At 41.0% G+C, this 512,766-nt stretch overlaps 2 protein-coding genes, 2 long non-coding RNA genes, 1 other non-coding gene and 1 pseudogene across 11 annotated transcripts; 3 read left to right on the forward strand and 3 right to left on the reverse strand.

Moving 5' to 3' along the window:
- Positions 1-48,340: 48,340 nt before the first annotated feature.
- On the forward strand, positions 48,341-307,421 carry PPM1H (protein phosphatase, Mg2+/Mn2+ dependent 1H). Of its 3 annotated transcripts, XM_053895779.1 has the most exons (10): positions 48,356-49,080; positions 153,412-153,577; positions 173,590-173,934; positions 183,112-183,224; positions 220,601-220,685; positions 237,545-237,663; positions 261,375-261,438; positions 264,983-265,090; positions 285,477-285,628; positions 302,705-307,421. In XM_053895779.1, exons 1-10 carry the CDS (start codon positions 48,836-48,838, stop codon positions 302,850-302,852), a joined length of 1,545 nt encoding a protein of 514 aa, XP_053751754.1. In that variant the 5' UTR covers positions 48,356-48,835; the 3' UTR covers positions 302,853-307,421. The 3 variants fall into 3 exon arrangements, with proteins under 3 accessions (XP_053751756.1, XP_053751755.1, XP_053751754.1); XM_053895781.1 differs by lacking the exons at positions 285,477-285,628; positions 302,705-307,421 and adding an exon at positions 270,974-271,075 and having other exon boundaries at positions 48,341-49,080; XM_053895780.1 differs by lacking the exon at positions 285,477-285,628 and having other exon boundaries at positions 48,343-49,080.
- Positions 183,232-185,749, forward strand: LOC128775072 (uncharacterized). The gene is made up of 2 exons (XR_008419699.1): positions 183,232-185,118; positions 185,290-185,749. It is a non-coding gene; the product is annotated as an uncharacterized LOC128775072 (long non-coding RNA).
- Positions 269,831-273,422, reverse strand: LOC109270416 (uncharacterized). The gene is made up of 2 exons (XR_002081517.2): positions 273,301-273,422; positions 269,831-270,012 (listed from the first exon to the last, which is right to left on the reverse strand). It is a non-coding gene; the product is annotated as an uncharacterized LOC109270416 (long non-coding RNA).
- Positions 307,422-365,685: 58,264 nt separating the features above from the next.
- On the reverse strand, positions 365,686-486,849 carry MON2 (MON2 homolog, regulator of endosome-to-Golgi trafficking). Of its 5 annotated transcripts, XM_053895777.1 has the most exons (36): positions 486,325-486,350; positions 473,937-474,000; positions 468,659-468,739; positions 465,278-465,405; positions 464,203-464,334; positions 462,226-462,355; positions 450,619-450,716; positions 449,777-449,902; positions 447,410-447,604; positions 437,278-437,402; positions 436,723-436,859; positions 434,535-434,688; positions 428,170-428,402; positions 425,743-425,824; positions 424,988-425,172; positions 423,708-423,820; positions 416,195-416,299; positions 415,758-415,838; positions 415,606-415,679; positions 415,252-415,342; positions 410,653-410,754; positions 409,413-409,523; positions 407,656-407,831; positions 404,976-405,138; positions 403,055-403,348; positions 400,711-400,909; positions 396,302-396,930; positions 391,707-391,850; positions 391,090-391,107; positions 390,678-390,806; positions 386,438-386,628; positions 380,208-380,268; positions 378,999-379,122; positions 376,520-376,727; positions 373,771-373,853; positions 365,686-367,050 (listed from the first exon to the last, which is right to left on the reverse strand). In XM_053895777.1, exons 4-36 carry the CDS (start codon positions 465,362-465,364, stop codon positions 366,887-366,889), a joined length of 4,944 nt encoding a protein of 1,647 aa, XP_053751752.1. In that variant the 5' UTR covers positions 465,365-465,405; positions 468,659-468,739; positions 473,937-474,000; positions 486,325-486,350; the 3' UTR covers positions 365,686-366,886. The 5 variants fall into 5 exon arrangements, with proteins under 5 accessions (XP_053751752.1, XP_019310513.1, XP_053751753.1 ...); XM_019454968.2 differs by lacking the exon at positions 468,659-468,739 and having other exon boundaries at positions 486,325-486,849; XM_053895778.1 differs by lacking the exons at positions 473,937-474,000; positions 486,325-486,350 and adding an exon at positions 471,436-471,452.
- LOC128775197 (small nucleolar RNA SNORA38) lies at positions 371,062-371,192 on the reverse strand. The gene has a single exon (XR_008419840.1). It is a non-coding gene; the product is annotated as a small nucleolar RNA SNORA38 (small nucleolar RNA).
- Positions 480,547-481,141, forward strand: LOC109270412 (activated RNA polymerase II transcriptional coactivator p15-like; annotated as a pseudogene).
- Positions 486,850-512,766: the final 25,917 nt, after the last annotated feature.

Consider the following 512,766-nt stretch of genomic DNA (forward strand, 5'->3'; position numbering starts at 1 on the left):
CCCCTTCAATGAGTTGAGAGGAAGTCTTCCACCTACAGAAAAAAATCACAAATAATAAAGAGTTTCAATGTTAGAGCAGTTGGTGCACTCATTTGGTAAGCATGAAGGAAGGCTGGCCTCCCCAGTTGAGGTGAAGGAGCCATTTATGGCTATATAGGAGCTGGGGCTTAGCTGGGAATCTGGCCTGGCGAGAGTCTTGGGCATCCTAAACATGTCTAGGTCCAGAAGAAATAGTTAGAAACAACAGAAGTAAATTAGGTCTTGGTCAAGTATCACTGCTAAACAATTTGGTGGAAAGAAGAAGCAATCAGATGCTAAGTCTTAACAATCCAACGGCAAGGAAGAAACAGGGTGATAGGCAGGGTCAGGATCCCCTTTGTGATGGGGAATTAGAAGATCTACTTAAAGACACAAAGAGGACACAAAGAAAGCACTAACCTGATGTAGAAGCTTCGATTGCTCCCCAAAGGGTGAGTTGTGCTAACTGTACCTTGTACTTTATTGTCAAGTGCTGCCTTTTAATGGATGGTTCATGGTTTGCCTTGGTATCACCACAGAGATTGACCTTGTCCTGGGTTCCCCTAAAGTCAGTCTGGCCAAGCTGGAAACCACATTTTCCTGAATTTCTTGCCCTGTATGTTTCTAGGTTAGCAGTGATTAATTTGGGACTTGGGAGACAGAAGTGAAATAGTGGTTATTACTCTCCAAAGGTCTTTGCAGTCAAATAGAATGAAAAACCAATGCAGAGGTGCCCAGCAAGTTCCAGTTTTCCTTCACTCTCTTCTGGCCCCCTCTAACTCTTTTCCCAACTACTGACACTGCTACAGAGGCCCACACCCACAACCAGAAACCTAGCTACAGACCCACAGAAGCAATAGTTATGGAGAGTCAATAACTTCCCATAGACTTCACCATGAACTTCCCCTTTGTGTTTTTACTTCAGGTACTGGATGTTCTTGACTTCTCTTAACTTCCCTGCATCTTCTATCTTGTCCATTTGTATCAATGCTTTAAGAAGACAGATTTTTTATTTTTTTTTACCTTTTTTTAAATGTTTATTTATTTGAGAGAAAGAGAGAGAGAGAGAGAGAGCAGGGAGGGGCAGAGAGAGATGGAGACACAGAATCCAAAGCAGGCTCCTGGCTCTGAAATGTCAGCACAGAGCTGGAACTCATGAACCACGAGGTCATAATCTGAGCTGAAGTCAGATGCTTAACCAACTGAGCCACCCAGGGGCCCCAAGAAGACAGATTTTTTTTAAAGATTAACCACTCATTTATGCATTTGTATTTGGTAATGTTTATATCAATACACCAAAACTAAATTCTAGAGATGTGCAATATCATTAGTTTGGATACCATGAGTATATTACAAAAGAGACATGAAAGTTATTTACATGATTAAAGATTTCACAACTTTACTGGAATGGGCAGCTTCACCAAGCACCATTTCAATAATGATGTATTTTAGTCTACACACTTTCCAAAAATGTCACCACTTCTACACCAGAAATAATCCTTGTCATCTAGAACTACTTTGGTGCCTCCATACTCTGGGAGAAGAACCGTATCTCCAACTTTCATGCCAACTGGTTGAATCTCTCCACCCTTTCCTTTAGAGCCTGATCCAACAGCTTCTACTATTGCTTGAAATACTTTTCCTTGAGATTTTTCTGGAAGCCTAATGTCTCCTTTGGTTATAGTTTTGCTGCACTACTTTCAACTAAAATGCAAAGAGAGGAAGAAACTCTCTAAACATCTTCTTGGTCTTGCCATGACTCCACCCCCTCTCCCTATCTACACCCCCACCCACCCACCCATTTTACTCTGCTCTGGAGCTGCCACTGCAGCAAGGAGACCTGCAGTCTGACCCTTGGGCCATGTGATCCAAGAAGACTGATTAATGCCTTTCCGTCTGATTTCCAGTTCCTCCTTCTGGACCTTTGTTTCCTCAGCTTCTCCCTCAATTGTGCAGGGTCTAAATCCTATAACACATCTCTCATTCCATACACTCATGATGGTTGTGCTTCACTGACTAGTAAAGGTCTTTCTAATCTGAATGGACTCTTGTTCATCTAGGAAGTAGCCATGTCTCCTTTGATCCAGGAATCCCCCTGCTATGTCTCAGGATCCCTCCTATATCCATAGGGAGGAAGGAAAATGCAGATGGCTGAAAAGCTGAATTTCCCAAGTCAATGAGGTAGATAGTCTCTGACTCATCCTCCAGCACACATAGAACTCTCATAATAGAATGTTCTAACTTTATTTTACCTCTGCCTTTCCCAAACAGCAATTGGTCTCCTGATCTCCTTTGCAGGGTAAGTAAAATCTGCCTTGATTTTCTGTGGCAAGCAAGCATGGGCATGTAAGGTTTGAATAAGAGGAATGGTCTAATGGCAAGGGAGAGTGTAGGAATGAGAAAGAAACAAGTAGTTTACTCATCAAGACTCATTGTAAGTGACACTAATCAACCCAGTTCAAGCTAAGTTAAACAAACATGGTAAGTTATTATTTCATACAATTGGCAAGTCCAATGGTGATCCTATTTGAAGTCTAGCTGGACCTGGAGGTTCCAGTAGGTTAAACATCCAACTCTTGGTTTTGGTTCAGGTCATGATCTCATGGTTCATGAGTTCGAGACCCTCATTGGGCTCCATGCTGACAGTGCAGAGTCTGTTTGAGATGGTCTCTCTTCCTTTCTCTCTGCCCCTCCCCTGCTGGCTCTTTATTTTAAAGTAAATAAATCAAGATAAATTTAAAAAATATTTTTAAGAAGAAAATTTGAAGCTTTATGTGTAGCTCATATTACATTTCTTTTTTTTTTTAATGTTTATTTATTTCGAGAGAGAGACAGAGAAACAGAGAGAGAGCAGAGAGAGAGGGGGAGAGACAGAGAATCTCAAGCAGGCTCCACACTGACAGTACAGAGCTCAACTTGGGACTCAATCTCATGAACTGTGAGATCCTGACCTGATCCAAAACCAAGAGTCAGACACTTAACTGACTGAGCCACCCATGTGCCCCTCACATGACATTTCTATTGGATGGTGCTGCTTTAACGTCTTGTAAGATCCATCCCCAAAACCAGGGACAAACATCCCCAGGTGATTATGTTTTCAGATGTCCTCCAAAGCCTTGTAATAAAGCAATCATAACTAATCAGCAGACTTAGGGGAAAAGTTAAAAAAAAAAAAAAAGGAAAACCAATTAGAAAATCCATTAATTAGTATACTATTGAACTTACAGTATTTGTTTGAATCCATTTTTCCTTTGCCTTCCTCATATAAATTAGTATCTGTCAACAAAAGGTAATGTGTTTGCACTTTATAAGAATGAATAAAATTTGCATGCTATGACTTTTCTAATAGTAAGATAGGATCAAACAAATTTTCACCCAAAGAAAGACAGATAAATCAAGATCTAAAATACTTATAAAGTTAAAAAGTGACTGCCCTTCAGGCTAAATCTCCCAACAGCCTTTCAGTTATTCTGTTTATTTCTATATTTAGACATCAGCCACATCTTAGCTTTAGCTTTAGCAATTACAATACTTCAAGAAAGAAATTAAAGAGGTGGGAAAGGCATATTTTGTATAAGCTTTACTTGTGAGCCTGACATTAAATATAATAAATTTGTGTTGAGGAACTGCTCTGTGCCAACATAGTTAGGATCTTTTGGGTAAATGCACCCCTTTGCCTGTGCCCATGCACATATTTGTAGCCATGTATGTGGTGCCCAGCTCAATCCATCCTTCACCACTGCTGACCGGACAGGAATTGACATCTGACCAAAGCTGTGCCAGTCCGAATCTCTTCTTGGAATCTAGAATTGGAATATATAAGCTAGACTTCACTTGGTTTCTGAGGAGTGCTAGAGCTAGGAAATCAGGCAAAGCAGAAGCTAGGATGAACAGGTGCAGGCCACAGCACCCTAAAAGAACCTACAATAAGATCAAGGGAAAAGAATGTAAATGTGCCAAAAGGAGAGCCAAGAGGTCAAATATCCTAGGAAAGACAGAGCAAATAACTTTGAATTTGAATTTTCTAGTTCCTGGTTCCAGTGTCTTATGACATATCTCTATAGTTTTTATTCTACAATTACTAGGAGTACTTTCAGACATTCAATAAATTCCTATTCATTCATTCATTCACTCATTCATTCTTTTTGTTTGTTTGTTTCTGACCTAAGCTAGTTCATATGAGTTTCTGTCCTAACAACAAAACTGATCCTTTCTTTTTCTTTTTCTTTTTTTTTTTTCAACGTTTTTTATTTATTTTTGGGACAGAGAGAGACAGAGCATGAACGGGGGAGGGGCAGAGAGAGAGGGAGACACAGAATCGGAAACAGGCTCCAGGCTCCGAGCCATCAGCCCAGAGCCTGATGCGGGGCTCGAACTCACGGACCGCGAGATCGTGACCTGGCTGAAGTCGGACGCTTAACCGACTGCGCCACCCAGGCGCCCCAAAACTGATCCTTTCTTTAGTCAGCCAAACATTAAGGCTTGCTGTTAATTATGAAATTATTTAGTAGGAAATTAGTGAATACATTAATTATAGGAAATTAATAAATATTAATAAAATGATACAATAGGGTTCCCTGAAAAAGCAGAGTGATTACCTAGAATAGATATTTTTCATTAAATTCAAGCAAATATATTGACATTCATACAATATAACTTCCATTAATATATTAAAAGTAGTAAGAGGAGAAAATTAAAACAGGAGGAATAAAAGAGGAGGAAACAAGTCAGCTTTTGACACTTAAGTTTTTTCCTTTATCAGTGTTTACTCTTCACCCCTATGTTTTCATAAGATCCTCCAACAAAAAATAAGCTAGATGAAGACTGAGAAGTAGGAGTGTATGAATTAGGTAGTAATAGGCATCTAATAAGAGCTGAACATTATATAAGGTTCTTGGGAGAATCAGCAGAAAAAAAGCACTGATCCTGACATGCAGAGACTACAATGAAGATAACACCAACAGCAGAGTCATTACTTGGACCTAAAAAAATTGAAATAATTTTCTTGCATCTGAGTCTCAGAAAAAGATTAGGTCTGATGGTATTCCTCACTAGAGCAAGGAGAAATGTGTACTCAAGATACAATCAGATCCATAGCAGATGGAATATCCAAATTATCATCAAGATGTAGACAGACTCATAGATAGAAATCTAATACTGAGAGAGAAACCTGAAGAGAGAGTTAGAGATAGAAAGAACAAGGAGTAGGTCTAAAGTTGAGAAGATGCAGATCATGATAAATATGGAGGAGGAATGGGCCAAGACAAGTGGATTGGAACAAAGATGACCAGCAAAGCTAGCACAGTGAGCTGTTGTATGGGGCTGGGTAAGGGGCCCAGGGAGTGGATGGTTGCTCAAAAGGAAGGTGAATGGTTCCAACAATGGACAGGGTCCGAGGGACATAAGTTCCAAAGCCAAACCATAATCCCACACCACCCATCAATGTACAATGTGCCCCCAAACAACATTCTCCCTACCTTCAAAATTCAGCTGAATGTTTGCATTTTATCCATTGTGTCTAGGTTGGATCATTTAGTCCAACCCACTAATTTTAAGGACCAGGCTACTAAGGGCCAGAGAAGTTCTATAACTTAATCCGTGCCATATAGCTAGTGGCAGGGTCATGACTAAAATCCAAATTTAAAATTTTCAATATCCCAGTAGGCGGCTTTCCACATACAAATTCTCCCCAATTTTGCACATCCCAACATTTTTCACTCTCCCAACAATAGACCAGGGTCTTTTATCGCTCCAGGGATAGAGAGAACTAAAGAAAGAGAAGATAATTGAAGATTGGATGGGTCAAAGGAAGTTTCAGCAAGAAAATGGAATCTGATCTGAATTTTGAAAATTAAGTATGATTTAGATAAGAAGAAGAAAGAAGGGAAGAGATTCCCAGGAAAATAAAGTAGATCCTGAGTGAGAATGTGAGGTATGGAAGCCCAAGTCTTGCAAGAGGATGAAGGAGAGAGACAGGAGGGAGGAGAGAGGCTGCAGTCTCAGCCTTCAAGTCACAAAGGATGCTAAATGCTCCTCTGCACAGATATTCTCTCCCCACCACCTCCATCCACAGAATTCAATAACCATTTTCCTGAGACTATTTGAGAAGTAGAAATGTCAGCAGTTAACATGGCTTGACCACCAAAATCTATTTAGAATTGTAAGAAATGGAATCCTTCCCCATATGAGTCCTGTTGAAATGCAGTACGTTGTTTCACACTTTTCATATTCCTCATATTTTAAGAGCCCCAGAAGGAATGATACACATATACAGTGGAATAGGATGGTCTTAACTTTTCCTGCTTTATTAAGTTTTTCCTCTACCACTTATCACTATCCAACACACTAAATAGTATACTTTGTTATCATGTTTATCGTTGGTCTTTCTCATTAAAATGGAAGCCCTATCACAGCAGGGATTGTCTGTTTTGGATTTCTGCTGTTTCTCAGGAACTCGGAGCAGTGCCTATACATAGAAACTCAGAATTGGCAGAAGTCATACGTTACAGTTCTTTCTTTTATATGACTGAGAAACTAGTGTACAAACCGCGCCCCTCCCCCCCTTCCCCCCCCCCCCCCCCGCACCGAAGTTGTCCATGTCAAATGGAGAGGCCTGAACTAGAAAGTGAGTCCTGACTCCCAAAGCTATGACCCTCCTTCCTTTTTACCAGGATATTTTCCACCATTGGGTTTAGAATCTTCTGCATAAATGTCTTTCAACAATGGGAGAAATCAACTATGGCTAGAAAATGAGCAACATTTTCCCTTCGTATTTGTACAATTACATTAAAATAAACACAAAGGATGATCACCGCAACATCATATACAAGAGCAGGAATTGGAAAATCCTTAACATCCAACAATAAAAGATTGGTTAAATAAATTATGTGTCATCCATATAATGGAATACTTCTATAGACGTGAGAAAGATTTATGCACAGGGATTGACTTGGCAATAATACCTCCACAATATATTTCATACTCCACAATTTCTTACCCACAATTCCAAATTCCAAAAATGCTCTAGAAACTAAACTTTTTTGAAACGTTAGTCACAAAACTTGACCAATCCTAAACTCACTTGACAGCAAATATTTACCCGTCCTGACATGGAAATATGTAAGACTTAACTGATCTCATAAACAGCACAAAACTGTTGAATGTGCTTAATTACGAGGTATGGTCTCAGACCATACCAGCTTTATTATGTGATATTTGGTGAACATATCCTATCACTGCTCGAAAATCCGGAAGATTCTGAACTCTTAAATTCAGCTGGCCCCAAAGACTCTCAATGAAGAATATGGTCTACACTAATAGTGTATTCTGCATTCCTACAGAATAGGGTCTGTGGGATGGTCCAATTTGCATAATTAAAAAAAAACACATACAGTGGTTTATGCCTAGAAATTCTGAAAGGAGTATATATTTTTTATTTAAAAAGAATGTACATTTTGGAGCATGGGTGGCTCAGTCAGTTGGGCATCTGACTTCAGCTCAGGTCACGATCTCACTGTTCTTGAGTTGGAGCCCCATATCGGGCTCTGTACTGACAGTTCAGAGCCTGGAGCCTGCTTCAGATTCTGTCTCCCTCTCCCTCTGCCCCTCCCCTGCTCATGCTGTGTTGCTCTCTCCCTTTCAAAAATAAACATTAAAAAGATTATTTTTAAAGAATGTACATTGATGATATCTAAGGAATGTAACAGAAGGCAGTGCTAAACAATTCTGCCATCACAGGAACGGACATCTCGTGGGGCCTGGGACAGCAAGAGGGAGCTCCTAGGCCTTTCTCTGTAGTGCAGCCATAAGATGATTCTACTCAAAGCGCCCTGCATCCCTGTGTGTCTCAATTGAAGATGGCTTACTCTAGAGACAGAAGCTGATTGACCCATCTTAAGTCAGTCACATCCCTGGGGGTGGGGGCAGGATAGAGGATGAGAGAAAGCTCCCTTGACTGGCAGTGCAGATGGTACCTCCCCAAAGGAGGGAGCACTAAGGCTCTTATGAGGGGGAGGGGAATGATCTGCTGGGCAGACAACTAAAAAATGTCAGCAACACACAGGGCAGGACCTGACCTGACTGTGATCTGCACTAGCTACATGCCTACTAGTAACTGAGTACATGTCATAAGCCCCTGGGCCTTTTTTCTACCTAGGGAGGGAGTGAAACCTCCATGCTCTCATAGCCCTAACAATTTGCTGATGGACACAATGTCTCTCAGATTCAAAAATGCATACAAATCACCTACAGGTCTTGTTTAAATGCAAAATTTTTTAATGTTTATTTATTTGTGTGTGTGTGAGAGAGAGAGAGAGAGAGAGAGAGAGAGAGAGAGAGAGAGAGAGAGACAGAGTATGTTAGTGGGGGAAGGGCAGAGAGAGAGGGAGACACAGAATCTGAAGCAGGCTCCAGGCTCACCCGACGCAGGGCTTGAACTCATGAACCGCGAAATCATGACCTGAGCCGAAGTTGGACACTTAACCTACTGAGCCACCCAGGCACCCATAGGGATCTTGTTTAAAATACAGATTCTAGGGGTGGCTGGCTGGCTCAGCTGGAAGAGCATGTGACTCTTGATTTCAGGGTCATGAGATGGAAATCCAAGTCAGGTATAGAGATGATGTAAATACATACATACATACATACATAAATAAACTTAAAAAAAAACCATCAAAATACAGATTCTGATTCAGCACATCTGGAGTGGCCTGCACAAGCTCCCAGGTGATGCTAAAGTTGCTGGTCAACCAGACCACACTTTGAGTAGCAAGGTCCCAGAGCACTATGCTGGGGCTTGCAGATTATAAAATGCTAAGCCAAAGGTGGCAAAATTTGAGATTTGAATCATTTGGTAGTGATCTGCTGATCAAAACGTCCTTTGTGGCCCAGTTTATTGCATACGCTGAAAGTAAAGATATAGCCAGTAACGGGGTCTGTCCTTTGTGAAGGCAAGCAACTTTCAACTTAATTGTTAACCTAATCATTAATCGATAAACCAAGAGTTTATCCATATATTAATACTCTGAAATATATAACCTAAGAGCTTTACCATCAAATATAGTAGGTACTTAAGAAACAAACGATTCTAACTTTGGTTTAGAGCTAATACAAAAGATAATCACTTTTCAAGGTTTTCATGATTCCTCTAAACTTCAGAGAATTTTTTTGAGCCGTAGACCAATCCATTGTCCAATAATACCAGGATATTAACCAACAGAATTTAACTCAGGAGGGCCCGGAAGAAGACCTAAGTTTTCACTTATGGCTGTTCAGATGGGTTTCAATAAATAATTAATTATAATGGAACTGGGGGACTCTAAAAGTATACAGTATTAAAAGTATCACAATCAGTTTGTTTATCTAAGGTTGTGCCTACATTATGAAGCCAAATCCCCTCTGATAGGTTTATTGGTGTTTAGTCTACATTAGGTATAATTTTAGAAGTCAAGTACTCTCATGTCAGACATTTTCCAAATTACACTTTCAGACTAGAAGCCACATCAGAAACCGGAGCTGATTGCAACATTAATTACCCCCAATCAAACGCTCCCCCCTCTGCCAGTTTTCTTCCATTCTGTGTCCCTTCCCTGACATTAAACCACCATGCCTTGGGGACACAGGAGGCTGGGAGAGCCAAATAAGACAATTACCTGCAAATTCTTGAATAGGAAAGCGTTCTGGACATTTCAAGTTATAATTCACCTCAAAGACACGAAGCAATTAAAAACAATGTTTTAAAGCCTCACAAAGCAGCATTTTGTCCCCAGACGGACAGCTTAAAACCTCAGGCACCCTGGGGCCCTAGACAGTGAGAGCTAGGAAATAACTATAAGGAAAGGGCTTCTAAGTAACGAGACAAAAATAAATCAATGACTAAATATTTACAATGCAAGTGGTAACATCTGGAAGTATCCAGACCAGAGGGCAAGCTTTTCCCACTTAAAGCTAGGGACTAGGCAAACTCTCACTGCTTACAGCAGCTGTTTCCAGAAAGCCACCGTGGTATCAATGGCAATCCAGTGGAGCTGGTCTGGAGAAGACGTGCACCCCAGCAGATTAAGAGTGGAGGGGACATTTAAGATTTCCTTACTCAATAACTTTCACGTATATAAATGTTGTCAACTATAATCACAGTGCTGCCATCAGATCCCCAGAACTTACTCATCTTCTAACTGGAAGTCTATACCTTTTGACCAACATCCCTGCATTCCCTCTTTCCGCGGCCTCTGGTCATCACTGCTCTCCTCTGCTTCTAGGAGTTCGGCCTTTCTGGATTCCACAGATCAGTGAGATCGTACAGTTTTTGTCTTTCTCTGACGTTTCACTTAGCATGATGCCCTCAAGGTCCAGCCATGGTATTACCAGTGCCAGGATTTCCTTCCTTCTCAGGGCTGAATAATATCCCATCGCATGTGACTGAACGGCACATCTTCTTTCTCCACTCATTCTAAAGCGGTTAAGGAAATCGATCTTAAATGTTCTTACCACAAAAAAGAAACGACAGTTCAACGACGTGATGGAGGTGTTAGCGAACACTGGGGTGTGTTGCATTGAAAGCTCAGGAGCTTTCTGGTGAAAGGGGAAGCTGGCCTCAAACACAGAAGGCAAGGAGAGACCTGGGAAAGAGGCCGGCCCCTCCAGGTTGACAGGTGAGAGGTGTAACAAGCGGGGAACTCACAAGGCTTGTCTTGGGAGGCCGGAAGACGGGTAGATCTCCCCACCTGCTCGCCGGAATCTTAAAAGATTAGATGGAGGCCCTAACGGGGTTCAGTTGTGTACGCGTCCAGAGAGTCTCAGCAGCACATTGCTCTCTGGAGGCTTCATCTTTGAGAACCCGCTCCCGCTGAGGTGGGCGGAACACACATTCCAAGGACGGGGCGGGTTGAGAAGCCTCCTATCTATTGCGGGGGGGGGGGGGGGGGGGGGGGGGAACGGGGGCAGCTCCGGGGTCAACCCGAGGTCATGTCCTCTCCACGACCTCCTCAGCTCGGTGGTAATCATTTTGTTATATACAAGTGTATCAAATCAACATGTCGTGCACCTTAAACTTACATGATGTTACATGTTAATTAAATCTCAATAAAGCTGGGGGTGGGGAATGTTTTAAATTAAATGAAGAGGGGCGCCTGGGTGGCTCAGTCGGTTAAGCATCCGACTTTGGCTCAGGTCACGATCTCGCGGTCCCTGAGTTCGAGCCCCGCGTCGGGCTCTGTGCTGACAGCTCGGAGCCTGGAGCCTGCTTCAGATTCTGTGTCTCCCTCTCTCTGACCCTCCCTCGTTCATGCTCTGTCTCTCTCTGTTTCAAAAATGAATAAACGTTAAAAAAAAAAATTTAAATTAAATGAAGATACACACACATCTTACAAACCATAATTTCCATCTCTAGGTAGATTTCTTCTCTATAAACCAGAGGAAATCTAACGTATATAGCTAAGGGGGCCTGTACAAGGAAGTTCACTGAGGCTTTCTTTTTAACAGCAAAATATTGAACTTAGCCTTACTGCTGATAAACAGGAGAGATATTAAAAATTTGAGGTAGGGGCACCTACCTGGGTCACCTGGGTGACTTAGTTGGTTAAGCGCCTGACTCTTGATTTTGGCTCAGGTCATGCTCTCAAAGTTGTGAGATTGAGCCCCACATGGAACTCACACTCCACTCCAGTGCAGAGCCTGCTTAAGATTCTTTCTGTCTCTCTCTCTCTCTCTCTCTTTCCACATCCCTCTACCCTGCCCCTGCACACTCTCTCTTTTAAATAAATAAATAAATAAATAAATAAATAAATCAAACATTTTTAAATATAAACATCTAAATTTTTAATCTAAACATTTAAAAATCTAAGGTATAATGTAAAATATGAGGTATAAAAATCTAAGGTATAATGGCAAGCTATTTAGTAGTTAAAATTAATTCGATACAGCCACATGAATATGTGTAGATAAATCTTTAAAACAATAAAGAGCTGGGGGGGAAGCGAGTTACACAGTATGCCTTCTGTTAAGGCAAATACTAAACTCATCCAAATCAATATTGCATATTGATGAAAGCACACAGGTGTAGTGAATGGGGAAAACAGGGCTAGAAAGAGGAATCATCAGTCTAGGCACATTTGTTAATTCTGTAAAGACAAGTGGTGGATTGCATCCTAAGGGTACAGATGTAGTTACAACATTTAACTACAGTAAAATTAATAAAATTTAAAATGAAATGATCTGAGATAAATATGTCAACACATTAAGATTTTAGGGCTGGTGAGCTCCCACCTCATTTTTTTGCTTCTCTTGCTCTCAGTCTTTAAATTTGCTGCAGTAACAAGGGAAACTGTTATCATGAGCTCTGGGCAGCTCCTTGTATTGTTGATCCCTAAAGCAACTGGGTTTATTTGTTGGTTTGTTGGTTTGCTTGTTTTTTATGTGGTTAAGAAAACTGAACGTTAGCCTCCAACAAAAACATTGAAAGTGGAAGAAGGATGCCTGGGTGGCTCAGTTAGTTAAGCATCCTATTTATTGTTTAATTTTTTTATGTTTATTTATTTTTGAGAGAGAGACACACAGACTGTGAGCAGGAGAAGGGCAGAGGGAGAGGGAGGCAGAATCTGAAGCAGGCTCCAGGCTCTGAGCTGTCAGTACGGAGCCTGACGTGGGGTTCCAACCCACAAACTGTAAGATCACGACCTGAACTGAAGTCAGACGTCCAACTGACTGAACCACCCATGAGCCCCAAGTATTCTATTTTTGATCTCAGCTCAGGTCATGATTACATGGTTTGTGGGATGGAGTCCTGTGTCGAGCTCTGCACTGACAGCACAGAGCCTGCTTGGGGTTCTCTCTGTCCCCCCTTCTCTCTCTCTCTCTCAAAATAAATAAATAAACATTTAAAGTAGAAGAGAAAGAGTGGACAGAAGTCAAGGAATGCAAATATCTGAAAAATGCCACATTAGAGAAACTTCCTCTAAAATTAGACCAGATGCCACAAATTTGCCTGTAGGGAAATTTCTAGGTCACAGTGAGAATATCCAAACCTATTGGAACCTTAGCTAAGAGCCAGAAAAAGTTTCAGCAATACAACATACTTCATTTAGTAACCTGAGCACAAAATGTATCTTGAAGAGAGATAAGAATATATGCATATATAAGAAAATGCTTCAAAGGACAGAAGTATCATTTAATGCTAAAAGGGTTTAATTGTAGGTGTGTGTGTGTGTGTGTGTGTGTGTGTGCGTGTAGTTTTCAGTAGCTTTTGACTTTATCATGAAGAAACACAGCATTGTTTTTAATCTTCTTTGTTCCATGTTTCCTTAAAAACCTAGAGACTTTGCATTTTGCTTTAACAATAGCTGGCAGTATTATTAAGTCCAGGGCGTTGTCCTGCAAGGACAATCCTAAAGAATGGGGGCTACAAAGAGAAAATCTTCACTGTGAAATCAGATTAACTTTCAAATCACACTTCCATTACTTACTGCTTGTCTGACATCGGTATAATCATTAATTTCTCTGAGTCTTAGTTTCTCATCTGTTTAAGAGGAATGCTTAATAGCTAATTATTTCCTACCAGGCCGTTGTAGGATTAAATAAGGTAACTCCATAAAGTGCTTGATGCATGAGGTATTATCTGTGCTTAATAAATGGTAAATATTTTTGTTATCAACAAGAAACAGAGGTCTAAATCCTTCCTGAGTATCATACAATATTACAATTGCTGGGAAAATCAAAGTCAGTCAAATGTTTAACTTGTGCGATGCAAAACTAGTCTGACTACACTTTTTCCTGAAGTACTTAATTTTAAATAGGAAGAACCTGTGTCCATGGATATGTTAAAATCAGCCTGTTTATAAACTCATCCAAAGCACATCTCATCACCTCACACCTGTCCGAATGACTAAAATCAACAACACAAGAAACAACAGGTGTTGGCAAGGATGTGGAGAAAGGAGAACTCTCTCCCACTGTTGGTGGGAATGCACACTGGTGCAGCCACTCTGGAAAACAGTATGGAGATTCCTCAAAAAGTTAAAAATAGAATTACCCTATGATCTAGGAACTGTACTTCTAGGTATTTACCCAAAGAATACAAAAATATGAATTCAAAGGGATACACATACCCTGATATGTAATAGCATTATCAAAATAGCCAAATTATGGAAACAGCCCAAGGGTCCATCAACTGATGAATGGATAAAGAAGATGTGGTTTTTATATATAATGGAATATTACTCAGCCATAAAAAGGAACGAAATCTTGCCATTTGCCACTATGTGGGTAGTGCTAGAGCGTATTATACTAAGCAAGGTAAGTCAGTCAAAGAAAGACAAATATCATATGATTTCACTCATATGTGGAATTTAAGAAACAAAACAAACGAGCAATGGGGAAAAAAAGGATAAAGGGGGAGGCAAACCAAGAAACAGACTCTTAACTGTTCTAGTTATAGAGGACAAACTGATGGTTACCGGAGGGGGGTGGGGGGGTGGGAGGGTAATGGGTTAAATAGGTGATGGGGATTAAGGAGTGCACTTGTGATCAGCACCTGGTGATGTATGGAAGTGATGAAGCACTATATTGTACACCTGAAATTAGTATGTATGTTAGTTTCCGGTGTACACTCTATGTTACCTAACTGGAATTTAAATAAAAACTTTTAAAAAAGCACATCTCATATTTCTTTATTGATTTGATAAGAGAAGCTTAATAAATGTTAGTCAATTTTAACTAAACTACTGTAGACATCAGGAAAATGTCTAACCCTCATGGTCATGCTGAACTATTATTCAGTCCAAAAATTTAGCAGGAAATATTTATTTAGTCCTCAGAGGGTGTGTGGCATTTTACTAGGCATTCTTCTTAAAGGAGTCATGGCTTAAATTTTCAAGGGGCTTAAAATGCTTTTAACCTCCTTTTTGAGGTATAACTGTGATATACTAAATTGCACCTATTTAAAGTGTACAATTTGATAAATTTTGGTACAGGTATTGCACCTGTGAAACCATCTCCAAAAATGAGACAATGAACATGTGCTTCATCTCCAAGAACTTTTTGTCCTGTCCTTTTGTAATTCCTCTGTACTTCCCCTGGTTCTCTAGCAACCATTGCTCTATTTTCTGTCACTGTAGATGAGCTGGCATTTTCTGAAGTTTTATGTAATTGGAATTGTACAAAAATGTATTCTTTTTCACCAGGCCTGTTTCATTCACATAGACATTTTCAGATTCATTCATGTTGTTTCATGTATCAGTAACTCTGTAGTTCATTTTTTTATTGCTGAGTAGCATTCCAGTGAATAGATATACCATAATCTGTTTATTCATTCACCTTGTTGGTAACACTTGAATTGACTTATGGACTATTATGAACAAGGTGCCCAAAGCTCTCTCCTGCCTATGTCTTTTGGGTTCTATCTCCTTGACACAATGCTCTTACTCTACACTATGAAGACCATAACCCAAAACTAACAGAGACTCTGCTTTAGACCCACAGCAACCCTCATTCATATCAAGCCTTCTGGGGATGAGATTTTCACAATGATTACAGATGGTAATCTGGTGGTAATAAATGGAGAGAGTCATACTGTATCCTAAAGAGACTTCCTCCAGTTCAATGGCTTTATCTTCCCTCCTCTTTTCCCATCTCTGTTCATCTCTGCTGTGCCCTGTCTTTTCCTCTGCCACTGAACCACGAGCTTCACTTTTTCCTCCACTGTGCTAGGCAGCTTCACCTTCCTCTGACACCTTAGCCATTGGGAAATACATCTTCTACCCTAACCACATAGCAAAACATGTTCCCCAACATGGCATTTCTTCTGTAGGAGGAATTTCAATGCTGGTTCCTAAGGTAATACCATTGACTCCTTATGAGTTTGCTTGAAGCTGCAAAGGGAGATATAAGAAGACACTAAGTTGCTCAGGTTGAAGAAGATAAAACCAGGGAAAGAGTTCCTTTAAAGCCAGGTGTCACTGGCCAATAGATCAGAAACTGTCCTGCCTAGAGGCCTCCAAGCTGATTGCTATTACCATGCTTTTCTCTCCCACCATGACTGAGAAAAATATGGAGACCTCATGAATGTCATTGTCAGCAATGCTGTCCCTTTTGTATGCTCCCTCCTCCTCATGGAGAATCACATGGTTTTAACTTCCAAGTGGTTGAGTCAATTAATCTAAAGTGGGCTTAAGAGGACAAATATTAGAAAATAGCTCTGAAATGTGAAGGTTTGCTAATGGGAAAAGAAAAGCTTTGGGCAGAAGTCCAAACTGAGTCCAAGGCCTGGGGAAAAATCAAGCCAATAATGGATGTTTCAGTGGTCAGGGAGATTAAGAAAGTTGAGCAACAGGATTCAGAAGTAGTCGATTCTAAGAAAAGAAGGTGTTGGGGGCAGGAATATAGTCACTAATGAACTAGGGTTGAAGGCATGGAAACATGTGAATGGAAACTTAGCATTCAACATAGGTACTGAGTAACCAGAAAACATACCTGGAATCAGTTTCTTGGTGATCTAAGGCCAGAGTTCACAGTAGTAGCTCAATGCCTGCAGATGCTATACTGCACTATGGTAAAGAAGCCCAGCCTTTGGACTCAGACAACCCTGATTCAAATCCCAGTTCTGCTCTTTACCAGCTAAATCACATAAAGTTAATTATCTCTGTAAGTTTCAATTTCCTCATCGATAAAACAGAGCTGATAATATAACCTACTTGGTATAAACATTAAGTGAGGTCGATAGGTCTTAAAGTCATCCTTGACTTCCCCCTTTCTCATACACACTTCCAATTAATGCTGTTGCTCTGTGTTCAGAATAAATATCCAGTATCTAATCCATATTTACTGACTCCATTAATATTATTTGGTCTGAGTCCTGATATTCATTCGCCTGCATTATATATGGTAGCAATCACCCCCTAACTCATTAGCCTACTTCCACTCTCATTCTCCTAGCCAGAATGAACCTTTATTTTTAAAGTTTATTTGTTTACTTACTTTGAGAGAGAGTAAGAGAGTCGGGAGGGGCAGAGAGAGGGGGAGAGAGAGAATCCCAAGCAGGCTCCAGGCTATCAGCGTGGAGCCCCATGCAGGGCTCGAACTCACAACTGTGAGATCACAACCTAAGTCAGATGCTTAACTGACTGAGCCACCCAGGCGCCCCAACATCCAACTCTTGATTTCAGCTCAGACCATGATCTCAAGGTCATGAGATCAAGCCCTGTGTGATCTTAGAATTCTTTCTCACCCTCTCTCCCTCTCTGCCCCTCCCCCATGCTTACTCACTCTCTCAAAATCAATAAATCAGTAAATATCAAAACAGAAGTCAGACATAACAGCCCTCTGCTCAAAATTCTCCAAAGACTCCCAATTTCATTCCAGGTGAAACCCCAAGTTCTTATCATGATCAAAAGTCCCTATAGAATCAGTCCCCAGAGCCCCAGTGCCCAGCCACACTGACCTTTTTACTCAACAAACACATTCCTGATGTAGAACCTTTAAGTTAATTATTCCTTCTGGCCAACATATTCTTCCCCCAGATAGCCACATAGTTAACTTGCTAAAGGGCTTCAAATCTTTGCTCAAATATCACTTTTCAGGGAAGTCCATAGTGACCAATCTATTTACAATTACAGCCCACCTCCCTTTATACACATACACTCCATGTACTTGCTCTTCTCTGTACTTGTCATAACATTTATCACCTTCCTACATGGTCTATAATTTAGTTACTGATTGTGTTTAAATCAAATCATTGCAACTCATTTAAGCTGCCTTCAAAAACATAGCTTTCAGCTTTTATCCTTATTATTATTACCCTGTGAACCCTGTAAAGTTAGTTATCCCACAGTTCTTAAAAATAAATGTGAACCTCATAGCTGAATATCGGAGACAGAAAAGTAAATAATCCTTCTCAATCAGGCAGGCTATTTTGAGTAAAAGCATTCAATTTCGCATGCTGAGGAATAAAAGCACAGAACAAGCCCCTTTTCTTTAGATAACGAAGCTAGCTTAGGTTGGTATCATCCTAGTTTCCACATTTTAGAATTCGCAGTCCCTCCAGCTGGGAAAAGATCAAGAAGACAGTACATTTCTTGAATCTACAGTTGTGACAACATCGTATGACAAATACTGCATCCAGATTTCCCCAAAAAATGGTTTCCCTAAGAGTGTCTGCTCAATAGTGATTTCACAGAATATTAACAGATGTTTCTCAGGGAAAAAGGGGGAGAAGTGGTTCTTCAGCCAAGTTAATTTAAGAAATTACACAATCAACTTTAAGCAGATTTCTTTACTGCAAGATTCTTGGAGATTGCCTTTGCTGATGTGTAACTGTGAATATCCGAGAGGATGGCATAATATGAGTCTTTTCCCGAACTCACTAGGCCCAGAAAGCCTTCATGGAAAGAGTTCCTTGAGACACCTGTTTCATTCACTCAGCAAATAATTATCAAACACCTACTATGTGCACACGTTGCAAGCTCCCGGGATCCACTGGTGTATAGGACACACACCGTCCTTGAATTAACATGGGATTTACACTCTAGTAGAGAAGACACAGGTGAAACGAATATGTGAAAGTTGATGAATGTAATGAAGGTGAAATACAGGCTGTTGTAAGAACATTTAAGAGAGAATGGTGTGTAGTATTCTGAACTGTGAGAAAGCCTGACCTAATTGTTTTGATGAATAAATCTTATCCTTAGATGATTAATCACAATTGTTTATCATTCACTGTGTATGTGACACTGTACTGAGTCATATTGGGAAATATAGATGCATAAGCCATGAACCTTGCTTTAAAACAACTTCTCTGGGGTGTCTGGTTGGCTCAGTTAAGCCTCCAACTCTTGATTTCAGCTCAGTTCATGATCTCACGTTTCATGAAATTGAGCCCCACATCAGGCTATGTGCTGACAGCATGGAATCTGCTTAGGATTCTCTCTCTGCCCCTCTCTCCATCAAAATAAATTTTTTTTTTAAAAAAAAGAACTTCCCTAATTGAAGTTAAGAACAATAAAAATAAAATGAAACAGGGGATCCTGGGTGGCTCAGTCGGTTAAGCAGCCGACTTCGCTTCGGGTCATGATCTCAGGGTTCCTGAGTTCAAGCCCCGTGTTGGGCTCTGTGCTGACAGCTCAGAGTCTGGAGCCTGCTTCAGATTCTGTGTTTCTGTCTCTCTCTGTCCCTCCCCTGCTCACGTTCTTTCTCTCTCTCAAAAATAAATTTAAAAAAGAAAGAAATTGGCTCCCTTAAAAAAAAAAAAAAAAGAAAAGAAATTGGCTCCCATACAAGGAGGGCAAGGAGAGACCAAAGAAAGAGGAAGCCACTCCAGATTGGCAGGTGGCAGGTTTAACAAGTAAAAGAAGTTACCTACGAGACTTGCCTTGGGCGGCCGCAACACAAGTCAATCTCCATATCTGCCCATCAAATTTTAAGAGTTCATATAGGGCTTCAGTGGTTTCAGTGGCCTATATAGCCCAGATGGTCTCAACAACACTTTGCTCTTTCAGGCTGCATTTTTGAAATGACTCGAAGGTTATGGTGGGCAGAACTTATATTCCACACCCTCTCAAAGACCTCCTCCAACACTTGGCTCTGGCATTTGCTAGCATATGACAGTGCAAATTTCTGAATTCTCTGAGCCTTGATTTTCTTGTCTGTAAAATGGAGATAATAACACCCAATCTACCTAATCACGTTATTTTAGCGGAGATGAGGCATATAAAATAATTTAGTGCCTGACATAGTAAGTACCCTGCAATAAATGATATCGTTATTATGTCTATTATTATTGCACAGTGCCTGGGATAAATGCTTAGGCAATACAGATGTTAAGCAAAAGGGAGAAGGAGGTCAGGCCCTGGAGGACTTGGCCAGTGCCTCACAGGTCTCTCACAAAGTTCCAATACAAATGCGGATGGAAGAGGTTTGAAAAGATCCTCCCCAGATGAGCTATGAGCTACCACAGATTGAGGCCAAGGGACAGCAAAGTGAGATAAATGATGTTGATAAGACATGGAGAAGCCTGATGATGGGGGTAGAGAGGACTTGAAATAATGGCTGAAATCTTCAGATTTGATCTAAAGACAGTGGATAAAACTAAAGACTGAGGAAGAAGAAATCGTTTTCAAGAAAGATTAACTTCCAACCGTGATCAACAGAAACTAGATGGAAATAACTGGCATCTAAGAGACCAGTAAGTGATAGTCATGTAAAATAAAAATGTTGTCAGATCTAACACATAGTCTTGCACTCTTTTTTACACTCTGATAATTCATTAAGTGAACCAGGGCCTGGATAAACGTGGAGTTGGGGAGAAATTACAGTGTATGTTCAAGGTTGGTTCACTGCCATGAACTGAAATGCCTCAATCATAATTCTGAATGATGAATTCCAGGATGGCATGGGGCCTATCATGAACCACTAAATACTTCCTCAGGAAACTATACTTTTCCTTAACAAATAACAATTTCATCACATGGCTAATATAGTCACCAAACATGGACGTCATTCACGTAGGAAATCTCCATGGTTTTTAAACATGAAACTTGAATTAAATCCATTGTGGGGCAAGCAGGTGAGAGGAGTTTTAGCTTTTCCAAGAGACTCTTGGAAGATTACTCATATTTCTGTAAAGAATTTCTAATGAGACATTTTCAGTCTTGCATTTATTTTACAGAATAAAAAGTAAACACTAAAAATAGCTAAATAAGAACATACCGATATAATTGGCTATTTTAAAGGAGTTGTTTACCTCCTTGAAATAATAAAACTCACTTTGACCTTGTTCTAAGCTAATGACTTTCTGATTTGAGATAGAAATTTGAAGGTACAATGTTTGATCTTTTTTCAAGTACTGTAGTTAAAGGCATGGGAACACTTCATCCATTTACATTCTCCTCCTTTTCCACCTAACAGCCTTGCAAGATTTGTTCTTAAAGTTCCTGATTAGATTTATAATGCATTTTCCCATAGAAATAATGCTATAGATAAATATGTATACTTAACATTGTATTCATTCTGTATACTGGATATTTCATTTCCAGTCTAGACCACAAAAGTAGTCCAATCGTAGTGTTCATAGTATATTACAAATTAATTTTTGACACACAATATGTTCATAATTTTAGGCCTCTCTAAACAGTTAAAAACTGGGCCATCAGTATTTTTTTTTTTTTCCAAATGCTATTTTGCTTTATTCACTTCTAATCAATAGTTTTAATTTTGTGTAGCCATTGTGCTGTTTTTGTTTTTTTTTTGTTTTTTTTTTTAATATATGAAATTTACTGTCAAATTGGTTTCCATACAACACCCAGTGCTCATCCCAAAAGGTGCCCTCCTCAATACCCATCACCCACCCTGCCCTCCCTCCCACCCCCCATCAACCCTCAGTTTGTTCTCAGTTTTTAACAGTCTCTTATGCTTTGGCTCTCTCCCACTCTAACCTCTTTTTTTTTTTTTTTTCCCTTCCCCTCCCCCATGGGTTTCTGTTATGTTTCTCAGGATCCACATAAGAGTGAAACCATATGGTATCTGTCTTTCTCTGTATGGCTTTTTTCACTTAGCATCACACTCTCCAGTTCCATCCATGTTGCTACAAAAGGCCATATTTCATTTTTTCTCATTGCTGGGCCATCAGTATTAAGGAGGGCACTTTTTCAGATGAGCACTGAGTGTTGTATGTAAGTGATGAATCACTGAATTCTACTCCTGAAACCAATATTGTACTGTGTGTTAAGTAACTAGAATTTATATAAAAATTTAAAAAGAAAAAAAAATTGGGCCATCAACTCCATTTAGGCAATCACTGTCAGAATGACAAATGGATTCAGAGTAGCAAAATTTATACCTGGCGCCCTATACAACTCTTGCATAGCAGATTTCTAAATATCATACATTTATAGGCTTCTAGAGCTGGAGATATCTTCGGAATCACCCAAGCCACCTCCTCATTTTCCACATGAAGAAACTGAGGCCAAAGTGGTGAAATGATTTGTGCAAGGTCACTTAACTGATTATCGGGCAAGCCAGGACTTAAAAAGAGTTACCAAATTTTATGTATTCTGTTTTCAGCTGAGAAAATGTCATTTACTGATTGACTTGTTCATTTATTCATGAATTCATTTATTCTTCATTCATATATTGAAGAATGATTTGCTGCATGCCTCAAATGTGCAAAATATTCTGATAGCTGCTGAGAGAATTCAAAAAAAATGTGAATTGGCTTTTGCTCTTAACTTGGTGAGATCTAATTGGCTATAAATAAATTTATAACACTAATCTGCTGCACAAGAGTTACCTAAATAAAAAAGTTATGTCAGCATACATGATTAAATGTGAACTAAGTCATTCAGGTAATGTGTTATGAGTCCAGAGGATGGAGAGGTCAGGGAGGAGTTAAGGGGTCAAGAAAGGCCTCATAAAAGACAAAATTTAAATCTGCTCATCTTCCCATTCCATAGACATTATCAAGTACTCATTATTTCCCATATACCAAACCAAACCCTGGGAATATAAGGATGAAAGACATTATCCTTGATCTCCAAGATTCACAATCTAATGGGGAAGACAAAGAGGGCAAGAAACAGTAAGAGTTAGAGGGTGTATATTGCATGTTTGTAAATATAAATAAATACTTATGTTTACTATATTAAATATAACCTGAGGCAGGATTGGGATTAGGACAGCAAACAAGACAACTAGGACACAGAATTTAAGGAAGCACTCACTCTCAAGCCATTGCAAGTGCAGACTCAGCTCCTGCACAGACGTGAGAGGGAGTGTCTCCTTAAATTTTGCACCCAGGCATCCATCCTACTGCCTCACCTTTGTCCTGGCCCACTAGTACTATTTAGTCATCATACAAAATGGCAGAATGGTGTAAATAACAATAACAAAACAAAACAGAAAGCCTTGAATAAGGTCTGAATAAAATTGGCCACTAATAACTGTGTGATCTTAAGTAAGTTTTTCATATCTCTGGGCCTCAGTTTCCTCTTCTGCAAAATCCAGGGGTTGACCTAGATTCATGCTGTTTAGACTCTGACCTGAGCAGCATGTGGAGTCTTCAGAAATAACTCAGATGAGGAGGGGCTGAATGGGTAGAGCTCTACATCCCCCAACCTAGCCTTAACCAGACTAGCCATCTTTTATTGCTTTTATTTAAGATGATTCTTATACATTCACTTTTTAAAGGTTTCAATAATTACAATAAAATCAATTAGAAAAATCAAACATCAAGCTGACCCTAGATGACCTCTAATACCTTTAACAGTTGTCCATTTACCTTTTTATGAAGGATCTGGTTTCTGCCAAGGGCCAGTGAGAACAGTCATAACTATAGTTTCAATGACTGGTGGTACTGAGTAGTGTCCGAGGGCATTGATCTCTTGTTAGTCCTGTGGTGAGTATATGAGTCCAATTGATCCCCATTTGAAGTGCCAAATGACTCTTGATGAATTGGGTGGAGAAGAAGAAATGAGAGATATGCTGAAAAACCAGATCAATTTGATATTAATCTAGGGGTGCAGTAGAATTTAACACCTATGAGTCTCATGATGCTTTGGAGTTGAAACCAGGAAGTACTGATAAAATCAAGTTTCATGCTCATAAAATGATGCCTCATGAATATCATAGTACTTCCCATTTTCCCTTTGGAAATACCACTTAATCAATGATTGCTCAGAAATTGTCACACATTTGGTACTCATTGAACAAATCCTGGGCTAACTTTGTGATTAACAGCTAAATATATTATTTGTTCCATTCTAAGAAACAACGTAATGATCTCCAGGGAACTGTGAGTCTTCACGGGCATCCTAAAACAATAATCAGGAGAAGAGGTACAGTGGGAGAATAGAAGAAAAAGCACAGTAGTCTGTTCATTTCTGTGAGGTGACACAGTTATTTAAGTAGTTATTTAGAATGTGAGTAAAAAGCATAGCCATCATCTCATTGTGTGAAGCAAGAATGGATAATCTCATGCTCCAAATGGTACATACAAAGAAGGACTTATGTATTTTTTAAATTTTTTTAATGTTTACTTATTTTTTAGAGAGAGAGATACAGTGTGAGTGGGCGAGGGGCAGAGAGAGAGGGAGACAGAGAATCTGAAGCAGGCTCCAGGCTCTGAGCTGTCAGCACAGAGCCCGATGTGGAACTCAAACTCGCCAACTGTGAGAGCATGACCTGAGCCGAAGTTGGACGCTAAACCGACACTAAGCCACCTGAGCGCCTCATGACTTATGCATTTTTTAAGTTAGGAACATCAGGGACAAAATTGTTTTGATAAGAAACCTCAGCCCTGGGCCCAAATTGGAAGAGCTACCCCCAAAACAGGATGAAAAGAGAGTAAGGTCCCAGGGGAGTCCAATTAGGGAATATCCACTTCCTGTTAGCACTGTGAATACATCATCTCAGCTAATAAAACAACTTAAGCTGGACAGTAATATTCCTAAATGTGGATAAATAAGCCAAGTTTCAAAGAGATTAAGTTGCCCCAATCATAAAGGTAGTAATAAACAGAAAAGTTGGTCTTCAAACCCAAGTCTTCCAAAACAGAGTGTCTTTCCAGTACAATCCCAAAGATGTGAAGGGAGGAGTATAAAAATATAATCCTTTCATGATTAGTACATTGTGTGAGAGTCACAACTTCTAAGAAAATACAATATGAGAGGCAAGGGTGTGTTGAGGAAAAAGTCACAAGCTTGTGAAAACCCATTCAGTCACTTTAGAGTTCTCTAAGTGAAAGATACGGGAGAAGAAGAAGGAAATGAGAATGTGATAAATGTGATAAAAACTTGACACAGTTTCCTGTAGCTTCTGGAGACTTGGGGCAGGCTTATTTAGTTCACCACTGTATATTCCAGCACAGTGAGGTTGAATCAATAAATAAATATCAAATGAAAGTTGAGATGTTGAATCAATAAATAAATATCAAATGAAAGTTGAGATGGAGGTAGAATTGCATATACCATCCCAAACCTATGACAAATAAAGATTTTTAAGGTACATATATGTCTACCATATGTGTAGGAAGGGAAAATGTATGCCTTTTGCTGAATAATGGCCACATTCATAAAGCTTCTGCCTTTATTTCAAAGCTAATGTTACTCATGGATTGAATAAGTAATTGTGTGTTGGGTGTGCTTCAATCCCAAGGTTTCTCCTGACATGGCACAGCCTCCCCTCCTGCAAAGTTTAAAATCCCCTCTACTGTATTTGCTTATTTCCAATAACTTTAAATGTAAACGAACAGGAAACCAGAATGAGATATTTTTTCGAACTCAGTTTTGAATGAGGCGATAGAGTATCATAGCAAGAGTGTGAAAATCCGCCACACCACCAACGCCATATGTGGATTTACAAAAGAAACAGACCCGAGAAATTGTTCCACAGCCCCTGATCCCCTTAGTCAACTGAAACGCACAGAAAGAGTTTAGAGAGTGGACAGAAGGTGGACTGGTAAAGAGATTACTTTGGAGAGACCAGAGGCCCTGACCACACTTTCACTTTGGGTAGGAGTGGCAAATGTCTAACCATGAGCTTGAAGATGACCACTCAGAGAACTGTGTTCCCTAAATCCGAAGACAAAGTACCTGACTTGCATGTGAGAGAGCTTAAAGTGATCTCTGATCACCACCCAGGAAATCAAGACAGTGAGAGATAGGGCTAACCGCTTACTGAGGGAGACAAGAGAGGGCTGCTCTTGGAGGATCATTCACATTCCTAGAGTTTTATGAGGCAAAGGATACATGTTCTGAAGGACCAGCAGATTGAGGTATATTGGGTATTGCCAATGGGGCTACATGGAGTAGACTGTGCTATTTGCAGAACGAAACTGAGGTGGACCCCCTGGTTGCCTGGGGGCTGATTAAGGAATCCAAGCAATTTTTATTTCCCCAGATCAAGGCACCTACATCAGAGGAGGGCCTAGCAGAAATGTCACCATCAACTCTTGGCTTGGATTGACAGTATGAAGGCACTGAGCCAAGCAAGTGTTGGCCAATTGCCTTACTTCTCTCCATGTACCCCATTTCCCTTTGACCCTAGTGGGGTCCAAAACTGCAACTCACCTGGTGAGTATAAAGAGAACAGAGTAAAAGAACCACATTCCCTTTTCCTCCTGCAGACTTCCATCCTGAGGCTCACCTGGGCTAGAGGAGATGGGTTTTCAGAGTTTTGATAATTACAAAAGGTTGGGCATTCTAGTTACTGGGTTGAAATTATTTTTACCAAAAGTAACTAGAGAACTTTATATTTTCTAAGACTGACCAGAAATAAAATGTCTGCTTAAGTCTTCAGTTAGGATGGCAAAATATAATTTTCAAAAGTTAAAAACATGACTCTCATATAAGCACAGAATAAACATGTGTCATGATTTATTTAACTCATTGGTGAGAGAGTTAGAAGGATGTTAATGCTGGGTCAACGAGCATTTGAAAAAGTGATTATTTATAGGAAGTGAGTGAGGCTAGGATACTGAAAGATTGAGAGATTAGTAACTAAAGTGGCTAAACTCCTACAAGGCAATAAAGCTATAACCTTTGAATCTATTTTTTCTATCAGACAGAAATCGTTTGTATCTCTACTGAACAAAAATCTAAAAAAGAACATGCAACATCACAAAGTATGCGCCCTACACAACAGTGGTGAACAATGGCATATTCCCCTAGAAAATTAAGTAATCCCTGGGTGGGCCTGTGAGAAAACACTCTAGCATAAAACACAGAAATAACAGATAACCATCCTCTTGCCTTAGTTCCAAGCTTTTAATAATTTGTCTTAATAAGGATTGGGGGAAATTAGCTCCCTGTATCCCCAGTCAATTTTGAAGGACTGTGGGAGATAAAAATAAGGTTGCATTTTGATCACGATCTAGAGAATATGGTTGCTCACCATACCAGATGTATATTTTCAGGCCTGAGAAGGTGGCTCATAACTTTGTCTCCTGATCACAATAATAGAGATTTGGTGATCCAGTTCAAGACTCTGACAGCTGGGGGGCACCTGAGTGGCTCACTCGGTTAAGCGTCTGACTTGGGCTCAGGTCATGATCTCACGGTTCGTGAGTTCGAGCCCCGTGAGCTCTGACAGCTCAGAGCCTGGAGCCCACTTCAGATTCTGTGTCTCCCTCTGTCCGCCCCTTGGCTGCTTGCACTCTGTCTCCTGCATTGTCTCAAAAATAAACAAACATTAAAAAAAAAAAAAAAAGGACTCTGACAGCTGGGCTTGACACAAGGAAGGAAGGAAGGGTTGAGACAAAGGCCTGAACAATCAGGGAAGCACGAGAGGGTGAGAACCTCAGCAAGACTGATCTCCAGATACAGTGTTTAGGGATGGCCCCTGGGGATAGAAGTGGGTACAGTTTGGGAGAAGACATAGAGGGCAAACTTGGCTTCTTGCACAATGTTTGTTTCTGGTGTTCTCCAAAGCAAAGACAGGATTTGTTTGTTTTCAACCGTACTCTATATTAAGATTTTATCATTTTCCATGTAACCCAAAAATCTTTCCTTCAAAGAAAAATAGACACAGTGTCTGCTTGACCGAAACATTGCTACACATTTAGTTTATTGTGGTTATTGATAGAAGACTTTAATAAAACAAAGCAATGTGCTGTAGTCATTGTTCTTCGTAATTTAAGGTAGTCAAATGTTTTACAACAACTCAAAATTATATTTTTGGTCCTTGTTACTAACAGACTACACATACCACCAACTCCTCTACAGAGTGTTCTGACATTATGCAAATGTTGGCGGTACCCAATTCAAAAGAACACAGTGGTTGTTTAAGAGGCTGATACTATCTCCCTTGGTCACACATAACACTTTTTAAATTCTAACAAACAAAATGGCATACTGGAGGCAGAATTGCCTTTGTTTTGTTTCTGTAGAAAAACAAGTTCACCACACAGAGGTTTTGCCAGGCTATCAGGGTTCATGCTCTTTCTTTGAACTTGGCCCTGAAGAGTTAACTGCTGGGGGTGCCTGGTGGCTTATTCGACCGGCTCAGGTCACGATCTCACAGTTGGTAGGTTCAAGCCCCACATGGGGCTCTCTGCTGTCAGCACAGGGCCTGCTTCGGATTCTTTGTCCCCCTTTCTGCCCTTCCCCGCTCATGCTCACTCTCTCTCTCTCAAAAATAAACAAAACATTAAAAAAAAAAAACCAGTTAACTGCTGCCTGTGTGCTCAGCCACTATCGTGCAATCTGGCCCTGAAACTGAGCAGCTGACTAAACAGTGGAGTCTTCCTTATGGACCCCTAAACTAAAACAAAGAAGATATGTGCTCCCAAGAAAGATGCTTCTACTAAGAAAGTGGTAGGACAGTGATGGGAATAAAAGAAAACAGAAAGGGAGGAAAACCCAACACTGTCCCACAAGACTAAAAAGAATGAACAAAATCGCTCCAGGAAGGAGTGGAATAGGAGATCTAATCTTGGAATGGGTGACTTTTTTTTTCTAACACAGAACATAATGAGAACACAATTTTTATGTATATATGTATGTGTGTGTATGTAAATATGTTTGTATTTATTTAAAGATTTTATTTTTTATTTTTATTTTTGATAATTACCTAAAGAAATGATTTTGTTTTTTCATTTTTTAAGATTTTAGTCTTACACACAATAAAATATCCAGATTTAAAGTATTCAGTTCAGTGAGCTCAAGCAAACACCCATGTACCCAACTATCATGAACATGATATAGAATACTTCCCTTATCCTAGAGAGTTTTCCCATGCCCCTTTCCCTTTCTCCCACCCAAAGTCAACTGTTATTCTCATGTTACTTTTGCTTGTTTTTGAACTTCATGGAATTTCAGTCATGAAGTATAAACTCTTTCATTCTTGGATTTCTTTACTCAACATGTTTTTGAGGTTTTTCCGAGTTTAAAGGTTTTATTTTTAAGTAATCTCTGCATCCAACGTGGGGCCCAAACTCACAACCCTGAGATCAATAGTTGCCTACTCCACCAACTGAGCCACCCTGGAACACAATTTAAAAAAATTAAACCTCATTCATTTTTTTCCAAAATCATGGAAAAATAGTCTTGCTTGATAAATGGAAATTTTAAAATAATTTTTAAAAGGAAGAGCCATGGACATAGCACTACCCTAGACTTGACAAAAGAATTCCTTCAAATTACAGATAAGAGGGCTCTTTTATTTTTATGTTTTTGAAAGAGAGAGAGTGCCCACAGGATGAGGAAGGACAGAGGGAGAGAGAAAGATTCTTAAGCAGGCTCCATGCCAGTGCAGAATCCACCTCGGGGCTCGATCTCATAATCCTGAGATCATGACCCTGAGATCATGACCTTAGCAGAAATCAAAAGTCAGATGCTTAATTGACTGAGTCTCCCAGGCACCCCAAAGCTGCTCTTTTAAAATCAGTATTCAGTTGTTTGTTTATTTGAAGAATCATCAGTAAGTGGTAGCAAAAAAATTTGTTCATTTTTTTCAAAAGTTTTTCATCTTTCCACACCACGTATAATGAGGACTAATGACTTTTAAATATAGTAACTCAAGTCTTTGAGTTAATATTTGCTCTGATTTTTCCCCATCAGAAAATTGTTTTGGCAAATACTATCCTTGGTCTTTTATATTTGCCAGGTACTGATCTTGCTCTAATGATGAGAACGTTAAAAAAAAGAAAGGAAGAAAGAAGAAAAGGGCTAAAAACAAATGTTTTGATTCCCAATTACATATACTAAAAGATGAAAATCAGAGATCTACAGATACATATGACCCCAAATTACTTATGCATGCCTTTGGAATGAATATTTACTTCTGTTTGAATCTAGTTCAAGTACAAAACTATAATCTTTCAGCTAAACAGATGGAGTAACACTGAAGCCTCAAGAGAGAATCTTGGTCCTCTTTGATCATTGCTTCAGACTTAACTCAGACCAGCCAGCCTGCCTCTCTCTGAGCTCCCTTTCTAGAAAATAACCCAAGGAGGAGCCAAGATGGCAGAACAGCATGGTAGTTTTTTGTGAGTCTCGCATCCATGAAATACAGCCAGACCAACACTAAACCATCCTACACACCTAGAAAACTGATTGGAGTATTAACACAACAATCTGCACAACCTGAACCACAGAATTCAGCAGGTATGTGGTGCGGAGAGGAGAACTTGGGGAGTGGGAAGGGAGGTGCTTTTGCGAGCCGAGAGAGGACGGAGACTGGTGGGGGGGGAAGAATACGAGAAAAGCACCCCTCCGCAAAAGGAGCTGGAGGGAAAGTGGAAAACTGTAAACAGCCACAGGGACTAAACTAAAAAGGGAGAAAGGAGAGGGTTTGAATTCCATTCAGACTGTAAACAAGGGGAGCACAAAGTCTGCAACTCTGCAGCTCAATACCTGGCGGTGCTCTGGTGGGAAGGGCGAATCCCCAGGAATGGAGTGGGGTCTGGGAGGTTCTTGGGCCACACGGGGAAAAGCGGTTCCACTGCTGGAAGGACATTTGAGAGAGACTGTTTAAGTTACCTGGTCCCAGCAGACCCCAGAAAACAACCACATTTGCTGGTGTTGGAACAAGGTTGTTAAGGGTGAAGCCTGGTGCCAGATGTGTGTTGTGATTTTCCATAATCCCTGAAAAGCGGCTGCTACACTATCTCGCAAAGTCTTGGGGCACCGGCAGCAGCAGGGTCCAGCAAGCGTTCCTGGGTGCAGCTGACATTTGTCCATTGCTCATTGCTCGCTGAGACCCTCTGGCAGAGGGGTGGAAGGGGTCAAAGCCACAGTCCTTCGGAAGTAAGGGGCCGGGGAAAAAAAGCCACATCTGAGAAAACTCGGAAGAGAGGTAGCACCTAGGGCTTGGTCATGGACAGTGAAAAAGCAGGGAGTGGACGAAAGCCGAAGACAGAGGACGGGTGCGCGATTGCTGATCGGGGAGAACAGAGTTCCGATACTAGAGACTGGGTAACTGGGTGGCACCATTTTCACCGCTCCCGCGCATGCGCATACGCACCTATGAGCGCCACAACACTCCACCCCAGTAGGCTAGCAATGCCATCTAGTGGAGAGCAGAACCGTTACACTGAGCCCCACCCAACTGGGCCAACCTCGCTCTTCAAGAACACAAGTCTCACCCCTGCTTAGTTTGTGGACTATAAAGCGCTACATAGTCTGACTTTTAGGGGTAAACAAAGTAATTTCAGTTCTACTTCAATCTGTTAGCAGGTCCATCTATTCAATTTTCTTTTTTTTTCTCTTTTACACTTCTTTTCTTTTTCTTGAATACAGAAAGAAAAAATTCATTTTTATTTTCAATTTTTATGAACAATTTTTCTTTAATTTTTGTTACTATATTTTTTATTTTTGTGTAAATGTTTTCAAATTCTATTTTATTTCCATCATTTTATTTTAGTCTACTTCAGTGTATTCACCTTTTCAAATTTTCAAACGATTTCCTTTTTTTTCTTTTTTTCTCTTTTTTGTTTCTTTTCTTTTTCTTGAATGCAGTAAGAAAAAAACTTCATTTTTACTTTCAATTTCTATTAAAAACATTTTTCGTTAATTTTCTTACTATATTTTTTGCTTTTATGTAATTGTTTTCAAATTCTATTTTACTTCCATCATTTTATTTTAGTCTACAGCTGTGTATTCACTTTTTCAAATTTTCAAATGATTTCCTTTTTTTCTTTTTTCTTTTTTCTCTTTTTTCTCTTTTTCATTTCTTTTCTTTTTATTGAATACAGAAAAAGAAATAATTCATTTTTATTTTTAATTTTTATTAAAACTATTGTTCTTTATTTTTTGACCATATTCTTTACTTTTGTGTATATTTTTTTAAAATTCTATTTTACTCCCATCATCTCATTTTAGTCTACTTCAGTGTATTCATGTTTTCAAATTCTCAAACAATTTCTTTTTTTTTTTTGTTTCCTCCCCCCCCCTTTCTTTTCTGTAATCTGTCAAGCCACTTTCAACACCCAGATCAAAACACCTAGGATCTAGCATCATATATTTGATTTTTGTGTGTGTGTGTGTTTTTAATTTTTTAATTTTAATATTTTTTTAATCTTAATTTTTCTACCTCATTAATTCCTTTTCTCCACTCAAAATGACAAAACGAAGGAATTCACCCCAAAAGAAAGAGCACAAAGAAACGACAGCCAGGGATTTAACCAACACAAATACAAGCAAGATGTCTGAACCAGAATTTAGAATCACCATAATAAGAATACTAGCTGGAGTCAAAAATACATTAGAATCCCTTTCTGCAGAGATAAAAGAAGTAAAAAAATAGTCAGAATGAAATTAAAAATGCTAACTGAGCTGCAATCATGGATGGATGTAGCGGTGGCAAGGATGGACGAGGCAGAACAGCAAAAGAGCATGATTTAAGAATTAGAGTAATCAGTGACTCATTAAAAAGGAACATCAGAATCATAGGGGTCCCAGAAGAGGAAGAGAGAGAAATAGGGGTAGAAGGATTATGTGAGCAAATCATAGCTGAAAACTTTCCTAACCTGGGGAAAGACACAGACATCAAAATCCAGGAAGCACAGAGGACCCCCAACAAAAACTGACCATCAACAACGTATATCATAGTCAAACTCACAAAATACTCAGGCAAGGAGAGAATCATGAAAGCAGCAAGGGGAAAAAAAAGTCCCTAACCTACAAGGGAAGAGAGATCAGGTTTGCAGCAGACCTATCCACAGAAACTTGGCAGGCCAGAAAGGAGTGGCAGGATATTTTCAGTGTGCTGAATCAGAAAAATATGCAGCCAAGAATTCTTTATCCAGCAAGGCTGTCATTCAAAATAGAAGGAGAGTTAAAAAGTTTCTCAAACAAACAAAAATTAAAGGAGTTTGTGACCACTAAACCAGCCTTGCAAGAAATTTTAAGGGGGACTCTCTGAGGGGAGAGAAGATGAAAATATAGAAAAAGAGAGAGAGAGAGAGAGAGAGAGAGAAATAAATAAATAAATACCCAAAGCAACAAAGATTAGAAAGGACCAGAGAAAACCACCAGAAACTCCAACTCTAGAAGCATCATAATGACAATAAATTCTTAGCTTTCAGTACTCACTCTAAACATCAATGGACTCAATGCTCTAATCAAAAGACATAGGGTAACAGAATGGATAAGAAAACAAGATCCATCTATATGCTGTTTACAAGAGACCCACTTGAGACCTAAAGACACCTTCAGATTGAAAATAAGGGAATAAAGAACCATCTATCATGCTAATGCTCAACAAAAGAAAGCTGGAGTAGCCATACTTAGACAATCTAGACTTGAAAATAAAGACTGTATCAAGAGATGCAGAAGGGCATTATATTATAATCAAGGAGTCTATTCACCAAAAAGACCTAACAATTGTAAACATTTATGCACCAAATGTGGAGCGCCCAAATATATAAATCAATTAATCACAAACATAAAGAAACTCATCACTAGTAATACCATAATAGTAGGAGACTTCAACACCTCACTCACAGCAATGGATAGATCATCTAATCAAAAAATCAACAAGGAAACAATGGCTTTGAATGACACACTGGACCAGATGGACTTAACATATATTCAGAACATTTCATCCTGAAGCAGCAGAATATACATTCTTCTCCAGTGTACATGGAACGTTCTCCAAAATAGACCTATACTGGGACACAAATCATCCCTAACTAAGTACAAAAAGATTGAGATCATACCGTGCATATTTTCAGACCACAATACTATGAAACCATAAGAAATCAACCATAAGAAAAAATTTGGAAAGTTAACAAATACTTGGAGACTGAAGAACATCCTACTAAAGAATGAATGGGCTAACCAAGGAGTTAAAGAGGAAATTAAAAAGTATATGGAAGTCAATGAAAATGATAACACCACAACCCAAAACCTCTGGGAGACAGCAAAGGCAGTCATAAGAAGAAGGTATATAGCAATCCAGGCCTTCCCAAAGAAGGAAGAAAGATCTCAGATATACAACCTAACCTTATGCCTTAAGGAGCTGGAAAAAGAACAGCAAATGAAACCCAAAACCAGCAGAAGACAGGAAATAATAAAGATTAGAGCAGAAATTAATGGTATCGAAACCAAAAAGACAGTGGAACAGATCAATGAAACCAGAAGCTGGTTCTTTGAAAGAATTAACAAAATTGATAAACCATTAGCCAGTTTGATCAAGAAGAAAAAGGAAAGGACCCAAATAAGTAAAATCAAGAATGAAAGAGGAGAAATCACAACCAACACCACAGAAATAAAAACAATAACAAGAGAATATTATGAGCAATTATATGGCAACAAAATGGGCAATCTGGAAGAAATGGACAAATTCCCAGATACATATACACTACCAAAATTGAAACAGGAAGAAATAGAAAACTTGAACAGACCCATAACCCGTAAGGAAATCTAATTAGTAATCAAAGATCTGCCAAAAAACAAGAGTCCAGGGTCAGATGGCTTTCCAGGGGAATTCTACCAAACATTTAAGGAAAAGTTAGCACCTATTCTCTTGAAGCTGTTCCAAAAAATAGAAATGGAAGGAAAACTTTCAGCTCTTTCTATGAAGCCAGTATTATCTTGATTCCAAAACCAGACAGAGACCCCACTAAAAAGGAGAATTATAGACCAATTTCCCTGATGAACATGGATGCAAAAATCCTCAACAAGATATTAGCCAACCGGCTCCAACAATACATTAAAAAAATTATTCACCATGACCAAGTGGGATTTATACCTGGGATGCAGGGCTGGTTTAATATCTGCAAAACAGTTAACGTGATTCATCACATCAATAAAAGAAAGGACAAGAACCACGTGATCCTCTCAATAGATGCAGAGAAAGCATTTGACAAAATACAGCATCCTTTCTTGATAAAAACCCTCAAGAAAGTAGGGATAGAAGGACCATACCTCGAGATCATAAAAGCCATAAATGAACAACCCAATGCTAATATCATCCTCCATGGGGAAAAACTGAGAGCTTTCCCCTAAGGACAGGAACAAGACAGGGATGTCCACTCTTGCCACTGTTATTCAACATAGTATTGGAAGTCTTAGCTTGCAAGTCTAAGTCTTAGTCTGCAATCAGACAACACAAAGAAATAAAGGCATCCAAATCAGCCAGGAGGAGGTCAAACTTTTACTCTTCACAGATGACATGATACTCCATATGGAGAATCCAAAAGATTCCACCAAAAAACTGCTAGAATTGATTCACGAATTCAGCAAAGTTGCAGGATATAAAATCAACGCGCAGAAATCTGTTGCATTCCTATACACCAACAATGAATCAACAAAAAGAGAAATCAAGGAATCGATCCCATTTACAGTTGCACCAAAACCCATAAAATACCTAGGAATAAATCTAACCAAAGAGGTGAAAAATCTATATGCCAAAAACTATAGAAAGCTTATGAAAGAAATTGAAAAAGACACAAAAAAATGGAAAAAGATTCCATGTCCTGGATAGGAAGGACAAATATTGTTAAAATGTCAATACTCCCCAAAGCAACCTACATATTGAATGCAATCCTTATCAAAATAACAGCAGCATTCTTCACAGAGCTAGAACAAATAATCCTAAAATTTGTATGGAACCAGAAAAGACCTTGAATAGCCAAAGTGATCTTGAAAGAGAAAACCAAAGCAGGAGGCATCACAGTCCCAGACTTCAAGCTATACTACAAAGCTGTAACCATCAAGACAGTATGGTACTGGTACAAGAACAGACACTCAGATCAATGGAACAGAATGGAGAACCCAGAAGTGGACCCACAAACGTATGGCCAACTAATCTTTGACAAATCAGGAAAGAATATCCAATGGAATAAAGACAGTCTCTTCAACAAATGGTGCTGGGAAAACTGATAGCGACATGAAGAATGAACCTGGACCACTTTCTTACACCATACACAAAAATAAACTCAAAATGGATGAAAGACCTCAATGTAAGACAGGAAGCCATCAAAATCCTCGAGGAGAAGGCAGGCAAAAACCTCTTTGATCTTGGCCGCAGCAACTTCTTACTCAGCATGTATCTGGAGGCAAGGGAAACAAAAGCAAAAATGAACTACTGGGAGCTCATCAAAATAAAAAGCTTCTGCACAGCGAAGGAAACAATCAGCAAAACTAAAAGACAACCAACAGAATGGGAGAAGATATTTGCAAATGACATATCACATAAAGGGTTAGTATCCAAAATCTATAAAGAACTTCTGAAACTCAACACCTAAAAAACAAATAATCCAGTGATGAAATGGGCAACAGACATGAATAGACACTTCTCCAAAGAAGACATCCACATGGCCAACCGACACATGAAAAAATGCTCCACATCACTCATCATCAGGGAAATACAAATCAAAACCACAATGTGATACCACCTCACACCTCTCAGAATGGCCAACATTAACAACTCAGGCAATAATAGATGTTGGCGAGGATGCAGAGAAAAAGGATCTCTTTTGCATTGTTGGTGGGAATGCAAGCTGGTGCAGCCACTCTGGAAAACAGTATGGAGGTTCCTCAAAAAACTAAAAATAGAACTACCCTATGATCCAGCAATTGCACTACTAGGCATTTATCCACGGGACACATGCTGTTTCAACGGGACACATGCACCCCCATGTTTATAGCAGTACTATCAACAATAGCCAAAGTATGGAAAGAGCCCAAATGTCCATTGATGGATGAATGGATAAAGAAAAGGTGGTATATATACACAATGGAGTATTACTCGGCAGTCCAAAAGAATGAAATCTTGCCATTTGCAACTACGTGGATGGAACTGGAGGGTATTATGCTGAGAGAAATTAGTCAGTCAGGGAAAGACAAAAATCATATGACTTCACTCATATGAGGACTCTAAGAGACAAAACAGTTGAACATAAGGGAAGGGAAGCAAAAATAATATAAAAACAGGGAGGGGGACAAAATAGAAGAGACTCATAAATATAGAGAACAAACTGAGGGTTACTGGAGGGGTTGTGGGGGGGGGGGATGGGCTAAATGGGTAAGGGGCACTAAGGAATCTACTCCTGAAATCATTGTTGCACTATATGCTAACTAATTTAGATGTAAAATTTTAAAAACAATAAAAACGAAGTTTTCAAAGAAAATAACCTTTGTTGGAGTGAGATGAAGAAGAAAGATGGAGGGAATTAACTTCTTTGTTTAAAAGGCCTTTCTGAGGGTCACCTGGGTGGCTCAGTCGGGTTAGGCGCCAGACTCTTGGTTTCAGCTCAGGTTATGATCTCTTGTTTTCATGAGTTCCAGCCCCACATCAGGCTGTCTGCTCTCAGCACAGAGCTTGCTTAGGATCCTCTGTCCCCTTTGCTATCTGCTCCTCCCCCACTTGCACTTTCTCTCTGTCTCTCTCAAAATAAATAAATAAACTTAACAACATAAATAAATAAAAGGCTTTTCCGGGTAGTTGAGACAGGCAAAAAGAAAAGGTAATGCATGTTACTGGATTGAAATGTGGAACTAGGACCTAGTAAATGAACTCCCTGACTTTCAAATTTTCAAAATGTTTTAATGTTTTATTTATTTTTAAGAGAGAGAGAGAGAGAGAGAGAGAGAGAGAGAGAGAGAGAGAGAGAGAGAGGTGGGGGGAGGGGCAGAGAGAGGGAGACACAGAATACAAAGTAGATCCAGACTCTGAGCTGTCAGCACAGAGCCTGATGCAGGACCATGAGATCGTGACCTGAGCTGAAGTCAGAAGCCTTAACCAACTGAGCCATCTAGGCTCCCTGACTTTCAAATTTTTATCGTCTACCTCCTCCTATGATGCAGAATATATTCGAAATAAAAAACAAGAAAGGTAGTGAGAATACCAACAGAGGCTTTAAAAGTTGCCTGTCATTACTCTGTTGAAAAAAAAAAAAGTAGTGATATTTTTGTATTCCTGTGGAGATCTTCTAAACTCTCTTTAGCAGAAAGAATGAGGAATGAGTATTTGTCTTTGATTGCACAATTGAGATTTGTCTTAACTACCCTTTTGGTTGGTGAAATATTTAGAGGCTAGAAACAAAGTCTTAATTGACCTTCACACATGAAACTCTCAGTAAAAATGATAGCTACCATTTATTAAATGCCTACTATGTGTGAGATACATTGTAGGCACTTAAAAAATGTTGTTCTAGAATATCTCAAAGATAAAAGAATATTCTGAATTATTCTACAAAGTTCCAGTACCTAAAACTGATGAGCCTCACTGTCAAGTCATCATATTAAAGTATGGGCCCTGACACATACAAGCACTAATTATTAGTAAGCTTCTTCATTAGACAACCACCCAAGTTAGTTCTTTAAAAAGTTAACTTTATTTTTAACTGTCATACTTTACCACCTTTAGTAACTTCCTAAAATGTTTTTCTATTGATTGTTTTCAAGAACAATAGCAAAACAATGGAAACAAACATTTACTGGGAAAGAACAAATTGGTAGATAAGATAGTTATTTTCAGATAGAAAATATTGATGGGTGGTATTTACGAAAACCCACTGTATTTATAAACACTGATTTGAAATTTCAAATTGAAAAAATTTAATAACAGACATTTCCTACACATTTATTAATGCTTTAGTAGAAAGGCCAAAGACATGAAGTCTAGGGGCATTCTAAATACCTTTCTTTTTTTTTAAGTTTATTTATTTTGAGAGAGAGAAAACGCCAGCAGGGAAAGGGCAGAGAAAGAGGCAGAGAGAGAGAGAGAGAGAGAGAGAGAGAGAGAGAGAGAGAGAAAGAGGGAATCCCAAGCAGGCTTTGTGCTGTCAGTGCAGAGCCCGATGGGGGGCTCGAACCCACAAACTGTGAGATCATGACCTGAGCCAAAACCATGAGTCAGACACTTAATCCACTGAGCCATCCAGGTACCCCTCATTCATGTATTCAACTTTTATCTAATATTTATAATATATGGTAAATATTGTATATTCAAAGAGGAAAAAGAAACTGCCCCCCTGCCCCCTTTTTTTCAATTATCTTACATTGCAGGCATCAGATAACTTTAACACAACACAGTGTGATGTTCTATAATCAGGGACAGACTTATGTACAGGTGCTTTGGGAATACAGAGAAGGAAGGTCTTAAGTGCTAAAAGGATGTGGGGACTTGAAAAAGTAGGAATTAACCACTGGGTGTGGGGCGCAGGGCAGGAAGAAGGGCTGGCAGCATTTCATGCCAAAGAACACAGCCTGTTCAGACAGGAGGGTGGGGAGCAAAGACATCACGTTCTAGAAATGACAAGTGGGGCTGAAGCACAGGGTTGTTGGAATACAGGCAAGGCCAGCCTGTGGCTAGAAAGATAATCAGATTACATCATGAAAGCTCATGGTGAGAATTTTAACCGGATGGCCAACTGAAGAATTTAAAACTGGAAAGTGACATCACCAGGTCCTGTGTTTAGAAAGCTCCCTTTGGCCGATGAGTGGAAGGTAATACCACATGCACACCAGCAAGAATCGGCGTGGAAGTCTAGGTATGAAATCATGAAGATCTGAGCCAAATTAGTTGCCATAAAACAGTCAGGGGAGACAGACTTCGTAGGGATTTAGAAGACAGAAGCAACAAACTGGTTGATAGACTGAGAGACGGAAGGAATGGAAGACACTGCTCAGATGTCTAGACTGGGTAGGTGTCTGCTGATGCCATTAGCTGAGACTATAGTCTCAGAAGAAAGAGAAGAGTCATGGGAAGATGATGAATCTTATTTGTGACATGTTGAATTTGGGATGCCTGGGAAATAAACAAGTGAAGAATTCTAAGCCAGATTCAAACCCTGTGAGTCCTCAGACATTGAAAGATTATATCTGGTGCCCTAGTCCCAGCTGTTAAACCAAAAACAATTCGAAACCCCACAACAAATACAAGGAAAACTAAAAATGTTTTGGTTTTTTTTCCTAATGATGACTTTAAAAAAAAATGTTACCAAACTGTAGATTTTAAATATATGTTATATACATTTATTTCTATAAAAATTATATTTATACAAACATACTTACCTATATAAATATATTTATATATTACTTTTTTTCCACCCCCTGCTTGGCACATGACAGAAACATGTGCATAAACAGACTGCCTATTGGGTAATCCAGCCTGGGAGGTGATGGGGGCAGTGGTCAGCCCTACTTCCTTCTCTATAGCTTCCCATGCACGGAAGAATTCACACATCAGCCCACGGCAAATGCACTTCGGGGTTTACAGTAACACGAGCCCACAGCAATCAAACAGAAAAGGACGGTTCACAGGCAATTGAATAGGTCCAGTTCCTGAGTCTCATCTTCTGTATCCATTTAGAGTCAGAGCTCTTGGGCCACCCTTTATTTTCCTATTTGATGTGTTCCTGCACTCCCGTGTCTGCCTGTCCATTAAATACGTAGCACACGTTTACTCAACCTCAGAGTTTCTCAGGTGGTTTCTATGAGAACCCCTTGGAGGGCTTGTTCAGCTGGATGGTTGGGTCCCACCACCAACGATCACTCTGATCTGAATCACTAGATCTAGGATGGGTCTAGAGAATTTACTGTTTTAACAAGTTTACCTGTGATCCTGCTGTTGCTGCTGGTCCAGGGAGTGTAATCTAAGACAATTTTTCACAACCAGCGCAATTAGAAAAGAACTGAAACAAGAAATTCATTTTTAAAATTCCCTGAAAAAGACATAAGGAAGAACTTGCTGAAAGTAGGGTGTGTGCATGATGAACGAGCATTCAGAGTAACTGGGGTGGGGGTGGGGTGGGGTCTTGCTGTTGAATAAAATACGAGATTAATTGCTATGACATTCCACTTGGTTTTGGTTTTGGAAAGCTGACCCTAAAAATGTTTATAGGCAAGCAGAAAAAGTCTCTCTACTTTGATTCAAAATGCAGCTGATGATAAGAAGGACAAAGCAACTAATTCTGCATTTCCAGACTTTGTAGATAGCTGTCACATGTACTTGCATAGAGCAAGACTGATGCTTTGAGAAAATAAAAGGTATGTGAGCTTGTGGCTCTTAGTTAAGAAGCTATCTTTAGTTGCTTGATCTCTGAATTTTTGCAAACTACGTGCCCTTCTTTGCGCAAACACTTATTTTTCCATTCAGTGAACAATCTTCATCAGCTACCTTGGCCACCATTACCGTGAAAAAATAATCCTGATAGCAGGGATTTTAAAATGACAGAAGAGTAGGGAAACAAATCATATTTGAAAAGAGAAGTTAACATGGCAAGGCCTGGAAACAACTTGGTAATATTATGAACTTTTTAGAAATATATTTTCAGTTGAATAGAATTTAGAGTTTTTATACAACTTTAGTATGAGGCAACTCCCAACTTAGAAATGAGTTCTATCTAGAAATGTTAAATTATTATAGTGTACACCTGAAACTAATATAACACTGTATGTTAACTAATTGGCATTTAAGTAAAAACTTAAAAAAAAAAAAAGATTAAAAACCTCCCTGCAAAGCCATTTGTTTAGAAGTTGGAACAATTTCCAAATGACATTATACTCATAACATTCTATTTAAGGTTGAGGGTTGTTTTATTTCCAAATCCAAAGAAAATTTACAAAACTCTCAAGATAACTGAAATACCAGATCTTTATGTGGAAAAGGTAGAAGAAATATTTTATAAAGTAAACTTTTAATTTTTTTTTGTTTTTTAATGTTTTTCTTTATTATTTTTGAGACAGAGAGAGACAGAGCATGAGCAGGGGAGGGGCAGAGAGAGAGGGAGACACAGAATCTGAAACAGGCTCCAGGCCCTGAGCTGTCAGCACAGAGCCTGACGCGGGGCTCGAACCCACAGACTGTGAGATCATGACTTGAGTTGAAGCTGGACACTTAACCAACTGAGCCACCCAGGCACCCCTGCAATAAACTTTTTTTGAGAGAGAGAGAGTGCATGAGCTGGGGAGAGGGGCAGAAGGGGAGAGAGAGAAAGAGGTGAAGAGAGGGGAGAGAGAGAGAGAGAGAGAGAGAGAGAGAGAGAGAGAGAGAGAGAATATTAAGCAGGCTCCATGTTCAGCACAGAGCTGGACTCAGGGCTCTATCCCACGACCCTGGAATCACGACCCGAGCCAAAATCAAGAGTCAGATGCTCAATGAACTGAGCCACCCAAGTGCCCCTAAAGTATACTTTCTATTTATGGAGTGTTAAAGAAAACATTCAGTGGGACTAGGTATTGCCTCATTCCTAGCTCTGTGGTCTTGCGCAAGTCATTTATTTTTTACCAACCTCATTTTGTCAATAATAAACTGGTAGTATTAAGAGCATTAGAAACCATGTTTAAGTTACAGTGTTGGCTAAGAGCATTGGAGACAATGTGTGTCAACTCCCCCTCCCTCACAGTGCAGGGTGCTGTCAGTAAGTACAGTAGTCCCCCCCACCCCATCCAAGGAGGATATATCCCAAGACCCCCAGTGGATGCCTGAAACCATGGATGGTACCTAATCCTATATATATTATGTTTTTCCCTATGCATACATAGCTACAACAAAGTTTAATTTATAAATTAGGCACAGTGAGAGAGTAACAAGAATTAATAATAAAAGAGAGTAATAATAATAATATAACATTATTATATTATAATGATATACTGTAATAAAGACTATGTGAACGTGCTCTCTCAAAACATCTGATTGTACTGCACTCTTGTGATGGTGTGATACAGTAAAAGGACTACATATGAAATGAAGTGAGGTTAATGATTCAGATGTTGTGACGTTGCATCAGGGTGCTATTGACCTTAAGATTTGTCAGAAGAAGGATCATCTGCTTCCGGACCAGGGTTGACTGTGGGTAATTAAACCTGCAGAAAGCAAAACTCAGATAAAGGGACTACTGTTTCATAGCACTTATTATGCTTTTATCAACCACCCCTTCTGTACCAGGAAGAGTACTAGCAATTTTCCTGTTATTCCATTTAATCACCAAAATAATCCTAGGAGGTAGGTATAGCTATTTTTATTGCTGTATGAGGAAAATAGAAAAAGGAAATGGTTTAAAATTTTAATGTTAAAAACTAGTACCTAAGGAAAAAAATACATATAACCAGGAAGGGTGACAACCTTACGATTGGTTGTATCATATTTACAACCATTATCTCATCGATCCTTGCAGCTATCCCATGAGATTGAAATGACTACTTTTTCCATTTTATCTATAAGTATTCTGATTATGAGCACATTTCAGAGTCTAATCTAAAGTAGGTAATATGGGATCAGGAATCATTTGGGGGAGTTACAGGCTGATACAACTCCCATATCAGTTATAAAGCTGTGGTTTCAGTCTAGGACAATGTGGGTGAGGGACAGAATAGCCTATAGAGGTGGCCAATGGGAAAGTACTAGGAAAAGTCAGGTGTAATCCATTGGTTGAATGTACCAGATGTTCCGAAATCAGATGTTTATAATCTAGGGAACATCTGGATTTGATGGATGTAAACATTGCGAATGCACTATAATTCTGTACTCAAAAATTAGCTATAAATGTCTTGATGGATAAGGAAATTGTTATTTATAAATAAATGGTCTCATTTAGTATGAAGAAATAAATGAATCCCTTTCAATGTCAGGGATTTTCAGTCAGTATATTACTACATACAAAACCAGAATCTAAACTATTTCTGTGAGTTATTGGGTGGCTCAGTTGGTTAAGCATCTCATTCTTGATCTCAGCTCAGGTCTTGATCTCAGGGTTGTGAGTTCAAGCCCCATGTTGGGCTCCATGCTGGGCATGAATCCTAGTTTAAATAAATAAATAAGCTATTTCTGAAGCAAACCCGAATTAATGTTAAATATTTAATGTCATATCCTTGTTAAGAGCTAAAACAGGTTACCAGTTCAGTGTGAAGCAGAGATCTACATGACTTGGTATCCATTTATTATCAATCTGGATATTGTCTGAAGTGAGCTAAGCCTTCTCTTATTAAGGAAGTTCTGCTTAGCACAGATCCTAAGGGATAAAGTGAGAAAAGTCTTTAGGAAAACAGAGGTTATAAATATAAAGAAAGGATATAATTCTTTAAAGTTTATTTATTTTGAGGGGGGGGGGTGGTGGAGAGAAGCAGGGAGAGAGAGAGAGACAGAGAGAGAGACAGAGAGAGAGACAGAGAGAGAAAATCCTAAGCAGGCTCCACGCTGTCAGTGCAGAGCCTGACATGGGGCTTGAACCCATGAACCATGAGATCATGACCTGAGCCAGAGTCGAAGTGGGACGCTTAACTGACTGAGCCACCCTGGTGCCCTCTGAATATAATTTTTTTTAAAGAGTTAATTTACCAACTAGACCCTATTACTTGTTAGGCATTAGGCTAGGTGCTAGAAACACCAAGATAATAAGAATGTTCTTCCTCCATAGGACTTCACTACCTAATGGGAAGACATAGGTAAACTGCTAGTTATGATATGAGGAGGTTAGCACAATAAGGGATGCATGAATCTACAGCTGTGTGAGAGAGTAGTCCTGGAAAGGTACTATTCATCCTTTTCCTGGCCTGACTTCCAAACAAGTGTTTGCTTTCTACTTGAACCCAAATACCTCTGATTTTTTTTTTTTGAAAACTGCTTTTGACACTGTGCACCTCTCATCCAGCTTCTTCTGATGTTGACAACAAAACTAAGAAATTAACACAGCTACAGCATTGTAGTGCTGTGTCTCCTCTGTCTGCGATCTGACAGTTTCTCAGTCTTTCCTGTTTTTGTTTTTGTTTTGGATCTTGACACTTTTGAAGATGCCTGGTCAAATATCCTCAGTTTGGGTTTGATTCATGTTTTCTCATGAGTATAATGAAGTTAAAGATTTGGGGAAGCATGTCGCATAAGTGATGTGCTCTTGTCGCTGCACGATGTCAGCAGGTACAGGATATTAATCTTGGTCGCTTGTTTTACGGGATGTCTGCCAGGTTATTCCACTGTAAATTATTGTTTTTTGATTTATAATTAAATATTTAGGGGGAATCTGTGATGTTTTCACTGAAGAAATTATCCAGACCTTTTATTCCCCTTGAAAATAGTCTTATGGATGGCACAGTCATTGTGTATCAAAGCCATAGTTTTATTTTTTTCTTTTCTTTTAATTTTACTTTTTAAATTTACATCCAAATTAGTTAGCATATAGTGCAACACTGATTTCAGGAGTAGATTCCTTAGTGCCCCTTACCCATTTAGCTCATCCCCGCTCCCACAACCCCTCCAGGAACCCTCAGTTTGTTCTCCATATTTATGAGTCTCTTCTGTTTTGTCCCCCTCCCTGTTTTTATATTATTTTTGTTTCCCTTCCCTTATGTTCATCTGTTTTGTCTCTTAAAGTCTTCATAAGAGTGAAGTCATATGATTTTTGTCTTTCTCTGACTAATTGCATTTAGCATAATACCCTCCAGTTCCATCCACAAAAGCCATAGTTTTATAGGCCTAGAAATGAGATTGTATTTATGAGACGAGTAACCAAGTAGGAGGTCCATGTATCTACCCTGTAAATGAACGCCCTGGTAAGGTCTTCAACTCACATTTTCCTGGGGGGAAGGAAATATGAAACAGACGAGTGAAGTAAATCTATTAATGACTGGGACATATGTACAGTGTGTAACAAACATTGAGGGTCTCTCAGTTTCTGATTACTCACCACTTAAATTCAGGGACTTGCTCATCCTAAGGGTGGGAGCACAGATACTCCCAAATTTGCATTTGTAATAGGTGTGAAAGGCATTTTTTTTGGGGGGGGGCTCCCCTAAAAGGGATGACCATCTCATTTTAATCAGAATTTACCTCCCAGCTGATCTTCAAGAACGACATAATTGAAGAACGAGAAGTTAATTATATGAAAAATATTTCTCTGGAAAATCCTGTGATGTGACACTGGTCTTAGGGGTGGGTATAAAGGTAGTGGGTTTTTCAGTTAGTGATAAACACTCATACTATAGAAATATTCAAAGGAGGCTCAGTCAGTTGAGTGTCTGACTTCAACTCAGGTCATGATCTCGCTCTGTCTCTGTCTCCGTCTCTCTCTCAAAAATAAATAAACATTAAAAAAAAATATTCAAAGGAGAACAGGTATGAAAGTCTGCTTGCTTTTGCAAAACAAACTAGACTTGCAAAGCTAAAGATATATCATCACTTTTCTGAGATAGATAATATTCAGGTTACAGTGAAATAGGAGAACTTCTTATAAAACTGTGGTTCACAAATCTGGCTAATATTACCAAATTCAATTATACCAAATATCCTATTTGAGAAAAATTTTGGAGGCCTAGAGAAAATATTAACAGTAGTGATCCCCTGGGGAAAATTTTGCAGTCTTTTACTTTTTCATTTACAGTTCTATTCAATTGTATTTCATTTATTTATTTATTAATCATTTTACAAATTGTTCAAAAAATTTTAAATTATTTTTTAAATGTTTTATTTATTTTTGAGAGAGAGCATGAGCAGGGAAAGGGCTGAGAGAGAGGGAGACACAGAATCCAAAGCAGGCTCCAGGCTCTGAGCTATCAGCACAGAGCTGGATGCAGGGCTTGAACTCACCAACTGTGATATCATGACCTGAGCCGAAGTCGATGCTTAACCAACTGAGACACCCAGGTGCCCTGGGTTTTATTTATTTATTGACTATGATCAGATACTACTTTAAATTGAAAATAAATTAGACAGGAAAAATTTTAAATCCTATATTTAGTAAATACTAATGCCTTGCTATAAGTGAAAGAAGGTCAGAACACAGTAAATTGATCTTGATAGAGGCTAGTTACTGAAGTATCCAAAGGACGTTGGTAAAGGGTAATTGTTCTACAATAAAAGCTTGGGAAAGGGATTCTGCGTTTATGGGGACTCAGTGGATGCCAGTGCATGCGGTTGGTTAGATGTTTAGCCACTACATAGATTTTCCAATTGGAAGGAGTTCATAGTTTAGCAAAGCAACGGTTGAACAACGGTTTGTTGTTCATTTAGATTTTGCCTTATTTAGAATCCTGCCCCCAAATTTAAAATTAGAGAAAGGGGCTCAAGATAAAATTATTTTTCTGTTCTGTGAAAAGTAATAAAAACTCATTGACAGAAATGGTATTTCACTGAACATTTGCATGTTGGTTCTTTCATTTTTTTGTTTTTTACATAATTACTTGGGATGCTGTAAACTGGAGTTCCTGGTTATGAAAAAGCCAAAGGTGAAAATGCCTTTAAAAATATTATAGATACAGGGGTGTCTGGGTGCCTCAGTCAGTTAAGCATCGGACTTCTGCTCAGGTCATGATCTCATGGTTTGTGGGTTCGAGCCCCACATCTGGCCCTGGAGCCTGCTTCGGATTCTGTGTTTCCCTCTCACTCTGCTCCTCCTCTGCTCATACTCTGTCTTTCTCTGTCTCTCTCAAAAATAAACATTAAAAAATATATATACATATATACTATAAGTACAAAAAAGAAAAGAAACGAAAGAGATCAGTGAGGTTTACCCAGGCCTCACCTAAGAGCAAAAATTCCAGTTCCTCTTCAGAGAATTACCTTCCCACCAACACCTGGGCTGCTCTCCCAGCTTCCTACTGCTGAGAAGAATGAGGGCCTGTATTCCCTCCTGAACTTACTGAGCTGTTCAGTAAGTAACTCCACAAGTAACACAGAATCCTGGCAAATTAAATGGTAGGTAAACATGGGAACAGGATACAGAATAAGTAAACATGAACAGGATACAGCTTTCTTGCAAAAAAAAAAATTTTTTAAGCCAATATTTAACAAATGTTACCCCTGATGAAACACATTCATCAGTTGGTTTTTCAGACATTTTTCTGTTTAAGAAAATAGTTTACATTAAGTGTCTCAATATTAAACACGGCCAGCTTTGAAAATACACTTTTGTTCCTATGTTGGAGGAAAATACTTGTATAAGTTTATTAAACAGTTAAGTACTAGGTAAAACAGGGCTTGCTTCTGATTTCTGAGAGCTCTTTTGTGTTCCTACCGTTAAGCTTATTCTGGGTTCGAAATAGGGTTTGCCCGGTAGATAATGTTGTACGTGGTGCTAATGAGGAATAAAAGTAATTCTAGAAATGCCTAGGGAAAAACTTTTAATGATTCTTATGCAACACTTGTGAGTTTTGTCGTGTTAAAGCTCTGAAAAGTCTTTCACACCAGGTGCTCCTCATTTCCACTGCCGGCCCACCATGGGGCCGGCCCACCGAGATTCCACCTGTCTCCCCTTCCCAAACCTCCAGCTCCCGAAGTTTCCATTCCCGGAGGCGCAGGCAAGCATTCCTCAGCTAGGGGATTCCTCAACTGGCTCGGCCCGGCTCCACGTGACCTCCCCTAACACCTGTATACTGCCTTCAGCTCACAGCGCCCCCATCCCCTCCGCCAGGTACCGACCCAGCCCGGCTCCCCCTCCCCCAGGAGGTCACGATCCCGGTGCGAGCCTCGCTCGGGCCGGCAGGGGAGGGGCGGAGGCCACGGCCACGGCAGTTGCTCGAGCCCTTGCAGCCTGATTATCACATGACTGGACGGCGGCGGTAGCCGTGGCAGCAGCCGCGCCGGCTCTGCCGGCTCGCCGGGTGGGCTCAGTTCCGCTCACGCAGGAGTCGGGCGCAGAGGGCGGGGAAGGAACCTGCTGCCGCTGCGGTCGCCCAGTCGCTCCCGGAGCGCGCGGCGTCTCCCCGGGCCCGGCCGGCCCGCTCCATGCCGCTCCGTTGCGGAAGTGTAGCGGGGGGAGGCGGCGGCGGCGGCTGCACGGAGCGCGGGAGGCCGGGGCCCGGCCCCCTGCAGCACTAGGCTCCGGGAGCCGCGCGGCGCGCCCCAGCGGCCCGGCTGCCCGCGCGCCCGGCGCCCGCCGCAGCCTGCATGCCCCGCGCTGCGCTTCGTCCGGCCCCCGCCGCCGCCTCCTGCTCGCACCGCTGCTGCCGGGCGCCGGAGTAATATGCTCACCCGAGTGAAATCTGCCGTGGCCAATTTCATGGGCGGCATCATGGCTGGCAGCTCAGGCTCCGAGCACAGCGGCGGCGGCTGTGGAGGCTCGGACCTGCCCCTGCGCTTCCCCTACGGGCGGCCGGAGTTCCTGGGGCTGTCTCAGGACGAGGTGGAGTGCAGCGCCGACCACATCGCCCGCCCCATCCTCATCCTCAAGGAGACCCGGCGGCTGCCCTGGGCCACTGGCTACGCAGAGTGAGTGTAGCGACACCGGCGGCGCCCCTGCTCTCCTCGCGGCCCTTCCCCGCACGGTTCCAGCCCTCCTCCTCCTTCCTCGGCCTCAGGGCCCTCCAGGGGCTGCCGGCGTCCAGGCCTCGGCGGGGACCTCTTTACTTACACTGGCCATTCCTCTCTTTTCCTACTCCCCCTTCCCCCAACCCCAAGGACGCAGCATCTCCAGACCGGGTATGGGTGGTGGATGGTGGGTGGCAAAGCTGGACCGTGGGAAAGCTAAGGTTGCACGGGTCTGTGATTCCGGGGGCTGTGACACTTGGAAGAAAGTGCGTAGAACAGCTTTGCTGAAGTTTGAAACACAGCAGGGAAAGCTGGTATCTGCGCCCACCCTCCCCAAAAGCTTTGCGCCACCGCATGAAGTTTGTGGGGAAGAGTCAGGAGGAGCTGCCGCTGCGCGTGAGTGGGTGGGTAGGGGGCAGTTCGTGTGCAAGGTTACACATATGAGAAGGTCTCAGTTTCTCTGATTTAAGTCTAGGAGCTTGCTCGCTTCTTTTTTAGCGGGTAGTAAACCTCTGCGCGTTCGGTAAATGCCAGTACTGTTTCCCCCAGTCCTCTGGGAGTGGGAACTTATTTCAGGTGTTTAACGATAGCATTTTGGTAATCAGCTTTGGCGATTAAGCGAGCGTTTGAGTGATTTACTATTTCAAGAACTGATTCAGTTAGGTTGACGACCTGGAGTGGAACTGGGAAAGGAGGGAGGATTTTAATGGCCTCCCCGCCTCCCCAGCTACTCCTCCATTGACTATTAATGACCATCTTATGAATGATAGGATAAGTAAGGTTTCTCCTCCTACTCATCGTTATGAAACTGGGAAATTGGGAAGGTGGCATTTAGGAGACCAGAGATCAGGGCTTAACAATGACCCGGTGGGTGCACAAGTGCACGCAAAACCCCGGTGCCGGGCACACCTGCCCCTTTTCCTTTAACTCCATCTGCTCCATGATCTTGGCCCTCCCCTCTCCGCGAACAGCATCGCTCGCTGATTGGTTCACCTGGGAACCAATCGGCTCTCCCGACGCCTGGGCGCTTCGATGCTGACCCTGTTCTGGTGGCCCGGATACCCGCGAGCAGGCAGGGTTCCCGACGCTCCGGGTTCCGGTGCGAGACGGGGCTTGCAAGACGCTCTGCTTAGAGTCTCGAATTCTTTTTTTCCTTTCCTTTTCATCATACGACCTTTTCTCCGTGGGTTTTAATAGAAAAGGCGAATAAATAGGGAGAGACTACTGGAATATAAAAGATGGTGACAAAGCCCAGTGAGAAGGTTGGGTGCTAAAACAATAACCATTAACACATAATAAGGGACAAGCCTGGTTAGGGAATGTTGTGTGTGTGTGGGGGGGGGGGGGTGGCGGGGAGTACCAGATAGCCTTATAATTTATAGGAGAATCCAAAGCAAAGATAAACACCTGTATAAGGAAGAAAAGCCTGTCCATACATACCAAACACCTTTTGTTGAGTGAAATTAAAAAAAAAAAAATGTTTAAAGCCTATTTAGACGCAGTGCAAGGCAAAACAGCTCGGAGGCATACTGTGTCCTACAATTGTGTGAGGTGGGGGACTTGTGCTTGCCAAAAAACCTGAACAACCCAGCCATTTGTCGCTCCAGTGGGATTTACAGGGTGAGAGCATCTGTCTGAGGGGCAGAATGACAAGGAGATAGTGAGAAAGTCATGAGAAGTAGGAAGGAAGATGTTATAACCCATGTGGAAGCTCTCTGGGCACGATAAAAGGAGGACCTCAAACGGGAAGAAAAGGAAAGGGGAATAAAAACCAGTTTCAGAATGTTTGGTTCCTATGGCAGGCACATGATATGCTCAGGACTGTAAAGAATATAAGGGAATCTGAAATGAGAGCTGTAGCAGGGATGGATGGGACCTAGGGGCTACACCTCCTCCTAGCTAGGCCTCCATTTCCTTATCTCTAAGAAGTTTGCCTTTTCCTAGACCCAGATGTGAGAGATGTTCGGTTAGAAGGACCCCTGTAAAAATCTTTAATTTTAAAAATCAGTTATTTTTTAAAATAAATTTTTTTTTAATCTTTGTTTTTGAGAGAGAGAGCACGAGTTTTTGAGCACGAGTGAGCAGGGAAGGAACAGAGAGGGAGACACAGAATCCAAAGCAGGCTCCAGGCACAGAGCCAGAGGTGGGGCTCAAACTCACCAACCGTGAGATCATGACCTGAGCCCAAGTCGGACTCTTAACCGACTGAGCTCCCCGGGCACTCCTAAAAACTACTTATTAAACGCTCACTGGGTTAAGTGGCTTGGACTTTTGATTTCAACTCACGTCACTATCTCACAGTTGGTGAGTTGGAGCCCCATACTGGGATCTGCGCTGACAGCGTGGGGCCTGCTTGGGATTCTCTCCCTCCCCACACATAGTCTCACGTGTGTGCTCTCTCTCTCAAAAATAAATAACTAAACATTAAAAAATAAAGAGTGGATTAAAATATTAAAAATATTAGTTGTGAAACTAGTACATACTTGTGAATTCAAGCAAAGACCTGTACCTTTACAAATGTAGGTTCCCCCCCCCCCCCCCACTCCCTTTAGGGTTAGTAACTGTTTAGTGTTTGGTGTGTGTGCCTTTCTAGACTTCTTTGAATGCACTTATAAATATGCATCATGTGTTTCTTTTTTCTTCCCACGATAGACTCCTACTGAGTATGTTATTCTGTAGCATTTTCAGAAAACGCTATGTCATGGACTTTATTCCAAGTCAATACATACAGAATTGCCTCATTCTTTTAAAGTATATACATAGTACTAATAATAGCTAACAATAGGTGCTTACTGTTTAGTACTTTCACTGTTTGCAGCTTTGTATCATATCATTTGATTCTCACAACAACCCTATAAAGTAGGCAGTAGCATTTGCATTTTCTATAAAACAGAATATATATATATATATATATATAACAATATATATGTAACAGGATATATATAAATATATATAATAAGACACAGGCAATGAATGATTAAGCAATGTATATATCTACATATATAAGCAATATATATGTAACAGAATGTATATATAATATATATAGTATATATAAAATAAGGCACAGAGGCAATGAATGATTAAGCAACTTTCCCAGAGTCCTACCACCTTAACAGAGCCTGTATTTGAACCCAAGCATGATTCCACAGCTCACAATTACCAAACTGCCTCCTTACAGGGTATTAAACTATGGTGCATTAATCTATACCCAGGATTAAGCACTGTTATCTTGTCCCCTCCCTTTGCCAGATGTCAGATGTACTGTACCACTTCCTCAAACCTTGAACTGTACTTACTCTTCCTGAAAACACACATCCTGAATGATCAAAATGTCTGAAATAGAGAAGGGGAGAGAAAGATCTGTAGGGCTATGATCAGATGCTGCTACCAGTAACACTGCCCTTTACTATAGTATCTCATGGAAGGAGGAATTCCCTTTGTTCTAGAAGGTACCTAAGAGAGAGAGAATTGGTAAAGAGATTGCTCAGAGAGTAGGGACCAGGGGGATGCTATGAATCAAGGTCTGAATCAGAAGGGGTTTGCTTACCCTTCCAAAAAGTGAGTTACTTTCAATGCCTTCCTGGGGAGGAAGAATTGGCATCTCGGTGTTTGAGCAGTTAGAGGACTCTAACTCTAGGGCTGACCTTTTGGACGATAGAAAAATTAAGGATAAATGTTCTATTTTTTGCCACTTGTTAATCCTTTTCGAGCAGAGATTCTCTGTAGGTTATAGGCCTAGAGAATTAGCTTAAGAAATCCCTGTAAGACTTGAGGATCCAGAAACTGAAGACCCTCACTTATTAATTCAGTATTTATTGGCGTTGTGCTGAATGGAATTTCCTGGCTCCTCAAAAAGCTTTCTATTGTGGCTGAAGCTTTTAGCCACTTGATTAAGGGCTATATGCTAGGTTGTAAGACTCTGTAAGGTGTTACAGTTAAAAATAACATCCAGAGAGCTCACATCTTTTTAAAAAAAATGGATTAAAAAGTTTTCTTTTTTAGTTTGGCTTTGAAATTATGGATTTAGACTGTTAGATCTGCTCAGAGAGAGCCCATGGGAAACAACAGTTTGACCCAGGGACCCCCACAGGGCAGCTACTTCCCTTCTCTCTCCATGACTTTAAACTTTTTTTTTTTTTTTAAGTTAAGCTTATTTTTTTTTTTGAGAGAGAGAGCAGGCCAGCAGGGGAGGGGCACAGAGAAAGGAGGACAGAGGGTGTGTGGGGCTTGAACTCATGAATTGAGAGATCATGGCCTGAGCTGAAATTGGCCGCTCTGAGCCCCCCGGGCACCCCTCTCTCGAAAACTTTAAATCCCACCCAAGTGGTTCCTGTGTTTCAGGGACGTGGAAGTTGATTCATTTTTAATGGATTAGGAGCCCATTTTGACTTCTTCCCAGCTTGTCCAACCTTACTCTCATCAGTGGTCAGCTGGACTTACAGATACAAGTGGATATGGAGTTCATGCCCAAAACTACCGCAGCAGAAAAAACCAGAGAACGTGTAGTAGTCTGTATATGAAAGCGTCACATTCACGTTTTTGTCGGGGATAAATTTTTGCTTGTACAGAAATAGGTAATTACAGCATTTTACTTGGGGTATAGCTACAACTATACAATTCTCTTTATTTGTGTTTATTTTTGAGATACAGAGCATGAACAGGAGAGGGGTGGAGGGAGAGGAAGACAGAGTATCTGAAACAGGCTACAGGCTCTGAGCTGTCAGCACAGAGCCCGATGTGGGGCTCGAACTCACAAACTGTGAGATCATGACCTGAGCCAAAGTCGGACGCTTAACCTACTGAGCCACCCAGGAGCCCCTCGTCGTCGTCATCGTCGTCGTCGTCATCGTCGTCGTCGTCATTGTTTTTTCCCCCTAGTATCTTTCTTATAAAAGTGACCCAGGCATGGGTACAAAAAAAAAAAACAAACTATTTTAAGTTCTTTGTGTCTCATAGTGTTCAAAATTGTGATGAAATAGCCTTGTTTAAATCCAGCAAATAGCCCACACGCATTTAGATTTGTTTTGGAATCTGTAGGCTGTTCTGCGGCCCCAGCTATTGGCACTAATTAACAATCACCAGTGAATCACGTTGGTTGTCTGTGAGGTTGTGATGACAGAGAAACCACTATTTCTCTCTTGATCCAAAGCTCAGAAATCCCCTGGCCTTTATTTTTTCTTCTGACCTCCTCTAGCACAGCCACCCCTCTTACACCTCTTAGCAGAGCTCCTGCCTGGGAACTTCCTGTTTAACTTTTGCAGCGGAAGAATCTTGAGGTTCTTTACTTCTTCTTCTATAAAGATAAAAAGGAATGGATTGTGGAGGAAGGTGTCTCATTTAACAAAACTCTCCATAGCACTTACTTGCAGATGAATTAAAAGTTCAGAGTGGCCTAAAACATGTCACCTGCCTTTCTGGTAACCTGCAGAAGGTATTCATTTCCTATTTTAAAGCAGGTGGTTAAGCTCTCCTTCATTTTTCAGATTTAACACAATGAAGTCTTCTCCTCTGGGATGGAGCTTCTGGGCTGTCCCTTAGGAACCTGGATCAGTTTCCTTCAAAGACTAGTGATGCTTTTGGCAGAGGATTTAACCGTTCTGAGGGGCTGTGTTTATTCTGTGTTTCAGCTTCAGTTAGGTAGACATCTCTGATATTTTCCCACCACACAGTGCTTCCTAACTATGGTTATGGTAGTACCAGCTGATAAAACTGACTGCATCCTAGAATTGTTTTCTAAAAATATATTATTGAGGACAAATTTTTATTGAGATATAATTGACATTGATTTCAGATGTGTAGCATAATGATTCCACATCTGTATATATTGTGAAATCACAATAAATCTAGTTAACACCCATCGCCACACATAGTTACAATTCTTGTGTGTGATGAGAACTTTTAAGATTTGCTCTTAGCAACTTCAAATGTACAAGACAGTATTATTAACTGTAGTCATCACCCTGTGCATTACCTTTTGACCACCTTAATCCATTTTTGTACACCCTTCCCAACCGTTCACCAATCTATTCTCTGTATCTATGAGGTGTTTTTTTTTTTTTTTTTAAGATTTACACACATAAGTGAGGTAATATAGTATTTGTCTCGGACTTGTTTCACTTAGCATAATGCCTCAAGGTCCACATATGTTCTCACAAATGGCAGGATTTCCTTTTGTATGGCCAAGAATACTCCATTGGGTGTATATATCTATATATGAAATATATATGTATAAAATATATATGATATGTAGATACACACCCGCATTTTCTTTATCCATTCATCTATCAATGGGCAATTAGGTTTTTTCCATGTCTTGACTATTGTAAATAATGCCACAATGAACATGAAGATGTAGGTATTTTTTTGAGTTCGTGTTTTCATTTCCTTTGGATAAATACCTAGAAGTGGAATTGCTGGATCATATGGTAATTAGATTTTTAATTTTCTGAGGAAACTTCCATACTGTTTCCCATAGTGCACCAATTTACATTCCCACCAACGGTGCACAAGGGTTCCCTTTTTTCCCCACATCCTAACCAGAGCTTGTTATTTCTTGTTCTTTTGATCATAGCCATTCTAACAGGTATAAGCTGATATCTCATTGTGGTTTTAGTTTGCATATCCCTGAGGGTTAGTGATGTTGGGTACGTTTTCATGTTGGCTATTTGTATGTCTTCTTTGGAAAAAAAAAATATCCAGATTCTCTGCTCATTAAAAAAAATGAGATTTTGGGGCGCCTGGGTGGCACAGTCGGTTAAGCGTCCGACTTCAGCCAGGTCACGATCTCGCGGTCCGTGAGTTCGAGCCCCGCGTCAGGCTCTGGGCTGATGGCTTGGAGCCTGGAGCCTGTTTCAGATTCTGTGTCTCCCTCTCTCTCTGCCCCTCCCCCGTTCATGCTCTGTCTCTCTCTGTCCCAAAAATAAATAAAAAACGTTGAAAAAAAATGAGATTTTTAAAATTTAAATTAAAAAAATTTTTTTGAATGAGTTTTTTCTATATTTTGGATACTAACCCCTTATCAGATATATGATGGCTAGCACATATTTTCCTCCATTCAGTAAGGTCCCTTTTCATTTTGTTGATGGTTTCCCTTGCTGTGCAGAAGCTTTTTAGTTTGAATAGTCTCACTTGTTTAATTTTGCTTTTGTTGCCTTTGCTTTTGGTGTCACACCAAAAAATTGTTGCCAAGATCCAGGTTGAGGAGCTTACCACCTATGTTTTCTCCTAGGAGTTTTATGGTTTCAGCTAGCATTCAAGTTTTTAATCCATCTTGAGTTAATGTTTGTGTCTGCTGTACGATAGTGGTCCAGTTTCTTTCTTTTGCATGTGGCTGTCCAGTTTTCCCCCACACCACTCACTGAAGAGACTGACTTCCCCCCATCATGTATTCTTGGCTCCTCTGTCATAAATTGGCCATATATGTATGTATGGGTTTGTTTCAGGGTTCTCTGCTCTATTTACCTATGTGTCTGTTTTTATGCCAATACCGTGCTATTTTAATTGCTGTGGCCTTATAATATAGTTTGAAATCAGGAAGCGTGATGCCTCCAGTTTTGTTCTTCTTTCTCAAGATGTGTTGGGTCATTTGGGGTCTTTTGTGGCTCCATACATATTTTAGGATGGTTCCAGTTGTGTGAAAAATGTCTTTGGAATTTTGATAGAGGGACTGCATTGAATCTGTAGATTGCTTTGGGTAGTCTGGACATTTCAACAGTGTTTTTTCTAATCCATGAGCATGGAGTGTCTGCCATTTGTATTTTCTTCACTTTCTTTCATCAGTGTCTGATAGTTTTTAGTGACAGTTCTGTCACTTCTTTGGTTAAATTTACTTCCAGGTATTTTATTCTTTGGTGTGTAGTTGTAAGTGGAATTGTTTTCTTAAGTTCTCTTTCTGATAGTTCATTATTAGTGTATAGAAATACAACTGATTTTTGCATATTGATTTTGTATCTTGTAACTTGACTGCATGTGTTTATCCCAACAGGTTTTTGGTGGTCTTTAGGGTTTTCTATTTATATCCTGTCATTTGCGAATAGTGTCAGTCTTTGTGTCTCCCTTTCTGATGGGGATGCTCTTTCTTTGCTTTTTTTTTTTCTTTCTTTCTGCCTAATTGTTCTAGCTAGGACTTCTAGTACTGTGTTGAATAAAAGTGGTGAGGGACACCTGGGTGGCTCAGTCAGTTAAACCTCTGACTCTCGGTTTTGGCTCAGTTTATGATCTCATGGTTTGTGAGTTTGAGCCCCACATTGGGCTCCTTGCTGACAGTGTGGAGCCTGCTTGGGATTCTCTCTCTCCCTCTCTTTCTTCCCTTCTCCTACTCGCTCTGTCTCTCTCAAAATAAATAAACTAAAAAAAAAAAAAAAGTGGTGAGAGTAGACATCCTTGCCTTGTTCTGGATCTTAAAGGAAGAACTTTCAGTTTAGCACCAGTGAGTAGTGAGTATGATGATAGCTGTGGGCTTGTCATAGATGACCTTTATTACATTGAGATACATTACCTCTATACCTATTTTGTTGAGAGCTTTTATCAGAAATGGATACTGAATATTGTCAAATGCTTTTTCTCCATCTGTTGAGATAATCATGTGATTTTTATCCTTCGTTTTGTTACTGTGTATTATATCAATCGATTTGTGTGTATTGAACCATCCTTGGATCCCTGGAATAAATCCCACTTGATCATGGTGTGTGATCCTTTTAATGTGTTGTTGAATTCAGTTGGCTAATATATTGTTGAGCTTTGCATCTATGTTCAGGAGGAATATTGGCCTCTAATTGTCTTTTCTTGTGGTGTCCTTGTCTGGTTTCAGTATTGAGGTAATGTTGGCTTTGTAAAATGTATTTGGAAGTGTTCCCTCTTCTGTTATTTGGAAGATTGAGAAAGAAGGACAAATTATTTTTTAAAGGAAGATGTCTTTTAATTGTAGATGTTTTGGTTGTTATTGGAGTTGTCTTTATGCTTTGTTCTGATTTGTCTAAATTTGAACAGAGGATTGATCCCCCCACCCCCTTTGAATTTATGCCATCCTCTTTCAGGAAATAAACACTATTCACCTTCCATTCTCTCAGGGAAAGAGTGGCATTCCTACTGTGTGTCAGGTGTCAGATATGGGTCCTATTCTGGGCCCATAATATAAGACATAGTCATTGTCCTCAAGAAAATTTTTATGTCATAGTCTTTTCCCCTTTAGTGTCATTCTTTGAAATTAAAGTGAAATCACAGACTAATCAGGTGGTAAGAGGCCAGCATTGGAGAAGGTGGGTGCAGGGAGGTCATTTGTTTTATTTTTAATGTCTTAATGCTTCTGGGAAATTTCAAATCTCAGCATTTGAAATCATGGTGTCTTTAAGTCCTACTAAGGAAGTAAACTGTTCTTTCCAGCAAACATTGTGATTAGCTGTCAAGTTCTCTGTACCTGGAGGTCCCAAGACCTTTATATATATCTATATAAAGGTATAACTAAAAAAAAATTATTGTAACTCTTGTTAAAATGGTAAGGAATATGTTTTTCAAGACTGTTGCAATAGGGGCACTTTATTTTTTTTAATTTTTTTTTCATGTTTATTTCTGAGACAGAGAGAGACAGAGCATGAGTGGGGGAGGGGCAGAGAGAGGGGGAGACACTGAATCCGAAGCAGGCTTCAGGCCCCGAGCTGTCAGCACAGAGCCCAGCGCGGGGTTTGAAGATCATAACCTGAGCGGAAGTCAGACGCTCAACCAACTGAGCCACCCAGATGCCCCAGGGGCATTTTAATAGAGGAAAAGAGATCAGACTCAACTCCAAATACAGCAAAGAGAGCTGGGAATTTATAGCCAATGAGCAGCGTGAGGACGTTAGTGGGTGGAAAATTACTGGGAAGAGACCTCATGGGTAGGGGAGATTCTTGTGAAGGCAGGTCAAGGGCTTACACATCAAGGTAGGAGAGGAGATTGATCATATATGAAAAGTGATCAGATTTGACTGCTAAGTGGGAACCTAAAGAACCAAATCTATTATCTGCCATTACCAACATTTCATGTAATAAAGGATATTTAAAAACCAGAAGAGTTGGGGCACCTGGGTGGCTTAGTCAGTTGAGCATCCCACTCTTGATTTTGGCTCAGGTCATGATTCTAGGATTGTGGGATTGAGCCCCTATGTGGGGCTCCACGCTGAGAGTGGAGCCTGCTTGAGGTTTTCTCTCCCACCACCCCCCACCCCGCCCCCGCCTTCACCATTTCCCCTGCTCTTTCTCTCTCACTCTTTCAAAATAAATATATAAAAATAGAAGAGCAGAGGCAAATAATCTCAGCAAAAAATAGTTTTTTAGTTTTTTTGAAAATGCTATGATAATTGCTGTTTTCCTAATTTTTCACAGACCTATAAGACCACATATTTTACCTGCCCTAGAGGACTCCTAAGGCATTTTCCAGTTTTAAACCTTGAGAGTTTCTGGGGTTTAGCTAAGAACCAGTATCTTTTCCAGGCTGAGGTCTTTCCAGGGGGCCTACTCTCATCTTTATTGTGATTACAGTTTTGAATTATTTTTCCCCAGCACTTGATTATGAAAATTTTCAAACATGCACAAAGTTGAAACCATTATGCACTTAGCACCCATAAGGCCACCATCCGGATTCTACAGTGCACATTTTGCTGTATTTGCTTATTCATTTCCCTAGCCATCAGTCTATTATTATTTTTAAGTGTATGTTTCCTTTAGTCCAATTGCTTTGATTTCATGCTACTAAGGTATTTTCTACAGTAAATTAAAAATTTGGATTGAGTACCTATGACATTCTCGAGAAAACCACCAAACAATTGGGTCCTCACCCATGCACGGGGAGCCAACCTAGATTTAACTTTTATACCCTTGGCATACTACAAATGATCCCTCAGTCCGTATGCTTGCCATACCTTAGCATTCACATAACTGAGAACTTCAGATGGGGTCCAGCTGAAAATGAGAAATAGATGACCTATTTCTTTCCTGTGCTCCTGTTTAATTAAATTAGTAGGAAATTTGCTTAAAACTGAAGTTGTTGCTGTTGTCAGCTGGTGGCCAGTCAGGGGAATACGGTGAGGAGTAGTCTGTTTTGTTAAGACTTCAGAAGGTATTGCTTGAAAAGTGCTGATGATAAAGACACCGTTGTGCTGTTTTCCTTATTTCTGAGATAGATGTCTGCTAGGAGGCTTAGTACCTGCCTAATTACTCTTTTTTTCTGGGATGGTTCCATCAGTTGGGTTTTCTGGAATGTGAATCAATAGTGTTTTTTGTTTTTTTGTGTTTTGTTTTGTTTTGTTTTGTTTTGTTTTTTGGTTATACTGTTTCTGATTTATGTTTACAGCTGTTTATAGAAAACTAAGTGCTTACCTACCCATATTTTCTGTGCAGACTTTGTGCTTCCATATTAGCGAGAATAATGATGCCACCAGTTAACATCTGTATAGCTCTTGATGCCTATTAAGGTCCTGCCATGTAGACTTAAATGTAAGCATCTGTTCTCCATGTTTAATAGAAGAGGAAAACGAGGCTCTGAGAGAATCCAAGTTACTTTAGCCTCTCCTACAGTCCCACGATTCTGACGACCATCATGGAATCACTGAACCTGATCATTCACTGTGTGAAGTTACTCATTAATAAAAAGACATCTTTGTCCTATAAACAAAATGTCAGAGAACAGAATAAAGAATACATTTTATTACTCAAAGGAAATTAATACGGCTTAATCACCAGGTGGCTTTAAATTGCATGTTAGCACATCAAGTTTTATACAAAAGGATGCTTTTCAAAGCTTTAAAAAATAGTTCTATTGAGTATAGTAGACTTTCTTAGTATATGTGCATGTCCTGAGAACAACAGTCCAGATCTTGCCAAATTACCATCTTAACTACAAAGTGCCTTTTTTCATATTTTAATTTTTTGCAAACCCTATAAATCTTAAAAGCAGCCTGTACATTTTATCTGGTGGTATTTTTCTAAAGTTAATCCTATGTTGCACCATCAATAGCTACTTAGAAGTGGGTAATAAGGAATTTGGGATGATGGGGCACAAATCATGAGTCAGGTTTTATAAGGGATGCCCTCTTAAAATTTACTTTGGGGGTCCTATTACCTAAGTTCTTTACAAAGCAGAATCAAATTTTAATTTTTTTAATGTTTATTTTTAGGAGGGGCGGGGGAAGGGAGGGAAGGAGGGGCAGAGAGATCGGGAGACACAGAATCCAAAGCAGGCTCCAGGCTCTGCGCTGTCAGCACAGAGCCCAGCAGGGGGGCTCAAACTCAAGAACTGTGAGATCATGACCTGAGTCGAAGTCGGCTGCTCAGCTGCTCAACCGACTGAGACACCCAGGCGCTCCCAGAATCAAGTTTCAGTGGGACTTTTTTCAGTTACTGGACTTTGGGGGCAAGGCTGGAGCACCAGTGTGGCATTTGTTTGCTGGTCCTTGGCCCCGTGGGCTCTTGCAAGGGCTGTCTTGTGGCGCTCTTGCGTCTGTGACTTGCCCGAGTCAGGCCTAATGGAGCCTTGCGGGTAGGGGTAGTGCCATTAATCATCACAGGGCTGCGGGGTGGACAGAGAGATCAATTGCTTGCCAAGCTGAGAGGTCCAAAGTGGTTCGTGTGCTCTACTGTCCTTTCAGCAGGTTGACGAATAAACATTTAAGCTATCAAAAAAAGATGCCTCTTTACCATATGACCTTTTTCATTTAAGTATAGGAAGAAAAAAATCTCCAGTGACTACATTGATCTTTTTTTTAAATAAAAATGTTGTGCATTATTGAATTCCTGTATTTAAGTGGTCTGTGGTGTACTAGTAGCCATTCTGTGCTTTTTCGAACGTTGACAAATTATGTTTAGAACACACAGCTGGTGAAAATAAATGTTTAGTAGGAAGCACATTTTAAGGTACAGTGAATATGAAGAGCACATAAGAGGATGTGAGGGGTAGGAGGGAACCAAACTGGTATTGCTGTAGAAAGAACTATTAAGAGGATTTTTTTTTAATAGAAAAGAGGAAATAACTACAATATTTTGTTGCAAATAAATAGCCTACGAGGACGAACTCTCAAATGCATGCTTGGGAAAAGCAGAGAGCCGTTCTGTCAGCCTTTTAGGATGGCGTTCACCCTGTAGAGTAGGGTTTAGAGTAGAGCCAAAGAGCCAGATTACGCAGCATCTTGGCGGCCTTCCCTGTGACCATTACTAATGGGGCCATGCTACCCTGTTGTTAGAACCAGGTGTCCAGAGCTGGGCCGGTGATGCGGCGCAGCAGCAAATGCGGAGAAAAGAGTTGGCAACTCGGACCGCAGCAGCTGGTATTTAATTTTTAAAATATCCAGGTGTCAGATGGGAATTACATGGGCCCATAGTTGAAGCCCTGCCTCTCCTCCTGTCCCCATGTTCCAGCTTATGCGGTCAGTGCCGACAGAGGCCACCTGGCCCTCTCCTGCCGGGCACGCCACCTGAAGCCCTGCCTGATGCTTTGCCCCCCCTGAGAGGCACCACGGGGTGTCCCTGGGCTTCGGTGGAGCCCTGAATTGCATCCATTTCTGGTTCCCAGCCTCCTCACTGTCATGCACCCTTTTATTTATGTATTTTTCTTGGCTGTATCCCTTTGTGAAAGATTTTAACTAGCCACATCATATCTTTTCATCAGCAGGAAGGGGGAGTGTGATGATGATCATGTTGAACAGGTAACGTTTCGCCCAAAAGCAAAGGATTAACCGTTGTTTCGATTAATGTGTGAGTCCTTACTGTCCACACTGTCCTCCATTTGCTTCTTTTGTACTTCAGTACTTAGAGCAGTTGAGGTTTCTTCTTGCTACCTTCCCAGATCCCTCAGGAGCCTGGACCACAAGCTGAAGCTCTCCCACCAGGCTTGGCGTCTGCACCAGCCCTGAGTTCGCAGATGGTGTTTTCTTTAGGATTCAGATGTGTAACACCTTCCTTGAGCACGTCATTTCCAAGTTTCTGATGTCCTTTTCCTTGTTGAAAACTACGTTTTAATGGTTTTCTTGGCTCGCAGAGTGCTGCAAGTTGCTGGAGAGACCTGATACTTGTCAGCTGCAAGCTTAATTAAACTCATGCTGAGAATATTATCCTTTTTTTTCTAGCAGAGTTTTGACCCTTGGGCAAAAATTTATCTTGCAAAAAAATTTCTATCCACTAACTACGAGTGAGAAGAATTTAAAAACATCTTTAGCTATCTATTAACCTGTCAAGATGGAGAAAGGCCTTGATGAGTCAGGAACACAGAGTTAATTTTTTAAAATAATCTGGTTTTTTTTCTCCTTGCAGACTGGATATGCATTCATTGTGTCACTTCCAAATTCCCCTAAGTACTATGAAGAATATAAAAATTATCCATAAATCCTATTACTCATAATTAACGTCAGTTGAGAATTTGTATATATCTCTACATATTTGTATTTATAAAATGGGATAATTCTACATATGGATTAGTAGTTCTTTCACTGCAAGTAAAGTGTCCATGTCAGTAAATATCATACTCTGTCATTTATAATAGCTGCATTATATCCCATTTATGGTTTTAACATTCTTTTTTTCTTGGTAGTAACTTTTTTTTTTTTTTTTTTTTTTTTTTACTATTAAGAATCCTGAGATGAATATCCTTTTAGATCTATATCTATATCTGTATCTATGATGATATGTGGAGCCCAGTGTGGGGCTTGAACTCACAACCTTGAGATCAAGACCTGAGCTGAGATCAAGAGTTGGGTGCTTAGCCAACTGAGCCACCCAGGTGCCCCTAGATAAATTTTTGTTAAGCCATAATTTGAAAGGTGACATTTTTCTGGGGAACAGGTGCAAATTGGACTTTTCCAGTATTTCTAGTGACATTATTGAATAGTTTGAAAAGACAAATGTTTTGATTGAAAATTGTATTTGAGAAATGTTAGTTATGTACTTTATATTAAACTACTTTACCAAAGTAGTGTTTTGGTAAGCCAGGCTTACTGATTTAAGAAACATTATTGCTGCTTTTTTTGTATTTAGGATTGAGGTTTGGAAAAATGACCCTTTAGGACTAGCATAAGACCCTCCTGTGAATGATTCTGTCTTCAGAGCTAAAAACACTCATTGGCTGTCATGCCTTTAAGAGATAATCAGTGACAGCTCTTGATTTTACTTAGTTGTTTTAACTTTTAATGGATAATCTTGAGGGAGTGTGGGCATTGTCCTGTGTATTTTAATTTCTCCAGTGCTTAATATAGATTCCTATACATGAATGCTCCAATATCACATGGACCAGAAGTAGTGGACATAATCTATAGTTCCTCTAATTTCAAATGAAAGGAAAATCACTGTTGTTCTATAGGCTAATTTCAAAATATGTGCCCAACTTCTGGGAACACAACAGTTAATACAGCACTTGTACATTTCATTTATCTGTCTGCTCCAATGTTTGTTGGAGGTATTCATGGTATTCTCTGCATCTGGACTTCTCTATGCGGAAAGAAGGGAAAAACATACCTAGCTTTCTGACTCAGTGGCCAGTAATGGTAAGTCTATCTATCTGGATGCTGAGTTCAGAAATCCATTGAAGTTTCTGAACATTATCATTGCTTTCTCTGACCCCATCTGCTCAGCTTTTTTTCCTCTACTTTACTTTCTTCACTTTGTAGTATTTTTGGTATATTCATAAGGTGACTGCTCATGAATCCTTTCTCTGTGCACAAGCTAAGGCCTTATTGAATTAGGCATAGTCTAATCTATTTCATCTCTGGATTGGATAATTTATGCTAAGATTTGCAGTTTGCTTTTGAATCAGAAACTCGAAGTCACGCAATTGGCCCATTTCCATCTCTTTCTAACTCCAAGCCACTAACTTCTTATTTAAAGTTATGTACATGTCAATTTGAACTAGTTATTCTGTATTAAATTTTAACTTCATTAATTTCTATTCCTATGTTGGTACTGGTTCTTAGGCTGATCCCGAAGAGCTTCTTGTTTTTTGTCAGCTATATATAAAAATGGTATTTACTGGAAGTTACAACTGGGAAAATTTAAAAATATTTATAATTTCACTTGATTTTTAATGAAAAATAACCCTATTTTGCAAAACAAAAACCAGCTTAGTAAGAGGAGTGGTTTCCCTATTCACTTGTAAATCTCTCTAGTAACTGGCTTAATAGAAGACAGTTGGATTCTTAACAGCTTATGCATTGAATCTGTTGTATCATCACGCTCATGGGTAAACAGCACTTGGACTCAGTGAGAGAAGGGGAAACACCATAGCATATGGTGAAAATCGTTTTAACCTCATGTATCTCTTGAAAGAGTCCGGGAGACTCCAGCCATACTCGAGAAGGGCTGGTGGGGGGTATAGTCAGCATAACTTTTTATCTTTTTTTTTTTAAGTTTATTTATTTTGAGATGGCGGGAGAGAGAGAGTGTGCACAGGCACAAGAGCGTGAGGGAGGAACAGAGAGAGGGAGAGAATGAATTCCAAGCAGCCTCAGCACTGTCAACACAGAGCCTGATGCAGGCCTTGATCTCACAAAGTGTGAGATCATGACCTGAGCCAAAATCAAGAAGTGGATGCTAAGCTGACTGAGCCACCCAAGGGCCTCTCTCTGTGATTTTTTGAACTGCATTTTACAGGTAGAGAAACTTAGTCCACTTTAAAAAAGTTGTGGTTGGAATATAGTTTTTCCAGTTCTTTTTTTTTTTAATTTTTTTTTTTTAACATTTATTTATTTTTGAGACAGAGAGAGACAGAGCATGAACAGGGGAGGGGCAGAGAGAGAGGGAGACACAGAATCTGAAACAGGCTCCAGGCTCTGAGCTGTCAACACAGAGCCCGACTCGGGGCTTGAACTCATGGACGGTGAGATCATGACCTGAGCCAAAGTTGGCCGCTTAACCGACTGAGCCACCCAGGCGCCCCAGTTTTTCCAGTTCTGACATACATGTTTGTACTGATTCTGGAGTTCCCTTTCCACACTTTCTATGGTATTTCTAACAGATGTGGGGAGTACTTTGTCTTCTCCAGAGGACCTGTGTGTCATGTGTGTTTGGGCTGTTTAAGACTACTGGACAGTTGAGGGTTGTATGACTCATTTTTAACATAATAAAAACTGTAGGGGCCAGGATTTGCTATAAAATATAAATCTTTGGAGGTTAGAGTGGGAGAGAGCCAAAGCGTAAGAGACTCTTAAAAACTGAGAACAAACTGAGGGTTGATGGGGGGTGGGAGGGAGGGTAGGGTAGATGATGGGCATTGAAGAGGGCATCTTTTGGGATGAGCACTGGGTGTTGTATGGAAACCAATTTGACAATAAATTTCATATATTAAAAAAATATATATATAAATCTTTGGTAAAATACAAGTCTTAAGTTGATGGTACTTCTGGGATTTAAAAAAAAATTTTTTTTTAATGTTTATTTTTGAGAGAGGGAGAGGGGGGAATGGGGGAGGGGCAGAGAGAGAAAGGGAGACACAGAATCTGAAGCAGGTTCAAGGCTGTGAGCTGTCAGCACAGAGCCCGATGTGGGGCTCGAACCCATGAACCACGAAATCATGACCTGAGCCAAAGTTGGACGCTCAACCGACTGAGCCACCCAGGTGCCTTGAAAGGGATTATTTAGTAGTAGCATGGTACTGGACTTTTGTTTGTGTTTTTGGTTTTTGATATCGTTACCACACATTTGCCATACACGTCACAAGGGCAAAGGAGTGAAAGATGCAGAGGTTTTAACCTTAAATGGCTTACACTCTTGTTAGGAAGATAAATTCATAAAAAGATGAAAATCTATGCGTGGTGCGAAGAGGAGTAGGGTGTTCTGGGAGGGGATTAGTCCTTTGAAGAGGCAGCTTGAGGTCGTCTTGGCTCTTGTAACCAGACTGTGGCTTCAGCAAGCTGGTTCGCTGTTTTAGCATTCATTTGGCTTATTTATAAAGTTAGGTCTTTGCCTCTGGCTCCAAGGTGCTGAGAGAGTAAGTATAAGTAGTAGCATAATGGAAGTTGTGTGCTGATTAGTTTGTTTCAGCTGACTTTGATGTAGGATACTTGTGTACGGTTCACAAAAAGTAAAGCTTTACCATTGCCTTATTTGCTTTATCTTAAGTCCTTGAGGGATCTGTTGGCTGAATTTGCATTTTAGCAGAAGGTGGAAGTGAATTGAAAATTTAATTACATTTGACTTCATGATACAAACTTCTAGATCCAACAGAGGGATAAACCAAGAATGATACATATAGTGGCAAGTCAGCCTCTCTTCTGGGGAAGTTGCCTGCCCTCTCCAGCCTATGGGGCACTGAAGGAATAAATGCTAAGCACAGGTTGTAACATTGTTTCTAGGGAAAAAAAAAAAAAAAAAAAAAACCTTAAGGGGCATCAGGTGGCTCAGTCAGTTAAGCCTGTGACTTACGCTCAGGTCATGATCTCCTGGTTCGTGGGTTCCAGCCCCGTGTCAGGCTCTGTGCTGACAGCTCGGGGCCTGGAGCCTGCTTGGATTCTGTGTCTCCCTCTCTGTCTCTCTGCCCCTTCTCTGCGTACACACACTCTTGTGTGCTCTCAAAAATAAATAAACATTAAAAAAAAAAAATTGACAGCCTACATGGATTAAAAGGGACTAGAGTTTTTGGGTTTTTTCCCCTTGAATTCTTTTGAGAGTAATGATGCAGTTACTGTATCTGTCCAGAAAAGTTGTGATTTGAAGTGTGTGGAAGGAGAAATGTTTCAAAATTTTATCAGTGAAGCAGGTAAAATTAAGGTGGTGAGGATTCCATTATAATTGGTTCCCATTGCTTCCGCTCAGTCCTTTTCTGAGGCATGATTCAGTTATAGCCAAACTATAATTTGTAAAGTATGTGGATGCCTGTGTCTATAAAAAGGTGTTTTTTGTTTTTAAAATTTTTTTTAATGTTTATTACTTTGAGAGAGAAAAGAGCATGAGCAAGGGAGGGGCAGAGAGAGAGGCACACACACATACAGAATCCAAAGCAGGCTCCAGGCTCTGAGCTGTCAGCACAGAGCCCAACATGGGGCTTGAGCTTGTGAACGACGGGATCATGATGTGAGCTGAAGTCAGTCATGACCTGAGGTGAAGACAGTCGCTTAACAGACTGAGCCACCCAGGCGCCGCTGTTTTTGTTTTTTTTTAATGTGAAATTGGTTGAAATCTCTGGATCCTTCCAGAAAAAAAAAGGAATGAAGATCAGAACCAATTTTGAATTTAGTCTGTCAGCCTGAGGGTGGGTGACCTGAGGACATCTCCGAAGTTCTCAGAATTGTGCTGTCGCTTGGTGCAGAGCTAATGTCCTTTGCTTTGGCAGTTAAATTGCTGTGGAAAGCAGCTGTACTTGATGTAACTTTAATCAATACCTTGTACTTCTGTGTGGCCCCATAGCTACGGTACCGCTCTATTCTGCTCAGCATCTCTGGCCTAAGAGTAAAGGACACAAGGTCTTGCTTGAAGGTTGGGTTTTGAAACCTCATGGAAGCCAAATTATATTTTAAAACCCCTGGGAAGCTTGCTACTTGAAATCGGTCACTGCAAGCACCTGTTTTCTCCATGTTGGGAATAGTTCTGTTAATCAGTGTTGGTTCTTTCTGAGTTGAACTTTGCTAGGCCATGTGTTTCTAAAGTGGAGGATAACTAGTGGTATGTGCATTTCGAACATTAACCAGCAGCTGGCCAGCTTCCGTAGCTTGAAGGTTTTCAGGATGAGTGGTTGGGATTCTGCCTACCTTGGCTTCCTCCCTAAAGTTCTTTTTGCTACCCTTGTAGGATAGATTTATTTCACTTTTCACATCTTTATTCATACCAGAACTGCTTGAGCTTCCATTCCTACTAGGGTTCTTCTCATAAATAGGAACTATTCAAAACCAGCTCCATTAATGTTTTTCTCACCAAAGAACGCATGCTCTCAGCCTTTGAACTTAAATCACATAGCCTTTCCTGAGGTACGTTTATGTTTATCTCAAAGCAGTGATTTACCTCACTTATAGAGTTAATTGTACAGTTTTATAGGAAGCTAGTTCTTCCACAAACATGGCTGGTTAGGTACTGAGAAATTGAAGGGCGAGTCATCTCTATTTCATAGCATGTGGCATTCGAGCTTTTTGGAGTATGTTAGAGGACAGACGCCAGAAGCGTTACGTTATGTTATGTTAGTCAAACAGCTTGATTGTTAAAATTATATTTATTAAAAAAACTCCCTTCAATGGTGTCCATTTTTAATAAGTCATGCTGGGGGCAAGTAAAGCAGATGATTTGAGCTAACTTGGTAAAAAACGAAGTTAATTTCGGTTTTCAGTCAGATAACAGTTATTAAATTCCCACTGAATATAAGCTTTTCAAGGTTGGAAAATGCCTTCTGGGGGGTGTCTCTGGGTGGCTCAGTCAGTTAAGCGTCCGACTTCGACTCAGGTCATGATCTCACAGATTGTGAGTTGAAGCTCCCTGTGTCCCCGCATCCGCCTCTGCTGACAGCTCGGAGCCTGGAACCTGCTTCAGATTCTGTGTCTCTCTCTCCTCTGCCCCTCCCCTGCTCATGCTCTGTCTGTCTCTCTCTCTCAAAAATAAACATTAAAGAAAAATTTTAAAAATGCATTCCTGTGTTCAAGAATTTCACAGGTAAGCAGGGAAGGTATTATGTGTGTAACTATATAGTACAGTGATCTGCTGTGATGAAGGAGGTGATGAAATGCAGTGGAGCCCAGCAAGTCAGAGTGTGGTTGAGAGAATGGGAAGGGGATTAGCAAAGTTGACACGGGTGGGAACTTGGAGTGCTGGTGGAGGAGGTGAATTAACTAGAGAGACAACAGCGTGATTAAATACAGGGTGGTGTGGAAGTGACCATTTCTGGGAATTCAGGTAATTTTTTATGACTATTGGTAGGTATTCGTTTGTAGAGCCTCCTCAGAGAAATCCCTCACCTGGAGCCCAGACCACCTGGCACTAGACAAATAATCGTGCTCCCTTCTTACGGAAGGAGTGGGTACTGAAAAAATTTTGATAGTCTTTAGGCCTGCCAAGCATGGCCTCTGGAACCTCCCTGTGAGATTTGGGCTTTCCTTTATTGTGAAAGGAAGCTGCCTGAATGATGCTTTTGCATTTGGGAATCCTGCCGGGCTACTCTTGGGATGCTCTGCATTTTGTGTTTGGGGAGTAGAGGGAAAAATAGAGGGGCATTGCTTCTCACGTAAGACCTGGTGGAATGAATGGAGGTCTAAGGTGAATTCACTATGGACTACAACTTTTGCTGCAGGAAAGAATAGAATGAGGAGGCATATATTGTCTCATTTGCTGGTAGGCTGGCCTGGATATGTTCTGCAGAAGCTTGGTGCGGTCTGTGCCACTATCACCTTGTGATTGTGTCACCAAGGAAGGAGAGCTCCTGGAGGTCCTGCCCGAAGGCACAGGGCTGCAGACCTGATGATCTAGCCTGCCTTTGACAAGAACTAAAGGGCCACCAAAACCCTAAGCCAGTTTTTCTTTCATCCTGGGATTTCTGATTCATGGCAATCAAAATCAAAGTAAAACTTATTCCAGAGGGTGTCGAACTTTTTCTTTTTTTTCCTTAGCATCAGATTAAAAAAATCAACAACAAAAGTGCTGAGAGGGACAGGGCTGAAAAGGTAGATGACGATAAGGATTGTGAAGGCCCTTTTATGTCACGATCAGGAACTTTAAGAAGCAGCAGTGAGCAGTCACAGGGAGTTTTATTTTTATTATTTTCTTAATGTTTGTTTTTGAGAGGGAGACAGCATGAGTGGGAGAGGGCACACACAGAGGGAGACACAGTATCCGAAGTATGCTCCAGGCTCTGAGCTGTCCACACAGAGCCTGACGTGGGGCTCGAACTCACAGAATGCAAGATCATGGCCTGAGCTGAAGTTGGATGCTTAACTGACTAAGCCACCCAGGTGCCCCAGGGATTTTTTTTTTTTTTTAGTAGGTGTTAGGAATGACATGAAAGTTATATTTGGGAAAAATAATTGGCAGGTGTGGGAGAGAAACAGGTGAAGGTGAGGTGTGATGTTGAGATGAAAGAGGGGAGAGCTGGGGGCTTCTAGACGTAAAACTGGGAGGTTGTGGGGACTGACGGGGAATGCGGAGGCATGTGGTGGAGACCTGGAGTGGAGTGCTCATGCTTCTCTTGCTGGCTTGTCTGGCCTTGCGGGAGGCTTATACTTTTCTGCCCCCTTTTCATTTGGGTGAGCCCATACAGCCGGGTCTGGCCAGTGTTTTGTGAGCACAAGTGAAGTGTCACTTCCAGGCCGAAGCATTTCACGGTCACTGGAAAACCTTCCAGCCTTGTCTTCCTCTTGTACAATAAGGAGGAGGCTGTGCGTCTCAGATGGTCCAGCCACAGGTTGGTGGGGCCTCCATCAGTAGAGTCCCTGTTGGGGCAAAGGGGGTGGGTAGCCTGTAGAGTTGTTCGTGTCTGCGTTGATCAACATTTTTTGTATAAAGGCACTAAGATTCGGAGAATGTTTATTCTGGCGGTATGTCCTAGCCTGTGCTGACCTACTGCGTGGTGGTTCTTGGTAGCAGCTGCAGTGGAGAAGTGTGTTCCAGGCTACAGAGGAAAAACAGCTGCAACCACGCTGGGTTAGAGTTAAATGGGTTTCTTTGTAGGGTTTCTTAGAGCTCTAAAATGTTTATTTTGAGAAAGAGAGCAAGCAGGGGAGGGGCAGAAAGAGAATCTCAAGCAGGCTCTGCACTATCAGCACAGAGCTGGACGTGGGGCGTGAACCCACGGACCGAGCCAAAATCATGAGTCGGACGTTTAACGGACTGAGCTACCGAAGCAACCCTAGAGCTTTTAGTACACTGAGGTGAAACTTGAAACTCCAAGCTGGAGGAGATGATGGATTGCTTCCTAAGCCTACCTGACTACGAACTTTCATTTCCCTCTCCTTTTTGGATAATATTTTGAAGAACACAGTTAAGGAAACAGTAGATTACACAACTGTAACGGTCTAGGTGTGAACTGTGTAAACCAAGAAGAGTCCTTGAAGGATAGATTTGAGGGAACGTTTGAAGGAAGGAGTGGACTGACTGGATATTTAGAGGAAGAATAAGGAGCTTATATTGTTTCAGTTACACCAACTCGTTTCTAATTGATTTCTTACCAGTCTCCACAGTGCCTTTCCAGACCTTTGTTCCTTTGCGCTATCAGTCCTGTTCCTGACCCCCTTTGTGTTGGCAGAGGCTGTGACTTTGTCTCCTTACTGAATCTCTCTTCACAAGCTCCTTTTCCAGTCCACCTTGGGACGTCCTCAACACCATCCCTTTTTTATTCCCTGCTGTCTCAGATGGAGAAATGTTCTGCCAAAAGTGTTAAACCCACCCGCCCCCATCACATACATTCATACCTTGTCTTCCATTTCCTCCATTTGTTATTTGTTTTTCCTTTCCGTTGCCTGCCCTTTGTCTATACATGTGTTAAGTCATTGCTGTTGGGTCAAACAACACATTCGCTTTTCCAGTCTGCATCATCCCTTCAGGTTACCGGCCATACTACTGCTCAATTTCTTGTAACCCCTTTATTTCCTTCCTTACAGAAAGGTCACTAATGCCATTCACGTGGAATGCCTACTCTGTGCCAAGAACTCTTCTGGGCACTAGGGACACAAAGACAAATCAGATAAACATCTTCCAACTGGATGACCCATCCAACTCAACAAGCCAGGGCAGCACGGTGTGCTGGGTATCATGACGGAAGTACAGACAGGGCATCAGAGGGTGCAAAGCAGGAGCACAGGGCTAGGCTGGGGATGTAGGAGAAGGCTTCCCACAGGAGAGGAGACTGGGGCCAAACCTTGGAGAAGGCACCCAGCCAGTGGAGGAGCTGGAGAAGAGAACAAGTGTGGGTACACAGAAAGGTTGAGAGTAGGATGCACTTCAGAAACTGTGGATGGTCCCCATGCAGTGTTTCTGCTGCAGTGCTGCTCAGGAAGATGCTCCGCGCCGGTCACCAGTGACTTGTTCGTCGAAATGATCACTTTAGAAATTCGTTCACCCTCCACATCTTCACTGGAGCGATACCTGTTGCTGTTCACTCTCTAGTCCATGAACCCTTTGATTTCTTAAGTTCTGAAGAACCCCTCCTTCTCGTCTGTTCCCATTTTCTAGCCATGCTCCCTTTTCTTAGAAATCTCGCTTAAATACTGGTGGGGGACCCAAGCCCTCCAGACCTCTCCACCCCCTTCTCTTAACTCCGTTAGCAGTTTTATCCATACGTGCTTTCTTTGGAATTTGGATTTACCTTCAGCCGTACCTCTCTCTCGAACTCTTCATATGGTCCCCTCTGCTGTGACCATCCCTTCACTGTGCCTGTCTGTATCGTATGCTCTGCATGAGTCTGAATTTGTATTTGTTTGAAAGGTGAGTGTAAATTACAGGAGTCGGAGACGACATGGTAGATACTCCGTGCCCATGTATCATTCACAAGCTAATGGTTTCTGACAGTCCCAGGTGGAAGCAGCTGGATAATGTTGAGACCTCACTGTGCCTGATACCTGTGAGCAGCTGGGCACCAAATCTGCTTTTAGTTTCTGGAGCTACACAGGTCTGTTAATAAAATTCGGTTACATGGTTTTTCTGGGAACATAGATGTGTTCTTGTCCAATTACGTTATGGGAGATTCTTTTTTGGTGAGTTGCCATACAATGAGGAATAATCTGTGTTTGTCTTGTTATCTTTGTGAAAGCAAAAGATGAACCGAGTCTGTATGTTGATTCAGCGTCACTCCTGGCGATGCCATAGCTAGAATGTTTACGTTTCTCTGCCAAACCTCCTGTGGTGGTCACTAATGCCTTTCACCAGTTATTTCCAGTTCTCCTGGGCACACGGCTGTTCACCATCTTCCTTTCCTTACCCTCCCCCCTCACCCCTGGAGTATGGAGGCTCTGTCCTCCCTGTTGAGGAGATGTGGTGTCATGAAATGGCCTTGTGGGGTTTGTGAGAAAGGAAACTTGGTTACTGCCTGCTAATATAGCCCATTCTTGCTAATGCACTTGGCAAATTTTGCAGTATTTGGAAAATTAGTTCCTGATTGCCTGGATTATGAGAGTGGTTTTCAGTTTTCTTAATATTTCAGGCAGTAAGTTGGGACCGAAGAAATAATTTTCTGGGCAAACTACTGAGCCCTTTAGCTCGTTCAGTGGATTTTACTGTGTTGTCTGAATTTCTAATTAGAGTCCTTTAATGTAATCACCGTTTTGTGATCACCATTACAGGCTCACAAGAGTATTAGGAAATAGATGTCATCCTTTCATTTTTTTATTGACAGGGTAATAGGTGGGTTACTCAAAGATTTAATGAGGACAGTCAACAAATGTTGCCAGGTGCTGTGGAAGACTCTGGGATTAAAAGGAACAAAAAAGAAAACAAACCCGTGGGCCTTCTAGGACTTAATTTAGCAGAGGAGATAAATTGCAATTAAGGTATCAGGTGATAAGTGCTATTATAGTGGGAAGCTTAGGGTGTTAAGGACATTAAGGAAGGATTACCTAACCCTGAGTGGTGGTGCTGAGAAGTTTTCCTGGGAGGGTGATATCTGTTCATGTGTTTAGCAGACATTTGTTAGATGCCTTCTCTGTACCAGGGAGTGTGATGAATGTTGGGGACACAGTAGGAAAGAAAGGTGTGCCCCCTGCCCTCACAGAGCTTCTAGTCAGAGCTGAGATTGAGGGGATGAGGGATGGTTAGTGGGAATTAGCCAGTGCATCCCTGAAAGTGGAAACCTATATGCAAAGACCTAAAAATAAGTGAATACTAAGGTCCAGAGGATAAATTAACTTTGTACACAGGAACCCCAAACATACCTGTTAAGTAATGTCAAATACCAAACTTCGGTAATTACAGTCAAGTCAATGAATCGGGCAAGATATAAACACATTTCCTGGAAATATGTTTTGCAAAACAAACAAAAAAACACCCCCAAACTTAGGAGAGATTGAATGCTACATTTCATTAAGGGACGTGTTAAATGTGTCTTTTGGAAGAATAGGAAAACTTCTACTTGGTAGGGTTTAAAGGTTGGCAAACTAGTGGAATTTTACAGCTTGTAATATCGTTGTGGGGGAGGGTGATGGTGGGGGTAGAGAAGTCAAGGACTATGCCAGAGCCTTTGGCTTGAGAAACTGGGTGAATAAATGGTGGCTCCATTTTCCTGAAGTAAGTCTGGGGCCCTGCAGAGGGACTACGATAGTGTTGTCTTTAAAGGAATGGGCTTCAGAGCCCCTTGGCCCAAGTTTCAATCCCGAATCTGCTCTTTCTACCTGACACTTAATAGCAGTTTCCACATCTGTGAGCCAGGGGTGAGTCGTAACTCCTAGGGTGTCTATGAGGATTACACAAATTTGGGAAAAAGAAAACACAGTAAATAGTTACTTGATATTTCTTGTTTAATGTATACTTCACTTTTCCTGGAAGCTCCTTCAGGTCAGGGTCTGCATCTGTGTTCCTTATTGCTCTATTCCCAGCCCTATATAGGCCTGGCCCGTGAGTGCAGCAGATCTCACAATGAGGAAATAAGGGGGCTTTGTAGGGGAGGAAAAATAATTTTCCCTCCACCCATCTAGGTTCTTGGCTGAGACCCCACCCTTGTGATAGGAGACAGACTAACGAGAGAAAAACAGAAGTTTAATAACACACGTACCTCTTGCATACATGGGAGATGCCCAGGAAAAATGAGCAATTCTCTGAAATGGCCGAAACCATCACCTTAAATACGTTTTTCAACTAAACAGAAAAGGCTGAGTTGGGGCAGGGGCCGGTCTTGGGAGGTCGCCTGGCGTGGCTCTGTGCTGTATGGTTGTTACGCAGATTTAAATCCTGGCCTTTCCCCCATTGATGAGAGTTTCTGGAGATTTAGTCATCCTGCTCTTCCTAGTACAGAGGGGGAGACATCCTCAGAAAATGAAGATTTTCCTTATACATGTCAAATATCTTTTACAAAAAGGAAACTTCTCGGTTTTCAGAGCTTCTCTTGTGTTTGCTGTTATTTAAGAATAAGCAGCTTGAGATCATCTTGATGCCAAAGAGGCATATTTTGGGGTGGCACATCGTGCTCCCTTTCAGCTCTAAAGAAATTTAACCTCCTAAAATCAACTGGTCGTTACTGCAAGGGTCGAGAGACAGCTCGGGCGGCCCCGTGCAGCCAGCTGGCTGGCAGTTCCTGTGTCTGACTGCAGACCCACGTCCCTCCTGGCCACCACTCTGGCTTGGTGGTTGTCCACCCCGGTTCGGTTATCGGGTGGGTCACTTCTGTGTCTTCTGCCCCACTGAGACTTTGAAGCCAGAGGAGGAGTGTCCTGGAGCTTTATTATGCATGCTAAGTATTTGTGAGGTAACGGCCAATTACTTGTTTTCGAGGGCTGCCGTAAAAAAATTAACACAAACTGGGTGGCTTTAAAACATCAGAAATGGATTTTCCCACACTTCTGGAGGCCGGAAGTCTGCAGTCACAGTCTGGGCGGGGCTGTGCCCCTTGTGAGGATTTCCTCTTTGCCTCTCTGAGCCTGTCCCCACCCCCGGGCTGGGCTGCTGGCACTCCTTGGCTCCTGATTGTGTCACTCCGGTCTCTGCCTTTGCTCACATTGCCGCCTCCTCTGTGTCAAATAGCCCTCCGTCTCACCCTAATAGGGATGCTTGTCATTGGATTTAGGACTGTATACAGTTAGTGGCTCATGATCTTGAGGTGTTTGTTCTAGCAGCACAAAAAAAAAACCCAAGGCAAGATATTTTGGGTTAGAGTGTTGGGGCTGGGGTATTTATAGTACTCCTTGAATTTAGGGAGTTTGCAGGTTTGGCATCAGTTTCTGCCTTGATTCCCATTAGCGCACTCAATTTTTAATCTTAGGGCTTTTAAACTCTGAGACATTTTCTTATATTGTACGGTAAAAAAATGTTTATTTTGAGAGAGAAAGTGCGTGTGCTTACACGCGAATGGGGGAGGGGCAGAGAGAGGGAGAGAGAGCACCCCAAGCGGGCTCCACCCTCGGCATGGAGCACAACACAGGGCTCTTTCCCACGACCCCGAGATCATGACCTTAGCCTAAATCAAGAGTCAGATGCTTAACCGGCTGAACCACCCAGGCACCCCTGTATTGTACTTTTTAAAAAAAAATTTTTTTTCATTTATTTATTTTTGAGAGACAGAGCACAAGTGGGGAGAGTCAGAGAGAGAAGGAGACAGAATCCGAAGCAGGCTCCAGGCTCCCAGCTGTCGGCACAGAGCCTGACGCGGGGCTCGAACTCACAAGCTGTGAGATCATGACCTGAACTGAAGTCGGACGTTTAACCGACGGAGCCCCCCAGGCGCCCCTATGTTGTACTTTTTATTATCAATTTTGCCCTGTTGGCTCTGCCTCCTTACCTATGGTTAAAATACATTTTATGTACCCTTGCAAAATGTGACATTATAATAACATCTATGATTTCTTGAGGAGCCCTGTATTCCATGGGTAGATCATCAGGGTTGTCTTTCCTTTGTGTGAGGCTTTATCTTTGTTCTTATTTTCTGTCTTCCGGGATGGTTTCTCAAGGTTATCCCTGGAGTGCTAATTTAGTGTTTTGTGATATGTGCTTCTGACTACTGGAAAGGAAGGTTGTAATTTCAGCAATTGCGTTAATTTTTTTGTTCCTTCTTGATCTCGTATCATAGAAGCTGTACCTTTGTTGCCTTAAAAACAAGAATCAAAAAAAATTTTTTTTCAATTTTTTTTCAAATGGGCTTTGGTTTGATCAAGTTAACTTTTTGGAGGAGTGTGGGAGTAAAAGGGTATTTCTCAAAGTTTTGTTTGTACTCTTCCATGTTTAATATGAGTAAAAGCAAAGCAAGTCCATTTGGTAATTTTTCTATGTTGTATGTTGTGATCAGAGCTTTTGCTAGCCCGTATGCAAGTTTGGCTTCATGAGTGAGTGACCTGTGCACATAGAAGAGTCCCCTGTGTGGTAACAGACTCTGCCATGGCCATCTTGCAATTTCACAAATTGTGAACAGGGGACCCCATGCTTTTAGTTTGCACTGGGTCTTAGGAATAATGTAACCATTCCTGGCTATGTGGTACCTAGGTGTGAATTTTTTTGTTTTTAATGTTTGTTTATTTTGAGACAGTGTGTGCTAGCAGGGGAGGGGCGGGGCGGGGGGGGAGAGAAAGAATCCCAAGCAGACTCCACGCTACCAGTGCCCAACTCTCACGAACTGTGAGATCATGACTAAGCTGAAACCAAGAGTCAGAAGCTTAACTGACTGAGCCATCCAGGTGCCCCTCTATGTATGAATTTTAAAGAGGAATCTATTCCTCCAGGTGGACGCAGCCCCTGCTGTGATGCACACCTTGGGCCCCAGCCAGCATATTTGTCCAGTGGGCATCCTACCCAACCTTATGTGGCATCCTTGTTTGTTTTCCTCTGCTTGCATATATTTAGAATGCCGATAGTAAATAACTTTTGGTTAGTGGGAATAGGCTTTTCTTGCCTTTTCAGGTAGGCTTTTTAAAATAAAAATTAGCAAGACTCAATTCCTGATGAGCTGTTATGTATGCATGATTGTGACTGGAAGCAAATCAATATGCAGATTGTCCTCTACTTGTCCTCAACACTTATTTTTCTCTTATGCATCATATTTTGAAGTAAATGGAATGTTAATTTCTCTTCTGCCTCAAGCTTTTAGAAATGACCTTAATTAATGTTGCACTAATAGCCTGAGAGGCTAGGGTTAAAATTGTTACACTCTGCCCTGATTGAACGTAGAGAGCACATTGTTAGGACCGTCATGAAGAGGAAGTAATTTCTCTGTCAGCTGCTGAGAACTGGGTTTTGGCAGCACTGTTTTCCAGATCCAAAACTGAATGGCAGGATGGTATGGAGAGCTCATCACACTGCGTGTAGAAAACGGAATGAGCCTTTGTGCCCCTTGTTGATACAGGTATCCATTCAGATTTTCCAGGTCACCCAAGGAGCTCTCCTGAATGGGGTGATACAGCCCCTTAGGTGAGAAACATGCATTGGCTAAACTGAGGAGAAGTGGACCAGAGGCTTATTTTAACAATGCTTTTTTGGAGTTTCAGAGTCAAGGTTTTTGGCTTGGTCATTCTGCAGGGAAAGCACCGTGGAGGGGCAGTTCCAGTATAAAGAGTGGGGCAGAGAGCCCGAAGGACACAGAACAATGGGAGAGCATGCCGGCTTTGGTCACAGACCTGGACGCTCCATTGTTCTGAAGACCCGGGCTGTTTGCTCATTTCCTCAGAGCTCCAGTTTCTCCATCTATAAAAGCAAGGTGATGGTACGTGTCCAGCTGCCAGAACTCACGGTGATAAGATGCGATAATAACGGGAATTTCCCTACCTATGCCTGACACACACTGGTGCTTGGCGAATGTCCTCCTCGTTTTTCTCCCATTAGTGAGCATTCACATTGCCCGTCTTAGGTACAGGGAGGGCCAAGAGAGAGTGCTGTAGGAGGAATGATGTCCAGCGTTTGTAAAGAGAAACATTACATTTGTAAGCAGAGCAGTTGCCAGGGATGAAGAGAGACCCAAAGGTTTGGAGGGGATGTGTTCCTGTTTCCCCCTTTTGTTGGGAGAACCCGGTCCGTGGAATCTTAGGAGCCTTTCTCCCTCCATTCCACCCTCTTCCACATAGAGAACATCGCCGTTGTTTGTAATTACTCTAGATACATCAGCTTTCCTAGTACTTTCAGATTCGTTTATTTCAAAGCAGAAAGAGAAGGAATTTGTTGTCATGCTCTACGTGCCTGGTGATACATCGGTGTACCAAACTGACGCGGAGGCTGTTGTGGTTAATTTCCAATTATTTCCCTGTCCTACTTTTAATAGACAAACAATGGAAGAACAACGCTTATCAACTGTGTAGCATTTCTTTCTCACGTCTTTTTCTATTGTTGCCTTTATCTTTTGTTTCCCTTGGGGTCACTGTGATGGAAGAAGTGGACTACTGTATTTCTCAGTAGTCTTTCATGTTGGGAAATACAGTTTACACCCTCTGGACATTCTGTTGTTGACCCACTTTTCATACTTCCTGTGCAAGCGTTTTTGTTCATGGGGAGAAGCACCTTCTATTGTGTGTACTTTAGTGCTCAGCTATTAAACTGATGTCCAAAGTCAAACTTTGAAAATTAGTTTCTTAAACAGTTGTTCTATTTAAAGACGATTTTGACATACATTTCTTTTGACAGTTTATACTACAGTGATGATTCTTTTGAATACTCCAAACACTGTAAACAGCACACAAAGGTCTATTGATTAAGAAGCCTGTAACACACTTGAATCCTCGTGGCATTGGCACTTTAGAATAGGTTTCTTTATTGTTCTTAAATGCGTTTGTTTACTTTCTGAGGTTTGTAACACAATTTTGATAACTTGTAGTGTTAGAGCGATAAACATTTTTACTCTTCCCTAGGGATACAATAATACAGTGGTACATTTCCACAATTACAGAGCCTGACAAATAGTCTGATCAGGAGAGAAGACAAGATGTACTTATCAGCCGGTTGATTTTTGGTCATCTCTATACTCATCAATTCCAAGTTCCTGGTCTTCTGGCGAGGCCCTGTTTTCTATTTGTCTTTCCATTCATGTCCTGGTTCTTTGCACCATGGTGCTTCCCCCAGAATGTTATGTTCTCCAAATTTTGCTTGGCCAATGTTTGATAGACCATTGCCCTGTGACCTGGATGTCACCACGCCTGGTCTCGTTACATCATTGGAAGCTTACTTTTTTTACTTTTTTGTTTGTTTGTTTTTTACTATTTTGCTCCACTTAGTAGGGCCATTGAAGGGTATCATCTCCTAGGGTATAAGGGATGCAGTCTGCAATTAGTGCACCTCTTAGAACGTTTAGCTAATTCATCATTGAGACACATTGTTGGGTATTTTTCCCCCTAAGGCTTTCCTGTTATTTGTATATTCTACCTTGGCTAGGACTAGTATTCCTAAGTTCCTTGCATTCACCCTTGTCTACTTAAAGACATATTTACTGGGTAAAACAAAACACCTAGCAATCTTTCATTTATTAAAATTAACAAAACACTGAACTGATATTCCTCTCCCTCTTTTTTATGATAATGCCTCCATGTGTGCTTTAGATAGCACAAGGATTTTCCTTGTTGGGGTATCATTGCAGAATTTGGATCGCTTTGCTACTTTTGATACCCGTGTCTTCCCATCTTGGCCTGGTCAGTGATTTGTCCTTTCAGCCCTACCCATGACCACCTTAATTTTCCCTGCCCCACGATATGTAATCGTGTACTCTCTGAGAATCCCTGGTTCCTTTCTTTGAAGAGTAGTTTGAAGCCAGCATTAGGGCACTAGTTTGATTTAAAGAGTGCTTAAATGAGGTTTACTATGTGCCAGGAATTATTCTAAGCTCTTTACAAATATTGTCTCATTTATTTACTGTTTTTTTTTTTTAATTTTAAATGTTTATTCATTTTTTGAGAGACAAAGTGTGAGCAGGGAAGGGTCAGAGAGAGAGGGAGACACAGAATCCAAAGCAGGCTCTAGGCTCTGAGCTGTCAGCACCGAGACCGACACGGGGCTCGAACTCATGAGCCACGAGATCGTGACCTGAGCCAAAGTTGGAGGCTTAACCGACTAAGCCACCCAGGTACCCCTATTTATTATTAAAAAAAAATTTTTTTTAATGTTTATTTTGTGTGAGAGAGAGAGAGACGGAGAGCAAGTGGGGGGGGGGGAGGGAGGGAGAGACAGACAGACAGACAGAATCTGAAGCAGGCTCCAAGCTCTGAGCTGTCATCACAGAGCCTGATGCGCGGCTTGAACTCACGGACTATGAGATCATGACCAAAGCCAAAGTTGGACACTTAACTGAGCCACGCAGGTGCCCCTCGTTTATTTATTGTAACAATCCTATGAGTATGGGCACTGTTGTCCCCATTTAGTAGCTGAGGAAACTGAAGCTCAGAAAAGTTAAGTAACCTGCCCGGGGTCTAGAACTAGTAAGTTGCAGAGTCAGAATTTGAACCCGGGGAGTCTGGCTCTGAGGCTGGCTCTGCTGCTTGCTCTGGTAGGTGTGCCACACGTGAATGTTGTGAGCTCAGCAAAAGGCTGTTGCAACTGCTGGGTTACTAGGTCAGAGCTGGAAAAGTTTATTTTGAAGTTGATAGGGTCGCATTGATTATTTTTTTCAAGAAATGAACATTTTGTATGCCGAAACATCATTGATTTTAGATGCACTCTTCTTTTATAACCTAGTAAGGGAGAAACCCTACTGAAAATTCGATGTGACACAGTGCCCACGCCTATAATCCTGGATTATTGATCCCACCAACCTCTGTGACTTTGAAATGTTTTTCCTCTGTTCCAAGGGAGGCAGTATCTTCTGCCTTCCTTTTTTGTGGCTTCGCGTCTCACAGCCATCCTTTTGTCCATTTGTCACGACAAAATGCGCATAGGTTTATCTACCGATGAGTTTCTTCCTTGCTTAGGTCCCATGAAGCAGTGGATTCTAGAGTTATTTGAAAACATGGCACCACAAAGATTTGCGTTACTAATAATCAACCTGATACCCCACAGCTCTGTTTGTGGACCTTTGTGTGCACACAGCCCCCTTTTGTTCCAATGCTGAATGGAGCATAGCCTTTTTGAAAGCTTTTTTTTTTTTTTTTTTTTTGTGGTATCTCAGTACAGGAGACTACCAACAGTGCACAAAATTCAGTTGAAGTGGCAACAGTATGAGCAGGTTTAATCAATTCGGGTTTGTCCTATGTTTTCCTGCCCCGTTCTTCTCATGTGATAAGGTTTCATCAGCCACTAAGACTTTGTATTGTAGGGTCACTCCAGAAGAAAGAAACACTTTCAGAAATAGACGACCCAGTAATTAGGTTGAACATGAACATGTACGTCAACACCAAATTTTCGAGTTGCCCTTACGATTCTCAGCCCTTTACTAGCAACTGATAGTCCCTTACAAATCCAATTTTGAATAAACGTTCATACAGAACCTAGTTCCTAAGTAATATTTTTTTGGAAGTGTTCAATTCTCTTAGACTCTGCACCCCTCTCCTTTCCTCCCCCTCTGGCTGCAATGGCAACTGGGCACGATGCTGGGTTACTTGGTACTTCTCAAGTCTTAAGTCCTGAGCAGACTGTTAGTACTTGGAGGGGTGGAGTGAATGGGCATGCTCGATCATTTCCTATCCTAAGAGCGTGGACAGAGTTCTTATCCGTGGTGGTTAAGCAACACCTGGCTCCCAGGCCTAGTTGTTACTTAACCAGAATCCATTTTATGTACCATTGTTACTCTCCTACCCCCTTTCTTCAAATGTCAGAAAAGCGCTAAAATATGGAGGATGAGATTGCATCAAGGCTGGAAGCTTTAAAATAATTTTTCAGGGTATTTCTGGACCAAACGTGTGCTTGACTTCCTGTTGCTTTGTCTTTAGCCAAGCTCTGTGTTCTCCTTTTTAGGGTATTTGCCACTGACACGATTCCACCCCTTCACCAGCTGTTTTTATCTCAATCTTAAAGCATTGAAGAGGCTTTCAGACTTGAGGTTGATGGAGGCATCTCTAAAGAAAGGAATCTTACTAGTCGATTCATAATTGAAGAACTGGGAATCTGATGATGTCTGAAATGCAGTGGCCGTAAAGCTTGACTCTTGCCAGTATACTGTTGGTTTGTCCGTGTGTTATTCAGGTGGGGCTGGGCAATAGCCTTTGGAGTTGCTTTACAAAGTGGAATATCCATGATGGGGGCAGTATGGTTGTGTCCCCCCAAATCCACCAGTTTGGTTGCTACCTAAGTACCTGTAAAAAAGCAGTGGTCAGATATTTAGTCTAATAGGATTAGTTCAGTCCGCTTGATGCGAATATACTTCTGTGGCCATAGGAAATAGGTCTTGACTATGGTCATGTCTAAACTGTGCTGTTTCTAATCACTCGTGGGTCCATCTCCTAGGGTAGACCTTCACTGGTTCCATTTCCACTATCATTCTACGATTCTTAGGAGAATAATTATAAATAATAAAATTATTATAAACAATAATTATTATAGTCATGAGGGCCTTGACCAGTATTGGGTCCTTCCTACGTGTCAGGTTCTTGGTTAAGGGCTGTACATGCGTTATCCTGATTAATTCTCATGGTAATTGTATCATGATAGTAGTGTTACCATGTAGATGAAGAATTGATCCCTAAGGAGGTTAAATGACTTCTCCAAGGCCTTAGCCAACAAGGGGAAGAGTTGGGATTCAGAGCATGTTAGAATGCCACCCAGGGTGGGAGTGGGGGCACCCTCTTAGCTTTGATCCTCATTAGGCTGTGCCAAGGAGGGCTGGAAATGAGGTTGTCTACTCTGTCTGGAAACTGTTCTAGTGTTGGGCAGTCATAAACAGTGCCAGAATATCTCTGCTTTGTACGCTTGGAAACTTCTGAGCTTTTGTAAAAAGCATTTTACGTAGTGGTTATTCGTCTGTCTGATTGGTTGGAGAGGAGCCTTCTCAAGTCAACAGACGGTGGTACAGTTCCCTTGTTTCTCATTTGCTTTCTATTTTATTATCCCATTTTGTACCACTCTTAGAAGCTCGTGTTAGAATTTGTGGCTTCTGGAACTCCCCGCTCCTTGCCTTAATTTGGAACCAAAACCTCCTGTACTTACCCCTCCGGCTTTAAGGGTGAGTAGCATCTGGCTTCTCAAACCCAACCATGGCGCCTTCCAGCATGTTAATCATCTTTAATAGGATGGCACACATCCCAGGCTTTCCTTTACCTGCTCGGAATGTGGAGAACAGCTCCGTTCTTGTAATTCAGCTTGATCGCCTTAACGTTAAGTGTATGTGCTCTGACAGGGTTGTACTTTTGCTGAGGCAACTTTCATGAAGATGTATGCAGTTTTAGAGCAAGTGCCACTGGCAGTTCCTGTCAGCGCGAGGACATAATTTTACCCCAAAGGCCTGTGTTGCCTGAGGGCATAAACTGGCCCCTGTTCTCTTCGGCTGGCTTTAGATTTTATCTGTGAAGTGGCAAGCTTTTTATGAAACTAGACAGCGGGTTCCATTGTTAGTGTTCCTCAGTCTTTTCCTCTAATCTAGGTAAAATCTAGGTAACTTGAAAATAGAAATAGGAGAACTCTTCAGATTGGGTTACTGATGAACGTCATTTTTTCATTATAAATATAAACTCCCCTCCTAAGGGTTTTGAAAGAGTGGCTTTTGGAAACTTGGTGGGGGCCTCTGGGTACATAGAGTATTGATGAATGTGGAAACTCGCTTTCAACAGAGAGCTCTCCACTGTGCCTAGAAGGCCCCGTACTTGTAGGACAGGAATCTCCGCTCTGCTCCATTCTGAGCAAACAACCTGTTGGAAAAAATGTATCCACTTGTGTGGACAGAGCGGTGGTTGAGCCCCACATTTTGTAACCTCCCAACTTCTTTAGTTCTGTAGCCATGGGATTGTCACAGGCCTTGAGAACACAGAGCAGCGTGTCTGGGTTTAGGTCCTGGTGGTGGTGAGGGGAAAAGCCAGAGAGCTCACTGGAGAGGGTGAGATCTGAGAAGTGACATCGGGACATCTGGAGATAGAAAAATATATGGGGCCACGGAGAAGGGGATCGCAAGTTGGGCTTCCGTTTCTGGAGATGGAATTTGTGAGGTGAGTTTGGCAGTTGGGCAGTTAAACTTGGAAGCCAGAGAGGCCAGAGTTTGAATCCCACCTGTAGTAGTACCTCCTGGGGCCTCACTTCCCTCTTTGTAAAATGGAAAACTAACTGGTGTGAGCAGTAGATGGCATGATGTGCAGACATGCTGGCTAGGTGGGAGGTGCTCAGAAGATGTTAGCTCCCTCCCCCCTCCTCATGCTCTCCACACACTTCTTTCTTTTACTTTTTAAAAATTTTTAATGTTTATTCATTTTTGACAGAGAGAGAGAGAAATAGACATAGCATGAGCAGGGGAGGGGCAGAGAGAGAGGGAGACAGGATCTGAAACAGGCTCCGGGCTCTGAGCTGTCAGCACAGAGCCTGATGCGGGGCTCGAACTTGGGACCCAGGAGATCATGACCTGAGCCAAAGTCGGATGCTCAACCGACTGAGCCACCCAGGCGCCCCTCCGCACACTTCTTTTTTATCCAGATGAGGAAATGGTAGAGAAATTGGATGTCTTACCTGAGTGGCAGAGTTGGGGCTACACTTGGATCTTTTAGTCCTACTACGTGCTGCTGACCGTCCGGATGGTTGTGCATGTTTTACAGATGGCAGCCAGCCACTGGGTTGCTGGGCTCGCTGAGCTTTGGGGTCTCCACAGTTGAATCTAGTTGTGTTGCTTTGTATACACACAAAGGCTATTGATTTTCTCGCAGCCCTTCCCTGAGGTTCCATATCGTTAGAGGTAGGTACCTCTGTAGAAGTTCTTCTAGTACCTGTGTACTCAGGTATTTTAAAATGTAATCAAAATTTTTTTTTTTTTTTAATTTTTTTTTCAACTTTTTTTATTTATTTGTGGGACAGAGAGAGACAGAGCATGAACGGGGGAGGGACAGAGAGAGAGGGAGACACAGAATCGGAAACAGGCTCCAGGCTCTGAGCCATCAGCCCAGAGCCTGACGCGGGGCTCGAACTCACGGACCATGAGATCGTGACCTGGCTGAAGTCGGACGCTTAACCGACTGCGCCACCCAGGCGCCCCAAATGTAATCAAAATTTTAAAGGGAGGGGCATGCCTCCAAAGGTTGTCTATCAACTTGTTGTAGGTTTAGCTATTTCCCCATCGATTTATATTCTCATATCTGTTGTATTGGGGTCTTTTGATCTTCAGTTGTCAGGGGCACCTACTACTTTTTATTTTGATTTCTTCAGGCTGTCAGGAAGTTAATAACCCATAACCAAATACTGAAGCGCACCAAGGAAGTTTTAAGGGAAATCAGAAAGTCTTTTACAACACCACGATCCTATAATGTATATGTTGGACAGTACGATGTACTATATGCCCTGATTTCTAAATCAAGGAACAAGGATATTAGTTATAGCATGTATTACTGTTAGCAGGTGTTACCTTTCCCTGCTCCACATACTAATGCTTTGGTTCGAGTTTATTCCTCATTGTGGTCAGCATACCCTGCACACTGATCAGAGATCTTGATGGACACAAAGCCTTTCAATGGCCTCGTAATTGTCCTCAACCAATGGAAGGCTGTTTCTCTTTCAGGTGAAGGTTGACTTTCTTGTGCTTTTCTCCTTTATTAAGAAGAAATAAAGGGATATCATATACATTAATATGTGTAAACTTAAGAAAGCTACATAACCTGAGATGATAAATTTTTAAGTTTGTGTAAATTACTCAGATATTCATTAATATGTTTCAGGAAGTTGCTTGGAGAAAAGTGGGTTGATCATTAACCAAATACATTTTTATTTGTCTACATCTTACAGATACATTTTACTGGCTGCATTTTTGAAGCTTCTTTGTAAGTTTTCCCATTTTCTAAATTTGGAAAAATCTATGTATTTGAGCCTTGAAAAAGATAGTCTCTTAGCAACATGTAAGGACAAAGAGGATCAAATTAAATAATGAGTGTGCTATGACTTGTATACATTCTCACTGTTTTTGAAAACTACCATAAAGGTAGATATTTTTTAAGCCATTTGTAACATTTGATAAATTTAAAAGGTAACAGAAACAGAAGTAGTAGGGTTTTACTCCTCTGTTGCCTTTTTTTTCTTTATCTCCTCACACTGTACATTTTTGCCCACTTGGAAAATGTACGTGGGCACTTATAATTAAGAACTAATCAAAAGTGTCTGCATGGAGGACTTTCTGCTCCATACTTAATTAACTTAGAAAACGTTGCCTTGATAAGCAGATGGATCAGTTTTAAAGAGAAAACAGTTCGCTCTCATTTTAGACATCTTATAATGTTTCATTTAATTAACCTCGGAAGCATTTTGTGTCCATTATGAATCCGTTGATAAGGAAATGCAGAAATGACTACTGTTCCCATTTAAGGCTAATTCTGTGCTGTATAGTGTAGTTCTTTTGCTTGTGAAGAATGGTGGGTAGAAGCAAAAGGGGCAGATTTATAGTGAGGCTCTTTGCTGGACAATCCAGCAGGGACCCTGGCTGCTCGGCCATGTTCTGTTAGTGACAGCAAGCCACAAGGCCAACCCAGATTGAAGGGGGTGGTGGGGAAATGAATTTATCCCTTGATGGGAAGATTGGCATGTATACACAGGGAAGAAAGGAATTTCTGGTGTTCACCTTTGGGAGTGATTTTTTACACAGAGGAGTACTCATTTATGCCTCAGGTACTGTGTTCCATTGATTCTAAGATCTACATTTCCCTCATGTTTTAGTATCTCTGAAATCAGGTTGTGTCTTACTGTGTTTGTATCTTATCTCCATTGGTTAGCAAGCACTGATACATTGTTGTCATTACCTGGGATCCTGCACAGGTGGACATAGCAATTGTGTTTGTATCCATTGTTGGTAATACACATGTCCAAGTTAGTTTCATATAGAAAATATTTAAAACTATTAAATCATGATGCAACACTAAAAAGAATTTTGCACATAAAAAGCCATAGAAACAGACCAACAAGATGGAATTTTGATATTCGTGAAGCAAATTTTTGTTAGAGGAATAACCACATTTACTATTGTTTGCAAATAGCCAAGAGCTTTGAGGGAGGAGGGACTTGGGACTGAGGATAAGTAGCTGACTCTGTGTTACAGACTTACGGCAAAAGTATTGCCTTCCAGATGATAAGTTATGCAGCTGGAGAACAGGAGAAATCAGTAATCCCTTCAAATAGATGAAAGGCATTCCAAAGCAATAAGCTCCTGGTGTGTCCAATTCATAAGTTGTACAGGACTATTGTTGAGGCATAGAACATCAATTATCAAACTTTCTGCCAACTTAGAGCTGTAGCTGCTTATTTTCTGGTGGTTTGTGATTTGAGGGAAAATGGAGTTTAGACAGATAGGAAATGCTGATAAAACCCCAGCATTCTTGAAAAGGCTCTGTAATTTTTCTGTAATGTTAAAGGTGCTGAAGAGATCAAGGTCATGAGCACGGGCTATGAAAAGCAGTTATTGCTGTGATATTTCACTCAATTGCTGATGGCTGGAAGTTGCAACTAGAACTTAAACTGTAAAACAGTTCCCAAGAAAGAGTTCTCCAGAGATGTCATTGTATATGGGGGGGGGGGGGGGGCAGTTCTAGTCATCAAAAATCTAAATCCTGGTTACGTGAAAAGCCTTCTTTTGTGACGCCTGGTAAGAACAGAAAAGCACCAGCCTCCAACCCAGCATATTGAGTGTCTGGCAGCTGGAAGAATGTCTCAGAGATAACAGTGGAGTGTCAGGTGGAAAAAATACGGACATCAGCAACCGAGTTAAAGTGATTCATAAACTGTCAAACTTGGCCTATGAAGATGTGTTGGGAGCAGCTTAACCAGTATATTTTCTTTTTTCAATGTAGATATATGAGAGAGAAGATGTATCTAATTATCTAAAAGCTTTCTCAGTAATTATAAAATAGTTCTAAGTGACAAGAAAACATTCTGTCCTAGCTTACCTGGTGGCATGATTTCTTAATGTGAAAATGGATGGCTCATTTTATAATTGATTGCCTTGGTGTTGGGCACTGAGCCTAAAGTTGCTGCTTTCATGGAGTTTCCAGTCTAGGTGTGATGGATGTATTTTTACTCAGGTCCCGACATGCATTTCAAAATGCATTCTCATACACAGCGTGTCTAAAGAAGGTAAGTACTTCCATCCCTTTTATGAAGAAGTAAGTTCCAAATTGCAAAGGGCCAAATCTTAAAGGAATTAAGGGTTAGGCTTATTTTCTTGCTGTTTTGTATATGTGGGTCATCTGTTGCCAGCTAATGAATGAGTGCTGAGTGTACTGTGTAGGTCCCATGAATACCTATTGAAAGATTTCAAGGTACGGGCGAAGCTTCCGTTGCTAAGGGCTGTTTACCTTTCAGAGACTGCTGAGAATTCACCTTCCTTGTTTTTACAACAATGCCAGCAGGAGGTAAATGTCCAAGAAACTTTTGATTTTTTTTTTTTTTTTTAAACAGACTTTATTTTTTTGAGCAGTTTTAGGTTCAGAGCAAAACTGAGAGGGAGGTGGAGATTTCCCCTAAATTCTCTGTCCCCAAACATGCATAGCCTCCCCCCATTCTCAACATTCCCCAACCAGAGTGGTACATTTGTTACGGTTGATGAACGTTGTCACCCTAAGTCCTTTGTTTATATTAGAGTTCACTCTTGGTATTATACATTCTGTGAGTTTTGACAAATGTATAATGACACGTATTCACCATTGAAGTATCACACGGAATAGTTTCACTGCCCTACAAACCCTCTGTGTTCCACTGATTCATCCCTCCCCGCCCAGCCCCTGGCCACTGCTGATCTTCTTACTGTCTTTATGGTTTTGCCTTTTTTAAAAAATGTTTATTTTATTTATTTATTTTTTTTTTTGAGAGAGAAAAAGAGAGACAGAGTGAGAGCAGGGGAGGGGCAGAGAGGCAGGGAGACACAGAATCTGAAGCAGGCTCCAGGCTCTGAGCTGTCAGCAGAGCTCAAACTCACGAGCCGTGAGATCATGACCTGAGCTGAAGTCAGATGCTCAACCAGCTAAGCCACCCAGGCACCCCCATAGTTTTGCCTTTTCTAGAATGTCATATAGTTGGAATGACACAAATATGTTCAGATTGGCTTCTTTTACTTAATAAGCATTTACGTTTCCTACATATCTTGTCATAGTTTGATAGCTCATTTCTTTTTCGCACTGAGAAATATTCCATCGTTATGTTTGTGCTACTGTTTATCCATTCACTACACAAAAGCATCTTGGCTTTGACAATTAGGATTAAAGCTGCTGTAAACGTCATGTATAGGTTTCTCTGTGGACCTAATTTGTCCACTACACTGAGTACCAAGGATTGTGATTGCTGGATCATATGGTAAGATTATGTGTAGTTTTGTAAGAAACTACCCAACTGTCTTTGAAAGCAATTATACCTTTTTGCATTTCTACCAGCAGTGAATGAGAGTTCCTGTTGCTCTCCATCCTCATCGGCATTAGGTTTTGTCTGTGTTCTAGATTGTGGCCATTCTAGTAAGTATTTAGTGGTATCTTGATTGTTGTTGTTTTTAAAATTTTTTTAATGTTTATTTTTGAGAGACAGCATGAGCAGGGGTGGGGCAGAGGGCGAGGGAGACACGGAATCAGAAGTAGGCTCCAGGCGCTGAGCTGTCAGCACAGAGCCCAACGCGGGGCTCGAACCCATGAACCGTGAGATCATGACCTAAGTGGAAGTCAGATGCTCAACTTACTGAGTCATCCAGGAGCCCCTCTTCATTGTTGTTTTAATTTGCATTTCCCTGATGATCCATGATGTGGAACACTTTTTCCACTTTTTCATATGCTTATTTACCATCTGTCTATCTTCTTTGGTGAGGTGTCGAGGTGTCTGTTCAGGTCAGTGGCCCATTTTTTAAATTAGGTGTGTGTGTGTGTGTGTGTGTGTGTGTGTGTGTGTGTGTGTGTGTGTGTGAGAGAGAGAGAGAGAGAGAGAGAGAGAGAGAGACACACACACATAATATTTTTATTGCTGAGTTTTAAGGGTTCTTGGTATGTTTCAGATCATAGTCCTCTATAGATAATGTCTTTTGCAGGCATTTTTTTCCCCAGTCTCTGGTTTGTCTTCTCATTGTCCTGACTATGTTTTTTGCAGAGCAGAAATTTTTAATTTTATTGAAAACCAGCTCCCCACTTCTTTCTTTCATGGGTCAGGTCTTTGGTATTGTATTTGAAAAGTCATCACCAAACCCCCGTTCATCTACATTTTCTCCACTGTTACTTCTAGGAGTTGTTTAGTTCGGTATGTTACATTTAGGTCTGTGATCCATTTTGAGTTAATTTTTGTGAAGCATGTCAGCTCTCTGGTTCTGGATTCACTTTTTACATTTGGATATGTAGTTGTTCCAGCACTGAAAAGACTATCCTTGCTCCACTGTGTCGCCTTTGTTCCCGGAACATCGGTTGACCATGTGGGTCTGTATCTGGGCTCTCTATTGACTGTTTTTCTGTTCTTTCTCCAGTACCATACTGTCTTGACTGCTGTAGCTTTTCCATAAGTCTTGAAGTGGGACAGTGTCAGGCTTCCGACTTTGTTCTTCTTTAGTATTACGTTGGTTGTTCTGGGTCTTTTGCATCTCCAGATGAACTACAGGATCAATTTGTTGACAGTTGAATAACTTGCTGGTATTTGGATTGGGATTGCATGGAATCTATACATGAAGTCCAGAAGAGCGTCTATCTTGACAGTAATGAGTCTTCAACATTGAGAACATTGTGATTTTGAAATTTTGAAATTCTAGCTCCAAAATGAATGTAGGTTGAGGCTGCACATGGCCAGGCAACCAATCTCTGTTAACAGTTTGAGCCATCCTTAAAGATATATTTCTAGAGCTATTGGGCAGTTGAGTTTGGAACCCAGGGGCAAAGGTTACTACAAGCCCTCTTTCATATCATATTCAACTTCTGGAAATTCCATTTTAGCATTAAAAATGGGAGTTCTGGAATCTCATTGTGGGTTTCTAATTCTCGCTGTATCCCCTTGCCTCACAAGACTTGAGGCAAGTAAAGTTTTAGTGGTGACGTGGCATTCGTTGTGGGGATTAAATGAAGTAATCAAGTAAATGCCCTAAAAGTTGTTTATAAACCCTGATTCAACTTCGACCTTATTCTCTCCTCTCTCTACCCTTCTTTGTATACTTTCTAACTTGCCTTTGAAATTGCGTTTCATAACCTCACCAATAACTTCCATTTTGCAAAAACAGCAGCCCCTACATGGCTTATTTAACAGTATGGGGCTCAGTGGCTCACTCCCTCCTTGACACTTTGTGTTCTCGTACTGGCTTCTCCAGTAATACCCTCCTGATTTTCTTCTCCCTCACTGGGATGCCTCTACTAAAATTTCCATTGCTGGCTCGTCCTCTTTTGCTTGACCAAACAGAGCTGGGCTCTAGATTCCAGTCTTTCTGTTAGGGAAAAATTATGTTATAAGATGGTCAATAGGGCTGATCGGGGAGTTCCAGTCCCTGCCCGAAGACTCCCATTTGGTTTCTTCTTGTCCCTCTTGCTGCGCATGCCAACTAACATGCAAGGAACAGAGTCTAAATTGTCCTACATGCTTACGCTCGGGGCTCAGACCTCTGGAGAGGGATCTCCTTTGAGCCTACCAGGGTGAAGTAAACCTCCTGCCTTCCAAGATCTCCGAGTGCTTGGTTCTTCCGCTGGGTGATCCAGACCAGGGTCTGTAACATTTTTATTCCATTATCTCTAAATACCATTCATATGCTGATGATTGCCTAGTAGCTCCAGGCCTGAGCCCCAGATCCTTATAGAAACAACCGCTTGACTCCTCTTGGCTTCCTCATAATGGGTAGAGCTTGGGTTTCAGTGTGTTTGTTCCCTTTTCCCTAAATCCTGCCCCTCCTTCCATTTTATAAGTTTCAGTACATGAACCCACCACCCACCTGGATGATGATGTGAAATGCTCAGGCATTGTGCTCTATCCTTCTTTCCCTCACTGCTCTCCCCCTACCAGCACGTTATTTTGGCTCTACCTCTAAAACCGATCCCATCATCTTCTTCCCCTTCTCTCCGTCTTCATTGTGCCTGACATCCCTCTTGACTTCTAACAGAGCTTCCTAACTTGTCTTCCTGCACCTACTCAAACCGCCTTGTCTTCATATGGTTCCCAGAATGATCATTACACATGTTAGATTGTGTCACTGTTGCTTGAAATCCCATCAGTGGCTTCCTGGCTTCCTATAAGGACCCTGACCACCTCAGAGGTTCACAGGCTTCAGGCACCCTGGTCTCTGAAGGGGAGGAAAAATTCTTCTCTACCCTCAGATCTTCTGGCTGGACTAAGAATTAAATTTACATGAGACAGATAAATCTCAGATGGGAGATTTATTTCCTGCTTTCTGGGAGGACAGAGGAGGGCTGAGTGCCCTCCTTGCATAGGCGATCTCTCAAGTAACTTTGATTTAAAATAATCAGTGTACCAAAGTGGCCCGTCTTGGACCAGCCTGCCCTAGGCCCCCACACCTCCTTTCTGTCCCTTGACTACAATAAACTTACCTCCATTTCAGGCTTCTGCAGTTGGTATCGCCTCAACCTGTGTTAAAAGACAAAATTCAACTGAATACATTTTAAAGATCTTTTTGGATTTAGTCAGTGATTCATGAATTGGGCAACATCCCACCTGGCAGATAGAAAGGAGCTCCAAAGAGCTGTACAGAATGAAAGACTTTTATGGGCAGAAGGGGGCCAGACAAGGAAGTTACTAGAAAACAGTGGATGGTTTCAGGCAAGGTCACCTTCCTTTAGCGAGGATGACAGGGGTCCTGTCAGGCAGATGACCTCCCTTGTGCTAACCAGGTAATTCGAGATTGACTGGCTCACAATTCCACTCCCGGGAGAGGCTGAAACTGTAACCTGGTTTGGTCACGTGCCCATAGCGCAAGTGACTTTATTTTTAACAATCCGCCACTTTTGATCAGACGCTCAGATTCACTGAGCTTCATTCCGAAGCTCTCACGGCGTTTGCTGCCCCTCTGTGTCTTATTCACAGGTTATGACTTCAAGTTCACCTTGGTCGTTGTCTTCATTCTCTTTCTGACCTTCCAGTCTCAGGGAGATCATTTACTTGGTGGTTAGTGGCTGTGAGCATGCACTTAAAGCCTTTGAGAGGATACATGTGCAAGGGAGACTACTGAGATTATTCCAAGCAGGGTAATTCCCAGTGTCTGGAGTGCACTCTGGAGTCCTGGTTCCCAAGACCCAAACCAATCAAAGTCATAGAAGTCAAACAGAGACCTTGTTGAAGGAATCCCTTTCTTTCTTTCTTTTTTTTTTTTTTTAAAGTTGTTTGTTTTTTTTATTTTGAGAGAGACAGAGACAGCACCAGTGGGGACGGGCAGAGAGAGAGAGAGTATCCCAAGCAGGCTTCCCACTGCCAGCACAGAGCTGGATGTGGGGCTCGGACCCATGAAACCATGAATTCATGACCTGAGACGAAATCAAGAGTCAGCCGCTTAACCGACTGAGCCACCCAGGTTCCCCTGAAGGAATCCTTTTCTTAAGCCAGGTGGCTTGTATGATAATCTCATGTAGCTGAGTGTCAACTTCTCCAGAAGTGTTAATCCAGGCGCGGCAAGTGGTGTTGTCCAAAGCACAGACACCTCTGTGTTGAGCTGAAAGATAACCAGGGGCTATCTTGCTATCAAGAACAACCTTGGCCAAAGAGTCTAAAGATTGTTGTTGGACAGTTACTGCTTTAGCAGCGGATTCTGCAGTGTTTGTAAGAGTCCAGGAGAGGTTCCTGATCACAGCCTCATTTGTACTCCTAACCAGGGAAGTAGGGAATCTGCCAAAAGGAGCTCATTTTCAATATGTATTTTAAAATGTTTGTTTATTTTTATTGAGAGAGAAAGAGCACAAGCCAGGGAGGGGCAGAGAGAGAGAGGGAGACACAGAATCCAAAGCAGGCTCTAGGCTCTGAGCTGTCAGCACAGAGCCTAATGCAGGGCTTGAACCCCCAAACTGTGAGATCATGACCTGAGCTGAAGTTGGACACTTAACCGACTGGGGCCATCCAGGTGCCCCAAGGGAGCTAATTTTGAGTCATGAATGTCTCCTGGTAATTCTTACTTGAGTCTGTGGCTCAGGACTGGAAAGGTGACAGCCGTGGAGGCCTGTAAAATTTTGGGGTTTGCAGACCACCCACGTAGTTTTATTCTGGTTACCCTTGCATTATGTCCCTTTCTTTGTGTAGAACCTGGGCCCAAGGCTCCCCACACCTGGTGTTGTTACCAACAGACAGGGGAATGGACCCCTGGGGCTTGGGAGCCTGACACAGTAGAGAGGGGGCTGAGTTTGTTCCAGAGAAACTGAGGCATTGAAAATCAGGGAGAAATATGTGACATGCAGAATTTTGTAGGATCACCAGCTGAATCAACGTCAGGAATTGCTGAAACAGGGTTTGTCATGGTGGTTTTGACTTGAGGGATCATATTGCCATTTAGAAAGGGGAAGGTCACGCCATCAGTGGATTGGAGGTAAAAGGGACAGGAAGACCATTCTGACTACCTGAAAGTGACTAGCTGAACCAGAAACAGGGAAGGTATACTCTACGGGGGGGCAGGGAGTGAAACGCTGAACTGGCCTAGGAATGAGGGACTCAATTAAGAGGCTGTATATAAGGACGTTGGATAGATGTGGCACCTTCCTCATTTGAAGATTAGAAAATCCCAAATACTGGGTGCCTGGCTGGCTCAGTCAGTAGAACCTGTGACTCTTGATCTCAGGGGTGTGGGTCTAAGCCCCACATTGGGTGTGGAGCCTACTTAAAATAAAAATTAAAAAAAAATCCCATATATTCTGTATGTGAACTGTTGTAAAATATTTCTATGATGAAATATTTGTGATGAGCTTTTGCTTTGCTTAATATGTCACTTCTGATAATAAAATGTTTGGGGGTGAACATTTAGAAATCCGGTCAATTAGTTTTTTCTGTTTGACCATTTTAGTAACATATTTTAGCCAGCAAGTTTAGAAAATGAGGTGTTAAGGGCACCTAGGTGGCTCAGTTGGTCGAGCAACCAACTTTTGGTTTCGGCTTAGGTCATGGTCCCCAGGTTGTGGGATTGGGCCCCACAGTGGGCTCCATGCTGAGCATGGAACCTGTTTAGGGTTCTTCCTCCCTCTCTCCCTCTGCTTTTCTCCCCTACTTGAGCTCTGTCTGTTAAAAAAAAAAAAAATTAGGTTTTATACTTTGAGAAATATTCCTGTGAGGGGGTATAGACACTTTCCACAGGGTGACTATATGCTGTTAGTGATATTGTTCAATTTTGTTACTTACCATTAAACACAGAACTTCTGGGGCACCTGGCTGGCTCAGTGGGAAGAACATGTGACTTGATCTTGGGGTCATGAGTTTGAGCCCCACTTTGGGTGTAGGGATTTAAGAAAGTACAGCACTTCTCCAACCATTTAACTTTAATCACACTACTCAGTTATATGAAGCTGTGTATATCCAAAATAATTTAGATTATTAACACATTGTTTTCTGATCGCATAATATACATGGTGTTGTAAGCTAATTACAGCAGTTAGCAGAGATTTGGTGCTTGGAAGTTATATACAGAGAGAAGTAATACATGTGCATGCACGCATGATGTAAGGCTTGGTCGCTAAAGATAGTAATGGTGATTAAAATATCAAGAGCCTTACAGGATACAAAGGCCCAAAGATAATAGTGGTGAAACATAAACTAAGGTTACCAAAGTCAGCTCATTAATGAGAGGCTTTTTTGAGTTGAAATAAATCATGACTACAGATGTACAATCAACTTTTACATTGCCTTTTTGTAAGAGTTCCCTTAAATTCAGATCATGTATCTTTATTTGAAGATAAAGCAACAGCATTATCATGCTCTGCAGTTCTTATCCCAATGGTTTGATTTGGTATGTGACTTGAGAAAAGTTGTACAGCCCTCATGTAACTCTTCCCATTTTGGTAAATTCAACATTACGTGGGCCAGAGAAAAAGATATAGATGGGCAAATTATCGGGCTGTTCCAAAGAGCATGATTTTTATTCCATGTTTTTAAGTTTTTCTTTTAAAGATACCAAAAGAATTGCCGAAGTTATTCAGTGTGTTCCTGTTTGCCTTATTGTTAACATCTTTTTTTTTCAAAATTTTTAATGTTTATTTTGAGAGAGAGACAGAGTGCAAGTAGGGAGGGGGCAGAGAGAGAGAGGAAGACAGAGAATCTGAAGCAGGCCAGGCTCTGAGCTGTCAACACAGAGCCCAATGCAGGGCTCGAACCCATGAACCAGGAGATCATTACCTGAGCAAAAGTCAGACGCTTAACCAACTGAGCCACCCAGGCGCCCCCCTTATTGTTAACATCTTACATAATCATAATACAGTTGTCAAAACTAAGAAATTCACACAGGTACCTGTGGCAAGCAGAATTCTAAGATGGCCCCAAGATTCCTGCCCACCCCACTCCACATGCCCTGTATCATCCCGTTCCCTTGAATGTGGGCAGGGTTTGTATGATGGAATAGTCCGATATAATTATAGTATATCACATGACAGAAGGGATTTTGCAGGTGTAACTGAGGTCCCTAATCAATTGAATAATCAAAAGAGAGATTATCCTGGGTGGGCCTTACCCAATCAGTTGGGCCCTTCAGAGACTTACGGAAGCAATAGCAGACACACTCCTGGTTAGAAGAAAGCAAACAGCTCTGTTGCGAACTGCTTTTGGAGTTCGCATGTGGAGCCCATGTGGATAGGACCCGAAGGTGACCTCTAGGAGCTGAAACCATCTAAGGCTACCAGCCAACAGGAAAACAGGGACCTCAGTCCTACAGCTGTAAGAAATTAAGTTCTTCCCACAATGGGCTTGGATAAGGACCTGGATCTCCCTCCAAAGGAAATCCTCGACATGCCAAACCTTGATTTCAGCCTTGTGAGATCCAGCTACACTGTGCCCAGACATCTGACTTACAGAAAATCTAAGATAATAAATATGTCTTGTTTTAAAATTTTTGTTAGAGTGTGTTGTTTTTTGGTCATTGGTTGGTTGTGTAGCAAGAGAAAACGAATACAGGACCACACTGTTAACCAAAGTATGGGCTTTGTTTGGATTTCACCTCTTTCCCACCAATGTCCTTCTTTTCCAGGATCCAGCCACAACATGTGATGCTTTAATGCTTTCATTCCTCATCAGTCAAAATGAGGCTATACCTGATGTTTCATGATAAGCAATCAGCTTATGCAAATCAGATGTCTGTACGGGATTTCATCTCACTGATTTGGAGGGAGGTCATCTGAGCGTTTGAGTTGAGGTTGGCTCGAGAGCCGCTGCAGGGCTTGATGTGGGTTTGTCTGTGAGGTCCCGACTCTGTCGGAGGGGCCCCTCCAGGTGAGATGTCATGCACGCACAGAGCTGCGGTAAAATGCTGAGCCTACGAAATGGGCCTCAGACTCTGCTGTCTGGTTCCCTCTTCTAACTGCACAGGATGCAGCTGTCTGAGAAGGGGGTGATGATGTGAAGAAATGCCTCCTATGGGGGCTAATGCTTCAGCTTTGAATTATGGGTTTGAGGCCTGGGGAGATATTTACAAATGCTCAAACTGCCACACAGTCATGACAGTGACCCTATACCCAGGGCATTCATTTCATAGGTGACAAGGTACACTTAGATTGAAAGTATACTAGAGGTTTTCTTTCCTGGCCACAGTTGGAACCTGGGCCTTCTTGTTCCCAGCGCATTCTCACTGTCAGGTTAGTCCTTTCAAGCATGGTCTATTGTCTTGCTCCTGTCCGAGGTCAGGGGTGGGGTTTTGGTGCTGTTCTGATGGAATTTGTCCAAGAAATGCCCCCAGTTGTGCCCTGCCAGTCCCCCACGCCCCACTGTGAGGTGCTGGGGAGCCTTTCTACCACGGGAATCCGAGTGCACTTGTTTGGAAGCTCCACAGGCATCCGGTACCCCAATGCAGAGTCAGAATAAAGGCCACGACTGCCAGTTCAAAAGTTGGGCCCAGCCCAGAAGGGTGTGACTGCGGGAGAGAAGCGTAGAGTGCTCAAAGCGACCCTGTGTCCATTTGCCCAGCCATGTGGAACCAGAAGTATTGGAGTGGCTCCAGCACTGGTTCAGTTGGGAGGTAGGAATTCCTGCTCCGTAGGACCCACTAATCCCGTGACTGGTAATGGTGGCCTGGGATGGTCCTGTGTTGGGAGGAAAAACATTATCAAGATCATCTCCTCCCTTGTTCCTCTGGGACGGGAGCTGGAGGTAGGCTGAAGCGAGCCTGATGGACAGAGAGAGACGGTAGTATAAGTTCTTTCTTATATAATACCAGGCTGGGGACTCGGTGATGGATGTTAAAAACCGTTTCTGGCTTCAAGGTGAGTAAGTTTTAGTGAAGGTCATTCACAGAAATAAATAGAACATAGAGATTCTCTCTGAGGGATTCAGTGAAGAATCCCACAGAAGAGAGATTCAGGCTGAGTTTCAGAGAGTCAAAATAGGTACCTGACAAACAAATGGGGCTGGGAAGTGGTAGGGGTAAGGGTAGAGAGTGGCATGCCAAGCAGTAGAAACCTCATAAGCAAAGACACTGGGGTGTGAAACTGCATTGGGGGTATGTGAGAGAGTTTAGGGAGTTGTTCAGTATTTCTGAAGAACTTAAAAAAATTTTTTTAATGTCTATTATTTTGAGAGAGACACACAGAGTATGAGTCGGGGAGGAGCAGAGAGTGGGGGAGACACAGAATCCAAAGCAGGCTCCAGACTCTGAGCTGTCAAGCACAAAGCCCAACACAGGGCTTGAACCTATGGACCATGAGATCATGACCTGAGCTGAAGTCAGATGCCCAACTGACTGAGCCACCCAGGTGCCTCTAGAACTTTTAAGTTTATTTAAGTAATCTTTACCCCCAACATGGGGTTTGAACTCACAACCCTGAGGTCAAGAGTTGCACGCTCTTCTGAGCCCAGGCACCTCTATTTTTGAAGAATTTTATGTAGAAGTGACATCAGATGTGAATTTCTAAAGTCATACTTTTCCCCCCTATTATAAACATATGTGACACCATAAAAAACTATAAAGAAGAAATGCTTGCCTTAGGTTTGGGTTTACTCCTCTGATAGTGCCCAGCAGTGCCTTGGGCCAAGACCTTGGTTGCCTCACCCAGCTCTTGTACCCGTTCTGCTCACCACACAGGACTGGCATCACACTGTTAATTAACCTAGATGTAAAGCCCTCCTAAAGTGGCAAGAACCAGAACTGTCTGGTTTACTCCAAAATACAGGAGGGGACCTGACATGTAATAGATGTTGAATGAAATGGAGAGTTTCAGGACACAGAGATAATGGTGGTAGACAGCTTCCCTCATTTGTTGCATACTGAACATTTTCCAGTATTTGACCCATTTTGTTTTTGAGAAAGGTTGATACTTGTCAAACAGAATTTGTCATGTTTATTTGCATTTTTAGAACAATAACCCTGGCTGTTCAGAACTGTGCTATTAATTATGGTCGCTACTAGCCCCATCCAGCTCTTTATATTTAAATGTAAATTAAAATGTCCTATGAGTTTAGGGGCGCCTGGGTGGCTCAGTCAGTTAAGTGTCCGACTTCAGCTCAGGTCATGATCTCACAGTTCGTGGGTTTGAGCCCCGCATCGGGCTCTGTGCTGACAGCTCAGAGCCTAGAGCCTGCTTTGGATTCTGTGTCTCCCTCTCTCTCTGCCTCTTCCCTACTTGCACACTCACTCACTCTCTCTCTCTCAAAAATAAAAGGTAAAAAAAAAAAAAAAAATTAGAAAAAAAAAGTCCTGTGATTTTATGGGGAGTTCAAGAAACAAAAGTGGGCAAAGGGGATAAAGAGAGAGGGAGAGAGTAGCAAACCAAGAAATAGTCTCTTAACTATGGAGAACAAGCTGATGTTCACCAGAGGGGAGGTGGGTGGGGGATTAAAGAGTGCACTTGTGATGAGCACGAGGTGTGTAAGTATTGAATCACTATATGGTACACCTGAAACTCATATTACACTGTGTTAACTAAGTGGAAATTAAAAACTTAAAAATGTAACACAAAAATTAAACTGTCCATTCCTCAGTCTCACTAGCTATATTTCAGGGGCCCGGTAGCCCTATGTGACTGGTGGCTATTATATCGGACAGTTCAAGTCTAGAATATTTCTGTCCTCTCCAGTTTCTTTTGGACAGAGCTGCTCTAGAGGGTGGATTGGTAGGGAGAGAAATTTGAGGCAGGTAGGCCAATTCGGTGGTCTTGGCATTAGGCCAGGGAAGAGATGACAGCTTGAACCAGGTGGTGAAAGTGTCCAAGGAGAAGGGAGGACTAAATCAGAGAACGGTTGAGGAGATAGAATCCATTTGATTTCAGGTAAGATGAGGCAGGCAGGAAGAGGAAAGTTTGATAACCGGGGTTCAACCGGAGAAGCAGAACAGGCAGGTGGTACTACCTACATATGTAGGTAGGAAAGGGATTCCTGCAGAGGATTGGCTTCTGCAGTTGAAGGCTGGCTACCCAAGCTGGAACCCCCACAGACAACCATCAATCCTTCTTCCTCTCTCCCTCAATATTCTCCTGCCTGCCTCATCTTTCCCCCCATTTTTTCTCTCCCCTTTTCTCTATCCTGCACTCTGCCTTCCCCCCTCCTATCCCTTCTCTCTCTCCCTCTTCCTTTCTCTTTCCCTCTTTAACTTTCCTCCCTCCCACCTTCCTTCTCCCTCTCCCTTCCCTCGCCATGCCTTTCATTAAGTCGGCTCACTCAGGATAACCTTTAAAGTCAGCTGAGTAGGGACTTTAATGACATCTGCAAAATCCCTTCACAGCAGCACATAAATCAGCATTGGAATCGTTGGGAGAGTATGTGTGTGCTGCAGGCTGGCCAGCTCAGTCCTCCAGCTCTCGTGAGAAACTCTGCCTTGCAGTCCACCCGAACCAGGAACATACTAGAAAGGAGTGCTGGGGAATATGGTTTACCCAGTTTTCTGACTAGGGCAATGGTAGGAATCCGTGTGTTAGATAAGATGAGGGTTGTAACAGGAACATGTGGGGTGGAGGGCAGTAGCTGGTGAATTCAGCTGTGGCTTGTTGGGGCTGGGAAGTGCCTGTGGACCATCTGTTCTCCTAAGTGTGAGTCCAGGAATTCAAGAGGGGTCTGGGCTGAAGACACCGATGGTGGGTCCTCAACACATGCGTGGTAGTTCCAACAAAGTGGCTCTACTCCTCATCTGGGGACAGCAGGAGGACGGCTGGGAACAGGGAAAGTCCACACCTACAGGGCTGAGGAGGGAAGCGGAACCAAGACAAAGGCTGAGCCAGAAGCATTCCAGGGTGGAGCCAAGTGAGGACAAGAGGAAGGACGGGGATGGTGGAAGCCTGTAGAGTGAAGGGCACAGTGTTCTCTTCCCAACCTGGGTGGAGAAGCACATGAGGCCAACTTTACAGTTGATTTGTGAGCAGAGGAGGACGTAGAGGTAACGGAATTGGAGTGCTAATCCCAGAGTGGGTCCCCTCAAGTGCACGACGTGTACCTTTTCTGGGCTGCCTCCAGGCGAGAGATCACAAACTCACTTGCCCACAGGGCTCTGGCAGGGAGGAGAAGCCCCTAATCCCAAGTGTGGGGCTCAGGGAAGGCCTCACAGAAAAAAGAACAAAAGTTGAGATCTCCTGGATGGGGAGGAGTTAGCCAAATGAAATGTGGACCTAATACCCTGTCCGCCCTTCCCCCCCCCCCCCCCCCCCCCCCCCCCCCCGTAATCCTGGTCATACTTGATGTTTACAAATTCTTTTTTTTTAATATGAAATTGATTGTCAAATTGGTTTCCATACAACACCCAGTGCTCATCTCAAAAGGTGCCCTCCTCAATACCCATCACCTACCCTCCCCTCCCTCCCACCCCCATCTACCCTCAGTTCTCAGTTTTTACAAATTCTTTTAAAAAAAAAAACTTATTTAGGGGTACCTGGGTGGCTCAGTTGACTTAGCATCCAGCTCTTGATTTTGGCTCAGGTCATGGATCTCACAGTTTCATGAGTTCGAGCCCCACGTGGGGCTCTGTGCTAACAGCATGGAGCCTGCTTGGGATTCATTCTATCTGCCCCTATGCTGCTCATACTCTTTCTCAAAAAATAATAAATAAAAACTTGGACAACTTATTTAGTGTTCACAACCTAGTCTGCTCCCTACCGGGAAGATGTCTCTTTTGCTACTTAATTAAACCTTCTAGGTTTTGTCAGAGCTGTGGGTATGTATGTGTGTGTATAATTTTGTGTGTGTAAAATTGTTCCATTTTAACCACTTTTTCTTACTAATGAGCATGTTTAAATTACAGTAAGATTCATTTTATTCCCTGAAGGTCTGTTTTTAACTTAAGCTTTGAAAATTAAAGACCTGCAATAATAAAAGTTTTACAGATCTCTAAGCACACTCGGACATTGGGCCCTCTAGTATAGATGACTTTAGAACAGGCGTCTAATCCAGGCCCTTGACTCTGGCTGCTCGTCCTTGTCCATGGAGGTGTTGTTCAGAAATCCCCAAGATGGGACCTCACTCCCCAGAGATTCCAATTTAATTGGTCTGTAGAGAAGCCTGGACATCAATACCATTTTTTTTTTAATTTTTTTTTTAACATTTATTTTTGAGACAGAGAGAGACAGAGCATGAACGGGGGAGGGGCAGAGAGAGAGGGAGACACAGAATCCGAAGCAGGCTGCAGGCTCTGAGCCATCAGCCCAGAGCCCGACGTGGGGCTTGAACTCACGGACCACGAGATTGTGACCTGAGCTGAAGTCGGACGCTTAACTGACTGAGTCACCCAGGCGCCCCTCAATATCATTTTTAAGGGCTACAGAATATTCTAGTGTGCAGCCGTTGAACCCTGGTTTAATCATAGCATTTATATGTATTTTAAGTAGAGGGAAAGAGGACTCTTTGCAGCCTCCTGAGGAAGGAGGGTAGGAAAACAATAAAAAATACTTTCTCCTAAGAAGTGACTCATTAGAATGGTCCATTTTCCTCCCCCTGCCCCCAAGAGGGCAGGAGGTTGGTACAAGCAGACTCGATCAAGCCTAGATACTGAAATCTGACTTGTGTACTAAGGCTCTGCTTCTATCAGCAGAACCCACTTGTCATCACAGGGGATGGGAATTAGAGACAATATTCTTATCATTGATACCTTTAAAGTCATGGTTTCCAGGGTTTTGTTTGTTTTTGTTTTAAACAGCTGAACCATTATTTCAAAACAAATCTTTCTTGAAATTCCATCCTCCACCCTTCACCCTCCACCACCCTCCCCCAGACCCTTAGGAACACTAAGGTGCTACAAAACAGAGTTTGAAATCCAAAGCATCAAGTGTTACAGCTACTTCTGTCTTGAGTACAAGCTAAACTAAGCAAAAATAGCATCAAATTGAAACCAGCTGTTCCATAACGAGCAATCAAACCGTGGTCTATTATTTCCTCCTGAGGTTTCCCCTCTGATAGAGCCCTGAGTAGAGTATCTTTCCATCTCAACGGCATGTGACACCCTGATGGGGCAGAGGAGGGGATGAAGAACGTTTTTCTGCTTTCAGCATAGATAGCGTTTTAAAAAAGGAAATAGGTACTGGAAAGTAAATAAAATTTAGTTTCAGACCTTGAAATTGAGTCCATCAGACTTCTTCCACTATTTGAAATGTCTGAGCTAGTGTCGCTGCAAAGAAAAAATAATAGTGATAAATGTATGGTCTTTTTTTTTTTTGTAATTTTTTTTTAATGTTTAGTTTTGAGAGAGAGCATGTGCACCCAAGTGGGGGAGGGGTATGGGGGGGGGACACAGAATCTGAAGCAGCCTCCAGGTTCTGAGCTGTCAGCACAGAGCCCAACGTGGGGCTCGATCTCACGAACTGCGAGATCATGACCTGAGCTGAAGTCGGACGCTTAACCAACTGAGCCTCCCAGGTGCCCCAATGAATGTATGGTCTTAATTGGGAATTTAATGCCTAATAGACTATTAATGATTCTTGTGTGTTCTGTACAGTTTCACCCTGTGGATGTGGGTGTGAATCATTCCCTCCCCCAGCTTGGCTATACTAGGTATAGGGGCAGAAAGAGTATTTTTAGATCGCAGGTAGTCTAGGGTCTGAGACTGGATCTCTGCTGGGTCGCTTCTTAGCAATGTGGCCTTGAGCAGTGCCTGAAGACACTGTTGCTTCATTTCAAAATGGGGATGATATATATGTATCTCATGGGTGATTGGGAACAATTAAGGGAGATGGTCCATGTAGACTTTAGCAGAGTGCCTGGTGCATGGTAAGCTCAATTGATACTAGTTTCCATTATTATACAGTGTATTTTGACAGACTGTTCTGGTCCAAGTTCTTGTTGAGGAACTGGAAATGCATGAGACAAAATGATAGGAGCATTACCAAAGAAGCCTTAGTTCTGGAACAGACGGACGGGGAGAGTGGAAGCAGGCAGGGTGTGTTAACATGGGGGATGTAGCTCTTGAACCTTGCCCTTCAACAAGTTGCTGGGAAAGGGGCAGGGAAAGCATTCCAGACTGTTGCATATGTCCAACGGTGTTGAATGGACAGAGTTCATGAAAGGAAAACCTAAGATGTGCAATGTGAGGGATGAGGTTGGAGAAGTTGCTCAGGCAGCCGTAGGAGCCAAGCTAAGAATGCTGCTCCAGCTTGGCTGCTCCCTAGGTGAGGGACAGCCACTCCCTGTGAAAAGTGCTTAGTCCTCACTGCACGAGGATGTGCTGATAGTATCTTCGGGTCTGTGTTCAATCCAGGAAGCCTGCATCTGCGGACACAACAGCCATAAGAACAGCCCATAATAGCAGGCTGCTCACACAGTGTGTTAAGTCCGGGGAGGAAGACACTGCCAAGATTTAAAAAGATTTGGCCAAGAATACGCCTCCAGAATGATTATCTCAGACTGAGCATAGACTATATTTCTAATCAGAGCAAAATATACATAGTCTAGGTCAAGGAATGCCATACGCCTGTTTCTAAGACATTGAAAGAAATTGAGCAACAGTGTATTTGTAGAAGCAAAAAGGAACTTAAACTTTTCTTTAAGGTGGGCATGAAGGTTGACTGAAGCTTGTCCAGATACTGTGCTTAAGGCAGCCAGAGCATGTGGTAAAGAATGGGCAGCGCCTGGGTGGCTCAGTTGGTTGAGCACCCAACTCTTACTTTCAGCTCAGGTCATGATCCCAGCGTTGTGGGATGGAGCCCTTTGTCTGTGCTGAGCAGGGAGCCTGCTTAAGATTCTCTCTCCTCTCCCTCGCCCCCTCTCCCACTCATGTGTGCTCGCTTGCTTGCTCTCTCTAAAATAAAAAGAAAGAAAAAAAGAAAAAGAGAAATGGTAGGTGGCAGTTACATCATTGGATTTGATGCCTGTAAGCAACTGGGCACAACTTAGGAACTAGTCATTGAACTTACATAACAGAATGTCCGGTTTGTGAGGGATTGTTAAATGTGTCAGAATCCAACCAGTTTTTCTCCGTTATTCCTGTCAAGCAGCACCCACCATGTGAACCCTGAGCCGTGGTGAACTCCGATTTGGGGCAGTTCTGTTTGGCCTTGCATAGCTGGCTTCTGTTCATGGGGCTAGTTCTACCTTTTGAAGACACACAGGGGTGCTACACACACCTGCCCCATCGGGCCGCACGTCATTCCAAGACAGCTGTCCTGCCTTTTTCCTGAGTTGATCATCCTTATGGAATGTGGTTTTAGGTCTTTTCACCGTCTTGATTACTTACCGCTCTATATTAATTTTTTCCCACTCCTTTGAGTGTTTCAATTTAGGCTTCTATAACAAAAATACCATAAACTGGATGGCTTAAAGAACAAAATTTCATCACTATGCAGGAGGCTGAGAAGTCCAAGATCAAGGCTCTAGCAGATTGGGTGTTGGGTGAAGTCCCACTTCCTGGTTCATAGATGACTCTTACCCCTCTGTCCTTGCAAGGAGGAAGGGATATCTTTTTTAAGGGCACTAAATCCATTCACGAGGCAAGGGCTCCGACGTCAGGACCTAATCACCTCCCAAATACCCCTGCTTCCAAAATACCATCACACTGGGGATTTGGATTCCAATGTACCAATTTTGAGGGGACACAAATATTTAGTCTACAACATTGGCAGAAAGCACTGAATGCATCATTCAACAAACAGCCTCATTTGCCTTGAATAGAGTGAGATCGTGAATTTTCTAAACTGTGTTTCTGTCAGTGGAGCCCAAGGTGCAAGCATATTAAGGCTGCTTGGCTGCTAAAACCTGCAGAAGCAGTTCTGTTTTTTGATGAACTAACATCTTCTAAGCTCCTACCTCCTACCTCCTTCCTGTATTTGTACTCTTTGTTTTTAATAACCCACGTTCAGACCTTTTATTGATCCCCTGTTTCATTTCTCCAGCTTGTAAAGATTATGGATTTCTGATTCAGTGGGACAGGAAATTGACTCTCACCTCTAGTTTCTCCCGATCGCACGCGTGATAACCTAGCCCCTGTGTTGCCATTAGATCACGTGTGTTAGGCTCAGCGAGAAGGTCTCTGGCAGGACGTGAGTCAGCCCTTACCCCACCCCGAGCTGGGCACTCATCGGCCTACTTTGGACATGCTCGTTATTCATTCTTCAAGTTGTTCTGCCTTGATTTACAGTTGAGTTAGTAAGGATATTGTAAATACCTTTTCAGAAGCCTTAGTAATGCCCAGTTCTCCCTGATTTCTTGCTTAAAATTTCACCAACAATGGAGTAGCAATAAAATTTCAAAATGTTAAAGGGTAAACCCATGCCAGGTGACTTGAACCCATTTTGAACCAGCTAACTGCTCTTTTACAATCTTTTAACAATCTTGGGCTTTCATTCTCCCTTTCTAATACTCATTTCTCTTCTGTCTGAAGAAAATTTCCACAGAAAGGCCGAAAAGAAGTTCCATTAACCTCAAGCACCAGAAATACCCCTTAATTTGCTATATAAAAATATTCATGATATTTGAACAAAAGAGCCCACCCCAAAAAGCCCAGTTGTGTTGTCTATAAAATTTCTATAATCCCCAGTTCATTTTGCCTTTTACATTCCTGACTAAACATAACTATCCAAACAAAAAAAACCTGTCCATACCTTATAGTCACCCTAAATGCTGTTTCTTCAAGGTATTTGCCTTCGATTCTGTGCCTTCCTGAGCATAAGTAGCCTCATTGGCTTCCATAACAGCATTCACTTTTCTTCTCATTAGGATTTTTTTGGGATTGTCTGATCAGATCTTCTGGACTTCATGAACACTGTTTTAGAATTTCATGCCCTAGAGTCATGTCTGTGTTGTCTGAGAACTTCCAACCTAGTCTTTGCCACTTACTGGGTATATAGCCCAAAATGGTTGCCTCTAAGCAAAAAACAATGAGACCTCTTTCGGGCTTGAATCTTGTGTATAGATTTAAAAAGAAAAAAAAAAAAAAAAGAGTCTCACTAATGCTTGGGTGCTGAATGACCATCACCTTCCCTGAGGGCAGTGCATGTAGAAACTTGGAAGTGGCCAGTAGGACTCTTACTTTTCTGCAGAAGACAGATAACAGAATAGCTGAGATTTGGCTGTGAGCTTTTGTGGTTCTCCCCTCCTCCTACATATTCCTTCCATTCCTTGGTTCTCATCATGTAGAAATCCAAGGGTGAATGTTCAAGTGTTACACAATTCAGTATTGGGACTGGAAATGGCAAGGCGGTTTATTTTTCATTCTTAAAATTAACATAAAGCACAGAAGCTGCATAAATGGGTGCTATTCTTAAGATAATGCCATCTTAATTTTTTTTTTTTTTTGAAAGGCATGCTTTCAAATGTCCTTTTCTTCGTGATGAGAATATTTGTCAGTTCTGGTCTCGGACTTTCCTAAATAGGGAATAGTCTGACCTTAGAAAATGGTTCTCAACTGTCTCCAGTCAGTAGGTCCCAAGTCTTAGTAATAGTTTAGAAAGATTGTTGCAGTGGTGTTCGGGGAGTGCCTTCTGCATCTGGCCTAAAGTAACACGGAGACAGCTGACCATATTAAAGGTAGCTAGCAGCCATAACCAGTTAGAGAACTTGACTTTTCTCTTCACTTTAGCTTCAATCCCTGCTTTTAAAATTTATTCAAGGTTAAGATGTTAAAGGTGCGCCATTGGTCTCAGAGATCCAGCTCCCTAGTTCTTTGAGTTTGCCCAACCAAGCTTCTTTCTAATTTCACAGTCCTTCCTCTCCATTTATGTTGCCACCACCCTCTATCAACCACCATCTTGCCATGATCTCAGTGGCCTCCCCACTGTCTGTTCTTGTGTCCCTCCTATTCATTTTCTAGACTGTACAATAGCCCAAATCTTCTAAAAATGCAAGTCAGTACACAGCATCTCCTTGCTTACAACCCTGTAGTGAGTGCCTCTTACATTTGGGATAAGAACCAAAATTCTTGGGGCACCTGGGTGGCTCAGTCAGTTAAGCGTCTGACTTTGGCTTGGGTCATGGTCTCATAGTCCGTGGGTTTGTGCATCAGGCTCTGTGCTGTAAGCTCGGAGCCTGGAACCTGCTACAGATTCTGTGCCTCCCTCTCTCTCTGCTCTTCCCCCACTTGCACTCAGTCACCCTCGCTCTCAAAAGTAAACATTAAAAAAACATTTTTTAAAGAACCAAAATTCTTTGCAGTCTGCTGTGAGGCACATGAGCTGCCTCTGGAATAATCTCCCAGCACATGGTCCATCGTCCAAAATATTTTCTGCCTCAAAGCCTTTGCACACGTTTCCCTTTGCATGCTTCCCTCTGCAAGAACCACTTTTCTTTCTCCCTCCACATCTGGCTGACTTCATGCCTCAAATGTAGCTTCCTCAAAGAACTTTTCTCTAACACTCAGACCCAAGTTAGGGCTCCGTGGTACATTCTCTCATCTCTTGATTATTTGTAACTATTTGTATTATTAAGTCTGTGTCCTCACAAACTCAAGTTTATGGGACCAGAGACTACATTTTTTGTTTTCTACTCTAGCCCCCTCAACCTTTTATACATCGTGATGTATACGGTGTGAATACTTGTTGAATGAATCTGTAGATGAATACATTAGTGCTATGCCAACTTACTATCTTACCATCTATGTAGTAAAATAGAAAGTGCTCTAGCATTGAATCAATAAAAAGATGTGGATTCTAGATCTTCTGTCATGTAGCAGCTTTGTCTAGTCTCTCAAGCTCCCTGTGTTCCAGTTGCCTTTTAAGTTGGGGATAATGATCTTGACCTACCTGCATGGGGGAGATGTGGTAAAGATCAAATGAGACATTTTGTACCTGAAAGTTCTTGGGAACTGCATGGTAGAGTACATTTGTCCTCAATGTCATTGCCTTGTTAATGACTAGCAGAGGATAGCGAGAACTGGAGGACCTGGAACTGGGCCACTGCAAAAGCTTGGGAATAGAGCAGATGCCAGATACAGGATGTGAGTGTGTAGCTGAGGATGTGAAGAGCTGCAGGGGGTCATCCAGCCCGGAGCCTGTGCTAAGGCCTCTTGTGGCAGAGCACATACAGGATGGAAGAAGGGTGCTGATGCTTAGTCTTAACGATTTCCACACCGTTTCCACTTGGAGGCCACGTGCCATGGTGGCAAGACACTTGATTCAGAGAGAGACCTCTTGAAATACAGTCCTAACCCTGTCACTGACCAGGTCCGTTGTTTTAGAAACCTGTTGTAACCTCTGTTTCATTGTCTCTTTATTATAAAACAGATTAGCAAGAAAAAATTGTGACTATTTTTTATTTCTTAGAGGATTGTTACCAAGAAAGATTGAATGAAATTACGTGAATATTCTTTGGAAACATAGAGGGTGTTAGACGCAGAAAGTAGTATTTGAACTCAAAATTGTGGAAGACTTTAATAACTGCCTAAAGTGCCTCCTTTCTCATACTTTATACATAAATTTCTTGGTAATAATTTAATTTGTAGTTAGGGTACTTGTGAATGCAGTACGTATTATGTGTGGATTTGTAGACCCCTTTGGGAAAAGAATTTCCATCTATTCTGATTGGTCTAAGGGCAGTATATTTTGATCAACATTTGCTAGCTAGAGAGCAGCTCTCAACTATGTTTGCATGGTGACTGCTAAAATGTATGCAAATGTAATTATTTTTTTCAGCACAGAGAAATCATGCATGTAGGGCATAGAATATCTGATAGACTGAGCTGAGAAATGTGCCTGCAGCTAATACCATTTGAGTAGACTTACCCATTGATACCAATTGATTTTAAACTGTACCAAAAATTTAGTGACAGCATCTTAGAAGATACCATCATATTCAATCTTAAGTCATTTGTAAAATTCTTCTTGATTTCAGAATAATTAAAATATGAAAATTACACTGGGTGTTGTATGGAAACCAATTTGACAATAAATTTCATATATTGAAAAAAATAAAATATGAAAATTAGATCTTAGAATCCAAAAGGTGCCTCATCTCATTGCCTCTCTGAGTTTTATTGTATCTTAGTGACTTGGGGGTTAAGAGCAGGTTGTGATGTGGCATCTGGAACCATGGACACTCCTCTTAGCACACCTGTGTTGATGGTACCATGCCCTAACATTGCTTTTGACATTGTTGTTCTCCTGTCTCTTCTTATGAATTAAGATGGCCTCCTTAGCTGTGTGAGTTCTTAGGCTAGAGCAGAAAATCACTGAGGTTGTGTTTTTCCAATTAACATGTTTATACTTCATCTCAGAAATTCTGATGAGATTGCAAAAGCTGCACGTAAATTTTATGAAGAAACATTTGGTAAGAGACTAAATGCTGCATTTATTTCCATAGATGTAAGTTACCAAACCTTAGAGCATATAGAGTGATTTTGCAGATCTTGGAAGTTAATATTACATTCTGTGCCCCACAGTTACAGATGCCGTAGGTCTATCCTATGTTAACTGTAACTTCTCTTGTTTTTTAAATTGAGATATAATTCACATACATTCATCCCTTTAAAATGTACAATTCAGTGGTCTTCAGTATATTTGCAAGGTGGCACAAATATCACTATTCTTTAATTTCAATAACTTTTCATCACCTCTGAAAGAAACATACTATTGGCAGTGACTCCCCATTCTCCCTTCCCCCAGCACCTGGCAACCACCAATCTACTTGTTGGCTCTATGGATTTGCCTGTTCTGGACATTTCCTATAAATGGAATCATATAATATGTGGTCTTTTGTGTCTGATTTCTTTCTCTCAGCATAGCGTTTACAAGGTTTGTCTGTGTTGTGTATGTATCAATACTTCCTTCCATTTTATGGCTAATATTCTGTGGTATGGATATACCACATTGTTTTTCCATGCATCTGTTGATGTATATATGGGTTGTTTCTACTTTCTGGATGTTGTGAATGGTGTGTTATGCACATTTCTATACAAACTTTTACATGAATGTATATTTTCGGTTTTCTTGATTACATACTTAGTAGTAGAACTGCCGGGTCTTAAGGTAACTCTATTTATAGCTTTTTTAGGAATTGCCAAACTGTTTTCCAAAGTGACTGCACCGTTTTACATTCCCACCACCAACGTATGTTTCTCCACATTCTTACCAACGTGTGTGTTTTTTTTTTTTTTTTTGGTAATAGCTGTCTTAGTGGGTGTCAAGTGGTATCTCATTGTGGGCTTGATTTGTATTTCCCTAATTACTGAATGTTGGACGTCTTTTCATGTGCTTATTGGCCATTTGTATACTACTTTGGAGCAATGTCTGTTCAAGTCATTTTCCCGTATGTTAAGACCCTAATATTGACATAAGCCCCTGAGTGCCTAAGAGACAACCTGTCATCCTCCCATATTCCTACCTGTCACATTCACAGAACCACACCTTGCAAATCTAAGAACTTGGAAATCCCTTCTCACCTATTCAAGCATGTGTAATCTGTTCATATGTCCTGTAGATTCTTCCTCCATAGAATTAAATCCTTTTTCCCCACTCACTGTTACCGCCATGCCTCAGCCTCTCATCCCCTAACTGAAATGGCCTCCTCACTGGTCTCCTTAGCTACAGCCTGACCATTACCCTTTCTTGTATGTCACCTGTGACCAATCTGATCGCTGAAAATCCTTCCAGGGTACCCCAAATCCTGTAGGCTAATGGCCAGACTCCTGAAGGTTACCTGCCAGTCCTTGGCTCCTTTCCTTTTACTAGGCCAGAATTTCTTCAACACAGTTCAAGCTTGTCTTCATCTTTGAAAGCTCTCCCTGACACAAGGTATCTCCAATCTTGGTTTTGTTTCCCTTCCATCTCCCTCCATTGTGCCTTGTTTATATTTTTGTCATATCATTTATTTCACAGCATCGTGTAATTCTTGTGGGTTCTTTTTTTGCTTGTTTTTCCCCCCTCCTCTCGTTTCTGGGATAAAGTAACTCTCAAATAGTTGATCAACACATCTTCACTGAGCATCCATGATGAGCCAGGCCCTGTAATGGTTGAATGAGAGAACTTACTGGAAAGGGGCATGGGATAGTATTAGGGAGGGAAGGAACTATTCTGTGGTTTGACAATGGCTGTGGTTACCTGATAAGTGTTTTTTAACAATCACAAAAACATACGTTCAAAGAGTGAAAGTTACTTTATGTAAATTATACCTTAATAAAAATTTGGAGAAAAGAGACATAGTGGGAGAAAGGGACAAAGGTAATTATATGAGCTTACTCTAAGATGAAGCATAATGCCATGAAAGGAGGATATAGTAGTTGAGGAGAAGTGCGAAGTTGGGACATGAGATCATCACATGCCTTAGTCACCTCCTTTGGAAAGTCTTTCCAGAGCACCTCTACTGCTTTTATGACACCTTTACATATCAACTGTTGGACTTACCATATTGCATTCTAATTGTCTGGCCATTGAGTGCATCCAGACAGGGTCCTGCCTCAGCTCTGGAATTGAGAAGTCAGGTATCCTCAGGAACTCATTGGACATTCAGGGCGTTCGATGAAATGCACAAAAAAGTCTTTGCACGGTATTTGCCCATCGTGGGCACTCATCCATATGGAAATGGCTGCTGCTGTTATTTTTCATCATTTTTGGAATGATTTTTCCCCCGTTTGCACTCCCATAGCCCTAGGCATGCATCTTCTGGTAATATGTGTACCATGTACAGTAATGTTTTTAATGGAAGGGTGAATAGTGTTTAAAAGTCAAAATTTAAGCTCATTATCTACTGAGATTGGTTGCTACAGAAACAGTAAATGTTTGACAAGTGGTTAATAAGTTGCTGTCCGGTGGATGTCAGCCTAGTTTTTAAAATTCGGCCATGTTTTTTTTGAGGAGGTGGGTAGGGTTGGAGGTAGAATGGTGTTCCTCAGCCCAGGTTCCTCTTTACTGCTAGAGCAGTGAGAGGTCAGCATGGCCGATGAAACAGGAAGCTGACACCAGCTTGGGACCCACACGTTCTGCAAGTTCAGAAGTTACATGGTCCTTAGAGGGGATATAATACAAAAGCTTTAATTTCTAGATTCTGTTAAGGCAGTATATATTGAGCATAGACTCATGATCTCATATATCTTGCTTATAAGAAATTTGATTGACTTTGCACTGTTCTTGGTATTGAGGCAAAAAACCCACTTTCAGGCCCCTGTATCATACTGTGGGGTTAGGTCAAGCCAGGTTGCATTTGGCAACCTATACTGCTTGATTTTGACCTTGCCAGAATCCCACAGTCCTAGTGCTCCGTAGAAGTGGTGAGAAACCAAAACCATAATGGCAAAATAAAAACAGAACCAACCCCTTGGAATGGCCCTGGAATATAATATTGGCACATTACACAAGATGTTGGAGCCCAGGGAGAAGCAGTGCGTTTTGCCTCACGCTGCCCTTTGAACATCATAGGCAAGTTCCAGGAGAATGTTTGCTTTCGTTACTAGATGAATGTACTCATAAGACCTTTCCGGAAGGGGAAGCTGGTTTAAAGTAATTGTATCAGCTGTGAAGATGTCATAGAATGTTTTGTTTCCCTAAGTTATATTTAGCACTAATGTGGTCTGTGGGAGGAGGCAGGAAGGTAAATTCAGGAGCAAGATAGATAAGAGAGCCAAACAATCCAAGGGGAAAGTTGAGAATAAAAAATTTGAAGGGTCCTTGATCTGGTGTAAAGTAGAATTTTCACCACTCCTCATGTGGAGTAAATAACTGATGATCTGATGTGAGCGCTGTAGAGATAAAGGCATCCGGAGTTAGGACGTAGCATTAAATTAGCATAGACAGATTAAAAGCCTAAGTCAAACAGAATCTTCCCAAGCATTCAGAGCCTGTGTTAGTAATCAACCCTGCACAATCAGGAGGCAGAGGGTACATTGCCATGCTCTGTGTTAAGTTCTGTGAGCATTTGAGGATCAACTCAGCTTTTTGGTGCATTTTTCTGGGCTGTGAATGAGCCACAGGCTAGGCTGGAACAGGAGGTATTTCTTAAATAAACATTTGCGGAATGCCCATGGTCTGTGCAGCCCTGAGGCAGGAGGGGGAAACTTGGGGGAACAGAACAGGGAAATACTGGTTAAGACTGGCCTCAAAGGAGCTTGTTCCTTAGGGGTGAGAGCCTTAAACGGCATTCTAAGGGACAGCACAGGGAAAGAAGAGCGCTGGGTTATTTATTGCTGTGCAACAGTTCACCACCAGTCTTGTGGCTTAGAACAAACATTTATTATCTATAATCAAACATGGTTTCTGTAAGTCAGAAATCTGAGAGCAGCTTATCTGGGTGGCTCTGGCTGAGTCTCTTGAGTTTGCCTTATAGATATTAGCTCTGGCAAAAGTTATCTGCAGGTCTGACTGGGACTGGAGGATCCATTTCGAAAATGGCTCATTCATTTGGCTGAAAAATAAGTACAAGTCATTAGGACAACCTCTGTTCTTTGCTACATGTCCTCAACAGAAGCTGGCTTCTCCAGAGCAAATGGTACAAAAGAACAAGGAGGAAGCCTTGATATCTTTAAAAAAAAATTTTTTAATGTATTTAGCAAAAAAATTTTTTTAATGTTTATTTACTTTTGAGAGAGAGTGTGTGAATGGATGACGGGAAGAAAGAGGGAGACACAGAATCCGAAGCAGGCTCCAGGCTTTGAGCTGTCAGCACAGAGCCTGACGCGGGGCTCGAACTCACGAACCACAAGAGCATAACCTAAGCTGAAGTCAAATGCTTAACCGAGTGGGCCACCCAGGAGCACCAATGTTTATTTATTTTTGAGAGACAGAGAAAGACACAGAGCATGAGTTGGGGAGGGGCAGAGAGAGAGAGAGAGTGTCTCAAGCAGGCTCTGCGCTTTCAGCACAGAGCCTGACGTGGGGCTTGAACCCACAAACCATGAGATCATGACCTGAGCAAAAGTCAGATGCTTAACTGACTGAGCCACCCAGGCATCCCTCCTCCTCCTCCTCCTCCTCCTCCTCCTCCTCCTCCTCCTCCTCCTCTCTGTGTCCAACATGGGGTCTGAACTCATGACCCCAAGATCAAGAATCGCATGCCGTACCAATTAAGCCAGCCAGGTGCTCCAGCCTTAATGTGTTTTATTACTTTTTCATAGACCATTACTTCCACCACATTCTGTATGTTAGAAGAAAGTCATTCAGCCTTGCCCACACTCAGGAGGGAGGGAATTAGGCTCCACCTTTTGGAGGGAGGTTGTCAAAGAATTAGTAAGCAGATTTAAAAATGATCAGAAGTGTTGAGCACAGATGTCAGGACGCCCCAGAGCACACTGGGACTGCCAGCTAGGGTGCTGGGAGACACTAGGCAGGCCATTTACATCCCAGCCGGGTAGAAGGACCAGCAGGACAGCGTCAGGGAGCCTTGCTGAGACCGGGAGACACAAGAAGAAGAAAATGGAGAGAAAGCTTTACACAAAGGAATCTCTTGTGACTTTTGGTCTAAGCAGTGACACCCCTCCTCCCATCTGACATGGTAACTCACTCTTTGGAAGGGGACACTTGGAATTCACCATAGACTTTGGCTTCTTAACGCATGCCGAAGTAAGCTCTGGTACCGACTTAAAGGTTTAGGAGACTGGCAAGATAAGCTGGGGTCCAGCAGGCATCGTAAATACTCTGCCCAATCCCCTTCCCTTCCTTCTGTGAAATGGTTACTCCCGGTCAAGAACAATTTGAGTGTTTGGCTGGACTTTATAGGGCGTCTGAAAATATACTTTTTTATATTTATCTCTAACTAGAGAGAGAAGCCTATTAGAAGTGAGGCTTTTAGTAATTGGGACGAGAGGGAACAGATGATAAAGGGCCAGAATAAGTAATCCAGAGGGATGCAGTAGGAATTCAGAAGAGGGTGAGATCCATGGGGGTAGGCTCGGGAGCAGAGAGGTTAAAAGTAGAAGCTGAGGCGTGCCTGGTTGGCTCAGTGGGTTAAGCCTCTAACTTTGGTCAGGCCGTGATCTTGCGGTGCCGTGAGTTCAAGCCCCTCATCAGGCTCGCAGCTGTCAGCATAGAGCCGGCTTCTGACCCTCTGTTTCCCTCTCTGTGCCCCTCCCTGACTCGTTATCTCTCCCTCTCCCTCCCCCCTCTCCCCGTCTTTCCCTCCCCCCCCCCCCAAAAATAAATAAACTTAAAACTAGAAGCTGAATCCTAAAGGGTGTGTGGGTTTGACTGGAGCAGCAGAGGAGGGGAGGGCATGGACGAGAGGGGTGAGGGAGAGAAGCTGTGTGAATAAATATGTCTCCGGATGGCACTTGTGGGATGGTTGGAGGCCAGCTGGCTGGGCAGAGCAGTTATTAAGGGAAGCAAATTAGATTGGATGAAGTCCTTTTGAAGAGCTTGGACCAGACTCTTGTCAGGCTCCTAAATAAACTGAGAAGGTAACATTTTAGAAGGGGCATCTTTAGAGAGACCCCCCCACCCCCACCCCTCAATGACAGACCCATCTTAATTGCAGAAAATGAACAAAAGGAAAAATAATTATGCACAAGATCTGGCCTATCAGCTGGGCATTTTTCCCCTCTGCTGACAGAGACCATTTATTTGCCACTAATGATGAGTCGCCATTTTTCTGAAATAGCTCCACATTGCCAAATACTTTGTATATTATTGGTAGCTCATCATTTGCCATTTCAAGTGTTCAAATTATCACCTTAAGTTTAGGTGATAATTCTAAAATACTAAAAAAATTCTAAAAAAAATTCTAAAATACTCTTTTGAGGGTTTTTAGACTTAGACATTATTTTTAAAGGTCATGTGGGGGGGCAGTTTACTCCAATTTGTGCCCTTAGAGGCTTAACTTCCTCTACATACAAAGCATCCTTCTCAGTACAACACAGAATTATTTTACCCATGTTGCAGTGGTGTCCACAAGTCTATCCCAGTATTATGTGATAAATCTGGTTTTAAGAAAGGTTACTTTAAGAAATTTTTCTCAGTAGGAGAGGAAGAGTGTTCAGGGCTTAAGGAGAGGTTTAAGTGTACAAAAATCATTTTCCTACATGAATTTCAATAAGAAATTTTTTTTCATACTCTTTTAAGTATATCTTGTTATTGCAAAATAAAAACAAGTCAGTTAATCTAAACCGACAAGGACGATTCTAGATACCATTGAACAAGTGCTGAGTAACATATACCACCGGACAAAGCCAGCAATGTTTATGGCAAATCCCAGTTATATATGTGAGAATGTTAGCTGAGTAGTCAGTCACTCTGGGTTTGCATTATTTTATTTCTTGAAGTATAATATCTGTTTATTTATATATGTGTGTGTAGATATATATATATTTTTTACCAATATTGGTGCTTACAAAGCATGTGCCATGTTTGAACAGCGCCATATCCAACTTTCTTTTTTTTTTTTCCATGTTAATTTATTTTTGAGAGGGAGGGCGCACGCAAGTAGTGGAGGGGCAGAGAGAGAGAGGGGGACAGAAGATCCGAAGCAGGCTCTGCACTGACAGCAGAGAGCCCGACATCGGGTGGAACCCCAAACTGCAAGACCATGACCTGAGCCTAAGTCGGATGCTTAACCGACTGAGCCACCCAGGCGCCCACCATACCATCTTTCTTGATGCAAACTTGGTCTGTAGAAGAAATGCTTACCTTTTATTATTGCCTCCAGTCCAGGGTTTCTCAGCTTGGCACGATTCAGATGGTGGGCGGAGTAACTCTTTGTTGTTATAGAGAGCTGCGCTGTGCATTGTCAGATGTTTAATAGCATCCCAGAGCTTTACCCGCTGGATGTCAGGAGCATCTCTGTTCGTAGTTAAAACCAAAATGTGTGTAGACACTTCCAAATGTCCCCTGCAGATAGAACCACTGCTCCAAACTAAGCACTGGCAGGTGAGTGGAAGTGGAATGAAATACATGCTTATAACATTGATGTGTATGCATGGAGTGAGAAAAGGTCTTCGTGTTCCAAAATTAGGTGTATTGTTTTGTCATTGTTTAAAAAAAGGTTTATTTAAGTAACCTCTACACCCTGAGATCAAGAGTCACATGCTCTACCTACTGAGCCAGCCAGGTGCCCCTGTTTTGTCAGTTTTTATCAGGAGTCTCAATAGGCGGGAAAGGTTTGGGGGAAAGAACTCCAAATTCTGCTAATTTGACAATGACCGATATCATCTTCTGTGACTCTTGTTTCCTATCTCTGTCAAAGGAGAGAATATCCCTAAACCTTCTTCCAGCTTTAAAATTAATCCTTTTCTTTCCTCAGTCTCAGTTCTCAGTTCTTCCTTTTCATTCACTTTGATTAAAGTTATGGCTGAAAACAACAGTAACCGCCCCAGCAATAATCCTGTAGTACCATACGAATTTCTACTTAACAAATCTAAAAATTTCCAGAGTTAGATTTATAGAAAATGGCAATAGCATTTCCACGTTTGTTTTCTCTTGGAGGCTGTTAACGTAACAGATGCACTTCCGTAAGTATAAAAGTGAGTCCCTTGAGACCTTCATCTCTGAGAAAAAGAACGAATATAATCAGCAATTTAGCCAGAGAGTCAGAACCCCCTTCACAGTTTAAAGGCGTATGTCTGAATAGGAATATTTGGATTCTAAAGTCCACATATGTGAGCAACAGAGTGGTGGAACTTGTAATTATTTTTATTTAGACAGCTCTGTAGGTAGAATCCATTTCATACAATGGAATCCGAGTGGCTTGAAGCTTTGAGTAATTCTTCGCGTTGTATGGTCCTCTTTTGTCTTGGAGAACAGAATCTCTTCATTAAGAAAACTATTGAATTTTCCCCAAAACACTTGGAAAAGATTGAAATGTGTGTGAAACAATAAAGGATGAATCGGTACTTACACTGTATTTCTGCCTTTTATATGGGACCAAATGGCCGAAATCTTTGACGACTAGATTTTCTAAAGAAAACACTGAAGTAGCCGACTTTCTTTACCATCACTGGATTCATCTCATCAGGGAAGGTAGCCGTCTGGATGTCAAGCTTGCTAAGGTTTTTTCCATTTCTTTTTATTGTAAGTTCTTTTCACTTCGGCTGTTACAGAAATGTTGTTTTAAAAAGCATGAGTTGTTACATCAAAAACAGTCTTTGAAAGAGGCCCGAAGATCGTACATCATTCATGTTTCCGAGAGCCTTGAAGCCTTTTAGTATAGGGCTCAGAAGTATTCACATCAGTTTGCCATTGCGAGACATTCAAGCTCATTTAGATCTGAGCATTAATAGGTAGTCAGAAGCCCGTGTATCTGTGCTTTGAGGCAAAAACCTCTCTCGAAGGTCTTGCTGTCCTCTCAGACCGTGGGAGTCCCTGACTCTCCTTGGAAGCTGCATGCACGACTATGGGTATCTTACATCCTAACCCCCGATCTCTTGATCTGCCTGATTTCCCGTGGATTCTGAGATTTCATCCTTCTTAGCTCATAGTGCACCCTCTAGGCCTTTCATGATCTTTGTTCTCTCTGACTGCCTTTCCAGGTAGAAAACTCCAGAGCTGAGCTCCTCTGCAGTTTGGTATACCATAACTTTAAGCCAGAGAGCTTGAAGGCAATGACTGAAAACATAGGTGACCCATGAACCACACTTTCTCATAAGTGAATTTTATTTGGCCCACACAGTGTTTTCAAATGTAGAAATTTCCTGTATGATAGATTCTTGGCTTCTGTTAAAATGCTGGGAGACTTGGCACTGCTGAGCCATATTCCCTTCATCAGCTGGGGCTGGGTTCAGACTGTGCCTCTCCATAAGGACCCCTGCTCTTCCTGTTGGCTGCCAACATCACCCGGACCCTAGATGTAACATTCCCGCCCAGGAAGCATTTGGGTCCGTGCCCTGCTCTCCGGACAATGAGACCTTCTTCCTTCCAGGAAGTCTTAGCAGTGAGGGTTCACTTCCTCATCTGCTTCTTTCTCCACAACCATATGGTTCCTTTCTGGAATTAGAGAGTCTGCCCCTGGGAGTGCAATGGAGTGTAAGAAGATAGGTGTTTGAATGCACCAAGTGTGTAATGTGCTGAGAGGAGGAGAAAACAACTGACAAAACAAAGCAGTCACAGAGTCAGTACTGCGAGAAACAATTTAACCAACAGAGAAGGGGAAGCAGCAAATGTCGTTGGTAGCTAATCGGTTGTAAGGGTGTTTTTTTAGTTTAAAGGACGGTGAGAAGTGCCTGGTGGCTTAACCGGTTGAGCGTCTGACTTCAGCTCAGGTCATGATCTCACCATTTGTGGGTTTAAGCCCCACGTCAGGCTCTGTGCTGACAGCTCAGAGCCTGGAGCCTGCTTCGGATTCTGTGTCTCCCTCTCTTTCTGTCGCCCCTCCCCTGTTCATGCAATGTCTCTCAAAAATGAATAAATGTTAAGAAAATTTTTTACAGGAGAGTGAGATTATCTAGTTATAGTTTCCATGACTTGAAACTTGTGCTTGGTTAGAGTGTTCACCTTTGGTCTTCACAATGATAGCGGGCACGGAGTGAGAGACTGCACCTGCCCCAGGCGCTTTGCACACCTGCCCCCTTATCCTCGTAGATGCTTGGAAGGAATGTGTAGCCTCAGGTCACAGAGGAGAGACATGAGGTTCCTAGTTCATTTTGCTAGTAAGGGGACAAGGTGGGATTTTAACCCAGCCATTTGATTTTTTTAAATTGACGCTGTTCTCTGCAAACGTGTAAGTTGCCAGGGTCACTTTATTCATATTGTATTTTGTCATAATTAGGTAGGCCCAGGAGGTCAGTTTTCTTGTCTGGAAAAAATCGACGTGTGACACCTGCTTTTCCTGTGGGTGATTGTTGGAGTGTTCACTGAGATGGCATATGTGGAGGTGCTGGTTAAAGACCAGACACTAAAGAACCAGAAGACACAGTGTGGCTCCATTTTCCTACCCCCACATCCACACCTGCTGGTGTGCAGGAACCTAATAGCACCCTTTCAAACTGCTATCAATTGGAAACAGGGTATCTGGGACATGGGAACATGACTCTTCAGAAGGCAGAGGTTATGGTTTTGTTATAATGTAACCTTTACATTTAGAAGGAAGCATAGGAGGTCTGCCCTGCCAGCAGTGAGTTGTAGCAACAACGTGAGACCAGGATTCAGTTCTTCATAATCAGGGCGATCGCCACGTGACCTTGAACAATGTGGACAAGTTTTTGTACGTGAGTTTCGTCATCTGAAAGTTGGAAGTCTTCATCCAGGTCATTTCCAAAGTCCCAGCTCTGATGTTCCACAGTCATCAGTTTAAGTGACGTTGAACTGTGTGCCTATTTTGTTTTCTGTTTTTGTTTTCATAATGAGTATTTATCCAGGTTTTTAGCCTTGTAAGAAAGACTTTGAAAGGTGTTGGTTCCTTTTCAAAATCCCTGCCCTACCTCCTCTAAAGGACCAGCATATACTCATGCTCTTTCTCCTTCAGCATCTTGTGTTGATGGGGATCTCTGTTAGCACATGCTCCATTCCTTTAAAAGTCTGTGCTTCTGATTTTTGAATGTCCTTTAAGAGGTGAAAGAGATCCCTACTGAGGGAATCCTAGCCTCTCCAGCAAAAATAGAGGTGGGAATTTGAAGGGCCTGGTGCCCAGCCTGTGTGCCAGACGATAGCGTTGTTTCTCTTCATTCAGGTGATCCACTTCCTGACTTCAGATTTTTGAATGCAAAGCGCCGAAGGCTTTTCGTTTGGGATTGTTCCACAAGACCATGAGAAGCACGCATTTGGGAGGGGAATGAGGCCTTTACTTGACTAACGGATGCCAATGAGCAGCTATTCAGAGTTTTGATTGCTGGCTGCAGAGGGAAGCAGTGTCCTTCCCTCACACTGTTAACTTCCTCCAAAATGTGGCCAGTGCTGTTATTAAAGATAATGTATCAGGCTGGTTAAAATGCAAGTCACTGCAAGGTTCATTTTAAATAGAAGTTTGGGTGTCTTGGTTTACCTGTGGAGGGAGGAGGAAAGAAGTCAGAAATTTGGACAAATGTCTGATTTCATAGTTAGTTGTAAAACTGTGACCTGTATATATTTGGAGATCTGACCTTGCTTTTTATACACTACGCCCCCCCCCCCCCCCTGAGTTTTCTAGATGAATGTTAACAAGGAACTGGAATTGAAGATCACATGCTTTGGGGAGGCTTGCTACCTAATTAAGTCACTTCCTTAAGAGAAACCTCCAGTATCTTCCAGGGACATATTTCCCACTATGATAATTATCAGCATGTTGCTCCTAACTTAGCTTTTGATCTTACAGAATTTTATTTATTTATTTATTTATTTATTTTTTAAAGTTTATTTATTTTTGAGACAGAGAGAGACAGAGCATGAACGGGGGAGGGTCAGAGAGAGAGGGAGACACAGAATCGGAAGCAGGCTCCAGGCTCTGAGCCACCAGCCCAGAGCCCGACGCGGGGCTCGAACCCACAGACCGCAAGATTGTGACCTAAGCCGAAGTCAGACGCCCAACCGACTGAGCCACCCAGGCGCCTCTGATCTTACAGAATTTTAAATAACCTGTGTTTGTATCTAATTTGGGGGGTAAACAACAAGAAATAAATGGTACTTTTTATGTGTGAAGATGAAAGGTGAGGAGGACCTGGGATCTTTAGGCTGGGTTTTAGATGATACTCTCTTTGAAATGCTATTGATTTTTTTTTTTCTTGAACTGCTGTTTAAAAAAATTTTTTTGGTACTCTTTTCTTGCTCATCTTCTCTATCTGGCAGAGGACGAGCTTTTCAAAGCTTTGAATTATAAAGGAGTTAAACTATAAAGGTGTTATTGCTAGGCAGTAAAACTGTCCACAGGTGCTGAAGTACATAGCAATATTTACCTTTATCCCCTTATTTGTTTAAGGCCTTAGAAGATTTAGATTAACAGCATTTCACTTTTCCTTTCCATTGAGGAATAGACACAGAGCCCAATAAGACTATAAAAGTTAGGGGACAGCTTTTAAAGAATTGGCAGACCTAGCCAGAAACCAGTGGGAGTGGCCCGGGAGAGATTGCTTATCTGCTGGTCGTTGCTAAAAAGCAAACTTCTATAAGGATGTTGTACAGCTACTGAAAATCATAATAAAGTTTTTCCATTTCCCAAGTGTGCATGCCAGTGCCCATAAATGAGCATCAGCCAGCTCTGCAAGAAACTCCACGGAAGGGCCTGCCAATCTCTGTCGGTGCTTCTAATAACCACAAGATAGATTGGCTTGTACCTATGTACCAATCTCTGGGCCACAACTTGTGGGCAGCACAAAGATGAATAATACTGAGTTCTTCCTCTTTGGGCCCATGTCAATTTAATAGGGTAGGAAGATACCTGAGAATGTAAATTATAGTACAAGGTGGTCTCTGGCAGCCCTTGAAAGAGTCAGAAAATCAATGGAAAGTAGCAATGAAAGAGAGATTCTCTGGGGCTAATTAAACAAGGAATGGGAGAATGTTTTTTGAAGTGGTTTTAAGTAGGCTTCAAGCCCTTCAAAGTGGGATTTCATCACTGTAGCTCTTATATTCATTACATGGAGCGTATTAAATTTATTTGATTGCCAAGTGTTCCTTTTGCCAAAACTTTGAGCTTTTTAATATTAAAACACACTGCTTATTCTTTTGTGTCGTACATTCTCGATGGGGGTCATAAAACCCTGGAGAGTGCAAAAATTGGTTCTTGAGGGACAAAAAAGTTTAAGCTATTACAGTGGTTTTTGTGGCCCTCCAAAGTGCAAGTCTTCCTGAAAAATCTTTTTTCCTTAGTGTGTAATTTCTCTTTGGGGAAGAATTTAAATTTAATTTTTCTCCTTAGGGCAGCACTAGTGAAAAGATGGAGAAACCCTGCTTTAGATAATCTTCACCTCTCATGCTTACCTAATAAATGGCACTTCATTTAAAATCTCAATAATTTTATGGGACGCCTGGGTGACTCTGTCGGTTAGGCGTCCGACTTCAGCTCAGGTCGTGATCTCATAGTTTGTGAGTTCGATCCCCGTGTTGGGCTCTCTGCTGACAACTCAGAGCCTGGAGCCTGCTTTGGATTGTGTCTCCCTCCCTCTCTGCCCCTCCCCTGCTAGCTCGCTCTCTCTCTCTCTCTCTCAAAAATAAATTAAAAAAAAACTTAAAACATCAATAATTTGTGATAAATATGTGGTTTTTACATATGAAACATAATTTCTCCTTTAACATTACTTTATTACCATAAAAGTTTGATGTAATGCAAAATCTATTGAATAGAAATAGTGCCCTTGAAATAAAAGGCTACTGATAAACATAGTTAAATCTACCCGTTAGGATATGTCTTAATACTTGGAGAGGGAAGAGAATCACAGAATTGTTTCTATCTATGATGTCTGAATATAGGATATAATTGTGGAAGTGTAAAAACTTTTCACAAATGTGAGAACTTACGAATTTGCTATTCACCCTACTTTTAAATTTTAATAATGAATTCAAAAGAGGGATAAAATTGTCTTTCATGGTAATGGTCCATTTGGGGACCTATAGCAAATGTGTACTGGGTTTATTTTTAAAGATAGGGCAAATTACAGCCAAAAAAGGAGTTTGAAGCCTCCTGACAAATGCATGAGAGTATATACATTCAGTAGTCATGATGTTAACACTTCATTCATGCAAAGTGCCTTTCTGGATGCGTGCCTGCCCTGGTTAAACCCTCATGAGGGGACCTGAACATTCATTCAGATAAGAACAAGAAGATGTAACATGCACAATATAATAAATGTTTTGTATAAGGTTCAGAAAGGTGATGGGGAGAAAGTATAAGAAGCAAGCAGAGGTGGAGGAACTTTAACTGGCAGCAATACAAAATGAGTTTGAACTTTAGCATGAAGGACTTAAAAAAAAAAAAAAAAAAAAAAAAAGCTTGACATGGAATGAGCATTCACCTCAGACCCAAAAATGTGTTGTTGGGGCATCATCATAAAGGCTTCAAGAGAGTTTCCTTTTTTTTTTTTTTTTTTTAATATTTTTATTTATTTTTGAGACAGAGACAGAGCATGAGCAGGGGAAGGGCAGAGAGAGAGGGAGACACAGAATCCGAAGCAGGTTCCAGGCTCTGGGCTGTCAGCACAGAGCCCGATGCAGGGCTCGAACTCACACACCGCAAGATCATGACCTGAGCCGGAGTCAGACGCTCAACCAACTGAGCCACCCAAGCGCCCCCTTCAAGAGAGTTTTCAATATGGAGTCACTGATAAAAAGGCTTGTGAGGTTCTTAAAGGAACAGATTTTATCTCTCTGTGATGATTTAGAGTCTCATTAGGAATAAGTATAATAAAAAATATTTTTTAAAGTAACTAGTATTATTTGACTAACACCTGCTAAAACCAGTCACCTTAACTTCCACCGAACACCAGCCACTACTCTTCTTTCCTTCACTCTTTTTTTTTTTAATGCTTATTTATTTTTGACAGAGAGGGAGACAGAACGCAAGCAGGGGAGAGGCAGAGAGAGAGAGGGAGACACAGAATCTGAACAGGCTCCAGGCTCCGAGCTGTCAGCACAGAGCCTGACACAGGGCTCGAACTCACGACCTGTGAGATCATGACCTGAACCGAATTTGGAAGCTTAACCGACTGAGCCACCCAGGCACCCCTCCCTTCACTCTTAAACCAAGAGAAGGAGGTTATGCATTTCCTCTAAGATGCCTTAGGACAAGGGGGCGCCTGGGTGGCTCAGTCAGTTAAGGGTCTGACTCCAGCTCAGGTTGTAATCTCACTGTTCTTGAGTTTGAGCCCTGTGGTGGGCTCTGTGCTGACAGCTCAGAGCCTGGAGCCCGCTTGGGATTCTGTGTCTCCTTCTCTCTCTGCCCTTCCCCTGCTTGTGTTCTGTCTCTGTCTCTCAAAAATAAATAAATGTAAAAACAAAAATTAAAAAAAAAATGATCCTGGGACATTTCTGCATCCAACCAAGATGAGCTAACAAGGATTGGGTTTACCCTACTACCTGAAACCATCCAACAAAAGATAAATCAATGAAACAACAGTTTTAGGGATACTGGGCATCAGGCAACAAAAGTTTCCCATTATCTGACAGATGGGGAATAAATGATGTCAGCCCTATAGTTGTTCCAGCGTTGAGAGAGGGGAAACCCTGGCAGAACAAAGCAGACTCCCTGAGTGGAACAGGAACTGAGAAGCTGAGGAGACCAAGGTGGTTGGATTTCACAGAAGAACACACTGAAGAGGAGAGAGCTGCATAAACAGAGTGGTCCAGGTGTCCGCAGGGAGTCCTCAAGTATTAGGGTTCTGATCAACTTTTTCATGTGAGGAAACTAGCTGAGTCTGGAGAAGAAGGGTTAGTGGAACAGTATCTTGTGCTCACTCAGAGCCAAGAACAGTTCCTGTTCCATCAGCCAGACCGGAAATCCTCATCCTTCACGCGGCACTGGGTAGAGTGCTCAGAAAGGCCTTGATTTAAATAGAGGAATAATTAGCACTGGGTTAAACACTGTTTAGTCCAGCCTAACCTTAAAACAAAAACCTCAAAGGGGCAGACCTTTATCAAGTAACTGTATCCCAGAACAAGGTTCAAGAACATCCATAGGAAGAGAAAAATATCCAGCACTGAACAAGGTAAAATTAAATGTCTAGAATCCAATCAAAAATTACCAGGCATGCAAGGAAACAAAGTACAACTCTGTTCTTAACTTTGATTTGACAGCCCCTCACAGACCCAGAGACTTAGAATAACTTGGATGTTTTGAATGGAGTAACTCTTTAACTTGTAGGTCATACCTGGAAGGTTAGATTCTTAAAGCTTTGAAATACCAAGAATTGGCCCTAAAGTCAACAGCTGCCCCTTTGATTGCTGGGTCCTAAGACATCCTCTTCTCTCACTGCTAATTAAAACCACAGCACTTTTGCCACCACAGTGTTCAAAGTCCGATCTGATTCTTAGGCTTTGTGCCCTGCAAGCCGTTTATGTTCGTTACCTCAGGGATGATCCCTGACTGGGTGTCTCTGAAGTACAGTTTTCCCCGTTCCTGCCTTCCCCAACTTCAGATCCAGTAGTTCGTTGGACATTGTGTCTACTGTCTTTGCCAGTTCCCAGCTTAAAGTATCTCTAGTCTCTGTTATTGTGCCAACATTTTACAAGAAGAGCGCTGGACTTTAGGGACCATGACCAGTCACCCTGGTTTATGGACCTCGAGGAGGCAATTACTTTGAGCGCTTAAGAAAAATAGGACAGCTGGTGACCCTAACTTGATGTCTACTTACTCTCCTCTTCATCTGATTTGGTGTGTTCTTTGCCATGTGGGGAAATTTTCAGGAGGATCCTAACAGTGGCTTTTGTTGACCTTTCTTCTACCTTGGATTCTGGACAATGACTGGTTTAGAAGAAGCTCTGTTTGTTCAGCAGATGCCTGATCTCTGAAGCTTCTGCAGAGCCTACACTCTGAGGAGGGTCAGGACCTTAGCAATTGTTCTTTGACCATCATAAGATTTTGGTCTGTCCTCCGAAAATAAACGTACTTTTAAAGTTTTCATTTTAGTGTTTTGATAATGCCTTTGCCTCTTCTTGCCTTCCAGAAGTCTTCCAGAAAGTCTTCTTAGACCAAATGGGCATTACTGAAGTTAATTTGAATGGCATGCAGCCTGTCCATTTCTGTAAATACTCTGAACTTTGTTCTTATTCCTCCTACCTTCCTACCTTCCACTTCCCCAACTAGGGCTCTCAGTGCACTTGACTTTGGAACCAGCCCTTAGGTTAGTTAGACAATAGAAGGAATGGCCTCTCTTTCCCTTGCGTTTACTGTGGGAGAGAAGGTGATGTTGCCTTTACCAGTGAGTCTTCCCCAGAAGACCCCTGAAAAGAGAGATTGCTCCCTGAACCAGAGTTCCCTTCAGAGCTGGTAACCTTGACCTGTGGATGATAAAGTTGTGACAGCCACCACAGTTCCCTTTCTGGTATGGCAACCGGGAAACTAAGAGCTACACTTAAGGCTTACTTACAATTGGGTTTGAACTATGGTCAGCATGTGGGCATTTAAACTTCTCCATCCTTGACCTTTCATTTTATTCTTTCTTTTATCTTGAGTTTCACATATTTATATTTTTTATTGTATTTGCATTTGTAAACTTTGTTTCATTTCTTCAGAGTTAAAGCAAGATAGAGATTGTTCTCTCAACCTTTTATTCTAATCAACATTACAAACATACAGAGATGCTGAAAGAATAATTCATTGAATACCTGACTACATTTCTCTGAATCTTTTAAAAACACCCCATCCTTAAATAGTTGACCTTGAACACCTAAGAGCAAGCACATTCTCTTATGTAAGCACAGAAGTATTGTTACCACAAAGAAACTTGTCATTAGTCCACAAATATCTAACATATGGCCCACACCTATTCTATTTATTATTTCATTTATTATTACTTCCTCCACTATCCCAGAGATGTCCTGTATGGTCTTTTAATGATTAGGTCGACTATTTGAAGAAACCAAACAGGTTGTCTCTTTTTAATATTTCCTTGTGCTGTTTTACCATATTCTCTATCCCTTTTGTATTCCATAAAGTGGAATGTATGCCTACATGCTTGGTAACATTGGGAAGAGTATTTTCTAGGTGATGCTGTGTGTTCTCTGTTGCTCCATACCTGCAAGCAGATACCGTCGGTTGTCCCACTCATAGGGTACTTGTTTGGTCATTTGGTTCCGGTAGCGATCGTCACCTCCTTTCCTGTGTAAAGGTGTTTTTATTTCTGTAAAATGATGATGTTTATGAGGTGATAGATACTTAGGCACCATGTGAATTATCTTTCACCTAAGGATTTTAGCGTAGGCATATGACCTTTGCCCTAGCCAATTATTTCACTGAGGATTGCCAAATGATTGTTTTCTAATTATCACCTCTTCTGTGTATTTGTATAGCATTTTCTGTGGAGAGGATTTTTCTTTGATAACTGGAGATGAACTAATATTCTTCCATATATTCACACAGGATCATCATTTAATTTATTCCCTTGAATTGTCAATTTTCGGAAGAAGTAGCTGGCATGAAAGTCACTCCCGGTGGTAGTGATTTAGGTGTTTCATTTCTTTAACCATCACTATGGATTTAGGGATTTGCTTTCCTCTATGTAAAAATCTGTTTATTTTTGGTGCTCAAAGTATCTCGGATTTAACCAGTTATAGCCCCATCAGACATGCTCCTGTGTCCTGAAATGCATAGTATCTGTGAGTGTTTCTTTGCTTTCTAATCCAATCTGGTATGTCCTTTCCGAAGGACGTCTGTTTTCTTTCCCTGGGGAGTGGTGCTCTGAATGCTCACACTGGTGTGGTGGTGTTACTTCTGGCCCTTTTGGTGGACAGAGTTAGGAAATACATGTATTTCAACAATTGAATTCCTATTGATATTTCCAATTTCAATTTAATATTGTAAGGTAACTCATATCTGATTTATATTTATTGTCTTACGTTATAAATCTCAGGACTTAGGGGCGCCTGGGTGGCTCAGTCGGTTAAGCGGCCGACTTAGGCTCAGGTCATGATCTCGCGGTCAGTGAGTTCAAGCCCCGCATCGGGCTCTGTGCTGACAGCTCAGAGCCTGGAGCCTGTTTCAGATTCTGTGTCTCTCTCTCTCTGACCCTCCCCTGTTCATGCTCTGTCTCTCTCTGTCTCAAAAATAAATAAACGTTAAAAAAAAAATTAAAAAAAAATAAATCTCAGGACTTAATAACATGTACGTTTCCTATATCCTAATAACACATGTAACATAGTTTCAAAATTTCAATACCAGTATTTCTGCTGAGCACATTTTAAGATTTTTCTGCAATACTTTTCTCTTTGGTTTTTAGCCCAGTTGTTCAAAAGCCACTTGCAATAAAATAAGATTAGATTACCAGTTTAATATACAGTTCAAGTTTGTTTTCAACTATAAGATGTGCATTTTTTTCATTTTTGGTTTAATTTTCAAAAGTCAAAAATGTTTTGTTTTGTTTTTTTAAGATATACACACTTAGAAAAGTCTCGGTTCCATTCTTCACCCCTTCCTCCCACATATAACCCCTACAGGTATCTGTTTTCATTAGTTTCTAGTTTATTCTTTTAGTGTCTTAATTTGTGTGTATTCTTGTTTTCTCTTAAAAAAAGATAGTATACTGCTTTCTTCCATTTACTATATCTTGGAGGTCACAGTAATTGTACAGATTTTTTTAAAAAGAGCAAAATCTTGGGGCACCTGGGTAGCTCAGTCAGTTAAGCGTCTGACTTCGGCTCAGGCCATGATCTCAGGGTTTGTGGGTTCGAGCCCCATGTCAGCTTCTGTGCTGACAGGTCAGAGCCTGGAGCCTGCTTCAGAATCCGTGTCTCCCTCTCTCTCTCTGCTCCTCCCCTGCTCACACTCTCTCTAAAAAATAAACAAACATTAAAAAAATTTTTTTAAAAAAGAGCAAAAACTTCTGTTCAAGAAGTGTTCATAAAATCTCTGCTTACCAGAAGCTTTTCTGAGTTTCACAAGAAGAAATGAAAGATTAAAGCAGTAAATAATCAATAAATCTTTGACTACAAAAACACATAAAAATTCTTTTAAAGTTTATTTTTTGAGAGAGAGAGAGAGGCTCTGCAGAGTCAGCACGGGCTCGATGCGGGGCTCAAACTCATGAACTCATGCCCCACCCAGGCACCCCAACACATTAAATTTTTGAAGTATCTATACTACTTTGAAGTTGGGAGCTAATTAAAAAGGTGTCAGTTATTCAGTTATCCTCTAAATTGCTACATAAATTTTTGGGAATTTGTAAACAGTTGTTTAACAGCATTCCCTTTGGATTAGAGCTAAAGTCTATTTCATGGAGAGGTGGAGGCTATTTTAAGATTTCCCACCCCCCCTTCCCCTTGCTTATTCATAAAAAACAAGCTGACAAATGAAGTAACTTCTCTGGAAACTAGTACATTCAATCTCCATGCGTTTTATCATCTTAAAACTTTCTCTGGGAGGGGAATAGTACTTTGGACCTTACAGTGGCCACCAATAACTTTTTTTTTTTTTTAATGTTTGTTTATTTTTGAGACAGCGAGCGAGCAGGGGAGGGGCAGAGAGAGAGGGAGACAGAATCTGAAGCAGGCTACAGGCTCTGAGCTGTCAGCATGGAGCCCAACTTGGGGCTCTAATTCACAAACCGTGAGATCATGACGTGAGCTGAAGTTGGATGCTAAACCGACGGAGCCACCCAGGTGCCCCATCAGTAACTTGTTAATTACCAGAACAAGCAGACACTTGATTTTTCCTGGCATCTGACACTTTGCTTTCTTAAGTCCTCACCTCCTTGGCTTCATGATATTATCAGATCCCAGGCTTTCCTTTGGAATCTGCAAACTTCTCAGCCGCTTTTCTCTACAGTGTAGGATGTTGTAGAGTTAGACCTTGGAATCTGAAGGGGATCTGAGTCAGGCTTTACTACCTGCTGGCTGTTTGAACCTGGGTTAGTCAATTTTCTGGATTCAATTTTTTTTTTTAAATTTTTTTTTTCAACGTTTTTTATTTATTTTTGGGACAGAGAGAGACAGAGCATGAACAGGGGAGGGGCAGAGAGAGAGGGAGACACAGAATCGGAAACAGGCTCCAGGCTCCGAGCCATCAGCCCAGAGCCTGACGCGGGGCCCGAACTCACGGACCGCGAGATCGTGACCTGGCTGAAGTCGGACGCTTAACCGACTGCGCCACCCAGGCGCCCCTGGATTCAATTTTTATAAAAGGGGACAAATGATATCTCTCCTATCTGCCTTATCATTGGAAGGTTCAAATGAGATAATACACAATTATAAAGTACTAAAACTAGTTAGTCTTTTTTCTTACTAATAAAAAGTATCTTGGGGCGCCTGAGTGGCTCAGTCAGTAAGCATCTGACTCTTAATTTTGGCTCAGGTTATGATCTCACAGTTGATGAGTTCGAACCTTGCATTGGGCTCTGCACTGACAGCACGGAGATTGCTTGGGATTCTCTCTCTCCTCTTTCTGCCCTTCCCCAGATCGCATGCTCTGTCTCTCTCTCAAAATAAGCGAACTTAAAAAAATATCTTCTGGTTAATAATTTGGAATATAGGTCATGTACAGTTACCTTTGATATGAGAATAATTGCCCCGCATGATAATTTACTTCCAGTATTCTAAATAATCAGAATTCCCTTCTCTGTATTGCAGCCACTCCCAGCAATGGAAACAAGCTTCCTGTGTATTGCCTTCCCCACCCCTGCCCCCACCTGCTCTTACTGATTCTCTTTAACTGCTAACCATTTCCTAACCTGTCTCAGGTGTGGTAGACACAACCACCACTACTCGTCGTTCCCCAGCAGCTGATGATCCCACAGAGCCCTGCCAGGACTCTCCTTCTCCTTCATAGGGAGTACCCCTGCCCCAGTCAAGCCTCTTAAACTTCTGACTCAGTACAGACTGATGTGGAAAATGCTGGAGTTTGGAGCCGATGGCTAAGAAAGAATTCTTGAGACATCATCACTGTAAAAAGGTGGTTTTATTAAAGCCCTGGGACAGGACCTGTGGGCAGAAAGAGTGGCACAGGGGTTGTGAAGAGTGGCTGATTATATACCTTCAGGCTGGGAAGGGTTAAGGTATTTTGGAAACAAGGTTTCCAGGACCTTGAGGGGTGAGCTATTGTTAGGAAAAGGTCATTTACTGTTTAGTAAAAACTCAGTCATGAGATCGTGTAGAAGTCTACCAGGGCTCCGTAAGTGTGGAGTATGGTTGCCAGCCTGTATCTTGAGGGGGTAGAGAGAGAAGAAGTTTCCGAAGGAATTTTTTTATGATAAAGTAGATTTCCTGGATCCTGGAGGTTGGGATAATGTTACGCTAAGATTGCCTTTCACCCTTAGCAAAGTGTCCTCATCGAGAAGGTCACTCTACCTGTCTCGAGGACGTTGTCAATAGGCTGTAGGCAAAAAGGAAATATCATTGTTTCCCTTTCCCTTTGTTTCCCACATCACAAAGGCACACCAGTGGCTTATAAACTGGGGGTATCACATAAACTGGGGGTATTCAGCTCACTGGGGTGAGGCTGAGGGTGCCTCATTTCCTCATTGAAGGCAATTCCAGTCCCTGATTAAATCAGAGGGACTGTTTCATCTAGGCCAGTGCTACTTCGTGTCATCAGTAAACCCAAAGTGTCACTATCACTTGGGAGCTTTCCTCTGGTTCTGCCTTCAGTCTACTAAGTCAGAATCTCTGGGAGTGGTTTTCCAGGGGACATGTATGCCTACAAAAGCATGAGAACCATTACTAACAACAGAGGTTGGAATTCTAGATGTAGTTTTCCACAGAAAAAGGGGCATAAATTACATTTATGTAGTCACTCAGTATTGTGCTTTATTAGGTTGTAGTTGAGTAAAATTTCCAGGTAAGTCTGTAAATGGATCTAATGTTTTGGTCAAAATGTATATTAAGTTGATCAGTCATCTTATTCACAAACTTTTGGACTATAACCCTTTAGGAATGCGTTAGTAAGTTAGAAAGTATTTTGAGGGGTGCCTGGGTGGCTCAGTTGGTTAAGTGTCTGACTTCTGCTCAGGTCAAAGTCCATTGTGGGTTCAAGCCCTGCATTGGGCTCTGTGCTGACAGCTCAGAGCCTGGAGCCTGCTTCAGATTCTGTGTCTCCCTCTCTCTGCCTCTGCCCTGCGTGTGCTTGCGCTCGCTCTCGCTCTCTCTCTCTCTCTCTCTCTCACACACACACACACACACACACACACAAAATAAATAAACATTAGAAAATATTTTGAAAATGTAGGATGTAAGATTTTTTTTTTTACTATTATTATTTGCTGGTTAATTCATGCTTCATGTCAGTGAAGAAAGGATATTTTGGAACCAGCTTACAAATATCTGCAATTTAGAAACATAATGAAATGAAAGTTAACCTCATGGACCTTTTTATGAAAAATTATTCCTCTTGATTTCCTTTCTCATGCTCCTGGTTCTGCTGTTAAAATTCCTTTTTGCCGTTTGGAGCCTGTTTCTTACTATGGCCAGGATTCTGGGACAATGAGACCTATTTTAATCTCTAGACTGAAATGCAGTAGGGAAGGTCATCAGTTGGCCTCATTTTGAATCTGTGGAATTTCCAACAATTTGAGACTTTAAATAAGTCCCTCTGTCTCCCAAGGTCATGGATGGGAGTTGTGATTAGCTCTCACTTGCTAGATTTCTAATAAGGAATATTCCACTGTCTCCTGTTAGTAAGCTTCAGAAATAGTTCTCTACATTAGCATTTATTCAGAGAATACAGTTTTTAAGCGGCTCCTGGGTGGCTCAGTTGGTTGAGTGTCCAACTCTTGGTTTCAGCTTCAGGTCATGATCTCATGGTTTGTGGGTTTGTGCCCCACATTGGCTCTGCACTGATAGCACAGAACCTGCTTGGGATTCTGTCTCCCTCTCTCTTTGCCCCTCCCCTGCATGCACTTACACACTCTCTCTCCATCTCTCTCTCTGTCTCTCTCTCTGTCAAAAATAAATAATACAATTTTTAAAAATCTTCCCAATAAACTTGGATTGGCTCAACTGATAACAAGTTTATGATATTTAGGGAGTAAATATGTTTGACCAGTGGCTCTCAGAAGTATATCTCAGTGTCTATTTTTGGTCATAATTGTCAAAATTTGTGACTTGAAAAGTTGCTCGGGGTCCCTGCCTGGCTCAGTTGGTGGAGCATGTGACTGTTGATGTTGGGCTTGTGAGTTTGAGTGCTAGATTGGGTGTAGAGATTACTTAAAAATCTTTTTTAAAAAAGTTTCTCTCTGACTACTTAGGACAGGTACCTAGAGATTCTCGAGCTTGCGAGAAGACTTTTAATCTCAAGTTACTATTTCTCTTCTAAAGTCAATAAACTTTTCATTCAGTAGATATTTATCTGTTTTATGTTAGGCATTGGCTAGTCTCTAAGAATACGAAATCAAACAAGGTTCTACCTCTGCCTTCATGGTACTTACCGTAACAGTGCAAAAGAGTTTGTATCAGACTTGGGTTTTATTAGACTTCTTAACTTCTAATTGACAGCCACCTAATGTGAATTTATTGTAGGATATTGGGGTTGCCCAGATATTCTCAGGATAAATGGGTCTTGGGAGCAGCTGTAACTAGGGACGAGGACTCCATTGAGATTCTCTATTTCTAATCTGTATTCTTTTTTTTTTTATTTTTATTTTTTTTTTAACATTTATTTTATTTTTGAGACAGAGAGACAGAGCATGAATGGGGGAGGGTCAGAGAGAGGGAGACACAGAATCTGAAACAGGCTCCAGGCTCTGGGCTGTCAGCACAGAGCCCGACGCGGGGCTTGAACTCATAGACCACGAGATCATGACCTGAGCCGAAGTCGGCCGCTTAACCGACTGAGCCACCCAGGCGCCCCTCTAATCTGTATTCTTACATGATCTATTTAATTTCTCTTTTGTCTCTCTTACTGCTCTCTTCTCTTTTTTTTATTCTTTCATTTTCCTTGGAAGGTCACTTATTGGCTCAACTAGCGTCAGGTGGCTAGCCCTAGGTCAATCAGATGTGGCCAAGGACCAACTGTGTGAGTGGATTGGAGTTGGGTAGGAGGAAAAGACAATATCCAGAAGAAAGAGGCTATGTGTCTGCCAGGTCTTTGTGGGACACTTTACATTTGTTTGTATTCTTAATTCGCACGGTGGCCCAATTTAATAGCTAAAGAAACTGAGTTTTGGAAAGGTCAATTAACTTACCTAAGTCACACAGCTAGTAAATGGCAGAGCTAGGAAACCAGTCCAAGTTTCTGGTAATTTCTGTGACTGTAGCAATTGCAGTGCTTAGTGCTTACATTGCAGGATTTAAGAACTACAATAAAGAAGTGCATATCAAGCAGCCTTAGCATGGTGTGGTGGTTAAACTGAGTGTTGAAGGACAAGGGGGCATTTGTCAGACAAGAAGAGGTTAGATCATTGTAGGCAGAGGGAAAGGCACGTGTCAAGGAATTGTGGTTTGTAACAACACTGCTTTCTGTAAACCCATGGCTGTTTTTTATGGCTGAAAATAAGGAGGTGTGAGGAGAGCAGATGGGATGAAGACATGGATAAGGGCCAGATCATGAAGATCCTTGTATGGCAAACTAAGGAGTTTACATTTTACCCTAAAATCTTAAGAGTCCATTTGAGAGGATTGGAACATGGGAGTGATGTGGCCAGGGTTCATGGTTGAGAAATGTCGGTGTCTCCATGCTGTATAGGATCTATCAGCGGAGGGGACAACCAGTTAGGTTATTGTGATGGTGCCTGGACAATGTGATATGGGTCTAAACAAGGCATGGGACTTGGCCGAAACTCAGTCCTAGTTGTGCTATACAGGCCGAGGGACTAGATGCGGACAAGAGTAAAAAGCCAAGAGGACAGGAATGCTCCTTGGAATCCTTGGTCCACGAAGGCAGGAACAACAGGAGGAGGATTGCATTTGAGACAGAGATAGACGGAAAGAGAGAATGAGAGCAGGTTTGGGCAACTTGAATGTGTGCAATATGCAAATGCAGATATCCTGCAGGCATTCAGAAATGCAGTCAGGACACCCCAGAGATCTGTGTAGTCAGAACACCCCAGAACACCCCAGAGACACGAACATGGCAGTGCTTAGTGTTTAGGCCTTAAATGAAGCCTTGGGAATAGAGAAGATCTCCCAGGGAAAGTTGGGTAGGAAGAAAAGCAAGCCAAATGGGGGCCCCAGGGAACGGCAACATTTGAGGCTCATTTGCACACTCCCACATTAAAGGGCTAGTGGGGGATAGGAAGTTTGAGTTAATCACAATTTCTGCTTGCCATATGGCTAGAGACTTGCCATATGTCAAATATGGTTTACCAGGTATTACAGGATTGTCTTAGGTACTGCTCCAAAGCTCTGTTCCCTAAAAATTAATTTTAGCTCTGAAAGCAGGATAGGTTTTACATTAACTGGAGTTGGGTATGGTGACAGATAGAGACTCAACAGTTGGAAGAGAAGGCCTAGAACCTAGTGCAGAGATCCTCAGAGTGTCCCTCTGAGGCGATGAACCTGCTTTTGGATATCTCTGGGGAAGGGAATCTCTGCTTGCTGACATAACTCATTGCATTGCCAGGCAGCTTTAAACTGATGGTGTCAGAATCGCCTTTCTGCTACCTCCAGGTTCCCCTCAGGCCCCTGGAGTTTCCCTCCTGCACGGCAGTCTCAGTGTTGAGAGAGCACCGTCCTGGCCTCCAAGGCCACCTGGGTCAGGCCGCACTAAATACTGAGCGAGCATTGGTTCTAAGGCAGAGACCAGCAGTGGAGTTAAGAGTCCACCTGGGGATGTACTAGGTTCTGTTTTATCAGCCCTTTTTTTGCACATGTTTGGGGCTCACTTGACAGGTCAGGCTCTCAAGTTCCATTAGCACTTAGGATTAATTTTTTTCTTTGGAACACAGTTATTTTTCTTGAAGCCAAAGGTTGGGAAACCCCAATAAAAACATTTTAAGCACAGGGGCGCCTGCGTCGCTCAGTCGGCTAAGCATCTGACTTCAGCTCAGGTCATGATCTCACAGTTGGTGAGTTCAAGCCCCACGTTGGGCTCTGTGGTGACAGCTCAGAGCCTGGACCCTGCTTCAGATTCTGTGTCTCCCTCTCTCTCTGCCCCTCCCCAACTCATGCTCTCTCTCTCTCTCTCAAAAAAACTTGAAAAAAAAATAAAAATAAAACATTTTAAACATTGAGAAGCAAATAGGCAGGGGAGCCTGGGTGGCTCAGTAGGTTAAGTGTCCAACTCTTTGTTTTGGCTCAGGTCATGATCTCCTGGTTTGTGAGATCAAGTTTGTGCTGATGGTTTGGAGCCTGCTTGGGATATTCTCTCTCTCTCTCTCTCTCTCTCTCTCTCTCTCTCTCTCTCTCTGCCCTCCCCCTGCTTGTGTGCACACACATGCGCTCTTTCACTCTCTCTCTCAAAATAAATAAACTTAAAAAACAAAAACAAAAAACAAATAGGCAGGCCTAGAATTCACTTGTTATTCTAGTGTCCCTCTTGGGATGTTATGGAGAAAACAAGTTCATTTGTTCATTCATTCAACTAATGTTTATTGAACGCCTACTCCCTGCTATGTGACTGGAGATAAAGAAAACAACTAAAATCAACACAGAGCAATATGGAATATAACTTTTTGACTAATTGGAGTATATTGGCAGCCCCCTAGTCCTTTTTATTTAAGGATGATGCCGGGCATCCAATTAAAAATAGTTTACATCCTCCTTAGTGCATTTGTCTCCTTCCAGGCCATAGCAAAGCCTCATTGTACTTTCTAGAAAGCTTTTTGAGGGTGTAGAGATCACTTTGCCTAAAATGGAACCCCTCTTGGCCCTTCTGGGGCCTCAAGGTTTAAACATTCTTTATTTTGTAAATCTGGGAGAGTTGAATTGTTAATGGCGTGGCCTTGGGTCTAGGGACAAAGGTAGTAATGTTTGATCAGACAGCAACCAGCTTTCAAAGGGCTACTTTTTGTATTCAGGCTTTATTATTTTTTAAGTTTATTTATTTATTTTGAGAGAGAGAGTGAGAGAGTCTGAGACAGATGGAGAGAGACAATCCCAAGTAGGCTCCGCACTGCCAGCACAGAGCCTGATGTGGGGACTCATACTCATGAACCTTGAGATTATGACTGGAGCCGAAACCCGGGGTCCGAAGCTTATCCAACTGAGCCACTTAGAGCCCTTATATTCAGGCTTTAATCTGGAAACAAAACAGTCTCTACAAATTAGTTCACATAGAGATGAAGATTTTCCAAAGCAGATTATTTTCAATTAAAGCGTTCTGTGGGTTTTTTTTTAAACAATGACTTAAGTTATGAGTGGGAAATTAATTGTTGCTCTTAATGTACATTTGCAGTAATGCTGTGCTTGCCTTGGAAAAAGTATGTTGGCGTGCTGAAACCATGTGACATGTCACAATTCCTTCTTGCAATACCTGTGTTCTATTTATAGGCTGTTGTGCAACTAATTACAAGAGCTTCATTTATGTGAACACAATACATCATTTAAAACCTCAGTTGCTGGCAAATGCCAGAACAGCTTGTCTAGGATGTTGAACTGAATTGTTTTTTATAGCATATTGATTGAGCCAATAAAATGAGGCTAGTGACACCACCTTTCTCGTGTTCAAGGTTACAAGCATTACCCATAAATTGTTAGATGTAAAAGCTCTATTAAGAGCTGTTTTCTAACGGTCAGACACTTTCCCTAAGAGGAAAGTACTTTTCATTGTCCCCATTTTATTGATGAGAAGTTGAGGCCCAGGGAGATAAAGTTCAAATCACACAGATACTTATTGGCGGATCCAGCCTTCAAACCTGGGGAAATCTGGTTCCAGAGTCTTTCTGCTCTTAACTGCCTCCCAGATTTCTAGCAGAGAGAAACCTGTGTGCCTGCCCCCGCTGTTGTTTCCTGCCCTGTTGTATGTGAAGCCCACTCGGCATGTGCACTTGAAAACAGGTGGATGAGTGGCCTTCCTCTCTCATAGAAGAGCACATTTTTAAAGATCTTTTCTAAAACCAGGACTCAGAACTCTCAAGTTAGAGTTTCATCCTTCTTACCACCTTGTATATAAAATTACTGTTCTTGTGTTGCCTTAAGATTAAAAAGGAACATAGGGGAGCTCTAGATGGTGAGGAACTTTCTTTATCCCAGAGCAAGGGAAAAGTCAGGGTTGTGTGGAGTTTTTGAGGAAACTGCTGATTAAAAAGTTATGTGTTTTATTTGTTGTCTGTTGAGATTAGCGTCTTTTTATCTTCTGGTTTCATTTTTATCAGTTTCAGCCTTTTTGACATTCACATTTTTAAACTGCACATTTGAGATGGACTTTTGTTTTTTAAAAAGTGCGTGTTTCTGACTCTGCTGATAGCACTGATACATCTGGTAAATACAGGAAACCTTATCTTTGGATATAGAGTAGCTTCAAGCACACTGCTTTTTTTTCCTTTCTTAATCGCCAGTAGAAGTTTATGCAAGTAATATTATTGTTCTAAACTGGCTTTATTTAATGCAAAAGCTGCAAACTTGAAGTCCTGTTTGGGTAGGCTTTATTTGCACGTCACTTGGCCCCAGCATAGCCGCACTGTATCCTTGAATGGGGATTGTTCCAGCATCTGACAGGGCGCAGACTTCCTTATCTAAATGCGGAGCTTAGACTTTGGTAGTATTAATGGTTTGGTCAAGAGGGCCTGGAGACTAATGGAAAGGAAATGCCCGATAACAGCTTTCTGGTTTTTATCTTTGCTTTGTTGAAAGTTCATTTCTTCAACGGCTAATATGAAGAAGAAAACATTGTGTATGTGGGGAGATCTATGTGACCGCATAGCTTCTTTTGATCTTGAGTTTTGTTAATCTTTAGTTTTAATTATCTTGGTGAGGGAGATAGAAGCTAATGATGGCCCCCAAATGCCAGCAGCAAAGTATATCCAAAGTTAATGTGACTACGAACACCAAGGTGCACAGTAAATTCTATTTGATATCTTTGCTCACTTCTTTATTACGTGTAATGACACAAAATGGTCAGTATTTGATTGTTTTTGACCTACAACAACAATTTTAGAGCATTCAATCTAATAGTTAAATTCAGGAGTCAGCACACATTTTTTTTGTGTGTATATATATATATATATATATATATATATATATACACACACACACACATACACACATACACACACTTTGCAGGCAGTCTCTGCAGAAACTGAACTGCCATTGTACCTGGAAAGCCACGATATACTTAAATGAATGAGCATAGATGTATTCCAATAAAACTTTATTGACACTGAAATTTGAATTTCATATACTTTTCACGTGTCTTAAAATAGCACTTTGATTTTTCTTTCCCCTCACATACATAAAAATGTAAAAACCATTCTTAGCTTGGGGAACCATACAAAAAAAAAAAAAAAATGTAAAAGCTATCCTTAGCTTGGGAGCTAGGTTTGGCCCACGAGCCATAGTTTGCTGATGCCCGCTAAGTCAAAGTGGGCTGCCACTGCCTTTGCAATGTCTGGTACCAAGAATTTTGTGTTCACTAACCTAAAACCAATGTCATGATCTCCTCCTCCAGCACTCCCCACCCCCAAGATTTGTTTCACTTTCTCCTCACCGTTCATAATCAGCTTACCTTGTCTGCTCGTTCTGCCAGTGGAAACCTAAGAGTCCTCCTCTTTGCTCCCTTCTCCTCCATGACCTTTGTCCAGTAGGTCCTCCTGGGATTCTATATGGTTTCAGCTCCTCTGAAACCCTCCCTTTTTTCCTTCCAGAGTCAGTGCTTGATTCACGACCCCTTTGTCACCTGGACTAATATAAGAGACTCTGGCTGATCACTTTGCCTTTGTCATTTATCCTCTATAAACTGTCCTCCATTAAACCACTACTGCTGTTTTCCAAAATAGTTTTGATCTTAAGAATCCTTTCTTTAAACAATTTTAGATTCATCCCATGGGTCATAAGCTCTATAGGATAAAGCTTGATAGAATTTCACGGTCTAGTTCTTTATTTTTTTATTTTTTTAAATGTTTATATTTGCGTGAGAGAGAGTGCGCAAGCAGGGGAGGGACAGAGAGAGACTGGGATGGAATCTGAAGCAGGCTCCAGGCTCTGAGCTGTCAGCACAGAGACCAATGTGGGGCTCGAACTCATGAGCCATGAGCTCATAACCTGAGCCGAAGTTGGACGCTTAACTGACTGAACCACCCAGGCACCCCTTTTACGGTCTAGTTCTGATGTAGCACCCTCACCAAGCCTATACTTAGGTCATACCCAGCCCCTCTTTATAAAGTTTGCATCACTCTTTTACAGACTGTTCCTCTGCCTGGAGAGCCTTTCCTTGCCTGCTCTCTGATTTCCTCCTTCATTCCATAAGGCTGAGCTCAGATGTCACCTCATCTGTAATACTTTCCCGACTCTTGTGTTACAGAGGTGTCTCCGCTTCTGTATTCTCAGGTCCCTTTGTGACACACACCTTGAGGATGGCATCAATCTGAACAAATGATAGTTATTTGTAAGGAGGTCTCCCAACTACAGATGACTGCCTGCTCCTTGAGAGTGGAAACCACATCCTAGTCTTCTTGGTTTAACCCTACTTGGTTCCATAGTAAATATTTTTCAAGTAATGATTTCAATCTGTATACTGTTTATCTAACAATTTTCTTGGTTTACTTATCAAATCCCAGAGATCGGGATGCAGGGTTGCAGAATCAAATGCCCATGGGGCCAGGCTGGTGACGTAAATGTCACAGTAGACGGAGTGAGGTCTGTGGTGTCCTGTCTCTGATTGTTGCCAGAAGACACTGGGACAGGAGTAAAACCTGATGTACTGTTTTTCAAGAGAAATAGGAAAATAAGGATTTTCATGTAAATATCCCAACTTTTTAATACTGGCAACTAGTTTACGTTTTCAAAAATATTTTATGGATGGGGCGCCTGGGTGGCTCAGTTGGTTAAGAATCCAGCTTCGACTCAGGTCTTGATCTCACCGTCGTTAGATCAGCCCTGCACTTGACTCTGCACTGATGGTGCAGAGCTTGCTTCTGACTGTCTCCCTTGCTCTCTGCCCCTCCCTGACTTGAACCTTCTCTCTCTCTCTCTCTCTCTCTCTCTCTCTCTCTCTCTCTCTCTCTCTCTCAAAAATAAGCAAACATTTAAAAAGTATTTTGTTGGCAAAAATTTGAAAATAATCACCTCCATGGGGGCTGAATGTGGCTCTTGAGACCCCATTTAGCAATGCTTGATTGGTCACGTCCCTTCATTGCCTACCCATAGACAGAGCCTGGGAACCAGAGGTAAGGTTGTCTAATGGAGAAGATGTGCATGTATGTGCTCTTTTCCCACCTGGATTTATCTTCGTTCACCATGCTGCCTCCTCTAGGTGTTGGTAGTCACCTTCCAAAAGGTGAGGAGAGCCTAACACCCCAGAGAATTCCACTTCCTGTCATCCTTTTTACTGCCTGGTAACCCCTGACTGACTTTTAACTGAAGGGGCTGGGATGACCTCCTGTTCTCCCTCCTACCCGGAGGTGGCTGGAACTCTCTGGAAGAAGCTATTATTCTCCATGGATGTTTTGGCTCTTTTTGCTGATGGCTATTATCAAAGGCTTAGCTTCCTGGTGAGAGCCATGGTTTTCCAGTATACCAAGAATGAGTGATTATTAACTACCTTGGAGCTAGGAATTAAGTCGTCCTTACATTCCAGCCTACCTGCCTATCTGGGAGGTCAGTAACCACTTGAGTGTCACAGGAAACATTGCCTAGGAGGTTACCTAGAAAAGAGGATTTTAATAATCGATAGTTGTATTTAGTCTTCCATAAATGATTCATTTCCCACCCCTCCCCCTACAGCCTTTTGCTGTCTGCTTCTCAATTATATATGAATCAGCAATATCTCACTACACCTGATGTCCTTTATAAATTACTTCTGCCTTCTTAGCCAGTGTAATTACTGCCTGCTTAGCAGTATTAACACTAGTGTAAACTTTTTAGCCTAGAGTGTTCAGGCCATTATTTCCTTTAAAAGCAAAAGCAATGGAGGGGGTTGGTGCCTGGGTGGCTCAGTCAGTTGAGTGACTTTTTGCTCAGGTCGTGATCTCATGGTTCATGAGTTCTAGCCCTGCATCAGGGCTCTCTGCTCTCAGCATGGAGCCTGCTTCAGATTTCAAATAAAGATTTACCTCCCCTGCTTGGGCGATCTCTCTCTCTCAAAAATAAAAATAAACATTAAAGCAAAACAAACTGAAAAACCCCACAAAGCAATAGAGGCACCTGGGTAGCTCAGTCGACTCTTAATTTCGGCTCAGATCATGATCCCAGGGTTGTGGGATAAGCCCTGCATCAGGCTCTGCCCTGAGTGTGGAGCCTGCTTGAGATATTCTCTCTCTCTCTCTTTTTCCCCCTCTCCTTCTCTCTCCCTCCCTTCCTCTGCCCTTAACCTCTGCTTGTGTGTGCTCTCTCTAAACAAAACAAAACAACCATGATGTAATATAATAATAACCAAAACAACCAAGTCATATCCTGTATTCGGTCTTTTTCTGTGGGTGTGCGGCCTGAGCTCTTGAATCCAGGAGCCTGGGGGCCCAGAAACGGCATCCGTGGGCAGGTGTGGATGGGAGCCTAGAAGTGGTGCAGGCATGACCATGTGAGTGCTCTCCTGTGCACAGAACACTGTCACGTGTGACTTCAATGTTGCAATAATGTTGAGAAGAGGGCTCAGAGGAGCAGACGGCCTCGCTCAAGGTCCCTGTTGTGGAAAGTGTCATGTGATGCCACCTGAAGCCTCTGGATGCCTGGAGGTGGCCATGTGTCCTTGAGGCAGGCGGAGGGACACTAAAAGAAAGGGGAGGGAGGAGGAGAGTCTCCTCAAACTTACAGGACTGGATAAAGCCCCCCCGGGCCCAACAGAAGAAGCAGCTGGCTTTGTATTTGATCTAATATTAATAAGTAATATACACTGAGTGCTCGCTGTGTGCCAGAAACTGTGAAGCACTTGCCATGCGGGTCATTTACTTCTCACGCTGTGCTGTGATCGGAGAGGGCTCTTCTCGGCATTTTGGAGAGCAAAAGTAACTTGCCCGAGAACACGCAGCCAGGGCTAGTAATCAGCAGAGGCCAGGTGTTGCTAGGTCTTTCTGACCATTGTCCCTGTCGCACTTTCTCACGTGTGTACGGTCAGGGAGGAGGTGGGTAATGAATGAGGTGACACCGTCAAGTGCTGGTAAGGGACGTGATGCGTGGAATCCTTCAAAGAAAATGTCACTTGTGACTATTCTCTGTTGATTGTCTTTGTCAATCCTTTTGGAAGTGGTTTCATTGCTTTCTCTGAGCCTGTGTTCTTTGTGACAAAGGCTCACTACTTGAGTATACTTGAGAGTACTTATTTGTCTGAATTTAGTAATAGGTTCTCTATGTCCTACAGTCACATAAGTGTCCTTGTAGTCAAGATATTGAGCAGATGATAAGGCAGATAACTTGATAATTAAACGGCTGCGATTAAAACCAGGAGTTTACTGCTGAAATTCAGTTGTTTTTAAAAATGTGTGACTGAAGTAAGTTTTTTTAACAAATTTTTAAACGCTTATTTTTGAGAGAGTGCAAGTGGGGGAGGGGCAGAGCAAAGGGCACCGAAGATCCGAAGCAGGCTCTGCACTGACAGGCTGACAGCAGCAAACTCGATGTGGGGCTCAAACTGGAGAACTGAGAGATTGTGACCTGAGCTGAAGTCGGACACTTAACCGCCTGAGCCATCCAGGTGCCCCATGACTAGAGTACTTCAGAAGCAGAAAGAAGGACAACAGGTTTCTTTTTCTTTTCTTTTTTAAAAATTTTTTAAAATGTTTGTTTATTTTTGAGAGAGGGAGAGAGACAGAGTGTGAGTGGGGGAGGGGCAGAGAGAGAGGGAGACAGAATCCAAAGCAGGTCCAGGCTCTGAGCTGTTAGCATAGACCCTAATGCGGGTGGGGCTCAGACCCACAAACCACGAGATCATGACCTGAGCCAAAGTCGATGCTTAATCAACCGAGCCACCCTGGCGCCCTAAAAAACAGGTTTCTTAAATGTGTGACAGTGGCACAGAAAATCATTTGCTTTTTTAAAACAGGTTCTATTTCTGTGGTCTCTTGGTTATATCATGTCTGGTACTCAGGTCATGGCTTTAAGCTGTATCTGATACACACATAGAATTTTTGACTTCCAAGTCCTTAAAATTCTGCGTTTAACTGTTTTATACAAGGGGAAGAAATCTCGGTGTTTGGGTTCAATTGAAGGTGGACAAAGTCCTAAGATGAATTTTGTCACAGGTCTCTCCCAAGGCGAATGCGTCTTCTACGAGATGAAAGAACTGGGTGTAAACTCTTGATTTTTGAAGAGACAGTAGCCACTCTTCCCGTAGATCCTCCCAAGAATCCTCCCGCCTGAACTGTAATCCTAACTTCAAATTTTTCCAGTTCTTTATGGATGACCAGAAATCCCCCCCCCCCCCCAACACACGTAACTTAACAACTCTCATTTAATCCGTGACGTACTGCTCAGGACCTGAGGTTTGTAGAAGTTAAGTGAGTTGACTGGACACTGGCTGTGCCCTCCCTTTACAAAGAACAACAGTGGTGGCTCACTCACAGAGCTGACAAGAGGCTCAAACGAGTTAATTATCACATGTAAAATGCTAACATCAGTCCCTGGCACATAGCTCATTTTCAACAAATGTAGGATACGATTATTACGCCATATTTCAGAAGTAGCGGACTTGATTTCCGTTTCATTCACTCACTGAGCAAACATTGCTTGAGCACCTGCCGTGTCGTGTGTTCGCAGGCAGAGTGCCCATGTTCTTAATGGCTATTCTTTATTGCCTCCAGTTCAATTCCAAGGAAGATGTTTTCCCTCTTTGTAGGAAACTGGAAAATGACATCACTAAAGATAGGACATTTCATGGTCCACCAGCATTTTGTTTTGAAGTCTTCAGAATAAGCATCATGTTTAGATGAAGAATGCACATCTTACAGTCATTCCTCTTGATCTCAGGATAGTGCCGACTTCCTGCTGGAGCATAAGACAAGAAGTGAGTGTAGCTACTAATCTGGCTGCTTAGATTAAATAAAATTATTGAATCTGTTAACATCACGAAGCTCCTCAGCTTGAGAATAAGAGTTTTTCCCAATTTACTTTTAGAGGAATTGAAGGTTTCACTTACATTTAGTAAACAATATTTAAGTTGAGAGAGGCCAAGCTTTTTAAAGCCAAGGTAAGTTAAGAAGAATTGGGTCTTTGCACTAAAGCTGTGTGGAGTAGGGAGTTTGAAATAGTATAAAATATGGGACAAGAGTTGTGGTTTTTTAAAATTTTTGTTGATGTTTGTTTATTTTTGAGAGCGAGAGAGCGTGCGAGCGGGGAAGGGGCAGAGAGAGAGAGAGAGAGACAAAGAATCCGAAACAGGCTGCATGCTCTGAGCTGTCAACACAAAGCCCGACTCGGGGCTCAAGCCCACAAACCACGAGATCATGACCTGAGCCGAAGTCGGACCCTCAACCGACTGAGCCACCCAGGCACCCCAAGAGTTGTGTTTTTTAAAAAAGGCAGTGGCTTTAAATCTTTAACATCTGAATAACAATCAGATATTTGACCCAAGAAGTTTCCAGGGTTGGGGTTGCTGTCTTCCCACCAGGTTGACATTTCTAACTTTTTGGTATCTCATTACTGTCTTTCATAAGCTGTACTCAACGTGAAATGGCAAAGTAAGGCCACCAGTGATTGTTCTGTCACAGTAGTCTGGCTTTGATGAGTCATCGCAGTACAGCCCTCTGAACCAAGTGCCGATAAGAATAGACACACAATAGGAAAATAAAACAACCGAGAGCTGAAGCAGAAATTGCTGGGAGCTCACAAGTGTGTTCGCAGCTCTGCTGTATTTAGCTGTGTGACCTTGTGCATGTCAGGCTCTTCCAGGGCCCCAGGCTTCTCATGCATAAAATAAAGTTTCTAGGGTTTCTTGCTGAAGTTAGGTCAAAGACTTTGGAGTTTAATATCCACTAAGAGAGGTAGGAGATAAAGCCCTTTCAAGATGACCTGGGAGTCAGGATTTGTGTAATTATAGTAGCTTAGTTGACTGTTAGAAAACAGCAGTGGCAGATGAGTCAGCCTGGCAACGTAGCTATTGGAGACCAGTGATGCTTTTTTTGTTACAAAAAGACTTGACTACAGCATAAGTTGAGGTGCCAACGGTCAAGGTGATGCCAAGTTCCGGAAATAGCAGCTAGGATATCGTACAGAGGACAGGATGGAGGGGATGTTTGTCGCGAATTGATTTTCCCAGCCAGACCTCCACTTCGGCTTTCCCTGGAGAAAATGCTCAAGGGAGAGACACAGGGAGTGTAACATCCCCATTCGGCAAATAGTCCACCCCACACATATTGCTTGGGAAGTCACTACCAGTGACTGAGAAGAGGCAGGTGTGGTATTTCAGACCTGCTTCTTCTGCCTCGCTTGGTTCTCCAAGGGTAGATCCGAGAGACTGACTCTAGTGAAAGTTTTTTTTTTTTTTTAAGTTTATTTATTTATTTTGAGAGACCGAGAATCCCAAGCAGGCCCTGTACCGTCAGCATGGAGCCTGATGCAGGGCTTGAACTCAAAACCCATGAGATCGTGACCTGAGCCGAAACCAAGAGTCAGATGCTCAACCGACTAAGCCACCCGGGCGCCCCTAAACAAAGCATGTTTTGTACTAGGCTCGCCAGCTGCAAACCTCTGGACTAAATGTTGACCCCTCTCAAGACGGGCAGATCTAACCCATCCATCCTTCATCCTCCCTCTGGGCCCTTTCTCCAATATTTAGAGAAGAGGGAGCCTATTCCTGTTTCTGTCGGGCCTGGTACTGAGCTCACCCCATCTGCTTATTCTGTTCCTCCCCACACACTTCAGCTCTGCCCACCACAGGCTGGTGCAAGTCCCCATGTGTCATAGAGGTTGGGTTGAAGGGGGCGGGGTCACAGGAGACCTCATGGTGCATTCCAGCTGTAGCACCTTGCTGTGAAACCTGGAGTAAGTTACTTAGCTCATGTGGTAAGTGTGACAAATTAATAGTCTTCATGCAGGTAGCCACTTTGTACCTTAAACCATATGAAACTACATTTTAACTTAAACCGTATGAAAATTTGTCCTCTTTGAAGGAAAGAGAGTGAAGCTGTGGCAGAAAACTAGGCCTTGATCTTTCCCGACCCCATCCCTCCATCAGCAAGTGTGTGTCATAAACACAAGAGGCAGATTTGACATCACAGATCCCCACCTCCTTACACAGGCCCCTAGGACAGTGTCTGTAAGCAGCAATCTGCTTTTTAAAAACCTTACACAGAAGGGTAGTATGTAAAATGAGTGAAAGTAGGCTTTTGTTTATAAAAAGCATGCTTAAGTTAAAATTTATAATAAACCCGATAAGAATTATAGAACAGTTTTGATTCATACAGGAATTTGCAATAGGGGAGATAAAAGATGGCTGCTATGGTCTTTGTTCTATAACATGTATATATAAGTAATTGCAAACGATGCGTCATTAAAAACAATTCTCCTTCCAATCAAGTGATGTCAGTCAATTAAAAAGAAAAGGCTTTTAATGCCGAATATACAGACCATGAACATTTCTGTCTTCATGTGTAACAGATGGGAATGAACTTCTAAATTATTGCGTTTTTTTTCAAAATGATGTATTTTTTAAAAAATTTTTTATTAAAAAAATTTTTTAACGTTTATTTTTGAGAGGCAGAGAATGAGTGGGGGAGGGGCAGAGAGAGAGAGAGAGAGAGAGTCAGTCCAGAACAGGCTCCAGGCTCCGAGCTGTTAGCATAGGGCCTGATGCAGGGCTTGAACTCATGAACCATGAGATCATGACCTGAGCTGAAGCTGGATGCTTAATTTCAGCCACCTAGGTGCTCCAAAGAATAAATGTAAAGTAAACGTTAAAATAACTGAAGCATGTCTCAAGGTTTGGCAGAAGGATTCTTGAAACACACTCCCTTATTTCTTGGGGCACTCAGGCCCCACATGTGCGCTCTGTTTCCTGTTTGGTTGTGGTGTGTGTGCATTATGGAGACCCATGCAGTTTTCAGTACCAAGAGCCATTTGGTATAAAAAAAAAAAACAAAAACAAAAAACGGTTACATTTGAATCAGGTCGGCAGCCTGGTTGACAGTATTTCATCAGTGTCAGTTGCTTGTTTTGATATTACACTGTAAGTTGTGAAATAATATTGTTAGGGGAAGGATGCATGAAACTCTTCTGCACTGTTTTTGGAGTTTACTCTGAGTCTATAGTTATTTCAGGATTTAAAAGTAAAAGAAAAAGTACTTGAAAAGGATTATCTCTACTTAGGAGGGAGTTGATAGAGTAGTGTATGGATCACACTGACAGAGTGGATCTCCAACCGTCTCACCTTAAAAAAAAAAAAAGCCAGCTTTTTTTTTCTTGCCACTGAATTCTGTATCCTCTCTGCACACCCACTCTATCACCTACTGTGACACAGTGGAAGTTTTGAAAAGAAAACCCAGCCAATGGCAAATTAAAGAGAGCTCTCTTTAGGGAGATCTATTTTAGCTGCTAATTAATTACTTAACAAGAAAATGATGCTGAAACCCAAGAGTTCAGTCTGCAGTCACCTGATACAGAAAAGGTATATGAACGATGTGGCATGTTCTTCTTTTTTTTTTTTTTTTTTTTTTTTAAATATTATTTATTGTCAAATTGGCTAACATACAGTGTGTAAAGTGTGCTGCTGGTTTTGGGGGTAGATTCCCCTGGTTCATCGCAGTGCTCCTCCCAACAAGTGCCCTTCTCAATGCCTATTGCCTATTTTCCCCTCCTCTCGCGCCCCCCATCCACCCTCAGTTTGTTCTCTGTATTGAAGAGTCTTTTGTGGTTTGCCTCCCTCCCTCTGTTTGTAACTATTTTTTCCCCTTCCCCTTCCCCATGACTCCTGTTAAGTTTCTCAAGTTCCACATGTGAGTGAAAACATAGGATATCTGTTCTTCTCTAATTTCACTCAGCCTGACACCTTCCAGTTCCATCCATGTTGCTGCAAATGGCATGATTTCATTCTTTCTCATTGGCACGTAGTATTCCATTGTGTATATAAATGTGGCATGTTCTTCTAATGCGTTCCTATGCTTAAAACATTTAGTAATTAGGCCGAAGCATTATCAAGATGCTATAATATCATATGGTCACATGTCCAAATCAGACTGCCTGGGGCCCAATGCAGTGGCACCTTGTGATGAGCATTATTCCACAGGAGAAAAAAATGAAGGACTAAAGATACTCTTAAAAGAATAAACCTCTGATCCATTCAGTTTTCTGTGTGTAAAGTAAAAGTGGGCATAGCGGTAAAGGAATGTGGTTCTCCGTTCCCTTGGATTTTATGCGTGCTGTAAATTCCTGCACTGCCTTGTTCTCTGTAAGATTGATGATGGGTTTTGCTCTTTATCACTTGGAGAAATGCAACAGAACTCCAGGAGCCTGCCTATCTATCTTCTTTGTAATGGCCAAAAGAGTGATTATCTCCTGTGTTTTGACTAAAATGGATTGGGAGGAGGGGGAGGTTGCTTACATCTGTCAGACACCTGGGAAGGTGAGCTGGGCTCAAAACAATGCTTTAGTAAATGTTTTAGTGTGTGCTAGTGTCATTCCATTTGTAGAAAAATTAGTTTACTCGGGCACAGAACATACCAGGACCATAGGGTCCTGTGTACTGGGTAGAACTTTAGTTTTGTGTCCGTTGTGGAGACCGCCCAGGCTGACCCTTGAGACTGAGCTCTGAGCTTTCCAGAAATCACTGACCACTCCTCTGGCTCTTTCCCCAGGGTTATCAATGCCGGGAAGAGCACATACAATGAAGACCAAGCCAGCTGTGAGGTACTCACTGTGAAGAAGAAAGCAGGGGCCATTACCTCAACCCCGAACAGGAACTCCACTAAGAGACGGTCCTCCCTTCCCAATGGGGAAGGGCTGCAACTGAAGGAGAACTCGGTAAGACCCTCCTTCACCCCCAGTTCTCAGGTGAGAAGAACCTGTGCATTCTGGCCCCACTGTGAGGCGCTTGAGCTGAATTCTGGTCTATAGTGGGAGAGAGAAAAGCAGTGTCCCCAGAGTTAGTGGGCTGGTGGGTCTATATTCCAGGTATCGCACAGTCAAAGCTAAAGGTGACACATGTGTGAAGAGCTGGTGTTTATTAGGTTCTTAACGCTTAGAGTAAATAAAACACCCACATCATCTCTAGGCTTTTGTGCAAGAAATAGTGTATATAATGTTTGGTGGTTGTAAAGGAGCCACTTCAAGGTTTTTGTGAAGGAGGTGGGATGGAGGGATGCAAGTAACCCTAGCCATTGGCTTACAGCCCTGCCATGGCTTTGCTCCCTTCTTCCCCTTGCCTGTCTGTTAGCGTTGTCCAGTGGGAGCCCCTCCCTGATGCTCTTCCAGATTAGTACTTGTTTTAATTGGCCTAAAGCCCTTGCATCCCATGGGGCAGCCCTGTAGACTGAATGCCCTATTGACAAACCACAAAGTGTCTCTCCTTTCTTCAGTTTCTAGAGAATAAAGCAGATACTCTCAGAAAATTCTTTCTTTCTTTTCTTTTTGTTAAGTAGGCTCCGTGCAGCGCTTGATTGAACTCACAACCCTGAAATCAAGACCTGCACTGAGACCAAAAGTTGGATGCTTAACCAACTGAGCCACCCAGGCAGCCCCTCAGAAAGTTCTGAAGAAACCCTCAGAAAAGTATAGGGAGTAATCCGTACTCTGTCCACCAGCACATTATTTAGCTTACAGAAAAGAAACATTGAATGAGATGATCCAAATGTGACTTTTTCTTCTAATACTCAAAGATATTTTTGTATATACATTTTTATAGGATTTTAAAGGTTCTAGGAATCTCTTCTCAGGGTTAGCAACAGCATCCTGTTGCATTTACACTTACGGACTAAGACTACTGATTTATTTTGTTCATACTAGTTCAACTTAGAGTTGAAACACAGTGACCCATGGAGTCTCATCGGCAATTCTTGTGTTCAAAGCTGAAGGAAGCACTGATGGGGCTTTTCCCAAAGAGCCAAAGTCCAGGACTCAGATGGGCAGTAAAGAATAATAATGGTTAAGGGCACAGGCTCTGGAGCGGTATGGTTCAGAGTGGTCCATCCCAGTCTGTCACTTATTAAACCATTTAATTTTAGGATATTTATTCTTTGAGCCTTAGTTTTCTATAAAAAGGAGTAATAATAGTACCACCAAGTATGGTAGGAAAGAGACTGATTAGAAGTATGAAATCAATTGTCCATGGAAATGTTGAGCCAGAGTCTTAATTAATAAATCCTTGATATATGTGAGCAGTTATCCTGTAGTCAGTCCCACTTCTGTGATTCTCTGTGGATAATGTCCACTGAATTTGTACCTTTACCCATTTGTAAATTGGCGATCACACAATTTTCCTTCATATCTATGTGATAGGATTGTTTTGAAGATGAGTTATTACGGAAAAGTGCTCAGAGAATGTGAGATATTAATGATAGTAAGACATGGGTGCCAGTGACTTAATGTTGCTCTCTCTACCCCCGATAGTCTCCCCTGCCACTGAGATGTGAAGTGATTCTATAAAAATTAGTCCGCATGGAGGGGTGCCTGGGTGGTTCAGTGGGTTAAATGTTCCACTTCGACTCAGGTCATGATCTTGTGGTTCGTGAGCTCAAGCACTATACATCGGGCTCTGTGTTGACAGCACAGAGCCTGGAACCTGCTTCGGATTCTGTTGTCTCCCTCTCTCTCTGCCCCTGCACCACTTGTACTCTGTCTCTCTCTTTCATAAATGAATAAACATTAAAAAAATTAAAAAAAAAATGAGTCAGCGTTGACATTTGGCCCAAGACCAGTTGATGATGTCATTTTCCCTTGGTGCTAAGTTCCTCCCAGAAATGGAGCCAGGAGTAGCTTTTTAACTTCCTTTCCTTGAGAACAGTGAAACCAGTGCATAAGCACTTTAGGATGGAGCCACGAACCTCCCCTGAGACAGTCCTGAATCTCTGGGGTCCACGTTCTAGGAGGCAGCACAGAGGTGCCAAGCAGAGTGGACACATCCCGTCCCTTCTATTTCCGCTTCAGCTACAGCAGCTTTACTTCCAGCTGCCATACATATTAGGCTTTAATATTTATTAGAGTTTCAGGCAAGAGATGTGCTGCCTTTTTTTTAATTGTGGGAAAATATACATAACATAAAATTCACCATTTTACCATTTTTTTAGCTGTCCAGTTTAGTGGCATTAAATACATTCTTACCATTACTACCATCCACCTCTAGAGCTTTTTCTGAAATTGAAGCTCTCTACCCATTGAGCCCTAACCCCCATTCTTCCCCACTCCCCGCCCCTGGCAACTACCATTCTACTTTTTGTTTGTATAAATTTGACTACTCTAGGTATCTCGTGTAAGTGGAATCATACAATATTTGTCACTTTGTGTCTGTTTTATTTCACTTATAATGTATTCAAGGTTCATCCATGTTGTAGAATGTGTCAGAATTTTATTCTTTTTTTTTTAAGTTTATTTATTTATTTTGGGAGAGAGAGAGAGAGAGCCCATAAGTGGGGAAAGTGCAGAGAGAGAGAATCCCAAGCAGGCTCCATACTGTCAGGTGGAGCCTGACGTGGGGCTTGAACTCATGAGCCATGAGATCATGACCTGAGCCGAAATCAAGAGTGGAATGCTTAACTGACTGAGCCACCCAGGTGCCCCTCCTATTCAGTCTTAATAGAGAATAAAATTCTGAGGGGTGCCTGGATGGCTCAGTCAGTTAACCGTTCCACTCTTGGTTTTGGCTCAGGCCATGATCTCATAGTTCGGGAGACCGATCCTCGTGTCTGGCTCAGCACTGACAGTGTGAAGCCTACTTTGGATTCCCTCTGCCTTTCTCTCTGTCTCTTTCTCAAAATAAATAAACTTTAAGAAAAAAAAAAGACTGAATAGTATTCCACTGTTTGTGTAACAGTAAACCATTTTGTTTATTAATTTGACCATCAGTGGACACTTCTATCTTTTGACTATTATGAATAATATTGCTATAAACATGGGTCGGCAGATAACTGTCAGTCCCTGATTTCAGTTCTTTTGCCTGTCTGCGCAGAGTGGAACTGCTGGATGATAAGGTAATTCTATTTAATTTTTTGAGGAACGGCCATACTGTTTCCCACAGCACTACACCATTTTACATTCCCACTAGTAATGCACAAGAGTTCCAGTTTCTCCATATCCTTACCAATGTTTGTTGATTTCTGGTATTTTTGGTTTTTTTGTTTTGTTTTGTTTTGTTTTTAAGTAGCCATTCTAATGGATGTGACATGGTATCTCATTGTGGCTTTTTTGCCCTATGATTATTGACGTTGAACATCTTATGTGCTTGTTGGACAGATAGGTCTTATTAAAAGAAACATCAATTGTTCTTTGTTCAATATTTATTTGTTCTATATTTGAGTCCTTTGCTCGTTTTTAAATTAGGCTGTCGGTCATGTTGTGGATTGCACTGCTTTTTAAAAGCTTGAAAACCGTGACTTGCTGGGCCAGGTAAACCAATAAGCACTTGCTGCATACCGGGAACTAGATGCTGAGGATTTCTCAAGGAATAAAATTGACTAGAATCCTTACCTTCGCGGAACTTACATCCATTGAAGGAGACAAACAGTACAATGTATCCCATGGCAGATAACAAATGCTATGGAGAAAAGCAAAGCAGAGGTGCAGGAATACAGGAGGGGTGAGGTGCATGGGTGGTTAAAGAAGGTGCCACTGAGGTGACGTTTGGGCACAGACTGAAAAGTGCAGTTACTTGGAGGAAGAGCTTTCTGACATTCTAGACACCTGCAAGGCCCCTGAGGCAGGAATAGGCCTGGTGTTCTCCAGAATCACCAAGGAGGCTCATGTGGCTAGAGTGGAGAGAACGAAGTCTGGGTTGCAGGAAATGTCAGAAAGGCGATGAGAATGGGGGGAGGGGAGCCTCCAGTAGGACTTTGAAGGCCATTATCAGAACTTGAGTTTCTACTCTGAACGAACTTGAGTTTCTACTCTGAACTTGAGTTTCTACTCTGAACGAACTATTTGCTAGCAGGGCACACCAGCCATACTGCTTAAAAGAAGCCATTTAGAAGACATCCCTTAACTCAAATATGGTGGCACGTAGAAAAGATATTGATAGCGTAGGGTGCAGGACAAATCCCCTGCAGGAGACCAGGTGGATCAGCCCCTCATTGCCTGTGAGTCTGTTCCTTTACCTACCGAACATGTCTTGAGCACTGAGTCTGCCTTGGGGATTGGGAGGTGAACCCAGTGAGGTTCCAGTCCTCCTGGAGCTGAGCTGAGGAGGGAGAAAGAGTCAGTAACTGGCAGCAACACAATGCAGTGAGTTTTAAGAGAAAGATTTTAAAAATCCAGGTTATATGGAAGCCTAACTCAGGTGGGTTACCAGTGGTTTCGGGAACAACAGAGGAGAAGGAATGGGTCAGTTGAGGGATGCTTCCTGGAGAAAGTGACATTCGAGCTGTCGTTTAAGAAAGTGAATACGAATTGACCAAGCAAATACGAGAAAGGGGAGATTTCGACAGGGAACATGCATATGCAAAGACAGGTTGGCACGAGAGCACATGATGCATGTCTTCTAGTATCCTGAGGCACCTGTGATCGTTCGGAGGGTGATAAGACAGAAACAACAAGCAGGGTTCATACACAAGAGCCATTTAATGCCCTAATCTGGAATTTGACATTAGACAACATTAGACATTAGACAACATGACATTAGACAAGGGTATGATGGAATCAAGACCATGAGGGCAGTGGGAAGGCTGACTTGGGAAGGCTCAGGAGCAAACCTGGGACTGAGGAGACTGGCTCACGCAGAAACGTGAGGGAGAAATGATGAAAGCTTGAAATAAGCCTGTGATTGGAGCAAGGGGCAGGCTCAGAAGAGATAAGGTGAGACATGCAGTAGATAGGACCAGATGACCTAGTGCATAGGGCAGGGAGGAGGCGAGATGCCAGGTTTCAGCCACTGGGTGCTGGTCCTTGAAGATGAAGCGCTGGGTCGGGCACAGGTTGGAAGGTGAGGGGGGTGGGCAGAAATGGTGAGTTCTGGGTATTCTAAACTTCCAGGTAGAAGTGTTTTGTAGGGAGTTAGAAATAAAGGTTTGGAGCTCAGGAGCATATCCTAGGGAGGCTTAGATATTAGGAATTTCCAGCCCAAAGAAGTTTCAAGAAGACGGGAGCCCCAGTGAGGTTCAGTAGCTCTGCCATGGGCACAGAGAGATAAGATAGGGCCAAGAACGATAAGGATGAAAAAAATGGGCAAATACCATTGGAAGCAAGAAGTGGGACAACCGGATAAATGATGGCATCATTATTTCAGGTGCAGACAGAGAGTTGACAGGCATTGAGGGTGACAAAAGGAAGACACATGGGCTTTCTGTAGCACGTGATACGTGTGACTAATTTCTCCTTCCTTCCTTGAATTCTCACCTCCAGTCAATTTTGTAAAGCCAAAATGACCATTTCCAGAAGACTACTTTCGTGTCTAATATCACCTTCATCTTACTCGGAGGTTGAAGAAAATCTAAAATGTGCTACTAAAGTTTACAGATGATGACATTTCTTATACCGAGTGCCATCTGGGCAGCTGGGTAGCAATAAGATGATTTTTTTTTTTCCTTCCTACAAATAGTCACTGATGGGGATAAAAATTTTTTTATTTTTTTATTTTTGAGTGACAGTGTGCAAGTAATCCAGGGAGGGGGAGAGGGAGAGAGAGAATCTGAAGCAGGCTCCACACTCAGTGCGGAGCCCTGTATGCGCCTCCGTCTCACGACCGTGAGATCATAACCTGAGCCGAAATCAAGAGTCGGATGCTTCACCACCTGGGCCACCCAGGTGCTCCTAATTGGTATAAAAGTTTTAAGGCAACTTTAATCCACCCCTCATGCCAGTTCACAGAAAGTTATTGTATCCTATTGGTACAGGCGATCTTTTTAGCCAAAGAACTCAAATTAATCCTCCTGTTTTAAAACACGCTTAAAGAAAATTTGGTGGAGAAAATCATGTCCACTATGTTTTGCCTCTCCTGGCTTCCATGACGCATTGACCGAAGGAGTGTTGTCTCCTCCAGTGCTTGCTGAGTTGTTGGCGGCAGCGCCTTACAGAAAACCACAAATGAATTTCAGGTTCCATCCACAAATCCAGGAATATGTTGGGAGCTAAAGAAGCAATGTTTGAAAGAAGCCACAAAACTTAAAAGAGATACAAATGAAAGAGTTGCAAAGCGTTCTGCTCTGCAGTAGTTAGTTTAGCCTGAAGAAGTGGAAGGGATGTGGTTGAATCATTGTGTTCTGTGCAAAATAGTAATCCATTTTTTTTAAATGGAGAGTTTAGCGATATAGTGAAGAAACCATTTCTTTTTTAAGGAATACGGAAGAGAAATTTTTTTTTTAACGTTTATTTATTTTTGAGACAGAGACAGAGCATGAACGGGGGAGGGTCAGAGAGAGGGAGGCACAGAATCTGAAACAGCTCCAGGCTCTGAGCTGTCAGCACAGATCCTGATGCGGGGCTCGAACTCACGGACCGCAAGATCATGAGTCGTTCGCTCAACTAACTGAGCCACCCAGGCACCCCTGAGAAATTTTGAGGTCTCTGGTGAAGTGGGTATGATCTAGAGAAGGCTATTTTCTGCGATGTGTTCAGGGTGGAAGTTTCCTGTGCCAGGATCACATTGAGTGGTTTACATGTTAGGAGCCGTGATCCCGCAGACAGGCAGGCAGGAAATAGGTAACTGTGTGGCAGTGTGCAAGCCTCCTGGCATTCCTGTGCCTCTGATTATTTGGGGTCATAGGGTGGGTGGCAAGGATAGAAGAGAATCTAAAATGCCAGCATTTCCAAAGGACGATCTCAAAAGATAGTCTCTTGGGAAGGATGCTGTAAGCTTTTTGAGGGCAACACGTTGTTCAGCAGCCTCCTGCCTGCCTCCCCCTGCAGGCATTTTAATTCACCAGATCAAGGTTTCTAGGAACTAATCACCATTACTAGGCTTCCTTTGCTTTGAAAGGTGTTAGGCAGTCTTTATTTACCATACTGTGTCCCTTGCAAGTGAAAGCGTAACTTTTCCAAACGCTTTTGCTTTTCAGTTCCCAGGTACATGGTCGTCCTAGGAATGAGGTAAAAAGAAGAGAATGCTAGGTGACTTCTCTGGGGAGGGAGAAAAAGTTCACTCTTGGGGGCATCTTAGAGCCTTCGTATCAACAAGCTCCTGTTCTTCTCCAAGTTCTGTGGGTGGTATATAGGGCATTGTGGCAACAACCAGGACATTTCCCCCCTACATCTGACTGCGTGTTTGGAACAGATCGTTTCTGGCTGAAGACTAGACTGTGGCTACATGCATTCCAAGTCTATTTCCTTAGGAGCACCCTTCTGGTGTTTAATTTAGTCAAAACAAGTCAGAGAATGTGGTTTCAGTATCTGTTAGTTCAGGGTCCAATTACAAGAACAGAAGATGGCTGTGTCCACACCGTGGCCAAGCTCATCAGCAGGGGAGAGAAACCTGATTGTCTTTCTCAATGGAGGATAGGACGTTACTGTGGGAATTCAAGGCAAGTAGAATCGGATTGGGATGGGGAGAGGTAAAAGGGAAATGAGAAGGGGCTATTTCAACTCTCTGCACGGAAGATACGCCATTCTTTTCATTTGTTTTCTGTAAGAAGGACTCCGTCATGCCACAGAGCCTTAAATGAAGGTAGCTTGTGGTTCCACGGTGGCAGCCTTTCTGGAATATTTGGCCATCGTTTGGCAGTCTGCTTTCTGTAGTGATGTCAGCTATAAAAAACAAGAGGAGGAACCCTGTATTTTTCTCCTTGTATTTATTATGCTAAACTTTCCCTCCTTAGTTAAGGTCTTTGTTTTGTGCAAGTCAAGAAAACATAACCTTTCTCTTTACCTCCTTAGATTTTCTGAAGCAGGAGTACAGTGGTTTCTCTCAAAACTCTTATCTCTTGCTTCCAGGGACAAGAACTCTTGACAGTGATTAAGAAGGGTAACTTTACAACGAGGCTGATGTCAGTTAGAGTGACTTTACAGTTCTCTCCTCGGGGGGTTGGTTTTCCTCAAGACCAGTTCTGTCCAAGATGTCCATAGTGGCCAGGAGTGCAATTCCAGCTTGGTTCGCCAACAGATTTTTCCCACCGTGGCACATCTTAAGGCTAAAGGAAAATAAATGGAAATGTTTCCTTGTTTCACTTGTAATTTGATTTCCTCACAACTTAAGATGGGAAGAACATTGGCAAGAGCGGTAACCTCTTGAGAATCCTTCTTCTTCCTTCCTTTCTGTTTTTTTTTTTTTTAATACAATACTCAGCATTCGTGTGCCAGATGCGATCTGATCTCAGTCCTTTGCCCAGTATTGATTCATTGAACCTGATAACGTGTACATATGTATTATCATTCTCTTTATTTTACTGATGAAGAAATTGAGGCACGGTGATGTAAAGTGTAAAGCTTGGAGTCAACCCAGGCAATCTGGCCTCTTGAGACAGGCTGCCTCTTTATCCATTAGCTGTTGCGACACGTGTCAGGGAAACCTCCTTGGAAAAGGCTGAAATAAAGGAGGAATAACTCCTAATGATGGGTACAATTTAGTACTAAATATCTTCTCATTTCTATTATGATTTCTCTTTTGATTTAGAAGTTATTTAGTGCTCTTTCCCATCAGCCCAGAAACTGGATAACAGCTCTCACTCTGGTGAAAGACAGAATGGAAATGAAATGGTGTATCATCTTAATGTCCTTAGAATCCACCTTTTCTTGCTAACTTCTAGAAAAACCAGTGTTGGCATGAAACCATGGCAAGAAGAAAAAGCCTTATGAATAACAATGTGTGTCTAAGTTTAAATCCTTTTGCTCCACTTACTAGATGTTAGTTACCTCATGCAAGTGAGTTGACCTCTCAATGCCTCTGTTCCATATGGGGGATATTAGCTCCTACCTCATAGGGTTGTTTGAACTAAATGAGTTAAAAATATGAGAAGTGTTATTGTGCCTCACATGTCGTAAGTGCTCAGTTAATATTATCTGTTCTAATAGTGGAGTTTGTAGCACATTTCAATATTATTTCCCATTACTTATGTTTTTACTGTAACCTAATTTAGGGAGAGGTTTTTGATGTATTAAATAAAAATTTGAGAACATTCCTGAGCTAGTTTTTGAGTCTAGAATAAAATAAACACAACTTAGCCAAAACTGTCACAAACTTCATATGTCTTAGCTGTCAGAAATTACTGCTTATTTAGTAGTGTTTTTAAAATGGGACAGAATGAAAACAAATAAAATGGAACAGAAACATAGCAAGTGTTGGTGAGGATGTGAAGCAAAAAGAACCCCCGTGCACTGTGGGTGGGAATGTACACTGGGGAAGCCACTGTGGAAAACAGTATAGAGGTTCCTCAAAAAATTAAAAATAGAATTCCCATATGATCCAGTAACTCCGGTACTGGGTATTTACCCAAAGAAAACGAAATCATGAATTTGAAAAAGTCGAAAAAGTACATGCTTCCCTATGTTTATTGCCGTGTTATTTACAATAGCCAAGATACGAAAGCAGCCCAAGTCTCCCTCGACAGATGAATGGATCAAGAAGCTGTGGTATATACATATACAAGCAAATACTACTCAGCCATAAAAAAGAATGAGACCTTGACATTTGCAACAGCATGGACGGACCTAGAGGGTATTATGTTAAGTGAAATAAGTCAGTCAGAGCAGGACAGATAACCATATGATTTCACTCGTGTGGAATTTAAGAAAACAAATGAACAAGCAACAAAGAAACAAACAAAAGACTCAAGTACAAAGAATCAACTGGTGGTTCCACCAGAGGGGAGGTGGGTAGGGAGAATGGGTGAAATAAAGAGGGTTAAGAGTACACTTATCTTGATGAGCACTGAGTAATGTGTACAATTGTTGAATCGTTGTATTATACATCTGAAACAAATATAATGTGTTTGTGTATGTGAATTATACTTGAATAAAGAATTGTTAATTAAAAATTTTTTTAAATAAAAATGTTATAAAGGGACTAAATTGCCATTCAGAAACAAAAACCAAACTTACAAATGTATCCTGCATCTTACTGTCTCATAAAATGAGGAATTGAAACAAAGAAATCAGCATTTCGTGTAGTCAGATCCTGAGGAGGAAGCAGTGCTCATTTAAGTATATGAAATTAAGCATTCTTTCCTTCTGGGCCACACAACATCTTAGTAATTTACTCAAAAAGAGGTATGGTAAAACATAAAGTATGCTGCAAGGGCATGATGGCAAGCACACAGCACCAGAGGCTGGGCCCTGGCAATGACGTTCATGAAGTTCCTCCAATCTCCTGCATGTGCTTGGTCATTAGCTTTTCTCCCTTGGCTGTGTTACCCTGAGCATCAGTACTGGGGATTTCAATCAAGCACTGTGGATGAAATGCCTGAAACACATCCTTTAGACTCTGAATTATCATCTTCGTTGTGATACCTTGAAAACTGGCCAGAAACTATGGATATCAACCATATAGTAGCTTAGAGTGGGGAATGAGAAGAGTATGGCAACTCTCTGATGGCCCAACCGGAAAGAGTGGTCCTCCTTCGGCTGGAAGAAAGGAGGGAGGAAGAAAGCACATCCTGTGCTCGTATTAAGCCTTGTGTAAGATCAACCATGGGATTTAACCCAAAGTGGGATTTCCACCTTTCTGGTACTCACTTCCTATTGTGCACATGGCCCCTCCTTAGATTTTCTGAATTCCAGAACTGTTTGGTGTAGGGAAGGGAATACGTGTATCGAATGAGCTGAGTTGCTTTTATCTTCAGGGAAGACAGGTAAGAGGAGACACCACTTATTTCCCTTGAAAACTATCTAGAGTAGCAGTCTCCAAACCATCAGTTAAAGACTATTTTTCGAGGAGCACCTGGCTGGCTCAGTCTGTTAAGTGTCCCACTTCAGCTCAGGTCATGATCTCCCAGGTTGTGAGTTGGAGCCCTACCTCAGGATCTGCGCTGACAGCTCAGAGCCTGCTTGGGATTCTGTCTCCTTCTCTGCCCCTCCCGTTTGTGCACGCGCTCTCTCTCTCTTACTCTCAAAAATAAAAAACATTTTAAAAACTTATTTTAAAGAATATGACAATTTCTTGAGTATGTACCCCCAACAAATTTAATGATATGTATTTAATGATATGTAACTATGCTACTAGATATCCATACATATATTTAGTAATTATAAAAATATATTAAATATTTTTAAAATAATGTAAAGGCAGTAAAGATGAAAAGACAACATTTTAAAATAACAACAGCTACCAATCATGGGGTTCCTATTATATGCCAGGCATTGTTCTCTTTTCCCCACAGTAACTCATTTATTGTCTTGCCAAGAGCAAAGACTTCATGTTCCCATTAGCTAATACCTCAAGGCAGAATTGATCATGAACAATAGCAAGTATAATTCCATATTTCATCTGTCTCTTTGAGCATGTCAGATACTTTTGATTAGAATGATGATTGCTGTTGTCAGATGTGACTAGATTTTCATTACTTGGGGTAAGATGTGCCAGCTGTGACATGTTCTTATTTGTCATGTTTTCCATTTGTTTCTATGCAGGAATTTTTTTAAAAACCTGTTGTCCACTTGGTGAGGGATGGTTTAGTTAAAAACTTAGTCATATAATGCACAAGACCACTCAGTTGGGGGCACACGTATCAAGCAATGAGTTACAATATGCCAAAGCCAGTGTATGCATGAGGGCACCACTGTTCCATGCTTGAGACAACACAAAGTTGTATGTACTTACGCACCACATGAGGGCGCCAGTGGCAGTCTCTAGGAGAAACACTGGCAAAGCTGAGGTTCTTCTCCAGCTTTAGGAGAAAACACATGAAAAAAGTTATCATTTTCCTCTTACATGCTAGCTGAGCATTTTTTTAACTCCCCCTAAGCTTTGCGTGCTCCGTCGGGGGGGGGGGGGGGGGGTAGGGCTGAGAAAGGGCTTGTACACAGTTGGAGCCCCGTGCAGGGAGTAAGAGTGGAGGGCCCTGGCGTCTTCACACGGGTCCACATGTGTCAAGCCTCATTCCTTGGTTTTCTTTGTGTTTCCTGCCTCCCATCTCAGCGCTTCTCTTAGGCTCCACAGGAAATGTCTGAGGTTTTGTCTAGAATCTCCCCTTTTTTTCTGAGCATGCCATAAGGGGGGGGGGGGGGGGGCTTCTCCACCGCCTTCCAGATGACTCACAAAGGCTCTTTTGCCTGTGGTTCCTCAGAGTTGGGGTGCCGGTTTTTGACACCCCTGATTAGCTGTGCTGTAATTATCCCTGACCCTGAATGGACGCAAGCTGCTTGTATCAGAAATTATGTCCGTAGCTGGCTCAGTAGCTAAATTTCTATTTGGAGCAACCTTCTATTTGTTCAAAGGCCCAGGGAGCCCTTCCCATTTAGAACTCATTAATGTAAGTTCTGGCCTTCTAGATGATCATGAAAATGGGGAAAAGGAAATAAGCAAATATTATAAAAATCCGTTTCTACAACTTTTGAAAAAGAAGGATGTAACACTGGGCCCACTTCAGTCCTGAAAGAGAAACTGTGAACTGTAAGCTCTCAATTGGTCACCTTCCGAAATCTTCCTTTGATTTGGCTATAGATCTATTCCCGAAAAGGGATTGGGAGTGTGCGTGCGTGTGTGTGTGTGTGTGTGTGTTGTAAATTATATACAAGACTTCTCTTAATTTTTTAAAGCTTATTTATTTTTGAAAGTGAGAGTGAGCACAAGCGGGGCAGGGACAGAGAGGGAGGGAGACAGAGAACCCAAAGCTTACAGCACAGAGATCGAGAGAGCTTGAATTCATGAACTGCGAGATCATGACCTGAGCTGAAATCAAGAGTTGACTGCTTAACTGACTGAGCCACCCAGGTGTTCCAAGACTAATTTATTCTTTTTTTTTTTTTTTTTTTTTTTTTTTACATGTGTGTGTGTTTCAACCTGGTCCTGTAGGGCCATGGGGCTCAGTGAGTCAGGTACAGCCAGAGAGGGCAGTGTCTTTTCCCTTTGGTTTCCCTGGCAGACCTGTGAGATTCCCAGGGCCTAGGGCTAGGCTGCCTAGATCAGGACCACTGACAAGGAGCAAGGGAGGGCATTGGAGAGGGAGTAGCAACCAGATCATGTGGGGCCCATAAGCCATGTGAGCCTCTAGGAGACCCAGGGCACTGGGGAGTCATTGAAGGTTCTATTCTGTGCGGTGATGAAACAGATGTATTTGCAGTTAAATTGAAGATTTTGAGACATTTTAAAAACACCGTGTTCACACTACTGTGATCTTGCAGACCTCCCCTGCAGAATCACCCCTGACGTTCACGTAGGCCCTCGATGCTGGTGTGATGTTTAGGAATTGTTTTTTCCTCAAGGTTCTCAGATCAGACTTTATGCACCAAACCATACATTCCTACCTGATGGCATTGTTGTGAATGAAGAAGAGGGTGAGGGTGAAGGGGGTCCTTGTATCCTTTTCAAAATAAATGCATGGCACATCCTGTCTGATCGTGCCACTTTCAAAAGTAGATCTGTATTCTCTGTTACGATCTTGATTCCATTCCGAACACCGTACAGCCCATTGCAGCCTCATCCTGATCTTTGCCATGTCTTGTGAAATCATTAATCTCCTCTCCAGGCCCATTGATTCCTCCTCTCTGCCCTCTTTGCCTCAGGACAGTTCTCTGTGAGCCTCTCTAATGCTTCCGTCTTGCAGTGCACTGTAGAAGGCCATGGGACTGGCACCTCTTAAGCCCGCTGTCACCTTGCTCCTCGGTACAGAGGCATTTCAGATTGAAGCTCCCTGGTCTGCCCTGCCTCCAGAATCCCACCCCAACCTGACCAAGCCCTCAAGGTCGGCCTTAATCAGGCCGATGTCCACATGGGCCACATAGAGTCCCCTTTTCACCTGCGTTGCCTGACCATTGCTCCCTTCTTCCAGAATATTCTTTTAGTTTATCACTGCTCAAGCAGGTGGTCAGACAGACATGCACAGTTTGATGAATGCTGTGGTAGGGTTGGGCCCAGGGTGCAGTGGGAGCTTCCTGGAGGAGGTGATACTTAAGATGAGGACTAAGAGACAGGTGGGGGTCAGGCAAAGGTTGGAGTGGGGTTACTCCCCATCCCCAGTGCCCTCTCTCGCTCCTTGTCAGCCGTCCTGATCTCGGCAGCCTAGATCTCGGGCCCTGGGAATCTCACAGGTGCACCAAGGAGACTACTGTGGTTTGTGATGAGCTGCAAATGCCATGGCTTGGTGGGTGGGATTTGGAGTGACAGAACGGGAAGAGAGAGACATCAGGGATGGCACCCTGGGGGCTCATAGACTGGAGGAGGAGGTTAGGTTGGCTAAAGAAATATGGTCAGATATTGTGTTTTAGAAAAAAATAACTGGTTACAGCTCAGGTTGCAGAGGGTAGAAGCAGATCATAGTGGCAGGTGTTCGTTAGAGCAAGTGTTCCCTCCGGGGTGGGAAGTGTGTGTGTGTGTGGGGGGGGGGGGGGGTTCAGCTTAGCATAGCACAGGGGTTGATGGCTCAGAGTGGGGAGCCTGCTCCCAGCTACTTTCCTTAATAGGTGGGAACTTCAAATAGTTACACTCTCTGTCCTCCCTTTTCCCTCTCTATAAAATGGGAATAATAACCACACCTCCTAGAGTAGCTACTCATAGGATGGATTGTGATAGGATTAAGTGAGCTAATATCTGTAAAGCATTTAGAATATCGCCTGCCATGTAAGGTTTGTTAAAAGATGGGAAGGGTTCTCTAGCCCTGTAACTCGATGTTTCTGGGACTGTATGGTCTCTGAGGCTTTCAGAGCTGACTTGGCATCTAGAGTATGTGGGGAGGGCCTGCTTTGTGGTTGTAGTTTCCCAAATAACATATCGCTTGCTCTAAGTTTCCTGCCATAGAAGGACACTGAGGATTTTGAAATCTCTTGATGAACTTGGTTTTACCTAGTTCAGAGGCTTTCAAAATGGTTTCTTTTTATTAAAAACAAATTTTAATGTTTTTATTTATTTTTGAGACAAAGAGAGCATGAATGGGGGAGGGTCAGAGAGAGAGGGAGACACAGAATCTGAAGCAGGCTCCAGGCTCTGAGCTGTCAGCACAGAGCCCAACGCGGAGCTCAAACTCACAGACCGCGAGATCATGACCTGAGCCAAAGTCAGACGCTTAACCGAGACACCCAGGTGCCCCTTTCAAAATGGCTTTTTAAAAAAATGTTTATTTTTGAGAGAGAGAGAGAGGGAGGGAGGGAAAGGATCTGAAGCAGGCTCTACTGACAGCATCCAGCTCGATGCAAGGCTTGAACTCATGAACCGTGAGGTCATGACCTGAGCCAAAGTGGTCTGGTTAACCAACTGAGCCACCCAGCACTCCTCAAAAATGGTTTTAAATAGTTGAAGTCTTTTGTCCCAAATCTTTTGCAAAACCCTGATGTTTACAACTGATAAATCTGTGTTGCTCTGGTTGAATTAATAGAGGACTCATCAGTTAAACACCCACTTCACTTCCTCTTCCCTAAGATCCCCCTTAAGAACCAAGAAACACAGTTTGGATGCTGCGGGTCTGGTCAGTTCAGGGAGATGTAACCGACTCATGCAAGATCACATGGAGACCTGATGACAGATGTGAGACCAGGATGAGGGTTTCCTGACTGTTGAGTGGCCCCCTCTCTATTAGACCAGGGGTTCTCAGTTCTGGCCTGTCTTTAGAATCCCCTGGGGAGCTTTATAAAAGTTCAGTGGTAGGGCCCCACCTTCAGAGATACTGGTCCCAGGTTAGTGCCTGCATCAAGGGCTAGATTTATTCCGTCTTTAGCAAGAAATAAACTCTTGGTGGAAAAAATATGTCTTACAAGTTTTAGCTGTGAAAATTATTAATTGCATTTTAAAAATTAGCTGTACCAGAGTTTCTAGAACTGCTGTGCAAAGGTGTTCTTGAAAGCAGGGTGTCGAGTGCTTCTGGGCCCTGCTTCAGAACAGCCTCAAATCAGGGTTTCTCTTGACTTGCTTAAAAATTGCCCAGATATGTGTCAACTGGTTGCTGTTGCAACGCCTTCAGAATGCTTTGCCTTGTTGAAGGAAATGGCTGGATTACTTGTCAGAAATATTTCATAGTTGCTTTTTAAAAAAGGTAGTAGCATTGGGGCCCCTGCGCGGCTCAGTTGGCTAAGCGTCCGACTTTGGCTCAGATCATGATTTCACAGTTCATGGGTTCAAGCCCTGTGTCGGGCTCTGTGCTGACAGTTGAGAGCCTGGAGCCTGCTTCAGGTTCTGTGTCTCCATCTCTCTCTGCCCCTCCCCAGCTCACTGTCTGTCTCTCTCAAAAATAAATATGAAAAAAAAGTAGCATCATTATTTCACGGGGTTTGATCTTCTTTGATTCAAATTATGACTCTAGAAACATGATATGTTGGGTGTAACAGAATCTGTACCTGGACACGGACACAGTCATTCCTATTTCATCCCTCACTGGCTCCTGCCACAGCTTCCTTAAAGATGTTTGCTGAGTTTCCATTTGAATTGGGTGCAGGAGGACTTTGTGTGCGTGTTTTTCCCAGGCAGCCTCAGGACCTTTGGAGAATTAGATGCGATAAGCAAGAAATCCTTTTCTTTTGCCACTTTCCCCTAGGTGTGAGGATATAATATGGCAATATGTACTTTACTAATGCAGCAGATGATGAGAGCTAGTGGGGAGTTTAATAACTGCTATCATTGAGAAGTAATGATGAGCATAAACAATAATCCAGGAATTGGATGTGTGTGTGGAATGACCGTGCATTATTTCTATTGATGACCAGTCACAGGAACTGCTCATCCCGCAGTGCTTTGTTGCCTCACACTCATAATAAGAGGAAATGCTACATTGCAGAGGCTTGTGAAAATATAGATTCATAGACTAACTCCATTCTAGCCACAGATGCCCTAAATTAAGAACATTTTCCAAGGGGTTCAGTTTTATTCTTGGTAGATAGCCATTTCGCCTACTTGTAATTCTGTGTGCGTGTGTGTGTGCGCGCGTGCACGTGCACCCGCCTTCCTTATCTCACACTCCTCCTTTCTGCCACCCATGCCCCAACTCCCAGGATACTAGATAACACATACATCCTTTCACCTCTGTGTTCCCAGCTCCTGTTACAGAAACGAGCAACCGCGGCTATCAAAACGTCACGAAGCCCACATGACACAGAGCCCAGAAGGCAGCCTGTTCAGGGCCTGTGCACCATCCCAAGCGAGACCCCAAGGGCTCAGGCTCCTTTAGACTTCCTGTCCCCCCACACTGAGCTACAGCCTTCAGCCGTTGTTGCAAGAGGGTTATTCTGCCTCCCGGTGTTGCTTCTGTGACCCAGGCAGGAAGAAAGGTGGATGAGGCAAAAGGTCAGGCCACTTGAGTCGTCCTTTTCATCGGGAAAATAATAGCTTTCCCAGAAGCTCCACCCAGGAGGCTTCCACTCGTAGTTCACTGGACAGACAGCACAGGGTCATACAGGCACACCGAGCTGCAAGGGAGTCCGGGCTGGTGAGGAGCTATGGCAGATACATGGCTGCCCCAGATAGAATCCATAGCGAGGAAGAAGGGAGAGTAGACACCAGGTGAGCATATACCAGAGGCAGCCACGTGACCTCAGCCTCCTGGTATTTTCCTTGACTGGCTGCCATATCAGCTCTCACTCCGTCCACATTCTTCTTGGCCTGTCTTCAGGGCCTGACTTCTTCCCCTGCTCCCCCAGTTCCCATGGATCTGTACTTCTTGAATATTGGACTTTTGGAGTTAGCAGGGGCACTGGACTCTTCTAGGGGAGCTTCTCAAGTTGGTGAAGAACAGAAGGTCAGAAAATGACTTCCCCAAGACCATACTGTTCTGGTAGTGATAGAAGTGACACATGAGTGAGATGTATTACTTAGCTGCTCACGTGGCATAAATTACCCTTTAACCTTGCTAAATCCCCACTCCCTGTAAGGTAGCTATCACCTGCCCTTATTAGGCAACCATGGCCCAAGGATGGTAAGTGACAGGGATGGAGTGACACAGCCAGTGACCTTGCTCTGTCTCCCACTCCCACTGATTGGCATTGAAGATGCCATGAGAACTCAGATCTTGGAATCCTGACATCCTTGTTCTTTCTACTGCCCTCTGAGTGGGAGTCTCCTTCCTCTGTTGTATGGTGCTTTGAGTCATTCATTAGTTGCTACTGCTTGAATTTGAATGCCTTTTTTAGGGTGGTGTTCACCTTCTCCTGACATCCTCACTCTCACTCTCCTAATCCTCACAGCACAGCTTGAGTGATCTTTTAGAAACATAAATCAAGTGCGTCATCCCAAGCTCGGTCGATGACTTTTTGTTACTCTTAGGCTAAAGTCAAGGTCCTTCATGTGTCCTGGAAGGACTGAGTGGTCTAGCTGCCATGTCCCTGTCTGGCCTCATGTCTTTCCCCCCCCTTTCCTGCTTCATTCCTCTATTCAGCCACATGGCCATGGTTCAGTCTCCTCTCGCTCTTCATGCACCTTCCTCCCACAAGGGCTTGGCACCTGTTCTTTCTACTACCTGGTGGTCTTTCCTCTCATTACCTTGTGAACTTCCAAACAGTTCTTAGCCTAGCCCTCATGTCCCCTCTTGCAGCCAAGTTTTTCCTCAATATCCACTCTGTGCCTGTCACATAGGGACACTCAGTATTTGTTGACTAAAAAAACAACTATTTTATCTCAGCACATGGCACAGAATTGAATGAAAGCAAAATTTAAAGGGCACACATGGAGTAATGGCATATGTCACCATAACTATACAGTATCTTCCGGCACTGTTCCAGGATAGACCAAAAGAACTTTATTGAATCGCTTTAGCTTGAAAAATGATTCAATATTGCTGTGGTACAGATAAGCTTAGTAGTCACAAGTAGTCACAATAAAACCCTACCTGTTTTATTACCTATGCATCTTACCTATTGAATAAATTAAGCTCTTATTTTTCTTTAAGATTTTTTTAAGTTTGAGAGCGTGAGTGGGGGAGGGGCAGAGAGAGAATCCCAAGCCAACTCCTTGCTGTCAGTGCAGAGCCCAATATGGGGCTCGAACTCAGGAGCTATGAGATCACGACCTGAGCCGAAACCAAGAGTCTGCTGCTTTACCGACTGATCTTACAGTTAAGATCTTAGGTACATGTAATTCAAACACGGTTCTTAAAAACGCTCATCTGAAATGGTCTAGAAATAACTCAGACTAAATCCATGGTAGATGAGCGACCATGAGGAACGCGTAGCTTTGGGGTGGGGAGAGGAAACAAAGATGCTGTGTACCAGCTGGGAAACTGAGGGAGGCAGGAAATAAGGAGATTTGAATTGGCTGCATCTTAGACTCCGTGTCTAAGGAAGAAAACATGTTCTAAAAATATAGGATGTAGACCAAAGAAGATGGGGCAAAATTATCTGAGAGTGAAAAGGCTCTAAAGGGGAAAAACGGGTCTACTTATTTCCCCTTGAAGAACCTGCAAAAAGAACTTCACTTTCTCCGGAGCCTCGAGGCCAAGGTTGCTCTGGGGTTGCGAAGAGAGGTGAGGCTTACGGGTTAAAGCTGGACTCCTCAAGACTTCCCTCGTGGCGTGGAGTTCTGTCTCAAACCCCTGCGCATCAGATTAAAGTGGATCTTGCCCCAGAGTGGTAACCGAGCTTGCCTGGAAGCCCGGCCTCTCCCCCAGGCCGAGAGGCAGGAACCCCTTCACCCCTTGGGCGGCGGGGTGGCGGCAGTGACAAGTCCGGGACCACTTCCCTGAGTACCGTTGCCATGTTTCGACCCCCCACCGTCGGCCAACCCAAGACAGAGGACCGAGGTGACGCGCTGAGCGCCAGGCCTTGCCGCACCAGTGTGAGCCTGGGGCGGTGGCCACTGCCGTTCTCACTCCCTGTCGCCTCCCTCCCCCCAGGAATCAGAGGGCGTTTCCTGTCACTACTGGTCGCTGTTTGACGGTCACGCGGGGTCTGGGGCTGCCGTGGTGGCCTCCCGCCTGCTGCAGCACCACGTCACGGAGCAGCTGCAGGACATCGTGGAGATCCTGAAGAACTCGGCGGTCCTGCCGCCCACCTGCCTGGGCGAGGAGCCCGAGAACACGCCCGCCAACAGCCGGACTCTGACCCGCGCAGCCTCGCTCCGCGGAGGCGTGGGGGCCCCGGGCTCCCCCAGCACCCCGCCCACGCGCTTCTTTACGGAGAAGAAGATTCCGCACGAGTGCCTGGTCATCGGGGCTCTTGAAAGTGCGTTCAAGGAAATGGTAGGTATCGCGGAGGGGCCCGGGGCGGCAGGGGGCGGGGGTGGAGGGAGAGAGAGAATCCCAAGCCTTCAACCAAAGCCTTGTTTCTTGGAAGCTTCCCTACGATGGGTCTCTGACCTGTCCTCTTGTTGTGGGACGCCGCTTGGGTCTTCTCCGTTCGATACTCCATTCCCAACAGAGGTTTGGCACAAGGACAGAGATCCTCGCATTGAGTGCTGGCAAAAATGAGAACGATGAAAGGAGGGATAGCGTATGAGCTAACAGGCTTTTAAATTGTACCTACGATTGCTTCTCTTTCTGCAGACTCCCTGATGCCAGCTGGTGGTACAATTCCACTTAACTGAAATGTGAGCCTGGTTGCTGTTTTATACATGTGTAGGAATCACAGGTGTTTGGGGAAACAGCTTTTAGTAAAGGGCTCCAAAGTACCTTTCTTGTACCAATCTGATCAGAGGACAGCTCTTTTACCATGATTGGCCATGTGGTTCTTAATGCTTAAAAAAAAAAAAAAAAAGGAATTGCTGGAGGAGAGTCATGGGGTCACTATCTGAGAATTGCGTGTTTTACTGGGGAACATGGATTGTTTGTACATTTAAATTGGGACGTGTCTGATCAAAGAGTTCAGCCCCCTTCCCTCCCAGCCTCAGTCCTGGGAACACACAAAGGGAAAGCGCACAAAGGGAAAGCACGCAGCTGCTCTCACAGTGTCCCTTGTTGTCCCTCCGCCTGGTGAGGGGCCACCCCTCGGTGCCACCCCCTTCCCTTTCTGAGCTCACTTTCTGCTGAGGCCGTTATTGTGGTTCCAGAGATTTTTCTTTCCTGAGCAACAGCCTGCGTGCAAGTAAAGAGCAAGGAATATTGAGAGATGTTCTAAAGACGGGAGTAGAGCGAGCGTGCCGTATTATCCTAAAACCCCGGAGAGTCAAGTGATGACCAGCTGTTCAGTGAAGCAGGAACAGGTTAGGAGCAGCTCCGCAGAACAGAGCGTGTGACACAGCACAGTCCAGGATCAGTCTGTGTGCGAGGGAGGGGAGAAACGTAAATAATGTTGCACAGCACCACCCATCTGATTTGTTTACAAGGCAAAATGCTTCCTGTCTTCGCACCTCATGTTTGCACCCTGTCCTCACTTTAGCCCATCCCTTCTTTGGTCAGCGTGCATCTCTCCTTGTCGTGCTGATGTTTACCCTTTGATTAGCAGGTGGCTTAAAATGCATCTCTTTGTCAGGAGTATCTGGTAGCCTTCGATCCCAAGAAAATCACCGGGAAGCTGGAAAAGACTATTCAGGGAAAAAGGAATCAAGGTAGTAAAATTGACTCCTACGCGGCTCTGTATAAAATCTCTCCCTCACCAGCTGTCACAGAAGCTGTCTAGAGACCTCAATGTTCAGAACACTAAATATTTAATTGAGGTAAAAAATGTGACAGTAGGTTACTCTCTTAATGGGAGGAAAAAAAAATCCGCTTACGTGACAGAAGTGAAAAACAAAAAGAAACTTAGGGTTTTTCATTTCCTTCTGTAATTGCTTATGCCATGGGGCATCTTTTACTTGCAACTGCTGTATTCCCACTTCTGTCCACTAGAGGCCAATGTCACTTTGAGGCAGGCCTCCTCAGTGGTCTCCAGCTGCTTCTGCCCATTAATGCCTCAAGGGTACTAGCAACCACTCTCCTGGAAATGAGAGGGTCATTCAGAAAAATACTTAGTCAAGGGCCTCATTCATGTCTTTTAAATTTTTTCTGCTTTTAACTAGCCAGTTAAATTACCTGCAATTTTTACCCTGGAACCTTTGTTGTCGGCAAAAAGATCATTTCACTTTCCCACGTCATTCAGTCAATAAATGAGTGATCAGAACTAACTCTATGCCAGGCCTAACTGGGAAAAGAGCACTGAACAAACTAGGCAAAGACAAGTGTTAGATGAGCAAAATAGAAGTGGGAAGGGCCTTGAGTGGAGAAATGCAGGGTGAACTAGGGGCCCTATAAAGAGATGAAGTGAAGGGGTCCCTTGGGCAGTAATGCTGGGGATGGGGGCGAGGAGGAGTAATGCAGACAGAACGCAGGAGGCCGGTTCCAGGGAAACTACATCAGAGAACCCACATGGGCCTAAGGCAACGAGCTGATGTCAAGGGTAGGAATGATGGATGTAAGGTGAATTGGAGAGGTGGTCAGGAACCTACCTGTGGAGGCCCCGGTGTGCCACGTTATGAATTTTTGGCTTTAAGTCATATCTGTTTTTCGGTTCCTCCCAGCATGCAGCTTCCTCTTCACACTTCAGTTTTTGTCAGATTGTCTCTCTAGTCGCCAGTATGCCAGAGGCCTACCTGGACTTTGCCCCACCTGCTTCACCTGTTAAATGAGAAGACTCATCGTTCCTTGGTTCGCAGGGTGCTTGGTAGGGTTGGCCCTACCTTCTGTTCAGCTAGGGGCTGAGCTAGTTAATGTCGGTTGGCCCAGAATAATTATTAATATACTGTCCCCTTTTAGTCTCAAAAGCGACCCTGCTTGGATAATGTCTTATGTTTACCCTAATTACAGAGAGATGCTCCTGTTTTTTCTTTGCTTCATCAGGGACTTGAGGAAAAATGGACTCTAGTATCATAGAAACGTGCCTGACTTAAACATTAAGTTCCTTGCGGTGAGCTTCAGAACCCACAACACAGAAATTATACAGTGTACCTTCAATTTAATGGCCTGGAAGGCCATTGCCAACTCGTATAAAATACTTGTTCCCTTGTCCCTTTTAAATATTACATTTTTAATGTCTTATTATTTTGTTTGTTTGTATTTAATTTTCGAGAGAGGGAGACAAAGAATCCCAGGCAGGCTCTGTGCTCTGAGTACAGAGCCCGACCCGGGACTCCATCTCATGCACGGTGAGATCATGACCTGAGCTGAAATCAAGAGTCAGATGTTTGACTGACTGAGCCACCAGGTACCCCTCAACAGGATATTTTTGAGAGTCCGTGTTTGAGGGCAAACTGGTTTTTTTGAAGTGCCCAACATGAGCTGATTTCCTTATCTCGTTGGCCTGGCCTTGGTGGATTCTCCTCTGGCCTTGCAGAGTGGGGCACGCTGGGAATTTCCCGGCCATTCCTAAATTTTTCCCTCATGGTAGCCAGCTACTTTCTAGCTTTCCTAGTTCTCAGTATCCTTAAGGTATTTCAGGTTCTGTGCTGTTCTGATCCTCCGTAACAGAAAGAGTCGGTATTAAATAAGATTCAATTATTTCAGCTTTGTGCCTCTCTTACTTTCCCTCACACTTTTCATCCCTAAAAATTCCCCAAGCCCAGCATCTCAGCCTCACATTTGCCTTGCTGATGACACCTTTGCAGCTACCCTTCCTGAGATTCAGAAGTAACTTGCAATATCTTTACAGGCACAGCTTGCCTTTCACTTGGGGTTTTGCTTTATTTACAGCAGCTCAGCAACATAGAATCAAAGATCTTCGGTCTTTCTCTGTCTCTCTGTCTCTCTGCATTGTCCTTCTCAATTAGTAGTATTTATTGAGCTTCTATTTTATAGCTAGCATTCTTCTAGACACCATGGGAGTCTAGAAATAAAAGGTTAGACTATATGTCTGGGGGCATTTGTAGCCCCACATTATATGCATATAGAGATGTATAACATCTCATTTATTTTGATGCCCTAAGTAACATTAAGTGGGTTGGTGACATGTTGATACCGATCTGAAAGAGAGGGTCAGGTAAAAGATTTAGAAACCCCAAGCCAGAATAAATAGTACTTCTTTAGAGGAAAACGTAGGTCCTCGTTCCAAAATACAGACTACCAGAAGTGAAAGATACGTTCTGAACAAGCTATCGTCTCGATAACAGTTTCATCAAATACTGTAAGCTTCTTTGAGGGCACTGCTTTTCCTTTCCTCTTTGATCCTCTGGTTGCCTGACGCAGCATGCGGCTTGTGGTGAAGGTGACCTCTGACCCCTGGCCTCTAAAACTTACTGTGCTTGCCTGCTGAGGCACGTTTACCCTTTGGCCCCCTTATTGTATCTCATCTTGGATTTTTCTTCACACTGAGAAGGCTGTGTAGTCCATTCTTCCTGTGTCCACTATGGAAAAATGAACCATGGTTCCCTTCTAAAGGACCAGAATCTCAGGAACTTTCTGACTGACTTCAATTCTGCTTCCCCACAGCGCTTTGTAACGATGCCTCCTTGAACAGCTGAGATTTGCCACCGATTGTGTTTAGGCTGTTGCTGGGCCCAGGATGATGGATGAGGATAAGAGAAGGTCTTTTAGATCCTGGGGTCAGTCTTCTTGCTTCCGCAGCCTCCCCAAACAGGACTGCATGGCCAGCCTTTCAGACTCATGAGGGGAATCACTTCCATTGTTGGTGGAGTTGTGGGAGACCACTGCTCTCCTAAGTCAGCAGAGATGAGCCTTTTAGCCTGCCAGCTATAGAATTTGAGCTCCGGACAAAGGCAGGAGGAATTTCAAAAATTCTGTCCTCTTTCCTTTTCAGTGCCAGTATAGAAGTTTGGTTGTTAGGAAGGAAGAAAATGGCAATATTTTTGTTGTAGAACTACCATACATCCTCCTGTCACTGAATTAATGATTGGAAATAGCACTCAGCTTGGATTTATTGGTAAAAACCTCATTTCACTATTGTGAAAAAGAGGATAAATGCAAAGCTTATTTATAGTTTATAAATCCTAGTGTTTTCAAATATTAGCATATTCATCGTAAGTTATGGACCTGCTTTCTTAAACCTATGTCTTTCTGTGTTTAATAAGCTAGAGTTTTGTTTTGTCTTTGTTTTGGTAGAACAGGAAGTTCCTCCTAGAAGGATTGAGCATGTGATTCCACAAACAGCCAGCAGGTGGCAATATGAGGCAGTATTGGTTTTTTCCTTCCTCATTGCCTGGCTGACAGATTGGCTTGTTCCCAGAATAAATCAAAATCAGACCCAGATACTAAAACCATGCAGAATCTTATTATTTGTGACTGACACTATTAGCAATGTGCTCAGAGCCGTGTTTTAACCCATCTATGGGGAGCTGCCAAGTCCTGTTGAAACTACCCAACACTCGCTCCCTTCTGTTGTCTCATGTTGCTGTCCTTTTGCAACCTGAAATTGGTAGGAAACAAAGAATGATCCTGAAGCTGCATCATCCCTGGGACTTTCAAACCAAATTATAACCATCCCGAGCAATATATTTTCTTTCTTGCGGTTCTTTCCTGCTGAATTAGTCTCATTTCACACATCTCTCCTACTTCCCTTCATTGCCAGTATCCTTCCTTGAAACAAAAAGAAAATTAAATCCCAAGTCTTTAAAAATTGGATCCGTTCTTATGATTTAGAGATAAATCTGGCTTAAACGTAGTATTTAGACAGACACACAACACAGGATAAATCAGTCCTACTAAACAGAAGGGACTGTTTGAGCCATCTTGAGCAGTCTGCAGGACCCTTGACTGAGCAGGTAAAACAGTTATCTTGTTAATTGAATATTATGAGTGCGTAAATTGGTCTTTTAGATTACACTTGCAAAGGAATGATAGTATATGCATGTGTTTTGCTGGCAAGTTATTCTAGAGTTATGTCTTGGGTCTTGTTGACAGCTAAAATGGGGAAATACTCCAGACAGGTTCTTGTTTAGCACAAAGCAATGGGGAATAATTCCCATGATTTCATTGATTTTTTTTTTTTAATACCCAAACATGAGGGTTTACAAAATAATAACTCTACATTTTTATGTATTTTTAATGTAGAGTGTGGGAAGCTTAAGCTAATTGGAAAAGTTGAAGGTTTGAAGGGTAGTTAATTCAGCAGTAAATATCCTTATTGACTTCATTTATCATGTTTGATCTGGTAGTAAAAGAACCATGCAGATGGTCCTTTAATGTTCCTTTCAGTACTAAGATTTTGTGAAACATCTTTTAAAGAGGAGTAGGTGGTGTAGGAAAAAAATAAATGTGCTATTTTGGCTTCTAGGGAGGGGAGGGGAAGCAATTATTTTTAGAATATGTTCTAGTTACACCCAGTTTTAGAAGAAATAGAAGAGTGTATTTTAATGTCAGCGAATCCTTCAGGGGGATGAAGTCTGTGGAAACACATCTTTCAAATCCTAGTCACTGTGATCGCAGGGAGCACACACATAATTCACGTGTGTGTGTGCACGCAAGGGCATCTGCACGCACACACATGCACGTGTATATTACCACAGAAGCGGTGGGGGGTGATAGAAGGGTAAACCTATTAGAGTTTCCTGAACAAAACATGGCTAGACTTTAGTCCACTGTTTATGTGACAGTGTTGCCAAACTTAGCATTCCTTATGCTGAGGGAGCTACAGAGGGCACGTAGTTGAAATACAGGAAAAGATGAAAGAAAGGATGAAGTCAATTAGAACAAAATGCTGAATCGCACTATTAACATAATGGCAAGGGATTAATTGCGCAAGCTAGCTGTAACATCTTCCTCCAGATGAAAGGCAAATAGGCACTCTGCTGTAGCAGAAAATCGCGGTGTCGTACATACACTCGTCTTGATTTTTTAAGAAATAATTTCCGGATCAGAGTTTCTGGCAATGTTAACTGTGATACAGAACACACCTGTGATGCAGGATGAACTTGTTTGAGTCCCAGTGGAAATTTTTGCCATGGATGCTGCTTTCACTTGGGCTCTGTGTATCATAGCATTTTCTTTTGGATTGCACGAGTGATTTAAGTCTTTCAAGCATTATTCACACCCCACTCCATGTATAGCATGCAAGCAGTTGGGTGCTCAAGGGATTTTCTTAAATAAAAATTGTCTTTCATTCAGACATTAGGTATTCAAACAAATGTTGATTCTGGATATGAAAACATACTTTCTGTTAGCCCCAGCAGTTCCTTCCAGTATATTAAAAACAGTAGCATAGTCGTATTGAGTGTGGACTTGACACACCAGTTTATATACTAATTTGATGAAATATGTGTCTATCATAACATCAGCTTTATTTTACTTATTTAAATGGGAAAGAAAGGGACTACATCCATCTGCAAACTGCTTTGTGAATAGGGTTGTTGGTTCGGTTTTTATGCATTGTTTGGAGGTTAAACAGACAAAACTTCTGACAACTGGATGTTTTCTTTCCCTTTCACTTCCTTGTGACAGTCTCTTTGGTTGATCTTTGGCTGATACTCATGCTCCTTCTCCTCACCCTCGGGGCTCCTGCCATTCTTGTGTAGGTTCTGATAACCATTCATTCATTCTTGCCAATTGACTGCATCTGAACTGAAGCATGGGTTCCTGCTTAATTATCATCTTAGCATTTATTTGCGTCCTAAGCTTTTCCTTTGTCAATTACAGGGAACACATTTCTCATGTTACGGAAGGGGTAAGGTGGTAAAGAGATAATTTGGACACCCAGGCATTTTTAAAGGTATTTCTTCATTTGCCCACTCAACAGATATTTATTAAACTATCTTTTTACCTGGCCTGGCATAGGTGTTGAGGGTCTAGCAGTGAGCAAGAGAGGTCTCTGCTGCCGGTCATGGAGCTTCTGGGTCTGGGAAGGATCGAGATGGCCAGCTAAGCCCCTCACACATAGCATCTGATTTCATCCTCACAGTACTCATTTAAGAAACTAATTTATACAGAATTTGAGTAAATTTGTAAGATCCAGTCTTTGAAGGCGGTCCTCATGCTGGACTCTCTGCAGCTTTTCTTCTCTTCGAAACTACCACATCCCCCCACCCCCCCACCCCCCCACACACACATTCTTAACCCCTCCCTGTGGTTCCCCAGCCTTTGTTCTCCCTTCCCCCTTCCCCAGTTGATTCCCAAGTAAGTTAGTTTCTCCCAGATTCTGATTTTGTACTTTTTATCTACTTCCTTTTTACCAGTATGCTGATCTTCATCTGTGTCCTTGGCTCAGGCTCTTGCCCTGTTTCCAGCTTTTCACTGGTGATTTGTTTGAACTTGTGTTACCACCTCTGGCCTCTGGAGCCGAGCGTTTGTGATAAATGCCAGATTACTGAATTATCTCCCCTTTTCCAGGAGGAGGCTGGTTGAAGCAGCAGAGTTGTGACTCTGTGGGTTTCTAAGAACCACAAAAGTGCCCCAGCCCCCGGTCTGCCAGGGGGACCCTCAGAATCGGCCCAGGCCCCATCTCCTCTTGTCCTCCTCCCTCACTCAGCTTCAACCATAGATTACCATGGAAGTGTTTGGCCTTATTTTAGCCAGCATCCAGTTTATTTTCCTAACTCCACTCACATGTTTCTGGGGTCACAGAACCCATGCTTCTGTCACTGACCCAGAATTTCACGAAGACCTGTGTCTTGGATGATGCCTATTTGTCAAGAGAAGTCTTGGTCTGTTGTTGATTTTCTGGGTGTGGGGGCCTCAGTAGGTGGCAGGTGATAAGAGGCTTTGGATGAGGAGAATCAGATTGAAATCCAAACCCCAACCAGGTAAATGTAGGCAAGTTACCCCCCTTCTGCCCACCCCCCCCCCACATGAAGGTTAATAATACGGTTATGAGGATTAGCTGAGACTCTCTCTGTACAGTACTTCGCACCCTGCCTGACCTGGAAGAGGTGCTCCTTGAGTATCAGCTGTTGCTGTGAATGTGTGTCACACACACATTTGTTGTGAATCTGTGGCTGTCGGACAATGAAGTCAGATCAGAGTTCGTAAGCTTCTAGCTTTGATGAGTAAGACAGGGCAACCGGTTGGCTCCTGCCTGCTTTTGAAGAGAGGACACAATTCTTCAAGTCACTTCTCTTATCTGGCTGCAAAAAGAAACTATTGGAGACTTTGGGGTTAAAAACATTGCTCAGGTCCAAGTAGTCAGCATTACCAGCCTGTCTATTTATTGTATTTCTCACATGGCAGGTCAGGCATTCCATACAAAGACTAAATTTTCCACAAGCTGGGGTATTTATTATTGAATGCAGTTGGTTTTCTTTTTCTCATTTTTGTTCTGATTAGATCCGTTTGCCATCCCTTGTTTCCTGTCTCTGGTCTGCAGATGGGCTAATAGACGACAGTTTTATGCCAGTGACCTCAGTGATTAAATGCTGTTCAGGTGGTAGAAAGGTATTAACGATTTTCTTGTCTCGTCTTTGAAGCACATCCTGACTCCGAGGGCTGTGTCAAGGGAATGAGGTTAAGAAAGTCTTTGATATGAGTTCCTGTACAATCCAGCGCTAACTTTGTTTTCTTCTCCAGGACCTACAGATAGAACGAGAGAGGAGTTCATATAATATATCTGGTGGCTGCACAGCCCTCATTGTGGTTTGCCTCTTGGGGAAGCTGTATGTGGCGAATGCTGGCGATAGCAGGTGAGCACATTCTCTGTCTGGTTCTTCCTGGTCTCTAATGCCTTCCATAATTTTTATCTGGTTTAAAATAGTGATAGGAAATAAAATAACTCTGTTTGAGATTAGATATTGAGAAAGATGATCTTTCTCCATGTAAATAAAGTGCATCTAAGATGAATCATCTGGCTGGTATTAAGAGGTAAATGCTGTCTCGTACCTGCCCAGAGTAGCAGGTCACGTATAGACCTGTGATTGATCTGTATACCTGGGATTAATACCTGTGGCTAATCTAAACTGGTAGGATACAAATGTGTTTTGACTTCAGAACCTGATCTGCAGTAAAATCTTAGCAGAGGCATAAAACAGGAGAGGGGAAGGAGGAGAGGGCTTTAAATGAAGGAAGTGTTTGGAAGGGACTGGGGAGGACTCTGTAGCTGCTTCTACTTCTGCCCAGTGACTTTGCTCCGTCCCCTCCCAGAACCCCGTGAGTTTCTCCCTTTGTGCACAAGCCCTTAAAGGCTCTAGTCTCTTTTCTGGGCTCAGCCGAAAGGAATTTTGGCCAAGAGATTTTGGTTAACCCCTAATCTATCCAGCATTATCAGGAATAAGATACATTTGGGTTTTATTTTAAATTACTAATGTGTCCTCACTTAACGCGCAGGGAATTTTAAACTTCTAGGTTTTGTGAAAAGTGTTCTAATACGTATTACATACGTGTCTGTCCCCTTTGGTAACAACATAGGTTGGCTTTCTGCTAAAGACCGACTCTTTGTTTTGAAAGCAAAGTACTAGACTCTGTGCAATACGTCCTTAGAGGATGGGTGGTTTCCCTATGCAGCCTACAGTGTTAGGAGGCCCTCGTCCCTCAGTCCCCTGTCTCTGGGTCACGTGCCTCTTTGAGCATCCCTGCTTGCCCTTGGCCCTGCTCCAGGTCTGTCCCCACTGCCTCCCCTTCCCTGCAAACCTCAGGTCATGGCCGAGGACTGACTCCTGGCCGAAGACCAACTCCAGTAGGCAGCAGGGGAGAAATTTAGCTTTGACTTCCATTTGCAAAGCAGGACAGCCTGAGGGAGTCTTCATTCCCTAGAGGGAATCATCCTTTCCTGGTCTTCCCACTGAAGATTCCAGAGAGTAAGGAGAGTGAACTGCCAAGGCAGCAGTATTTGGAGTTTGACAATTGATGGCTTTTGAAGGTCTGTTTTATTTAATGTGTATGTGGATTTCCATTAAACTCTATAAGCTATCTCCATTTCAGCATGATGTTTTGCTGGGTAAATGGAAGTGTCTATAAGATACCATGTTTATCCTGTGGCTTCCATTCCTCAATGTCTTGTCAGAGTCCCAGCAGGAGACAGACACCTACTCAGGTGGGTCAACTGAATGAAGCAGTGAAAGGAACCCCGCACAGGGGTCGGGCTGGGGGTGGGGCACTGGGGCTCAGAAAGACTTTTACACCTGAGGCCTGCAAGACCCAGAGAGGACTTGCTCCAGCAGAGCCCAGGAGAGTGGGGTCATGTGTGAGGGCCCCTGGGCAGGAGCTACAGGAGAAAAGGGAAGAAATACTTTGACTTCTTTCTCTTCCATCCCCCACCTCTACCCTCGCCTCTTGCCGGGGCTGCCCCGTGGATGATCTCAGGTGGGAGCCAGGTGACAGGGAGCCCACGGAGTACTGGTCATGGAGGTCAGCCAGCTAGGGCATGCACACAGACCAGGGTGGCATCTCTGGGGGGGGGGGGGGGCAGCTGCAAGCAGCACCCCTGCTGTCTCCCCTTCCCTTCTCCCTGCCAGGGTTTGAGCTTCTTGCACATAGGAATCTTCCATCTCCAGGGGCCTTTTAAGACTCACACTGAGGAGCAGGCCTTTGGGCCTGTTTTTCTGTTCCAGGTCTTGTATTAGTTTGGAGACAGATGAGCAGGTAAGGAGGTGATGCCCTTCTCTTCTGAGTGAGACTGAATCAGCAATTCAGCCGTTGCACTCATATCCACCCTAGGCTTTATGTCTAGTTCCATGCCCTTTGCAATGAGTTTGCTTTTCTAGCCCTTCCATGCCTAGGGAGGTGACAGAGTGTCTTGCTCCCTGGGAACAGGTCCGCTCCTCATCTCAGGAAGCACCTCTCACCAGATGATCCCCAGAGAAGAGAACCCAAATTTCTGGGCCTGGAGTACCTTCATGTTGGATTATCCTCTTCATAGATACAGCTGCTCCCTGGGGCCTTCTCCTCATTTTTGAATCTAGTTTTCTTCAAAGCTCCTAGCTCTTTAACAGAGCCACTTACCCAGCCATGCCTTCTGTCCTCCTTCCCGGAAGCTCCAGTGCCCTGTCCAGGATCTGCCAGTCTCCAGGACTCATCTTCTGGACTCTTGTCCCCACCCTTCCCCCACCCCACCCCTTGTGTTTAAAGTGCCAATTTCTAGATCAGATCTTGAACTCCACATCTGTAAAAACAGTGGTGGTGGACTAAATAATCCCTAAAGTTTCTGGCATTCCATGTATATTACCCCATGAGGAATGACACTTTTGGAAGATAAAGTGATGCTATACTTGTTGATTTTCAGTAATTTTTATTCTTCTTAGAGTCAGTTTTTGAAATCTCAGTATAACACAGGTTCCCATGTTTCTAAATGTTCATAAAAGTATGATATTTTACAGGTTCCCAATAGTTTGAAAAGCCTGATAGGTACTTTTATCCTCATTAAAGCTATAAAGCACACACACGCACGCGCGCACACACACACACACATATTATCCTATGATAAAATAGCATCTTTAAAAACCTAATAAGCTAAATTACATGTGCAGTGTTCAGGCTCCAGTATCTAGGTATGAATTGGGGGTTTTATGGCTGATCGGTTGGATTTGCTGTTCATGTATGGGTCAAATGTCATATAGAAATCTAAGAGCAGTAAGAATTGTTATTTGTGTTCACCATCTGGAGGATAACCTATAGGACATATATTCATTAGGGTGCTATTTTTAGCTCTTGTATGAACAACAGATATTCACTATCTTCTTCTGTAAGATCATTGCCTAGTTTATGTGCCAATAATATAGGTATTTGAATTTACAAAAATAGTCAGTTATTCCCCAGAATCAACAACTAAGTGAACTTTGATCAGATTTACGTAAATGTGGGTCCATCATTACTTCTGAGCAAGTAGTCATGAATCCAAGGGCTGAATTTAAACAGATGATTAGAGTTGACAGAGTTCTGTAGCAATAGGGCCCTGATTAATTCCTATTTTTTCTTCTTTATTGCCAGACATTGGCTGTTGTATGTTTACTTTAAATCTTGACAGGTTTTTTTTTTTTTAATGTTTTATTTATTTTTGAGACAGAGACAGAGCATGAACGGGGGAGGGTCAGAGAGAGAGGGAGACACAGAATCCAAAGCAGTCTCCAGGCTCTGAGCTGTCAGCACAGAGCCCGACGCGGGGCTCGAACTCACGGACCGTGAGATCATGACCTGAGCCGAAGTCGGACGCTTAACCGACTGAGCCACCCAGGCGCTCCAAATCTTGACAGTTTTGAGAGTGAAAACAAATCTTTGTCATAGGTTCACTACCCCATTATTATTCACACTCAGGGAAGGAGAAGCATTGCACTGGTTTGATTCGGAAGCTACTGGTGGTAAGGAACTATTTTCTGAGCCACTTAGCAAACTGTGAACCATTTGATTCCCCGTCAGGCACATGTATGTTGGCAGTTTTTTTCAGGAGGGGCTGCCTCCTGTTGTTGGTGGCTTCGTGGTTTTTGAGTCACTGACTCCCCTCGGTGTAGTATGATGCTCCTCGGTCTACAGTGATGCCAGGTGACTAGTGCAGAGTTTGGGACAGACTTGCCTTTCTTTCCTCAGCGACTGGTGCACAGCCTGGAACAGATCTGCCCTTCTCACCTCAGCCGAGGTAACTAGCTGTAGAGGAACACGCAAGAACTACTTGATGCGTGACAGTTGCTTTATTTTTCCTAGGCAAAGGCAGCCGACTAAACACCTAGGGGATCATAAGGGACTAGGAAAGAAGCAGATGGTGGGCGGGTTTCTTCTTCTAGCAAAAAAGAACTGGTCGTGTGCAAATGTCATGCAAAGCAATATGCAAGCTATCACCCATTGTGTTTGAGTCATTGGCTCCTTAGGGCTCGGAGGGATTCTTCAGTTTGAGAAGATGCTTTGAATTCATTTTAGAAGATGATTTCATTTTATTTCTATGGAGCTAAGGCACTAAGGAGGCAAAGCCGGTGCCACTTATTTGAAACAACGTCTGAAGGTTTGGCAACTGAGACTAGGTGAACTCATTCAGATGAAAGAACATCGTTGAAGACTTGTTAACTTGATGATTCCACTCTTGCCAAATTTATAGTAACAGGACAAGAAGACATAAGTGCTAGGCACATGTTAAATACCGTAACATAATAAAGAATTATATCCAATTCTCTCAGTAATTTAGTGACAAGCAGGCATTGTTAATGTCAGATAGGTATACTGAGGCACAGCAAAGTGATTTCCCCCAGCTGGAAGTCAGAGTGCCACATATATATATGTGTGTGCCATATATATATATATATATGTATATATATGTATATATACATATATACATATATATATATATATATATATATATATATATATATATATACATATATATATCTTAAGTAGGCCCCACACCCAGCATGGGGCCCAGTGTGGGGCTTAAACTCATGACCCTGAGATCAAGATCTGATTTGAGATCAAGGGTTGGACACAACTGACTGAGCCATCCAGGTGCCCCCAGTGTCATGTGCTTAGTGCCTGTACCTTGGGATTTCCCATCCGTGCTAAGACTTACAGGGTTTTTTTGTTTGTTTTTAGAGACATTTTCACGTCTCTAAAATCAAGAGTTTCTAATTAACTTTTTTTTCTTTCCTACTTGTATGTAAAATGATGGCATACATTATAATCAGTGGCATCTTTGATTTTACCTGAAAAGGTTTATGGAGTGTAAACCTTTGAGGGGATGGCTGCACTTAAAATCTATTTTAAATACATTGCAATAGTGAAGCAGATAAGCTTTGAGTGGTCCAGTTCATTCATTCATGATACAAGGAATGCTATTTTCTCAAAATGAGGGCTGCCACCCACTTTTAAAGGTCTCAGAGTTCTGTGATAGCATTGTAAATTCTGTGTTTTAATTTTGATGATTATCTATTGAAAATAACAAGCATTTTCTGGATTGCCTGGCTGACTATGTTGTAAATAATAACTGCCTTGAATTCAGATCCCCATTTTGTCATGTTCAAGGTCCTCCTAAGGAAAGATCAGGAAGGTCAAATGTGTTCATGATGTAGCTCTATCTATAGGAGTGAAGAAGCATTCCACTAATTGTCCTTAAAATGAAGCCAGGAAGTCCAGCCAGGGTGGCTTTCTTTGCTATCTCTTTCCCTCATTTTTAATTGTCCAGAATTATCCTCCATCTAACTTACAGCTTTCCATACTCATTCAGAATATGGAAAGGTGAATTCCTCTGGTAAGTCTGAATTTTCTTGAGGATAGGAGTTAGGTTTTAAACAAGACTGCAACATTTCTCAGTTCAAAACCAGTCATATTTCTGTGGTGTTTTGTCTCTCAGCCTTCTCTGCTTTGCTAGTGGTAAGACAGTGAAACATGATGTAACTTCCTCCAACCCAAGAGAATGTAAAGAACTATTCCCTCCTGTTGATGTTCATGGACATAAATGCCCGGTACACAACCTTCCTGAAACTGCTTACTCATAGGTGGTTCGTCTATCCATACCTGCCCGTGAGCTGCTTCTTTGATAATGGCCTTCCTTTGAGTCCAGAAGTATATTTGATCTTCTTCCATTGACTACATTAAGTTCACCACATCTCTCACTGTGTTTCACAGGTATCTGAAAAATAGTATGGAGAAAAGTGAAAATTAACTTCCATTCTCTACTGTGAAAGTTAAATTGCTATTTCTACCTTTTTCTGCATGGCTCCCTCTCTTTTCTGTATATATTTGCATAATCCCTTAGCTATACCCATAACCTGTAGAAGGGAATAGCAGAAAGAAAATATTACTATCAAATACTCACAAATACATGCAAAGACATAGAGACTGTGATGGCTCATAACAGTCTCTCCTTTTCCTATCAAGCCACTCACTGTCTACACAGAGGGCATGTAAGAGACCCTTCTCTCTCTGGACTTCCTCCCTATCTCTTCCCCTTGGATATTTTTGAACCTGACCCTGACACCCCTTGCCCTGAATCAGTGGTTCTCAAAATGTGGTGCTCAAACCAGCAGTAGTATCTGGGACCTTGTTAGAAAAGTAAATTCTGGAGTTCTACCCCAGACCAACTAAATCAGAGACCTAGCGTATAGGGCTTTAGCAATCTATGGTTTAGCAAGCCCTCCGGGTTATTCTGAAATATAGAAGAACCCCTGCTCTGAAGTCTACTCCTGGCATCTAAGAGAGCCAGGAAGGAGCCACTGTGTCCTTAGGGTTTAAAAACTACAGCTCTTCCTGGCCTGTGGCCAAAGTGCCCAACTCTGAAGGCTATCCAAGCATCCGGCCCTCCTGGCTGCATCCAGACACCACATGCTGGAGGGCTTCTGTGGTGATGTTCCCCCTTAGGCTCTCCGATGCTGCTGCCTGAGGTGGAGGGGCCCTGCCTGCACCTGTCAGCTGGCTGCAAATTCCTTTTTGCCAGTCTCCTACTCTGGAGCATAGGCCCTTCTCCTTGAAAAGTGTGAGTTAGAGTAAAGATTTCTCCTATGGTTTAGCTCCTTATCTCAGATTCCCACTGACTGCTGGATAGTTCTGAAGCCTCCCCCCCCCCCCCAGAAGCCCCCATTTGTCTCTGAAATGGGTCAAGCATGCCCCTGTGTGGACTTCTGGTCTCTTATGGTTGGGCCCCTGGCAGAGTGCACTTGTGGATGTGGTTTCCCCATCCCACCCAAATCATGCTTTGAACAACTTTACTCCCATGGAAGGGATGGGCCGGGAAGTCTCTTGGCATTTGTAGGAATGGAATATTTGCACATACAAATACTGGCATAAAATGGTTCATGATCGTACCTTTTATCTATCCCTAGCTGCTGAGATAGGATGAAACAGTGCATCAGTGTCACGAGGGAATTTTCCAGTGTAGAATCCTAAAGTTTTATCTTTGGGCCACATTGGCCATCACCATGATTTTTAGGGTTTAGTCATCTAATTTGTTGATCATGTGAAGTCAGGTAAGATGAGCTGGCAAGATACAGAAAGACCTTTAGTACCTGGCAAAGTGGGCTACAACTCACCAGGTGAAGTTTAACAACAGTGAAGGTAAAGTGTATTACCTGTTGAAAGGGGGGAAAAAGCTAGCAGGATATAAGAGATGAAGCTTATCAGTGGCTCACATTTTTTAAAAATGTATTTAAGTGGACAGTAAGTTCAATCTGGTCAGTGTGGTGTAGACACCAGAACTTAATGTAATCCCAGACTGAAGCATTTGAAGTATGAGGCAAATAATACATAATGTTTTTTTGTTGGCTTATTTTGTCTCAGGCATTCTTTCTAGTTTCTAGGGCTTTACATGAGTAACCTGATTAATCCTCACACCAGCCCTTTTGGGGAAGAACTATTATTAATCTTGTTTTACATGTGAAGTCTCTCTCTAGGTAACACAATTCAACATGTGCATGAATGGACAGGAATATTCCAGAGGCCAGAGTGGTGAAGAGGTTTAGAACCATGTTTGAAGGGATAGAAAAAAATGCAGACCAAGTAGAGTTTGTTAGTCACATGGAAAGATAATTTATATTGATGTAAGAGATCTTTGGATATTCGTCAGGTACGAGGGAGCGTGGAAAGGGTTGTTCTCTGTCGGGGACAGAGGTGATAGCCACAGGAGGAAACGGCAGTGGTTAGGAACATGGGCTCAAACTGCCCGAGTTGAATCCTGGCTCCGCCACTTGTAGTTGTATGCAAACTTGGGCCAATCTCACGTGTCCAGTGGCTCAGTTTTGCTACCTGTAAAGGAGATGATGGCAGCACCACTTTCCAGGGAGGACTAGATGAGCAGACGTGAAGAAAGCATTCAGCACGGGGCCAGGTCCACAGTAACTGCTCAGTAATGGTTAATTGCTTTATTGTCATTGTACTTGGTACAAACTCAGAGCTGAACACAGATGCAGGGAGCTGCTGTGGAAAATGCTGGGTTCTCTCCTAAGGAAAATATTTGTGCATCAGCTCTATGACCACCTAGCAAGAGTGTTGCACTAAGTAATTTGATTTTTCAGGGTCCCCATTAAGTGCCATGTTTCAGTGACTTTAGGGGAATCTTTGAAACATTGTGATGTTTCCTTTTTCCTTCTTATAAGAAATTAATGATCTCATGATTTGTATTAGGACAGGTACAAAGGTTTCCTGCTGTGCAATGATACGTTAGGTAGGCTAAGTGTGGAAACAATAGACGCTCAAATTCACTAGTCTGGAGAAGCAGTGGCTTTGTGTCTTGCAGACATCTGAGGACCTGGCATGAAGGAGGCTCTGTCGTCTTTAGCACTTGGCTTCCATGGTCTCTGGAGGTACGCCTCCATCTAGTCAGCTAGAAAGGGACAGGAGCCTGGATGGGGGTGGGGAGCAGTCAAGGGAGGTGTTTATGGCCCTGGCTCAGAAGCAGCACCTATCGTGTCTGCATGCTTTTCACTGGCTAGAATTCCGGCGAATACCCATCCCGAGAAAACAAGGCTTCTGGGAAATGTATTTATTCTAAGTTGTTTTCCCTGGACCAAGGGAATTTAATATGATAAACATTTGGCAGATTTAGCCACCCCTGGGCATTGAGAAGGGAATTCATGGTAGGTTCAGTTAGTGATCGTGTCTTTGTTCATTTCTGGTACATTTTTCCCCATTGAGCTGATGAAGCTACAACTTGGATATCATTGTTTTTTAAGCCCAAACAGTGGTGATCTCTTTTGTTGCTTTAATTTTGTCACTGTTAGTTTTAGAAGAGGTGCCATAAGTTCAGCTTAAATTGTCAGATAGCAGAGAACTAGCTGTTTCACCATGATCCACTTTGATCTTGGAAGCATATTTGAATAATGAAAAAGCCTGCAAGTAAACATCATACTGAATATATTTGTCTTTAGGAAGTTCATCACAGAAAGCAATACTTATTTCATGCTAAGGAAGAAAGATGGCATTAATCGGGTGTAGGCTATGACTATACTGATGTTTTAGAAATTTCTGTTCTTTTGAGGTTATTTTAAAATTCTTATTATGTTGTAGAGATTTTTTTTTAATTTTTTTAAAAAGTTTATTTATTTATTTTGAGAGAGAGAGAGAGAGAAAGCAGGGAAGGGGCAGAGAAAGAGGGAGAGTGAGAATCCCAAGCAGGCTCCACACTGTCAGTGCAGAGCCTGATGCAGGGCTTGAACTCCCAAACCATGAGATCATGACCTGAGCTGAAGTTGGAAGCTTAACCAACTGAGCCACCCAGGAGCCCAGGTTGTAGAGATTTTTTTTTTTAATTTTTTTTTTTAATGTTTATTTATTTTTGAGACAGAGAGAGACAGAGCATGAACGGGGGAGGATCAGGGAGGGAGACACAGAATCTGAAGCAGGCTCCAGGCTCTGAGCTGTCAGCACAGAGCCCGATGCGGGGCTCGAACTCACGGACTGTGACATCATGACCTGAGCTGAAGTCGGACGCCCAACCGACTGAGCCACCCAGGCGCCCCGTGAGATTTTTAAATGGCATACCGGTTCCGGTCAATAGTTCCACGAAAGAAGCCATTGTTATTTTAATATCACATAGATGAGCAAACCCCATCACAGAGCCTGTACCTTTGCCCGACATCATACTGTGCACTGTGCAGCTAGAATTCAAACTGAGGCCCGTGAGTCCCAAGTGCGTGTACTTAACCACTACCCGATTCTGTGTCCTGACTTATCCTCCCCCACCGTGTAGCTACACATACACTTTGGCTGTGGGTGGGTCTCCTTGGCCACTCTCTGAAAACCTTATTTTAGGTTTATATCTTATTTTTTTTATTTCACGTTATCTTTGTTTGTTTGTTTTTAAATAATCCACATACGTCTTGCTTGGGTTGTTAAGACAAGCCAATACTGAGTCAGACATCGGGGCCACCAGTCTGAGGTATGAAGCTGACTTGCATCAAAACCATGCCGGGTAATGACCTGAGAACAAACCATCCTCCTCCGTCAGGAGGAAGTGGGGCCAGCTGCTACTTTATACCTGCGATGCTCTGAAACCCTTTATGAGGTGTTCTGGAAAACTACTTCCCTTTGGGAAGGTGCCAGAAGGATGAGTCAAAGGTACCATGGAGGGGTGGAGGGGTGGAGAGGGGAGAGACACGAAACTAATCCCGGGCGGTTTTATTGGCTCCACCAGCCGAGGGGCAGGCTGCAGCAGGAGCGGTGGTGTGGTGCTTGTGGTGGTAGCAGCAACGGTAGTGGTCATAGTAACATTAGTGGGCACTGCGGTGGGGGCCAGTATTTAAAACAAACATAAAAGAGAGTCTGCTCCTGGGGCACGGGCGGCTCAGTTAAGCGTCCACCTCTTGCTTTTGGCTCAGGTCCTGATCTCACAGTCATGAGATCCGGCCCCACCTGGGGCTCTGTGTTGAATGTGAAGCCTGCTTGGGATTCTTTCTCTCCCTCTCCCTGCTCCTCCCCTGCTCTTTGTCTGTCTCTGTCTGTCTGTCTCTCTCTCCCTCAAAATAAATAAACATTTTTAAAACATGTTTTTTTTTTTAAAAAGGGTTCACTCTTCACATAGAGGGCAGGATGTAATTCTAAGGGAAAGGTGGCACCTACCTCCCAGGCTCATAGGCAGCCACTGACCTGTGAGTTGCTAGGTCAGAATGAGAAAGGAGGTAAGCTTTGAAAAATGCTCAGCCTTAATATTCAGTGGTAGACAAAGTGCTAGGGTCACTAATTCAGGGCCTCTGAGGGCCTGAAGGTCAGCACTGGACAGTGGGGAACTACCAGGAGCCCAGGTCATGGCTTCCTGCAAGGCTCAAATCTGGGGAGATCCTGTGGTACAGGTCCCAGGGGATTGAGCCCCATCAGAACTGGTACAAGTGGCATCTGAAAAGTTTCTCTGGGCTTGGGGTTTGAGGCATCTTATCTGTCTATTGGCATCTGAGCCGAGAAGACGGCGGAGGAAAATGGATCAGGGCCTCAGGAGTGCAGGGAGCTGAGCCGGTCAGGTTGGTTTCTGGCTGGATATTACTTAGTGGTCACCAAGTTTCAGAGCTGTGGAAGACATCTCTGAGATCCATTAACAGGATCTTTTTAACTCCACTTGTTTCCAAAGCAGGGAACGGAGGCTCAGAGAGTGGTGTGAATTTTGGACCATCTCACAGCTGGCGTCAAGTTTGGAGTTTACCTCCTGGTCTCTGGGCTCCCAGCCCCGTGCTCTTTCTGCTACCGTCTCATTGAGGCAACCAAGGGCAGCATCACGCATCTGTACTCCGGAAACCTTCCTATTTTTTTTTGTTGCTTCAGGGTTCTGTATTTACGCTCTTTTGTCTTAGGCATATTAATGTTATCAGCCAAGGAGAAAATGAAATATTCTTCATAATGCCCTCAGGCGGGTGGTGGCTCAGCAAAGGGTTAGTGGACAGCAATAGTAGGGCAGAAAGAGTATTGGATGCGAGAAACAGCCGATCCTACTGAGTGCACACGAGGCAAAATCTTGCCAAGGAAAGAAAAGGAAGGGAACGTGGGTTCTAGTTTCAGCTCTGCTCCTGGCTATCAGTGGGAATTCGAGAAAGGCAATTTCTCTGGGCTTCAATTTCCTTATCGGTAAAAAAAAAAAAAAGTGGGAGGCAGGGGATTTGGGTTAGACCAATGGTTCCTGGAGTGGTTACATAAGAATCAGCTGAAGTGCTTCCAAAAATAAATAAATGAATGAATGAATGAATGAATGAATGAATGAAAAAACCTCCAGCCCCACCTTACTGATTCTGATTCAGTAAGCCTAAGAGAAGCCTAACAATTTTTTTTTTAACCCCCTGAGAGAGTGCACATTGGGCATTTATCTCATGTGGCTGGTACATAGTAGGCACTCAGTATATGTTAGCTATTGTGTGTATTAAAATAGAGAGTCAGAGACGCTAAGTGTTGGTTAGAAGTGTAAGCTTGCAAGCCAGGAGGCCTGGGTTTGAATTCCAGCTCCATCATTTACCGTGTGACCTTGAACAAGCAATGGAACCATTCTGTATGCCAGTTCCCTCCTCTGTAACATCAGAATTTTAACAGTCCCTGTATCACAGAGGCATTGCGAAGATTCAATGAGTCAATTTGATTCAAAAAATAATTGAATGTCCCCCGTGTGCCAGGCAGTACTCTGGGAACTTGACACTTAGTTAAAATGGAGACAACCCCCCCTATCCTCCTGGAGCTTGCATTTTAGTGAGGGGAAGACTGGCAATCAATAAAATAAAGACGCAAAACACACAGTGCATGTAAAAGCATTATTACATGCTGATTGAGTGTGTTTGAAGTATTCAGACAAGTGCCTTCCTGCCATAGGGAAGCATCTAATAAAGTTGTTGATATTGATTATCAATATATTACGATTACTGCTGTTACTCCTAACACTTTAGAGTCTGCCACTTTAGTAGGTCTTAGATTGTCATGAAAATAGGATGCAACGTAAAATAAATTTTACAGTACAGATGGCTTGACTATGAAAGAGCTACATTACCTCTGGGACTGATGTAAAAGCATGTGTTGGGAACTTTTCAGATAGCATTCCTGTTTTGGGACTCTCGTGTGGAGTACAACCCATCTTACCTCATACTGCCGCCAGAGGTTGCCTCTGGACTCTAGAACTATGTTCTTACCAGATTGGATCTGGACAACATGCTGAATTCAAGTCAGCACATTCTATACGACCATTGCCGGTGGAGGACGGGGGCGGGGGGCTCCATGTTGTTTACAGTCATCCTTGAGGTGCATTGAAGGCACACTAGGCAGCCCTTAATATTCTTTCCAGCTCTCAAGCTTTGTGATTTTTTTTTTTTTAACCTAGTGTTTTGGCAAGCATTGGTTGTCTCTAAGTAACACAGAAAAAGTCATCCCCGACCCCCACCCCCCAGCAAAACCCTTCAAAAAGCCTCAAGCCTCTTAGGCATTCAACAAACAAACAAGTTTTGTGTTGGTTTTTTTTTTGTTTTTTTTTTTCCTTGCAAGACATAGCTGTGAAGTCAAGGTCATGCTTCCCAGGGAGCTAAGCAGCACAAGAAGCCCTCAATCATGCTGCTGGGCGCGGAGCCTGCCTGACCCTTTGCGTTGGGCTGTGCTTGACCACCCAGCTCTGGGATCCTTGCTTTTCTCTCCCAGTGGCATGCCAGGCAGTAAAAAGCCTTTCGCAGTTACAGAGTGGGAACTCATTCCCTACCATGGGCCTTCAGACCTGCCTGCAAAAATTGGATTCATGTCATTAATTTTCACACCGATTCATCTTTGTACTTGCCCCCCCACTGGCCCCCCAGGGTTTGGTTCTTTCCTATGTCAAAGTTTATGTATAGTTCCACTCCCCGCTCCCACACCCTCAATCGTGTTCTTTGTAACTCTGAGCTGGCAAGTCAGAGCCATAACTGCCCCCAGGATTCCAAGGACATAGGGTCACTCTTCTAAGCAGGCGGCTCCAGTTCTCAATTGGCTAGACTATACTCCCTCTTCAGACCCTTCATTTAAATGAAGTCATAGAGCAAAGTCTCAGTACATAAAATAAATAAGAATACTTGTGGTAGGGCAGTTATAGACTAGTTAGAACACAGATTCTGGAGACAGCCTAGATGGCTTCTGGTCCCAGCTCTGCCACTTATTTATGGTGCTGTGTGACCTTAAAGTACCCAACCTCTCTGTGCCTTTGTTCATTTATCAGTGAAATGGGGTTGATGAGACACCTTACCCATAATAAGGTTGGTAGAAGGATTATAAGTGTGTAATGTGGTAAGTGTTACCTAAGTTCCTGGCATCCAGTAATTGTTCAATACATGTTTTTATTACTATAATGATCATGATTATTATCCCCTATCTCAGTTGCTTATGGTTTTTCTATGAAGTTTTTATTTTTATTTTATTTTTTCAAGTTTTAGTTATCTTGAGTGTGTGTGCACACACACACACGTAGGGGAGGGGCAAAGAAAGAGAATCCCAAGCAGGCTCCACACTGTCAGTGCAGAGCCTGACACGGAGCTCAAACACACAAACCATGAGATCAGGACCTGAGCTGAAGTCAAGAGTCGGCTGCTTAACTGACTCAGCACCCAGGTGTCCCTCTGTGAAGTTTTAAAAACCACCGCACGGTACTGTGCTTTCAGCACCCATATTGTCATATAGTGCTTTTGCCTACAGAAGGCCCTGAATAAATGTCAAATAAAAAGACCTAACCAGCCATTCTTCACGCTGTGTTCCAGAAGGGATGCTTAAATGATTTAGGTTGTGTGCAGTCTCTCAAACAGGTTTGTTCAGGCCCTAGAATTGATGTTGGTGACTCCATAGCCGTTCCTTTTGCCCTCTGTTTGAGGCGTGAGTGCTGCCTCATGGGATGTTGCGTAAGGCTTCGTGTGCATGTCGTGGCCACTGTGATTGTGTTGTGTAACAGGCTAACGTAATATCCACTTAGGAACACCCGCACACACACACTTTAGCTTTTCCTGGACTTGGGCTCTTGTAGAAAACCTCGTTCCCAAATAGTGTAGGTTTGAAGGTCAGAGCCTTTTGGAGAGATGAGGCCACACCAGGAAGAGCTAGACTAGCGAGTATGTAATTACGTGATGCCAAGGCATTAGTTACTATTTTACTGCATTGCCAGCAGGCAGTCTTCTGGTTGACCCGACATTTCTATAAGAACTTTGAGGCCTACCACACTGGGAATGTCCAGTGGTGCTCGAAAGAGAAACAGCACTCGTGGGTTTCCCAACATATCTGTGCATGATGTATGCAGTGTGGGCACATGAGAACGTGTGATGAGCTGTGCAAAGTAAGCATGTCCCAGCACAGTACTCAGCGAAATCGGACAGAGAGCCAGACAAACCCCAGCAATCTTTTCTGTTAGAGTTTGGCGTTTCACAGAAGTTTACACCCTGCTGTATCTAGCTTCAGAGATCTACTGATTATTTCCACCAGTGTTCTTGGTCCCGTCTCCTCCCGAAACCCAGACTCTACCTAAGCCCTCAACCCTCACTGTCTTCATTCATTCCCTCTGCCTACACACATGTCCCCTCTCTGCTCTGTTCTCCTCTGGCCAGTTCCTTCTCCTCAAGACCCTCCCAGGAGACAGCTGTTCCTGTCTCTACTTCTCCCCTCCTCATGGCCTTAACCCTAGCCCCATCACTTCCTTGGAATACAGTTTTCTTCCCCCACCTTACTCACCCTGCTTATGGAGGAGCTGACTAGCTGCTCTCTAAACACTTTCCCTCTTCCTCCTGGGCACGGAACACTACCCTGCCAGCCTTCTCTGCACTTAGGCGAGGCTGTGTGGTTTTAGCCGAGGGGTTGTGCGCAGAAGTGATGGGTGCCACTTCTCCGATATGACCCACAAAAGACCCATAAAATGCTGTAATGCTTTAGTTGTGTCTTCCAAAACAGTGTATCCAGGTCCTAACCCTCAAATCTGTGAATGTGACCGAGTTTGAAAATAGGATCTTTGCAGATGTGATTAAGAGGGAAGTTAAGGTGAGGTCATCCTGGATTAGGGCGGCCCTAACCCCAATGACTGGTTTTCTTACAAGGCCAGGTGAAGGCAGAGAGAGCCAGGGAAGATGACATGTGAAGGTAGAAGCCAAGTTGAGAGTTAAGCAACACGGGTCAAGAACGCCAAGGCTTGCCAGGACACACCGGAAGCTAGAAGAAGCAGAGAAGGATTCTCCTGTAGAGCCTCAGAGGGAGCAGGACCCTGCCGACTCTTGATTTCAGACTTTCAGCCTCTAGAATTTTAACAGAGTGGATTCCTGTTGTTTCAGGCCACCGAGTTTGTGGGGATTTATTCCAGGCCTAGGAGACTCTTGAGCACCCCATCCTTTCATTCTCCCTGTTCTGGGATAAGAGGTTGACCACCGACACTGGCCTGGGAAGTATGTGCTGAAGCGGCCAGAACACCCAGCCACCTAATTCCCTAGGACTCCCTCCCCCGACCTCCCAATTTGCTAAGTGGACTTGATGTTTCATATGTGACATAAACGTATCATGTTAAGCCACTGGGATTTGTAGGGTTTATCTGTTACAGCAGCTAGTAATACCTTAGGTGAGACACCTACGTCCAGAAGGGACTGAAGGCAGCTGCCATAAATGCATAATTTGTCCCTTCTGGAAGCCATCTCTTTGGTGGCCTCAAGGATTTTACTCTGTCTCCTGCCCCTAAAATGCAGCCCACCCCGGGGCCAGTGGCTCTACACCCCACCCTCAGCCACCTCATGCACCTTCATCTACCACTTGTGTCCTGATGCTGCCCAAACTGGACTGCTTTCCACATCTCATGACTGCCTCCCTCTGGTCACCTCCACGTCCCACCTCTCTGCAGAATGCCAGGGCTCTTCCGTGCAGGCACATGGCAGGGTCAGCCTTCTGACTTTGCTCACACTTTGATGTTCCTCTTCGCCGTATCCCCGAGTCGAACCTGCTCTCCAGGCCCGTGCCTTGGCACGTAGGGTAACGGCTATCCAGGTATTTGTCGGACAGCATGACCAGGAACATGCTGCCTTTCAGTGTTTTGAGAGATCCTGTTGTGAGAAATAGTACATAGGGAGGATTTCTAGTTCTGACATCCCTCTAAGAAATTCCCAGGTCTGTCCCTGGATTAGGGCTGACCTCATCCTTGTGACTCCGCTGGTTTTCTGACCTGCAGTCCTAATGCCATATATGCGCCTCCCTTGCAGAAGGTTGAGAAAAACAGCTCCGGGTGAAACGGGTTGCTGTATGTACTGGCAGGGATCCTGCTGAAGAACCTGCTGTTTGTTTCATCACAGAGTCCTCTTTCCTAGGTACCACAGAGGACTTTCCTGTGCATTTTAGGGAAGGGCCGGGGGTTAGGAGGGATGTTTTTTTCATTTTGGACCCTGAGATGAGTCAACTGACTGGGCTGGTTTTGGTGCTGCTGTTAGGAAGCGTTTGTGACAACTAATGCCAAGAGCCTTCCAGCACGTGTGTTTTCTATTAACTTAATTCCTAGCTTCCTCTGATCTCCCCTAGTTTCATTTTTCACATATATCTATTTTTTATTTCATCTTGTGTCTGTGTGTGTAACCTCTCTTTAAATCCTTTCTAGAACAAGGTAAGGTCTAAATAAATAAGATGTCCTGCAAACGTGTTCATGCTTAATGTGCCCCAAATTAAAGGAATTTTCCCAAACGGTGCCTTTCTCTGGGTCCCCAATTTTGGGGTGCTGCTGCAGCACCCGATTACTTAAACAAGAAACCTAGAATATGGTGACCACGCTTTCTCTCCTCCTGTGTATCAGCAAATCCTGTCAGTAGCCCAGAGCATCTCTGGTAGGCTCAGTAAGGGAGCCTCATGAGGGGTCCTTATGGGGATCGCCACTCCGCTGTACCCAGCCAGTCACTTCCCAAGACGACTAATATGTGGGTGGCCACACCACTTCCCTGTTTAAAGCCCTTCAGGGACTTTCTATCTGCAGAAACGAGTCCAGATTCCAGCCGCCTTTGTCAGCCTGCCTTTACCTTTGTCTCCTGTCACTTCTATCACAAGCCCTGGCAATGCCAGACCATGTAATTATGCACCCCCCGCCCAGATCTAAACCATCCTCTTCCTCTTGTTTTTAAAACATGCTACTGCCTCCCACCTTGTCTGTCCAGCATCACCCTGGGATGTCTTCTAGAAGACTCAAGTTAGGTATCACTGCTTCCTTGGTGTCTTCCCTGCTTCCCCTGTCCTCTCCCAGGCAGAGACCTGTTTCCTGGTGCTTTTCTGTGTGCCAGAGATCCAGGCAGCCCCCTTCTCTGTTGTTTTCACACTGCAGCATAATTGAGCATCTCTTCCGCCCTCTCCTAATAGGCTAGAGCTCATCTGTGGCAGGAATGGAATCTTAGCTTTGTATCCGCTCAAAGCTCTTCCAGAAGCAGGCTCAACTCTACTTAGGCTCTCCAAGAAATTGATTATAAATAGCACTGTTGTTTGAAAAGACCATGACAGCATTGATGCCATTGTGGACTTTAAAGTGTTCTTTAAAGGAGCCTAGGCAAACAGATGCACCTAGTCTGGGGACGACACTACATGGTGGGTGCACAGGGACCTGGGATATGGAGGAGATGGTTAATTGTGGGGAAACGGTCCCTGGCACATGGAGACACCTGATAAACATGGCCTCGGCCCCACTGCCCTGGCTCCCCATCCAGCCTAACCCGAGTTCTGTCACTTCTGATTCCACATTACCTCATGAATATATCGTTTCTCGTGATTTCCATTACCCAACCCTCAGTCAGGACCAGCATATCTCATGCTTAAACTTCACGACAGGCTGTTGTTTCCCTCTTTGAGTTCTGTCCTACACCGATCCACTTTCCTCAGACAACAAGCATGATCTACTTTATAGAAGATACATCCTCTGCTCAAAGCCCATCTGGTCATCTTCACTGCCCCCGGGTCCAGCTTCTCATGTGTGCCCAGTGCACGCCCGCTCTAGGTCCAGCCTCCTGCATGCCCAGTGCACAGCCCGCCTCGGGTCCAGCTCCTCATGCATGCCCAGTGCACACACCCCTCCCCCCGGGTCCAGCTCCTCACGTGTGCCCAGTGCACGCCCACCCTGGAGGTCTAGTGCACACAGTTGCTTCAGTCTGTGCTGCACCCCACTCTGCTCACCCTTGGCTTTCCATGTGGCTCTCTGCTACCAGTCCCTCCAGCCCCACTGTATACCCTCTACCCCCCCACCGGCCTCTCCCTCTGGTGCGCTGCCCCCTTTCCCACACAGACCACTGCCCTTTCCAGGCAGCAGATTGTTCTCTCAGGTTCCCTGTTCCCTGTGCTGGGCATAGGGGAGGCACTCAGGGAGTATTTGTTGAAAGAAAGAAAGAAAACAAGGGAGAGGAGAAGTCTTAGAAGTTCTAATTTGATCAGTGAAAGTGTGGTGTTACTGGGGCTTCCATTATGCTCAAGGTCACATGGGTTTATTTTCAGTCAATTTTTTACGGCTTAAAATTTCAAGCTCCTTTAGAGGCTGAGCCTTCTGTGTGTTGAGAGTGTTGTTGGTGAGTACAGCTACTACCTAAATTGAGGCAGATTTGCTTCACATTGGTGGTTCAGCTCTGTCAAGCATTTGCAGCCATGGTCTCTTCTCGCTAATTTAGGGCATACCTAGATTTCCAGAGCATGGTTTCCCCTCCCGGCAATGTAGGACATAAGCCAGGGGACTTGTGTGTCCCCAGACAGTACCTCTCAACATACTGGCTCTGGAGTAAGTGATGTCTCTGGGTGCACACTCTGTCTTTTCTTCTGGGTCACTCTCATTTGCTCTCATTTCACTATTTTTGTCCCTGGTAATTGTCTGGAGGGAAATTCACCACAGTTCAACATTTTTAATATTACTGGATTTTACAAAGGAGAGAAGAGGGAGGGTGGTCATCACTGGCATGGGGAAGAAAGCCAGTGCAGGCAAAGAAAAGGTCGCGGCTGGAGTAAGGCAGGAATTCAGGACTGGAAAGAATCCTGGCATTTGTTAGAGGGTGGCAGAATGCATCTGTGAGTGTCCCTAAATGTTTCAGAAACAACCAGGAGGTTAGGTGGGAAGTAATGGTCCCCCAAGAGGAGGGTAAAACATAGCATAGGGTGGACCCTGAGGTGGAAGATAAGACGGGTTTCAGACTGGCCAAACCCCTAACCTCCATAGATCTTGGTCTCTTCATCCCGAAAATGAAACCATCAAACTAATAGGATTTTTAAGCTCAAAAAAAAATTTTTTTGTTTATTTATTTATTTTGAGAGAGAGCGAGAGAGTGGCAGGGGGCAGAGAGAGAGAGAGAGAGAGAGAATCCCAGTGTGGAGCCCAGTGCAGGGCTCAAACCCACGAACAGCGAGATCAAGACCTGATCTGAAGTCGGATGCTTAACCGACTGAGCCACTCAGGTTCCCCTAAGCTCAAAAATTTCTGTGAAGAAATGTCATTTACTGCATCTCTGCATGATGCACCTCTAGTAAATGTTGAATGATCTGCAGTAAGTTTTAGCATCGCATTAGTGATTCAACTTTCTGTATTTGACAAGGGTTCTAATTATCCTCTGAGAGAGCAGCCAAGGAGGCAATGAGCTGGGAACTCCCAAGAGATTGTAGCAGTTGACATCGTACTTTTGGCTGCTTTGTCAAGTAGTGAACAGTTAGACTCAGAGCTGAAGAGAAGTCCACTGCTCATGAAGCAGATGGTCTGAAATCCGGGCCCACACGTGAGCGCTTACCCCATGTGGATTCAGTGCTCAGCCCGTGGTGGGTGCTCGAGTGTTTATTGCTATGGTACACCTTGCAGGATGCTTAAGGGTTTTGTATAGCAGAGTCCAGCTGGCATGTGCTTAGAGCATAATCTTCAACCCGAGACTCCGTGCTTACCCCTCAGAATGACTCGAGGTCATTTGGCCATTTAGCACTGTTTACAGGACAAATAATTATTTTAGTCATTCTGGGAAGTGGTCTGGCCACCGTAACCCTTCATGGAGAAGAGAAACCCACTTTGCTGCCAGATAGTTTGTGACCTCTCGTGGGTCAGACACCCTTTTCTTTTCTCCACAGTTTAAAAAAAATCTTTTTAATGTTTGTTTATTTTTGAGAGAGAGAGTGTAAGCAGGGGAGGGGCAGAGAGAGAGGGAGACCCAGAATCTGAAGCAGGCTCCAGGGTCCGAGCTGTCAGCACAGAGCCCGACGCGGGGCTCGAACTCATAGAACACGAGATCATGACCTGAGCCGAAGTCGGACGCTTAACGGACTGAGCCATCCAGTTTGTGGAGACCTCCCATCCACAGTTTAAAGGTATAAATAAAACGTATCCAGCGAGAGAAGAAAGATTGCAGTTGCGTATGTGGAAAGATAAATTCTAAGCTTTGGCAAAGCTTATGTCCTGCTGCTGACGTGGAGAAAACACGGATGTGGTCAAAAGCTGTGTTTGGGTTAACTGTCCCAGTGACTTCTCCCACATTCATTCTCTGATGAACATGCATCGTAGATCATCTTTAAATTCCTTACTCCTTGGAAACTGGTGAAAACAGTTTTAACTACAAATAAACCCATCAGCCGTTTAGCTACAGAAACTCCACACAGGCAGAGACCTCCCTTTGGTGAGAACGCTGTAGGCACAGATGAAATCACGCTCAGATAGCTTTCATCTGTGAGGTTCATGTGAACTCTGATGCCACCAGACCTCAAGGCAAAAATAGATGCTCTTGAAAGACTTTGTAGCTTCCGAGGGTTATTCATGTGGAAACCAAATGAAGATGTTGATTCTCATGAAAGAGCTCTCACGACTACAACGGACGACGCTAACTGATCCCAGCCAAACATGAGAAAGTGTGAACTTTTTCATCTGTGACTGAAGGAATGTGATTGTAATTAGGATATGTTACTTTAGGATTCCAGGCCAGTTTTAAGCACTCAGCTTCACACACCACAGTTAGCCTTTTGAATAGCAAACTCACGTTTCAAATGATAACAAATGGCTCTATTAGTGCTCTCTCTTATTGCTTCTGAATCTCACTCTTAAATTGCACCATGCTGAGGCTGTAAAGGTTTGCTTGGGGAAAGCTTCCATCTGTGTTTCTCCTTTGAGAGGTGGTTGTGAATGGGACCAGCCAATGGGACCAGGGCGATTGTGCTCCAAGAGCCTCTTGTTCTCTGGAGTGTGGGACTTGCTGACTGATGCCAGACAATCAAAATGTAAAGCTGAATAGGGCCATAGAAATTGGGACACAGAAACATGGGATTTGATGGATTGTGTTTCTCCTGAGTGTCTTGTAGAGCGGTCTTGTCGTAGGAAGTGGCTCTCCAACAGGGTTATTATAAGAACAAGCTTACAACTTGAACCTTGACCCGAGAAGAACATTTGAAAATGGTGTATCTATGATGACACATTTCTGGTGGATTTACTCAAGTGTGTTTTTCTTCCAGTGAATTTACCTCTTCCTCAGCTTTTTTTTTTTTTTCCTTCCTGTGAGATCTATGGGAGTGAACTGGTGTATTTTTCTCTCACAGTTCGGAGGAAGAAGTAACAAACCCTAAGTAAGTAGTTTGTGTAGAACTTAAGATTTTTTTTTTTTACTTACGTGAACATTTTTATTTGTTCAACTGTACTAGCCCATAGTATAAATATTTCCTGTACATTGTTGTGTCAAAAATTCAAATGGCACCCCCACTCTTCCATGGAAGCTAAGTGAGTTTCTACTTTTGACATTAACTTTCCTGTTAATGAAAACAGGAAATGATTTATCCATTGAAAATTACACTCCTTATTTTGTTGGTGATCTTCTTCCTCTTTTCCTTTACTCTACCATCCATACTCCGATAATTCAGATTCATAACTGAATCTTAGCAGAGTGCAAGGGAGAGCGGGGATAGTAGTAGGCGTTACGGCTGACACACCCCACATGGTTGGAATGACTCAGTTGCCTACGGATACAAACAGTGCCCATTGGCTGCCGTCAGGCCAGTGGTCTCTCTTCTGGGCCTCACTACTGCTGGGAGTGCTTTTTCTGGTCGCCCACCCTCTCCCCAACCTCATTTTCCAGCTGCACCAATCACAGCATCCAGTGCTCCTTGTGAAATCTAGAAGAAGAGATTTTTCTTCTCTGACCCCTTGGAGATACTCTTTGGCTTTGGCTAAACCTTTGCTGACATCTCAGCTACCTCTCCAGTTAGCTTAACTAGGTCCACCTGGCTCATGGTTAGGAATCCTGGTTTTTCTCTCCCTCTCTTTGCTGCTGTTCCTGGAAGAGATTATTCCACAGCTTTTTAGCTTTTCAGCTCTTCGTGTGCCATCATCTCTCCCCTAGTTCTGTCAGTCAGCTTCTCAAAATCAGTTGCACAAACTCTTCTCATCCGCACCCCCCCCCCCCAACTTTTTCTCTATTTCTCAATAAATACCCTTCAGTGTTGCCAGCTCAGCAGTATTTCTGCACTCCCTGGCCTGGACTTCCTCTTTGTTATGACAACCTTCTCCTTCAGGCATTTATTTTGTATATGTATATGCACGTTTACCTCACGAAACTTTTGTAAAAACAATACTTTCTATTATTACATAAGCAGCATATGTTACTTGTGTACAGTTTTTTGAAATAAAAATAAATAAGATTAAGAAAGGAAAGGCATATTCCTACTGCCTAAGAATGATCATTTACTCTCGTATTTTGTTGGTCCTTCAGATATTAAGAGGTACCTATTGTAGTCCTCCACAAATCTTGTTCAGAATGAACACTCCCGGTTTCCTTCACATATTCTTCAGAGAGCTGGTTTGAACCATTCATCATCCAGGTTTCTGACCCTGGCCCTGTTCATGTGATTTTTTTTCCCTTTTCACACATGGTACCACTCAGAACTGAACTGATCCATGCAGTGTAGAGGTGTTAGCTTTGCCCTATAAAGACCACATCTTTAAGCCCACTCTGACTTTCCTGACCACCGCCTCCCCGCCCCCCCCCCCCCCCCCCCCCCCCCAGTCACAGTGACTGTCTAATGCACTGAAACTCATTACAATTTGCGGCCATTTCAACCATTTTTCACATGCTTACTTTTACTTAGATTAATTCCTATTCTTCATTGTCCATCAAAAGATAGTGAAAGATTGTGTTGGTTTCTGAAGTCCAAATTGATACTCTGTGTGCACTATTTCTTTTACTTGGACCAAAAAAGGGTTGGGGGGAAGGTTGGAAATGACATGCTTTACTCTCTGAGAGGATCTGGGCAGACCACCAAGGACCAGGGCTTTCCTTTATTAGCCCTCACATGCCTTTTCTTTATTGGCCTGCTCTAGAATCTTACTCCAGATTGATACCAAGCCCCTCCTCCTCAGCTGACCGAATCCATCGTCTCATTGAAACTCGGATCTGACTTCCTATCTTTAATCTTCGGGCACATGTCTTCCCTGCAGTTCCTCCCCAATCCCTGACAGAACTGTGACAGCTTCATTTTTGAGGAGTTCAGGGCCCTGAGATATAAATCTGTTGAAGCCAGAGGACTTGATCCCATTTATTGTGGTAGAACCCTCTTCTGAAATGGTTTCCTCTATCTTGGGCTTTAGTTTTTTGTGGGGTTTTTTTGGTTTGTTTGTTTGTTTGTTTTACTCAAGGCTGTTTCCCCTTTCTTAGTCTAACAGATAAAATAACAATAACATAGTATGCCTTTTGCTGTCTGTCAGCGTCCCACCTTTGCTCTCAGGCAGCCGATTAGTCTCTTCCTCAGTCACCTCTATTTTTCAAATAAAACTAAAGCAGGCCAGTTCTGTTGTCTTCACCACATTCCATAAGCATAAATCAATTTTGGGTTTTAGTTTTGTGAACATTTTTGATAGGCTGGTCGTACTGTCCACCCTTGGGCTTCCCATCAGAAGTAATGGGATCTTAACTCCATACTGAGGTCTGAGTGTTTGCAAAAGGGCAAAAACATAAAGTCCAAAATATGTGTCTTCACCTGTAAATGTCAGAGAGATTTCCTATCTGTGCAATGAGAGCCATTTGGGAAGCTGGCCAGGGGCAACACCATTCTGCAGAGGTGAGTTAATGTTCAATCTGGTTTTTGTGGAAGGTCCGGGGAGGAATAAGAAGCTGCATGGCCAAGGCCTGGAAACTCTTAATTACCAGGATCTAGTCTGGATTTACTATTCTCAAAAAAGATGACTAAAGAAATCTATGGATAGAGGAGCACGTTTTATAAGTAACGAATGTTGGCCTTCGATCACACTGCAGTCCCTTCCTGAGCCCTGCTGGAACATGTTGAAGTCTTCTTTTGTTTAAGCTAGAGTCAGGTGCATGGCTTAGGACCAGAACAGCCTGTGTGCCTCTTTCCCCCTAATCCTGGTGATGAGAGAAAGTCATTCCAGAGAGGCAGCAAATACAGAAATAAAATGAGAACCAGAACAAGAAAGCCCTCAAGCTTCCAGTCAGAACCACCAGTTGAAGTCAGAGTAGCAGGAACACGCCCCGGGTTTTCTCACTGGGCAAACTATTTAGAGAAGAGCCAGAATGGAGAAGGGCAAAGAGTGGGGAGGGAGAGAGAGCTTAGCTTTCTTCAAAGGCAGCCTCCACCCCAGTCTCTACCCCTTTTACTCCTGCAGGACTGTGAATGAAGCGCATCACAGAAAAGAAAATGGAGTCAGTCAGAGAGAGAGATGCATGGTGTGGCTTTTTCCCCAGAGAGAGCAGCCCTAGACAATTACCTGACAAGCCTTCTGGGAGTAGGACGTGAGGCCACCAGTAGTGAAGCCTACTGTGTCCCTAGGCTGCAGCTCAGTCAAGTGCATCTGTCCCTGAGTCTAACCCACACCTGATAGAAAAGTGAGGAGATGTTAAGAGCTGTTCCTCTCCTAGTCACATTTGGGACTATTGTACAGATAGATATCTACTCTTGGAGAACAACAACCCATATTAGTATATTAAAGGCTCAGAAAAGCCCTGGGGCAGAGAAAAGTGTTTCCCAGACTCTCTGAGCATGAATTTTTTTCTTTGGCGGGGGGGGGGGGGGTGGTTTTCTATTACCACTCAGAAGAGTATTCTGTGGAGAACACTATAGAGGGCAACTTCAATTTATTGACTTACACTGTGAAGAGTTCACCAGGTAAATGAAAGAATATACCTATCTATCTTTCTTTCTTTCTTTCTTTCTTTCTTTCTTTCTTTCTTTCTTTCTTTCTTTCTTTCTTTTCTTTCTTTCTTTCTTTCTTTCTTAGTGTTTATTTATTTTGAGAGAGAGACGAGTGTGAGTGGGGGGAGGAGCAGAGAAAGCAGGAGACACAGAATCCAAAGTAGGCTCCAGGCTCTGAGCCATCAGGACACAGCCCGACATGGGGCTCAAAATCACGAGCTGTGAGATCATGACCTGAGCCGAAGTGAGACGCTTAACCTACTGAGCCACCCAGGCGCTCCGTTAGACCCATCTTTCTAGATTTTCACTTCATATTTATACCCACCTTTTCTATATACATTTCCTGGAACACTTGTTTCAATTCCCTAGTTTTGACTACCATGTAAACCTGACTATTCTCAAGTCTGTTTTTCTAGCACTGACCTCATTCTTGAGCAGCACACCCACATTTCCAGCTGTGTGCTCCCTAGTCCTTCTACTTGGACATTAGGCACATGTCCCAAATTCAACTTACAGAATCAAAATGCAGTATTGTCTTCACCAGATTGGCGTCTCTTCTGTCTCCCTGCCATTAATAACATTGTCACCCTCCAGTGACCAACTTGGGAATGTCAGGGGATTCCCAGACCTTTCATTTCCTTTACCTGGGAGAATATATTTAAAAAATTATGTGCATATAAAAAATACAGATAGAATAAAAATTTTTAATGTATTTTCTAAGACTTCTATCATTCCCACAGATATAGTCCAGACTCTTATTTTTAGTTTACACAGTTGTAGTAGCCTCAGGTAAATTATAGGTTAAGAAGAATTTTTGTAAGAAGAGGGAATTTGGCATGGGAACCTTTTATATATCTTAGTCAAGATAAAATCTTATATTACACATATGCTTAGAAGAATATTAAGGAGATTATGGCATTAATATTAATGAAGAGGGTGGAGTTTTAAAGCTAGTGATGAAGAGAAACAGGAATGCACCAATATCATGCTGTCAATCTCTCTTCTTTTCTATGGAATTCTGAAATATTCTATGGAATATCTGAACACGTGACTGAAATGCCCATGGGAAATCATACCATTTTATTACAAGAGCCTAAGTGAGGCCACTGAGTATAATTTATTTTTTCATTTATACAGTTCCTTAGGGTCACAATTATGGACAGTTATTGTACAAAATAACAAAGTTCTAAGTAACTGTTTTAATTTGACTTTCGAATATGTGAGTTTCCTTTAATGATTCAATCAGCATCATTATTTAATTCATCTAATCTGAAGAAAGTGGTACTGCCCCATTTTTCACATGGGAAAAATCAAGTCTCGGAGTGGCTGATTTTCCTAGCATAGCGAGTTCATAGCTTGAACTAGACTTTGGACTCCAAGCCCTGATTGCTTTCCACTACTTCCACTGGCTCCCCAAACCAACCTGACGGTTATGTTCAGTAAATGAGAGATGGGCTTCCCAAGCCTTTGTTGTGTGAGGAACTGACATGGGGTAACTATGAGAAGGTAGACCAGAGAGGCCTTACAGGGAAGGCATCTAGCCTCTTGTCTTATCCATGGGCCACAAGTAAGCCCACCTGCCCCATGAGGTGAAGTCATGCAGCTTAGTTTGAACAGGGGCCATGGTCATGAGGATGCTCTGTTCACTTATACTGTACAGGTTGCAAGACCTTCTTACACAGTCTAGAGTGAATTGTTCATGCATCTGACTTTGCCCTCACAGAGTAGATGTAGTTCTTGATTTCTAGCACCGTAAAGAAAAACAGTGAAGGATGCCTCCAGACTCTTGGCAGACAAATATAGACAAACCCCCCTCATGTCATTTTGAATTCCAGGGATGGAAACCTACGAGCTTCGATCAATCCATAATGTGAAGATCTGAAAACTCTTCTCCCATTTGCAACCATAGAATCTTACTGATTTGATTTAAATAGAATTTCCTCTTGTTTGCTTTAGTCTGAGCATGAAGAACTGGTCACCCACCATTCTTTGAATAAAACCATTTCAAATTGCGTGAAGGAGAGTATGATCAAATCGTTTCTCATTCTTTCCTTCAGGCTACAATGCCACAGTTGCTTTAATGTCCTTCAGAGCATCTATTTTCCACCCCATGAACTGTTTTTATTTCTCTTTTTGGGATTCTGTTCCGTTGCTCCATTGCATTGCCTTCTTAAAGTGAAGAGGTCGGAATTGGACACAACTGTAACCTGGGTGTGACTGATGCAGAGCATTAGTAAAGAAGAGATGGCCTCCCAGACCCCGTGTGTCCTACCTGCCTTGGCACACAAACAGTGAGCTACTGTAGTCATCATTTATTATTTTGTTAAGTGGGGGGGGGGGGGGGATCCATCATACTCCAAAAATGACTACAGTAGAGAAAAAAATAAATGTCTTTGGTGGCCTCCCCCAGTCTGGCTACTTGCTATGGGGAGAAAAATGTGCTTGCTTTGGAGCTCGAGAAATGTTTGTTCACATTTGTGCTGGGGGGGGGGGGGGGGCTGTGCATTGCTGTGGATTATAGGTATTGACCCTGCACTTGAGAAGAACAGAATATATGTTTTGTTTTATATATAAATATATATCCTCTGAGGTAAATGGAAAATGAACCATTGAGTGTTGAGTGTGTGCACTGAAATCCAAGCATACAGGCAAAACTTTCCAGCAGAGTACTTTAAAACTGTGTAAAATGAGAAATGACTGTGGGATTTTTCAGAAATAAATTTAGTTTGAACTCTGCGGTACTTGAAGAATTTTAAAACCCACCATTGGCAATGTAAAATGGCGCAGCCACTTTGGGAAACCAAGTGGCGGTTACTCAAAAGATTAAACATAGACTTACCATGTTACTCAGCAGTTCCACTCCCAGGCATGTAGCCAAGAGAATTAAGAACATAATTGCACAAAAACTTGTAAATGAGTGTTCATAGCAGTGTTAATCACAATAATCAAGGAGTGGAAACAACTCAAATGTCCCATCAACTGATGAATGAATACACAAAATGTAGTATATCTATACAGTGGAATATTCATTTAGCCATAAGGATAAAGTACTGATGCATGCTGTAACAAGGGTAAACCTTGAAAACCTTATGTTAAGTGGAAGAAACCAGGCAAAAGGCTGTATATTACACGATCTCCTTTATACAATATCATTGGCAAATGATATCAGAATTCTCAAATCCATAGAAACAAAGGAGATTAGTGGTTTCCAGGGCCTGAGAGTATGTGGAGGAGAGGGGTGTGACTGCTAATGGGTACCAGTAGGGTGAGGATTTTTTTTCTGATGTGATGAGAATGTTCCAGGAGTAGGTAGTAGTGATGGTTGAACAACCTTGTGAATGTACTCAAAACCACTGAATGGCACACTTTAAAAGGATGCATTTTATGGAATGTGGATCATAGGTTGTTTTTTTTTTAAGTAGAACAAAGAACCCCACTGTTAATTTATAGATGGAACCCTGGTCATTTTTTTTTTTTCAGAAATAATAAACACCTCAATAAGTTTTCTTTAATGACTATGAGGCTTTTACTTTGTCTGGAAAATGTTGTTCTTGTGCATTGGATTTCATGAAGGTTGCTGGTAAAGCAAGATGTTTGTAGAAAGTGGCAGGATTATGACATTGAGAAATTATTATATAGACTGGGCTAGCTGTGAGAAAAACAAGGAACATCTGATTCAGTTACTGCTCTACGAATGGTCCCTTATTTTTTGCTGCTACTTAAAGATTGGGAAGTTTTTTCTCCCGGCCATTTTTGGTGACTATTTTTGCTGAGAAACTTAACTGCGTACTTGGGGTTCTGTTAAATGAATCATCGTGTTTGCAAACTTTTTCTTTAGTATCCATTCTGAAAATGGAATAACTAGAAACACACCCAAACTAATTCTAGGCTCCTGGGATTATTTTTTCCCTTCAGCTATTTCCTGACACCTCTAATTAGCCTCGACAGCCTGCCTGTCCTCTGCCGGTGGTAACCCCAGCTTGTTCCGTCAGCTGCCCTGCTTTCTTTTCCATTGACACATTTCTGATATTTTTGAAGGAGACACTCCTGCATCCGAACAGAACTCACAAGGTCTGATGCTTCTTGACAAAATGGATGCCTCCTCCCTGTACTTGGGAATTGATATACACTGTCAAAAAGGGTTTTCCAAATGGTTTCTCTTTGTCACCTTGTATCCGATTTTCTCCTCCATTCTGGAAATGTGCAGTTTAATGTTGCGTTTCGAATCACTTTCAGCTGAAAAAGTGTGTAATGGAATCAGGGCATCCCATGAATACTCTTAACGGTGTCGAAGGTGCCTTTTGTTTGCGGCCCTGCGTTCCAAGGGGACGGGTGACAACAATGAAATGACATTGGGGGGCTTCCTGTCCTTTATGATTTAAGAGCTGCACCAAGGGTGACTTTTCCCATCCCGGCACTTCTGGCTTGGTTTATATTTATTCGAATGTAAATTGTGGCGGTGGCCCCCTCCTGAGAAGAGAAGCAGTAACTGGAACAGTTGTCCCTCTTTCTCTCCCCCACCTACCTCAGACTTATTTTAAGAATCGTTTAAATTTAGACTTGAAAGGTGCCTGGGAAATGAGCTGGGCCCCTCTCTTCTTTTTCAAGGCAGGGACACGGAGGCCCGGAGCTAAAGACAAGCTCAAGGCGGGGCTGGCCCCTCCAAATGCTCATCCCCAGGCCACTTCCTCTTCTGCCGTGCCACGCAGCCTCACCGCTGCTGATGGTGCGCGTGTCCGTGCCCTTCTCCGATGCCACGGGCTTTCTGAGCTGGGGGAGGGTTCAGCAATTAGCCATCGCCCCACGGTGTGTGTCGTTTCGTGCTTTCACTTTCACGTTATCCCCTCCTGGGTCAACTGTCAGAACTTACAACCCCCTAGAAAGGGTAGATCGTGCAGGACCTTCCTCCTGCCTATTTGTGTGTCCTACATTTACACGTATTTAATGGGTTCCATGCTGCACGGCTGGCTGACCTCTTAACAAGGAGAGACTGGAATGAAGTTCTGGGCCGTCAGCGCCCTTTCAGACGTGAGCTTCCAATCACTTCCTTTGCTGGCCCACGATTTCCATGCCTCAGAGAGAAGAAATCAAGGGGTGGTAAAATGAAGCAACGTCGTTTCAATTCTGACTTCAGGAGTGAGCTTGATCCCTAACTTTTGTTTTGCTTGGAACACTTTTTATATCTCTTATTCCAAGGAAACTAGGCTGCTGGACACCGTCACCTGATTTTTTAAATGCAGCAGCCTGGCAATTTTGTATTTCTTTTCCATTTCTGCTCTATAGGGTGTACCAGTGTTAAACTTAGAGGTGTGCGTGCGTGCTTACATATGTGTGTGTGCACGTGCGTGTATACACATACATATAGTCTATATTGATAAGTATAAGTCTGTATCCATTTTTTCTTTCTCTTTGTGCCACTTGGATAAGGCCTTCTATTGAAGCTGAAAATTCTATACCACATCTGATGTGGCACCTCTTTGCAAAATCATTTAACTGTGAATTTGGGGATTTTCTTTGGTTTTAAGGCCAAAGGTTTTACCTTGAAGGGGGGTGCAGAAGGGCTGAGAGGTAATCTGTTCTGGAATGTGCCTGTCTGAGCACGGGCTTGTAAGGTTTCCCCAGGGTTACAGAAGGGGAGTTTCCCCAGGGTTACAGAAGGGGAGTGCTACAAAAGTTTTCCTGCGTTTGCCCTGTGATTCTCCAGACCGTCATCTTCTTCTGAAAACAATGTACATAATAAAGACATTTGGGGGCTTAACCAGTTCTTACTTTTCATAACACAGTGTAGCCACTGGCTTCTCAGTTAGTGGCTCCCAACACAGCTACAGGATGCTTCTGCACTCATGCCTGAGCTCTGACTAATGACCTCTGATGTGTGATTGGGTCACCGGGTGGGATTCTATGGACTAGGGCTTGGGGCACACAGGGTTCACGAAGATTGGTCGTGGTACAAAAACGACTCTGCATTTAGTAGGACTTCAGGACTTCTGTGAATATGTGGCCAAATCTAGGCAAATAAATTCCTCTTCACAAAAGGAACATACATTTCCTGCAGCAGTCAAATAACAAAAAGATAATTGAAGAAAAGTTAATGCTCCTACTTACGTGCCTTTCTCCCTGTTCAATCAAATGTACTTTTATACTGTCAAGCAGCCAGCTGTCAAGGTGGTCCAATTAGGGCAATGAGCCAAACTGAAGGCAGCAGTCAACCTTTATTCACTTACTGTGATCCTACAGGCAAGACGCAAAGAAAAAGAAGTGCCAGCTCCCCCGTGTTCCATTTTCCTCACTGAAGGGCATCTGGGCAGGCGAGGGTCAGTTGACATGGAGCACAGACAGGAGGGAATATTCTCACTGCTGAGGAGCTCTGGACAAAAGGCCTCTGCGTTTTAAACCAGGGGTTCGTGGTGTGGGGGATGGAGAAGGGGAAGGATTCCGAGTGGAAAAGTACCGAGTCACAATGGAGACAGGTGCCGGGGCCAGGACTCCTCCTGCCGAGCTGCCCAGGCTGGGAATGCGGATTTGCTCATAAACGTGGCCAGTGGGGAGGGTGGAGAGGAGAGCCCTTACCTGCAGCTCCCGTGGGTACTGTAGTGCCGTGGCTGTGTACCGGGTCCAGTGCGGTACCTGCCTGGTACCCCCTTCGTAATCGCCCACAGCGGAGCCTAGAGGAGCTCACCGGGTTCGGGCCTGGGATCAGAATCCTCATGTATGGGGTGTCTGTATGGAGGTTTTGTTTTTACAAAAATGGGGTTATACCACATACTACTCTGCAACTTGATTTTCTCAACTAACAATACATCAGGGGTACCTCCGGGTCACAAAACATACTGAACTTTTTTATTTTTTTAATGACTGTGTAATATCTTACTGGTTATAAATGAAACTCTTCAGTATTTCCCCTTTTGATAGACATTGAGACTATTTCCAGTCTTTGCCACAACAAATAATGTCAAGTGTGAATTTTTGTCCACGTATCTTATGGACAGAATCTTCTATTTTTTTAGAATATAGTCCCCAAAGTAGGATGACTGAACCATTGGCTACATCATTATAATAGTTTTAAAAGGTATAGCAATTGTGCTCGCTTCGGCAGCACATATACTAAAAGGTATAGCAGTTTACGTTCCCCTTAATTATGAGAATGGCCTTTTCCTCTTGCCCTGAACTATTACACATTCTTAATTTTTCAACAAACATTTGCCAATCCAATGAGCAAAAGTTATATGTTATTTTTACTTTAATTTGCATTTTCCTGGATGAGTGAGATTGAGCATCTTTTCACGTGTTTATTGAACATTTGCATTTTCCCTTCTGTCAGTTGCTTCATCATATCTTTTACCCATTTTTTTTTTCCCCTTTGCTTGTTTGTCAAATGCCCCTGGAGATTGTCAATCCTGCTTGGAGGTGGGATTTAACATGAGTTGGTGTGATCCCTGTAAGAAAAGTTGTAAAATTGAGTGGATTTTTGAAATGAGCGCCTCGTTTGACCCCTTATTTTTCTTTTCATCAGTTAACAATTTGACTAACTTGAGGGACAAAAGGTAGGTCTTTTGGACTCCAAACTGTGACATTAGAGGATGGAAGCAGCAAAGTTTTCAAGAAATTGCTTTCTGAACTCAAAATTCTCACCAGCAATAAATTACGTTTATTCTCTCCTGTGGCTTATGTTTGCGGAGGGTGCGAAAACATTTAAAAAAACTATTAATGTCTTTGCTTTACCTCCTCTCCTCCCGTCCCCTTGCAGTTGGGTCCGAAGAACACGTTAGACCTTACCATTCACCATGTTACAAGTAATTTCCATCTATGCTACGGATAAGAAATGAAAGCATGTAAATTTCAGTTTCAGTCTCTGTGAATGAAAGGCTAACCTTAACTTTGGGTAATATGCTTAGAACCCACCACCCCCCAACTCTTATGGTATGGGGATACCAGGTAGGAAGTGGTTGCCAGTTGGTTAAATTACCCCAGCCCCTAGGAGCTTCCTCACTTAATCTCTGGCCAATCTCTGAGTAAGTAAATGGAATGTCATTCAAAATCTGACCGTAGTCTTATCTAGAGGTCCAGATCTGAGGGCCCAGAATAAAGGCCAGGGCATATGCCTAAATCTCCTTGATTCTTATTATTGCCACAGCTTTTTTCTGTTTGTTCTAAATAATTTTCCTTAGGAAAAACAGCTCGTAAAATACTGAAGTAGAAGATTGAAAGTTTACAAGGATCCTCTGATGACAGAATGTGGCTTTAAAGCATTAATCTAGTTTATTGGTTGTTTAGTGCAAGATTTGTCAGCCTTCACATGCACTCTGTTCCCTTTGAAACCCATTCCCTCTCGCTGCCCTACTCCAGATTGGAGACCAGCACTCTGACACATTGATCCCAAGATCAGAGGGATGAAAGAGAGAAAGATCAAAAGGAAGCCAGGAAGCATAGGAAGAGGCATCATAGTTTAGGGACTGGAAAGTCTGACTGCCAAACATGCTGTCATCTTTAATCCATGGGTGTCTCATGAAGGAAGAACTTGGTAGTTCAAACAGAAATGAAGAATGCTCTGTACATAGATGGATTTGGATATAAAGATCTATTTAAGAAAGTAATTAGCTAGGGTGAGCTAACATTGGAATGAACATTGTTCAGCCGTGAACATTGGAATTGAATGCTCATCCTCCCTGTGTGTGAATTTGAAATTAAAAAAATAGAGTAAACATAGTGGTGGCCAGTGCCTTTGCTGTGTTCTCTTTCCCTGCCCACTAAGCCCAAGGGTCCTGCCTAGTTTGCCTTAATCTTTCAAGTCACTTTTTTAGTGGTGACTCAGCCAGAATGACACCCTTTTATGTCCATTGTCTTTTTGTAATAACCAGTGAAAAGGCATATGGATTCTTGATGGTCCAGACTCTATACAATTAGACAATTACAGATAATGTTGTTACCAAGAAAAATTTTGAGGCCTTTGCTATGGATAGTTTTTTCATCCACCCAAGTGTAATTCACTCTCTCTCTTTTTTTTTTTAAAGTTCTTTCTTTCTTTCTTTCTTTCTTTCTTTCTTTCTTTCTTTCTTTCTTTCTTTCTCTCTTTCTCTCTTTCTCTCTTTCTCTCTTTCTCTCTCTCTCTCTCTCTTTCTTTCTTTCTTTCTTTCTTTCTTTCTTTCTTTCTTTCTTTCTTTCTTTCTTTCTTTCTTCATTTTGAGAGAGAAAGTGCACGAGTCGAGGAGGACCAGAGAGAGACGGAGAGAGTCCCAAGCAGACTCCCCACTGTCCACACAGAACCTAATGCGGGGCTCAATCTCACAAACCATGAGCTAGATCATGACCTCAGCCAAAATCAAGAGTCAGAGGCTTAACTGACTGAGCCACCAGATTCCCCCCTTTTACTCATTATCTTTTATGTCCCTCCCAGATAGCCAACTTTCCTAGTCAGAGCCTGGAAGCTGGAATTCAGGGACCATGTAGAAAAAGGGAAGAGAAAGAGTTAAGATTAGCTTTAAGCAAAATTTTGAAATAGAAGTTTGCCTTTGGAATTTATTGCCTAATGACTTTCGCTCTCATCACCCCAGATCTCAAGGTCCTTCTTGCTAGTTTGAGATTAGGCCCTAAACTAGACCTTCCTTTCAAGCTCTCCAAGTCTCTCCATCCTCATTCAAAACCCTTATTCCTTTATTCTGGAAGTTAGTCTTAACTGATACATTAGGACAAAGACCATTTGAATAAACACACTGATTTGTGAATGCTGGATATCACCTTCCTTGGGAGGGGAGAATTGCATTTTACAAGTGACAACAGATTTATAAGAAGGAACTTTTAATATTTCCTATTTTTGACATCATAATAAAGAAAGTGATGATACAAATATTACATCTTTTTCCCAGTCAGCTCCCCTAACATTTTCCATCTTCTCATAGTTTCCACTAGTTTTAGACCCATTAATCCTCGAAAGCCCCCATGATTTTTGTTATCACCCTCTCCCTTACCTGCCCTCCCAGTCTCCATGACAGCAACAACTGGGCACAGGTGGGTGAGGGGTTGGGGGAGAGCTGCAGCCATTTATTGGGATCGCTTCAGTGTTGGAGACTAACTTTATATATATATATAAATATATATATACTAAATTATATATATATATAATTATATATATATAAAATATATATATACTAAATTATATATATATATAAATATATATATACTAAAAAATATATATAAATATATATATATTTTTTTTTAGTGTTTATTTTTGATAGAGAGTGCAAGCAGGGGAGGGACAGAGAGAGGAGGGGACAGAGCATTGGAAGTGTGCTTTCAGCACAGAGCCCAATTGCAGGGCTTGAACTCATGAACTGTGAGATCATGACCTGAGCCAAAGTAAGATGCTTAACCAACTGAGCCACCTGGGTGCCCTTGGAGACTATGTTTATGGTGGGAGGGAGGGGTGCCTGGGGCCTCTTGGCACAAAGAGTGCAGCTGACCCTAGAGTCCATGAGGCATCCACCCAGAGTTGAGCTCATCAAAGGCACTTCCCGTGCTTGTGGCTCTTTACAGAGAAGTGTGTTCAGTCTCCAAGTCTCCGGCTCCCTGGTACTTGGAGCTGTTGGAGCTGTTGAGTTCATATCAAATGCAATTTCCAAGCCACTTCAACCAATTGATCGCTAGAAAGTGGCTGTTCGGAACCACTTTGGAATAAGATCTAGGAACAGGAAGCTCCATCTGGAATAGGCCTAGGAAAGGTTGCTCCATGGTTATCCATGCTATAGCCTCTTCCACAGATAGCTCCCTTAGGGATCTCTGTTCTCTCACATTCTTGAGTCAGCAGTAGCTCTTGGGGCAAATTTTTGGAAGCATGTGAATTTCCTAAGCTTCAGGATGAGATGAGTGTTTTCTTCCTGGATCCAGGATACTACCTAGAAACTCATGAGTCTCAGTCAGGTGTTCTCAGATTTTAATGTGCCTATGAATCACAATGAAGATTCTGATAAGCAAGTCTGGGGTGGAACCTGGGAGTCTGCATTTCTAATAAGCTTCCTGGTGAGGCCCGTGCTTCTGGCCCACTGACACTTGGCGTAACACAGACCTGGAGCTATACTATCTACTCCATGAAACACTAGCCACTTTGTGACTACCTGAACTTAAAGATAAGTTAATTAAAAATTAGGTAAAATTAAATGTAATTTAATTAATTTAAATGTAATTTAGATGCTCATTGCCCCTATGTGGCTAGTGGCTGCCATGTTGGAGTGCACAGATTAAAATATATCCATTGTCACAGAAAGTTCTATTGGAGAGCACTGGTCTAGAGGAAGCGTCAATTTACATCATTCATCCACTTGTTCACTGAGTGTGTGTACCATGTGCCAAGTAGGAAGGTTGGTGCTGGGCGTTAAGACATGGTTCCAGCCAGCAGAGAAAGTAAACGTAGCCATATGTTTACTTTGGTGAGGGATCCAGAGTTGAGCATTTCTGCTACACCTAGAGATTTGAGTTTTCTCGAAAAGAGAGTTGCCATGCAGCTTGTTAGAAAAAGTGTCCCTTGGGCATTTCGTCGGTCTTCGAAACCAAGCTCCGGAGTTATAAAATTGAGGTACTTACGAGATTGGCTACTGACAATGCGTATTTCTCTTAACCGTTTTAGGGCCATAATCATCAGAAATGGAGAAATCATCCCCATGTCTTCAGAGTTTACCCCTGAGACTGAGCGCCAGCGACTCCAGTACCTGGTAAGAGTCACGTAGGTTTGGCGGAGCGCCGCGGCATCAGGGATGGTGTCGACGCTGTGGTGGGGGAACATGATGCTGTTGACATGGGAGCAGGCCCACGAGAGTTGGATGACATATGGTATTAACTCCCCCCACGCACCTTCCGATCACACATCCTGGCAACTCGTGTGACGACACACTCCACCTCCGTGAATTTATTATTGTGGCTGTTTCTCTCCCATCTGTAGCCAATGGAAGACATGATGTGCTCTGTTTTGTTTAACGGTTTGGGATGTGCAATACGAAATGGGGTGTTGAATCACACAGATACCTTTCTTCCTTGGCCTGCTGCTCACTTTAACTCAAAATGGGGGCTCCGTGCTGGGGAGGAGGGCAGCCCCAGATCCTGCTGACACCCCACCACTTGACGCACGGTTAGGAAGTCTCAGAGGCCCTTTGGGAAAGCATGCAGGCGTCTGAAAGCCTGTTTCTATCCTGAAAATAAGCTCCCAGTTTAAATCTCCCTCTTCGGAGTGAAATTACGAGTGGGCTAGAGGAAGGTGTTTGGGTTTTTCAGATCTTGAGCATTTTTGCTTCACCTAGAGATTTGAGTTTTCTGGAAAAGAGAACAGACCTAATTCCCTATCCTCAAGTTCCAGGGGGAGGGTGTTTGGCTTAGAATCTCACTTGAGCAACAGTGGCAATCACGCTAGGTTACTTTGGATATTTTTGGGGACTGAACAGCGTGACGAGTAGTTCTGTGGCTGAAGTATTGTCTTGCCAACTGGCTTTCTTTCTAGACAACATAGCTAGTGACCCTCTGCTCTTAGGAAACAAACTGACCCAGGCTACCCAAAAGGACTTTGCTCATGGCTCTGAATTTCAGCGTGTGTGGACAGTCAAGGTTTGATTACTTTGGTCGATTTAGAAAGTGGCTGCGCACTTTCCCCTCAATTCCCTTGTCTGTTTGGTTTGTTTTACTCAATAGCTAAGCTGTGTTGCTCTGGTATAGAATGACAGCAGGAATCCGGGCTCAATGTAAAAATATTTCTTCACTCTTTGACTGATTGTTGTTCTCTAGCCTTTCTGTTGTCTTTTTCAAGTGGATAAACTTGTAGCCACTCCTAGGAACCCGACTTGAGGGCTCTCATTTTTTTTTTTTTTCTGGCACTCTAGGCAGGGGGAAGGGATCCCGTCCTGGCTCTGTTACTTGCTGGCTGGGTGTCTTTGTGCAGGCGTCTTAACCTTTCCAGACCTCAGTTTGTCACTTTACAGTGGGAAGCTAAACGAGCAGGTCACCAAGGCCCGCTCAGGCTGCAAGGGTCATCCTTCCGAGTAGAGTTCAAAACAGCTGGCCTCCTTGTCACCTGTCTGGCTTTTTCTAGTCCATCTTCTACAAAGCCACCCAAGTGATCTGATCATGGACTGTATCACTTCCCTGCCTTAAGTCCTTTGGCTCCTCATAGTGTGCACAATGCAGGTCACACGTGGTCGAGCCAGAATCATGGTCCCCGTCCACCTCTCCTGCATCGTTTCTCTGTTGCCTCTACCAACACCACCATGCATTTCAGGCTGCAAGCAGAGAGCTACCTTCCATATTTGGGACGCACCTCGATCTCCCCGACCTCTTTGCCTTTGAAAATATTCTCTGCCTGGGTGGCCCTTCCCCTGTCCTCTGTCAGGAAAACTGTTTCCCATCCTTTGAGACCCCAACATAAGTGTCATTTCCTCTAGGAGGTGTCCCCTAACTCTCCCGGGAGGGGGGTCAGTCCCCCGTGCTTGCAGAGCCGTGTAGAAGCCTCTAGCTCTCGGCGTATGGTATTGTATTGCTGGTCACGATCGCTCTCTCCCCTTCCAGACTGAGTCCTGAGGGCAGGCTCCTTAGTCGCTTCACGTTGCCAGTTCCCAGCACAGAGGAGATACTGATGCGGGATTTGTTGGCTCGATGAAAGAACCAGAATTTGTATTGACGTCTGGATCATTACCACACAGTACTCTCCCTTCCACCTTCCCTTGAAGCCTATCATAGCCCTTTGCCTGCCTGTGCCTCGGCTGCACCCTGCCTTGATCACCTCCTTACCATTTCCTGTTTTCCCACTAAAGGCAATGAGAAGTAGCAGGTTAGCTTTTTTTTATTTTGAAATCGTTTCACATTTTCATGTTACAAGAATGGCCCAGAAAGATCAAAACATTAATTTTTAAGGAGGGATGGGAAGGCTGACATGTGTCAGATTCCTAAATACTGGTGGTCTATTTTCCGATGTTCGGAATGAGACGTGTGTTGGCTTCTGATCTCAGCGTTGCCGTGTAACTGTGTCTGTGATTCCTATAGTCCCTGGCTTCATCACCAGTAACAGGCTTAGGAAGCCTCAGAAGGTGGGTGGAATGATTAAATGAAAACTGTATGCAGAATTCTTTTGTGGCACATAGTTCTCATTTGGTTTTTATTTGATGAATCAGTCTTCAAATCCTACTGGCCTGCAAACCACAGAGATTTATTTTCTTATTTTTAATTTGATAATCACTGCTAATGTTCCGAAGATTAACATGTATTTTTGTGTTACTCTTGAGCAATCAATGTGGATGCTCTTAGCCCATAGAACTGAGCCTAACAGCTGAATTTCCAAAAGGTGCAAACCATGTCTCCATTCTCTTTTGTTGTTGTTGTTCCCATTCTTTTTAATCCTTACTGCTAATACATATGCGTTTCTCTGGTTAATAACTGTTCTCCCCGGACAACAGGAGTGTAAATGACCAGAACGTGAAATATCCTGGTTGTCCAACTTCCTATACTGCCAGGAGTCTAAAAATGTACGCTTTGAAATGAATAAATCCAGTAGTAATAGTCACATGATCTGTGATGCAAATCTTTGTGGTAAAGCTTTGGAGAGAATTAAGGGATTTATAGTATAACATAACCTTGCGGTGAAGCCTTTGTGGTAAAGTATTTGAGGGAATTAGGAGGTAGATAGCATAAAACCTTAAAAATAATATCAATTAGGAGAGGAAAACACTGGTGTGATGACTTCTCTCAGCCCAGCCCAGGCGTGAGCTGTGTGATCCCACACCCCTCACATGATGTCTCTGAATCTCTCCTACGTGAAATGTGTAGGACACCTCCCTTGAGATTTTTTTCTGTAGGTTCTGAAATCAGGATGAAAAGTGATCCCACAGCAATATAAAATACAGTGCATACCTTATAATTTTATGTGCATTTAATCCTACCAGTTCATTTTTTTTTTGGAACATCAGTTCCCTAGAACTAATTATGAAACACTTCAGTGCATTGGGGGTTGTGGTACCTTTTACGTGATCTAAACGAGTTAGAACATCACTGGAAAGTTAACAATGTATTCCTTACTCTGAGGTCAAATTAAAATTTCTTTTTATGATGTGTGAAGAAACATTTATGGCCGAATCATTAAAACTTCTAAGTTCCCAGAGACTTACTCGTCTGGAGCATGATCCAGTCCCAAGGCTATTTGACTTGTAGAAACAGTTCGTGATATTCTCAGAGGTGGGGGAGATGCAGAGCCCGTTGGACACACACCGTTTTGATCCACATCGAAGGGGGAGGTTCTTGGGATGCGCAGTCTGGACATTTGGGGTTAACCGAACTAGACGCAGATTATGACACTGGATGTGGCAGGCATGTTAATTTTGTTTGGTCTTGTATCCTGACCTTCGTGTGGCTCTTAGGTCATGTGAACTGTGTTCTGTAGACTCTTGGGCAGGGTGATTAATCAGGCTTGAGGGTTTGATGTGTTCACATGGAATGTGGCAGGTGTGTGATGAAGGGGTCAGGGGCACCGTCCCAGCAGCCAGGAAGTGCTGCTGGTCCTAGAGTCACCAGTAAGCCTTGCTCTTCTGTCGCTGTGCTTTTTTTTTTCTTTTTCTTTTTACAGTTTCCAGGGTGATTGAAATAAAATAGTTAAGGAGGTCCACCAAGCTAGACAGAATGTTTGGATGGAGCTGGGACTCAGACGGGAGGGAAAGAAGTCTGGTTGTGGATGTGTCTCAGCAGAATTGACCTCCCTGATGCTGTGGCCTCCAGAAAACCGCCCCACCTCTGCTTCAGGTGACAGCAAGGGAGGAATCGCCCTCAGGGGAACCTCCACAGCCCTGAGGTGCGAGAGCGTTGTCTTCCCCTCAGTTCTGCCTAGATGTATTTATAAACTCTGATTTGATTACATTAAGATGTGCTGGTATTGTCAGGCCTTCAGCTTATGTCCTTGTGTCCTCGTGGATAATCCAAGTTTGCAGCTGTTTTTCATCAAGGGCAATGTACAGAAGAGATGAAAGTGGGTTTCAAACGCACAGCTGATACGTACAAGTGCAGCATTATTGAAGGCGGTTTCTTGTGGTGTCCTTGGAACTACCCCCAGCCTTCTGTGCCGAGTCTGATTCTGTTTGTCCGCCGTGTCCCTGGTGTTGGCTTTGGAAAGGTTTCAAGGTCGACAGTGTTGTGCCACTTCACTTTTTGGGATTTCTCATGATCAAGAGTTATCTCCCAAAAAGTATATTACTTAAACGTGAACCTGCTTAAAAGCACGATACTTTAATTTGGGAGGGTCAAGTGTGCTAGTGAGTAAAATTGACTGACCCACCACTGCCACATCACATTTAACCTTGAGAGCAGGTTGTGAAGCCCAGAAAGCCTTTCTTTAGTCACAGGCAACTTCACCACCACTCTGCTTTGCTTGGTGATGGAGTCATGGAAAAATCCACTCTAATCCTACCTCTTTCCCCCACTTTAACCCTTTTTCACAAAACTGCCTGTGAGTTTGAGAACTTCTAATTTAAAAATGGCAGGCAAAAAAATGGTTGGCATTTTTCATATGCGCTATAGGTTCAACTGATCACACAGGTGTCACAGAGAAGCCAGGAGCTATTTTTCTTGGGGGGTGGGGATGGGGGAGAGAGAATCTCAAGCAGGCTCCATGCTTAGCACAGAGCCCGACACAGAGCTTGATCCCATGACCCTGGGACCAGGACCTGAGGCAAAATCAAGAGCCAGACATCCAACAACTGAGCCACCCAGGTGCCCCAGCCAGGAGATTTTGAGAGCACAAAACTGGCACTGCCCAGAGTGTTAGAGGCAGAGCTTATATTTGGCCGTCCTAGGAGCACTGCTTGGTGTCAGGGAAGACTCTAAAGACGTTAGCACTTAGAATTGAACCTCACCACTTCCAGAGCTTTATTTTGAAAATGAATATAAATGGATGTTTTGTTTATTCCAGGTTGGGAGGAGGAGTCAGAGGCTTGATGCTGAGGCATTCTGTACCTGCTCGGCAGAGCTAAGGAAGTGAATTCACACAGCTAAACAAATAACCACAAGAATGGATCCCTAACTACCTTTATTCTTAGAAAAACGCAGTCTTCTGCACAGTTGCTACACATATATAATCTTTAGATTCTCTAAAACCCCTTTTCCCTCCAACATTCTGAATAAAAAGTTGGGCACATAAAGCCAGAGCCATCTGTCCATAAGGTCCCTTAAAAATTGGTCTTAGTGTAAAGAAGCAAGATAGTGTCATGCATCCATTAAAGATGTGAAAGTTAAATATGCTTTGAAAGAGGTAGATAGCATTCCCTGAGGTTTACCAGGGCAAAAGCTTAGCTGTCTATGAAAAGTTTTCTCTGCTCCCGTTGCTTGATCAGTGAAATGGGGTAATTACAGGACCCTCAAGGACCCCCAAGACTGGTTTGAGGACTGAAGAGTTAATATTCATAATGTGCTTACAACAGTGCCTAGATCAGAGACAAAATAAAATCTCTTAGTTTCAAATCTAACTATATATGAAGAACTTTTTTTATGGCCGCCCTGCCATTGGACTACTCCTGTGGCCTTTTATAAAATGTATAAATTCCATTTGCATATGCAAAGGAAGATACACAGGCACATCTTTTTTGCTGACATGAGTTGTTCTCTCTTCAAATGAATTCCTTTCCCAGACTTTTACTTGGGAAGAAAAAGCATTAAGCATATGAATATGGAAACCTTATATGTTTTATGTAAATGACTACTTTTTAGCCCTTATTCTATACATTAAACTGTTGTAGGGTTGACAAATCTAGGCAATTTTGTTTAATATATCCATTTGCATACAAGTTTCCATGTGGCTCCTTTATCGTAAGCTATATTTTAAAGTTATTTTAGGGGCATGCTTTTCTCTAGTTGATCGGTACAGTCCCATGTAGAAATTTAAATGTGAATCTTTCTTGACATCCATGTAAACCAGACAGAATCTTATCAATATTCAATTTTATAATAGCATATATACATAAGCTTGGTTCTTGTTACTCTGAGATTTTTAAGGATAAATTAAGACTGAGAGAATTCTTTATGAAAGACTCCGACACATACATATTTAGATCTCAGCCATTTAACATTTTCCTTTCATTTTTGTTTAACCCAAACCAAAATACTCTTTTCCTGCACTGCAAATTGGGTAGTCAGCCTTGGCTCTGGAAGAGCTATCTCGTTTGACCGTTAGTGCGACCATCAGTGGGCTTGGTTGATGTTACTAATTTCATTTCATTCGTGACCATAGACTTATTATCATGGTAAATCAACTTGAAATATAAAACCTCCAGTCCTCTGATCCGATGAGGTTTTTTTCCCTCCTGAGGGCAAGGAAGAGGAGAGATTACTCAATTTTTTATTAAGATTTGTGTTAAACACTGAAAATCCTCATTTGATAACTTCCTTTCAAATATTGAGAAGTCTGAACTTTTTTTTCTGAAATTAAAAAAAAAAAGCTCAAAAAACAAAGTGGGGACAAGGTGCCTGGGTGGTTCTGTCTGTTGAGTGTCCAACTTTTGATTTTGGCTCAGGTCATGATCTCATGGTTCATGAGATCAAGCCCCAAGTTGGGCTCTGTGCTGGCAGCGTGGAGCCTCCTTGGGATTCTCTCTCTCCCTCTCTCTCTACCCCTTCCCAGTTCATGTGTATGCTCGCTTTGTCTCTTAAAGATAAACTTAAAAAAAAAAAAGAGCTCATATAAAAGTTTCCTAGTAAGAGGACTTCACAAACGATTTCCTGTTGTGGAATCTGCCCTCGCATTTGACACATGAATGTTTTCACTTTCCATATTCTGCTGATGGGAGTAGAAGTTCGAACAACTACCTTGTAAAAGGGTTTGGCCCAGGGAAAAAGGGTTTGGCACAGCCGTTCCTCTCCTAGGTGTGCACCTAACCAGAGTGTGCACGGTAGCTCAGGATGTACTTGCCCAAACTGGAAACTGCCCAAATGTCCATGGAGAGTAGAACGGATAAGACGATTGTCAGTCATAGTCACAAGCTGGAATGCCATGCGGTACTGAGGATGAACACGTTTTAACTACATGCAACAACGTGGCTGAATCACACCGACTTAACACCCAGCACTGGGGACAGCTTATAGGATCCCATAGTAAGTATAGAAACAGGTGAAACCAACACACAGTTTGGGATAGTGCTTCCGCTGGGGAGAGCAGTGATCGAATGGGGTCCTGACCACGGGTGCTGACCATGTATTGTTTCTTGATCTAGATCCCAGTTACACAAGTGTGTCAAATTTGTGAAAATATGTTGACCCATACACATATGATACGGTAACTTTACTGTGTATTTAACTGTTATTATTGTTTGGGGGAGGGACCTTCTTTGGGGCTCTCCAGGAGCCCAAGGTGAAGGGGCTGGGCAAGTTCCCCAGAAAGGCACCCTTCTGCCACCTATCTGTTCTCTCCTGAGAGCAGTTCCAAAAGCCCTACTCACCATGCTGCTATGCACTCCCTTGCCTCTGCTCTTGCTGCTCTGGCCCCAGAGGCCTTGCCTGATCAGCCGTTCAGATGCTTTTCAGATTCTGTCCAACCCACCCAGTGAGTGCCCCGCTCTTTGTTCCTTAGCCCCTAGGGATATCTGTTTCCACCCATAAGCCTTCCTCAGTCTCCCCAACTAATGTGTGAACTCTGAACAGATGGACTTCCTTTTTTGTTCTTTGAGTCCCAGCCCCTGCTACCTGGCACATGGAGGAGCTCATGTGTTAGCTGCATGCATTCTTCTGGCTGGAAACTCCTGAACCTGGGACAATCCTCTCAGTAGCTGGCACGGCTCACTCACATTGTGGCCACAAGGTAGCAGAAGGAAATTTTATTATTAAAAGGAGTAACCAATTTGTGTTTCCCAGCAGCAGTTTTTTTTTTTTTTTTTAACGCTTATTTATTTTTTTTTTTAAATTTTTTTTTTCAACGTTTTTTATTTATTTTTGGGACAGAGAGAGACAGAGCATGAACGGGGGAGGGGCAGAGAGAGAGGGAGACACAGAATCGGAAACAGGCTCCAGGCTCCGAGCCATCAGCCCAGAGCCTGACGCGGGGCTCGAACTCACGGACCGCGAGATCGTGACCTGGCTGAAGCCGGACACTTAACCGACTGCGCCACCCAGGCGCCCCCAACGCTTATTTATTTTTGAGACAGAGAGAGACAGAGCATGAACGGAGGAGGGTCAGAGAGAGAGGGAGACACAGAATCCGAAACAGGCCCCAGGCTCTGAGCTGTCAGCACAGAGCCCGACGCGGGGTTCGAACCCACGGACCGTGAGATCATGACCTGAGCCGAAGTCAGACGCTTAACCGACCAAGCCACCCAGGTGCCCCCCAGCAGACAGTTTTAAGTAATCTCAGGACCCACCGTCTCAGTGTCCACAGGAAGCATGGTGTTTGGCCTCCTCCCATTGCCATTATAGACATATCACTCTCTAGATCTGGGTTCCTACTTCCACTCCCTGTTTTTGCCCTGCCCTGCCAGGGTACTCAAAGCTCTCCCCAGCCCAGGAGGGTGGAGCTCAGATCCATGTGCTCCAGAGTGAGACAGGCCTGGGTTCAAGTTACTCACCCAACCTGCTTCCATGAGAGGCTTCTTAGAAGGTTCTAGACAACATCTCTTTTTCAAGCTTGTCCCCTCCTGTTATGGCTGAACTCAGAGATTCTCACTGGGATGGGGTGGTTGTGTTTCTTCACAGTAAGTGCTTACTTCCGTCCCCTTGCAGCTGGTTTCTTCCCAGGACTAGAGAGGAAAGCAGCCAGAAGACGACATCTGATCCTCCTTCCCCATCTCTGACGTCCTGCCACTGCTTGGCACAGCAGGTTACTCCAGCATCGTTTTCCTAGATGAGCTGTCTCTTCTTTCCCTGGCCAAATGCAACCATGTCTGGAAGTTTATTCTCATTAGCTGTCCAGAGACTAAGTGGCAAGGACATGGCCTACCCTCTTTTTAACAAACCTGTACTCTGCACACTCCTTAAAAGACAACTGGCAACCTATCTTTGCTTGTGTTGGGGCAGCGGTTACCAAGCTTTCTTTCCAGGGGCCATTTGCATCACACGCGTGAACTCCAGTGTACCTCCACTCCCTTACCTCGGTGAGGAACATTCTATTGTGCTTCCTTGTAGGAAAGCCTCAAGTTTTAGGATAAAGATGGAGGCACAAAGAGTGGTCCATTTTTTTTACATGGAGCAGGCCAACACACTTTAAGTTGGATTTTAATATAGAATACATTTCTGGGTTTCTAGTCGGCATGCTTATTAAGTAGAGAAGAGACATGACATTATTTAGACATTCTTAGGAGTGTGAAATATCATGAGGTTTGAAATGGTATAATTTCACCCACACACATGTGGTTTTACAAGAAGATATCTATTGAATTATAAAAAGTTAACTAAATCCAAAATATAGTAATGTGTGTCCAAGATTGGTTTTTTTTTAATTTTTTTTTTAATGTTTATTTATTTTTGAGACAGAGAGAGACAGAGCATGAACGGGGGAGGGCCAAAGAGAGGGAGACACAGAATGTGAAGCAGGCTCCAGGCTCTGAGCTGTCAGCACAGAGCCCGACGCGGGGCTCGAACTCACGGACCGTGAGATCATGACCTGAGCTGAAGTCGGACGCTTAACCGACTGAGCCACCCAGGCACCCCCCAAGATTGTTTTTATGTGCTATGGACCTTAGTTTTAACTTTTTCAAAAGATTGAAAGCTGTATTGTATTATTTTGTGAAGTTTAATCACCAAGTGTAACTGAGTAAAGCAGGTCAGAATGTTCTGTATTCATTCTCCCAGCACATACTTACTTGGAGTCTTTACTGTGTTAGGTGCTATGCTTGGCTCTGGCATATAGCTAAGGTTTAAAAATAATGAACATATTCAAGTGTGGCGGGTATCACTTGCATCACCATGCAGATGTTCTAACATACATATGTCCAAATAGCAGCATCAGGAGAAAAAGCTAAACTATGTCCAGCATATTAGAAAAATAAGGGATGTTTAGGAAACGGTCTAGAATTTTTATTTTGTAGGGATCTTAATGTGTGCCTCCTCTCCTTCCTTGCATTTTTATCCCATTAAGGTCACATTTGTAACAAGTCAGCCTATGAAATGTGCCTTGGGAAGGGACAGTAGTCACGTATACCTATTTATGTATGAGTGGCCCGGATATGAGTAGTAGAGTAAAACTTGCCAAAATTGTCCATGAATTTTACAAGTTTGGACTCCAGAAATCATGGGGTTTTATTGCTGAGAGGAGCCTAACAAATTCTTACACTCACATTTTACAGTCTTTAAACTTTGGGTGTGTTGCTTACATTGAATTTAGCATAAAATCACTTTCGACACTCAAGGTTCCAGAACGCTGATGTGAGCACTGCTTCTGGCAGGGCAGGCCAGCTCTAATGAAGTAACCCTAACCAGTCGTGTTACCTGAATGCTGCACAGCCTCTGAGAAGTTGTTTCTGAGTTGCCAAGTTGTGGCCCACTCTGCTTCTGAGAATAAAATGTCTCTGTGCTGGCCAACAGACACATGAAAAGATGCTCAGTATCACTGATCATCAGGGAAATGCAAATCAAAACCACAATGAGATACCACCTCACACCTGTCACAATGGCCAGAATCAACAACAGAAGGAACAAGTGTTGGTGAGGATGTGGAAAAAGAGGAGTACTCTTCCACTGTTGGTGCGAATGCAAACTGGTGCAGCCACTCTGGAAAACAGCATGGAGGCTCCTCAAAAAGTTGAAAATAGAACTCCCCTGTGATTCAGTAATCATACTACTGGGTATTTACCCAAACAATACAAGGACACTAATTCAGAGGAATATATATGCATTTCAATGTTTATGGTGGCATTATTTATAGTAGCCATATTATGGAAGCAACCCAAGTGTCCATCAATAGATGAATGAATAAAGATGTGATAAACACATGTACGTGCATGTGTGTGTGTACGTACACACACACACACACACACACACACACACACACACAGGAATATTATCCAGCCATGAAAAAGAATGAAATCTTGCCATTTCCAATGACTTGGGTGGAGCTAGAGAGTATTAAGCTAAGCAAAATAAGTCAGAGAAAGATAAATAACATGTGATTTCATTCATGTATAGAGTTTAAGAAGCAAAGGAGCATAGGAAAAAGAGGGGTGCCTAGGTGGCTCATTCGGTTAAGTGTCCGACTCTTGATTTTGGCTCAGGTCATGATCCCAGGGTCATGGGATTGAGCCCCACGTTGGGCTCCATGCTGAGCGTGGAGCCTGCTTAAGATTCTCTTTCTCTCCCTTCCTCCCTCCCTCCCTGCCCCTCCCCCCTCCCTTGCTTGCACGCACTCTGTCTCACTAAAATAAAAATAAAAAGTGGGGGCACCTGGGTGAGTCAGTCTTTTAAGCATCCGACTCTTGATTTTGGCTCAGGTCATGATCTCACAGTTTGTGAGTTCAAGCCTCCACTGTCAGCATGGAGGCTATTTGGGATTCTCTCATCCCTCTCTCTGCCCCTCCCCCGCTCATGCTTTCTCTCTCTCAAAAAACAAGCAATCAAACAACAACAACAAAAAAAAAACAGAGAAACCAAGAAACAAATCCTTAACTATAGAGAACAAACAGAGGGTCACCAGAGGGGAGGTGTGTAGGGGGATGGGTGAAGTAGGTGAAGGGAATTAAGAGTTCACTTACCAGGATGAGCACTAAGTAATGTATAGAATTGTTGAATCACTATATTGTACACCTGAAACTAATATAATACTGTATTTTAACTCTATTGGAATTAAAATAAAAACTTAAAAACTGTTCTCAAAAAAATTTTTTTAGTTTTTTCAAACAAAAGCAATACCCATTCAGTAGTAGAGATAATCACAAATAGAGGTAAGTCAAAAAGGAAACCATCAGATAACATTTTACAATATTTAGATGGCTGAGCGTATGTACTTCTATAAACATGTATACCTAGAAGACCATGTTACCGACTGAATGTTTGCACTGGTATCCTCCCCAACGCCCCCCCCCCAAAAAAAACCCTTCTGTTGAAGCCCTACCCCCCATGTATGCCAAATTTGGAAATAGGACCTTTTTAGAAACAAGGTTAAATGAGGCCATAAGAGTGGGGCCTTCATCAGATAGGACTAATGTCTTGATAAGAATAGACCTCAGAGAGCTTGATTTCTTACCCCAAGAGACAGAGGAAAGCACGTATGAGGTGCAGTAAGAGGGGGCAGTCTGTAAGCCAGGCAGAGAATCTGCTGGCATCTTGATCTTGGACTTCCTGGCCTCCAGGACAGTGAGACCTGAGTGTTTGCTGTTCATACCCCTCCCCGTCTGTGGTATTTCCATATAACAGCCCACCTAAGATGAAATCTGAAAACTTCCACGATCATTGCAGAAAAAGACACACAAATGAGCAGAGAAGTAGGTTTTCCTCTGAAAACCAACAGGTATGTGTCCCACTGTATTTTAGCATCTCATTTTTCGTTAATTAACCACCTATTTGCTCTGTTTGTACTTAGTTTTTGAGTTGTTTTTTCTTCAACACCAGGACCTCCATCAGGTCTGACAACTAGGACAATAGTGAGTATTGAAAGTGCTGGTAAGAAGGGGGTCTACTATTAGGACATGGCAATTTTTAAAAGTAGTAAAAATATGTCATCGGTACACATGGAATACAGGTGAATTCTGTGGTGAGCAAAATCGTGACAGAAAATATCTTGCATCATACGAAATGTGCTGTGGCAGGTCGAGGAAGAAAAATGACCATAAAAGTAGAGAAACTTAAGGGTGTGACGTATCAGTGGAGGATGAATATTGCAGTATTTCTTCAGAGCTAAGGTGCTTTTGTTTTCACCCTTTGACATATCTGAAGTTGAGATATTTTACCACTGATTGTTGCTGTCAGCCAAGTGGCAGGCATGACACAGGTGTCCTCTCCTGGGCATGTGTAAACATCAAAAGAACAGCACCAAACTTGCAGGATGGGCGGCTGGCAGCTTAGAAGAAAACCCTGAAGGCAAAAATGAAGCACTCTTAAAGCCTTTGTGGATTTGCAGAGGGGCTTGGAGGTGTGAATCTGACTTGTTCAGCCACATTCCAGAAGTGGGAGTCAGAAGTTAGCTGGCTCTGGATAATTGCAGAGCTGACTTAAGAACTTTGCACCCCTGGTTCTGAGGCTCCTAGTTCTAGGGTGAATTATTTAAGAAATGTTGCATCGCCAACGGTCCCATGGAACACAGGCCACTATGGCGTGGGAAATCGTGACCGTTAATGATTCAGAGTTGAAAACTGATGAGCAGTGGAATTCTCAATGTGAAGACGTTTTGGAAAACCTTATCCAATATACTTCACCTATGTAATCTTCTTAAATATACCCCAGAGGGATATGTAAAAATTTGTCTAAATCCAAAGGAGCCCTTTCAAAAAGAATAAAATAAAAATTCAAAGTGGTAAGAAAGTATTGCACTTAGTTTCGTTGGCAGCTTCCCCTCGTTTCTTAGAGGTAATAAAATAATAACTCATTTGAAAAGAGCATCTTAGAACTGATGAAACACCATAGCCTATTGCTATAATGGGGAGAAAGCAAGCAGTTTGAGACCCTGAAAGCCCCTGCAAGTGAAGGGGATACAAATGTCACAGGAACATGGGCTTTAAGGGCCACTTAGAGCCTGCTCATCTTCAGAGGGAGAGGTGAGGTGACCCCTGCAGAGAGTGAGCTGCTCAGGAGATCCTGGCTACTTTGCAGATCTTCCCTCACAACTGTCCAGACAAACGTGTACTAGCAAAAAGGGTATGAGGGTACCCAGGGAAAGCACCATCAGAGGGCCACTCACTCTCCTGGAAACGCGGCCAGGTGCCTGGAACACTGCACATTGATCTCTGAGGCACTTGGGTCTGTGAAGAAATGGACTTAGAAATATGGCCTTTGGATCCTAACCTGTTTGTTAATGAAATGTATGTGGGGCATTTACCGATATTTCTTCACACACATTCGTTTGTATGTACCTATATGCCTTGTATCTAGATCTGTGTGTATATGACACAACTTACATGAGCTCATACACCTACACGCACACGCACTCACATACGTTGTTTGATAACCTGTGTTTTTACGTCTGTCTGTCCTTTCTTTCCATGTCATTACATATTTGCTGTAGTATCATTGTAAATGACACCATAGAATTCCTTTGTATAGATTTTTGTACTAATTTATTTAGTCCCTCATATTATTAAAGGATTTCTTTTAGCTTCTTCAGGAGCATTCTTGTGGCCAAATTGGGTGCAGATCTGTAATTTTTTGTTAACTGGATCCTCCTCACAGGTACCTATTGACCATTTAGACTTTGCATGGTCCAGGGCCCTTGGTCCTTTTGCCCACTTTTTTTTTTTTTATTTTTTTGTAAATGTGTGCAGGTTCAAGGGTTGGGATGGGTGTTTGTGGCCATGTTATTAGGCTTTGGCTCTGAGACCACCCAGCCCTGGATGATGACCTTGGGCTAGGTGTCTTAAGTTCTTTGGGCCTTAGTCTCCTCATTTGTAAATTGACTCTATGACATGTGCTTTGTAGGATTGTTGAGGTTGTGACAAGCATATCAAGTGCCTGGTACATGGTAATCCCTAACTCAGGTTGCCAGCCAGGCTAGGCCAGCTTGGGGAGTGGGGTATAGAGTCCCAAAGCTCTAGGAGATGATAACGGGTACATAGTAGGTGTTGCTATTCACGGACTAATTATGCCTCTGCTCCTTCGGTCAGTACAGCTGGCTTCCTGGGTGTGTGACTCCTGCGGCTGCACAGGGCTCTGTACGTGGTTATTCTTAGTTTTGAACACAGTCTCCATATTTTCATTTTGCACCGGACCCTACAGATTGTGTATCCAGTTCCACCTTGTAAGGTTGTTGGCAGTGTGATGCGAGAGGTCACAAAGCACATTCCGTAGTGCCAAGGATGTAATAGATATCAGTAGTCATTAGATGGATATAATAATTTTTTATGAGCCGAGACAACTACGATAAGTGCATTCATTTAATTATTAAAAGTGTGAGGTAAATACATAATTAATCTGAGATTGAGAAACTGAAGCTCCAGAAGCTAAATCACCAACTAAAATTACACAGCTTATACACGCAGAACTTGGATTCAAACCCAAGTTCACCTCACCCAAAGCCCACACCACTGACCTGCCCTATTAAGTACTCCCTTCCTTCCTTCCCAGGGAACCTCTCTGTAAAGGTCAGTGTTTAAGTGTCCTTGATACTCATCAGCAGCCCAACCCTCATCCCTAGCAGAGGTTTCAGAGCCCCTCAGAATGTTCCAGAATTCCTGTCAGACCTGGGAAATTTGGGGGCTACAGAAGACAGTAAAGACAGTTCACCTTCTCAGTACTGCCCTGCCGTGTCTCCAAGCCTGCTCAGAGTTCTATTATCTGGCCGAATCTAGCCAACCCAGTGACAGTTCAGCTTGTGTCCTTTGACTCCTGATATACTTAGCTTAGGATGACCGATGTCCAACTAAACCTCCAAACTACCATGAGAATCAGCAGGAGATCTGCTGGTGTCAGATCTTGGGAAAGAGGCTGTGGGAGATGCCTGTTTCCAGGAGACTGAGGACATGGCCATCTGTCCTGTGGCAGGGATCCCTTGCTTTTCTACAGTGCCAGGTCATGATTTGCTCTGCCTACTCTTCCCTGCCAAAAATTTTTTAAAAATTAAGAAAATAATGAAGGGAGGGAGAAAAAGGATCCATTCCAGCACACTGCTAGTAAGTGGCCGTACAGCTTGGTACAAGGAAGCTTCCGTGCAAGTTTGCTTTTAGTGTGTGTGGCCTTCGAGCGGGGAAATTAATACTTGAGCATTTCATCTCTTGGATAGCGGATTTGAATTTTGAATGTGACAATGAGACTGTTTGTTGTTTCAAAGCAATTCCCTAAGTGGCTGTTTGCTCAAGACTTTTGTAGTGTGAACAGAGATTTGGGGGAGGGGAGGAAGCCATCTGCTCTGGAATAGTCTTCCAATTACATGATCAAATTACTGCAGAGCAAAATGGAGGGAGTCCAACAGAAAGTTCCTGTCTGGTGTATCCAGCCCCAACCTGCTCTCTTGGGCCATTGTGTCAATGTGGAGATTCACATGTAGGTTTCAAAGGCAAGGCCATGATCGCCAAGAGTGTGAGCAGGAGAGGAGCAGAGATAGCCAAGCAGAGTGGGGGAGAGCTTTCACGTTGCATCAACATGCTGTTCAGGAAAGTGAAAAGATCTTGGATTTGAATTAAATGAACTTTTGGAGAAACTCCGTTTCTTTTCCTCTTGACTTTAACAATCCATGTCTCTGATTACAATTAATTTATCATGTCAAATGAAAAAGTTATATCCCTTTATAAGTTCAGTTAGTGATTTTTTATTCGCTGATATTCTTGTAGAATAGAAATGTTTATTCTATTTGTTGAATACACCTATTTTTTCCTCTTAAAATAGAACAGTTTTCTGGTTTTTGAAATATGTCTTGATTTACAAAACATTATTGAGTCTTATTTTTTCTCCTAAATATGTGAGTATTTTTTCTTTTTATTTCTTTTGCTATTAGGCATTCATGCAGCCTCACTTGCTGGGAAACGAATTCACACATTTGGAGTTTCCAAGGAGAGTACAGAGAAAGGAACTTGGAAAGAAGATGCTCTACAGGGACTTTAATATGACAGGCTGGTAAGAATATGCCTCCCTCTGCCTCAGCACTGCCACAGTATGTGTGAAGGAATCATCACCGTCATAAAAAGCCACTCATGCAGTTTGGATCAGGTAGTGCGGCCAGAGACCTGGGTTGGTGGCAAAGGACTGGGAACATTGCTTCTGCTCTTTTCGCCTGGGCGCCAGTTCTTAAATCACGGTGTTGGTCTGCCTCTGTACTTCCCTGACGTCCTCCCTGGGGACACTAGACCCCACGAAGCTGACATAATTCCTCACTTCACATGCACAAGCGTTTTTGAGGCTTTAAAACACATTTAAGTTGGTTTTTTTTAGGTCAGGGGCTCGAAGGAACAGGCTAACAGTTAATTGAGCCAAACTGGCCTGGATTTGAATCTGAATTCTGAGCTTTCTAAAGAGGCAAAGTTAGGTAAAGTACTTAACCCCTATGAGCCTAACTTTCTATGGATAAAGTGAAAAAAATAGGCTCTTTGAAGGGGTTGCTGTAAGGACTAGAGGTAATGAGCCATCTTCATTATTTTTTCACATTTACATTGCGATAAGAATCTTGGCAAGGGGCGTCTTCCTCCCACAACACACCTATGTCAGCACCAAGATCACTTCTGTGGTGGATCAGTGGCTAACAGTGACTAAGACCTCACCTGTTTCTTCCATATGAAAGGCAGATGGGATATAAAGTACGTATACACCATAGGATTGACATGAGGACTAAATAAGAGAGCACAGGGCCTGGCACATAGTAGTGGGGGTGAAGATTTGCTGTTAGCCCTGAGGTACTGGCCAGGGAGCCTCCTGCCAGCCTGGAGGAGAGCAGGAGGGTGAGACAGTGGACTCTTTGCTTGCCAACATGGGCATAGAAGTGGATGCCATTATCTCTTCTCACGTTGACCAAAATAGCTGTCACACGTGATTACAGCCCAAAGTCTCATGGTAGTGACTTCTAGGCTAGAAATCTACTAGAATACACACTGTGTTAAGGGAACAGTTGAGCTATCTAGGGAAAATAAGGGGCTGATCTAAGGCACTTCAATTTATCCCCTATCATCTAAAAGAGAAGATTTTCCCTACTATCCACTCTTCTTATAAAGCAGGGTCAGCAAACTATGACCCAGAAGCCAGATTCCACCCACACACCTTTCTGTAAATATTTTTTTTTTTTGTTTTGAGTACAGCCACATTCGTTTGTATACATTTGATCTTTGGCTACCTTCACTCTACAACAAGGTGGTTGAGTAGCTGGAACAGAGACTGTATGACCCATAAAGCTTAAACTATTTACTCCTGTTCTAAAACATGAACGGACTTGGCAGAAAGGGTTCACCCTATTTGCAGCTCTGAGGTTCTGGAGTTTTGGTGCCCTAGAATCCTTACCCTACCCCAACTGGGTTTTCTTTACAAGTTCATTTTTATCCGATCAGCAAAATCAGCACTCCTCACAGAGCAGTTGAAGGTGAGGGCTACCATAGTTTAGAAAAGCACGGTCGGCTTTGGTCTAAGTTTTGCAGGATTTAGAACGATGGAGGGAACGGTGTCCCAGGTCAGAAATCCCCATGATTGCAAATGCATAAACAAAAAGAGTGGACCTGAGAGACAGTAAGGAACATGGCCAAAAATAAAGAGACGGTCTATGGGAAATCAGACTGAGTCAGTATCAAGGGGACATAATCAAGGATGCGGGAAGCCACGCAGAGACATACATTTACTGTGGGAGGCTGTGGGTTGTGCTGCTTTGTCTCTGAGAAGGAGAACGAATGAGGAAAGCATGGTTTTGGGATGGCAGTCCTAAGGAGTTTGAAGGAAACTGGCAAGAGAAAGCAAGTTTAGGTACCCAGGAAAAAAAAAAAAAAAAAAAAAACAGCATAGAAATATGTATGTGAGGTCTCAAGGGTCAAATGGAGGGATGGAAGCAGAAAACAGAGAAGGAAGGAAATGAACAACAAACTAGATGATTTGGGCCAAGAGATAACTGTAAGGGGTAAGTCATTAATCATTCCAGCTACCTGTTTATGTCCTTTCGACTAGTCTGCAATTCTCCAGGAGGGGGCAGTGCCTCGCCTGGTGCCTGACACCCAGTGATTAGCCAGTGGGTATTTATTGGATTTCAGGAAAGGGTGTGACTGACGGCAGTTGAGGACCAGGTAGTTATGGATGGCAGGTGGGAAGGGTGGGAATAAGGAGCTTGTTTGTATCTGAGATACGTTAAGCTTGAGGCAAGGCTGTTTGTGTGTTCTTTCTATGCCAGAAAGGCAAATAAGATCTAAGCAGTCAAAACACACTTGGAAAACAAGTGGCTAAAGACTACCCCCATTTTATAATTTTTAAAATGTGGATACGTTCAGGGACTAGATTAAATCCAACTTCATACACCCACACTCAGTCTCTTGCTTTCTCTGTACACACACACACACACACACACACACACGGTATTAATTAGCATGATCCTAAGAAAATAAGTGGTCCATAAACAGGCTGTATTTAATGTATGGAACTTCACAGAAGGTACCAAATAATTGAGGAGCCAAGACTGAGAATGGCTTCAGTCAGACATGATTTGCTGATTTGTTTCAGCACGGTTCCCTGTGTGGCTATTGGCTGCAGCTTTGCCTGTGAGCAGAGATTGATGTACACCTTTGTGTATTTTCTACCTGTTCTTTTGACTTGAAATTGGTGCTTCAGGAAAAGGAGAGTTCTTTATATCTTTGTTGGAGTAAGTGGGGGAGTTAGAGACCCAGTTAGACCACTGCCTGTATAAACTTTAATGAATTTAAACTTGAATGAATTCCTTTTTTAAATGTTGTAACCTCTCATGAGAAACCTCGTGTCTAGCAGTTATTGTTTAGGACTTGAAAAAAACCATGGGATCACCTTTTGCTGCCTTTCCGAATTGTCTCTAGAAAGAGAAGACCTGGCAAATTAATTCTGTAGAAAGGGAGATGAAGACCTGTGGCTCTTTTCCCACAGATGCCTTCAGTGACTACCAAGTTGTTGGAATTGGTTGAAGGTGGTCTGGTAAGTGTTTGGAATGTGTCATGCTCAAGGAGACAGGTCCTTACCATGTCCCTTTATGTTTCTTGGATTCAGAGTTAGCCCTGGCCTGTGAACCTGTTCTTCTGGAACGCTTCTATGAATCATGAGTTCACTTAAGTCAAAGCCCTTTAATTCTTATAGCAAATACCTAGTTGTGGTGGAAATGGGCCCTGCATGCCCCCACTCAGCACGATGGCAGTGGGCCTACCTGACAGTGACTGGAAGAGCTAAGGGCCGGGCGTTGTGATGAGAGCTTGACTTGATGCCTTCTATTTCACAGTCCCATGAACTGTGATGAGGAAACTGATGAGGAAACTGAGGCACAGAGGCTGAGTTTCAAGGTTACATAATAGTAAATGGTAGCACCTAGGACGTGAACCCAGACAGCATCACTGCAGGGCACACGCTGTTTACCATGCCAGCTGCCTGACGCTGAAGGACTCCTCTTCCTTGTTCCTATTTTGTGGTTGAGCAGATTGAGACAGAGAGGAATTAGGTGGTTTGCTCAGCTTCTACGGACACAGAAGTGTCAGAGTAAGGCCTAGATCCCAGGTTTCTGAGGCCCAGAGCTCTTTGTGATACAATGCAACGGTCCATTTTTCTTCAGGGTAAGATTAGACATAATTACTCAGTTTTGAGCCGTGACATGAAGTGAAGCAGGGGAGCAGGGGGGTCCTGTCCACCAGGATCAGTGTCTCCGTGACAGTCCTCTAAACAAGAGGACGGGGTGAAGCATTTCAGGACCGGCTGAGGTACTAACTTTTCTGGTTCCCAGTCTGACCTGCTAGACTGCCGGCCAAATTAAACTGGGCTGCTTCACACTCATCACTAAGAGTCTGTGTGTGATTTGGGGGTGCGGATGGTGGGAGGATCCTCAGAGAACCAGGTCTCCTGTGCTGAGGAAAATTGTTTGCTCTCGTCTTACAGCAGCCTCATGCCAGCCCTCCGCCATGCGTCTGCAGCGGGGAGGAAGGTGTGGGAGAGGATGTCTGCTCTGGGGGGGCGGGGGAGCCTTGTCTCATCATCAGGGATGAGTTTGTGGCCTCCTGACAGGGAGCCTTTCTCTCCCACCCTCGTGCTTTCTCAGAGACTGTGGAGCAGCTTGGCAGGCCCAGATTGTATAGAGGACAAAAGGTTATTGTCACCAGGACCTTCATAATGAAACCGGTCTCTTCCCTGGCTCCCCCACCGCCCCTTCCCCCGCCTCAGAGATCGCTTGCCCAGTAGTTGGATTTACAAAGGCATTTTCTTCACAGCACCCCCAGCGCTGAGTCGGTCCCTGACGCGGCCCAGCCCTCACCTTCTGTGCCTGGTGTCATTGGTCTTGGTGCCAGGATCCCAGCCTTGCCCCAGTACAGGCCAGCTCCCCTCCTCCCCAGCCCTTTGTGTCGAGCTGCTGTTGCATGATGCACATAGCTGGCAGTGTGAGCTCTGTGTTTCAACCCGCAGCCCTCTGAGCCATCTCAGGCTGTAATTTGCTGGCAAGTGTCTGTGTTACCAAGTTGAAACAACGGTTTCTCACAGCTGCCTTTGTGGCACCGGGTCCCTGCTCCTGGGCCTGCTGGTGATTTAGCTTTCTCAGTGGGATGGGTGTTCATCGTGCGCTGTGTCCGGGCACACAGGGGAACGAGCAAGCCAGGGGCCCAGGAGGACATCCATGTGGAAGGGGGTTTGTAGCTCTACCCGTGGAGTCCAGCCAGGCCCTCCAGCAGCTGTTCCTGGCCTGATGGGATTTGTAGAGAGAGCAAGGGCTAAAGAGGAAGAGAAGTCCATCGTGTGAATGCGAGATTGCTTCCAGATGGTTCTAGTTATGAGTAAAGTATACCAGAATTCTTTCCTTAAGCAAAGCCTTTCCAACATTTATGATGGTCTTATTTCCGAGGAAGGCTGGACCTGTAACTTGAGATGGCCTGGCTTAGTACAGAGTTTATGGCTTTGGGAGATAGGCTCCATGGTCTCTGGAGCTCGCTCTGCCAAGACTCTGGAGCCTTGGGCAAATCTTGGACCTGGGTCTCTCATTTGTAAAATGCTTCCTTTGCCCCTTGCTGCCAACCTCTGTGTCTGGCGGGGAATGGACTTTGCTCTGCTTTTCAGAGTTTCTGGAAAAGACCAGTTCCATTAGAAATATTCCAGCGATGGCAACCTTTCATTTTAACCTTTATTTATTTTTGAGACAGAGCATGAACGGGGGAGGGGCAGAGAGAGAGGGAGACACAGAATTGGAAGCAGGCTCCAGGCTCTGAGCCATCAGCCCAGAGCCGGACGCGAGGCTCAAACTCACGCACCGCGAGATCGTGACCTGAGCTGAAGTCGGACGCTTAACCGACTGAGCCACCCAGCCGCCCCGCAACCTTTCATTTTAATCTCTAGCAGCCCTTAACTCTTTATGATTCTAACTTGATGACACATCAGGGTCATTTTCCTCCGCTGAATTTCCTTTACAATCCGGGATTTTTCCACTGGGGGCAGAGTGGGGTCAGCCACCATTTTCTCCTTTTAGTACTCATTGCTTTTATTAAGGCAAAGGAAATATTTTTCTATTCTGAGTGCTCTCTAGCACAGTAGCCACTAGCCACATGTGGCCATTTAAATTTATATTAGTTAAAATTAAATAAAATGAAAATTTTCTTTCCCAGGTCGCACTAGCCACATGTCAATTGCTCAGTAGCCGGATGTGGCTAGTGGCTCCTGAACTGAACAGTGCACAGATACGGAACATGGCCATCACCACAAAAAGTTGTACTGGATGACCCTGCAGTCTGGGTAACGTAAGAGCATGGGTCTAGCTGAGGTGGAGAACATACAAGGAGCGGTAACTGAACATCCCAATGGCAGAGAGTTTAAAAAAAAAAAAAAAAAGACAGCTGAGCACAGACAGGGTAAGCAAGTGAAATGGCATGGCCGCATTCTATGGCTTCTGGACTCACTCCTGTTAGCCTCTGAGTTGGCTGCGGTATGGGCGTCATTCCACTTTGTAGATGTTCAGAGGCATCAGTCACTGTGTTTAGGGACAACTCATCTCTAGCGGTCACTACTTGGCAAGCCTGTTGGTCAGCCAGAAGGAAGAACCATGTCCTTTGCCCTACCTCCCTTGCCCTGCCTTGCCCATTGCCTGCTGGACTGGTGCTTTTGTTTCTCTTCTCCTTTTACTTCTTGGGGAGTATTTCAGACCCTGAGGAGCTGATTAAAAAGCAACCTCACTTCCAACCCTTTGCATGCTGTTTGGGGTGAACTTTAATTCTCCATCTGCAGCCTGGAACCCAACTCAGGGATGAGAGCCACAGCACCACAGCATTGGGCTTCTTACCAATAGATAATCCAAACATTTTCTGGAGGGAAACTCACTGGAGGCAGCCTCAAGCATGGTCTGGAGCTACTGGGTCGAGTTTTACAACTATTGTAGATATGGCTTCTGTCTTATTCTTCACTGCTCTTTTCAGTGCCCTCTGACAACACATTCAGGCAGGCTGACAGCAAAGTGGAAAAGCAGATTGAGAAATGCCACAGAATGCTTTATGAAGCCAACTCCAGAACTGCACCCGCATATAATATAAATTGATTTATTGAATCAAGCACAGAAGCCCTGTTACCAAAACCCCAGGCTTTATCCTCGGGAGGACCACCTATTAAAGCAGCCCCAACTGACAGTCCTCATTAGCTTTTCCACTGATCCCCAGGCAGTTTTTAAAGGGACAGTGTCCCTCTTTTGGGCCTGAATTTATATGTTGGCCATGCCTGTGAGTCTAATTAGCTTAGCATTATTAATCTTACTTGGAAAGCCTGCGTTTTCTGTAACAGCTTGACTCTTGAGTTTTAAAGAGTAATTGGAAATTTCAAACCCTGTCCTTTTCCCTCTTTTTGTTTTTAATTACTTTTAACCCAATCTTTGGAAACCTACCTGCAGGTGTCTCTTGACTAGCAAGCATCGTTGGAGCACCAAAGGGTTTCTCAGTCCCGTCTTGGTGCAAATCCTGACACTACTGTTGTGCCACAGATCTCACGGGGAGACTTTTTAAACCCACCAGAGAAATATCACATTTTAATTTTATAATTACTTCACAAGAAAGCAGGCCTTTCCCTAGTTAAACCTGGTATTAATTTCCTCCTAGCAACTTGTATTCTCATAACTTAATGATTATGGGCCACCTTGGCAGCAATGTGGAAATCTGACTTTGCAGAGGAAGGAGGGGCTTGAATTTCAGAGAATTTTAACCCTATAAATTGTCCAGGATGGGCATTGGCTGGGGCAGGGAATAGGCGCCTGGAAAGTCCTTGCGTTCCAAGTTCCGGTGCAGCCTAGAGCCAAAGTCCGAGTGGGTCAGCCTCACATGGGGAGTGGCCTTTCTCGGGGCTCCCAGAGCCAAGATGATGAATGGTTATTTGCCGTGTGCATGTTCTGCGTCTTTTCGGGATTTGCAGCTCTGGCTTCAGGAGCAGCAGGGAAGAAAGCCTGCCCTGCTGTGTGCAGCATATCTCCTGACAGTGATAAATGACTCCTTGCTCCCCACCCCCCTCCCCGCCTTTCTGCCCCTATGGCCAGAGGAAGCTATGAGGCATTTTACAAATGATTGGAAGCCAAGACAGGCATTGTCAGGCCACAGGAAGCGGAAAGGAAAGAGATGCCCAACTGGCTTGCTCCCTATTGATCATCCACACACACACACCTTTCTGCTCCCATGATAGGAGTAAATTTCTCGTTCCTAAAGTGGCCAAAGTACTTCCAAGCTTTTCTTTCCCCCGAGACCCTTTGAACAGCCATAGCATGTCTATACCCACTGATAGGCTCCTAAGCAGAGTCTGGTCCCTGCTTTTCCCCCGTGACCATTGTCTGGGGCTATGCAGTACATGTGTGGTGGGGACTTAGCTCCAGGTCCTCTGGGGAAGCTTTACGATGTCAAATGCTTGCATAAATTCTGGTTAAAATAGCCAGTGTCCTTTTAACCAAGCCCCACCCCCAGGGCAGGGAGGCACGTGTCTTTATACTTAGCAAGCCTTTATTGTATACTTGCTGTATATTAGGCACTGAGCAGTAGTTACGAACAGGGATGTGGAGCCAGACTTTCTGACTGGGCCAGTCCCCAGGTGCAGCTTGGACATACATGTCACCTTGGTTTTCCCACATGTAAAAGGGGTTGATGATGGTACCTAATAATAGGACATCAAGAGCTAGTGTGGTCGTGTGCATTCAACAAAGTCTGGCATACAATAAGTGCTCTGTGTGCCCAATAATATAATCATCAGATATTATGGAGAGTGAGATGGTCGGCAAGGTCTGATCCTTGTCTCAGAAGGTTCACAATCCAATAGGTATTGAGTTGCTGGTTTCTTGAGGTAATGGGAGGCAGTTTAGAGAAACAAGAGACTGAAGGAAGGTCAAGTGTGCTGGCTACTTCTACCTGGCAGGTCTGTCCCACAGCTGTTGTGCCGGATGATCACGAACAAGGGGGGGTGTTATCTGTGGGCAGAGGCTCCCTCAGTACAAGTAGGAATCCGCTCTATCCCTGAGTGCTGACGGATAGGGTGTTTTGTTTGTTTGTAGGTCGTTTTGTTTGTTTGTTTTTATGGGTTTTTCTGGTCCATACATTGATTCTACTGTTGTTTTTTTGTTTTGTTTTTTTAGTCCTGGATGCTGGACTTTTTAAAGTGCCATTGCAGCCCTCCTGAGCTGTACCGTACCCAAGGTGCTGGCATACCACGCCCCTCAGTAGCCCTCATGTAGGATCTTGTCACATAGGACTGTGTCACTTCATGGGGATGACCAGCTGACTAAGGGACTGGCTTTCTGGAAATTTATTGAACAACACCATTTTACCTATAAATCCATTAAATTCTCAAGAGTGTGGGAATTAGATCTTTTGGAATTGTGTATAAATAGAGCAAGACAGAATGTAGAACTTATTTATAAAAGGGGGGTTTAAAGAAACCCTCGTGGCTGTGTTAGAGGCAGTGGTGGTTTTTAAGAGGGCGAACTGGGGCTGGGAAAGACTTAGTGGAGAAGGCTGTGTTTGAATCAACAGTCTGAAATAGGAGAGGAGTTTTAAGAGGGTTGAGGGACAAAGGGAAAGACCTTCTGTATGGAGGGCACAATACAAGTGGAAGCCCACAGCTAAAATAAGATGTGGGTTTTGGGAATATAGAAGCCAGAGGTAATATTCAGAATAGTTTCAATAGTCAGCATGGAAGAATAGGCTCCATGTGGGTCCTAGAAGCCCCTGCTGTGCCAGGCATTAACTTTTTTTTTTTAAGTTTTACTTATTTATTTTGAGAGAAAGAGAGAGAGGGAGGGAGACTCCCAAGCAGGTTCCGTGCTGTCAGTGCAGAGCCCGACCTGGGACTCGATCTCAGGAACCATGAGATCATGACCTGAGCCAAAATCAAGAGTCAGATACTTAAAAATTGACCGAGCCACCCAGGTACCCTTTGCATTAACTCTTTATTTACCACACTGTGGAGATTCCAGGGGAGGGTCCAGAATACCAGACAAGGGCACCTGGGGGCTTGGAACAGTCATTATTTGCCAAGCAGTACAGAAGAGTTTCAACCTCTGTGTGTACTTATATTGGTATGTATCAGCTAGAGAACATTGCTGGTGGTGGCCTAACATAAGTGGCATGTAGAAGCGATCGAGAGGGTGTGGGGCAGTGGTGGTTAGTCCAGTAACCCAGCAATCTAGGTAAGTAGGTTCAGGTCAGCTCATGCGAAACTTTGAATGCGGTGCTAAGGGTGGCAAGAACTAACATCTTATTTTCTCAACCATAAGAGCTCTGCACCTCTGTAAAGTATGAAAATGACACACAGCACGGCAGAAATATGGAGCTGATGGTATATTTAGAAAGACATATGGTCCAATCCTCAGCCTATTTATAAGATCCTGTTTTTAAGGAAATTCCAGAGAAGTGAGTGCTACAACACTCCACCAAATTTCCAGGTACTTAACCACCCTGCCAAGGAAACATTTTCCTGTGCCCAGCCTATATTCCTCCAGTTACAAAATTTCACTCTCAAGCAGAGCTTGATAAAGTTTTTTCTTTTCCCTGCCACCCTTACCTGCACACAAGGTTTCATAACAGGGAGTCAGTGTTGCTGGCTTCAAGCTGACAGCTCCATGAAGGTGCTAACCCTCTGTGGCTCGGGGATGTCTTCATCAGATGCAGCTGAGGTGCTAATTTAAAGCCCCTAGGTTCTGGACTTAACCCAGGAATCCACATAGCAGAGTTGGGCAATGACCACTCCAAACTTTCAATGATTTCATCCTACTTCCATGTTCGTCTTACCTTTAGATAAGTAAATCAAAGACTTATTCAGGGCCAGGGTAAGGTTTGTCGGTCCCTTGCTCAAGAACCAAACATACATCTTTCTATAAGAACTAGAAATGCTGATAATACATTTGCTTTTTCACCTTGTTGCTCTGGTAAAAGCCATAATGCTCTACCAATTCTAGGTTTAGCTTCTATGAGGATTAAATCAGCTTTGTCGGTTACCCCGGTTAAATCAAATGCAATCCACCGTGCTCAGGAACTTAAAGGAGAGAGCACAGGTGATCTCTGTGTGATCTCTGGGGCATGATCAGTTTTGGCCATTCCTCATTCAGTGGCACGGGTGTTGTGTCGGGCACTGTAGATACAAAGCAGATTAAAACAATCTTCACCCTCATGGTGCTTATAGCCAAGTATAGGACAAACCCATACCAAAAGTGGAAGAGGATTATTTCCCCACAGCGAAGCTTTTTCATCTGGAATGATTATTAAAAACACTCCAGAATTCCTGAGGTCTCAGAATCTCTATTTTTTTAAAACCTCTCAGGTGATTCCTGGACGTCCTTAAACATTGGCTTTGGGCAGCCCCAGATTCTTCTTGTAGTTATGAGCCGCAGCTTGCAGAAATGATTGGTTACAGAACCCTGGGCAGCCTGGACTCTTTACCAGATTTGTGACCCCTCACCCCTGGCTTTCTTCCTGCTGTTGTTCAGGAACTTCTTTGTCCACCTGTGTGGGCCAAGGAGCGTGTTCAGGAAGCGTCATGGACTGGACTGTCCGTGAAAAATGAAAGGTGATATCAAACGCTTTGATGCCTACAGGGGGTCAGAGTTGAGCCGATTCTTCTCCTCCCTTATTGATGTTATGGTCATAACTTGCATAGTCCAGGCCCCAGGCACAGTATAAATACTTAGAGTAGTTAGGAGATGGTGCTCCCAGGGCATCTAACTTGCTGGTTTCTCATTCCTCTTCAACCCAAGTAAATGATACTCCCTCCCCAGATTTGCCTAATCCTTTCAAATGGTCTTGGATCACCCTGTGAAAAACTGGGCATGTACATGTGAGGGTTTAAAGAGTGCAACTTACTATCAGCAAAACAATTTGAAAGCCAGACCTCAGTGATCTTGAATATCCACCCTATTGGCAAGAGAAGAAAAAGCCTAAGAAGGTGGTATGTTTAAACTTCTAAACCTGGGGACTAGGCTTTTAGAAAATTTGTATGAAGGGCATCTGGCTGGCTCAGTCGGAAGAGCGTTTTGACTCTTGATCTTGGGGTCCTGAGTTTGAGCCCCCTTTTGGGTGTAGAGATTACTTAAAATGAATAAATAAAAACTTTTAAAAAATTGTATGGTTTACCCTGATGATGAGGATTAGTAATTAAGCAATCTTGTTGGAAATCATGACATTTCATGGTATTTACATAGATTCATAGCTCCTCAAAGATGTCGGAGAACCGTGGCTGAGAGCACAGTGCACTTTGGGGTGAGCCTGGAAGCGAGCCTGACCTCTATTTCCTAGTGGTGTGACCTCCATTTTCTTACTTGGGTTAATGTTAATATCTGTCCCACAAAGTTGTTCTAAGAATTATATATGTTTCTGGACACCTGGGTGGCTCAGTCGACTAAGCGTCCAACTTCAGCTCAGGTCATGATCTCACAGTTCGTGTGTTTGAGCCCCGCGTCAGGCTCTGTGCGGACAGCTGCTTTGGATTCTGTGTCTCCCTGTCTGCCCCTACCCCGCTTGTGCACGCTCGCACTCTCTCTCTCTCCCCCTCAAAAATAAACAAACATTAAAAAAATTAAAAAGAAAAAGAATTACATGCTTTAAAAACCTAAGTGCTTTGAACAGTCCCCAGAAGAAAGCGAGCATACAGTGAGTGGGGGGTGTGTTGGAACTCTGTGAGTGTTACAGCTGAGGTGGCAGCATAGTTAACAGTTGTTGCCTGTACCATCCATTGTCTAAAACAGTGGGGCCACCTTGATACAGGAGTGTGCTGTGTTCTTCCCACTGGTAAAGATCAGCAGCCATTGCCCACGCCTGTGCTTCTTATCTTAAGGCTTGAGTAATGTTAGGATCAACAGAAGATTCCAGAAGACTGGGTTTCAACTGAAGATTTTGGGGGTAGGGGAGGATATTTTTGTGTGTGGAAATAAATGTTATGTATATGATTATTATGCAAAAATTCTTGCTTTTTCGGATAAAGCAGAAGACTTGAAAAAGGTTTGATGCCTACTTTGAGATACTTGAGCTCTGCCCCAGGTGATATTACCAGTTCAAAGACACACGAATGGAAATACTGAAATGCTGTAGCATAGAGTGGAGTCCCAGTGCACAAAGGCCTTCCCCAAGGGGCACCGTAGAACTTGGTGCTCCTGTGTATAAATATCGATATGTCCAAAGAGACAGAAGCTTTGTGAGTCAGGGCTACAAGATCAGCTCAAGGAACTGGCCTCTGCAGTAAAACCCTCTTTGTAGGGAACAATATATTTGCTGTTGTCTCCCCACCATTCCTGGCTATGGGGTCAATTTTGGTTATCTCCTGATTTGTATATATTGACTTGGTTTCATACAGTATAAAGGCCAATGTCAATGAAATTCATGTTTGTCGCAGAATAAACGGTCCCTGAGAAAGCAGAAATCATTCCATATTTGTGTGCTCATAAAATAAGGATCTGTGATTCATACCTGTGGGAGATCTAAATGTTATTGATTAGAATATGAAGCTCTCCTCACCACATGCTAATGCACACCAAGTGGGTACTGAATCAAAAATAGCTTCAAAATCTGAAATCTCCCTAAAAGTCCTGCAGAATGTTTTATCCTGAAATATGATTGGTTCTGTTTTGCATACACATGTGACAAATTACATTTTCAAAAGACTGATTCAAAGCATTTTCTTTTGTGTGAATCCTTTTCCACTGCTAACCTTGGGCCCATGAGTTAAGGGATGGCCTTTATATTATTTAACTCCACATTCCCAGCACCTGTGCTAGTAAATATTTATGAATGGTTCTAGTAGAACCCATTGCTCTCATCTGGTCCAAACCTGAGCTCCTGATTTGGAGCTACTAGGATCAGGTTCTTTACCCAAATTTTCAACTGTGGACAGGGACCCGTTAGTGGGTTGTGAAAGCAATTTAGTGTATGGAGATGAACATTTTAAACAAATTAGCCGGTGTAGGGAGTAAAGGACATCTCAGTGTGTAGTACACGGTAAGGGTAAATATTGCTTTCCAAATGTGTTTGTGTATACACCGGGTTATCAGGATCTGCTCTAAGCCAGTGGACTCTCCCCAAGAACATGGGCCAGTGCAGTGAAAGCGACCTCTGATGCCTCATGCTATCACCCACAGGCCCAGTTTAGGAAGAGGAGTCTTTAGGCCAAATTAGAAGAACGATTACCGCTCCCAGAACTCCAGGCAGGATCTGGTTCAGGCATGCTGGTGGTAAGAAGGGGCGAGGTATGCATTTTCCCAGGGCTTGTGGGTCAGCCCTGTTAATCGGAGGATTTCCTCAAGGGCATCCACAATGTCAGGGAACAGAGCTTGGGCCCCATTATGGAGAAAGGCTTTCTGGAGGGAGAGCCAGAAGGTTCTCCCTTTCATTTGTTTCTCTCAGAGACAGACATACACAAGTTAGGCAGCATTGCACCCCCAAATTATATCACCCGATACTAATCACACTTTGACAGCATACTGTTTGAACCTGAATCCAGACTGTACGGTATTAGCACAAGAACATCAGCCTGTATACAGCTCAGGGCCTACAGGCCTCAAGTAATTTAAATGATGCTCTGAGGATCAAAGGAGAAAACAAGTTAGCATTTGTTTGTAGAGCTTTGGTCCCACAGGGAGCTTTCCCAGGAATCATGTAATCAAGATACCCCTCGACACTAATTCCTAGCAAAGAATCCAGGGACCCAAGGCATCAAAATATGACCCCATCCCCCAAATTTAGATTTACAAAGAACTAAAGCCTGCTATATAATGGCAAGCTGTGGCAGAAACGTTGGCTTTGCCTAGAAATATCTTAAAGGATACTTCTAAACCCTCTAACTACCTGCTGGATGAGGGACTTTTCTCAGCCTCTTCCAACTCACCCTGGGGCCACAACGGCTGCCTCTCATCCTTATTCCAGAACTCTGGTTTGAGCCTGATATCGTTAGCCTTAGCTCAGATTCCCCCTCCCTGTGACGGTTCAGTGACATTTTCCCAGCATATTAAGATTTGATCCAAAGACAAATTTAGGAAGTTTCTGGGGATTTCTTAACTATGAGTCTTTGAAACCAGGAAAAGAAAGGCCTCTTGAAAGAAGATATTAAAAAATAAGAGTAAGATCTAATAAAATTCAAAATATTCTCGTGTTACTTTAAAGGAAACGCACGCACTTGTAGATTTTGGTGCAGTGAGGAGGACCCTACCCGTTGAAGGGCCACCTCAAGGAGCAGAAAGCAGCCTCCATTTACTGCTCTGTGGCTTTGGGTTTGATGCCTGTGGAAATACAGATGGCTGGCAGGAAGAAGGAAGTATGACATGACTGCCAACTTTGTGTTGCTTTTTCCAGGAAGGTCTGGGCAGGGTGGGTACGGAGAAAGGCGAGGCAGGGGAGAGCCTCTGTGGATTCCGTGAATTGCTGAGTTGGGGTGGTGCCAAGCTCTTAAAAGCCATGAGTGGCATTTGGGCTGCAGTCATGCGTCTACTCCTGACCAGCCAGGTCCAGGTGGTGTTTCATCCCAGTCTCCTGGGATTCAAGCTGTGTTGAGATTTCGTGGTAGGAAGCAGGAGTGGGAACCAAAGACCTAGACACTTCTGCCCACCAGCCTCTATCCACACCTGCTCAGGCCCTATGCGGTGCGCCCCTGTCTAAGACCTGGTTTCTGCTATGAGCAAAATGAGACTTCCTGTGGCTTTTACCTTCCTCCCAGAAGGGGCACTCAGCTTCTAGCTGAGGGAGAATTCTCCTTTAATGCCTGTTTTAGACCAACCCAAAAGCTTCCCCTTCATATTATTAGCTCTGAGGTATCTTTTTGAGTCTTTGATTCTTCCCTTTAGAGTAGAAAAATGGACTTTCCTGACTAAAGTTGCACAGGTGCTGTCCTTCATGCTTCGATACCATTAGCAGCAATAGAAAAAGTATGAGTTGGGGTATCTTGGGCGTTCAGCAAGAAGCCATTTTCCTGCGGGGATGTGCTGTATTCCAGCCTGTGCTCACCAGTTATCTGTGCTCTACATCTGCAGTGAAAAAAGAATGGGGCTCCTAAGACCTTGATGGTCACAATTTGGTTAAATAGCACTTTATCCTTCCCAAAGGACTTGTCAGACATATTTGCATTTGATCCTTGAAGCTTCTCATGGGGAATCCAGCTGAAGAAGCATGTTCAGTGAGGTTGAGGGACTTTCCCAAGGTCACACAACTGGTTCGCTTGCGGACTGCGCTGTGACTTCAAAACCTCTGACACCGGGCCTGATGTTCCACAGTATACCATAGCAGAAGAAAAGGAGAATGTAGGAAGAAAGCTTCCCAGGGGAGGACAGGCATCCTGGGCCACACTGAGAGGTCAACTATTAGAAGAATGTGACTCACTGGTGTGTGTCATTGGAATCATATGAGTGGTTCGTCGGCATTAGGCAGTCCTGGAGGGGTCACGTTCTTCTTAAATGACTTTGAAGTATCGCTGAGGGAATCAAGACTTAGGGACATGAGTGTCATTTCTCTCTGTCTTTCTAATTAGAAGTCCTGATTTGGGAAAGAAAGAAGATCACGGGAAGTGATCGAGGTAGACCATGCCACAGTGTGAACTTTGGGTTCCTGGCCTGTGGGTTAAGATGTCCAAATGGGGACTCTGGCTGGGAATGCAGGAATCTGGCAAAGACATAGAAGAACTTTCTTAGTGGGAGACTTGCCTTAAGTTATTCTGGGAGAAATATGTCTAGGTCACACTATGTACCCTAGAGAACCACATAATGAGAAAAACTACCATTCTGGAGGTAGAACTTGGGAATTACGAGGAGAAAGTAATAGGCAAGAAGATCATGGGTGCTATTTTTTTTTATAACTTTGTTATTTACGAATATACTTTGGTAATAAAGGTGAACCTAAAATTTTAATGTAAAGAGGTAAAAAGAAGTCCAAGGTATCACTGATAGGAAGGACTCAGCCCTGAATTTCGGCCATAAAAAAGCGTACCATTAAAGCAAAATGAATGGGGGAAGCCAACACTTGGTTATGTCTTTGGATGGAAGCATGTGTGCTAAGGAGGAAGTACGAGCGTTCGTCCATCTGTTCATCCACTTAGCTGGTATCTACTTTACGTGCACAGTGTGCCTGCACAGTTGTCCACAGGAGGGAATAGCAGTGAATAAGACCAAAATGCCTGCCTTCATTGAGCTAATGTTCCAGGGCAGGGGTGGGGGGAGATGTAAACAAGTAAACAAACTTAATAGGTAGTTTCAAATTGTGTTATGTAAGCACCATGAAGAGCTGAAGCCTGGTCAGCTGGAGCACTCAGAGAAGGCTGGGAGGACTTGGGGGAAGAATGGCCCAGGCACAGGGGACAGCAAGGCCCCCTCCCCACCCCCCATGGCATGTCCTAGAGCCAGCCAGAGAGCTGGCGTGAGGAGAGCATAGTGGCGTGATAACAGATGTCAGAGCGGCGTGCAAAGATCAGATCACACGGGGCCTTGTCGTTGGGTTATGTTTTGTATGGAAAGCCAATGGGGAATTTTAAGCTGAGGAGTGAGGACTGTCCGTGAAAAAAGAGAAGTGGTTGTGGGAGACTGGCTAGCAGGCTGCTCGGCCGGTCTGTAAATATAAGCAAACCTCTCTCTCTCTCTCTCTCTCTCTCTCTCTCTCTCTCAAAAAAAAAAAAAAAATCACAAAACTGACCCTGAGACGAGATGTGTTCACCCTGGAGGAGTCCTGTAGTTGCTACTCGTCAGAAGGGTGAGAGGACCGCCTGTACAGGGACCTCTTGAGTTCAGATGTTCAGAGAATGCACAGAGCAGCGCCCAGCCAGCTAAAACCAGAGGCAGGCAAGGGACGTGCCTGTGGGTGAGGCATCAGCTGCAAACTGCACCCCTGAGACCCGGGAAGCAGTCCGGGAGAGCAAGAGAGCGCTTTGTTTTTTGTTTTGTAAATCTGTGTAGAACAGAGTAAAGCCGCTGCCTGAGGTACATGGCATTCATTGATTTGCTCACTTCGTCAGCTATTTGCTAGGCACTCGTTATGCATCGGGCACTCTCTCCAATACCAGGGATGCCACATGTGGTGAGATGAACACCTCTGTCCTCACAGAACTTAATGGGGGAAGGGGGTGTAGGGGAGCAGTAGAGAAAAGAAACATCAGGAAGTAAAATACTTTTAAGTGTTAGATGGGGGTGGATGGCAAGAACAAAAATAAAACAGAGAAGGGGAATAAGAAAATTGGGGGAGGGGAGCAATGTTAAAGAAGGTCATTTCATTACTTGGCTTTTATTTAGAGTATGATGGGTAAATCATTGGGGGGTTTGAGCAGGGTAATGACGCTATCTGACATTTTAAAATAATTACTCTGGGTGCTCTGAGAATAGAGATAAAGGACAAAACTGAGCGGTTTTTCAGCACCTTCACCGCCATCACCCTGATCCTGGCACCGTCTGCTCTTACCTAGATAATTGCAGGGTCTGGTGAGGGGATTGCAATTGCGTGGGCAAGAGAAGGTATTGGACCTGTTTGTTGGAAAGGGAGAGGTGACAGTATTTGGCAGAATGTCAACAGACAAAGCCCTCAATTCATTGCTGTTGTATTTGCCTCTTACCAGAAGATCAGGTGGGGGAGGAATTCTAGGCTGCCAGCAAGGAAAGCGGTCAAAAGGTGGAGGCTGGACGATGAACACGTATGGCCAGGGGGTCGTTAGAGTGATGGAACCATGGATGCGAAGTGGCCTGAGAGCCCCAGCGAGAGAGGAGAGATAGCTCACAGTGGGAGTCTCTGAGGAAAGATGTCCTTGGTGCTGGGGAGCCTTAAGGAAGATCATCAGGAAGTAGGTTGGGAGTTATGAAGCCAGGATTCCAGAAGCATCATTCACACATGTAAAATTACTGAGCATAACAGCAGGGGAAAGAGTGGGAAGCCACCTGTGAACCTAGGGGTGGGTCATCAGGGAGGATGGGAGAGCATCCTGACGGCGAGGCTGGGGGTGTGTGAGCAGGTGGAGGGGCTGACTCAGTGGCAGCAGGCCTCGGTCTGGAAGGGTGGGTGAGGTGGGAGCAGTCACTGCCTCCCTCTTACCTTAGGAGTCACGGGGCATTGAAATACACCAATGGCGGGGCGCCTGGGTGCCTCAGTCGGTTAAGCGTCCGACTCTTGCTTTTGGCTCGGGTCCTGATCTCAAGGTTCGTGAGATCAAGCCCCGTGTCAGGCTCAGTGCTGATAGCGCTGATCCTGCTTGGAGTTCTCTCCCTGTCTCTGCCCCTCCCCCACTCTCTCGCTCGCTTGCACTCTCCCTCTCTCAAAATAAGTTAACATTAAAAAAAAGAAAAGATGGGGCGCCTGGGTGGCTTAGTCGGTTAAGCGTCCGACTTCGGCTCAGGTCATGATCTCACAGTCTGTGGGTTCGAGCCCCGCATCAGGCTCTGTGCTGACAGCTCAGAGCCTGGAGCCTGCTTCGGATTCTGTGTCTCCCTCTCTCTCTGCCCCTCCCCTGCTCATGCTCTGTCTCTCTCTGTCGCAAAAATAAATTAAAAAAATAAATTAAGAAAATAAATAAATAAAAATAATAAAAAAAAGAAAAGAAAAAGAAATACACCAGTGGCTGACTGGATGGTTTAAGAAAGAACTTCCCAGGGCTGCTCTCCAATGGAATGGGCTGATGCTGCCTGTTGCACTGCTCCCAGGTAGTGACTGTCCAGAGCAGTCAATTCCATGACAGAGACTGGGGACCAGTATGAGGTATATTATTATAGCAGGGACTCCTGCACTTGAGGTATAGCCGACTTAGTAGTGCTTTTCTTTCCAGTAGGTCTGGACCCGTGGTGCCTCGTCTTTTCAGCTTTGCCAAATCAACATTGCAGAGGAAACCATTACTTAAAAAAAAAAAAGTTTAATGGAAACTTCTTTGCTTAATGAAACTTGCCTCCGCTTAGGGAAAGCCCTTTAATTCAGCCCTTTTTAAGCCTTGATTTTTTTTCTCTTCTTTCTGTCAATTGGCCTCATAAATATTCATTAAGGACTGACTCAAAATAAGAGTTACTCTGAAAATCTTTCCTAAGCCTTTCAGTTTTGCTTTCTTGTAACAAGTAATTATTTGAATATCATCTCTGGTCAGTTATATTATGGTAGAAACTAGTGAGTAGTTGGTATTTGGAATCTTTAAATTTAATCAGGATTTGAGAAATCATGGGATCTGATAAGGAATAGAAATTTTCTTAAAATTTTTTTTTAATTTATTTCTTTTTGAGAGAGGGAAGGGGCAGAGAGAGATGCTGATAGCAGCAAGCCAGATGTGGGGCTCGAAGTCACAAACCGTGAGATCGTGACCTGAGCTGAAGTCAGACACTCAACCGACTAAGCCACCCAGGAGCCCCATTATAGACATTTTTTTTAATGTTTGTTTATTTTGAGAGAGAGAAAGAGCACCAGCAGAAGCGGGGCAGAGAGAGAGGGAGAGACAGAATCCCAAGTAGTCAGCACAGAGCCTGACCCAGGGCTCGATCCCAGGAACTCAGATCATGACCTAAGCTGAAACCCAACAGTCCCAACACTTAACCGTCTGAGCCACCCATTTTCTATTAATTTCTATTTCTGGACGTTTTCTATTTATTGTATGTCCCAAGTAACTCCCTTTCTTGGAGCTCAAACTTCAAACCATTGTCCTTATCTTGTGTCCCCCAGCTGAGAAGGGCAGAATCCAGGGCTGAGCTGGAAATACAGAGTCTACAGCCTGGACCATGAAGTACCATGCAATATGAATAGCAAACAGGGCTTACAAATGGGTAGGAACAGGAGTGGCCCCCTTCAACTCCAGACACATGTTTGAGGGAGGCCTGCTGTCCGCGGGAGAGGCCTCTGCCAGGCTCTTCAGCCATAGTGAAATGCCTGCTAAGTAGTGGTGGGTCTGAGGACACAGCCTGGTGCTTCCCTGGCTTCCCACTGGCTTCCCTGTGGACCGTGTAGTGAAACAGCCACCAGTTTTGTCCCCACATGGGCACCTTTTGTTCTTTTGCCTCTTTTCCCCTTGTGCCAAAAAGACCTTTTCTTCAACCAATGCCTGCTTTTCTCCCACTGACAGGCAGATAATAATGGTCTCATCTCAGATTTTTCAGCTAGAATGAGAAATCCCCAGAGCTGAGCCCTGAAGCCCCCTTTTTTTGGTGTGTTTTCCGGGGATGTTAGAGGCTAGCTTTAGGCCACTAAGATGGTCTGTGATCCTGGGAAAGTCACTTAACCTTTCTGAGCCTCAGTCCCCTCGAATAGGACATTGCAGAACCTAGGAGACATTTGAGACGTAGCACCAAGCCCAGTGTGGGGCAGGTGTTTGGTAAGTCATAGCAGCTGTCATGATTGTTGGCGATCACTAATTTATACAGACTTTAATCAAGCTGCCAGTCTGGACTCTTGTTTTGTTCTTTATTATACCAGACTTTCACTGTGAAAAAGGAAGTCCGCCTGCCTGTATATGATGACCTGTGCTTAGGACCCAGAAAGGTTGAGGGGGTGAGGGTGTTGTACTTCTTTATTGGTAGTTATTTACCCTTGTCATTTGTTGGTGACAGCAGGGGAGAGGGCTCTCACATGATTGAAAACCAGTAATGGCAGGAACAGAATAAGGCTTTTTGAAAGTTTCGTTTCTAGTTTTAGTATTTTTGTTGTTTTCAAAGATGAAAATAGAGCAACTAAAATATTAGAATTTGCACTTGACGCTGTGGGTGACACCTCCAAGGTTAGTGTTTGTCTTTCGGAGCTGTGGTAACACAGACTTCATGCTCCTGAAGGTCTCTGCCCTGAGAGGATTTGATTGCCTGGGCTTTCGGGGGATCTGAGAACAGCTCTGTGGCTGCCTTTTCAAGCCTGTTAAGAGTGCTCTTAGCCTATCTGTACTGAACTCTAAGTAATTTCCAGTCACTGGGGCTGGAGCTGCTGCCTTCTGCCTCCCATTTAATCTCTGACTCCTGGATCTTGGTCTCCAGGCCCCAGTCCCTCTCCTGGCCTCGTCCCCAAGCCCTGCTCACGCCCACTTTAGAGCCTCTCCCAGGCCATTTCCCTCCTGTCCCTTGAGCCATACATCATCTTTAGAGTCAAGCTAGTTGCTCAACTGATTTTGAATATGAGCAATGACACTTGGTCTATAGTGGTGGTTCTCAACTTTGGCTACACAATAGAATCACCTGGGAGCTTAAAAACAAAAACAAAAAAAAAAATCCAATGACTGGCTCTCATCCCCAGAGGTCAGATTTAATTGCTCTGAGCGGTGACATGGGCATCTGGATTTTAAAAAAAAAAATTTTTTTTTTAATCTTTATTTTTGAGACAGAGAGAGACAGTACAACTGGGGGAGGAACAGAGAGAGAGGGAGACATAGAATCCGAAGCAGGTTCCAGGCTCCGAGCTGTCAGCACAGAGCCCAATGCAGGGGTTGAACTCACAAACCACGAGTTCTTGACCTGAGCCAAAGTTGCTTAACTGACTGAGCCACCCAGGCGCCCCATGGGCGTCTGAACTTTTTAAAGCCCTCCCAGGTGATTCCGTGTACAGCCAGGGTTGAGAACCACTGGGCTAAGAACTCATTCAGTCCCCAAGCTGAGTGTATTCTAATAATAGCTCTATTTGCTCCCCAAGTGACTTGTATACCACAGCGTTTTAAATAGTTCATGTGAGTATAAAAACATCAGAGTAGCTGTTTCCACCGCGTGTTAATTTGATAGATTTGGGGAAAGGATATAGTATGGTTTTTTTTGAAAATTGAATTCCTAGAGTACCTCTGGGCTCACATGATGGCTGTACCAGCAACTGGCATGTGCCGGGCACCGTGCTGAATACTTCGTGATCTCAGCACGGTCATTAGCCCATGTTCATCTTCAACCCCACCAGTAAGTTTCAGTTTCCCCCTCTCTGATTAATGAGGATCCTGAAATCCAGAGAGGCTCACTCGCTCGCTCAGGGCTGAACAGGAAGCCCAGGCACATCTGGTGCCAAAGCTTCACTGGTCCCTTGGGAAGGAGCACCTTACCTAAATAACTTCCCTGGAAATAAAGGTGTCCCGGCATTAGCTTTGGGGTTGAACTCTTTTTGAATTGGATTGCATTCGTTTGTGTATCAAGAGCTTCCATAAATTTGATTGCATGCTCACTCCCAAGTTGCCTGTATACATCCAAGATTAGGAGCCCATTTCACAAATTAGTTTTCTTTGTGCACTCAGCAGACATTACTTCCGAGAAGCGTCTTGTTTCTAGCACCTAGCCTAATAGAAGCTACCCGGTTTTTACTTAGTGTAATACTAATACTTCTTGGAGGTAGTGCTCTCCCCATTTTGCAGAAAGGGGAGCTGGGGTACCAACTATTAGTTATCTACGAAGTATTAGTAAAGCTACCACTAAATGAGTGCTTCCCAAGTGCCAGGCTCTGTGCTCAGCTCGTTACATCCTCTGTGATGATCCTCATTTTACAGGTAAGGAAACTGAGACCAAAAAAGGTGGAGCTACTTGCCCAAAGTGGCATAGTTAGTAATCAAGTGCCACATTCCTTTGCTTTTTGTTTTCTAACTTCTTATGAGCAAAATTGCAAGACACAGACTTCATTTTCTCTCCTGGGTTAGCCTGGCCAGCCTCTGCTGTGTATGTAATGGCATTTGGACAACCATGTCTGGAATAAACCACTGAAGCATAAACTGGCTTTTCTTTCCGTGTGTCGAATGGCCATTTAATAGCTATTGTGAAACAAAGAATTTTCTGCCAACCTTGAATATCACACAGAGGTCAAACAGGCTCTAAATATTCCTTCTCCAGCCATCCCAATACGAGGCTGCTTTGGTATAAACAACCCCTGAAGGTCAGAACCAGCTCCTGGAGCAGTTTCACACTCCATCTGCCTCTGAGCTCTGCTGTTTTCCAGCTCTGGGTTAAGGACAAGACCCTTGTCACTGCTGCTGGGGCTTCACTATCGTACAGGCACAAAACACCCAGGACAGAAACCCACCTCCCCTTCTTGCCGATTACAAATATACCACCTTATCCTCTCCCTCTGCAAGTAAACACACACTTGATATCTTCTGATTTGTTAATTACATGCACAAACGTGCACTTCCGTAAGAAGAAGTCCAGGCACAAAGAGGTTGGCAGTGCGGTGAGTGATGGAAGGAGTGTCAGGGAGAATGAAGTACCCGGTCGCCTGTGTCAGGGCAGCGGGTCACTGAGTGCAAACCTTTTTTTGTAAATGTTGTTTATCCCCCTACAGGGCATACAAAACCATTGAGGATGATGACCTGAAGTTTCCCCTTATATATGGAGAAGGCAAGAAGGTAGGCATGTGCACTGCCCCCGGACTGAGAGAGCAAGGCTCTGTCTCTGCACAGCCCATGGCAGTCTCTGTGTTCCACTCAGCAGCCTGTGATTTTATGGCCTTGACAGCTTGGAAGAATATCGCCTTCCATCATCCTGCAGGCCTCCTGTCTCAAGGGTCTCCAAGGAGTGGCAGGGCTGGGGGAGGGGGAGGGGAGCGGGGAGCACAAGGGACCGAAGTCACTTTTGTGAAGATAACACTCTCCTTCTCACATCTCTTTTCCATAACGTCTTATGGTGTTTAAACATGACCACATCCACAAACGTTATCTCTTTGTATTTCTGACACCAAGCCACGAGGCAGGCAGAGCCGGCGGTAGAATATCCATTTGGGAGCAGAAGCAGCTGAGGGTCTGAAGTGCAAGCCGCTCAGGCAGCCACACAGCCAGCCAGGGGTGGTAGGACACGTGGAGCCATGGTCGTCTACCTGCTTCTAGAGCTCTCCCATGCCACCATGGGAGTTCAGACTCTGCAAGGCTGCTGCTCCACTTGCCCCAGGCAAGGGGACCCAAAGCTTCACTTTGATGGAGCTCGGGGACCAGAGCCCAGGCTGAGCTAGCAAGGAGCGTTTGCCACGCGCTCCCAGGGCCCCGGTCGGAACCACACCCTCAGCAGCAGGCACACTGTGGAGAAGGAACGCTGTCCGCCTTGGTCCATGAGTAGAGCGAGGCTGGAGGAGGTGGCCATCCTGGACTGGGGATGAGGAAGCTTTGAACTGGTTTCCCAGTGAGAACAAACCACTTCTGAGGCACTGCCTTCTTCCTCTGAGCACGAATACACTTCACCTCTGTGCTGAGAGCTCCAGTTAGACGTGAAAAATGGTTCACATTAAAAAGAAACTTCCACTGAATTTTTCCAGTATTCGATAGGATTTTTTTTTTTTTTTTTGAGGATGAAGTGACTCCTCATAAAAACCGAAGGATGCCTTCACAGGCAGGTGTGGGCATATGTGCCTGTGTGTGCACGGGCATCCAGCCACACACGTGTGAGAGAGCACGCAGGTTTTGGTTTGCGGCTCAGGGTAGGAATGATGTCAGTACAAGGAGACATTTCATGGAGGGGAGTGAAACATGAACATCGATTCGTACAGGGACGAGTTTTCAAACGAACTTTCCCTGTTCATGGAAATGGACCACCTTCCACCTCACCATCCCTGGTTGAGAATCACGACAGGAAAGGATTCTGTCCCTGATAGTGTGCACCTTTCAGTAGGATTGGTACGGTGAATGCACATCTCTCAGCCCAGTGACCTGTGCCTGCAGCTACGGCTCTTTGTGGGGCTGAGATTCTCAGTATGACCCTGCTACACCCAGTGAGTTCCAGGAAGCTGAGAGCCACCTCCTAGTATCTTTGTATCCCTAGTATCTGCCCAGCCCGGTACCTGACAATAAATGCATCAGTATTGAATAAAGTTGTCAGTTACGTACAGTATACTGGCCTCCATACCAAAGGACAATGGACTAATGTGTTCTTAGAAGATAATCAGAATAAGATTTAAGTGAGCAGGGGCTTTCCCCCTTAAGCCGATGTTCCTTTCACCAGGACATCATGTTCCTGAAGCATTTCAGTTAATTAGGGCTTGACAGCTCTGTGATAGGCAGCTGGCAAGGTCTGTCATTGTACCTGATGGCCTATTTAAAAGCTGCTGTAGCTCCATTCTGTCCCAGACTTGCTCCATAGTAAAGCAGCACAAGATCCCTGTCAGCGGACTCTTGAGAAATCGTTGCAGCTGTAACCTGTCAGTTCCATCTAGATCCTTTGCAGGGGTTTTGTCTTTCCCGTCTGCATACACCTACCCAAAAGCTCCAGAATACTTCACTGCCGTAACTTTTCATTTTATTTCTGCCAATGCTTTTAAAGATTTGTGTGGGTAACACCTACATGCTTTGTAAACAAGTTCAGTAACTAGCAGAAACATCAGATTTCTTTAGACTAAAACGCCCACCTGTGCTTTTGCAGCCAGAGAAGCTGCCATTGCAGTGGGGAGAGTGGAGGGGCCTCAAGGGACTCTGAATTTTCGAATTCAGGATTGAACACTTCTTAGCTAGGAGGGAGCCAGCCGATCCAGCTCCCCAGCGGGGCAGAGAGTTTCTTCTGCAGCCCACCTGACCAGAGGACCCCAGGCTTCACATCACGTGTCTGCATTTTACCCCCTCTGATTTGTGCCTTTAAAAAAATAAATCATGCTTTCATTTCCACTTAAACCTGCCCATCTACTGATCCAAAACCTACTCCAAAATCCATAGCCTTTTTGGGAAGACAGGATGAAGATGATGGCAATATGGTAGATTGTAATGTTTCTTAGCGTTTGTACGTTAATCTCATTACCCAGACAGTAGAGTGAGGATTCACGCCCAGGTCTCCCCATGAAACGACACTGAATATATTATTGACGATCCAAGCATTAGGCCATTGGCCTCCATTCTACCGAGAATGACTTTCATTCCATCCCTCTGTTTGCCCATCCCAATGCTGCCCATCCTTCTGCTCAAAAATGTAGTGCCACCACCTCCAGGAAACCTTCTCAGCAGAATTTTTACTTCCTCTGAATTCATATAACCCATGGCTTATGTGTCTTTCAGCCCTTGGCCATATTTTACATATTATTAGACACGCACCTCTTATCTCCCTTTGCAAGGTCCTTTATAGTAGGTACAAGTCCTTAGACATCTGTGCCCCACAGCATGGTGTCTGTACATAGTAGGTGCTCAGGAAATGTTTGGGTAGATCAGATCTGTGGCATCCCAGGAGATAAAAGGCTGACTGTGCAGCCATTAGTAAAATAGTATTATTTCCTTAAAGCATTCAGAAAACTGTTCATTTATTATTCGGAAAGCACAGGTGATGAGGTCTCAACCCTGAGGTCTCTTTGTACTTATAAGAAGGTGACATTTTGTTCCTCTCCACCCAGAGGGACTTGGTTGGGGATGTTATGCAGGACAGGTGACAGAGCTGCAAAGCGTTTCTTTTCTGTACCATAAAGCATAATATATGAGCTTGGGCGGCGGTAGGGGGTGGGGGTGGGGCGGTGAGCTGCCTCTGTTTTTTTTTTTTTTTTTTTTTAATCTTTTACTAGTGCCTGTCAGGGACTAGAGACATGGCAGATATACTTGTAGGGTGGGTGTATCCCAGACGGACGGATGGATGGACGGATCGTGTTGGATTTGATTTGAGCTGATTTCAGGGGCTGTAGACATCCCACATGTATTGATTTAGTTTACTGGCTGCCCTTCCAGCCTCTACAAAAGAAAGCCAAAAAGAGACAGCAGCAACCCATTAAACTTAAGATAATCAGTAGAAAAACCACTCCTTAAGTACATAAGTGACCTTGGCGAGCCCTTCTTTGGAAACAGCTACCCACGTTAAGTTAGGAGCAGGAGGCCTGGAGAGGGACAGAATGAACTGGAAAATTAATGCATCTCTCTTGGCGTGTGGCAGCCACATTATGACAGGAATGCTTTCTCTGTATGAGTGTTTCTGATGACCCTCTGCTTATACTCCTAGGCCCGAGTAATGGCAACTATTGGAGTGACCAGGGGACTTGGGGACCATGACCTGAAGGTGCATGACTCCAACATCTACATAAAACCATTCCTGTCTTCAGCTCCAGAGGTACTACATGGGGTTTTTGTTTCTATTTTGTGCAAATATTTTCTACATGATTCCTCCCATGACTTGCACCCCATACCCAGACAGTAGCCACCTTTCGTCACATGTGCTTCTGCAGTGTTTCTTTGTCCCACTCCATCCTCCCTCTGACTGTCCTGCTTCATACCCTCCTCACTTCCTGCCCAGGTGGTTGTTGCATAGCCACCGAGTGGCATTTCCTGCCTCCTCGATCCATCCCACATATTGTCGTCAGGCCAAGTTTCCTAAACAGGCATTCTGACCCGTTTGCTCAGAAACTATATCCCGGGGCTATGAGAATGAAGCCCAGACTCCGATGGTTGGCACTCAAGGCTTATTATAATTTGTCTGACTTTCTAGACCAAAAATTTGATCTTTGTTCCCCCCCAAACTTGCCAGAAAGAACTTGCTGTGTCCTTCCTGCACATGGCCTTCAGTTTCCCACAGTTGCTTAAACTGTTCCTTCTGACTAGAATGTCTTTCCTCCCATCTGCAAACATCCAAATTCTTTTTTTCTCTAGGGTTTGACACATGCTTCTCCTGTGGAGACTTCCTGATTTCTCCCTCCCCCATCCAGAAATAATGTCTCTCTCTATACTGAGACACGTAAAGCAGCTACCTTTTAAGACATTTCCACTCTCTGCTTTTATATCATACTTGTTCACATATATACTTTATCCCCTCATAGATTTTAATTGCCTGCAGAACTTGTATCATTCAGCTGATGTTTAGAGAAGTTAACTGAAAAACAGGTTGTCATATCTTTGGTTAAAAGATTTTTTTTTTCCGGGACGCCTGGATGACTCAGTCAGTTAAGCATCCGACTTGGGCTCAGGTCATGATTTCGTGGTTTGTGAGTTCGAGCCCCACATCGGGCTCTGTGCTGACGGCTCAGAGCCTGGAGCCTGCAGCCTGCTTCAGATTCTGTGTCTCCCTTTCTTTCTGCCCCTCCCTTGCTCACACTCTGTGTGTGTGTGTGTGTGTGTGTGTGTGTGTGTGTGTGTGTGTGTGTGTGTGTTTGTGTCTCAAAAATAAATAAACATTGAAAAAAAAATTTTTTCCCCTCACCTGAAACTGTTAAAAAAAAAACAACCCAAAAAACCAACAACACATTTTTCTTATGATATGGGAAACATCCAGTTTTGTTTCAGGGTATATCTTTAGAAAGCATTTTGCTTTTTTAAGTTACAGAGAAATCTAAGTAATAGTAGGTTAAGGCTCTGTTCTTTTCACATAACAAGGAGGCTGGAGTTTGGTGGCTGCTACTGTTTGGTGCATCACCTCCAACGTGCCAGGGCGGGCATCTCTGCTTCTCTGACTTTTCCTTCATGGTTGCGAGATGGTGAATGCGAGCTGCAAGCAGCTTTGAGCATAACATCTTCAGGCGAGGCAGGAAGAGAGGGGGCAGGCGGCCTGTCTGTCTTCACTTGTATCTCGTTGGCCAGAACTGTGTCACATGACCTCCCCTTGCTGCAAGGAAGGTTGAAGGAGAGAGCTTTGACTTTTCCAAGGGTTACAATAAAGGAGAGCCAGGGAGAGGTGAGTCGGGGACCAGTGGTGTTTGCATTCTGTGCAGTTACCTGTTAAAGCAACGCCTTGCATCAGAAATGCCCAGAATGTTTAGATATGGCTCCATCTGCATGTTCTTCCCAAGGGTAGGTGTTGTTTTACTTTTTTTAATGTTTATTTATTTGAGAGTGGAGGCGGGGGGGGGGGAGAGAGAGAGAGAATGAGAATGAATGGGCAAGGGAGGGGTAGAGAGAGAGGGAGACATACAATCTGAAAGCAGGCTCCAGGCTCTGAGCTGTCAGCACAGAGCCCAACGTGGGTGGGGCTTGAACTCACGAACCGCAAGATCATGACCTGAGCCGAGGTCAGATACTCAACCAACTGAGCTACCCAGGTGCCCTGGTAGGTGCTGTTTTACTGAAGCCTTTTTTTTTTTCATTGGAGGAAACCAAAACCCACTCAGGCTAATTCAAAAGAGGAGGTGTTTGTTGCAATATTATTAGAAGAGATGTTTGTGGCGTCCACAGGAAGAACCGTTAACAGCCAGCCTTTATGGGAGAGTGGTTCTGGAATCAAGGCACCCCTGGAGAGCCTCAGCAATGGGCTGAGGGCATGTCACCTTCATGAGGGTGTTCTACCCTTAACGTGGCCAATCAAGTTCCATGTGTCTCTGCTACCAGTCAACTCAGTTTCTCACTCTTGATGACAGATTACCAGAGAGGAATCTCATTGACTCAACTAATTTTTTTTTAATGTTTGTTTATTTTTGAGAGAGAGGGGGAGAGAGAGAGAGAAATGTGTGTGAGGGGGAGGGGCAGAGAGAGAGGGAGACAGAGAATCCCAAGCAGGCTCCTCACTGTTAGTGCAGAGCCCGACTTGGGGCTCAAACCCACAAACTGTGAGATCATGACATGAGACGAAACCAAAAGTCAGACACTCAACTGACTGAGCCACCCAGGCGCCCCGTCGACTCACTTTTTATACCAGGCCATGAGTGACTTGCCAGCCTATAAATCACTCCTTCACGTTGTCTTCTGCAGAGCCATGGGCACAAACAGCCACCGACATCCACCCCTTTGGCAGGGCTGTGAGCAAGGGGGTGGTTCTTTTAGAGTCTTTATTGCTGAGGCTGGCACTCAAGATACATCTAGCCACAGGAGGTTAGGAAGCCACTGAGGGGGATATCTCCAATAAATATAAGCTGTGGAAGATACACCCATTTCCCGATATCACCCAGGATTTCACGTGAGGTCAGCCGGGTGGAAATAATAATGACCATTTGTCAAGAACCCATAGATGTCTGTCTTTTAGTCCTCACACCAATTCTGTATGATGAGGACCAGAATCCAAGGCGTCACTGAAGTGTCCAAGGCGTCACTGAAGCTAGTGGATCCCTGACCCCTGTATTCTGGCCAACACCAGGATCCATGAATTATTGCCAGAGGGAATAATTTCCTCTGCCGGCCAGAGGAAAACAATAAATACTAGACTCATGGATTCTATATTTTCCCTCTTGAGAGAGAGGCACTCATCGGACATATTAATGGTGCCATCACCTTTTTCTTTGCAAAAGGGACAAATGGAGTATGACTCATGTTCTGGGGGGGGGGGCAGGGGGATCCTCAGGGAACACTAATCATGTTGCTTCTTTTTTTTTTTTAATTTTTTTTTTAACGTTTATTTATTTTTGAGACAGAGCATGAATAGGGGAGGGTCAGAGAGAGAGGGAGACACAGAATCCGAAACAGGCTCCAGGCTCTGAGCGGTCAGCACAGAGCCCAACGCGGGGCTTGAACTCAAGGACCGTGAGATCATGACCTGAGCTGAAGTCGGCCGCTTAACCGACTGAGCCACCCAGGCACCCCTCATGTTGCTTCTTAAAGCAGAGTGAAAACCTCCTTCTCACCCACTTCCACAGATACCTATGCTTTCTAGATAAAGTGAGAAGTTTGGTTTGGTTTGAAGGAGAATGATTTCTATGCAGATTATAGATCTCTAATTGTTCTGTTACCATGGCTCCAAAAAAGAGGCTGTAGGTTTAGAACTTGGGCATGCATGGAAGACTGCCTGGGGACTGATGAAAAATCCCAGTTGGTTGATCAGAAACCTCATGTCCCTTATCTAGAGTGATGCTGGTTTGCAGGGAATTGGGTTGAATGGTTCAGCCTTGGTGAGGGATTGGGCAGGTAGGCATGTTTGAAAGGAAACCGGCCACCTCTGGAAAAATGTAAGTGCTCTTAGAAAAGTTGTAGAGTTCGCTAAAATGTCGTTTTTATAATAACAGTAACATCTATTAACTTCTTAGTCTGGGCCAGACAACTTACTGTGTGTTTTACATACAGTGTCTCATTTAATCCTCCACAACAACCCTATGGGTACATATGATTAATGTGCCCATTTCACACATTGGTAAATTGCGATGCGAGGAAGTGAAATAACTCCCCCAAGGTTGTAGTTATTAAGTAACAAGATGGTACCTGGTCAGTCTAATTTGATCCGGGTCTGTAGGGGAGAGAAGCTGAGTTCAAAGCCATTTCTTTGGATAGTGTCCAAGGGACCCTCTGAGTCAAGGTTCAAGGGTCTCTGAAGAGAATCTTTGTCCTGGGACCTAAATGGCTCAAGTTTCTCAAAGAAACACTACTGGCCTTGGACTGAAATTGTAGAAAATGATGGCGTAGTGGAGAAAGTCATTGGGACAGACAGTAATAGCCTTTAGCGTGCCAACCTGTCTGTGCCGACCTGGGCCAGACAGAATTGTGCAAAATAAGATTGTGCACGTATAATTTAGCTTAATGGGTATGTAGTGTAGATCCCAAGATTCCTTTGCACGAGATTAAAATCATTGTACGTTTTAAATGCTTCCAGATGGAGGGGCCTTAGCCAGAACCACGAACGGGGAGGGGGAGCTTAGGGGGAAGGGGCGGAGCATCTGGAGTCAGCTACCATGGAGGAGTGTGGAAGGCCGACACAGGAGACCCCCCTCACTCCCAATCTCGGGCAGAAACTCCTCTTTCTTGGGTGGTAGTGATAAAGTCAGACACCAGACAGTGGCTAGCAGGCGTCTTTTGGGGAGCGTGGAAACCGGGTAAATGTATCGAAACCATCGAATGAAGAGTAACTACCTCCTTTCCTGCCTGCATCCCCTCACCCCCCACCCCACGCCTACCCTGGCTTTCTAACTGTGACTTCCTAAAAACATTCCCCTGCTATGCTGCATCTTTGCCAAGCATGGGTCTTTATTTCACATTTGGTTTCTAAATTTCAAATCCAGCTCAGTCTGGTAATTTTAACAGTTGGGGAGAAAATGTGATTTAGTTCTAAGTAAAAAGTCTCCAAAATCTTCTTGGAAATCAGCATTGTTCCCTTCATCATTGTAGCTCCTAATTCGATTTGATGAGCTAAATAAAAATAAGACAAAAACATGTGTATCAGATTTACGTAAAAAATGCTCAGGGGTTTAAAAATTAGAGAAGGGTTTCTAGCCAGACACATTTTCGGTTTCACTGAAACACAAGGCGCTGGAAAAATCTCGAGTTTGCCAAACCCAAAGAGCGGCCGCCAGGTTTGCTGAACCTCCCTCCTGTCTTCCAAGGTCTAAGGCAGGGATTTCTGGCCGAGAACTGAATTCCACCAGAGGCCCCCGCCAACCAGGCCTTGGCCTGACCATTGAATGTGGGGGCGTATTGACTCTCATCTGGTCCACAGCACTGTGTTTTCTCTGTGTCACAGTATGAGATGCAGCCTTTCCTGAGCAAGAGAAACAGCCCCAGCCAGGTCTCCCATCTTCCTGCTCAATGAAGCACATCAAAGTTCACCTTCCTTATACTATCCTGAAAGAGTTCAAGGAGGGAAGGAAAGGATCCGGGAACTCAGGCACTGGAGCCCAGACTCGCAGCTGCCTCTCTTCCAGCATTTCTCCTCCCCGCCCCAGTCCAGCGCACTTCCTGCTGTGCTCTTACTCAGGCACCTTGGCGAAGGTCTGCAGCCTAAACCTGCAGATGCTCTCTGCTCCGTGGCCCTTTCTGACCTGTAGCAGGCCCTCCCTAGGGTTAGCCTTCCTCTTCATGTTACTTGCTTTCCCGCCTGCACTCCGGGACTGCCTTGAGCCCCCTTTTGGGCCCTTGGAAGAACAGTGTCTTTTTCAGAGTGGAGGCCAGTTTGCAAAGCCAACCCCCATCTTCAACTCTGCATCCCCCGCCCCCCCCCGCCTCCGCCCGCCCGCCCTCCCTGCCAGACTGAACCACAAGGAGCCCGGTTTTCTCTAGGCTTCCTTATTCTTTTCCCTGGTGTTCAACATTCCTGTCAGCGGGTTTTTGTAATTGCAGATGACTCATTTAGCTCATTCTTTTCTTCATCTAGATATTTTTTTCTTTCATCTGAAACTGCCTTCTCCAAGAGAAGGAAGACCCTAGACTCCGGTATCTGAATGCCCACGTGACCTGCATTATTTTAGTCTGCCTTCCCCTTCCCTCAGGTGAGGTGAACATGCCTGTATTCACAAAGTGCTAGGAAAAGCAAGTAAGAACATCTGCGGAGGGGCACCTGGGTGGCTCAGTCGGTTAAGTGTCCAACTCAGGCTCAGGTCATAATCTTGAAATGTGTGAGTTTGAGCCCCGTGTTGGGCTCTGTGCTGACAGTCGGGAGCCTGGAGCCTTCTTCTGATTCTGTGTTCTGTCTCTGTTCCTCCTCCACTTGTGTTCTCTTTCTCCCAAAAATAAATAGACTTAAAAAAAAAATCTGTGGACCTGCTTGGTACTAGGTCTGGTGCAGGGTCAGAGATGGTCAGGAAACACTAGTCTTCCTTCCCCGTCAGCTTCTGGAAAGCTTTACACTTAGGGATTCCCAGTAGTCACTTCCATATTAAGAGAGAATGACTGTCTTGTTTGAGCCTCCCCTGTTGTCTCTCATGAAAACATGAACAGTATTTAAGAGCTCATTGCTGGGGAGCGGCACCTGGGTGGCTCAGTTGGTTAAGCTTCCGACTTCGGCTCAGGTCATGATCTCACAGTTTGTAAGTTCGAGCCTCACATTGGGCTCTATGCTGATAGCCCAGAGCCTGGAGCCTGCTTCAGATTCTGTGTCTCCCTCTCTCTCTGCCCCTCCCCCACTCACGCTCTGTCTCTCTCTCTCAAAAATAAAAATAAATAAACTTTTAAAAAATAAAAAGAAGAGCTCATTGTTGACAGCACCTTATTCTTGGTAGCTTTTCATACTCCAAGCCAAAGTCCCATTTTGGGAAAGAGCCTGTTTTATTGTATTGTGTACTTTCTGCAGTCTGAACAATGTATAAAAAACAGTATCAGTGCATAATGAAAGGGGAAAAAGCTGTACTATATTAAGTGAAACAGAATATGATTGTATATACAAAGAGTGTGATCATAAGTTGGTAGGAAGTTACATGCATGTGTAGACAAATACATGCGTGAAGGAAATTTAATAAAACAGTAACAGTAATCATCTTCAGGTGGTAGAGTAGGATAAACTGGTTTTAAAAATTCCCCTCAAAAATACCTTGGGAGGTGGTGTAATGTAGAACTTAAAACCTCAGACTGGTAATTAGTCTTGACTTCAAGCTCTGTCTCTTCACTTGCCAGCTGGGTGACCTTGAGAAAGGTACTTTACCCAAATCTCTGCTTCCTCTTCAATAAAAAGAGGACAGGAACTCAAGGAACAAATTAAATAACATATATAAATAAAGTACTTAGCCAGAACGTGGCATAATAAGTATTAGCTCCTAGCTCCTCTTAAGACCACGAAGTTTCACTGGCTCTATACGTAGAGATCATGAGTCCAATAGTGTTTACTGATCACACTAGGGAACATGTCCTCGAAAGCATTAGGAATTTTGGGACAAGTTGGAATGGGGGACTAATAGAATAATCAGCCATAAACCCTGTGATTCCTGCTTCCTAAGAGAAGAGGGGAGTTCAGAAGAGGGAGACAGGACTACATAATCGAAGAAGGAGGACAAGAATAAGAAGGAACCAGGAGTGAGTCTGTTATGAAGTAAAATCTGCCTTATGGGGTCACTGGGTTTGGAAGATAGCTTGAAGGGCTATTGTCTATAACAAAGCTAATTATTCTGAAGGGCCTGGAACCAAACCCAAGGCAGTAGGTAAGGGCTTCAGCAAGGAGAGCAGCATGATAAATGTTGGGGTGGGGGCCTGTCACAGCACGTAGACAGGGGTGGGGGGGTGCAGAGAGGCAAACAGGGTGACCGCTGTAGAACTGAAACTGTAACAGGAGGACAAAAGCTAGGGAAGGGACCAGGAAAATGAAAAGGAGGTACATCCGAGAGACATTTTAAAGAAACAATGTAATGAAAACTGATGGCAGACTGGATTTAGTGGATGAAGCGGGGTGAAATTTTCTAAAAATTAAAAATAAATTGTTCTCTAGCCTAAGAAAAGGGAAGAATGCTGTTTGTGGAGGTCCGGAGAGGAAAACTAATTTTATGCTTTTTTTTCCCTCTGAGTTTTCTGAGCAATTAAAAACATAGACACAGGTGCCTGGGATGAAACTAACTTTATAGTTAGTATAAAGTTAGACCAGAAACCATGGTACGGATTTTGGACCAGAATGGACTTCTTATTCTTGTCCTCCACCCCCCAGATTAAATGTATGCCCTGGATAGCTGTGGGCTCTCCTCTCCCCACCCCACAGAGAGTGGTCTGCCTAATATTTACCTGCTAGAGGACAGGAGCAAAGGGAACAGGTGCTGTGATGGACAAGTCAAGACCAGGGAGAAAACTCCAGGGGACTCCATGCCCCATCCCCTCTCCCCAGCCCCACAGAGGGAGAGGGCCTAGAAGTGACACATCACAATATAATGCCTTTGTGCCCTCGGGGACTGCAAAACCAACCACCCCGGAACATGGAGTCTTGATGGAACAGTGTATTATATGTCTTTGTATGCTATTGCCTTTCATGGTTCTGTGAGTTGAACGGGTTCAGCTAGGTGGTTCTCTCTGGGAGTCTCACACAGCACAACTGGATGTCAGCTGGGGCTAGAGGGATCTGAAGGCTAGATGGGCTGCAAGTCCAAAGTGGCTCCACTCCCATGGCTGGCAAGTGAGGGCAGGTAGCAGCTGAAGAGTCAAGCTGAGGCAGCTCCACATGGCTTCTCCATGGGGTTTCAGCTTTTCATAGTGTGGCAACTGGATTCTGAGAGAAAACATCTCAACAGTGAGTGGTTCAAGAGTGCCAAGCAGAAGTTATAGGACTTTGTAGGACCTGGCCTCAGAAGGCCTAGAACCATCACCTCTGCCACATGCTAGTGGCCAAGGAAATCACTAAGGCTGGTCCACATTTGAGGAGAGGGGAATTGGAATCCACCTCTGGAAGAGAGGAGCAGTGTGCTTGTACAGGGAGGGCCGGGATTGACAGTGCCCATCTTGGAGGCTCCATACCACACCCTGCCTGTAGAAGCTCCCCCCACCAGGTGCCTGGGTGGCTTAGTCAGTTAGGCGTCTGATTCATGATTTCAGCCGAGGTCATGGAGGTCATGATCTTACAGTTCACGGGACTGAACCCTGCATCAGGCTCTGCAATGACAACGTAGAGCCTGCTTGGGATTCTCTCCCTTTTTCACGTGTTTTCTCTCTCTCTCTCTCTCTCTCTCAAACAAACAAACAAACAAATTGGGGGGGTGGGGAATGTGCCCTCCCTGCTGTGAAAACTTGAGGATTAGAGAAATAATCATCTTTCTTTCCCGTGCAAACTAATAATAAGTTGATGAGTTAACTAATTACTCAACAGAGGTAATCTAGTTTGCAGAATGGAGGCAGATTTACAAAGAAGCTAGTTAAACATAAGTTATCAGGGCTCTTCACTTGGACCAGTCCTTACTGAGTTCTGGTTGTTTCTAAGGCATGAAGAATGTTCTAGGTAGGGGGGAGAAGCAAGGTTAGAGTCAGGAATCATTTCTTTGTAAACATTTCTCAAAAGAAAGACACCTCATTTTCCATGGTTTAGTAATTTGTCTCTGTTTCTTCTCTCTTGAATGAAACACATTAGTATCTATGTTTGTATTCATAATTATTTCTGTATTCAGTTTTTTTAAAGAGAGCTGCGAAGATTGTAAATTTCAGCCTCAGAAACCACAGATACTCTTACAAAGGAAAAATGAGGAGTTCTACCTAAGGATACTCTGATAGTCTAGGACAGTGGTATTTGAGAATTTTCTTTTCCCAGTTTTATTTATTTATTTTTTAAATTTTTTAATATTTATTCATTTTGGGGGAGAGAGAAAGGCAAGAGCACTAGTGGGGGAGGGGCAGAGGCAAGGGAGACACAGAATCCAAAGTAGGCTTCAGGCTCTGAGCTGTCAGCACAGAGCCTGATGTGGGGCTCAAACTCACGAACCGTGAGTTCACAGAGCCAAAGTCAGACGCTTAACTGACTGAGCAACCCAGATGCCCCACTTTTTCCAGTTTTATTAAAGATAGAACTGACATGTACCATTATATAAGTTTAGGGTATACAGTGTGTTGGTTGGATGCATTTATATTTGTATATTGCCAAATGATTACCACTACAGCTCTGTCACATCTTGTAACTACCATTTCTGTTTTGTGGTGAGAACGTTGAAGCTCTACTCTTTTAGCACCTTTTAAGTATATAATACAGTAAAGTCATTGTATATAGGTTATGTATATGTATTTTATGTATCTAGTGTATATGTATTTTATGTATCTAGTGTATATATACTAGTGTATGTATATATATATATGTATTATATAGCGTATGTATATATTATATAGTGTATGTATGTTTTACAGCATATACAGGTTATATATAATTATAGTCCTAATGCTGTACTTTAGATCCCTAGTCTCGTAACTGGAAGTCTGTGCCCTTCAACCAGTATCTCGTGCATCTTTCTTCTTGGTTGGGGTGATGTATGCTCCCCTCCCCCCTCTCCCACCACCACCTTGAAAACGTTGGGGAAGGTGGGGGAATCGTATTAAGAGTGTAGAGAAGCTTTCATTTGTCTGTGGTGCCACTGCACCTACACACACGAGAAGACCTCCTGACTTAGCCTGTCCTCCATCTGCATCGCTAACTCTCTAGCTGTAAGAATCACTTGTATGCATGTGTGTGACATTTTAACGGCTTGTTTCCATTGGGAAGTGCCTTGGGAAGTAACCAGCCATTTGGATAAAACCAGAATTTGACATTTACTCTGACACCAAAAAATCTTGCTTGGCAACTCATAAAATTTATGGTCACACAAGGGAGGCAACCTCTATATTGTGTCAAATATTTCTTCTCCTTAGAAATTGTTTCCCTGTGATCCCCTTCTGAAAAATGATCATTTCACCTGAATGTTTCAGTTAAACATGCAGTATCCTTTTTTGCATTAATTTATTGCATTATACACAAAAGGACAGTTTGAGAAGTTTGTTTAAAAATGCAACCCCGGGGTGCCTGGCTGGCTCAGTCAGTAGACCATGTGACTCTTGATCTCAGGGTCATGAGTTTGAGCCCCATGCTGGGTGCAGATTTTAGTTTAAAAAATTAAAAACTAAAAATAAAAACAGATTTTATTATATATTAAAAAATGCATGCCTATGCTCTTGCCAACATAAAACAACATCCACATCTCGGTGGCCACCACTACACTCTTTAAGATCTGTGTATATCTGGTTTATCATTTGAGTGTTCTTGGGCCATGTGTGATAAGCCTGGTATTTGAATAAAGTAATGTTTCCCCCAAAAAAAGCAAATCCCTAGAATCCACTTCCTGAAAATCTCAGGCACTGGGTCTAGAGTAGGTCCTAGGAGTTTTCACATTTTTAGACCATTCTCAAGCAGGTGATCCAAAGACCACTCTTTAAATAATACGGTCATAAGCCATTCTTCACTGTGCTTCAGGAACTTGAGTTTTATAATCCCCGCATGGGTTCATTATACATCCATGTTCCAGTCCTGGACTGGGTGATTCAGTCTTACAGTGCACACGGCTCAGCGCCAGACTGGTAGGTTAGGGATACTACATACCTCATTCTCCACGTGCACAGAGGTCTGCTGAGACCTGCGCTACTTGCTTCACAAGAACCACGATCAGTCGGATTGACTTTGCCACCCACCAGGTGCCCCAGAGCCCACCAGGCGTGACTGTGTCTCCTCTCCTAAGGCAAGGTCCATAGTAACTTGCTCTCTTGCTCACTTGAGCTCTCTGAAATCCTGCCATTCTGAGCGAAGTCCTGTGAAGTAAGAACACACTCTGGTTATGTGATTATGTTGAGTCCCCAATGGCCAGCAGTAGCAACTACACGTGTAAAAAATAGCAGTCATTTCACTAATTATTCATTAGGTGATCATATATAACTTACTGTCAGTGTGGACTTTAGTAATAATTATGCTGGGAAAACAGCACAAACCCAAACTAGCCCATGCAAACAGGGACATATGATCACTCTGTGTGCCTTGTCACTGGATTAGACATGACTTAACCCACCTACACTGCACCCATGTAGTTTCACTCACAGGCTGGGGTTTCCTCTGACCTTTATAAGTGGACATTTTAATGAACAGAAATGTATTCCTCAAATGATCAATAAGCTAGATTCAAGCCCATTCATTCACTGATTCATTCAGTGAGCCTTTGGCTCAGTGGTGCACAAGCCATTGGAAGCCCAGAGAAAGGAGTAGATGATGAGAGAAGCCCAGCATGTAAAGGAGATTCCTTCCTGTAGCTTAGCTCACCGAGCTGCAAAGTACTGGCCTCACAAGGAGACAGTGGAAGACTTATGCTATAGCAACTAGGTGTTGGGTACAGTTTCAGGCTCTTTTCATGCTACCTACTATTTTAGCTGGCTTAGAAATGTTTTAGCTATTAGGTGGTATCCACCCTCAAAAATCGAATATTTATTTTGTCTGTAGACTACAATAGAAAAAGCAAACCCTCAAGAATATCGGTGGTATATTTCAGATGTAAAATTACACCCAAAGCCCCAACAGCCAACATACTTACAATACTTAAATGTCCCTTGGTGCATTTGCAGTCAGGTGCTCTGAGGTCATGTGGCCAGTCACATCCAGCCCTAACTCATCCTATGATGAAAGAGTCTGAGAACATTGGTGCCGTAAGCATCTGAAGTGGCCACCTAGTCCTAACCTTTCATTCCACAAAGGGAGACACTGAAGATGTGAAAGGTCATGCCTCATCCCTCACCATTCCTCAGTGAAAGTCCAGTACTATAGCCAAATCAAGCTCTATAAAGCCACCAAAGCACACCAGCCCTCCTCTCACCTCCCCAGGGTTTGGTCCCTAGTTCCCTAGGTGTTCCCTCTAGGTGTAAGGTATATGATTCAACTTCTTCTCCCCAGCACTCCATAGGATGAATCAGTGCTTCTTTCTATATTCCCAGCAGGTGGTCAGTGGACCTTGAAAACATGAATAACCAAAGTGGTTTTGCCTGAATTTTAAGGAGAAGTGAGTTTCAAACCCATCTTTCGCCACCAAGTTCAGTATGTGTTTCGTGGCATAGTGTAGGTAGAATCACAGCAACAGAGACTCTGGATGCAATTTTGGTGGCTTGCTCAAATGCTAACATTGAAATAATCGACTTGGCTTGTAGGACCACAGGGAATATGCTGGAGTTTTCTTTTTTTCTAGTACAGGTGCCATATTCAGAGTTCTATAGGTTGAGCTTCGTGGTTGGCTACATGGGGTAGAGAGGATAAGACTCTGTGCCCTCATTTTCTACTACCTCTTGGCATCCTTTATCTTGGGAACCATCTGGCTTTTCTGCTAAGAACACTAGTGAGAGCCGCAATCCCTGTTATTTGAAATGAGACTTATAATTGAACCCCAAGGCCCTGACTCTTACTCCTCTCCTTCCCCCAGCTGCTTTACTTTCAGGTCTTCTGCCCTGAGATGGGTGCCATTAAAAAAAAAAAAAAAAAAAAAAAATACCATGTGGTACATTAGAATTTGTGGTTTCTGTCTGTATTATCTCATTTGACCTTTATACTGGCTCTAGCTGTAATAGGTAGAGCAGGTGTCCTCGCATTTTTTTCCCAATTTTTAAACAATGATTTCAGAGATGAGAAAATTGAGAGCAAAAGACAGTAAGTGGTTTATCTCAAGTCCCAAAGCTGGTTGGAAGCAGAGACCCGAAGTGAGGGCTTCTTATAACCAAGGCAGGGCTCTTGCCATTCAGAAAGCCAGGCCTCAGCCATGGGGGCTCATGGGCCTGCCCTGAGTACTTCAAAAGGAAAAAGGGTTGGGAGAATTTGCTGAGTTGATACAGCTGTAAGAGCTGTGAGGGCATCCTAGAGAAGCGGCTGAGATTTGGCAAATGGAAGAATTGATGGATTTCTTAAAAAATGTTTTTGTTTTGGGGCGCCTGGGTGGCGCAGTCGGTTAAGCGTCCGACTTCAGCCAGGTCACGATCTCGCGGTCTGTGAGTTCGAGCCCCGCGTCAGGCTCTGGGCTGATGGCTCGGAGCCTGGAGCCTGTTTCCGATTCTGTGTCTCCCTCTCTCTCTGCCCCTCCCCCGTTCATGCTCTGTCTCTCTCTGTCCCAACAATAAATAATAAAAAACATTGAAAAAAAAATATTTTTGTTTTTTATTGTTTAAAATTTACATCCAAATTAGTTAGCATATAGCACAACAATGATTTCAGGAGTAGATTCGTTAGTGCCCCTTACCCATTTAGCCCATCCCCCCCTCCCACAACCCCTCCAGTAACCCTCAGTTTGTTCTCCATTTTTATGAGTCTCTTGTTTTGTCCCCCTCCCTGTTTTTATGTTATTTTTGTTTCCATTCCCTTATGTTCATCTGTTTTGTCTCTTAAAGTCCTCGTATGAGTGAAGTCATATGATTTTTGTCTTTCTCTGACTAATTTCACTTAGCATAATACCCTCCAGTTCCATCCACGTAGTTGCAAATGGCAAGGTTTCATTCTTTTTGATTGCCGAGTAATACTCCATTGTGTGTGTGTGTGTGTGTGTGTGTGTGTGTGTGTGTGTGTGTATGTATGTATATGTATATATATATATACATATACATACATATATATATATACGTATGTATATATATGTATGTATATATATATATACACACACCACGTCTTCTTTATCCATTCATCCAGCGATGGATATTTGGGCTCTTTCCATACTCTGGCTATTGTTGATAGTGCTGCTATAAACATGAGGGTGCACGTGTCCCTTCAAAACAGCACACCTGTATCCCGTGGATAAATGCCTAGTAGTGCAATCGCTGGGTCGGAGGGTAGTTCTATTTTCAGTTTTTTGAGGAACCTCCATACTGTTTTCCAGAGTGGCTGCACCAGCTTGCATTCCCACTGATGGATTCTTTTTTTTTTTCCAACGTTTTTTTTTTTTTTTTTATTTTTTTTTTATTTTTTTGGGACAGAGAGAGACAGAGCATGAACGGGGGAGGGGCAGAGAGAGAGGGAGACACAGAATCGGAAACAGGCTCCAGGCTCCGAGCCATCAGCCCAGAGCCCGACGCGGGGCTCGAACTCACGGACCGCGAGATCGTGACCTGGCTGAAGTCGGTCGCTTAACCGACTGCGCCACCCAGGCGCCCCTTTTAAAGTAGCTTCAAGAAGCTGGCGTCAGCTTACACTAGTGTGAGCCCTCCCAACACGTCATTGAAATCTCATCAGTAATAGAGCAAAGAGGTGAACACACATTACACAAACACTGAAGCAGCAGCCTGCAGCCGAGCCCTGAGTAGAAGTACTCGATTAAAGACTCGCTTCTCACAGGCTCCTGTGCAAATAGATGCCCGGCGATGACGTTAAGGACGTCTCTAAGTGCTCTGAAGCCGAGGGTCCTGCGAGAGCAGTCAGCACTTGGCTCCTTCAGGGGCACATTAGCCAAGGCTCTTCTGTGCCCCCAGACTCTTTCCTGCCCACTCCCTTACACTGAGTTTGTTTGTTAGCAGCTCCAGTGAGGACAGGGGAAGAAAAGGAAAGAGTCTGCTACCTGTGTCCAATATCAGCATGTGGGATTTGGGTGGCTGCTTGGAAGTGTCCAAGGTAAAAAACTAAATCGGCCGGGTCACCATATTAGAGCGTCCTCTGACTAGATCTCCTACGTGGAATTATTTTTCTTCCTCCCTTCCTCTCATTTATTCTTTGTCTCAGTAAGTATGTCCTGAAGGTCTCTTGTTATTTACTCTGAAAAAATAGTGCTAGGCCCACAGAAGAAATGCAAAGTGGGGTCTCTGGCCTCCAGAAGTTGAATCTTGGGAAGGAAGAGAAGGTGACCACCTGAAGGGGTGTTCGCTGTAAGCAGAACAAGGGTCAGTGTCCGATGAGGCAGATGCTTCTCTTGGTTATTTATTGATTGCTCACCGAATGCTCTGTATTCTGGGGACAGAAACAGGCCAGTTCAGACCTTGCCCCTTGAGGAGCTTATTGCCGATGACCGTGTCTTCGAGGCTAGGCTCCCCCACCACTTGCGTTGGAATGACCTGGCCCTTGCCCACATAAGCTGGTGCCTGGGTGCAGCTTGACACATTCGGAACGTTTAAAGAGTGGCCCCTTGCATCTAAATTTGTTCAGTTAGCACCCCAAGCGATTCTGCAGCACATTAAAATCTGAGAATAACCAGTCTTGTGCAAGAGACAGACACGTGGACCTGGCAGGTACAAATGCCGTGCTCATGGGATGTGGAGGATGGCGACTGCGCGGACCAGGGAAGAGAAAGCGAGGCTGCTTGTTGGTTGCTTTGCCTCAGGAGTGCTTTGGCAGCTGCACGTGGCACTGCAGCCCCCAATCTAACCGGACCCAGAGGGTTGGCAGGTCCCTGAGGGAAGGAAGGGGGAGCACAGGAAGGGACTCTGGGATATCACCTCACTCGTTCAGATCTTTGTTCACACAGTGCCTTCCCAGGGAGGTCCTCTACAAGGACTGTCTTGTCACTCTTCTTACTGTGACTTTTCTTCAGAGCACCTGTCGGCTTCTGACATTGCGGTCTGTGGGTCTGTCTCTCTACTAGTTTAGATGCTCTGAGGGACTTTGTCACTTCTGTTCACAGCTGTACCCGCAGCACCTAGAAGAGTAGTTGGCACATAGTAAGTGCTCAGTCAACACGTAGGCGGCTCTAGGAGGGCAGATGGACCCACACAGGCTCCATCCGTCTCTCAGCGGTTCAAATTATATCACTCTGAAAAACTGCAAGGATCTCAAGGATTCCTGTGGCCTTTCTCTCCCTCTCTGGGCAGCTGGGAACACGGGAAGGAGTCACACAAAGCCCTGACTCTGTTCTCCAGCTCTCCTGCAGACAAAGGCGTTTGCTTAAACACCTCGCCCCTACTGGGGCCTGGGATACTCTCTTCCTGGTGTCTGAGTCCGGGGGAGCCTCAGAGCCCATTAGTTTAATGTGAGGCTTCCTGGAACATCAAGATGCTATTTACGGAATTGAAGAGGGGACTTTGGAGAGGTGAGTGTGGTCTGACTGAGGAGAGCCAACAACAGCTGCAGGGAGAGGAGGTCAGGACTCCAGAGCCCGCCAGAATCCTTTGAAGCCCTTGCCGCCAGGGAGGATGGGCGTGAAGCGGGTTGTCTTGTGCTGCAGCCCAGTTTTTCTGAGAGCATTTTCACAAAATGTTCTGCATTACAGGTTAATGTACAAGACACGAGTTGTAAGTGGAAAGTTGGCAAAGTCCTTTGGAAATTGGCTAAAGGGCAGGAAATAAAGGGTAGCAATAAAAACCTAAAAGGATGTTAATTGGGGAGTGCCTCGGGGAACAGGGTTGAGACCAGCTTTTTATTATTTACATTAAAAATACTTCGAGAATGGTTTTGAAAGGATTTTCGTGTTGGCTAGTGAAACAGCATTAGAGAACTGTGTGTGGAAATGTGAATAGCGGAATTAGGGAAGGATTCAATTTATTGATGGAATTGAAGAGAGCATTTTGTAACATGTTTCTGTTTATCGTTCCACTCCCATTCTGTTGGCTAGATCTCCAGCTGAGTAGTGGGCAGGATAACTTAAGCTTAAACAGCTCAGATCTCTACATGTTTTTGGCCAGCAGAAAGCACTTGAAACGATTCTGGCACCCCAAACCCAGGGTAGTCCTGAAATTAAATGGATGTTATCTTCAGACCTAGAAATCTTTCTTTTAGAAGGCGCTAGAAGGCAGATGGAATCTCCTATTTAGCTACAAGCGCAAGATTGGAACTGGAGCACCTGACATCATCTCCCCCACCTCCTGTAACATTTCTTATTCTGTGGAGTTCAGATTTTCACAGAAATGTACTGTAGACCTACCCCAGTAAGAAGCTAGCAGTCTCTCTTAGGCAAAGTCATCACATACTGGAAATAATAACACAGTGAGCCAGGACTTGAACTTGGGAGCCCAGAGCCAACATTTGCTGTCCTCTCTAAAGCCTGCCCTAGAGGACAGTCTGTGTAGGCATCACAGAGGCCACGAAGGCCTACATTTCCTTTTTTGCAAATGGGCCAGTAGGCATTCTCTTCAGCCTCGCTACTCAGAGTGCAGTCCAAGGACCCACAGCATCAGCATCACGTGGAAGTAAGCTGCAAAGGCAGCCTCCGGCCACACCCCAGAACTGAATTAGATTCTGCCTTTTAGCAGGATCCCCAGCTGATTCCTGGCACATTAACATTTAAGAAGCACTGCTCTAACATTTGTGGCGCCCAGGAGTCACAACAAATTAAAGCAAAAGGGATTTGGTTGCCTCTATAGAGTGAAAACTGGACCACATGAATTCAGTGAGTGCCCTGAGGATCGAATTCTGGCATCTGGGACTTTCCAGACTGCTGTAAGCTTAAGATCCCCCTTGTTGTTTTCCTTAATTTGGCCTCATGAGGCACAGTGCCTTCTCTAGAATGTAAACTTCTACCCTCAAAGTGAATATGCCTTTTGAGAAAATGTTAAAAGCCAGTCCAGTATACCCCTGAGTTCTCTTCTCCTCTGTGTGGGCCGTGCACCGGGCCATTAGCTAATTGTTACCACGCAGTTAGCAGGCCGCAGAGGCCTGGTACCTGGAGGCTGCTTTTCATTTGAGCTCATTTTCCAAGGGCTCTGTCGGTAGGCGTGTGCTATTTTGTTGTTTTGTGCTGCTGGGTGTAGTCTGTTAGTCCACAGGACCAGCCCTGTGTCAGGGTGTCACAGGCCTGGGCAAACCTTTCTAAAGCTAGGAGGCTTGGCTTTCAAAGATGTGGATTTGAACAGTCTGTCGGCCTCTTAGAATCAAATTCTCTCCAGATCTGAGATGACCTAGCAGTGACTGTGTGTGATGGGACACATGGGTGCTTAAACTCTATAAACTCCTTCCTCTCCCTGACCTTCCGCTGACCTACATCTTTTACTCAGACTTGCTTTTAGAAGATAGGAGGGAAAAAAGAGAAGGGTTGAAGGAACTGGAAGGTTGATGAAGTTGACTTGCCTGTGCCCTTAGTTCATGAGGTGTGTATACACAGGGGCTGGTTCTGCCAAATGGGGAGGGAATGGCAATGAAATCCCAGACTCTTGAGGCGCCTGGGTGGCTCAGTCGGTTGAGCATCCGACGTCAGCTCAGGTCATGGTCTCGCAGTTCGTGAGTTTGAGCCCCGCGTCGGGCTCTGTGCTAACAAACAGCTCAGAGCCTGGAGCCTGCTTCGGGTTCTGTATCTCTCTCTCTCTCTCTCTCTCTCTCTCTCTCTCTCTCTCTCTCTCCCCCTCTCCCCCCCCCCCCCCTGCTCATGCTCTGCCTCTCTTTGTCTCTCAAAAATAAATAAATGTTAAAATTTTAAAAGGAAAAAAAAAAAAATCCCAGACTCTTTTCCCGCCAAAGTTGGGTGAAAATAGAGTTGTGGCCTAACCCAAATAACTGCTTGATTTTTATTCTTACTACTTTCATCAAGGTTATTCTGTCCTTCCCAAAGAGGTTAGGTGGATATTGAATTATCCCAAGTCATTCCAGGTACTAGAGATGAGGAAAGACTTACAAGTTTGCCAAGATCCACTTCGGAGATTCAGACTTTGCATGTGTCCTTTGTAATTTAGGCTAGATTAAGGCCTCTTAAACCTGAGTGTAGTGTCTGAGCCCCATCCTTACAGGAAAGAAATCCTGCCCCTTGGGGCTCAAACAGGTAAGCCAAAATGTGATTCAAGTGAGCCCATTAAATAAAGTGTCTCCTCAGTCCTAGACAAATACAGAGTAACTACTAAAGATCCAGGGCTGGCCTTATCTCTCCAAAAGACAGAGCTAAGAAGCAGGGAAATCTGTTATTCATCTTTTTTTTTTTTAAGATTAGAAAATTTTTTTTAAACATTTTATTTAATTTTGAGAGACAGAGACAGAGCATGAGAGGGGGAGGGGCGGGGAAAGAGGGAGACAGAATCTGAAGCAGGCTCCAGGCCCTGAGCTGTCAGCACAGACCTGACGCAGGGCTCGAACCCACAAACTGAGTGAGATCATTACCTGAGCTGAAGTCAGAGGCTTCATCTACTGAGCCACCCAGGTACCCCTGTTATTCATCTTTATACATAGAGTACCTGGCACACAGCAGGCCCTTACTTGTGGAATGGGTGTGCAAAGGAAGGAAGGAAGCAAGCCTCAGGTTGCTTTTCTGGCTCGCACTGTATCTATTATAAGTATTGTTCCAGCTATGTCTCAGGCATTAATTTTCAATTAATTCTTCCTTGTCAACTCTTAAGCTCACCTGTTGAGTCCCATATGTCTATACAGCAAGTCTCCAAAGGAGGCTACCCATGGCCACAAAGCTGGTTGCACAACCAAGTACTTCAGAGCGTGTACCTAAAAACCCCTAGCCGAGGGGGGAGAAGAAAAGAATTCCGAAACCAATTTGTTATGGGAAATAACGTGCTCCCAATTTCTTAAGTAGGAGTATTCCCATTCTTTTCAGGTAAGAGTCTACGATCTCTCCAAATATGAGCATGGAGCAGATGATGTGCTGATCTTGGCCACCGATGGACTCTGGGATGTTTTATCAAATGAAGAAGTGGCAGAAGCCATCTCTCAGTTTCTTCCTAACTGTGATCCAGATGACCCTCACAGGTTTGTGTATTTTCATGGTTGTAGGGTTATACCTGCCGCCAGTTTTACACGGTGTGACTACAATAAATAATAATCATGCACTTTTCATCATTCATGATTTGTAGTAGAGCTGATATGGATTAGGAACCAAACTGCAAAAGGGATAGCATTTCTTATTAGAAGTACTTTCACAGCCAAGTAAAAACCCTCCTCAAGTTGAACCTAGATGCAAGTGGTATAAAGAATTTGATTTGTAAGATATTTCGACAGCATATGTTTCTCACATTCTTCCCTCATAATTCCAAAGTGGAAATAATCCAATTTGTGATCCTCCTGATGAGAGCAATACCAAATGCTCCCAGCAGTGATTTTTATCTGTTGGGAAATTATTTCTTTTGAGAAACCTTGGGGAAAGAGAGAAAGATTAAAGTAGGTTTTCCTTTGTAGCATAATGGCAATGTAAATATCCTCAACAACTCTAGGTGACCCTCAGAAATAAATAGAAATTCCTCTCAGGAGAAAGGCAGCTTTGACTTCGAACACAAGGAAAACAATTCATTGTGCGTAAAAGCCAGTAAAAACAGCAGACAGTGGAGTGGGACCTGTAAATACTTCATTCTTGAATTTATCAGTCAAAAATACAAATGAATATTTTAACATTTAAGAAAATTTTTTAAAGCACTGAAAATAGGAACACGGACCAGAGACTGTAAATTGATTGCACAGATTTTAAAAGTAAGGAAATAGAACTTCTGGAGATAACAAATATAAAAATAAGAATTACAAACTTAATGCATTAAACAGATTAGAGACAGTTGAAGAGAACACTAGTGAGCTGGAAAATGGATCTGAATAATCCATAATAGGGCTCATAGAGACAGAGAGGAGGGAAAATGTAAAATGAGATTATGAGACTAGGGTTATGACCTAAGATGCTCTCAGTAGAGTTCCGGAAGGAAATACTGTAGATGAGAAGAAAAAGAAAAAGTTCCAGAATTGTTGGATGATAATGAACCGAAGATCCAGAAAGCCCAACAAATCTCAAGCAGAAGAAATCAAAATTATAAGTAGGTATGTCATAGTGAAACTGAAGAACTTTAAACAAACAAACTACTAAAAGCAGCCAGAAAGAGAGACAAAACAGATACGTATATAAATAGCATTTAGACTGAAAGCTGACTTTTCAGAAACAACAATAGGAGCCAAAAGACAGTTATATCTTCAATTGCCTAAGAAAAGAATATTTTATTAACACGTAAGTTTTTCTTTAACATATATGAAAGAATTTTCTAATGTAGTACAAATATCATTGAAGAGGATAAGTTGAGGACATTTTCAGGCAAAACACAATGTGAGGAATTTTAACACCAACCAAACTGCGTGGAAGAAAATTCTGAAGGATATATCCAGATGGAAGATCTGAGAAGTCGAATGGATTAAGCTAGGATCTTAGTAAATTTGTAGATATATTCACTGTGCAAAACAGAAACAAGGATGTCTAATGTGTGGTAGTAAAAAATGATAGAATTAAAATGCTGAATAAAAACTGCACAATAAATTGGCAACAGGGGTAGTAATTGGCTACAGTATACTATTTGGAAAGAGGTTCTCTTATACGCATTTAGCTTTAGACTTTAAATGTGTTTTAATAGCTAAAAAGACTACAAAACAAATAGAATATATAACTTTGAGACTAATTAAGGGAGAGAAAACCTACAGGGAATCAGAAAACAAACTTCTAGATAATTTACAAATCAAAAAAATATAATAAAAATTAGAAATAACTAGGGGTTTAAATAATGGGAAGAATACTGCATATCAAAACTTGAAAGGCTGAATCTGAGGCTTTTTTTCTTTTTTCGTCTAATCAACTATGCATAGATGAAGACTACACTCACCCCAACCTGCCAGAAGTACCCACATCCCCTCCATGTCATAAGATACCTTTTTCCAGGACTCCCTACTATATCACAAGGAACCCCTGGCCACAAGCTGTAGATTCTTTACCACAGAGAAAGATTTTCTGAGTAGGACCTTGAGAGCTGACTTGTGTTATGGGGCTATTTCTGCCTATATTATCCACATAGACATGTACCTAAAGACTTTGTATAACTTGTAGGTGCTAGGAGCCAAGGAGTAGAGCTATCTACTTGTAAGTCATATGTTCTTTTCCTGAGTGCAGACTATTAGTAAAAACCTGTCCTGATTTTTTTTTTAATGTTTATTTTTGTGAGAGTGATAAACAGAGTGCAAGTGGGGGAGGAGCAGAAAGAGAGGGAGACACAGAATCTGAAGCAGGTTTCAGGCTCCGAGCTGTCAGCAGAGAGCCAGATACAGGGCTCGAACTCATGAACTGTGAGATCATGATGAGCCGAAGTCAGACACTTAACTGACTGTGCCACCCAGGCACCCCAATACCTGTCCTAATTTTAAAATTTAGATCTGTTGTCCTTACTTCAACAACAGTATCTAATTTAAGAAGTGAAAGCAAACACAGAAGTAATGTAAGGAAAAGTTATAGATAAGAAAACAGAGAACAAATATATGATAAAAATAAATGATCAGTGAATTCAGTAAAGTGGCAGGACAAAAAAATCAATATACAGAAATCTGTTGAATTTCTATACAACTAACAACAAACTATCAGAAAGAGAATATGAGGAAACAGTTCCATTTACAATTGCATCAAAAAGAATAAAATACCTAGGAATAAATTTAACCAAGGATGTGAAGACCTGTACTCTGAAAACTGTAAGACGTTGAGGAAAGAAATTGAAGAAGAAAAAAAATGGAAAGATATCCCATGTTCATGGATTACAAGAATTAATATTCTTAAGATATCTACACTACCCAAAGCAATCTAGATTCAAACCCAATTAAAATACCAAAAGCAAAAAATAAATAAATAAATAAATAAATAAAATACTAAAAGCATTTTTCACAGAACTAGAAGAAAATAATCATAAAATTTGTATGGAACCTCAAAAGACCTGAATTGCCAAAGCAGTGTTGAGAAAGAAGAACAAAGCTGGAGGTATCACAATCCCAGATATAAGGATATACTACAAAACTGTAGTAATCAAAACAGTATTTTACTGGCACAAAAATAGACACATAGATCAAATGGAACAGAATAGAGAGTCCAGAAATAAGGCCACCTTTTAATGGTCACTTAACCTACAAAAGAGGCAAGAATATACAATGGGGACAAGAAAGTCTTCAACAAATGGTGTTGGGAAAACTGGACAGCTACATGCAAAAGAATGAAACTGGACCACTTCATACACCATACACAAAAGTAAACTAAAAGATTAAAGACCTGAAATGATAAAACTCCTAAAAGAAAACTTAGGTCATAAACTCTTGGCCTTAGCAGTAGTTTTCTGGATGTGTTTCCCCAGGGAGGGGGAAAAAAAGCAAAAATAAATAATTGGGACTACCTCAAACTAAAAATCTTGTGCACAGGGAAGGAAACCATCAACAAAATGAGAAGGCAACCTACTGAGTGGGAGAAGATTTTTGCAGTATGTGATATATCCAATAAAGGGCAACTCAACACCCCAGGTGAGAAAAAAAAAACAAAAAAAAACAAGAAATGAGCAGAGGACCTGAATAATAAACCTTTTTCCAAAGAAGACTTACAGATGGCCAACAGACATATGAAAAGATGTCCAACATCACTAATCAAGGAAATGCAAATCAACCACAATGAGATATCACCTCATACCAGTCAGCATTGCTAGTATCAGAAAGATAAATAATAAGTTTGGCAAGGATGTGGAGAAAAGGAAACCCTCGCACACTATTGGTGGGAATGTAAATTGGTGCAAATCAAAACCACAATGAGCTATCACCCTACTCATTAGGATAGCTATTTAAAAAAACAAAAACAAAAAAAACAAAAAGAAAAACCCAGAAAATAACAAGTGTTGGTGAGAATGTGGAGAAATTGGAACCCTTGTGCACTACTCTTAAGGATATAAAATGGTACAGCCGCTATGAAAAGCAATATGGTGGTTCCTCAAAAAATTAAACATAATTGGGGCACCTGGGTGGCTTGGTCCATTAAGTGTCCTACTTCGGCTTAGGTCGTGATCTTGTGGTTGTGGGTTCGAGCCGTGCATCGGGCTCTGTGCTGACAGCTCAGCAACCCGGTAGAAAAATGAGCAAGAACCAAACACTCATGACCCAGAAGAACATTAATGGCCAGTAAATATATATATATTTTAAGTTTATTTATTTATTTTGAGAGAGAGAGAGAGACAGCAGGAGAAGGGCAGAGAGAGACGGAGAGAGAGAGAGAGAGAATCCCAAGCAGGCTCCACCCTGTCAGCGCAGAATCCAGCTTGGGACTTGATCCCATGAACTGTGAGATGGTGACCTGAGCTGACATCTAAGAGTCAGTCACCCACCTGACTGAGCCACCCAGGCACCTCAATAAATATATTAAAAAACACTCAACTGCAGGGGTGCCTGGGTGGCTCAATCAGTTAAGCATCCAACTCTTGGTCCAGATTGAGGTCTTGTCTCATGGTCGTGACTTCAAACCCTACGTTGGGCCCTGTGCTGGGTGTGAAGCCTGCTTAAAAAAACAAACAAGAAACAAAATAAAACACTCAAATGCAGTAAGCAGAGAGGTAAAATTAAAGACGTAGAGTAACCGTAGATGGTTTTGTGAATTTGTAGACAGGACTGGTCACACTTGGTGTCCCTGGTGAAGTTGGACGTTTCTATATCCTGTGACTCGAAGTTCTCCTAGTTCTGTACCCTGGAGCAGTGGTTCTGAACGTGCGGTCCTTGGCTCACATGGCACCAGCATCCTCTGAGCACATGTTACAAATGCAATTTCTCAGGCCTCACCCCACATCTACCAAATAAAACTCCAGTGGTGGGACCCAGCAGTTGGTGTTTTAACCAACCATCTGGGTGATCTGGTGCTCTCAAAAAGAGATCCACAGAATTGTTCTTATTACAAAAGCTGCAATCAACACACATGTCACAGGATGGATAAACTAAGGACAGAATGTTTTACAGCTCAAAAAAGGGAATGCACCAAACTTGTGCTCATTAGCAGGGAAAAATCTCCAAAACATAATGTCGAGCTTAATAAGCAAGTCACAGATGAATACACATATTATGATTCTATTTACATGAAGTAGAAAACTAACAATATATCATTTAGGCATGTAGATAATAAAACTATAACAAAAAGCAAGAGAATTAACCCCAAATTCAGGATAATAGTTACTTTGGTAGGAGAGGTAGCGGGCGGCAGGGGAATGTATGTGCTTGAGGAAGGGCTAACGGGGAGCTTCTGAGATACTCCTGGTAATGTTCTCTTCCTTTAGCTAGATAGCAGGAACATGATTATGCATGCTATTTTGAAACTATATACATGTTGTAGTTAAGTATTTGTACGTCAAGTATGAGAGGCAGTATAGCCTAGTGCTTACTAGCAGGGAATCTAGTCGGACTGCCTGAGTTCAAATCCAGGTTCTGCCCCTTCTACACTTTAGAAGTGTGCCTGGAGAAGTTTCTTGACTTCTCCGTGCCTCAGATTCCTCAACTGTAAAATGGGGGTTCCAATAGTACTGACCTCATAGAGCAGTGATGTTTGTTGTGGTTTGTTGAATTTATTCTGTGTTTGATGCTGTGTTTCTATGTTTCATGTATTTCACAACAAAAAATACCCCTTGAGGAAAAAAGTGAAGCTCGACTGTCTCCCTCTTAGACTTGTTTGGTATCCATTTGTTTGGATTCTTTTATTTGAACTTAAATGTGTTTTTCTCCTGTTGAGCTTTTATCTTTAATCTGTGTTTTATAACCTGCTTGTTAGCAATATTCTTGTTGATTTTCTCTACTGTAATTGTTTTTATAAAGCTTTGCAAAGCCGGCTGACAGGTATGAGTGCAAAGGCACTGAACACTTTTCTTTTTAATCTCTCCAGGCTGGCTTGGTTTTGCTTACCAGCCCACCTCTCTCCATGGCAACAAATCTGCCCTCCAGGGAGCAGTAACCCATGGACAGTGTTGTTGCTGGGCAGGTGCACACCAGGTCAGAGCAGGCTCCTGGGTTCAGAAGAACTGCCTCCAGAAGCAGGGCTTATAGGGATTTCCGTGGAACAAACAGGGCAGGAAGGAAAAACATTTTTTTTTTTTTGTCTGCCTTTTGGGGAAGATGGCAAACCAAAGCCAAAGAGAGAATCCTGTATCAGATAGATGGATGTGTCAAAGGGAAAGTTGTAAGATGAGCACAGTTTTATTAGTAAGAGAGAGAATATCAGGCTGGAGACCATGGGCAAAGGTTTCGTCTCTGCCAGATAACTCCAATTCAGATTCATTCGTTTGGGAAATATTATTAGGGAACCTGTTTAGACCTGGCCCCTGCCCTCTGGGAGGTTAGAGTCTAGAGGGGGTTATGGAAACGTAAGGAAGTTACAACATAAGTGATGAAAGAGAGGAGCCTAACCGGGAGCAAGGGATACCCAAGAAAGCCTTCCACAGGAAGGGATATCTAAATTTAAACCCGAAGAACACATGAGTGTGAGCCGGGCAATGTAGGGCGAGGTGCAGCTGGGGAGGGAGATCATGGCATGGTCAAGGAAGCAGACAGTCAGGAGGGCTGACCGGGCTCAGTCTGTGCTGTCCACAGAGGAGGTGTGACAGGGAAAGGGGCCAGGTTATGGCCAACCTTACGAACTCACAAGATTAATGAATGTGCAAATTAGTTGTAGGAAAGGGAGCCTGTAATAATGATGGGGAATTTGTGTAATTCGTTCATCCTAGTCCATAATCAGCAAACATTCTGTGCCATCTGATGGTGAAAACCTGAGACGTGGGTTGTTGCTCTACCCCCGTGTGCTCCTTTGTAATTTAAACAATACCGGGAAATCAGAAAAACTGAATTTATTTCACACTCATGGCTTTGAAGCTGTGTAAGATATGTGTGTGACATATTTGTACACATCTGTGTGTAATTTGGGAGGTGGGCACCGTGCTCATGCCCTGTGAGTTTTTCCCTTGTGCGGCCCATGGAGAGCTCAGTCCCAAAAGCCATGACAGGGGTTCACTTTGATTGGGAGCTCTTCCGATCTTCCTGTGCAATACAAACATGAGTGAAAGCCATCCTAATAAGTTTTAGCCTAAATTATAATTTCTGTGAGGAGGGAAGACTCACTTTATAATTCCGGAGGTTCTGTGGGCTGTTCCTTGGCCAAGATTCCTTTCCCTCCAAATGCACCCCAGGACACCGAAGTTTTGTCTATGTGGTCGTGGGGGAGAAAGGAGGAGGGTTCAAACCTGAGGCACTGACCAGATGAGGTCAGCCTACTGTTTGATAGAAAATGAGAGAGGAAAGGTGTACCCCCAGGGCAGGCGGCCTGAGAGGGAGGGAAGGCAACATAACAAGTGAGAAGAACCACAAAATGTTTCTTCATTTGAGGTTTTGAATGGGGCTGCTTTACTCTGGGTTCTGCTGAGTTAACACAGTTTTGTCTAGAATGTAGCACAACAGAAAGAGGCAGACCATTAGCCCTGTGACAGGCAGGACTTTGGGGGGTTGCCTTTGGATGACTTTGCTTTTAATGTTACGTGTAGGTTGTTTCCTTTGTCTTTTTCTTTTCTTCTTAGTGACTGCCAGCATTGTCTTCCTGTGATGATATCCTTCCCAACAAGGAACTTAAAATAGCATCTCCCCCCTCCACAGTACAGAGTGAGGGAAGCATAAAGATTAGGTTTGTGAATTTCTGACCCTCACACCATCCTCTCAGGCAGAGATGGAGTAAAAATAAGCTGTCTCATCTTCTTGACTCTATCTTATGAAGTCCTTTTGCTGTTTTGAACTGTCTCCACAAAGGAACCGGAAAATTAAAAGGAGGCTTTATGGACAAGTCAGAAGGAGTGTGGTGGGACTCCTTCCTCCCTCAGTCCCTTCTTTCCTTCCCATCTTCCTTCCCTTTTTCTTTCCTTTTGATGAGAGTATTCCCTGAAGTACAGCAGGGCTGGCAGGTATGGGAGTCTTCGTGGGGTTATGAATTGGATCGTGTATAGGAAATCTACCAAGCTAGCACTTGAGTGGGATGGTTGGAAGTCACGAAGGTTGGGCTGCACAACCTGTAGTTCTCTGTAATACCAGTGAGATTCTCTTTTGAGGCCTACACACCCTGCACAATTTGGAGAGGGTGCTCAAAGAAAGGCCTGGAAGGGCTTTTCTGAGGCAAAATATCTAGGATTGACTTATCCCCTCTGTCAGGCTGAAGGCTTGGCGGTAGATCTCTTGCGAGGAATATTCAAAATGGAGGCATGTGTGTAAACATTCAAAGAGGATGCTTGATATTTCGTCAGAAAGTAAGAAATTGTCAGTATTACTAAGGGGTAAGGGCATGGGTAAGGCCAAGGGGAAAGAGAGCCAAAGAACAGTTAACCAAACATGAAAGCATAGTATGTAGCCATATTCCAAATGCCAAAGCATAACTTTGCAAGGCTCTGCCAGTCCTCGATTGCCCAAGACCTGTCTGTGGAAATCTCATCTTTGTAACTTGGACCTAATGATCCTCAGTCTTCCTGCCATGACACTCAAGGTGCTTATTATGGGGTATTAAATCTGTAAGTACCCATATAATGTAAATTCCACAGAGCATTTCCCTAATAAGAGAAGTCGTCTTGATGGTTCTCCTTCAGATGTCACTCTTCAGGTCCATGCTCTCCAAGACTCGGATCTGTGTGCCTTGATGAGGAAGAGATTAATCAGTGGGAAGTTGGTAGCAAAACACCCACCAACACTGACAGCAGTATACTGATGCAGCTCTTAAGTGCCAGTTTGTATTTCCTCGATAATACGAAATTTATTTTGGCAAAAGACTAAAGTTCTTTTTGTGAAATCTTTCCGTGAATTAGCTGAACTAATTTCTACCAGCACCACATGGTTTTGAAAAACTATGCCTCAGATGCAAAAAGGAAGGGTTCCCTCACCACCACCCCACCCCCCCCCCCAGCATCAATTACATGTCTTAGGAACAAATTTGTGAGTGCCTGATCTGCTGTTTGAAGACTAGATAAAATCTGCATTTTTGTTTCTTTTGCAATGTTGAGCGTATTTAGACCCATGAGAACTTGGAAGCCAGCCTGCGAGCCTGCCTCTAAACAGCACGCGGCCAGGCCCATCTTGCCTCCCTCACTGCTGTTTATGTGGCTGCTGGAGCAGAGCTGTGTGGCCACTTAGTTGGAACATCAGGGCATTTTAAAGGGCTTGCCAGGGAAGACTGAAAAGGAAATGGTCTACTGCTCCCTCTCACATTGAAATTTTGCTGTTTGGGATACAAACTAAAACAAACATGCACCACCTAAGGAACCAGGGAGGAGATGCCAGGGGCATAAGGGTGGAGAAGGCCTGACAAATGTTCTCACCCTCTCCCATGGAGGTGGGCAGCTCTCCCCAGACTGTGGCCTTGCACCTGCTGCCACATAAACCCCTAATGTACACAGTGGCCGTGTCACGGACAGTAGCCATCATTATTCCAGTGTGTCAGGGTATTCCACCTGACTGGGATCCCCATGCCCTAGGCAGGGGACAGAAGCTGTCACGAGTGGTTTCAGTGACTTCAGAGCTGGACAAGGGACACATGTGGGTCAGCTCCCAGCAGTGAGCCTAAGTCATGCCTCCTCCCGGGATGAGTTGCCTGGTTCCAAGTACAATAAGGAGCCCTCTACAAGCCACCCCTCACCCCCCCACCCACCCAGTCACCATAGATCCCTGCCAATGTTCCAAAGCTTAGGAGAGCTTTTCTACCTCTTAAATTTCAGAGGCCTGCTCAGAATGCAAAAAAGGTTCCTCCTCCTGTTCCCATCACACTCTATTACTGCTGGGCATCAGCAGATGGACGCTGCTGCCTTTTATATGCAAATATTTGGAACCCATTAATCCCCCAGTTCCTGCCACGAAAGCCCCAGATCTGTACCATCTAAATGGCAAATAGCAGTTCCCACCCAACTAGAACTATTAAAGCCTTTAAGGCATGGTTATAGCCTGAGGCCTGAAATGGACAGTATTTTTGACACCAGTGCTGATTCAAATGTGGTCTCTGTGAGAAACAGGCTCTGTAAGAAAGAGGTGGATGACTGAAGGCAAATCTCTCGGCGAAGAGAAAGGCATTTTATGTTTAATGAGAATGGTAGCTAACGTTTACTGATCTCTGACCCAAGTGACCCAAGACTGTGCTGAATGCTTTGTGGAAGGATCTCATTCATTCCTTGGAGGAACCTTTGAGGTTTGCACTATCATCATTCCAGATTTATAAGTAAGAAAGAGGGGCTCCAAGAGGCTAAGGAATTTTTCCAGAGTGCCCATCTGGGCGGAGGGCGGCGGGGAACCAGGATTGGACCCTAGGCAACCTGCGCCCACACCCTGAGCCCTTTGTGCGCCCTGCTGGAGAGGTGAAAGAACTAAGAAGTGCCACCGACATGGCTGGGACAACAGAGACAATTGAGGATTTATCAGCCTCCTTCCACCCTGTTAGTGAACAGAGCTCCTGGCCTTCCCGTAGTTGTTCAGCCCTCTTCCCTTTGTTTTTTTTCCCCTCCCCTGCTGTCCTTTCTCTGCTCCCTTCCCCTCAGAGCCTGAGGAAGCCTCTGAGCCAAGCCCTGTGCTGCCTGCCAAGTCAGCTCCCTCCCTAGCAGCCATTTCTTTGAGCAGAGCTTTGCTGATCAATATTGAAAGCTTCAGCGAGAGAAGAAAAATGTTCTCAAAATACAAAACTTGTCTCCCAGGGAGATTCTTTCTTACAGGAGAGTGAAACCTTCGAACTGCTCCAGCAGTTCTCTCCTGCAGTCTGACCGAGCATTCTGAAGAAAGGCGATCGAGAATGGCCCTTCCTCTGCTCCACGTCAGTTTCTAGATCTCCAGGCTCCTCAAGCCTGCCTCGCAGCCCCAGCCCGGGTGTACTGGAATCCACTTCCCTGTCACTGTCTTCAGCTGCACCATATTCTTTGTTGCCCTCCTGAGTACTCTGTGCTTAAATTTCACGTGTTGACTCCGTCTATGGCACGCGTATGCCCCTGTGGTCAGCCTCAGTACCAACATCTGTAGAGCTGTCCTGTTTTATTGTCTCATGTAGCCTTTTCTTTCTGAGTCCCCAACCAGTCAGCCCTTGTCAGGTTTCCCTTGGAGGAAAACCAAATGGGAGCGAGGAGACCCAGTTTTTTACCATCAGAGAAAGTTGTTTTTTCTCCTACCGGTTTTGATAAAACGCAACCTTACAAATGGTTTCATGCCCGAGGCAAGTTGGCTCTTAAATGTGGATGTCAGTATGCTCTGAAATGGCCACCAGCCTGGGTGAATACTGGAGTTGGGGCAAACAACCTCCTTCCAAGAGCTGGTTTCTGGGGTTGTGTTGAGGTGATCATTTATGAGGAAAGCGTCCTGCAGGTCACCTCATTTTACCTGAATGTCTCTCACTCCATTTCAGTAGAGTCTCCTGTAGCCTGAAGGAAATGTCAGGAAATTGGTCCTGGAGTTCAGCTGTACCATTAAGTCCCTGAATACAGCATCTAATCAGTCCCCTTCAGTTGTCCACATGGACTGCTCTTTCACAGAGGGGGATACCACACTCACCAGAGAAGTCTGGCGAAGAGAAGTCACACGGAGGAATCTGAGCTCCTGGCAGCAGTGATGGAAGAAGTGATCCTAGGCATTCTCCCTAAGCCTCCCACTCAGGTTGGGGCCGTCCTTCCTTGAAACACACGGACGCGTGGGTGATGGCAAGAACCCAATGAAACTGAAGCTCTGTGAGGGTTACAGTTGGGTAGGCTCACCACACAGGAAAAGTGTGAAGTTCAGCCTCACACCACTCCTGTGGTATGGGAATCCTAAAACCAAGAAATTATATGTTCTACAGCTAGAAAAACCCAGAGTGTCTCCCAGTAAAGGCAAATTCAAAGCTCTCTCTGTAACTGAGGGCACAAACAACCCTTACTGAAGAGAAACTCCTGTCTTACCTTCAAATCCACTATGAGAAAGGATAACTACATACAATGGAGCCTTCCCTTTAACTCACCAAGAAAACCCAACAGAACAGGTTGAAACTTTAAACATGTACACATAGAACCACAAGGCAAGAAAAGGTAGATGTGGAAAACAACCAGATGAACATTCACAATGGTGTAAGTATGTCACTGAAATAAAGTTACTATAGTTGGACCTTGAATAACATAGGTTTGAACTTCATGAGTCCACTTTTTCATGGATTTTTTCGACATAATACTGTAAATATGTTTCCTCTTCCTTATGATTTTTTTAAAAACATTTTCTCTAGCTTTATTGTAAGTATACAGTAATAAGTATAACATACAAAATACATGTTAACTGTTTATGTTACCAGTAAAGGTTCCAGGGAACAATAGGCTATTAATAGTTTTGGGAGGGTCAAGAGTTCTACTTGGCTTTTTGACTGTGCAGGGGTCGGTGCCCCTAACCTCTGTGTTGTTGAAGGGTTAACTGTACTGAATGGATTGAAGAGTAAACTGCTTAAAGCAGGAATTAGTGAATTTACAGAAATCACAGAGAGAGAAAAAAGAACAGGAAATAAGTAGAAATCTGGAAGGTAAAATGAAAAGGTCTAATGGTAGAAAATATAAAAAATAGAGGGCAAGCAATATTCAAAAAGCTCACAGTTGAGAATTTTCCAAAATCAAAGAAATATCTTCTCATTTCAAAGAGTAAAACAAATTTCCAGCCATGATAGAGAAAAAGGAATCCTCATTTTTCTTAGTGTAACTTCATAACATCCTAACAAAACAACAGTAAAAACTTAAAAGCTACCGAGAAGACTGTTATTTGCAAAGAAATGATACAAGACAGACTTCTCAAAAAGAGAAGCCAGAATAAATGAAATATTATCTCTAAACTGCTGAGGGGAAATAATGGTCAGTCTAGAAATCTATACCCAATAAAGCTATCATGCAAGATTAAAAGCAAAAATAAAGATTTTTGTGGTCCAAAGACTGGGTGACTGTATCCCTTACAGACTGCTGTTTACTAACAATGGACTTCAACAGAAAAAAACCAAACTCGGAAGGAATGGATTTCAAAGAGCACAGAAGTTAGTATTTTGGTTTATTTATATAACTGTAGATTATAAATGATAAAAATGACTAATAGAGGCTTAAAAATAAGACAGAATTCAACTACCAGGCAGTAACATGTTAGATGAAAGAAGGCATTCTAAGATCACTTTATTTTCTGGAGGAGGACATAAATACAGATTAACCTACATATTAAAAACTTAAGCATAACTACTAAAATGATAGAAATAAACTATCACTTCTAAACCATTGAGGGAGGGAAAAGGTGTTAAAGCAATCAACCTGACAGCAAGGATGAAGAAAAACATAATAAACAGAAAATACATAGGAAGTTTTATATATATTAATACATATATATTAGCGATGGCAGAGATAAGCTCCAATGTATCAGTTTTTACAATAAGCAAATTTAGCTCGCGTTGTAATAACTGAGATTAGATTTTATTTTAATTAGCCACATGCCACTAGTGAAATACACTTTAAAATTCAAAGTTGAGAAGTCCTACTCTGCTTTGTAGATGCTATCATTGAAAAGTATCAGGGTGAGGAGGTGGCATTGAAAATGACTATGATTTCTTGCCTAAGAGACTCGGAATCACGTTAGCTAAGGATGACAGATGGGGAAGTCCCACCTTGGAAGTGAAAAGAAGTTAACATTTATTGACTGCTTCTTAAGTCTTAACTGGGGTCTACCGAGGAACTTAAGGAGCATCAGAGAGATGAATTTGTGCTGTGTATCATAGAAGCCCAGACACAGGAGTACTTGGAGCATGTAGTAGGAGTGGAAGGCCACCCCCTGCCCTCCCCAAAAAAAGAGACTTTAGGAAGACAGGAGATATCACAGGTAAAGAAGATGGTCAGCGGTGTCTGTGCTGGAGAAAGGTTGAGCTGAATGAGTACTGGGAAGAAGCTTTAGGTCCAGTTTAGTATGGTAGTGGGCCTACTGGTAAGAGATTAAGGAGGAAAAAAGAGAAGACATTGAAGAAGCAGAAATGGATTTCTCTCTCAAGAAGGTCAGCACCTAAAGGAAGACGGAATGGATGGTAAAGAGAAATTCAGGCTCAAGGGAAGTTATCTTGGAATAGGCAATCACCATTTTTAAGAATAAAACCTTAATTATCTAGAGTCCTTGGGGAAATGAGTTTCCTGGGTAACCAGCTTTTCTGAGTGACCTGATGCTGCTTTTTAAGATGCCATTGCTAATTTTGACCATTTTTTAAATACCCAGAGTCACCAGCAATAGCAATATCAGGGTGGTCTCTGGCCTTTAAGGGTGATACTCCTTTGTGACTTCATTTAACCTTGTTTTGAGCTCTCTCCATCGTTGCCCCATGGCAGCAGGACCTGCCAAGGCCTCCAGGAGGATTTCCCTCTAGACTAACCACAGAGTGCCATCAAGAGTTCTTTTATCTATTTTTTGAGATCTTTGAGCATCTTTCTTTTCCTGTCAGCCACCTTTTATCATAACTTGCCATAATTTTCCATGTCTGGCATGCTCTTGAGCTAGTGTGTTCAGCTCGGACCAATGCATCTACTCTGTATTGACTCACCCAGGCTTCTTGAAAGACTAACGTTTGGCCTCTGGTCAACCAGCAGAATAGTAAACATCACTCTGATCTTTTTGGTAGCCTTTCCCCACGTGGTCGTGTCTCAGATACACAATTTAATATACAACCAAGAGTAACCTGGGGTGAGCATCTGAGAGGTTCTTCTGAATATAGCATAACCTCTGGTATGTGGATTGGGGGTATTTATTTGGCTTTTTAGCCAAAGGCCTCTCTGGACTCCTTTGAACTTTCAGAGAGGGCTAACTGGCCACATCTTCCCTCAAGAGCAACCTAAGAGATTTCTGTCTTGGGGCGCCTAGGTGGTTCAGTCAGTTAACTGTCTGACTTCACCTCAGGTCGTGATCTCAGGGTTCATGAGTTCAAGCCCTGCTGGAGCGCATGGAGCCTGCTTGGGATTCTTTCTCTTTCACCACCCCCCACCCCTGTCTCTGCCCCTCTCCCACTTATGCTCGCTTGCTCTAAATAAACTACAAAAAATATTTTTTTAAGAAAGGGGATTCCTGCCTCAAAGCTGATAATTTTCTCAATACAGATAGAAAAAGGTGTCTATCTTATCACCTATCACCACCTATCACCTATCACCCATCCTCCAGGAGGAAAGGTATTTTGTATTAACTAAAATAGCCTCTCCTCTGTCAGCTGTATGGTATGCTAGACCTCTCTCCGCTACCTGGGCTGCAAACACACTTGAGTCTCAAAGACTTTATTACCGGGGCGCCTGGGTGGCTCAGTCGGTTGGGCGTCCGACTTCGGCTCAGGTCATGATCTCGCGGTCCGTGAGTTCGAGCCCCGCGTCGGGCTCTGTGCTGACAGCTCAGAGCCTGGAGCCTGTTTCGGATTCTGTGTCTCCCTCTCTCTCTGACCCTCCCCCGTTCATGCTCTGTCTCTCTGTCTCAAAAATAAGTAAATGTTAAAAAAAAATTTAAAAGAAAGACTTTAATAACCTAAAATGACCTAAAATCTTAATCCTGAGATAATTCGCTACAGACCTTAGTCTTAAAAATTGTAATGATGGGTGAGATGGCGGTCTCTTTTAATATGAGACTCAGTAAATCCATAAGGGGTCTTAACAGAAGAAACAAAAGAGCCTTCTGGTGTTCTGAATTCCGTAAAATCACAGTCCTGAGGGCAAGGCAGAGACATTCCAAAGTAGGGAAAAGCCACTAGTAATACCAGGGTGGTCTGTTGTTAAAGGTCCACAGGCTGGTTTCCAAGAAGTCGTCCTTATAGGGTGACATTTATTATCTTGGTGATTTATCAGAGTCTGGCTTTTAGCTTTTCAGGTTCAGAACCTGGTTTAATCAACACACAAAGAACAGATTCATTGTCAGAGCTGGACTCACCCTAACCACGCTCACAAGATTGATCTGGAAACCGAAATTCCAGTTGACATTTATATGGAGAAATATAACTGACTGATCTTCTCAAAGTACAATGACTAGCTCATTCTTTTCCTGTAGGCAGGCCTACACAAGGAGCCAGATCATAATCAGGCTATTTGGTGAACGTGAAATCAGAGTTAACGGTGAATCATGTTTAATGGCACAGGCTAAGAGAATAATTCATCCACACTAAATATGGTCCTACCAGCGGAACTGAATCTCTTTGAAGTCTGTCAGCTGAGACTCCCTCTGCTCTGATCACTATTTAGATAGACACCTGCCAATGTTATGCCTTGTTTTTTTAATGCCTCAAGGCCAACCCAGGCCCACACCCACCAAAATCCCCTCCCACACTGGTCTTTAGATGTTAATACTTTCCATTGACTAATAGCATAGTCATTCTTTTTCCGTAAGTTTAAATCTCCCTGAACAGTCTTATTTTCAAATTCTAGGGGGATCCCTTGCCACACCTATACTGATCCACACCAAGGTTTATCAGTCATTTCCCAAAAACACCTTCACATTTTTATTATATTCCTATGCCACATGTACTACTCATGTTTTTAACTCACTTTTTAAAAACCATTTCATTTGAAAAGATTGACCCCTACCAAAAATAGGAAATGACTATCCTTTGTCCTAAAAAGAATGTGGTGCAAAAAATAAACACTGAAAACAAAGCTCATATGTTTCCCATGTAATTTTTCAACTAGCCATAGTTTGCCATGCAAAGCTGTGAGCCTGAGCAGATCCATGTTAAAAGATCAACTCACACCAAACTGAGAGACTCTCTCCTTCACATAATCAAACACCTCAAAGGAGGATTCCACAGCAGAACAAATTTAGGGGATTATTTAATGTATGTGGTGCCTTGTCCATCTACCACCTAAAAGAATAACCTCACGTTAGGCATCACAATTTTGGGAAAAGATGGCCTAGACTTTTTGAGACTTTAGGGATATTTCACAACTGTTTACACAGCTGTAGTGATGCCTCCTTCCCAGCCTCACTTGACTCCAGACTCTGTCTGATGCCACACTGATTGTCTCATTCCTGCTTCTCTCTGCACAGGTACACACTGGCAGCTCAGGACCTGGTGATGCGTGCCCGCGGTGTCCTGAAGGACAGAGGATGGCGGATATCTAATGACCGGCTGGGCTCAGGAGACGACATTTCTGTATATGTCATTCCTTTAATACATGGGAACAAACTTTCATGAAAACGGCCCAGAGGGCTGGGAGGACAACAGGGGAGAAAACTGGGACATGTCTTGGCAGGGCAGAACTGGGAAGTGCCCCAGCAGAGTTCCAGGTGATGCAACCTCTTCCCAGGCCAGGTGGGGGATTTGCTGCCGAAAGGCTACTGGCTGTACTTCTGGGGGACCCTTAGATTTCAGTTTCCTCTTTAGTAACAGGTCTGGATACTCAACAAGAGCAAAACATAAAGGCTGCTACTGAGTACTGTGTTTCTTTTGGTTCCTTTAATAGGCCTCCTAGGTGGCCACTACCTAATTTTGGGCACACACATCATATTTATTTGGAGTAGCTGGGGCAGCCATTTTCAGGTGTAACTGGCAGGAGATTCTTCGGCCTATCAAGCTGCCAGCTTCTCTACGGGTTAAAAGTGCTGCATTGGAAAGTTGGGGATCATGTCTCAGAAAGTGTAAGCACCCATCTTCTAGTAAGCCTGAGATTTATTTCAGGGAATGCTATCTGTGTGTGTGTGTGTGTGTGTGTGTGTGTGTGTGTGTGTGTGTGTGTGTGTGGTGTGTGTCTCTCTCTTCCTTCTTTCATGGTTATGGTGGGGTGAAGCAGGGATTTTTTTCTGTTTGATATTCCTTGAATCTTAATTGTTTCCCTTCCATAAAACAGGCCTGGGACTTTCCAGCTCCTTGCTGAGGAATTTGTATGTCAAAGTGCAGCCCAGGCTGTCCCCGTATCCTGTAGCCCACACCACCCAGGCAGCCTTCTGGATCAGTGCCCTGGCTGACAGAGCACTGTCTTTGTTGTGTAACAGTTTGTTCCCGGGTTGCGTTTTCTCACCAAATCAGTGTGTTCTCATGAAAATATGGGTGTTTCTTTAAACCAACAGTTTCTCTGTTGTTTTCAAGGGTCCCCCTTTTGTGGCTAGAGATTTCTCTGAGAATCTAGGTTTTCATTTCTGGTCTCATCGGCCCTCCCCACCTGCTGTGCCCTGGGGACGCATGTAAAGCAGTGTTTAAGAGAGCAGTACAGGAAGCTCCATGTATCATTCAGTTCACCATACCTCATGTGATGACCATTCCTCCATTTTGGATCCAGGTTCTGTGGACTGTGACTGTTCGCAGGGCCACCCAACAACAGTAAGTATCCGCATACTGTCAAGGAGCGGCAGTCCTGCTTCCCCCTCGTCTTTGGGCAAGACCCACTCAGAATAGCCTTTTGATAAAAGCGAATTTGAATTGAGTTGACTGGTCATCCTCATGCTGTGCACCCCATTCCTTCTCCTTGGAATCACGTCCCAGCAACTGAGGACCCCAGTTCCCACAGATGCTCCACTTCTGAGTGTTCCTTACAAGAGCTGAAGAAGCAGTGGACAGCAGATCTACCTGTTGCTTCCCTGCTGGGAGGAATCACCAAGTAGTGTTCTAGAAATCACTTCTCTCTCAGGCAGACGACTGCCCTGCACTGAGGGGCTCTGTAGAGCGACGTCCCATTACTGAGTCTTCTTCCCGCACACTTCCTGTGGTATCATCACCATCTTGACAGTTCTGCGTAATGAAAACATTCTTCCCACCCCACAAAGAAAAATGTCATTGACACGATTCCCTGAACTGCTGGAGAGCCACTTCGAGTTTGCATGTTTGTTGAATCCCTTCCCCAGAGGAGAGGACAGGAACCTTTCCTCCAGGATAGTTAATCACCTTCCTGGAGTTGTAGATATTTTATTAGGAAAGGCCTAGAGCCTCTCTACTCAGGAATGAACTCATTCCACCATGTGGAAAGGATGCCCTGTCTGGCAGGTGAGGTACTATGGGAATTCACGCATCAGCTGTTCGCCAAAATGTTGCCCAGGGAGAATCGGATTACTACCTTGTCAGGGGGTCCTCTTCATCTGACAGCCTCCCTCCTCCTCCAGTAGATCTTAGCTACCCCAGATGTCTCTGTGGGGACAAGTTTGTGGTAAGCCATCTGCTTCTCTGGCAGAATGTGATGCTATGAGACAACATGCAGGTACCCTACAGCAGTGTCATCCGCTTTCTGTTCCTGCCCCGACTCAAAGTCTTGTACAAATTGGAAACAAGAAGGTTTTTTTTGTGGGACTCTGAATGGCCGACTTGGGAAGCTGCCCTCACAGGCAGTCACCTCTTTCTCATGTTCCCATTATCTTTCATCTGTTTTCTCTCCTGGGCTTCTATGTTGGTCCGACCTTGAGCTTTTCTCGTTTTATTCGAACCACCAGAGTTTAACTTTGGGTGTAGATGTCATGACAGCCTTCTACTCAATTCACCAACTCATTTACTGCCAAGAAATGTCTCAGGAAAAATTCTAGAAACAACCCCCCCCCTCCCCTGACTTTCCAATTTATCCTAAAGTCTTGAGCATGTAGTCCTGCTGGTTTTAGTTAGAATGGTATCCAGGAATTCTTTTCATAAGCCTCTTTGGTGGAAAGATCTTAGTAAAAGCTGAAGCCCTATTTCTGAATGGGGGATGGGAGGAAAATTACAAACGAGGTGAATAAATCATATGTGGAAAAAGTGATTTTTTAATGCCCATAGCAGATCTGCCCAGCACTGATATTGCTCTGTGAATTGAGCTTACTCTGTTTGGCCTTATTTTTCACCCAGGCCCCATGCCATCCCATCCCACAGCAGTAACTAACTGTGTCTACATAACAGGGTCGGCCCTTGGAGCATTCCTGGAAAGGTCAAAAGGCAGCACGCTCAAAATTCTGAAGAACATATTTATAAGCGGTTCTGAAATCTTGTGTATCTGACTTATAGCCAGATCTGCTTGTCCTAATAGTCTCAGAGGAAATCTTGTTTAATAAAAAGCTTTCGATTTCCTAGTCAGGCCTTTATGGTTGCCTTGGGGTGTGTGTGGCCACTTCCTCTATAATGAAAGGCTCTTTGAGTTCTAAATCTCTTTGTTGGGCTGGACCCTGCTCTTTGAATATTTGGGGACAGTCTTTTCCTGGAAGAGAACAAACTCACCCTCCATCCACACCCTGCAGCATTTTGCCAGGCAACAGCCAAACCTTTGTTCTCATGACACCTGCAGTCAGAGGTGGACTGTCTTCTGCAGTGGTTATGCTCACCTAACGGTGGTTCTCGGGTGGGAAGGGACAGGTGAAAATCAGGCGAGGCCGAGTACTCGGCTGTGTACTAGGACAAAGCCACGGAAAGTGGCCATTTCGGTTACTTCCCACAGTAAACAGCTTTGGGGAATTTGGGGTGTTTAATTTTTTAATTCTAGCAACTTCACCTCTTCAGGGCTGTGTGCTCACCTTTTTCTTACTCCTGAGTATCCATTTACTTCTTGGGAACAACTACAGTTGTAGGTAGATATTGGTGGGCGGAGATGACCATCCCGGTACCTGAATTTGGCCTGGGATCTTGGCCATTAGGATAGGATTTTCAGTTTACCCAGAGCACTAGCATGGGAACACTTGGAAAAAGACTCCCACATCTTGAAAATTCTGACTCCCCTCTTGACTGCACCTCCTTCCTCGTCTGCCAGTCTTTTTTTTTTTTTTTTTTAACAAGGCCAAGAGTAGCCAGTGGTTTCTTTCCACCACAGTTTGAGGATCTAACCTTTCCTTAAGTGACCCCACAGCCCCACGCTCTCAGAGGGAATATGTTAAGCTTTTATGAGATTCTATTTTCAGTAAATTACTGCTTCGGGACACTTGGAGAAAGCAGTGAGAGTCATTGTCTATGCAAAGAACAACCAGGCTGACACTAAAATTTACCAGATGTAAGAAAAGAGTAAAACCGTATCTGGCCGCAGGACAGAATTTTACGTTAGAAACTTGGGTTTTTGAGGGCTTTACCATTGTAGAGAAACGCTGGGAGTCTGCATACCATAGCCCACCATGAACAGACGTTGGTTCTGTGGGTGATGTGGTGTCTGTATGCACACTGCAATATTTCAAAGGACACTACCTGAGCAGACTGACTTGCCTCTTGTGTGAGCACTGAGGCAGCTCTTCGTGAGATCCGAGTGCCCGTCTGCAGCCTACTGCTCTTTCTAATCCATGATGTTATATGTAAATAGCTTTAATTGTTCCTTAATTGCGTCTTAGATGAAGTTCTGTTCATGTAGCAACCAGGTAGACAGTGACCAAATGAGGCTGTAAAATGTGCTGTTGTTTTCTACTGTGATGTACTTGAAGGACAGCCCTGTGTCCCCCAATCTTTCAATCTTCCATCGTATTTTGTGTTTGGGGAATCCTCAGGTTATTCTCCATTTCCGTTTTGCCTCCATTTTCTTTGCTTCTTCTGGAGACCCAGGGAGGCCCACAGTGCAGATCATTTGTAAGAAATGTATCACGGTCTGGGTTTCCAAAAATGTCGTATGTACAGTGAATGAGAGGAAATCTGCCTGAAAATGGTTTCAGAACCAAGTACCTTTATGCTTTGTGATTGTGAAACCTTGACTTTTGTAACCCGAAAAATGAACACTGTTTAGTAAAGGGGATCTATTTTGTGTGTTTTGAGACTTAGGTGCAATGTTCCCTGGACAAAGCTAAAGAAATGTATATGCTCAATGACATTTTAAAATAAAGTATTATATATATGTATATAGGATACCTTTAGAAAAAGTTTTGTGTTACTTCTTTTAACTCGCTATGAAGTTTCTTCATATCAGGTGATGGAATGAGGAGTGTCATGGCCTCGTGTGAAGTTTCGAACTATGAACAGACTCCAAAGAAAATCAAAAGGGAATGGATGCCAACACCATAAACCTTCACAGGAATAGCAGTAAAGGCTATGTATTTCAACAATGCATCTAGAAGAAGCACCTTGGATATTATTCCCAAGAATTGCTCCCAAGAGGTATTCTTTTTTCTTCTTTTTTATTGAGGTATAATTGATATACAACATTACAGTAGCTTCCAGTGTACAACATAATGATTTGATATATTTATCATATTGCAAAATGATCATCACAAAAAATCTGGTTAACATCTATCACATTCATATTAACATAACTTTTTTGTTCTTGTGATAAGAACTTTTCACTCAGAAATCTTCAAATATGCAATGAAGTATTATTGACAGTCACCATGCTGTATATTACATCTACTTACTTATTTTATAACTGCAAGTTTGTATCTTTTGACCCTCATTACCCATTTCTCCCACTCCTCACCACCTGCCTCTCCCTACCACCAATCTGTTCTCTGTGCCTGTGATTTTTTTTTTTTTTGGTTTTTATTTATTTTTTAGATTCTACATAGAAGTGAGATCATATGGTATTTATCTTTCTCTTATTTCACTTATCATAATGTCCTTAAGGTACATCCATGTGATCACAAATGGCAGTATTTCATTATTATGACTGAATAATGTTGTGTGTGTGTGTGTGTGTGTGTGTGTGTATTTTCCTTATCCATTCATTCATTCATTCATTCATTCATTCATGGAGACTTGGTTTTTCCATATCTTGGATATAGTAAATTATGTTGTGTTGCAGTCATCATGGGGGTGCATATATCTTTTTGAGTTAGTGTTTTCATTTTCTTTGGATAAATACCCAGAAGTGGAATTGCTAGGTCATATGGTAGTTCTGTTTTTAATCTTGTGATGAACCTCCATACTGTTTTCCATAGTAGCTGTGGCAATTTACAATCCCACCAACAGCACGCAGGCTCTCCTTTTCACCACGTCTTTGCCAACACTTGTTATTTCTTGTCTTTTTTATAGTAACCATTCTAATAAGTGTGAGGTGGTATCTTACGGTTTTGATTCTTTTCATGTGTCTGTTGGCCATCTGTAGGTCTTCTCTGGAAAAATGCCTATTCTGATCGTCTGCCTCTTTTGTAATTGGGTTGCTTTGGGTTTTTTACTGAATTGTAGGAGTTCCTTATATATTTTGGGTATTAAGCTCCTTTTAGATATTAACCTCTTATCAGAGAAATGATTTGCAAACATTTTCTCCTATTCAGTAGGATGGTTTTTCATTTTGTTGATGGTTTCCTTTGCTGTGCAGAGCTTTTCAGTTTGATATAATTACACTTGTTTATTTTTGTTGTGGATGCGTTATCCTTTGGTGTCAGATAAAATAAGACAAAACAAACAAAAAACACTGCCAAGATCCATATCAAGAAGCTTACTGCCTATGTTTTCTTTTAGGAGTTTTATGGTTTCGGCTTACATTCAAGTCTTTAATCCACTTTGAGTTCATTTTTGTGTACGGTGCAAATAGTGGTCCAGTTTTATTCTTTTGCATGTGGCTGTCCAGTTTTCCCAGCACCATTTTTTTGAAGAGACTGTCCTTTCCCTATTGTATATCCTTGGCTCCTTTGTCATAAATTAATTGACTACATATGTTTGGGTTTGTTTCGGGGTTCTCTCTTCCATTCCATTAATCTATGTGTCTAACAGGATAGTATTTACATAATACTATGTATTTTGATTACTCTGTATGTATTTAGATTACTATAGCTTTGTAATATAGTTTGAAATCAGGGAGCATGATACCTCCAGCTTTGTTCTTTCTCAACATTGTTTTGACTGTTTGGGGTCTTTTGTGGTTCCTTACAAATTTTAGGATTGTTTGTTCATTTCTGTGGAAAATGCCATTAGAATTTTGATAGAAATTGCAATGAATCTGTACAAAGTTTTAGGTAGTATGGACATTTTAATAACACTGATTCTTCCAATCATGAACACAGTACACCTTTCCATTTCTTTGGGTCATATTCAGTTTCTTTCATCAGTGTCTTTTAATTTTCAGTATACACTCTTTTACCTCCTTGGTTAAATTTTTTGCTAGGAATCTTATTCTTTTTGACCTTGTTATAAACAGAATAGTTTTCTTAATTTCTTTTTTCTGAAAGTCTGTAATCAGTGTATAGAAATGCAAGAGATTTCTATATATTGCTTTTGTATCCTACAATTTTACTGAATTCATTTATGAGCTCTAGCAGTTTTGTGAGGGATTCTTTGGGGTTTTTAATATATAATATGTCATCTGCAAATAGTGACAGTTTTACCTTTTCCTTTATGATTTGAATGCCTTTTATTTCTTTTTCTTTCCTTATTGCTCTGGCTAGGTCTTCCAATACTATGCTGAATAAAAGTTACAGGAGCACACATCACTTTCTTATTTATAATCTTAGAAGAAAAGATTTCAGCTTTTTACCATTCCGTATGATGTTATCTGTGGACTTGTCATATATTGTGTTATTTTATTTTATTGTGTTGAGGTATATTCCCTCTATAACCACTTTGTTGAGAGTTTCTATCATAAATGGATGTTGAATTTTGCCAAATGCTTTTTCTGCATCTATTGAGATGATCATATGTTTGTCCTTGATTTTGTTAATGTGGTGTATCACATTGTTTGTGGAAATTAAACCATCCTTGTACCTCTGGAATAAATCCTACATGATTGGGGTGAATGATGCTTTTGATATATCGTTGAATTTGATTTGCTAATATTTTTTACAGAACTTTTGCATTCATGTTTATCAAGGATAAACAAGGTTACTTGTTTATAATTTTCTTTTCTTGTGGTATCCTTGTCTGGTTTTGGTATTAGGTAATGCTGGCCTCATATGATTAGTTTGGAAGTATTATGTCCTCTTTTGTAGGAGAATTTGAGAAGGATTGGTATTCTTCTTTGGATCTTAGGCAAAATTGACCTGTGAAGCCATCTGGTCCTAAACTGTTGTTTGTTGGGAGGTTTTCCTTACTAGTAATCAGTATGTTCATATTTCCTATTTCTTTATGATTCAGTCCTGAAAGGTTGTATGTTTCTAGGAACTTATCCATTTCTTCTAGGTTGTCCAATTTGTTGGCATATAATTGCAGCAGTCTCTTATGATCCTTTGTATTTCTGTAATATCAGTTGTGATGTCTCCTCTCTTGTTTCCAGTTTTATTTATGAGTCCTGGCTATTTTTTCTTGGTGAGTCTGGCTACAGGTTTGTCAATTTTATTTATCTTTTCAAAGAACCAGTTCTTGGTTTCATTGATCTCTTCTATTTTCTTTTTGTCCCTATTTCATTCTTTTCTGCTTTGACCTTTGTTATTTCCTTCCTTCTACTAACTTTGAACATTGTTCATTTTCTAATTCCTTGAGATGTGTAATTACATTGAGACTTTTCTTGTTTCTTGAGGGTAGGCATTTATCACTATGAACCTCCCTGTTGAACTGCTTTTGCTGCATCCTGTAGGTTTTGGTATGTTGTATTTCCATTTTCTTTTGTCTCAAGGTATTTTTTGATTTCCTCTTTGATTTTTTCATTGACCCATCGATTGTTCAATAGCATGTTGGTTAGTCTCTACATATTTGTGAATTTTCTTGCTTCTAACTGATTTCTAGTTTCATACGATTGTAGTCAGAAAATATGGTTGATATGATTTCAGTCTTAAATTGTTAAGACTTGTTTTGTAACCTAACAAATGATCTGTCCTGGAGAAAGTTCCATGTGCTCTTGTGAAGAACTATATGTTCTGTTGCTTTTGCATGGCATATTCTGTATATAGATCTCTTAAATCTATCTGATCTAACCCGTCACTTAAGGCCAATGTTTCCTTATTGATTTTCTTTCTAGATGAGCTGCCCATTGATGTAAGTGAGGTATTAAAATCCCTTAATATTATCATATTACTGTCTATTTCTCCCTTTCAGTTTTTCAATATTTGCTTTATTTAGTTGCTCCTACGTTGGATGCATAAATATTTACAAGTATTATATCCTTTGTTGATTGAACCATTCATCCCAAGAGATATTTTTGAGAGGGCTAGTGAGTTATATACTTGCCTAAGATTATAAAAGTCAAGACTCTCCTTAGTCACTTAAACATTTTAAGTGCTTACAAAGTGTTAGTAAAATGTTCTGTCTTATAGAGAAAAGTTAACAGATGGGACAGGATAGCAAAGAATGCTAATTCTGCTTAGTTCTAGAGTCCAGGAAGTTAAAAGTAATCTAGAAAATAACACAGTGTTAAAAATAACTAAGTTATTTGATTCACAAAAGAAAGCTAAAAGGAGGCTATAGCTTGTCTGAAGCTTAGTTTGGAAGAGCAGACTAGTTAGAAAACACTCAGAATGGTTTCATTGTAAAACCCTCCCAGCTTTTTTCATTTTACTTGTACCCTAATGCATATGATGCCTCTTGTTCCCCACTCAGTAGTAGAAACTCATGAAGAGTCAATCCCAGGATTAGATGCCTGAAGGTTGAGATGGAGGGAGGAGTCTCTGTGGAAGGTGGAGGAGTCTTCTAGCATTCTCTCATGAGCAGCAGTTAGCTTATCAGATTAGCTCTTGAAAGTTGTGGTAGGTTGTCTCCGAAGATGGCTGCCATCTGCCTCCTGTGTCTGTTCACAAATGCTCCTTTTCTCATCATGAGGTGACATTTGTTTCCCCACCCCTTGAATCTGGTTTGGATGGTGACTTACTTTGATTAATAGAATGCAGAAGTGACGTTCTGAGAATTCCAAATTTAGGCCTCTAGAGGCCTTGTAGCACCTGCTTTCACTCTTGGAAGCCAGCCACACTGCAAATGTCAGACTAGATTACTGAGTAATGAGAGGTCACCAGGGAGATAACCAGAGTGCCCAGACATTGGAAGTGAGGCCATCCTTCATCCCCAAATCCCTCTGGAGTCACTCCAGGTGATACCCTAAGAAGAGAGAGGCCTAGCCAGCTCTCAGCTGTTCAGGCCACTCCAGCTGGGGCCACAGACATCACAGAGCAGAGAGGAGCCATCCACACTAAGCCCTGCCTGAATTCCTAACCCACAGAAACATGAACAAATACAATGGTTTTCCTTTAAGCCACTTAAGATTTGGATACCTTAATACACAACTGAAACAAGGTATAGAGAACCTGGGGTAGAGTGTTTTAAAATATAAATTAAAAAGAGAAGGGCATTGGGAAAATACATGTGTTAACTGGGCAATGAATCCTCCATATGGAACCTGGCAGAGTTACTGAAATGAGGGAAACCAACTTAGGGCAGTAATGTGGAGAATCTGATGGCTGATCTGGGTCCCAGCAAGCGCTCTCCTCCACACCTATGTTTTTTTTTTTTTGTTTTTTTTTGTTTTTTTTTTTGTTTTTTTTTTTTTTTCAACGTTTTTTATTTATTTTTGGGACAGAGAGAGACAGAGCATGAACGGGGGACGGGCAGAGAGAGAGGGAGACACAGAATCGGAAACAGGCTCCAGGCTCCGAGCCATCAGCCCAGAGCCTGACGCGGGGCTCGAACTCACGGACCGCGAGATCGTGACCTGGCTGAAGTCGGACGCTTAACCGACTGCGCCACCCAGGCGCCCCACCACACCTATGTTTTTGTGTCACTGTGCAGCTTACAATGATCATCACTAAGCCGGGAGAATGATGACTACAAGGGGGAAAGGAAGGTCTTTAACCCCTCACTTAACGCTAGGACCATCCCATGATGTACCATTTGTGACCCTTGGGGGAGTCACCAGCTTCTTTCACTCCCAGGACTGTTGCTTGAGAGTGACAAGTTATATCTGAGAGAAAACAAAACCATATTTGAATTGTATGTACATGTGTCTTTTTTTAAATCCCCCCTTCAAAGTTGTTGCCATCCCAGCTTTTCCCTCAGTTAAATGTCAGACCAAAAAGTGAGCTATGCATCCTAGCCATTAGTCTGTCTTTTTAATTGCTTATTCTATCATTAGAGCCCTGAACAGACCACTGCTCTCTCAGTGCAACTCTCCGTTTTTAGTCTCTTTCACTTGTGATGCCGTTTTCCAGCCAGCTAACCTCTTTTGCTTTATTGGTTCCACTTGAGCTGACTGCAAGAGATTCAGAGTGTGAATGAGCACAAGGTGGGGGCAGGGTGCTCACCGATTTCCTCTCGGGCACTAGATCTGACCATGTGCTGGTCGGAGGGGACCACGGACAGGGCTTTGGAAGGTTGGATGCCAACCTGGAGGATAGCATTTCTCTAAAAGGGGAATATAAATCTGCATTTTCTCTTTTACCCTTTTTTTACTTTTTATTACTTTTTTTTAATTTATTTTGAGAGAGCACGAGCTGGGGGAGGGGAAGAGAGAGAGAATCCAAAGCAGGCACTGTGATGTCAGCAGAGAGCCTAAGTGTGGGGTTCGAACTCACGACCTGAGCCGTAATCAAGAGTTGGACGTTCAGCCAGCTGAGCCACCCAGGCACCCCCTTTACCCTTTTTAAAAAAATTATAATTTCAGGGGCACCTGGGTGGCTCAGCTGGTTGAGCATCCAACTTCAGCTCAAGATTTTGCGGTTTATGGGTTTAAGCCCCACATCCCACTCTGTACTGACAGCTTAGAGCCTGGAGCCTGCTTCAGATTCTGTGTCCCCCTCTCTCTGCCTCTTCCCCACCCACACTGTGTCTCTCTCTCTCTCAAAAATAAACAAACATTAAAAAATTTTTAAAAATTGTAATTTCCAAATATAGTCACCAAAAAGGCATTCAGAAGGCACTGCTATGAGGTGGGAGTGGGGCTGGGGGAATGTTTGACATGAGGGAAAAGTGAAATCACGGTAGCAAAATGTCCCAAACCAAGTCATTTCAAACCCTTTAAGTACTACTAGTATGTCAGTGACCAGGCATCTCTAGTGAAAACAAAGGAATTGTGGAACCTGAAAATAGTAGTTTTAGCAGTTCTGAATCCAAGATCACTTCCTTGCAGAGTTTGGTCAGTGAGACAAAAAGTTGGGGGGAGATTCTAGAGAACTATAAAATCTCTACTCTCATTGTCCCAGGTGAAAAAATGAAAATTCCAAATCATGGAAGTCCAAAATATAAATCAGGGGCCATCTGGCCGATCTACCAAATGCACAGAATTTGAAAATTAACACTGTAGTTTGGTTGTGCTCATACTTTCATAAAAGATAAGTGCTATCGTTATTCATTTTATGCATCTTAAAATACAGTTCAGATAGACTCGTATTTATAGATGATGTTACAATGTATATCTGGAAATTGCTTTAAACGTTGAGTGGGGGGCGGTGATGGGCATTCAGAATGAGACAAGATTGGCCATGTTGAAAAAAGTTATACAAACTTGAAAATAAGAGGATGACTGCGTGCCTTTTCAGTGTCTTTCCTGAAATATCATCTACCAGGCCCACCTAAGGATTATTTAGTTCTTAGGTTAGGCTTCAGCAAACTTTTTCTGTAAAGGGCCAGCTAATAAATAGTTCAGTTTTATGGGTCATTTAGATTCTCTCACAACTACTCAACTCTGCTTTGTTGCATGAAAGTAGCCACAGATCATCTGAACTAGGTTCTGTTGCAAAGTAAAAAATCAAACTTTAGATCTTGATCAGAAGAATTAACTCCTGAAAATAAGGCCTGATCTTCTCTGGTGGGAAATGAAAGAGTCAAACTTATTAATGAACAATAATGGCCTATCATTAAGAAAAACCAGGTAGGAGCGCTGGGGGTGGCTCAGTCGGTTAAGTGTCCAACTTCAGCTCAAGTCATGATCTCAGTTTGTGGATTCGAGCCCTGGGTTGGGCTCTGTGCTGACAGCTCAGAGCCTGGAGCCTGCTTTGGGTTCTGTGCCTCCCTCCTCCTCTGCCCCTCCCCCACTCTCTGTCATTTTTTTCTCTCAAAAATAAAGTAAAAACATTAAAAAAAAAAACCAGGTAAGATCAATATCCTTTATCTTATTTAGTTACAAACAGGATAATTTAGAAATTTGCCAGTTGTTTACTGCTAAGATAGTTTTATATTCAATTTCTAGCCACAGTGGTGGTTGAAGCATCAGGGTTGTGACACTGTATTTCTTCAACACTGGGACACCATCAGTTATATAATCCACCACCAATTTAAAGCTGTGAAATATTTAATTTTTAAGGATGAAGTTACCCTATCATTTACCACGTTCTAGCATGAGATAAAATACAACACCGTTTGTGTCTTATATTCTTAATATTTATTAGGCCCTGTGCCAGGTACTTGAGAGCTGATTTCTTTTATCCCCTTTTCAGGTAAATATTATCACATTTTACAAACGATCTTCTGTGATCACAGAATGTACTCTGTTCAATTTCAGTCCTTTAAAATTTACTGAGGTTTGTTTTATGACCTAACATAAACAGGTCTCTCCCCACCCAACAGTGGAGTGTTCCTATGAAAACTTTTGTGAGCTGAAATGGCATAAAGTGAAGAAGCAATTATCATTAATTTATATAGAAAGATTTTTGAGCATTCCCAGACCTCTTTTGCGCTTTTTCGTATTTTATAACACATCTTGCTAATGGATGCACAAAATAAATCAAGCTGAAGAGCAGATGCTCACAGACACAGTTCAAAGCTTTGGCAGCTTGATGCTGAAATGCTGAGTGTAGTTCCTGGGGAAAGAGCTTGGTGGTGCCACTCCTGTTGTTCAGGGTGTGCACTTATCTATAATGGCTTGCTACAAAACCAATGCGGAACACTATTTTTACCTTTTCTTTGTAAACGTGAAAATCCTCTTTGGATTTCATTCAGTTAGCAAAAACAGGAGGTCTTTCGTAATGGAGGTCTAATGGTGGTCTTTCATAAAAGCAAAGTGTCTTAAAGCAAGCTTTTGAAAAGCAGGGGATACCTGTAGTCTTTCCTGGAGAATGTTCCACATGCACACAAGAAGAGTGTATATTTATATTTGGCTGCTGTTGGGTGTGTTCTTTAGTTGTCTATTAGATATAGTTAGTTTATCTATTGTTCACCTTTTCTATTTCATTGTTGATCTTCTGCCTAGTTCTATCCATTATTAAAAGTGGGGTGTAAAAGTCTCCAACTATGATTGTTAAATTGTCTGCTTCCCTCCTCGATTTTATGGTTGCTTTGTGTATTCTGGGACTCTTGTTAGATATATATGTGTGTGTGTGTGTGTGTGTGTGTGTGTGTGTGTGTGTGTGTGTGTGTAATATTTTCCTGTTGGATTGACCCTTTTATCATTATGAAATGTCCTCCCTTGTCTCTGGTAATGATTTCATCTTATAGTCTACTTTGTTGGATATTTGTATAGCTGTTCTCTTATCTGGTTACTTCTTGCATAGGACATCTTTTTCCATCCTTTTATTGTGAGCCTATTTGTATCTCTGAATCTAAAGAGTGTCTGTTGTAGAGAAAATATAATTACAGCAGGTTTATAAATTCATTCTGGCACTCTCTGCCTTTTGATTGGAATGTTTATCTTTTTAGTTTATTTTGAGAAGAAGAGAGCATGAGCCAGGGAAAGTCAGAAGGGGAGAGAGAATCCCAAGCAGGCTCCAGACTGTCAGTGCAGAGCTCCACGCGGGGCTAGAACCCACTAGCCAAAAAGTCATGACCTGAGCTGAAATCAAGAGTCAGATGCCCAGTCAACTGAGCTACCCAGGCTCCCCTGATTAGAATGTTTAATCCATATACATTTAATGTAATTGTTGAGAAGGTAGGATTTATGTCTACCATTTTATTATTTGTTTTCTATGTGTCTTACGTCTTTTTTGTTCCTCTGTTCATTCATTATTGCCTTCTTTTGCATTAAACAAATTCAAGTACACCATTTTAGTTCCTTTGTTGTACCTCTACTATTTTTCTATATTTATTTTTTTATAATTCACACCCAAATTAGCACATGGTGCAACAATGATTTCAGGAGTAGATTCCTTAAGCCTCTTACCCATTTAGCCCATCACCGCTCCCACAACCCCCTGTTCTCTATATTTAAGAGTCTATTATGTTTTTGTCCCCTTCCCTGTTTTTATATTATTTTTGTTTCCCTTCCCTTATGTTCATCTGCTTTGTATCTTAAAGTCCTCATATGGGTGAAGTCATATGATATTTGTCTTTCTCTAAGTTCACTTAGCATAATGCCCTCTAGTTCCATCCACACAGTTGCAAATGGCAAGATTTCATTCTTTTTGATTGTTGAGTATATATACACACACACACCACATCTTCTTTATCCATTCATCTATCGATGGACATTTGGGTTATTTCTATACTTTGGCTATTGTCGATAGTGCTGCTATAAACATTGGGGTGCAGGTGTCCCTTCAAAACAGCATACCTGTATCCTTTGGATAAATACCTAGTAGTGCAATTGCTGGGTTGTTTGGGTAGTTCTATTTTTAATTTTTTGAGGAACCTCCATAGTTTTTTCCAGAGTGACTGCACCAGTTTGCATTCCCACCAGCAGTGCAAAAGAGATCCTCTTTCTCTGCATCCTTGCCAACATCTGTTGTTGCCTGAGTGTTCACGTTAGCCATTTTGACAGGTGTGAGGTGGTATCTCATTGTGGTTTTGATTTGTATTTCCCTGATGATGAGTGATGTTGGGCATTTTTTCATGTGTCGCTTGGCCATCTGGATGTCTTCTTTGGAGAAATGTCTATTCATGTCTTTTGCCCATTTCTTCACTGGATTATTTGTTTCTTGGGTGTTGAGTTTGATGAGTTCTCTACAGATTTTGGATACTAACCCTTTATCTGATATGCCGTTTGCAAATCTTTTCTCCCATTCCGTCAGTTGCCTTTTAGTTTTGCTGTTTCCTTCGCTGTGCAGAAGCTTTTTATTTTGATGAGGTCCCAGTAGTTCCTTTTTGGTTTTGTTTCCCTTGCCTCTGGAAATGTGTTGAGTAAGAAGTTGCTGCGGCCAAGGTCAAAGAGGTATTTTCCTGCTTTCTCTTCTGGGATTTTGATGGCCTCCTGTCTTAACGTTTAGGTCTTTCACCCATTTTGAGTTTATTTTTGTGTGTGGTATAAGAAAGTGGTCCAGGTTCATTTTTCTGCATGTCGCTGTCCAGTTTTCCCAGCACCATGTTGCTGAAGAGACTGTCTTTATTCCATTGTATGTTCTTTCCTGCTTTGTCAAAGATCACTTGGCCATACGTTTCTGGGTCCATTTCTGGGTTCTCTGTTCTGTTCCATTGATCTGAGTGTCTGTTTTTGTGCCAGTACCATACTGTCTTGAGGATTACGGCTTTGTAATGCATCTTAAAGTTCGGGATTGTGATGCCTCCAGCTTTGGTTCTGCTTTTCCAAGATTGCTTTGGCTATTCAGGGTCTTTTCTGGTTCCATACAAATTTTAGGATTGTTTGTGAAGAATGCTGGTGTTATTTTGATAGGTATTGCATTGAATATGTAGATTGCTTTGGGTAGTATTAACATTTTAACAATATTTGTTCTTCCTATCCAGGAGCATGGAATATTTTTTTCAGCTTTTTGTGTCTTCTTCAATTTTTTTCATAAGTTTTCTATAGTTTTCAGTGTATCGATTTTTCACCTCTTTGGTTAGATTTATTCCTAGGTATTTTATGGTTTTGGTGCAGTTGTAAATGGGATTGATTCCTTGATTTCTCTTTCTGTTGCTTCATTATTGGTGTATAGGAACGCAACTGATTTCTGTGCACTGATTTTATATCCTGTGACTTTGCTGAATTCATTGATCAGTTCTAGCAGTTTTTTGGTGGAATCTTTTGGGTTTTCCATATAGAGTATCATGTCATCTGTGAAGAGTGAAAGTTTGGCCTCCTCCTGGCCGATTTGGATGCCTTTTATTTCTTTGTGTTGTCTGATTGCAGAGGTTAAGACTTCCAATACTATGTTGAATAACAGTGGTGAGAGTGGACATCCCTGTCTTTTTCCTGACCTTAGGGGGAAAGCTCTCAGTTTTTCCCCATTGAGGATGATATTAGTGGTGGGTGTTTCATTTATGGCTTTTATGATCTTGAGGTATGATCCTTCTGTCCCTACTTCCTTGAGGGTTTTTACCAAGAAAGGATGCTGTATTTTGTCAAATGCTTTCTCTGTATTTATTGAGAGCATCATGTGGTTCTTGTCCTTTCTTTTGTTGATGTGATGTATCACATTGATTGTTTTGTGGATATTGAACCAGTCCTGCATCCCAGGTATAAATCCCACCTGGTAGTGGTAAATAATTTTTTTAATGTATTGTTGGATCTAGTTTGCTAGTATCTTGTTGAGGATTTTTGCATCCATATTCATCACGGAAATTGGCCTATAGTTCTCCTTTGTAGTGGGGTCTTTGACTGGTTTTGGAATCAAGGTAATTCTGGCTTCATAGAAAGAGGAAGTTTTCCTTACATTTCTATTTTTTGGAACACCTTCAAGAGAATAGGTGTTAACTGTTCTTTAAGTGTTTGGTAGAATTCCCCTGGAAAGCCATCCAGCCCTGGACTCTAATTTTTGATTACTAATTCAATTTCCTTACCGGTTATGGGTCAGTTCAAATTTTCTATTTCTTCCTGTTTCAGTTTTGGTAGTGTATAGGTTTCTAGGAATTTGTCCATTTCTAACAGATTGCCATTTTATTGGCATATAATTGCTCATAATATTCTCTTATTATTGTTTGTATTTCGGCTGTGTTGGTTGTGATCTCTCCTCTTTCATTCGTGATTTTATTTATCTGGGTCCTTTCCTTTTTCTTTTTGATCAAACTGGCAAGTGGTTTATCAATTTTGTTAATTCTTTCCAAGAACCAGCACCTGGTTTCATTGATCTTTTCTACTGTTTTTTGTTTGTTTCGATAGCATTGATTTCTGCTCTAATCTTTATTATTTCCTGTCTTCTGCAGATTTGGGGTTTTATTTGCTGTTCTTTTTCTAGCTCTTTAAGGTGTAAGGTTAGAGTGTGTATCTGTGACCTTTCTCCCTTCTTTAGGAAGGCCTGGATTGCTATATACCTCCATCTTATGACCACCTTTGCTGCGTCCCCAGAGGTTTTGTTCTGTGGTGTTATCATTTTCATTGGCTTCCATGTACTTTTTAATTTCCTCTTTAACTTCTTGGTTAGCCCATTCATTCTTTAATTTTTTTTTTTAACATTTATTTATTTTTGAGACAGAGAGACACAGAACATGAGCAGGGGAGGGGCAGAGAGAAAGGGAGACATAGAATCTGAAGCAGGCTCCAGGCTCTGAGCTGTCAGCACAGAGCTTGATGCAGGACTAGAACTCACAAACCGTGAGATCATGACCTGAGCCAAAGTCAGATGCTTAACTAACTGAGCCAGGTGCCCCCACCCATTCATTCTTTAGTAGGATGGTCTTTAGTCTGCAAGTATTTGTTATCTTTCCACATATTTTCTTGTGTCACTACTATATTTTTTAAAGTTACTTTCTTAGTGGTTTTCCTAAAGGTTACAATTAGCATCTTAAAACAATCTAAGTTAGATTAATACCAGATTAATTGCATTAGTAAACAAAAACATTTCTCCAATATATACTTACATTCCTTTTCTCTTTTTTATACTGTCATACAGATTAGATCTGTATTCAATGTAAACCTATCAAAAGTTTAATAATTATTTTATGCAGCTTTTAAAAAATACAGAAGAGGTTTAAATACAAGTTTCTACTCTTTTATAATTCTCATATATATTTTTTTACTGGTGTTCTCATGTGAATTCAAGTTACTATCTAGTATCCTTTTATTTCAGTAAAGGATTCCCTTCTGTGTTTCATGTAAAACAGGTCTGTTTGTGACATATTCTCTCAGTTGTTTATCGGGGGATGTCTTTTTCTTTTCTGAAGAATAGTTTTGCTGGCTCTTAAGTTCCTGGCTAATAGGGGTTTTTGTTTTGTTTTCTTTGCTTTTGGCACTTTGAATATGTTCTGATTCCACCACCTTCTGGCCTGCATGGTTTCTGTTGGGACATTAAACTTACTAAGCATCCTTTGTGATGAGTTAGTTACCTCTCTCTTACTGCTTTCAAGAAGTTGATTATGTTGTGTCTATGTGTGATCTCTTTGGGTTTATCCTACTTGGAGTTCACTGAACTCCTTGGATATGTGGGTTAATGTTATTCATCAAAGTCGGAGTACACATTCAGTGCTTTGGAAAGTAGCTAACGACCCTACCTTAGCCTTTACTTCTTATTTTAAAGAGCCTTAAAGTCAACCAGAGATAGAGAGTAGGCCTAGTCAGATCTCCTGGGTATGTGCACTGACCTGCAGATGTGCAAGGACTCACGGATCTCTAGGAATATGCTAGAGCCTTTCAGTGCCCTCTGTGGACATCTCATTGACCAGTTTTAGCTTTTTCAGTTAAAACTTTGGATCAGTCTGTTGTTAGCCTCAAGTGCTATGAATTCCTTAGACAGCTGTGATGTTAAATAGTTGTTGCTAATTGTTTTTGACTAACGCATCGGGAATAGGCCTGTTCACACAGAACTGGTCAAGTTAAGACAAGCCCTAGGAATGGGGTCTTTCCAGGGAACTGCTTCCAGCATTCAAGACAGTCAAGTTGTGTCAATTCTCTGGGGCTGTGGCTTCTGGGGGAGCTATGAACCCATTCTTCCCCCTTCATTGGCTGTTAGTTTTTTGGGTTTAAGAGCTCCTCTGGGGGGCACCTGGGTGGCTCAGTCAGGTAAGCGTCTGACTTCAGCTCAGGTCATGATCTCATGGTTCGTGAGTTCAAGCCCTGCATCAGGCTTTGTGCTGAGAGCTCAGAGCCTGGACCCTGTTTCGGATTCTGTGTCTCCCTCTCTCTCTGCCCCTCCCCTGCTCACACTCTGTGCATTTCTGTCTCAAAAATAAATAAACATTAAAAATTAAAAAAAAGAAAAAAGGGCTACTCTGGTTGTGAGGCTATTGTTGTTCAAGGCTATCACATATCTGGAGTGAGGGTAAGGAAAGTGGTTAAGTTAAAATGCCACAAAGCTCCCTGTTCTTACTGAGAGCCTGTTCTTACTGAGATTCAGCTAATTTTCTTGAATAAACACTCCTTGAATTGTTGCAATCCTTTGGTTAATTTCCAGTGTTTTGAAAAAGCTGACTTTCACAATTTTGACCAGTGTTCTCTTTGATTGTATGGGAGAATGGAATGGCAAAAGTCCTTATCCTACTATTCCAGAAGCATTTCTGCAGATGAAGAAATAAAAGTTCAGGTAGGTTAAGTTGTTGCCCAGGGACACGAGAAGCAAGGAGCACTGAAGCAGAATTTCAAATCCAAAACTTATATTCTGCACTCAGCTACCTCTCACTGTAACAGCTTCTAGAACTTCTCATTAGGTAAACAGTAGTTGCAAAACCTCCATCGTGTCTATGATTACTTAGATGACATTTTTAACACAGCTCTTTTTTAAATGTTTATTTTGAGAGAGAGAGTGCTAGCATGTGACAGGTGGGAGAAGGCCAGAAGGAATCCCAAGCCCCAACATGGGGCTTGAGCTCACAAACTAGGAGATCACGACCTGAACTAAAACCAAGGGTCCTATGTTTAGCTGATTGAGCCACCCAGGTGGCCCACAAAGCTCTTTCACTTCAAATCTCCAGTCCTGAACTTTGCACAGAGCCATCAAGCAATATCCTCTGCTGACCCACCCATGTCATTTTCTATAAAATGTGTTGTCGCAGGCATTTTATTTCCCTCTCACTCTGGTTCTGACTCTTTCGCAGCTGGAGCTCTGTGCCACCATCTCCTAAGCACTCAGTGGAAAGGTTTCTGTCGGCAATGGTTATTTTCAGCATGAAAGTGAGTACCAGGCTCAACTAGAAGGCCTGTCCCCAAGCACAAGAAGAAGTGTGCTACCCCAGAGGTAGTAGCCACAATACCTAAACTTTCTATGAATTTCTCCATACATGCCAATTAACAGCTGAAGAACAGAAACCCAGGGTCTGGAAGAACAGAACAAAATTATGTCCAAACTCCTCCTGAACTAGAAGTGTACTTAAAAACAGATCCTGCGTTCTTGAGCACTGACCTGTAATAAAAGTAATGGTAAAAGGTAAATCTTTTACCAGGGGTCCCAGCTGCACTATTTATTACAAAACCTGAAGTGTTGAGATGGAGAGTCATTTGCTACAGTGGTGTCAATATTACAGCTCTCGACATCTTTCTTTCTTTATGGGCTCAGTTGACCTGAAGTAAAAAGACCATTTCACATACCAACAGGGCATTTTTCGGTGATCTGCTTGACCTTTGCCTCTGGGCTCAGCCATAAGAACAGTGATGACATTTTTTCACAGAATAAAACCCAAAGAATTCAAGGTTAAGGGAGCCTAAATCCAACAATGCAGTCACCCTGAGCATTTAATTAGCTAATACCTATCTCCTGCAGGGAGTCTATGCCCTGGCTGCACATTAAAATCACCTGGGAGCTTAAAAAAAGAAAAAAAAAAAAAAAGTCCCTTTGACAAGGCCCCACCTCAGACTAATTAAATCAGAATCAGAATCCCCCAGGGAGGAACCCAGCCATCAGTATTTTCAAAATGTTCTTCAGGAGACTGTGAGAACCACAGTGTAAAGATATTAAAGATACACACCCCTGAACTAGTGCAGATTTAGCAAATAAAAACTACAGGCTACCTAAATCTGAATTTCAAATAAAGAATTTTTAAAAAACAGGGGTGCCTGGGTGGCTCGGTCAGTTAGGCATCCGACTTCGGCTCTGGTCATGATCTTCCAGTGCAGGAGTTCAGGCCAAGTCAGGCTCTGTATTGACAGCTCAGAGCCTGGAACTTGCTTCGGATTCTGTGTCTCCCTCTCTCCCCCTCCCTCTCTCACGCTGTGTCTCTGTCTCTCCAAAATAATAAACATTAAAAAATTATTTAAAAAAAAATTTAAGAACAGTATGTCCCATGCAGTATTTGGGACATAGTTAAATTATTTGCCGTTCATCTTAAAGTCAAATTTAGATGGGTATCCTGTGTTTTATCTGGAAACCCTACACAGAACAAAAGTGCAGATTAGAAGGCATAAAAATCAAGCTCTTCCAGCAGAGAAATTTCACTGGTTGGTAGGTTCTTAAACAAGATCACTTGGAACATAACAAAAAGGAAAGCTGTACCAGGGCAAAGCCATCCTGAGGGAGAGTTTCCAAATCATGGAGGTGGAGGGAGGGCCAGAGGAATGTTCCAGGCAGGCTTCCTTAGTATCTGTGTTAGTTTGCTAGGGCCACCATGAGAAAGCACCACGCACTGGGGGGTTTAAACAACAGAATTTTACTTCCTAAAGTTCTGGAGGCCAGAAGTCCAAGAGCAAGGTGTTGGCAGGTTTGGTTTCTCCCGAGGCCTTTCTGCTTGGTTTGCCTGGCTTGGCCTTCTCGCTGTGTGCTCACGTAGTCTTTTGTCTGTGTTCACGCATCCCTGGTGTCTACCCTGCGTGTCCAAATTTCTTGGAAGGACACCTGTCATATTGGACTAGGCCCCACCCATATGACCTCATTTTACCCTCTTTACCTCTTTACAGGGCCTATTTCCAAACAGTCACATTCTGAGGCACTACAAGTTAGGTCTTCAACAAATAAATTTTCAGAGACTCAGTGCAGCGCCATAATATTGCTACCCATTGCACAGCAGTCCTAGAGGGCAGTACATTATTGCTCTGATGTCTTCACTCTCCCCAGCACCACCCTAGACCAAAAAAATGACCGTGTCCTGAGCTACCAGGAAAGAGGAAAGGGGCATTTCTGAAGGGAGTGATGGAAATGAGGATCAGGAGGACGGAAGAGGAACCCACTATTTTCTGGGAAGAAAAGGAAGGGGGAAGAGTGCTGTCATCAGATGAGAGGATAGAGGAAGGAAGAACGTGTTCAACCAAGAGGGACCCTGTGCAGAAAAAAGCAGTAAGATGACAGGGGTTGAGGACATTAGGAAAGAGAGTGGGCGGGATTCAAGAAAGAAATCACGATGTCCACAGCAAAGGGACTGTGGAAACCGTCCCCCAGGAAACTTCTTCCTCTTTCCTTTGTCCCTTTTGGGGGGGGGGGGACAAAAAACGTTGCCTGAATGCCCCCAAGTCCTCTTTGCACGGGACTCCGACTGCTCAGTCTTCATTTTATTGAATTCTCCAGCTTGGTCAGCTTTCAGGATCACAGTCCCCAAGCAGCTGACCTGGGTTTTACTGCTCTGGGCATGAATATGCATGCTGAGGAGCCCCAGACGTGCAGGGGCTGCTGGAGGGTTTTCAGGACATTCAGGCTCACAGGCACACACGCAGGCCTGCTCCGGTTTTACGTGCTGCCAACGGAAAGGAAAGAACAGCCGGGAAGTTTCCCCCTCCGGAGTCGTTACTGCTGAGTCCACCCCCGCTGGATGCAGGGGGGAGGGAACTACACCCGGCAGGGGAGGCCTCGGCGGGTGGAGAGGGGCTGCAGGAGGACAGAATCTTTACCTAGGGTTTTGGATGGAGGTCAAAGCACATCACTCTTTTGCTTTCTCTTGTTCAACGTTTACCAGGAGCTCGGCGAGCAAGGGGGCGGAGACTGCGAGGGGCGATCTGGACACAAAGAGCTCGAACTCTTGCAGGGTGGTCTTAACGCCCAGGCTCTTGCCCGCCGCGGCGCCCGGCTTCCAGGGCGCCTTTGTCCCCGCGCGCACCGCGCTCTCTGGGGCGGCCGTCGCTCACCCGCAGCCCCTCCGGCTGCCTGGCCCGGGGCCAAGCGCGCGCCGCGGCCACTCGCTGCCATTCCGCCGTGAGTGAAGGGCTCCTTAAGAGTGTAAATAAAAGCCAGGCTGAGAAATGAGTTTTCCATGCCAGCAATCACCGGCCTAACCTCGGCTGTAAATAGCCTGGCGGAGCGGCGCAGATGGAGTCCCCGCACCTGGGGGATCGAGGCCAGCCCTGATGAGCAGCCCGCGTCAGCAGCTGGGGGCGCGCGTCCAGCTCGGGTTGGGGGGGGGGGGGGGGTCTCGGGCCCGCGCTCCCACCTCCCTCCCCCGCTGCGGGAACCTGCACTCGCTCTCCCCAGTCTCAGCCTGCTGTGTCCTCGGGAGGGACGCACCGCCAGGCCCCCTAATTTATGGTCATTGGTGTAATAGCTTCAACGTGATTTATCTGACCGCAGAGGAGATGGCAAACGCCTGGAGAATGATTGGTCATGCAGGTTTTGTGCATTTCTGATTGGCCTTATTAATTTCGAGCAGAGCCGGGGAGCAGCCTCTCGACTGAGCCAGGGAAGTCAGCTTGGCAACAGCCCCTATGTAGAGCCGGTTTGGGGCTGGCAAAGGCTTAGCTTTGGCTGAAATTGAAGGAATAATGTATTGTTTCAAAGGTCAGGGGAGTTTGACAGAATGTGCTAGCATACTGATTAAAGCAGATTTCGTCTGAAAGAGGTGAAGATCATTTGATTTGATTGATTCCTCCCCCCGCCTTTTGTGTTTGTACAGACATCAGTGTCTTGGGGGGTGGGAAGGAGAGTGGGAACCCTGTTTTGCTTTTATTTTTAACGTTCAAGTACTGGGGTATTGGGGTGGGGAAAGCAATGTTTAGAATGTTTATGGCCTTGAAGGGAAGGAATTTGGGGAATCATGGGGCAAATAAGTATCAGAACATGCTTCCAAAGATGTTGCATTTGTGTGGGGGAAAATACTTCTTGCCATCTGAGTTCTCTTCAGACATCACAACTAGTATTTATGAGATATATAAATTACTGGATAAGCACACAGTGCACCACACTTCACAAGGTCATCACTCAGTGTGACTGTAGAAACTGTCATTTAAATGTCACCACTGAGTGATGCAACTTAGTCCCATGAACAAAAGGGACTAAGTAAGAATATTGGAAGAGTTAGAATATTTAATGGAAAATATTTTCCTATGAATGAATTACAAATTCAGTACGGGTGGATATGCAATTGAAATGTATCCACATTCATTCATTATATTTATTTGTGTGAGACTCAAATGTAGATACACCACCAGGCAACCTCGAAATACAATCCTTAACACTGTGTTCCTCAGGGGGCCCAGAACAAAGCCAGAGAGCGAGCAAGAAAATGTGATTGCTTGGGGAGGGGGCAGGTTGGTGTCACACCGGCAGTGGTGCAATCATTTCTTTTATTTATAGCTCTAACCAGAAAAATAGACTAGGAGCATCTGAGTACCAATTTATTTTGCTGCCTGAACCGATGAGTGGTTGCCTTAAATGTCATTGAGTTGGAAGGTTGTGCATTTCATTCACTGCCAGGTTCCAGGAAGCTTTGAAGCAGGTCTAGAAGGCGACCAGAAATTGTCCCGCCACCTATGAAGGTGGGCACGTGCAATCCTGCAGGGTAGAATTGGCTCAGTGGGGGAATGAGGGCCTCCTGTCATCGCTGCCTAGTCTCATCAAATGCTGCTTGAGTAGAAACAAAGGTGGCCCGTTTAGTGCTATTACAAGAGCAAAGTGCAGTGGAAAGTTAAGGGTTACCTCCCAGAACAGGAAGAAATGATTTGGCGGTCAGGAGCAAGGACGTGCTTAGGCCACAAGCCATGTCACGTGCATGTGACACAAGGGTCCTGGATCCAGCTGCCTACATATGAAATGTTCACATGAAATAACCATAAGCAGGGTATGACGGGAGCACTGTGGAGACTCTACAAGGGAAGCTTGGCCACACACGTTGACCATTGCCCTGGGTCATGAAGGATGAGGGGGTCCAGGAGAGAGGGTGCAGGTCATGCTGGCCACGGGTGGATCCCAGCGCATACAGGAGACAAGGCAAAGAACAACACTATTTAGTGCCAGTGAGGACCCTAAACGAGTTCAACCTGCGTCTTTTGTGAGCTTGCGAGCTGCCAGAAATTTCACTCCCTGATACAGATTAACAGGTGTCTCCTCTGATTTTCTCAAGAACATAATAGAAAGCTGTGTCTCTGTGAGCACGTCTAGCCCTAATGATGGCAGAGTGGGCCAAAGTCACAGAGAACTCAACTCTGAAATCCTAGTAGAGTTGTTTTTAGCTACAAATAGTGCTACCCCACTAATATGACATGTGACACACAAGTACTAAGAGCCATCTTCCTAGCTCTCCAACTGAACCCCGGTGGTGTTCTCCCAGGCCAGCCGGGTGGCCGCCAGCAACAGCATCCCCTATGTCTGCACAACCACAACGGTCTGGCTCTGCCCCTCCGCCTTTCCCGCAAGGCTGCTCTCAGGACACCGCATGGACCCTCCTCTGTCATCACAACAAAATCAGCTGTCTGCGTTCATTTGCTCTCTGGGAAGTTCCCTCCCGGGCCACTCTGTAGATACTGCTCACTCTTCCGTCTTTCTTCAGCCCCCCAATCTCTCTCTTCCTCCTTCTGACCCATTCATTGTCAGGGATCAGAGTGATGACTACAGAATTGATTGCTACCCTCTGTTAAAGAAAACAGAAAAATGCCTCTTTTGTCTTGAGTCAGCCTCACTGGCTGTGTCTCGTGGCAGCTCTGGTTTTTTCTATAAAGACGTAACAGTACTGATCTCATCTTACAGAATACACGTTCCCTTAGTCTGGGGAGTCTGAGTCTGCTACAAGATTCTAGGCCATCACAGACAGCATTTCCAAGACCTCTATTCTCCTATTCTGCCCATTTCCCATCTTACGTGAAAGTGCTTCCTTCCATTGTGGCTGGATTGTTAAAAATCTCTCAAAAAGCTCAAATCCAAACCACAGAGAGGCTTCCCTGAAGGAAACACAGTGCCGGTGTATCAAGGTCAGAAGCCTGTCTAGCCCAGGGGCTCGCCAGTGGGTCCCGTGCTCGTGAAGAGTAGTTCTGGGGGACTCTGACAGGCCTGCAGGTTTTATTTATTCATTTTGCAGACGTTACACAAACCCTTTCATGTATCTTAGGGGACGGAGAGATGAATAAGAAGCCTCTGTCCTAGGGCAAGGGCATCAGACACCTACCTGTGTAACACTCACACGAGACAAGTACCGAAATGCAGGCATGAAGGAGAGCAGCGGAAAACCAGAGGAGAGTGGGATTAGGAGTCTGCAAGGATCGGGGAACACTGGCCCCGTATGCCGATCACTGCACTGGGTCCTGAAGGACTAAGAGGAACTGGTCGAGGGGAGAGGGGCGTGGAAGGTCGGGCTGACCACAGGTGGGAAACAAAGCTTAAGTAAAAAGAGGAAAAACAGGACACGCAGAAGCAGGAAAGAGTCTGTGCAGTTGACCAGAAAAGAGGGAGTAACTGCAGGGGGAAGATGGGCCCAAGGGGGAATGGGAGCCAGGAACTGTCTCTGCTACCACTGCACCCACGCCTCAGCCGGCCATGCTCACTGCCCACAAACACCGTGACCTGCTGCCTCCATCGCCCCGACAGACACTGAAGTTCCAGGAAACAAGTGACTTACGGTGGTCACCACATGCCACTAAGAGAATATCTAAGGGGAGAGGAGATGCAGACGTTGAAGAGTTTGGAGGAAAATACACCGAAATGGTATTAGCTGTCATCTATGATCTGTAAATTGGTAGGGCTACGAATGACTCTGATTTTCGCTCTTAATTTTCTATTGTACGCTGAGCTTGTGTATAAACTGTTCAGTGGGCTACTGATTTTTTTGTGTTTTTTTATTTAATGTTTATTTTTGAGAGAGAGATCAAGCACAAGTGAGGGAGGGACAGAGAGAATCCCAAGCAGGCTCCACACTGTCAGTGCAGAGTCTGATGCGGGGCTTGAACTCAGGAACCACAAGATCGTGACCTGAGCTAAAATTAAAAGTCGGACGCTTAACCAACTGAGCCACCCAGGCGCCCCCTACTAACCGATCTTTAATACAAACCCATTCTAATAAAAGGGTTCCTCAACCTTAGTGAACCTTCATTCCTAAGTGAAGTTTCATGATAATGGCATCTGATCCACAGGTAGAAAGGTGAGGGCAAAACACTGGGACTCTCTCATTTAGTGAGCAGAGATAACGTGGGGCGTGTCTCGTTTATTCGTGCACACATGCTGCCGCCACCCTCCCTCGGCCCACAAGCGCAGAGACAAACCTACTGCCATCTTAGGGTCCCCTGCCCCCAGCACAGAACCTGGCACAAGCAGGTGCGTATTTAACAAATGCTGGTTCATGACAGAATCCTAGGCCTTCTGACCTTAACACAGGCCTCTTTCCGCTACAACTGTGATGCTCATACTTTAGCATATGTCAGAATTACCTGGAAGGCTTGTTAAAACACCAAAGGCTGGGTTTCCCGACCCGCACAGAACTTCTAATCTCATAGGTCTGGGGTAGGCTCAAGAATCTGAATTTCTAACAGGCCCCCAGATGATGCTGAATCTGCTCATGTGGAGCCACACTTTGAGAACCACTGCACTGTAACACACAGTCTCCCGGCAGAAGGGCCCTGAGGGCTGCCTGCTGCCACACACACGTCTCATAACCATGCCTTGAAAGAATGCCCCGAAAGAGCCCGTGAAGGAGAGTCAAAGCTAAAATAGTTGGCAGATGGGGCGCCTGGGTGGCTCTGTCAGTTGAGCGTCCGACTTCAGCTCAGGTCATGATCTTGTGATTTGTGGGTTTGAGCCCTGCATTGGGCTCCGTGCTGACAGCTCAGAGCCTGGAGCCTGCTTTGGATTCTTTGTCTCCCTCTCTGCCCCTCCCCTGCTCAAACCCCCTCTCCCTCTCAAAAACAAACATTAAAAAAATGTAAACAGTTGGCAGAGAGCTAAAATGACCAAGAATGCAATGACCAAGAATTCAATTCAACAGCTTACTGCTTACATTTGTGTTCAGTACTAGGACTTGAAGGGATTACAAAAGACATTTCCGCTCTTCAGCACCTTAAAGACCAGAGAGTTTGGTCATGAAGAAAATAATAATATATATAGTTGGATAACAAAATATGTGGCATCAATGAGAATTAAAGAAGTTAGAGATCAAGGGCACCTAGACTAGCAACCACCAAGGCAAAGCTTTGGCTTTGGCACTTTGAAGGATAGTATTTAGGATATTTATTGCTGTATAACAAACCACCCCAAAACTTAGTGGCTTAAAACCGCAGTTATCTCTGTAGGCTGACTGTACACAGCTTGGGATCTCTCCTCTTGTTACACTCAGACTGGATTCCCTTCATGGCTTGACGGGGCCGGTTGTCTAAGATGCTTCTTCAGACCACGTCTCTGGTGCGTAGGCCCCACTCCATGTGGCTTCTCTCTCAGAACAGTTTCCTGGCCTTACTGATAGCAGTTCCGGGCTGCAAGAGACAGGCAGTGGGAACTGCCAGTCCTCTTAAAGAGTAGGTCCAGAACTGGCCCTTCCCTTCTACCATATTCTATTGGTGAAATTAGTCAGAGGCCAGCCTAGATTCAAGGAACGGAGCCCCGTCTCTCAGTGGGGGAATGGTATGTGTACACAGAAGAGAAGACAATGATGGCGGCTCTCTCTGGAAGACAAGTTACCACAGATAGGTAGGCAGAGGAAACCACTGACAGATTGAAGATGCAAGAACCAGATGAGGGCCAACAGGAGATCTGAAAGCTTGTACATAAGGAAAATCAGAGTAGCTGAAAACTGAAATGAAGAGTCTGGGCCTGACCGTTGGAACAGTGGGGGATCACTCAGTTCTCAGGTAGCAGAGTGGCTCTCACTCAAGACCCATGGGGTGTTTGGCTCCTGGCCTCAGGGCTGAGCAGTCTGCATACAAACCTAAGACAGGCACAGGCCAGCCAGAGGATCAGAGATTAGTGGGAGATGCACTGGGTGCACAGGCAATGACAGTTGGGTATGATGACTGAAACAAAGGGCGAAATGTGGGTGTTATGAAAGCGTCCAACTCAGGTACAGAGGCAGGAGGGACAGAAAGGGGTGGCTCAGTGTTATTTTTAAAAGATCCCTCTAAGAAGCTTTTGGGCAAAACTGCAGGAGGGAAAGACAGAAGCCAAGGAGAGCAGCTGGAGGCTGTAGCAATTCAGGGAACTAGAAGCAGACAGTTTCCATCTCCTCCTCCATCTCCGATGTATGAAAATACGGTCCTGAGGCGGAGTCTGCCTAGGGCGTGGTGGGGTGTTAGAGCGGCAGCATTGTCCCTGTTAAAGATTCAGTTCCACCCGATATATGAAGTCATCTGATAAAGCTTGTCAAATGACCAGAGATGGTTGAGATGATACAGGCATTACTTAGCGTACTTGGGACATCACGTCGCAGGCAGCGGGGTGGAATGTTCTGTCCTTGGGCCCTGGAGGCAGCCCCCGACTCCAAAGGAAGAACTTACCGTGTTCTTGGGAGGCACACAGAGTCACTGACTAACCTTTAGCGGAAATTTTCTATTGTGTGGTTCTTGTCTAAATTAGATAAGCTTGTGTCTTTAGGACAGCACCCGCGGTAAACTGCTTGGATGCTGCGCTGGGAAAATGGCAACTGCTTCAAGTCCCAGACAGCCCACCCCCCACCAGACAGCAGGCCCCACAGCCCGGGCACGGCCTGTGCCTGGTGCACTGCCCAGTACGCAGTGGGCGCTCAGTGAATATCTGACTAGCTTGAAGCATCCATCAAATTCTGCACACGCCACAAACGGTGATGGGGCTGGGTACGCTGAGAGCACTTAGCTCTGCATCCTAAACTCTGCTGGGAGTGTGCAGTGAACTATTTAGGGAACAAGAGCACAGGAATGGTATCTACTGTCATCCCTGGTGTAAACTGGAATGACTTTGTAAGGGAAACGGTGACACTTAAGTCAACACGACGAGGTGGCATCTGTCTGTCGTCCTTCCCATTTGTTTGGATCCTTACTGTTTTCAGGTGCCTCTTTTCCTATCTGCTCCTTTTACTCTTTGCACTTTCATTCAAGATTCTATCCCCAGGGACTACAGACTTTGAGGGGAGAGGGAGGGAAATGTAGGAATGTCCACTTTCCCCTTACCAGCTTGGGCCACTGCCAGACCCTATCAGAGTGGAAGAGGAGAAGTGGAGAGGAGACACCTAGGGAAACAGAAGAGAAAAATCATGAAAAAGGGGATGAGAGCAAGCAAAGAGGAGTGAAAGCAAATGGAGGCAATATGAGGCCTGGGCCAGTGGAGAAGAACCCCATGGTGTAAGGCAGGGAGGGGGAAATAGCCAGGGAACTGATTGTACAGGTCTCGATCAGCCGTGACCCTGCCAGCCAGCTGGGCCCTTTGGTGTCACGGTCCTCTGCCTTGCTTTGGCTCTGTCATCCCACTCTCTTAGAAAAAGGGAAGAGATGAAATTTGGGCTCGTCAATTTTAGATCTTTCGTTGTTCAGAGTGAAATGCTATGTCAATTTTGTATTGCTGCTGTACCAAATCACCATGGGTGTAATTGCTTAAAACAACACAAAATTCTGATCTCACAGTTCTGCAGGTTAGAAGTCTGAAGGGAGCCTCACTGGACCAAAATCAAGGTGTCTGCAAGGTTTTCTGAAAGTTCGAGGGCAGAATGCGCTCCTTTGCCTTTCCCGGCTCCTAAAGGCCACCGCTTCCCTTGGCTCACGGCCCCTTTCTTCTTCTTCAAAGCCAGTGAAGGCGGGTCAAGTCCTCACTCACATCACTAAAACCTTGCTTCTGACTCCTGACTTTCTGGCCTCCTCCTTCCCCTGTGATTGCCCTGGGACCACTGGACAATCTGAGATAATCACCTGTTTTAAAGCTGTCCGATTAGCGAACCTTGCCTCCATCTGCAATTTTAATTCCCTTTCACCATGGAACATAACATAGTCACAGATTCCAGGGATTAGGACGGGTACATCACTGGGGTGGGGCATTTGGTGTCGACCAAAACACCCTATAACTGTGCTAAAGCTACACGGTTTCAAATTTTTCCAAGTGGTATTCTTGAAAACCAAGAACTCTGAATGCCCGTTATTTGTTTTCCCTCTTACGGGTTTTGCTGGAAACAGAAGTGACAATCCTAACCATCTGTCATTTAAACAAGGGAAGATTTATTGCTTTGACTAAAAAGGCACTTTTCACAAGAGCAATGCTATATCCTTCAGCAGGCAGCACACTGCTTGCAGGGGTCCCTGCACCGGCCCCAGCTTCCTCATACCAGTGTCACACAATTCCTGGTGGCCCTGCATCCTTGCATCCTTGCCCCAGAAGGCAGTTGCAAGGTGCTCTAATGTAGGGGCAACATACAGGTACACGGTCCTGGGGAACCTGGCCATTTGTATGGATCATCTTTTTTAGTTTCTGTAGAACTGGAAGGCTGTCGTGTAAAATGACTCCTGACCACTTATTTATCTATCCAAGCAATGTAATACAGCTGCTTGGTGCAGTTCCTAGCAAGCCCAAAGGGTGATTTGGCTCCAGACCAGCCGGGCTTCAGTCAACAAGAAAGGATGTGGATTGGCTGTTGTTTTTGACATCATTATTAGGCATGGAAGAGAATGAGTTGGAATTACCAGAGAATAATTTAAGAAAATAATACATTTCTGCCTTTTAATTTTTTTCTTAGCTATGAGTGTTCCTTTGTTTTATTTTTAAGCAGATTTTATTTATTTACTTTTATTTTTTTAATGTTGATTTTAATTTTTTGAGAGAGAGCAAGCCAGGGAGGAGCAGAGAGAGTGAGGCGAGAGAAATTCTAAGCAGGCCCTGCACTTTCAGCACAGAGCCTGATGAGGGGCTCGAACTCACGAATTGTGAGATCATGATCTGATCTGAAACCAAGAGTTGGACACTAAACCGACTGAGCCACCCAGGCACCCCTCATGAGTGTTCCTTTGAACTGGCAACAGGATCACTTTTGTGATGACAGAAGCCCACTTTTAAAATAGTAGGGTGGATATCCAGTTTCAAGAGCTTAAAATGGTAAATGCTGTGTGTGTGTGTGTGTGTGTGTGTGTGTGTGTGAGAAAGAGATTAAAATTGGGATTATATGGGTGTATTAAGTTTTTGAAAGAGACTTTTTAGACTCCCTCGAATAGCAACCATTTATGAACACTCTCCTTGTGTTAGGACTTTGCTGAGCACTTTAGGTGTATTATCTGTGATCCTCAGAAGGACCTTTCATGGCAGGTATTACAAACAAGGAAACTGAGGGTAAATGAGATTAATAAATTCACCTGAGGTCACACAGCTATTAAACAACAGAGACAGGAAATAACCCCTAGGCTCCCTGACCCCAAAGCCTTTGCTCCATCTTGCACAGAATAACTCACTGCTGGATCATCTAATACCTATAAGGTAGGTGGTGGCAATAGAAACATGTAGAAATGCCACTGCCAAGGCCCTGAGGTCACCAGATTTTGTCCATGCCTCCATCATCAACTAACTCCCTAACCAGCACTGACTCCTCCAATTTCCTGCTTAGTGACTTGCCCAAATTCCCATGATGAGTCAGCAGGGTATCTATCCTGAGTGTCCCTCTCGTTTCTGGTGCCACACCACTTCTCCCCAAAGATGGTTGTACCTTACTCAAGAAGAAATGAAGAAATGAGGCAAACAAGAAGAAATGAAAAAACTGAGCAAAGAAGAAAACAAGGCAAAAATGAGAGCACGTGTATGTGCATAGGAAGGGAGTAGCTCCATTTTGTAGAAACACTGAAAAAGCCACACATACTGTTTACCATGGAAAGACTAGAGAGAATTGCTCCAAAAAACTTGGAAAATCTGATTTTCCATGATTTACCAAGTCCTCTTTAGACCACATCCTCAGAGGAGATGGATCTTTGGACTCAAATTTAATATTTGACCAAACAACTAATTAAAAGCCAAAACCAACAATAGCCTAAATATTAGAGAAAATTCCTTTGGTGAATTAAATTCACTCAGTAATAAATTCATTCTTAAGGTCAGATAATTTTTTATAATTTACAGAAAGAGGTTATTGTTGATGGAACTCAGCTTTCCTGAGAACTCAGTATTATCTTTAAATCTAAGAATGCCTATGGACTGCAGTAAGAGACATGGTCTAACATTGGGCAGAAACCTTCCCTAAGGTATGGCAAATCCACACATCACCCAGGCCCCATGCAGGGCGCAGCACCAAATCCTTGCAGGAACCAGTCCTTCAGAGTAAGGATCTCTGATTTATTTTATCTCCAAAGAAGCCCCATAGTGATACTCAATAAAACTGGTTAAATAAATAAATGTATATTCTTTAATGTGTATATGTATATTCACTGACTCACAAGACTACATAAGCACATTATTTTCCAAGGCAAAACAACCCAGGTAAAACTGCGTTCCTCTTTTCCATCCCTCCTTCCTTCAAAATTCCTCCTCCTTTAGATTTTCCTCTTCAACATAATGCTACAATAATGCTACTGACATTAATTTTAATTAAATTAGAATCCTGTACAAAATACTGGGGGAAAGGAGATGAGAGCTACATCTGACCTACACTCGAAAGCTTCACAGATGGCCCATAACATGAAAAGGAGCCAGGACAGATTTTAGCACAGTTTCTATGCTGTATTACATCCCTAAAAACAGCAACTCTCCACTAGAAAGGAACATCAATGTCATGACTTGAGTATCAACTTAAGGATCCTCACCCAAAATAGAGTCAGAGGGCCTACAAAAGCATCTGAAATCTTCTGCTTCTCCCACACGGTAAACATTGAAGGTTGCAATTAAAATCACATAAGTAAAATTTTTGTTAATATTTTAGCATTCATCATATTAACTAGTCACTCTGAGTTTTTGAAAAATTAAGACAGGCAAGTTCAGAGTCTGGATTATAGTAAAAGGCCAGAAACTGTTTAGAGCATATGGGGAGGTGAAGGGGCTGGCTGGTGGGGGAGTTGTAGGGGTGGAAAGCCCTAGTGAACTAGAAGTCAGCATAAGGGAGCTGGATACCATGAATAAAGTAACTTCCTTGACAGGCAAAAAGAATGATAAAGGAAACTAACATTTACAAAAAAATTATTACATACTAAATAAGTCCTGTATTAGGTACCTAGAATATACTAACGTGAGACTCTAGAAGAAGGAGAATTTTTGTGCTTACTTTACAGCCATTCTAGCTACATTCTAAAATATTCTTGTTGTTTTATTATGTGGTTTAAGTTACAAAAAGAAAAAAAAGAAAACCAATGAGAAAATTACCTTTTACTACTATTCCTCTTTGTCAGAAAACCTGTGAGCTAGAGAAACCAATTAACTGCCCCACACATTCAATAACTATGGCGGAGCAGGCACAGGATGACCAAGGGAGAAAATGAAAGGCATGTGGAGGTCTTTGGTCCATAGCAAATCCAACATGGGCACATTTTGCCAGTCCCTTGAGTAAGGTTCTCTTCTGCTGCCTGCAATGATTCTCCTCAGCTCTTGGCATCATCCTCTGGGTTCTTTGCTCTGCCCTGAGTTATCCTTCCTATTCCAAGAAATAGAGACCATATTTTAAGTTTAGTAGTTTCATGAGCCTGCTTCCTGCCTGTAAAAATTCCTGGGTCTAAAAGCTTCTTTCATCTTGAAGCCATTTTTCTTCCTAGTCCAGGCTGGTAGTATTTCTACAAGTATAATTTTCTTAAAAGCTTTGCAAGTTTCCTATGAATCTTATTGATTTTATTGGAGTTGGCTTCATTAGACAAAAGCCACATCAACAAATCTTGTCTACCCTGGGCTCCTTGTAAAGCTCCTGGACATCCATGTCCTTAATATTTTTTCAAATTCTGACTGTTTAATGGAAAGGATCCTTAAGCTTTTGTCTTTTTGCAAGTATTTAGAAGGCACCACTTAAACCTTTCTAGGGTCTTAACAGAAGATTTGACAGTCAAATCCTTAGCCTCATCTTTACCCTGGGAAGTTTTGTGACATGGCAATGAATTTGACTTTTTTCCCACGAGGCCTTTTTTTACTTTGTGTATATTCTGTGGGAAGAGACTGGTCATCAGAAAGAAACAGGTTTTATTTTCTGACCCAGCAAGTCAAGCCTCCTTTGTATTTCCTCATATTTTTGCATGAAAACAGTCATTTGTTCTATGGCACATGATAGTCTGTATTTGCAGACAGACAGCTAAAAGAAACCAGGTGAAACTTTCAACCTCCAGCCTGAAAACTCTTTGGGCCAATCCATCAGTTCGTTAGGCATATCTTCTATTTCTACACTATCACAGGCAACAGTTTTATTAACAATGTCTTTTCCTTCAGATTTAGTAATTTTTCCCTTGTTTTCCTTTAAGTTCTAGTGACAACCTCAAGAGCCATCAACTTCTGCTGCTAATCTCTTCAAGACCCTTCCAACTTATGCCTGCAGCTCAGCTCCAAAGATACTGCCATATGTTTTAGATTGTGTTACAGTAATACTCCATTTCCAGATCCCAAAATCATTTCTAGTTACCCAATGCTATGTAACAAATCACTGCAAAATTCTGGCTTAGAACAACAACACACATTTTATTATCTCTTAGGGTTCTGGGGCTTGACTGAGCTTAGCTAGATGGTTCTTGCTTAGGGTGTCTCATGAGCTTGCAGCCGGATGGTGGCTGGTGCTGGAAACATCTGAAGGTTTGCTCATTCATATGCATGGCACCGGACCTCCAAAGACTTGTATAGCTGGGGGCAGGAACAGTTGGGGGTCCCAGACATCTCTCCCTATCTCCATGTGCTCTCCCATGGTCTTTGCAGCATGGAAGCTTTCAGATAGCTGTTCTTACTTGGCAGCTTATAACTTCAAAATGTATGTATGTGTCATGTGAGAGAGAGAGAGAAAGGAAGGCAGAATTTGTATCATCTTTTATGATCCTATCTCAGAAATCACAAAGTGTCATTTCTGTCACATCCTATTTGTTGAGGCAGCCACAAGAGCCACCTGGGTTCACGGGAATAGGACCCAGACTCTTTTTTTTAACCTAAATGTAGAGTATGGTGGTATACTTATACATTTTTATTTTTTATTTTTTTTAAAATTTTTTTAACGTTTATTTTTGAGACAGAGAGAGACAAAGCATGAACGGGGGAGGGTCAGAGAGAGGGAGACACAGAATCTGAAACAGGCTCCAGGCTCTGAGCTGTCAGCACAGAGCCCGACGCGGGGCTTGAACTCACGGACCGCGAGATCATGACCTGAGCCGAAGTCGGCCGCTTAACCGACTGAGCCACCCAAGTGCCCCTATACTTTTTTATTTTAATTGCAGTATAGTTAACATATAGTGTTATATTAGTTTCAGATGTACAGTATAGTGATTCAACATTTCCGTGCATCACCCTGTGCTCATCAAGATGAGGGCACTCTTAATCCCCATCATCTATTTCACCCATCCCCCTACCCACTTCCCCTCCGGTAACCATCTGTTTGTTCTCTATAGTTGAATATAGACTATTTTTTTTATGACAAGTGTCAAATAGTTTGCAGATATGTTTTTAAACTACCACAGTTGGAAAAGGGAGAGAAAAAAGGACAGAAAAGAAGGCAGGCTTAAGAACTGTTGTTGAAACCATCCTATATTCTATGGTCCCAAATAGTTAGCAGTTACAGTAACAAGTATGAGAGACGATGGTCAAAAACGGGTCAGGGGGCACATACATTCAAATGTATTAAATTAGTCCAACTTCTTATTCTCCAAAAAAGACTTATTTCTTTCTTCACTTACGGGGGGGGTAGGGGGGGGTGGTGGTTGGTGGTGGTGGAGAACAGCAAATGTTCCAAAGCAGGAGTCAGCAAACTATGGCCTGCAGGCATCTGGCCCATGGCCTCTTCTTGCAAGCCCCACAAGCAAAGAATGATTTTACATTTTTAAAGAGCAGAAAAGAGGAGGAGAGGGAGAAGCAGCAGCATAAGCAAATAGACACCATATGTGACCAGCAAAGCCTAAAATATTTACTATCTGGCCTTTTACAGTAACATCTGTTGATCCCTGTTCACTAAAGCACTTTCAAATATGTTTTCAGATGATTTCCACAGGCAGAAGAGCATCTATAGGATACTTTTGATATTATATAGATTTTCCCCACAAAAGAGAGCAGATACTATAACACAGGACCTTATCCTATCAATTATCCCTTTCTAGTGTATGTTCAATCTAGAATCTCCAGATTTTTTTCTAATTTGTCCTCTATCCACCTACCAACATTCTCATCTCTTAATAAACAATCCTTTCACCCCCCCCTCAAGTTTTGTGTGTGCAATTTTTCTTTTCCCCTTGTGTAATTTGCCTCTTCAAGAGCTGTTATGTGTTTCTTATTCCTAATAATAGTCAAAAAGGCAACCTACTGGGTGGGAGAAAATATTTACAAGTCATATATTTGATAGGATATTAATATCCAAAATACATAAAGAATGCATACAACTTAATAGCGAAACAAACAACCAACAACAACAAAAAAAACCGCAGCCAATTAAAAAATGGGCAAAGGAGGGTGCCTGGGTGGCTCAGCTGGTTACGCGTCCAACTTCAGCTCAGTTCATGATCTCACTATTTGTGAATTAAGCTCCGCATCAGGCTCTGTGCTCACAGCTCAGAGCCTGGAGCCTGCTTCAGATTCTATGTCTCCTCCTCTCTCTGCCCCCTCCCCTGCTTGCAGTCTGTGTCTCTGCCTCTCAAAAATAAATAAATATTAAAAAAAAAAAAAAAAAAACTATTAAAAAAAATGGGCAAAGGATCCAGGGCGCCTGGGTGGCTCAGTTGGTTAAGTGTCTGACTATTATTGAGTTCAGCTCAGGTCATGATCTCACAGTTCGTAAGTTCAAGCCCCATGTTGGGCCCCATGCTGACAGCATGGACCCTGCTTGGGATTCTCCCCACCCCCAACTTCTCTCTCTCTCTCTCTCTCTCTCTCAAAATAATTTAAAAACTTTAAAAAAGAACATTAAAAATAAATAAATAAATAAATAAATAGGCAAAGGATCCAAATAGACAATTTACCAAATAAGACACACAGATGATCAACAGGTACATGAAAAGTTACTCAACATTACAATCATTAGGGGAATGCAAGTCAAAATCACAGTAAGCTATCACCTCACACCTGCCAGAATGGCCAGTATCAAAAAGACAAGAAATAACAAGCGTTGGCGAGAATGTGGAGAAAGGGGAACCGTTGTACACTGTTGGTAAGAATGTAAGTTGGTGCAACCAATGTGGAAACAGTATGGAGGTTCCTCAAAAAAATTAAATATGGAAACTACCATATGATCCAGGAATTCCACTTCTGGGTATTTTTTTTTTTTTACATTTTATTTTTGAGAAAGAGTGAGACCAAGCGTGAGTGGGGGAGGGGCAGAGAGAGAAGGAGACACAGAATCTGAAGCAGGCTCCAGGCTGAGCAAGCAGTCAGCACAGAGCCCGACGCAGGGCTTGAACCCACAAACTGTGAGATCATGACTTGAGCCGAAGCCGGACGCTCAACTGACTGAGCCACCCAGGCGCCCCCCACTTCTGGGTATTTAACTGAAGGAAACAGTAACTTAAAAGGACATATGCACCCCATTTTCACTGTAGCATCACTTACAATAGCCAAGACATGGAAACAATCTAAATATCCATGGATAGGATGAATGGAGAAAGATGTGGGGGGAGGTGTGTGTGAGTGTATACATATTTACAGTGGAATATTATTCAGCCATAAAAAATAATGAAATCTTGCCATTTGTGACAACATGGATAGACCTTGAATGCAATGTAAGTAAAATAAGTGGAAGACAAATACCATATGATCTCATTTCCATGTGGAATCTATAAATTCGTTATTTTGAGATGAACTTACAAAGAACAGATTGGTGGTTGCTAGGGGCAGAGGGTGGTAATGGGTAAAATGGGTGAAGGGAGTCAAAAGGAACAGACTTCCAGTTATAACACAAAAATAAGTCCTGGAAATGTAACGTACAGCATGATGAATATAGTTAATAATGCTGTATTGCATATGTGAAAGTTTGCTAGAGAGTAAATCAGAGAAAAAAATGTAACTATGTAGGGTGACAAATGTTAAGTCTGGCACATTGTGATGATGATTTTGCAATAACAAATATAGATCACTGTGTTACACACTTGACACTAATATAATGTTGTATGTCAGTTATATTTCAAAAGAAAAAAAGAGAGAGAATAGCTGAAACTCCTCACTCTTGCAGATCACTCATGTCGGAGCCCATACCATATTCTCAGCCTCTTTGTACCACCGTCCATGTCCCTGGACCCAGATTCCTATGTAACATCTATGTTAGGCTATATGGTCCTTGAAAGTCGATGCCTTTTGTGTAACTTTTCTCATGCTGCTCTTGTATCCAGAAATGCCCATTCCTTCATTCTTACCATATTGAGAACATCCTTATTCTTGTCTCTTGTCTCAATATCTTCAGATATTGACCCCTGGTCATGATCCTGATCGGAACTGCTCGGTATTCTGCATCTCCGTGGCATGTTGCTGTATGGAGATCTGTATCACTTGGTTTATTCTGCTCTCAGTTATTTACACCCATGTCTATTTCCTCAAATAGAAAGGTTCCTTGAGGCCAGGGGGTATTTCTTACTCATCTTCATATGTAATAAATATACAAATAAACAATTATTTTAAAAAATAAGTGAAGGATCCCAGATCCTTTTGCATTTTTCCTGAAAACCCACCCTTTTCCCAAAGTTCATCTAGGGGTACAGATCTGGTGCTTAATTGACCTTTTCCTGTTCTTGCTCTTATGGCTTTTCTATTTCCAGAGCTCCTAAATTCTGGAAGAAATCAGCTGACATTCTTTTTAGCAATTTTATGGTCCCAGTTTCATTAAATCATTTTCTTAGCACTTCAAAACTCCATCTGTCCCGCAACATGACTTTCCACTTAGCCCAGCTCAAATGCATGCATTTCATCATAACTGCTCCCAGTGGTTTCACGGTGCACAAACCACATATCTACCTGTAAGACCACCACCTTAGTTTTCTTGCTTACCTTTTCTTACATTAGAAATGTACATAAGACCTGACATCACAACCACCTTTACACCTCCAACTGATCATGGCTTTTATTTTGGGGAAGGGGAATATTATTTTTGCCACAATCACACAGACATTAGAAAAAATGTGGGGGAAGGGGCACGATAAAAACGATGAACATTGGACCAAAATGCCCAGAGGTCATTCTGAAACTTGCACACTAACTTTTGGGATAATGTGTGTAATTTCCTGGGAGTGGTGGACCTTTCGGCTTCTTGAATCTCTGTTTATGGTATGACTTGACTATTAGAGAATGCCTAACTGTGGAAATGGTGACTTTAATTCCCCAAAATAAAATGGTAACAAGAAGGGGTCATAACGCAGTCAGGCAGAGTGTAAGGAATAGTCATTTCAAGCATAATGAACCACGGAGGACTTAACAGAGAGTCATCAACAGATACTAAAGGTGTTAGTAGTTGCAACATCCGTACAAATAATAATTATTAATATTACTGTAAGACAACTGAAGTCCCAGTGTTAAAATAGAAAATGCCCATGTATGTAGTAGATAAGGTCATGGCTTATTTCAAAATCTAAAACCAATGAGTCCAGATAGTGGTTTACTAAGTATACACAGAGAGAGAGGTACTAAGTTAACAAGTCATTAGAATGCATACTTGGACATAAAAACTATTTAATATCGACAGTATTTATAAATCTAAGGAATTTTCTTATATCTGTAATTAATGCTTTAATATTAGAATTCTTTTCCTTCAATTTTATTATACTGTTTATATATGTTTATCTCTGGCACATGGTCGGTGTTAAGTAACAGGATGATTTCTGTGGTAGTAAAACAGATTGTTTCTTTTCGACCTAAAGCAAAATTGTCAGTCGTACTTTTTAATCTCTACAGTGTACTAATATATGCAAAGAACAGCACTCAATTAATATTCAGAGTATTAGCTTAATAATACTGGTATAGGGAGAAGCGCAATGAACTACAGTTGACCCCTGAACACAGGTGTGAACTTCAGGGGTCCACGAATACATGGATTTTTCTTTATATAAATATAGTATAATACTGTAAATACATTTTCTCTTCTTTACGATTTTCTTAACATTTTCTTATCCCTAACTTACTTTATCGTACAAATGCAATATATACTACACATAACATACAAATAGGCGTTAACTGACAGTCTATGTTGCCAGCTTCCATGCATGCTCTTCCATGTAGGCTATTAGTAGTTCAGTTTTGGCAAGTCAAAAGTTATACAAGGATTTCAACTGCATGGGGGGGTCGGCACCCCTAACACCTGTGGTGTTCAAAGGTCAACTATAATTACTAAGAGTTAACATGTATTAGTGGGAATGCTGTATACTATATATTGATAAAACATACAGATAGTAAAAACTAAGAAAAAAATTAAGGAATTTTTAAAGTAGAAACACAAAAATCTAATAAATTGCTAAAACAATTATGACAGCTGATCATTTAAGATGAAAAAACTAACCTTCACGAAAATAGTTCAAGCCAAAAAATAAATATTTTCAGTAAATTGTTTTAGCTTAGAATACCTGTTTTAGATTAAAAAAAAAAAAGGATCCTAAAAACAAAGCATACTTCTACAAAAAGACTATGGAACCAGCAAAATACCAATATTTAAAATGGAAAGTTTTTAAGATTAATAGGGTAACATTAGAGCAACTATTTTGCACATACAAAATACTTAATATTGCAGGTTTTAAACACATCCCTTATTAATTCTATTCTTAAATAGTTTTAATTATAATAGATAAACAATAGTATTCTTGTTGTAGACATGTGTGAACTTCCATTGTACAAGTCAACAATTTTAATCTGCATTATAAGGAGAATGGACTAATCCTGTGATAGTGTTCAAGGTGATATTTCAAAGTAGTCGGGGAGGACACCCTCAGCACACTTAATTCAATCCTATTAATCTTTGTGTGGTTTGGTAGGGTTCTTTTCTTCCCTTTGGTGCTCTCTCAGCTACAGAATTCTTTCTTTCCCTTGTTTTATTTTCTTGTTGTTTTTAGTTTTTAGTATGGAACATTCCAAACACACAGAAAACTGAATAGCATAAAGAACTTCCATGCTGCGGTAAGCTTTTGGACATCAGCCTTAGCAGTATTTTTATGGATCTGTCTTCTCAGGCAAGGGAAACCAGAGCAAAAATAAACTCTTGGGACTACATCAAACTAAAAAGCTTTTGCACAGTAAAGGAAACCATTAACAAAAACAAACAAACAAACAAAAAAGGCAAACTACTAAATGGGAGAAGATATTTGCAAATGATATATCTGATAAGGGGTGAATATCCAAAATATATAAAGAAATCATACAACTCAACACACAAAAAAACCCAAAAAATCCAATTAAAAATAGGCAGAGGATCTGAAGAGACATTTTTCGAAAGATGACATAAAGATTGCAAACAGACACATGAAAAGATGCTCCACATCAGTAATCATCAGGGAAATGCAAATCAAAACCACAATGAGGTAACAGCTCAAACCTGTTAGAAGAGCTAGTATCAAACAGGCAAGAAGTGTTGGTGAGGATGTAGAGAAAAAGGAGCCTTCAAGCATTGTTGGTTGGAATACAAACTGGTATAGCCACCATGGAAGGGTATGGAGGCTCCTCAAAAAATTAAAAACAGAAACACCAAATGATCACTAGTTCCATTTATGGTTATTTACCCAAGGAAAATAAAAATACTGATTCAAAAGATATATGCACCATTATGTCCACTGGAGCATTATTCACAATAACCAAGATACGGAAGCAGCATAACTGTCCATCAATAGGTGAATGGAGAACAAAGATATGGTGTATATAGACACAATGGAGTACTCTCAGCCATAAATCTTGCCATTCATGACAACATGGATGGACCCAGAGGGCATAATGCTACGTGAAATAAATTACACAAAGACAAATATATGGTTTCACTTATATGTGGGATCTAGACAACTGAACAAACAAAAAGAAACAGACTCATAAATACTGGGAACAAGTGATTACAAGAGGGGAGGGGACTCAGGAAAAGGGTGAAATAGGTGAAGGGGGTTAGGAAATACAAACTTCCAGTTGTAAAATAAATAAATCACAGGGATGAAAAGTACAGCATGGGGAATATAGTCAATAATACCATAATAACTTTGTGTGGTGACAGACGGTGACTACACTTACTATGGTATTTCATAATGTATACAATTGCCAAATCATTATGTTGTACACCTGAAACTAATGTCAACTACACTTCAGTTTAAAATTAAGTAAGTAAATAAACCTCCATGTCACCCAGACTCAACAAATGCCAACACAAGGGCAATCTTTCACGTATCCTCCCATCCATGTCCATGCCCCCTGCTCCCATCCAAGACCATGGGTTACTCTCAAGTATAAAGCAAATTCTGTACATCATACCCTTTTACTGGTAAATTCTTCATATGCATATCCTAAAAGAGAAGTATTTTTCAAAAACAGAACTGGAATAATGTCAACAAACATTAACAATTCTTTAACGCCAGATATTCGGTCAGTATTTTAATTACTGTACTAGTCTTATATTTTTTATAGTTGGCTTTGATCAAATTAGAATCCAAATGAGTTCTGCACATTGCAAATGACTCCTAAATCTCGTTAAGTCCATTTTAACAAAAATGAAAACATGAGCTCAAGAAATATCTCTGCACCCCCACGTTCACTGCAGCATTACTTACAATAGCCAAGATATGGAATAATCTAAGTGTTGGATGCTGCATGAACAGTTAAAGAAACCATGGTGTGTGTGTGTGTGTGTGTGTGTGTGTGTGTGTGATAGACTGTTATTCTATCATAAAAAGGAAGGAAATCTTGCCATTTGCAACAAGATCAACCTTAAAGGCATTATACGGAGTGAAATAAGTCAGAGAAAGACCTATACAGTATGATCTCACTTATATATGGAATCTTAAAATACACACGCACAAACACACAAAACAGCTCATAGATCCAGAGAACAGATTAGTGGGTGACAGAAGCAGGGCATGGACAAAAATAGGTGAAGGGGACAAACTGTACAAACACCCAGTTATAAAATAAATAAGTCCTGGGAATCTAATGTACAGCATAGTGACTACAGTTAATTATACTGTACTGTATTCTTGAAGTTGCTGAAAGAGAAATCTTAAAAGTTCTTGTCAGAGCACCTACGTGGCTCAGTTGGTTAAGTCTGAAAAAAAATTTTGTATGTAACTATGTATGGTGAGGGATGTTAACTAGGCTTACCCTGGTGTTCGTCATATATAGACATGGAATTGTAATGCTATACAACTGAAGCTAATGTCATATGTCAATCATACCTCAATTTTTTAAAACACACAAACTGCACTGAATGCCTAAGGTAATACATGAGCTAGTAAAATGAAGGACAGAGAAAAATGAAAGTCCTATTACATGAGAAAAATGGAGTCATAATTAAAAAAAATTATATAGGAGTGAGGCTGGACGTCTCTGGTCGGTCCACCAGATGATGACTTCAGCCCAGAACATCTTATGTGCTCTCCAAGGAGATGTCAGTTATGGGTATGAAGGAATCAGATGTTGACACCAGTCATCTCTTTACATGGAATGTTTGAAGATATGCCCCTTAATTCACAAAGATTTTTTTTTAAGTTTATTTATTTTGAGAGAGAGAGAGAGGGAGCATATCTGGAGACGGGCAGAGAAAGGGAGAGACAGAAATCCAAGCAGGCTCTGTGCTCTAACTCACAAATGTGAGATCATGACCTGAACGGAGATAAAGAGTCAGCAGCTTAACTGACTGAGCCACCCAGGTGCCCCAAATTCAAAAAGGTTTTTAAAACTAAAAAGAAAAACGTCTGTGTGGATACAGAGGGGCCAGAAGAGATGCACCAGAGAAAAACAAAAAGTACACAGAAGCTTGTTTATCCTCCACATCTTGACTGTTTAAGCTCTTCTTGGTTTTGATGTGACATGATATTAATAATCATGTTATTTCCTACGTTGTATGTATATTAGCCATAGTGAGTTGCTACAAAAGTTGTAATTTCAACAACAAAAAAGTCATATTTAACCTATAGGTTTCTTCTCCCTTTTTTCTTGCAATTTTTTTCCTCAAAGATCAGGTCATTTGTCATGTAGAATTTACCAGTGTGTGTTTTGCTAATTGCACCCTGTGGTGATTTAACATGTTCGTCTATCTTAAATTTCCAGTAAACCGGTAGTCAGGTCTACCAGCCTGAGCAGAGTCAAGTTCAATTACCTGAATTTCACGGATGTGGTTCTGTACCTCTACTGCAACACTTCCGGGGACACAGAATGTCTAGATGTCTGTTTTTGCAATGTTAAGACTGGTCAGCAGGTTCAGGCGCTGTCAGCCTGATCCATGCACTAAATAGCTCCCCATCAGCATCTCACTTAATAGTTTTAACAGCCATTGAAGAATCCTAGCTGGGTTCATTAGCTCTTGTAAATGTTAACGTCCTACTACTATCATACCATCTTTATCTTTAAGCTGGAATTACGCTATAATGAGAAGATGTCCCTCACAACTATTTAGTTACCCTGCGGTGTAGTTTGTTTAAGGCAGAATAAATACTCGATCCTTTCTCTCCTGTACTCAGTCCCTGGAAGGCTCGTAATCCACTGTCCATTACTTGTACGGTCACAACGCATCTATTCCAGAGATGTGCATTCTCTGAGGCCAGACCCACATCCTACTCTCAGTGCATTCCTGCTTCTTTACAACATTTAGAATGTCCACCCTAATATGTGATACCTGACTGTCTTGTGGAGACATATTAAAAAAAAGATGGCAAAGCCAGATATCACAGTCTGCATTCCTCTGGTGGGACTGAACTTTTTTTGTTTTGAGAGACAGAGAGAGAAAGAGAAAGAGGGAGAGCGCTCATGAGTAGGGGAGAGACAGAGGGAATCTCAAGCAAGCTCTCAGCAGCGAAGCCTGATGCGGAGCTCAACCCTAGAACTCAATCCCAGGAAACTGTGAGATCATGACCCGAGCTGATATCAAGAGTCAAATGCTTAACCAACTGAGCCACCCAGGCACCCCGGGAATTTTTTTTTTTTAAACACAACCACAATATCACTAGTGTTTCTGGAGCAAGGGCTCTAGAGTAGGTACCTGAGAGGGACTCAAGTTTGCAAACAACCCAAGTGGCCCATAGATAGGGTTCCCTATGTGTTTGTTATTATTATTCAGATCTATTCCTATTAGAATACACATCCCGTTAAAGGCAAAGATTTGTTCATTTTAGTCTTCTGTGCAGCCCTAGTGCCTGCTACATAGTAAGCACTCAACATACTTGTTAAATAAAATGAATGAATGGATTTACCTAGAATAGTTATTTTGAATGAGTTGCATTCACTAAAGAACTAAAAGGGAGATAGGATTCGTATTCTCACAATTCACCTAAAGTCTTATTAAATAGTATATAAACATTTTTTAAGTGGGAAAATATATTTCTATTAGCTTACTTCTTTTTCAGATTTTTTTGTGGGGGGGGGGGGTAATTATTTTTTAATTAATTTGAGAGAGAACATTTGCCAGTGGGGTCTGAGAGCAGCAGACGTAGAGAGTCTTAAGCAGGCTTCATGCTCAGCACAGAGCCCAACTTGGGGCTCCATCCCACAACCCTGGGATTATGACCTGGGCCAAAGTCAAGAGTCAGATAGATGCTCAACCCACTGAACCACCCAGATGCCCCTGTTTTTTAGAGTTTAGTCAGCTCTTTCTGCCATCTATTCGGGTAACATTAAGTCAGTGTTACCATTACTACAGTTAGCCCATTGCTTGTATCTATATAATGCTTTTTGGTTAAAAAGTGCTTTTAGGGGCACCTGGGTGGCTCAGTCGGTTAAGTGGCTGACTTCAGCTCAGGTCATGATCTCGCAGTCCGTGAGTTCGAGCCCCACATCGGGCTCTGGGCTGACAGCTCAGAGCCTAGAGCCTGCTTTGGATTCTGTGTCTCCCTCTCTCTCTGCCGCTCCCCCATTCATGCTCTGCCTTTCAAAAATGAATACTTGTTAAAAAAAATTTTTTTTAAGTGCTTTTGAATATATCATGTGCAGAATATGTTTAAGAAACATTTTTAAATTTATTTTTAAATGTTTATTTTTGAGAGAGAGAGAGACACAGTGCAAGCAGGGGAGGGGCAGAGAGAGAGGGAGACACTGAATCCGAAGCCAGCTCCAGGCTCTGACAGCACAGAGTCCGACGCAGGGCTCAAACTCATGAGCTGTGAGATGATGACCTGAGCTGAAGTGGGACGCTTAACCAACTGAGCCCAGGTGCTCCTAATGTTTATTTTTGAGAGAGAGTCAGAGCACCAGTGGGGGAGGGCAGAGAGAGAGAGGGAGGGAGACACAGAATCTGAAGTAGGCTCCAGGCTCTGGGCTGTCCGCACAGAGCCCGATGTGGGGCTCAAGCCCACAAACCATGAGATCGTGACCTGAGCCGAAGTCAAACGCCTAACCGATTAAGCCATCCAGGCACGCCCATGTGCAGAATATTGAAACAGCAACCTCCGAATCAATACTTTTCTGTTATGTTCAAAGGGTATGAAACACATATTAATTGTAGCTTGTTATTCAACCAGAGAGCAGTTAGGGATCGCTCACTTATAAAACAGAGCATTACAACTACATCAATGATCTAAATTGCCAATGTCTATGGACACTTTTTAGTCTCTAATTTACTTGACTATTCTGACATTTGACACCATTTGGCCTTCTGACAAACCTGGATCTTTGTGATAAAACACTCAATTATGACAGAAGCAAAAGAATTTGAAACCAACTGGAGGCAAATGGTGTGTTTTCTGAAAGTGATGTCTGAAGTTGATTAAGAAGAAAGAACTAAGATTTTATCCTTTAAAACTAACACAAAACTTCTTAGGTTTGTTCATATCTGATATAATTAAAAGGGCAACTTCGTACTGCTGGGTGTCAACACCGCAGCTTAAAAGGATCCTATTCAAATTTAGTAGCCAGAAGTCTGGGAGGCACAATTCCATGACATCCCAACCAAACAGCGCTTTTTAAAAAAGGTAACTGTAAAATGAAAACTTAAACAAAAATACAGAACTCTCAACTTGACATGAGAAAGCACACTGTTATTCACTGTCAAACTAGTATTTCTCTTGGACTAATTCAACTAACAGCCCCAGCATATTAGCAGACAACTCAAGGGTCAGCCACCTAGACTACCACTCAATACCAACTCTATCACAACTCTATCACTCACCTCCAACATCCCAATTCCACCCATCTACTGATGGCAATACACTTAATCAAGAGACCTAAGTGACAACATCTATTTATTCTAAGTGCTCAACAGGTCTCTCCCCTCAGCTTTCACCCACTTTTCCACAGGTCTCAAAAGTGAACTAGGTCACGAATGTTTTTCCCACCTGCCCACATTTTGATTAAGCACTTCATGGTCTATCTTTTCTAACTGCATGATCCTTTGGGGCAGTGACCTAGCCATATGATTTTTCTGCTTTCCCCATGGTGCCCAACCATAATGATCTAACAAAAACACTTAATGAATTGCATTAGACAACCATTCAGGTGATTTTAATATTTTTGCCTTGATTATCTGGGTCTTAATGATTCCAATGGCTTTTTAGATTTTACAAAAATAGTCATAATTCTCCTCTTGGATGTAACTAATCTGGCCTAACTTTTGACGATGATTTTGCTTTTGTTGCAGAAATTACAGAGGAGTATTCAATGAGGTAAGTAAAGCAACTCTCTGGTCAGGTTTCTTTACCACTAAGACAGTGGAGTGTAACAGACAATATGGAGAGAGAATGTGTAGTTACAATGAAATCTCACCGCTTTCTTGGCACCTTGTTCCTATACAGTGAAGAGCTAATCTCTGCTGTCAGGTTCCTTTGCCAACAATTCTTTTGGGGTTACTGCACAAGACACACTATATCTTGAGCGCACCCATGCTGAGCAGTCTTGCCTACCTGACAGAAGGCAATTATATTTTTAAAATTTTTTTTAAGTTTATTTATTTTGAGAGAGACTGTGCAACCGGAGGATGGGCACAAAGAGAGGAAGAGTACCAAGCAGGCTTTGTGCTGTCAGTGCAGAGCCCCACGAGGGACTCAAATTCATGAAACTGCGAGATCATGACCTGAGCCAAAATCAAGTCTGACACCTAACCAACTGAGCCCCAAGGCAATTATATATTTAAACAGCTTATTAACACAGTTTTTATATATAAGACTAAATCAGAAACTTTTAACGTTGGGGCATTTAAAGCAAAACTGTTTCCAAAGAATCTTTCCCAGATGTCCCATATACAGTAACATCTATGTTTCCAGTAATTGAGGATGACATTAAAATGGCATTACCATAACCCAGCTTTCCTTTGCTAGAAAACTTGAGAAAGGCACCCAAAATACTGCCTTATTCTTTCCCATCAGTGGTTTTTGCTAATGCAAATTACTTAAATGCTTGAAAACAGGTCTTTAAAGAAAAAGTTAATTGTGCCAAGTAAATGTCAAAAATACCAAATTTGGGGGCGCCTGGACAGCTCCCTCGGTTAAGTGCCCGACTTCGGCTCAGGTCATGATCTCACGGTTTGTGAGTTCAAGCCCCGCGTCGGGCTCTGTGCTGACAGATAGGAGCCTGGAGCCTGCTTTGGATTCTGTGTCTCCCTCTGTCTCTTAAAAATAAGTAAACATTAAAAAAAAAAAACAAAAAAAATTGTTAAGTTGTACTTTTGATAAGGCAAATTCATCTTGTAGGACACTGTCAACGGTCAAAAAATGTTCAATAGGTAATTTTCTCTGGTGTACAGAGGAATATGCAAGTGAAAGGCTGATATTGCTTTTTCAATTGGAGATTATAGCATAAATAGAACCATGGTACCAAAAGTAAGTCAGCTGGGAGCAGTATATTCTCTTATAATTTAGCAAACAAGAATAACATGGCAGGAAGTACCTCAAAAATGTTCCTATTATTGGGCAATACATAGTTTTGGATGAATTTACTTTTAAAGCAGAGGATAGGGGCGCCTGGGTGGCTCAGTCGGTTAAGCGTCCGACTTGGGCTCAGGTCATGATCTCACGGTCCGTGAGTTCGAGCCCCGCGTTGGGCTCTGTGCTGACAGCTCAGAGCCTGGAGCCTGCTTCAGATTCTGTGTCTCCCTCTCTTTAACCGTCCCCTGTTCATGCTCTGTCTCTGTCTCAAAAATAAATAAACGTTTAAAATTTTTTTTTTCTTTAAAAACGCAGAGGATAAACTATGAACATTGTATCTGTATGGTAGTTTCCTATCTGCTGACCCACTTTAAAGTTCAACAAATTGCCAGCAGAATCTGTAATACTTTGGTGTACAGATTAACAACTGCTGGTCCTCTGTAAAAGGTTACCCGGTGTAGTGGGCAAGAGGATGACCACTGCTGGATGAGGATGAGCTTGGCTGGCTGAATGAAGGGTCTTGGAAAATGAAAAGTATCACAGTGAAATTAGAATTTTATTATTAGTTTCTCCATAAATCAAGATTTGAACTACCACCCTGGCACTTAATAAAGTCCTGAATTTAAACTGGTCTTTCATATCAAGAAAAACAAGCTCAAAGAACCAACATTCAAGTATTTTCTGCATGTTAAGATTCAACATAAGGTTCTTTACTGTCCTTCCCACAATGAGGCAGCTCCATCCAGATGAGATCAGATTAAGGTTATCTCTCAAAACTAAACCAAACCAAATCAAGGCACACTTATTAGATCACTTTTGAATTACAAAAGCATCACATTCCTATTGAAGTGAACAAGAAGAATTTAGTTGGTTTAGATTTTTTTCTCCATATGTAACCTTTTTTTCTTGTGAAGAACTGCCTTTTTTCCCCGAATGAAGCATCAAATATTAAACCAGAGAACACTGCATTTTGTGATTACGTTATATTCAAAGCTGATTCTGTAAAGTCAAAACCAGTATTAAGTGCTACAATTTACCACTGATTTATCTCAGTAAATTAAAAAACTTTAAATACAATTATCTAACTTCAGGGCATTTAAAATATCAAGGAATTTCCCTAGTTATCCGAACTACATTTTCTTTCTACATATCCTGTGCTTCCTATTTGAAGTAGTTGTACTTCACAAGAAATGGGCATTATTAAATTTTAAGCCCAAGGTATCCAGAAACCATCCTTTTAATTCCTACCGAGATCCTTTCCTCCCATAGTAAAAATGCAACGACATAAACTAAAAAGTATGAGGATCAAAAAACCAAAAAGAAAAAAACAAACCACTCACTAAAAACTTACCCAAGAAACCACACAAAACACCAGCAGAATTGTAGCCCCCCCCCCCGCAGTTAAACTAAAAAGAAAATGGGGGGGAAAAAAAGCCACAGCACACTGTAGAAAAAATTTATTTGTCTCACACATTTAAAAAAAATCTCCATAGTACACTGAACTATAAATTCAATCTTCTCATTCAAAGAGTTGCAAACAAAGTTTAAAGAGAAACTTTTAATAGCTTTAGGTTTACATTTTAAACACTCTTAAATTTACTGAGGGAATATATCAAAAAACCACATTCTAAAGGTTAAGACATAAACTTTATGATTAACGGGTCTACTATTCTGCCCCCAATACCACTTCTGCCCGACAGGGCAGCCCACTCCACTCCCACCTACAGAATGAAGTCAAATAGGTAAACACTCCTGCACCGACTGCTAAAAGAAGCATTAAAGAGATTTAGGGTGGAAAAGTTATCTGTTAACGTCTTGCACGATTTCCTTCCTTCCTTCCTTCTGGAGTAAAGAACGAGTCCAAGGCAGAGCTCTTTCCCACCTCTACAAAAACGCGCCCGCACGCCCGCCCCTCTCCCCGCAATTCCTTCCTCCCTCGGGGAACACGCAGAACTAACGGTTTCCGCGCCGGGGCTCCGCGGGCCATCCCCGCGCCCCGGAAAACAAAGGGGATTCCCAGCCATTGTCCTCCGCGGCGCTGAGCATCACCAGCACTAGCAAGGCAGTAGCTTGCGCAGTTATCTCCACAGCGGGCAATGTCACAACCCGACCAACAGCACAAACTACTACCTCAGCCAGGGCCATGGTGTCGGGGACGCAGCGGACCACGCCGAGGGCGAGCGAAGCGGCCGCGGCGCTCCTCAGTCTTTCGCCGCGACGTCGGGCCGGCGCCCCGGCCCTTCCCCGCCGCGCCCGGAGACCCCGCCCAGCGCCGCGCCGCTCGGCCGCCGCGGGCGCGCCCCGAGAGCGCCGGCGACCAGAGGCAGAGGTGGCGCCGGGGCGGCGCGTCCTCTGCGTGGCCGACCGTTCTGCTAAGAGAAAAGGTGCGGAGGGGTCCTGACGGAGGCAGCCGCTTCCTCCGCCGCCCGAGGAGAGCGCGTCCCCTGGGCCGCTCGAAAGCAGGAAATGGGCGGCAAAAGAGCAGCCAGAGGCCAGCGCGATCCGGACGGTCCCTGGGGCAGCAAGCCGCGCTCCCGCTTTCTGCCCGACGCCCGCCAGGAGCTCCGGACAGTCCCCGCCAAGCTCCCGCCACGTCTCCGCTGCACCGCCCGCGGCCCTCCCCGCTCCGAGCCCGCGGTGGGGGCTGGGCGGAGGCCGGGCCAAGCGCCTGGGCCCCCTGCCGCCGCCACGCTCCCCACACTCGGCGCCCAGCCGGCTCTCCGCTCGGGCGAGCGCCCGGGGCGCTTCCCGCGGAGGACGCCGGCTCCGGCGCCGCGACAGCAACCAAGTCATAGCCCGGAAGTCCCGAGGCCACCCGTTCCCCGGCACCCTTCGGGGATATCCCGTACACCTCTGCAGAGGCGAAAATAAAACAAAAGCCCCGTAAAACTGAAACCGAGCCGGGCGACGTGTTGGGTGGCAGCGGCGGTGGCTCTGCGCGCGCGGACACACGGCCCGTCTCGCGCTCCGCTGCTCCTGTGCGTCCGGACGAACCATAGAGATCACTTAAGGAGGCTCGCGCGCTACTCCCCACCACGTGACTGCCCCGCCAGGCCGACCCCCGCGCCGCCATCTTACATCCGGGACAGAGGCGGCGTCCCCTTTCCCCGCCTTGGCAAGTTTCGACGTGTCACTAGAAATCAGCCCCAAAAGGGGGGACCCGAATCCCACGTCACCATAGTGCTGAGGCCGCGAGCCTTGCCCCCTCCTCCCGCCCCAATCCGCTTAACGGGGCAAGGTGGCGCCCGAAACTTCTCCCGATCTTTGCCCGCAAAGAAAATGGCGGCACTTACCGCCGTCTAAGTGGACACGTTGTACTCTGGCCGGGGTTCAAAGTTTCCGGCACCTCCTTTCCTATCCCGCAAGGACACGGCCATTTGCGCTCCACCCCGCGGGTGGCCACTGTGCTGCATTTCGCAGAAAACCGGCGGGAAAGCTGCTCACGGCTCGCTTTAATGCGCACGCTCCTGGGACTTCTGGGTGGTTTTTTTTGTTTTTTTAAAGGCCAAGTTTGGGAGAAGGCCGCCTGCCGTGAGCCTCATGTGCTGTTGGCCCAGGCAAGTTACTTTTTGTCTCACATACAGAGATTTTTGTAGGAAGTTAAATCATTTGAAAGAACAATGGAGCAGAATTTGTCCAATGCAATGCAGAACGTCCAATTAAATTCGAATTTCGGGTAAACGAATAGTTTTTTAATGTTTGTACTTAAAAACAATTGTTTGAAATTCAGATTAATTGGGCATCCTATATTTTTATCTGTTAAATCTGGGTACCCTGTTAATAATCACGCTTCTGCAAATACTGACTACACATAACAAAAGTAAGGAATGGAGGAATTAAACTGTTCAAACTTGGGACTGCGGCACAAACTAAAATATGGTAACAATGCGCAAGGGACATTCATGTATAATTCCTTTTTGAAAGAGTAAGCTCCCCCCGCTCCCCCCCCCCCGCCTTAAAACTACATTATTATTTTGAATAAAAGATCCTCTCGGTCAAGAGGCTCATTGCAAAGTAAAGATTACATAGCATGGCCTTTTCGTTTCTGCTCTCTACACTTAATCAGTGATGGAACACAAGTTCATGAAGAACAAGTCTTCAAATTATAACAAGTCCTGCCTGACATGATTCAAAATAACATTTGTAATATGCAAATTCAGAAAATAAAATACACTTGACTGTGTCCACTAACAGATCTCAATGTTAGTATAAGCAATTTAAAAACATATTTTTAATGGGGAGACAGAATGTTGGGGGGGGGGGGGGCAGAGTGGGAGACACAGAATCCAAAGCAGGCTTCAGGCTCTGTGCTGACAGCTCAGAACCTGACATGGGGCTTGAACTCACTGACTGGGAGATCATGACCTGAGCTGAAGTTGGACGCTTAACTGACTGAACCAACCAGGCGCCCCGTTATAGGTGTTTTTAAAGCAACCGCTAAAGGTAGTTTGCCTGTTGTCACTGTGAAATAGTTCCAATTAATAACATTTATGTACTTACGTATTTTGTGTATGTGTTTATGTATTTTTATGTATTTGGTTTTGTATAGATGTAGAACCACTTGCAGTTAAATGCTTTACCTGACAAGAGCAGAAATTCGACTATGCATCACAGTGATGGTTACCAGGAAGTCTGCAGAAACTTGACTAATAGTTTCATTATGATTGGTACCACCCTGTCCTGATAAGCAATGATTGGGCTGCCATGGCCCAATCCACTTTTCATTCAGTGCACAGTCAACCACATTATTCTGCATCATAGCAAATGGCATATGTCCTAATAGTACAGGATTTCAAATTCAAATGGTCAATTGTTTGGCTTACAGGATACAAATACATTAGAGCAATCAAGTTTCCAACTAAATTTAGTCATTACACTACTTCAACTGCACCTGATTCCTTTCCACAATTAACCCATTTTTGACAGTGCTGACACCAATGTACTCATCATCCAGACACAATGTATTGTTATCAGCTTTCTTTGCTCCAGCCATAATACTCAGAATTTTACCATCCTTTCCCAGTGTGACTGCCCTCAGCTTATCAATCCTTCATCATGACCGCACAGCAGGAAAAGTGCAACAGCTTCTACCTTAGCTTTCCCTGCTCTATATTCCCTCAACTCAATCCTGCTTATAACTGCAAGTTTATCTTCCTTAGTTTTATAATTTACTTTTAAAAATAATCACTCCAAGCTTCTGCCATCTGAAATCTAGTCTGTATGGCTTTCAAAGAATGTCCATCAATGGGCCTCAATCCCTCACAGTCAATCCTGGTTCACACAACACACCGAAATGTACTATCAGTTTTCTCATATTTCACAGATATGCCTTGCTCACATTATTTGTTTTTACCTGAAATACCCTCTAATATTCTTTGGACCCATGCAAAAAAAAAAAAAAAAAAAAAAAAAATCTACCTACCCTCAAAGCCCATTGAAAATTCTATTTCTAACATCAAGCCTTTTCTTTGTTTTTAATTGATTTTCCTTCTGAATACTAACAGCGATAATACCCTAAGCCACGCAAGACTAGGCTAAGGTTCCCTACTTTATGACTGCGTATTAATCTGTACTTGTCTTTCACAGTACTTTGCACACTTGTTAAAGACCTGTATTTCCTGCAGAACTGAATTCCATGAGGGCAGAGACTAACCTAATGCCTAACAAATAAAAGGAACTAAAATATCATGGACACAAGTACTTCATATATGGTCTTGTATTATTTTATGTATGTGGTTTCCTCAAGTAGCTATAAGCACCTGAGAGCTTCCAATGACTTTGCGCATATAGCAAGGACACAGATGTAAGCATACAGTAGTTCTTAATACACAGTGGTTGTCCAATAAAAGGCAAAAAAAAAAAGGGGGGTCTTGTGAGAAGGCATGGGTTTTCTACTCATTTCTTGGAATGTTGTGTATCAAAAGCATATTTAATTTATATAACATTGACCTAGGTGCCAGGGACAGTGCTTTACAGTACTCTTTTAAAACACAAAAAGCTTATTTTTGAGAGAAAGATAGTGGGGGAGGGATAGAGAGAGTGGGGGAGAGAGAATCCCAAGCAGGCTCCACACTGTCAGCTAGAACCTGACCCATGGCCCGAACCCACAAACCGTGAAATCATGACCTGAGCCGAAACCAAGAGTCAGACACTCAATCATTGAGCCACCCTGGCGCCCCTACAACACTCCTTTTTAAATCCTAATAAGCAACTCCTATGAGTTAAACACCACCGTTAAATCCATTTTACAGATGAGAAAAACAAAACAGATTAATTAACTTGCCCAACATCACACACTAGTAAACAACAGAGCAGGGATTTGAACTAGAGTCTGACCCCACACTCTGGGCTCTTCATCACTATAATGAAACCTCTTATAACAAACTACAAATCAGTAAGATGTTTTAAACTGTCCCGTACAATAATAAAAGTCCAACGCAGCTCTGGAGGTCATAGCCATTAGGCAAATCTTTTTTCACACTATTTCAAGTTCTTTGTTATGTCCCAATTCCTATCCATAGAAATAGTAATTGCCTGAAAAGCATTTTAGATTTATTTTAGTAAGACTTGAATTTTAATGGAGAATATTTTTTGTAAGCTGTGCAACTAGCATGTTGTAGTGGAAAAAAACTGCGTTTGAAGCAGGACATGCTAATGCACAGACTATGTCTTTAGGCAAGTCACTTCAGCCTTTAAACCCTGACTTCCTCCTCTGTAAAAGGAGTATAATATATAAAACCTTCCTTGTAGGAGTGCTGTGAGGATTAAAAGGAATTATAGGTAAAGCCCTGGCTGACATATACGAGGTACTCCAGAAATGATGATTAAGAGAAATTAGAAAATGTATTATAACTATACCTAATTGCTGTAAGTACTATGTAGGCATTTTTCAGTATCATACACTTATCACACAACTCAGGTTCTCAAAAAAGAAACTTTAAAACAAACTATTTTTCTTTGAGAAGTAGAGGAATAGTCTGACATTGCTATAGATAGGCCATTTCAATATTAGCCTCACTAAATTAAACATAAATATACAAAATAAAAGATTAAAAGAGTCTAAACCACATAAGGGTTGTTTTTCACTTGACCTAGAATTTTTACACAAAGTTCTACATCTATTTTCTTTCCAAACTGCTGAGAGATACTTCATAATGTTCTTCTGACTAGATGTTCTTTTAATCTTTATTTTACACATTAATAGTTTCAACAAAGCTCTCAAAACACATCTCCATTATTCTATGAAAGTTTTTCCAAAATGACCATATATGTAAGCCATCCTAAACATATTGAATCATTACTTATGAAGTCTTTAACCAGAGTCAATTACGTGGGGTGTCTCTAAAGTGTTGAACCTAGTGGGGATGAGAAAGCAAACACAAAGTACATTAACGAAAAAAATGAAACATTTGCAAGATCTGAAAGTAAATTCTGAAAGTAGTTATGATTTTAAGTTACACTGAGAAAACTAGTAGTGCTGGAACATAATTAAAAAACCTAGAATCGTGCTGAGTGGTAACTGTAAAGCAAATTAAAAATCTATGCAATCACAGCTATAACTATGCAGTTTTTGTGAAAAATATATCCTAGGCCACAAAGAAAACTTGGGTTTGAGGCCAAGAGACTTCATGATTATAATACATAACTGATACGTCTCAACAACATAAAAATTGTAAGGAGAAAGTGTAACAACAGCGGTATTACTTTCAAGAACTGTGTTGGGAGCTAAAAAAGAATCTCACAAAATTAGATAAATATATCCAGTCTGACATAAACACCATATGGTAACTGCCTTAAGAGACAGGAGTTGTATGTTATGTGTTAAAATTATGACACAGAGGTAGTAAAAGCTGGAAAGCAAATGCAATTTGCACAGTTGGGTCTGAAGCCTAATATTTTATTTGATTTTTCTAGATAAAAAGAATAAGATTGCAATATTACAATCTTGGAATTTTTCTCCCATCTAGTAAGACTTCACAGAAATGAGTTACTATATTGCAATAGTTTCCTAATAATGCCATGGTTTAGCAGATCTTCCCCTGGTTGCACTCTATTGAATGTTAGTTTAAAATAAAACTCGATGTAACTACATTTGCAGCAACTGGAAATGATATCAGAATTCAAAGGTAAAATAAATTTTTTTTTCTTACCTGAGGGATTAGAATCAATCCTAAAATGTAATTAAGAATGTTTCAACTGACCTCTGTGTCACTGTAAGCACTAAGCACAGGGATACCAAATATACTCTATAAAGACTTGGAGATGAGTACTGTAACACTGTGGCTCTTCTCTGAAGAATACTGTTTTGCCACAGAAAATTAGAAACAGCTGAAATATGTGGGCAACGTGCGGCCTCAAGTTTTTTTGAAAGTAAACAATATTTAGATAACATAAATCTAAAATAGCTCAAAGCATTGGCCTCCAAAAACAAAGAAAAAGCCCTCTCCAAAAGAAACCAAATAATTTTTTAAAACCTCATTTAAACAGATTTTAAAGACTCTCTTTCAGAAAAGTGGTATAATCTCTCTCCATGTAACAGAAAAGACATGATTGTTCCAGGTTTAGCTGAATTCATCATATTCATAGCAATCCCATTTGTGAGCATCCTGGCTGCTGAACCCTGTGGTTTCAGAAAGATAGTAGAAGCTACAGTCATTACTACAACTTGTTCAGCTATTTTGAAATAGCAGGGAGACTTCACCTTTGCAAAAATGCAACAGTGGCCAAAGCAGAAGGTATTTCCCAAATATCGTTTAATAAAAAGGCAGTTGGCAGTGGTTCTACCACTAATAGCTCTGCTTCTTTTGAACAAAGTATAGGTGAAATTAAAGGAAGAGCTGGAACAGAAGAGGCAGCAAATAAAAGAGGAATGAAAAATAGAAAAACTGGGGAGAATGTATTAAAAAAGAAGATAAGGTAAACATAGAATTTTTTAAAGAAAGGGAAAGAGAAGGAAAGAAAGTAATGCAGGAGAAAACGAGAGAAAAATATATAGTCAAATTTATTATAGAGTAATAAATTTATCAAACAATTTTAATAGTTAACCTAACAATATCATTATGAAATCAAATCTAAGTTCAAACCATGTATTATTTTTCTCCAAAGAATTAGTAACTCATTGATTATCACCTGTGCTTTACAGATGATAATAGAAGCCTTGAAAAGTTCACGTGCCTCAAGTTATGATTTACTGGATTGTTTTGTTATTGTTGTTTTTTATTTTTAAGTAAACTCTATGCCCAACATGGGGCACAAACTCAGGACTCTGAGATCAAGAGTCATGTGCTCTATAAACTGAGCCAGCCAGGGGCCCCTTTACACATGCCTAAAGGTAACTAAGTCAAGATTACTAAGAGTGTTTATATTCACAAGAGGACTCACTGGGAGCTCTTTTAAAGAGAGCAAACACTGTTAGTGCACTCAAAATGAATTAACTAGATTTGTAAGAAATTGGTATTTACCGAACTTCTATGAAATAGTTTTTACATAAATCAAGATACAAAGACTTTCTTTCCCAATCCATAAAAAATTTCAAATTGAAAGCACTACTCTACTTATACAAAAAATGCAATTTAAGTGTTTTTGAAGTATTAAAAACTGTTTTCCCATAATACAAAAATCACTAACACACTGTAGTATGAACACCTGTTATCATCAACAATAATTAAAAAAAAAAAAAAGTAAAATGCACTCTGATATACAACTCAGCAACATGAAGCACAGTGAAATGTGGTAGTTTATACAAGGTCAGCCTATCTGCCATAATGTCAAACCTAATCTGTAGACATCTAAAGGACATACTAGGCTGCTGGCAATACTTTCATAAGACTATTTTTGTCCACATCCATGGTAGTTTTAATTAAAAAAATAAAATAAAATAAAAATAAAATGTCCTGGCCTGGACATTATATCTATGGCTTCTAAATCACCAACATTAAGTTGTACAGCAATCACAGGCAGGTGGGTTCCTGAGAGCATTCTACTTGTACTATCACCTATGGTAGTCTCTTGAGGATTTGGCTGCCTATCTGAATTATTGTACATTTGGGAAGACTATGTTATATTAGGTCACTGTATAATAAACTGTTTTTCAGTAACACGAGTATAAAAATGACAACCTCATTAATACTTTTGTGTTGTTTTCTACACTATGCTGTTTCACCCTCACTTTAAGTAACCTCTACACCCAATGTGGGGCTTGAACTCACGACCCCGAGATTGAGAGTTCCATGCTCTTCCTACTGAGCCAGCTAGGCGCCCCACACCCTCAGTTTCACAACTGATCCTTTGGCCTTAGGGTCACCTGGGACTAGTGCTACCAAACTGTGACAATAAGCAAAATGCTTACTCTAAGGTTACAGCGAGAAAAGACAACCTAGTTGTTACTGGCTTGTTATAGAATTAATTTAAATGAGTGTTACTCTTCGGAATAAAATACATGTGTAAATTGTTCATCTCTTCCTTCTGGTGCTAAACATAACTTAAGGATTATAGCAAGAATAGGGGGAAAACAGGAAAGAAACAACATAGCTATCAATACAATAAAATTAAAAACGAAAGCAAGTGATGGGGCGCCTGGGTAGCTCAGTTGGTTAAGCGTCCAATTTCAGCTCAGGTCACGATCTTCATGATTTTGGGCCCCGCTTCAGGTTCATGATCTTGGGCCCCGCTTCCAGCTCTGTGCTGACAGTTGGAGCCTGGAGTTTGCTTCAGATTATGTGTCTCCCTCTCTCTCTGCCCCTCCCCTTCTTGTGCTCTCTCTCCTTCTCTCTCTCTCAAAAATAAATAAAAACATTAAAAAGAATTTAAAAAAATGAAAGCAAGTGAAAGTGGTTTTCTCTTGGCCAGACTTTCATGCATTTTCTTTTTCTTTTAGCCGCTACAGGCTCCTAATAAGTGTTACTTATTCAGTAAAACTAACAAAACTTTAACACTAGTTATACAGAAATACTAAATGAGACACTACAAAATTACCTATTTTCTTTTCCTTTTTGGCAGTGGTAGGATTGTAGGAAAATAAAAAGTAAGTTATTCAAGTTGAAAATTTGTTTCTTTTATAATGGAAAAAAGTTACGGAAGGACTATAATCTGATGTTGGATTATACCTGCCCTCTGACAATCTATATTAAGAAAGGCATGGCCAGTGGAAAAAAAAAATGATATTAGGCTTAAAACTCATGGTATTTATAATATGCGTTCCAAAGAACATTATTACTAATGCTTCAAGGACTAGTCATAGTATCAGCTATGCTGTAAAGTGATATTAGCCTTGAGAACTTCCTTTTTTAATGTCATACTATCTAGTAATCTCACACAGCCCAGTTCTTCTGGTCACTACAGAACCCAATTCACACCAACAAGACAAGGGCACTCACTGTGTTAACCTCCCCAGGGACCAGGATATCTTAGAAAATGCAGACTAAGAGGAATGTGTGACTCAAGGGATGAACTGCTGATAGTGACCCCTGGGGTGGCAGGACATATTCTGGGAGGAAAAAAACCTGCCAAATTATACCACCAAGCGGGCAGCCCACTTTGCTTGTCACTAAGACTGGCACCGATTACCATATTCTATGGTATCAACACATTCAGTGCTTTGCTCTATAGGGAATGGTCCTGGTATTGAAGGCTAATACAATATTAACTAAAACTACTCAACTTATATAAATGTATGCTGTATACCTTTGATTTGTATTTAACTTTCACTGGAGAATAACTTTTATGATTGCAATCAATCGATTATTTCTCAGGAATAAACATTTTCACTTCATGTAAATTCATGGCAATATTTTTAACATGTTACTTAACTGGCACACTACCCTTGTTAGTCTATTTCAGTACTTTATCAATGATACACAGATCTTTCTAACTCCCAATGTAACATATCCAAATATAGGAAATAAACTGAATACACAGCTTGGTATTTTCTTTTTTACAACTTTAAGGAAAATGCTGAAGACAGAATCTATGAAATGCCATATTAATTTACCCTAATTTTAGGTGAAATTATAAAATAGAAATTCATTAATTCATGTAAATAAAAATAATATCTCCTCGATAAAAGCTTACCATGTTTACAGATAATAGTGCAAATTAAATAATTTCACAATTACAACAGCCTCAAAATTGTATCTCATTCATTACTCAATTCTAGTATCTTCTCCTAGTTTTATAATTATTCTGGAGAGGCTGCAATGTATAAATTCTATTAAAATCAAAGGACTTCCAGCACACTAACATAATACTGAAACCATTATGATTTCTTAATCATTGTTTTAAACATCTTTGTGTCTTCACATAAATGTTTATGCAAATGTAACTAATATGATAATACCACAATCCATTAATAAAAAATACAGTAAGCTAGGTTAGTTTTTTAAGAAACAAGTAATGTACTCAAGAGCATTTTTCTTCTTCACTAAGAAAAGTGAAACAAAATTAGCAATTCACTCCATGACAGAAAGTTTACTGTACTTCTAAATGCTTCACTGTCTCCAAAAATACACTTCTCATTGTTTTAGAACACACACACATTTTATATTTATGGGTTGGCATAGTTATTTTTTTTCTTGCGAAGACATTACAAAATGAAGCACTGAAATGAACAAAACTTCACAGGCAAAATTTAGGAAATCTGGAATCATCTTGCCTGGATCATAATTCAAAGACAGTGATAAATGCTTAGTCAGTGAGAAAAAGAAAATCAGTAGAAATATAATATGAAAAGTCTTTAAAATCCAAACACCAAATATAAAAACAGACAGACTTACGTGAAAGCTGGGAAAGATATTTAAAGAAATGAGGTATGACGGAGTCAGAATGCTACAATATATCCCAATGTATTAAGCTAATAACTATACTTCAAAGTTGCAAAATCAGCAAATCATAAACTATTTGCTGCTGTGTTCACATGACCTTTCTGGTCAGATGTTTAATAGTCACTAGTAAATACATTTAAAATAAGCACTAAAGATAACTGCATGATCATATGGTAAGCATACCTGCCGCTTAAGAAGGCAAATTATAAGTAAAAATGAAAGCAAACAATTTTGTATTAATAATAAATACAGCTTCAAGCATTTAACATTATCAATATTTTAAAAATTTAAATAATAAATGCAACTATTTTATACAGAACTGTACCATTTATTATACACACAAGTTTATCAGTTCCCTTTGTTTACAAAGGCTGGTTATAGATAATATGGAATGTTACAGTACCATCTTGCATAAAATTTTAGTACAATTTGTACTTGAAAAAGGGTGCAAAAACACCAGCCTAATAAATCTGACTGAATGAAATATCTTTTCTTTCTTTTTAAAAAGTACATCATTAACACATACACCACAAACTGTACATAAGCTCACTTTTAAATCACCAACTGAAGATACAGTAGCAGGTATGTTGCAGTATTAACTAACTCTCCATCAGTTTAACCTACTAAAGGCTTCCACCGCTGCTCACTCAGGAGCCTTTGTTGACATGTAAGCTTGTAATATGAATTACTGAACTCAGGTAAGTACAATTTAAAGGAGGCGAACAACAGCTGCCAAGAATTATTGGTAGTAAGAAATGTCCTTCTCATAGAAGACTCACTGAGGATCAAACAGTCTTTAGATAATCTTTCTTCTTTAAAATTATTATAGCTGGTCAAGATTCTCCATTTTGAACTTTGGATGCTGGTGGCTGCATGAAATCCTTAAAAGGAACGAGTGCCTCTTTAAGTGCAGAGCAGACTTCTGCAGACGAGCAGGTGATGCATTCGACTAGAGTTGGGTATAAAGCAATCACTTGTGCCCAGGTATTTCCATCAACTGCAATTAAAAAGTATAAAATCTCAAAAACATGTGTATTTAAATAGCAGAGATTATCCAATTAACATAACACAATCCTTCAAATACAAGGCAAAGAAAAAAATCCCCCAATATGGAGATTCCACAATCTTATACCCTTTTCTTTTTTAATCTTTGGAAGACTTCCCGATAGATCGAATAAGATATGAGGGGGAAACATATGGTCAGAGTACAGAGTCATCCATACCAAGGAATGTGCTAAAGTCCATTTTAAATGATACTTCAATTTGTGAAGGCCTTGGAAGCTAACAAAGTAACTTGGAATTCAAACTTCTGTCATTTTCAGTGTAAGTGCCAGACAATGTAGTGCATATTTCAAGAAGAATTAGAATTAGAAAACAACTCAATTTCTTATGCAGTTGTATGCTAAAAATATAAATATTTAAATGGTTTCCCCAGTAATGTCCTTGATACTGATTTTAGTTTCAAGTGACCAAAGATCCACTCTTCTCTTGTACTGCTTCCTAATCTTTAACAGGTATCATTAGATTTAAACTTCAGTGTGAAGAGACACGTCCGTGTTCCTCTCCACTATCACCAACAAGTAGTATAGTTGAATACTATTTGGTGAATGGGAAAAAGTGTTACATCCCATTTAGTTTATAATTTCCTTATACTCTGAGATCACATATTACATGTCTATTTTTCTGTAAACGCTGTGCATATTGCTGAGCCTGCAATACGCAACAAAACCAGCTGACAGATTTTGTTACACAGTATATGTATACGACACTATGAAACAAGTCTCAAATCTAGGAGGCAGTCTAGCATAAAAGAAAGATACTGTATTATACACAAGGAACTGTGATTCTATTTTTCACTCCAATTTCTCTTTATCTCAGCTTCTGTTGGAGAATAAAGGAATGTGTTTCTTACACTAGTATTCTTCAAAATACTTCTTATAAAAACGATGACCAGGGAAGTTTGGCACATGTTGTATATATTATCTTCCTTTTGGGGGACTCATAATTCACACGAATTTATTAAAAACTTGCAGTAAAAAAGAGGCTTAACTTTATCTAATCTAGGATTTCCAAAATTAATTTGATTATGGAATTTTTTTTATATTCAGTATCTACTGACATCACTCATCATCATTAATATTCATTCCTGAGTACAAATCTTGGGAAATGCTGAACTGTTCACGCAATCCCTTCTTCACCCAAACAGAGGCTTCCTCAGACTAGAAATGGGAAAAAGAAAAAGGGAGGGGAGCGGATGGGTAACGGTGAAGGAGGGACTCAGGCCAGTGCTGTTTTTATCTGTTTTATATCTTGGGAATCCATAAGAGATCTCATTTGTAAAAAGAATTTTCCTTGCTTAACAGAAAACGAACAGTTTAAAGAGAAGTTTTAAACAGTCTGCTCCAGCTGTCTTCTATGAAACTTTCCACTGATCATTTAACAAAAGATTACACAGAGAGGATTCTGGAAAAATGGCAGAGAGCAAGTACCCGGAATCTGTCTACCCACCTAGACAACAATTGTATTGGCAGAATCGGCTTGATACAACTATTTTGGAACTCTGGAGTCTACTGAAGGCTTGCAACTTCCAGAGGTAGACTTGGATAGAATATTGTGGTTAATTTTGGTCAATTTCAGCTCTTAGCACAGTAGCAGCTACCCATCCCTCACCCCTAGCCATGTGGTAGGCAGCTGTGCACGTGTTCCTGGAGCAGCTTGCCTGCAGCAGGCCACGGTGGGCAAAAAGACCATATCCTCCAAATATCGGGGATCTGTGCTCTGATCGCTGCTTCTGATCATAGTAAACAAAGGGGCTTCAACAACAACAAAAAACAACTCAATTCAAAAAATGGCAAAGGACTTGAATAGACATTTCTCCAAAGGAGATATACAAATGGCCGATAATGTATACAAATGGCCAATAATGTACACGAAAAGATGCTCAACATCGCCAACCTAAGGGAAATGCAAATCAGAACTACAATGAGATACCAACTCATACTGATTAAAATGGCTACTATCAAAACAAAAACAAAATTTAAAAAAACACAAGTATTTGTGCAGATGTGGAGAAATTAGAACCTTTGTTCACTGATGGTTGTAATGTAAAATGGTATAGCCACTGTGGAAAATAATACAGTGGTTCCTCAAAAAACAAAAAAATAGAATTACCATATGATCCAGCAATTCTACTTCTGGGTATATACTCAAAAGAACAAAGCAGGGTCTTGAAGAGATTCCTACACACATTCATAGCAGCATTATTTGCAATAGCTAAAATGTGCAATTAACCCAAGTGTCTACCAATGGATGAATGGATAAGGAAAATATGAGACACACACAACACACACACACACACACACACACACACACACACCACAATGGAATATTATTCAGCCTTAAAAAGTAAATTCTCCAATATGCTACAATATGAATGAAACTCAATGACATTATACTAAGCAGAAAAGCCAGTCACAAAAAGACAAGTATTTTATGACTCAACTTATATGAGATACCGAGAGCAAAGTCATAGTAATAGAAAATAGAATGGTGGTGTCAGAAACTAGGAGGAGCGGGGAATAAGGAGTTATTGTTTAATGAGTGTCGAGTTTCAGTTATAAGATAAAAAGAGTTATGGAGATAGATCATGGTGATGGTTGCACACTATTATGAAATTAATACCACTGAACTATACACTTAAAAATGGCTGAAGATAGGGGCGCCTGGGTGGCGCAGTCGGTTAAGCGTCCGACTTCAGCCAGGTCACGATCTCGCGGTCTGTGAGTTCGAGCCCCGCATCGGGCTCTGGGCTGATGGCTCAGAGCCTGGAGCCTGTTTCCGATTCTGTGTCTCCCTCTCTCTCTGCCCCTCCCCTGTTCATGCTCTGTCTCTCTCTGTCCCAAAAATAAATAAAAAAAAAAAAAAAAAAAAAAAAAATGGCTGAAGATAAATATTTTATGTGTATTTTGCAACAATAAAAAAACTGGGAAAAATAAAAAAAAGGTTGCACAGATTGAAACCTATCTAGATTGCCCCAGATGGAGAGTCAACTGACAAAATTAATTCTTGGTTTACTACTGGAAAATAAAAAAATACGCTGTTTAAGGGGCGCCTGGGTGGCTCAGCCGACTGGGCATCCGACTTCGGCTCTGGTCATGATCTCATGGTTTGTGGTTTCAAGCCCTACATCAGGCTCTGTGCTGACAGCTCGGAGCCTGAAGCCTGTTTCGGATTCTGTGTCTCCCCACCCGCCCCCCTCTCTCTGCCCCTCCCCTGCTCACACTCTGTCTCAAAAATAAATAAATGTAAAAAAAAAAAAAAAAATTTTAAAAAATACACTGTTTAAGATCACATCCTAAACTCAGGGAAGGCTCTTCAAATTTCTTAAAATACAGTTTTTAAAACCTACCATACATATGGGGTGCCTGGGTGGCTCAGTCAGTTGAGCATCCAACTTCAGCTCAGGTCATGATCTCACGGTTTGTGGGTTGGAGCTATGCATCGGGCTCTGTGCTGGCATAGGATTCTCTGTCTCTCTCTCTTTTGCTCTCTCTGCCCCTCCCCCACCTGTGTTCTCTCCCAAAGTAAAGAAATGAACTTAAAAAAAAAAAAAAAATCCCACTACAGATCTTGGGCTTACCTATCAAAAGGAATGAAAAAGCTGTATGTATTGATATGGAAGTATCTCCAAATTTTATGAAGCGGAGAAAAATAAAGAGTATTCAGGACAGTAGGTATAATATGGGGCTACTATGCATATTCATTTATGTTTAAAACTGGGAGAATACTGGAGTATATATATATATATTGTATTTACATAATAAACTCATGGAAAGATCCACAAACTAATAAAAATGGTTAAATGGTTACCTATGGCGAGGTAAGAACTAGGCAGATATAAAATAGGATAAAGCTATCTCAAAACTTTTCCCTGTATATTTTTGAATTTTTGAAACATGTGTATGTGGTTACTAGCTATTCAAATTCTATTTTCTCCCTCTCTCTCTCTCTCTGTTGGATGGTTGATCTTGAGCCTGCATGGAGCAAGCTGGCCCCAGACTTCTCCAAGTCCACATTTCTTTTCCTCCAATTCTTACGTGTTCAAAGACAGGGAACTACAGACATGCCTTTGTAGGAGGGTTACCTATTCAAATTTTAAAGTAAAGATCAAGTAAAATGATAAAAACAAAATTCCCCCAAATTAAAAATAAGTCCAAAAAATGCCTCCTCTCTCACTAGAAAACCCTAAAACAAATGACCAATGTTTTAAACAATTTTGGACTGGCAACGAGCAATCCAACATATTTCCACTGGAAAGGCTTGGCTTTTTCTTAGTTATCTTCTTTTTTCCTGTTTCTTAATGAAGCTTATCATAGCTTTCTAATATGTTACAATATCATCTTCATTTATGGTTACATTTAGTTTAAAATTTCACTTCATATACCCAGAGCCACAATTCAAACTCTCTTAGACAATTTTTAACAGTAAGTTAAATCATTTACCATTACTACACTGCCCTATTCTTGGCCCACTAGCTATGAAAAAAAAAAAAAAGTTACTGAGTTTTTCTTCCCTTTTCTTCCTTTATACAAATTTTGGTTAAATTCTTGACAGCTGTCTAAAAATTCTGCAAAATAATGCAAGCACTATGCACTGAAATATACTGGTTATATTTAATATACTATAGCAATAACATGGGAATTGGAGAATTTCCTGTTTAAGTCTTAAATATATTTTAGACTTGAATTAAGAATCCAATTCTATCCTATGATCTAATAAAGATTTTACTGGTCACTAGGAAGTTAATGCATGACTTCTCTCTCTAAAATATCAACCAGAACATTTTTGATGAGAACTCAAATTTGAATTTGATGGGATGAAGTCAAGATATTGCTCCAAAAATTTTCTTACAAATTCCACCCTTCCCGGGGCGCCTGGGTGGCTCTGTCGGTTGATCGCCCAGCTTCGGCTCAGGTCATGATCTCAGTTTGTGAGTTTGAGCCCCGCGTTGGGCTCTGTGCTGACAGCTCAGGGCTTGGAGCCTGCTTCAGATTCTGTGTCTCCCTCTCTCTCTCTGCCCCTCCCCTGCTCACACCCTGTCTTTCTCTCAAAAATAAATAAAGATTAAAAAAAAAAAAAAAAAAACCCACCAAATTCCACCCCCCTCCCTTTGTATTGAATAAGTACAAATCTATTACTCCTTAAGGTTTAGTATAATACTCTTTCTAGGCCAAAGTACTAGTGGGTAAATTTTGAAAATGAAAAAATATGTATTTACTTTTATTACATAATAATTGCCAGGAACAAATATCCTATGATTCATTTATTAGGCATTTATTAGGAACCTTCTTCTTGGGTATTAAAAGTAATGCTGCATAAAGTGCCAGTCTGCTAATGTGCTTGGGCCAGAATGTAAATCAACACACTTCCTTCTTTTTTTTTTTTTTTTAATTTTTTTTTTTTTTTTTTTAACGTTTATTTACTTTTGAGACAGAGAGAGACAGAGGATGAACGGGGGAGGGTCAGAGAGAGAGGGAGACACAGAATCTGAAACAGGCTCCGGGCTCTGAGCTGTCAGCACAGAGCCCGACACGGGGCTCAAACTCACGAGCCGTGAGATCATGACCTGAGCTGAAGTAGGACGCTTAACCGACTGAGCCACCCAGGCGCCCCAACACACTTCCTTCTTTAACAAACTCTTGTTGTATAAAAAATGTCAACTAAACCACTGTGTTTAGTGACACAAATATGCCAGCTCTTTATCCTATCCTCAAACAAACCACTTTGAGTAGCAATGCTGTAGAGGATTCAAATAGAACAAAATATGGCCCAAAAAGCCTCTCAAGAAGTTTACAAGTTAAGGGAAGTGATTGATTCATCTATATGTGTAACAGTAATACATATAGAGTGCCTTTGGACAAAGGTACACATACACTAGCTACGAGTTCAATGAAAAGAGAAATCATTCACCACTGAAGATTAAAAACAAGGTTAAAAAGTGGAGTGGTATTTGAACTAGGTAGACATAGGTAGGAGAATGAAATAAGCAAAAGGTTAGAAAAACTTGGGTAGACTGAAAATTTTAGTTTGGTGGGAAACAGGATACATGAAATCTAGTGGAAATAAAGCATAAACCTAATAGAGGCTGAGAATAGTACTCTCTGCATTTGGTAGGTAATGGTACATGAAAATTTTTTGTTTTGTTTTACAAGGATGGGAAAATGAATGATCAAAGCTGCACTTTTGGAAAAATCATTTCTAGCAACAATGTAAAGAACGGAGAGAAGAGAGATGAGTAACAGAAAGGGGAAACAAATGAGAGAAGGCTATAAAATGATTCAAAGTTGAACAGTTTATACTTATACCATAATTCAGTACACATGCAGGATGAAGACTACTCCCACCCAAAACTCAGTGATGCTCCACATTAAACTTATACGAAATACTAATTATCCATGCAACACCCTAACTTCAGACCAACTTAGTTAAAAAAAAAAAAAAAAAAAAAAAGCCAAACTGTTGTTTAATATTAAGAAGCCAAAACATTTACTTAATTGACATCCTAATGGACGATGCTTTGCTGTCATAAGGACTGGGAAAAAGAAAGTCTAATAGTTGTTATATTCCTAAAATTCAGTTAACTTAATAATAGAAAAGTATATCAGAAATAGAACATAAATGTTATGAGTTTAGAATAACTGAGTTTCTAAGCACTTACCATTCTCAGGCTGAGTTTTCTTAAGTGAATCAATGAGAGTACTGACTGCTTTTAAAACAAATATAATTTCTGTTACTTGTTGCCTAAAAAACAGATGGGAAATTATTTCCATCATGATTTTAAGATATGCCATGTGTGTTTACTAGGTTTATACAAATAGATATATTTTTGGAAAAATACTGAACACAATACAAAGTTAATTTTAGTTTTAAATTCTTATTAAAATATTTTATTAACATATACTTCAGTGTGCAAATAAGATTTATAGTTATTTTTACCATAAGTTATCAATTTCAAAGGGAGGGGGAGGCAATCTCTTCAGGCAAATCTAAATTTGTAGATAATTGTAAAATATTTCATATAATTATTTAAAGTTAAGACATTTTATAATATATGCTTTTAAGGCTTCTCTACAAAAATGTTTTTTTTTTCTTTTTAACTCCTTAGCACCAAAAGGGATTTGCCAAAGCTTAAATGGAAATAAAAACCACTATTACCTCCTGACACATATTTTATCATGCTGTTAAAAGAACATTTAAAATTATAATAGTACTTGTTTGATTTTCTAATACAACAAAAAGAAACATGCTCAAAACTAATCCTAAGGTGTCTCCTATTTGGAGACATCAGTAATGAAGAATGAACTTGGGAGTAAAGGATGAACAAGAGTAGCTTCATTCCCTTCTTTATCCCTACATAGTTTCCTCCCTTTCCCCTCATTGCTGACACCAATCTGTGTTTTCATTCTGCAGAAAAAATTTTTCTAATACTATGACAGAGTACTATTTCAAGCCTCCCTTTGTAAGCATAGAAGAAGTTACTGTGTTGCAATGTAGTTTAGAAAATAATGTAATGATACTGCATCAAACACAGGATGATACAATACAATACTTTATAGGACAACTATAAGTAAGACTCAATTTAAAAGCAATAAACACTAAAAACATGAAAAATGAAGTAAAGCTGCTTTCTGAAGTCAAATAATACGTTATAATCTAGTAAATAAAAATATTCCAAGCAAAGCAACTTTATTACTGCTTTTCCAAGTATACTTCAGAGATTATGATAAATCAATTTTCAATCATGCCCATAACCAAATTACTAACACCTGTCTTTGGAATTCTTTTATATATAAATCTGAATACGAGGAGGTATAATTTATATTTTAGAAATTCAAAATACAGTGGATCTTAAAAATAGAAATACAAATGACTATTAAGCATTGGTAATTTAAAAAAAAACAAACTACCATGTAACTATTTTTCATTCATCAAATTTAAAAAAGATAAAATAAATCATAAAATGGCAAATAATTTTAAAATGCTAAAAACTGAGAAAAGGACATTTATATACTTCTGGGAGAATGTAAATTGGCAGAAATTTCTGGTAGGCAATTTGGAATACATATCAAAAGCTTTAAAAATGTTTTTATCTTAGGGCACCTGAGTGCTCAGTTAAGCCTCTGACTTCAGCTCAGGTCATGATCTCACGGTTTACGACTTCAAGTCCTGCATCTGGCTCTGTGCGGTCAGCTCAGAGTCTGAAGCCTGCTTCAGATTCTGTGTCTCCCTCTCTCTCTGCCCCTCCCCCTGCTCACAGTTTGTCTCTCAAAAATAAATAAACATTAAAAGAAATTTTAAAAATGTTTTTATCTTTTTTTTTAATTTTTTTTTTTTTAACGTTTATTTATTTTTGAGACAGAGAGAGACAGAGCATGAACGGGGAGGGTCAGAGAGAGGGAGACACAGAATCTGAAACAGGCTCCAGGCTCTGAGCTGTCAGCACAGAGCCCGACGCAGGGCTCGAACTCACGGGCTGCGAGATCATGATCCGAGCTGAAGTCGGCTGCTCAACCGACTGAGCCACCCAGGCGCCCCAAAAATGTTTTTATCTTTTGACAAGTAATTCTAACTCCAAAAATTTATTATAAGTAAATAAGAATGTGCACAAAGATTTGGAGCTGATGATTTACCTCTCCAATAGTACCTCAAGAGATGGACCCATAATGATTTTTGAAACTCTACCCTGACTTTGATAACTCTATCTTCCAATGGTATTTTGTTTCATTTGTTTTGCTTTAAACTCTAATTCCCACATAAAAAAAATAGATTGGTGACATAACTCAAATTTATGATTACATTTTTTGATGAATTCTGATTTCTATCCCAACTTTGATTAGCTTTGGCTTTGCAGAAAGACCTAGAGCCCCTTCCACTGACACAGCTTGGCTAAGTGGGAAGCAAATTAGTTTAGGAACAAGGGCTTAATTAAGCAAACTAGATAAAAAGAAGATCTAAAATGCTAGCTGACTTGTAGAGAAATCTAAAAAAAACTGTAAAACTAACTAGGAAGTTCCCAGAGTATGATTTATCAATTATTTTCTCTCTAGAGAGATCCACACCTATGTGCTCATACAGATCCACAAGTCCTTATCCAGAAATCCTTGAGAAAACATATTTTAGAATTCAAAATTTTCTTTTAAATCCAAAAAGGAAACTTGGTACACATATCATATATTACTTAACCTTCATGACGAGTCTGAAAAAGCATCCCAAAATAAAATGCATTAATATATCTGCAGCAAAACTTATAAATATTTACACCATATAAAATAAATAAAATTATAAACAGCTTCAGGTTACATTCACATCACTTATAAAAACAACTTGGTGCTCAAAGCTTTTTTTTTTTTTTTTGAATTAATAACTATGACAGCATATTCCCTTCATCTATAAAATAAAATCTATACCTTGGAAGAGGGCATTTACCACTTAATCTTTCATCCTCTATATAGCGATGAAGTACATCTTGAGACCTCTTTAAAAGTACTGAGAGTGCCATTCGTGAGATATAGCCTTCTTGAGGTGTTGTGACTTTGTTACTGAAGGAAAACTGGAGCAATGTTTCAAAACACATTTTCGAAAATTCCTCTCTCAAACGAATATCAATCTCTGCTTCTGTAAAATTAACAATTTTTGATGGTTAATAGGAAGTTAAATTAATAACCTTAATGATAACAATTTAGCAAACTAGGAACAGAAGGAAATTCTTCAACTGATGAAGAGCATCTATGAAAACCTTACAGCTAACAGCATGTATATAACAATTTTCCCCCTTTCAAGACCAAAAACAAGGCAAGACTGTCAACTCTCATCATTTCTACTTAGTATTTTTCTTGTCTTGTTTTTTTTCATACTCTTTGACAGCACTATAAAATACTTCTCAATGGTTTGCCACAAGGTCAAGTTTGTGATTTTTCTTTCTTTCTTCTTCCTTCCTCCCTTCCTACTTTCCTATTAGCGACATCTTTCTAGAGCCAGACCTGAGCTCTATTCTGGACTAGCTGCTCTCTAGACCTGCTGTCCCGCTATCTCCTAGAACTAGTCTTTGTCATAGCCTGGGAATTGTTTTATTCTCTTATTGTATATCCCACTTCCTAGATCCATGCCTTCCATTTCCTTGGCTTACTCCTTTGTTTTCATGGAGCACATTCTAGAATGTCTCAGAAAGACTATTCTGAATAGGAAGTAACATTTTTGAGAACTTGCATTTCTGAAAATATCATTACTTTACTGTGGTACTCAAAGAGTTGTTCCTTAGCAGCATCAACATCACCAGAAAACTCGTTAGAAATGCAAATTCTCATATCCCACCCCATATGTACTGAATCAGAAGCTCTGAGAGTACAGCCCAGCAATAGCTTGCCCTTGCAGCTGATTATAATACATGCTGACATTTGAAAATTACCATTCTACGCTTATACTCTGCCAACAATGGGCCCACATTTAAAACTCCTTCTTAAAAATCCTTTCCATTTCTAACTCTCAAACTACTTCATCAATGTCTTTTAGCATACGGTGCTGCTACTGAAAAGTCCAATGTCCTCTTGATACAATTCTTCTGTGTTGGACTTTTTTCTTTTCTTTCTGAAATCTTGTAAATCTTCTCTTTATCCCAGGTATTTTGAAATTTCCTAACAACATGCCTTCTTGTGGATCTTTTTTCTTTCACTGTTCTGGTCACTGAGTGGCCATTTTTAATTTGGAGACTGATTTCTTTAGTTTATGTATTTGATAATTTCCTCTGTTAGCTTTGCTCTATTTTCTCTTTCTGGAAGACCTATTGTCAGATGTTAGACCCCTTGGATTCATTTTATTTCTTTCTTCTTATGTTGTCTACTTTTTGTCTTTCTCTACTTCCTGGTTTACCTCCTTATATTTTCTTGTAACCCTTCACTGGACTTGTTATTTCAGCTGTCACATTTTTAGTTTCTGTGAGCTCCTTCTTATTCTGATTCCTCCTTGTTAATAGTATTTTTTTTCATGCATATAAATCTTTTATCTCTTTGAACATCCTAATTATAATTGTGCTTTTTTGAGTAATGTTTTTATGGCTCTGAATTTTATCTGTTTCCTCTCAGTTTCTTTTACTCCCTCTTTGTTTTTTCTCTTTCATGTTGAAAGATTTTCTCTGAAAGCTTTGGCTATCAGGTCATACTTAAGAATGGTGGGGACCAAAACTGATCCCAGGAACCTAGGTCTTTATAGAAGCCTGGTCCTGTTTCTATGTATATGTTTAAAAAAAAAAAAAAAAAACCTCCAAGTTAAAGTCGAGAAGTTTGTGTCCAATGGCAAAGTCATTGGAAGAATGCCCAAATACCTTCCTTACTTTGGTGTATTTAATACTATAAATGGCAAGAGGTATCATCAGAAACTGCTAGAAAAAGTATACATGGCAACTCAGTAATCCTTATTAAGCTTAAAGTATTTACATCTGATTATATTGTTTGTAACACACATTTTATAAAAATGTATCTAGAAATTTTTATATACTCTTTAATAAAAAGTTGACTGTATTAATATAAGTAGTATTTAATTATTTTTTCTGAGACTATTATTTTTGTTAAATCTGCACTTTACCAGATCACTTTTAAAACTTGTTTGGGCTGGGAAAAAGAAGTGCTGTAGTTTGTGAAGTAAGCAGTATGAGAGACATCTAGTGGCCAGACTACACACATTTAAATGTTCTTCAAAGTGCTTAGCACAGTTTAACAGAATATTCACATTTTCCCCTCAGAAAGCTTAATGTTCTATCATGTTCTTAGAAATTACCTTAACCATTCTCCAGTTTACATTTTGCCATAATCACAGGAGTAAACATTTATATAGTCAGCTTCTTCCAAAGTACTTCAATACTAACATTTTTAATACATCATTAAAATAACATACCTGTAAATGAAGATGACTGAGAATGTATTGAGCCCTTATTAAGCATAGTCATTATCTGACCAACAAATTCCTTAGGAATAAAATTGGCATAAGGTAGTATCTCAGTGCTGATAAGCTGAACTACCTACAACAAAAGAGGCAAACTCAAATGCATTTTTTTTCTTGAAAGAGACCAACTCAAATGACAGTATCTAGAGTAAAACCTAAATTTTATTTTAAAAGAAAATCAGCTAAAGAATCTTCCTTGAAGTACACAAACATTTTAATGTTAACATACAGGATGAGTAGTCCATTTCCCTAATTTGTCTTAGTAATAATAATAAATTTATTACAAAATAGTCAATACTATAGACTGTTTACTATGCAACCATTTTAGTAAATGTTGATGTTATATGAAATGTATCCATGCTAGAATAAAGTATCCAAAACAGAATTAACAATAAGATTGAAATCACTTTTTATAACCATAAATGAGACAAAAGAGAAAGGAAAATTACATTCATTTTTGTTAAATAGCTCATTTCTAATACATAATGTGTTATTTTGCCCTTTGAAGAAAAAGAAGAAAAGTTTACAAGAGTTTTAATACAGAAATGGACAAAAAGCAATATTTTATACGTATACTTTTTTGATATACTTTAAAGTAATTTACTTCATTTACTTAAAAGTTCTTTTATCCTGCTTAAAGGAAAATCATCAAACCACCACCCCCAACAAAAAAATCTATAACCAAAAAAAACTACTTCTTTAAAGTCAATTTATAATCAACAAAATATATTCTTTAACAAGCTCTCATTATGTGCTTCAAGAGTTTGAGAGGCTCTATCTACAGCTGGTTAAAAAGAAAAATCTAAACAACTTATTGATTAGTTTGAACGACAAACACCTGGTTTGCCAAACTGTAGCACAAACTCTCAAATGCGTGCTCAATGACTGAGATTTTACTGAATCAACTACTTTTTAAAATTATTCAATGGACACAACTATGGATCTAGACAACATACACACAGCACAAAGCTAACAAATAAAAGGAAATCATGTCAGTGCTTTAAGAACCAACCTTTAATCTCTGTGAGAGTTTTAAAGCTTTTAGGTTCAATCTTAACTTACTACCCCTACTTGTTCTTTTAGCAATTTCATAATTTCAACATTTCTACTATTTGGTTTGCACAAATGGTTACAGGAAAATGTTTTAAATAGCTTCCTCACCTCAACGTCAATACTTTCATTTCTTTGAAATTCTTGAATAGAGAGATTATCTGGAGGTATGCTAAAAAATAAACAAATAAAACACTTGATTTTTAAAAGTAACATGTTCCTTGGAAATAAGCAGTATTCAAATGACAAAAAGGATTTATTTTCTCACCCAGGTTCTCACCCATTACCATTTATTTAAAAGAACAGTATTTTTAATTAAAGTTATTAGTATAATAAGGACTATACCAATTACAAACATGAATTTCTTAACTACAAAAAATGCTTGGTCCAATCCTGAATTAAATAAAATCTGTAAAATTAAACTCCTTTCAGTATTATGAAAAAAACAATAAAAAGTGAGGGTATTACTATCATCTTCAGCTACAACAAAAATTACTACTGTGAGGATACCTGAATTCACTTACATTGCCAGTGACTTAAAAGAGTCTTGGTTATCTGCTGAACCCATTCACTCAGAGACTGGCCATTAATCACTAATTTGTAATAAACACAATGTATTAAAGATCTTTACATTAAAAATAGAGAACATCTAAAACAAAACAGGACTGATTCAGACTTTCTAAAGCAGAAAATTATTCCAGCAAGATCAATGGAAATCAGTAATTCTGAGAGAACCAAGGTGAATTCTAAACCATGTGGCTCCTAATTAGAATGGGCGGTAAAATGGTATTAAACTTACAAAGCAGTGAAATATTAACTACTTAAAAACAGCTGAGAATAAGATGTTAATGATTGTTACAGTAATGACAGTGAAAAATTACAGAGCCAGCCACTGTACTAAGAGCTTTAATTTGTATTATTTCATAAGTTCCCAGAGTAACCACATGTAGCAAGTATTATCCTCATGTAATTGACAGAAGAGGAAACAGGCTTTGAATGCTGGTAAAATGACCAAGAATGTACTGTAAGCAAATGACAAGGCCGCAATTTGACCCTATACTTCTCTGGTATTTGAGCCTAAATTCTTCTCTTTCATGTTGTAAATGTAAAAGCAGTGTTATCTTAGATTTAGAGTTATAATATACAGTTTTGTATCTAGGGCTATTTTTGCTCTAGCATTATTTGGTTTTTCTATTTATAAGTATTAGAATACACACAAGCACTAGTGCACATGTACTCTGTTATGGGTACCATATCTTTACTTGATTTAGATGTTTTTCATTCAGCAAATATTTATTGAGTATCAGATGCTTTGTACCATATACAGCATATATACAGCATTGAGTTTGAGCAAGATGGTGTTCAAGATCCTGCTGTGAACAAGATGCACTTAGTCTCTGTTGCATGAAACTTGCATTCTGGTGTGCAAGTCCTAGACTAATTCTATAATCTGCTAGTAGGAAACTACAGGAAAAATTTTAATGACATGTACCCAAACTGGAACCAATGGTGGGAATTTCATAACTGCTACAACTAATGTAGCTTCACAGATCCTATCTGTATCTCTGGAGATAAAAGCTGTGTTTAATTCTAATTTATAATCAAGTAATATAAGTGTTCAGTGATACAAAAAAAAACGGTGATAATGGTGGAGGTAACTGAGGATGGGCTGACTATGAATTAAAAAAAAAGCTTATTAGGAACAGACAGTAATAATATAAATGTGACAGGGATCATGTATCAAACACTGAAGTGGATTTTAAAATATTTTATGAGGAAAGAAAGCATACAAAGTCAGAAACTCAAAAGTTCACTCCTAATTCCAGCGATCAAAAAAATCAGGAATTATTTGATGATGCATAGGTTAAGTATTCTGGTCTCAAAACTCAAACTAATGGCTATTTTTTTAACTTATAGTTAGTATCCTTACTAAACACTTTGAGCATATCAAAAAAATTGGTTGAGCTTCTAAAAAACTGATGATTAACACAGTTTACCTATAAATTATAAGAGACGGTGAACACTGCAGGTAGAAACGGGCCATATAAGATCCTTAATTCTCTAAGATGGAGGTAATTTTAAAAATTATCTTCACAAATATTTAGTTGAAATAAAATAACTGATAAAGTATGATTTGTATTTTTTGTCAGTTCTCTCTGCATGGTACATTCAAAAAGTGTAATGAGATACAATTTCATATACTATAAAATTCACCTTTTAAATTATATAATTCAGTGCTTTTTAGTATCTGCACAAAGTTGTGCCACTTCTAATTCTAGGATATTTTAATCACTCCTGAAACACATTCTGTACTTTGACCAGTCACTCCTCATCCTCTCCTCTCCCACCTGTAGCAACCATTAATCTACTTTCTGTCTTTACGCATTTGCCTATTCTGGATATACCCCATAAGTGACATCATACAATATATGGCCTTTTGTGTCTGGTTTCTTTCACTTAGCATAACATCTTCAAGATTCATCTATACTGTAGCATGCATACATCAGTATTTTATCCTTTCTTATGGCTGAATATTCCAATCTGTAGACATACCACATTTACTTTATCCATTCATCAGGTGATAGACATTTGGATTGTCTTTATTTGGGGGCTATTATGACAAATACCACTATGAATATTAGTGAACAAGTTTTTGTGTGAACATGTTTCATCTGAATTCTTTTGGGTAGTACTTAGTGATTTTTAACTTAAGGTCCACAGACCATTTGTATGAATTCCCCCCCAGCCCAAGTGTATTCTAGAGGACAAGCACCATGTTTCAGTACTCCAAGGATGATTGAATGAACTCCTAATAAACTTCAAGTGTCTACCAGATTACAGTCTTTATGTTTTTCATCTTTAATCATGTTTTTTCTTTTTCTCCTTTCAACTATTTATTTATGATAGTCTTCAATGATGTCCAAAGCCTTCATTTTCTTCTAGCTAATTTTGATTTTATTTATATTTCTTTGTTATTATACTGCCTTGCCAAAACAGCTTAAAGAACAAAAGAAAGCTAAGCATTATAAAGGCATGGTTATTCAAAGTCTTAGAGTGTATATTAAGTTAAAGGACTTATAAATGTTCCAAGATGAAATATGCTCAAATATTAGTATTATATAAAAACTAAGGCCTTATTATTCCAAGCAACATTCTGAAACACCCTACTGTTCAATATTACTGATGAACTTCAGTTATAGAACAAGTACATATATGACATAAAATAATATTTTGTGATTTCCAAAGTAATCAATTATTTGAAAAACAAAAAACAAAACCTCATGAAACTGAAAATGTGCATTGTTTTAAGTTCTCCTAGTGAGCACTGCCATTTTTAGCTTCAGCTAACTAATGCAAGTTTTCAATTTGAGCTTTAAAATATTTTTTGGACTATGAAATAAAAATGACCAGTCCAAGGTCAACAGGAAGTAGGTGATAGAGTCCAAAGTAGGTCATGACTTTCAATGTAGGGTAGGTCTCTACTACTCCATGTAGTAGAAGGCTTAAATCTATAAGTAGAATAACTACAACTTAGAACACTGATTCTGTGTTACTGACAGCTGAAGTCAGTATCTTTATTATTTTCTAGCCATTATACACAATTCCAAATTTAGAAGTAAATTTCCTACTCCTAGTTATTTACAGTTTTGGTCTTTAAAATTCTAGTTTAAAATATGGCTTTTTGATGGGAAAGGATACGGATAGCATCACTTTCTCTTAAGGAAAGGAAATAATGAGGATAATAGTGGTAGCAAGCATTTTAAAAGCACTTACATGCCAGGTACTACTCTAAGGAGTCATTTATTTTAAGTGACTTAACCCTCATAATGACCCTATGAGTTAAGTATAATTCCCATTAACAGATAAGGAAATGAGTTCCTGAGAGGTTAAGTAACTTGTCCAAAACATCTCAGTTATAAAGTAATACAGTTGAGATTTGAATCCAGATGGCCCCACTCCTAAGTCAGTGCTCTTACCCACTATGGTGTCTGCTTTCTTAAGTAATATGATTTTCAACATACTCAATACACCCAAAACTTTAATGTAAGCAGGGCTGCCGTTGGGCTAAAAACTATAATGAATTATAGTACGACTGCATTAATACAAAATGACATAAGATGTACAGTTTCTATTATTAGGCCTTTTGTTTCATTGCCTACTTTATTGTACACAAACACATAAAATTAATTTCAGAAAACTGAACTTAATAAGAACAAAGTTTGGAAAATGAAAAATGTTCAATAAGAAACCTGAGAATTAAGTAAGATGGTAGAAAGACCCAGCCAAAAGAAAACAAAGAAGTTTTACTCATTGCCAAAAAACCTGCTCTAAAAGGTTATATTATTATGGGACACCTGGCTGGCTCAGTTGGTGTAGCATGCACCTCTTGGTCTTGGGGTTGTGGGTTCAAGCCCCATGCTAGGTGTAGAGATTATGTAAAAGTAAAATCTTTAAAAAATAAATAAAAAGAAAAATAAATAAAAATTTAAAAAACATAAAAATAAAAAATAAAAATAAATAAAAATAAAATAATAAAGCAACATGAATATACAGACAACTGAGAAGGAAAAAGAAAAGTTTAAATCTCTAAACCTATTTGATTCATACAAATTAATATAGTGATTTTGGGCAATGGAATCCACAAAGAAATTCAAATTTTCAGAGTTACAGATAAAAAGATAATTTGTTTCAATGTGCTTTGAGTCCTTATAATTTTCCTGCAAATACAGAGCATGCTTGCATTGGTATTTACAAGATTTCTAGAGATGAGATACATAAGAAAGTAAACAAGGGGTACTTGGGTGGCTCAGTCAGTTAGGCGTCTGACTCTTGATATGGGCTCAGGTCGTGATCTCGTGGAACTATAATTGAGCCCTACCTTGGCTCCACGCTGAGTGTGGAGCATGCTGAGGATTCTCTCTCTCCCTCTCTCTCTGCCCCTCCTCTGCTTGTGTTCTTTCTTTCTCTCTCTCTCTCTCTCTCAAATAAACTTAAAAAAAAAAAAGAAAGTAAAACAAAATCTGACCATTTGTGGAAACAGAAATAAGGATGTTACTACTTTCAATTTTGAAATACCAGATAAGCTTTTATACAAAATTTAAGTTAGCCCACAGATTCCTCATTCATAAAATTTAGTATGTCTTCTAATTATCCTACTCTCACTCAGTGAGGGGTCAAAAGATGATCCATAAACATAAGCCTTCAGATGGATGTCACACAATGAAAATTCCACTCTTCTTCACCAAAACTAACATATTTTTTTATTAAAAAATTTTTTTTAATATTTATTTATTTTTGAGAGAGAGACAGAGCATGAGTGGGGGAGGAGCAGAGAGAGAGGGAGACACAGAAACCGAAGCAGGCTCCAGGCTCTGAGCTGTCAGCACAGAGCCTGATGAGGGGCTCGAATCCACAAACCGTGAGATCATGACCTGAGCCGAAGGTGGACGCTTAACCGACTGAGCCACCCAGGTGCCCCCACCAAAACTAACATCTTAAAGAGCTAATCATTATCATCACTAATCGTATTTATTTTGGTGCAACACTAATTTATTGCAATTGTTTTCCTCTTGCGATGTCAAATGGGCAGCAGATTTAAAAAACAGATCTTCTTAGCTTCCTCAAGTTAAAACCTTAATTATGATGCATCCATATTGTCTTACAGACTTCTGTCTTAAAATCAAAAACAAAGGGCACCTGGGTGGCTCAGTTGGTTAAGTGTCTGACTTCGGCTCAGGTCATGATTTCACGGTTTCTGAGTTCGAACCACGAGTGAGGCACTGTGCTGACAGCTCAGAGCCTGGTGCCTGCTTCGGATTCTGTGTCCTCCTCGCTCTGCCCCTCCCCAGCTCTTGCTCTGTCTCTGTCTCTCTCTCTCAAGAATAAACATTTAAAAAAACAAAAAAACAAAAAAACCACTGTAGGGGCACCTGGGTGGCTCAGTGGGGTAAGCTTCCGACTCCTCATTTCAGGTGAGGTCATAATCTCACCGTTCATGGGATTGAGTTCTGCAACAAGCTCTGCACTGACAACGCAGAGCCTGCTTGGGATTCTCCCTCTCTTTCTGAACCTCTCCTGCACATGGGCTCTCTCTCTCTCTCCCTCTTTCTCTCTCAAAATAAATAAATAAGCTTAAAAAAACAAAAACATTGTAAAAAGCAAAAATCTCCATTGCTCATGATAATGTATGTAGTGGATAAAGGTCTACTCAGTCTTGCTTCGTATACAACATGGCAATCTTAATAATTACTTTGTTAATGAGTAATGAGAAAGATTGTTTTTAGATCAATCACAGGTACTTTTTGAGAGATTGTCTTAATTGTAAAATTGAATGAGCTGACCTTTTAGTAAAGAGAAAGTCTTCAAAAGTATTGGCTAGTTCTGGCCACATACTGTCAAATTTTCCAGAAGAAGCATGCTGCCGGGCAACAGGTAGCCCAATAGAAAGAACTTTGAGGAGAGAAGATACTGCTAGTTTCCATGTGCTTTCAGAAGGGCAGGAATATTTCAAACTGAGAGGAACCCTAAGGGTCTGTGAAAATAAAGACAATTTAAGATATGTATTAATTAAAATATATAAATACAACTTTAATTACTTAAAAAAAACTATAGCAAAGAGAAAAAAATAAGAGCACAGGTATTTTCACTTAAAAAAAGGATATTATTTTCTAGAAAAATCAGTATTTCAGACATGGTCCTCAAATCCTACTGCCTAAAAAGATATTCTGTTTCCATTTTATAAACAATGACCCTGAATGAGTAACAACCTTTTGAACTTCAGTTTCTCATCATAAAATATAGGGATGTTATCCAAAAAGATAGGAATAGTAAACTTAAAATTTCGCAGTTTCTCTCAACTTACTGTTACAGAATTAGAACGTTCTGCCATATTTTTCCTAGCAGAAAATAATTTGACTGATGGGGTTCTCCCATTTAAGAAAGATCAACACCTTGTATTTTTTCACTATTGGTTAGGTAAATATAACCTAAAGCATCAATACTTTGAAGTCTTATGTTTTATCTCTAAAATTCTTTGAACTTTATGTTCTACTCTAACATTTTAATGTACTTTTTCCTTTTCCAAGTTATTTCAGTAAGTTTGATAATTCAGAAAGACTGTTTATTCCTTAACCCTTGCAGATACAGGAGTAAAGCATCTGAGTTACGTATAGTGATGTGACTGCGATGTTGGGATTTACTTTTTAACTGGTCAACTTTTGAGGTAGGTCGCTATAAACCATTAAAGAACTAATTTGGTGGTTCAGAATGAAGTCCTCTGGCTATAGTTCTATCCAGCAACTACAAGGCTAGACTGATCAAACTCCCAGTTTCAGCATATCAGCAGATAATGTACATTAGAGTAAAAATCCTACTTTTATATTAAAATCCTAGTCTCAGAAAGATAAAGAGTAGCAGAGATAAATTTTCATATTTCAAGGTTATGGAGTGAATATAAAACTTAATTTCATCATCCTCCATACAAATTATTACTCACTCACTTCGTGAACCATTACATGTTAGCATGAAATGGGCCTCCACTAAGAGATAATTAGCCTAGCCAGATCTATTCCTTTCCTTTCCCCAGGTGCTTTGGGGGAACCTGACTTCAATTCCATTTGGGATTTAGGGTAAAGAGATGATTAGCTCATTAAGCCAATCAATCCACTCCATTTCCCTGACCATAATCACTGGTTCAAGACTGGGCATAGGACTAAAGCTGGTCTAATTAAGGTTAATTTTAGAAACTTAAGAAGAATAATATGATAAGAACCACGTATATACACACACCTCGTACTGGACATCAAACCCCTTATTAGCCTGTAACTATGAGGAGAAACATGGGGTGTAATCAATCTTTGGAAAAGCAGAATGGAGAGAAAAAAAAACTTGATTTTTGTTGACACTGCAGAACCACTGGATAAACCAATCCTAAAAGCCTCCCTCTATCTCTGAATTTTCCAACTAAGCATGGCAATAAATCCCTTTTATTGTTAAGGCTAATCAGAGCCTGAGTGTTTGCCATTTGCAAAGAAAACAGTGCTAAATTATACAAGGGCCAGTCTAAGTTAACATTTTATAACTCAAGGTTAGATAAAAGAAAAATATAATCAACTACTACAATTAATATTTTACTGAAATTAAGGGAATGTTACACACAGTAGATTTATGTGATTTGTACATTTTTTGTTTAAAAACATGTAAGCAACTAAGATGGAGATTGGTTTAAAGCATATACTCAGTAAATCTGTGTGGAACTGGGAAATCTGCTCTTGCTGCCACAGAGCTCACAATTTTTGAGAAAGAAAGAGCCTTGTCCAATTAATCACAATACAGTGTAGTGAGTGGCATCAAGAAAGGGGCAGCATAGGAGCGCATGGGTGGCTCAGTCAGCTAAGCGTCCAACTCTTGTTTTTTTTAATGTTTACTTATTTATTATTTTTAATGTTTATTTATTACCTTTGAGAGAGAGATAGGCAGAGTGCGAGCGGGAGAGGGGCAAAGAGAGAGGAAGACACAGAATCCGAAGCAGGCTCCAGGCTCTGAGCCATCAGCACAGAGCCCGATGCGGGGCTCGAACCCATGACCCGTGAGACTGTGACCTAAGCCAAAGCTGGGCACTCAATTGACTGAGCCACCCAGGTGCTCCAAAGCATCCAACTCTTGATTTCAGCTCAGGTCATGCTGTCACAGTTCTCTGAGTTCAAGCACCACACTGTGAGTGCATAGCCTGTTTGGGATTTTCTCTCTCCCTCTCTCTGCCTGCTCACACAAGCTCTCTCTTAAAATAAACAAACATTTTTTTAAAAGGGGTAGGGGGAAGGAGTACAGAAAAAAGATTATTTAATTCTTTTAAACATACAAACTGATTCATGTCACTCTTCAATGGCTAAAGAACAAAGTCTGATTCCTTACGATGGCTTATAAGAACCATAGCTATTTTTTAAGACTTATTCTAGGTCCTGACATCTCCGTAAATGGAATTTCTCAAAATTTCTTTAAAAAATACCACAATCTTTTACATTGCTTAATCCCTCGCCTTCTCCCTAGCAAATCTATTACTCCTTCAAGTGTCACTTCTTTTGATCCTTGCCAAAATCCTCTGGACAGTTCAGTTATTTCCTTGTCTATGGGGGGTGGGAAGTGGGAACCTAACTTTTTACTCAGCACTGACTACTTGGCAAGTATCATTATAAGCTTTATCTCGAATGAGTCTCTCAATAGTTAAGACATATAAGTGGTATTGGTATCAACCTTCTTTTACAGATGAGAAACGCTCTGACAGGTCCATTTACCCAAAATTATACAGCAGCAAGTAAACAGCAATACACTCAGGCAGGTCTATCTGAATCCACTGTGTACTCTTCACTTAGGACTTAACATACTTTGTCTGCCTTTTCTATATTCCCTTCACTGAATTATTAAATGTAAGAATTATCTTGCTCATTTTTAAATTTCTACTAGTTAGTACCTGGCAACAGAGGTGCTTAAAAACTATTCTCAATGAATGAGGAGAGAACAGCTGTAATGGGATGAGTAGGGAGGGGAAGAAAGAGTATGACAAAAATCACGGGAAGGAGTTTAAAGAAGGTTAAGGGCAGTATCATAGGACAAGGAGGATAATTAGAAAAGCACACAGGATTTGAAGATTTGATCTTCTAAACTTTTAAGTCATTTCTGGAGCACCATATGAAAGTAAGCCAGCATGCAGCGGGGTGAGAGCGAGTGGCAGCTTAGATGAAGGCCACAAGCTGTTTAAAGGAATTTGGAAGGAAAGAAAAGCTGAAAGGGGATGGGCCATTTGAGTAGGAAGTAAAGTGAGAGAAAGTTCTTCTATAAAGGGCTTAATCATCTTTCCAAGGTACAGTTTATGAGACTAAAAGGAAAATGAAACAAAGCGTCACCAACAAAAAAAGAGGGAAAGAGGAAAGGAGGGACACAGAGAGAAGGATGAGCTTTGAAACAGAGAAAGGCCTTCTCCATGAGGGAAGACAGTTCATATTGGCCTATAGAAGGCAAGGTTTAGGTGTGTTCTTCAAAACACAGGGAAAAAAACCAAGAAACAGACTTTGGAAGAATCAGACATAATCCACTAGAGATGAGTTTTTGCAAATGGTTGTCCATACACTAGGGAACTGGCTTTAAAAACAAAAAAGACATGCATGATATCAGTTAAGTCAATGGGCTATAAACTTCTCCCTGAATACTCATCAACCTTGAAGTATAAGAAACAGGATACTTTGTTATCATGTGGCAAAATTTAAGAAGTGTAAAAAATCCAATGCATACTTACTTCAAAATATTTTTCATTCAAAAAAGAACTTTTCTTCCCATACTTTGGCTAGCTAACTTGGATGTGAATTAAAAAAAAAAAAAAAAAAAGAATTTTTCATACTGTAGAAAAATGGCTTCCTAAATACGATCCATGAATGTTGGAGAAAAGTCTCTACAAATAATTATATAAATATTTTCCATTATCTCAATATATGATAATATATCACTACCTATAATTTCAATAATTTACTGTAATTTCAATAATAGTATCATCATCAAGTGAAAGTATAGAAATTAAAAAAAAGATACCTTAATAATATTCTGGAGTACTTTCTCATTCACCACTGCTTTGTGACAGGCTGTTTTTTGGTATAAATCCACAACTACTTCTAAAGACCTTTCAGCAAACGGTACATAATTCAAGGCTACCCATTCCGCCTAAAAAGTAATATTTTCACATGGAGTTAAAAATAAATGAGATTAAATTATGTTGTTTTCAAAGAGAAACCTTCTTTGTCTTAAAGTTCAGTCCTTGGTTTTAGGTCAAGATTATATCACATGCAAAGTTTTCAAAGAGATACGTACTTCACGAAAGAGTAATTTTCAGCCAGGCAAAAATTAAAACTATCAGAAAAAGCAGAGAGCATTCTATCAAGTACTGGGAAGGATGTGTTTTACTTGTTGCCAATAGGTTAGGACAATTTTAGGAAATTTAACTCACCGGTGCAAATAGTTGGATCTATTGTGATTCCATTGTGTTGCAAGACAAATAGAATGAGAAAAGTTAATACACATTAAAACTATTTTTCGGATGATGTAAAATTATTTTATGTTGAGGGAACAAAATCAGCCTGTGCATGCATTCAGAAACTTACTTTTCCTCTAAGCCAAAACAAAGCCAAAATTTGCCAACTATGGCTATAAAAATCTTTGACATAAAATCCAACTACATTTCACACCAGCAGTAGACAATTTATTTAGCACACACAGATTTCTTCATTTTGTATTACAGATATTTAGACAAGATTAGGCTTAGGGATTTAGAAGCCATTTTGTAATGGGGTGGGGCAGCCAAGAAAGGACCTCTGAAGAAAAATGTAACATGAAAGGCCAAACTTTCTAGAGAACTACTTGGGAAAGGAAAGTCAAAAACAAGAAAAAAATGGAACACAGAAAAGGTTTTCCAAAAAGTGTTTCTTTTCAGTTTAAACTGTTAACAGACATATGAAAGTTTATTTGTAAATGACAAATTTCTGAGATACTCCAAAGTCCATCTTAAGTGGAACTGTTAATAAGGCATGAAATCTTACAGAGAAAATATAATTTAGAGTAAATTACCTGATTATATTTTGCATTTGCAATGTGCTTTGTTTCCAGCTGTCCATACTGTGGAGGTTTACAGGAAAATTCCACAAATGCCAGTAACTGGTCAAATATAGCTGGATACATTATCTGCATGTTTTCTGGCCCTACACAGATGGCCTATAAAAGCAAAATATGAACAATAGAATGGATAATCTAAATTCCAATAAGTTCTTCACTGTATATGCACTTAACCAAAGAATCTGAAAGACTGTCCTATTTTATATAAGCATTATACAATCTTTTATAAGCCCGAAGGACACAGCTATTACAAGCTATTTTAAGCTATTATTGAATACAGTGTAAGCTAACTGTGTTGATCAGCTAAAAAATGCCTTTTAATAAAAAGTGTGATTTATTACTTAACAGGCTAGAAAAAGAGCAAGCACTTGAAGAGGAGTCCCAGGCAGTCCTGAGGTTCCACAATCCGATCATTTGTTCAGTAATACAGCCATTAGGTCATCAAGAATGCTTCACTGACCAAGAGGATATTGACTGATACTGACTTCTATTTAAGAAATGGCATCAGTTCACTGAAATGACAGCTGATTTCTGCACTATGCTTAGTCTCCTAACTTTAACAAATAATCATGTATACCATCATTGGGAAAATGTGTGAAAATTTGTTTCTAAAAGAAATGTATATGTGAATTTTTTGACATGGCAGTGTATATTTAATGTCTAATGTATCTAAATATACAGACTTGATTTAAAACAAAAGAATTTAAAATTTTTAATAGAAATTAAACTTATTGCTATAAATAATTTGATAAAACAGAATAAAATACATATCCTGACACTACAGATTTTAATTACTTCAGATAGCCTGAAAGTACTTAAAATGAGTCTTATATTTTCATTTTTTCTAGCAACAAATGTGTTTTCTCCTCCCATCCTTTCACAAATTCCTGTTTTAATGTTTCTTTTCTGTGTGAAAAATACTCAATGATAGTATTTATGTAGTATCTAAAATACACTTGTGCTTTATTTACAAAACAAAAAACATAACCATTCTGCACTTGAATACTCTCAAAATACTAGATCAAAATTCAAAGCATTTCAAATTTTTAGGGAATTCCTTTTAAAAGATGCACACAACATTTATGTTTTTCCAGAACCCATGGCTTTTTGATCTGTCAGGTAATAGATTAATTTTATCTTCCCTCAGAGAAGACAGAGCCATTTAGTTATAACTGAAGTTTTAGAGAAAAGTGTCTTGAAATATAAAGTAGATAAGCAAAGTGCTGCCCATACCTAAGTTAGATCATCCTATAAAGACAATGTAAAAAAAAAAAAAAAAAAAAAAGATATCTAATACTATCTCTCAATATTTGGTTATTTTTCTCTGTAATAGTGAATTAGAGGAATCTGAATGGTATACAGCCTAAAAAAATCACTCTACTGACTGCTTCTGTTAAATTTCACTTTCTTTTTTATTAAGCTCTTGCTGAGTCTTAATTCTCAGAAGTAAATAAGCAGTAATTACTGTGAAAAAGAAATAATTATCCTAAGTGGATTCTTAAGTTTCAAGGACTAAAAAAAAGTAAAGCCCATATGATTACCTTACAAAACTAAGTATTAACAGTTTCTCTGGAAATATCTTAGCACCAAACAATGACTTTGACTACATATTTCAATTTTCAGTGGCTATTTATAAAAAGAAAACATACTGTATTGTTATAGCTGGCTTAATAAGCAATTCCAGGATCTTAAAATGCATACTATTGAATTGACATTAAAAAAAAAAAAACTCCATCTAAGAAAAAGTTATTGGTTTTCTTTCAGTATTCTTAAATTTGTATATCAGAAAAAACTATAGTATGAACCTGATAACAGATTTCAGTTCAAAAGCTAAGAATCAGTCAGCAAGCTGCACATTTCCTATTAGTCCAGTTTGAAAACTGTATGTGAAAACAAGAACAGAAAATGGACATCCAACCTCTCCCGTGGTTCAAGGTTTCTCTTATTAAGTCCTTAAACAATAATTCATTCAGTGCCTACTTATACAAAGACTTTTTTTTGCCCCCTCAACTCAGATACTAAGATCTATGCCAGGGAACTTGATGATACAGACAGTAACAGCTAACATTCACTCAATGTTTAACTGTGCCCAGCAGTAAATGCCTTGCAAATCCCACTTAATAAGAAAAAAAAATTGTAGATTTATCATTTTCATTTTATAGATTAGGAAGCTCATGAATAAAGAGAGTCAGAAACTTGTCCCATTAAGCAGCAGGCAGGGCTGCACTGCACAACTCCCTGGGCACCATTCACACACAATGTGCCAGTGTCTCCCGGAGTACCCCTCCAACAGTCTTGATGATGGAGGCAGATACAGCGTCCAGCCATCTGACTGGAAGTTTAGTAATAAATAAGACAGATGCAGTCTCCTGACCTCAGAACTCAGGGAAAACAGAATCAAATTCTCAGGTCCCACGCATGTCAAAATATCTTGGCCAAGAAAAATTAATTAGCATACATAACTAAATCAATTTAGTGGGATCTAGTGATTTAAAAACCAAGAGAAGACTGTCACTCTGTAGCTTTGAACTATGTAAGGGTAAACGTGAAATAAAAAATGAGTTTTTTACAAAGGAAATTATCTTTAACCAATAAAAAGTTTTGTTGGAAAACTAATTTAATTATAAAGTCCCAAAGCAAGTAAATTTTGCTTATGAAAAAATTTTCTGACACACGTGGGAAAAAAATACAGAAACACTTTTACTGATAGTGAAATATCTTACTTTTTCCATTAGGAAATATTAAAGACACCATATGTCTGAATCATATTCAAGTGTTATAAAATACCCTTTAGATAATTATAGAAGTAATAAACAACAGCTAGAGTGAGAATTAGTAATGCAAAATTGCATCAGTTGATACAAATGAACAACAAATAAGGCTTCCTAAGTTTCAGAATGAAGGTATATGTTGTTTTCAAAACTAGTAAAAGCTCAGAAAAAGTTCCTAGTAGTTGAAGTAAATGATTCTACTTGTTCTCACACTGCTAAAGCAGAGCTTTTAAAAATAAAATTATACAGCCTGCGTGGCTCAGTCAGTCAAGCGTCCGACTTTGGCTCAGGTGATCTCGCGGTTAGGGAGTTTGAGCCCCCATCAGGCTCTGTGCTGACAGTTCAGAGCCTGGAGCCTGCTTTGGATTCTGTGACTCCCTCTCTCTCTGCCCATCCCCTGCTTGCACTCTCTGTCTCTCTCTCTCCCCAAAATAAAAAGCATTAAACATACATACATACATACATACATACATACATACATACATACATACATAAAATTATATAATTTCTTTCCTTGAAAAGAATTTTGGAGGTTTGTTGTTATTTCTTTGTTTATAAAAACCTGAATCTAACATCTAAATGCGTGTTGTAGATTATAAACATCACTTAAGGTCTGTGCTTTGTTTTGCTGACAGAATAACTTTTCAATTCCCTCCAGGGCACTGCATAAGTAACATGTGCATGATCAATCAAGGGGGGAAAAGTAGGTACTAACAGGCTACTTTTTTTCTTCACTGAAAATAAAAACAGCTATTTTGATTTCAATTGTGGAAAACTGATAACCCTACAATAAATTTTTTTTAAACGTCAGATTCTCTTAAAATTTAAGTTTCTACACAATTTGTTTCTCTGCACAAACAACTAGGGTTAAAGAGATCAAGGTTACTGCACAGCTAGACTTCTTCCAGAGCCAGTGAAGAGGTATTCTGGTGTAGCAGAAACCACTACTTTCACTGTGAAAGTTTTCATCATTCCAGCTGGATATAATGCAATCAGCTAATTAGAAAACGATCTGCCATACACAAATCTGGTAACACATGAGTAATCAGAATCTAGTTCCATTCTAATTTTGCTAGAATGTCACAGCGACTTTGCTGGAATTGCTGGCTCCTCGGTTGGCATTTCTCTGTTTAGCAGTTTGGTTGTTATGAATTGTGCCAACAATTACCTTGCTGGTTTAGAGAACTCTTTGATTCTGATCTGGTTTTGCCTGCTAGTTGGAATTTGCTCGATGATTTTTAGGTCTGTTTTAGTAACTTTTTCACAGTAACAAAACACACATAGGTAAAACCTATCTTTTTGCAATTTCTGTGAGAAACATACTTTTAAATTTATTCTTACTTCTTTTTTTAAAATATAAGCTTCCAACAATTCCAGAGCTAAATTTAAGTACAATGAAAAAATACAGATATATACAATCCCATAACTTATTGATTTTCTAATTATAGAAGTACTCCACTAAAGCTGTTATTCAGAGAAGTATATACCCTCTTGTGAAGAGCTGCATAATCAAACCAAAAATGTTGGTGAATAGAAAAAAAAGGATACAGGCAGTTTCTGAAACTCTCTCAAAATAAACCTGAATTACCTTTTCAAATACATCAGAAAGCCCTAAGTTTTTAAAGTAACTGGATTTTTAGAACCTTGGGTTAATCTGAAAGTATGCATATACAACAATCTTGCTGATCCAGAATTTATCTTAAAAAATATGTGGCAAACTAAAAAACTTCCAGAGAACCACACACGTTATTGTTTAGACAGCCACTGAAACTCTATTACCTTCTGGAGAACATCTAAAGCTGTAAGCACAGCTTCTTGTAAACTTGTCAAAACTGCTTCAGTATAAGATGGAAGAATGAAAGGGGAAGCGTCTGAACTTATGGGGACTGACACAGCACTATGCAGTGTGATTCCCAGCTTCTGCAAGTCGCCCATGCTGAAACCAGCCTTTATGTGCTGGTAGAGAGCTGGGAATATCTGAGTTAAAGCTGTAAGGAAAGGCTGGCTGGGGATGAAAGTCAATTTGTCAAAAGTAACAGGAGGCTTAGTGCTTTCCGATCCAATTCTATACCAGGTATTCCACGCAGCCCACCAGAGATTCAAATCTTCAAGCTCGTCAGTAACTATGGGTGGCTCAGAGCTGTTGTATCGTCCAAGTTTCTCTCCAATGGAATCTGTTCTTACAAACGGTCTGCTCAGGCCAGGGCCTGATATGGACCCTAGCAGGACAGGCACAGGTACATTAACTGCAGGTGGTGTCTCGGGCTTATCTGAGTCTCTGACGGGGGACACAATCTGTAAAATTTCCTGGAAGCTTTTCAGGGCAGCCAGAGATACTTCATTGTTTTTGCTGAGTGCAGCTGATTGTATATGGTCAAGAAGAACATCCCATGCTCTTGAAAAATCTCCTGTATCGGGAAGAGAAAAACAAAATCTATCAAAATGGTCAAGATTTCTCAGACTATTGCAAACTTTACAATTTATTTTTCTGCTTAAATTCTTATAAAACTGAAGAAATATGATCAAGTACTAAGGTACTAACAGTGTGAATTAAAATCAATGAAACCTTGGAGTGCCTGGGTGGCTCAGTCAGTTAGGCCTCTGACTTCAGCCGTCTGACTTCGGCTTGGGTCATGATTTCATGGCTTGTGAGTTCAAGCCCCATGTCGGGCTCTGTGCTGACAGCTCAGAGCCTGGATCATGCTTCGGATTCTGTGTCTCCCTCTCTGTCGGTCCCTCCTGTGTTCTTACTCTGTCTCTCTCAAAAATAAATAAAAAAATTTTTTTAATTAAAAAAAAAGAAAATCAATGAAACCCAAATATCAAGTAAAAAATTTTTTTCAGATCTAGGGACAAAGGGCACCAAGAAGAGGATGAGTATAGCAATGTTTTGGTCTTAAGAACAAAACTCTATAGGGGCACCTGTGTGGCTCAGTTGGTTGAGACCAGTTCTTGATTTAGGTTCAGGTCGTGACCCCAGGGTGGTGGGATCAAGCCCCAGGTCATGGGATTGAGCCCTGCATCAGGGACTCTGCACTGAGCGTTGAGCCTACTTGATTCTTTCTCTCTCTCTGCCTCCTTCCCTCACTTATGCTCTCTAAAATTAAAAAAAAAAAAAAAAATTAAATAAAAAATATTAAAAACAAAACTCTATAAATGTATATACACATGTTCACACTATTTCCTAGTTATTTCTGCCTACGGAAAACAGAATAAAAATGTAAGAGGGTAAAAACAAAAGCTTTTCAGTAACAACTTTGATTTACTCATCTACCTTTATTTAATGATTAAGATAAGATGTTCTCACTCTTAAACATATTGGAAAAGTTACAAATTATAACAGAATAATATGTATTTTTTTATTGGCCTAAGTTTTTAAAATACACTATGCTCTACTCATGAAATCTCAACTTCACGCCTTTTCATATTTTAATAACTTAGAGCTGCAGAATTCTTCTTTTATTTCGTTGTAGAATTTTCTTAAACATTTCTTCCCAATTACAGTGAGTCACCAGAAGAAACTGCACCATAAAGAAGAGACTGTCTTTTTACAACTTTGAGTCTAAATCTGCTCCTCTCATGTGAAATGGAGTCTGCTGACCCACCCACAGCAGAGTATGGGCTGAGTGGCAGTTGTTGGCTTCCACTGATCAATCCAATCTCTTGTTCTACTCCTATGACCAGGTAAGCACATTTATGTTGAAGTTCTTTACAGCCACATGTAGTCTGTTTCTATGAAACCCAACAAAAATGACCTTGTTCCTAGAGCAATTTACCCCAATGGCTTTGTTAACAGAATGGCTTATTACCCACATACATGCATTTAACACAAAAATCAGAAGAACTGACATTTTCCAAAGCAGGGTGACATAAGTAGGCTGTGAAATACATAAATAATTAAGGTTTAAAGTCTATAAGTGAGTAAATTTTTAAATTTTTCCTCATATTTCTGAGGAAGCAATCAGTTAACAGAAAAGCTGGAAGTAGTTCTGGGATGAAACAATAGGTACTACTCTGCCTATACAGGACAAAAAATAACACCTGGCCAGTTATATGCCTTTTCCTTTCCACGTTTTTTTTTTTTTTTTTATTAAAAATTGAGGTATAACTTACATACAATAAAAAACAGATTTTTTAAAAGTTTGTTTATTTTGAAAGTGAGAGCACGTGTGTGCAAGTGGAGAAGGGGCAGAGAAAGAGGGAGAGAGAGAATCCCAAACAAATAGGCTCTGCTCATGGGGCTCGATAGGAACCATGAGACCATGACTTGAGCTGACATCAGAATGGGGATTCAATCTCATATTTAGAATATTCCATACCACAGGAAGGAAAACCCTGTAATTCCTCTTTTAAAATATTCTATACCTAGGAAAAAGTACACATTCTAAAAGACTAGATGTAAGTATATATTGTTCATGGTTATGTTGAAAATATGAACCTTATTCTAAAATAATATAGACCATTTTCCAATATTCAAATTATAAAAAACTACTAAAGCTACACAAACAGCCTTCATTTTTAAAAAACTAGATCTTTATTTATTAGGTTTTACATTTATTTATTTATTTATTTATTTATTTATTTATTTATTTATTTAATTTTTGATGTTTATTTTTGAGAGACAGAGTGTGAGCAGGGGAGGGCAGAGAGAGAGAGAAGGAGACACAGAATCTGAAGCTGGCTCCAGGCTCTGAGCTTTTAGCACAGAGCCTGATTTGGGGCTTGAACCCACCGACCGAGATCATGACTTGAGCCGAAGTTGGGTATTTAACTGACTAAGCCACTCAGGTGCCCCATACTTTTAAAATTTTTTAATGTTTATTTTTGAGAGAGAGAGAGACGGGGGGGGAGGAGGGGCAGAGAGAGAGAGAGAGGGAAACACAGAATCCAAAGCCAGCTCCAAGCTCCAAGCTGTAAGCCCAGAGACTGATGTGGGGCTCAAACTCATGAACCATGAGATCATGACCTGAGCCAAAGTCTGACATTTAACCAACTATGCCACTCAGGTGCCCCAGGTTTTAGCTTTTAAAATAAAGTAACTATCATGGAAGTTTTTTGGTTTTTGTTTTTTTAAGTTTATTTTGAGAGAGAGAACATGAATAGGGGAGGGGTAAAGAGAGAGGAAATGAGAGAGAATCCCAAGCAGGCTTCACACTCAGGGCTCATATTCATAAAGTGTGAGGTCATGACCTGAGCCAAAATCAAGAATCCGACGTTTAACCAACTGAGCCATCTAGGTGCCCTATCACAGACGTATTAAAAATGATGCTTATTTTGTCAAAACTCAGCAAATATATAGTTAAGACTGGTACATTTCATTTTATGTAAATTTTATATGGAAATAAAAAGCTAGGATTTTTATATACATTTAACATTAAGCTCTAGGAGAGCAAAAAGGATCAAACATTAGAGACTACTTTTGGTAAAAAAAGGAAAAAATGAACATGAAGAACACACAAAACTGCTGATGGAAAGAATAAATATGCTTATGCTTTAACATAAACAGGAACAAAAAAGCCAAATATAAAATAATAATTTGTAAAAATGCAATAATATGTACAGCATGCTCATAATTTTATAAACCAGTATTTCTGTTCCATTCACTTTTCTCTACCCCCCTCACCACTATCATCAGAACTGAAGGTATAATCTACACTGGGGCTTCTCAATCTCAGTATTATTGACATTTACACATTCTCTCTGCCTATAAAATTCTTCACATTTCATCCTACCCTTGCCTGATGGAACTACTACTGACCATTCAGACCTCAGGTAAAATACTGCTTCCTTAGGGAAGCTTACCTGGAACTCATAGGCCTGGTCAAATAACTATTATAAGCTTACAAAGCACCACTCCTTTGTAGCATTTATCACTGTAGCAATTTTGCATTTATTTATGTAATTACAGTTATTCCCTTATGCCCATGACAACAAAGATGTTGTGTATTTTATTCATCATTGTATCCCCTAGAGGCTAGCCCATATGAGGTAAATTACACATTTTCTCAACAAAATGAATGAAACTGTGTATGCTTATGCACACACCACACATAAACAAAAACTGACATTAAGACTCATTATTCTTGGGAAGTAGCATTATATACAAATTTTTTAAAAATCTCCTAAATTTTTCAAATTGCCTTTAAAATGAGTTACTTGTTTAACTAGAGGGAAAAATGCATATATACCTAAAGGTTGCAGTAAATATCTTCTAGTGTTAAAGATTCTTGCTACTCCGGCCAATGTTAAAACCCAGGTCTCTGCCCACTGCTTCTCTGCTGTGTCCCTTGAATGATGAATGAGAATATTCCCACCTCCAGACTCAATCTTTTCTTTGTCTGCAGTGGTAGAAGATTCCCGAACTCGGTCCAATAGATGAAAGAGAACCTGAATATTTATAAAAATGCATATAAAAATAACATAGCTTAAATAAAAGCATAGCAATTAAGAACTGTCACAACAAAAGTCACAAGAAATTACATCAGACAGATCAATCCAATATATTAGAAAAAATAGAAGTATTATATTAAGTTTATACTTGAAGTTATAGAATATGAAAAATGTTTTAATTTGATTGGATATTTTCTAAGACTTGTTGACGTATCAACAGAGCATCTATGGGGTAATGTGTAAGAAGGGACTGAAGCTAAGGAATTCAGTCCAGGCAAAAAACAGAATTATAGAAGACATCTAAATAGAGGTTATAACTCAAGTTTCGGGACTAGATGAGGGTGCTTGAAAATATCAAGCAGGAAGTGTCTGGGACTTGGAGAATGTTTACATTTAAAGCGTAGATTCAGGGGAAGGAGTTGAAGAAAAAAAATAAAAATGAAAAAGACAAGCAAAAGCATTCTGTGAAACAGAAGCCAAGGGAAGAGAAATTTCAAGGAGAAAATAGCCAACAGTATTAAATGCTACCAAAAAAAAAAAAAAAATGAGTAGGATAAGAACTAAACTTAGGGCGAACATTTTGGCAATTAGAAGACTACCTGTAGCCTATGAACAATTTCTGTGGTTCTCAAAATATGGTCTCAGAACCAACAGCATAGCATCACCCAAGAAATTCACAGACATGCAAATTCTCAGGCTCTGTGACAGGGGGATCAAAAAAAATCACAAACTCTGGGGGTCTGGGGGTGGTAAGACTTCAAGGGGACTCTGTTACTAAGGTTTAAGAGGCTTTGAATTAGAATAATCTAGAAATCATATTAAAGGGTCAAGAGAATGCAGGAGAGGTGAGGAAGGAAAAAAATTCATTGAGAATTAGGCAGCAAGATTAACAATAAAGCTGTTTAAAATGAAAATAGGAATCAGAGAAAATATCAGTTTGTTTTTTAAAATACTAGTAAGGGAGACTAAAGCATGTTTATGATCTGAATAAGAGCCAACAGATAGAGCTGAAACAGAACATAGGGGAAGGAGAAGAGATTTTAATTATTTTTATTAGTAAATGCACATTAATTTTTTAAATGTTTATTTACTGATTTGGAGAGAGAGACACAGCAAAAGAGAACGTGAGCGGGGGGGAAAGGCAGAGAGAGAAGGAGAGAGAATCCCAAGCAGCTCCACATCATCTGCCCAGAGCCCAAAGCATGGGTACATTATTAATTTTTTAAGAAGACATTCTGGAGTCTTTTTTATTAAATTGAAAAAAAATTGTTAAATACAATTAGGATTTACTATGTTGCCTATTACCAAACTTAACTGATCTCAGAAATTCACAAAAGCAGTGTAAAGACGATGAGCAGAATTTTATTTTATTTATTTTATTTTATTTTTCAGGTTTATTTTTAAGTTTATTTAGTTTGAAAGAGAGAAAGAAAGAGAGAACACACACGTGAGGAGGGAAAGGACAGAGTGGGAAAGTAAGGGTTATAAGCAGGTTCCTGCTGTCAACACATAGCCCAACACGGGGCTCGATCCCATGAACTGTGAGATCATGACCTGAGCCAAAATCAAGAGTCAGATGCTTACCGGACTAAGGCACCCAGGTGCCCTTGAACAGACTTGTATTAAAATGGAACAGACAGAACCAAAAAGGAAAGCAAAGAGGAGATGCTCAATAATAAGCTGTTAGTTTTGTAAAAAAGGCTTAGAGGATAAAAAAGAAAAAGAAAAAATGAAACTGTATATTTAATGAACAAACATACAGAATTTAACACTTAGAGGTTACTTCTGTTTGCTTAGTCTGCAAGTAAATTTCACTATTGTTGATATTCTTTCATTTATAAAATTCGTAGTTGATTACATTTCAATTATGTGGTTTTGCCACTTGGAAAAACAGGGAGAAAAAAGGGACAAAGGCAGAAATCAGAGACAGATATTAAGAGATGAAGATAGAAAAAGAGAGAATAGGCTTTCAATATGTAATTTGCTCCATGGTGTAACTTATAGCAGGACAAAACTAACATTTTGTCTGGCCAAAAGCACAAATGCATGGAAATTCTTCTTTAAAAATTAATAAGAACAAATTTAATTGAAAAATTTTTAAATCTGTCTCAAATGCTAATAACTCAGGCTAATACACAATACCTTCCAAATAACAGTATGCCATGTTGAATGCTGTAACAAAGTTCCATGTGCACCAATTGTTGAAAACAGAGTTTGCCCTGCACTTTTCCTCACAGCAGGACGGGGGTCCACACATAGTTCACCCAATTTTGCATAAAGACACAGCCACAAGCAATCAAACGGTGGTGCAGGGTGGAAGGGCCGATTTAAAACCACTCCTTTTTCTTCTGCCTGTTTTTGCTGTGCTGCCTCTTCTTTATTTAATTCCTTTTCAATAGTTTCCCCTCTTTGGAAAAAATAATCTGAAATATTCCACTAAAGAGCAAAGTAGAAAAATACCATTTCACTCACAGATTTTATTTTAAACACATAAATAAATATTCAATACATGATTGGTTGCTTTAACTTTCAGAAACAAAACCTTAAAAAGTCACTTCAGAAATTCCTTTTCTAGCAGAATAGATTTGAAAACATCTCTGTCATATGTCTCCATCTGATTTCAGGAGAATATGGGGAAACAATCTTGTGCTGACATTAATATTTTTAAATATTTTTGTTATGAAACATTTCAAGAACATACAAAATAAAACAAAACAAAAAACAGGGAAAATGTATCACCATATCAATGTACCCAAAACCTATTATTAACATTTTGGCATATTTATTTCGTGCCTATATTTTATAAAAAATTAACCATGATACCATTATGACACCAAAAAAATTATTAACAGTTCTTTAATATCATTTAATGACATTTTATAATTTCATAGAACAATTACTATATCCTAACGTAGCTTATGACCTCATTCTCAACCACAGTACAGTGTATGAATTAATGAGAATTACACCAATGATAAAAATGTAGAGAATCCTATAAACATAAATATAAGAGGTGACACCAGGCAGTAATACAGTCAACACTGAATTAAATACTCTTTGGGAGGGATTCTATATGTGTGCTTATTTTCTTTCCTATGATTACATTTTAATAGTAACTTATCTAGCTTGTGAGGGATATCTGACTTTAAAATTTTCTGGCTTATAGAGGCGTCTGGGTGGCTCAGAAGGTTAAAAGTGTCAGACTCTTTCATTTCAGCTCAGGTCCTGATCTCATGGTTCAGGAGTTCAAGCCCCACGTTGGGCACCTCGCTAACAGTGCTGAATCTGCTTGGGATTCTCTCTCCCTCTCTCTCTGCCCCTCTCTTGCTCATGCTCCCCCACTCAAAAATACATAAACTTTAAAAAAATAAAAATAAATAAGTAAAAACTTTTGGCTTATAATAAACTTTTAAAAATGTAAATAATTGCCTTTAAATGCATTTATATTGGAAACAGCTTTGTTTATTAATGTAATATTAATAACATCCTAACTTAGATTTTACTTCTACATTCAAAGTAAGTAAAATGAGGCTCAAAAGGTCAGTCATTAAACAATTAACAACAGGCACAGAGAATTAAAATACAAGTATATCTGTTCCCACAGTCAAGGCTCTTCCATTAACATATGCCTTCTAGTAGCTAACGAAGCAGAGTGGATGAACTACAGGACCATGTAAAGACTTTTATTGGAGCTTTATTTACTAAATAAGTAGTACATGAAAATGTTGCTACTAAAACAATATTGAAAATCAATTAATCCTTACACGAGAGTCAAATAAATATTTCTCTTTTATGTACTATTACTTGTTTACTAAATCCTCTCATGACAAACCTTTTAAAGCAAAATTTCAGCTCAATAGATAAAAATTATTCCAAATATTCTATCAATGAATTATTTCTTAAATTATGTCATTTAATCCTTCATGCAAAATAAAAGTTTAGCATTTAAATGTCATTCAAACAACCCCCATAAAACAAAAAGCCTATTTGCTTAGCATTCATTCTTAATTGCCTAACAATGATTTCTAAATTATATGATCACAAGAAAGGCAGTAATACTTACCAATAAACCTATTGAAGTTAAACTAATATTAAGTTCTTGGTTATGAAGTCCAAAGCTACCTGCTACATCTACAACAATCTGCAGGCATGTGCAAGGCATTGTTGGTAGAAAATCTGTCACAACCAACTGAAGACACTGGAATGCAGTTCGTATCAAGGATTCTCTAAAAAAAAATGAAAAATAAATATATATTTATGCACTTAAAAGAAATGTAAGTAAAAATATACACCTTACAATAATTTGAACCAAGTTAAATTCTATTCTAAAATTTGAACAAGAGGGGTGCCTGGGTCGTTCAGTAGGTTAAGCATCAGATTCTTGATTTCAGTTCAGGCCCTGATCTCAAGGTTCCTGAGTACGAGCCCCATGTCAGGTTCCTCGTTGACAGTGCAGAGTCTGCTTGGGATTGTCTTTCTCTGCCCCTCCCTTGTTCATGCTCTCTCTCAAAATAAATAAAAATAAACTTTAAAATTTGGACCAAAAAATCTCCCCTAATATAGGTCATACGGTATTTTAACATTTACATAAATGTAAAAGAGATACTTATACTTAAATAAATTAACAAACAAAACTGAAGAAAGGATTTTGTATCAACCAGCCAAACAAAAGTTAGACATTAACAAAAAAAGGAAATTGACTATAGCTACTTTCTCACCACTATATCCCACAAATCTAGCATGGTGCCCAGCATATATGCAAATAGACACATAATGAAAATGAGTTCCCCATTCTTTTTTATGTATATCTCATTTAAAATAATCCATCTAGTCTGCATAAGAAAATAGTATACTTTGAATTTCAAATGAAGAGAATAAGAAGTATTTGACTTTAGGGGCACCTGTGTGGCTTGTTCCTTGAGTGACTGACTTTGGCTCAGGTTACGATTTCATGGTTCATTGAGTTCAAGTCCCTCATTGGACTTTATGCTATCAGTGCAGAGCCCACTTCAGATCCTCTGGCCCTCTCTCTCTGCCCCTTCCCTGCTTGTGGTCTCTCTTTCTCTCTCTCTCTCTCTCTCTCTCTCAAAAATAAATAAACATTTTTTTTTTTTAAAGAAGCATTTGACTTTAGAGAGAAATGGCAGTGGGGAAAAATAATAACAAAAGTGAATTATAATAGCTAACACTTACTGTTTGCTATGTCATGTACTTCCTGTTTTACATGTACTAAATAATATCTTACAACAACATCCTATTTTATAACTGCACTGTAAATTAGGAGAAGAAATTTTAGCTTGATTTAAGCTATCGCTGGCTTCCTTCCACTTTAATCATCCCAGTATTTTGTAGAATTTAAGGAAATTTACTACTACAAATAAATAAGAAAGATCAATTTTCCATAATAGATAGTCTCAAGCATTTCAACCATACAAAACTCCTCAACTAGTCATCATGTAAGATGGCATGAGTTCTGCTGCAGAATGAGACAAATATATCCACACATCTAATAGACCTTTCCACTGCAATGTTTCACTTTAAACTAAACAAGTCCATTTTGCTCTTCCTTCAGTATTTACTACTTAGTTAATACCACCACCATTCATTAAGCTGCCTAAGTCAGAAATGTGGGAGTCATTCCTTATTCTATTTCCTATTTCACCCTTCACCTCTATAGTGAATCTGCTAAGTAGCTCAAATCCATCTCCTCCTGTCTTTTTTTTTTTTTTTAACATTTATTTATTATTGAGAGACAGAGACAGAGCATGAGCATGGGAGAGGCAGACAGACTGGGAGACACAGAATCCAAAGCAGGCTCCAGGCTCTGAGCTGTCAGCATAGAGCCCAATGCGGGGCTAGAACTCACAAACTGGGAGATCATGACCTGAGCCGAAGTTAGATGCTTAACTGACTGAGCCACCCAGGCGCCCCATCATCTCCTCCTTTCTATCTCTAGAGAGCACTACAGGCTCTCTCATTTCCCCCCACCCCTCCAGGGTACTGTTAAAGTGATAGAGCTCAAATGCACATCACAATGTTCCTTTGCTTAAAACTCCTAAATGTCTCTCAAATGTACTGAGGACAAATCCAAATACATAGTTTATAAAAGCATGTAAGGTCCCTCATAATTTTGGCTCAGCCCCACTCCAGGGACACAGGCTCTTCCCACTGGAATCGTATTCTTTGGAGCATAACAGACTATTCTTATTAGGATCCTAACACAGACCTTGTTCCTTTTCCATAAGATTCTAGTTTTAGAGCAAGAGCTACCCAACTGTGTAATCATAGAAACTAGCAAGCATAGTATTTAGAATATACTAGGCACAGAATAAATGAACAATAAAATTTTAAAAGTCACTTAAAAGCAAATTCTTAGATTTCCCAATATATGCAGAGAAGTCCTAAGTGTTAATTTATATTTTATCAAATATTTATTTTAATAATATAAACCCCAATCTTTGGATGTGTTACAAAATTTTTTAGCTTGGTGCATTTATATTAATTATGAACTTTGTATTCTTGTACAAATGTCAAATAAACAGCAATTTTTCCATCCTTCCAAAACAAAGGTGAGCCCTAATAATTCACTCCAACCAACTGGAGGTAGGATTAAGAAAAAATGATTCTAGATCTTAGACTTAAACAGGAAGGGCATACATAAAAAATTACCACTTCTGCAACATTTTAGGATGAATTCATTCTTTACCTCTATTACTTTCTGGATGTTAGTTTTAAAAACTTACCCTTGATCATTTCTGATTGCTCCCATGACTCCAAGCACTAATGGCCATCCAGGCCCAAGACTGTCTCCCTGACTCTGAAGAATCTGTAACACACATTCTAATTGCTTAAGTCGGATATCTGGATGGTTAATACTGGACATTTCTTTCAATGGGTTCAATAAAAGCAACTGTAGTCTCTGAAAAGAGGGCAGGAAACTAATTAGAAAGAGAAGCTTTATTGTTACTTTTTAAATTTAAATTCACCTCCACTCAGACTGTAAGAGTAATTAAAAACTTTTCTACTAAAACAAACACTGATTTCTCTGAAGTAATTAAGAGATTTATATGTCACCTTTTTTTAAAAATAAGAGAAATAAAAACCTATCTTTAACATGTTAAATTTCAGATTAAATGGAGTGACTATGCGTTAAAGGACACTAATTAAAGACCCGTATAGAAATTAATCTCTAAAGTAAGTAATCTCTAAGTAAGCTTACCTTCTGTATAATATATATATATAATAAAGGAAATGTGTCTATATACATCTAGCTATATCTGGAGAGAGGAAATAATCCCCAATTTCTAAAACTATCTTTCATAATTTACTCTGTTAATATACATCACGTTTTGTTTGTTTATTTTGAGCAGCAGGCAAAAGTTTATTAGAATATACAATTAAAAAGGAAGAATAGTAGGAAAGCTGTCTTTACAGAGAGGGGACATTCAAAAGTGAATGCCCCTATATCACATACATTTAAATTTAAAATTCTTAATACTACTAAAAAGTGAGTAAGTATGGTACCCATTAACAAAGACAGCGTCAAACGATTAGAATCCACTGGAGTAAAGACAGCATTCTTTTCTAGTCCTTTCAAGACCTGAAAGCACTTGCATCATTTTTACCTGTTTTCTCTTCAAGGATTCATTTATTTGGTTCACTGATTGAAAAAACATTTAAGCTCTCACCTATGTGTCAGGTATTACAGTGAATAGGATTTGGATAAGGGTTTTCTTTTCAAAAAACTTAAACTGTAACAGGAAAAAAATATGAAGTCACTAAAATTTAAGCTCTATAAGAACATATATCTTTTCTGTCTTGCTCATCATTCTATTCCAAGAGCTAAATCACTAGGTAGCATCTTGTATGTACTCAGTAACTATGTATTGAGTAAATTTATAGAATACAATCACCATCTTCATTCCTACTCAATCTTCAAACAAAAGAACTTCAGTGGACTTTTAAAAAACCGTATAAGAGATCTATAAATGATTATATGAGTCAGGACAAAGGACTCAAGACAAAAATAAACTGGGGAAGTACAAAGGAACTTTTTAAATTATTTAAAAATAAAAACTTATTTTATTGTACTTGTCTCTTCTACCACTTGCTTTTCTCCCCATGTAAGGATAATTAGAGAAAAAAATTAGGAATAGTTAGGGACCAAAGCAAGGAGGCTAATAAAGTAGGGCCTCAAAATAAAGTCTTAGCAATGCATGAACAGGGAAACTTCCACAATGGGAGCCCAATTCTAAGTAATTTAGAAGCTTTAATTCTGTGTCATTCACAAGAAGGTTTTCATGATTTTTAATAAAGATAATCCTAAAAATCCAGACATACCAGTCTTCTGTATGATATCCATGGCCTACATATAAAATATTAAACAACACCCATTCTCAGAATATCATCGATTTGATAAATTAAGAAAAAGACTACACATAGGAGAGGATGATTTTACATTAAAAATTTTTTTAAAACAAGGTAACTTTTTTTTTTTTACCTGGTTTTGTGAAAGTGGAGGATCATGACTAAATGTTAATCCTGCTTTAATAAGTGAAGTTAAAGCTTCTGCTCCCCATTCTCTCATTCGAGAGTTTGGATGCTGGCACACCTGAAGACAAAACATTGAACAAAAATTAAATATTTAATTTGTACACTTAAGCTACATATCACACATCAACTGAGAAAAGAAAAATTTAAATATAACATTTTGTATTCTTTCACATTTTAAAAATTATATGAAATGTTCACCAATAAGGGCTGAATAAAAAATTGTATCTAAAATGGAAGTAAGCTTACCTTCTGTATAAGGGGCAAAGGAAGCAATAAAGAGACAGAAAATAAAAGATGAAACTAAACAAGTCACAGAAAAAAAAGGATTTCAAAAAAGTAAATTATATCATCAGAGTAAACAAAAGCAGCAAGCTGATACTAAGGTTCTTAATCAGGCCAACCCTCATAATCAAATACTATGCTAAGATTTTAAAAACTTATTTTTGTGCCATTTGATGAGAATGTCTAGGACAAGAAAATCTGCATTTTTCCTCTATAATAATTCATAAAAGTAATCCCAACAAAATGGGGGAAAAAAATAAAGAAAAGTTCAAGCTCATTTGTTTCTCTTATGAAGAGTAATACCTTTCCTAGCTTACTAAAATAATACAAAATGATCGTGGAAACTAAACCTAAAGTTAACATACACATGCATACTAACAGAAGCAACCATTACTGAGAATCAGCTAATTATTACCAGTCACTCCAACTTGAACACAAGAGTATACAAATCCAGATGAAATTCCCTGGCACTATCTACAATTAGTGATACCACACAGGCTTTTTCCCTTTAGAGAAGAGCTATCTCAGAATCACAGGAAAGGTTATAAAGGAACAGTGTTTATAATGAACTCTCAGCCCCAAATGCCTTAAAGTTTCAGAACTAGCTGAAACTGAGGTGGATCAAGAGACTCTGTAACAAAAGAAAGAGGACCCAAGCTAACAGCTAGAGGAGACTTCAGAGATTTCACTGATGTGTCACCCATTATCAGTCCAAAACACCAACCTATTCCTTCCCCAAGGCAATCATTGCAAAACTTTAGTCCCTAATGAAATACACAGACATAAAGACAAGGGGGAAAAAGTTAATGTTGATTGTTCACATGATCATCCAGAATCCGTAGTTCAATGTGTCTGTCTTTATTCTTAACAAAAGTAAATACAGCATTTAAGAAAAAAGAAGTTACCTCAAGTAGATGGCCAGTTAGAGGTCTCCAAAGAATTTCTATTCGGTGCATGTTAACTAGACCAGTTTCTAACAATTTGGCAACAGCAAAAAGAGATGGTTCCTAGAGAGAAAACATATTGCATTTTGATATTGTAAGAAATTTTTAGTACCTCAACTATAAATAAAACTGACGATACTCTGAAAAGCATGACTATAATTAATATATAATTAGTATAAATTAGCAATAATCATAACAGAACCTTAGTTATCATGAGACAAGCCTTTCTGAAACCCACCCTCAAGTATCCAGGATAGATTCTAATTATAAAATTTGGTTAGGAAGAGAATGCTTTCATGAGAAAAAAGTGAAAAATTCAAAATTATTCCAGACATAGAGTGGCTACTCTTCTGACCAGAAGGAAAGATGCATTCTGTTATAGACTAAACTGTGTCCCCTTAAAAAATATCTATGTTGAACCCTACCCCCGAGGTGATGGTCTCTGGAGACAGGGCCTATACGGGGGTAATTAAGGTTAAGTGAGGTAATAAGGTGAAACTCTGGTAAGATAGGATTAGTGTCTTAAAAGAAGAGACACCAGAGAGCTTCCTGGCGTGCTCTTGAGCACTCCTTCCCACCATGTGAAGACCCAGTGAGAAGACTGCTATCTTTCAAAGCAGGAAAAGAGTCCTCACTTGAGGACCACCATGCAGTGAGAAGACTGCTATCTTTCAAAGCAGGAAAAGAGTCCTCACTTGAGGACCACCATGCTGGCATCTTGATCTCAGACTTACAGCCTAGGCTGATTGATATATATTCTTACTAGTGTAGTCTTCAAATGTCCAGGTTTTATGTGTGAATGTCAGAAAGTATGAAAAAATCCGAAAAGAAACAACAGAGACCAGGGGAAAGAAGTATAGAATCAGGAATGAGGCAGATATTGGAACTGTGAGCTTAGGAAATAACAGAAAAAATACCAGAGACAGGTGACAAACCCCTCTCCTCAGTTGCTAGCATTTCACCAACCAGAAAAGGAATCAGTATTGTTTTAAGACAAATTTGGCCAGGCTGACCTTTGCTGCATGTACTAATGTTACAGGCACCCTAAAAATTTGTGTGGTAGAAGAATGTACCATTGTAGAAACAGTATGATACAGTATGATACAGTGGTTAAGACTGACATTTGTGAAGTTTTAATTGACTAGGACCTCATTTCAACTCTACCACTTAATAGCTATGTAACTTGAATAAGTTACTACTTTCACTAAAATTTTTAAAATTTTTTTAATGTTTATTTAAAAGCAAGAGAGACAGAGCATGGGCAGGGGAGGGGCAGAGAGAGGGAGATGCAGAATTCCAAGTAGGCTCCAAGCTCCAAGCTGTCAGCACAGAGCCCGAAGCAGGGCTCGAACTCACAGAACATGAGATCGTGACCTGAGCCAAGTCAGACGCCCAACCGACTGGGCCACCCAGGCGCCCCTCACTAAAATTTTTTAAATCTATACGATGGGGTAAAAATATACAGAGACAACCACATGTTAGAAAGTATCTGGCAGATAATAAGTCCTCATAAATGTTGCCTAGTATGATTTTCTCCTCCTCCTCCTCCTTCTTAGCCCCAACATGGGGCTTTGAACTCACAACCCTGGGATCAGGAGTCAGATGCTCTACCAACCGAGCCAGCCAGCCACCTCATTCTTCTGCTAATTCTAACCAGGATGAACACAGGAATTGTGTGGCATTTAAAAAAATGTACAAGCTCAGAGCCTGGAGCCTGCTTCGGATTCTGTGTCTCCCTCTCTCTCTGCCCCTCCCCTGCTCACACTCTATCTCTCCTTCTCCCCCTCAAAAATAAATAAACATCAAAAAAAAAATTTTTTTTTAAATGTACAAATGCCCACACCTCATAACCAAAGATTCTTATTCAGAAAGCCTAGAATGTATTCCCGGCATTTGCATTTTTAAAAAACTCCACAGCAGACTTTGATGCCCACAAAAGTTACAGCCACTAGTGAAGTGGTTAAGAATAAACCTCTAGAATGAGACCTATGTGGGTTCAAATCCAAGTTCTAACAATTACTAAATATGTGATCCCAGGCAGATTACTTAAACTCTCTATTTTCATATTTCATCTGTAAAAAGGGGAAACTACCGCCAAACCTCACAGAGTTGTTTTATATTAAATTAAACATTTAAGTGCCTGGCATACAGTAAACTATGAAGAATATTTTTGTCATTGTTATACTGAGTTTGGTAATATGTCTGCACAAGTATCATCCACCACACCTTCTTTCAGGGAAGAATTTGCAAGCTTCATCATAAGCTACTTCTCAACACATTAGCAAAAATTCCTGAAATGAGGACCAAAAATGAGATGACTTTAAATCCACACTAAAGAACACTGATATATATATCTTTCGTTTTAATTTTTTTAATTTTTTTAATGTTTATTTATTTTTGAGAGAGAGAGAGACAGAGAGAGAGAGAGATAGTGATCATGAGCAGGGGAGAAGCAGAGAGACAGAGAGAGACCCAGAATCTGAAGCAGGCGCCAGGCTCTGAGATGTCAGCGCAGATCCCAATGCAGGGTTAGAACTCCCGAACTGTGTGATCATGACCTGAGCCGAAGTCAGATGCTCAACTGACTGAGCCACCCAGGCACCCCAATATATATATCTTTAATCCCTAGAATGTTTAACTCACTCAGAAGAGCTGACATTGTCAAAGTTTTTTTTAATAATTAAGAAAAATATAAAAGTTTCTAATTTTAACATCTGCATATTTATAATAATTTTTATAAAAAGCACAACTGAATAATGAATTGTTCTTTGCCTCCATTTAAACATTTTTTAATATTTTTATAACATTACAACATTAATACATGCAGCAAAGGTCAGCCTGACCATATTTGTCTAAAATTTTTATAGTTTATATTTTTATAAATTTTTATTTCCATTCCACATTCATCACTTCACTTTATAATATTAAATCTTAAAAGAGAGAAACGAGAATCCATTCTCAGGAACATAATCTCCATTCCAACGCATCCATTTTTTCAACATTTGTTCCTTCTAAGCCTCCCTGAAATATATCTGCTCCAACCACTCTCTTGAAATTGTATTCTTCCAGCATAATTATAAACATCAAATCCCTATTTTTTCTCAATTCTCATTGATCCTGACTTCTTGTAACATTTTTCTTTTGATTTCCATGAACTTGCTCTTTCTTATGTAAATTATACCATTCCTTCAATATCCACCTCCAATAACAAACCAATTCATGTTAATTAATCTTAATTCTTTTAGTAGAAATATGCACTTAGAAACATCTTCTATAATAGGACACTAAAGATTCACAGAATATGTCTCACATCACTTAGTATCTATAACTATTTATTTAGATTCTTATACCACTTAAACTACCACTTAACCATGAGCCAGTAGTTCACATGCTGTTAGAAAGTAAAAATCTTAAATATCCTTTATATTTCTTAGCACTATCATGTATGCAGTACACATACCATGGTTACTGAGTTAATACGTAAATTCTCAAGACATTACCACAGAAACTTGCTCATATTTCATTAAAGTACTCTATTAAAAATATATTTGTGCATTGAGTTAATCTTAAAGATGCAGGATTATTAAGGATATCAAGAAATTTACTACTTTACTGTATTTTATATTACCCATGCCTTAATTTGGAGTAAAGTATAAAACATATTTTCAAACACCTACATGGTTATGTAATACTCTAACTATATGCTATAGTATATGAAACTTCTCCTTAATAAGACCTCACTGGTTAATCTTTAAATGAGTCCTACAGATGACAAGCCACAATACAAAGAATTATAATTGAAGACTAAGCAGACAACATAATTTTGGATCTTACAGATACATGTTAAACAAGTTACAAAGCTGCATTCTCTGCTTTTTAATCATGTACTAGGTATCTTCACTTACTTGTAAATGGTTACACCATATTTATTTTAAAACATAGAAGGCATTTTACATAATTTCTAAAATATAAACAAATCCATATATTCTTGTGCTGTCCAAGTATAATAGAAAATGATATTTTGATTACAGAAAGAAATGCTCTTGAATGCCAATATTCAAAAGTACTATATTCTATTCATTCAGTCAATAAGTAAAGGAAAAATTTAATTTTCAAGGTAGGGAGAATCATTACCTTTACTAAGAAATGATTAGCTCCTTATTTCCATCCCAATGAAGGCAAGAGAAACTGAGACATATATATATATTGCTTGACTTAAACCTTGTATTGTCCCAATCATAAATTGAAATTACAAATATTATTGTGACATTCTATGGAATTCATTTATAAATGTGGTATTACATATATTCTTTTAAAAAATGTTTCTTAAAATATTCAGTACACAACAGAAATGGACACAATTTAAATTTACAATACATTAGACATATCACAAACCACGTCATGTCCTCTTCACTCCCTCTTCAACCTAAATGGCAAAGCTCAACACAGACTGGAAGAAAGTATTAGTCCCACTACTAAAATACTAAGATCACTATGAGTGTACATCTTATTTAACTCAATAATGTACCATATTTAAAACAGAAAGACAGAATATCACACCTTATTATTTCCATAGGCCATATCCATTGCTTCTAGGGATAAGGAGCAAAGTGCATTTATTAAATGATGCAATGATACATCATCAAGATACCTATAATGAAAATGAAGAAGTATGACATTCTGATCTAAAATATACAGCTAATAATATTTATTTCAATTTCAAAAACTGATTCTTTTTTTAAAAAATTTATTTATTGTTTAACTTATATCCAAGTTAGTTAGCATATGGTGCAACAATGATTTCAGGAGTAGATTCCTTAATGCCCCTTACCCATTTAGACCACCCCCCCCCCCCCACAACCCCTCTAGCAACTCTCTGTTCTCTATATTTAAGAGTCAAAAACTGATTCTTACTGTGAGCTTTCAAACAATCTTGAAAGTATATTGGAAATCACTGGTAAATCTGTCATCACTGCTGTTGTGAGAACCTAAAAGAAGAGTACAATTAAATGTAACATATGAACATATTGAGAAGCACAAATTCAGTAAGACTAACTACAGCTTACTGTACTGGGTCCTTCTACAGCTCTCCCAGGTTTCAAGGCACCACCACTACTAGGCTTTAATCCCAGAATCCATACAAGATGCTGTGAAATTAAAGAAAAAAAATAACTAAATTTGTAAAATTGTAAAAACCCTAATAACTAAAATTAAAAGTCATTAGTAACTCTTAATAACTAAAATTAAAATCAGAAGTAGGTTTCCAATAATTAAATTTAAATCGGTAACTGCTATTCATATAAAATACTTAAAACACCAAGCATAGGCAGAACTTAGGCCATTAAGAGAAGCCACATCTTTTTTCTTTTCCAACTTTTCCTTCTTCAAACTTACTGTCTATTCTTTAGGCTTCCCCAAACTACCAACAGGCATTGCTTAATTTAATTGGTAGCACCTAGATATAAAAAGAACACTGATCTTTGACTCAGAGCCTACAACATACCTGTAGGGTCGCCAAGACAAGTTGCCATGATGTTCCAAGAACAGCTCCATGGCAGTGTGCCAAGTTAAGTAAAGTCCTCATACACTGGATATTTTTGGAAGTGAGCTATATTTAAATAAATATATATTTGTAAGAATTGTTATGCATCCTTGTAAAGCAGGATTATCATATTCAAATATTTTTTTAAATAAAAAAACAAATATATTAAGAAAATAGGTGTGGATGGTTTGTATAGAACAAATTAATTTGCTTAAAAATTGTGTTACCATCATTGTTATGATAATGTCAGTTGTCTTCTAAAGGTATCAATCATCCAAGTAAAATAAATAACTATAACAACAAAATCTGACAAACAAAAAGAAAGGTACAGGGGACAGAGTTAACAAGGCAGAGTAGTATAGGGACCCTGAGCTTGTCTTGTCCCTGAAACACAGCTAGATCAGCATCAAGACATTTTGAACAGAAATTGAATAAGAAATTGATCTCATGATAAATGCAACAATTTGCATAATATGAGCCAGAGAACTTGGCAGGAATGTCATGCAGAGGGGTGAAATAGGGGAGAGAAAAACCGTGGAGCTGCAGAGTAGGGTGCCATTTTCACAGAGAGAGGGCAGAGAAAGGGGGAGAGTGCAGAGCATCAGGATTGCTCAAGAAAAGCACTCCCCACCCCAACAGAAGCTGGAGAGAAAGAGAAGGAAAGAGTGAGAACACTCACAGGGAACTGGACAAAACATTTGTTCTCCAAAACCATTAATGGAGAGAGGGGAGAGGGTTTCAATACCACCAGGGTTCTATAAACAATGGAGCGCAATGTCTGAAGGTTCAGAGATCAGTGCCTGACGATGCTCCAGTGAGGAAGTAGGGCAAATCCCCAGGAGCAGGCAATGTGGACTGAGGGATCCATGTGCAACACGGAGAGAAGCGGTTCTCCTGTCTGGAGTGCGTTTGATAGAGGCTATCTGTCCTCCCCATCGGCAAAAGTCCCAGCGGACTCTGGAGAGCTGTCACATTTACTGATAGTAGAACAAAGGCACCAGAGTGCAGCAAAACTGGCTGGGGTATGATTTACCAAAAACTCTGAGCCACTGCCACTGCATGATCGCACAAATATTTTCTGGGGAAAGCCAGCATCTGGTGATTGCTCAGCGAAACCCTCCCCCAGAGAATCAGTGCAGGTCAAAGATGAAGGTGTCTATGAAGTATGGGGTTTTGAAACACAGCCCCATCTGAGATAAAACTGTGGAGGGAGGCATTACCTGGCAGGCAGACAGCTTGGACACAGACAGGGTAAAGGCAAGGAGCAGACAGAAGCCTGATACAAAGGAGGGGTACTTGATCACGCATCTGTGAGGGCACGAAATTCCTAATCCAGAGACTAGAGAGCTGGGTTAAGCTATTTTCACCCCTCGCCCATGCATTCGCAGACCAGGATTGACCCCACTGAGCTAAGCAGCACCACCAAGTGAAGAATACAGCTGATACACCAAGCCCTGCCCACCTGCATCCTCCAGAGACATCCCCCAGAAGACCAGCACAAATCCTCTCCACGTGCTTAGTCTACTGACCATAGAGTGCATCAAAGTTTCAGTTCTAGGGGTGCCTGGGTGGCTCAGTCGGTTGGGCGTCCGACTTCGGCTCAGGTCATGATCTCGCGGTCCGTGAGTTCAAGCCCCGCGTTGGGCTCTGTGCTGACAGCTCAGAGCCTGGAGCCTGCTTCAGATTCTGTGTCTCCCTCTCTCTCTGACCCTCCCCCGTTCATGCTCTGTCTCTCTCTGTCTCAAAAATAAATAAACATTAAAAAAATTAAAAAAAAAGTTTCAGTTCTAGGGGAAACTGGATTTAACTTTATTCGGGTTTCGTTCTGTTTGCTTGCTTGTTGGTTTGTTTTCTTTGCTTCTGTTTTTGCTTATGCTGTTTTCATTTTTCTTTCTTTTCTTTCTCTTTCTTGGATACATAAAGAGCAATTTTTATCCTATTTTATTCTATTATTAAACATTTTTTAATTTAAAATTTTAATTTAATTTAATTTAAAAAATTTTACTTTTTTTCCCCTCTTTTTTCTATCAAACCTCTCTCCACAAGAAGACTGAAATACACCTAAGATCTGGCTTCCTTTATTTGATTTTGTTTTATTTTAATATTACTTTATTATTAACTTTTTTCTTCCTTCAAAATGACATGATGAGAAATTCACCCCAAAAGAAAGAAGAGGAAGAAATGATGGCCAGGATTTAATCAACACAGATATAAGTAAGACGGTCTGAACTAGAATTTAAAACCATGATTATAAGAATACTAGCTGGGGTTGAAAACAGAATAGAAGACACCAGGAAATCTCTTTCTGCAGAAATAAAAGAGCTAAAATCCTGTTAGGATGAAATTAAAAATGCTATAACCGAGATACAATCTCAAATGGATGATATGACGGCAAAGATGGATGAAGCAGAGCAGTGAATCCGTAATTCAGAAGATAAAATTATGGAAAATAATGAAGCAAAAAAAAGAGGGAAACAAAGGCGAAAGATCACCATACAAGACTTAAGAGAACTGAAAGATTTATTAAGGAGGAATAATATTCATATCATAGGAATCCCAGAAGATGAAGAGAGAGAAGAGGGGCAGAAGGTTTATGTGAGCAAATTATAACTAAAAACTTTCCTAATCTGGGGAAGAACACAGACATCAAAATACAAGAAGCACAGAGAACTCCCACTGGACTGAACAAAAACTAACCATCACCAAGGCATATTGTAGTCAAATTCACAAAATACACAGACAAGGAGATGATCATGAAAGCAGAAAGTGAAAAAAAAGTCTTTAACCTACAAGAAAAGACAGATCACGTTCATGGCAAATCTGTCCAAAGAAACTTGGCAGGCCAGAAAGGAGTGGCAGGAAATATGCAACGTGCTAAATTGGAAAAATATGCAGCCAAGAATTATCCAGCAAGGCTGTAATTCAGAATAGAAAGAGAGACAGAGTGTCCCAGACAAACAAAAACTAAAGGAATTCATGACCACTAAACTAGCCCTGCAAGAAATTTTAAGGGGGACTCTTTGGAGAAAAAAAATGAAACAAAACAAAAGAGACCAAAAGTAACAAAGACTAGAAAGGACTGGAAAATGTCACCAGAAACACCACTCTACAGGTAACACAGAGGCACAAAATTCATATCTTTCAATAACCACTCTAAATGTAAGTAGACTAAATCTTCCAATCAAAAGACATAGGTATCATAATGGATAAAAAAACAAGACCTGATCTATATGCTTACTACAAGAGACTCATTTTATACCTAAAGGCACCTGCAGATTGAAAGTAAGGGGATGGAGAACTATTTATCATGCTAATGGACATCAAAAGAAGGCCAGAGGAGCCATTCTTATATCAGACAAACTAGATTTTAAAACAAAAACTGTAACAAAAGATGAAGAAGGGCATTATATCATAATTAAGGAGTCTATTCACCAAGAAGATCGAACAATTGTAAATATTGATGCCAACTTGAAAGCACCCAAACACATGAATCAATTCATTACAAACATACAGAAAGTCATTAATAATAATACAGTAATAGTAGGGGAATTTAACACCCCACTCTAGCAAAGGACACATCATCTAAGCAGAAAATCAACAAGGAAACAATGACATGCTGGACCAGATAGACTTAACAGATATATTCAGAACATTTCATCCTAAAGCAGCAGAGTACACATTCTTCTGAAGTGCACATGGAACATTCTCCAGAGTAGATCACATAATGGGACACAAATCAGCCCTTGACAAATACAAAAAGACCTATCTCATCCCATGCAGATTTTCAGATCACAAAGCTATGAAACTTGAAGTCAACCACAAGAAAATATTTGGGAAGATCACAAATACTTGGAGATTAAAGAACATCCTACTAAAGAAAGAATGGGTTAACCAAGAAATTAAAGAGGAAATTTAAAAAAGTACATGGAAGCCAATGAAAATGAAAACACGACAGTCCAAAGCCTTTGGGAAGTAGCAAAGGCCGTCATAAGAGGGTAGTATATAGCAATCCAGCCCTTCTTAAATAAGGAAGAAATGTCTCAAATATACAAATTAACCTTACATCTAAAGGAGCTGGAAAAAGAACAGAAAATAAAGCCCAAAACCAGGAGAAGGGAAATAATGAAAATCAGAACAGAAATCAATACTGAAATTAAAACAAACAAACAAACAAACAAACAAAAAAAAAAGGGGAACAGATCAACAAAACCAGAAGCTGGTTCTTTGAAAGAATTAATAAAAATAATCAGACTTACCAAAAAGAAAAAGTAAAGTACCCAAATAAATAAAATCACTAATGAAAACAGAGAGATCACAATCAATACTGCAGAAATACAAACAATGATTAGAGAATATTTTGAGCAACTGAATGCCAACAAATTGGGCAATCTGGAGGAAATGTATAAAGTCCTAGAAACATACAAACTACCGAAACTGGAATAGGAAGAAATACTAAATTTGAACTGGCCCATAACCAATAAAGAAATTCAATCAGTCATCAAAAATCTGCCAACAAACAAGAGTCCAGGGCTGGATGGATGTCCACGGGAATTCTACCAAACATTCAAAGAAGAGTTAATACCTATTCGTTTCAAGCTGTTCCCGAAAATACGATGGACAGAAAGTTTCCAAACTCATTCTATGAGGCCAACATTACCTGATTCCAAAACCAGACAAAGACCCTACTAAAAAGGAGAATTATAGAACAATTTCCCTGATGAACATGGATGCGAAAACTCTCAACAAGATACTAGCAACCTGAATCCAACAATACATTAAAAGAATTATTCACCATAATCAAGTGGGATTTATTCCTGGGATGCAGCGGTGGTTCAGTATCCACAAATCATTCAACATGACACATCACATTAATAAAAGAAAGGATAAGAACCACATGATCCTGTCAATAGATGCAGGAAAAACATTTGACAAAATACTGCATTCTTTCGTGATAAAAACCCTCAAGAAAGTAGAGATAGAAGAAACACACCTCAACATCATAAAGGCCATATGCAAAAGACCCACAGCTAATATCATCCTCAATGTGGAAAATCTGAGAGCCTCCCCCCAAAGGTCAGACACATAATAGGGATGTCCATTCTCACCACTATTGTTCAACATAGTACTAAAAATCCTAGCCTCAGCAATCAGACAACAAAAAGAAACAAAGGCATACAAATCGGCAAGGAAGAAGTCAAACTATCACTCTTCACAGACAACATGATACTCTATGTGGAAAACCTGAAAGACTCCACCAAAAAAATGCTAGAACTGATACATGAATTCAGTAAAGTCACAGGATATAAAATCTACATACAGAAATTGGCTGCATTTCTATACACCAATAATGAAACAGCAGAATATCAAGGTATCGATCTCATTTACAACTGCACCAAAAATCATAAAATACCTAAGAATAACCCTAACCAAAGAGGTAAAAGATCTGTATGCTGAAAACTATAGAAAGCTTATGAAAGAAACTGAGAAGAGACAAAGAAATGGAAAACATCATGCTCATGGGTCAGAAGAACAAATACTGTTAAAATGTTAATAATACCCATAGCAATCTACACATTTAATGCAATCCCTACCAAAATAACACCAGCATTCTTCACAGAGCTAGAACAAACAATCCTAAAATTTGTATGGAAGCAAAAGACCCCAAATAGCCAAAGCAATCTTGAAAAAGAAAACCAAAGCTGGAGGCATCACAATCCCGAACTTCAAGATGTATTAAAAAGCTGTAGTCATCAAGAGAGTATGGTACACAAAAACAGACACATACACATATACCATTGGAACAGAATAGAGAATCCAGAAATGGACCCACAGATGTATGGCCATGTAATCTTTGACAAAGCAAGAAAGAAAATGCAATGGAAAAAAAAGTCTCCTCAGCAAATGGTATAGGGAAAACTGATCAGTGACAACCAGAAGAATGAATCTGGACTGCTTTCTTACACCATACACAAAAATAAACTCAAACGGATGAAAGACCTGAATTTAAGACAGGAAACCATAAAAATCCTAGAGGAGAAAACAGGCAACAACCTCTTTGACCTCGGCCACAGCAATTCCTTACTAGACATGTCACTGGAAGCAAGGGAAACAAAATCAAAAAAGAACTGTTGGGACCTCATCAAGATAAAAAGTCTGCACAGCGAAGGAAACAGTCAACAAATCTAAAAGGCAACCAATGGAATGGGAGAAGATATTTCCAAATGACATATCAGATAAAGGGTTAGTATCCAAAATCTATAAAGAACTTATCAAACTAAAAATCCAAAACACCAATAATCCGGTGAAGAAATGGGCAGAAGACATGAACAGACACTTTTCCAAGGAAGACATCCAGATGGCTTACAGACACATGAAACAATGTTCAACATCACTCATCATCAAAGAAATACAAATCAAAACCATAACGAATACCACCTCACACCTGTCAGAATGGCTAAAATGAACAACAGGTGTTGGCAAGGTTGAGGAGAAAAGGGGACACTTTTGCACTTCTGGTGGGAATGCAAACTGGTGCAGCCACTCTGGAAAACAGTACGGAGATTTCTCAAAAAAATTAAAAATAGAGCTACCATACAATCCAACAATTGCATACTAGCTATTTATCCAAAGGATACAAAAATGCTGATTTGAAGGGGCACATGCACCCCAATGTTTACCACAACACTATCAACAATAGTCAAAGTATGGAAAGGGCTCAAATGTCCATTAACTGATGAATGGATAAAGAAGACGTGGTATATATAGGGGCACATGAGTGGCTCAGTCGGTTAAGCATCCGATTTCAGCTCAGGTAATGATCTCTCAGTTTGTGAGTTCGAGCCTCTCTCAACAGCTCAGAGCCTGGAGCCTGCTTCGGATTCTGTGTCTCCCTCTCTCTCTGCCCCTCCCCAGCTTGCACTCGGTCTCTCTATCTCTCTCAAAAATAAATAAACATTAAAAAAAAATTTTTTTTTAAAATGTGGTATAAACATACAATGAATATTACCCAGCAATCAAAAAAGAATGAAATCTTGCCATTTGCAACAACATGGATAGAACGAGAGTATACTGTACTAAGTGAAATAAGTCAGACAGAGAAAGACAAATACCATATGATTTCACTCATGTAGAATTTAAGAAACAAAAAAGAAAAATATAGGGGTAGGGAATGAAAAATAAGATAAAAATAGAGATGAAGGCAAACCATAAGAGACTCTTAAGTATAGAACAAACTGAGGGTTGCTGGAGAGGTGTTGGATGGGGGGAATGGACTAAAGGGGTGATGGGCATTAAGGAGGGCTCTTGTTGGGATGAGCACTAGGTGTTATATGTAAGTGATAAATCACTAAATTCTATTCTTGAAACCATTATTACACTACATGTTAACTCACTTGGATTTAAAAAATAAAAAAAGAAAGGTATAATAACTTTGCTGGGTAGTTAATTGGTAACTAAGGTAAGAAAAGTCCTTCACCATTACTGTTCCTTGAGGCTGGACTGCCAGAGGTTGACCAACTGCCACAACTTGCTGGTGAGATTCACTTGATGGACTTATCATCATAACACTTTGGCCCTGAATGGAATATGCTAGAACACAAAGGAAAGCTTAAATAATTAAGATATACTTTTCACATTATTCAAAGTAATGTTGTATTTTAAAACATTAATCTGATTCAACTAAGTTCAACTATGACACTTACGCAGTTACCTATTATCTATATGCAAACATTTTTGAAATTCAGGAGGTATAAAAACCAATATAATTTAAGCAAATTTTAAGTAATTTTCTAGATAACTTTTTAAAATTATAAAACTTAGGTATACTTTTTCACAAGCAAAATAGAATTAGGACACATTGAGTATTTTAACATATATTCCCAGTAAACTTTTATAGTTAAAGTTAGATGTCAAATCTCACATCTTCAGTCTGAAAACTAAATACCATCTTGAAATATATTTTTATTACATGTAACAAACTTGAGTGTTTTCAAAGTATTGAACAAGAAAAAAAATATCTGAACGTTAAAAGCAGCATTATTGTTCTACTAGTTCGTTGAAAAAAATAAAAACAAAAACAAACAAAAAAACACCACTACTTTTTTTTATTTTTTTTAAGTTTATTTATTTATTTTAAGTAATCTCTAGACCCAATGTGGGGCTCAAACTCATGACCTCAAGATCAAGAGTTGCACGTTTCACTGACTGAGCCAGCCAGGCACCCCAAACCACCATTTCAACAGTATGATATAGTTTACAACAGACTTCCAGATTTATTTTCTTTTAAAAATTTTTTTTAATGTTTATTTATTTTTGAGAGAGACAGACAGTCAAAGCATGAGTGGGGAAGGGGCAGAGAGAGATGGAGACACTGAATCCAAAACCGGCCCCAGGCTCTGAGCTGTCAGCTCAGATCCCGATGCTGAGCTCGAACTCACAAGCCATGAGATCACAACATGAGCCGAAATTTGATGTTTAACCATCTGAGCCACCCAGGCACCCTGGAGATTTATTTTCTTTTATCCTCACTATTATTGTTGAAAATTGGTATTATACTCCCTGCACCCCCATTGTTTTAAAGAGATGGAAAAAATTTAAGCTCTGGGTTGCAGACCCAGAGAAGTCTGCAGACTTCTCGCAGAGGTCATAGTCAGAGAGTAAAACAGGTAGGCTTGAACTAGGAATTTCTATAATATTTTCTCTACATAATGTCACATCACTAGATGAAAAAAAACTCCGAGTAAGCTGAAGTCTTACATTTGTTGGAAAGCGTGGCTGCGGTGGTGGTATTCAGCACAGTAAGAGCATAATGGGGGGGCAGGGAACCTTTGCATATTGCAGTTATAAAGGCGTCTCTTGAAGTTACAAGGCCCAGTCTTCCACAAAGAGCAGCCATAGTCAGTTCAGCTTTTAAAATATTCTCAGTGGCAGCTTCATCTGTGCTGAAAAGATAAAGTATTGTATTTAATATGATTATGTTTAATTATACTGCAAACATGATGTGCAATTAGGTATTCAGTGGAGTTTTAAGAAAATCTATAGACAAATAACAGCAAAATATACTTAAGGAATTTTAACTAATCAACATAATATCTGAAAATCCGAATTGGGTGAAAGCAATATATAATACATATTTCATTATTGAAGAAAATGGTTAAGCACTCAAAGATTTAACTTAAAATATCAAGCATTTTAAAATCAGTAAAATCTGCCATTCTGGAAAACAAATCAAAGTTACTGATAATCATCATCACTGTAAAAGTAGTAGTAAGGCTTGAAGTGAAAAAAAAAATTCTGTAATTTTAGGACTGGATTTTCCGTTAAAACATTATGACAACTACTCTGGTGGGGAGCAGGGCAAGAATAGGAGGAAGGGGGGAGGTGGCAGAAAAAGAATAATGTCCAAAAACTAATATTAAGAAATAAATCTTAAGACAAATTGAAGTAACAATTTTAATGTTTGTTTCTTATTAACTGTCACATGCAATATAAAAATTATAAAGACTTAATACCTGGCATCAAGAAGGAGAGAGAGAGCAGCAAGTAAACCACACCAGCAGGCATTCACCATTTCTTCCCAAACAGCTCTACTGACTTAAATGACAAAAACACACAATACTTCATGATAACATAGTATTTGACAAAATGCTATTCTAAAACCTCCCTAGTCATATGATGATACATTATATATTCCATCAACAACTCAATTATAATACTAAAATCTATAATATTTAAAATATATTTGAATCAATGAAAACTTAAAAACCACACCAGAGTTTCAGAATTCAAAAAGTTAACTGACTGGTGTGTGTGTGTGTGTGTGTGTAATGTCAGGTCCTTTTCCCTTCCCCTTCATTGGGCCAATCTTTCAGCCTCTGTGATCAGCTAAGAGTGATCAGCTGGTTCAGCCAGGAGATTGGTGACACACACACACACACACACACACACACACACACACACATTGGGAATCAAGTAAATAAAGCGAATCCACTGAATAAACTGGGACCAAGTTTTCACTGTTGGAGAAGGTAATTACAAACATGGAAAGTTGAAAATAAACCTTGTGGTATTAAACCAGAACTGGAGAAACCTCATTTACACAGACATTTTTAGACAGGCATTTTTAAAATGTAGAGAGATGTATGCTTGTTTGTGCATGTGTATGCGTGCATTTCTTTTTCAAGTAGTAAAAAGCACACTAGTGCCCATGTGTTAGTTTCCAAATACTATTCTAAACTAAAAGAAGCTAGGGCTCCTTAGATAAATAACTGAATCCTGGGCTTGGCAAGAAAAATCAAAGATGAGTTTAGAACATTTTGTTGTGTCAGATAGTAAGGTAGAGGTCAGAAAATGACAAAAGGACATAGTGACCAGTTTGAAAGGGGTCCCACTGGCAATGTCAGGAACAATCTGAGTGTTAAACCAAATAATGATAATCATAGATTGCAACCCTTCAATAAAATAAAATTCCATTCTGCCATTCTGGGGGAAAAAAAAAATCAAAGCAACTGATAACCATCATCACTGTAAAAGTAGTAGTAAGGCTTGAAGTGAAAAAAACATTCTGTAATTTTAGGACTGTATTTGCCATTAGAACATCAGGGCAAGAATAGCAGGAAGGGGGGAGGTGGCAGAAAAAGAATAATGTCCAATATATAAAAAATAATATAAATGAATAAATCTTAAAAAAATAAATGGGAGAGAAGGAAAAGCTCTCTTTTATATTTTAGATTAGTCTCAAAATATTTCTCCACAAAAAGTTCATAATTATTCTTACATTGAAGAAACCAGCCAGACATATTAACCAAATGGTAACATTACCAATAATGAGACATGCTGACACTGTATGCTCCTGACATGTTGATACCCTAAGTATAATGCAGCAACATTTCTATGGTAAAAATGAATAAATTGAATCTAATTATGAGGAAGCAAAAGACAAACCCAAACTGACTGAGCTACCCTTCAAAAGGGTCAAGGTCAGGGGCGCCTGGGTGGCGCAGTCGGTTAAGCGTCCGACTTCAGCCAGGTCACGATCTCGCGGTCCGTGAGTTCGAGCCCCGCGTCAGGCTCTGGGCTGATGGCTCGGAGCCTGGAGCCTGTTTCCGATTCTGTGTCTCCCTCTCTCTCTGCCCCTCCCCGGTTCATGCTCTGTCTCTCTCTGTCCCAAAAATAAATAAAAAAACGTTGAAAAAAAAAAAAAAATTCAAAAGGGTCAAGGTCATATAAAACAAGAAAAAACTAAGGACATGTTCTAGATTAAAGGACAGTATAGCAACATGAAACTAAATTCAACAGGTAATCCCAGAACATAAAAGACCTCATTGGGAGGCACCTGGGGGGCTCAACTGATTAAGCCTCTGACTCTTGGTTTTGGCTCGGGTCATAATCTCATGGTTCATGAGTTCAAGTCCCGCATGAGGCTCTACGCTGACAGTGCAGAGCCTGCTTGGGATTATCTCTTTCTCTCCCTCTATCTGCCCCACTCTGGCTCACACTGTCTGTCTCTCTCTCTAAAAAAAGAAAACAAAAACAAAAACACAAATGAAAAGGAAAAGGAAAAGAAAAAGGAAAAGAAATAGAAAAAAAGACATCATTGGGGCAACTGGCAAAATTTGAATGAGGTCTCAAATTAGATAATACTGGGCTAATGCTAAATTTATGATGGGACTGTACTATAGTTATATAGGAAACTGTCCTTATTTTTTAGAAAACACTGAAGTATTAAGGGGAAATTGGGCATCATGTCTGCAACTTATTCTCTAATAGTTAAAAAGGTAAAAAGTATAGTGACAAATATAAATACAATTACACAAATATGGTACTGTTAACAACTGGGAAATCAGGGTGAAGGACATATGGGAACTCTAGTATCTGTGCAACTTTTCTGTAAATTTCAAATTATTTCAAAATAAAAGTTAAAAATACATCACATATACCTATTTCCTTATCCATTTGGTCTGACGTTGACGGTGATTCTTGCCGTTCTGATGACTGTGTTGGTGAAGAAGCTGCTTCAGTGGTAGTCTGACATTCTGTTTCCACCTCTCCTAACTCTCCTTCAATCATACTAGTGATTCCACGTACAAGGTCTAGCAAACAGTGGAATGCCACAGACATAGCATAACCTTCTGGTATAGTTGGGGGCTCAACTTTGTCCAACATCTCTAGGCTGAAATTATGAGAAAATCAGAACACTAATTAAAAGCCACAATAATGAAAATACATGAAAGGATTTCCATAATTTGCAGTCTACAGAAATTAAGAGCAACAAACTGCAAAAGTGAATGGACATTACTGAGTTTGTGTTGTTCGGAGGAGGGCTCCCTTCTCAGTATTCTAAGAAACTGATTAGAAAAATTAAGGTCTGACCACTTCCATAACTAATTAGTTTAATAACTTACTTTTTTGCCTCTCCCCACAAGATGTGCCAATATTTTCATTAAATGTTGGCACTAGAAAAATAAAGACATGCAAAATAGTGTAAGACTAAATGGATTATAAAACCACTCAAATCTGACTAAGGTGCTTTCAAAGTAAGGTGCTATCAAATCAATCCTTTAAACGGGAAGATACTTTCACACTGAGAAAGTATTACTGTGAGATATCCAGCTTAGCTATCATCTCAGATACAATATGTCAACAGAGTAAGAATAATACTCAGAGCTTCAGTATGTCAAAGTCATATTTTAGAGCAGTTTCTACCCCATAGTTAAAACAAAGCTTTCAAAAGGGAAGATAAATCTTTTGTCTTAAATCATGGCAAATAAAGAGTTATGGTTTTAAGTTCCTTAAAACAGAAATCTGTCAAGATAAATCAATGGAAAAAGAACTGGTGGTACTGGAAAAACTGGATATTCATATGTAAATGAATGATGGTGGATCTACCTTGCACCATATACAAAAATTAACTCAAAATGTATGAACGACCTAAATGTAAGGGCTAAAACTAAAAACTCTTAGTTGAAAACCTGGGCAAAAATCTCCACAACCTCACATTAAGTACTGATTTGTTAGATATGATGCCAAAAGCACAAGCAACAGAAGAAAAAATAAATTGAATTCATCAAAATTAAAAAATATTGTCCTTCAAAGGATACTGTTAAGAAAATGAAAGGCAATCCACAGAATAGCAAATCATATATCTAATAGGGGACTAAAGAATATATAACACTTATAGCTAAATAATAATAAAAAATAAATAAAAAGGAGCAAAGGATCTGAAAAGACATTTCTCCCAAGATGATATATAAATGGCCAATAAACACATGAATAAGAAACTCAAAGTCATCAGTTTTTAGAGAAATGCAAGTTGAAATATGGTAAGATAACATTTAATATCCACTAGGATGGCTATGATCAAAAGACTATGACAATAATCAAAAGATAGTAATAAGCATTGCTCAGAATGTAGAGAAATCTGAACCCTCATATACTGTTGGTGGGAATGTAAAATGGTACAGTCTCTTGGGAAAATAGTTTGGCAGTTCTTCAAAAGTTAAACATCCACAACTACATGACCCAGCAATTCTACTCCTAGGTATATATCCAAGAAAAATGAAAACATATGTCTAAGCAAAAAAGTTACACACAAATGCTTACAGCAGCATTATCTCTAAAAGCCAAAAAGTGGAAACAACCCAAATGCCCATCAAATGATGGATAAACAAAATGCAGTACATCCATAAATCAGAATTATTTACCCACAAAAAGAAGTGAAATAGTGATATATCCTACAACATGAATGAACCTTCAAAACATGCTAAGTGAAAGCCTGAACAAAAGAATATTTATTGTACGATTACTTTTATATGAAATATCCAGAATAGGCAAATCAGTAGAGACGCAAGGTAGATTCATGGTTGCTAGGGGGTGGGGAAAGGGAGACTGAGGAATGACTGATAATGGGTAAGGGGTTTCTTTCTGGGGTGATGAAAAAGTTCTGGAATTAAATGGTAGTTACTGTTGTATATAGCTTTTGAATACAATGAAACCATAAATTATACACTAAGACTAAATTTTAGGTTTGTGAATTACATCTATACAATTGAAATCACTAAAGATTACAATAAAAAAAGTTAATAAAAGGGGTGCCTGGGTGGCTCAGTCAGTTAAGCATCTGACTCCTGATTTTGGCTCAGGTCATGATCTCATGGTTTGATGCGTTCGAGCCCCACATCGAGCTCTGCGCTGACTTTACAGAGCCTGCTTGGGATTCTCATATTCTCTCCCTCTCTCTGTCCCTCTCTCTCCCTCCCTCCCCTCCCCCCCGCCCCTCCCTGGCTTGTGCTCTCTCTGTTTCTCTCAAAATAAATAAATAAACTTGAAAAAATTATTTTAAAAAATTAAAGTTAATAAAAGAGATTTCCTACTTCAAATCCTAAAAGTCCCTGAATCATAATCAAGACTGGAGGTAGGTAATTTATAAATAAATGCAAAACTCAAAGTAAATAGCTATCATTTGTTGTGCAATTACTCTTGGCCCGGGACTTTAAGGTATTTTTTTGGTGCATTTTGTCTTGTTTAAACTCCACACAAAACCCCTAAAAGACACAGATGATGAAACCAAGGACTATGGTGACACCGCTACCAATCAGCAGTTCTTAACCCAAGTCTGATTCTAAAGTCTATCAATTTAGGCCCTAGCATTTGCCGGCTCTGAGTATTTTAAAATTTAGGTATTCAATAAAAATATAAATACATTCTTGATCAAGAGATCTAAGCTCAAACAGCAAGGGTAAATTTTCTGGATTCAACTGTATAAAGCCACACATTAAGCCTATCAGCACTAATTGTTTTTTTCAGACAAATCTCTACTTTCAAAGAACAAATGATCTACTGTGAAAATGCATCTAAAACAGATAATATAATCCTAAATATCCAAAACTCCAATCCCCAAATTCTACGGTAAAGACTTTAAGTGCCAGAATAGTTAGGAGAAAAAAGGTGATTTATGTTTATTTATACCACAGCCTATAACATGGCCTACACTTTCTTACCTCAATATTTCAGGGCTACTTTATTAGAATCACTACATAAATTCCAGTTTTAGATAAAATGTAACTCGTTTATTTAAGTATTTTTAAATTTAGGTAAACTTGCAAAACTGTCACAAGCCCAACTTTGAAAGAAACCACAGTGTATTTAATCTGAAAGAATATGTCAACAATACTTAGGTCAAAACTACTTCTGAGGGCACCTGGGTGGCTCAGTCAGTTAAGCGTCCGACTTCAGCTCAGGTCACAATCTCATGGTTCGTGAGTTCGAGCCCCGCATCAGGCTCTGTGCTGATAGCTCAGAGCCTGGAGCCTGCTTCAGATTCTGTGCCCCCCTCTCTCTCTGCCCCTCCCCTGCTCATGCTCTGTCTCTCTCTCTCTCAAAAATAAATAAACATTAAAAAAATTTAAAAAAACAAAACTACTTCTGTCTGTACATCACTTAAGTTTTCAAACGATTACATACTTAAAAAAGTCAATACATGAACAGAATACACAATCAAGATTTCCATTTTTACCTTCAAAGAAAATAGTAAAAATAACTTTATACTGAATCTCAAAACAAATGAATGAATAAAAGATGCCAATTCAACAGGGAAGCTTCAATGAAAACATGCTAATTCATGTACAGAAGAGCACCCAATATTTTTTTAGCTATTTTTGATTTCAGAGGTGAGTAATCTCAGTGTTTATAGCACTAAAAAAATCTATTTACATGTTCCTTTAGAGATTTAGTCCTAGCTCTGTCTTCAAGTGAAATAATGTGCTATACTCGAAATGACAGTATTTAGTAGCAGAACTAGTTAAAATCAACTCTCTTAACTGACAAGGACTAAATTATCAACAAACAATTGGCCCTGGGGCTCCTTGGTGGCTCAGCTGGTGGAGCATCTGAGGTCAGGTCATGATCTCATGGTTCATGGGTCTGAGCCCTGCGTCAGCCTCCACTCTGACAGTGCAGAGCCTGCTTGGGATTTTTTCTCTCTCTCTCTCAATAAATAAACTTAAAAAAACTATTTGCTGTTCTTTTAAAACAAAAAGAATAAATTAAACAATTGGTTTCAGGGGCCCCTGGGTGGCTTGGTTGGATAAGCGGCCAACTCTTGGTTTCAGCTCAGATCATGATCTCACGGCTTTGTGGGCTCAAGCCCGGCATCAGGCTCTGCGCTGGCACCATAGAGCCTGCTTGGGATTCTCTCTCTCCCCTTTTTCTCTGCCTCTCCCCTACTTATGCTGCCTCTTGAGATAAGGAAAGAAAGAAAGAAAGAAAGAAAGAAAGAAAGAAAGAAAGAAAGAAAGAAAGAAAGAAAGAAAGAAAGAAAGAAAGAAAGAAGAAAAGAAAGAGAAAAATTAGACCATTGGTTTCTGACTTCCATTTTATTAATGAAAAAGCAATTCTTACAACTTTGCCAAGTAATTACTCTTTTGTCATTTGTTTTGATTTTTCTTCCTCAAGCACTCACTCTCTCCCTTTAGTTATGTATCTGTTCAATCTTCTATCCTCAGAGATCATTTCTGTCCCCATCTTCACCTTGGTCACTCTCTATCCCCTTAACTTGTCTTTTCTTCAAAGAATTAACCACTGGCAAGGTGATATTACATGTTTATTTGAGCCTTTATTGACTATCTCACTCACTAATACATAAGTTCCATAAGGGCAGCAATTTAGTTCCATGTTGGGGTTTTTTCAACTTATAAAATGAGGTGGGGAAGTGAATGAATCAGATTACTGTCTCCTTCAGTGCTAGAAATATGATTCTTTTAAATTTGATTCTCTAGTATACTTGCACCACTAGCCTTTATAGCAAGCAAAAGCTTATATGAGACTAGGTAACATTATCTTTTAAATGACTAAAAATAACAATGAATTTTAGTTAAATATTTCAGTCCTCTATGACTCCATGCTTTTACACTTTTAGGCAAAATAAAGCTGCACAGCAAAATATCATGATCATACAATGTAGACTGACACACCATATAAATTTATCATTTAAACTAGTCAGAGAAAAGGAGGTTGGGCAAATGAGTAAAGGGGTGTGGGAGACACAGGCTTCCAGTTCTTCTAGTCACGGAATGAATAAGTGACAAGAATAAAAGGCAAAGCATAAAGAATAGAGTCAATGATATTGTCACAGTGATGTAAGGAGTCAGATGGCAGCTACACTTGTGATGAACACAACATAATGCATAAACTTGTCAAATCACTGTATTATATTGTACACCTGAAACTAATGTAACGTGTACTATACTCACATTTTTTTAAAATGTTTATTTATTCTTGAGAGAGAGAGAGAGAGAGAGAGGAGAGAGAGAGAGAGAGACAGTGTGAGCAGGGGAGGGAGAGAGAGAGAGAGAGACAAAAGCTGAAGCAAGCTCCAGGCTCTGAGCTGTCAGCACAGAGCCTGACACCGGGTTTGAACTCACAAACCATGAGATCATGAACTGAGCTAAAGTCGGACGCTTAACTGGCTGAGCCACCCAGGTGCCCCTATGCTCAAATTTTAATGAATGAATAAATAAATAAATAACCAAACAAACCAACAAACTAGTCAGAGACTCTGCTTCAAATCTTAAGTTTTGATTTACTGTCATCGGAATAGTATTTTAATTATACATACTAAGCATTCAAAAATGTATGAATTAACTGCTTCACAACAGCTGCAGCATTAAACCTATGTGGTGTTAACTGCTTTATCTCTGGAGCATAGCAGTTCACTTCGACTTAAGAAAAATAAACAATACACTGCCGACTATATATTTGTTAAACTGAAATAACTAATGATAATACAAATAACATATATGGTATCCATTAAACACTTCAAATTAATTAAACTAAAAGTACTGTATGTTAAACCCTAACAATGGAATTAGCTAAACAGTTAAAATAACTTTTATTACCTAGAGAATCCTGAAAGGTAAATATATCACTACTCCCATTTTATAGGTGAAGAAACTGAGATTTTTAAAATTAAAGAATTTGCTGCTGGTAAAGTCAGTATTAGAAGACCTAAGTCCAAAGGGTCTGAAATCAAGTCACATACTTAAATCAAAAAGCCATATAAAACAGATGACTCGGTCCTCAGGTAGAAAAACCACATTTTGTTTCATAATGCTATTAACAGGTCTACAAATAGACAAAAGAAAACAAACAAAATCCAATCCTTAGTAAAAATCTCAAAATACGGCCAAAAAAATTAGTTCTAAACTGTATTAGTAGGCTTGAATTCAAAATATAATGCAGAGAGAAACATTTTATGATAAAATATCCCCAACAACATCAATCATAAAATAAGGCTACTACTACTTACTAGGTGGCTTTTGCACTGCCTTGTACTGTTATAGTCAGAATAGGTATCCAAGTTCCTCTATATTCAAATGCTGGTAGCAAAGTAACACCTCCACCAATCCCCAACATTCCTGAGTTAGCTGGTGTTGAGACAGGGCCCCCTGAGTTATTATTTCCTATTAGATAAGGAGAAGAAAACAAAGATACCAATTTACTACTTAATTACAAATCAATGATATTAAAGTATCTGTTCAATTAAAAAAAAAAAAAATTGTTCTAGGGGCACCTGGGTGGCTCAATTAGTTGAGCATCCAACTCTTGATTTTGGTTCAGTCATGATCCCAGGGTCATGGGATCGAACCTGGAATCAGGCTCCATGCTGAGTCTGGAGCCTACTTAAGATTCAATCAATCTCTCTCTCTCTCTCTCTCTCTCTCTGCCACTCTCCCCAACTCCTGTTCTAAAAAAAATTTTTTTTAATTTGTTCTACAGGAATGGATACTGCACAAATAAATGAAGTTTATCAATCCTATTATGGCTATTAGAGAGTCTCTCTGTCTTCCCAGAACACCATTTCCTTTTTTATTTTTTAGAGAGAGAGAGCACGAGCAGGGAAGAAGGGCAGAGGGAGAAAGAGAGAGAATCTTAAGCCGGCTCCACACCCAGCATGGAGCTCAACACAGGCTCTCATGACCTGAGCTGAAATCAAGAGTCAGACACTTAACTGCCTGAGCACCCAGATACCCCACCATTTCCCTTTTTATAAAAAAAAAAGTACTAATTAGTAAAACTATTGACAAACTTTACAATATACTTTCTGTTAGACCACTTTTCACCATAGGTGAAAATAATGAATTAAAAGAACCATTAATCAGATAGTAAAAAGTAGAAGATAAAGAAGGCAAAGAGAAACTAGAAGTTGTATACTGATTTCCAAACAAGCTTAAATCAAGTTCACCCATTTCGTTAAAAGAAAGACTAACAGACCTCCTAAGATGGTGAACCAGACTATTTATTTATTTATTTATTTATTTATTTTTAATTTTTTTTTTTTTTAAACGTTTTATTTTTGAGACAGGGAGAGACAGAGCATGAACAGGGGAGGGTCAGAGAGAGGGAGACACAGAATCTGAAACAGGCTCCAGGCTGAGCTGTCAGCACAGAGCCTGACGCGGGGCTCGAACTCACGGACCGCGAGATCATGACCTGAGCCCAAGTCGGCCACTTAACCGACTGAGCCACCCAGGCGCACCCAGACTCTTTTTAAAGAGAGGCACAAAATGAAGACTCTTTTAAAATGAAGATAAACATCTAAAGTCTTATTCTTATGTGATTAGAGAAACTGAAAGTATACCAGAGAAAGAAACATATTCTGGAAAGAACTAAACACAGGGCTCCTGAATGGCTCAGCCAGTTAAGTGTCCAACTCTTGATTTCGGCTCAAGTAATGATCTCACGGTTTGTGGAATCGAACCCCAAGTTGGGCTCTGGGTTGACAGCATGGAGCGTGCCTGGGATTCTCTCTCTCCCTCTCTGCCCCTCCCCTGTTGATGCACATGCTCGCTCTCTCTCTCTCTCTCTCTCATAATAAATAAATAAACATTAAAAAAAAAGAAAGAAAGAAATACGGTGCATGCGTGGCTCAGTTGGTTAAGCATCCGACTCTTGGTTTTGGCTCCGGGTGTGATCTCTGGTTCATGACTTTAAGCCCCATGCTGGGTTCTGTGCTGATGATGCACAGCCTGATTCTGACTCTCTCTATCCCCCACCCCCCAAAATAAATGAATAAGCTTAAAAAAAAAAAAAAAGAAACACAATTGCCTCAATAAGACTGAATATTCCTTTTTTTTAAACTTTTTCTTATGTTTATTTTATTTTTGAGAGAGACAGAGCATGAGTGGGAGAGGGTTAGAGAGAGACACAGAATCCCAAGCAGGTTCCAGGCTCTCAACTGTCACCACACAGCCCAATGCAGGGCTCAAACCCACAAACCATGAGATCATGACCTGAGCCAAAGTTGGGCACTTAACCAGCTGAGCCACCCAGGTGCCCCGAGATTGAATATTCTTTAAGTGAAAGTCTTTACTATCAACACATTTAGGTAATTCAAATTTCTCTATTCACAAAATTTCCATGAAATACCCTCTCAGAATAGTGCATATTGTAAATCGTGGCAGAATATAAAAAACAAAATATGAATTAGCCTTTACCAGCTTGGTTTGTTGTAGCAGGATTTCCAGTAGGAGGGACAAGAAACAATGACTGGATAAAAGATCCCAGGGCATTTACAATATCACGAAAAACCTTGGTAGAATGCTGTTTCATATCATAGGACTGACAAAATGACCTGTAAAATAATTTTTAAATAAAATAAAATGTTTAATAAAATGTTTCTAGGGAAAATATTTGAATATATTAACATTTTTTAATAGCAAGTAATTTTGATTTGTCAGTCTGAATGCTATACTCAAAACTTCATCACACCTGAGTTATTTTACTAAGTTAGTACAAAGGTTGAGACTGAGGTCAATGTTCCAAAAAAATTTTTCTTGGCTGTATTAACCAGTAATTTGAACTGATGGCAATTACTACCCATGTTTTTTGCCCACTTCTCAGTTGTTTTCCACACTCACACCCCTACCCCTCTATATACATACAATACACAATTTTCTTTGTTTAGAAATCACTAACGTTTGGGAAAACTTAAAAGTCTTCCTACTAGCACAAACATTAACCTATTTAACTAAATACTGCTGAGGTTCTACCTTAATAGCTGAGGCTGCACACAGAGTCTGTGTATAGATTCTACTGCAACAGCTCGTAGCCACTGTGGTTTATCTGCATCCAGAAATTTCACCAGAAGTGACAGAAATATCTCACATTCAGTTACCTAAAAAGTATAAGATTTTTTAATAATATATCTTTAAATCTAAGATAGGAATTTATAAAATACACTCTTGTTCTTAGTTTATGGAAAAATCAATAAAATCTTCTAACTTTAAATAAATTATAATTCTTAATGGGGAGTAGAGAAAAGGAAGGGAAGAGCAGTTATATAAGGGAAAAGCTAACAGTAAAAATAATCAGTCTCTCTCTAAGTACATCTCTGAAAACACACACTAGTCATCTGCTCACATGGTCAATCTTTTATCCTCATTCTTTAGAAAGCACTATGCGCCATCACACTATCCTCACTGCTGCCAGGTAGCACACATACATGTAAACTGCTGGTAGGATGTATATTCTACTCTTTAATAATACCACAAGTTTTTCCATATGTTCTTGTGCTGCTTAAACAAAGAGGCAATAAACGTAAGCATGTTTAGTGTATATTTTCTAGGGAAAAACAAAAAGGAATCCATAGCAGTTAACAAGTATAAGATATAAAGTACTTAGAATGACGCCTGGTACATAGTTTCCCTTTCTTTATAAATATCCGTTATCATTACTGTTAATATAAATCATCTCTTCTGCAAGCTCTTTGTAAATAAAAATGTTTAGAGCACATTCTCAACATTACACACTAAATGTGTGGTAGATGAATAAATGAACAAAAAAAAGTAACCAGTTTTTTCAAAAGTTAATAGATTACTTCTTAATGTTACACATTAACTGAGGGCACAGCAGGATCCTTGTGAGGTAAGGACCTGACATTGTGATTAGTAGGCCAAACTGAAATCTCCCTTTATACCAAGTGTAGCACATTATTGGATGAGTTAGCTGGGGGTACCCTGAAATGAGTAAGCATCATGTGGGGCAAGAAATTTCAGAAATATAGCAGTCGTCAGGATGTTAGCCCAAAGTCTTAGCAGTTGGTATCTTCTAATGTCTTACAGTCCTGTTAACTGGATGCTTAAAACTAGGACATAATCATGAAGATAAAGCAGAAGGGGTAATTAAAAACTTTATTCTTGGATTGCTATGATTGGGGAAGTCCTAAAACAGAGGCTTATCACTGTCCTAAACATGATACTGTTAAAAAGCATTAGATCAGAAATCAGATGGGCTCAGCTTTATCCAACAGAGTGGATGACAAGTTACATAACCTTATAAATAAAGGATAAAAGCATCTCATCTTCCAGAGAAATCAAATGAGAAAATTGTAAAAATAAAAACGTCTCGTAAATATGATAAAGTGCCATGCAAATACGGAGCACATTTTTTCCTAAACAAATGATCCCTTTTAGTAAAGAACTGATAAAGAATCATGCTGGTGACTCACTATGCAAGTTGTTATCTACAACAGAGTTTTAACATTAGTGGGTCCTCCAAACGCGCACTACCTCTTTTAGAATAAAAGTGAAATATAAATGCAGTAGTACAATTGAAGGCTCATAAGCCAGGTTTTGAGGCCAGAAAACAAAGGCTCTCAAAAACATTATATCACAGCCAAAAGAAATATTATTATAAAACTTGCCTTGAAGAGTATATCAGTTCCTCTCCTGTAAGAGAAGGACTACAGCGCATTCTGTCAGCTGAAAAATCATGTACGAGGAGTACTATGTACATAACAATACCTAGAGACCTGTATTATTTTAGTACTTATTCCATAAAAATTACTACCTGAATATATCATAACATACAAAAATTCAAAGGCTTTAATAATTTGTAATCTTAAAAAAAAAAAAGCAAATCAAACAATTTATACTACAGCCACTACAACCTTGTAATTTGGGTAAATGAGAGCCTTTCTCCTGAGGTCTGGAACTTTGGTCTCCTTTCCTTCCTCCTTGCCAAGTGTGAAAGTCTGATCAGAGAACTAGTGTTGAGGTCACTGCATTGTTCTCAAGGACATCAATGGAGGGCACCTGCTGTGAATTTGTTAAGCCTTTTTCCCAAGAAGCTGCACTCACAGGGAAATGTGTATTAAGAATGGCATCTATGGGGAGCGCCTGGGTGGCTCAGTCAGTTGAGCATCTGACTTCAGCTCAGGTCATGATCTTACGGTTCTTGGGTTCGAGCCTCACATCGGGCTCTGTGCTGATAGCTCAGAGCCTGAAGCCTGCTTCGGATTCTGTGACTCCCTCTCTCTCTGCCCCTCCCCTGCCCATACTCTGCCTCTCCCTCTAAGATAAACATTAAAAAATTTTTAAAAAAGAATATTTAAAAGAATGGTTTCTATGGCCTAAGTCTAATTGGCCTAATGTGACATGAAGATACCTCATAAACTCCATTATACTAGCATGAAGAGTAATGAATGTTTCTGAATTCCTACAGTCCTTTGGTACTGGATAGTAGTCAAGAGACAACTGATGCTTAAGATTAATCGCTCATTCTGGTAGAAATTTTAATCACAGTAGCACATGGATTTCTGATAAGGAACTATGTACATAATAAAGTAACTGTTGACTTAGGACACAACAAAGACAGTCTGATAGACTATAAATGCAGGAGTCTATTTCTCAAAGGCTGATAAGAGTAAACAACCTTTTGGCTAATGAATTTGTAGTGCTAAGATCCTTTGTTGGAGACATGTATGTGAAGCAGTAGAAAATTAGGTTGGGTAAGTCAAAATAGCCCCATTAACTCCTTTTTAAAAGCAGTGAGTCAAAGGTAGAAAAGAGATATGCTACCAACTTATAAGCTAAGTTTCACAAATCCCTTAAACTATCTTCCTAAAAAAGATATCTGGACACAAAGCATAAATGATTCAGAGGACAGAGAAACATCTAGCTCAGATGATAGAAAAGAGGAAGAATATACTATACCTGCTATATTATATCTCTTCCTGAATGACCGGGGCATTCCAATTTCCTCCAGTCACTCTAGATATATTAACAGAACCAACCTTTGAATGTTAGGTATCTCCACCCCTGAGCTACTTGATACAACAAAATAAGCTGGTGAATACTGAAGGAGAACAGATTCCCTAGTTAAGTGATTCCCCTAAGTGGGGTTAAAATGAGGTCACAATTATTTTTATAGTAACACTAAGATATTACTTGCCATTTTTAGTGTATTGACATTTGCACTGATGATACGAAAGCAATGGTGGGTATAACAGCTGGTGCTTTAGCACGAATCAAGGCAGTAGCACCAAACTGCACTAGTATCATTGTATTTTTCACTCCCACACACAATTTTGTTTTAAAAAGGTCTATTTCACTAAACCACAATGAAAATAAGTAAATAAAAATAAGCATAAATAAAAAATAAAATACAAATTATTAATTTTATTAAATTTGACCTGTAAGTGTCTGTCTTTTTAATTTTCTGCATGACAAAATGAGAATATATATGAAGCAGTTTTTCTACGTATCAAAGTACAACGGTTGGATGGGGAAAAACATAGTTAAGAACTGATCTAGTCACTTTTTTCCCCCTAAGGAACACCATTTTAACTGAAAAAGCAAACGGTAAATTACGACTTTTTAGACTTGTGTACATTGCAGACACTTAATAAAAAAATGAACAAAGTAAGCTTGTAGCTGTAAGGGAAACAAATAACAGTATTTGTTGCCAACGAGAGATTTAAGCTTTCAAGCAAAAGTAAGTATTTTAGAAAATTTATATCTACCACTGTGACCTTGACAACTTCTTAATAACAGATTTATCTGATAAATGGTTGGTGATTAACAAAAGTGATTTCTGGTAATGTATAAAATGTTGACATTTGGATTATCTGCATAATTAAAATACATGATATTACAAAATCATGTATGGATAAAAGATACAATCAGAGCACAAGATGAATCAATGAATTTTAATGTAACCGAGTATGAAAATGTCATTACTATGGTTTCAATACTACACCTTTAAGAAACTGTCACTTGGTCCAGTCTGGTGTAGTAGCAAAGAGGAATATCCACTATTAAGATAGATTTAATATCCATGAAGACAATTCTGCCTTTTCCAACTACATGTCTTTGACAAGACAGATTTTCTTCATATGCTTCAACCAAAACAACACGTCACAATAGAATGAAAAAAGATAAGAAAATCCAGTTATCTTCTATTAAGCTAGACATTAAGGAGATTTGCAAAAAATATCTTTGTTTTCCTCTTGGAAAAATAATGAGTTTTATGTTAACATGAGTGGGTTCAGTAAGATCTGACTTAATTTTTAGTACAATAAATGACTGAAAAAATCCACATAAACAAAAGGTCAATATTTTCCTACAAGCATAAAGAGATCCAAAGACTAAAAAGTGTAAGAATTACTACTCCAGTATGTCTCCTAGATGTATAATTTCTATGTTTAAATAAAGAAAACACAAAGAAATGAGAGAGAAGCATTGCACATAAATTACATATCTTACTCCACAAGTACCATACCTTTAATTTTTGCCCTTGGAGAAACTGTAGAATGTCTGAACTTGCTCATAATGAAAAGTGCCAATATTACAAAATCTAACAGTGTGGAATTAATATTTTAAATCATCTGAAGATGAATTTGCCTTTACAAACACAGTAAGGTAAGTTTTACCAGTTGGTCATTACCCCCAATGAGTGAAGTACACGGAAGTAGGCCTTTCTCTACCACCTTTAGGTAGTAATATTCAATCTTTCCAGTAGCTGGTGACACTGTTACTTATCTTCCCCTTTTACCCCCCACCCAAGTCAAGGAGATTAAGGTCAAAATATGGAGAATGGTATGGTAACAGTATGAAAAATGTGACACTAAACAGCCTTGGAGAGAAAAGAAATAAGAACTAAGAAAACAGAGAAGTAGTAAAAAGCACTGGGATTAAGAGCGAGGATTTGGGGGTCTAAAAGAATGAGTTAACATCCCAGCTCTGTGCTTATAAAGTATAATCTCAGGCATTTTACATAAATATCCTGAGCCTTATTTTTTCAGCTGTAGTAAAGTCTAAGTGAATATATGTAAAGCACTTTGTATAGTGTCTGAAATATATGCACTCAAAAACAGCAATTTCATCCCAAACCAAAATTACTGAGGAATGAGGTATCTGTATCTCTTAAGAAGTCACTGGATGAACTGCTATATACTAAAAGTGGTGGACAGAAACTAAGTTGTTAAGCTGCTGAGATACCATACCAAAATACCACAGACTGGGTGGCTTAAATAACAGAAATCTATTTATCACAGTTCTGGATGTGAGAAGTCTAAGATGAGGGTGCCAGCAAGGTGAGATTTGCATCAGACTGCTCTTCCTAACTCACAAGCAGCTGCTTTATCACTGTGTTCTCCCATGGCAGAAAGAGTGAGAAAGAGCAAGAAAGCTTTCTAGTGTCTCTTCTTATATAAGGTCATTAACTCCATCAGCATGGCCCTACAGTATGACCTCATCTAAACTTAATTATCTCCCAAAGATTCCATCTCCAAATACTATCACATTAGGGGTTAGGGCTTCAAAATACTAGTTTTGAGGGGGTACAACTAAGCACCAAGGTGACTTTTTTTTTATAAGAATATAAAAGTTTTTTATAGCATTATGCATTATTATGAGAGTAGAAGATTTGGTGTTCTATGACTGATGAGTGGATATGAAAAGGAAAAGGAAGAATATCTCTGCTTCCTATACTTTTATCTTAATTTAATGTAGTTAAACCAGCATTTTAGAGAAGTCTTCCTAAGATAACTCTGATAATACTTAGGAAAATAAGCAGGGGAGTGATAGATATTTGGCCTTGTCATAGGTGAACTCTACCAGCTTTTGTTTACCTGGGAAAGTCTTAATTTCTCTTTCATTATTAAAGGAAAGTTTTGCTGGGTATAGTATTTGTGGCTGGCAGGTTTTTTTTTCTTTCAATACTTTGAATACATCATCCCACTCCCTTCTGGCCTGCAAGATTTCTGCTGAGAAATCTACTGAGTCTTATGAGCACTCCCTTGAACATGATGAGTTGCTTTTGTTTTGCTACTTTAAAGATTCTCTGAAACTTTTAACAGCTTAATTATAACATGTCTTGGTATAGTTCTCTTTAGATAAATCCTAGTTGTAATTCTCTGAGCTTCATGAATTTGTATGTCCCTTTCCTTCTTCAAATTTGGGAAGGTTTGGGCCATTACTTCTTCAAACTGGCTCTCTGCCCCTTGCTTTCCTCATCTGAGACTCCAATAATGTATTGTGAAGTAATAAGAAATATATATATTGGTCCCTGCTCCTGGTTCCTGACACAGAGCTCCTACAATTCTCATAATTTCCTGAGTGATAGGAGCATCTGACACAGAGTTTTAAGTCTCCTGAAATTTCCTATGTGATTCTTTCATTCAAATGCGGCAACCCTCAATGGATTGCAGGATAGGGGCTGGATACCAGAAAAAACAATCATAATTAGAAGCTTGAGACTTTCAGCCTCACCTCTCATACTCTGGAGAGGGAAGAGTGGTAGAAATTGAGTTAATAATCAATCATGCTGACATGATGAAACCTCCATAAAAATCCTAAAAGTATGGAGTTTAGGAAGCTTCCAGGTTGGTGAATACATCTATATGCTAAGAGGGTGACACACCCCAACTGCATAGGGACAGAAGCTCCTGCTCTTGGGACCTTTCCAGACCTCACCCTATGAATCTTTTCATGTGCCTGTTCTTTTCATGAATCTGTTCGTTGCTACCCTTTAAAATATCCTTTGTAATAAATAAGCAATAGTAAGTAAACTGTTTTCCTAGGTTCTGTGAACCACTTTGACAAATGATCAAACCCAAAGAGGAGGTTGTGGGAACTTCCCATTTACAGCCAACTTAAAATCTGTGGATAACCAGGCAATGCACTACTTGCAACTGGCATCTGCAACAGGGGAGTCTTGTGGAACTGAGCCCTTAACTACAGGATCTGTACTAACTCTGGCTAGTGTCAGAGTTGAACTCAACATACGATATCTGGCTGTCAGAGAATTGGCTGATGTGGGAAAAAATCCATACATCTGATATCCAAGGTGTTGTGAGTGTAGGAGCATAACCCAATGTGCTTTTCCTAGACATGGATATCTTGGTCTGCTGGATGATATGCCAGAAGTCTGCTAGAAGCTCTTCTTGCTTTTTATGTTTTTGCTCCTCTGACCTGGTAATTGCCAATAACTTGTCTTCAAGTTTGTGGATTCTTTCTTCTGCTTGATCTAGTCTACTGTTGACCCCTTCTATGAATTTTTCAATTCAGAATTACCATATACTTCTTTAGAATTTTTGTTTTGTTCTCCTTTATAGTTTCTACCTCTTTATTGATATTCTCATTTTATTCATATACCATTTTCTTGATTTCATTTAGTTGTTTGTATTCTCTTTTAGTTCATTCAGATCTTTACGATGGTTATTCTGAATTTCTGTCAGGTAATTCACTGACTTCCATTTCTTTATGGTTAGTATCTGGAGATTAATTTTGTTCCTTTAACCGAGCCATATTTCCCTGTTTCTCTGTATGCCTTATTTTGTTGTTGTTGTTGTTGTTGAAAAAGTCAACTCTTTTAGTCTTTATGGACTGGCTTTGTACAGGGAAAGAACTTCACCAATCAGCCTGGAAACCTCTCAAACCTCTTCTGTCAATGTGTTTCCTCTGGGCTTGTGTGTATAATTTCCCAGCAGAAGACACTTGCTTGTTTCTATTCAGAAGCTCCCCCTGGTGTATGTCTGCAGTACTATGCCTCTCTGGGCAAGCAACAGGTTTGCCTTGGTGCCTAGCAGGCCCAAATGTGCTGCCTGTCAGTGTTCCAAAAATCAGGTGAGACAGAAACTAGGTGGGCAGTACCCCAAAAAAGTCAGAATATTAGATGCGCATTTTATCTTTTGCCCACCTAAAGGAGAAGCCATAGGTTGGCAGTTTTCTCCTGATCACACCATGCTGAGATGTGTAAGGAGTGGAGTGAGGTATGCAGTTAAGGGCCATGAGCTTTCCTACCCACTGTAATGAACCTCTCTGTTTGGCCTTCCATTTGCCTATGGTGCTATAACCTCTCAACTGGTTTCCGAAGTTGTCACAGAGGTAATTATGTACTGTTAAGTTGGTGTCTCTCTGGGGGACAGCGGGCTTGAATCCTCATATTCCAACATTTTGCTGATGTCACTCTGGTTTACAATTTTAAAAACTTTCTTTGCAGGGACTCCTGGGTGGCTTAGTCAGTTGAGTGTCCAACTTCGGCTCAGGTCATGATCTTGTAGTGAGTTCGAGCCCCACGTCAGGCTCTGTGCAGACAGCTCAGAGCCTGGAGCCTGCTTCAGATTCTGTGTCTCCCTCTCTCTCTGCCCCTCCCCCACTCAGGCTCTGTTCTGTCTCTCAAAATGAATAAATGTTAAAAAAAAATTTTTTTTTTTAAGTTTCTTTGTGGACTAGGGTGCCTGGGTGGCTCAGTGAGGTAAGTGTCCGAGCCTTGATTTCATGAGAAATCGTGAGAAATTCGTTTCATGAGACTGAGCCATGTGTCAGGCTCTATGCTGACAGCACAGAGCCTGCTTAGAATTCTTTCTCTTCCTCTCTCTCTGACCCTCTCCCACTCGTGTTTTCTCTCTCTCTCAAAATAAAAAAACACGCAATAAAAAAGTTTCTGTGTAGATTGAAACGGACTATAAATAAATACAATTAAGAAAATATGACAACTGCCAGGTAAAAGCTCTCCATCTTTGGAGAAATTAAGCAATTTTTCATTTATTTTCAACAAGTGACAGGAGACCTTTCAAAACCTCCAAAAGTTAATCATTGTAAAGATTCACAGAATTTCCCTCCATTTCAACTGTATATAATTAGACAAAAAAGTCTTATTTTTTCAATTAAAAACAATTATTGGAAATTATATCAAATACCATGCATGTTGGGAGGAACACTGACTGTAATTTTTAAAAAGTTAATCCCTACAGAGAAAGATGGAGCTATGAAATAAAGTAAGTTCATAAACTCATATACCTAAATGTTCAATTATATGTTATTAATATGGGTAGAAGAGAAAAAGTCCAAGCCAATAATAATGAGTGTACCAAAAGACTCTTAAACCTTTGGTACCTAACTCTGATAACTTAACAGTGTCCCTAATAAATAGCAACACTTTTGAAGTCATTTGATTTCCTACAGTTATCTGAATACAATGCATTCAATACATCAATGTATATTATACATATACTTTTTGTGGCCAGAAATAATTATAACTACAGTGCTTATGAAGATTATTTCTAAATGCACTTTGCATAAATGGATTTGGAATATGAAAAGAAAATGTATAACATGTTTATCCTAAATAATAAAAAAAAAGCCCTTTATTTTAAAAAGCTCTCCACAGAATTTAGTATAAACTATTATCTACTAGTTTGTGAAGTTGTTGGCTATCTCTAATATTTAGTACATCAAATGCTCGCAGTATTAGAAGTATTATAATTTTATACAGTTTACTATTCCACAATGATCAATAACCAATTATTCCTGTTAATTAAAATGAAGTATACAAGCTTAAAAAAAGTACAATGCTGGATTTGACTTAATATAAAATTAAAAAGAAATATAATACATCATTTTCTCCGAGAAATATTGATACATTGATGTATTGTGATCAGGAATATCACAAATTCATAAATTTATGCAAAATAAATATAATACTGGACTAGAAGCCAATATAGTTGATTATTAATCCTAGAGTTCACCAAATTTTTAACTTCTTTGCTTTAATCTGTTAAGATACATAAAACAGTATAAATGAAAGTAGCATTAATTTAAGATACTATAATTTTAATTATCCTTCAAATATCGATAATTAGCTAAGAAGCTAAATTCCCCAGCCACAAATTCTATGCTGCCTTCAGATAATAGGCCATGACTCTACTTGACATACATTAAAAATAAGCAAGATTTAAGAAAGGACAGCATAAACCTTTATTAGAGTAACTAGGAGAATACCTATAAATACCTAAAAAATTCTGAAGTGAAAAGGCTGAATGCACTGTAATAAATTATCATTTAAAAAGAGCACTGCATGCAATTACACATACAAACATGCATGAAAATTAGCACTTACCAAAAGACTGTAAAATTGCTTAATCAGAACAGATACTACTCTCAGCAAACGCATGCAGATAGGAAAATACGGTTTTTCAACTGGTGCTGGAGAAGATGAAGAGCTGGAACCTTGTCTGAACTTTATATTTGGAGAAAAGAGTTTTATCACAAGAGGACATACCCTTTCTTTGAGAAGGAAACTAAACTCTTGGTGCTATTTGCAAAGACAAAAAAAAAAAAAAATTAACTTAATTGGTACTTATTATTTTTACTTTTTACTTACTACTTTTCAAACATATGTACTAGCAAATAAAACTTAATAACCAGTATGAATAATTTAGCTTTATTATATGTTTAGTTTATTACTCTAGTTGACACACAAGTATGAAATTAGTGCTGCTCTTTGAGAATGTAAGATCAAACTGTTCATCATTATTTCAAAGTTTAAAAAGAATCTAATTTAAAAAGGAATCTAATGAATTGGAATTAAGTGGTTTATTATTAGGAATTTTAATTTTGCTGGAACACTATCAATTAAAAACATAAAGAACAGAAGAAAACAGATTACACAAATAGCTAAGGCATTTAAAACAGGCAGCTGAAAGAACATCAGTTTAACAAAATATGTTATATAATTCATTAATTTTATTTTGCCAAGATAACAATTCCATTCATGTATGGAAGATTTAAGAATTAACTTAATATTTTGTTCTTCTTAGGCTGCTTGAACAGAACACAATAAGCTGATTTTTAAAAATGCAATGACAAGCATAATTATTTTATTTTATTTCTTAAAGTTTTATTTATTTAAGTAATCTCTACAATCAGCCTAGAACTTGAACTAATGACCCCAAGATCAAGAGTCTCATGATCCTCTGACTGAGCTACCCTGACACCCCCCATAATTATTTTAGTCTGGGGAATCTTGCAAAGGATTCTTAAAATTTACATATAGTCATATCATGTCATGCAAAAAACCTTCCTTAACCTATTCATTTCCTGCCTATATTAGCCCAAAATAGTCCCATTTTACTGATAACATAAAGTCCAGTGCACAACTAATGCCTAACCTCAAATGTACATTATTTTGGTTTTTTATTCATCCAAATACCACTGAGGCTGAGAACAAGGCACAATAATAGAAATCATCCAATCTAATCTTTTAATCTTACAGAAAAGGGAAAAAATAAGGCACAGGGCAGTTTATTTGTTCAGAATTAAGATTTTTTAAATGTCTCCTTATTAGAATCCGATTCATCAGAGGAAAAAAAAAAAAATGAAAAAATACCGGTAAGTGAAAAGATAAAAATAAAAGCCTTGCCTAATATTAACTTCCTGGAGAAACGCTATTGATCACTGCTAACTTCCGAATGTATATTCTTCTAGACTTTTATACACATTTTAATGTACTTTTTAATTCTTTGTCCCCCAAAATGGAATCTTTAGAGTTAAGTGATTTGAAATTCTACTGTCCTATCGATAGTTTCTTTGACTGCCAAAATGAAAAGCATACCAAAGTACATTTTCATACTTCACTAACTAAATTTATATACTGGTTAATTGATAAATATTATAGACAACTCTTTAAAGTTTTATCTATTCACACTTTTTCCACTCACTACTCAACTGAATACAATTGGGCTTCCTTCATAACCACTAGGAACCACCCCAACTCCACTCAAATTATTCCCACTACAGTCATCATGATCTCTATGTCCCCAAATTATCATCTGTATAATAAAAGTTTCAGTTCCAAATCCTGGGCTAAAGGATCTTCTACTATTGTAGCACTTGGCTCACACATTTTGGAAGTGCCACTTAGGGAGGCAGTATGGTAAGGAAAGGAACTAGGTTAGTGGTAAAAAGATCTAAATTTTAGTTCAAGATTTGCTAATAACTAAGGAATCCTATGTAAATCACTGAATCAATATTAGACTTTAGCTTCTTGCAAGTTAAATGAAAAATTTGGATTCTTACTTTTTCCTCTATAACTCCCATTGCAAGTTAAACTTATCAGCCATTGACTACTACTTTTTTCCAAATAAATTATCAAAAAGCACATAGGTACATATAAACAAGTAAAGATCAGTAACAATTTTTCAGTTTTTACATATTTTAAAAAATAGCCACATACTACATTCCTTCGTGGATTCACAGACTGAGAAATGTCTCACTAGATAGTCTCTAGGGATTCTAAGGTTAAAATTTCAAAATGTGAGGGCACTACAATAATGTAAGACACACTAAATTATCACAGTTCTAAAGTCTAAAGCTATAATTCTTTCAGTCCTCTAACATGGGAAAAAGAATACATGTTACTTTCTTGAAAAATATCTGTGAAAAAATTATAAATTAATTTTGTTGCAAGATACTACAAATGGCTTACTTGTAAAAAGACCTGTGGAAAATCATTCAGGACTGACTCAAGTAATTCAAGGCCAAATGTTCGAGTCATTTCTGTCATGCCTACTAGCCAGTAAGGGGCATCAGCATTAACCAACTGACAAAGATCCTGGGAAAATAATTCAAACAATAAATAAAAAATAAATAAAACATTTACATGCTAGAATGAAATGTGCTGTTCAGAATTCATAAAAGTAAAAAAATTATCTCTTCTTATACAGTATATTTACTCCTTAGAAACTAAACACTGGTAACTGAAATTCTGACAAACTATATACTTGATTAAATAATTAAACTTTTAAAGAATCGTGTAACTTTTGACAAGACATAATATAAAGAGATAAATGGTTAATAGTCTTTTAATGAAAAAACACTTATAATAATCCTTTAATAAATAATTAATAACATTTCAGTGCCGATAAATCTCATCTTACTTAAAAGATTTATTCACGACAAATAATGTAAAAATTAGGTATTTGTATATCAAATTATATTAAATAGGCCAAAGATTTATTAGTTAAATTTTAAGTTGAAAATTATTTTTTCTTACTAGTTATTTTTCTAGTATAATATAATATAGTATTTTCTAGTATAGTGTAATTCATTCTATTTCCTTAAAGTGAAATGTTACATTTTATCATGTTACTTAACTGTGGATACTCTTTAACGTTAAAGAAGTTTTTTGGAATACTACTTTTGACACTTCAAAATTGGACACTTAAAAAATGACACTTTAAAAATTAAAACAAACATAAATTGCAAAAATCAAAAATTTACACAAAACTATATTCTGTAATAAAAATCATTTTTTATAAATTGAAATACCTGGAAAAGCATATATGCATCTTTAGCACAAGGTTTGAGGGTGCTGACACATCTTCTGTTACTGTTTCCTTGGACCAGTACTGGTTGTTCTATAATATCTGTAGTCAAAATCAGATGAGTTTTAGGAGTCTATAAGGACCTTTAAAAAATCATATGCACTACTTAAAATAAATACATGTTTATGAAATTACAAACTTTATAGGCTCAGAACTATGCTTCGAAACTGGGGGAAAAATACTACTTAGCAATGAGAAAGAATGAAATCTTGCCATTTGCAACAACATGGATGGAACTGGAGGGTATTATGCTAAGTGAAATAAGTCAGTCAGAGAAAGACATATATATTTTCACTCATATGTGGAACTTGAGAAACTTAACAGAAGACCATGGGGGAAAGGAAGGGGAAAAAAATAGTTTCAAACAGGGAGCAAACCACGGGAGACCCTTAAATACAGAGAACAAACTAAGGGTTGAGGGGGGGGCTAGGGGAAAATGCGTGATGGGCACTGAGGAGGGCACTTGTTGGGATGACCACTGGGTGCGGTATGTAAGCAATGGATCAAGGGAATCTACTCCTGAAACCAAGAGCACACTGTCTACACTGTACATTACCTAAAGTGAAAATAAATTGTATTTAGGAAAAACAAAAAAAAGAATGTATCAGTAAGATGAAAAACATATGATGATTCATCATTAGGAAGATGGTGGCGTAGGAGGACGCTGGGCTCACGGCGTCCTGCTGATCACTTAGATTCCACCCACACCTGCCTAAATAACCCAGAAAACCGCCAGAAGACTAGCAGAACGGAGTCTCCGGAGCCAAGCGCAGATGAGAGGCCCATGGAAGAGGGTAGGAAGGGCGGAGAGGCGGTGCGCGCTCCACAGACTGGCGGGAAGGAGCCGGGGCAGGGGGGCAGCCGAGTCTGGCTTGCAAAAGCGGAGGGGCTGGATGGGAGTGTGTTCTGACAGCGAGTGGGACTTAACATCTGGAAGGTTATAAGCTAACAGTTCTGCTCAGAGAACGGGAGGGCTGGAGGACAACGGAAGGGAGAGTTCTTGAGCCCTGGATGGCACAGCGCAGCTTGGCGGGGAACAAAGGCACTTGCCAGTGCCATCTCCCTCACCCATCCCCCACCCAAAATCCCAAGGGGAACCGGTTCCTGCCAGGGAACTTGCTGGCACCACACAAACACCCAAGGCTGTGCTTCTGCAGATCCATCCCTCCATTGGCAGGTCTGACTACCTCCCGGTGCCACAGGGCCCCTCCCGAGGCGGATCTCGGAAGGAAAAGCGAGCTGACTCTGCCCCTCTCACCGCTGTGCACCTTGCCGAACCACCCCAGCTAATACGCCAGATCCCCAGCACCACAAGCCTGACAGTGTGCAAGTAGCCCAGACGGGCCACGCCACCCCACAGTGAATCCCGCCCCTAGGAGACGGGAAGAGAAGGCACACACCAGTCTGACTGTGGCCCCAACGGTGGGCTGGGGACAGACATTAGGTCTGACTGCGGCCCCGCCCACCAGCGTGAGTTATTCAAGACAGCACAGGGGAAGTGCCCTGCAGTTCTATCCAAAATGACAAAACGGAAGAATTCCCCTCAAAAGAATCTCCAGGAAATAACGACAGCTAACAAACTGATCAAAAAGGATTTAAATAATATAACAGAAAGTGAATTTAGAATAATAGTCATAAAATTAATAACTGGGCTCGAAAACAGTATAAACGACAGCAGAGAATCTATTGCTACAGAGATCAAGGGACTAGGGAACAGCCAGGAGGAGCTAAAAAATGCTATTAAGAGCTGCAAAATAAAATGGAGATGACCACGGCTCAGACTGAAGAGGCAGAGGAGAAAACAGGTTAACTAGAAGATAAAATTACGGAAAAAGAAAAAGCTGAGAAAAAGATAAAAAAAATCCAAGAGTATGAGGGGAAAATTAGAGAACTAAGTGATGCACTAAAGAGAAATAATCTACGCATAATTGGTATTCCAGAGGAGGAAGAGAGAGGGAAAGGTGCTGAAGGTGTACTTAAAGAAATAATAGCTAGAACCTCCCTGATCTGGGGAAGGAAAAAGGCATTGAAATCCAAGAGGCACAGAGAACTCCCTTCAGACGTAACTTGAATCGATCTTCTGCATGACATATCATAGTGAAACTGGCAAACTACAAGGATAAAGAGAAAATTCTGAAAGCAGCAAGGGATAAACGTGCTCTAACATATAAAGGGAGACCTATAAGACTCGTGACTGATCTCTCTACTGAAACTTGGCAGGCCACAAAGGAATGGCAGGAAATCTTCAATGTGATGAACAGAAAAAATATGCAGCCGAGAATCCTTTATCCAGCAAGTCTGTCATTTAGAATAGAAGGAGAGATAAAGGTCTTCCCAAACAAACAAAAACTGAAGGAATTTGTCACCACGAAACCAGCCCTACAAGAGATCCTAAGGGGGATCCTGTGAGACAAAGTACCAGAGACATCACTACAAGCATGAAACCTACGGACATCACAATGACTCTAAACCCTCTATAATAACACTGAATGTAAATGGACTAAATGCGCCAACCAAAAGACATAGGGTATCAGAATGGATAAAAAAACAAGACCCATCTGTTTGCTGTCTACAAGAGACTCATTTTAGACCTGAGGACACCTTCAGATTGAGAGTGAGGGGATGGAGAACTATTTATCATGCTACTGGAAGTCAAAAGAAAGCTGGAGTAGCCATACTTATATCAGACAAACTAGACTTTAAATTAAAGGCTGTAACAAGAGATGAAGAAGGGCATTATATAATAATCACAGGGTCTATCCATCAGGAAGAGCTAACAATCATAAATGTCTATGCGCCGAGTACAGGAGCCCCCAAATATATAAAACAATTACTCACAAACATAAGCAACCTTATTGACAAGAATGTGGTCATTGCAGAGGACTTTAACACTCCACTTACAGAAATGGATAGATCATCTAGACACACAGTCAATAAAGAAACAAGGGCCCTGAATGATACATTGGATCAGATGGACTTGACAGATATATTTAGAACTCTGCATCCCAAAGCAACAGAATATACTTTCTTCTCGAGTGCACATGGAACATTCTCCAAGATAGATCACATACTGGGTCACAAAACAGCCCTTCATAAGTATACAAGAATTGAGATCATACCATGCATACTTTCAGACCACAATGCGATGAAGCTTGAAATCAACCACAGGAAAAAGTCTGGAAAACCTCCAAAAGCATGGAGGTTAAAGAACACCCTACTAAAGAATGAGTGAGTCAACCAGGCAATTAGGGAAGAAATTAAAAAATATATGGAAACAAACGAAAATGAAAATACAACAATCGAAACACTTTGGGATGCAGCGAAGGCAGTCCTGAGAGGAAAATACATTGCAATCCAGGCCTATCTCAAGAAACAAGAAAAATCCCAAATACAAAATCTAACAGCACGCCTAAAGGAAATAGAAGCAGAACAGCAAAGACAGCCTAAACCCAGCAGAAGAAGAGAAATAATAAAGATCAGAGCAGAAATAAATAATATAGAATCTAAAAAAAACTGTAGAGCAGATCAATGAAACCAAGAGCTGGTTTTCTGAAAAAAATAAACAAAATTGATAAACCTCTAGCCAGGCTTCTCAAAAAGAAAAGGGAGATGACCCAAATAGATAAAATCATGAATGAAAATGGAATGATTACAACCAATCCCTCAGAGATACAAGCAATTATCAGGGAATACTATGAAAAATTATATGCCAACACACTGGACAACCTGGAAGAAATGGACAAATTCCTTAACACCCACACGCTTCCAAAACTCAATCAGGAGGAAACAGAAAGCTTGAACAGACCCATAACCAGCGAAGAAATTGAATCAGTCATCAAAAATCTCCCAACAAATAAGAGTCCAGGACCAGATGGCTTCCCAGGGGAGTTCTACCAGACGTTTAAAGCAGAGAAAATACCTATCCTTCTCAAGCTATTCCAAAAAGTAGAAAGGGAAGGAAAACTTCCCAACTCATGCTATGAAGCCAGTATTACTTTGATTCCTAAACCAGACAGAGACCCAGTAAAAAAAGAGAACTACAGGCCAATATCCCTGATGAATATGGATGCAAAAATTCTCAATAAGATACTAGCAAATCGAATTCAACAGCATATAAAAAGAATTATTCACCATGATCAAGTGGGATTCATTCCCGGGATGCAGGGCTGGTTCAACATTCGCAAATCAATCAACGTGATACATCACATTAATAAAAGAAAAGATAAGAACCACATGAGCCTGTCAATCGACGCAGAAAAGGCCTTTGACAAAATTCAGCAACCTTTCTTAATAAAAACCCTCGACAAAGTCGGGATAGAAGGAACATACTTAAAGATCATAAAAGCCATTTATGAAAAGCCCACAGCTAACATCATCCTCAACGGGGAAAAACTGAGAGCTTTTTCCCTGAGATCAGGAACACGACAGGGATGCCCACTCTCATTGCTGTTGTTTAACATAGTGTTGGAAGTTCTAGCATCAGCAATCAGATAACAAAAGGAAATCAAAGGCATCAAAATTGGCAAAGATGAAGTTAAGCTTTCACTTTTTGCAGATCACATGATATTATACACGGAAAATCCAACAGACCCCACCAAAAGTCTGCTAGAACTGATACATGAATTCAGCAAAGTCGCAGGATACAAAATCAATGTACAGAAATCAGTTGCATTCTTATACGCTAATAATGAAGCAACAGAAAAACAAAGAAACTGATCCCATTCACAATTGCACCAAGAAACATAAAATACCTAGGAATAAACCTAACCAAAGATGTAAAAGAGCTGTATGCTGAAAACTATAGAAACCTTATGAAGGAAATTGAAGAAGATACAAAGAAATGGAAAAACATTCTGTGCTCATGGATTGGAAGAATAAATATTGTCAAAATGTCAATACTACCCAAAGCTATCTACACATTCGATGCAATCCCAATCAAAATTGCACCAGCATTCTTCTCGAAGCTAGAACAAGCAATCATAAAATTCATATGGAACCACAAAAGGCCCCGAATAGCCAAAGTAATTTTGAAGAAGACCAAAGCAGGAGGCATCACAATCCCAGACTTTAGCCTCTACTACAAAGCTGTAATCATCAAGACAGCATGGTATTGGCACAAAAACAGACACATAAACCAATGTAATAGAATAGAAACCCCAGAACTAGACCCACAAATGTATGGCCAACTCATCTCTGACAAAGCAGGAAAGAACATCCAATGGAAAAAAGACAGTCTCTTTAACAAATGGTGCTGGGAGAACTGGACAGCAACATGCAGAACGTTTAAACTAGACCACTTTCTCACACCATTCACAAAAATAAACTCAAAATGGATAAAGGACCTGAATGTGAGACAGGAAACCATCAAAACCCTAGAGGAGAAAGCAGGAAAAGACCTCTCTGACCTCAGCTGTAGCAATTTCTTACTTGACACATCCCCAAAGGCAAGGGAATTAAAAGTAAAAATGAACTACTGGGACTTTATGAAGATAAAAAGCTTCTGCACAGCAAAGGAAACAACCAACAAAACTAAAACCAACGGAATGGGAAAAGATATTTGCAAATGACATATCGGACAAAGGGCTAGTATCCAAAATCTATCAAGAGCTCACCAAACTCCACACCCGAAAAACAAATAACCCAGTGAAGAAATGGGCAGAAAACATGAATAGACACTTCTCTAAAGAAGACATCCAGATGGCCAACAGGCACATGAAAAGATGCTCAACGTCGCTCCTCATCAGGGAAATACAAATCAAAACCACACTCAGGTATCACCTCACGCCAGAGTGGCCAAAATGAACAAATCAGGAGACTACAGATGCTGGAGAGGATGTGGAGAAACGGGAACCCTCTTGCACTGTTGGTGGGAATGTAAATTGGTGCAGCCGCTCTGGAAAACAGTGTGGAGGTTCCTCAAAAAATTAAAAATAGACCTACCCTATGACCCTGCAATAGCACTGCTAGGAATTTACCCAAGGGATACAGGAGTACTGATGCATAGGGGCACTTGTACCCCAATGTTTACAGCAGCACTCTCAACAATAGCCACATTGTGGAAAGAGCCTAAATGTCCATCAACTGATGAGTGGATAAAGAAATTGTGGTTTATATACACAATGGAGTACTACGTGGCAATGAGGAAGAATGAAATATGGCCCTTTGTAGCAACATGGATGGAACTGGAGAGTGTTATGCTAAGTGAAATAAGCCATACAGAGAAAGACAGATACCCTATGTTTTCACTCTCATGTGGATCCTGAGAAAATTAACAGAAACCCATGAGGGAGGGGAAGGAAAAAAAATAAATAAAGAGGTTAGAGTGGGAGAGAGCCAAAGCATAAGAGACTCTTAAAAACTGAGAACAACTGAGAACAAACTGAGGGTTGATGGAGGGGGGGGGTGGGGTGGGTGATGGGTACTGATGAGGGCACCTTTTGGGATGAGCACTGGGTGTTCTATGGAAACCAATTTGACAATAAATTTCATATATTGAAAAAAATGTAAAAAACACAAAAAAAACTAAATAGAGAAACTGTCTCGGGGTCTTGGGAATTATTGAATCAGTTCCCTATGCCTTAAGTGGGAAAAATAAATAAAATTTAACAACCAAAGTAAAAAAAAAAAAAAGATGAAAAACATGATGAATAAAGGTCATAACTTTGAAAAAAAAAAACTGTTTTTATACAAAATACCATCAAAATCACTCTTTACCCTCTTATGACATTTTTAAGCTTAGCATCTTTATCCATACATTTGATTTTCCCAGTCTCCCATTCCTGAACCCCTTTATTTTATGAATTTGAAATTCACATGATCTTTCAATGTGCCTTTAAATATCAAACATATAAAAGTTTACCACATGGTTAATTTCTATACCATCTCAGCATATAAAAGAGAATTAACCACTTGATCTGCCATAATTACTATGTCAGTTATACATATTGACTAGCTAAGAGTCAGCTAAAAAGGTGTTTCCCAACTCAGCACTTCTTTGAATACTAACAAGATATCATTTTCTGTTAATTATGACAGCCTGCTTTGAATAAATGTTGACTTAATGAAAACTTGAAAAAAAAAAACGAGGTTCTAAGTGTTTCTACCTTGTTAGAAAGTATTAAATAAGATACTGGTCTTTAGAGGCACAAAGCTAAAACTACCAATCCAGGAATCACACTCAGTTTATGAATGTATAACACACCCAAACTGGAGAACTGCCATTTTACCCCATATATTTACTCCTTAATATTTCAAATTCTAGAATTCCCCAGGGAAACATGCAGAAAAAACAAAATACCAAAGTGGAAATACTACGATAAACAACAGATCAAGAATGCCTAAAACCAAACGTGAAAAATCTGATCAATGGTGAACTTCAGGAAAAGTGAAGGAATAATTAGAGTAGGCAGCATTACCATCACCTACTAAGACTGCCATTTTTTTTTTATCAGTATTACCAAAAGAACCTCAAATGAAATGACAAACTGCATTTTAAGAGTGGGGTAGGGGAAGCTATGTAAAAGGGAAAACCAGTTTAATCTTTAGTTTCTTGAGTAAATAAAGCAGACAGGTTGCTCATGATGGTAGTACCATATGACCCTTTAAACTAATCATGGGAAAAAATTTACTTTTCATCCAATAAGGAAAATAAATGAAAAAAGCAGAATTTCTATAGCTAAAAGTTATCAAACTGTAAAAACTGTAACAGAAACAGAGCATCTTTAGCTGACTGACATGTTTCTAAGTTTTTAGACAGTTTTTTAAAATCACAAAGAAGAGGTTGGAAGATGGCAGCGTAGGAGGACGCTGGGCTCACCGCGCGTCCTGCTGATCACTTAGATTCCACCTACACCTGCCTAAATAACCCAGAAAACCGCCAGAGGATTAGCAGAACGGAGTCTCCGGAGCCAAGAAGGGCAGAGAGGCGGTGAGTGCTCCACGGACTGGCGGGAGGGAGCCGGGGCGGAGGGGCAGCCTGCCGGCCAAGCAGAGCTCCCGAGTCTGGCTTGCAAAAGCGGAGGGGCCGGACGGAGTGTGTTCCGACAGCAAGCGCGACTTAGAGTCTGGGAGGTCATAAGTTAACAGCTCTGCTCAGAAAGCGGGAAGGCTGGAGGACAAAGGGAAGGAGAGTTGCTGAGCCCCCGGACGACAGAACTCAGTTTGGCGGGGAACAAAGGCGCTTGCCAGCTCCATCTCCCTCGCCCATCCCCCACCCAAAATCCCAAAGGGAACCAGTTCCTGCCAGGGAACTTGCTCCCTCCATGCAAACACCCAACTCTGTGCTTCTGCGGAGCCAGACCTCCGGCAGCGGATCTGACTCCCTCCCACTGACACAGGGCTCCTTCTGAAGTGGATCACCTAAGGAGAAGCGAGCTAAGCCTGCCCTTCCTGCCCCCGTGCACCTTGCCTACCCACCCCAGCTAATAATACACCAAGATCCCCAGCACCACAAGCCTGGCAGTGTGCAAGTAGCCCAGACGGGCCAAGCCACCCCACAGTGAATCCCGCCCCTAGGAGAGGGGAAGAGAAGGCACACACCAGTCTGACTGTGGCCCCCCGCAGTGGGCTGGGGGCAGACACCAGGTCGGACTGCGGCCCCGCCCACCAACTCCAGTTATACACCACAGCACAGGGGAAGTGCCCTGCAGGTCCTCACCACTCCAGGGACTATCCAAAATGACCAAACGGAAGAATTCCGCTCAGAAGAATCTCCAGGAAATAACAACAGCTAATGAACTGATCGAAAAGGATTTAAATAATATAACAGAAAGTGAATTTAGAATAATAGTCATAAAATTAATCGCTGGGCTTGAAAACAGTATACAGGACAGCAGAGAATCTCTTGCTACAGAGATCAAGGGACTAAGGAACAGTCACGAGGAGCTGAAAAACGCTTTAAACAAAATGCAAAACAAAATGGAAACGACGACGGCTCGGATTGAAGAGGCAGAGGAGAGAATAGGTGAACTAGAAGATAAAGTTATGGAAAAAGAAGAAGCTGAGAGAAAGAGAGATAAAAAAATCCAGGAGTATGAGGGGAAAATTAGAGAACTAAGTGATACACTAAAAAGAAATAATATACGCATAATTGGTATCCCAGAGGAGGAAGAGAGAGGGAAAGGTGCTGAAGGGGTACTTGAAGAAATTATAGCTGAGAACTTCCCTGAACTGGGGAAGGAAAAAGCCGTTGAAATCCAAGAGGCACAGAGAACTCCCTTCAGACGTAACTTGAATCGATCTTCTGCATGACATATCATAGTGAAACTGGCAAAATACAAGGATAAAGAGAAAATTCTGAAAGCAGCAAGGGATAAATGTGCCCTCACATATAAAGGGAGACCTATAAGACTTGTGCCTGATCTCTCTTTTGAAACTTGGCAGGCCAGAAAGGATTGGCACGAGATCTTCAGTGTGCTAAACAGAAAAAATATGCAGCCGAGAATCCTTTATCCAGCAAGTCTGTCATTTAGAATAGAAGGAGAGATAAAGGTCTTCCCAAACAAACAAAAACTGAAGGAATTTGTCACCACGAAACCAGCCCTACAAGAGATCCTAAGGGGGATCCTGTGAGACAAAGTACCAGAGACATCACTACAAGCATAAAACATACAGACATCACAATGACTCTAAGCCTGTATCTTTCTATAATAACACTGAATGTAAATGGACTAAATGCACCAACCAAAAGACATAGGGTATCAGAATGGATAAAAAAACAAGACCCATCTATTTGCTGTCTACAAGAGACTCATTTTAGATCTGAGGACACCTTTAGATTGAGAGTGAGGGGATGGAGAACTATTTATCATGCTACTGGAAGCCAGAAGAAAGCTGGAGTAGCCATACTTATATCAGACAAACTAGACTTTAAATTAAAGGCTGTAACAAGAGATGAAGAAGGGCATTATATAATAATCACAGGGTCTATCCATCAGGAAGAGCTAACAATCATAAATGTCTATGCGCCGAGTACAGGAGCCCCCAAATTTATAAAACAACTACTCACAAACATAAGCAACCTTATTGATAAGAATGTGGTCATTGCAGAGGACTTTAACACTCCACTTACAGAAATGGATAGATCATCTAGACACACAGTCAATAAAGAAACAAGGGCCCTGAATGATACATTGGATCAGATGGACTTGACAGATATATTTAGAACTCTGCATCCCAAAGCAACAGAATATACTTTCTTCTCGAGTGCACATGGAACATTCTCCAAGATAGATCACATACTGGGTCACAAAACAGCCCTTCATAAGTATACAAGAATTGAGATCATACCATGCATACTTTCAGACCACAATGCGATGAAGCTTGAAATCAACCACAGGAAAAAGTCTGGAAAACCTCCAAAAGCATGGAGGTTAAAGAACACCCTACTAAAGAATGAGTGAGTCAACCAGGCAATTAGGGAAGAAATTAAAAAATATATGGAAACAAACGAAAATGAAAATACAACAATCGAAACACTTTGGGATGCAGCAAAGGCAGTCCTGAGAGGAAAATACATTGCAATCCAGGCCTATCTCAAGAAACAAGAAAAATCCCAAATACAAAATCTAACAGCACGCCTAAAGGAAATAGAAGCAGAACAGCAAAGGCAGCCTAAACCCAGCAGAAGAAGAGAAATAATAAAGATCAGAGCAGAAATAAACAATATAGAATCTAAAAAAACGGTTGAGCAGATCAACGAAACCAAGAGTTGGTTTTTTGAAAAAATAAACAAAATTGACAAACCTCTAGCCAGGCTTCTCAAAAAGAAAAGGGAGATGACCCAAATAGATAAAATCATGAATGAAAATGGAATTATGACAACCATTCCCTCAGAGATACAAACAATTATCAGGGAATACTATGAAAAATTATATGCCAACAAATTGGACAACCTGGAAGAAATGGACAAATTCCTAAAATCACAAAGAAAAAGATGTTTAAAGTTACAATAAAGATACTTGATGAAGATATGAAAAGGTTAATCTTTACATTATATAAATATTCATTAACACATGTTAAAAGGCACAGACAAAAATTCACGTGAGGAAACTCACTCCTGAAAATTTACCTTAAAGAAGTAAATCAAATGGAAAAAATATGTAAGAAGACACTCAAAACAGTATTAAAATACTGAACACAATATAACTGTCCAGCAGGAAACTCGTTCATTAAATTGTAGAATAGCTACAAAATACGGTGCAACCGTTAAAATTTAAATTACAAAAATAAAAGAATGACATGAAAAATTCATAGAACATAATGTTTGGCTAAAAATACATACAATGCAACAGCTGATATAAAAAAATGTGAAATTATACATAATTAGAAATAAACATGGAAAATAAAGAGCCTCTTCTTGGGATGATAGCACTGTAAGGGATTTATCTAAACTGCCACTGTCAATGTAATAATATTGTTAAAATAAATCTGTTTTTTAAAGTATTCTAGTGTTTAGATGCCTAAGTTCACAGGGCGAAGATGGAAAATAAAAAGAGGAATCAGGCAAGCAAAACCACCCACTGTGAAAAGGAAACCACTTTTATCACTCTACCTCGGTGCCGTTCGTCTTCAGCAACCATCCTCTCAAAAACAACAGTGACAACCTGTCGCACTGTAGCAGCAGCTGTATTATTTGTAATATTATCTTTTGTGAAGTGTAGTCGAAAACAAAGAACAATTGCCTAAAAGAACAATTTTCATTTAGTGTGAAATAAGGTTGAAGAATATAATAACTATTTGTTTTATTAGACATAACCCAAAACTAAATAATTTATGTTTGGCCGTTCCAATCACAGATACTAAAAGTCCCACCTTCTTCTCTTATACAATAAAGCCACAAAAATCCTTGGATTCTGAAATAATTCAAACTGTGTAAATATACAGCCACATAAGATTTGGTCAGATAATGTGAAACACACATTTCACAACTTGGTTCTTTGTTTTTTTAAATTTATTTGTTTTGAGAGAGAGAGAAAGAGCAGGGGAAGGTCAGAGAGGGAGGGAGAGAAAGAATCCCAACCAGGCTCCATGCTGTCAGGACAGAGCCTGACACAGGGCTCAAACTCATGAAACTGTGAGATCATGTCCTGGGCCAAAATCAAGAGTTGGCCGCTTAACCGACTGAGCCACCCTGGCACCCCACAACTTGGTTCTTCTAATGTATGTATAAAAATGTGTTATACTTTTATTTCCCCAGAATGACTTGTTTTGTGAAGAACAAGTACTCAAAGTTTGTTACATCACTAAGTCACTTGGAGAAATATAAATAGGCTAAACACATAAATGAATAAAATGATAATTTTTTAAAAGAAGTCATTCTTTATTTCTAAAAATCAACTTCAGGTTAAGTTATAATTTATATACAATAAATTCTAATCCTTTAAAGTATTTAATATGATGAGTTCTTTTAGTTATATTCCCCCATGAAACTACTGCCACAATCAAGACACAAGACAGTTCCATCACCCTAAAACTCTCCTGATGTTCCTTTGCCCTCCACATACTCCTCCGCGCTTGGCCCCAGTCAACCTCCTGGTTGCCTTTTTCATTACGGTAAGCTGGCATTTTCTACAAACACAGTCATCATTCAGTATGCACTGTTTTTTGTATCTGGTTTCTTTTACTTGTAATGTTTGTAAAATTCATCCATGTTGTTCTCTGTATCGATAGTTTGTACTTTTTTACACCTGAGTAGTATTTCACAGTATAGGTATACCAATATTGTGTTTATCCATTCATCTGCTGATAGACGTTTGAGATGTTTGCACTTTTTAGCCACTGTGAATAAAGCTGCTGTGAACATCAAATACAAGTCTCCGTAGAGACGTGTTTTCATTTACCTTGGATAAGTAACTGGAAGTAAAAAGGCTAGATCATACGGTAAATATAAGGTTAAACTATTAAAGAAAATGCTAGTTTCCCAAAGTGATTTTACACACCTTACAAAATTTTAAAATTTTAGACATTTTTTAATGTTTATTTTTGAGAGAGAGAGGCAGAGAGGGGGGCGGACAGAGGATCCAAAACGGGATCGGTGCTGACAGCAGCAAGCCCGATGCGGGGCTGGAGCTCATGAGCCATGAGATCATGACCTAAGCTGAAGTCAGATGCTCAACTGACTGAGCCACTTAAGCACTCCTACAAGTGGAATTATTTTTAAAAGGTGAGAAGGAAGAGTTCTTACAGGGAAAACTCAAAGCAATTCGGGAGAATACTGATAACCCCAAACACATTTTTTTCTCTCAGTTTCCTATTCTTCTGTATTTTTCTGCTACTTTTCTCTTTTCCTATTCATGACTAAGCCTGTCAGCTATTCCCAAAGGACTCTGTTCAATCACCTTAACCTGATTTTAACTCTAACCTGAGGAAAATAAAGCATTAGTGGTATTTTTAACATGCAATGTCCATTATCACAAGAACTACAGGGAAGTTGCTTTCAGTACAAACGGTACTAGGCTTTCCTCTTTCAGGGAGCTTATTCAAATACTGTCTCCAAAGCAATTATGAACTTTGACCACAGGTTTCCTACCTTAGAAAGTGCCTCATCATGAACTACTGTATTGGTTGTTAAAAGAACAAGAACTGTTTGAAGTAGCTTAAGTTCTTCAAGACTGTTTTCCATTAGCTGCCAAAGCATATTAATTATATTTCCAGCTGCAGTCTGTAAAATAATTATTTGAATTACTGTCAGCAAATAAAATATAAGGTTTTAGGTCCCTAAATAAGAAAAGATGTACAAATATTACTACCTCACTTGGAGAGAAGTTCTTGGTCATAATAACAAAACCTATGTTTTTGGATCTATAGGTCAAAACACATCTTTCAACTAATCTGAGATTTAAACTAATTTTTTCTCAAAAAATAAATTTCTTTAAAATGTACCATTTGAATATATGCAAACAGCAGCATGCAGTTCTGAGATGTCTAGTCAAAAAAATCAAAGCTCATTTCTACAATATGGGTATATTTCATGTGGACATTTATAAATATAGTCATGCAAGTTAATTGAGACTACTACTGTTTCATATATTATTCCCTTTACAATGTCATAAAAAAACAAAATGCAACTCAAATTAACAAAACATTTATAAACTCAATTAAATTGGACATCGTTTAGAATGCTGTATTAAAGGCAAAAGACTGTATCGCTTCTATTAAAGTACCTTATGGAGTACCACAAAGTTAGAGACCATTGCACTCGAAAGCAGGATGCAGATAGACCGCTGAAATGTTTTTCAGTGTTGTACTATCATAAGGTAATTAGAAACCACTGAAATTAATGAACAACAAATTACCACTTCAGATAATATAGTAAAGTCATGATTTTTCCTTTTTAAAAATAAATATATTCTCTTCGGTGATACTGATCTATAGTACTCAATGGTGTCTTCTTAGTCATGACATGACAAAATGCACTTCATCTTTATTCATTATTCATGAGTGCTTAATAGTGAGAAAATCTGGTGATCTTTTAAAATTAAGCCATGTCCTTCAAGCACATAAATTGTTTTACATTAAATTATCAGGTATACTGCATTTTCCCCTAATGAAAACTCCTGATTTGATTCTTAAGTACACAGTTTAAATTAAGATCTTCACATTACCTCAGACACGACTTCATGGGACATGAGTCTCTGAATGGCGGCCAAACACAGCTGAGTAATCTTCGGCTCCTTGGTTCCACAACCCATTAGGAACGGCTGAACAACCTCTGAGCTGTTCTCTTTCAAAGCTTTATTTAGAACACATATAAAATAAATTATTAAATCTAATTCATAAGTAGAAATACTTTTATGTATTTACAACCAGTAATAACAATCTTAAGAAAAACCACTTTATGTAAAATAAATGCCAAAACAAAAATCAAATAATAAGAGTTAAAATACTTCAGACAGATATTACAGACTCTGTATCTTAACTACCCCTTAGCCTCAGCTTTCCCATGGCCTTCTCCTAGCACTGTTTTTTGATTTTCCTTCATCTCCTGCTGCAAACTCTTTAAGGACAACTTCTCAGAAGTTCTATCCTGCCTCAGAGAAGCACTCTATTTCTTCAACAGTGCAGAGGGAGAAATATGAATAAAAATATTCTAGAGCAGAAAAAGTAATTAAAAATAGTATATACATCATCCTCATTACCCTTCTGAATGTTCAGAATCTCCACACAATCTTATTACATGCTTTGAATTTATAGAGCCCTAATTACTTCTTCAAGAAACAAACTCATTAAAAACAGTAACATTACTCCTCTTGTTACTAAAGTATCACTTTAAATTAATTGGATGCACATGCTATAATGCCAAATCTTAATTTAACCCCTTCTACCAAGCCAATTCTTTCAGAAGTTTTAAAGTGGTAACAAAAATCTAAAAAGTTAGAAAATGCACAAAACCAAAAATTAAATTTACAAAATGAAATTAAGCCAATACACACTTAATGGCTATACAGAGATGAATGAGACAGGTCTGCCACCCTCAGAGAATTTAAAAAGACAACATGGGATTCTAAGGAAAGAGAACATTAAACTTATGTGTTTGGTATATGGTTCTCAAAAGTACGACACCCATCAATTATTTTTTGAGGTTAAGAATTGTAATGAAGACATACAAATCTGAGTTTTAACATGTTTTTCAAAAGAAATTGTTAGAAAGTCATCCACGATCACATTAAAAACGTAAAATCAGTGTTAACATTAATTTCATCATTTAAATCCCCACCTTTTTCTCCCAAAGCTCCCATTATAGTATGCTAAATAAAGACCACAATTTCCTACAGCATACTCTGCAAAGTCCTTCGGTATGCCAGCATAAATTACTGATTTAAGACAGCTAAGAGATGGCAAATATGACTGGCAAAGAACAGTGTTTCCAAAAGGGCTCCCCTTGCCTTATTTCCTTGATTTCCTAGGCATAAACGTTTTGATTCAAATCAAGACACAAGGTACCGTAACAATGTCTCAAAACATTTCTATGAATGATTAACAGAGGACAATAAAGCTCAAAAAATACTATTCTGAAGCAGTAAATATCCTACCATATTCAATCCTGCTGGAATTGCTGAAGCATGAGGCTACCCCAACTCTGCTGACCATGCCTAGTTATTAAATGCCATTCAGCAAATACAAGTTTTCAACAGTAACAAGTTGCATTTATCATTTTTATGATGTTAACATGTTTCTCATCTGAGTATCATAATAATCATAGAGAGTTTTTAGAGCATGATTTGGCTCAAGTGCATAGTAAGTGGTAAAGCCACATTTTGAAAACAGGTCTTCTAACTCCTGGTTCACTATTCTTCCCACAACATTATGCTGCCACTCTTTAAGGTAAACAGCACTTGAAGCAAATCAAAGTTCAAACAGTTACAAGTATCTCAGAGGAACCAATGATCTGCACTTTCATGCTGTCTGCCTGAAGTCTTCAGGTAAATGAAGGAAAAGAAACTGTCCTCATAGAAGGAAAAAAAAAATGTACTTTCATAGAGTCTCTGATGAAAGTGACTTCAAGACACATTCAATTGTCACACAGAAAAATCAGTGCCAATATTAATTCTGTCAATTAAACTGATACAATGCTTTCTCATCACTTAGAATTGTTCCTCACAATGTCATCTATCAAGGCCATTGTATTCCCTCGTCTCTGATAACACTCACTCTGACAGCTGTAAGGTGATATCTCACTGTGGTTTTGACGTACATTTCCCTGATGATTAATGATGTTGAGCGTCTTTGCATATACTTGTTGGTCATCTGTAGGTCTTCTTTGGAAAAATGTCTATATAGATCTTCTGCCCATTTTATAATCAGATTGTTTGGGATGCCTCACTTCTTGAAAGAGTACTTCCCTATTGTCTCTGAGATCATCTTCTAAGCCAGTGTCACCCATTCTGCACATTTTGATGCTGGTGCTTTTGTGACCTTACCATTAAGATGTCAACAGAAAATTTCTGTACAACTAGGGTGACAATTTAAATAGCAATTAAACTTAGGAGTTATCAACAATGCACATAACTCAAATGACATTAATAGTAATATGAACCTATAAACAAGTTCACATTTGCACCGTAAATGACAGCTACATACTACCTGGCCCACAATGATTGTAAGATGCCATCAACTGTACGATGCATATCAACTTGGGCAATATTAAAATGTGAAAAAACTGTGCCTCTTAGAAAGAATAACATAAAGTGAGTTTCAGCAAAATGTTGTATATGGGGGCAGTCACAGTTACCCAGGTGTCTCAAGTTAGGATAAATTAAAATAGTATTAAAAATAATTTTTATGAATTTTATTTTAATGTGACTGAAAGGAATCCAACATCCATCTCTTGCCTCCTTCCCATTCTTTCTCCCAGTTTATATGAGAATAAAATAATAAAAAAGGATGTTTCAATGTTATCAGAATAAATCAATAACAAAAAAAATACAACGTACTGATGTTTTGTCTTTTGAAACACAGTGTGAAAAAAACATATCTACCATATCCAGATCACAATGCAGTAAGACAGAAATTACAACAAAAAAAAGGTAGTTTTTTTTTCTTCTTGTAAAAGTGATAGTAGTCTTACGAAACAAAATTAGCCTGCTCTTCTAATTGAGAGATAGATGCTCTTTATATACAATAATTTTAATGACATGTTATTTTAAATACAGCTTTATATAAAAACCTTCCTATGGACTGAGACTTTAGAAATCATGAGGAAAAAGCTATATAATGATATAAAGACATCTTGCTTTAACTATATTTTAAACTCATTCCAGGAAATTAAGAAGAAAAGGCTCAACTCTTTTTAATCAGAACTCTCTATTTCAAATTCCTTCAAAATATAAAGACAGGCTTTTTAGGGGGTAAGGAAAAAAAATTTATTTTTTTTAACCTAAGTCCCTTAATAAATATGACTCCCTTAATAGAATAACACTGTTGGATAAATGTATTTTATTTCCAAATTTTATAACTGTGAGATCAAATGATACACTTTCACACACCTGAAAGAGGTCCAGCAGGTCCCCATATCCTAGGGGTTTCCTTGCTCTGAGCAGTTTCACTGCATAATTGTAGTTTTTATCCTGGAAAGAAAGAATTAAACTAGGATACCCCACTACGAATCACATTAATGGGGGTTAATAAAAGTTTCATCATGATAAATTTTAATGGTCATTAAATAACAAATTATAATTCTTCTGAAAGAAATAAAATATGATGTAGATATGATTGCTACCCTCAAAATCCCTTAAAATTTAGTTATGGGAAAGACTGATATTTCTAACAAAATTTAAAAAAATTTAATGGTTCAAATAGTCTGAAAATACTTTAAATGAGTCAAGAATTGAAGGACAAATAAAAGTATGGGCAGTTTCATATTAAAAGCACATTATATGAAAAGGAAGGATTATTTAAAAAATGATGCTAGCTATTACAATTGGTCAGTAATTTTACAAATGAAAAAAGAATCTAGGTCCTCACATCACTCCCTATATTATTAAGAAAAAAATCAAACAAAAAAACTAAAAGAAAATAAAAATGACTACCACTATGTGGAAGGAGAAGGACTTCCTAAGTGGAGAGCAACAAATCAGAAAAATTATGTTATGTAAAAATGAAAAACATCTCAATTAAAAATTAAAAGGTAAATGACTTGCAGGAAATATAAACATGATGGGAAGTTAATACCTTTGCTATAAAATAGTTCAAATAATATAAGAAAAACACAAAAACTCAAAGAAATAAATGTAAAATGAAAAAAGGAAATTTAATAACCTCAAAGGAAAATGTTCAATATTAAAAAGAAGTATCAATTAAAACAAGAAGTCATTTACCTGTTCAATTCCCAAAAACATTTTTTAAAACAATAATCAGCAAGGATGTTATAAAAATACACTCACCTATTACTGCTAAAGGCATAAACTTTTATCAGAAAGCACTGTGGTAACAAATTCCAAGAACCTGTTCATACCCTGTGATTTAATAATTTAATTGCTAGAAATTTACCTTAAAAAAATAATTCTAAATACTGAAACAGGCCTCACATAAAGGAATGGTTAACAAGATACAATCACTGGCTAAAAAATATTATGAAGCAATTAAAAAAAATACAAAAGATACCATCAAAAAAAAGTATTTATGATATAATAAAAGGCAGAATACAAATTAAAGTTTTTAAAAGTTTAAAAAAAATCCAAGGAAAAAAGAATAAATAAGAACACATTATACCGTAGAGAAACTATGTAATCTCTCTCACCCACTACGTTAACTTGCACACAGGGCATTAGTTACAGCCCCCTCGGTCTTCTAGCCTGGATTATAGACACCACCTGCCAACAGACCTCTACTTTACTGATGGTACATTGAAATACACCTTGCACACTGCTGGGCGAGTTTACATAGAAATGTTAAAATGAATGTGTCACTTCCTTGATTCAAACTCCTTCCATCCAGCAGCTCAGAAAGTCACACAATGGCAATACTTGAATAGTGTATCCACATAGACCACACTGTTTTATACCTCATATATTTAAGTAATCTGCTTTACTTTCCACTTCTATACCTTATTTGTTGGGCTAACTCCTTTTTAAGCTTTGAGACTCAGCTTAAGATTCCCAGACTGGGTTGGGTGCCTGCCTTCTCTATGTTCTCATAATAAATAAGCCTGTCTATACTTCCATCTTGGCATTTACCACACTATGAAAATTCTCCATTTAAAGTCTGTCTCCTTCATTCTTCTGTGATCTGGCTGATATGAATGAAGTATGACAAAATTCATCTACTTGAATCATCATAACATGTAAAATTATGGTAAAGACTGAAAAGTAGAAAAACACACTAGAGGCAGCACTGACAGACTTACTCGCATTTTTGGAATGACTCACTCACTATTGGCCTGTGCTAAATGAGGGCTTACTATTTCCTATGTAATGTGCTAACTTCTAGCAATATAAGGAGAATAAGATATTGATCCTGACCTCAGGAAGTGTGTCCTCTAGAAGAAAAAATTTCTGGCAAAGGACTTCAAAAGGCAAATGGAATGAAAGGCAGGCACAAACACACTTTTCAAGTATATTTCTTATATTTCCATATAGACTATAGGTGAGTTACACTACTCATCTTTGTATTTCTTCCAGTGATTCTTACATAATTCTTTCCTTATTAAGAATATATTTATGATATATTCTCTAGATATTTGTAAAATATCACAAGCATATGTATTGCTAAAATAGAAAATACTAAATAAAATCAGCAGATAAATTACCTTTTAACATCAGAAAAAAATTCCAAAGTATATTGCTCATTGCTACTTAAAGATGTTTTAGTAACAAGACCATGGAGATATGAAAAAGATGAGGGAAACTGTGTGAGAAAAGAACACAAATCATACACAATGATCATCTACGTAAAAATTCTATTTGTATACTGACTGTGGCTGAAAGCAGCCATAGATAGATGTAACCACTATGGTTTTGAATATGGGTTAAACACAATTTTAATATCACAACCTCATTGGTTTCCTTGTTTCAAATATTAAAAAACAGATTCTCTGTTTATGTAATTTTTGTATAACACAAGCCTTCTCAGTCATTTCAAGTATACCGTAAGCTGGCTTAATAAAAACATTTGTAATATATGGTAGTCAAGTGTCAGGTTAAGGCATTTGGCCTCGTAAATTAAGAACTGGATGTTGCTATCTCTCATTTGCAGAGTTTTATCTTGAAAGGAAAAGGAAATGTGGAGATAATGATCTGTATATTTGAATCAATGCTGACATTACCTGGCATAGCATTCCCACTTATGTCAGCATTCATGACAGCAGTGAAAACAAAGAAAAATAAACATTAAAGGAGGATGCTTAAGAGAAGGGGAGATGTAAAGCAAAGATTTATTCTGCAATGTAAACAACCTTCCCTTGGAAAATAAATCTCAGAAAACTAAAATTGGCTAGAAATCTGTGCTAAGTATCACTGATCAGACTAGTTGATCCTAATTAAGGATTCTGATTTTTATAGCAACCCTTTGTATTTTTGGAATATGTAGAGATATCTGAGAATTCAATATCCCATTTCATTTGAGATTCCTCCATTGTTTGATATCTTTAACATCCATGAGAGCGCAAAAGTAGTAATTTACAGTCCCTACCACCATAGAGAAGTAAACACTTCTCAGGAAATGAAATTTTTTAAAAAGTCAACTAAAAATTGTTTTTAGTGTTAACTATACTCTAATTAAGCAGTTTAGAAACTATATATTGACTAAACTCTTTCCTTGTTCTTAAGAGCCCTTGATTTTCAAGATGCTAGTGGTCTAAAAATGTATACATTTTAAAGTATCAGTTGTTATACTTGGTAAAAAATGCTAGGAAATAGTGTAAATGCTAATACAGTCCTCAAGTACATGGCCCTGGAAACTATGGACATTAAAGCATGAACTTAATTGTATGCACATAAAGATTTGTTTTAGTTTGATTTGAATACAGCTAATTGAATTAAAATGCAATTAATAGCCCCCTATATATTAAACGCATACTGAGACAAAATTTTTCTTACTCCTCCTTAAGATTAACCAATTAGACACCTTACTTTAGTATAGAACTCTGCACCAGACAGCGATCCTCTGAAGAAATCAGTCTCTTTTTAAAATTTTCCATCAACTACAGACCCAATGAAAACTTCCACTGTTGGAGAAATGATTAAGGACTAACCATGATATTAGCAATTATGGTAGCAAAAGTTATTATCTGTAAGGATATTCTAATACGCCTGGCCAACTTAAAAATATCCAGATCATAATTTATCTTTAAACATTAATGTCCTCATAGTTGCTAAATCCACCCAACATGCATCTCCCAAACCCACTAGCCCACCCTCCCAATCCAACCACACATACCTTTGCCTTTACCCACCACTTTCACTATACCCCTTCTCAAAATGCACACAGAGCATTATTCAATGCTGTGAATAATGTTATGAAACTATATGGTGTTTTGACACAATGTTCAAAATCAGAGAAGAAGCTGTGAGAAACAGATGCAACACAGGAGAGCTCACCCTATGGGCACATGTCCAGCAAAGCTGCAAGCCTAAGTGAAATCCGCCTTCCACCCTTAAACTGCCCCCCAAAAGTCTTCATTTCATTTTGTAATAGTCTTTGAAATTCCACCAATTAGAGCTTTTCTGGTATCCTTTTTTAAAAATGTAAAGAGATTTATGAGAGTTAGAGAGATTCCTCACTATTTGGATTTTGGGTAAATTAACTTAATAGGACTATTTTTCTCCTGTAACCAGCTGAGACTAATAGCACCGCTGGAACTGGAAATGCAGAACGAAGAATCGGTGAAGTAAGCAATGATTAAGTATAAACACCTGGGAGGGAGGGGCTAGTGTGGAAACCTCACATTATCACGGCAGCACACTGTAGCAGGAAGAACATGCCCTGGATTCTCAACAGCCAGGGACCTCAGTCTAGTTCCACCATTTATCATATGACCTTAGTCAAGTAACTTATCTCTTTGCATCTCGATTTGCTCTACTATAACATAAAAACATTTCCCCACAAGGTTGTCTTTTATAAGACAAAGTGGCACGAATGTCTCACATGTAACAGATTCTCAGAAAATCCAGTTTCCTTCTTTTCCATGTTCATTACAGAGGCAAGAACAAGAAGGCACCAAAAAAAGTAATGAGTAGACTATCAAAAGAGTGCCAAAGACAACTCTTAAAATTCCTCCTTGAAAACCAGGTTCAATCACGAGAATGTAAGAAAACATTTTCTTCTTTCTTCCACCCTACTCCCACTCTTTCTTCATGACCATACTGTCTTAGTCCTACGATTCAAAACTCATATAGTACTACTAAATTTATAATACTACGCTATCACCTGTTTATATTATACTAAAGAGAAAATAGATCTTGGAAGGTGGACTGAGAACCAACCTTTTATTCAATTCAATACAACAAATATTAATTGAATGCCTTTTATGGGTAAGGTGTGTTTTAGGTGACTGAGAAGAGGTGGAGGAGAATGCAAATCCTTGCCTGTAAGGAGTTAGTAGTTTAAAGCTTTCTAATTTCAGAGAATTTTATAACATTCATCCTTGGCAAACCCAATTAGTTCATCAGTTAGGGACTTTTACATATTCTTTATCATAAATAGCACGCTAGGGCACAGAGGAGAGGCTACAGAAAACTGATGGCTGTTTTTTGTTGTTTTAAAGTGTGCACTTTTACTATTAGTGAAATTTTCATTAATTGTTGAATTTTTAATGCAAAAAATTACCTGCCAAAATTTCGGTGTTTCGTGCAGCTATTGTTTTAACTTTTATTATTCCTGATTCAGCAGCCTGTAAGAATAAAAATAATTAGAACATAAAGCTTACTATCAACATGGATTAGCTAGGGAAAGAAATATATATGATCACTGTTACTTTTATTTACAAAACTTCAAATACTAAAGCCTAGTAGTGCCATATACATTATATGTCGTAAAACATGATTCATTTGATTGTTCACACGCAAGCTCAGCACTACAGCATGTCGCCCTTCTCTGCCTAAGGCACATCTAATCCCTCATGAATTGAAGTGTTCATAAAATATAAAAATAATAAACAGAAACAAAGCCTAATAAAAAAATTAGGTTTCTCTTCCCCATTTCATACCTCCCTCCAACCATTTAAAAAAAAAAAAAAAAAAGCCAAACACTGCAAAATCCGGTAAAACCTTTTTGGATTCAAAGACACTGAATAACCAAGAACTTTATTATTACTTTTAATTTACATTTTTTAAACAACCATTAGATTTTCATAAGGTACCTAAAACACTTCACGAGAAGTATGTTTAGTGGGCAGTATTTGGAAGTTATATAGCATTTTACAAAATGCCACAGAACTGTGTGGTCCAATACAGTAGCCATTAAGCACTTTATGTGAGGTTAGTCTGAACTCAGCTGTATTCTAAGTATAAAATACACAGATTTTGAAGACTTAATATGGAAAAGAAATGCAAACTATCCCTTAAATATTTGCACTGATTAAATGTTGAAATAATATTTTGAACATATTGGGTTAAATTATATATTATTAAAATTAAATGCCCCTGTTTCTTTTTACTTTTTTAATGCAATTTAAAATTACACATATGGATTACATCTGTGGTCCACATTTTATTTCTATTGGACAGTGTTGACATATAACACTGATATATAACTTCCATCATAGAAACTCAGAACATTTTTACTAGCAAGAACCATGCCTATTTGATACTTATACTGGTCTCCAAAAATAATATATCAATATTCATAAGCTATATATCTAAGTTGTCCTATTAATTTGCTTGCTACTTGTTCATTTATTTTGTTATCTTTTATTGCTTGCTAAGGGACAAGTGGTAGCAGGTTCTAAAGGTTTAATAATATTTATGGAATAACAGCAGTGTCCTGTGGGTTCTTAGCTTGAGTACCAGTGGATTAAAATAAATAACACATCGTAGGTTATCCTATGTATAGCAGACCTTTGTCATTTTGTTGGCTTCCAAGCATGTGAAGCCCTTGCCTGTGTCTAGAGATTTCCCAACTTCATGAGTTTAGCAAGATGAGTAAGCAAGTGGAACTTATCTCCCACTAGTAAAAATTGAAAATGCCAGATACCTGGCTTTCCCACATGGCCTGGCAGCTTCTTCTAATCCAAACAGACACACCTACCAGGGATTTTGAATATGGAGGCTAATGACAAAGAAAAGCAGAAACAAGACAGAATTCTTTCTGATGACAGCAGTAAACTTCACTTCTGCTTAAACCAGCCAGTCAGCTTTCACTGCTCACAACCAAGAAGGCCTTAGTTCTACAACTTTAAGAAATGGAAATGTCCCAAGTTAAATTAATATGGCTACAAGCAGAAATAACAGTCAAAATAAATTACTTCAGGGAAAGATTACTGATTTTCTGATAATTTGCGGGGAGTACATATTAGAGACACCAGAAGCTTAAAAAAATCCTTGATGCCCAGGTTGCAATACATTACAAGGAATGCCAGCGGGAGCTGGCATCAGTATTTTTTCAAATCTTCAGGTGAGTCTAATATGCAACAAAATTTAGGAGACAGTTGCAATAATGTAGGCAAAAGATGATGGTGGATAAGCCCAAGGTAATAGTGACTGAGATGGTAAGAAGTCAGATTCTGAACACATTTTAGATGTACAAACCATAGCACATTTATAATAAAGATTTGGAGAAAGAAAAATCAGACAAAACAAATACAAAATTCAAGGACACTGAAATTATTATCTATACTTTGTTATACTCACATATCTCATCTCAAACTCTGTTGGGTTGTTACAGGGCCATTCTGTGGTCACTGAGATTTCTTCTGCCATGATTTTCAAGTTCTCCCCATCTTCACTATAACCACAGGTACCCCGTATATGTTCATATTCAATATTTCTTTCTGCTTCATTTTCAACAAAAATTGATCACACTGAACCATCATCATAAATAGCAATGTCATTTGTCCTGACTTTCTGGAATTCTAGCCAGCCTGACCTTCTTAACAGTTTCCAAACTCAGTCCTATGGCATGCTAGATACTAGATGTCAATAAAAGATTTCAGATTTGCCAAACACTGTTTTGATTTCCTGAGATTAATTAAGAGTTGACCCATGTCTATATCATAAATAAGTACAAATAAGTATAAATAAATAAGTTGTAAGGAGTATAAAATGTTTACCAATTATATTTACACATATACACAGTAAGGAAAAGGAATAAGAACATTTTTTAAAGTTTAATAGTTCCAAAGTAGTGGTTTAAAAGATACATAAAACCAGTGTTTTCTTTCCTAAACACACCAAAAAAAAACCACCAAAAGGACTATTTGTTGCCTTAGATATAATTAGACCTATCACATAGTTCCTCATTTCTTACATGCAGGTTTCTACTCTCAAATTTTGAAACTGTAACATCTTATTCTCTAGGCACACTGTGTTGCTGAAAAGTTTCAATATCAATGTTTATTGACAACACATGTATATCAGGGTCCCTCTAACCACTTCAGTCTTACTTTATACGGAAGCCTAGCTACATCTTCAAGAGTGTCTCAAATAAATGGAGGTATTCAGACTCAGATTTCCTTCTCTTTATCAAGGACAGTCTATGTAAAGAAGAGTCTTTAACTTCTTGCTTTAAAAGTATCCCCTACTCTGAACAGGTATCTTGTACATCCACAGGTGAACTACTCAATTATAAACATAGTTCTTTTTTATGAATTGGCCCTCATGCATAAAATATTTAAAAAGAATAAGAAGGAGGAGGAGGAGGAGGAGGAGGAGGAGGAGGAGGAGGAGGAGGAGGAGGAGGAGGAGGAGGAGAAGGAGAAGGAGGAGAAGGAGGAGAAGGAGGAGAAGGAGGAGAAGGAGGAGAAGGAGGAGAAGGAAGAGAAGCTGTTGTTGTTGCTGAAGTTGACAAAAAAAAAAAAAGAAAGAAAGAAAGAAAAAAAAAAAAGAAAAAAGTTGCCAGTTCTGTGGACTGGATAGAGATGACATAGGTTAGAGATGACATAGGTTAAGGTGTATAGTCTAATATCTCTATTCCTGGGGGGGGGGGGGGGGGGGTGCAATCTGTGAGTTTGGGGAAAATACCAAAAGTCTTAAATACACAGCAGTATTTAATGCTTGTTACTCTTAAAATTAATCTCTCTCAAGAAATACCTTTTCTTTTCTTCAATATTCTTTGATTACCCAAATAGACATACTCACCAGGGACTTTGAATAGGGAGGATAGTAGCACAAAAAAACAGAGACAAGAGAGAATGTGGACTCCTCTTCCAAGACTGTCTAGAATATCTTTGACCTCACTTCTCACTCAGTAAACTTTTCCTGGGCAAAAATAATTCCCTGGTTTCAATTACTTTCTAAATGCTGTAGACTCCCAAATTATATTCCTGTCTCCTAAACTATAGGACTTACTAACCTAAATGTTTAAAAGGCACCTTAGATTCAAGATACTCAAAACAGGTGTCATCCTGTCACCCCCTCCACACACTTCCACTTCAGCCCCAGAAAAAACCTGTTCCTTTTCCTATAATCTCTACTTCTCTGAACAGCAGCAGTATCCATCCAGTCACTGACTAGACATCTGGGGTTTCTCTCTCATCCCAAAAATCATATCAGCCACAAAGGCTATGTAGGGAACATATTTTGTACCCTTTCTCTCAAATCCCACTTCTGCACCTTCATTCAAACTTCTGGGGTGCCTGGGTGGCTCAATCAGTTGGGTGTCCAACTTTGGCTCAGGTCATGATCTTGCAGTTTGTGGGTTCAAGCCCTGCTTCAGGCTCTGTGCTGACAGCTCGGAGCCTGGAGCCTGCTTTGGATTGTCTCCCTCTCTCTATGACCCTCTCCCACTCACGCTCTCTCTCAAAAATAAACAAACATTAAAAAAAAACAAAAAAAAACCCTGCTCATTACTGACCTAAACTAAAAGATTTCTGGACTTACAATCTTGCCTTCCATTCATCCATTGACTCAACTTTTCAATGGTTCCCCAGTGCCTATCCCAACTAGTGTTTCTCAAAACTGAGTAGTTTAAGGACTTCCTTAAAAAAAAAAAAAAAAAAAAAAAATCATGAACCTACCCAGTTACTGATAAATTTAAGTTTGTATAAACTTATTAGGAATAAATTCCTATTTTTACAGCTCTTAAATTATAGTTATATACAAGTTATATACAAACCCAAATCAATACTAATGCGACAAATAATGCTTTGCTGAAATTAAACCACTACTCACAAAATGAAGATAATTGTAGGCTTAAAGAGGAGGCTCTCCTGCTTTTGGTACTATAAGAGCAGTGACAGAAATAATTTCTTCCATCAATTTTTTTCTCTGGTAACTATGAAAAAGCCTTTCCATCTTTGTGGGCTGTCTATGGTTTGTACCGGTAACACTTTATCCCACTCATCTCATTACATGTCTGTTCCTCCATTCTAGCTATAGGCCCTATAAGGACAAGAAATCTATTCCACTTGTTGCTCCATATCACTAATGTCTATCACAGTGCCTGGCATACAGGAGCTACATAATAAATGCTTCTGAACAAAAGTATTACAAGTTCTAAGTAGAGAAGGAGACTCTACTGCCCACTAGTTAAAAACCCAGAGGAAATCCGATCCAGGTATGCACAAGGCCGTCAGGGCTGCTGGTCCACCTTTCTGCCATTCTCTTGGTTCCGTCCTGTTCCATGGGTAGGTCCATCCTTTGGCCACTTCCAAACTTGCCAATAAAAACAGTTGCAGCCATTCTACATTTCACAATTTTATATGAAAAAGGCCTCTTTTAGCAGCTTTTTAAAAAGGAAGAGGAAACTCCTTGTCCAGGAGCACTCACTGGCATTATGTAACTTGGACAGAAATGAAGGTGGGGCTGGTGGCGGTGGGGAGGGTTTAAATTAGATTAAACTAATCAAGGTACCCTAAGGAAGGAATCAGATTAATTCATCTCAATCCAAAGGTCTGGAAATGAAAGAAGAGTGCAGCCTACTACAGAAGGAAGTGAGAGGGAATGGATGCTAGGAAGGGAATTAACAAAGGTCCACTACTTGTACTAGAAACAATTTTACAAGTAAAAAAAAAATTAATGATGCTTCCCTTCATCACAGTTCCTATGTTCTGTTTTTTCCTATGTTGTCTTTTTTTTTATTTTTTTTTTTTATTTTTTTTTTTTCAACGTTTTTTATTTATTTTTGGGACAGAGAGAGACAGAGCATGAACGGGGGAGGGGCAGAGAGAGAGGGAGACACAGAATCGGAAACAGGCTCCAGGCTCCGAGCCATCAGCCCAGAGCCCGACGCGGGGCTCGAACTCACGGACCGCGAGATCGTGACCTGGCTGAAGTCGGACGCTTAACCGACTGCGCCACCCAGGCGCCCCGATTTCCTATGTTGTCTTTTAAAAAAAATACATACTTTTCACATCTATGAAAATCGACCTCAAAATGAGAACAAATTTACCAAAGGTCCAAATGAATTATTTACTTACATAGCGTAACACAAGAGCTGAGGTAGTATTATGAAACTCAGGTTAACAGCAATTTGAATCCAAAAATGTACTCATAAGATATCAGGGAGGTATAAAGCTGCCTGAAGACTTATGATTTTAGATATCAGGTAAAATAAAAAAAAACTAAAATGAGGTCCACACTTGGGAATAAGGAGATCCAGAATACTCCCTACAGGACAATATGCTCATAAAACAATTAATACATTGAAACCAATATGGTTTTCTTCTATAACATATAATTGGTTTACAACCCCAAACTCTGAAAGATATATACCTACATGGCATCTAATTCAAAACCTCTCACCTGGGCACCTGGGTGGCTCAGTCAGTTAAGCATCTGACTCTTGATTTCCACTCAGGTCATGATCTCATGATTGGGAGATGGAGTCCCATGGAGCCTGGGTCAGGGATTGCACTGGGTGTGGAGCCTACTTAAGATTCTCTCTCTCCCTCTCTTTCCACCCTTCTCCAGCTCCACCCACGGGTACACGTGCACTGTCTCTCAAAAACAAACAAACAAACAAACAAAACACTGCCCCAAAACAAACCAAAAAACCCAACCAAATAACAACAACAACAAACCCTGGCTTCTACAAAACAACAACAAAAAAAGTTCTTTAACATATCAAATGAAAGACTGAAATGCAGGGGCACCTGGGTGGCTCAGATGGGTAAGCTTCTGAGTCTTAATTTTGGCTCAGGTCACGATCTCACGGTTCATGACATGGAGCCCAGAGTTGGGGTCTGTGAGCAGAGAGCCTACTTGGGATTCTCTCTCTCCCTCTCTCTCTGGCCCTCCCCAGCTCATGCTTTTTCTCTCTCAAAATAAGTAAACTCCACTTGCAAGCAAGTGAGCAGAGGGCTGTTCAGCTGCAAGAGTGGAGCAATGCCTAAGTCAAAGGAACTTGTTTCTTCAAGCTCTTCGGGCAGTGATTCTGAGTGTGAGGCTGACAAAAAGTTAAAGCGGAAAAGGCAGGTTACTCCAGAAAAACCTGTAAAGAAGCAAAAGACCGGTGAGACTTCAAGAGCCCTATTATCCTCTAAGAAGAGTAGGAGCCACAGAGATGATAACATGTTTCAGACTGGGAAAATGAGGTAAGTCAGTGTTTGAGACTTTAAAGGGAAAGTCCTAATTGATATTAGAGAATACTGAATGGATCCGGAAGGTGAAATAAAACCAGGAAGAAAAGGTATTTCTTTAAATCCTAAGCAATGGAGCCAGCTGAAGGAACAGATTTCTGACACTGATGATGCAGTAAACTGTAAAATCAGAGCCATATAAAACCTGTACTGTTCTAGTTGTTTTAATCTGTCTTTTTACATTGGCTTTTGTTTTCTAAATGTTGTTTTCCAAGCTATTGCATATTTGGATTGCAGAACAATTTGTAAGATGAATACTTTTTTTTTAATGTACATTATTAAAAATGTTCTGAGTGAAGCTGATTGTCAACTTTACTAAGGAGGATTGCTTTGTGCCCACCACCTACTGTAAAATAAAATCAAGTAATACAATATTAAAAAAAAATAATAAAAACAAAAAATAAGTAAACGTAAAAAAAATGCAGGTTACATGTGGATCGCTAAATAAATAAATAAATAAATAAATATATATATATATATATAATATTCCTATATATATGGTATCCCTTTTCTTTCCTTTTAAAAAATTTAACCTCTAAAAAGTAACTAATTAGTACCTCCTAGATATACAAATACTTTGCACTATGGTGAACAGAAGTATAAACAAGATGTAAAACTGACCCTTTAAGGTGCTATTTAGACTCCCCCCCCCAAAAAAAAACCCTAAAATAACTAAACAAAAGGTAAAACATAAGACTTATATGGAAATAACTTATAAAAATAAATTTAAAAAAATTTTTTACGTTTGTTTATATTTGAGATAGGGAGAGACTGCACGTAAGCAAGGGAAGGGCAGAGAGAGGGAGACACAGAATCTGAAGCAGGCTCCAGGCTCTGAGCTGTCAGCACAGAGCCTGATGCAGGGCTCAAACTCACAAACCGTGAGATCATGACCTGAGCTGAAGTCCGACGCTTAACTGACTGAGCCACTCAGGGTACACCTAAAATATGTTTAAATGAAAGTTAAGAAAAGAGAAGAAAACATATTAGTTTGAAAATGTGGGCAGGAGCTGTAACTGTTTTTGCTCTAACAACTAACAGTACATAGCACAGAGTAGGTACTCAAAAACTATTTCATGAACAAATGAATGAAGGGAATGAGGGGAGAAATTAGAAAATTATCTGTAAAGTTGATTTATTTATGCAACAAACAGATAAGCAACATTTAAAGTGGGATTCAATGAAAGGTAGGATCTTAATTTAAAAGGAGGAGAAGGTGGGCACCTAGGTGGCTCAGTTGGTTAAGCAGCTGACTTAGGCTCAGGTCATGATCTCACAGTTTGTGAGTTCAAGCCCCAAATCAGGCTTGCTGCTGTCAGCGCAGAGCCCACTTTGGATCCTCCATCTTCTTCCAATCAATCAAAGTTTTATGTATTTCCTTCTTTAGAAATAGAACACAGATCTTACGATCTATCATCATTTCAACCACTTTTCCTGCCAAGACTCTTTAGTGTCCCAGGTTAATTTCTCCTCCACTTCTACAAAGCGATCCACTGCTCCTCTCAAACTTTCTACCCATCACTCCTTTCATCACCAATTGCTCCCAGCAATAAGCTTGCTTCCTACCTTACCAAGAATAGAGGCCATAGGCCAAACTTATCCACGACTTCCTATCTCTCCACAATGTCCCTCCTTCAAATTTATCACATTCAAACTCATTTTTTTCTTCTTCCCTTCCTCTGTCAGAAGAAAATATGTTCCTTCTCAGAGTGAAAGCCAGTTCATTTACCTATGCCCTTGAAACTCCAGCTTCTCAGGGACCTTGCTCTGCCAAGTATTCCGTTTCTCTCCCATTTCCTTAACCTTAGTCAGCTGCCTCTTTCCCTTTACTGCTGTTGTTTCCCAAACTTCCTTCTTCGGCTCTGACATTCTCATTCTATGCACTGTTCCAGACCCATCTTATCTACTCCTATGGTTTCTATTATCATATATAAACTGATACTCCTAAATCTGAAATTCTAGACCTCCTCCTTAAGAACCAAACCATCACTTTCAAATACCTACTGGTCAGTTCCACTTGACACACACATAAATGTTAAACTTATTATATTCACGACTACTCACTTTGCCCAAAAACATCACCTCCTCTTACATTCCTTCTCTTAGTGATCTACCCAGTTTCCCAAGCCAGAACCTGGGAGGCATCATAGATTTCTTTCTCTACGTTATATAAAAGGTCACTATGCCCTGATAATTTAAACTGCTAAGTCTCTTTTTAATCCATACTCTCTCTTTCACACATGACTATCACAATGCAAGCAACCTCCTGTCTACCTCTACTGCTACCTTGACACAGGCAATCATCACTTTTTAAAATTTACTCTCTTTGTCAATGTTAGTCCCCTCTAATTCTTCCCATGAATACTGTTACGGAAATGCTACTAAATATGAATTTGATATTATTCCCTCTCTTAAAAACTTTTAATGGCTCCTAATTACCTTCAGCATGAAATTTATTTAACATGGAATACAAACTTGTGCTAATTTCTCTGCCTAGAATGACCGCCCCCTTCTTCTATTGGCTTGCTTCTACTCATCCTATTAAGACTCAACTGAAGAATTACAAACTCTCTCTGACATACTTCCAAGCTCAGTTGGATCCCTCTCATTTGTTTCCAGAATAATGCCTGCAAATAGAAAATGACCAAAATGTTTTATTCATTAAATATATAAACATAAAGCTTCAGAGATCAGTGCCTCTGAATGCAGTGAGCGTCACTTTCAGAAAAGCAATTTTACAAAGCTTTAAGGTAATTTTTAAGGCAAAGAAAAAATTATTCATACAAGTATTCCAGAACAGATTAGCTAGTACACTTGTCCTAAAAAAGTTACATTGCTGAAACATAAAGATTCATATTTAAGAACTAAGAAAAATAAGCTGGTGCTGACAGCTCAGAGCCTGGAGCCTGCTGCGGATTCTGTGTCTCCCTCTCTCTCTGCCCCTCCCCTGCTTGCACTCTGTGTCTCCCTCTCTCAAAAATAAATAAACATTTAAAAAAAAGAACTGGGGAAGGAGATCTGCCTTCCAAAGTACATATACAATTACCACTGTAAGTTCTTAAGTATCCTTATAAGAAGTTCAGAAGTATTTTTCAACTAATAACTGTGAAGATACTGGGAGAGTGTTACCTAGCAAATCAGTACACAGATGGAAAAGCTTTTTATACTTAGAAAGGCCTTGCCTTGGGGCACCTGGGTGGCTCAGAAGGTTAAGTGTCCGACTTCAGCTCAGGTCATGATCTCATCCTCCCTTCATCCCCCAAATAAATAAAACTAAAAACTTACCAGTTTCTTAAAAAACAAAAGCCAAAATTGCTATTAATTTATCAGGAAAAATTTAATTCAATCAAAATATTTCTTGAAAGTCAAGGGTCCCTCCTATAAAATCATCACTCTTAGACTAATTACTTCATTACTGTTTTAAACTGGTAACACAGTGATGGTCATTTTCTAATTCCTAAAGTGGGCCCCTAAGCATATTAGAAGTGCCACTGGTTAAGACGTCAAGGTTCTTACATTCAACAAATTCTTACAGAGTAGGTACTATATAGGAAATTATGTATCAGAGATAATCACACCAAGAATGATTTTTGCCATTACCTCAAAGAGTAGTGCAATCACCAAGTATTTCTTTGGCCAATGTCCAAATAAAAGAGCTAATGAGCTATATTTAAAGTTCCTAGATTAAATGGACTGAGTTCTAGGACTCTGTAAATTACCTGTTTGGAATTCTGAATGCATTTTCTAAAAAAAAATAAGGTAATAAATGGCAACTAAATTCTCAAACAAGTCCACAAAGGCCTTTATATGTAATATAGAGGAATCTTAGTTTCTATATAAATTATAAGAGCTGCGAACAATCAGTTCTATAAATTATTGTCAAAAATACAACAGAACAGTCTAATTCTTTAAAATTCTTTAAAACTGCTTAATTCCTTAAAATTACTTATTATAACTTTCAACAGAAAATGACACAGAGAAAATAATTAAAATTGATATCACAAGCTATTGAGTATCTGAAATAAAATATATTTCGATAGTTATCTTTCCAAAAGTGGCACATCAGGTTCCCATTATTGGGTAATATTTGCTTACTTTATTAAAGGAATAGTAGATGGAGCATGTTGAAGACTAATGAAACCAAAAGCACTTACAGAAAAGTTAAGATTCCTTGGAAGCCTAAAATCCAAACTTTATTGGGTAAGTTTTAATTACAAAACCTTTATAAAGGCAAAACATTTAAATTAATATGAAACATTCCAAAATTCCTAGTAAACTTTTGGTGAATCCTAAATAGTAAATAAAATTGCTGGTAGGCCAAACTATTTTATAGAAAAATAAAAATGATTGCTTTTACAAGTTTATCACTGAAATATCTTGTTCCCGATATGAGAAAGGAAATTGGGAAGCATTTTTATTTTTATTTTTTTTTTTTTCAACATTTTTTATTTATTTTTGGGACAGAGAGAGACAGAGCATGAACGGGGGAGGGGCAGAGAGAGAGGGAGACACAGAATCGGAAACAGGCTCCAGGCTCCGAGCCATCAGCCCAGAGCCTGACGCGGGGCTCGAACTCACGGACCGCGAGATCGTGACCTGGCTGAAGTCGGACGCTTAACCGACTGCGCCACCCAGGCGCCCCGGGAAGCATTTTTAAAACGTTTAGGAGAAATAAAATGGCATCTTAAGAGAAAAAAATCAATAGTGACTAAACGTCAAACTTTTCAATTTAGGAAAGATTTGGAGAATTTATATAAATAATTAACTGGAACCTCTTTAATAATACCCTTTTTGCTCTGACGACTTTACCATCATAATCCAGTAAGTCCACCCTTTAACCCTATTTACACAGGAAAGAAAACTGAAGCTCAAAGAGGTTAATATGTATTTCAAGGTGTACTGGATTTGACTCTAAACCCAAACTTCCCATTAAAGTATTGCTAATAACAAGGCTTAACATAATTCTTGCGGGTCTTCAATATTTGTCATAAGTGGCTGAATAATTTATTAACACTTCGTGGTACTGACAGAGTGAAGCTGCATGACACAAGACAACAAGGAAGGCTACTCCCCTTTGAGTGATACACACTTCAAACGTGAGGAGCATATATGTCAGCGCAACGATGGATGATAGTTTTAGAAGCAACAAACGTAAGTTTTTTTCAATTCTGGCTTGGCTAGTTTCAAGCTTGAAAAAGGCCAGAAAAGGCGAGGGTAAAACACATTCAGCTGAATTAGCTGCATCGGCTCGCTCCGCGAACTTCATTCCTAAATCCGGAGGACAGGAGTGGAGAAAATCAAAGCTCCCCAGACGTCTCCAAAGGAAACTCTAAAGAGCGCTTGTGGAACAACCCACCGACTAGCAAATCTGGAAAGGTGAGGACCAAATTAAAATCAGACAGGAGTTTGGGAGCGAAGGACTGGATCTAATAGGACCAGACATGCTCACCGTGCCCTCTCCCGACGTCACCCAAAGCTTACCTCTTTGACAGGTGGGAATTTCTTCTTGCATTCCAGGGACAAGGCCCGTAAATCGCTCTGCATGTTCTCCAGCAGCTTCTTCACTGCCTCGGGGCTGTTGGTGCCGGACATGATCCACCAAACTACAATCCAATTTGGGCGGCGCAAACGAACTCCAGCACGGTCAGCTCCTTCGGGCGACCGTCAGCTCCCTCAGAGCGCCTCCGGCCCCTCCTCAGCGCGCCTCTTGGGCTCCGCGGGGCTCGGCCCGGCCTGGACTACGAACCCACAGCGTAACCGAGCGCCCCCCACAGCCTCCTCGCAACTCTCGCGGCTCCTCTCCGAGGCGCCCCCCCCACCCCGGTCGCCCCGCCCCGCTAGGCTCCAGCGGCTCTGGCCGAGGAGCCCACAAGGCGGGCAGGTCCCTCCCGCTGCCGCGGGGTCCGGCCGCACAGTTCGTCAGCAGCCAACCTGGCAAAACCTTCGGCGCTGGCCGCCCAAGCCCTCCAGACTCGCCGACGCCATTAGCCGAGTCGCCCACAATTCCGAGCGCGGCCGGGACACGTCAGCCGCACTTCCGGGCACCGCGGCCACCGCCCCCGCCGCGGCCAACTGGGACGGTGAGCCGCAGGCGGGGCGTGGCCAGGGGCGTGGTCACGTCCGGGGCTGGATCGGCTCCCGGAGGGGCTGCTTTCCCCAGCTCGAGTTTGGGAACTGCTAGGCGTAAGCCACCATTTGCCTCGTCTAAATTGGCTTCTTCTTAGATATGTGACAGCTGTCAGAATGGAGCCACGTGTATCTTGGCGTGTCTCTTGGGGTTTGTTCGTGTTACATTGTATTTCGGTGTAAACAGTTTGCTTCCTTTTGTTTTAATCTTCATCCGTCTTGTCCCTCGTCATTTCTGCCCCCTGGAATCTCTGGGGTAGTGGCCCCAAACCAATGCCTACCTCCCGTTAATTTTATTTTCCTCCTAAGTACCTAAATTGCAATTCCTCCACAGAGTTGCACAAAGCATACTGGTGCGCTTACTGCGGAGTAGTCCTTTATTTTCCTAATTTGTAAAATGACAGAGAAAACTACCCTTTGTTCCAAAACCCTCCGCTGGCCTTCCGTTTTACCCACGGTAAAAGTCAGAATTCCTCCTTACACCTGCCAGGAGCCACGCGATCTGCCCCGCCCCCTTTTACCGCCAGTTTTCCACCTAAAAGGCGTTGGGATTTTGTCCCCCTCTGTTTTGTTCCCTTCTTATCTCCGGCACTTAGAATAGTTCTTGGCATATAGTAGATGATCAATAAATATTTTATTTTGTTTACATTTTTAAATGTTTATTTATTTTTGAGAGAGCGTGAGCAGGGAAGGGGCAGAGAGACAGAGGGAGACACAGAATCTGAAGCAGATCCAGGCCCTGAGCTGTCAGCACAGAGCCCCACGCAGGGCTCAAACTCAGAAACAGTGAGATCATGACCTCAGCCGAAGTCGGATGCCCAACTGACTGAGCCACCCAGGCGCCCTGATCAATAAATATTTTAATGAATGAATGTAAAAATAATTTTGGTGCTCAAATAAGAAACCAATATAAAAGCCTTTATTAGGTAACAAATATTAAGTGAGGCACAAGTAAGCAGAAAACTTACCTGTGCTTCCCAAGATCTAGGTCCGTGTGCTTTTGCCCAAAACATCTTGCAACCACTGAGTAGGAAGCAGAGGAAGGTAGAGGGAAAGCCTGAACCAGGGTAGAGGTAGGAGATGAAGAAAGGAACACCTCAGACAACTGAGCGGATGACATCATTGCAGTAGGCAGGGCAGCGGACTGAGATTGTCAGTGGGAGGAAGGATTTGGCCCTAAAATAAGCCTTGCACCACAAGTACTTTGTAAACTAAATAATTTTTTCCTCATCTGACAAGAAGTAACACAAGGATGGATAAAGATAGCACATAAGGTAATAGAGCTCTCAGAACACTAGTTTGTATCATTTGTGCCTATTGTGACTTTGGGAAATTTGATAGGTCCTATAGCGTAAGCTTTATATATTAAAAACTGTGAATTTATAAAACAAAATCTTAGGTAGAATATAGGGCAGACATTATTCTTGAGGTCCCAGGAAACTTTGAAAAATGATCCTCTTGTGGGGCGCCTGGGTGGCTCAGTCAGTTGAGCCGGGTTAAGCCCCAGAGTCTTGATTTCAGCTCAGGTCATGATCTCAAGGTCATGGGATGGAGGCCCATTGGGCTCCACACTGAGCTTGGAGCCTGCTTAAGATTTTCATTCTCTCCCTCTCTGCCCTTCACCCCCGCTGGTGTGCGATCTCTCTCTCTCTCAAAAATCAAATTAAATAAATAACAAAAACAAGTAGTTTTCTATGTACATATGCCCAGGGAGATTGTACTGCCACAGAAACAATGCATGGCTTTATGCCAAAACCAACGAAGTTAGCAGGAGTAAAAATCATTCTTGATTCTACAAGTTAAGAAATCAGCTAGGTGCAACAGGGTGGCTCAGTCGGTTAAACATTCAACTTGGGCTCAGGTCATAATCTCACAGCTTGTGAGTTTGAGCCCCAAGTCAGGCTCTAGGCTGATAGCTCAGAGCCTGGAGCCTGCTTGGGATTCTGTATCTCCCTCTCTCTCTGCCCCCCACCCCTGCTCATTCTCTCTCTCTCTCTCTCCTTAAAAAAAATAAACATTAAAGAATGTTTAAATAAAAAGACTTAGTTATCAATAAGCTTTAAACTCCTAGTTGAAAATTAGGAAACCTGTGTCTTTTTCTCTTTTTCTGAGCCTTTGTTGTGAATCTTTTGGAAAATGTATTTATTTAACAATGAGCATATATTCATGTGTAACAAGAAAACTTGTCCAATGACATTCTAAAATATCTGTCTCAGGTGATGGTGAAATACAAATGTAACTCATTTTACCTTTCTAGTTGTTCAATCCCTCAGATTTCACCATCATTCACTTATTCTCCTCTTGGATTTTTCTCTCTTCTACCTACTCCTTAGAGATTAGTATTTCCCAGAATTCTATTATTTACTTTCTTTTCTTTATTTTCTACTCTGGAAAATATGCACACCAATGGTTTCAATTACTACCAACCTATTTAAAAAAATTTTTTTAGTGTATATTTTTGAGAGAGAGACAGAGCGCAAGCAGGGGAGGGGCAGAAAGCGAGGGAGACTCAGATTCCAAAGCAGGCTCCAGGCTCTGAGCTGTCAGCACAGAGCCCCATGTGGGGCTCAAATTCACAAACCGTGAGATCATGACCTGAGCCGAAGTCGGACGCTCAACTGATTGAGCCACCCAGGTGCCCCTATATAACTACCAACCTATTGATAACACCCTGTATAACCTCCATATTGACAAATAGCAATAGAATGTCAGATTAACAGAAATACTACAGCAGGTATGTGATTGCAATATCAGCTAAGAGATGGACATTCAAGTTTCTAAACCTTCCAAATATTCAAACTTTCTGGAATACATAACATTAGACCTTCTAGAAACTTCACTTCCCCTTCTGGTCCTACCCTTATATATGTAAAGATAGATTGGTCCTATACATAGCATTCTCTAGAGACCATCTCACTTAGGCAAGGAAGCTCATCAATCTCAAGTTATATAATGCACAGCGTGATAGCTAAGGAAGCCTGCAGAGAATACTTAGACATGAAAACTCCTTTGATGCTCAACTTCCCTAGGCTAACACAGCCTAGTCCAAGTACATTCCTGAATTTAGTACTAAGGGAATAAAAGAAGAAACTGTTACTGGAATATCTCTGAGAATCATGATATAAAGCCCTTATACATAAATGTGTAACTCCAGAGCTCTTGTGTGAGATCCAAACGTGAATATTCCGCTGCCTACTGGACATCCTTACCTGGAAGTCTCATTGGCACCTATACTCCTTCCCAAAAAGAGGTTGATTCTCTTCATACATTATCTTTCTCAATGAGAGAAATTGGTTGCCACTATTCATCTGGTTACCCATATCAGGAAACTAAGAATCAAACTTGACTCTTACCCCTCCCTTATCCTCTACATCTAAGCTGAATCGAACTCTGTTACACTCATCCCCCTTTGTAAATTTCAGTTCATCCATTTTCTCCATTCTCAGGCCATCATCATCTCCCACTGGTTTAAAACAACAATTCCCAATGTATAACCCCTACCTCTAGTCCATTTTTAATTTATTTTCCACACTTGTGTCAGAGTCCTCTTTCTAAAATCAAAGTATGAAGTCTTTTATGTTTTTCTAATGTTTTGAGATTAAAGCCCAAACTCATTTACATGGTATACTAGTTAGATTCTTTTAGACACCTCAAACAGTAGGGCTTTCAAATAAATAACCCATGTGAAAGTAAGAGACCAAGGAATTTCAGCCACAAGAGAGAGCCCTATGGAAATATAGGAAAAGCTTGGTTTCACAGAGCCTAGGATGTAGTTTGGAAAACTAGAAAGACCTTGGGTGTTCATACTGCTTGACTCATCTCAGCAGCTGTTATGTTGCTTCCTTCTCCCTCATCTGATCCTGAAGTATTACCAAGACAATCTCCTTCATGTTTCCGCTGATATTTCTCCTGCTTCTATCAACCAGTTGCCTCACTCCTGACTCCACATGTCACCAGGATCCAGTTCTCTCATAGCTTTAGTTTCCTCGTGGCATCTGCTCTTTTCTCCTTTCTCTATGTCCATTTAACTTCTGTTCTCTACCCTTCCAACTACATACTCTCTCTTGATGTGTCACATTCAAATTTTTAAAGAGAAAATATCGAAGTAGTTGAACAATCGAGTATCAATGCTGTATTTCAATTTCGCTATGCTTTTTGCTGGACTGCCTTCTAGGTCACTGAAAAGAATACAGATCAACTGTCCTTGGAGACAGGACCAGGAGACACCCCTGATTCCAACAGCTGTGGTCAAAGGTGATTGGTTTATGTGGTCAGGGTAAGGAGTTCACATGATACAGAACATGGATAACTATGTTGAAGAAAATATATCAGAGATCTGTTAGTTGGATGAGTTAATATGAAATTTTATCTGCAAATGTATTTGGGGTTTTTTTTTATGTTTATTTTTGAGAGAGAGAGAGAGAGAGACAGAGACAGAATATGAGCTGGAGAGGGGGCAGAGAGAGGGAGAAACAGAATCCAAAGCAGGCTCCAGGCTCTGAGCTGTCAGCACAGAGCCCAATGTGGGGCTCGAACCCACCAACCATGAGATCATGACCTGAGCCGAAGTCGGAACTTAGGCTGAGCCACCCAGGCACTCCTATATGCAAATGTATTTGTAAATGCTTTCTTACCCACTTCTTATCAGTAATTATATTCTAAGTATTATGTATAATTTAAACTTTATATTTAGAGATGAAAATATGTTAAACTCATAATTAATAGTTGTTATGAATTAAAATTTTAGACTTATTTCGGTCTTACTCTATTGTCTTTTTTTCCGTCATCATTAATTCTTTATCTCTGAATTACTTTTCCGGAAAGGAATTCAGTTTTAGAGTTTTCTCTTTCAAAGAATTTTCCAGAGTCCAGAAATTATTAGTCTTTAATGGCTCTTGGTACATGCTGTCTATTTATTTCTTAAAACATATTTTCAAAGAATCCCTTAACTTTAATTTTCAGAATTAAAAATTATAACTTGCTGGCTGGTCTAAATTACATACTGACTGAAGAACACATGGTTTCTTTACAGAATAAAGAAATGATTACAAAAGACAAATTATAAGTGGAGAACCTATAATTTGCTATTTTAAACACTGTGTTCCTAGATGTAAGAATAAGTTGTTTATATGCTTCTTATGGTTACTCTTTAAATCCTTTTTTAAAGATGAATTTAAAAAAAAAATTTTTTTAATTTTTAGGTGATGTCTACACCCAATGTGGCACTCAAACTTACAACCCTGAGATCAAGAGTCACATGCTCTACCGATGAGCCAGCCAGGTACTCCTCCAAGATTATTTTTAAACACTTTATTTTCTGTCTTTGTTGTAACTGCTTTAAGAACATATTTTATACTTGGTGCATGAGTTTGTTGCCTGTTGCATGGAAGGTCAGCAACAATGTAGTAACAATGAAGGAACAGATTTTTAAGACAGCCATCTTTATTAGGGAACTTCTCTTAGCCAGTCCTTCCCAAAACCATCATATCAGTCATGTACCAGAGCGCACATGAGTACAAATAGTGCAGAAATAGTTCTTCTGTAAAAAAGCAGAAGCAACAGTCCCAGCCAAAAGATGTCCTCCACTCCTGGGATCTCAAAGAATGGTTTAAACAACAAAGGGAGCAGGGAGGAGTATACAAATTTTCCAGGTTCTTTCTACATTACAGAAGTACAGATTGAAATACTCCCGTTCAAATTTTCAGAGTCCAGAGGATCACAAACTCCTTCATTCTGTGGTGAAGATTCTCTGGAGATATTTAATATTAACAACAAATTATTTTAGAGGTATTTCCTCTAATAGTTCGGTTATTTTTATATTGCCTTGACGCTTTCTGCTCTATTCTTGCTTTCAGCTTTGTTTCTGAGACCAAAACCACACTGTCTAGTCCTCTCCAGCTTTTAAAATCACCTCTCTCACTGCTGGATCTCATGCTGGAAATCACACTGATGGTGGGGGGTTGGAGGGTGCTCAGGCCAGACTCATCATTCATAGTCTTCATTCTTTCCTGCTTTCCTGGACTTGTTTCTCATACCTGAGTCTGTTTCTCAGGTCAGCCCTACTGCCTGTATTAAGCTGAGTTCCCTGGGAGCAGACCCTAAGGAGAGATTTGTGTGTAGTTAATCTATTAAGGATGTGTTCCCAGGAGGAGCCAGTAGAAAGTGGGAGCAGGGAAGTGAAAGAGGCCAATAAGAGAAAACCCCAACCCCTAGGCAAGGGAGATCTCTTAAACACCAGCCACTGGCCAAAAGCTCCCTTAGGTAGTATGGCTTTCCAAATATGTGGAGAAAATTAACCCCAGAAGTCCATGGACAGCACTTTGGGAGCAACATCATGCTGAAAGTCTTCCAGGTGAACTGGGGAGACCCCATGCCTTCGACCCAACCCATTCCCAAAGGTGTTGTGGAAGGTTCTTGGTCTTCTCATGAGAAAGAATTCAAGGAGAGCAACACAAGTGGGAAAATTTATTAAAGCAAAAGTACACTCTTGAGATGTGAGAGCAGGTGAGCTGAGAGAGAGAGGGAGTGAGAGAGAGAGAGAGAAAGAGAGAGGATTGAGAGACGCATGGCCTGGGATTTGGGTTTTTATCTTTTATTGACAGCTGTTAACTAGGGGGTAAAACATTCATTACTTGAGGCAGAGATGCAGGATTTCACACCTTTTCTTCCCATGTTGGTCAGGGGCTTCATGTCATGGCACCCACCATCATGGGCCTTTCTGGTTTGATCCGGCATCTTGTAGAGTGCTGCCAGGATAGGCCTCTGACTCTTCCGATAGCTGGGCATGACTTCCTTGTTGCTGGCCTCCAGGCATCCTGTTAGAACCTAACTGCCTATTCTGACAAAAGAATCATAACAGGAGTGTCTGGGTGGCTTAGTCAGTTGAGTGTCCAACTTTTGATTTTGGTTCAGGTCATAATCCCAAGGTCGTGGGACCGAGCCCTGTATTGGGCTCCAAGCTGAGCATGGAACCTATTTAAGATTCTCTCTCTCTCCCTCTGCCCTTCGCCTCGCACGCCCCCACCCCATCCCCCCACTGCTCAGTGCTCTCTCTCTCTCAATAATAATAATAATAATAATAATAATAATAACAATAATATCAAGAAGAAGGAGAAGAGAAAGGAGAGGGAGGAGAGGGAGGAGAGGGAGAGGGAGGAAGAGGAGGAGAAGAGGAAGAAGAAAGGAAGAAGAGGAAGACGGGGAGAGGGAGGAGGAGGAGGGAGAGGAGGAGGAGGAGGAGAAGACCAGACAAGCCACACAGAAATGATAGAAGGGGCAGGGATCTGGGCAGAATGCTCACTACACTGTCTTACTGGGCCACTGACAGTCATTGCTTATTGTGGATCAGCTTATTGGTGAGACCCTCTCCCCCTGGCCTTCACCATTGGAGCAGCACTCTCTCTGCAGTGCTCTCTCAGCATCATCTAACCCAGTGGTTCCCAACTGAGGGAGGACAATTTCCCCGCTCCCATCCTGTCATCCTCCCTGCACTGGGACCCCTTGGCAATGAGTGCAGACATTTTAGATTGTCACAACTTGGAGAGGGGATACTAATGGCATCTGGGCCAATGCTAAACATATTACAATGCATGCAGCAGCACCCCCCAACAATGAATTATCCAATTCAAAATGTCAGTAGTACTAAGCTTGCGAACATCAGTCCTAGTAGTTAGATCACTGTTTTGTTCTCCTATGTTTGAAACCCTGGTTTGTAAGCTATCTGGTACCCCCTCAATTCCTTAAGATTATTTTTATAAATCCCCAGACCCCTCCTTGACTGAGAGTTCCTCAATCCAGCTCCATATTATCCCCACCTGCCTGAATCTCAGAATATTGCCTGCTCTTAGGTCCCTGTATCCAAGAGTTTTGTCTGCACACATGGCTGAACATTCAGTCCCTCTGGCTGCATCTTCTTGAAGTCAATGATCCACCCTGAATATTAATGTCAGGGGTTATTTGTTCATCTTTTCTTGGATTTCAAATGCCGCCTCCTCATCTAGATTTCTTACGGCCTCAGTTTAGTTCATTCTCTGGCCGTTTCTTCCTGCTCCTCAAGCTACTGCTCATTCATCAAATGTTATTCTTCCTGCTTAGCCTTATCTCATTGCAGCTGATACATCTATGTCCAGCTGCTTTGGAGTTAAAAGATATGTCCCATAAAGCCAGTTATAGAGGTAGGAAATCATGTTGGCTTAGCTCCATATCTCCTAACTGGAGAAATCGGGAGACAGAACGTTCGTGCCAAACAGCATCCAGACTAGGTTTGTCTTATGAGACCTCCTCTGAGTGTGAAGAGAGATAATAGTTATCATTTACGGAACAGCTGTGTGGGAAGCCCTGTACTAAATGCATTTACTATCTCATAGGATTTAACCTTTGGAAAAATCCTGTGAATGAAGAATTACTGTTTCTAGTTCATGGATGAGGAAACTCAGTCTCAAAGAGATTAATTCGGTCTCTGAAGGTCCTCTAGCTAGAAAGTAGTGAGTCAGCATTCCAGCTGTTTTGACTGTAACATGTGTGCTCCTACTTCATCTGTATTTCCGAAGTGGCATGGGGTCCCTTGAAAAATCGGTTAAAGTTGGAGGCCTGTGTCCTCCCTTCACCTGTTTCCTGCACGTGTTGTGACTGGAACCTTCCTTTCAGATTGATTGTTTGCTTAGAAAGAACGAACTTGGGTTTGTCTTAACATTCAGTACATTTCCCTGTGGGAATAACGTATATCCCGTGTAACTGTAAGGTTATCTTTCTGTCTTACAGTTTCTTCGGTGGACAGGACTATGCATTATTCATAGCTATGTTCCTGGCAACTGGAATGTGTATAGTGGGCTTCGTTAACACTTGTTTTAGTTATACGGATTCTTGTCCTCAATCATAGAGGAAGAAAGGTACTGAAAAACATGACAAGAAATCAGGCAGAGAAGAATAAAATGAGGTACTGAGGTGTACACACTGGGCCGCCTGCTCCCCTGCTCCTGCAGACAGGACTGGGATCAATCTTGTGGAAGCGAGAACTGCCATGCATCTTTTCCCATGTAGCTTTCCCTGAATAGCTGCATCCTTCCCTCAAAAGATGTCTATTGAGTGAGTTAGTAAATGAGTGATTGCGTGAGTACATGAATGCTGCCAGCAGAATGAGGTATCTCGGGGCACCTGGGTGGCTCAGTCGGTTAGGCATCCGACTCTTGATTCTGGCTCAGGTCATGATCGCACAGTTCAGGGGATCAGGCCCCAAGTCAGGCTCTGAGCTAACAGCACAAAGCCTGCTTGGGGTTCTCTCTCTTTTCCTCTCTCTCTGTCCCTCCCCCGCTCACATTCTCTTTCTTTCACTCACTTTCTCTCTCAAAATAAATAAACTTTTTTTTTTTTTTTTTAAGAATGATGGGGTGCCTGGGTGGCTCAGTTGGTTAAGTGCCTGACTTTGGCCCAGGTCATGATCTTGTGGTTTCTGAGTTCGAGCCCCACGTCAAGCCCCATGTCGAGCCTGGAGCCTGCTTCGGATTCTGTGTCTCCTTCTCTCTGCCTCTCCCCCACTCACACTCTGTCTCTCAAAGATAAATAAACATTTTTAAAAAATTTAAGGGCACCTGGGTGGCTCAGTCAATTAAGCATCCGACTTCAGCTCAGATCATGATCTCAGGGTCGATGGGTTTGAGCCCCACATCAGGCTCTGTGCTGACAGCTCAGAGCCTGGGGCCTGCTTCAGACCCTCTGTCTCCCTCTCTCTCTTCTCCTCCCCCTCTGTGTTCCCTCTATCAAAATTAAATAAACATTAAATTTTTTTTTAATTTTTAAAAGAAGAATGAGATTTCTTTCTCCTGATTTTAATACCTCCCCTGTAACAATACCTGGCCACTATGAAGGCAACAATATGTGGCACATGGTGTGTGCCAGAAATACGTGTCTTAAATCTTTGAAATAAAACTTGAGTAACTACAGGAGTTCTTCTTCAGATCAATGAAAACAGTGTAGATTCTTGACCAAGTCTTGGTTACTTTGCATGCAGTAACATATGACTTTCATGACTATGGTGATATGCCCAACATTTGATAAGTCTTTCTTTTAAATAAATTACTGCATTATAAGATTAGTGACTTTATATTTTTAAAATCAGGGTCAGCGGTCAAAGAAACCAGGGAAATAGTTAAGTCCAAATAGCTCCTTGCTTCTCAACTATCAGGAGACTCTGTGAAAGCTAGTGGCCTAGAAAATTACGATACAGTAGACAGGCATCTATGTGGTCTAGGGGCATCAGTAAGCAAGGAATGGCCCACATCACTGAGCATGTTGATTACACAAGATCCGGAGACACGATAGCCATGCTTTAAAGAGCAGCTTCCTGGTAACATTGGACACAGAGCCTAAGCACGGCCCAGGCTTCTTTGATTGCATTGCCCCTAACCTCAGACAGCTTGACTTTTGGCTTTCTGAGGGTTATGCCAGAGTGGGGCGAGACCCAGCAGCTTCCTAGGTGCTTGTCTTTAATAGGGAAGCCTGAGAGAGCAGCCAGTGTCAGAAGGAGCATGCTAAATTTCGGGTTTCAAGAAAGAGCTAGAAAAAGAATGCAATTGCTATGACTGAGAGAACACTAGGTGCCCCAAAGCAGGAGAGCATGTTGAGGGTACAGAGGGGATCAGAGGATCTCCAGGTCAGAGGGAAGAGCCAACCTGCCCAAGCCAGTGAATTACCCAAGATCCTTATGAGCAAGACTCTACTGGTCCTGCCACAGAACAGAGAAGTCCTTCCAAAACGAAAATGGAGAGGGCGGGGGTGGGGAACCATAATGAGCTAAGTGCCAGGAAAGACTACTGCAAAAACCCAAGTCGGTACCAGGTTCTGTGTGAAGCCGAAGCTAAGATGAAAATAGAGCTGACATTATGAGTTTTCAGAATCCTGGAGCTCCCGGGGCACATACAAGTCTTGGGGTGGATCCTTGGAGAGAAACAGGATCTTAGGCAGAAATTTCCAGCATTCGAGGAAAGTCAGAACAAGGAGGAACTCCGGGTCCAGGCATAGTTTTTGGATGGGAGATCCAAGGCCCTCTCCTGCCCAGATTGAAGGAAAGGGACACGTACCACATTCTACTACCACTGAGCAGGCTCTGAGGCTGAGGGACATCCAGCAGGGACAGGATGATGAAAAACGAGAGTGATTCTTACAAAAGCATAAGGCATTTTGTCTGGTTTCTTCCACACCCGCCCCATCCCATGTCCACACTCTAGGGAGACTCCACCTCAAACCAGGATGCTCAAGCATGGACCAAGGTCACTTTCCCAACTAAGACAGGGATGTTTTAGAGCGATGGGGTGTTTGGGGGATGTTTTTTCATCAAATAAGCCAGGAATTAATCCTCTCTCCTTTCTAAGGAGGAAAATCTCTGGAAGCAATGTTTGTATACATACCTGGACAAAAATCTAATAGCCCTGATGTTAGCAATCTTCTAAAGAGGATGGTCTCTGTTTATCATGAGCAAGGACTTTTACTTTTCCCTAATTGTTTCTTCTTAATAGCAGTGTTCTGTTGTCAATACTGAGTGGGGGTATATGTCAGGGTATCCCAGGACTTTGGGCATAGGAAATAGAAAGGGTCAACTTTATTTTTTTTAATGTTTTCAGTGTTTTATTTGTTTTTGAGAGGGAGAGAGAGAGACAGAGTACGAGTGAGGGAATGGCAGAGAGAGAGGGAGACACAGAATCTGAAGCAGGTTCCAGGCTCTGAGCTGTCAGCACAGAGCCTGACATGGGGGCTCAAACTCATGAACTGTGAGATCATGAATACAATAAAACATTCAGGAGCATTTCACAGTGCAAAAACAATAAAATCTATCAGAGCTGTCAGAGGACAAAGATGAGTGAGGGAGAAGCCTGGGACTTGAAGAGTCAGTCCCTCGGACCAACATGAAATGTTAATATCCCAAGTAGAAAGTAAATCTTGCCTAAGAGACTGTCACTCAGTTTAACAAAAAGTTATGTCGGTCAACATGTGATCCAAGGGGCTTAGAAAGGGGCAAATCATGAGATACGTTATCTAACCCTACACACTTGGGGTAGAATAGATAACTCTGGTGTCTACTGAAAAGGTAATGGGGTACCAACTGACCAGGATCATTATTTCACCCAGCATATTCAAGGGTATTGGGGGATAACTAGGAGCTTATTCCAGGGAGAGAGGATTTATTGGGACTACTATGATTGTAGTCTGTCTTTAAATTTGGGATATTTTTAATCCAGTGTCCCTTTTCTTTGCACTACCTGCGGCCATCTTTATCTACTAGAGAGTCAAGGATGTCCCTGACGCCTTGGGTCACAAAGATATTCTCCTACATTATTTTCTATTATCTTTAGGAATTTGCTTTTCACATTTAGTCTTGAATATATTTGTGGTCCACATTTAACTATCCTGTCAGGAAGGAAAACAGTTTTACTTTTTTCCATTTGGTGATCCAGTTTTCCCAAAACCATCCATTAAAAGTTCATCCTTTCCCTTATTTCCAGGTAATAAGTCTCAAATACATGTGGGTCTATCTCTGAACTCTCTATTCTGTTCCAGTGTCTATTTTGTCTGTTCTTATACTCTACTCTTCCTTATTTCTATGGCTTTGTAGTGTATCTGAACACCTGTTCCTCCCCATTTGGCTCTTCTTTTACAACTGAAGAAGTTAGGTAACCATGGAGTTTTGTTCTTTCAAATAACTTTTAACTGTTGAGTTTCCAAACAAACAACAAAACCAAACAGAAAAAAACAAAAACACAGCTTCAGTTTTGCTTGAGATTGCATGGAATTTGTGGATTAATCTGGGGAGAGTAGATGCCTTCATAATAATGTTATCTCATTCAACATAGCAAACTTTCTTTCCATTTACTCAAATATTTCCCTATGTCTTAACAGTTTAAAAATATTTTCATAGATAACTTGTCTATTATTTGGTATATTAAATTCTTACATATATATATATATATTTTTAAATGTTTATTTATTTATTTTTGAGAGAGAGAGAGAGAGGGAGTGCATGAGTGCATGAGCTGGGGAGGGGCAGAGAGAGAGAGAGAGAGAGAGAGAGAGAGAGAGAGAGAATCCCAAGCAGGGTTCATGTTGTCAGCACAGAGCCCAATGTGGGGCTTGATCACCAACCATGAGGTCATGACTTGAGCTGAAATCAAGAGTCAGATGCTTAACTGACTTAGCCAGGTACTTATATTTTTGTTGTTTATATTATATTTTTGTTGTTTATGTTCTATTTTTCTGTTGATTATTAACTCATAAGTGAAACATAATTATATATTTTCCAGTTGATTATTAACTCAGAAATGTCAAATCAATGGATACAAATTGATTTGTATCAATTCATCTTATATCTGGTGTTGTTTCTGAATACTCTTTCATGCTGAATAGTTTGGTTGTTGAATATAAATTTTCTATATACATAATCATATCATTGAGAATCAGTGACAGCTTTATCTTTTTTCCCCCATCCCAATTCTTACATCACTTACTTCTTTTTCTTTTCTTACACAGCTTACTTGGTGCTGTGGAATCATGTAAAATACAGCCAATGAATGTGAGCAACCTTGTGTTTTCCTGATCTCAAAGTGAACACATGTACATTTTTTCCACTGAGAAAAAGTTTGCTCTAAGTTTTTGGTATTAAACCCTTGTCAAGATAAGGGAGTTTCCTTCTATTTCATGTTTGTTAAGGTTTTTAAAAGGGGGTGCCTGGGTGACTCAGTTGGTTAAGCATCCAACTCTTGATCTCAGCCCAGGTTTGTTTTTTTTTTTAAGTTTATTTATTTTGAGAGAGAGGTGTGTGTGCTAGTAGGGAGGGATAGAGAGATGGAGAGAGAGAATCCCAAGTAGGCTCTGCACTGCCAGTGCAGAACCCAATATGGGGCTCCATCTCACAAACTGTGAGATCATGACCTGAGTGAAATCAAGTGTCGGATGCATAACCGACTGAGTCACCCAGGCATCCCTCAACTCATGTCTTGATCTCAGAGTCATGAGTTCAAGTCCCATGTTGGGCTACACACTACTCATGAAGCCTACTTAAAAAAATAAAAACTAAAAAAAGAAAAAACACAAAAAAATCTTAGCATAGGGGCACCTGGGTGGCCCGGTTGGTTAAGCGCCAGACTTCAGCTCAGGTCATGATCTCACAGTTAGTGGGTTTGAGCCCCGCATCAGGCTCTGTGCTGACAGCTCAGAGCCTGGAGCCTGCTTTGGCTTTTAATGTTTTAATAAACATTAAAAAAAATTATTTTTAATCTTAGCATAAATGAAAATCATAAAAATTTTATGAGTTTATCATATGATATTCTGTAGAATATTATGAAGGAATTCTATTGCTAGACTTTTTTTTAATGTTTTTATTTATTTTTGAGAGAGAGAGAGAGAGAGAGAGAGAGAGACAGAACATGAGTTGGGGAGGGGCAAAGAGAGAGGGAGACACAGAATCTGAAGCAGGCTCCAGGCTCTGAGCTGTCAGCACAGAGCCCAATGCAGGACTTGAACCCACCAACCGGGAGATCATGACCTGAGCCGAAGTTGGACACTTAACTGACTGAGCCGCCCAGGCGCCCTGCTAGACTTTTCTGATATGGATTATGCTTACATATTTAGGATAAACTTGATTATAATTATTTTTTTTTATTACACTACACTACACTATTGGACTTAGTTCCCTATTACAGTCATTTCCTGCTTAATGTCATCAGCCCTTTTTGAAAATGAGAGGTTGTAACTGAGAACAAACTGAGGGTTGATGGGGGGTGGGAGGGTGGGGAGGGTAGGTGATGGGTATTGAGGAGGGCACCTTTTGGGATGAGCACTGGGTGTTGTATAGAAACCAATTTGACAATAAATTTCATATTAAAAAAAAGAAAATGAGAGGTTGTGCGTTATTAAAGAGTAAAAGTTATAATGCATTTCACATCAACCCCAATTCCAAATAAATTTCCTAAAACAAAGACAACTCATAAAAAGCCTATAAGTAGCAAACAGTACTGTAAATGTACAAAGTGCTCAAAACATCCCTTCCTGATAACCTTACGGTTAAGTGGAAGTTGATAAGTAGGACTTTGAAAAAGCTCAGCTGAGGTGTAGTCTTGGCCCTTCCGTCTTTCCTGGAAAGACAGATATGATGGCTGAGCTTTCATGCAGCCACTTTGTGATCTTGAGGGTGGAAACTTCTTGCTAAGAAGAGTGGAGAAAAAAAGCCTGTCTTCTTATGGCTTTGTGCAGCTGGTTTATTAGCCCTTGATTGCTTATTTCCCCGGACTTCAATTATGTGGGAAAATTAACCCTTATGTATCACTATAGATGTGTTTCTGTTACGAGCAGCAACTACCTACCTGATCGAGGTATCTTGTTATTCAGGCCTGTGAGCTCATATTCCTCTGAGGTATCAGTTCCCTGGTCTGATCTTGTGTATTGAAGAGGCCACAGTCTGCTCTCATTGTTACTCTTCCTGGTGAGTTTAAGCTGAGGGGTAGTGAAGGGAGGAAATGGGGATGAGACCCCAGGGCAGAAGGCCCCTGGATGTTGACCACTCCCTCTTTCTGCCACTTCTTTACACAGCTCTTCAGAGACTCTTTCACGTCTTTACAAGAAGCAGCATGGGAAGAAGATGAATTCCTTACACTGCAATACACCCGTTCCAAGGATTAGAAAGGGAGACGATGAGTTTGCAGCCTAATGTTGGAAAAGATGCCAGGCATGCCCACATTCCCTCAGCTCAATCTCAGCACCATCAGCACTACTGCTGGCAGCTGCCGTATTGAAAATTTGGCGGGAGCATCCTTGGAAAAAAGCTTGTTTCATGTAATGTCACAGACACAGCACAATCTCTCACCTGCAGATATCTGGTAGGTAACGTTTCAGGCACCAACTTCATAGTCTATGTCCTATTTTTGTATGCCGTCAACCATTTTGCCAACTCTCTTTGAGGTCATTACTCAGATGTTGCTTTCTCCCCGAGCATCCAATTTACAATTGCACACCTTCCAACTCCCCCATCTCCATTCCCTGCTTTATTCTTCCTTCATAGCATCGAACATACAGCATATATTTTATTCACCCTGTTTATCATCTGTCTCCTTCACCTGCATAAAGGTTCACTAGCACTGGAGTATTTGTCTGTTTTCCTCACTGCTGTATTTCCAGTGTCTGGCAGATAACAAACATATGCTCAATAATTATTTATTGAATAAATGAATTCCAAGGTGTTACAAGGGTTGCTACATTCCTTTAGGTCAAAAAACTAGATTATTTTATTCAGAAGCACCTCCCAGTGCCTTAAGCCACCCCTGAACTCCTCAGGCTCATAAGGAATTCCCTTGGTGGGGGATCTGTTTCTTAGTTTGAGTGATGTATCAGTCAGGAGACAAGCAAGAAATGGATGGCACTCCTACAAGGGGTATTTAAGGATTGCTTAAAAACAGGGCTATTTACAAAAGTATGGGCAGGTTAAAAGAACCCTTAAGGGAAGGTGAAATACCCACCGTGGGCTGAAAACTATGATGACCTATTATTCCTCTCCACCCTGAAGACACAGGGAGAGGACCAGTTACTGGAATCTAGTGTGAATAGCTGTAACGTAGCAGATGTCCCACAGCGAGCCTGTAGGAAGCGGGCTGGAAGAATAATGCCTTGCCCTCACTCTCTTCCTTCCTTATTCCCTCCTGCCAGTGCCTCCCATTGGCCAAACCCAACAGGAACCTCAGGGATTCAGAAGCTTGTTGATGTTCAATATTCATATCTTAGAGTACAGAGAAGGAAGTAAAATAGGGGAGAGTGGATTTAGAAGAGAAAGAGGAAAATACCCAGCACAAATGGTAATGATTCACTGGTCAGTTGCAATCAGCAGCTTTCCTTTCCATAAAAGTCTTTCCTGCCATTGCTAAGCCCCCAAACAGATTCCAGGAGCCCAAAGGGGTGTGACCCTGATTGTTTTCATTCGTGTGTGTACTATTCATGAGCATGTCTATCTGGATCTCCTACACTTCAGCACATTCAGTACCTCCATCTACAATCTATGGGATCCACTTGTTCTCAGCAGTAACTGTAGGTAACATGCCCCCTTTGATTAAGTACATGTTTTAACCACAGTCTACCCATTTACCGAGTACACGGGTACCTAACGTACTTTCTCCCTTCACTCCTATGCCAGCAGATACTCATTGCCAATGGCAAAGTTAATAGTATTCTTTATTCTTTTCCTAGCATGGTGAAGCTCTCTAATATCTTTTTCTAATGGAACCAAAGCATCATCTTTCTAATGTTGAAGTAGATTGCTACAGTATACTTGGGGAATTTTACAGAAATTAGGCTTTCCCCAGGATTAAAGAATCAATGTATCTCCCTCCCCCCACCTGCCCCTACAGGTTGTCACCATATCAGATGGTTCCAACTGTTACATAGGATGATCTTGCCATCTTAGATGTCTAGGTTTATGGTCAGAAACTAGGATTATCCACATCAAGTAACTCACTGTGCCCTGAACTACATACAGCCCCCTTGCTCAGATCACAAATTCAAACCCCTGCCCTGCTAAGGCATCAGATTAAAATTGGCCCTTCTCCCTTTACATCTCTGTCTCTGTGGTCGCTCCCTCAAATCAAAGTATGATAGGAACTTGGTTCACAAATCTTCCACAGTAAGTATGACTATATTGCTATCATGGTACCTTCCAACTACATGACCACCCTCAGATGCAAACAGTTTTCCTAGGATTTCATAGGTATGTGTGGTAGACAAAAAATTGCCCCCACCCCAAGGTGAACCCCCAAGAGTCTAAATCTTAAATCCTGGAACCTGTGAATATATTACCTCACACAGCCAAAGGGACTTTGCGTATGATTGAATGAAGGATCTTCAGATGGAAAAATTGTCCTGGATTATCCAGGTGGGCCCAATGTAATCGCATGGATTCTTGTGAGAGAGATCCAGAACGGTCCAAATCACAAGAGGAGATGTAACAACAGAAGCACGGGTATGTGAGAGAAAAGGAGTGAGGAAAATGTGAAGATGTTATTCTGTTGGCTTTAAAGACAGAGAAAGTGACCATGACCGAGGGATGTAGATGAACTTAAGAGCTGGACAAGACAAGGAAACAAAGTGTCCCATAGAGCCTCCAGAAGGGACAGAGCTCTGCTGAAGCCTTGATTTTAGCTCATAAGACCCATTTTTGACTTTGTATCTCCAGAACTTTAAGATAATAAATTTGTCTTGTTTTAAGTCACTGAATTTGTGGTAACTGTATTACAGCAGCAATAGGAAATTAAAACTGGTAGCTTGGAGTAGAATGTTGATGTGGTGGTGTTTTCTGGATATATTTTTTAGGGCACAGCCAACAGGATTTGCTAACAGATTGGATATGGAGGGCGGGGTGGGGAAGAGCAATAAGAAATCAAGGATGACACCAAGGCTTTGGCTTCAGCAACTGAGATACATATGTAGTAAGGCAAATAACAACAAGGGAGGGATGGAAACCACAAACTTCTGTACAGTATTTTTCTTTGGGGGTTGGCAGGGGTTGAGATTAGAGAGGAGCCCTCAGGCAGCTTCAAGTATTGATAGTTTAGTTCAGGGACTGGATGGAGGGCTCCACGGTGTTTATTTTATTATTCTTCAAACTTACACATTCATTACATATTCTTTTATAAATATAAAACAATAGGGGCGCCTGGGTGGCTCAGTCGGTTAAGCGTCCGACTTTGGCTCGGGTCATGATCTCACGGTCTGTGAGTTTGAGCCCCGCGTCGGGCTCTGTGCTGACAGCTCAGAGCCTGGAGCCCATTTCAGATTCTGTGTCTCCCTCTCTCTCTGCCCCTCCCCTGTTCATGCTCTGTCTCTCTCTGTCTCAAAAATAAATAAACATTAAAAAAAAATTAAAAAAAAATATAACAATAATGTTTCTTCTAAAAAGAACAATAAAATCCCAACAGTAGATGAGAGCAGGGGAGACTAGATGACTCAGTCGGTTAAGCTTCTGATTCTGGATTGCAGCTCATGTCATGAACCCACAATATGTGAGATGAAGCCCCACACCGGTCTCTGTGCTAACAGCACAGAGCCTGCTTGGGATTGTCTCTTTCCCTCTCTCTGCCCTCCGCCCCCCTTAAGGAAAAGAGACTGGATATTTGAATGTAATTGTGTTAGATACACACCTCACCCAGTATATTCGTTTGAATTAAGTATGGCTGTGAGTTGCAGAAATGCCAAGCACAATGGCTTAGCAAGGTTGAACTCATTTTGCCTTCGTGTAAACATAGAAGTCCAAGCTGGAATGGCCATCCCAAGGTACTCCAGAAACTCAGGCTCCTTCCATGTTATTGTACTGCCAGTTTCAGCATGGGGCTTCTTGTAGTTCAAGCTAGCTACTCCTGCTCTGATCATTATCGTTTGTATTCTAACTAGGGGGAAGGAGGAGAAAGAAAGGAAGGGCATGCCCCTACTTTAAGGAAATTTGCTAGAATTTTCCATTCATTCATTTGTACTTATAGCCCATTGGCTGGAACTTAACGTCGAATGGCCACACCAGGCTGCAAGTTGAGGTGATGGGCTGAACTAAAACTTTCGGATCTTACTACTAAAGAAGATAAGAAAAACAAATAGTGGGAGACAATTCTCAGCCTCTGTCATATCCAGTGTGATTCCATGTTTCTTAAAGATAGAGACAACCAGGGGCACCTGGGTGGCTCAGTCGGTTAAGCATCTGACCAGCTCAGGTCATGATCTCACAGTTCATGGGTTCAAGCCCCATGTTGGGCTCTGTGCTGACAGCTCAGGTCCTGGAGCCTGCCTCGGATTCTGTGTTTCCTTCTCTCTCTGCCCCTCCTCTGCTCTCTCTGTCTCTCAAAATAAATAAACTTTAAAAAAATTAAAAAAAAATGGTAGAGACAGCCAGACTAGAAAGATATATAGCAAAACATTAGTGCTGGCTGTCACTAGTCAGTAAAATATTAAACAATTTTTGTCTTCAACATATATTTCTCAAAATTTTTATCTTGAACTTGTATTATTTTTTTAATTTTTAAAAATTTTCATTTTATTTTTTTAATTTGAAAGAGAAAGGGAGAGAGCATGAGCAGGAGAGAGGGGCAGAGGGAGAGAGAGAGAATTCTAAGCAGCTCCATGCTCAGCAGGAGCCCAGTGTGGACTTGATCCCATGACCCTGGAATCATGACCTGAGCCAAAATGAAGAGTTGTATGTTCAGCCCACCGAGCCACCCAAGCACCCCTGAACTTGTATGATTTTTGAACATTTAAAATAAAATACTCATGATTAAGAAGAAATTAAATAATAAAAACAAGGAAATTGAGGAGTATTCTCTATACGGGTTGTCTCAAGGAATATTTAGAAAGCACAAATGAAGCCTATGAAAGCCTGCAACAAGGCTAGAGAACAAGTTGTATGTTGTGTGGGAACTCAAAACATCTTTTGTAAAATAAATATTAAACAAAGGGATAAAAAGTAAGATCCCTGGAACACATAAGAAGCCTAGATTTTTAACACAGTTGAGCTGGATCTGACTTCTGGGAATGCATGGCTCTCTGTTGTAACCACTGTGAGTGCAGAAAGCCAAGATATTAGGCAGCAAGGTGATATCTGTGGCTTAGCTCTTCAATGCCAACTGGATGAATCCTCTTTTTTTTTTTTTTAAGTTTTTATTTATTTTGAGAGAGAGAGAGAGAGAGAGAGAGAGAGTGCGCGCAATGGGGGAGGGGCACAAAGAGAGGGAGAGAGAGATAAAGAGAGAGAATCCCAAGCAGACTTCACACTGTAGGTGCAGGGCTCGAACCCACAAACCGTGAGATTATGACCTGAGCTGGGATCAAGAGTTGGCTGCTTATCCAAATGAGTCACCAGGTGCTCCTAACCTGGATGTATCCTCTGAATGTCCACAGTCCATGAACGGTGTGTTTCCCTGGTCAGTCTAATATAACCTCCACTCTAGTCTTCGAAAAAGTCTTAAGCAGGGATGCCTGGGTGGCTCAATTGGTTAAGTGTCCAACTTTGGCTCAGGTCATGATCCTTTGGTTTGTGAGTTCAAGCTCCGCATTGGGCTCTGTGTTGGCAGCTCAGAGCCTGGAGACTGCCTGGGATTCTGTGCTTCCCTCTCTCTCTCTTTGCCCCTCCCCTGCTCATACTCTGTCTCTCTCTTTCTCAAAAATAAACATTAAAAAAGAAAAAAAAGGAAAGAAAACATATTAAGCAAAAGCTCAGAGAAGTTAAATAAGCCAGTCCAAGGTTGCCCAGCTGATGAAGCCTGATATCTTGAGAGTAAATGTTTTTCCCTCCATTCCTATCTCCAGTTGACATCTGCTGAGTGTGAAGATAGATTTTTTTTTGTTTGGAGGTCTAAGGAGAGGACAAATCTTTGTGGGAAATCAAAATCAAGAGTCGTAATCAGAAACTGATTCCAATTTACCAGTTTTAACATGACAATACCCATAAGCCATTTTTTACTATGCACCAATTGCATAGCTGAAAAACGAAAAGATCTGGGGCACCTGGGGGGCTCAGTCAGTTAAGTGTCTGACTTCGGCTCAGGTCATGATCTCGAGGTTTTCGAGTCCAGGCCCCAAGTAGGGCTCTGTGCTGACTGCTCAGAGCCTGGAGCTTGTTTCGGATCCTGTGTCTCCTGCTCTTCCTGCCCCTTCCTTGCTCATGCTGTGTCTCTCAAAAATAAATAAACATTAAATTTTTTTTTTTTAAAATGAAAAGATCTGACACATCAAATTAGAAGCACTTCTTATTTAACACAGGTTTTGGAAAGACCAAAAGAACTGCAATGACTTGTACAGCTAGACACTCCTGCCCCCTGCTGGCTGGAACTGACTGCAACCAGACTATCTCAGACTAGCTACTAACAGTAATAGTTGAAATCTGTCTACTAATAGACAGGTTTTTCTATTCTATTCTATTCTATTCTATTCTATTCTATTCTATTCTATTAATAGAAGATAGCTAGCTCTTTGTGTACTTTGACCAGAAAATTTCTTAGTTTAATTTCCTTCGGGAGGCATACACACAGAGAGAGAAAGAAAGGGGACAGAGACAGAGAGAGACAGAAAGAGAAACAAAGGAACAGCATAAACACAGAATACCTTGCATCCTGCCTTCTCCTCTCCTCTCCCCACCTCAAGGCATTGTAATAGTCTGTTCAAGTACTGATTTGTTTCATTATATTGTAAGAAGACAAGAACAATGCTTAAAAAAATTTCTTTAATGTTCATTCATTTTTGAGAGAGAGAGACAGACTGCGAGTGGGGGAGGGGCAGAAGGAGAGGGAGACGCAGAATCTGAAGCAGCTCCAGACTCTGAGCTGTCAGCACAGAGCCTGACATGGGGCTCGGGCCCACAGACCATGAGATCATGACCTGAGCTGAAGTCAGATACTTAACTGACTGAGCCACCCAGGGCCCCCGATAATGCTTTTTTAATTTAAAATATAACCACAGCCTAAAACACCACCTGGCACACAGCTGCTCACTAAATATTTGCTAAGTGAGTGAGAAGTAGCAAAAGAGAAAATTGGAGAGGGATTGAGAGAGAAGAGGAAAAGAGACAAGACCTATTCTTTCAAGGACTCTTGCCACCTCTATTTCAGAGAAAGATTTATTTCAGGGATATAAATATCACACTTAGTATGTTCCAGGCACACGAAATAGGAATCCAATTAAGGTGGCACACATAGGCATTGATCTAAGCATTTTACAAATATTCTTATGTAGTTCTTATAATAATCCTATCAAATAAACACTCCTACATCCATTTTACAGATGAGGAGACTCAAGCAGGAAGAGGCTAAGTTAAATTTCCCATGGTTAAATAGCTACATGGTGGGCTGGGAATACAGGAAGTGCGGCTCCACATTTCACACTTTTAACTAGCAGCATGGTGCTTCTCCAAAGGATGTGAAGAAGAGGGGAGAGAGGAGACAGAGGAGAAAAACAGCTTCAGCAGTATTGTACCAATATGTTCAGGTAAGTCATCTGCCTGCTGCAATGTAATCAGAGCTGATAACATTATAGCAGAGAACCAACTTCATCAACCTGGTGCATCTCCCACTTGATCCCTTAAAGGGGCACTACTAGCACAGGTGGGTGAAGTATAGAAGGAGTGGGGTAGAGGACCTGAAACAGACTCGGGAAAAATTTCTTAGTAGTTTTCTCTTATAACTTACAAATTCATGGAGTCTTTCCACTTTCAACAATGGGTAGATGGACCACCCAGACAGAAAATCAGTAAGGAAACACTGGACTTAAAACTACACATTAGAAAAACAAAACAAAACAAAATACAACACAACAAAACTACATTAGATCAGATGGACCTAACAGACATTTATAGCACATTCTGTCCAACGGCAGCACAATACACATTCTTCTCAAGCACCCATATTTTCAGAATATATCATATACTAGACCACAAAACAAGTCTTAATAGATTTAAGAAGATTGAAATCAGGGGGCACCTGAGTGACTCAGTTGGTTAAGCGTCTGACTCTTGATATCAGCTCAGGTCATGATCTCAGGGTTTATGAGTTCAAGCCCCATGGTTTGTGAGTTCAGTGCAGAGCCTATTTGGGATTCTCTGTCTCCCTCTCTCTCTGCTCCTCCCCTGTTCATGTTTTCTCTCTCTCTCTCTCTCTCTCAAAAAAAAAAAAGAAGATTGAGATCATATCAAATATCTTTTCTGACCTTGATGGCATAGAACTAGAACTTAATTATAAGTAGAAAACTGAAAATGTTCAAATATGTGGAGATTAAGCAACATGCTCCTGATCAACCAATGGGACAAAGAAGAAATCAAAGAGGAAAGAAAAAAAAAAATCTCGAAATGGCAACACAACATTATTAAAATTTATGTGATGCAGCAAAAGCAGTTCTAAGAGGGAAATTTATAGTAATAAATGCCTTCATTATGAAAAAGAAAGATCTCAAATAAAAAAATCTAACGTTATACCTCAAAGAACTAAAACAGAAAAAGAACTAAGCCCAATGTTAGTAGAAAAAAGGAAATAAAGATCAGAGTGGTAATACATAAAATAGGGACTAATATGACAAGAGAAAAGATTAACAAAACTAAAAGCTGGTTCTCTGAAAAAAAAAAAAATTGACAAACCTTTAGCTAGACTCACCAAGAAAAAAGAGAATTCAAATTAAAAAAAAATCAGAAATGAAAGAGGAGACATTACAACTGTTACTACAGAAATATTGAAGATCATATTACTATAAATAATTGAATGAATTGAATTCAATGAATATTGAATATGACAACAATTTTTTAAAAAAATGAATAAATTCCTAGACACATACAGACTACTGAAACTAAATCATGAAGATATAGAAAATCTAAGGGCGCCTGGGTGGCTCAATTTTTTAAACATCTGACTTCGGCTCAGGTCATGATCTTGCATTTTGTAGGTTTGAACCCTGTGTCGGGTTCTGTGCTGACAGCTAAGAGCCTGAAACCTGCTTTGAATTCTGTGTCTCCCTCTCTTTCTGCCCCTTCCCCACTCACGCTCCATCTCTGTCTCTCTCAAAAATAAGTGTATATTTAAAAAATTTTTTTAAATTTAAAAAGATACAGAAAATGTAAAGAGACCGATTACTAGTAAGGAGACTGAATATAACAGAATGACAGAAGTTAGTATTTCCTTATCAGTAAAAACTTTAAATGTAAATGGAATCAACTCTTCAATCAAAAGGACAGAGATTGGCAGGATGGATAAAAACACATGATCCAACTATATGCTGTCTGTAAGAGAGATGCACTTGAGATCCAAAAACATGAACAGGATGAAAGTGAAAGAATGGAAAAAGATATTTGATGCAAATAGTAACTGAAAGAGAGCAGGGTTGGCTACACTAATGTCAGACTTAAAATTTTTTAAAGGCTACAAGAGACAAAGAAAGACATTACATACTAGTAAAGGTTCAATACAGCAAGAAGATATAAAAAATATTAAAATTTACACTTTTAATGACAGACCATCAAAATATATGAAGCATATTGTTCTGTAACAGAGTTTTTGAACTTTTCAAAATTGAAACTCTATATCCACTGAGCAATGACTCACTGATTTTTGAACTAATCTTGAATTTTGGGGATAAATCCCAGATGTACTATTCTTTTTATAAATTCTGGATTCTTAAGCTAACATTTTGTGTGTGTGTGAGGATTTCTGCATCTGTGTTTATTGAACCTGATAGGTCTTAGTATCAAGTTTATGTTGGCCTCATGAAATGAATCCATGAATATTCCCTTCTTTATTTTCTGGAAGAGTTTTTATAAGATTGGAATTATGTGTTCCTTAAGTATGTGATAGATAGGCAGATATCAGCAGTAAAACTTCAAGGCTTTTTTTGGTCAGATTTTTAAAAAAAATTAGAATAAAATTAACAATTTGGCAGGTAAAATTAACATTTTTTGGGTGTATCATACTATGGGTTCTATGAATTTATGAATTAAATAAGTTTTCCTCTCTCTCAGGGAAATACCTAGAAGTGAGGTTTCTGGGTTCTATGGTTAGTGTATATTTAACTGTATAAAAACTGCCAGACTGTTAACCAAAGTGTCTACCCCATTTTGCATTCCCACTAGTGATGGATGAGAGTTCCAATTGCTGTACATCCTCACTAAAACTGGCTATTGTCAGTAATTTTTATTTTAGCCATTCCAATTGATCTATAGTGGTGTTAACACTGTGGTTTTAGTTTGCATAAATCATTACAATGGCTTATGTTAAGCATCTTTTCACTTGTTTATATGCCATCTATATGTCTTCTCTG

The sequence above is a fragment of the Panthera pardus genome, unplaced genomic scaffold (genome assembly GCF_024362965.1).
Source record: "Panthera pardus isolate Hobbes unplaced genomic scaffold, ASM2436296v1 HiC_scaffold_6, whole genome shotgun sequence".
Taxonomy (NCBI): domain Eukaryota; kingdom Metazoa; phylum Chordata; class Mammalia; order Carnivora; family Felidae; genus Panthera; species Panthera pardus.

Bases quoted from the DNA above. Each gene is read 5' to 3' on its own strand.
- MON2 (XM_019454968.2), bottom strand. From the start codon at position 486,435: ATGTCCGGCACCAACAGCCCCGAGGCAGTGAAGAAGCTGCTGGAGAAC. The intron at 428,403-434,534 runs GTAAGTAGTAGT...TCATAATTTCAG, and splicing joins GGCAGTGCAAAAGCCACCTA to CCTAGAGATGTTGGACAAAG. The intron at 373,854-376,519 runs GTATAGATTTTA...TCTGTTTTTTAG, and splicing joins GGTAAATGCCCTCTTCCAAG to GCAACAAGTAACAGAAATTA.
- PPM1H (XM_053895779.1), top strand. From the start codon at position 48,836: ATGCTCACCCGAGTGAAATCTGCCGTGGCCAATTTCATGGGCGGCATC. The intron at 183,225-220,600 runs GTGAGCACATTC...TAACCGTTTTAG, and splicing joins GCGAATGCTGGCGATAGCAG to GGCCATAATCATCAGAAATG. The intron at 220,686-237,544 runs GTAAGAGTCACG...TTTTGCTATTAG, and splicing joins GCCAGCGACTCCAGTACCTG to GCATTCATGCAGCCTCACTT.